Below are 464818 nucleotides of genomic sequence, written 5' to 3'. Positions count from 1 at the left end.
GAGGAGGAGGCTCATGAGACGTGCTGATGTGGATGTAGTGAGAACTGAATGCTAAAGCCAGCGGAGGGTTTTGGAGCGGGTCGCATGCGTCTTTTGCGACGAGACTGAGCTCATTGCTGCCTTTCCTGTGGTTGACGATGCCACGCTTCACAAAATGACAAACGTGCCGGCGCAGCTGAGGAGTGAGAGATGTCAGACCACGAGTCTTACATGTTGGCCTAAGTAGATTGGTGGTAAGTCAGTTGCTCCTAATAGGGCATTAATCGGCGCTGAAGAGGCAGTTCAGTGGGCTAGTGCAAAGCGAGGAGGCCGCAGCCTGGCAGGGCCGCGCTCAGATGGGATTAACAGCCCCCGTCTCCCCCCTCCTCCCTCCGCCTCACCCGTGTCGGCAGCGTGGCGCTGCACAGGCCTGCGGCGGCGCTTCCCGAGAAAGTGGTGGAGGATTTGAGGTGGAGCGGCAGATGGGGGGAGGAGGAAAAAGGCTGAGGCAGGGAGGGAGCAGATTTGTCAGCACTGAGCTTGTTGGGATCCTAAGGGTGTCCTGCCTGGTAACCCATGGCAACAGCTGCTGCTGAGTCACCGCCTGGGCTGGGGCGCTCGGATGCTTGTTATCCTCATGGAGACCGCTTCTCCTGGCAAACGGGCCTGTTGGCGTGTTTTGAGTTCTCCCAGGATGATGTGTGTCGTCTGTATTTAGACATACTTGACCATCTGTCCATCAGGCCTCCTGTTTGGTGCATTCTACTAACATTTAAATGGTTGTAGGAGCTACATTATTAAGCTTGGTGCCGCTGAAAATGGAAAATATGATCTTTTACTTACAAGATTATTTCGAAATTCAGTTTCACAATTCATTAAGTTATTGAATAATTTGCTATAAAGGACTTTTATTAACATATGAGGTTGCCTGAGCCCCTAATTCATACCAAAGTAAATGATCCCAAAATAAAATTGCTTCATTGCTGCAGATCAACAAAAGATAACAGGGACTTCAGAGCAGGTAAGGACACGATCTGCCTGCGTTGTTTTCTATGTTGGTTTATATCCAGAACCCCGAGGGTTGAAGCTTCTTAACGTGGTACAGCGTGTCTCCATGTGTGAGACACAGCTTGTGAAGCCTCCTGTGTCTTCAAGGTGTTCTATGGGCGGGGCAGTGAAGAATAGGGGGTTGGGGGTGGGGCGCTTGTGGTGGGTGTAGTAGCTATGATCAGTCTGTGGCCACACACACAAATAAACACAAATGGTAGCGTGAACCAAATCATGCATTCAATGTTACTGTGTGACTGTATGTGTTAATAGGAATAAATGATTTCAAGAGCAGAAATCAGTAGATGGCAAATAATACGCATATCTGCACATGTATTTATTATATATTCATATATTATGTGCAGGTGCTGTTATTGCTTTCACAGCTCTGACGGATTGAGTCAGTGTTCGTTCTGTCGCTCGCTGCCGGAGACAAACTCTGTCTGCTGTGGATTTCCATGGCAACAACTCAGCCAGGACCTACAGACGATGTGGTGACCACACACACACACACACACACACACACACACACACACACACACACACACACAGGGTGGGGGACTGGGCAGGAAAAGCGTGTTTGTGCCATTGTTTCCCGTTGGAGCCTCATCTCGCTGTGTTGCCTGTGATCTTATGTCGGAGCGCCGGCTGCCTCAGCGCCGGCCGCACACTGCACATGTGCAGCGTTTGCTCCTGGTCATCGAACACAAATGCTCAATATCAGTGTTATTTTAGGAGCATATGGCGTGGTCAAGCATGTGGAGTATGTGCGTCTGGGTCGACTCACAGGACGTGACATCAGTGTGTAATTGAATACAGCTGTCAAAGCGCCTGGGGACTTCCATGTCGCCATATGGCCAAAGCTGACACTGCCCCCAGCCCTAAACGCAACTAAACAAGGTCTGCAGCTTCATCGGTCAAAGCAAAAACACATGGGGCGGACGCTGGTCAGGTTGTGTTATTGAAGCTTGAAAGCAGAAGACAGTCTGAGTGTGTGTGTTTCCAGATCCTGCGTGTCTGTGTGAACACAGATAAAAATGTTATTTACACAATGACACCAGACGTTTCACCAGTCATCCTTGTGCAATGTGTTGGCAGATAAGTTCAGAGTTAGCAGGAACTAGCTTTCTATAGCACTCTGCAGGGTGCCTTCCCATCAGCCCTGCTGCACAACCTGCCGGCATCAGCTCTCACGTGGCAGAAATAATTACATCAGATCCAGTGGCTTGTTAAACATCCGTTTAGCAGTTGTGCGACTGCTAATTACACCATCAGACGCGTGCATAGAAGCGCGGCGGCTCGTTAGGAGCCGGTGGCACAGAGAGCGGCTGTGGTCCCACGGTCCAGGCAGTAGGTTGGCAGCAGCAGGCCGAGGGGCCTGTCTATAGCTTGGGGTAGTTTATCCCAGACATGCTCTATTAGTCGGCCCCAGGTGGGGCCCCGATCGATGGTCTAAATGGCCTTGACGTCCCCCATTGCTTTTTAAAGGCATTAGCCAAAGCGCGGCACCGAGTCGATGCAGCTGCACAGACAGCGGAGCTCACGTCAGGATGAGCTGGGTCGACTCATCGTGACTGGATGAGGAGCCACTGTGGACAAAGGAGGGCGTCAGTCCCACGGCTGTGTGTGTGTGTGTGTGTGTGTGTGTGTGTGTGCGTGCGTACATGCGTGCGTGTGTGTGTGCGTGCGTGCGTGTGTGTGTGTGTGCATGTGTGTGTGTGTGTGTGTGCGTACATGCGTGCGTGCGTGTGCGTGCGTGCGTGTGTGTGTGTGTGTGTGCGTGCGTACATGCGTGCATGTGTGTGTGTGTGTGTGTGTGTGCGTGCGTACATGTGTGCGTGTGTGTGTGCGTGCGTGCGTGTGTGTGTGGGTGTGTGTGTGTGTGCGTGCGTACGTGCGTGTGCGTATGTGCGTGCGTGCGTGTGCCCACACTGTCTGCGTGGCTCCCTCTGATTCATGCAGTCACCTTGGCTCCCGTCCGCTCCCCCAGGGCTCGTAGCATATATCCAGTTGTGACATTTCCCCCCATCCTGGAGTGTGGCTGCTGAAGGAGACGCCTCCTCGCTGGCCGCAGGCTCAGATCTGGACCTCTCTCTGCAAAGGACACCTGACACTTCTGGTTTCCCTTTTACGCACCCCTCCGTGGATGAATGAAGCTTTGTGTGGCAAATCCCCTTTGTATCCAATCTATTCCTACAGTAGGTGAAACAGGACGCCCTGTTTAAAGCATTTTATGATGCTGAAAGCGTCTCAGCTGAGGAGCGTGCGGCGCCCTGAGATTCTCCTCCTCACACAGTGCTCATCATGAGCGTTAATTACCCCGCGGTCCCCGGGAGGGAGCTGCCTAATTACTGCCCCCTGTTAATAACCAGCTCAGTCATTGTCACGTCCCTGTTTGGCTTTTGTGAATCAGCATCTCCAACATGCAGCGGTGCAGAGTCACAGATTTCCGGGCGTCGACTGGAAGTCTCTTACTGCTCAAATGCTAATAAGACTCCTTCCTCAGAGGCCTTTCGCTGCGCAGGCGCTTCCTCGGTCCCTGCAGAGATACGGCTCCACTTCTGCCGTTTCAGGGGAGCTTTAATTAGACGTCTCGCTCCTTTGTGTTGAAAGGACTTATCTGAGCTGCTTGCTCAGATCAAGATGGCCGCCCGGCGCTTCTTTATGAAGCCCTGCTGATGTGACGGTGACAACCTCATCATTGTAGTCCCACCTCTGCACATGCAGGTGAGACGCCCAAGGACACAGATTCAACCCACAGCGTCTGCGTTTGCTTCTGACTCATGATGCGGTTCAGCTCTTCACTCGTACCCTGGGCCTTTGTTTCACTTCTCCTGCTGCACTTAACGAAGTTTCTGGCCCTTCGCCTCATATCTGCCACTTACACATTAACCCAGAGGTGACTGGTGCCTGAGTGAGCATGAGAACAATGAGTCTGTGTGCTTTTATTATCAGGGTGGAGTCACGCTGGTATCTTAAGAGCACCTCTGGCTGTCAGGTCCGACCCTAAGTGCATGGGAGGACAGAACGGCAGCCATCTTTAGGCTCATTATCTTATTTCTGAGGCCTCGGGTTAAGGGCATGCTCACCACGCTGCTCCACACAGATGATATTTCCTCCTCGCTGTGTTACATCACCGAGACAATGTGACACGAGACACGCGGTGACGCCCAGAGGCTTCATTGTGCAACATCGTCGAGGCCTGAAATGCCCCGAAGACGCGATCTCCACAGGCTTTGAATGCATCTCGGGAGCTCGCAGCCGCTGACGTGCACGCAGGCTCGTATCTCGTGGCTGCTTGTTTTCAGCCTCCCGTCGGCGTGGCGACGACGCCTGCTGGCACCGCGGTGAGTCACGTCAAGTCAAGGTCGGCATCAAGCTGTGTCAACAACACACTTAAGGAGCGTGGGAGGACGACAAGGAAGCTGGACTCGTGCCACGGCCCACGGAGCCGTTAGTCCGATGCTGTCATTGGTGTAAAAGGGATGATCCATGGCCTTAATATTGTCCAATAAATGAGCCATGACCTGTGCTCCTGTTCGACTTTTACCTTTGCATGAGGTGACAGTGAAGTTTTCAGACAGACTGACCTGTTGTGTCCTCACAGCGAGAAAGCAACTCACAACAGCCAGCGTCGGATGAACCGCTGTTTCATATGTAAACAGCTGAACATGGAAACAGACCAGTCTTGTCCAACTGGCAACCCGTCCCTCAGAGGAAGCGTGATCACTTCACCCATTGTTAAATAGTCAACAACTGGGCTGTGTTTTTGCCAATGCACACACCTGAGCTGCAGCAGTGGCCTGAGGAGCTGAGGAGCCCATTATGCTGCATTCATGCCCACACACGCAAACACACACCCTCTGTCCCGCCAAGACACTTTAAAAGCTTTGCTCTTGTTAATGGCATGAATCGCAACTCATGCTGATTTTTATTAAGGTGTTTTTACAAGATGCTGGGATCGTGTGCATAGACACTGAATGGTGTCGCCGATCACACGGCTCATTTACCCTCGGCTACAACTGCTGTTACTCACGTGTTGGATTTGCTGCTGAACAGTATCATTAATGTAAACACAGCGACCAGCGCACGTCTCCTCATTATCCCAACGCACACACGTCCTCCACACGTTTGAAGAGAGCGGGGAGGAAACAGGCTGAATGTTTGAGCCTGGTCTCGTTTGTTTGATTTACATCCCACAGATCTGCGTAAAACAGCAGCAGCTGAGATTTCTCGGCAGCTTGATCTCGATGCCCTTTTTAGCGTCACCCGCACGACCCGAGCTGTGAGCGACACAGAGCCTTTATTTACCAGTCTGCTCCGGCAGCCCAGGAATTCAGCAGCACATGTTGTTTTGTCTAAGGGACGTGAATGGAGAACGCACAGTTTGACATTTGGGTGGTTGTTTTTGCAGGGAACAGGGATGCTGGTGAGAAACAAGGCGCTTCTTAGGAAGATGCAGCTTTGTTTAAGCAAAATCTGACGCGTTTTAACAAATGCAGTGAGTGGACTTCGTGTGTGTGGGTTTAATGCAGGTGCAGTGGAATCTTATCTGCCGTCGTCGCTCCCATCTTTTATCAACAGCGACGCCACAGAGGCTCCAAAGGCAGCGCTTGTCTCTGACGTTCACCTTTCATGCAACAACCTAAAGGCAGCTTTGTGCGGGAGACGGGCCACGTGGAGCCACGCAGCTGCAGACGCAGGACAGGATGTGCAGATAACTGAGGTGTGGCTTCAGTCCTGAGTCTGTTTAGCTTTGCAGAAGGCCATCTGATATCAGTTACGGGGCCTTCGCTAATTCTTCACTAAGTCTGGACGGTGACTCGATATTCGTCCGCTCTGACGCTGCCAGAGGTCACGGCGAACGCCAAAGCCACAGCGCTCCCAGTGAATCCATCTTCCCTCACTTTGGCCGCCTGGGCATGGTCTTGTCTTTCCCACACGTGGAGGAATGAGCCCCGGTTGCAGCTCGGCCTTCTGGATGTCCCAGCAGGCCCCTCCATGCTGCGTCCTCTGCACAAACAAGCTTCTATGTGAGCTTGAAAACCAAAAACATCACTTCCTCTAACAGCAGATCAATAATTACTGCGTCTGCTGCTTTTAGCTTCAACGTGTCAGAATCGGTTTGTCTGACTTTCTGCCTCTGTCTCCAAACGTCACGCGACTGAGCAGCGTGTGTAGAAGAAGGAAACGGTAAAGCAGCATTAAAGGCTGAGAACACACTGAGCTGGTGTTACTTTCACTACAGTCGCTGTGAGCTCACGCCGTGATGTGGCCCCTGTTTATGCTTGTCTCCGTCCTCATCACATGGGGCCGCAGCCGGAGGGGTCTGCATGCTGTCCCCATGGCAACAGAGATGATTCAACGGTCGCACGCGGCAAGCGGCAGTGTTTGTCCAACAACTTTGCAGACTGTGACTCACTGATACGGAGAAATCTGGGTCAACGCCCAATCAATAAAGATAATGAGACCTGATTAACTTACAGTGTGCATAGTAATCTGACAGAGAGTGACCATTGTTGAGGCTGTTTATCCGCAGATTACCACTGTGCACTTACAGTACAGATTGCTGTTGTGATGCGGGACAAGCGCATGTTTACAGTTATGTAAGAGATTCGGGCACAGAAACCAGTGCTCTCGGCTTAAAAAAAAGCCTCACGCTGGAGTAATTCTACATTTGCTGCAGCAGGAGGAAGAGAAGGAGTTGATTAAGCTTCCTGTTTTTTCAGTTTGACTTTTTGGCTTCGTCACGCGCCTCACTGCCAAGTTTCCTCTCGCTGGGTATCAAAGGTGAAACCGCGTTGTTCTGAGGTCTGGGTTAATGAATTACGGAGGCTTGCGGGTTGAGCATTTGTTTATGCGGAAAGATATTTCCCATAAAAAGCACGGCATCGGGACAAAATGTGAAGAGGTTACACGACACTAGAAAAAAACATCTGTGGAGAAACGAGAGAGGGATAATCATGCAAGCCAACGTGCTAAAGCTAATGCTGCTATGAATCAATGATGGCCACTTCCTGTAACGCGCTCTCTACAGATTTGAGCCGTTGCTGGGAGAACAGAGGCCCAGATGCCTGAGTGGCCGGCGTCTTCCAAACAGTCGGTCCCTGTGTCTGTCTGTCCGTTGACCCCCCCTTTCGTCAGACGTGTGCCTACATTCCCTCACCCCCTCCACCAACCACTCCGGTCCCAGTCTGACTGCTCTCCTTCCCAGTGGAGCGCCAGCTTGCCCTCTTTGTCTGCGGCTCCAGCACACGGTCCTCTCTGTGGCAACTGGCACCGTGGGCCCGCTTCCAAACACCACCCGCGTCCTTATTGTTCCCCTCGGCCCCCGTTCGGGCCCCTTAAGAAACATCCCTGTGCCCTGGAGTAGGCGCGCCGCCAAGGCGGGCGCAGCGACAACAATGGCGTCACCGCTCGTGTGTGATGAATGTGCAGTAACCGCTCCACCAGAGGGTCCCGGGGGGCCCGTCGGGGCTCAGCGGGGCTGTGGTGTAGACTGACTCGCACTTACTGCACTAGAACGTGGCCTTTGTCTCATCTAGGTCGTAAACATGTTCTCAAGACGGTTCTACAACCACATGTGCAGGCTTTCGCTCAAACAAGGCCTCGTTTTGTAAAGCTTAAGGCTTTAGCGCACAATAGAGCTAATAAATAAATGAAGCATTGAATAAACACACTTCATGTATTCTAAGTGCGTCATGGCCGACTGCAGGCAGCGCATACGTGCAATAAAAAGTGGTCAACCGCATCTCAGCAGATGTGAAGAATCTAAATACAGGCCTAATCGTCTCATTTGCCCTCTGCAGAATGTAAATGTTTAGAGTGAATGAGGTAAACTTAGGTTTCATCCCAGTTCTTGCACAACGGATTAGCGCTGCGGTGTGGTTCAGTCCCTCCCTGGACGTGGGCAGGAATGACGGACGTGGGAAGGAGGGGAATCTCAGCCATGTGCGTCTAGTGGTGGACTCGAGCGCCCACGTCATATAACAGTGAGAGAGAGAGAGAGAGAGAGAGAGAGAGAGAGAGAGAGAGAGTGAGAGAGAGAGAGCAAGCAGGTCGAGTAGGAAACACTGGAAGATATTTAATCAGAGATGCTGGAGTATAAGTGTGTGTAGCCGACCCCCCCCCCCTTGTTATCATTTCATTAAAAAGCTGAATTTCGCCCTCAGCTCTGGGGAGAAATCTGAGACGACAGCAGAGTAAAAACACGAGTGGTGGGAGGAAGATGGAGAAGGAGGCTGTGACGGTTCCTCCTCAGAGGTCAGAGCAGGGTTATTCCCAGAAAGAGGCCCACCCTCCAGCTCCTTTTTCCATAACAAGCCTTCCCAAACACCAGAGGACCCAAGGTCCCCGGAGCCTTTGAGCAGCGATAAGTGACGTGTCGTGTCTGAGCTCTTATCGTCTGTGTGGCATCTGAAACAAAACCCTCCACTGATAATTCATCCGCTCACAACAGCTGCATTTGAACCGTCTCTCAGACACAATGATCAGCTGTGTGGACGTCTTGGGCTGTTTTCTTCCATCGCCTCAGTGGTACTTGAAACAACATGAGCCCCCCTCCCCCCTCCCCCTCACACACAGTCACATTCTGGTGTAGCTGCTGGATCTGGATGTGCTGGGAGTGTGTGTTTGGTGGATGATATGAGCTCATGATTGGATCCATCCAGTGGAGGTTGATGCTACATTGCAGGCTCCTTGTGCAGCGTGGTGGAGGTGCATGTTTGTGATGTGTGTCCTGATCCACCGGTGCGTCCAGTGTGAACCGACATGCACCGGCATGAAGCTGGAAGTAATTAGCCTCCACGCGCTTCCTTTCTAGTCATGTGCTTTGCTCAAGGATCAACAGAGTGTGTTGACAGTGTGTGTGTGTGTGTGTGTGTGTGTGTTTGTGTGTGTGTGTGTGTGTGTGTGTGTGTGTGTGTGTGTGTGTGTGTGTGTGTGTGTGTGTGTGTGTGTGTGTGTGTGTGTGTGTGTGTGTGTGTGGGGTCCACAGGCTCAGGCGCTGATGTTAACGCATGTACGTTTCCATCCAGGTTCCGCCTCCGTCTGTGTGTGGAAACCTTCTGCAGGACTGTCACATTCACAGAGGCGTCGTCCTGCAGCCATTACGTGCTAATCAATTCTCACAGCCACGAGAAGTGCTGCTAAATGGGTGCTGTCGTTGGCAGGTCTGTGTCACGGCCGGGGGCCCGGCCCGGCTGGATGCGAGGCCCGGCTCCGTGCCTGTAAATAGGACAACTTCCAGCCACACGCCGGCTGTGCGTCTGAAGCTCTTTACACACTGTTTTTTTTGCTTTCAACAGAAGGCGGCGAGAGTTCAGCCGCCTGTTGTGGTTAAAAAGAGTTTAACTGTGAGCTCAGGAGAATATTAATCATTTGAATGCAGATTTACTTGGCTGTTAAATCAGACACTAAGCTCTCAGTGCGGAGCAGAACTTGTTTTCCATAATTAACTAAGTGTTTTTGTTTGGGTTGGTGGAGTATTGTCACGGGGAAGCGGACGCGTGCTAACTGCTAATTGAACCCAGTAAAGAACAGGCATGTGTCTGCGCTGGCACCGGCCGCCCACCACACTGTCAAAGAAAACACACAAATATTCACACGCACGCTAATCCACTCTGACAAGATGCTGCTCAGACAAAGAGGAGAGCTGCCAGATCCTTCAGACAGACGCGCAGGTCCTGTCGGCCCATGCGGCGAGTCCCGCGGCTGGAGCTTGCATAAGCGATGACAGACAGGGAGACAGACAGGCTCACAGATGGGTTTGGAGGTGCCTCCAGGCCGAAGCATCCCACTCCTCTGCTTCCCGCTGTCGCCACCGCGGAAATGGAAGTATTTCACCTGCGCGTTGAGCATTTTTCTGACAGACACCCCTGAAAATATGCTGACTCGGCAAGCAGATGCCCCAGCAAGGACGCGGAGAGGGATGAATGGCTGCAGCTCTGCTGGAATGAGTCGATTAAACAGTGAAGGAGCAGGAAGCCCTTTTTTTAAGGCTCCTCGTCCCCAAAATCCTAAACGTGAGCATGTTCGCGGTTGCTGCAGATGAAGGATCAGGTGCTGTTTGATTGTGAGTCAGCGAGTTCCCTCTGGATCCAGGATTATTGCACCTCACCACCACATATCAGCAGCCACGGCCACTTTAATAAACACACAAAAGAGGGAGAGAGTGAACTTCAGCGCGTGAACAGACTGCCCGACTTAAATAAGACTCCTCCATTTATCAACACCGCGTTGCCATGGAAATACGCGGCGAGGCCAAAAGTGAACAGATGGCTCGAGAAATCGGTGGCAATGGCTCAAACGAGCTGATGGGCCGATTTGCTTCGGAGCCGGGGGAGAAGGTTTGGACTGGATCTGGGTTTGTGTTCTAGCAGCACACGTGTGGGCGTGCGCCCGTACGGGACGAGCTGGGGCACAAACGCGAGCAGGCCTCCGCCTCCACACGCTTATTTCAGGGTTTATTGTGTTCTCTCCTCGGGTTCTGACAAGTCAGAAATTCCTAATGAAAAAAAAGCGTGTGTGTTAAATTCTAGGAAAATATTTATGAAGTGTTGAAGCTTGTCCACTTCAGTCGCAATGAAGGCTTTTTTGTCTGCAGTCATAAATTCTGTGAATCCACTAATAATAATAACTAAGATGATATGACAGCGCTGGGGCCTGTTCAAACACAACAGGTGTGTGTGTGAAACATTGTCCCAGTGAAGCAAACAGCAGACAGCGTAGTGTGTGATGAGTGAGGTGTTGACTGTGACTGAGCAGTGTTCCTGTTTGACTGTTTGAAAATGCAGGTTAACCATCAAAACTATAATGCAATGTTATGTAACCTGCTCTCAGCTCATCATTACCATTTTATAGTTTACTATTTCATCTAAAAAACTGTGGGACTTTTATTTCTAAAAACTGCTGTCAAAATAAGCATGTCTTGTTTTTGCTTCTGCCGCTATATTCATATATTGTTATATATACTGTTAATATCAGAAGAGTGATGGGAAGCACAGAAAGCGTTCAATCAGTCAGTCAGACAGACCGTCTGGCCCTAATGCAGCATTCCAATATTACCCATAATCCACCAGGATGCATCTGTGCAGCCCAGTCCAGTTGTCGTGCGTAGAACAACCAATCAGACCTCGTCTTATGTAATCCCTTCATCCATGTAGGGCACAGAGGAGGCAGACAAGTGGTGGAGGAGAGGTAACACACACACACACACACACACACACACACACACACACACACACACACACACACACACACACACACACACACACACACACACACACACACAGGCCTGGTTTCTCCCGTTCTTTGTCCTTTCTATGCTCTCACCCTCACCAGCTGTTTACTGTGGGCCTTTCTTCTCCTCCCCTGTTCACATGGGGATTACTGTAACTGCTCCTGCTGCACATATAAATCGTGGGATGTTCGGGGTGTTGTGATTGATTGCGTTGTGGTAATGCTGTGTGTACGTTACGGCGCTGTGTGTACCGCTGTAAACTTGTGTAATCGCTTCAGAGGCCACAGGGAATGTGATGCTTCCCCTTATTTACATGCCTTTAGTAGAGGTTGGGTTCTGCATTTAACTCTGACTGGCTGCATTCAGCTTACATTGAGTTACATGCACTTTTACATCCATTTACGCTCTTTATTGTTTGTAATACGTGCTAAGTATGAGTCTGATCCTTGGGATTGTGACAGGATGCTAAAGTAAAGTTTACACATGTGCAGCTGTTTATCTGTGGTGTGGACCTGTCAGACGGGTTCAGGGTTCCGTCTGTGTTGCTCATGGGCGCATGCTCTGACTGAAAGCTTTGTCCCGTGGTCGTCTTGTGAAACCTCGTCTCACACCCTTCATTCATTTCAAACCCACATTTTGACATTAATGCAGGGAGTTTTCTGACACACTTGAGTCCTAACGTTTCTCTCAGCAGCCAAAGGATTCTTGCAGGTTCTTCAAAGTGTTGGACCAGATGTGATGTGGCTCAAGTGTGTGTCTGCTGATTGCTTTTAGAAACATTCAGCCTCTCAGCTGGTTCTGGACACTGGACCCGAGGCGAGTGAGCACCATGTTGCTGAAGTGACTCACCCCCGTCATCCATCACCCGCCTTCGTCCCACCTCCCTGCTGCCCGTTGGTCTTTTTTTCCAGCGTCTCACTGTCCAGTATGAACAAACGCGTGGCGGGAAAAGCCACATGCGCGCGTTGTGTGATCGCAGGCCGCCGTTGGCTGCGAACAACAGCCGCGCAATAAGACGGCCCCCTGCTGTGACAGCCGTCGTGCTGTTTCACTGATCTGTGGGCATTCTTGCTCATTAGCGGCCTTTGTTGTCGGCCCTGTGTGTGTGTGTGTGTGTGTGTGTGTGTGTGTGTGTGTGTGTGTGTGTGTGCGCGCGCCCACAGCTGGCTGATGGATCGACTGTGGCAGGTGAAGCAAGAGGGAAAAAGCTAAATATGCATGAGGCGGCGGCAGAAAAGGCGTGTGACGGCGTCTTTGTGAGCGGCCTGTTTGTGCACAGCAGGTGCAGTGGGCGCCGACTTATCAGTGTCCTTCACTCTGTTTGAACTATCGCTGGCTGAAACTCCACCTGAGGCTCGGCTCGCTCCTTCGAGTTTCAAACACACCTCATATTTAGCATCCGTAATAGGACACAAATGAGCGTGTACAGGAATTTGTACCTGGCCCTTATCTCTGTAAACTGAAACCCTGATAAGCGAAGATCCCATGCATTTGAACACAGCATGTTCATTCTGAGCTTACTGAGGAATGCACATTTCCACGTTTGGGTTTTCAGCCATGAGGTCAGCTCTGAAGAATGTGGGCCGTCCCTTCCTCTGGTTCACTGAAACCAGGCTGATAACCTGCTCATTACAAGGACAATGTGTTACCACATCAGGGGGGACTTTTTCTCTCTCTCTCTCTCCAGCCCTGAGCTGAAGAACCACTGTTTTTGCCACAGAGAGCAGCCATTGTTTCAGGAATGTGGGCGGGATGGCGTGTTTGTTAAGGCGTAGATCCAGCTCCAGCCAAAAATGTGTGACCCAGCAGCAAATTCTGAAGTTAGCAGGAGGAAAATACCCAGAACACACGCTTGAATTCTTTCGTCCACGTCACGCTTTACCAATAACAGAGCTGAGGATGATGAGGAGGCCCAGATGAAGAACTGAGAGTGACCTTCCTCCTGCTCAAACCTTCTCCACTTCTGCATTTGTCCACACAGAGGAGGAAGTGGGAGCGCTGCACTTCCTGCCGGCTGAGGTGGGTGGGAGGGGGCAGCCAGCGCTACCTTTTAACGCTACCCAGAATCCCTTGCATGAATGTAAGCTCAGCATAAAGACAGGAAGCGTGACCCAGGCTTGATAACAGCGGGGGTGGCTATTTCTGAAGCGGCGAGCATCGAGCAGACAAGGAGGTGTCTGTTCTGTTTCCTGTTGGTTGTTTTGTCAGATGTGAGCGGCTGAATGTGTCTTTATGTGTCAAAATGAACTGTTTGTGCTTTGAGGTCGACAGCGGCAGACAAAGAAAGCACCACACTGACCAGTTCAGATGCTTCTGAGGCCTAAAGACATTATTTCACTTCTACTATGAAATTAGGCTTAAAGCAAAGGTCAGAGGCCTCCGAGCGGCCGAGCTCTCGCCGCCGCTCAGCGCTTCCAGCAGACGAGCGCAGCGTGAGAGGCGGCTGCTGACTTGGTTCCGTCTTGGTTTGATAAAAACCTGATGTGGAATGTTGGCCCTCGCTGACTCCTTCCTTCCTCCGCTCTTCGCTGGGATCCCAAATAAGGCCAGTTTGCCACATCTGTTGTAATTGGAGGCCTGCGCTGCGACCGGCGCTCTGCATCGCTCTCGGCCTGTGAGAAGGTGAGAAAGGGGGGAAAACGCGCGCCGTGCCTGTGTTTGCTCTACTGACTCCATCCTCTTCCTATGAAACGCATGACATCATCTGCTTTGATTCCCTCCTCCCCTTCGTTCTGTCTCTTTCTCTTATATCGCCCGGCCCGTTGTTGCATTCTCCTGCTTTTTTCCCTTGGCGTGCTCGCTGTTATGTAACGCCGCCGAGGCGCCCGGGGTCAGACTGTGAGCCTTTGCACGGCGTGGAGGAAGCATTTCCCGTTTTCCCACCTCTGGCCACAGCTGCTGTGCTTCACCCACTGTCAGTATGTGAGCACGCACCATTAACCCAACGGTCTCTGCAAGAATCCTACAAAGCCTTAAATGGTTTAAATCCAAAGCATCACGATGATGTATATTAACAGGAAATAGAGCAACAAGACCTTGCTTGTTGTTTGGCAAAGTAAAACACCACATTTCTTGCACCCCCCCCCCCTTTTGGAACCTGTTATCAGCAACTTCCACATCATTTAAGTAAACTTGACTGAATGACTGTTCGCCATCTTCCTGTTTAGTGTTACTTCCCCTCAGTGGCGAACAAACACGCTGTGCTGGAGACCATTTTAATTCAAAGTCCCCCCCGTTGGAACGGAACAAGTGCTGAATGTTGGCGGAAGACTGGGGAAGTGAGACGCAGTGTTGTGGTTTCACCCTGAACGAACGGGACAACAAAGGGCCGCAGTTCAAAGTCGGAGGGGATGAGACGAGCGCGACCTGTTTCATCATCCCAACCTCAGCTTTCCACCTCTGAATGGAGCCTCGGCCGCCTGAGAGATGCAAGTGTGCATCACAGAGCTCGGAGCAAACAGAAACTCGGGCTTCCAGTGTTATTTTGGTCCAGGTTGAGGATCTGGAGGTGGATCACACCCTTTCTGACACCTAAACAGCTTTCTGTCACCTCGCTGTGCATTTGTGTGTGTGCGCCTGCTTTTGTTGCTCCAAATCACAAGGCAGTGTTTTGCTCTGATGCCTTTGCCACGTGAAAGGAATCTGTGGGACGTGTGAACATGCGCATGGGCACATACATCCAGTCTGTGTTTGTGTAGGTCCACATGGCTCGGCCCAGTTACTGACTGGATCCACACCTTCTCACTATTTATGTATTTTTGTTTGCTTTTCAGACAGTACGTCAGCACTGGTTGGAACACTGATCATTATATACTAAACCCAGATATGCTGTGATCCTCTACACATACATTTGATTTCTGAGAAATTGTATTTCTGAAGCTCATATGGATCATTATGATCCATGGATCCATCATCCATCACCTGTTTCATGCGAGCAGCTGACACATCTGGACTAACTGATCTGCAGTGTGGTCCAGTCGATGTATTTATTTATTTATAAGCTTAGTAATAAGTTCTTATTTATTAATCATGCGGTTAAAAGCTTTAGAGACACTGACAAGACCAAAATAGAGACAGAATAGAGAGACGGTTACACATAAAAGCTCAAACAAACACAAACTGAATCCCTGACAATCATTCCAGGGTGACATTTTAATGGGGAACAGGTCTGGACTGCAGACCAGTCTAGTATCACCTCAGCAAAAATGAACGTTACCCACCTGGTGCCATTTATGAACCAAATGTGTGTTAGTCTGACGCAAGTTGTTCACACCATCACAAAAACAAGACCACACAGGTTGGAAATATGTCTCTTTGTGTATTAGAACTCAGGGAAGTACCTTTGTGCAGTAATTTGAAGGTCTCAGTGCAGGAGGAGGACGTCATACCTCCTCACAGCGAGAACTGAGCTGAACCCAAATCCTCCAGTGAGGCTTTTAATCTGAACACAAACATCTCACTATTTGTTCTGATTTTTGTTGACATTTTGAGATTTATCACTAATGTGCTTGAGTATTTGCGTTTAATATTCACTTCATATCAACAGTTGTTTAAAAATGGCTTATTTATAGTTGAAAAATATTCATCATTAGGTTCCTGTTATTTGATCTGTTAACCCTCTGTTAACAGCTGAACACTTTGCACTTCGGGCCTCACCCCTCGACTGTGATCACATTACAGATCTTATTTTGGTTAATGCTGCAGAACTGTTAGCAACAATGACAGGATGTGATTTTTTTCATCACCCGGGGGCCAGCTGGTAGAGGATTTCCCACAAAGCCAACCATGTGTCCCATTAATGTGTGTGTGTGGGAGAGACAGGAGTTCTGGCAAAACAGCTGTGATGAAACAATACGGAAAAATGTGTGTTTTAAGCCGTGCACAGACAGCTGTTATGTCACCTGTGAGCAGGATGTTAATATCAACACACCCCTCAGGATGTTGTCTTTAGAATAACAGGTAAAGGAATCAGGAATTTCCTTCCAATTCTTTGGAGCTGTTGCTGTGTGTTGCATCACCTCGTCCAAGGTGTTATAAAATTAAATCTATTATAATGCAGGAGGACCCAGAGCCTGCTCGGTTCCTCGTGTTGCTTCTGGCTGCGATAACAGTATTATCAGAAAAGGAGCAGCCAGAGCAGACAAAACAGCAGTTTTGTAGCGGCGTGTCTGGGGACTCTCATTTCCTGCCTCAAATGGTGCAAGACTTTAATAAAGTACAGGCTAAACTTGTAGAAGCCGTTCAGTTTCAAACCGAGTAAAAACAGAAGAGACCAAACTTCCTCTAAGGTCATCAGGGATCATACTCAAAAGCTTTGCTATCGTCACAAAGGGAATTGTTGAATGTTATTGTGGCTTAAATTAGAGAAGAATTAAAGAGTTGGTGTTTAGGTCTCTGTGTGCAGCAGGTCACACCTACAGAGTGTGAGCCAACAAAACCATGTTCACAACAAACCATCAGCTGCAACTGTAACGTTGCTTGTGTTGATCTTACAAGGAAATGCCAGAACAAAAATAAAGTATGTATGCTCTCGTCTCAATCATTTGTTTACAGTCCCTAGGTCAATTAACCCTTCACAGGGTGAATTTCACCCTACGCATTCAGCTCATGGAGCCAGGGGCTGTTTCAGGTCTGGGGGCGTGTGTGTACTGACCATGGTGTCATAAATGGTTTCTCATGAAAAGAATGATCACTTCAACAAGAATGTCTGCCTCCTCCTCCAGGATTTCTCAAGCTAAGGGCGGAGTATGTGTGTGTGCGTGTGCGTGTGTGTGTGTGTGTGTGTGCGTGTGCGTGTGCGTGTGTGTGTGTGTGTGTGTGTGCGTGTGTGTGCGTGTCCAGCCCGGAGCGGTGGGCGCTCACAATAGGCGGAGACGAAGCAGGACGTGATACAGCAGGATTCCACTTCCTCACAGTGCTCACGCCGCTGAGCTCAGCAGCGCACACAGCGCCACCTGTCGGCGAGCGGGAGCCACGGCGCCTGTGTGCTGGTAAAATTCCATCCCACAGATGAGGAGGGTGCAGATGCAGACAGGCCCCGGTGAATTTATTCTATAAGATCTGAACACCCTCGGAAGTGTTTCCGGAATTCCCGTCGTGTGAGCTGGAGGGAACTAGAAACGGGGCCCTGCAAACTGTAGACTGGTGTGTAGGAACGTTTGTCTGCGTCACCTAAAGGCCGCTCGGGCCCCACCCAACTCAGCACCCAGTTTGAGGAGCGGATCCTCCTGCCACTAAAAGGTCACAGGTTGAATGAATGGCAAAACACAAACAGCAACACACGTGCACAACAAGTGTCACGACTCGTGTTGCTTTTTCCCGGACACGCCGTCAGAAAACCCCTCAAGCCAGCGCTGTTTGGAGAGAAAGGTTAAACATTAACGCTGCTAAAAGCCTCCTGGAAGCTTTAACTCCCATTTGAGGGTTTAAAAGCTGCTGTTGAATTCTGAGGAGCCAGGAGTCATTACGCAAAGAGGCACTGTATCAACTTTCCCTCAGGACTTTCATCACCATTGGATCCAGCTGCGTGAAGCTAAACTTTAATAGAAGGTTGGCTGGATGATGTCATAGCCACAATTACATAATAGAAGCCTTCTCATCTCTTCAGATGTCCTGCAGGTATTTGTGCCTGAGTAACACTATATGCCGTTTTACAGAAGCACTCGTTGGATTACAGTGCTGCTTTTAAATCTACTCCACTGGATTAAAAAGTGATTTTTTATATAAACTTTTTCTACTTTGTATAATTTATATATGCAGAAGCTGCCTGCTTCCATTAAGTCAGTGAAGCTTCTCCAAAGAGCTCTCAGTCTGCTTCTTAATGTTCACAGCTGCTGAGCCTATAAAAAAAACATCACATGTGAAAATGTCACTTCCATATGTCAATGCCAAATGCTTACTATCCTACGCCGTCCAATTTAATTTCAGATTAAGATTAATAATTTTCAAAATAATTCTAGCTCACACTGGTTAATAGATAGATTTTACTCATCGCTAGCACAGGTCTTTGATCAGTGACTACATTAAAATCACTCAAATGATATCAAATAGTTGCTGCATGTAAACATTTGGGTTACAAACAGTACACTGAACTACTCTGAGGCTAAAATGACATTTTTCTGCAAGCTTCGTCCACCCTTGTCTGTCCACTCGTCTTCTTGCATAGCATGTAATTATTGCCTGCCTTGCTGCCAAGACGAGTCCTGCCTCATCTTGCCAGAGATACCTTCCATTCTTCTGCTGGTCTGCATCCCTCTGAACATCCCCCCGGCTGCTTGTGTGCAGACTGCGCGTCTCAGCATGCAGACCGTCGAGACCCCCCTCTGTGCGTAGGGTTCACAAATATCTAGAAATGGCAGAGGACGGGCCTGATGTTTCACAGATTTACTTTAATCCCCGCACCCTAAATTGCCTCATCGACTCTAATTACGTACTTGACACAGATATTAATCCGGATTGGTGTCCTTGTCAACACAACGGGAAGAGTTTAAAGAGATAAACCTGTTACATGGAAGAGCAGTATCCAAATGCGCACACAAAAGATTCCTTAAGAAATACATTTTAGAACAATCACAGATTACTATTGTTATTCAACAGCAGTTTAAATGCATCATAAGCATTTATAGAATTCAGGATGTTAATGTTGATGCTATGGCGCATACCTACATTTTTTTATTTAAACCACCATTCCTTAAAAACAACAACAGAACCAAAAATAACCAGTTTTACAAGTTAAACAGCGGCTGTGTGCATTGATGAGGATGCAGCGCCGCCTAGAGGTGGATCCAGGCAACGTCCTGTGTTCGAAGACACATTCAACATGGCTGCTCCCCTGTAGACGCTCTCAGGGACGTCGGAAGAAGCTGCGATTCTGCAGGTAAACTGACACAAATCACGCAAAGTTAGTCTGTATTTGTAACTGTGTATTCTTTTAAGTGGGGCGTTACTGAAAAATATGTTCTTTTGCATTAGATTGCACATATATGTATATGTATATATATAGAAGTGTGAGTATATCTAATCACTATATTTACAACGTATCCTACACTTGATCTCTGTAGCAACCATGGATACAGGGGAAATGGCCCAGTGTGCCCTGCAGATAGAGAAGCTCCGTGCAGACAGGAGCTATGGGAACATCCTGACCCTCCTCTGTGACCTGGACAACACACCCGTCACAGCGGAGCAGCTGGAAACAACGGGCATCGCCACAGTCCTCTACGGGCTCCGGAGGAGCTGCTGCCACGGCGGCGTGAAGACGGCGGTCAGGAGCCTGATGTCCAAGTGGAAGAGGCAGTGCAGCAACGCCACGCAGGAGGGGAAGCGCTCAGTCCAGAGCAGAGACGCTGAGCTTCCTGTCAGGGACGGAGGAGCGTCCATGCAGGAGCGTTCCCGCTCCGGTTCAATGGCTGTGGATGCGGACGCCTCAGCAGCAACACAAGCCTCTGCTGCACAGAGCACCTGTCCAGAGCTCTCCCCCGTAAGAACCAAATGCGTTCAGCTCCTCCTCGGTGCCCTCGGCCCCGAAAGCCCGGATCGGCACAAGGCCGCAGAGCTGGCGGCGCACATCGAGCGCCACATCCACGAGCGCCACCAGTCCAGCCAGACCAAATACAAGGCCAGCGTGAGGAGCAAGGTGGCCAATCTGAGGAACCCCAAAAACAGCCACCTGCATCAGGGCCTCCGGAGCGGCTCGCTGACGCCCGGGGCGTTCGCCCGCATGTCGGCCGAGGACATGGCCTGCGCCGAGCTGCGGCGTCTGAGGGAGGCGTACTCGTCCCAGGGGGTGAGCGAGAGGCAGCTTCCTCGCGGCGCGGAGGGGCTGCAGACGCAGAAGGTCCGCTGCAGGCGCTGCGGGGGCTCGGACTGCAGGGCGACGCAGGTCTCCAGGGGGGCGCTGTTCCTGCCTGCGTGGGTGCGGCGGGGCGGCCCGGACCACGACGCCATGACCTTTGTGACCTGTGGAGGGTGTGGGCAGCAGTGGTACCACAGTGGCTGGGTGTGCCTCTGATTCAGCATCATCAATGTGCACGTCTACTGCTGTTAAGCACTTTCAACATTTAGAGCCGGTGGAGGCAGATGGCCGCCCACGTCCAGCCTGGTTCCGCTGGAGGTTCCTTCCTCGCTAGAAAGGGAGTTTTTCCTCTACACCGATGCTGTTAAATTGTAATTATTACAATTAAAAGCTTGCTGTATGTGGGAATTGTCGGGTTTAGTTATGTAAAGTCTTACCCTGTAAAGTGCCTTGAGATAACTTTGTTGTCATTTGGCGCTATATAAATAAAATTGAATTGAATTGAACGTTTAGAAGTGAAAAAACAGCTTTTGAAGAAGTGTCTCTCGTTGCTGCTGAATTATTTAATTTAGTAATCGATTCAGCTGCAGCAGACGTGTTTAAACCTCCACGTTTCCCCCACTAATGGATCTTCTTTATAACGGCGTATGCAGCTGCATTTCTGTGATTTCTGGCATGAATGCTGACAAAATTGCTCTTACACGGTCCCATTCATATCTAGTATATGAGACACATGACCTTAGGGAGCGTCGAGCATGTGAGTCAGGAATCTGCAGCTTTGGGGTAAAATACCCCATCACGCATAAAGAGGAGTCGCTTACTGTATGAGTCACTTATAACAGTAAATCAATAATGTGGGCTCTGATACATAATGCAGAAAAAGTAAAAATGAGTCTATTAAATTCAAATATCTGCAGTATGCTTTTGAGAAATAAGTTTTATTTTAATGAATTAACCCTTCCAAATGTCATAGTTCAAGACTAAAGCCCTGACAGCGCCTTTACTGGCCTTTTGCTCCAGTCACAGCTTGTCTCCACTGTGTCCTGTGTTGTGTCTCATGTCAGAAGCTGTGTCTCTTTTCTGTTCCAAAGGACTTTTAGGCTTTCAAACAAACGTGCTGAATTAATTTATATTATTGCTCCCGTTTCATAGGTAGAAACAGACAAACACACCTCGGCAGAGAGGAGGCCCTGCACAGTATCTGCTCAGTTGGCATCATTCACATGTATGAAATATGTAAAACAACTATCAGCAGCCGACCGTTACAGACCTAAACAGGAGATTAAATATTGGGTGCAGCTGCTTCCCAGACACTTTCACCCAGTGTTGACCACAAGTTGTACATTGCAACAGTCACAGTTAAAGCTTTTGCTTTCACCACTTGTGAGTTTTATTGGCCTAAAGCAAGACCTTTTTTCCATTGATGAGAAAAACAATTGCACATATAATTGCACACAACAACAACACACCTACTACATATGCGCTTGTATTTACTATAAACGTACGAACAAATACACAATATTGTTGATTTTTATAGAGGGCAATTACATCATGGCAACAGACACGTTAACATTTGTGTAGCGTTGGTGGTATAGTGGTTAGCATAGCTGCCTTCCAAGCAGTTGACCCGGGTTCGATTCCCGGCCAACGCAGTTGTTTTATGACGATAAATAGTTTTTGTTTAGATTATTATTTACAGTGACTTGGGTGAAATATTTTCCGTAATAAAAATTATGTTTATTTAGAGGATCAGTCTTATACAGAATATTTATTACACTCTCCCACAATCTGGACGCAGCAGAAGCGCATGATGGGAGGAGGCGTGGCTCCGTCCTCCGGGGTCATATGAGCGTCTCCGGCGGTTCTGGTGGACAGACGGCTTCGGGGGGGACACTAGGACGACGTGCCCCCGCCTTACAGCAGCTCCCTGCCGCCATGAACGGAGGGACGTTCCCGCAGTGAGTGGCACACGGACGGTGAAGCGGCTGAGGTGGCCAAACAAATCACATGGCTTCAATCGCCCAGTAAAGTCGTGAGTATGCACCGCTACTGCGCCTATAATCGGACAAACCCTCTGTTTCTTTAGCTTGAATTGTTTTTGTTATCATTGTTTATGCAGACGTAACCCGTTAGCAAGGTTTAACATTTAGACAGGTTAATGAAAGTCTATGTTTGTGTTTTAGACCTGTAATTACTTCCCGAGAGCTACTGCATGCTAACAGGCTAACCCCTCTTAACCCCACGAGTAACCTGCAGAAACCCGTTTTTAATTTAGTGTCGTCTACATTCGTCCTTGTTTTTTCCTGCTTCTGGAAGTGATGTCGTCAAACTAAGTTGAAGAATAAAACGCAATCCCCGCCCCACGTTAGCTGCATGGCATTCAATATAATACGAATACGTTTAGCTACGGTGCGTCACCGGAACCAACTCCCACGGCATGATGGGAAACATTACTACTAAACTGTTCATAGAAAATGTTAATTTAATCCAAGAAGCAGCCTCCGATAAAAAGAGTAATCCTTTACTGAATGAAGCACATGACTAAGTGTGTGTGTGCGCGCGCCATTCATCTGAGCCTCCCTACGTCATTTTTTTTTTCTTATTTTTTTCTTTCTTCGGTGAAGGTTCCTGTGTCTCTGCAGGCAGTGACACTACAGGCTGTGTTCATAGGTCCCAGGACAAAGACATTATTTAGCGCATTAATTCTCGGGCTGATCATGCTCTTTGCGCCAGCTCATGTGACTGCAGCCTATAGGCCTCCATCCACAGCACAGTTCACCCCTCTGCTCCATTCTGTCTCCATTCTAATGAGCCTGATGAGCTGTAGGTTCATTCTATAGTGCTGCTGCGCACTTTTAACATTTCCTGTAGAGCTGATTGCAACATTTTTACTCAATCAGTTTGTTGCAATGGTCCTGAAAGCCTAAAATGATTCTGAAGGGCCTGATAACAAAAGTCTCAAGATGACATTGTTTGCTTGTTGCTGTTGCCTGCAAGGACACTGTTTATTATGTGCAAAAAAGGAAAGCTTCAAATTGTCACTGCTGAGAAGCTGCAACCAGCAAATATTTAGAATTCTTTTAGCTTGAAAAGTCATTGAAGCTACTTTTATTGTATGAGCGTGACATACATGCTAGTCTGTTTAGAGAGTACTGGTAGAAAGTGACTAATCTGCAGGAGTGTTTGGGTCTTTCCATGTGATGACTGCATTACTGGGATGCCTACACTCATTGTGTTCCTCCTAGTTTTTATTCTCCCAGAGAGACCTACTGGGGCGTAGGTGGAATGATTGCCATGAGCCCAAAGTTGTATGTAACTGTGTGGTACAGGATTAAATCAGCCCTCAAATCCTCATGAGTCACTTCATTTTAACAGTTGAGCCAGTGAGTGGGTGAACTCCTTCAGCCACTTTGTGATCTGCGGTGCGAAACGCTTTCATCTCTCTCCTCCTGATTGTCAGCAAAATGAACAGTGTCTCGACACAAAAATGAGAAATTTGAGTTCTCGTTCCTGTTAAAATGCTTTACCTGTGTACGATGTAATGATTCTGTAATCAGTGTTCAAATGATGTCCTGCATATTATGATTGCATATTTCACAGTGTATGAAGCTGATTAGTGTGAAGGGGAGGCTGCATGATGGGATTATCTCGTCAACTGACATTAATCAGTTGTACTCAGCATGTGATGAAAGACACAAACCCTGTTTTGCTTGTTTAGAGTGTGAAGTGAAAGTTGAATAGGATGCAGTTTCTTATCTGAGGAGCAGACCTTGAGAGAGGCCAAAGGTAAAAAAGGTTGGGCGGTGCTACATTAATATTTGTTTTTCTTTATTGTCGCTAGGTGAAGCTGCTTTCCTTGCTGCTGTTGCTGAAGCTCTGCCACAGTCCTTTGGTCACGGCTAGCAAAGACCTCCTCTGGCCTGACCCGGCTCACTGCAGCCACGATGTCCAAGTCCTCGCTCTTCAAAGTGATCCTCCTGGGGGATGGTGGCGTGGGGAAGTCTTCACTCATGAACCGCTACGTCACCAACAAGTTCGACTCGCACCTTTTTCACACGATAGGCGTGGAGTTCCTCAACAAGGAGCTGGAGGTGGACGGGCAACGCATCACCCTGCAGATATGGGACACGGCAGGTCAGGAGCGCTTCCGCAGCCTCCGTACACCTTTCTACCGTGGCTCCGACTGCTGCCTGCTCACCTTCAGTGTGGACGATGGCCAGAGCTTCCACAACTTGTCCAACTGGAAAAAGGAATTCACTTATTACGCTGACGTGAAGGACCCGGACAGCTTCCCCTTTGTGGTCCTGGGCAACAAACTGGATGTGCCTGAGCGGCAGGTTTCAGGGGAGGATGCCCGGCAGTGGTGCCGGGAGAACGGCGGGCATCCGTACTTTGAGACAAGCGCCAAGGATGCTACAAACGTAGCATCAGCCTTTGAGGAGGCGGTACGTCGCATTCTGGCTTTGGACAACAGAGCTGATCACCTCATCCACACCAACACAGTGAACCTACAGACCAAGAAGAGCCACCGCGACCCCACCTGCTGCTGAGTTCAGTGACTCACGTTGACTGTGGTTTGAGTTCTCAAAAAGAGGAACTGGCATCCGCTCAGCACGTGTATGACGACACCACCAGTGGTCCAAAGACATAATGCGTTTAAGCAGTTATTGCACTCTGCGATTGCCAGATGACTGAAATTGAATGCAGGTTTATCTGCTTAAATGCATTTTCTCCCACAGTTTGAGGTCCAGCAAATGGTGCCTATTTGAGATTATCTGGAAGTGTGAACAAAGTGTTGTGGTAAGTTTTACCCACAAAAACAAGTTGGGAGTTTTCACAGATGAATTACTGTAACACTGTGTGGTAATGATGACTGAAACACGAGCTAATTGAGGGATTACGGTTTTACCACCTATGGAAAACCCAGTTCACCATTGTTACTTTTTTTTTTCTTCTTGTTTAGGTACCTTTTTTTTTTCTTTGGTGCAGATTATATTTTTAGTTTAAACTTGTTTTTTTGTTGATATTTATAGGTCCCATCACAATGCAAAATTCAAATGAGTAAAACCGCACTGTTTTGAAATGATCTCCTAACACTTTTCCCCACTGGAAATAAAATTGTGACCGAGCATGAAAGTGGAGACAAATCAGCCCGTGTCTGTTCGTTTACAGAGCAGTACTCTGTCTGTCCACAAGGCTGCACACACGTCAAAGGTTTGGGAGATAAAACTCCCAGTTTCCCGGTTCCCGGTTTTACAATGAACGTGACCTAAATGTAAATAATTTAATACAGAAACACTAATCTTGAATTCCAATATTAAAATGAAGATTTAACCTTTGCACACGTACTTTCACTAGTTTGTATACAAATGTTGTGGATCAACTAAATGGAAGTTTCCTAAGAATTACATTTTGCTGCCACAGTCTGTTAAATTCAGGCGACAGTGATAACGTGTGACTGACTTTAAACACAAGATGAGGTCTTTACTTGAAGCAAATTATCCTCGTCATTGCCCATGAATCAGTGTTTTTCTGAAGCTCTAAAAGTACAAGCCACTCCTTGTTCAGGACGATAAAATTCTGTAGTTCTGGATGAGTATCCACTTTTACTCTGATGTCTTAAGGTTTTGCAAAGACTAACTAGTGCTAGGAATTGTAGTCACAGCATTTGATAAAATGTTCTACATAAAATGGATTAAATAGGGTTCACTTTGTTGTCAGTAAATGACTAATTGACTAAATCTGTTGCAAAAGTTAAATTACTCTAAGCTTTTGAGTTCGTTTTGTTAAATGAAACCTTAAAAAAAATACAAATAAAATGAATGTTAATCACAATTCCATTGCACTCCTGATTTTCTGAGTGCCGGCACTGAGCTCCAAAATTATTTGTTTTTTAGGTTTTTAGTGTGTTTGGCAATTAGGACTAAATAGCTTGGGGGTAAAAACAGAAGTTCTTAAAATAATAATTTTGCACAGGAACTAAATATATAATGTAAATGACTGTAGACACGCAAACTCACATAAGAGGCAGGACACGACTGTGTCACGATAATAAAAAATATCGGTTTTACTAGAGAAGGTTACAAAAATCATCACTATATAGGAGTCATAGAACTATTTCCAACTTAAAAAAGAAAAACCATAATGAAACACCTACAGGGACTACAATGCCATCAAAGTACAATGGAGTTTTCTTTAGAAAAAAAGTGGGGAGGGGAGGTGTGGAGAAGGAGGGGGCAAACACCGCCTACCATAGTTGTCAGTACAATTGACTACACATCACCTGAAAAACTGCGAAGACACAGTCATGTCTCCTTCATGCAAATAACAAGGAAACAACAACACCCTGACACGCATCGTCTTATAGGAAATTGAAGTTTGCCTTTACATCAATCTGGCGGCAAAGCACGTATATTTATCAAACATAACACACATGGCAATATAGTCCTTTTTTATACAGAATAGACAGCTGCACACATGGACAATACTGACATGCTTCATCTCATCAAAGGTCAAAAATGTGTCTTCTTATATGTTTTTTTGAGGGTAAACTTACCAGTGATGATAATATAGAAGATATTTTAAGATTACTAAACAATATCTGATTATAAAATGAATGTATGAAAATTCCTGACTTGTTTTATTCAGAGTGTAAACATCCAAAACAGTCTCTGTGGCTCATATGAGGCATGACGTTCAAAAAATGTAATCAAAAATAAAGAAAAAAAGTGACTTTTCCTCAACTCACGTGTTGATAGGTCACTCACTTGGACAGTCATTGAAAAATAAGCTCAGACAGTTCCATTAAATCATTATTACTGAATCACAAGAAGAATTCAGCTGCCTAAAACTGATAAAACATTAAAAATCTATTTCCTTTTTTTCATGTTTTAAATGTTTACATCACAAGCACCTCCACCCATCATGTCATATCACGGTATCCCTCTCACAACATAGCATTTAAGATGTTACGTTACAATTATTATATCAAATGCAGAACTAGTATTTGAGTGCTAAACACATAATTCAAAGGGTACATTTACAAATATTTGTGGAAAAAAATAATAGAAGAACATGGCAAACCACTGATTGTGTTCCTCCTGTTTTGGGAGAGACATGAATCCAGATGTTTCAGGGCAATTCAGCTATTTACAGGTGAACTTCAAAAAACGAGGAATTTTAGTTCAATTCACACAGGACAGCGTACCAATCCAGGGATGGTAGTGTTAAAATGGCGAGCACTTGGAAAAAGTGCAGGATAAAAGGATAAAAATCTGATTGGTTTGTTACCTGAGGTGTGTGTCTATTTGTGTAAGAAGAATTCTGCTGACGCTGGTGGTGAGTGTAGCAATAATTATGAAGGCTTTTAAAAGAACGGCTTGCATTTGGGAAACTGCTTCAATTATATATTTTTTTATTTTCCCAAGACTTACAGTAGACAAGAATGAGACTGATCTCATGTTGGAGCAGGAAATATCAGCGGCAGCTGTTCAGCCTAAACACTTAAACAGCCTGGCTCTCAGTTAAGCTCCTTAATTAATCACATTTTTGTTCAATTTAAAAGAAAAAGTGTTAAAACTACAAGCTGAGTGTATGTTTTTTCTTTTAAAAACCTTTGCTACACCTCTGATCAGAAGGTAACTTAATATATCGGTGAATGAATAAGCTGTGATCATGAAATGCACAATATTCCTCGAGACTTTTAGGGTTTTCTTTAAGCGAGGGGATTTTCGCTTCCCCTTATGTTTTTGTTTCTTCAATAGTGCAACAATTGTATTTAGTATTAGCAATAAAAAGTTAAAGATGGAGAGAAAAGTAAAGGAAAGAAAAATATGAGCGCAAAAACAAAGAAGATAGATCATAATAGTACCTGGCATACTTTTCAGAGCGTATTAAAAAAACAACAACATTCATACACATTCGCACAATATATTCATATTCATATATATATGCATATAAAACACCAAAAAAACAGAGGAAGTTGGTCGCTGCCTGGCTTCCCTGTGGCTGAAACAGACAGTGAACAATGTTTTTTAGGCTGTTAGGAGCTGTGTATTGAGAGGCTGTGCTGGCTCAGGGCGCGAGGCCATCACAGCCGGGCCACGTTCGTGAACCGCCGCCCAAAAGCACGGGGTAGGAGACACTTCTGAAATGATGTACCATACCTGAGCTCAACCCCGACGGGCGAGCTCACTCGTTTCGAAGCATCTGCCTCCGTCTGGGCCTGCAGCTTCTCCTGAACCTCTATTCTCTGCCCCTCTGGTGTGAGCGCGCACCCACAACTCTTAACAAACATCACGGAGGAGAAGAGGATGGAGAATCAGGAGGTGGGGGCTGAACATGGCCGAGCTTTTCTTTTAACAGAGGGAGGGGGTGGGTGCTGGGTGTGGTGGGGTGGGAGCTGAGGTGGAGAGGAGATGGGTGGTGGCGGAAGAGAATCTCCTGTCCTTATGAGTAGGAGGAGGAGTTCTGGCCCTCCTTAGAGCGCGCCTCAGCCTCCAGGTCCTGGTCGTCCTTGGTCTTGATGTCCTGGTACTCGTGTGTGGTGACGGCGCTCTTCAGATAAGCCCAGTTAGCTGCCAGAATCATCAGGTAGTGGATCTGGAGAAACACAGATGTTCCTTTGTTTGCAATAGGACACAAAGCAACGTGCACTAGAGGACCAGTGCTGTGACACATCCAATACTAAGCTAATGAACGCTGCACGATGCTGCTACATGTGCTTAATACAAAAATGACGAACAGCTGTGTCCTGTTTCTTAGTACAAGTGATGATCATTGGCTAAATAAATGTAAGTCATAAACAACTACCCGCCTACTAAAAATGCCCCTTTGTGCTATTAGTCTCCCACAATGCAATGCACAAAAGAAATGGTAGACCTGCGCACAGCTGGAAAACATTTAAACTAATTGTGAATAATAGTAAAAAAGCTCCATAAATACTTAAGAAAACAACCGATTTTAAAACTCTTCCGAGATCTTTTCAAAGCTGTTTTACCCCCATCCACAATTACAGGTAATGCTTTGCAGCTGCGAGTAAGTCTTTCCACTTTCTGCACAGTGTGGTGATTCACTGAAATCAACTGGTGATCGAGTTCAGTTGCACTTATATGTAGCAGATCTTTAAATGGAAAATCTAATTACAGCAGATTTGAACATTTACATGACACTAAACTATGTTGCTGAAGAATTGATGTGCAAATACGACTTGTCAAAGGTTATTGCATGACAGTAGGCACACAGAGCGAGCGTAATCCGGTTTAACTGTAGCTCTAGTAAGTAAACAGGAAGTAGTAGGTCAAAATACAGTAAACTAATAAACACATTATTATCATTAACAATAAACATAAAACTATGTATGCATTAAAATAGCATTTAAATGTTATGTTATAAGTGGAGTACAGAGCACCTAACACAACATCTGGAAAAGTGCTTACTTAAGCCATAGGATGACATACTCAAAAACGTGAGAGGCGGGGTTGCTGTGGCAACAGATAAGCATGCCATGGCAACAAGCACATTATCAGTGGGATCATGAAAGGCTTACCAATGCGATGACGGTGGCTCCAGCACCAGCTAATGCGACGATGTACAGATGGTAGGACAGGTAGAACTGTGGAATGAAAAGAGAAATTAGCGGAGGATAAAAAAAAAAGTCAAGAAAGCAGGTCAGGTCGGTGCCCTCTCACCTCGCTGGTGTTACAGATCTCTCCCAGAGTAGATCCACAAGCTATTCCCGGCGTGGCGTTCCAGGGAATAATACCTGCATAGAATCAGACAGATGAAACGTCACGGCCTTCTCATCTGAGACAAGAAGCTTTTTGCTCCCCCGAGACTGTATGATGGATAGCATTATGAATCAGGCTTAGATAAAGATTAAAGGAAACAGGGCCGCTGCTGTCCAAGCCTCTGATCCTGTGCTACAGGAAAAATATGGGTCATTATTTTGAATCACTTCTTCACTGTGAAGGCACTTTTAGAGACTTGGTATAGACCTCCTCAGATCTTCAACATACTTGTTTCCTTCTCTTGTATTTTTTATTTTCTACACTTTTTATACTATCGTCTGATTAATACCTATCTGCCTGCAAAGCCATCAGCTGTATACTGTAGCTTGTGAATGACGCTGACAATAATGTGAGCACTGCCAGTTATTGGCGTTAATATTTCAAACCGTACAACTGCCAGTGAAGCATATGTGATCCTCATCCGACTTTGTCAGGGGGCCAGCTGTCCTTCAAATGTGGGTCACATACTGTACATTAGGCCATCGAACAGATATGCAATCACAGGAGGATACTGTGCTGTAATGCTACTCGAATTTGGATTTTGGATTCAAAGCTGAAATCTGGTTCTCAATTATCTAAATGTGTTTTCGACTGTGTCGAGTTTACAAGCCGGCATTTAAAGATGGCGCTAACGTAAACATGAGGCATGGATTTTGTAGGCTGTTCTTTTCTGGCTTCCTTCTATAACCTGCTATCCTGCAGGTAAGCTACATCTGGAAAACAGTGTGAGAAGCACTGGGACCTCCTTTTATGTGCAAACTTAAAAGCTTTTATTGCAGAGGCTAGTTGGCATGTGTGAGCTTTCTTGCCTTGAGCAAGGGAATTTGTCTTAACCTTTGAAGACATGTAACACAGCAGGTGATCTGATCCCGTGTGCTTCGGCTGCAAATCGAAATACACCACGTCTATGCAACATGTTACGCTGGGAAGGAGCTTGTTATTTCATTGGACAGTGTTTTTGCTTATGTTTTCAAAATAGATTTCATTCGAAGAATAGATTTCGAGTCTAAACAGTTTTTATTTAGGTGATTTTAAAGATTCCTGACACAGTTTCTTCAGGAGTGCAGAGCTGTTATTCCTGTTAAACACACTGAGATCTTTGCATACTGTAGCAGGTTTCTAAGGCATCTATATCCCATTTCCCACTGACTGTATAATCAGCTGCTGTTGGGTTTAAATGCTTAGTGAAAGCGCTTTGGTCCGACAGTCCATTGTGTGACTGGCCTGGGCAGCTTTACTGCTTGTGTTGACTGGCCTGCTATTTCATTTTTCTTTTTTTTTGGTTGGTTTACTACCAGACAAAAGAAGCAAAACACAATTGACCTCTAAATATTAAAATAGAACTTAGTATAAAATTGTTCATAATGTATTTGGAGGGATTAATATGTGTGACTTTGACTTCTTTTACTCTGAAAAGATCATAAATGTAAAGTAAGGAGCACTTTTATTTACTTGTAGATTAATTCTTTGGTACTTAATAGAATGAACCTCTTATAAACCTCTATCAAGCTCAAAGATAAAGAAACATGTCAACTGTGTGTAAGCTGACACTCGAAATGAGGCTAAAAAACTGCATTGATTCATGTGCGTCTCTTTGAAAAAGAAATAAAATTAAAAAAAACATTCCAAGGCACACCTGTCCCAGAAGATTTTGAGGCTCTTCTTGCACGTCTCATCTCACTCATCTAATTTAAGTGTAATGAAAGCATGTCACCTTTAATTATATGAGGTGTGCAGAAACAGAGCCGGAGCAAAAATATAAAGAACAGAGTGGCCTTGATGAGTTGAGATCATAGTGGAATACATGGTTGGCAAATGGTTTGGCTATAGAAACCTGCCTCATTGTTTTAAAACTAAGATGGCTCTTGCACTATTGTAACAGTCATACAGAAAATGAGTGTTCTGTATGTGAACCTGCTTACCGTACTGCCTGACGTCCACACAGACTGACCCAGGTGAGGTAAGGTTGGAATCAGGAGACTTCAGGGCAGCGCAGGTATTCCACATGTTGAAGAAGATGAAAACGGGAATCGCCGTGAAGCCGAAGATGGCGAGGAAGATTAGAGCTAGGATGTAGGTCAGGAACATGAACTGTGGAGAGTAGAAACGTGAAAATAAAAGGAAAGATGAAAAATTTGGTCTGTATAATTCTACTAACCTAAAGGCTGAATTGCATTAAAAAATAGGTTAATAATATTCCTTAAAGCCCACCACACACACTCAAAGTCCACTTTTAAGCTGATGTTGCTGGACATCTGCAATTAGAGTAATCAGGCTAGAAAGGACAAACTGTGCTAGAGTTACCCCCAAGGCTCGAGTGGGTTTCTTAGTGCGTGTTGGTGCACATGCTTATCTTCTGCGTTTGTGTGTATTACGTGATTATGGCTCCACAACACTCCCATAGTGACTCTTTGTTGTCAGGGCATAAAGATTTTGTTTTTATTTTTACAAACGCTGTTAAAAAAAATATAGAATTCACATGAAAGGAACAAAATCTCAAGTATAGGCTTTATTTTAAAATGGAACTGGGTCAGTGGGTGTGATGATTTGCAACAGCTGCCAGTGTGTGTGTGTGTGTGTGTGTGTGTGTGTGTGTGTGTTTGTGCGCGTGTGCTGTAGATGTGCAGACGTACGAAGGCGGTGATGCAGCGCCCGCAGACGGTGGTCTTGAAGTCGCTCTGCAGCTCCTTCTTGATGGCGCTGGTGGTGTAAAATCCCTCAGCCAACAGGATGATGGCGTAGACAAAGAAGAAGGAGGCGATACCGTAGATGATGTACTGAAAGATCTGGATACTGGAGATGAAGAACAGAAACAAGGTAATTCTAACATTGCCAGCCTTAAACGACAGCTATTTAAAGTAATTTAAGAAGATTTGTCGCTTTTATTTCACATTATCCACATTAGGAACTTCTTCTATTGCAGCTTGTCACGCAAACCATTTCACATACTGGTTAATGTGAGTCATGTGTGCAATATTTTTACCCAAGTTAAATCAAGACTGATGCAGCTATGGAAGCATAAAAAATATATTTTAAGGGTTTAATTAAAATCTAAATTTATACCAGGGCTTGATAAAATAGTACCAACAGCTATACGCTGGTCAAACCAAGAGTAGGTTAGTGCAGTAGCTGATTACCTTTAGCCTAGTGAGACCAGATGTTCCACATGACCAGAAGCTAATGCCGCTAATGCAGCGGTTTATTGTGGCTAATATTTGCTAACTTTAAGTTGCTAATGTAGTGAAAGTCTAGAGACTGTGCTTAATTGTGGCTAAACATAGACCTAATACAACTACTAGCATATTTTAGCAAATTTATAGCAATAGCAAATTTTATATTGGTATTTCTTCAAACCAATACCTTTTGTTAGCTAAGACGTATATAGTGGCTAATGTTAGCTAGCATTAGCCTTTGGCGCCTAATGGGACCCGAGGTTCGGTGTGGCTAACTTTGTCTAGCTTCAATGACTCCTGTTTCGAGCACACTGGGGACTTACACCAAGGTTAGGGTGGCGTGGTCGCTGGTCACCGTGGAGAAGTGGTTCTCCAGCATGGTCAGGGTGCTGGTCAGCGCCACGTGGCCGCAGCCGCAGAACAGGGCCACACCCGAGAAGCACAGTATGGTGGCCACGAGCGACGCGTAGGGCACCCCGCCCAGACACTTGATGCAGCACTCGAAGCATCCTGCAGGGGGAGACAGAGAGAGACACGACGTAAGGACAGAAGTTTGAAAAATGAGCTGTACCGAGCTGTCACATGGTGACGCTTAATGCAGCCTTTGTTCATGGCTACATGGTGATTACTTGTGCACAAAGCTGAGTGTTGCTACAGCTAAATCTGCAGAAGAACAACGCTTGTTCCTGTCAGGCTTGGGAAGCAGCTGATCGCAGCGTCTTTCACACTTAGCCTGAGCTAACTGAGTGCGGAGCGTTGAATTTTACATGTGAGCTGAGCTACAGTACAGTAAGTGCTCACATCCGCCCCTGCTCCAATCAATGCTCGCTCTCTTTGGTCTTTAACAATTGAAACACCCAGTTATTTCATACTTACAACTAGATTTTATTCAAAGAAACACCTTTTATAATAAATAACTCACTGCACTGTGAAACATTAAAAATGTTTGTGATGTTAAGGTTTATTATCTCTCTTAATAGATTTGTTTTCCATTAGCATCCTGTTTAGTAAATGCGTGGTTGGCGCATCTTGCATCCATTGCAGCCAAGAGGATAAAGAGGCATGAAAAGGAGGGAATATAACACATTGTATTAAGCACGAGAGTTACATCTTATATAATGCCTGTTAAAAATAGCTCCTCCAGCAAAGCAGGAAGTTACTCCGGGAAAAAAAGACAAAATGAACTGTCTTGTGTGTGCCACTTTACTGTTTCCATGACAACCTGCTCCAATTGGCAACCGTGAAGCATTATTATTTCGCGTAGAGAAGTTTGTTGAATCTAAACATGTTTGTAAAGCCTTTAAAAGATGGCATTATAAGTCTTTATGCGCAGCTTTCCAGATACAAGCTCCTGTGACAGCCTCTGCCTCCAAAGTGATAGCGGGCATTAGAGAATAACACACACTTAGTGCCAGTTTTCAGATATGTGATGATGTGTGACAGCTGATCTGACAGAACATTAGAGCCACTCTCACATCCACACAATCAACATGAAACCTAATCGATAAGCTGATGATGGGAGGTGCTATGCCTACAAAGAAAATTAAACACACAAGAACTATGACACTGTATCTTGAAAGATACATATCCTGCTTCTGTACTTCTGTTTTGCACCACTTCTATTTTAATTGAAGCTTGGTGCTGTTACAAGTGTGTGGGTGGCTGGTTTCAGTCCCCTTAAGGCTCAGGGGAATCAATCATTTATAGCTTCACAGCTGAGAGAAAAGTAAAGCTGAACGTGGTGATTCCTATAGTTTGCATCCAGCTGATTAATTTTATGCTACATGTATGTACTGTTTAAAGTACTTGCCCTGATTATATGAGGCCATTAAACTGGTGACTACAGATGTCATGTGTCCTATATTTGGCTATTGTTAGTCTATTAGCCTGAGCCGCTGTAGCCATTACTTAGCAATGTGTCTGCACAACAAGTTAAACGTTAAGTTCTTTAAAGCACAAAATGTTGAGCTTTAAATGGTGAAAGCGTCAACATCAGTGTTCGACGTAGAAAATGAAAAACTCAAGACTTGACTCCAAAGATGCAACTTCTCCTTTCTAAAGAGCAGCGCTACTGATGAAGGGTCTGCGTTGCATAACGCAGGCAAGGCTTGTTGCATAATACATCCAAATCCTATTAATGTTAATGAAGGAAGTGGACTGATGGAGAAGTGGAGCCGATAAGGCAGGATGGCACTAAAATCCTGAGCCGAGAAACGGGCCAGGCCTCAGGGGGCTGCAACAGATTCACAGTTTGATACAATGATGGCCCGGAGGCTGTGGAAAAGCTGCTCTGTGCTCACACTGCATGCTGCTATCAAAGGTCAATCTCAACAGGTAGTTTGATTCTGTTGGTCTTATTCATGCAGAGGAAAGAATAATACTGCTGATCAAATGCTTATTGTGGATGGAGTTTAGTCTTTTTAAATGCAGGACTGGGATCTAAGTTTCATATTACTTCTGCTTCTTGGCTCCTTGCAGCTTCACGGATTAGTTCACGGGTTCCCTTTAAACACTGCGCCGGGCCCTCGTCCCCCCTGGTTGAAGCTATCACCGGGCCCCCATCCGGTCCGCCTGTGGCTATAACTGTTTGTCAGCCTCTGTTTTAAAGTGCGCTAATGGGAAACAGACAGGTCGGAGTGGTCTGCTCCAGCCGGCCCTAATGGAAATCAATGGGCTATTCATTAGAGTAGAATTTAGGTGACACACCGAGGCCGGCCCATCGCTCTCATTTTATACCTCGCTGCATCCCGCTACCTCTGCCTCTGCCCCGCTTGTCGTCTTCTCTGCGCCCTCTTTGAAATATGACTGCCCGCTCACGCTTTACTTACACTGAGCCAGCTGGAGCTAATCGCTGAGACAATATGTTACGCTCCCATTACCATGCTTCATCATTTATCATGCCCACAATCTCAGACCAGGGCGATGCATCAGTTTGTGGGAACGCTTTACGACCTGCCCGTGAAAGTAGTTGAACAATAGTAAAAAACGAATAGAGAATTTGGGGAATGTTTGCATCTTGTCAAGCAACTGAGCAGCCAATGGTTTGGTTGGCAAGAGCTGCGATTAAGAATTTAAATTCCTGCTCGCCTGTGGGACGAAATGAGAGAATGTTCCTCTTCTCACGCTGCAGGCGATGGTAAAGCAAAAAAATTAATATTAACAATGTAAAAAAAGGCTGACACAAGTGAAGATGGTACGAGAGCCAAAAGGAAAGACAGAGGTGAATGGAAGGAAACATCGAGCGAGATCGATAGAAAGCGAGGCAAAGCGAGAGATGAAGGTGGAGCGAGCGAGGAGAACGAGCGAACGTGAAAGCGAAAAGCAGCTCCTGGCCCCGGGGCCGGCGAATAGCAGTTGCCATAGAAACACGTTACCAACGACCCAGTTCAGCAGTAGCTTAGTGCTTCGCCGCCGCTTTGCTCGTCTCACTGTGATGTAGGATGATGTAACTTCAATCACAACCTAAAGACTTGGTGCTACGCGACGGCAGCAGCCATACGTACAACGCAAATAAAACTAAAACAGGATATATTAAGAGGAAGATGAAGCCTGAAGGAGAAAAATGAGAAAATGGAAGGAGGGAAACGCAGAGGAGCTCAATGCATATTCCTCAGCTCATGTCTGTAGGAAGTAGGTCAAACTCATCGTCTTCTATAAGAGAGATGTAAATGCAGGAAAGGTGAGGTTTTGCAGAGCTTCTTTATTTAAACATATGAGCATCCAGTGAATGTGTTAATATGCAGCCAGTCCACACTCATTCATTCATTATTCCGATTTTTCCTTAACATCAGCAGAAGATAATCCGCGCAGGCAAACACAAGCCCCTTTTTTCTTTGTATTCATTTAAACCTTCTTACAGGACAAGAGCGCGCGTTGCGCCCTTTGATCGGATAAATAAGACGTGCCACAGAGCAGACGTGGTGGAGACAGAACTTGTCGCTGATTGGCGACGTCCTTTGTGACTGCGCTCCACTTCGTGTCAATCACCTGCCGCCCACGCCGACAAATGAGCCGTGTTCGCCATGAAAGGAGCCCTCCAATGCATGGCGCCTCGCAAACGCCCTCGGTTTGAGTTTATAGCTTCTCTTTTACATGAACTAGTTTAAATGAAGGTAGGCAAACATGAGCTCCAGCAGATTTTTGCATCCCTGGATAATATTGCCTCGGTTTATGTGCTGTATTTATCTGGCAACGTTCAACTCCCCTCAGTCATGCCTATAATTGAGATTTAAACAAGAACTCAGGGCAGAGGAGAGATTACATGGCCTGTCCTGATGGCTAATGATTTGCCATAAACTGTACAGCCCAGTGGCACTGCATGATTATCACCAACTGTCAGTATGCGTATCTGCCAGCAATAACAGCTTTAATAAGGCTTTTTTTGTGTGTTTCAGTTAGTCTGGACAATTTAAAAGTGGTGCATTCATAATAGGGCAAGGCATTATGGGTAAATTCCCATAAGAGATAAGGAGAAGCTCAGAATAAAAGTAAGGAGATAAAAGGTGTGGGAAAGAGAAAGGGAGATGAAGAAGAACGATGCCAGCCACACAGCTCGGGAAGTTTCTGCTGAGGTGAAGGATAAAAGGCTTTAGGAAATCCTTTTAGATTAAAACTGAATCATTACAAAACTAAGAACCCGTGTGGCTTATTATGCTCAGACTGATTGTAACCCCAATATTCACGCTGTGAAACAGACACAATCATAAAAACACTGGATCAGATTACAGATGTTTCTTTGTCAACTTACTGACAGTACTACTAATAAGAATAAAACCAAGATCCAGGATGCAACTGAATGAAATGTTCACGCTCAAAAAGTGCTCTCTGCAAAAAGAAGTATTTGGATGACAAACATGTTCAGTAATCAAGAGGACGGCAGGTGATGGGATGATGCAACCATCAGCGCTCCCTAACGGAGCTGACCCTAATCTTCTGTTTGGGAGAAACACTTGGCGGGTTTTGCAGCATTATGAAGGCCAAAGGGTTAGCATCTGGCCTGGTAACTGAGCGCCGCGGCTTAAAGGCCCCGCGCCCTGCGTGCTGCTGCTGCCTGATCAATAGTTTCACCCCGCTGATCTGACGACGGGCGCCTCCCGCCATCCCTCTGCGTCCCTGTGGCCAGTCGGGCCGAAGCCTCTCGCAGCTGGGCGACGGACCCAACTCCCAAGACACGCGGCGGACACACTCATCCATGTGAACGTAGAAGAATGCATATATGCACAGATGGGGCACGCATGCGAGAGGATGCTCTGGCACAAACACGCAGAGGCAGAGATGTACAAGCTGCTCAGCTGCTGCAAATGACAATCAGCAGTTTTGCATCTGAGCTCAGCTTCGATCACCTGCAGGCCCTAACAAAAATGCTCTTTTTTCTGACTTCTACTAGGTTTTCACACAGCTTCTTTGAGAGCTGACTAGCTGTAGGGTGCACTAGATGAGTGGAGGCAGGCGATCAGCTGACCGCTCGCTCTTGTCTCTGATCTCCTCCCATTCAGAGGCAGCATCACCTGCCCTGAGCTGCCGCCGGCCGACTCGCGGGAGTGCAGCGCGCGCTATTAGTTGGAGTCTTGTTCCACCAAAATGTAAAATGGCGCCTCTAGCCAGAAGTGCCTTAACATTGAACTGAATTACTCAGCGGTTACGCAACCAACTTGGCTAATGTCACTTTCCCTGAGACCTCAAAGGAGTTGGTCGCCCTCCCTGGGCCCTGCAGCTCTGCTCCACCTCCTCCCCACGCGATTATGAAGACTCAATTTCCAGAAGCCACAGGGACTCGATAAACGGGTGCGTGAGAGTGTAACGACCGACCACATAGTCAGCTTCCTTCATAAGTATTATTTTTTTTAGTATTATTAGTCAAAACAAAGATGATGTCACTTCTTATCTTTACCACAGTCATTCATCAGTGTCATCCGTGGCTAACGATGACGAGGGCGTTTTATGGGCTGTGTGGGAAAGCAGCAGATTGGGCATCGGTGGGTGATGGAGGACGGCCAGAGGAGGTTGGCATTCCTCAGGAACAGGACATGCTGCGCCAACCTGCCGCTCGCTGCTATTCATACACCCACCCAAGACTGCGGTTCAGACGCGGGCGACGCTTCATCTCAGGTTGTTTGCAGAACTTTACTCATCTTTTGTGGAGTCATCGACTTTGTCTCCACAAACTCTAACCGCAAATAATACATAATTTTGCACAATATCACACAGGTGGTCGAATCAGGGTAAATTTAAAACACAGTCACCAAAGACAAAAATTAGGAACTGACATATGCCAAGATTCTTGGGCAACTTCAAATATTATAGATAATGCTCTAATTTTGCACATTTTCAAAATGGGGAATAAAACAAAAAGACTGCTTCCTTACTGTGATTTCCGCTGAGCAGTCAGTTTTTTAAGGTGAAGATTTATTTTAAGGTATTTTCCCCAGTGCCTCTGCATTTATGCAGGCAATAAGTAGGAGAAGTAGAATAAGCTTTGTCTTGTGAATATGCAGGCAGAACATTCTCATCTTAAATATAAATGTGCAGGGACTGAGGGAGCTGACTACGAACAAAGCAGCAAGCGCACGGTCTCGCCCACATGTGTGCAAATAAAAATAGCATTTTCCTCAGTGCAAGTAAAGAACCAACAGACATTCCCCTTAACCACTCTTGGTCATTGACACGTAAACAAATAGAGGCACACAGGCCGACACTTACACACACACTGACACACACACACACACACACGTATCCAGATGGAGGCTGACAGCATGCTACGGGCAAATGGCTTAAAAAGAGGAACACATGAGCCTCTCCCTGTGTGACGGCTTTCACATGCTCCCACAACCTCACACACCTCCAGGGAGGGAAGAGCATAAGCAAAGGGTGTGTGTGTGTGTGTGTGTGTGTGTGTGTGTGTGTGTGTGTGTGTGTGTGTGTGTGTGTGAGAGAGAGAGAGAGAGAGAGAGAGAGTGATAGGCAGGAAAATCAGGACAGGAGAGAAGAAAGAGAAAAGAATGAGTGACGGTTAATTTTCCACGAGTCCATCCATCCGACAGTGCAGATTTGTAATTGCACAGCAGGCATGAAAAGGCAGAATCATAAGTGTCATTAAGTTAAAAAAAGCATGCATCATTTCATTTTAGCAAGGAAAAATCTCTCCTATTGTTTTTGGTTTAAGACTTTGTCTTAAGAAAACATTTTTTAGGCAGTTGATTTGTTTGGTGCTGTGGAACCTGGCGTCGACTTCAGGGCTCCACCTGAGCCACCGGAGTCACACCTGAGTCTAACCAGGGAAAATTAACCGATTCAATAGAAGCAAGTTGATGCTTGCATGTTTGTGAGAGACTAACAAAGCTGCAGCACACACAGATACTTAGACTCGCTGGAAAATGTCCTATTCAGTTACTGAGCAATGTCCAAACACTGGACTGAAGTGTGTGAATGTGTGTTTGGTTCTGCAAGCAGTCAGATGACGGTCGTCGTGGATACCGTGCAGCTCTGCCACTGTCGAAGCCATAGGGGTTCAATATTTGCAGGCTAAGTCACGAGATGAACACATTTCATGTTACACTGGTGTAGCTTTGCTTAAACACGTGCACGGGGCTCAATTCAAAATGAAGCAGGAGTCACAGAGTGTTGGTTTGCTGTGCTTTTAGGATTCTGGCACGTTTAGAGCAGGAGTCTGGGCTCAAACTGTCCTGGAGGTCTGACTGTTTACTGCAGCAGCAATAATCCCAACGCTTGACGCTTGGTCTGCACTGAGGTTAAGAATGCAGGGACAGGAGCTTGTCCAATATTTATCTGTAACACAAACCAAATGTCAGCGCCGACGGGGCCGCGCGTCGGCCTCCTCTCGCGACGCCCCGCTCCACTTGATGATCATCACACACAAGTTGGCCTTTAGATTCGCAGCCTGAGCCCGTACGTGCTGCAGCTTTCCCTCCTTTGACCTCCGTCTATCTGCAAAGTACTTCACCTGCACAGTCTGTTCCTGGGCGTTATCTCACACTTTCAGTTGACATGAATTAGTGAAAAGACTAGGAAATCCTAAACATGTACGCGATAAAATGTAATCTAGACCTGGATCTCTAACAGTTTCATATTTTATCATAATGAGGTGTGTGGTATAAATCTTTCCCATGATGCTGATGCTGCAGTCCTTCCTTTCATTGTTATTCATGCATCATACATCTTTCTGGGGGGCAAACGGCATGTGCTGCTCCAGCTCTGCCCTTCTGCGTGGCGAATCCAGTAAAACATGCACCCCTCCAGACGGTGATGTAATCCCTTACAGTTCGGATCCGGACATCATAATCGAGCACTGTGAGCCTGTGCTGCGTTATGTAAGAGTGGGCGCCGACACACAAACGAGGAAGAAAGGTGTGCGCGCAGCGCAACGGAGGCCGGGCAGACGCCGGAACGCTCTCAGGGCCACTTTGAACCATTTAAAGCTGCTTTTAAGAACCGCATTAACGATAAAAATAAAAATGTCACACAGGAGGCGTTCTATAATCAAACTGTCTCATGCTAATGAAATCAGGCTTAATTGTACCTCAGAGAGTGCGGCTGATGTGTCATCGTCTGAATACTGAGCTCAGTGTAGCTCTGCAAGATTAGAGATTATAGGAAGCACTCAAGCAAAGACATCAATCCGTGCCCAACACCACCTCCACCACCTCCACCAGCGGCACCCGCTCCTCCAGATTATGAGCCAGACCTCCGTTGTGCTGCATTTATTTCTTCGTTTGTAATTAGGCTCAGCTCAGTGTTGTGCAGAGACATGACGGAGGTGCAATCAAGAGCCGCGTTTACCATAATTAAGGAAGCTCAAAGATAATCTAAACCATGAGGTAAATCAGCCGACTGCTGCTTTCAGCCTTAAAGGATGAGACCAAGCAAGCAACGTGTCAAAAGCACCTAGGAACCTTGGCATTTCATTGATTCTATCTCGTTATATCCCACTTCTAAACCCGCCGACATCTGCTTTGCGAGTCAGAAAGTGCGTTTCCGAAGCGGCAGCGTTGGCACGCGCCAACACAAGCTCCTTAGACGGCAGCGCTCTCCTCCTTGTCCACTGTAAATCTGCAGCTTCTTAATGGAGGCCGTAAGCTGATGGTCCCATTCCAGATGTGGACGGCTCACGCACAAATAATTACACGGACACACGGGCCGCGGCCCAAGCCACTCTGCTTTGGCTCTGCTCTGTTTGTTGTGTTACACAACATCACACCTGGAAGGTGGCCCAGGCTGCAGCAGCTGGACCGCGTGGAACCAGGGCGACAGAGGGTTAATCGCACAACTTTCCTCAAGGTCTCCAAACACAGACTCTGTCAAATGAAGTTGTATAATAGAGGCTCCCGTTGGACTGCGCGTAGCTGCGCGCCTCGGGAGACGATGATGTAATGGCTTTCTGAAGCGCCACTGTTGAGGGACACCCCACTCGCCGTACGTCACAAACTGAGTGTGGCTGTGACGGGTCAAAGAGGTGCTGCAAGGACTCGGAGCCACGCTGACGTCACCGCATCAGCATCAACCGACTGTGTGCAAATGATCCTGACGATGATGATTCATCTGAGAAGTCGCTTACAAATACGCCCACATTTGCACAAGTGATCATTTTGAATATTGTGTCTAAACCTCTTATGGCGTTTTAGATTAATAATTCATTCAGTTATGATGACGCCAGGAATCACTTTAATTACAGATTTTAGAGCATGTGGACGTGAAGTGAGTGCAGCGGTGAAACAGAGGGAACAGCAGGTGTTGCTGCATATGAGTGTTTTCACCGCAAAGCCCCGCAGGTGCAGGGACGCGTATCAAGGCTGAACATCAGGCCAGCTGCAGCGCTGCCCCGACTAATGCAGTCAGTGAATATCAAAGTCATTATTATTATTGCACCGTGGTCATCATTTCTTTATTGCTACATCCACAACACACACACACCTGTGGCGGAGACGGGGCTCATCTCCATAACGGACGCATCAAACCGGAGCTGTGAATAAATCGGTCATTCATATTAATGCGGATCAATAAACAAGATGTCGGCGATTAACCGCCTGCTCTCAAAAGCCACTTCACCGCCGACGCCGCTTCCTCCACGGCGAGAGATGCGATTTTACTACCGAGGCGAAAACAAATCCGTCACATCCACTCTGCACGCGCGCCGAGACCTCCGACGCACGGACACGCCTACACAACACACAACACACGGTGTGCGCGCGGCAACAGCAACAGTTTGCCTCGTTCGGACACAATCGAAGGCATTCGGCGTTTCTAGAACACAATATTAGTCACAGGCTTCATGTGGTTTATTTGTTTTGCAAATACACCTGTCATTTGGCTTCACTGGCCGTTTTGGACATTCAGAGCGACGCTGTGGGATTTAAACGACGCTTTGTGTCGCTGGATCCAATATAGCGTGTGTTACAAAGCCACAGTTGAATGGACGCCCCGCAACAGCCGACATGAGTGAGTGACGGGTTGTGACTGATGGTCACGGACGAGCCTCTGCGTCAAGTGGCGCCGGACTGTTCCTTTTGCAGCCTCCCGATCGCTGCGGTCACGCAACGCGCGGGCTTCACGCACCGACGCCATCGACTAATCCCGCTGCCGACGGATCAAACGGCGGGATATGCGGCGACGGCGACGGCGGCAGCGGCGGCTCCACACCTGGCGGAAAACAACGCAGGCGCGCGCGGAGCGCGGCGCGCGGCCGTTCATCAGCCGCTCATTAGGCAGAAATAAGCCCACGGTGGTGCGGCAGCAAATTAGCATTAATACACGCTCCATAAAACCAGACCGCGCACCTTCTACAACATCCTCCCGCCCACTCTCTCGTTCTGTCGCCATCAGTGTCCAAATCCATCAGAACGCGCGGAATGAGCGAGAAAAAAAACGCCAAATTGCGCGGAGGATTGTGGGAATAATCTCGGCCATCTGCGCCCTCGAGACCGTTATTGTTGCCCGAATCGGCCCCAAATAGGTGAGGAGGCCAATGGAAGCGCACCGCTATTGTGTCGCGCGCGAGCAAGAAGCCATTGCAACTGGGTTAAACCGTCGAGGCTGGCGCAGACGCCGATGGAAAGAGGAGAAGACGCAAGTGCCGTTGCGTTTACCTTTGCTCTCCTGCCCCTCGTCCTGAGTCTCCTCCGCGTTGGACTCCATGGCCGGCTTTGTCCCATCCATTATTTTAGAGGAATATAGTCTCCTTGTGGCAATTGTACCTTACAGTGTGTGGATGGTGGATCCTCTTCTGGTGACTTGATGCTCTCTCTCTCTGTCGCTCTCTCTCTCTCTGCCTCCCTCGCACACACCCTCCCTCTCCCCGTTTCTCTCCCTCGCTCTCTCTCGCTCGCTCTCTCTCTCTCTCTCTCCCTGTAAGAGCTTAGCGCTGTCTCTATGTATATTAACAATCCAGTTTCTAGATGCATAGGCGCTGTCAGATTTGATTTATTTCGCACATGCGGATTAGCTGCCCACGAATGTCAGATAAGGCTTCTGGCTCCCAAAACCATGGCGCAAATGAGGCTGATGGTGTTATGTGCTTATAAATGATGAGACGGTTGCCTTTTGCTTATTTGCTTTAAACCCTGAGCGTTTGTTTCACCAGTGTTTCCTCCCGATTGTTTCAAATTTGCAGGTATTCATTATATTAAGACAAAATGTGCAGAAGATGTAAATATGCAAACTCATGGGTAGCCATGCGTGCATGGATACACACACACACACACACACACACACACACACACACACACACACACACACACACACACACACACACACACACACAACCACACACTCTCACCGCCCCCTCTCCATCTGGTGATTTGAGAGTGAAACAGAGTCAGAGAGAAGAAGAGAGGGATGAAGAGAGAAAGAAGGAGATCTAGTGTGTGAGATAAGAAAGAAGTGAGAATGTGTGAGAGGCCGAGAAAAGGCTGACTGTGGCTTTTGAGTTTTGTTCCACATCAAACGAGTCTGAACCAATTTTGATCTAGGAATAAAAAACGTATCCACCATATTTTAGGAAGACAATCAGCACCGTAACTCCCCAAAGTACAGAAATGTGTTTGTGTATGATGGGTTCCGAATCATGACAAGATCCAACACTGATGCTGCCAAGACGTGAATCCCACTGGAACAAAGAGAACACGCACGCATACACACACACACACGCACGCACGCACGCACGCACGCACACACACACGCACGCACGCACGCACGCACGCACGCACACACACACACACACACACACACACACACACACTGCTGCTCACTGCCCATCTCCATCTATTGATACCTGATTTTGTGCTCCTTGGTTGTGGAAAAACAACTGTACCTGACTTGATTCGAGTTTCGATTGGCTCACTTTTAAACCAATCAGATCCCCTCCACTGATGACCAGCCATGTGCTTTGTTTATTTACAGTGGGGTCTTTTGTCTGCCTCCGAGAGTGATGATTGGCTTAGAGCGAGATCCCGAAACCCAATGAGAAGTCAAATGAGGTGAGAGATGATTAGAAGTGGGTGTGGTGTGTTTACCAGAGGCATGGTGGTGGTGGTGGTGGAGGGGGGGGGTCTTGGCTACCTCCCATCATTTACCCTATTTTCTAATAATAAACACATCCTCAAACAATGGGACACCATCTGTCCCGAATCCTCTTAAATAAGGCTTTAATTCAAGCCCACGTGGCCTTGTTTCAGACAAATATGAGCCCGTGGAACAGTCGAGGAAATCCCCACCCTCCTCACCCCTCCCACGCTGCAGACAAAGGTGGTGGCAGCACCCCTCCATGCGTCCAGCAAAACACCAGACAACAGAACAGCTACCACGGCATTAAATGGACCCATTTACCCCAAGGGCTGAAATTAACACCCTCTCCATCAGCGCCATATGCTGGTGAATAACAGGGTCACCATCACACTGACTCCTGACATTTGAAAGCCTCTCTGATGCCGAGCTGTGAGGAAACCTGAGCCACTGCACGAGTGAGTGTGTCTGTGAGGTTCAAACCTGTGACCCCAATGGTGTTTTGTTTATGATGCAGTATTATTTGAAAATGTCAACGTGTAAAACACACCCAGATATTTATTTATATGCAAAAGTTATGGACCTGTTCATATCTAACAGGTTAGTGTAAGATCTAGAATGAACCCTCAGACTACAGACTTCCTGAGAGTCAAGTATGGAAACATGTGACGATACACACCATCTGCTCCCCACCTGATGGAAAGCAGCCATGCATGGAGGCCATGATTCATACCTCAGCTTTGCACACAATTATCTGTTATGTACAATATTCACACGGCCATCAAAGGCACAGTGTTGAATGTAAAGCAGGTTGGGAAGACAAAAATCACCTGTTCACCACCGCTGGCTTCGTATTTTCTCCCATATGGAAATCATCCTGAGGTCATATGATTCACGCTGCAGCAGCAGATGTGTAAATACTGGACCATGTAGAACCAGGGACAGAAACAGACTGAGGAAATGTTTCTGAAACCACAACCACATGTGGTAAATATGTGTCGTTACTCCTTTGGATTCGTCCGTTTGCCTTGAACTCAACACAAAAACACACACAAACACGTTTACGTGAACTGTAAACTGTCGGTTCCCATAATCCCCTCTGGGTCACACAGATTAAGGTCTTGTCCAGCAGATGAGATACAGTGCTCGCTGGCAGTCTTCACCATCACAACATCTCACACACACACAAATGCAGAAAGTCTTATAGATCCTACCAAGAAAAATGCAACACAACAAGTCAGAATCTCAAGAAGCAACTCGCTACACAACAACAACCTAATGTACATTAAAAGAAAGAACAGCTTAACATGAAAGGACTGCATCAACATACTATTCAGAAATAAATACTGGACCCGTTGGAGTCTCTAATGTCCACCTGCTGGAAACATCAGGGCCAGTAGGAGTCTTCATTGGACACAGTGGACATGTTATGGCAATTTGTCTGAAGGTTGTTAAGAGATTTCAGTCTGGAGAGAGTGACACGGCTCCACACGGCATATTGCATCAATTCAATTTAATGTATGGACGCAGAGATTTGTAGGAAGAGAAATTATTTGGCTTTGTGTGGCTTATGGTGTGTGTGTGTGTGTGTGTGTGTGTCAGGTTTGTGGATTCATAGATAATCCCCTTCAGACATAATGACTACGCCTGTGCAGAGTGTATTATACAGACATGAGCAGTAATAAAGCCGGGTTTATCGTAGACAGAGGACAGAGGCAGTTCACCGACCATAAATCCATGTACGCGGGCCGTGGAGCCGAGCTTGTGTGCCACTGCTTAAAGCGCTGTCACATTTTAAAGCCTTATGTTGCGAGTTGACACATGCACCAGCTGACTTGGCTGAATCACGCGTCGTCTTGAGCGATATTCAGCCAGCTGAGCTTCAGAGGAGCCGCGGAAACTTTTTAACGTCCTCCATTAAAGGCAGAGCCGCTCCGACGGCCGTCTGCTCTTATAATAGCGAGACGGAGACGAGGACGGGGAGCCCGAGCGGGGTAACGAGGCCGTCGTCTGCAGATGAAGCAGTGGAGGAGGAACAAAAGGACGACAGCAGCGTCCGGACGCTTCTGCGAAGATCATCGTAATTGGCTTTAAATTCAACTCGGGCTTCAAAGATTTTATCTTCAAGCTGAGACTCTTGATGGTCACATCCTCCACACGAGAGTAGTCTGATCTCAGAGTGATACTGCTGTTGCCATGGAGACGCATAACACGACCCGGAGGCTGCATTGATTCAGATCTTGTTGCGATGCTCAGTTCCTAGAAAACTTCTCATGTGGTCTTGTACCAGTGCGAATCTGCTGACGGCAAATGAAAAGAGAGGCTGACGAAAACTAAATCCTGTTACTGAAACATCCGTAAAACAATTTGCGGTCCTACAGCCGCTCTGCTAAGGGCTACGGCCGCTGACGCGCTGCCAGCGTGTTTAAAGCGTGTCGTGATGCTGCACTGGTGTAAACAACGTCCTGCGTGGACTGGACCGGGAGCTGCGGGTCGTGTGGGGGTCAACGCGACCGTCGGCGCCTTCGTCTCCAGCCTCCTCTGCCTCCGCGGCCTCGCTCGCAGCCACGCGTTGACCTCTGAGCCGTGCTCCGACACGCTGATCGCAGCCATTATGCTGCTCCTTGGTGAAGCGCTGGCACTAAGCGAGCTCTGGTCCCGGAGGTCGCCCTCGCTGTGACTTACTGCACCGCCTCTGCTGACCCGCGCCTCAGGAGACCACAGCGCTGCCCAGAGGTGCCTGTGTGCGTCTGATACAGGCCTGCGTGTCACTGGGAATGAGATGAAGAACAACGGGAGCGAGGACGACGTCGGACCTGCTGTTTTCATTTTATAGCCCAGTAAAAGCAGGCTGATGCTTCAGCCTAGGTTCATGTTAAGGGGCTTGTGCGCAGACAGCAGCGTGTTCCACCTGAACTCACCGGGAAGCGTCTTTGCAGACACTGCGTTCTCGCCTACGGTGCCCGGTGCGTCTGCGCATGTGTGTGTGCTCATCGGAGTACGTGCATGTGTGTCCAGATCGGGGCCCTTAATCTGTGGTGGTGATGACCCAGTTTCGCCCCCCGCCCTCAGCTGTTGGTCGCCAAGGAGACGCTTCCCTCTCATCCCTCAACGGAACCGTCTGATGCTCACAGAGGTTAATCCATCTCAAACACACTCAGACCCAGTGTATCTGAAGACACCGGCACAAGGACAAAGTGTTCTTTGAAATGAAGTCTTATCAGGACTTTTAGAGGAACACGCAGAGCAGATTGTCCTTCCTTTAATCCTGTTCTCTGTATCGCAGGCTAAAACAGAAAGCAGGTGCAATGCATGGTCGACTTCAATGCAAATAGATGCAAAATATTCAGCCAATGGTTCAAACGTGGTCATTTGCACAATGTGAAATGATTTGTGGAGCATTTAGCAGACTAAGGCAGCAAAGGGTGTGTTCTGGCCTTCAGCTCACACTCTCGCTCTCTCTCGCTCGCTCTCTCTCTCTCTCTCTCTCTCTCTCTCTCTCTCTCTCTCTCTCTCTCCCACTCACGCCTGACTGAACACCCACTCTTTACTGGAGCAGAAATCAAATCAAAGTGAGAGAATCTCTCGATATATCTTGCTTTATTCACGATATGTGACACCCGTCAGAACGGCTTAACCTACACACACCTTCACAAGAACACGCACACGCCCACAGAACCCCCCGCCCCCACCCCCACCCACCCCAGCGGCAATTTAGCCAACGAGCTGATAATCCCGCTGGCCCAGATTTGGTCCACAGTCTGCTCCTCATGATGTTACGTTGTCATCGTCATCACAGCAATTACACACCCCACCTCAACCACGAACACACAACCCCCCCACCCCCCCATCGCCAAAGCTTCCTGAGTCATGTGACTCTGGAGCTACTGCACCTGTGACCTACTGTACCGAACTGCCGCACACGCCAGCAGCAATGTGGGATAAGAGCCGCTTCCATTTACAGCACACAAGCACAGTGTGAGTCACTGTGTGGAGGATATGGAAAACAGGGTGGGCTCATCATCATCATCATCACCATCACTGCAGAGGTGGGAGTGTGGTGAGGGAGAATCGCTATCCTTGGCTGTCTGATGCTCAGGCCTATATATTTATGCTGCGTCTATATATTGTCTGTGTGGGCTCGTGTGTTCACATGCACGGCTGTTCGCATGTGCCGAGATTTGAAACGATGCCCCTGCCTCTGAGCTTTGTGCGTTGCCGCGTCGCCATGGCAACAGGTCCTCTTGACGATAACCGGTTTCAACACATCAGAGTAGCCGTTGGGCTGAGTTTAAAATGACAGGGAAGAGACAAGTGGAGCCAGAGTATGAAAGCAAATGTGAGGCTTGGGAGGTGGGTGAAGAAAACACATGTTTGAAATGCTACTGGAGAAAAATGTTCAATTTAAACATCATGAAAGAGATCATGTGGTCCACAACCACAAACTAAGAATGTTAACAGATATAAGTCTATCTGTATTTCACAGCTGCGAACAGTCCCCTCATCAGCATCAACACCTCCGCAGACAGACTCTTCACACAGCCTGACTTTACCTTTTGAGCATGATAGAAAAGAATTATTAAAAACAAAGAAAAGTTATTAAATGTGTTGATGAGCCATAGTTGAATCATGTGCATCTGCTTTAACTATCCATGAACTCTAAAACATGACTGAAGTCCTGTGAGAAATGTCAAACTCACAGTTTAAAGATTATTATATTATATCATTTTCAAATTTGAAAACAATGTGTAGAAGTGGAAATTTGCAATTGTTTTCCATGTCTAAGTGAGTTTAGGGGGAGGGGGGGTGGTAGTTCGGTCATGTGAGGATTTACACCAGATACATTTTTAACCTAACGTGGATGTGGTGAGTTCTTCCCAGAGGTCAGGCTAGTCCTCATATTTTTGTGTCTAATTATTCTCCTGTGAACTTTTGTGTTTGTGTGTGATCAATCGTAAGTGTTGCTGACAGCGCTGACCTTCAGCCTGGAGGAGATGGACAGTACAAAATGGTGGGAGCTGTCATTGCTTTCCAACACGAGCCGCGTTAGACCTCACAGCTTTCATAATTCAGGTCAGAACGAGCCGCATGAAACGACGCATCCAAATAAACTGGTCAACCTGTGTGCAGCTGTGTGCAGCTGTGTGCAGCTGTGTGCGCTGCAGCCACTGTGTGTGTAGACACAGTCTCAGCTGTGCATTCAGCTCGCCAGCTCTAGTGATTGACTAACTTGTCCATCCACAGCCACTTATTTTAAGTAGACGCTTTGCTGAGCAACATTCTGGCATCTGGCCACATTTTCTTCCCATTCGCCTGCATTAGAATTCAGTCAGCGTCTCCACTTCCTCATATCTGCCTTCACTTACAGTACCTACTCCACATCAGCCCAGCTCTGCGTGGCAGCTAATTCCAAATTTACCAAATGTCGGCCTTAATTAGACTCTCATGGCGGAACCATCAACAGTTGAGCCACTGCTTACATAATGTAACACATTTAGATAGTTTGGAAAGGGCTGCTCCTGAATCAGCTGTGTGACTGAACAAGCAGCTCTCATGTCTTCATAATTAACGCCGAAAAATCAACACTTGTTAATGAAGACAAACTGTGGATTAAATTGTGGAGAGAAGTTACAAGGTTGTTAAAGACCGAAGTGGAATAATTTGAATATGTCTTATCTGGTTTTGTGACCAATTCAGCATGTTAAAGAAAAACACTGTACAGTGTTAAAAGCATTGATGGAAAAGTTCAGTGACTAAAACCAGAAGAAACAGTATTCACACAATGTTCTTCCCCAGACTGTCATTCTGCAGCAGTTTAAGTGTTGGTGTCGAGTTGCTCTAATCAGGTCAGTGAATCGTTCCACTTTCTCTTTTTCCAGATGACTGATCATTTTTTCCTTCAGAATAAAACAATCTGCAGCCTTTGAAGTGTGTCTGCTTGATGGCTGCTACGTTCTGCGGATCAGCGCGTTGCAAATCCACAGGAGAGGATGCGAGGGGGGTACGAGTTTCCGCGCGGAGAAGAACTGCAGCAGCAAAACAAAAAGAAAAGAGGGAGAGCACAAAGAGCAAATTCAGGAACGAGGACAGGAGAGGAGGAGGAGGAGGGGGGGGCAGGGAGGTAATGGAAGGAATAATGATAAAGACAATGAGCGGCGAGATGATGAGAGGAGCAGATGAACATGAAACTGGGATGATGATGCTGATGCTGATAAGACCCAAGCATTCTGGGAAAACAAGAGGCACGAAGGAACTGCTGAACGACAGGAAGCTCACGATGGCTTCCAGCAGAAAAATGGCTCCAGCTCCCCGTCGCAGTAAATCATGTCACTTGCTTACATCCTGTCTGTTCTCAACTTCTCACTGGCTCGGAGGCGATAAACAGGGCTGCCGCCTTATTGGAAACAGATGTTGTGAATGGGGAGAGAGAGAGAGACAAAGGAGCACAGAGGTGCAGAGAAGTTGGTAGCGTTCGGGACGCGGCGTTAATGGGATCGGACTGGTTTCAGGCCAGCCTCCAGTAAAGCACACACAGCGCTGAACTGTGGCCAACGCATTCTGGTCTGCACGGCTCCCCGGACAAATTGGAAACCAAATGAGGCGATCGCGTCCACAGCCACGGTCCGCGTGCCGCCGCCTGTGCCGTGGAAGGAATGCCTGTTACAGCTCAGCTGCAGAGGCTGTGATGAGATTCGCATCTGAAGCCTCACTGCTGGTCTGCGCTAATGCATTATCACTCTAACTGCTGGGAGATCACAGAGGCCTCGGTTTGAGCACGACATTCGGCCGAACAAACCAAGCATCACAACCCAACGCGGGGTTATTTTTAAATCGCCCAGCATCTTATCAGCGCCAGGGTCGATTTGCATTTATTCTTATTTAGTCAAATGATGAATGCCAGTTTAAAGTGACAACACATACAGAACACACAGATGACGGTATGCTGTAAAGCACCGCATCTCACGCACGTTTAAACTAATAACCCCATTCACTGTGACTGTATCATCATGTATGTCTATTGTTCATGTTCAAGCTGAGAAGCTCCGTCGCCAACAAAGAAACATGCCAAACGCTGCGCTCTGTGCAGCTCTCAGCCGTCGCACACAGCAGCGACTCTGCTGAAGCCTGAATAATCCACAGTGGGGAAATGGATCATTCCCACTTAATCCAATCAACATCAACTCTCACATGAGGAGCTGGCAGCGAGTCCTCGTTGGAACACAGGTAATCTCATAGTTACCGAGCAACAAGAAGATCGTCTTTGTTCAGCACTTTTAATGCTGGACAAAGTTACACTCAGTGGCACATTTTGAAATAACATGTGATTCCTTTATGATACACATCCAAAGTTTAGTGACATAAGAACCATGAACAAAGTAATAAAACACAGCGGTACCAGTAGTGAACGTACAGCAGCATATTCTCCTGAAACGCGTGGATTTGGGCTCCTACTGGAGCGACAATGTGAAGGTTAATGACGTCATATTAGACGAAGTAAGTTACACTGTGGAGGTTTTGCGCTCAACCCGATGAGCGCACGTGCAAATTAGCCCGACGATAAGCGTCCGGCATCACACGCAGCGCACGCGACCTAAAAGATCCCCGCAGAAAAGGCAGCATGCGCAAAAGAAAGAAGCAAAACTAATCTGATCGGTTCTGCGAGAGAACGGCACGAACGCGGACAGACACGGAGACGAGGGTTCACCTACCCATGTTGGAGCTGCTGTGGAAGACGGCCCTGAGACGAACGGAGAGAAGAGCCCCAGATGTGGTCCACAGGTTGTTTGAAGGGGGGCAGCAGGAAAACAACTGGACGTCCCGTTCAGGAACGGGCGGGTGCGGGTGACGTCACGGCCGCAGGCTCCGTTAATCCAAACACCCGCACGTGTCTTTATCGGATGTCCATGTCGTACGAAAATATCACTTAGACCGAATGTTTCATTCATTATTTCTTCATAAACAAAAATATGTTAGCAATTTTTTACCATATACTGAGTTTGTTTCCACAGTAGTGTGCAGTACACATTTTTAATAGATTATAAAATAACAGCACATCTATACATTAGGCCCTTGTATGCAGTGATGCCTATTTTATGTTCTATTTTATAGTCTCAGCTATAGTGTATTGCTGTTATCTTTTATATTTAAAATATGACCATGTTGTAATCATCATCGTCATGATAATTTAATTCATTACAAGTGGTTTCAATCTTGGAAAATAACATTGTCCAAAGAAGGCCCAGTTTATGTGTTGGCGGCTCCTGCAGCAATTGAACTCCCCCATAAACTGCTCAGATGGCTCCACCAATTTATATAAAAGAAGACGCACAGTATTTCCCTCTAAATGGCTGTAGGCTTAAGTAAAAAAGCAAGTAAATTCAGTAGAGTAACTCAAAACTTTACATGCCTGCAGTGTAGACGATAAATTACCAACCTGAAGCTTTCCATATGTTACAAAAACTGCTCTGTTACCTCTTTCCTGTATCATTAATCATCTCATGACCCCTCTTAAACATCTAGTGAACCTTTGGAAGCCCCAAGGCCACAAGTCTGGACAAACTACTTAAATATATCCGAAAACAGCTCTAGAGGAAACTACTGATCAAAAACGTTACCTACAGCTGGCAGATGACACTAATGAAGACGAAAAAACACGTGACTCTTAGTCTGTTAAGCACAGATACTAAATAAAGATGTGGCACTAACGTCTGCTTATCAGTACACCTATAAGAAAACATGATTAAGGATTCTGTGCTGCAAAATGCAGTACATGTATGTAGGACATGAAGAAGTACACTTCAGACGACTATGATCCTGACATATTTTTGAGAGGTTGCAAAAAGAGATCAAATAGCACTCGTGCAATAAAGGACCAGATTCATGTTACACAGGCATTCACTAACTCACTCTCTTAGAGTGGGTTCATTCTGGTCACCAGTCCATCACAGGGTCACACAGAGAGACCTCCACTCACACCTACTGTACAGACAATTTGAGCTCCCCAGTCCCTGCATGTTTTTGGACTGTGGGAGTCAGCAAAGATATTAAAATTCAGGTATAAAACAATTTATTGAAAGACAATTTATATTAAAAAGTGCCACAGGCAAGAGTTGGAGCGAGCAAAAGTTAAAGAAAAAAAAAAAAAACCTTTACACCTAATAAAATTAGACACTATAGTGACAAATCACTTGTGAAAATTGGGTTAGGATGGACGAACATGTCTACATGCGAATAGCGTATGGAAATAGTTTTTTGTCAAACTATGTTAATGAAAAATCCTCCTGCAGCATGAAACACCAAGGAAACACTAGAACAATATCTTTCCATCACCTGCAGGATGATTTAAAGGACGTGCTGTTTAGTGTTTATACTCTGAGGGTTTGACATAATAATCAGATGACTGGCAAACAGTGAACAAAAACCTTTAGCATCACATGTATTATCACAACCATAAGTTGTGATTTGGAGCAGCAGCTGACAGGTCAGTGACATCCGCGTCTGGTGAAGCAGAAGCTCTGCTAATTTAGGTGACTTTTTTTGTGCTTAAAATAACTTGTAACCCTGAGCTAACCCAAACCATTAGTTCTGCATCAGCGGCTTCGTCAGCCACAGTCCATTACACGACAAAGCTGCCGTCTCACCCAGAGATCGGGGCAGGGATCTCCACCAAATCCAACAACTGACAGCCCTGCCCACGGCCGTTAGAGCTTCAGTGGGATGACAGGCCAGTATTTGGGCTGCCTGAGGTCACAGTTTCTATCAAACGTGAGCTGCATCGCCGCCTCCATGCCCAGGATCTTGGCTGCATCCTTGCCATAAAGCTTCTTCATCTCAGCCCCGCGTCTCTCACCAGGCCGCTCGGAGGGAGGCGCCGCAGTGCTCCTCCAGGAGACGCCATGCAGGTCCTGGTCGGCTGGCACGTAGCTGTCCTGCTGCTCAGCCTCCATCTGCTGCTGCTTCTCTGCAAAGACCACAAAACACACTTTATTATTTATAGACTGACAGCAGTCTCTTCACCTTCTCATATTTTATTACTCAAAGCTGCACTTTTACACACCGTTTTAAACAATTTGGTGAAAAATGTGTCGAGTGTTGTCTCTCTTTGATTCCTGCACGTTTTGTGGCGTTATAGACTGCCTTTCTGTTTTTATTACTAGGAGTCTAAACCATTGTTGTTGCATACGGCTCATATATCATCCCACCTATCACCTAATGAAACTAATGAAAGATTAGTCCAAAGGAAAGTCACTTGTGAAATACAAGACTGCTGCAGGTCCAGCGTTTAAAGCTTGAATGAAAGCATGAATTTGTTTTGGCATTCAGAAGTAAAGATTGAATAGTTATAGGGCCTTTATGCCATCACATCCATGTCCCAAAGTCAACAACCGTGAGACAACAATGTCACCTTAACTTTTTAATCCATTAACATATTGGCGCTTGTCCATCGGGGCAATCCTGCCTCTTGCTCACTTACTCAGCTCCTCTCTGTGCCTCTCAGTCTGGGCAAAGTACTGCCGAAGCTCTTCGCTGATCTCCATGTTGCTGACGTCGCACTCGATGTCGCTGTCGGAGCTGCTCTCCTGGTCGCCGTCCTCCCCGTCCCCACTGTCGCTCTCTCTGCAGTGCCAGTCCGCATAGCGCTGGGCTCGGCTGGGACGCGGCTCCTGGCGGCCGCCGGGGCCGCGGGCGGCCTCCAGGGCCTTCTGATAGGCACGCCTGTGCCGCTGGTGCCAGGCCGTGGCCTGCTGGTAGTGCTGCCAGTAGCGGCTGTACACCGGGCTGGAGAACCAGGACATCACGGTGCGGAGGTCCTCCTGCTGATGAGAACGGCACATTTTTATGTTTCCATTTAAATGAGTCAAATTTGCAACATCACATTTGTGTGTTTTAATTAAGTGGAAACGGGATGAGCTCATCAGCTCTTCGTGCAGAACACTCCACATGACACAGAACCTGCACCGTGTCACCGTTAGACTACTGTGGGCCTCGATATAAACGTACATTAACGGTGTTTAACACCACTTACCATGGCGGAGACCTGCAGCTCAGTGGGTCTGTCTGCCGATGTCTGACGTTATGGCCTCTACACACCGGCGACCTGTCAGCAAGAAGCAGATAGAATGACGGGAGCAAACACGAGATGAGAAACACGTGAATCGGTTAACACAACGTCCCTGCACGACACCGCTGTCAAGCTAACTTTGGGAGTTAGCTTAGCTGAAATCTAAAATCCCACAGGCACTGCTGGACGTTAAACTGCACAGCAAACGTGAACACGGTGCAACTACATTCAATGCTAAGTGTGTTGAGGCAAACATTCCAGCTGTAAACGTTTACCTGTGGTGTAAACAGTCCGAGCGGCACACGATGCTCGCTTCGCACACACAAATTGCAGTACACATTACCCAGAAGTCTTTGAGTCAGATCAAATCAGTTGCTGACCACGTGGCGCCACCACGTGGACACAGGGCGATTTGACATGTACATTTATGGACAAAGTTTACCTTTTAGCATTTATTCCATAAACGTCCCATTTTGGTCTTTCTCTAGAATAATATTCCTTTAATTCCTTTAATTTAACAGCATGTTTTTTGAAGGGCGGTCACTAGGCAATATTTATACTTGTATTACTACTTTTTTAATACCCAAATGTCATATGAATATACAACATGGCTTTGTGTTTGAGGTAAAGTTAACGTATTCAGTAAACATCAGCTGACCACACCATCAGAAAGGTCAGTGGTTCACAGACAACCATGAAAGCTGCTGCAAACGTGCACAGGCTCATCTGTTTCCCTTCCAGTGTTTCAAAGGCATGTTCACCCTCCTAAACAAGTACTTAGACACACAGCGTACCGTGCTGGTCAATCAAGTCAATGTTATGCTGCAAAAAATGTGTGTTTTACAGAAGAAGGCGTAGAACAGAGTAGCTGGGAGTGTTTGTTGTTTGTATATCTGGGTCATGGTTTGGCTCAAGGCTTCAAAGAGGAAATGGAAAAAACGCAGATGTTCCCTTTTAAAACACATTGCTGCCATGTTTGACACTAAAATACAGCAAGTCGTCCTCGTCGTCATATGCAGCTGAAACTAAAGATAAAGATCAACAAGGATGAGCTCAAACAAGAAATTGCTGCAAATCGCTGAATATAATAGTACGTGTTAATTACTTCCTTTAGACTGTTTGTTGAAGATGCACTGAGAGCAGGAAGTACATAGAGGTATGGGGGGAATTTCACCCCCCCCCAATAAATGATTGCTGCGCTCAATCGTGACTGAAAGACCAGTAATCAATGTGTCTGAACACAATCTGACCAGCATTAATGTAGCTCCTCCGTTGGTACAGCACTTGTACAGTATCGTACCTGTACTGTGTCGTGGATACAATAATGCACTTGGCTCATTTAAGGCCTAACACATTGTCTGACACTATGACCACAAGTCGTAGACCAAAGACAAACAAAGGGGTTTTTCAAGCTGCGGGTTTGGGTCTAGAGTTGCTTCAAAAACCAGAGGTGCTTTTTGCAGTTGCCTCGTTTTTGTGCATACAAAATCGATGACGCGACCTGATCTTTAGCAAAGTCAAAAATGTCAACAAATAGAATCTTCCCAGGATCTGAGCTAAGAATAGCTCTATTTCATTTATCGAACATGCTCATTCAATAAATAGAGCAATATTGGAAAGGGTCAGTGAAAGAGGTTTCATACTGATGCTGGCACCAGCAACCTCAACCAAGGGCTTCCTGTGTGGTGTGAACTGCTGCCAGGGTCATTTCACAGCACGCTGTCGACTTGAGGTTTGACCCCTGCTGGGGGGTCAGCGAATGGACGGATCCGTGTCTGTACAGTAGATGTGGCGTGTTCAAGATCACTGCGCTGCTGCTTCATCCCGTTTGGGCCAAGCTCAGCTGGTGCACAGCCGCCCTGAACTGATTCTGGAGGGTTTTTCATAAACCTGTGAACTCAACACAAGGAGTGAAAGTGTGGAGGCAACAGAGATGCCAAAATTAGACGAGGGTAGTTTACATTGTGTGGTTTTTTCTCTTCCTGTTCATGAGTGCAACAGAGTTGAAAACCTGATGTAAAACAGATTTGATTTACAATATTCGATCGCCAAATTTAAACTATAGAGAGAAAGACATGCGTCTTTCTGTACCTCAGCTTCACATATTATGGTCTTTTGTGTGTGATTGACCAACATTTGGCCTAGTTTCACTCTTCGGCTGCAACACGCCAGCCGTTTGAAGCACTATGGCCACTTTGACTTGGTAACCTGCTCGGTGCCAACCTGCCTCTGTGGTGTCAGCCTGTCAGGCTCTCGTGCGACGGCTCGGTTTCCAGATCTAAGCTTCCACCTGACGGAGATAAAGACGCTTTCTCCTCTGCTCAACAAACCAATGCGCCGTCAAAGACAACTGTGAACTGTGGCAACAGTCATGTGCTGTTCTCAGACAACAGACTGTGACAAAGCCTCTGATTGGTTGAAACTAGTGGTTTGTGCACGTTTGATGGCTTTGCAACAACCTTTATCATACTTTAAATGTAAGTGTAACAGTTTGTGTTAGCATCTTTGCTCTCGACAGTTAGACATTACGTTTAAAATCGATTCCTATCTATAAAAAAAGGTGTTGAATATCGTCAGTCTGTGAAAGTGCCCTCAGTGAAAAGTCAAAGCACTGATGAGCTGCACTTCCTTTTCAAGACATGTACAGTAAGAATCAGGGCTAGTTGGCCAAAGGGCCAGACTGGTGCAGAGCGTCTTCACTCCAGTAGCGTTTACTGGTTTCCAACAGCTTAGACTGTGCCGTTATGAGTCTGTGGAAGTGGGGCTTCGTCCTGGCTCTGATCCTGTACGTTGGCTCTGATGTTAAAGGTACTGCACTGAAGCTTTTCTTACTTCATAGAGATATATATTTTTTAATTGAATTAGTTTAGTTTTATTTCTTTTAGTTTGTCCTAATGCGTCCTTTGCACATATATCTTCTATTTATACGTGAGAAGTTCAAACCAACATGCGATTGTGATTGAATTTTCCTTTATTTGCAGCGACTGCTGTGAGAAGCACCGGGAGAGAACCTGTCGTGGCTCCAGTGTGTGACGGCGCCACACTGGGTAACATCACTGCTATTATGTGCACGGTCACGACGATGAGGAGCCGGGGACCAGCGTGTGGTCTCGCGTATCCACGCGGACAAGGCTCAGCAGACGAATGTGACTCCAGGTTCAGCCTCAGAGCTCAGAACGGCACCGTGTTCCTCCACCTGACCAACGTAACGCCAGACGACAGCGGCCGCTACTCCTGTAACTGTTCACACGCCCACGGCGTCAATCAGCTCCACATTGACCTCATGGTGCAAGGTAAACATCATTTGAATGTTCCAGTTATTGTGATAATACTTTTAATGTGTAATATTGTTGCGAGACCCATTCTAGATGCAGACAAAGTGCTTGTGTTGAATTCTTTTCAGGAGAAGGACAGTCCAGCTCTGCTCTGACGATGCTCAGTAGAACCACAGTGATCACTAACGCTGCTGCACTTGTGCTTGTATCTGGATTTGTGCTTGGACTCGCTCTGAGGAAGAAACACTGCAGGTTCTTAGTGGAGAATGTTTCTAGCAGTAATGGACGTGGACCTGTTTTCATGTAGCATTTCTATTGCTTCTAAATGTATAAAACACAGTTTGCAGTTGTTCTACATGTTATTTCCTATTAATCCTATTACCAATGCTATTTTCAGGCAGCGTGCAGAGGCCGGCCGCCGTGGAGTTCCTGCACATGGGGTTTTCTGCTCTTCGCTGCTTACAACAAATGTAAGAGCTGCTTTTGACAGTAAATGCTGGGCTCATTTTCACAAGTGGTATAAAGTGTTGAAAGCGTAGGGAGAGAAGATGGTGAAACCAAAAATGTCACCAGCTGCAGTTCAGGCTTAGTTTCCTGATGCCTACGAACATTTAGCATAATATAATAAATGATTGGACGCCTTGAAGGAAATTTAAAGTCATTTGAGAGTTTAAAGGTGCAAAGAGAGACAGGACGTCACGTCCCAAAAGCTTCACAGCTCAACCTGATACAAACATGCCGCCGTACGTTAGCATTTCACACAGAAACTAAACTGTTTCCTTTTTACAGGGCGAAGCTGAACCAGGGGACTTGTATGTGAATCTTCAGCAGCTCTCAGCTGATGTCCTCCAGAAGTGTGGCAGGAAAACGAATCCAGGCAGAAACACTAAGGGAAGTAGGACTGGAAGAGACCCTGATCTAATCTACATGAACATCTGAATGAAACTCGTCGTCCGTAGAACCATATTTCCTGTGAGGGAATGTATGTACAGTAACCTTGTGATAAAAAGATACTGATGATGAACATGATTTTCATGTTCTATGTTGTATAAACATAATGAATGTAAAATGGTTAAAATGATTTATTGCATTTTCCTGTTCAGTTTACGCTTTGCTGTCAGTTTGTACTCAAAGAACGATGCATTTGGGATTTTCTGCCTTTTAATAGTAGCTTTTAAATGTTTGCATTTAGTTAATAAAAGTTTAAACATCAAGCTCCAAACAGAACGTCACTATTTTCTTATTCCAAATAGTCTTAAAGGCCTTTCTGCGCTACACACTCGCCGAGGCTGTATTTCTATATCAAAAGGCAGCGTGAACGTTCTTGTGGCTGCTGTGCTGCTCCTTCTCTCAGCCCAAGTGTGAATAAAGCAGCCGGTGCTGCAGATGTTGGCTACGACGCAGCACGTACACTTCCCATCACTGACAGGCAGCGCTGTGAAGCTTTTCCTTAAATAGCGGCTGTACCCGTCGGCAGCGTGGGCACTCGTGCGTGTGGGGGCTTCTCTTGCACACTCGTTCTGCTAACCTGAAAGCTCTCGCTCACTTCCTTTCTAGAAGACCTCACAGTAACCCACCTCTGAGCTGAGGAGGTTTGAGGTTTACTGTAGCTGAGAACGATGCAGCTGCGTCTTTATTCCTGCTACAGTAAAATGCACTGTACGTCTGCAGAGCCTTATCGCTTGGATGATCTGACCACGATGGGTCCATGGCCAGTGTGTCTGGTTCTGCTGCTACCACTGACCATGTGCTCCGACAGAGAAGGTAATGAACCGTTTTAATGTGTAAAACATGAAAGTTATTTTTTTATCTGTGGTTTTAGGGTTGTAACTTTTTTTGTGCGTTGAAACTTGACGTTGATTCTGCATTTAACCAAGTCAAGCTAATGCTGAAATTATGTTTGATGATAACTTTTGATTGTATGATTTCAGCTACTATTGTTCAAAGAGCAGTGGGAGAACACTTTGTGACTCCACTGTGCTCCAACGCTACAAAGCAAAACGACAAGATAGAAGTTGTCGTTCTGGTAACGTGCAGCATCAGGAGACTGAGCAGCAGAGAAGACTGTCGTCTGCTGTATCGTCATGAAAAAGGCTTTGAACATGGATGTGGCTCCAGGTTCAGACTCAAAGCAGAGAATCACACTATACTTCTCCATCTGACCAGTTTAACAGCAGAGGACAGTGGGAACTACTCCTGTGAATGTTCACGTCTTAGTGGAACAATTAGGCTTCAATTCAATGTCACTGTGGAAGGTAATTAATAAAAAAAATTTATTTACCTTTGGTATTTCATATTTCTATGTATTTTTATGATTATTTCTCGATGTATGGTGACATTGTCAAACTTCAGTCAGTGTGTCTATATTATAAAATCAAATATTATGAAGGAAACAACAGCATATTTACGACTATAAAGAAACTTTAATTATACAAAATGTACTATTTTCTGTCTGTTTAAGAGTGTTTGCATATTGTTTTCACTGTCATGTTTTTCTTCATCTTATTTAAGAGAACGAAGACCTCAGCACAGATGACAACTTTGAAGTGCAGCAAACACTGGTTATTATTCTGGTAATAACCAGTGTTTGCTGTGTAGCTGTATTCATCATTATAACTGGATTGTTCCTGAGATGTTGCTTTAGGTAAGAGACTGTTGAAGTTCTAAATAGATAATCAATAAAGAAATACATCAACTTTGAATAATGCAAATACATAATAATGCTGATGTATAAATTAAAGAAATTTTATTTTATCCAACAGGAGATCGTCACAAAGACTAACTGTTCTTCCAAACACGGTACTTTACATTAAACTGAGTAATTGATTATCAGTCTCCTGTTTAGTTCACTCATTTATTTTAAATTTACTTTTCTGTTTTTTTAGGAGCTAGAGGAACCTGAGCCATATGACACCTTTATACAAAGAGAGAATGAACTTTATTCAGATGTTGTAATGACACAAATGTACATTTAGGAACACAATTTAAACTTTATAGTTCCTTCCATGTAAAGCCGTTTTCCTAGAACAAAATAATGGATAAGGTTTTATTGAAAGTGTGTCTCATTCTAAAATGAGTCTGAAAGAATAAAGAAACATTAATGTAGAGCCTGCAGAATTGATGCATTAATTGATGTAACAAATATGAATAAACTAAGTTGACATACTTTTTGACATACAAAGTAGCACTAATACTTTTAAACTGAATATTTTTACAAGATCACAGTTCACCTTTATTATACATGAACACATTGAACTACTCTGTGCATCTACACAGTGTGCATCACACATCTGAGTGGAGATACATGTGATATAGATGTCAGCAGGGTGCCGGCTTTTATAATAGGAGACATTTTGACTCAGGAAGCAGCTTTAATTAATCACGCGTGATCTTGACCTGATGTGCGGTGCCTTTGCTTCCTGCGTAAACATCCTGTCACCGGCCACACTGAGCCCCCTTCACGTCTCTGCTGCCTCGTGATGTTACACCTCTTGACTCTTGCCTCCCCCGCACTTCAGTGGCCTGCAACCAAACAGTTCTGAAGAAAGGCCACACAGTGAAAGGTGGAACTGCTGTCACTGAGAGTCTTTATTACTCTGAGATGATCTTATATCGAGTAGAAGAGACTGGTGCTAACAATGACGCCTATGTTGTTGTATTATTTGTGCACTTTATGTGACATAATTATCAGCGTTGTGATTAAAAGGGAACGCAGTAACTTACTGTTATTATGTTGTGACATAACAACGGTTGCATTTTGTGTTTGTGACTGGGGTCTAGACTCAGGACGTGTGAAGGCCGACGCTCATAAACATATAAGGTCTTGTGGGTCCTTTGAGGTTTAGTAAAGGGTGTGTTTGACCTCCACCCTACACTATACGTGGGCATTGTGTTCACTGACAGCAACTCTCATTCTTGTTCGACTCCTCTCCGATATGGAACAAAGGAAATTGAGACTCGTTCTGCTTTTCCCTCTGCGTTTGTGTTTTAATGCTAAAGGTACAGTAGAGGAAATGTTTGTTGTCTCTGCATCATGATTTATTCATTGTATTGACTTGTATCTTGGGACCAGTCAGTTTGCACTAATGAAACATTGAAACTCATATTTTTTACCGCTATAGGTGGATGGAAGCTGTGGTTGCTTCTGTTTTTGCCACATGCATTTTGCTTTGACAGAGAAGGTAGAAAAACAGCTAAATATTCTGTTCTTGTGGAAATTGTCCAGATACTTTATACAGAAAAGTTAATTAGTAACTGCATTTCATATTAATTTTTGATTGTATGATTTCAGCCACTATTGTTCAAAGAGCAGCGGGAGAACACTTTGTGACTCCACTGTGCTCCAACGCTACAAAGCAAAACGAGACAACAGACGTTATCATTCTGGTAACGTGCAGCATCAGGAGACTGAGCAGCAGAGAAGACTGTCGTCTGCTGTATCGCTATGAAAAAGGCTTTGAACATGGATGTGGCTCCAGGTTCAGACTCAAAACAGAGAATCACTCTTTATTTCTCCATCTGACCAGTTTAACAGCAGAGGACAGTGGGAACTACTCCTGTGAATGTTCACGTGTTAGTGGAACAACTAAGCTTCGATTGAATGTCACTGTGGAAGGTAATTTTTTTTTATCTTTGGTATTTCATACTTTTATGTATTTTCCTGATTATTTCTTGGTGTATGATGCCATTGTTACACTTCAGTCAGTGTGTCTATATCATAAAATCAAATATTACAAAGGAAATTGTAGCATATCTACGACTATAAAGAAACATTAATTATACAAAATGTACCATTTTCTCTTATTATTTGCACATTGTTTATCACTGCCATGTTTTTCTTATTCTTATTTAAGATAATGAAGACCTCAGTACAGATGACAACTTTGAAGTGCAGCAAACACTGGTTATTACTCTGGTAATAACCAGTGTTTGCTGTGCAGCTGTATTCATCATTATAACTGGATTGTTCCTGAGATGTTGCCTTAGGTAAGAGACTGTTGAAGTTCTAAACAGATAATCAATAAATAAACCCTCAAATAATGCAAATACATAATAATGCTGATGCATAAAATAAACAAATATTTCACTTTGTGAGTTTTCACACCTTACTGGAAGAACTAGTCTTCTATTCAGTATCATTGTAGAAGGTAATTATTTTAGAAGGTGAATAAATTATGTCAATTTTCAATTTGTAATTTTTCTTTTTCAATGATGCAATATGTTATAACTTTTTACAACAAATAATGTTTATATTAGTAGCAGATTCAATATAATAATCTAATTTTAATGTAGAAACATTAACAATCCTCAAAGTTGGGGCACCAGGTTCCTTTTAATGTGGGAACCCTACTTAATGTAATTAAACAATAAATATTACTTTAATAAATTAAAAATATTATTATCAATAATAATAATCTTTTCCTTGACAAAACCAAATCGGTGTAATGTCATTAGTTTCTTGGCGCTGTGTCAGTGACCTTGGATTTGAATATATGCAGATGAAATGCATTCGTTAACACCAACCATCAATGTATGATGGATGTTATTCTGATGTCACTTTTATTTATAGAGACTGTTGGACCTCAGCTACATCTGGAACATCTGTATATAAAACCTGCAACGCTTTGGTGAGAGATGTTGTTTAGTACCTAAAATGTTAATATCTAAGTATCATTCACATAATACAATGTAGGTTTTTGTAAAACTGTTAGCGAAAAAAAAAAACCCATCCAGATTTGACGACATACAGTAGAAGTTTGAAAAACATGTTTGACACATTTGAATGTTACCTTTGAATTTTGTGGGCACAAGTTACAAGTTACAGTTACAAGATGAAACAAGATTAAATATATGACAAGTGTATAAGTGTTGCTGAATTTGAATCTAGGGAGATATAAAAAAAACACAAATATGAAACATTTAATGAAGCTTTTCTGCGTTGTAGGATCCAGATGACCGAAGTACGAACAGTACAGTGATATTTAGTCACACATCTTCACTAATAAGGAAGTAAACGGAAAACACATTGACCAATGTGAAATCTATAAAAATATCATGATGTACAGTAATGTGGATAACCTTGAGGAACAGTAGTAGTTAAAATAATTTTATGTTAACAGTTTGTGTTTATACTGTTGTAGATGTAAGAGTTCCCTACATATTAATACTGTATTTGTTTTTAAGTACAAAATAAGCAAGTACAGTGAGTTTAGTGGAGCAGTACTTCATTAGCAGAAGACAGGTTTGAGTGGATAGACTTTGTGGTGATGTGTTATATTTTTAATAAAAATGAAACTGTGTGTACACTCTGTTATTACATTGTGCTGGACCATTTGAATGCAAATACACATTTAACGTCAAATCGTGCAGACATTGGAATACGTTTTTGTCAAGAGGTGCTAATTTGCCACTGAGGTTCTCGATTGTGTTTAGATTCACATACTTTTACGTTTAGAGTCACGTCAAATGAAATCAGACCAGTGAGAATTAGTGGTGAAGGAGAGTGAGCCTCCTCCTCTTGGTTAGGTTAAAATAAAACAGTGTGAATGAAAAGGCATTAAAGGAGAAAATAATACTAAAACTAAAATATCCGGTGATTGTTTAATAACCCGCAATAATCAGATGACTACAAAGATAAACCTGGTAATTTAATGTAACACATCAACATCAGGGTGACATAAAACCTGCCGACACTAAGTGACGCCAAACAGCAGTTTAACAATGGAATCTCGGAAAAGCAGGAAGGAGACAAAATTCTGAGTAAATGTCACTAGCAGCAGCAATAAATTGAATTTTTTAATAAACTTTGTTCACGCTGTATATAAACATATATAATCCATCTTTCCAATTTAATTCTTTAACTTTCATAACATTGTGTTTATGTGAACTCTTAGTAAAGTTCATCTTCAGATGCTTCATTGTTCAATACAAATAATAATGAGACTGCTGTAGATTGGTTTATTAAATAAATGACATCCAGCTGTTACAGCTGTGTAAAATTAAACAGGGACCATCCTGGACGGCTGCATTATGTTTATTTCACCCACCAGGGAACTTGTTTTTATTGCTGTTGAACACATTCATCTGACAGTGACTACAGGCTTATCAGAGCAATACTTCACTATACAAAACAAATATATTGCATAATAAATCATTGTTTTATATTTATGAATGTATCATGTGAGCTGTGTGTTCGTTTGTGAAGGTAACTCATAATCTACCTTTCTCAAGACGGAAGCATTGAGCTGTGAGGCCGACCACGCTCTAAATATGTGACAACCACAAGATTGAACAACTCAGTTTCACGTGTTATTCTTCAGGGTTTGACCTTCATAACCACTCAAACAGTTAGATGTTACTTTTAGTGAGGAACTATTAGCACACGCTGGCCTGTAAAACCATTTCCCCTCAGATGAGTAGAGTTCAGTTGAAGTCAGAGATCGCTTCATAATATTTTGTCTGGTCTGAAGCCAGATCAGAGGATCGTGTGTGTCGTCGTCCCCTCAGGTCACTGTACACTGCAGCATCAGCTGATCCTGGACCAGCATGGATGGATGGACTCTGAGCTTTGTTCTGCTTCTGCCATTAACTGTGTGTTATGGCAGTGAAGGTAACGTACAGGAAGTCATTTTAAGCATTTACGTTGTTTGTGTAAGTTACTGACAGCTTGTTACTGGTTCATTGACTTGTTGCAGTGACGCTTGTGAAAACTCTCGGCAGTGAACCAGATGTGACTCCTCTCTGCACCGATGACTCAATGACCATTATCACACTTATAATGTGTAGGATCAGCAGAGAGAGGAGCAGAGGAGAACAGTGTCAGCTGCTGTATGAATATAAACAGGGCTTTGAACATGGATGTGGCTCCAGGTTCAAACTCATAACAGAGAATAAGACTGTGTTCCTCCACCTGAGCAGTTTAACAGCAGAGGACAGTGGGAACTACACCTGTCAGTGTTCACATCTTGATGGGACATACATTGTCCATCTCAACATCACAGTAGAAGGTAAATGTACTTTGTGTACTTTTGTTCTGCTACATACAGTGTTTACTGTACTAGGTTACTACATCATAGTATGTTTTCTTCCATGTTTAGAGGAGGAAAACTCCAACCATTTGACACAACCAATGAACCTTCAGATCCTTCTTTATGTTTTGCTTGGTGTAATATTTGTCACTATTACATCTGGTGTGCTCCTGAGATTCCTTTACTACAGTATAGTAAGGTAAGAAACCTCTGCAATTCTCAGCAATACAATTTCAATGAATTATAATTTTTACTCACTCATTGTAATATTTTTTGTACTATAATTTGAACCTGCCAATTAGTTTTTCATGTGCTGCAGATTCTGCTTCTGCATGTATGATGTTGTTGTTGCACTAATGCTGTTGTCTTTTTGTATTTAAAGACAGTGTTCAAAGTCAGCAACACCTGGAGCATCTGCACATGACTCTTTTAGCTGTGAGGTGACTAATGCCTATTTGTCCTTTACAACAACGTCTGAAAACTGACAAACATAAGCCCACATATGGGAATAGACCTTTTGAAGGCAGAAATATAAAAAATAGATTCGACTTCAGTTTCATCCAACATAATGTAGTTGGGCAATAAAGAATTGCATGTGTGTGTGTGGGTGTGTGTGTCTGTGTGTGCATGTGTGTGTGTGTGTGTGTGTGTTCTAGCACCATGTTGACCCAGAAAACCTGTACACAAGCCTCCAGGAGCCGACAGCTGATCTGTACCAGAGCGTCTCCTCTGTTAAACAACACGTCCCCTGGACGAACTCAGCTTTTAATAATCAGGAAGTGGACCGAGCTGAGACTGGTCCAGATGATGACCTCTATGAAAACATTGGTGAAGCTGATTAAACTGTGTGAAACATGGATGGTCCTGAATCACTGAGACAAATGTCTTCTGGTGGGTGATAACTGAACTCTGAGCATCCTGTCAGATGTTCAATGTGAAGCCCTTCAGCTTAATACTGTTCAATAAAGACAATTTATTTCATTGTTGGCATAAAGATACTTGTGTGAGTGTTTCATTTGCACCCAGTCGTGTTTTTACTTCACATGTGTTTCAGGTGATTGAAGTGTGAGCGTCTGCGTATGAAACCGTGCAGGCAGTTGAGTTTGCAACAAACTGCTAGAACTACTCTAATTTCTATGTATAGCTTTGGCTCATCTCTAAATATGTGATGATAGAAGCGAAGACTTCATCAGCATCTTACGTGTGATTCTGACAAACCACATGAACTACAAGACACATGTAGAGTCACATTTGATGCAGGTTGGACTCATAATAATCATAATAATCCCACGAGCGATGAAAGGTTGCACTTATCACTGTTTTGTGCATTTAAACATTATCAAACTACGCAGAGTTGTTGTCACTGATGGTTTCAGCCATAATGTTTCTAATTTATCTCTCAGTTTTACCTTTGGGGCGTTATTACACTGCATGAAAGTGGAAGCAGCCCCATAAGCACTTCCTTCATAAAACAGGTCACATCTGCTTCACCGTCTGTGACAGCTGAGAGTTTGAGGTGTCACAATCTGAAGCCAGATCAGAGGATCGTGTGTGTCGTCGTCCCCTCAGGTCACTGTACACTGCAGCATCAGCTGATCCTGGACCAGCATGGATGGATGGACTCTGAGCTTTGTTCTGCTTCTGCCATTAACTGTGTGTTATGGCAGTGAAGGTAACGTACAGGAAGTCATTTTAAGCATTTACGTTGTTTGTGTAAGTTACTGACAGCTTGTTACTGGTTCATTGACTTGTTGCAGTGACGCTTGTGAAAACTCTCGGCAGTGAACCAGATGTGACTCCTCTCTGCACCAATGACTCAATGACTGTCATCACACTTATAATGTGTAGGATCAGCAGAGAGAGGAGCAGAGGAGAACAGTGTCAGCTGCTGTATGAATATAAACAGGGCTTTAAACATCGATGTGGCTCCAGGTTCAAACTCATAATAGAGAATCAGACTGTGTTCCTCCACCTGAGCAGTTTAACAGCAGAGGACAGTGGGAACTACACCTGTGAGTGTTCACATCTTGATGGGACATACATTGTCCATCTCAACATCACTGTAGAAGGTAAACGTACTTTGTGTACTTTTGTTCTGCTACTGTACACACAGTACAGTGTTTACTGTACTAGGTTACTACATCAAAGAGTAAATAGAGCAGCACTACCAATAGTTTGTGTGTGTTTTAAAGACACAGCGGAGGAAAACCCCAACCAGAGGATCCTTCTTTGTGTTTTGCTTGGTGTAATATTTGTCACTATTACACTTGGCGTGATTCTGAGATTCCCCTACCACAGTATAGTAAGGTAAAAAAAATTCTCAGTGATACAATTTCAATAAATTATAATTTGTGATAATTAGGACTAAAGATATTTTTAAAACTCATATTTTTGCAGCTTATTAAGATTTGAAATAAAGGGTTTTTACTTTTTTCTGTGGCTGAGTTTCATATGATGCAGGACACGCCTTTCATTTCCTGCTTTGAAACCTAAGCATGAGGTACATTTGTCTCAACAGCAGACGACTAGAAGCACAGAGGAGTCCACCTCACACGGTACCGTACACGTTACACCTTCATCAGTGGTGCAGTAAAGGTCACGTTAATCATGTGTCTCTCTTCAGGCGACATCGACAGAAGACATCGAGCCGTACAGCACGTTCACACGGAGAGATTGTGGCCTGTATTCAACCGTCAAACTGCAAAACATGCATCAATGCTGATAATTAGAACATGTGTAGTACAAGATGACAATTATTTCTGTCTCTGTTTGCAGCCTTTTCGTGTTTTGGTGAAGTTAGATGTTGTCCACTAGGTGGCAGTATATAGCTGCCTCTGCGTCACATGATGTTTGACACAGTTCATTAACCTGCAGTGTTTCTATGAAGCAATAAACAAGCAGTTTACTGTCAGTAAAATTTAATGATCTGTTTTTAAATCAGATTCAGAAATAGAAATAGAAACCTCTTCTTTTTATGGGTTTCACATGAATACATTTGTTTTCTGATATTTCAATTTGTAACTCCTTTACAGTAATTCTAAGTCACACTACACTACATTGTGTTATTCTGACGTACTAAGCTTCCAATGTCTCAGTTCAACACTGATATCAAACAGTTTCAGAACAGTTGCCATTTGTTTCTTTAAAACCTTATCTGTATATATGTATATATGTATAGGTTTACAGTATATATACTGTACACAGGTTTACAGTAGGTGCCTGTTATGTTAAGGCATACTTTTCCTCAACCCCTATAGGAGCACATCCTACTCAGTTTAATGATGCTTACTGTCCTTTGGCTGCATTTTATCTGTATTACATAACAGGTTTTAACTCATGCAAACAGAGAGTTTACATAAATACACTAAGGTGAATTTTCTTTCATTTAAATTTAAAAGCTCTGCTGAAGTACACCCATTGATGTCATATTGGTCTGTGTGGCTTTCCCCTGCTTTGTTGTTCCTTTTAAAGAGGAAGAACTACAGTAAACACCAGGTCTAAATCCCCCCCGTCTGAGCAGCAGCGTGCGCTTCTGTTCACTGAATTCAGCACCAGCATATAATCAGGGCTCATGACAACTGATTATTTCAGCAAGAGGAAGGGATGTTTAGGGGAAATGAGTCAGCACACATGAAGCCCATAATTCATAAAAGCAAGTATTTTTTCAGACACACAGTTTCATTTCCACTTAAAGGATTCAAATCAGGAAACAGGGACAGGGTCACAGCGACACGGCTCAAATGACCTCCAGCAGGATTCTGGTGGTAGAAACAGACTCTGTGAGCGTTTAGCGTCTAGCAGCTCAGTTAACGTTAGCCACAGCAGAGAAGTGGCAGATCACGGGAGACGTTGTGCTGGTCATGATGTTGGTGGTGGGTCATACTGGTCTGCAACACATGCTCAGACCAGCAGAACCTGACTGGTGTGATGTAAGAGTGTGTGGCAGCTCTCTGTTCAGTTGTTGGTGCCTCTGACTGGGTTTCATGTTCCGCTGAGCTGCATTCAGGTGATCTCCAACAGGACATTATGAATTAATGCATCTGAGCCCAGGTGCCTCAGACTGAGGCACCTGGGCTGACCTGTGATCAGCGGTCATGTGCGATGCACTTAGAGACAGTAACAGAGTCACATCATTACAAACCATTAGTCGTGCATGATGTTGGACTTGATACTGTTTTAGCGAGTCTTAATAAGGACCACATTATTTTTGTCTTTCACCACCGTATTCAGCAAAACAGGAAATTTCACACAGTGTCATTCCTTTTTTCAGGCGACTGCACGCGGCAGCTGCCGCACACAGAGAAGTGTCCAATGTGACTAAAGCAGCGTTCCTGCTCTAATTTAATCTAGGCTAAATGTGGATTTCTTTCTGCAACATGGTGGCAGCTGCTTCAGTGTCACGCCTAGGTTTCAAATTCTCAGCTTCCCGGTAGAACAGGTACTTCCCACATAGGACATTATTCTGCAGAGATTCACAAATATAGAGGGAATAATCAGGAAGCAGGAGCCACCTGCACAGTATCTGAATATCTCTGTAAAATACAGATGTTACACAATCTGTTTCATAAAGCCTGACTCTTGTAATGCTGTAGTTTTATCTCTGTGGTTCATACATTTATCTTGTGTTCATTGCAAAAGCAGCAGTAAGAATGAAAATGGAAATGATACTGATAAGCAATGGGAGAAATAAAAAGGTGCTTTCATGCTGTATTTAACCATTTTTATTATTGATAAGGCCAAGCAGCCATTTTAAAATGCTCAATAAATGGTTTGTCAGTCTTCGAGTCCACTCATCAGTAAAATACATGTATGTTTAGTAGTCACACATCCATGGAGCAATTAGGTTCTTTCCTAGAACATGACACACTAAAGAGGAATGAACATGAACTTCCCTTCTATTATATCAAGTAAACAAGATAACGCAGCTTCTTTAACTTGTATGTTTAGTAAAGCCTGTCATTTACTGGAGACAGTAAACAACATGCGGGATCCAGCAGGCCCTGATCCTTCTCATCTTATCAGGATCTTTCCTGCTCTGATCATGAGTATCTCATGACAAGATGAAGAAAAGCAAATGATGAACGATGAATGTGACCTCATGTACTTCAATAACTTCCTGCTGATTAAATAACAAAGTGTTTCCCAGTCAGAGCTTCAAGACCTCCATTGTTCTGTCATACGGTAATACCATGTTGCAATGTTGCTTATTATCACAAACATTGTGGTGATTAATCATGCAGTCATACAATTACAGTATAGAAACTATGATTGCACTTCTTTTCCACTGAAGTGAAACAAGGTTGGCCAAGAATTGGATCAGAATGAGCCTGATCCCAAATCAACAACACAACCTTTATTATATTACTGTATAAAAACCATAACATTTTATTATAATACAATAAAAACATTTTAACATAGTAACAAAGTCATTCATGGACACTGACTCAGTCTTCATATTGCTCTGAGGGCTTTTCCTGTTAGTATTAGTCAACTGGTTTCACAGCAGCGCTGTGCTCCAGTCACAGAAGTCTTTCCCCAGTTCACTGCAGCCACACGTGCATTCATTCTTACGGTTACGCTGCATATGTGTGCTCAGAACTCACACGCAGCACAACGCCTCAAACCACTGGGGATCTGTCACAGGCGGCGCAGCGCTGGAGCTACTTCTGCTTCTGGGAGTTTTTTTGACCACTTTAAATTACTGGACCTGATGTAACGACACGCAGACGTCTGTAAGCGGTGGGCAGTTTACCGGACGTTACGCTTGTGGGAGCATCAGATAGTACGAGGTGCGAGAGTTGCAATGACACATTTCTTTTATGAGCAATTATCTCGGACAGCCCCTAAAATAAAGGATTTTATACTATATACTATACTATGACTTTCTACTTTGCATATGAATGCTTAAAAAACTTGAACTTTTTTTATTTTTAAACATTAATCATCAGAATCAGATACTTGTTTATTGCCATTTCACCATATTAAGAATTAGTTTTGTTGATTTGGTCCTCACACACGTCCAGAATTATATATTAAATCTGTTAACTTTTATTTTGAAAAACAAATGAATCCAGCCTTAATTAAAGACACATTTCTATCTTAATTGCTGATACTGAGCTAAATGTTTTGACTTTAAATGCTGTGTAATTGTGTTGTGTGTCACATCCCAGAATTCCCCCCCTCCCTCCTCTCTGTCAGTTTCACTTGTGATATACTTAAAGCTGGTCAGAGGCAAACTGAAAGCACTCTGGTCCAACTGCAGTGGAGAAAATGCTGCTGCTCATATTCATCACTTGTTTGCTTTCTATGGGAACACTGACAGGTAAGTCACATTTACTGTATATTTGTTATATTCAATTATGGGCAGATTGCAGACATTAATTTTGTAGCTAAGGTTCAATTATATTTTCATTTCATTTTTAAGCCACACTAAAGGTTAAATTTATTTTTATATATATTGTGTGAGCTTGGCAACAAACCCACATGAATCTGACACCAATCTGTGTTTGTAGCTTCAGCTGCACAAATAAAAAATCATGGAGACGTAACAGCTGTCTATGGTGGTGAAGCACATTACAGATGTACCATGGATCAGACAGCAGGTACAGTAGAGGCCATTTAAAGGCTTTACAGTCACCTGTGTATCATTAAAGGGGCTCTGTATTTAACTGACCCTTCACGGTTGCCAGGTGCCATGCAGGTGACCTGGCAGAGGCTTTTCAGGGGCGGGTCCATAGAAAACCTGGCAACCTACAGCGAACGGTTCAATGAGCAGATAAACGAGCCGTATCGAGACAAAGTGATCTTCACAGAAGCGTCCCTCACCTCGACCTCCATCACCGTGAGGAACGTCACGTGGGAGGACGAAAGCTGTTACGTGTGTTCCTTCAACGTGTTCCCTGACGGCTCCACAAGTAAACAGACCTGTCTCAACGTTCAAGGTAAAAGGAAGGAACAGAGAAGCCACGAGTCTGTGAGGTGCAGAAAAACAGTGCATTTAACATTAAACGCCTGTTCTCCGTGAAGGAATATCAAGAACCTACACTTCACATGTTACCAATAAAAGAGGAGGGAGCGAAGGCAGCGAGGTGGTGTTCATCTGCTCCGCCACCGGGAAACCAGCTCCAACCATTCAGTGGGACTTGAAAGCTGGAGCCACCAGGCTGCACGAAGCACCGACCACCACAGTGATGAACAGCGACCACACATTCACCAGCAGCAGCAACGTCACGCTGCAGGTCCCGTCTGACTGGGACGGACACGTGGACTGTTTGCTGAACAGTGGGATGTTGGGAGAGAGGCGCGAGAGGATCCCTTTAACAGAGATGACAGATGGGGTCAATAAAGGTATGACGCTCCCTTTGATCCACAGAGCAGCTTAGAGAGTTTCCAGCAAACCTCCCAGAGGCTATTACCTGTTTAAACTATGCTTTGTCAAACTAGTTCTTTAGGAACTCGGTGCCAAAACAAATGTCAGGTTCCAGAACATTGTGTAATCGGCATAAAATACCTTAGACTTCGCAGAAATGAGCATCCTTGCTAATGGTGCTCTGCCTGGAAGTGACTGAACTGCTATTTGTAACTTTAGCTCTGTGAAACCAGATCAGTGGCATTTCGTGTCCAGGTTTTTTTCTTTTCTTCTGAACCAGGAACTAGGAAATAAGTCACAGCATGACGCTGTCTGGGAAAAGCAGTGACTGTATATGTAAATGCCACAACAGTACACATACTGTATTAGTGGTCCCGTTCCCAAATCAGCTGAGCAGTGAGTCAGTCCACTTCTTTCAGTTTCATTTCTGCATAGCTTTCATGTTGAGGAAAACACTGACTGTTTCAGTGATGATAAGCAGCTCTCTAGGGAAAGTCATGTGACATGTTTTGACTGCGTTAACATTTAAAAGTAAAATCACTACCTTGAAAACTTCCCCCCTTCCCCCTTTCAGGAAGTGAGACCGATGCTTTCTGCTACTTAAATGACCTGTGGTGTGTTTCTGTCTCTGCAGGAGCTCGGCTGTCGTCATCGGTGGCTGCACCTGTCGTCATTGTTTTAGTCTTTGTTTTCAGTATCGTCGCTGCTGTTATATTGAGGCACAGGAGGTGAGTTGATTCACACCAGGACACTTCCTCTCAGAGTGAATGTCCGCCGTCTCTAACAAACTCTGCTTGTTTGCAGGTTAAAGAAGAGCAGGAAACATGCAGATGTTGAACAGGAGGAAGGTTCTGACTTTCAACAAGTCGCTGTGGATTCTAATGAATAGAAGCATTATATAAACCTGGGGCTTTTCCAACTATTTCTTAGAGAGGAATCAATAAGCTAGAAGTAAGAAGAGCAGCCTTTCACAGGAAGACAGACAGTGGCGCTTTGTCTTTGTCAACTGTACATTTCATCCAAACTGCAATCGCTCTGCACTTTCACTTTGTTTCTGGAGCTTCAAACAAACCACTTGCACAGGCTGCACAATGTAAAACCTCAGCTGTTCAGCAGGAGGAGGACTGCCTGGGTGGCCCAGGAGTAACTGTGATGTTGAAATAGGTAGACACTCATAATGAGTGAGTCATAATGACTAATGCAGTGCAATAGAAAAGGTTCACTGACGTGACCTGTATAATAAACTTAGATGGAATAGGTGACATGAAATAGGAGAACTGAAAGTACAAATTCCCCTGTGGAGGGAACAGCTGTCACTGGAGCAGTGGCGCCATCTAGTGTCCAGTGTGGGAAAGTGGGACCTTTATTTGGGGAAGACTATCTAAGCCCCAAAAAATCACCAGAGTCCAGCTAGTTCCCACGTCATAGAAATTTCAATTGATTGTAGTTTCAAGCAAATTAGAGCTGTTGACCTGATCAGCTAAAAAGTTTTATTGTACTTTAATTTACTCCCACTTGCTCAAAGGTTGCATGAAGCCTATTCCAGATGTGACTGAGGTGAGAGGCAGGGTACAGCCTGGACAGAAGTCTTTATTATACTTGTGTATTTATCCCTAAAGTTGAATTTATTTTTTTAAGCTATATTAGAGGTTAATCTTGCACTGTTTGCACTTTTAATGTTTAATGTTGTGTTTGTGTTCTTATCTTGTTGTAGATGTTGTTTGTTAATTATAATGTGATGTTAAGTTATTACACTGGATAATGTCTATTCTGTCTGTATGTTGAGGTTCCCAACATTACAAAACTCATTAGACAGGAATCAAACTTACAATACCACATATTAATCTTGCCAAAAATATGTGGTGTATGTAAAAAGAAAACTAATGCATACCAGGGTTTACAAATAAAATGAAAAACATGTGACCACTAGGTATCTGATCTGATTAATTCTTCAACATGAGTCTTTCCCATTACCTGCTATAACTGTTTATACAATATGTGGATAATCTGTGCATTTTACCATCTACAAGTAAACATTTACGGTTTGTGAGTATATACATGAGTATATATTAGCAAATATATCCATCACTTACAATGTTATTTCCATGCATTCTGTTCAGCTTAACATGCTAAACGTGGCCACAACAACTTTGTTTGTATGCCATTATGCATACATTACAGTATGTAATTAACATTTTCTTTTGTTAACTTTTGTTATTTTACCTGTACTTTATCGTTTATTCTGCCAGTAACACAAAAATCCATCCATCCATTTTATAAACCGCTTATTCCCTAGTGCGGGGTCACGGGGTGCTGGAGCCTATCCCAGCTGGCTACGGGCGAGAGGCAGGGTACACCCTGGACGGGTCGCCAGTCCATCGCAGGGCAACACATAGACAGACAACCATTCACACACACACTCACAATGGAGAGAAGCCAATCAACCTAAAGCACGTCTTTGGACCGTGGGAGGAAGCCGGAGAACCCGGAGAGAACCCACGCAAACACGGGGAGAACGTGCAAACTCCACACAGAAAGGCACCAGGGCCGCCTCCGGGAATCGAACCTGGTATTCAGTATTTTCTGTTTATGCATAGTGTCACGGATCGGCAGATAAAGGACCCACATGCACAGCACCGAGGCAGGATAATGATCAAACACAGGTTTATTGCTATAAGCGGAGTCAGACGGTCCAGGTCATACACAAAAGGCTCAGCAAAAGGTACAAAGGGGAGCAGGCGATCTCGAGTCCAGTACGTAGGCGAGGTTCGATACACGGAAGATCTTGGCTAAGGTACAGACAGGGATTAAGCGAACTCACGGTCGGTTGGTTAGTCCAGGTGCAGACAGGAAACGACGGTGAAAGCAAACAGGAAAAATACGCGACGAACACGGACACGAAACACTGGAACGAGGAAACTCAGGAAACTCGAGATACTCAGGAAACACACGAAACTCATGAAACTCGGAAACTAACGAAACTCAACAATCTGGCAAGGGACTATGGGAACAGGAGCTGACTAAATACACAGGTGAGTGATTAACTGATTACAGACAGGTGTGGGTAACGAGCTAGGGAGTGAACAACAGAACTGATAACAGGAAGTCAACAAAATAAAACAGGACATGGCGTGACGACAGGAAACAACTAGAAACAAAACCCAAATCATGACACATAGACATATGACGTGAAATGTACTAATGGGAAAACGTTGTTATATTTGAATGCTAATTATGTTTTTTTATTAGTTCGACTTTTATGTGTAGTAGGTGACATTATGTAATTACCAGAGCTAATTTTAATGCATCAGTACATGTACAGTAGGAGGTACATGTACAGTACAGTATAACATTAAACAGGTTATAACTGTAAATCTAAATAAATGTTTCCACTAGATGTCACAGTTTATCCATTTCTATTATTGTTTAGACTTGACTCTTTCACATTAACTGTTCAGTATTTATGTTTAGTCTGTGTGTAGCTCATAAAAACATTGTAAAATCAAAATTATTAATTGTTATTATTAATTATAACCCCAAAACAACTTATTTTTCTATCATCAAAACAATAAAAAAGTGTTACTTTTTTTTTTTTTTTTTTTTTTTGTTTCTCCGGCGCCGGTCGAGCTGGCTGCTGGTCACAACAGCTCCTGTCCTCTTACTTCTATTTATTACTTTCTTCACTTATTTAAGTTTACCTTTCTAGTGTGTTTTTAGTAACATTAGTGTACACAACCTGTACACAGCTTTTTTATAGTTTTTCTAAGTTTGGCGCAGTACAAACGCTGTTTTTAAAGCTACGATGTGCGTCGGGGTCAGAGCGCGCATTGTTTACACCGCGGAGCAGCTGATCGCGCTGCGCAGCGCCGTAGTTCTGCCCAGAGACAGACACGAGATCACCGCTGAGGTGCTGGTGAAGTCCCGACGTGGGCGCCGCCCCGGAAAACTACGACGGGAGAAAACGAGACGCTTCAGGCCCGCTGTCCCCTCCGTTATCATGGGGAACGTGAGATCTCTCGCCAACAAGATCGACGAGCTCGCGGCGCTCACACGGTACCAGCCGGAGTACAGAACGAGCAGCGTCCTGCTGTTCACGGAGACCTGGCTGACGTCACTCATCCCGGACTCGACTGTCGCACTGGACAATTTTCATCTGCTACGTGCGGACAGAACGGAGAACAGCGGTAAGAGGAAGGGAGGGGGTCTGGCTGTGTTTGTGAACATCAGGTGGTGTATGCCACGACATTGCACTGTCAAAATGAAGCTGTGTAACAGAGACATTGAGCTGTTGGCGGTGGGCATGAGGCCATTCTACCTGCCACGGGAGTTCACACACGTTATAATAATTGCTGTGTACGTCCCACCCTCCGCTAACGCTGACACAGCTTCTGAGACCCTGCTCTCAGTCACCAGCAGGCTGCAAACACAGCACCCACAGGCCCTCTTCCTGATCTCTGGGGACTTTAACCATGCACCTCCTTCAGCTGCTCTGCCTACATACACCCAGTATGTGACCTGCCCCACCAGAGACAATAAAACCCTGGACTTATTCTATGCAAACACCAAAGAGGCCTACGCTGCATCCTCCCTCCCACCGCTGGGCAGAGCTGACCACAACATCCTGCATCTCCTGCCTGTGTATAAACCTGTTGTACACAGGCAGCCGGTGGTGCCCCGCACAGTGAAGAGGTGGACAGCTGAGAGCGAGGAGGCTCTCAGGGACTGTTTTAACACCACTGTGTGGACGGAGCTCTGCGACCCACATGGGGAGGACATTAACGCAATAACAGACTGTGTAACGGACTACATAAACTTCTGCTGTGAAAACACTGTTCCCACCAGGCGGGTTCGGTGTTTCACCAACAGCAAGCCATGGGTCACCCCTGATATTAAAGCTCTGCTAAAGGAGAAGAAGAGAGCATTTAAATCAGGGGACAGGGAGGAGCTGAGGAGGGTGCAGAAGGAGCTGAGGAGGAAAATCCGTGAGGGGAAGTCCAGCTACAGGAGGAAGACGGAGGAGCAGCTGCAGCAGAACAATGTGAGTGAGGTGTGGAGGAGCCTGAAAACCATGTCAGGCTTCAAAGCTCCACACCCACAGGCTGAGGGGGACCTGAGCTGGGTCAACGAGCTGAACTCACACTTTAATAGGTTTGACCAAGCACCCACTCACACCTCCCAGCAGCTGCCTCCGAACCTCTTGTCACCTCATACCACTGGATTACCAGCCCCCACAGCCCTTCACACCTTTACACAAAGCCCTCTACCCTCAGCCCTGACGACTGGTGACTCATCCCAACCACACCCCCTCACTTCACACCACACTGAGTCACTTCCTCAACCCCTCACTTCACACCACACTAAGACACTCCCTCCACCCCTATCCTTCTCCAGCACCCAGGTGAGAAGTGAGCTCAGGAAGATCAAGGCCAGGAAAGCAGCTGGACCAGACGGCATCAGCTCCAGACTCCTTAAGTCCTGTGCAGGCGAACTGTGTGGAGTTATGGAGCATGTCTTCAACTTGAGCCTCAAGCTGAGGGTGGTACCACAGCTCTGGAAGACCTCCTGCGTGGTACCAGTGCCCAAGACACCGCACGCCAAAGACCCCAGCAGCTTCAGACCAGTGGCTCTGACATCACACCTGATGAAGACACTGGAGAGACTGGTCCTGGGTAACCTCCGCTCTGCAGTGGGAACCTACCTGGACCCGCTGCAGTTCGCCTACCGACACGGCATAGGAGTAGACGACGCTGTCATCTTCCTCCTACATCGAGCCCTTTCCCACCTAGAGAAGCCTGGCAGCACTGTGAGGATCATGTTCTTTGACTTCTCCAGTGCCTTCAACACCATCCAGCCGATGCTTCTGAAACACAAACTGGAGGAGGCTGGTGTGGACCTTCATCTGACGGAGTGGATTATGGACTATCTCACAAACAGGCCTCAGTTTGTGAGAGCCAGGGACTGTGTGTCTGACACTCTGACCTGCAGTGTGGGGGCCCCACAGGGGACTGTACTGGCCCCCTTTCTCTTCACCCTCTACACGGCAGACTTCAGACACAACACGGACAGCTGTGTTCTGCAGAAGTTCTCTGATGACTCTGCGATCGTCGGACTGATCACCGATGATGACGACGCAGAGTACAGAGGACTCACTCAGAACTTTGTGGACTGGTGCCAGCGGAACCACCTCCTGATCAATGTAGGGAAAACGAAGGAGATGGTGGTGGATTTCCGCAGACAGCAGCCTGCTGTCATCCCACCGATGCACATCCAGGGAACGGACATTGAGAGAGTGGACTCTTACAAGTACCTGGGTGTGCATCTGAACAATAAACTGGACTGGACTCATAACACGGATGCACTGTACAGGAAGGGTCAGAGCAGACTCTACCTGCTGAGGAGACTGCGGTCTTTTGGAGTGAAGGGGCCACTCCTGAAGACCTTCTCTGACTCTGTGGTGGCATCAGCCATCCTGTACGGTGTGGTCTGCTGGGGCAGCAGCATCACAGCGAGGGACAGGAAGAGACTGGACAGGATCATCAAGTCCAGCTCTGTCCTGGGCTGCACTCTGGACACGGTGCAGGAGGTGGGTGAGAGAAGGGTCCTGGCTAAACTGACATCCATCATGGACCAGGTCTCTCACCCACTGGAGGACTCACTGTCTGCTCTGGAGAGCAGCTTCAGTAGCAGACTGATCCACCCTCGCTGTGTGAAGGAGAGATATCGTAGATCCTTCCTACCTGCTGCTGTCAGACTGTACAATCAGAACTGTTGACCACATCCCACCACAGTCACTCACCCACTGCATCAGTGGTTTATATAGCAACCTGCTCTGCACAATATTTGTGTAAATCTGTGAACAATCATGTATATTGTTACCGGTACAAATCTTATACCCATTACTGTGCAATAACCCTGCAATGACCTCATACTCACTCTAACTGTACTGTACTGCTTTGTACTGTGCCAACACAAACTGTTCTGTACCTGTATTCTTGCTCATCTGTACTGCTGTTGTGAGAGGTAATTTCCCCACTGCGGGACTATTAAAGGTTTTCTTATTCTTATTCTTACTTCTTTGTCAAAAAAAATCTTGAAAGTAGTTCATTAAATCCTTTCAATAGATTTGTGCCAGTGTATCCGGATATGGACAAGATAAGAATATGGTTAGTAGCAATTAAAAAGACCCATTGCCGATTGTTGTGTTTCCCTTTAAATGTACTTGTACTGTAAAGTGAAAGTGAAAATATTTTCTCAGTGATTGTGGATTGTTCCACTGCAAAGATGAAAATACACTCCATTAACAAATCATTTTAGTGTTAGTGATTGAAACTAATGAATAAATTTGATGGATGACATTTTACTGAATTGTTCAGTTATAATCACCTTTACAGACTGAGTGTTTATTGTATCAAACCGCTGTAGTTATAGATGATTTATACATATCAACCCCTGCTGAGATTTTGGTCTGACTCTTTTTATCATTCACTGACCTTTGCTTCTGTACTAAACACCTGAGTTGTTGTGACACTTTTTATTTTTAATCTGTCTATTCGAAGCATTGATAACCATGCAGTTCTTTATCTACCGTCTACTTTTTGTTTCTGTAGTGTTTCCAAAAGGTAAGATAAACTTTGCACTTTTTTGTTGTTTTCTAACTAATCAAATCTTATTTGTCGCAAAAGTGCTTTTCTACTACACCTACTTATTAGGTTATTAGGGTTACTGTTTATAACTGTTTTCTCAGTTTATCATCATTTTCCTCTCGTGGCCTCCTCCAGCGAAGTTGATCACAAGACATTAAACTTCTTAGTAAAATTGTGTAGTCACAGGAACATCACACTGCTTGTTGATGGTCTTACAATATTTACCTTAAACCTGTTTGACTATCATTTTCTTTTGTCATGTCTATAAAAGTCCATGACCTGACATGGCTCTGGACAAACTGCTGGGTTGCATACACTGACTGACACTGTACAATAGGCTCAAGTTAAGTTAACACCACATGCAATATATCATATATATATCATCTGTGCATTATGTTTATTAGGGACATTCATGCAAATACTTAAGAGCCTCATTTGCTTATTTTTTCCATTTTAAAGTGTCTTCACACTGTTTGGCTCTAGTTCTTTAATGTGAAGTAGACGGTCTGGTCTACGCTCTTTCCTGTATAACGAGCTTGCGCTGCTTATATGTAGAACTAGAGCAAACGTATGAATGAGAAGCTGCTCCGCTTCCGCACAACGTTGAAGTGACCGTGACTGTCACAAACACGACACTCCTAAATGTGTGATCTGACAACACAGTAACAACAGACACACGATAACAGCTGCTGGCACCAACGTAGTAAATGAAAACACTTTATAAAACAACTGGATTTATCGTAACATCAAGTCGAAGTGGTCCCAAGATAATTTGGCTGATGCTCGAGATACATTTAATGCAGTGTAGAGACATAAGTTCTACCTGTAGTGCAATGGTTCCATACATGGACTTATGGCCTGCTTTTGTTGAAGTGGTGGTGGTATTGAATCTCATTAAAATGTATTTATTTCACAAAGTGTTTGTGAATGTTTTTATAATTGGTGCTTATTAAACTCAGTCACATTCAGTGACATTTGATCCTTTATTGAGAGCAGAACATAGCAATTCAGGAGCGGACTGTCAGGATCCTGGACTGGCTGTGCCAGCCATTTTGTTGTTTTTTTCACCCTGGACCACGCCTTCTCCCTCACTATGCCACGCCTCAGCTCTGGACCGTGCTCACTCCCTCTCCTTCCCTCTGTAGACACAGTAATCAGTTCAACTTGCCACACCTGCACTTCCCCTCTGGATCACTTCAAAGACTCCTGCAGCACAGCAGTCTGTGCTGGGTCATTGTCATACTACCACCTGGTCCCTGTATCACCTTTACACCATGCCGTTCATGTCAGGCTGATCCATATGTAGTTATGTGTTAGTTTTGCCATGTTTTAGTTTAGCCGTGTTCTTGCCAGGTATTAGTTTCTCGTTCTCACCATGGTGGTGTTTTTTTTTTTTTTTTTTTTTTTTGCTAGCTCGCTAAGTTGCCTTGTGGTATTTGTTTAGCCTCCTGGAGTATTTTTGTTTTTCTACAGGAATGTCTTATGTTTTGTGTTGAACTTAAACTGTTTAAAATGTATTCCTGGTCCTCACGGCTCTCTGACTCGGCCCAGACTGACTTCCATAGCCTTGATCCGCCATTTTGCGTGGCCTTGATCCCACCTTGGAACCTCAGACCACATCACTGCTGTTAATACCTGAATACAGACATGCATGACTACCGTCCTGTTGCTCTCACTCCCAATGAAGTGTTTCAAACGGCTAGTCATGCAGCACATCAGGTCTTTTCTGACCCCCTTCCTCCTCCTAAATCTCCTCCTAAATCCTAAAGACGACGGAGATTGTTGTTGATTTCAGGAGAGCACACACTCAGCATGCTCCTCTCCATTAACAACGCAAGAGTGAGAAGCACCAAGTTTCTGGGTGTGCACATCACATTAAACCTCTTCTGGAGGTTTAAGCATTGTATCACTTGTAAAGAGATCACAGCAGTGTCTCTATTTCTTCGTAAACTGAAGAGAGACAGACCCCAGGCCCCCGTCATGCACACCTTCTACAGGGGCACCATCAAGAGCATTCTGAACAGCTGCATCACGATGTTGTATGGCGCCTGCAACGCGTCCTGCCAAAAGACTCTCCACCGCATTGTGAGACCAGCTGGGGGGATTGTCGGGATCATCAGTATCAGGTAGATCATCTGTAGCTTGGTGGTGACCTGACCCATCTACTACAGAGCTTCATCAGTCTGCTGCCATCAGGGAGGAGACTCCACAGTCTTCCAAACTTTGCCCTGCTCTGCTGAACCCTGAACCGCACGCACGCACATTTAAGGGAAAGGCACACACATATAAAATTAGCTAATGACTTGATGAATGTGATCAGAGGAGAAAGGAGGGAAGGACTGCGAGAGCCCAGCCCAGGTTTCCTGACACCTTTGTAATTTCCTGAGACAATTTAAGTTTTCCGTGCTGAGTGACAGCATGAAACTGCACATTTTAACACTCTAACCAACCTGTGATGTTAATGATAGAACACACTGTAGTTTAAGGTTCCATAATTTTTATCCTGACCAGTTTTATTACTTTCTTTTATACCACAATTCAATAGAGGTTTCATTATTGATTGTGGGTTTTTCTTTCCTTAACAGAAAGTAACAACTATTCTGACCCTCTTTTAATTATTGCAAACAAATCTTAATTTCCTTCGTCTCCCTTCCTCCACAGGTGTGAGGTCTCAGGTCCAGACTCATCAGACTGTGATGGCAGCTCTAGGAGAAGAGGCTCATCTCAACTGTTTGCTCACTGAACCTAAAGAAGTTCTTCAAGTCATGTGGCACAAAATTTTACCTGATTTTGAAGACAAGAATGTGGGAACTTACAATAAATTTGGCCAAAGAGTGGATCCTGATTTTAGAGATAAAGTGAAGTTTAAAGTTACTGAACTACAGAACAGCTCCATAGTTATCAGCAGTGTGACAGAGCATGATGAAGGTTGTTACCTGTGTCTGTTTATCACCTACCCTGAAGGAGCTTTTAAAGGAAGAACCTGCCTCCAAGTCTGTGGTAAGAACCTGAGAAAACATGATTTTGCTTTCATTTTGTAATAAGAGTGTGTGGGACCTTCATCCTCTGTGATGTGTGTGTGTGTGTGTGTGTGTGTGTGTGTGTGTGTGTGTGTGTGTGTGTGTGTGTGTGTGTGTGTGTGTGTGTGTGTGTGTGTGTGTGTGTGTGACCTTCCTCCTCTGTGATGTGTGTGTCCTCAGAGCTTCATGAGCCCATTCTTCATGTCAGAGGATCCAACTCTTCTGAAGAGTCCCTTGTTTCCTGCTCAGTCACAGCTCGACCTGCTCCCACAGTAACACTGACTGTCACACAGCAGCACCTCTACTTCTCCCACTACAGCACCGTCACTGTCACCAACGCCAACAACACACTCACTGTCACCAAGACAGCTGTGCTGTCTGGTCTCCATGGCGACGGCACCCAGGTTGGATGTGCAGTGAGAGTCCCCTCTGGTCCTCAGAAAGAGGTGTTTATGAATATTACTGAGGTTAAACCAAAGTCTGCTGATGGTGAGAAACACGTCCAAACACTGATTCATGCACTTTTAGATTCTTTATCAGTCTGATGCTTCAGTTTCTCTTTTTCAGGGTTTGATAAAGAATCTGAAAACAGCAACAAGAGTAAGTTACTAAAATGTTTTTGTTGTATTTACTGTTTACACCTTTTTATTAATATTTTTCTTTTGCCTTATTTTTATAGGAGGGAGATGGATTTTGTTAGTGGTCGTTGCATTGGGTTGGTCCATCATTGTTGTTTCACTTGTCACTACTACACAATCTACTACTGAAGACACTAATAACAAAGACACCACGTACATGTAAGTTCTTCTCTACTGTTTTTCTTCTGCTCAAATAAAAACAGATTTTTATATCAATGTCACATTTTACACTTTCCCATCACATGCTGTGATGTTAATAGCACACGTGTAAATGAAGCTGCAAACTTAATGTCAGTGTTTATCTGCCCAAAAGTCTTGGAATATTTAAATAACTGGAGTAAAACTATGTTCTGATTATCGTTTTAGAAATCGAACACCTTCAAAGGAAGACACTAATTCATCCAAGGTACAAGAAGAACTACAGTATTTACACCTTCAGTAACGCAGAAAACCGAGGTCAGAAAACAAACCCCTCCTAAAGGAAAAGGAGAAAGTGTAAGTCTGTCAGATCCAGAGCTGAAACAATTAAAAGGTGATGAACCAGAAGACTTGAATCAAGAAACTCTGGCAACTGAGCAAGAACTGAAGACAGTCGTTATTGTTCATGCTAAATCAGCCTGAATTTCACTATGTCACAGCTTTAGCTGCAGGATTTTCTGTTTTCCTTTTGCTACTGTATGAACCTTAGTGGAGTCCTTCACTTATTCAAGTGCTGCTGTACTTTGTTTGTTACTGATGTTGCTGTGACTTCACTTGTCGCAGCTCAGAAATATTAATGGCAGCTTTTTGTCATTCTGATTTTGTATTATCTTTTATATCTGTGTTTGTGTGTTCAGTGTAAATTCTTCAGAATTTTGTATTATATATTTTTATTTAGCAACAATGATGTTTCATTTCTGTTTACTAGAGGAACAGTTGTTTGGATGCAGATCTGATGTTACAGTAAGTGTGTAGATATAAAAAAAACAGTAAAAAAAAATTAAATTGTTGTTATTTTTATGTTTTTTAATACTTGACCCTCTGACCATTACAATAAAACATTTAGAATCAGTTTAAAGTCTGAGGAATTCATACATTAAAAAGCTTTACACATGTGTACAAACAAACACAATGTTTCTCATAATTTTCTGTTCATTAACACATTGTTGTAACAAGTGATACAACTCAAAAATAACATTAACTAAATTAAATTATAATCTGATTTCAACTAAGAAACCGCAAAACATGTAAATTCAGTGGCGATGGACAAATTAACCAATGTGGCTTGTTACATTGTTGTTCACATCAACACCCACCTACTGTTCAGAGATAATTTGACCTCTCTAGTAGCGATCTCTGAATTGAATCAGTCCGTTCATGCAGAAACATGAAGAACATGTGTTTCTATATCTACTGTTCACTTTTTATGTTTGGAGTTTTTCTACAAGGTAAGAGTCACATCAGCTGTGGTCTATAATGATTAAGCATGTTTGGTTTGGTTTAAAGTAACTTATGCTGTAGTTTTTGTTTTGTTTTATTCCACGGTTTGTAACTTATCAGAACTTTTTGTTGCAACAATGAGGTTTGTAGCAATTTTGCTACAAACCTCAAAAAATGCATCTTACAACAGCTCAGTTTTACTGTAGGAACATACAGTAGAAAAAAAATACACATGCAGTATAAACAGAGGTGCAGATACTGAGGTGGATGGTGATTATTGCACATTATGAATAGAGTACTGTACAGATATGAGGGAAGATATTGCAAAAAACATTGCTCATTGTAGAGTCTGATTGAGGAAGAAAGAGCTGCATTATCTCTCCTTCACACAGTGAGGGTGGGTCCTGGTCCATGATAGATGTCAGTTTATCCAGGACCCTTCTCTCACCACCTCCTGCACCGTGTCCAGAGTGCAGCCCAGGACAGAGCTGGACTTCTTGATGACCCTGTCCAGTCTCTTTCTGTCCCTCACTGTGATGCTGCTGCTCCAGCAGACCACACGTACAGGTCGGCTGATGCCACCAGAGTCATAGAAGGTCTTCAGGAGAGGCCCCCTCACTCCAAAAGACTCAGTCTCCTCAGCAGCTAGAGTCGTAGTGTCAGCCTTTACCACAATCTGTTTCCATTTGCAGCGCGGTATCACCTTGTTTTTACCGCGTTGGCGCATGTGTTACATCTTTTTGGCCTATAGATGGCGATCAGCCCCCACACTGGCTTTTATGACACTGTCCTATACTCAAGTTATGTAGGCCCATGTACAATTATGTTCCAACATCTTTGTGGTGTAATGGTTTGTGTATTGTTTAACACCCTTGGTACGGCAGTTTTTTGTCCCGGGTTCGAATCTCGGTGGAAGCAGAAGTTGTAATTACTGAACATTTTTATATTTTGGCATACAAGGTAATAAAAAATGACTAATAGGGCTGGCTGCCTGTATTATTTAGCAGACGATTTTAGTATTTAGTATAGTAGTATTTCCAAGTTATGGCAGTTGAAAACCAAAATAAGCAGCTGTACTGTATGCTTAGACAGACCGAGTGCGCGCTCTCACGTGCAGTGTTCGATTTTATTGTGATATTATTCCTGCGCGAGGAATCAGATGTCGCAAATAAATCTGAGCGACTCTGGATTTTGCAGACTTTAAAAACTCCGGTCAATAAATATGTTTTACGAAGCGTCCACATTCTGTGGCGTTCTTGTGTACTCTGGGAGAGCGTTCCATAGACTAGGTGCAGCTGAGCGAATTGTCAGATCTCCTCTTGAGTTTTGTCTTCGGCTAAATAAGTGTAAAACAGTTCTTTTAACTCATGCAGAATCAATATATGCAGAACAAACAACTGCACCAATGAGTCAGAGATCTACTGAGTCCTGGCGTTCTGGCATACCATAGAGAGAGTTTATTACAATTTATTTTTATTATATGATATTCTCTACAAGTTAGCAGTGGTAGTCTGCCAGACCTGTGTAAAATCCCATAAGAAGAGCGTGTAAAAAAAGTCAAGTGAAAGGTTTTGGCGTCTCACAGCTACGTAGGTGCAGTGATCACGCTGCCCGATCTCCCATGGAGCTTTTTCTTTGTCTAAAGAAAGTATTTTACACCTTTTGACCGAGTGGAGACAATATGTTAATGTCTCTGTGCCAATACGTAGTAGAGGATGGGATGTGAAGTTTGCTTTTGCAACTGAATCAACATCAGACGCCGTGTTTACAGTGCGGAGCGAGTTCCAAATCCACTGTGTTGCCTGTTTAAGGAAAGTTTGTTTTTCTGCAGATATTGTGGTAAATGTCATTACGGTAAAGTATAATAATGCAGCTTCCGTTTAAAGGGCACATTAACTATGTCTTACTGGTTTAACTGTTTAACTTGACCACCTTAAAAGTGGTCAAAGTGGTTTATGAAGTTATTTTCATTTTAATTCAGTAAAAAACGTTAACATTTAGAGCTGCTGTGATGTTGAAATAGGTAGACACTCATAATGAGTGAGTCATAATGACTAATGCAGTGCAATAGAAAAGGTTCACTGAGGTGACCTGTAATATAAACTGAAAAATGCAATAGGTGACATAAAATAGGAGAACTGGAGTATTGTTAAGTGGCACAGCACCAGGTCTCTGCAGGTTGGTGATGGGAAAGGGGTAAAGGTTCAGATCCTGGAGTGCTTGAAGTCAATTATAAATTCCAAGCAGTTGAGCAGGTCTTTGCCTATTAGCAGAGGGATCGTGTCAGTAGGGCAAACATACACTGAATGGACCAATTTCATGAGTCCAACAGACGCTTGGATCAGCGCCATTGCTGTGAGTGTACTTTCCATTGGAGAGTAAGGTTGGATGTTCAGGGAGCAGGGGTGCAGTTTTAGGTCCTTGCCTGTCTGCTGCATCATTGCTTTCAGCTTTCTAAACAGTGCAGTGGACATCAAAGTGATATCTGCAGCTGTGTCAAGGAGAGCTGGAGTCTGGTGTCTCTGGATCAGGACCCAGTGGGTCATTACTACTATCACCTCTGTAGGGTTTTACGGCTCCTCTCTAGAGATGAGTGCCATCTAGTGGCCTGATGGAGTATTTACTCCTGAAACTGTTTATTACAACAGAACATAAAGCAAATGCAGGTGGACAAAATGAAGTGAGAGAAACTTTAGCAGCTGTGTGTTAGTGTTAACAAGTCTTCACTGACCTTGGTAGACAAGTAGTGAACCTACAGATAAATTAATAGTCTCTTATAGAGACATAGCCAACATTCTCCGAGAGAGAGAAGCAGAGCCATCAGTCTGGTCTCTCTCTGATCTAAATGGGCCAATGGTTCTAAAAGCTAAAGCCCATTTGTTGTTCTGTAGCTCTTGTAACTAACCTCTAGAGGAGCATGAAGAAGAATTACAGTCAACACTGTCCCAGATATCTAACTACTGCACCACACACTTCATTTCCCACATGATCCTGGTGGACTGGACACAGAGCAGCTGGTCTCAGATCAGTTCACACTGAGAGTGGTCTCCAAGGGTTCTGGGTTCTGGTTCTGTTCCAAGGGTTTTACATCCGGATCATGGCTTCCAGCTAAAGAGAAAATGGGAGCGCAAAGAGCAGATCAGTGAGTGTCTACAAAGACTCCCGTCATAATCTGTCACGTCCAGGACAAAGAGCAGTGACACTAACTGAGTTTAGTCCAATACTGCTAGCGGCACAGACTGACTCCAACCTCTACTGACCTCAGAGTCTGCAGTCCATAGTCTGGACTCTGCACCAGGTCACGAAGACGCTTCACTGATGAATCCTGCAGCTTGTTTTCTCTCAGGTTCAGTTGTTTCAGATGTGACGGGTTGGACTTCAGAGCTGAGACCAGAAAATCACAGCTGATCTCTGACAAACTGCAGCAACTCAATCTGAATAAAGAATGAAAGGTGTGGATCAAAGCATTAGGACAAATAGGACAAGTTTTTGGGATGATGGATGTATAGATGCAGGGGGAAACACTGTGCAAATTATGACTGGACTTGGACCAGATCTGTCTTTTCTTTAGTCCGTTATAACTATATATAACTTTAGGATTTTTGAAACAATTTGGGTTCAACATATATAAAGCATATTGTTTTAAAATGTTATTTTTGTCTTGATTTCAGTAGAACCAAAAAGATCAAACTATAAATGAACGAACACATCAAATCTTTAATTGTGAAGAGAACAACCTGCTGGTTTCCTGAAGCAGAACCACAGTCAGAACCTAGAACAGTAACAGTCAGTGAACTAACCTCAGAGTCTCTAGTTGAGTGTGGCGTCTGTCCAGAAAACTACACAGACGCTTCACTCCTGAATCCTGCAGCTTGTTGTCACTAAGGTCCAGTTGTGTCAGATGTGACGGGTTGAATTTCAGAGCCGAGGCAAGAGAATCACAGCTAATCTTTGACAAACTGCAGTCAATCAATCTGAATAAAGAATGAAAGGTGTGAATCAAAGCATTAGAACAAATGGGACAAGTTGTTGGGATGAGGGATGTATAGATGCAAGGGGAACCACTATGAAAACCACAACTGGACTTTTGGACTTGGACCAGTTATGGTTGTTTCATTAGTCTGTTATAAAAAAACTTTAGTGCAGTGGGTAGCACTGTCAAAACAAGAAGGGCCTGGGTTTGATTCCCGGGGAGGAGCAGGTGCCTTTCTGTGTGGAGTTTGCGTATTCTCCCAGTGTTCATGTGGGTTCTCTCCGGCTTCGTTCCATGGTCCAAAAAACATCCTATGTTGCCTGTCTGTGTATATTGCCCTGCGATGAACTGGCAACCAGTCCAAGGTGTAACCTGCCTGTCATCCATACTATAGATAACTGGGAAAGGCTCCAGCATCCCCCGCAACCCTGCATGGGACTAAGCCATTAGAAGGTGGATAGATTGAGATTGAGAGAAACCGGCTGGTTCCATGAAGCAGAACCACAGTCAGAACCTAGAACAGTAACAGTCACTGAACTGACCTCAGAGTCTCCAGTCGACAGTGACGACTCTCCAGAAAACCACACAGAAGCTTCACTCCTGAATCCTGCAGGTTGTTGTTACTCAGGTTCAGGTGTTTCAGATGTGACGGGTTAGACTTCAGAGCTGAGACCAGAGAATCACAGCTGATCTCTGACAAACTGCAGTAATTCAATCTGAATAAAGAATCAAAGATGTGGATCAAAGCATTAATAATGAGTCAGATTTGTCCCGATCACTGATGTTTAGTCTAAAATGAGCAGAGTGACTTTGTGCTTGTGTTGTTGTGTCGTCATGATCTCAGCTTCTACACATCATCCACATGTCAGCACAACATTCATACAGTACACCTGTTGATGTCAGCACTGATTCACAAGCGGGTGTTGACCTCAGTCACATCTGGAATCAGTAGAGAAGCTGATGGACTCAAACTTGATTGAAGCCAAATGTTTGTTGCAATGATTCTCTCTGATTCTTGTGATACATTGATGAATTGAAACCAACACTGGTCTGGATTTTCTGCAGCTGCTTCAAAAACATCAGTGAGAAATGCAAGTGTTTTAACTTGTGAAGGTTTCATATCAGTCAACAAACACTTTGATGACAACTAACTGAAATGAATTGAAACTGTAGAAGAAGAAGAATGTGATGAATGAGTTTCCAACCAGGATGGACCTGCCTGGTTCCACTGGGAACAAACACACACTCACTGACTGGCTCCTGTTTGGTGCCACCTTGTGTTTCTGTGCAGTGGTTCTGATGAACTGGACTTTGTGTTGATGTGAACTGACTGTGTGGTGTTCACAGCTGGAAGGACCTGGGTTCAGCAGGAGCCTTTCTGTGTGGGCTTCTCATGTTCTCCCTGTGTCTGTGTGGGTTCTGTTCTGGTTCTGCAGCTTCCTGCCACAGTCCAAAGACCTGAAGTTCTGCTGCTTAGCTGCTGACTCTGAGCTTCCATAGGTCTGATTGTCTGTCTCTGTGTGTTGGACCTGTGATGGACTGATGACCGGTCCAGACTGGACCCTGCCTCCTGCTGAGTGACATCTGGGATCAGTTCCAGAACCATGCAGACCCAAACAGGACAGGTTGTTGGGAAGATGGATGCATAGATGCTGAGGAACAACTGTGAAAACCACAACTGGACTTTTGGACTTGGACCAGTTCTGGTTGTTTCATTTGTCTGTTATTAAATAACTTTAGGATTTTGGGGTCTACAGTAAGAAACAATTTGAGTTCAGCATATAAGAATAATAAGAATCTTGTTTTATACGGTTGTTTGTGTTTTAATGTTTAATGCTCATTGAGTGGAACCAAAGTAATCAAACTATAAGTGAACAAACAAATCAAACTATTAACTGTCAGGAGAGAAACTGCTAGTTCCCTGAAGCAGAACCACAGACCTACAGTAGAACCTAGAACAGTAACAGTCAGTGAACCGACCTCAGAGTCTCCAGTCGACAGTGACGATTCTGCAGAAAACCACACAGATGCTGCACTCCTGAATCCTGCAGCTTGTTGAAGCTCAGGTCCAGTTCTTTCAGTTTAGACGGGTTGGACTTTAGAGCTAAGACCAGAGAATCACAGCTGATCTCTGACAAACTGCAGCCACTCAATCTGAATAAAGAATCAAAGATGAAACAGTGGAAACAAAGAGTCAGTTGAAACCATTCAGTGTCTCATTGTGTTTGGAGCTGAAGACATTTTAGAAAGTGAAGGTGTTGAACCTAGAAGGTCCAAACATCAGAACCAACAGGATGCAGGTCTCGTGACAAGTTTATAGAAACATAAACAAAATGTTCTATTGATGAAACGGCATCATCACAAAACCATTTTATAGTAAGAAAACATTTAATGGAGTCAAACTGGTGAAAAGTGTCAAACAAGTACATCCAGAAATTCTGATTACGGCATCTTGGGTTTAAATATTTGGGTCAGAACCAACATGTAGGAGCCTTAGAAAAGTGAAAAGCTTTTCTGACTCATTAAACCTGGTTTTGTTTTTATTCTCACTGATGAAATAAAAGAATAAAATCACTGAATTAAACTAAAACTAAACAGTGAACTGACGAAACCACCAAAGAAGAAAACAGACTTTACCATGAAGACCCTCAGTGTGGATCAGTAGAACATCAGCCTCATGTCTCAGCACAATGTTCACATAACATTAACTTACACAGAACTAAAACATGGAGTCTGACCTCAGAGTCTCCAGTCGACAGTGACAACTCTCCAGAAAACCACACAGATGCTTCACTCCTGAATCCTGCAGGTTGTTCCAGCTTAGGTCCAGTTGTGTCAGATGTGACGGGTTGGACTTCAGAGCTGAGACCAGAGAATCACAGCTGATCTCTGACAAACTGCAGAATCTCAATCTGAACAACGTATCAAAGATGAAAAAGTATAAAACACAGAGTTATTTGAAACCAATCAGTGTCTCATGGTGTCATCATGATTTTCTCTCAGAGAGAGTTCTTCAGGAACATCTTTGTGTTTTTATTGTGATTCACTGGTTTGTTCCATGTCGTCTTGATGGAGACAGAACCAACAACATGATCCTGACTGAAATGTTCCTGTCTAAACTGATAAACACCAGTGAACTTCAGGCTTCGTCACCACAGAGAACAGAGACACTGACTCCACACATGCTTTAGGACCAAAGTGTCTCCATAGGATCCAAGCTGTCAGTGACCTTTGACCTTCTTCACTCCTCTGGAACAGCTGTGCTTCCTGCTGCAGGTGATGGTGGTTCTGTGATGCTGCTAGGATTCATTTCCTCTTCTCTGCTCCTCCTCCAATCAAACATCATCCACTGTCTGTGGTGTTTGATGATCATTAATGAATTCACTCAACTATTTAGTTCTGTGTCCTGTTCTGAAGCTGCTGCTGATTCTCTCCTGCTTCTATTTGCTCCGAGCAGATTCTCTGTACCTGCTTTATACAAGTGTCATCATTTAGTCTCAGTCAGTTCTAAGAGTCACAGGCAAACATCAAACATTTAAATCACATTTAAGACACTATTAAACCATCATCAACACTTACTGACTTCCTTTACCTTTCTTTTTAGTAATTGAACAGTTGAATGTGATCAGTCCTGAAGGTGATTTGACCTTATGACAAAGCTGATACAGTTCACATCACATTAAACTCACACAGAACTTAAACATGGAGTCTGACCTCAGAGTCTCCAGTTGACAGTGACGACTCTCCAGAAAACCACACAGCTGTTTCAGTCCTGAATCCTGCACGTTGTAGTTCTGACTCAGGTCCAGTTGTGTCAGATGTGACGGGTTGGACTTCAGAGCTGAGACCAGAGAATCACAGCTGATCTCTGACAAACTGCAGCCTCTCAATCTGAATAAAGAATCAAAGATGTGGATCAAAGCATTAATAATGAGTCAGATTTTTCCTGATCACTGATGTTTAGTCTAAAATGAGCAGAGTGACTATGCTTGTGTTGTTGTGTTGCCGTCGCTTCAGCTCCCGCCTCTGCATTGACGCTAGAAGGGACGGAACCGCCATCATGAGAGTCATGGACTCTTGTTAATCGGTTTTGTCTTGTGTTTGTTTCGGACCCTCCTCTAACTCTTCCCTCTGCCTTCCCAGCTAGTATTCTGTGCTTTGTTTTTGTTTATTATCCCTGCCTCTACTGTAGCCCTGCCTGTTTACCTTGTTGCCTGTCTGCCTGTGGTTGAGACTTCGCTTTTGCCTGCTCCCCTTGTGCCGTAGAAACATGTCTGCAGCCTCAAATTCATGCTCCTGTTTCCTGCTTGTGTCTCTACAAAGTGACATCATTGTCTGACATGAACCATCCCACACAGGTTGAAGTGTCGCCTGAGATGAATCAGACGCCTCTAAAGATCCTTCAAACATGTGGAGACATGATTTATTAAGTCTCTGCTACTGTGTCACATTTAAAGAAAAGACATGAGGAGAACGTGATGCTGTGAGAGAACGCGAGATTCTGCGAGAACTGCGCAAGAAAATTTAACAATGCGGTGCGATACTGGCAGTAAACAACAGCTTGATAAACTATCCGCCAATAAATATATATAAATAACTACTTCATCCTACGGACATAATCAACCATCTTACCATTCTGGATAACACCGAAGAAAGTTTCCAGTACATCGACGAGATCTTTGAGCGTCTGGTAATGGATAAAAAAGACACTGCTCCAAACAAAAGATCCAGTCCGTCTGACTCAGCTAAGTCACCTGAAGCTAGTTCGGCTGATAAAAACATCACGGACATCCTGGAGCCCATAGAGAAACAAAATAACAAGTTTTGACATGTGTCTGGCGAGATTTCCAGGCCTCCACAAATCCCTGGAATTTAGCCAGCAACAGGTGGTTTCTCTCGCCACAGAGAACGAGGCCCTGAAGGGAACGGTGCAGTCCCTGAGGATGTGGCTCAGCTAGCGGCCGAAAAAAAAAAAAATAAAAGAAGGCACCATCGATCTGCAGGCCCGCAGCATGAGGGACAACCTGGTGTTCTTGGGGATTCCAGAAGGAACTGGTTAAGAGCCGGGGCAGACAGCTGAAGGGAACCGACTACAGCGTCAATGATCAGTTCCTCAAGGAGATCCTCGACCGCCGCCTCCGACTGTTCCCCATCCGTAAAAAGTTCATGACAGAAGGCTACAGGGCTGTCATCAGCATCGACAAACTGTACGCCAACGGAAAGCTCTACCGGGATCGGGAAGCAACTCCGTGGCTGTACTAGCAGGTGGTATGTAACAAAAATGGTTTAATGTAAATGGTTTGTTAAAAGAAAAAAATAGATGCAAAGGTAACTAAGTGTAATAACTTTACATCCAATATTCAAACTCATTCTCTCTCGCATATGTCTCAGTTAAATGTTTATTGTGATTTTAATGTTTTTCCTTTTTCCTTTCCTTTTACTCTTTTTCCATCACCTACTTTCACTCCACGCTGTGTACATCCTTCTCTTCCCTATTCTTCTCTCACGCAGCAAGCCAGCTATGTGTCATGATCAGTGTCTTTGTCTCTAGTTGTTCCCTGTTTTCACGTCATGTCCTCCTTGTCTTATTTTGGTTCCAGGTTCCAGTTCCGGTTTTATTTTGGTAGCACTCCCAGTTTCTGTTTCCGTTCTTGCGTTACTTCCTGTTATCAGTTCTGTTCTCCCTAGTTCATTACCCACACCTGTCGGTAATCAGTTAATCAAATCACTGTATTTAACCACCACCTGTGTCCTTAGTTCGATGCCAGATTGTCGTATTCTAGTTCCCTGAGTGTTCGTGTTTCCCGTGTCCTGTTCCTGCCCGTATCATGTATCCTGCCCGACCTTGGATTACCTACTTACCGTGAGTTTTTGCCTGTTCCCTGTCTGTACTTTCGCCGAGCCTTTTCTGTGTATGACCTGGACCGTCTGACCGTGCCTTTGAGAATAAACCCTTTTGTGGATTATAATATCGCCTCCGTGCTGTGCATGTGGGTTCGCCGTCTGCCTGCTTCGAGTTCCTGACAGAACAATCTGGCCAAACTTGGACCCAGCCAGCACTTAGCCTCCGGTCAGGTCAGTGACTGTTTTTCCTTGTTTTTTTTTACGGCGAATATAACTCTCCCGCGGAAGTATGGAGTTTACCTGCGCCGAGCTACCCAGCGACCTACATAAGTATTTCGAGATCCTTGCGGAGGATTACCGACGGGCTAGTAACTCGGAGGATCAGCGCAGCGCCGTAGAGGTGGCAATAGTGACGCTGGAGGACGATGACACCGCGTTAGATCACCCCAGCGTTCATCGCCTCTACGAGCGACTATGCGCGAAGTTTGATGAATTAAGCGACACGCTCTGTACCACGCCAGCGCCAGTCGCACCGCCTATGGTTTCGGTTTCCTCCTCCCCGCCCCGTCGGATCGTCGTGCCTACACCAACCTGCCCAGCTCCATGGTTATTTCCCTGGGAGGATTTCCTGCTCTCACGCGGCCCTCAGTCTCCAGTTCCGCCGCGCGCTGCTCAGCCTCCAAGTCAGCCGCGCGCTGCTCAGTCTCCAGTTCAGCCGCGCGCTGCTCAGTCTCCAGTTCAGCCGCGCGCTGCTCAGTCTCCAGTTCAGCCGCGCGCTGCTCAGCCTCCAAGTCAGCCGCGCGCTGCTCAGCCTCCAAGTCAGCCGCGCGCTGCTCAGCCTCCAAGTCAGCCGCGCGCTGCTCAGTTCCCAAGTCAGCCGCGCGCTGCTCAGTTTCCAAGTCAGCCGCGCGCTGCTCAGTTTCCAAGTCAGCCGCGCGCTGCTCAGTTTCCAAGTCAGCCGCGCGCTGCTCAGTTTCCAAGTCAGCCGCGCGCTGCTCAGTTTCCAAGTCAGCCGCGCGCTGCCCAGATCCCAGTTCAGCCGCGCGCTGCCCAGGCCCCAGTTCAGCCGCGCGTTGCCCAGGCCCCAGTTAAACCGTGTGTTACTCATGCCCCGGTGCAGCCCTGTCGTCTCCAGGCCCCAGCCCAGTCAAACCTAGTCCAGACCCCAGATCAGCCGTGTGTTGCCCAGACCCCAGATCAGCCGTGTGTTGCCCAGACCCCAGATCAGCCGTGTGTTGCCCAGACCCCAGATCAGCCGTGTGTTGCCCAGACCCTGGATCAGCCGTGTGTTTGCCAGACCCCTTGCCCAGACCCCTGATCAGCCGTGTGTTGCCCAGACCCCTGATCAGCCGTGTGTTGCCCAGACCCCAGATCAGTCGTGTGTTGCCCTGACCCCAGTTCCGTCCTTGTCCCCGTCAGAGGGCGCTGTCCGTCTGACGACTGTTAACCCCACCCAATCAGGCCCGACGTCTCCCCCGTCGAGCTCGGCAGCTGTAAGCTGTCATGCCAGCTCCGGAGGGGACGCCGCTCCAGTCCCTGTCGGCCATGTTGCGGCCGTTCCAGTCCCTGTCGGCCATGTTGCGGCCGTTCTAGTTCCTGTCGGCTCCTCAGAGGAGGACGCCGTTCCTGTTCCCGTCGGCCATATTGAGGCCGTTCTAGTTCCAGTTCCTGTCGGCTCCTCAGAGGAGGACGCCGTTCTAGTCCCTGTCGGCCATATTGAGGCCGTTCTAGTTCCAGTTCCTGTCGGCTCCTCAGAGGAGGACGCCGTTCTAGTTCCTGTCGGCCAAGCAGAGGCCGTTCCAGTTCCTGTCGGCCATGTTGCGGTCGTTCCAGTTCCTGTCGGCCATGTTGAGGTCGTTCCAGTTCCTGTCGGCCATGTTGAGGTCGTTCCAGTTCCTGTCGGCCATGTTGAGGTCGTTCCAGTTCTTGTCGACCAAGTTGAGGTCGTTCCAGTTCCTGTTCCTGTCGGCCATGTTGAGGTCGTTCCAGTTCCTGTCCCTGTCGACCAAGTTGAGGTCGTTCCAGTTCCTGTTCCTGTCGGCCATGTTGAGGTCGTTCCAGTTCCTGTCCCTGTCGACCAGGTTGAGGTCGTTCCAGTTCCTGTCCCTGTCGGCCAAGTTGAGGTCGTTCCAGTTCCTGTCCCTGTCGGCCAAGTTGAGGTCGTTCCAGTTCCTGTCCCTGTCGACCAAGTTGAGGTCGTTCCAGTTCCTGTCCCTGTCGACCAAGTTGAGGTCGTTCCAGCTCCTGTCCCTGTCGACCAAGTTGAGGGCGTTCCCGTAGGCCAAGTAGAGGGCGTTCCCGTAGGCCAAGTAGAGGGCGTTCCCGTAGGCCAAGTAGAGGTCACCCCTGTCTCTGACCCCGTTCCTGTCGGCCCTGTAGCGGTCGTTCCATTCCCCGTTCCCGTCGGCCCTGTAGCGGTCGTTCCAGTCCCCGTCACCCTTGGAGCCGCAGCGCCCGCCGGCCTCCAGGAGGAGGCAGCACCTGCAGTTCCTGCGCACCTCCAGGAGGAGGTCGCGCCAGTCGCAGTTCCTGCGCACCTCCAGGAGGAGGTCGCGCTAGCCGCAGTTCCTGCGCACCTCCAGGAGGAGGTCGCGCTAGTCGCAGTTCCTGCGCACCTCCAGGAGGAGGTCGCGCCAGTCGCAGTTCCTGCGCACCTCCAGGAGGAGGTTGCGCCAGCCGCAGTTCCTGCGCACCTCCAGGAGGAGGTTGCGCCAGCCGCAGTTCCTGCGCACCTCCAGGAGGAGGTTGCGCCAGCCGCAGTTCCTGCGCACCTCCAGGAGGAGGTTGCGCCAGCCGCAGTTCCTGCGCACCTCCAGGAGGAGGTTGCGCCAGCCGCAGTTCCTGCGCACCCCCAGGAGGAGGTTGCGCCAGCCGCAGTTCCTGCGCACCTCCAGGAGGAGGTTGCGCCAGCCGCAGTTCCTGCGCACCTCCAGGAGGAGGTTGCGCCAGCCGCAGTTCCTGCGCACCTCCAGGAGGAGGTTGCGCCAGCCGCAGTTCCTGCGCAACCTCCAGGAGGAGGTTGCGCCAGCCGCAGTTCCTGCGCACCTCCAGGAGGAGGTTGCGCCAGCCGCAGTTCCTGCGCACCTCCAGGAGGAGGTTGCGCCAGCCGCAGTTCCTGCGCACCTCCAGGAGGAGGGTTGCGCCAGCCGCAGTTCCTGCGCACCTCCAGGAGGGGGTCGCGCCAGCCGCAGTCCCGGCGGACCCCCAGGAGGGGGTCGCGCCCGCCGCAGTCCCGGCGGACCCCCAGGAGGGGGTCGCGCCCGCCGCAGTCCCGGCGGACCCCCAGGAGGGGGTCGCGCCCCCCGCAGTCCCGGCGGACCCCCAGTAGGGGGGTCGCGCCCCGCCGCAGTCCCGGCGGACCCCCAGGAGGGGGTCGCGCCCGCCGCAGTCCCGGCGGACCCCCAGGAGGGGTCGCGCCCGTCGCAGTTCCTGCCGACCTCCAGGAGGGGGTCGCGCCCGCCGTAGTTCCTGCCGACCTCCAGGAGGGGGTCGCTCCCGCCGTAGTTCCTGCCGACCTCCAGGAGGGGGTCGCTCCCGTCGTAGTTCCTGCCGACCTCCAGGAGGGGGTCGCTCCCGCCGTAGTTCCTGCCGACCTCCAGGAGGGGGTCGCTCCCGTCGTAGCTCCTGCCGACCTCCAGGAGGGGGTCGCTCCCGTCGTAGCTCCTGCCGACCTCCAGGAGGGGGTCGCTCCCGTCGTAGCTCCTGCCGACCTCCAGGAGGGGGGCGCTCCCGTCGTTAGCTCCCTGCCGACCTCCAGGAGGGGGCCGCTCCCGTCCCGGCTCCGGCCGCACCAGCATCGGTTCCTGGCGGTCCGGCTCCGGCCGCACCAGCATCGGTTCCTGGCGGTCCGGCTCCGGCCGCATCTGCATCGGTTCCTGGCGGTCCGGCTCCGGCCGCATCTGCATCGGTTCCTGGCGGCCCGGCTCCGGCCGCATCTGCATCGGTCCCTGGCGGTCCGGCTCCGGCCGCATCTGCTTCGGTTCCTGCCTCTCGTCGCGGTGGTCCAAGGAGGACGCCGCTGGTTCCTGCCTCGTCTCTGCCTTTGCTGCCGGACTGGTGGCCTCGCCCTCGGCGCATCCTGCTGCTGGGATGGCGCTGCCTCCTGCGGCGCCGTCCGCCTCGACTCCTCAACCGCCTGGATCAGCGTCCGCCTGGAGGACGCTGCCATGCGGGGTGGTCCCCGGGGACATCGTCCCAGCTCAAGGGCACTAAGAGTGCCATCCTGGCTCAGCGGCTGCTGGGCAGGGTCTCGCCACGCCATCACCCTCCGTGAGGGAATCCCTGAACTTCATGTTTTCTTGGTCATGGACTTTTGTAGTGTTTGTGGACTCTTGCTTTGGCCCTCCTCCGGTCCTCCCTCCACCCACCCTGCTCATGTACCTTGAGGGGTGGGGATTCGGTCCCTCCGCCTGGGACCACCCTCCGCCCGCCCTGGTTTGGGGGGGGAGGCTTCCGTAGGCGCCGTGGAAGGCGCCATAGGGGGGGGGGTACTGTCATGATCAGTGTCTTTGTCTCTAGTTGTTCCCTGTTTTCACGTCATGTCCTCCTTGTCTTATTTTGGTTCCAGGTTCCAGTTCCGGTTTTATTTTGGTAGCACTCCCAGTTTCTGTTTCCGTTCTTGCGTTACTTCCTGTTATCAGTTCTGTTCTCCCTAGTTCATTACCCACACCTGTCGGTAATCAGTTAATCAAATCACTGTATTTAACCACCACCTGTGTCCTTAGTTCGATGCCAGATTGTCGTATTCTAGTTCCCTGAGTGTTCGTGTTTCCCGTGTCCTGTTCCTGCCCGTATCATGTATCCTGCCCGACCTTGGATTACCTACTTACCGTGAGTTTTTGCCTGTTCCCTGTCTGTACTTTCGCCGAGCCTTTTCTGTGTATGACCTGGACCGTCTGACCGTGCCTTTGAGAATAAACCCTTTTGTGGATTATAATATCGCCTCCGTGCTGTGCATGTGGGTTCGCCGTCTGCCTGCTTCGAGTTCCTGACACTATGTAGCCCTCCAGCAGCCACACACAAACATCTACTGCACAGGCAAAACATGTGCACATACATACAGTAGCCAGCACACAACTCAGAATACACAGGCACAAGACTAGAGATCCACAGCAGTCAGGTAAGTTATGACACCACTGAAGATTGTCACTTGGAATGTACGTGGAATCAATAAGAAGGAGAAACGATTTAAAATATTTAATCATTTGAAAACCCTACAAGCAGACATTGTTTTACTACAGGAAACTCATATTCCCAAAACTATAAATTGTCACAGTCTAGGTCATTTAGTCACTGCAATTACTAATTTCCGGTTTTATTTTGTCACCACTTCCTGTCGCAGTCATTGTTAGATTCAGCCAGCCTTACTTCCGGTTCTAATCAACTCACCTGTTACCCTGTTACCCAGTCATCATCACTCCGCATTTAAGCACCAGCTCTAGCCCTGCCCAGTTGCCAGATTGTCTCTTTGTGTGTCATTGCCAGCAATCCAGCGTTACCTCATGTCTTGTTTTGTTACCGATCCTGTTTTTCCTGACCTTGCCATCCGCCTCACCTGTGATACCGCCTTGCCGTAAGTCCGACCTAAGCCTGCCTTCTGACCACCGACTGTCTAATCCCTGTCTGTACTGTAACCGCCGCCTTTGTGTATTGACCCTTGCCTGCCTGACTACGAGTAATAATAAATCCTTATTATTCACCGAGCCTTGTCTCCGCCGTGCGTGTGGGTCCGCTACCTAGAGCGCCGTGACATAAATTACACTCTGGCATCAACAGAGTTCCCACATGCTTACTTAGCCGGTTACAATTCTAAACAGAGAGGGGTCGCCATCCTGCTAAATAAAAAGATTAACTTTATTCATAATGATACCATTGTAGCTAATAGCTAATAGGTAATGTTTATGGTCCTAATGTTTACGACCCCTCTTTCTTTCACAGCTTCTTCACATCACTGTCTGCTCACTATGGTTCCAAACTTATAGTAGGAGGGGACTTTAGTTTAGTATTTTACCTAGAGTTGGACAGGCTAAGCAAGTTCAGATCAGTACAGACCTTAAAACAGTACATGGATGACTTCGGTCTCTGTGACACATGGCGTTCTCTTCATCCTACATCCAGGGAATATACCTTCTTCTCCTTGGGCAAGACCCTTCAAGCTACAGCCTCATCATAATGATGAGAGACAATGAAGCACATGAGATACCGGCTCAGACGTTGCCCGGTCTAACAAGGTCTGCGTCAGGTGTTGGGGAACCAGAGCACCTTGGCGAAAGTGGGCTACTGGAACAAGAAATAAATGGCTAAGATGCGAGAACAAGGCTCTGTTGGAATGCTACTACTCAAGTAACCCTGGTCAGAGGAATGTGCGGCGAATGGGAACGGAGAAACCTACATTTAAGACTGACGGCGAAGCAACTAGTAGCTCAGTGTTCCAACTGCTATCACACAACACAAATGCTACAAAGAGATACACAATAGACAATACAACAACATAGACAATGAAGCCAGACGAATAAACCGGCTGTTCGCAACACAACCTGCGAAAGTGTACTCTCAATGGCAGGGTAATAACAACAGAGCAGACCCACCAAGGCATGGGAAAGGGAGGCGTCACACAACAGTGATGCACAGTGGCTGGTGGATCTGAGGGAAGACCACAGCAACCTCCCTGAACAGAATCTATTAGAGTGGCAGACATCAAACAAAGAACAAAGAGTCTCAGGTATAAAAACTGGACAGCACCCGGCCTGAGATAATCCACGCCTACTGGCTAAAGAAGCTCACTGCAACCCATGAGCGCCTGGCAGCACAAATGAACCAGCTGCTAAGGGAAGGACCCACCCTGAAAGGCTAACCGAAGGGCGAACAATCCTGATAATGAAGGATCCCTCAAAGGGTACAGTCCCATCCAACTACCGGCCAATAACCTGTCTCTCCACAACATGGAAGCTTATGTCAGGCATCATTGCAGCTAAGATAAGTGGGCACATGGGTAAATACATGAGTGAAGCACAGAAGGGCATTGGTAAGGATACCAGAGGACCCAAACACCAACTCCTGGTAGACAGAACAGTCGCCCAAGACTGCAGAGTGCGACACACCAACCTGTGCACAGCCTGGATCGACTACAAGAAAGCCTATGACTCAATGCCACACACATGGATCACTGAATGCTTGGAGCTGTACAACATCAACAGAACTCTAAGGGCCTTCATTGCAAACTCGATGAGGTTGGGGAGAACCACCCTTGAAGCCAATGTGAAGCCACTTGCCCAAGTATCCATCAAATGTGGCATATACCAAGGAGATGCACTGTCCCCACTGCTGTTCTGCATAGGTCTGAACCCCCTCAGCCAAATAATAAACAAGACTGGCTATGGATACCGACTCCAGAACGGGGCCACCATAAGTCACCTCCTCTACATGGATGACATCAAGCTGTACCTCAAGAATGAGCGAGACATCGACTCACTGATCTACACCACCAGGATCTACAGCTCAGGCATTGGGATGTCATTCGGACTCGAGAAATGTGGGAGGATGGTGACAAAGAGAGGCAAGGTTATCCACACAGAAGGGGTCTCACTCCCAGAAGGAACAATGAGAATAAGAATAAGAATAAGAAAACCTTTAATAGTCCCGCAGTGGGGAAATTACTTCTCACAACAGCAGTACAGATGAGAATACAGGTATACAGAACTGTTTGTGTTGGCACAGTACAAAGCAGTACAGTACAGTTAGAGTGGGTATGAGGTCATTGCAGGGTTATTGCACAGTAATGGGTATAAGATTTGTGCCGGTAATAATATACATGATTGTTCACAGATTTACACAAATATTGTGCAGAGCAGGTTGCTATATAAACCACTGATGCAGTGGGTCAGTGACTGTAGTGGGACGTGGTCAACAGTTCTGATTGTACAGTCTGACAGCAGCAGGTAGGAAAGATCTACGATATCTCTCCTTCACACAGCGAGGGTGGATCAGTCTGCTACTGAAGCTGCTCCAGAGCAGACAATGAGTCCTCCAGTGGGTGAGAGACCTGGTCCATGATGGATGTCAGTTTAGCCAGGACCCTTCTCTCACCCACCTCCTGCACCGTGTCCAGAGTGCAGCCCAGGACAGAGCTGGACTTCTTGATGATCCTGTCTAGTCTCTTCCTGTCCCTCACTGTGATGCTGCTGCTCCAGCAGACCAGACCGTACAGGATGCTGATGCCACCACAGAGTCATAGAAGGTCTTCAGGAGTGGCCCTCTCACTCCAAAAGACCGCAGTCTCCTCAGCAGGTAGAGTCTGCTCTGACCCTTCCTGTACAGTGCATCCGTGTTATGAGTCCAGTCCAGTTTATTGTTCAGATGCACTCCCAGGTACTTGTAAGAGTCCACTCTCTCAATGTTCCTTTCCCTGGATGTGCATTGGTGGTATGACAGCAGGCTGCTGTCTGCGGAAATCCACCACCATCTCCTTTGGTGGTGGATTTGCATTGCTGGCACCAGTCCACAAAGTTCTGAGTGAGTCCTCTGTACTCTGCATCGTCATCATCAGTGATCAGTCCCACGATCGCAGAGTCATCAGAGAACTTGTGCAGAACACTGCTGTCCGTGTTGTGTCTGAAGTCTGACGTGTAGAGGGTGAAGAGGAAGGGGGCCAATACAGTCCCCTGTGGGGCCCCCACACTGCAGGTCAGAGTGTCAGACACACAGTCCCTGGCTCTCACAAACTGAGGCCTGTTTGTTAGATAGTCCATATTCCACTCCGCCAGATGACGGTCAACACCAGCACCAGCCTCCAATAGCAGACATTGAGGACAATTACAAGTACCTTGGAATACCACAGGCAAACGGCAACCTTGAACAGGCAACAAGGAATGTGGCAACAGCCAAATACCTCCAACAAGTAAGGCAAGTCCTAAGAAGCCAGCTCGATGGCAAGAACAAATCCCGGGCAAAAAACAGCTACGCCCTGCCAGTGATCAGATACCCTGCAGGAATAATACGGTGGCCAAAGGAAGAGATACAGACCACAGATGTTAAGACACGAAAGCTCCTCACCATGCATGAAGGGTTCCACCCCAAATCCAGCACCCTGAGACTGTACGCTAGCCGCAAGAAAGGAGGCTGAGGACTAGTGAGCGTGAGAGCCACTATCCGGGATGAAACATGCAAGATCCATAAGTACATCAAGGATAAGGCCCGACAGATGACGTGCTGAGTGAATGTCTCAGGCAGTGGAGAACAGAGGATGAGATGCTGGAAGAGGGACCATCATGGGAGGACAAGCCCTTTCACGGGATGTACCACCGGAACATAACTGAAGTGGCTGATCTCAACAAATCCTACCAATGGCTTGAAAGGGCTGGGCTGAAGGACAGCACAGAGGCACTTATTCTGGCTGCACAGGAGCAGGCCCTGAGCACCAGAGCCATAGAGGCCCAGATCTACCACACCAGACAAGACCCAAGGTGTAGACTGAGCAAAGAGGCCCCTGAGACAGTCCAGCACATAACTGCAGGGTGTAAGATGCTGGCAGGCAAAGCATACATGGAACGCCATAACCAAGTGGCTGGCATAGTATACAGGAACATCTGCGCAGAGTATGGACTGGAAACCCCAAGGTCAAAATGGAAAACACCTCCCAAGGTGGTAGAGAACGAGCGAGCCAAGATCCTGTGGGACTTCCAGATACAGACAGACAGAATGGTAATGGCGAACCAACCAGACATTGTGGTGGTGGATAAAGAGCAGAGGAAAGCCGTAGTGGTGGATGTGGCAATACCAAGCGATGGCAACATCAGGAAAAAGGAACATGAAAAACTAGAGAAGTACCAAGGGCTCAGAGAAGAACTGGAGAAGGCTTGGAAGGTGAAGGCCACAGTGGTACAGTGGGCTGTGACCCCCAAACTGGAGGAGTGGCTACAACAGATCCTTGGAAAAACATCCGAAATCTCAGTCCAGAAAAGTGCAGTCCTAGGAACAGCAAGGATACTGTGCAGAACCCTCAAGCTCCCTGGCCTCTGGTAGAGGACCCGAGCTTGGAAAGTGGATGAGACCACCCGCGTGGGGTGAGAAGGGAGTTTTTTTTTTTTTATATATATACATATATATATATATCAATCAATATAAAATTGATCGCAAAACTCAGTTTCAGATAGATCAGTTGCGCTGGGAGAACTTTGACCATACTAACAAATGTGGTAAAATTTTAGCCAGCCAATTAAAAAAATAATAAAGCAAAACAAATCCATTCAAATCCATACTTTCAATAACTAATAAGAAAGGGAACATTACTCATGATCCCCATGAAATAAATGATACTTCTATAAACTTTTACCAAGAGTTATATACGTCCCAAATAGATCCAACAATCTCAGCCATAGAGGTGTTTCTGAATAAACTAGAACTGCCAAAGTTAAAGGAAGAACAAACCACAACTATAGACTCATTTTCTTTGGCAAAACTACATGAAGCTCTGCAAGAGATACCAAATAAAAAAACTCCAGGACCAGATGGATTCCCAACTGAATTTTAATTTCTGGTCCATGCTGGCACCCAGCTTTTACAAAATGGTAGTTGAAGTTAAACAACAGCATTCTGTCACAAACGGCAATGGAGGAAGGACCCAAATGCACAGCGTCAGCTTGATTAAGATCAAAAGTTTAATAATCGAGGTCAGGCAGGCAGAGGTCGTACACGTAGCAAGCAGAAACTGGATCTGACAGGAAGTAGGCAAAAAAGGGGAGGTCAAAATACAGGCGATGGTCAGAACTTACGGCACTGAATTGTCGAAGGCTGGACTAAAGGCAAGGTTGGTAACAAACTAGGTCAGACACGGAACACAAGATGCTGGAAGTGCTGGAATGCTGCTCAAAACAATGCAGACAATCTGGCGAGGTGCTATGGTGAGAGGTGGTGCTTAAATACTAGAGGACTAATTACTGATGAGATGCAGGTGATGATAACAAAGACCGGAAGTAGAGTTAACTGGGTAAGGAGCTAAACAGGAAGTGGTGACAAAATAGAACCGGAAATGAATAAGACAGTGACTAATAAACATGAGCTGTGACACATTCATTACCCACAAATATGAATTCAGCCTTCATAAGCCTGCTCCAAAAAACAAGAAAAGACCCTAGGCTTCCATCAAGTTACAGACAAATTTCACTAATAAATGTAGATCTAAAAATAGTGTGTAAAGCACTTGCTAGAAGTTTAGAAAAAGTTACTACATATATAATTTACTCTGATCAAACAGGCTTCATTAAAGATAGACAGTCAACAAAACAATATGAACAGACTAATCAACTTAATTGATTAAGTCACCACCCATAAACTAGATTCAGCCACCGTCTCCTTAGATGCCGAAAAAGCTTTCGATAGAGGAAACTGGAAGTTTCTTTTAGCCACTCTGCACAAATTCGGCATTGGGAAATCATTTAAGAAAGAAAGAAAGAAAGAAAGAAAGAAAGAAAGAAAGAAAGAAAGAAAGAAAGAAAGAAAGAAAGAAAGAAAGAAAGAAAGAAAGAAAGAAAGAAAGAAAGAAAGAAAGAAAGAAAGAAGACATCACACACACTACTATTCATTAGTTTTACAGAGCTGTAAATATAAATCATAACAAGCTGTCAGTCACTCCTGCAGGTTTCTGACACGAGTCATTCTAGATTCATGTGGAGACGTTAGAAGTGATGGCCTGAAAAACTGCTGCTGAGACGAACCAGAAAAAACACTGACCTCAGAGTCTCCAGTCGACAATGAGGACTCTCAAGTCCAACACACAGAACCTTCACTGATGAGTCCTGCAGGTCATTCTCACTCAGGTCGAGGTCAAGTGTCAGATGTGACGGGTTGCACTTCAGAGCTGAGGCCACAACTTCACAGTGAGCCTTTGTGAGTCCACACCAAGAAACTCTGTAATGACAGAAAATATAAAGTCTATAAATGTAAAGTGTCTGTGACACAAACTGTCTTCATGAATGTTGATGCTGAAGCAGCTGTAGCTCAGTTGGTCTCATCCATCACAAAGTGTGAAGCTCTGTTAGTTCTACCAGATCCCAGAGATTAGAACCAAAGTGTGTCTGGACAGAACCAGAAGAACCAAAGACAGATCATAGAAACATGTTGCAGACGCTTCATCCACTGAAAGAAACGACCATCAGCTGTGATCACATGTCAACTGTCAAAAGCTTTTAGCAGAAACTCTTTACAGCTAAAGTTTCTCCGTTGGATTTGACTTAAAGCTCCAGCTATGTTAAGAAAAAAATAAGATACTGATGTTCACTAACTTTACAGCTGCTTTGATCTGATCCTCAACAAAAGACGTTTTCTAGGAACCAGTAGTTGATGTTTTCACTCTGTGAACTTTTAGATTCTGTGTGAAGTGTTTCTCTTTAACACTGAGGCTTCACATTCATGTTGCTGTAGAATATTATTGATCACATTAACGTTGGACTTACTGAGCCTTTCTGCAGTTCCTCACAGCTGGGATCAGTCTCCATCGTCCCTCCTTTGATGTGTTGTACCTGTTCAGGTCCAACTCATCCAGAACCTCCTCTGACATCTGCAGCATGTAGGCCAGAGCTGAGCACTGGATCAAGGAGAGTTCCTTCTCTGATCTGTTCTCTGACTTCAGGAACTCTTGGATCTGCTGATGGACTGAGTGGTCGTTCATCTCCATCAGACAGTGGAAGATGTTGATGCTTCTGTCTGGATAGATTCTATTACTGTTCAGCTCCTTCAGGTTGTTGATGATTCTCTGGATGGTTTCTGGACTGTTCTCTGTGTGACCCAGCAAACCTCCTAAGATTCTCTGGTTGGACTTCAGACAGAGGCCATGAAGGAAGCGAACAAACAGGTCCAGGTGGCCACTTGGACTGAGGAGGGATATAAACATGGTTTTACTCATGACAACATCCAGAGATGATTTGTTATAATAATAAAAAGAAGAAGAATGACGATGTTCACATGTCCAGACTTTCCCCAAAAACTCCTCCAGTTCCTCCATCTTCCCGTTGGTGTAACAGAGCATCATGTGAACAGCAGCCAGAAACTCCTGAACACTCAGATGAACAAAGCTGAACATCTTGTCCTTGGTTTTCCTCCCTCGCTCCTGTTTAAAGATCTCTGTGAACACTCCTGAACACACTGAGGCTCCTCTGACATCGATGCCGCTCTCTTTCAGATCTTCCTCATAGAAGATCAAGTTTCCCTTTAGCAGCTGCTTAAAAGCCAGTTTAGCCAATGACTTGATGTAGTTGCTGCTCTGTTCTGGTCCGTACTTGTCTTTAGTCCGATCCATCTGAAACCCCAGGAACTCTGCGTACATCTCCGTCAGGGTCTTGGGCAGCTCTCCTCCCTCTCTGGTTTCCAGCAGATCCTCCAGAACCGTAGCAGTGATCCAGCAGAAGACTGGGATGTGGCACATGATGTGGAGGCTTCGTGCCGTCTTGATGTGGGACATGATTGTGTTGCTCTGCTCCTCATCTGTGAATCTCTTCCTGAAGAACTCCTCCTTCTGTGGGTCAGTGAACCCTCTGACCTCCGTCACCACGTCAACAAAGTCTCCATGAATCTGATTGGCTGCTGCAGGTCGTGTGGTGATCCAGATGCGAGCAGAGCGTAGTAGTTTTCCTCTGATGAGGTTTGTCAGCAGCTCATCCACTGAGGTGGACTCTGTGACGTCACGTTGACCCGTCTCCTTCTCACTGGTGCTACAGTCCAGTTGGAGGCGACTCTCGTCCAGTCCATCAAACACAAACAGAAGTTTGAAGCTGCTCTTGTCATAGTTGCTGTTTCCTGATGACTGTAGATGTGTAAAGATGTAATTCAGAGCCTCCAGGCTGATGGACTCAGTTTCTGGGATACATTCATGAATGAACTCTGACAAACTAAACTTCTGTCCCTTCAGTGGATTCAGCCGACGGAAGGTGAAGGGGAAAATCAGATGCACGTCTTGATTGGACCTTTGTTGGGTCCAGTCCAACACAAACTTGTTCACAAGGACTGTTTTTCCAATCCCAGCGATTCCATTGGTCAACACTGTTCTGATGCGTCTGTATTTACAAGGGGGAAGTTTGAACAGGTCACTGGGCTTCACTGGCTCCTCTGCTGATCTTTGCTTCTGCTGTGTCGTCTCAACCTGTTGGACCTCATGCTGTGTGTTGATGTGTGAATCCGGCCCAGCTGTGATATACAGCTCTGTGTAGATGTCATCCAGACGTTGGTCGACTTCTGACCAGCCTGGTTTCACACAGAGAAACTGGTCTTGGAGGTTTGATTGAAGCACCTGCTGGTAATATGTGATGAACCGTGGCTCTGGTACCGGAACCATCAGATCTGGGTGCAACAAAACACAAAGAAGACAAAGTGTGAGGTTGATTCAAGTCTTTGTGTTATCGAAAATTATGAAAAAGCCTGAAACACTAGAACTAGTGAAGAGAAGAACTTTGCTGTATCTAATTATTAAATTCTGGTCCACATTTAACAAACTTAACCTCCAACACATCAGTAAATGTGTGATTGTGTCTGTGATGTTAAATGTTGAGATAAATCCTCTTACTCTGCAGACAGTCAGCCAGGTCCTCCTGCTTCATCCTCCTCAGGAAGTTCACTGTGATCTTCAGAAACGCGTCTCTGCTGCTCCTCCTCTGCTCTTCATCCCCACCATCCAACTCCTCCTCATCCTCCCTCTGACTCTCTAAGCATTGTGGGTAATCTGGACTCAAAACCTTCCGGATCTTCTTCAGCTCCTTCTTCACAAATGTGGCAATGTTTTCCTCCAACAGCTGGAACAGAAACTATATAAATGACCTGATCCAACTAAAACCATGGAGCCAAACATCAGATCCATGTTGGACACACTGACATCCACTGGTCTAAAAAGTGCAGCATGGAGATGATTGAACACAACAGATGAACAGTAGTAGTTGTACATGTACAGACCATAAATATGGAGTCCAGCTGTGTTTGGTGCTGCTGGACAGACTGAGCACCGGGAACCTCTGAGCTCTGCTGGTCCACTCTGTGGAGGAACCATGAAGAATGAGTCCACACAGAGACACACACAAGGTAAAGGTCCATGAAGTGATGTTGGATGTGAGCAGTGAGTCAGAGACTCCCTGTAGTGGTGAAGGTTTACTGTCAGTCAGTGGCTTCAGTCTCAGCTCTGAACAACATATATCTCTGCCTCCCTCACTGAACAAGGCTGAAGTGTTGGAACAAGGAGTCTGCTGGGATCAGACTGGTTGTACTGGGCAGCTCCCAGTGGGAATATGTTGAACTAGAAACATTTAACTACTTCCTACATTCATTTATTGTTGGACGTCGGCTCTGGTGTCCACACTGAGGACAAACAGTCGTCTCCACTGCAACAACATCACAACTAAAGTCTCCAGTAGTAACTTCAATCTACTGCTGCAAGTGAAGAAGCTTTAAGACATTTGACCAAAACCTTCATGTAGAGACGTCAATAAACAGATTTGATCAGAGATGATCAGCTGCTTCCTTTGACGTCAGCACTTCATTAGAAGAGGAGCAGCCCCTGAGACCCTCTACAGGATCAGAGCTTTAGCTACTGCTGGATGGAGATTTGATCAATGATCAGAGTGAAGAAAGCTTCTCCTTCACATCAACACAAATCAACCAGATCAAGAAATGGAAACAACACAAATGTTTATCATCAGAAAAAGTTTACATCAGATTGTTCACAATGATTCAAACTAACAGCTACTCACTGTGACTCTGATACAGGTTGGTCTTTGAAACTAATACAATCATTCTTTGACCAGTTGCTCTTGAAGGACACACAGCTGGGTCCAGGTCCAGGTTCAGGTTCAGCAGATCCTCGTCTCTGATGGGACCTGATAGAAAAACACCTACGGTGACGCTCACACATTGAGTCCTAAATGAGCAGTAACAGTAAATCAGTGATGTGTCTGTGACTTGGAGACAGAATCATCACCTCTGAGCTTTGTTCTGGTTCTCATGGTCCCCACACAGACTGGTTTTAGAGGGAGGGGCTCCCTCCTCTCTGTCCTCACACTGATTCATGCTGCTGGATTCACACTTTCTATCTTCATGTTGAGAAAAAACACCAACTATTCATCTGCACATCAACTCAAATCCTCCTCCATCATCATAAACTGCTCCTCCACTGATTTTCTTTCTTTTTTGGGGTTTATATTAGTGTCAGCTGGATGCAGTCAGACAGTGGGAGGCAGAGCAAGCCTTCAGTCATCATGTTTTGATACTTCCAGGTTATGGTTTTCCAGCGGTCTCTGCCTTTTGTTGCTGTTATCTATTTAACGTCTCATTTTCACAAGTAAAACAGCTGCTATTACAAGTCTGGCACCTTAGCATATATTTAGTATATACATTTTCAGTTTATTGATGTCAGAGTTGTTAACACAGAATTACTCCAAAATTATACAGTAAAGTATTGTCTGAGTCTACAGCTTTAGGCTCAGCTTATCAATACTTGTAGTGAAGAAGTCTGAGCCTTAAAGCTCCAGTGGTGGAGCTGTGGCAGAAAGACTTTAGAATAAAACCTGAGGAAAGAAGAACCAGATGGTTTGTTTGAAAATGTCAGGAGACTAGAATATTGTCTATACTTAAGGCCCATCCAGCTAATATGGGATAAACTGGACAGATGAGAGTGAAAGTATCCTACAAGATTCTAGGGTATTGCTGCAATGAGTTGAAGACCTTTCTTATTTTCATTGTAAAATAAAGGCTGAGTGTGCTTCTACTGAGCCTCTGTTGAACCAGCTTCCAGTCACTGCTGCTATTATTACCTGTCTCTGCTTTGTTTCCACATAATCAACATTAACAAACATTTGCCTGATGGGTCAAATGCAGAGGTAAATTTAATCAATAAATTGCTAGAATCCTTAATGTGTTATAATTATTTAACCTCCACATCTGGACCCTTTTCTTTATTCACACATTGACACATCAATGGCAGAGCTGCTACTCTGTTAAACTTGGGGTTCAAGGTCCTGCCCAAGGGCACTTCAACAAATGGCCAGGATTAAAAATCATTGATTGCTGGGGGAAGGGGGGGGGGGGTGTCAAGACATTCACTGACATTGACCTAATCCTAATTTCTGGTTTGAGTTCAGCTGCTTCTTTAACTACAAGAGCAACGTTCAAACATCAGACTGAATCAGGTTAAACTTCAAACGTTTTGTTTACATACGTAGATACTGTAGTGATGGAGAAGCGGACGTGCTGCATTCTGCTTCCAACAGTTGAACAAGCGTCAGTCACCAGTTAAGTTGGCAACTGGAAAACTCAGAACACCAACAGGAAAGCAGAAAACTACCACATTTCTGGAACTCAGTCAGTCTGAGACTTTGCTCCTGTACCTGGATCAGCTGATCACTGAGGAACCAACCCCTCTGTTTACAGGAAATTAGAGGCCTCATGTACAAAATAACATTGCTAACACAATGTAACCAATGTAGAGAAGCTGTTAACTGAGACAGAAGAGCAGCTGATGAGGAAGCAGCGTCACTGAATAATATGTCTCTTTTTTGTGAAAGTCTGCTCTCGTTTTCTCCTTTATACTGTTCCAGGTGCAGCCACACCTAATTCATTTCTATGAACTTTCTATGAACTGTGTCTGTGTTAGTCTCAGTTTTTTTAATTGTTGCAGTTGTGAACTAAAGTATCATAAAACATACTACGATACCTCTGTTGTATGCTACAGCTTTAGCAGATATTAAACCACTGGTTTATTAAGAAGTTCAGTTAGAAAACAAATGGAAGTTGGTGAATCTCTTTACATGATTTAAGTAATTTATTTTTTATAATTTTTCTTGTTGGTCTTAGTTACTAATGTTGCTTGTGTTTTTTACTTTATAACATAAATAATGACATAAACAATACATATAGAGTAAACATATGTAGAACATTCATTCAACACACCAGAATGACGAGCGACCAGTTGGTCACCACTTAACGTGGTCACTGAGAAACTCAAAACACCGACAGGAATGCAGAAAAGCACCACATTTCTGAACCTTATTTCAGTCTGAGCGGTCAGAACCGGCTGTGAGCTCAGAACCAGAATCAGGACAATTAACAACCAGGAGCCAGACCCTGAACACCATCAACTCCTCACATCCGGTTCTTGTCAGTGTTAGTTTGACAGTAGTGGATCATTCATCATTACTCTACTTCCTCTACATTAACAAACAGGCTCAGTCACAGTAATGTTGTTAAACACTCACCTCAACTTTTCTTCTTGGTGTTTAATTATATTTTTAATTATATTGCAGAAGGATCTGCTCTGTTCTCTCTAAATGGAGTCTAAACTTACTGAACACATTTGGTCTTTGCTCCTGTACCTGGATCATGTGATCAGTGAGGCTCTGAGGCCTGTAAAGTGAGTTTACAGGAAATCAATCTTAATGTCTGACGCATTACGGAACATTCCATAAAACCTGTTGAAGCTGTTTGTCTGTGTCTCCAGCTGCTTGTTTTAATATGTAGCTAGTAGTAGTAAGTGTCATGCTGTACGTTCCCTCCAGCTGATGTGTTTCAGCCTAATGAGCTGTGATTCATACATTCTGAGCAGTAACAAAGTCCTCTGTCTCTGACTTTTACAACTAAAGGTGTGCCAGTAATACTTCCTCCTCACTGCAAACCGCTTCAGCCCTAGAACTGGAGTCAGGTCCTTTTACATGTGGCTCCCTCTGCTGGCAGCAGGCAGCAGTGACACTACATGAGCACAGACTGGGCCCCAACTTCCCCACAGACATGAATCCATCCATCATATTCATAGCACAAACTGTATGGAAGCAGCTGTTAGCAGCACGTTGGACGTCTTTTCTCCATCTAGGAGTCTGTGCTGGTTCTCCGGTTCTTGCTCCCAAAGTTGCTGCTACATGTCAACACATGAGTGAAAAAAAAAACGGCTCCAGCTCTCAGTGATCTGTTCCTGCCAGTTAGAGCTGGATCAGCAGCCCAACCATAAATAAACAAGAATTGAATCATTCTATCTGTGCTATACTATAGATCAGGCATAAGCAGCTACACCCCTCCTGGAACACTGAGGAGAAATGAGACAAAGGAGACGAGGAAAGGAAGAGACCACCCAGAACCAGCTCATATTCTGGCTTCTGACACGTTGGTCTGGAAATCAAATCAATATATGATGATGGCTTTTTATCCTTGATGCTAAATGAAGGATGTTAAAATGAAGGATGTTAAAAAAAACACACAGGACAAACTAGACTAAGAGGAGAACCCAAACACAATGACCCATACACGTACTAAGTAATAAACAATAATATGATGTAATGAAGCAACAAAACATACACTAAAGGAACAAGTAATAGCTAACTAAAAATCACTGCACTAGCAGGATAAACGGCTCACACGAATATCTATTAATCTAAACAAAGAACACAGGGACACCACAGATTCAGCACGAGCAAACAAACCTGGATAAGGACAAGACAGAACCATGAGGCACAAGTGAAGACAGGTCCAACATTCATTCATTCATTTAAGTTCCTAGTTTTAGTTGAGTGCTGTTGGTTCATTGACGAACCAACAGCACTCAACTAAAACTAGGAACTTAAATACTAAATACACAGCTGGACATACATGTAATAACACTAATCACAAGACAAGAAACAACACAGGAAACCACAGGACATCAGGACAAGACAAGGTAAGGCTCCTCCAGCCCTTGTTCCGTTTTGGACCCTCCCGTCTACCACCCACCATGAAGAGGGTGTAGACTTGACTTGACTAGACTTGGTTTTGCGCCTGTTTGTTATGGACAAACATTTGTTTGATGTTACCTAATACCTCTGTGTTCCTGTGCCTTGTTTTAGTTTTGCCCCCCCCCCAGTCCTCCCTAAGCCTCACTACTTACCTTGTTTAGTTGCCAGATTGTTTGCTTACTGTATGTACCCAGTTTGTCAGCCTTCCAGCACTCATCCTGTACGTCTTCGGCTTTAATTCTCATGACTAGTTTTTACTGTGTTTTTGCTTAGTCCTTGTCGGTGCTTTTGCTGAAGATTGCTACCCTGTTTCTGACCACTACCTGGACAATCACCCAGCTGTCTGCAGTTTTCATGCTTTTGGCAATAAAGACTCATTTTACCTAAGCCCTGTCTGAGAGCTGTGTGTTTGGGTCCAACAATGACTGGTTTTACCCGGCTCTTGATTCTTTATTCAGATTGAGAGACTCCAGTTCATCTGTTCTCAGCTCTAAGGTCCAACCCATCCAAACTGAAAGAACTGGACCTGAGATACAACGACCTGTTGGATTCAGGAGAGATGCAGCTATGTGATTTTCTGAAGAGTCATCATTGTCGACTGGAGACACTGGGGTCATTTCACTGCCTGTTTCTGTTCTAGGTTCTGTCTGTGGTTCTGTTCAGGGAACCAGCAGGTTTCTTTCCTGACAGTTAATAGTTTAGTTCACTTTGGTTCCACTGAATGAAAATTAAACATTAAAACACAAATAACAATATCCATCCATCCATCCATTTTCCAAGCCGCTTATTCCTTAATGTGGGGTCACAGGGGTGCTGGAGCCTAACCCAGCTGGCTATGGGCGAGAGGCAGGGTAAGTGCAAACTCCACACAGAAAGGCACCAGGGGCACCTCCGGGATTGGAACTCCAGAACCTTCTTGCTGTGAGGCGACGGTGCTACCCACTGCACCACCGTGCCGCCCTATAACCATATCAAACAATATATATTTGTTGAACCCAAATTGTTTCTTAGGACCAAAAATCCCAAAGTTCTTTCAAAACAGACTTATGAAACAACCAGAACTGGTCATGATTACACAGTGGTTCCCTCTGCATCTATGCATCCATCGTGAAACAGCCCAAACATTTCCTGCAAAGCTGGGTGCTCCACAGAGGAGAAACCATGGGCCTTCGGCTTCTTCAACATGCTGCGGGCCAGGGAAGGAGCCAAAACAGGAACTGGAAATAAAGTCAAGACATGAACTGGAGTTGGACGTGAAGCAGGAACTGAAACATGAACTGGATTCCAGTTTTTATATTTTTATATTCAGGGTTACTTGTATGATCCAGAGTACAGCCTAGACGAGTTACAGTACTCAGAGTGGATGAAGCTGTCAGAGTTGAAAGGTGAGGCAGCCAACAGCGGGGGGATCTGATTACCGATCATCTTACAGGAGCTGTGTGCAGTAAACAGCTGGTGGTCTGCACCACACGCCGATGTAAACAACTGAATATCCCTGTGCTGAATCTTACTACAGCTGATCTTGATTGGATAAAATTGAATTCTACTGCTGATGATGACTACATGTGGAAACTAATTTCAAGATACGAAGAAGAAACTAGAAAAAGGGCCGGGACAGAACGGTTAGTGAGTGCTGAGTAAGTAATATAGTGGACCATTTATTGTATTAGCTTGTGCTGTGACGTTTGAGCACAGTTAGGAGCTGCTGCTCCTAGCAACCCTGATACTAATAAAATAATTTTATCCTTTTGCGGGTAATATTGGCCAGTCGTGTATTGTCACAGAGACAACCATCTTGTTTTTCAAGGAAAACATTCCCGGACTGAGAAGTTGCAACCCAGCAGGCTGGCTTTGCTCCCTTTCAGCCTGACCGTTGCCTGGGCAGGTACAGAGGAAACCAGGAAGCACTAGTTGTAGTCTATAGCCTATAATCCACAAATAATTCACCAGTCTATGTTTGAGGAGGAATGAATGATAATTTCTCTGCATAGAAAAAATGGAGGAATCTAAGTGTCCCTTTATTCTTACATACTACACAAGATCATTTTGGTCAACCCTCATTGAAAGTTGGTAAAGTTTTCTTTTAAATGTTGAGATACAGTAAAACCTCTTACTCTGCAGACAGTCAACCAGCTCCTCCTGCTTCATCCTCCTCAGGAAGTTCACTGTGATCTTCAGAAACGCGTCTTTGCTGCTCTTCCTCTGCTCTTCATCATCACCATCCAACTCCTCCTCATCCTCCCTCTGACTCTCTAAGCATTGTGGGTAATCTGGACTCAGAACCTTCTGCATCTTCTTCAGCTCCTTCTTCACAAATGTTACAATGTTTTCCTCCAGCAGCTGGAACAGAAACTGTATGAATGACCTGATCCAATAAAACCATGGAGCCGAACATCAGATCCATGTTGGACACACTGACATCCACTGGTCTAAAAAGTGCAGCATGGAGATGATTGAATACAACAGATGAACAGTAGTAGTTGTACATGTACAGACCATAAATATGGAGTCCAGCTGTGTTTGGTGCTGCTAGACAGACTGAGCACTGGGAACCTCTGAGCTCTGCTGGTCCACTCTGTGGAGGAACCATGAAGAATGAGTCCACACAGAGACACACACAAGGTAAAGGTCCATTAAGTGAAGTGAAGAGACTCCCTGTAGTGGTGAATGTTTACTGTTAGTCAGTTGCTTCAATCTCTGAACATACTGTACATCTCTGTGGCCTTCAACACTTCAGCCTTGAACAAGGCTAAAGTGTTGGAGCAAGGAGGCTGCTGAGATCAGACTGGTTGTACTGGGCAGCTCCAAGTGGGAATGTGTTGAACTAGGAACATTTAACTATTCCTACATTCATTATTGTTGATTAAACAAAATAATCATGTGAATACAGTGGGGCAAAAAAATATTTAGTCAGCCACCAACTCGCTTTGGGCAAGTTTGCCCTTCAGGATCGGCAGGAATGAAGGACCCAAATGCACAGCTCTGAGACAAGACTAGACTAAAGACTCAAGTCTTTAATGGCATCAGGTCCAAAATCACAGGCAAGCACTTGGTCAGACAGGCAAATGATCAGAACCATGAATCCTACGTACAGGTAGACGTACCGACAGGGACTACAAGGCAAACATGATCAAAACAAGAACAGGAACACGGTCATACATGAACTAGGGGCTAAAACAAGAATGCTGAAAAGTGGTGTGAACACGCAACAATCTTGCAGAGAGCAAGGGTGAGTACTGGTGCATACTGTAAATAGCAAGGCTGATGACTGATCAGTGATGACTGACTGGTGAAATCACATGACTAGATGGTCAAGCGGGAACTAAACAGAGCAGAAGTAAACAAGAAATAGTGCAAAAATAAAACTGGCAAAAACAACTGCTGAAAGTCCAGGTTCATGACATTGCCTGTAATTTTCATCTGTATACCTCAACTATGAGAGACATAATGGGAAAAAAATGCAGAAAATCACATTGTCTGAATCTTAAATAACCTATTTGCAAATTATGGTGGAAAATAAGTATTTGGTCAATAAAAAGGTTTATATCAATATAACCAGCCACCAAGCCACCACATGCCACCAAATGACAGGTCAAAAGGTTTCTGTAAGTCTTCTAAATTTTTCAAAAATTGTTGCTGGTATTTTGGCCCATTCCTCCACGCAGATCTCCTATAGAGCAGTGATTTTTTGGGGCTGTCACTGGGCAACACAGACTTTCAACTCCTTCCAAAGATTCTCTATGGGGTTGAGATCAGGAGACTGGCTAGGCCACTCCAGGACCTTGAAATGCTTCTTTCAACACCTTCAAACAGGTGCCATTAATACAGGTAACAAATGGAGGACAGCGGAGTCTCTTGTGACAGACCGGTGAGATCCACAAATCTTGCTTGTTTGTACAGTAGGTGACCAAATACTTTTTTTCTTGTAGCTGAGGTACTGTACAACTATGATCAAAATTAAAAGCCTCTCTTATCGTTTTAAGTAGGAGAACTTGCACAATTGGTGGCTGACTAAATAATTTTTTGGGCCACTGTACATGGTGACAACATTTCTGTAAAAGTCCAGGAAGCTATGAAGAACCTGCAGCCATTGAATCTGTCTGTAGAGCAGGTCGGACTGGACTTTACCAAATTGTTCATCTGCTTTGCCTCGGAAACCACATCTGTAGTTATGTAGCTGATTGTCTGATGTCATTGGATGATCATGGTTAAATTGGTGGTTAACAACATATCGTTCTTGTGGCCTCCCTGTTCTCCTTTTCTTGGGGTAAGGCTTGCAGGAGAATTTTTGGCCACAAGGGTCTCCAAAGGGAGTATCTGGTACTTCATAAAAAACACTAATGCAATCAAATAAATTCTGGTGTTAATATCATGTTAATCAATATCTTAATGTCTGCATCATCAATAGAGACACAACATTTTAGCTTCATCCTCCATCAGTTCACAGTACAAACTGTCTCTTACTTCGTGTCTGAGGCTCCAAGTTCATGACTGAAGGTTATAGGCTCCTCTTTGGACCAGTCACTCTTCATAGACAGACAGCTGCGTCCTGGAGGTTCTGCTCTTTGTCTGTGGTTCTGACCTCTGCAAAACAACATGATTTCTTTCATATCACATCAGTTCTCTGATAGTAATAACAAAGTAATTTTAGTCGCTCTAAACACAGACAACTGCTGCAGATCATCAGGATATTTTACACTTTGGATCAATTCTCAAATCAGATTTCAACTGTTCTGTGGTTGACAGCTGTCAGAGACACTAAAACCCCAAAAATTCATTTCTCTGTGTGTCATCAGTTGTTTCATTGTTCATACAGAACATGAAAATCCTGAATGATCACAGTCAGGTTCATACAGAAATTCATACAGCTTATAAGATCAGAGAATAAACTAACAATGATTGATCAGTGAGTTTGGATCAGTTCTTACTAGGGCTGGGCACATTGCGACACTTTGATAACGCTGACAATGTGTCAGGGGCTGTCAGGAAACGAACGTGATGCAGGACCCATATGCACAGCCGGAGACAGAACTAGCCTGGAGGTTTGTTTAATGACGAATCACTCCACTAACGGAAGGCAAAAATCAGCATCAGACAGGCAACGGTCAGCAACAGGAGATCCAGAACACAGGCAAAAGTACCAACAGGGAACAGGCAAAGACGTGTAACTACGACAAACGAAACAGGATCTTACTTGAACAGGAACTGGAATTGGACATAGCATGTGGGAAAGAATAAACAAAAGCAAGGCAAGTTAACAAATACCATAGCAAAGTGGTTAGTTGCAAACTGCAGGCCGATTAGTGTTGTGGAAGATGTGGGTCTGAGGAACGTTAATAGAATCGCATCAAATGACAGCACTTGTGAGCCTCCCTCAAGACGCACCATCACAGGAAGAATACACGAGTTGTAAGAAAAGCAGAGAAGTTACAACATGCATTAACTGTTGTTCTCACCGGAGAGTAGTAGTTTTAAAATAAAAATGCACAATATACTATTTTGGAATTTACTAAATGCTTCTCATATTAATGTGTTAATTGCAGTTAATCACAGAAAACCCATGCAGTTGACGCGATTAAGGATTTTAATCGCGTCAAGGCGTCAGCCCAGCACTAGTTCTTACTTTGTGTCTGAGGCTCCAGGTTCAGGACTGCATGATGGAGGCTCACATCTGGACGAATCACTCTTCATAGTCACACATCTGGATCCTGGAGACTCTGCTCCGTCCACTTCCTCCACACAAACACTCATCTTCTGAAAAAGCCACAGATTCAGAGCTAAACACCTGCAGTGACTTTTATTACAGTGAATCTTAGTCCAGAGTCTTGCGCACTGAATTTGTTTAATAGGGGTCTGATGTTGGACAGATGATGAGTTTCATGTTGTGGTTTTAAAGTCACTGACTCATGTTAAACACTTTGCTTTTCTACAGTTTTCAAACAGACAAACAGTATCAGACAATGAAGCTCTTTAAATGCAGCCACTGTGCTCACTTTGGCTGCTTTGGCCTGTCAGAGTCTGTCTGATGTCACAGGAGTCACTGAGGCTGAAACAGGAGCTAATCCACAGCTGGTTCACAGGCTTTCAGTCAGCAATGGCACACAATGACAGAGATCCTGAAAGGAAAGAAACCAAAGCTCGTTTAAAGGTGATGTTGCGTTTTCAGACGTGTTTAGGTTTGAGGAGGAGACAAGGTTAGACAGCAGAAAATAAAAGATGTGCTGTTTCAGGGTCTTTAACCTTAAACTAGGTCTTTGTATCTTTTCTAACCAGGATTGTAGTACAGTCAACCACACCAGGATGTAACAGGGTACTTAAAACAGGGGTGCCCAACCTGTTTTCAAAAAAGATTTACTTTTAAATTTGTCAGTGTGCCGAGATCCACCAGACGAACCATAAAGGCAATCACTACTCATAACATACTTTATTTATACTTTATTTATTACGCATTAAATAAAACTGAAAATTAGTCTCTAATAGTCCATGTTAATTCAAATATAATTTAAATTCAGGTTACGATAAAGCTATTTCTCTACTTTAGTGGGACCTCTGGCACTGGGAGGAGGCAGCTAGTTTCTCATAGTCAGGGCAGTAGGAGCTGGTTGCAAGCCTTAATGGTGGCATGGGGTACAGGAACATGTAGGGGTGGGTCTATTGTAGGAGGAGGCATTGTCACAACAGCCACAGTAGTGGTGTCACTACCTGCTGTCAGAGAGTGCCAGAGTTGTTGCGTGTCTTGTAGTTTCTCTGGACTAGTATTTAGGAGGAAGCTGGTGTTCATGAGCTTGTCGAGGTGCTTTACATACTGCGAAATATGTAATTTGGTTGTGGGTGTAACAAGCTGTTCGGGTCAATACAGGACTTGTGAACTAGAGCTACATACTCCTAGTCCCCAAAACTGAGCATGTGCTTTTGTCCGTGATGTTTGGTCAGCAAGTCGTCTATGATCTTCCTCATAGGAGCTGGCCAGCGCCTGTGGTCCAAAACAAAAACCTTTACTCCAGTCTTCACACGCCAGTGCGAGCAGCAATTGGTGAGGATTAATACTACGTGTGGCAAATGTTACAATGTAGTGTGAGCAGGGAAAGTAACATGGGACACAGAAAACACATGCAAACAAGTCTAAGTAATCTGACCGTTTCACTCCCACCATGGAGCAGTTCATTTTCCACAGCTGGCAGTTGTCTGCATCATATTTATTTAACCTTCTTTACATGAAGCTTTGGGTCGTCTTAGGGTTGAAGGTGGTGCAGAAGCAACGACTGTAAGACTAGTAAGTAAATGGTGAGGGGTAGATTGTTTGTAAAACTTAGTTTAAGCAAAACTATATATATATTTTTTAACTACAATAAATGTTGACTTAATGTTCAGTGAAGCCTGTCTGGAAGGAGAAATAGGAACACGAGAAGTAATATGAATAAAAACACTTATGCTTTGTCAAATGTGACTGACTGTGTGTCTCTTCACACAGCCCATTAAAAGATATAAATATAAATATATAAAATAATATAACACAGACATAGATGAAGACTAATGATACAAATAACAAACCAAAAATAATTTTAGTTCATTTAAAAATGCTTGTCAAATAACCTGTCAGTTCAAGGCTTTGACATATAAAACACACTTAACTACAATAACAAAGACACAGCCTGTGTTCAATGCATTTCAAATGACCACATATGTTTAAAAATTAATTCTTCTACTTAAATAAGTAACTGGGCCCTTACTGGGCATTATTTGCAGATGATGGGGTGACGTGGAAGAGAGGGAAAGAGAGTACATTAACAGAAAGTCACACACAATGAGGTAGAAAAATGGGCAATGAAGTGGGGATTTAGATCTTCTGTAGGGACTAAAGTCATGAAATTTCAACCTCAAGATGTATGGAAAGACCATGGAGCAGGTAAATAGTTTCAAGTATCTTGAAACATGGATAGATATAAATTTAACATGTGAGGAGCATGTGAAGGGAAATGTAAGGAAAAGTAAAAAGGTGGTAAATATGAGATATCTGTCTGTAGTTGGGTGGCAGATAGGAATGTTATGAGAATAATGTATAATGGATTGATTCTATCAGTGATGGATTAAGGATGCATCATACTGTATATGGGTCATAAAGTTTGCATAAAGAAAACCTTCACCGATTTTCAATAAGGGTTGACCAAAACTATCTCAGGTAATATTTAAGAATGAAGGGACACTTGGATTACTCCAAAATTTCTATGCAGAGAAGTTATCATTTACTCCTCCAGTAAGACACCTTGGCAGATGGTTTGCTGTGGGCTCAAAAACTACAACTAGTGCTTCCTGGTTTCCTCTGTATCTGCCCCAGCAATGGTCAAACTGAGAGGGGGCGGAGCCAGTTTGCCGGAGCGAAACTGATCTGTCCGCCATTGCATACACCTACAGCACTAATAGTCAATGGCCAGCTGACCTGCTCTGGATGATTTAGAAGACAGCGAGTTCTATAGTATTAGAGCAGTTTGATATTCAGGGTTACCTGTAATCCAGAATGCAGCCCAGACAAGTTACAGTACGCAGAGTGGACGAAGCTGTCACAGCCGAAAGGCGCCCACAATGAGTTGACAGCGAGGCAGTCGACAGCAGGGAGACCCGACGACAGGGCAGTTTACAGGAGCAGTGTGTAGTAGACAGCTGGTGGTCTGCACCACATGCCGATGTGAACAACTGAATATCCCTGTGCTGAATTTCACTGCTGCTGACTTCGATGAAGTTGCCGATTCTACTGCTGATGACACACCATCAGTTTTGGGCTACATGTGGACAGAGGAGCTGGACAGTAGCTTCAGGATACCAAGAAGAAACTGGAAAAACAGCTGGGACAGAACAGTCCTGTAGCGTCCACAATCACAGAGTTACAGAGTTAACCTAACACATGTGTAAACCCTAACTCTCTTCATTCTGAGACACTCTACCTCCTGATAAGAAGACCAGTGACTCTTTCTTCTACAACAGGACTGTGAGTCAAACATAAACATCACCTATATGGTGCCAGGAGTGCTACATCAAAAGACAATGGATACACCCATGAATGAACATAACAAGATTCCCCCTCTTCATGACTTCAAAACTGGACCTGCCACATTTATCACCTGTGAAATTCCTTTCCAGGATCCCCAGGCCAGCACCAAGAGATAACTGCCGTAAAGCTGGTATAGTCTTATTAACTAGTCATAATAAACTAGTTGAAAACACAAATATTGCTATTTTTAGCTGAAAAACTGGATTGGTGCCTTTATTTTGAAAAAGATCTGGAGGAGATGTGTGTCCTTAATACCCAAACTTTAATAAAAGTCTCACTTACTACTCACAATTCCCTATTTAAAAGCAAAAATAATGCAATTAAAATTAAAGACTTGTATTGGTGCTTTTAGTTTGGAAGGATTTAAAAGGGTGCGTGTGATTAATTGCTAAACTGTAGTCATTACCAAGTCTCAGTTAATCATTCAAAAGCAGAAATAGTGCTAATAAAGCTGAAGATACTAATTGGTGCTTTTACTTTGAAAGGATTTGTATCAGGTGTGTGCTTAATTGCTAAACTGTGAGACAGTCCCATTATCTAGTCTCATTTAACGTTTTAAAGGCAGAAATGGGGCTATTAAAGCTAAAGATTTGGATTTGTGGTTTTCTTTTGAAATGATTTAGAGAAGGTGTGTGTGCCTAATACCAAAACGTTAAGGTAGTGTCATTAACTAAACACAATTACCTATTAAAAGCAAAACTAGTGCTATTAAGGCTAAATATATAGATTGGTGTTTTTATTTTGAAAGGACTTGAACAACTTGTACTGTATATGCTTAAAGAAAAACTTCACAGATTTTCAATGAGGGTTGACCAAAACAATCTCAGATAGTGTTTAAGAATAAAGGGACACTCAGATTCCTCTGTATTTTCTATGCAGAGAAATTATCATTTATTCCACTGCAAAGAGCCTCTGAAACAGGCCAGAGGCCTTTTTGCCTTGGGCTCACATACTACAACTAGTGCTAGAGAAATTATTTTTCCTTTAAAAAACAAATAGCTGAAGGTTGCAATAGTTTAAAAGTAGACCTGATGCAAAAGTGAATATGCTAATAGAAAATGATTCAACAGTCATAGGTTAACAGACCTGAGAGGACAAAGCTGAAAAGTTTCTTCAGATGGGGAAACCTTTTTGTTAATATGTTATAATTTTAATATGCAATAAAGGGTTGAAAGTTATAAAAGTTGCATTGCCATTACCATGCAGCAGTCATTCCAGGGGTCACACCAGTTTCAATTAAGGTGCCAACATTTACTCACTATTGACCATTACTCATAAAGCATTGCACTAAAAGAAGTCTGTCATTGCACTGTCAAAATCAGCTACGCTGTTGTCATGAAGGTGATTCTCCAAGGGCAGGAAATTCCACAGATCAGCTCACCTTATCACCTCATCACCTTACAGTCTCACTGTCTGCTCTCCGACCTTATCTATCTGTCCTGATGTACCGAAGAAACAATTCCAGCAAGGTTTCCACTTGTACTGTGTGCCACACTATGTGTGTGTGTTTTTGGTTTTGTATTGTTTTTTACTGCAACTTGCTTCCACTGTCGGATTTTGCGTCCGTCATGCTGGCTGCTGATGAAATTTCCCCGCTGTGTCTATTCTATTCTATTCTATTCTATTCTATTCTATTCTATTCTATTCTATTCTATTCTATTCTATTCTATTCTATTCACCAATTATTGTAAGGGTCATTCCTATTTACACCAGTTTCTGTTATGGTGCATTACCCACAAAGCATTGTGCTATAAATTTGCATATATATAGTTTGCTCATCAGTAATATACACAGAGCTATTGTGGACACTGAGCAGTAGGAGTTTGACTTCTCAGTCAAACTGTTACTGAGTTACTCATCCACAGAACCTCCACAGATCAGCTCAATGAGCTGTAGTGAAGTTGATTTCCACCCCTGCTTAACAGCCTTGTTACAGCAAAACCATAACGGTTATCACAAACATTTTATGAATCTTAAGGCTTCATAGGCAACTGGTGAGATTTATGTTAGAAAAGTAAAAATGGTGTCCACAGTCACAATTTAAAATGTCAGATCTTCTGCACTTCTCCTCAAAAGTCTCTCAAATGCATTGTAGTGATGTGTCGTTTGTGAACGACTTGCTCAATATGAACTAAAGTATAGCTCTGACACACTATGGAAAGGATCAGAATTCCTCAGAAAACAACCTATGCTTAAACTGCTATAACCCAGGAAGTTTTAAAGATGTTAAAAAAGCTGAACAGTAGTTGAACAATAGTTGAATATTGTTTTTTTTAGTTTAAATGGTGACTGTAGCTCAAAGCATGTTGAAGTAGTTAAATCTAAAATTAGACAAAGCTAAAAAGGATTTGAAAATGATTTTCCATTCCTTTTAATAGGAGACTTTTGCTGAAAGAATAACTTAGTAACTTGAAAAATATAAAAGACATGAATTAGAAAAATAATAGCACAATTCTCCTTAAAAATCTAAATATTTTGATAGTTGAATTGTTTCTGTAGCTGAAAGTATGCGAGACTAAAGGTACATGCTCACACATTTCAGCCCCTGCAGCCCCTAAAAAGGACAGAACAAAGCTACATGAGACCTGATTGACAGCGAGCTCTTTAGCAGCTTGATGGAGAACAGCTGAGACAAACAGAGATGAGCTCAGTGTCAGGGAACACGCGTCTGTTGCAGCATTTTTTCTGTTCTGGTTCTTATTATTGTGGCAGCAGCTCTTTATTTCAACCTGTCCCGCCTGTTGCTTTACTTCACTTCTCAGAGCCAAAACACATGGAACACAGATCTCCAGGCATGTCCTCCATACTACAGTACATGGTTTCAGGGTCAAATTGACCCTCTGACCTCAGTTGACTTCTTCGGTCAGTTTCTGCATGACACAGTGTATTTGTTGATTTGATCACATTTATTATTTTTCTCTCTAATGATAAATGCAGGTCTGGCTCCAACCTAATCACTGGCTGGTTGATCCAATAATGGCTTACTGTTGATCTTAGACAGCCTGATGACTCCACATTTACCATACTGTACCTTGGTCTTGATGCCACTTGAGCCTTGTCACAGTGATGAGGATTATCCCCATAGCAAATGGTGCTGAAGCTGTTGCCAGTAGCCGCTCTGCTGACATTTACAGTACAGCCACTCTCCATCAGTGGAACTGAAATCTGGTTTCAAAATCAGTGCCCATAATAGTGATCTGCCCTTAAAAATGTCTGTGCACAGCCCTGCGAGCAACCTTCAAACTATGCCACAGTAAACGTGTAAAACTGAAAAGACTTCAAATTTGTTAACATCCTGTAAAGACGACAACACATTAACTAAACATTGGCCATTTCCTGGCAGATTATAACACCTCTGCCATCAGAGCATGTTAGCCATGCAAGCCATGAGACGAATTTAAGTGGCAAAATAAACACTGGCTAAAAAACAGATAGCCAGTGCTGACCACAAATGTTCAGTGTTTAAACAAAAACACGATCAAGGTTACTGTTTCATTTATCATAAGAACATGCGTGCAAAATGTTTAATTCATAGCAAAGGTCTGACACCCTGGCTTTACAGCACACTTCTTGAACAAATAGTATCTGCAGTTAAAGACTTAAGGCTGTAACAATCTGGTTAGACTTCCCAGGCCCAGATAAATAGAAAGGGTTGCCTCGGGAAGCATGTGAATTGTCTATAAGACAATTGTCTATAAGATCGATCGCGGCCCGTGTTAACAACGACCGCCACCTATGCTGTTAATGTTATGACTTGGCTTCCACGCCACCAGGGGGCAGCCTGGCTTTCCTTTTGGTTTTGTATTCTTGGTTTGTCTCGTGATTTCCTGTAATTAGTTTGATTTGGTTCACCTGTCTTGTCTTGTATTTAAGCTCTCAGTTTGTGCAGTCTTTGTTGGTTCATTGCCTACTGTTACCTGGTTGTTACCTTGCCCATCGTGTTCCTGTGTCCATGGTTAAGGTTTGTCTTGTTCTAGTTGTGTCTTATGTTTTGTTGGAAGCTTGTTTAGCCTGCATGTGCAACACCCTTAGTTTATGTTTCCCTTTGTGTTCATTTAATCATTCATTAAAACGTTTCATACATGTTATACTAATTTTTTTTTTCTATAATTTCAAATATCCATCCATCCATCCATTTTCCAAGTTGCTTATTCCCTAATGCGGGGTCACAGGGGTGCTGGAGCCTAACCCAGCTGGCTATGGGCGAGAGGCAGGGTACACCCTGGACGGGTCGCCAGTCCATCGCAGGGCAACACAGAGACATACAACCATTCACACACACACTCACACCTACGGGCAATGGAAAGAGTCCAATAAACCTAATGCACGTCTGTGGACTGTGGGAGGAAGCCGGAGAACCCGGAGAGAACCTATGGTGTAGACTGCTTCACTCTTGTGGGGGTGGCGAACTGGAGGTGATCCCCTCTCTTGGCTTTAGCGCATGTCCTGGTCCGCCCCTATTCACTGTTGGTCCTTGGGCTCCAATTTCTTGGCTGAACACTCCTCCAGTTTGGGGGTCACAGCCCCCAGTGCTCCAATCACCACAGGCACCACTGTGGCCTTCAGCTTCCAAGCCTTCTCCAGTTCTTCTCTGAGCCCTTGGTATTTCTCTAGTTTCTCATGTTCCTTTTTCCTGATGTTGCCATCGCTTGGTATTGCCACATCCACCACTACGGCTTTCCACTGCTCTTTGTCCACCACCACAATGTCTGGTTGGTTCGCCATTACCATTCTGTCAGTCTGGATTTGGAAGTCCCACAGGATCTTGGCTCACTCGTTCTCTACCACCTTGGGAGGTGTTTCCCACTTTGACCTTGGGATCTCCAGTCCATACTCTGCGCAGATGTTCCTGTATACTATGCCAGCCACTTGGTTATGGCGTTCCATGTATGCTTTCCCTGCCAGCATCTTACACCCTGCAGTTATGTGCTGGATCGTCTCAGGGGCCTCTTTGCACAGTCTACACCTTGGGTCTTGTCTGGTGTGGTAGATCTGGGCCTCTTTGGCTCTGGTGCTCAGGGCCTGCTCCTGTGCGGCCAGGATGAGTGCCTCTGTGCTGTCTTTCAGCCCGGCCCTTTCAAGTCATTGGTAGGATTTGTTGAGATCAGCCACTTCAGTTATGTTCCGGTGGTACATCCCGTGTAAGGGCTTGTCCTCCCATGATGGTCCCTCTTTCAGCATCTCATCCTCTGTTCCCCACTGCCTGAGGCATTCGCTCAGCACGTCATCTGTCGGGGCCTTATCCTTGATGTACTTATGCATCTTGGATGTTTCATTCTGGATAGTGGCTCTCACGCTTTCGTGTCCTAACATCTGTGGTCTGTATCTCTTTCTTTGGCCACCTTATTATTCCTGCAGGGTATCTGATCATTGGCAGGGCGTAGCTGTTTATTGCCCGGGATTTGTTCTTGCCATTGAGCTGGCTTCTTAGGACTTGCCTTACTCATTATAGGTATTTGGCTGTTGCCGCATTCCTTGTTGCCTGTTCAAGGTTGCCGTTTGCCTGTGGTATTCCAAGGTACTTGTAATTGTCCTCAATGTCTGCTATTGTTCCTTCTGGGAGTGAGACCCCTTCTGTGTGGATAACCTTGCCTCTCTTTGTCACCATCCTCCCACATTTCTCGAGCCCAAATGACATCCTGATGTCCGAGCTGTAGATCCTGGTGGTGTGGAAAACTGGCTTGAGGGAGAAGTTGTTGGAGACTGGCGTTCTCAGCAGGCAGCCAGTAGGTATTTTGGGGACAGGTTTAATACCTGCTGTGGGAACATTAACGTTTGAGCAGCAAAAAGACCTAATGCAGTTACAGCTAAAACAACAGCTTGAACTGTAACGCCTACGATATGAAAAAGAATTAGAAATCAAAACTATAAAACATAAAACTCAGCGTGCCACATTAGATGTGCAGCAGTATCGCTTAGAGTTAATGAAAGAGGGTAAGTTACCCGGTGGTGCTGAGGGAATTGAGGGCCAGGTAGTTAAAGCAGCGAGGGATGTACATTCTGACCTCGTCAGTAATCTTCGCTTACTTCCCAAATTCAACGAATCAGACCCTGATACCTTCTTCACCTCATTTGAGCGTATCGCAGATGCTAGTGGGTGGCCGGATATTGACAGAACTGTCTTGCTTCAATGTGTTCTAACAGGTAAAGCACAGGAAGCCTATTCCTCTCTTAGCGTGGACGACTGTCAGATCTACGGAAAAGTTAAACTGGCTGTGCTGAAAGCCTATGAGTTGGTGCCTGAGGCATATCGGCAGCGTTTCCGTTCTAAGAGGAAACTGGAAAACCAGACTCACACGGATTTCGCCCGAGATTTGATAACTCAGTTTAATCGATGGTGTACCGCTTCTAAGGTTAGTACCTACGAAGATCTCTGTAACCTTGTGGTTTTAGAACAGTTTAAAAACTCAGTACCAGATCATGTTGCAATGTTCATTAACGAACGTAAGGTTCAAACACCAAGCGAGGCAGCAGAGTTGGCAGATGAATTTGTTTTGACACATAAGAGGACGTATGATGTAAAGAACGACACTCGTTGTACATACGACTTTGGTCACAGAGCTTTTAAACAGAAAGCAGTGGCCGATCCGGTTTCTCCAAGAACCGGTGATGGTGGTCGAGGTGTTGGGGCCGGTTCAAATACCTGCCGGTACTGTCGGATGAAAGGTCATTGGAAAAATGAATGTCCGGTACTTCAAGCTAAGAAGACTGGCTTAGCGAAGCCTGTTGTGATGGCTGCTCCAGCGGTGGCATTGCACAACCACGGGGGGGCGAGCTTGGCAACCACCTGTTCCTGATTTTGTAGAACCTCTGCCTGACTTTTCCGCTTTTATTTCGGATGGGTTGGTGTCTTTGGAGGGTAGTAAGACTCAACGACCTATCAAAATCATGAGAGACACTGGGGCTGTGGACTCGTTTATACTCGAGTAAGTGCTGCCGTTTTCAACGAAAACCAGTACCGGTCAGTGCATCATTGTTTTAGGCATGGGACTGGTACCCTTATCCGTTCCAGTGCACAAAGTAAGTCTTACCTGTGGTCTGGTGCAGGGTAATGTGTTAGTGGGTGTCCGTCCACAGTTGCCAGTGGAAGCGGTACACTTGATTCTGGGGAATGACTGGAAGTAAAGTGTGGCCGGATGAGAGGTTCCTGCTGGAGAGGAACTGGACTTTTGCTGATGACATCACTGGAAGACCATCTGTACCTGATGGGGTTTTATCAGTCTGTGCAGTCACACGAGCTGCTAGTCGTGCAGTGCAAGTCATAGATGAACAACCGTGTCTAGAGTTACCAAGCAATTTGTTGTTAAATCGGTTAACAGATTCTCCGGCTGATTTAGCTCAACAACAAAAAGCTGATCCTTCCTTGACGGAGTTGTTTGATAAGGTTTCACCACTAACAGACGTGCGAAATTCTGCCCAGTGTTTCTTTCTGTTAGATGGGGTGCTGGTCAGGAAGTGGATACCGCATACTGAACAGTTGCTAGGAGAACCTGTCTTCCAGGTAGTCGTCCCAACTTCGCTCCGCAATAAAGTCCTTGCGGCATCGCATGGTGAAGTGGCAGGTCACTTTGGGGTGAGGAAAACGTATGATCGAATATTGCAGCCTTTCTTTTGGCCTAGGTTTAAGAAAGATGTTGCAAGTTTTATTAAAACATGTCATACTTGCCAGCTCACAGGAAAACCAAACCAAGGGGTTAATCCTGCACCCTTAAACCCAATTCCTGTGGTTGGACAGCCTTTTGAGTATCTGCTCATCGACTGTGTGGGACCTGTGCCCCGTTCTAAATCTGGGAACACTTATTTGTTGACTGTGATGTGTCAGGCTATGAGGTATCCAGCCGCTTATCCGATTCGCACCATTACAGCCAAAGCTGTGGTCAGGGCTCTAACTCAGTTCATTTCCATATCCGGGATTCCTAAAGTGATCCAGTCCAATCAAGGATCTAACTTCACTTCCCGCCTCTTCTCTCAAATGTTGAAACAACTGCAGGTCAGGCATAATCGTGATATGCTTACGCAGTGGTAAAACGGTTGTCAGACTTAAATTATTTGGTGGAAACTCCTGAGCGCAGGAAGAAAGTCCAGCTTTGTTATTCTAACCTGTTGAAACCTTACTATCCTCGTGACTCAGACAGGGCAGAGCTGGAACGTCTGCAGAGGGTAAAACCCATACTGGTAGCGGGCCCTACCCTCACTCATCCCAGTCAAGCTGACATGGATGGTGAGGAGGGGGAGTTAGTGGCTGAGGACTGCTGGTTACAAGGTCGGTTGAAAAATTCAGAAACGTTGAAAACGCTCGATGCCTTTGTCACCCATTTGGATAGCGCAAAGCGTGAAGAACTGGTTAAGTTAATAAAGAGTTATTCATCTCTCTTTTCAGACACTCCAACTCGAACGCATTTAATAGAGCATGACATAGAAGTTGGTGTTGCAGAGCCCATCCAGCAGCGTTTTTATCGGGTGTCTGCTGAGAAGAGGTCACAGCTGGAGAATGCTCAGAAAGTTCAGTATATGCTTGACAATGGCATCGCAGAACCATGTTCATCGAACTGGGCTTCGCCATGTATTCTGGTTAAAAAAGCAGATTCCAGTTTGAGGCTGTGTACTGACTATCGTAAAGTGAATAATCTCACACGACCTGACTCATATCCACTTCCGAGAATGGAAGATTGTATTAATCAGGTAGGGTCAGCTAAATTTGTGAGTAAGTTTGACCTCCTTAAAGGGTATTGGCAGGTTCCGCTCTCAAAAAGAGCGAGGGAAATTTCAGCTTTTATTACTCCTTTTGGTTTGTTCTCCTAAACGGTTATGCCATTCGGCTTACGTAATGCACCTGCAACTTTCCAGTGATTAATGAATCGTGTGGTGGCTGGCCTCAAGGGTTGCGCTGTGTACTTGGATGATGTGGTGATCTTCTCAAACACCTGGGAAGCGCACGTCCAGGATATTCAAGCGCTGTTCGACCGGTTGGTGTGGGCACGACTGACCATCAATCTTGCTAAATGCGACTTTGCTAAAGCTACGGTGACCTATCTGGGAAAGGTTGTAGGGCAGGGCAAAGTTTGTCCAGTGCAAGCTAAAGTCTGGTACATACAGCAGTTCCCTCAACCCACGAATAAGAAAGAACTGATGCGGTTCCTGGGGATGGTGGGTTATTACCGCAGTTTTTGTAAGAACTTTTCATCCATTGTGGCACCTTTGACTGATATGCTTAAAAGTAAATCACCCTTCATTTGGTCCTCACAATGTGAGGAGGCATTTGAGGGGGTGAAGGCATTGTTGTGTTCTCAACCTGTGTTAACAGCCCCTCGTTTTGACCAACCTTTTAAGCTCCAGGTGGATGCCAGTCAGATTGGTGCTGGAGCCGTGTTATTACAGGAGAACAACCGAGGAGTGGAATGTCCCGTAAGTTTTTTTCCCCGAAAATTTAATAGGCATCAACTGAATACTCAGTAATTGAGAAGGTGGCCTTAGCACTGGTTTGGTCTCTGCAACATTTCGATGTCTATGTCAGTGCTGGGGTAAAGTTGACTGTTTATACGGATCATAACCCTTTGACTTTTCTGAAGTCTTTGCAGAATCCCAATCAAAGGCTCATGAGGTGGGCGTTGTTTTCACAGCCCTATGACCTGGACATTCGTCATATTAAGGGCTCAGATAATGTCATTGCTGATGCATTATCTCGTGCCCCTGTAGGAAATTAAACCCATGTAACTGCATGTTAACTTCTCCGTTTTTTCCTTGGCCAGCTTGCCTTCCATCTTAAATTGCTTCCCTGGTACCGAGGTTGCTGATGGGATGACTGAATGGTGTTTTGGAAGTGTCATCTGCGAGAGAAGTATGTGCATGGATTGGGGGATTACTTTTGTCCAGTAAGGGGGGTTGCTGAGTGTACATGCTTGGGATGTAGGGCTATGTTATGGTTTGTGAGGTTCAGGGTAGAACCTCCCTTTTATGGGAGAGGGTGTTACGCCCTCTTCTGTTTTGGTTTGTGGTTTTGTTCCTTTAGCTGCCTGTAGACAGGAAGGTGTCATCAGAGCAGAGGGATGGCACCTGGTTAGGTTGCTGAGGTGATAAATACCTCTGCCTCATTGATTGCACTCTGTCCTGCACTTCCCAGTACCTGCGTGGTTTGGTTTGTTTATTTCTTTGATTGCATACAACATGCACACATCCCATTTTTCACTCATCCAAGCACATCATTCACTACTGATATTGAACCTACTGACAAGTTATATTTATGTCATGTTTGTTGGTTACATTCATTGCTTTACAATAAATTTGAGTTAATGAAACCTGACTTGTGTCCCCTCACAAATGTGGAGCCAGTTTGTGACAGAGGTTGCTGTGGTCTTGACATGAGCTTCCATGTTGTGGAGAGACAGGTTATTGGCCGGTAGTTGGATGGGACTGTACCCTTTGAGGGATCCTTCATTATCAGGATCGTTCGCCCTTTGGTTAGCCATTCAGGGTGAGTCCCATCCCTTAGCAGCTGGTTCATTTGTGCTGCCAGGCGCTCATGGATTGCAGTGAGCTTCTTTAGCTAGTAGGCGTGGATCATGTCAGGGCCAGGTGCTGTCCAGTTTTTCATACCTGAGACTCTTTGTTGGATGTCTGCCACTGTGATAGTCACTGGATTCTGTTCAGGGAGGTTGCTGTGGTCTTCCCTCAGATCCACCAGCCACTGTGCATCGCTGTTGTGTGACGCCTCCCTTTCCCATATACCTTTCCAGTACTGTTCAGTTTCCAGCCTTGGTGGGTCTGCTCTGCTGTTATTACCCTGCCATTGAGAGTACACTTTCGCAGGTTGTGTTGCGAACAGCCGGTTTATTCGTTTGGCTTTGTTGTCTCTGGTGTATCTCTTTAGGCGGCTGGCCAAGGCTTGTAGCCTTTGCTTGGCAGTTTCGAGTGCTTCACGTATAGTCATCTGGCTGGCTGTATATATATATATATATATATATATATATATATATATATATATATATATATATATATATATATAAAACTTTTTAATGTTAGGGCAAATAATCCCCGTTAGGGCAAATAGCCATCCAGACCCTTCAAGCTACATGAGAACCACATGAGAACCACATGAGATACCTGCTCAGACGTCGCCCGGTCTAACAAGGTCTGCGTCAGGTGTTGGGAAACCAGAGCACCTTGGCGAGAAGTGGGCTACTGGAACAAGAAAGAAATGGCTGAGATGCGAGAACAAGGTTCTGTTGGAATGCTACTACTCAAGTAACCCTAGTCAGAGGGGTTACATGCAAAGAATGTGCGGTGAATGGGAACAGAGAAACCCACATTCAAGGCTGACGGCGAAGCAACTAGTAGCTCAGTGTTCCAACATCCACAAACGGCAACTGCTATCACGACTTGAGATTAAAGAGATACAACACAAATGCTACGGCAAGGGTGAGCCAGGACGCCAGGTCAACGGGAAATTGGGTACGAAGCCCCAATGAGCACAGATACGCTTAGCAAGGCAGCGACTAAACTGAAAGATAAGATCATGGCGAGATTGAACAGGTTGAACAGGCAACCCCGAACCCCACTACAATGGCTAAGTGAAGTACCATCAGAAAGTCTCATGGAACATGTGAATGCAGCATTGAGAGCGATCCCTACCACAACAATCACAGAAACCAATGAGCTGATATACGCTTCAGCATCAGTGATCCTAGAGGTGCTTGGCTATAAGCGCAAGAGCCATGAGAAACAATACCCACCATGGAAACGAAGGTTGGAGGAAAAATCAAGGCAGCTCGGAGGGAAGTGAGCCAAATGACAGAGGCCCAGAGAGGTGCAATGAAAAGACCGATGCCCAAGAGGTACAGCCAGATGCCCATACCTGAAGCACTCGAAACTGCCAAGCAAAGGCTACAAGCCTTGGCCAGCCACCTAAAGAGATACACCAGAGATAACGAAGCCAGGCGAATAAACCGGCTGTTCGCAACACAACCTGCAAAAGTGTACTCTCAATGGCAGGGTAATAACAGCAGAGCAGACCCACCAAGGCTGGAAACTGAACAGTACTGGAAGGGTATATGGGAGAGGGAGGCATCACACAACAGCGATGCACAGTGGCTGGTGGATCTGAGGGAAGACCACAGCAACCTCCCTGAACAGAATCCAGTGACTATCACAGTGGCAGACATCCAACAAAGAGTCTCAGGTATGAAAAACTGGACAGCACCTGGCCCTGACATGATCCACGCCTACTAGCTAAAGAAGCTCACTGCAATCCATGAGCGCCTGGCAGCACAAATGAACCAGCTGCTAAGGGAAGGACCCACCCTGAAAGGCTAACCGAAGGGCGAACAATCCTGATAATGAAGGATCCCTCAAAGGGTACAGTCCCATCCAACTACCGGCCAATAACCTGTCTCTCCACAACATGGAAGCTCATGTCAGGCATCATCGCAGCTAAGATAAGTGGGCACATGTGTCAATACATGAGCGAAGCACAGAAGGGCATTGGTTAGGATACCAGAGGAGCCAAACACCAACTACTGGTAGACAGAACAGTCGCCCAAGACTGCAGAGTGCGACACACCAACCTGTGCACAGCCTGGATCGACTACAAGAAAGCCTATGACTCAATGCCACACACATGAATCACTGAATGCTTGGAGTTGTACAACATCAACAGAACTCTAAGGGCCTTCATTGCAAACTCGGTGAGGTTGTGGAGAACCACCCTTGAAGCCAATGGGAAGCCACTTGCCCAAGTATCCATCAAGTGTGGCATATACCAAGGAGATGCACTGTCCCCACTGCTGTTCTGCATAGGTCTGAACCCCCTCAGCCAAATAATAAACAAGACTGGCTATGGATATCGACTCCAGAACGGGGCCACCATAAATCACCTCCTCTACATGGATGACATCAAGCTGTACGCCAAGAGTGAGCGAGACATCGACTCGCTGATCCACACCACCAGGATCTACAGCTCGGACATCGGGATGTCATTCGGGCTCGAGAAATGTGGGAGGATGGTGACAAAGAGAGGCAAGGTAATCCACACAGAAGGAGTCTCACTCCCAGAAGGAACAATAGCAGACATTGAGGACAATTACAAGTACCTTGGAAAACCACAGGCGAATGGCAACCTCGAACAGGCAACAAGGAATGCGGCAACAGCCAAATACCTCCAACGAGTAAGGCAAGTCCTAAGAAGCCAGCTCAATGGCAAGAACAAATCCCGGGCAATAAACAGCTATGCCCTGCCAGTGATCAGATACCCTGCGGGAATAATAAGGTGGCTGTAATGGAAAAATTTTGCCTTGTGCTATTTCTTATCCAACACACTTGTCATGTGCTGGTTAGGTGCAATACTGAACATTCTTACACAAACAACTAATCTCTTGTGCCCTGACGTACATCAAGTCTAAACATCTGATGTTCCATTTGACTGACTAATAATTTATGATATATGTTTGTCTTTTACACCCGGACTCTGGCTCCATCCTATCTGACTCCCCACCAGACCCAAGGCTGTTAAAGCCAATGCATCTTGTCTTGGAAGCTCGGTGTTCCTTCCTTTGGATAACAAGACATGATGATGCAGAAGTGAGAAAGCAAACATTCTCACTCACAGTGAGATAAGGTGGCGCAAACAATTCCATTGTTGCAGAGAGACATTCCACCAGAGCCAGAGAAAGGGGTTAAAATGCAGAGACAACTTGAAGATTGTGGGCTCTTTGCATCACACCTTCGTGGTGTGTGCACTGATCTCCCAGCTGGTGTTTGGTTTGTTGATGTGCACGATCAACATCTGTGTCTTGTCATTATATTTATACACCAGTACTTACCCAGTCTATTCCCCACATTGTCTGTTCTGTACCGTGTTTTGTTAGCCAGCATTTCAGCATTTTCATAAGTCCGACTGGTTTGTTCTCTTGCTAGTTTCACCTTTGCAAGGATCGTGGGCTCTTTGCATCACACCTTCGTGGTGTGTGCACTGATCTCCCCAGCTGGTTTTTGGTTTGTTGATGTGCACGATCAACATCCATGCTTTTTATTTGCTTTCCCCGTTATTTTTATTTTCTTTATTATTTCAATAAATCGCACAAAAGGATAACTCTCTCCTCTGCTTCTTCATGGAAAATTTCCACCACAGAAATTGGCGTCTACGAACAGGATCCCGTGGCAGGTCGTCTGGACGGTGTGACCAGGGACGATAGTCCAGAGGACTAGGGTCGCTCAGCCTCCAAACCTCTACAGACATTCAGAGCTGGGAGGACTGCTCACCCGTCTGGATCGCCTCTGACGAGATCCACGAACTCAGATTCAAACTCAAATCTTAATTTGGCTCGGCTCGGTGAGAGAGATTCCTTTGATTCGGGAAAAACAAAAAGATTTGAACTTTTTTAATTTAGCTGAAACATTTCAATTGGTTGAAAAAAAAAGGAGAAAAGAAATCTTCTATTTGGTTGAAACAATTAATTTGATTAGGAAAATTAATTAGATCGAGAAAAAGAAGAAAAAAAATCCCAATAATACATGTTCTTAATTAGGTCAAAGTCTGCTCTGGGTGGTAAAACGTCAGTTGCTAAGGGTTGGCTCGTGGAACCGAGCTTTTGTCTGTACTGAGGATACAGACATGGTTTTTTGATCTGTGCGTGGTCCACATGTGGGGGACTGAGTATAAAAGACGGCTTCTGAAAGATGGAGCGCGTTTGCAGAGTGAAACATTGGATGCTACAGTCCACAAATCGAGCCTGTCTAAATTAGAGTTTGTTCAGACAAAGGTTATTTTCTGGGTCATTGTAATTACAGCTGATGGCAAATCCATCTCACCCAACAGAGTTGAAGTAATTTGAAACCTGCCTAAACCGTGCATGTATAAACAGCTGATGTCTTTTCTAGGTCTTTGTTCTTATTGTAGGACTTTTGTTCCTAACTTTACTGTCTTTGAGGCCCCACTCAGGGTTCTGATGCAGGTGTCTTTATCGTCCACTTCTTGTCTCACGTGGACGTCTGAGGCTGAACAGCATTCACTGACAGGGCCTGCCTCACTCACAGCTTGCTCTTCAGTCGGCTCCTATTTTGGGTCTTCCTGATCTGACCCTACGCAACCTTTTACTCAAACAGTGGATGAGAAATCAGGTTGTACGACTTCTGTTCTTTTGTCCTCATACTGTGTCTTTGAGTCTTTTGGAATAGATCACATCTTTCTAAAGCTCGATGGCTTAGACACAACACCACCTTGTTCAACATGCTGAACATTACTGTCAAGAGGCCGTCTTGAAGTCTGGCTCTTTGCTAAGACACTACTCTGCTCAGGCTGCAGAGTTGATCGCGTTGACTGAAGCTAGTAAACTAGAAGGAGAGTCTGTTACCATCTACACAGACTCCACAGACGCTCTGTGGAAGCATAGGAAGCTTTTGAAGTCTGATTGCAAACCTATCTTACATCATGATTAGGTTGCTGCTTTGCTGGACGCTGTCCTGCTGCCTACAGCTAATGCTATTTGTAACTGTCCGACTCACAACATCATAGACAACTTTGTTTGTGCCGACATGCATCTGCAGACGCTGCTGCGAAGGTCGCTGCCCAACAACCCCTCCCTCTCCTGATCCTTGTTTTCTCTCAAACTCTCTCTGTCCTTTCCTTCCTCATCTCCCTGTGGTTTAAACATTTTCTACCTCACAGGAACGCAGACTCTGGCAGACGAATGGTTCCACCTGTAGCCATGGAGTCTGGTTTGGGCCTGATGGCAGCAGTGCCGCCCAAACACTTTTTTCCCCATAATTCAGATTTCCCAACAGGTGAAAGCAGGCGACAGGACCATTACACCTTCCAACCAGGGCACTGGGCGATCGTTAAGGAGTTCAGGAGGAAGCACTGGGACTCCAAACGGTGGCGAGGCCCCTTCCAGGTCCTTCTAACGACCCACAGAGATCGCAGAGAGAGCGACTTGGATCCACTCCATCCAGGAAGGTCCCGGATCCAACAGACGACCCTCCATCTACATCCCACGAAGAAATCCACCACTAACGAAAAGAACTGAGAAGGACGACCCTCGCTGTGCTCACACACGCACTGAGGCGAGGCTGCGTTGACCGTTCAGCTAAAGGTGTGAGCCAAGCGCCGCCTGAAGCTGCGCCGATGAATCACACTATCAGACCATACATCTACACACACGTTCCTGAGAAAACACACACACGAGGAGCCTTGAGTTGCCGACGCTGGACCGCGTGTAGACTCTTCACATCACGGGAGTGACAGTGACTCAGACGACATTGGGAGGAAACCTGGCGGTGACAACGAATCCCAAGTGTCTCTGTGATCAGCTGATCACAACCTGAAGAACCCCAACGAACTGTCAATACTTCAACACACAGGTTGGAAACAATCTAACGCTACTGTTGAACAGGACGAAGCAGAATGTTACAAGACATCAATTGTAACCTTGTTTTGTTAAACTTCATTTTATGTTACATGGATTATTGCCTTGATCATATGATGTTTCTATGTAACTTTTCACACTACCTTTGAAGAAGAAAATTTCACAACGACACTGAGTTTAAATATCCTGAAGTTGATTTGGTGTTTGATTTGCTCACAATCACTTTATTCACTGCTACAAAATTTTTTTTTATCCTTCATCTACAGATGAAAGACAACACAAGCGGAAATATCCAATATAATATATATGGTTAAATCCCTGATTCTCGTATTCATTCTAGACCCTAATCTACATTTAAAGATCCAAAGGTTCTCCCACTAGTTAGAGGTCTCATCATGCGTGCGACCTCAGCAACACTCTCGTATCAAATGGCAATGTTCAGAAAACCCCAACTCTAATTCACTTAATGACTTTGACGATGGTCTTAGGCTATCCGATCACAAAATATAATCTGATACAAATATGATTATTGACTTATTTTCTTCACATGCTCATACAGAGGTTATTCTTGTATAACTACCCACCAAAACAGCTCACAACCTTTTGTCCCTAAGTTACTTGCATTTTATGTGAAGGTGTATTTTTGAATTTTGACTTAATACACTTACTGTTTCATTTGTAAGGGCTGTTACTACAAAATGCAATGTTTGAAAATTTTTATTATTTTAGTGTTTGATTAATGTGTACAGTAATCAAAAGGGGGGAATGTAATGGAAAAATTTTGCCTTGTGCTATTTCTTATCCAACACACTCATCATGTGCTGGTTAGGTGCAATACTGAACATTCTTACACAAACAACTAATCTCTTGTGCCCTGACGTACATCAAGTCTAAACATCTGATGTTCCATTTGACTGACTAATAATTTATGATATATGTTTGTCTTTTACACCCGGACTCTGGCTCCATCCGATCTGACTCCCCACCAGACCCAAGGCTGTTAAAGCGAATGCATCTTGTCTTGGAAGCTCGGTGTTCCTTCCTTTAATAACAAGACATGACGATTCAGAAGTGAGAAAGCAAACATTCTCACTCACAGCGAGATAAGGTGGCGCAAACAATTCCATTGCTGCAGAGAGACATTCCACCAGAGCCAGAGAAAGGGGTTAAAAGGCAGAGACAACTTGAGAATCGTGGGCTCTTTGCATCACACCTTCGTGGTGTGTGCACTGATCTCCCCAGCTGGTTTTTGGTTTGTTGATGTACACGATCAACATCCATGCTTTTTATTTGCTTTCCCCGTTATTTTTATTTTCTTTATTATTTCAATAAATCGCACAAAAGGACAACTCTCTCATCTGCTTCTTTATGGAAAATTTCCACCACAGTGGCCAAAGGAAGAGATACAGACCACAGATGTTAAGACACGAAAGCTCCTCACCATGCATGGGTCCACCCCAAATCCAGCACCCTGAGACTGTACGCTAGCCGCAAGGAAGGAGGCCGAGGACTAGTGAGCGTGAGAGCCACTATCTGGGATGAAACATCCAAGATCCATAAGTATATCAAGGATAAGGCCCCGACAGATGACGTGCTGAGTGAATGTCTCAGGCAGTGGAGAACAGACGATGAGATGCTGGAAGAGGGACCATCATGGGAGGACAAGCCCTTACACGGGATGTACCACCGAAACATAGCTGAAGTGGCTGATCTCAACAAATCCTATCAATGGCTTGAAATGGCCGGGCTGAAGGACAGCACAGAGGCACTCATCCTGGCTGCACAGAAGCAGGCCCTGAGCACCAGAGCCATAGAGGCCCAGATCTACTGTACCACACCAGACAAGACCCAAGGTGTAGACTGTGCAAAGAGGCCCCTGAGACGGTCCAGCAAATAACTGCAGGGTGTAAGATGCTGGCAGGGAAAGCATACATGGAACGCCATAACCAAGTGGCTGGCATAGTATACAGGAACATCTGTGCGGAGTATGGACTGGAAACCCCAACATCAAAGTGGGAAACACCTCCCAAGGTGGTAGAGAACAAGCGAGCCAAGATCCTGTCGGACTTCCAGATACAGGCAGACAGAATGGTAATGGCAAACCAACCAGACATTGTGGTGGTTGTGGTGGAAATTTTCCATAAAGAAGTAGATGAGAGAGAGTTGTCCTTTTGTGCGATTTATTGAAATAATAAAGAAAATAAAAATAATGGGGAAAGCAAATAAAAAGCATGGATGTTGATCGTGCACATCAACAAACCAAAAACCAGCTGGGGAGATCAGTGCACACACCACGAAGGTGTGATGAAAAGAGCCCACGATCCTCAAGTTGCTTCTGCCTTTTAGCTTCTCTCTCCGACTAGGGTGGAATGTCTTTCTAACCCAATCAAATTACATGCACCATCTCCTCCCTGTCGCAGTGTGTGTGAAGATGTTTACATTCTCACACCTGCATTGCTGACGTCCAACTATCTGTGAGAAAGGAGCACCAAGTCTCAACAGACAGAGACACAACTCCCTGACCTTGGGTTTGGGAGCTAGAGCTGAGAGTCTCTCAGGCAGAGACAACCATTGAACAATGTAGGTCAAATGTCAAATGCATACAGTAAGACAAAACATAAGATATTAATTGCAGAACATAAGTCATAAATCATAGAATAACTGCATAGAAATAAGGAAGAGACATAGAAATAAGGAAGAGACAATTTTTCCCATAACACTCCCCCCTTTTGATTACACATTAATCAAACTCTAAAAGAATAAAAATTGTCAACATCACATTCTGTAATAATAAAAGACCCTTGCAAATGATGACAATAAGGGTATTAACTCATCAAGATTCAAAATACACCTTCACATAAAATGCAAGTAACTTAGGGACAAAAGGTTGGGAGCTGTTTTTGGTGGGTAGTTATACAAGAATAACCTCTGTATCGGCATGTGAAGAAAATAAGCCCATACCATCGTCAAAGTCATTAAGTGAGTTAGAGTTGGGGTTTTTGAACATAGTGCATTGTGTCATTTGATACGAGAGTGTTGCTGAGGTCACACGCATGATGAGACCTCTAACCAGTGGGATAAAGCAAAAACCAAACAAGAGAATCACAGGCATCTCAATGATAAAGGAAACAGCTGCGGACATGAGAACAGATTTCCATTTTCCAGACATTTCGTCTAGCCAATTCCAAGGGAAAAAACCTGTACCAGAGTTAGCTGAGACTCTGAAGGCCGTGGAGCGCCTTCGCCACAATACCATTAGAATCAGTGTTATTCAGGATGTAAGTACAACATGCGTCTCCAAACATAACACAAACGCCTCTTTTCTCTGCTAACAACGTGTCTACGGCCATTCAATTGTAATGTAATAAAGACAATTAATGTATGATAGCCATAGGTTTCCGATGGGGTTCTGTATCATATAATCTTAAGATAGATTTCATGCTTTCGAATCTTTAATTGTACATTTGCATCTAGAGCGAATAGGAGATTCAGGGATTTAACCAGAATGATGATGCGTTTTGTCTCATAACCTCTGTCATCTGTAGATGAAGGATAAAAACTAATTGTAGCAGTGAATAAAGTGACTGTGAGCAAATCAAACACCAAGTCAACTTCAGGATATTTAAACTCAGTGTTGTGAATTATGTTAAATTTTCTCATTCAAAAGTAGTGTCTAAAGTTACATAGAAACATCATATGATAAAGGCAATAATCAGAATAACATAAAATGTCTAACACAACAAGGTCACAGTTGATGTCTCGTAACAATCTGCTTCGTCCTGTTGAACAGTAGCGTTAGATTGTTTCCAACCTGTGTGTTGAAGTATTGACAGTTCGTTGGAGTTCTTCAGGTTGTGATCAGCTGATCACAGAGACACTTGGGGTTCGTTATCACCGCCAGGTTTCCTCCCAATGTCGTCTGAGTCACTGTCAGTCCTGTGATGTGAAGAGTCTACACGTCGTCCAGCGTCGGCAACTCAAGGCTGCTCGTGTGCGTGTTTTCTCAGGAGCGTGTGTGTAGATGTATGGTCTGATAGTGTGATTCACCGGCGCAGCTTCAGGCGGCGCTTGGCTCACACCTTTAGCTGAACGGTCAACGCAGCCTCGCCTCAGTGCGTGTGTGAGCACAGCGAGGGTCGTCCTTCTCAGTTCTTTATGTCAGTGGTGGTTTTCTTCGTGGGATGTAGATGTAGATGGAGGGTCGTCTGTCGAATCCGGGACCTTCCTGCAGTGGCTGGAGTGGATCCAAGTCACTCTTTCTGCGATCTTTACAGCCGTGTGGGTCGTCAGAAGGTCCTGGAAGGGCCTCGCCACCGTTTGGAGTCCCAGTGCTTCCTCCTGAACTCCTTAACGGTCGCCCAGTCCTCTGGTTGGATGGTGTAATGGTCCTGTCGCCTGCTTTCACCTGTTGGGAAATCTGAATTATGGGGAAAAGGTGTTTGGGCAGCACAGCTTGTCATCAGGCCCAAACCAGACTCCATGGCTACAGGTGGAACCATTCGTCTGCCAGAGTCTGCGTTCCTGTGAGGTAAAAAATGTTTAAAGCACAGGGAGATGAGCAGGGGAGGATAGAGAGGAAACGAGGATCAGGAGAGGGAGGGGTTGTTGGGCAGCGACCTTCGCAGCAGCGTCTGCAGCTGCATGTGGGCAGAAACAAAGTATTCACTGATGTTGTTAACAGCATTAGCTGTAGGCAGCAGGACAGCGTCCAGCAAAGCAGCAACCTAATCATGATGTGAGATAGGTTTGCAATCAGACTTCAAAGCTTCCCATGCTTCCACAGAGCATCTGTGGAGTCTGTAGATGGTAAAAGACTCTCCTTCTGCTAGTTTACTAGCTTCAGTCATTGTGATCAACTCTGCAGCCTGAGCAGAGTAGTGTCTTAGCAAAGAGCCAGACTTCAAGACGACCTCTTGATAATAATGTTCAGCATGATGAGTAAGGTGGTGTTGCATCTAAGCCATCGGGCTGTAGAAAGATGTGATGTTTTCCAAAAGAATCAAAGACACAGTATGAGGACAAAAGAACAGAAGTCGTACAACCTGATTTCTCATTCACTGTTTGAGTGAAAGGTCGCATAGGGTCAGATCAGGAAGACCCAAAGTAGGAGCCGACTGAAGAGCAAGCTTGAGGTCAGTGAACTTCAGACGTCCACGTGAGACAAGAAGTGGACGATGAAGACGTCTGCATCAGAACCCTGAGCGGGGCCTCAAAGACAGTAAAGTTAGGAACGAAAGTCCTACAATAAGAACAAAACCTAGAAAAAATATCAGCTGTTTTTACGTGCACGATTTAGGCAGGTCTCAAATTGCTTCAACTCTGTTGGGTGAGATGGATTTGCCATCAGCTGTAATTACAATGACCCAGAAAATAACCTTTGTCTGAACTAACTGTAATTTAGACAGGCTCTCTTTGTGGCCTGTAGCATCCAATGTTTCAGTAGCTTAGTGGTGTCTGCAGTAACACCATCTATGGCTCCTTTAAGAGGGTGTTGTTGTTTACATGGTCTGTGGTCAGATTTAGGTGTGATGACCACTGGTTCACATCCTCTGATCAAACCTACATCATGTCTGTGTGTGAGCCACAGGGAAGCAGGGCTTCCTGTAAGGCTGAGTGTTGGGTCAGAGCGTCCTCTGAAAAATAAAAATAAAACAAAAGCGTGTAATGTGTGTCATTAGAATGTGGAGGTACCCAGTTCACTGTTTGCTGCACATGACAGGCAGAATAAAAAAAAGTTTTCTAAAGTATGCAAAGTAGGTGAATACGTCACATGGGGTCGGAAGTCGTTCACCAGTCTCCACCCCGTTGACATCTGTTCACGAAAGGACCCACGTCCTGCATCTGTCTCCATCATGTTTTCACAGAGGGACGTGTGGAACTGTAGAATAAAAATAAAAATCTTTTTTGTTCGTTAGTAAAAGAAATCGCAAGCGCAGACCTGTGTTCATCCCAAAAGAGGGAATTTGAGGTCAGTTTGTCAGTGTGTGTGTGTGAAATCATAAACAAGCTGTGATGCAGCCTGTGTGAGGGCCTCAGTTACAGCCCCCCCTCAGCAGCCAATGATAAGAGCACAGCTGAGCTGAAGTTAACACCAACAAAAGAGGGATTATTTAGAATGTCTGTAGATGTAACCTGCACTCCGTCTGGAGTGGAAATCAATCAAATACCTAATTTACACATGAGATCTCTTCCTAAAAATTTAACTGGGCATAAGTTTGAAAGCAACAATGAATGTTAAGGTGTCTTGCTGTCAGATGCTGCACAAGACAGTGAAAGAATAAGTTTTTCTTTAATAGTCTGGTACGTACAGTAATTATTATTACTTCTCTCTAATAGTCGTCTTCCCTTTAATAGTCATTAATAGTCTGTTTCAGTCAGTTTCAGTCTTCCCATAGTCTGGTTTTGTTTTTGTTTTGTTTTCTACAGTCTGTTTTGTTTTCTACAGTCTTCTAGTCTGGTCAGACAAACCTATATTGTGCACAAATCTTTTTAGAAACATGGAGGATTTTATTACTGAATTTGTTGCAAGTTAAAATAGTTTAAACCCATCAGACTGCAAAGTCATGCAGCAGTTGTCATTTAGCTGTTTGTCATCATTTAAAAATCACTCTGTGGGATTTTTTTTTTTTTTTCTGGATCTAATTAATTTTCCTAATCAAATTTAGTGTTTCAACCTAATAGAATATTTCTTTTCTTTCTTTTTTTTTCAACCAATTGAAATGTTTCAGCTAAATTAAAAATAAAAGTTCCAATCCTTTTGTTTTTTCCCGAATCAAAGGAATCTCTCTCACCGAGCCGAGCCAAATTAGGATTTGAGTTTAAATCTGAGTTCGTGGATCTCGTCAGAGGCGATCCAGACGGGTGAGCAGTCCTCCCAGCTCTGAATGTCTGTAGAGGTTTGGAGGCTGAGCGACCCTAGTCCTCAGGACTATCGTCCCTGGTCACATCGTCCAGACGACCTGCCGCGGGATCCTGCCGACAACGCCAATTTCTGTGGTGGAAATTTTCCATAAAGAAGTAGATGAGAGAGAGTTGTCCTTTTGTGCGATTTATTGAAATAATAAAGAAAATAAAAATAATGGGGAAAGCAAATAAAAAGCATGGATGTTGATCGTGCACATCAATAAACCAAAAACCAGCTGGGGAGATCAGTGCACACACCACGAAGGTGTGATGCAAAGAGCCCACGATCCTCAAGTTGCTTCTGCCTTTTAGCTTCTCTGTCCGACTAGGGTGGAATGTCTTTCTAACCCAATCAAATTACATGCACCATCTCCTCCCTGTCGCAGTGTGTGTGAAGATGTTTACATTCTCACACCTGCATTGCTGACGTCCAACTATCTGTGAGAAAGGAGCACCAAGTCTCAACAGACAGAGACACAACTCCCTGACCTTGGGTTTGGGAGCTAGAGCTGAGAGTCTCTCAGGCAGAGACAACCATTGAACAATGTAGGTCAAATGTCAAATGCATACAGTAAGACAAAACATAAGATATTAATTGCAGAACATAAGTCATAAATCATAGAATAACTGCATAGAAATAAGGAAGAGACATAGAAATAAGGAAGAGACAATTTTTGTCATAACAGTGGTGGACAAAGAGCAGAGGAAAGCCGTAGTGGTGGATGTGGCAATACCAAGCGATGGCAACATCAGGAAAAAGGAACATGAGAAACTAGAGAAATATCAAGGGCTCAGAGAAGAACTGGAGAAGGCTTGGAAGGTGAAGGCCACAGTGGTTCCTGTGGTGATCGGAGCACTGGGGGCAGTGACCCCCAAATTGGAGGAGTGGCTACAACAGATCCCTGGAAAAACATCCGAAATCTCAGTCCAGAAAAGTGCAGTCCTAGGAACAGCAAGGATACTGCGCAGAACCCTCAAGGTCCCTGGCCTCTGGTAGAGGACCCGAGCTTTTAACCATGGCCCATCCTTGGGCACTGGGGCTGCCAAGTTTTTTTAAAAAACAAATGAAGGTGAAAGTAGTGCCGACCTCTATTCAAAAGCTAAACTTATGCACAAATACAAACCTGACATCATAAAGTTTGGCTTTGTGAACGGAGGCAGCGAGACGGAGACAGTGTGTTGAATGTGAGCTAACGCTATCCAATGAAGCAATGAAACCTTTAAAATTAAGGCGGCATTTAGAAACTAAACAGCCAAAACTAGTTTGAAAATCAGTTGACTTTTTCAAGAGAAAAGGAAATGAGCATAGAGAAAAGAACTATTGTGCCGCTGACTGGTGAGGCTTAAAGTGCTTTTGAAGGCCAGCTTCCTCGTAGCCAAACGTTGAAAGCATTCAACGGAGATTGGCCTTGACTGGGAGAACTGTGTTGGAGTGTGCAGTGATGGTGCAGCATGAAAGACTGGCAGACATTGCGGCGTCATCAGGATAATTGATCGTGCACCAGAAGCTAAATGGACCGACTGTTTTCTCCAGCTTTGCAGCAAAAACATTGTCACCAGAGTTACATGATGTGATGGAAGTCAGTGTCAAAACCATCAACTTCATTAAAAATAATTCTCCAGATGTTTTGCTAAACTTTGTCAGGAAATGAAAGCAGATCATGTCCAGCTGTTTTTCACAGTGAGGTGAGATGGCTCTTAAGAGGACTGGCCCTCATTCTTTTTTGTTTGACCTGAGCAAAGAGGGTTTTTTCTTTTCCCACTGAAAAAAATCTCTCTCTCTTGCACATTACTGTACCATCACCAAGTTTATAGCTACACTTGCCTACTTCATTTTTTCACTGCTGAACCAGCTGAACACCTCACTTCAAGGGAAAAATAGCAACATATTTTTTGTTGCAGACAAAGTTCAAGCTTTCGAAAGGAAACTGTCTTTGTGTAATAAACCCGCCCAGGAAGAGAGACTGGTTAGCGGCTTCGGACATTATCACGCCATTCAATGGTCTTCATCAGTGGTTATCAGCCCATACGTATGAGCCGGTAGGTGCCCACCTACCTGCTGGCAGCAGTGAATAGGTGCAGTAGGTCGTCGTCATTGATCCGTAAGGTTGATCACGGCTCGCATGATTTAACCAGCAGAGTCAGTAGGGGCGCTGTTGAGCGGTTGTTGTTCAGACGGGAGGATCGAAGTTTTTGATTTTGATTTATTAGCGAGCATAACTTAGCAAGTAGCTAGCTGTGTTGTGTAACCTGAACCCCCAACCCGTTGTCCAGCCCTAACTCTAACCACAATGACTTCAGCTGCTGAACATGGCAACTTAGCTAGCTGCTAGCTGTTCGCAAGGAGGCAGAGCAGGCACCTACTGTCCCGTACGAATGCGGTGATAAGTTCTGATCAGCCCATTTATTATGGATGATAACATCCGAAGCGGGTGGACTGATCGTGTTTTCACTTTTATCTAACATTTTAGAAAAACTCCCCTCAAGTGAAGATAAATGATTCAGTCTGTCAGCACCTCTCACTACTGGCAGAGAAATGTAATAATTACTCTTCTGAGGAACTCAGAGAAGGACAAGTAGGTTGTGGACTCTCTTAGTTAAGCTGCAATAGACATAGACTGCTGGGGGACTTAATTTATACACTGAGCTCCTCTGTTTCCTTCTATCTCATATCCTCCTATCATTGTTCCATGTTTAACTAATTTTCTCTTTCTCTCCAGTAGTTGTGTTTTTCTCTCTCTCTCTCTCTCCCACTCTGTCCTCACCTACTGTAAAGGCATCATCAGACTTTGTGTCTGTGATGGGCAGCTGCGGATCCAACCATCCAGCCTGTATCCTGTCCCTGGTCCAATCATCCTCCCTGTGCTCTGTTGTTGCTTGTTGTTGCTGTGCTTTTCTCTCTCTCTATCCTCTCACCCCAACCGGTCGAGGCAGATGGCCCGTCCACATCCAGCCTGGTTCTGCTGGAGGTTTTTTCCACGTTAGAGAGGGAGTTTTTCCTCTCCACTGTTGCTGTGAAATTGTAATTAAAGGCTTGCTGTATGTGGGATCTGTGGGGTTTAGTTGTGTAAGGTCTTAAATCTTGCATTGTAAAGTGCTTTAGATAACCTTGTTAACTAAATTGGACCCTTTGTCAGTGGATGCCACTGAAAAATATGTTGCGTTGCCCACAAACCTGGAATCACAGCTTCTGGAGCTTTCCACTGACAGCACTTTAAAGGGCAGTAGGGAAAACTGGACCTGAAGGCTCCTTCTGGATTTTTGTCTCAAAAGAGTATCCATGTCTAGCACAAAGAGCTGTGAAACTCCTCCTTCCATTCACAACTACATACTTGAGTAAGTCAGGATTCTCCATTTTGGCCACAAGTACAGTAAGACCAAAGCTCACAATGGACATCACCGGAGGCTACCAAGAGAGTGAGCCTTTCCCCCAATACACCCAGACTGGATCAGATCATATCCCATATCTACTGTAAGAGGCAGGTCCAAGTGTCTCAATATGAGATAGACATATAATGGGAATTGTGGCATATTGTGACTATTGTTATCGCTCATTAATCACAGATTGGGTTTGAGTAAAATCTAGTTCTGTCAGATCCAATAGTGTTAATGGAGTGTTCAGTGTTAATCAGACAACAAATGGTACAACAAATGTTTTTTTATAATTTTAATTGTATTTATTTTATTACTTTAGAATTTTATTTATCAGAATTTCTTTAGTTTTTTAAACGTATAGATATATTTTTTAGATCAATAGTAATAAGAGCAATTTTTTTTTTCTCCGGCGCCGGTCGAGCTGGCTGCTGGTCACAACAGCTCCTGTCCTCTTACTTCTATTTACTTATTTACTTATTTACTTTACTTATTTACTTTCTTCACTTCTTTAAGTTTATCTTTCTAGTGTTTTGTTAGTAGCATTAGTGTACACAACCTGTACACAGCTTTTATATAGTTTTTCTAAGTTTGGCGCAGTACAAACGCTGTTTTTAAAGCTACGATGTGCGTCGGGGTCAGAGCGCGCATTGTTTACACCGCGGAGCAGCTGATCGCGCTGCGTAGCGCCGTAGTTCTGCCCAGAGACAGACACGAGATCACCGCTGAGGTGCTGGTGAAGTCCCGACGTGGGCGCCGCCCCGGAAAACTACGACGGGAGAAAACGAGACGCTTCAGGCCCGCTGTCCCCTCCGTTATCATGGGGAACGTGAGATCTCTCGCCAACAAGATCGACGAGCTCGCGGCGCTCACACGGTACCAGCCGGAGTACAGAACGAGCAGCGTCCTGCTGTTCACGGAGACCTGGCTGACGTCACTCATCCCGGACTCGACTGTCGCACTGGACAATTTTCATCTGCTACGTGCGGACAGAACGGAGAACAGCGGTAAGAGGAAGGGAGGGGGTCTGGCTGTGTTTGTGAACATCAGGTGGTGTATGCCACGACATTGCACTGTCAAAATGAAGCTGTGTAACAGAGACATCGAGCTGTTAGCGGTGGGCATGAGGCCATTCTACCTGCCACGGGAGTTCACACACGTTATAATAATTGCTGTGTACGTCCCACCCTCCGCTAACGCTGACACAGCTTCTGAGACCCTGCTCCCAGTCACCAGCAGGCTGCAAACACAGCACCCACAGGCCCTCTTCCTGATCTCTGGGGACTTTAACCATGCACCTCCTTCAGCTGCTCTGCCTACATACGTGACCTACGTGACCTACGTATGTGACCTGCCCCACCAGAGACAACAAAACCCTGGACTTACTCTATGCCAACACCAAAGAGGCCTACACTGCATCCTCCCTCCCACCGCTGGGCAGAGCTGACCACAACATCCTGCATCTCCTGCCTGTGTATAAACCTGTTGTACACAGGCAGCCGGTGGTGCCCCGCACAGTGAAGAGGTGGACAGCTGAGAGCGAGGAGGCTCTCAGGGACTGTTTTAACACCACTGTGTGGACGGAGCTCTGCGACCCACATGGGGAGGACATTAACGCATAACAGACTGTGTAACGGTCTACATAAACTTCTGCTGTGAAAACACTGCTCCCACCAGGCGGGTTCGGTGTTTCACCAACGACAAGCCGTGGGTCACCCCTGATATTAAAGCTCTGCTAAAGAAGAAGAAGAGAGCATTTAAATCAGGGGACAGGGAGGAGCTGAGGAGGGTGCAGAAGGAGCTGAGGAGGAAAATCCGTGAGGGAATCCAGCTACAGGAGGAAGACGGAGGAGCAGCTGCAGCAGAACAATGTCAGTGAGGTGTGGAGGAGCCTGAAAACCATCTCAGGCTTCAAAGCTCCACACCCAGTGTGACACTCTGACCTGCAGTGTGGGGGCCCCACAGGGGACTGTACTGGCCCCCTTCCTCTTCACCCTCTACACGTCAGACTTCAAACTGTTACGAACTCGCCCCGTCGGTACAGAACCGGCGGGGTTTGACGGAACCCTGGGGCAGGAGAAGGTATGTGGTGGAGAGAGACGGTGACAGCACCCGCTCCAAGCGGGGAGAACTACGGCTCTCACGGAGCCGGGAGGAGAACGCGCTCACACTGAGCGGAGGCTTCAGGCACCACGGCCGACGTGCTTCCAGCACACAGCTCTGTGTAATCCCTCACACAGACACCTGGCCGCAACCGGCAGACCAGGTCGCAGGGAACACAGGAGAGGGGGAGACCCCAAATGCACGACCCAACAAGAAGCTATGGTTAACATTAAAGTTTATTAAATACACTCACAACATAAACTCACTGCGATGCAGGATTCAGTTCACCACAAAAGGGTAGAACTAAAAATCGCTGCAATGCAGGTAAACGTTATTAACAACTAAAACTCACTATCCAAAACTAAACGCTCCGTACACTACGGGCAAAATCCTAAACATGAAACATAAGACACTCACAAACCTTACATGGTGAGACAGGACATACATCAAAACCAAAACTCCTTTGCATCGAAAACTCTCCTCTCTTTAACGCAACAATGGGGTAGCATCCAGCTACGCCCGCGTGTACACACTAGCAAGTGTGTAAAACAAAAGACATCCCTTAAATACAACCAAAACAGGTGGGTCAACTAATTACACAGGAAATGAAAACTCAAACACAGACACACACCAAAAGTCCCAGGAGCGCCTCTAGCGGCGCAGAGGCTGAATGTCACACAGACAGCTGTGCTGCACAAGTTCTCTGATGACTCTGCGATCGTCGGACTGATCACCGATGATGGCGATGCAGAGTACAGAGGACTCACTCAGAACTTTGTGGACTGGTGCCAGCGGAACCACCTCCTGATCAATGCAGGGAAAACGAAGGAGATGGTGGTGGATTTCTGCAGACAGCAGCCTGCTGTCATCCCACCGATGCACATCCAGGGAAGGGACATTGAGAGAGTGGACTCTTACAAGTACCTGGGAGTGCATCTGAACAATAAACTGGACTGGACTCATAACACGGATGCACTGTACAGGAAGGGTCAGAGCAGACTCTACCTGCTGAGGAGACTGCGGTCTTTTGGAGTGAGGGGGCCACTCCTGAAGACCTTCTATGATTCTGTGGTGGCATCAGCCATCCTGTACGGTCTGGTCTGCTGGAGCAGCAGCATCACAGTGAGGGACAGGAAAAGACTGGACAGGATCATCAAGAAGTCCAGCTCTGTCCTGGGCTGCACTCTGGACACGGTGCAGGAGGTGGGTGAGAGAAGGGTCCTGGCTAAACTGACATCCATCATGGACCAGGTCTCTCACCCACTGGAGGACTCACTGTCTGCTCTGGAGAGCAGCTTCAGACTAGCAGACTGATCCACCCTCGCTGTGTGAAGGAGAGATATCGTAGATCTTTCCTACCTGCTGCTGTCAGACTGTACAATCAGAACTGTTGACCACATCCCACCACAGTCACTCACCCACCGCATCAGTGGTTTATATACTGTAGCAACCTGCTCTGCACAATATTTGCGTAAATCTGTGAACAATGATGTATACTTTTACCGGTACAAATCTCATACCCATTACTGTGCAATAACCCTGCAATGACCTCATACTCACTCCAACTGTACTGTACTGCTTTGTACTGTGCCAACACAAACTGTTCTGTAGCTGTATTCTCCCTTATTTGTACTGCTGTTGTGAGAAGTGATATCCCCACTGCAGGACTATTAAAGGTTTGGTGGACTGGACACAGAGCAGCTGGTCTCAGATCAGTTCACACTGAGAGTCGTCTCCACTGGTTCTGGTTCCTCTGTCAGTCAGTTGTGGATGAAGCTCTGCTCCCGGTAACGTGGACCAGTCAGAACCTCTACACCCACACTGCTGCTGCTTCTACATCTGGATCATCAGTCCACCTGCAGAGAGAATGAGAGCAGATCAGTGAGTGTCTACAGAGACTCCCTTCATCATCTGTCAAATCCAGGACAAAGAGCAGCAGGACTTCAGTCGTGTTCAGAGCACAAGTGGAGCAGCTGTTAAGCTTCCTTTTAACTCATCTTAACATCTTGCACTGAAGCATCAAGTCTGCTGACTCTGCACATTTCCCTCCAGTCCAAAGTGAAACTAACTGCTGAGTCATGGCTTTAGAGACGACTTCCTGTTGGTCCATCACAGACAGAGTCGCTGTTTGGTGACCAACATCTTCTCTGCTTTGAAACATCAGCTGACACAGAAACATGAGAAGCTTTGGAGCAAACTAATGACAGAAGGACACAGACACAGATGTGATGACTGGACTTTAGCAGAGGTTCTGCTCTGGACCAGCACCACATGGTTACTACATGGAACCATGGTTCTATCAGCCAGACTGATCTCAGAGCTGTGACACACATGAACCTGATCAGTAGTTAGTGTTGATGCTACGACACTTTGATGAGTGACTGGAGCTTTACAGGAAACACTGGATCTCTGCTGTGACACTAACTGAGTTTAGTCCAATACTGCTGAAAGCAGCACAGACTGACTCCAACCTCTACTGACCTCAGAGTCTGCAGTCCATAGTCTGGACTCTGCACCAGGTCACAGAGAGCCTTCACTGATGAATCCTGCAGGTTGTTGTAACTCAGGTCCAGTTGTGTCAGATGTGACGGGTTGGACTTCAGAGCTGAGACCAGAGAATCACAGCTGATCTCTGACAAACTGCAGCAACTGAATCTAAATAAAGAATCAAAGATGTGGATCAAAGCATTGTTAATTAGTCAGATTTGTCCTGATCACTGATAGGACTGGCGACACAGTAAGGAGGGTGTGGGTTCGATTCCAATTCATCTCACTTAACAAACACTTTGATGACAACTCACTGAAATGAAGTGAAACTGCAGAAGAAGAAGAATGTGATGAATGAGTTTCCAACCAGGATGGACCTGCCTGGTTCCACTGGGAACAAACACACACTCACTGACTGGCTCCTGTTTGGTGCCACTTTGTGTTTCTGTTGCAGTGGTTGGGTTCTGATGAACTGGACTTTGTGTTGATGTGAACTGACTGTGTGGTGTTCACAGATGGAAGGACCTGGGTTCAGCAGGAGCCTTTCTGTGTGGGCTTCTCATGTTCTCCCTGTGTGTGTCTGGGTTCTGTTCTGGTTCTGCAACTTCCTGCCACAGTCCAAAGACCTGAAGTTCTGCTGCTTAGCTGCTGACTCTGAGCTTCCATAGGTCTGATTGTCTGTCTCTGTGTGTTGGACCTGTGATGGACTGGTGACCGGTCTAGACTGGACCCTGCCTCCTGCTGAGTGTCAGCTGGGATCAGCTCCAGAATCACGCAGACCCAAACAGGAAACGTTGGGATGATGGACATACTGCATAGATGCAGAGGTAAGCACTGTGCAAATCACGACTGGCGTTTTGGAATTGGACAAGTTCTGACTATTTCATTAGTCTGTTATGAAGTAACTTTAGGGTTACTGTACCTAAACATAAAGGTGAACGAACAAATTAAACTATTAACTGTCAGGACAGAAAGCTGCTGGATCCCTGAAGCAGAACCACAGTCAGAACCTAGAACAATAACAGTCAGTGAACTGACCTCAGAGTCTCCAGTCGACAGTGACGACTCTCCAGAAAACCACACAGACGCTTCACTCCTGAATCCAGCAGGTTGTTAAGACTCAGGTCCAGTTGTTTCAGATGTGACGGGTTGGACTTCAGAGCTGAGACCAGAGAATCACAGCCAATCTCTGACAAACTGCAGCTCCACAATCTGAATAAAGAATCAAATAGGTAGATCAAAGCATTAAGATTCAAAGATGAAAGAGAAAACCAACAGGATGCAGGTTAAAACAGTAACAAAGACTCATTAACATTAATGACAACATGCTGCTGCTTCAGCTCAGACGTCGTGACTTCAGCTCTTTAACTCTGCAGCTCCACCACTGGTTCCATCTGGACTCACTCATTAGTCCGTGTCATGTTCTTGTAGTTACATCCTGTTTTATTGTGTAGCAGTTCCGGTTTCCAGTCGCATCTCATTAGCTCCAGTCTTACTTCCGGTTCTCATTACTCACACCTGCCTAGAATCAGTAATCACTCACCTGCATACTTAACCACCACCAGTTCCCATAGCCCATTGCCAGATCGTTGTATGCCAGTCAACACTTTCCAGCGTTTCATCGTCCTGCCCGTTTGTTTCTTGATCCTGCTTCGTGTTCCTGACTCCCGATTCCTGTCTGCTCCTGAATGGTACTGTCGCCTGGAAAAAACTTGTCATACCGACCTGACCGCCTGACCTCGAGATAGCCTGCTCCTTACCGGTACTGTAACCTTGCCAATCCTGTCGAACCCTTGCCTGTCCTTGGACCTGATTCAGCCTGCTCCCTCTGTACTGAAACCTGAGAATCATAGTGTATGACCTGGACCGACTGTGATAAAGAGAACTGTATTAAACCCTTCAAATTCTACCAACTGTCTGACGTCTCGTGCTGTTCATGTGGGTCCAATCTCTGCCAAAACCTGACAGAACGATCTGGCCAGACATGGACCCAGCCAGCGTTGAGACCCTCCGTGCTGCGCTGCTCGCTCAGGGACAGCGACTCAGCGAGCAGGAGGAGAAGACCAATGACGTGCTGCAGAATACGCCACTGAGTTCCGGACCCTGGCGGCAGAGGCCGGCTGGGACGCCACAGCCCTTGGGGAAGTTTTCATCCGCGGATTATCCCGCCGAGTTAAAGACTGTCTGGCAAGGTGTGATTTACCCAGTGGCCTGGATGAGCTGATTGCGTTGGCCATACGCATTGATCGCCGGCTGGTGAACAGCGAACGCGAGCATCATAGTGAGGAGAGGGCGAGGGGACCACCTCATTACCAGGTCCAGAGCCCAAGGAGACCGCCGAGGGAGACGGTTGACCAGCCGGTTCAGAGGAGCACGGGAGCACCTCCAAGCACAGAGGAGCCGATGCAGATCGGGCGCGCACGGCACCGAGGAGGAAAGACGCAGACGCCGCACCCAACAGTTATGCATGTACTGTGGACAGGCAGGACACTTTGCGGCAAGGTGTCCGCTAAAAGACCAGGCTCATCGCTAGCACGGAGGATAGCGATGAGCCGAACCATTCTCGTCAGTTCCTCTGCACGGTCTCTCCCAACCGTGACACTATTCTGTAATTCTCGCTCGATCCAGCAGGGGGTGCTAATAGACTCTGGTGCAGACGCCAGCCTGATGGACGCGGGGCTGGTTGATCGCATGGGCATCCACAAGGCACCGTTAGCGTCACCGGTGGAGACGGCGGCGCTGGATGGACGCAGATTGTGGAGAGACACGCATCACACTGCCCCTGTCTCCATGACATTTGCTGATGGACACTCAGAAAGAATCACGTTTTTAGTTGTAGAGTCTTGTTATCACCACATTGTTTTAGGCCAGACCTGGTTAAGGAGACACAACCCCACACTGGATTGGAGGAGTGGAGAGGTGCGCGAATGGGACCCGGAATGCCGGCACACCTGCTTCCAGCCCATCACTGAGCCAGAGGACCCTCAGAGCAGGTTGTGTACGGAAAGAGGAGAGGAGGCAGATCTAACTGGCGTTCCTGAGTGCTACCATGACCTCCACATGGTCTTTAGTAAGGTCAGAGCCACATCTCCCCCACCACACAGAAAGCATGACTGTGCGATTAACTTGAGACCAGGTACGACGCCACCCAAGGGCAGGCTTTTCCACCTTTCACCAAAGGAACGGACGGCCATGAAAGAATACTTGGATTCAGCACTCGCATTTGGAATCATACGGCCTTCCTCGTCACCCGCCGGAGCGGGGTTCTTCTTTGTAAGTAAAAAAAGATGGATCACTAAGACCATGCATAGACTATCGGGGGCTGAATGATATAACCATTAGGGACTCTTATCCACTACCCCTATTGTCATCAAGTTAGACCTCCGCAATGCATACCACTTGGTGCGTATTCGTGAAGGCGATGAGTGGAAGACGGCCTTCAATACGCCCAACGGACACTACGAATACCTGGTTATGCAATTCGGGCTCACAAACGTGGGCGCTGTGGACGACGCCCTAGGAGGGGGGTTCTGTCATGTTCGTGTAGTTACATCCAGTTTTACTGTGTAGCAGTTCCGGTTTCCAGTCGCATCTCATTAGCTCCAGTCTTACTTCCGGTTCTCATTACTCACACCTGCCTACAATCAGTAATCACTCACCTGCATACTTAACCACCACCAGTTCTCATAGCCCGTTGCCACATCGTTGTATGCCAGTCAACACTTTCCAGCGTTTTATCGTCCTGCCCGTTTGTTTCTTGATCCTGCTTCGTGTTCCTGACTCCCGATTCCTGTCTGCTCCTGAATGGTACTGTCGCCTGGAAAAAACTTGTGATACCGACCTGACCGCCTGACCTCGAGATAGCCTGCTCCTTACCGGTACTGTAACCTTGCCAATCCTGTTGTCGAACCCTTGCCTGTCCTTGGACCTGATTCAGCCTGCTCCCTCTGTACTGAAACCTGAGAATCATAGTGTATGACCTGGACCGACTGTGATAAAGAGAACTGTATTAAACCCTTCAAATTCTACCAACTGTCTGACGTCTCATGCTGTGCATGTGGGTCCGATCTCTGCCAATACCTGACAGTCCGACTCAGAAACAAACAAAAAATGTTATATTGAAGGAATGACATAGTCACAGAAAAATGTTATACTGAAGAAACATTCAATGGAGTCAAACTGGTGGAAAGAGTCAAACAAGCAACTTCAGATTACGGCATCTTGGGTTCAAATATTTGGGTCAGAACCAAAATGATGGAGTCTTGGAAAAGTGTTCGAGCATCAGTTACTGATCATAGATTTTCTTACTCATTAAACCTTGTTTTGTTTTTATTCTTAGTGATGAAATAAAATAATAAAACAACAAACTACAACTGAAGAGTGAATAGATGATACCAGGGAAAAAAACAGACTTTACCATCAAGATCCTCAGTGTGGATCAGTAAAACATCAGCCTCATGTCTCAGCACAACGTTCACATTAACTTACACAGAACTAAAACATGGAGTCTGACCTCAGAGTCTCCAGTCGACAGCGACGACTCTCCAGAAAACCACACAGATGCTTCACTCCTGAATCCTGCAGCTCATTGTTTCCACTCAGGTCCAGTTGTGTCAGATGTGACGGGTTGGACTTCAGAGCTGAGACCAGAGAATCACAGCTGATCTCTGACAAACAGCAGCTCCTCAATCTGAATAAAAAATCACAATCACTCCTCCAATCAAACATCATCCACTGTCTGTGGTGTTTGATGATCATTAATGAGCTTCACTCAACTATTTAGTTCTGTGTGTCCTGTTCTGAAGCTGCTGATCTCTCCAAGCAGATTCTCTGTAGCTGCTTTATACAAGTGTCTTCATTTAATCTCAGTCAGTTCTAACGGTCAGTCGAACATTATCAAACATTTAAATCACATTTTCTGTTTTAAACTGCCATCAACACTTGCTGATTTTTTACTTCCTTCATTACAGTCATTGAATAGTTAAACGTGATCAGTACAGAAGGTGATTTGAACTCATGATAAACCTTCTACAGTTCAGATCATATTAATCTCAGACAGAATTAAACAGAGTTGACACAGAGCCAGATGCCTCATCAGGCTCTGTGTCACTCTCTAGCATTCTGAACCGAGTAAGTCTTGTCTGTGAACTGAACTGTCTGTGTTTTGGCCTCTGCTACTTATTGCCCTATCCCTGTCTGTACCGCAACTTCTACAGTACGTCTGCTGAACCTATACCGACCGTCGCCTGTCTGTCTATGGAGATTATACTAAAAATGGCGCCTGTTTTTGCTCTTCAGTCAAAACAAACAAACAAACAGGTGGTGGTGGTAATAAACCACAAACTTGGCTTGCAAACTGTCAATATAGCACGAAGATGAACCTACTCGTGCTAACGCTGTAGAGTCGTGCTTGTTTTTTGCAATGGCAGAACGTCGCTCAGTTTCTGAGCTCTTGCGGGAAATACCCACAGTAGTGGGTATTTCTCTGCCCGTATTGTCAGATAAACTGAACAAGTTTTCCCGAATCAAATCGATTTGAAAAACCATGAAATCTGGTGTAAAACTTTCTGAATTGTCCGCAAGATGCCTTAAGTTGTTTTCCATCTGCCGAAGATCAATTACTAATGCTAGCTAAACCATGATGCATTGCTGTAGCATTCACCCAGGGTCTAGATGAGAGGAATTGACCAGGAAACGTTTCACAAATTGACCAATGACTGTGCAGTGACACAATTAAGACACGTCCGGCTCATTTGCCTAAACTTTGCGAAAAGGAAAAACAGCTTGAGAAAAGGAAAAGCTTAATGCATAAATCTTTCTTTTTTCCTTTAAATAGAAAAATAAATAAACATTAATAAGTGTTTTACTGAAAATTTGTATATTTATGATTTAAAAATTAGTACATTTATTTCCATTTTACTTTATATTTGATTATGGCGGTTTTGGTTCTAAACATCAGATAATCTGCCGATTATCATTAAACCTTACAAAACCACTGTTCTAGTCTGCGCAGTGAGCTGAGTCCTGCATCCCCTGCATTTTCACATGGAGTCTGACCTCATAGTCTCCAGTCGACAGTGATGACTTGCCAGAAAACCACACAGATGCTTCACTGATGAATCCTGCAGGTTGTTGTCACTCAGGTCCAGTTGTGTCAGATGTGACGGGTTGGACTTCAGAGCTGAGACCAGAGAATCACAGCTGATCTCTGACAAACTGCAGTCACTCAATCTGAATGGAGAATCAAAGATGTGGATCAAAGCATTAATAATGAGTCAGATTTGTCCTGATCACTGATGTTTAGTCTAAAATGATCAGAGTGACTTTGTGCTTGTGTTGTTGTGTCGTCATGATCTCAGCTTCTACACATCATCCACATGTCAGCACAACATTCATACACCTGTTGATGTCAGCACTGATTCACAAGCTGCTGCTGGAACCAGTAGAAAACCAGACGTGTTGGATCAAAGACTTTATCTGGTTCTATCAATGTTCAGACTATAAGTGAGTGCAGAAAAACTGCTGCTGAGACATGAACCAGGAAAAAACACTAACCTCAGAGTCTCCAGTCGACAGTGAGGACTCTCCAGTCCAGCACACAGAACCTTCACTGATGAGTCCTGCAGGTTGTTGAAGCTCAGGTCCAGATGTGTCAGATGTGATATGTTGGACTTCAGAGCTGAGGCCACAACTTCACAGTGAGTCTTCTTGAGCCCACACCAAGAAAGTCTGTGATGACAGAAAATATAAATTCTATAAATGTGAAGTGTCTGTGTCACAAACTGACTTCAATGAATGTTGATGCTGAAGCAGCTGTAGCTCAGTTGGTCTCATCCATCACAAAGTGTGAAGCTCTGTTGGTTCCACCAGATCCCAGAGATTAGACTCAAAGTGTGTTTGGACAGAACCAGAAGAACCAAAGACAGATCATAGAAACATGTTGCAGACGCTTCATCCACTGAAAGAAACGACCATCAGCTGTGATCACATGTCAACTGTCAAAAGCTTTTAGCAGAAACTTTTCAGAGCTGAAGTTTCTCTGTTGGATTTGACTTAAAGCTCCATCGAGCAAAGAAGAACAGAAGAAACTGATGTTCACTAACTTTACAGCTGTTTTGATCTGATCCTCAACAAAGACATTTTCTAGGCACCAGTTGATGTTTTCACTTGTGAACTTTTATATTCTGTGTGAAGTGTTTCTCTTTAACACTGAGGCTTCAGCTTCATGTTGCTGTAGAACATTAATGATCACATTAACGTTGGACTTACTTAAACTTTCTGCAGTTCCTCACAGCTGGAATCAGTCTCTGTCGTCCCTCCTCTGATGTGTTGTACTGGTTCAGGTCCAACTCATCCAGAACCTCCTCTGACATCTGCAGCATGTAGGCCAGAGCTGAGCACTGGATCAAGGAGAGTTTCTCTGATCTGTTCTCTGACTTCAGGAACTCTTGGATCTGCTGATGGACTGAGTGGTCGTTCATCTCCATCAGACAGTGGAAGATGTTGATGCTTCTGTCTGGAGAGATTCTATCACTTTTCATCTCCTTCAGGTTGTTGATGATTCTCTGGATGGTTTCTGGACTGTTCTCTGTGTGACCCAACAAACCTCCTAAGATTCTCTGGTTGGACTCCAGACAGAGGCCATGAAGGAAGCGAACAAACAGGTCCAGGTGGCCACTTAGACTGAGGAGGGATTCCTCCATGGTTTTACTTACGACAACATCCAGAGCAGCATTGGAGTCTCTCAGAAACTCCTCCAGTTCCTCCATCTTCCCATTGGTGTAACAGAGCATCATGTGAACAGCAGCCAGAAACTCCTGAACGCTCAGATGAACAAAGCTGAACATCTTGTCCTTGGTTTTCCTCCCTCGCTCCTGTTTAAAGATCTCTGTGAACACTCCTGAACACACTGAGGCTCCTCTGACATCGATGCCGCTCTCTTTCAGATCTTCCTCATAGAAGATCAAGTTTCCCTTTAGCAGCTGCTTAAAAGCCAGTTTAGCCAATGACTTGATGTAGTTGCTGCTGTGTTCTGGTCCGTACTTGTCTTTAGTCCGATCCATCTGAAAGCCCAGGAACTCTGCGTACATCTCAGTCAGGGTCTTGGGCAGCTCTCCTCCCTCTCTGGTTTCCAGCAGATCCTCCAGAACCGTAGCAGTGATCCAGCAGAAGACTGGGATGTGGCACATGATGTGGAGGCTTCGTGCCGTCTTGATGTGGGACATGATTGTGTTGCTCTGCTCCTCATCTGTGAATCTCTTCCTGAAGAACTCCTCCTTCTGTGGGTCAGTGAACCCTCTGACCTCCGTCACCACGTCAACAAAGTCTCCATGAATCTGATTGGCTGCTGCAGGTCGTGTGGTGATCCAGATGCGAGCAGAGCGTAGTAGTTTTCCTCTGATGAGGTTTGTCAGCAGCTCATCCACTGAGGTGGACTCTGTGACGTCACGTTGACCCGTCTCCTTCTCACTGGTGCTACAGTCCAGTTGGAGGCGACTCTCGTCCAGTCCATCAAACACAAACAGAAGTTTGAAGCTGCTCTTGTCATAGTTGCTGTTTCCTGATGACTGTAGATGTGTAAAGATGTAATTCAGAGCCTCCAGGCTGATGGACTCAGTTTCTGGGATACATTCATGAATGAGCTCTGACAAACTAAACTTCTGTCCCTTCAGTGGATTCAGCCGACGGAAGGTGAAGGGGAAAATCAGATGCACGTCTTGATTGGACCTTTGTTGGGTCCAGTCCAACACAAACTTGTTCACAAGGACTGTTTTTCCAATCCCAGCGATTCCATTGGTCAACACTGTTCTGATGCGTCTGTATTCACCAGGGGGATGTTTGAACAGGTCACTGGGCTTCACTGGCTCCTCTGCTGATCTTTGCTTCTGCTGTGTCGTCTCAACCTGTTGGACCTCATGCTGTGTGTTGATGTGTGAATCCGGCCCAGCTGTGATGTACAGCTCTGTGTAGATGTCATCCAGATGTTGGTCTTCTTCTGACCAGCCTTGTTTCACACAGAGAAACTGGTCTTGGAGGTTTGATTGAAGCACCTGCTGGTAATATGTGATGGGCTGCGGCTCTGGTACTGGAATCAGATCTGGGTCCAACAAGACACAGAGAAGACAACAAAGTTTGAGGTGTTTAAGTAATTGATTCAAGACTTTGTATTAATAGACATAATGAACCAGCCTGAAACGCTAGAACTAGTGAAGAGAAGATTGTTGCTGTATCCGATTATTAAATTTTGCTCAACATTTAACTAACTTAACCACCTGTCATAACCTGGACTTTCAGTTGCCATTTCCTGTTTTATTTTCATGCACGTCCGGTTTTGCTATGTCATGTTTAGTTCCTGCCTTACCTCCGGTCTCATTAGTCATTGTAATGGAAAAAATTTGCCTCTGTGCTTTTCTCCAACACGGTCATCATGTGCTCTGCGACTGTATAGGTTCAACACTGAACCTTCTTACAGAAAAAACGAATCTCCTGTGCCCTGTCGTACATCAGGTCTAAACATCTGATGTTCCATTTGACTGACTAATAATTTATGATATATGTTTGTCTTTTACACCCGGACTCTGGCTCCATCCTATCTGACTCCCCACTAGACCCAAGGCTGTTAAAGCGAATGCTTCTTGTCTTGAAGCTTGGTGTTCCTTCCTTTAATAACAAGACATGACGATGCAGAAGTGAGAAAGCAAACATTGTCACTCACAGCGAGATAAGGTGGCGCAAACAATTCTATTGGTGCAGAGAAACATTCCACCAGAACCAGAGAAAGGGGTTAAAAGGCAGAAGCAACTTGAAGATTGTGGGCTCTTTGCATCACACCTTCGTGGTGTGTGCACTGATCTCCCAGCTGGTTTTTGGTTTGTTGATGTGCACGATCAACATCTGTGTCTTGTCATTATATTTATACACCAGTACTTACCCAGTCTATTCCCCACATTGTCTGTTCTGTACCGTGTTTTGTTAGCCAGCATTTCAGCATTTTCATAAGTCCGACTGGTTTGTTCTCTTGCTAGTTTCACCTTTGCCTAGTCCTTGTCAGTGCCTGTAATACGGATCTACTGTTTTCTACCACTGCCTGTCAGACCTTTAAGTACTACCTGTCATATTTTGATTTGTCTACATTAAACAAACATTTACTCAAGTCCTGTCTCAAACTGTGCATTGGGGTCCTTCATCTCCGTGCTCCCGCTCAGTCTGTGAAACCTCCAACACATCAGTACTGTAAATGTATGATTGTGTCTCTTATGTTAAATGTTGAGATAAATCGTCTTACTTTGCAGACAGTCAGCCAGCTCCTCCTGCTTCCTCCTCCTCCCTGTGGTCTTCAGATTTGCATCTCTGCTACTCTGCCTCTGCTCTGTACTTTTACAAACCATAAATATGGAGTCCAGCTGTGTTTGGTGCTGCTGGACAGACTGAGCACTGGGAACCTCTGAGCTCTGCTGGTCCACTCTGTGGAGGAACCATGAAGAATGAGTCCACACAGAGACACACACAAGGTAAAGGTCCATGAAGTGATGTTGGATGTGAGCAGTGAGTCAGAGACTCCCTGTAGTGGTGAAGGTTTACTGTCAGTCAGTTGCTTCAGTCTCAGCTCTGAACAACATTTATCTCTGCCTCCCTCACTGAACAAGGCTGAAGTGTTGGAACAAGGAGTCTGCTGGGATCAGACTGGTTGTACTGGGCAGCTCCCAGTGGGAATATGTTGAACTAGGTACATTTAACTTTTTCATTTATTCATTCATTGTTGGATGTTGGCTCTGGTGTTGACACTGAGGACAAACAGTCATATCCACTGCAACAACATCACAACAAGTCTCCAGTAGTAACTTCAATTTACTGCTGCAAGTGAAGAAACTTCAAGACATTTGACCAAAACCTTCATGTAGAGACGTCAATAAGCAGATTTGATCAGAGATGATCAGCTGCTTCCTTTGACGTCAGCACTTCATTAGAAGCGGAGCAGCCCCTGAGACCCTCTACAGGATCAGAGCTTTAGCTACTGCTGGATGGAGATTTGATCAATGATCAGAGTGAAGAAAGCTTCTCCTTCACATCAACACTTCAAACACGAATCAACCAGTTCAACAAATGAAAACAATGCAAACGTTTATCATCAGAGAAAATTGACATGACATTGTTCGCAATGATTCAAATTGACAACAACTCACTCAGGTTGGTCTTTGAAATTAATAATAGCAACTATTGACAGGTTGCTCCTGAAGGACACACAGCTGGGTCCAGGTTCAGGTCCAGGTTCAGGTCCAGATTCAGGTCCAGGTTCAGGAGATCCTCGCCTCTGTTGGGACCTGAGAGAAAAACACCTACAGTGACTCTCACACGTTCAGTCCTAAATGAGCAGTAACAGTAAATCAGTGATGTGTGTGTGACTTGGAGACAGAATCATCACCTCTGAGCTTTGTTCTGGTTCTCATGGTCCCCACACAGACTGGTTTTAAAGGGAGGGGCTCCCTCCTCTCTGTCCTCACACTGATTCATGCTGCTGGATTCACACTTCTACCTTCATGTGGAGAAGAAACACACATCATTCATCTGCACATCAGCTCAAATCCTCCTCCATCATCATCAGCTGCTCCTCTACTGATTGTCTCTTCTTCTGTGGTTCATATCAGTGTCAGCTGGATGCAGTCAGACAGTGGGAGGCAGAGGAAGCTGCACCAGCTGCTCTACTTCTGTCAGGGACCACAACCAGTCTGATAACATTGACATAAACTAACAGTAAATCACAAAGCCGTCACTCAAACAATGACTCTGACTAAACTACTACTAAAATTACAGTAAATATTTAGTATATAAATATAATATATATAAATATTTGTATACTTTATGTTTTATTCAATGTCAAAGTTCAGTTCATTGATGTCAAAGTTGTTACTGTACTTGTACGTGAATTACTTTGAAGTACTGAGTGAAACTGTGAAGGAACAGTTTCTTGATGACTGTGGTGTCCACAGCTTCAGGCTCAGCTTAACAGTGGCTGTAGTGAACAAGTCTGAGCCTTGAAGCTTTGACAGGTGGAGCTGCAGCAAAAACACATCACAATGAACCCTCAGGAAAGAAGAAGCAGAGAGTTTGTTTGAAAACGTAGAGACTAGAAAAATGTCCAGAATTAAAGCCCATCCAGCTGGATGAAATAAACAGTACAGCAGAGTAAAAGTAAAACATCCTACAATATTCAGTGTAACTTTAGCAACCAGTTGAAGAACGTTCTGATTTCCATTGAAAGAATGACAGAAGTGTGATCAGTTTTTGCCAAATGAGGAAAGTCAATAGTTTAATATCATCTGACTGGAACTACTCTGCACATGAGCTACTGTAATCCAGGCATGTAGACATGGAATAACAAGAACTCTCCACGGTGTTTCTGCTGAGTAGTGATGTGTCATGAGCATTGGCTCTGAAATCAGTTCATGTAAGCTGAGGCATCTATCTTTTTTTAAAGCCTTTACTGAGGTCATTAAAACTGTTTGCTTGAGATTGGTTCAAAACCACTTCCAGAGCCCTCCATGTCGATGTGGTCGCATTCGATGTCACTCTTTTTTTTTGCTTTTTTGGATGTGCCTGGTGAAATTCCTGAATGAGGTTGCACTCCAGGCTGTTCTTTGAGGAGACCCATGAGCGCTCCTCTGGACCGTACCCCTCCCAGTCCACCAAGTACTCACATCCTCGCCCCGATTCCTGCAGTCGAGGAGTGTCTTGACCATGTATGCAGGCCCCATCAAGAAATGACACAGTAGATGCGTGAAACTCACATTTCTCCACCTACACGAACAGGCGAAACTCGAGGAGGCACTTCAGAACCCTAGCTTAGTAAATACTTTTGGTTCAGACAGTAACTCGAAGTCTGAAGAGAGCAATGGAAGAGAGTAGGAGTCTTGTTGAGACCCCGGTAATCAATGCAGGGACGGAGCAACCTGTCCTTTTTTCCTGACAAAGAAGAAACCTGCCCCCGCCAGCGACAATGACGGACGGATAAGGCCAGCCACCAGAGCGTCGTCCAAGTAGCTCTTCATGGCCTTGCGTTCCTTAGGAGAGAGTTGAAACAACCTGCCCTTGGGTGGAGTGGTGCCGGGCCTCAGATTGATCACGCAGTCGTGCGGTCGATGAGGTGGAAGGGAGGTCGCTTGCTGTTTGCTGAATACAGGCCATAGGTCCTGATAGCACTTGGTACCTGATCCTCAGAGGGACCCTCGGACACCGTCGTCACAGCCAGATGATCTAGGGATGGATGCTTTCGGTGACAGGTCTGAGCGCACTCCTGGCACCACTCCTCGATCTCCCCAGTTCTGGCAAGAATTATGCAAACTCAACCAGGACCAGAAGCTCAAAGCTGGCTGGGTCCATTTTTGGCCAGATCGTACTGTCACAAACGTGCTGGTGTCTTAGATGGCGGACCTACATGCACAGCTCAGGAGACAGTCAGGTAGGTAAAAAGGCGTTTTAATACAAAACGTGGTCAAGCTACAGGCGGCGCTCAGAACCGGGTAAACAGAGTAGCAGAGGTTTCCAGGGATTGTTAATAGGCAGGCGGTAAGGTCAGACAGAACAGGCAAGGCTACAGTACAGGTAAGGACAATCCAAACTCCAAAACGGTCACAGGTCATCAACAAGACGGCAACAGGTAATCAAGACTGGATAATGCTGTAACGGGTAATACTACTCAGGATCTGTTGGTGAGCTAAGGAAAGAGCTGGTGGTTAAATGTTAGACTAATGACCTAATTGTGAACAGATGGATGAATTACGTGACTGAAAGCAAAGCAGGCAAAAGGCATGATGGAACCGAAATCAGAAATACAACCAAAATAAACTGACTACAGACTACAGTGCAGTCAGTAATAAATGAGCACTGGCTTCGTCAAGACACTCAGTAACATTGAGGAGCAGAGTTCTGGTTTGATTTCAGCTGCTTCCATAAGGAGAAACATTCAAAAGGCGTCAGACTGGTTTCTATTCTTTCAACTCCAATCACTTTTCATATCAATTTGTGATGGAAAAGTCAACATGCTGCTTCCTGCTTCCAACAGCTGAACGACGAGCAACAAAGCAGTCACCAGTTAACGTGGTCACTGGAAAACTCAGAACACCGACAGGACTGTAGAAAACTAACACATTTCTGGAACTCAGTCAGTTTGAGGTTCGCTTTCGTACCTGGTTGAGCTGATCACCAAGGCTACGCCTCCTCTATGTTTAGAAATCAAAGGCCTCATGTACAAATTAACTTTGCTAACACAATGTAACCAATGTAGAGAAGCTATTAACTGAGACAGAAGAACAGCTGATGAGAAGGCAGTGTCACTGATTAAGGTGTCTCTTATTATGAAAGTACCTCCTTCATACCTGTTTCAGGCACAGCCTCATTCCAGGAACCAGCTCACCTGTCTCAGTTTAACTGCTTGTTAAACTCTGGGAACTTACTATGAACTGTGTCTGTGTCAGTCTTAGTTCTTCAATTGTTGCAGTTCTAGACTAATTATCAGATAAAACGCAAAGCTACTTGCAGCATTAGCAGATATTAAACCATTGGTTTATTAAGAAGCTCAGTTAGAAAACAAACTGTAGTTGGTGATTATCTTCACATGGTTATCATTTTCATTGTTAGTTGGTTTCAGTGAATTGTTTGTGTTTCTTACTTTATTACATGAATAAAGACAGTTTGTTTAATCTCTGATGCAGCACATAAACAGGAAATATTACATAAAACCTGTTGAACTGGTTTTTAGCTTTAGCAGCAGTTTGTCTGCAACTACAGCTGCTTCATTCTGTATCAAGCTTCAAGCAGAGATAACATATGTAGAAAAAACATCCGACACCAGAGCGATGAGCATCCACACGGTCACTAGTTAACGTGGACGTCGGGACTCGAAACACCAAGAGGCAAGGAGAAACTAAACATAGGCAGAAAACCACCACATTTCTGGACCTCAGTCAGTCTGAGCAGTCAGTACTACCAAGTGTTAGCTCAGAACCAGGACAAATAGCAACTAGCGCCAGACCCTGAACACCATCAAATCCTCACATGCAGTTCTTGTTAGTATTCGTTTTACAGACGTGGATCATGTCTCTTCTTCTTGTACATTAACAAACAGACTAAGTAACAGTGATGCTGTGAAAAACTCACCTCCTCAACTTTTTCATCTCAGTGTGTAATTAACTTTTCCTTCTTCTGCTCTGTTTTCTCTAAATGGAGTCTGAACTCTCTGAACACCTTCGGTGTTTGCTCCTGTACCTGGATCACATGATCACTGAGGCTCCGCCCCCTCTCTATTTACAGGAAACCAGGTGAGTCTACAGGAAATAATTCTTAATGTCTGACGCAGCACGTAAACAGTGTGTTTACGTGCTGCGTCCTGTGTTTTTTAGCTGCAGCAGCAGTTTGTCTGTGACTGCAGCTGCTTGTTTCAGTGTGTAGCTAGTAGTAGTAAGTATCATGCTGTACGTTACCTCCAGCTGATCTGTTTCAGCCTAATGAGCTGTGAATCATAGGTTCTGGGCAGTAACAAAGTCCTCTGTCTCTGGTTGTTACAACTAAAGGTCTGTCAGTAATCGTCTTCTCCTTCATCCTCTATTTATTCTCTTCTTTAATGTTATTTCTTTTCTTTAAGGCTCTGAGTCATTTTCTTATACCCGTGTCATAAACAGCAAGGAGAGGGACCAGAGCCACAGAGCTGTGTACAGGTAAGCAGAGCTACACCATCATCATGCATACACACATCTCCATCAATCAACTGACTGTCGTCTGCTCATTTCCTCTGTAATTGTTACCCTGCAGCGAAGCGTTGTAGCTGCTGTTATACGGACGCCTCGAGCTGAGGAATGTGTTTAAAACACAGAACCAACATGAATGCAGTCAAACCAGCATCTTCGTGTTCTGACATTATGTCATATGGTGGTACATTAATCTTGCAAAGATAAAAGTAAAAAGAAAGAAAAAAAGTTTTATTACAGCCTATTATTTTCCTCTTGGTTTTTTTTATTGTAGTGTCTGTAGTGGACTCGTAACAATCAATAATTATCACAGTTTTTATCATAGTTTCTATTAACACATTTGTTTCAAAAGGTTTGTGGAGCACCGTCTGTTCAGAAGACTGATCGTAGGCTTCCAGTACTTTTACTGTGTGCACATGACACATGATGATTGTGTCATATGTGTATTGACCTGGGCTGAGATTTGAGACGAAAGCAGCAAACCAGGCCTCAGCTGTCAGAAAGGCCCAGATCACTGCTGATGGTCCAGGCTAACAAGGAAGCTTCATTCTCTACCACAGCCCAACACACACACACACACTGACATGGTTCTATAGCTCAGCTGGTGTGTTACTGCTACAGCCAGTGACGACACAGAGGCGAATGTGAAAGAGCCGAGCCATCACAGCAGATGTCATGACTCTTCCTCATGGACTATACAGAGTTCATTAGTATTACGATGCAGTACTGTAGCACTGGCAGGAGTCACTTCCATCAAGTGTACATGCTCACACGTGACATTTCAGACCCTGTACCCCAAAAAGAAAAGAACAGAGCTATAATAGACATGATGAGAAACCAGCCATAATCTGTTTGTTGATGTCAGTTTGTAGTGGAAATTCCCAATAAAGATGCTACTGAGAGAGTTGTCTTTTGTGTATTTTTTTGTAATAACAATGACACCAATACCCAAAGACCAGCAGGGGAGATCAGAACCTACACCACGTAGGAATAACGCCCCCAACGACCTCAAATACCTAAGTTGCTCCTACCTTCTGTTCTTCTCCAAGCTGGGATTTCTAACACCTCCTTACTGTCACCATAACAGAAGATGTTTTCCTTTCTATGACACTGTGGTGGCCTCAGTAGTCCTGTATGGAGTTGTGTGCTGGGGGAGCAGTACAGGCAGAGACAGGAAGAGACCCAACAAGCTGGTTCAGAAAGGTTCTGGTTCTGTCCTGGGCTGCACACTGGAGTCCATGGAGAAGGTGGTGGACAGAAGGATGCTGGTAAACTAACATCCATCATGGAGAACCCTCCACCCCCTGCACCACTGTAGAGGCTCTGAGCCTCCACACGGTGTATTTCATTTGTTGTTGCTGTTGTTTCTGTCGTTTTTATACTCAGTGGTCTTCCCTGGTCTTCTTCCATACTGCTGTACTTATCTTATCTTATCTTATCTTATCTTATCTTATCTTATCTTATCTTATCTTATCTTATCTTATCTTATCTTATCTTATCTTATCTTATCTTATCTTATCTTATCTTAATATTTTTTTTGTGTCCTGTCCAACAGCAGCAGTGAATGTTGTAGTGGGAGGCTTTAAACATTCATGTACTGTAGATCTTGACAGTAACTGTCTCAGCACTGCTTTTAACTCCTTAATAGACACTATTGGTTTTACTCTGCAGGTAAATGAACCCACTCATCATTTTAAACATACCCTCAATCTTGTCCTGACATATGGGGTTAAAATTGATAATTTAATAATTCTTCCCCAAAACCCTTTGTTATCTGACCATTTCTTATTAACTTTTATTTATTATAATTGACATTACAGCAGCTGGAAAGAAATTTTACTATAGCAGATGTTTATTTGACAACGCTGTTGCCAGATTCAAGCAGATGATTCCATCATATCTTGACTCACTATCTGTAGCTGCACAGAGAACAGTCACCTTAATCCTTATGAACAGGTTGATTGGTACAGTAGAACTCAGAGATCTGCAGCCTAAAGCACAGGTCCCAACAACTAGACAGACAGTGGCGTTCGAAAAAAATGAATGTAAACTGCATTGCATGGAAGGACAGTCTTACAATATATAAAAAAGCACTTCGTGCTGCTAGGATAACATATTATTCCTCCTTAATTGAGGAAAATAAAAACAACCCCAGGTTTCTTTTCAGCACTGTAGCCAGGCTGACTAAGAGTCATAGCTGTGTTGAGCCTACTATCCCCTTAAATCTCAGCAGCAATGACTTTATGAACTACCTTATCACCATTAGAGAAGACATTCAGCAGCGACTTCCTCCAATCGTTTATTTGTTGAACAGATTTCAGTTTGTTCATGTTAATGAGAAGTTCTCCACATGCACAAGGATTAGCTATGGAGTACCACATGTAGAACGGAGGCCAGAGCTTTTAGGTCCAAGCTCCTCTCCTCTGGAACCAGCTCCCTGTTCAGGTTCAAGAAGCTGACACACTCTCCACCTTTAAGATTAGGCTTAAAACCTTCCTTTTTGATAAAGCTTATAGTTAGAGATGGTTCAGGTCACTGGCAATGATTGTTAGTCACTGGAACCATCTCTTAGTTAAGCTGAAAATCCAAATAACATACAGGCACCCTGACTACAGCCGCCGGGTCCGTGCAATTCCCACTCACATCAGGAGATGGCGCCAGATTCAAAGCTTTGTCCGACTTGAAACAATCCATAGCGCACCTTCCGCCCCACTCCTCGATCTTTCCGCTCCACCAGTTTATCCGGGGTTCAAGGCCTCTGTAAAGCCTCAGTGTTGAGAAATGTATTCTAACCCTCAAATGTCCAAACATTCCCTCATCATGTGACTTTGACCTCATTCTGTTGCTGTCTATCTAGGTTTTATGTGTTTTTTTATGTGACTAGAACTTTCTGGCTTGGACCCACTGGGTCTTGTTTTGTTTTTACCGTAGTATGAACAGTGAGTCTGTTGACACTGAAACTGTTCATTATTACATCCAACTCAAATCACACGGTTTTGTTTCATTTTTCTTTCTCTGCCTTATGTCATTTTTAAGGTTTGACCAGCTTTCTTGTGTTGTGTTTAAGGCCACAAAGCTAAAAAAGAGAGTTGACCAGTAGATATTAACACATGTTGAGACCAAATGGATGAGAGGAGCTGAAGGAGCCTCAACCAGGTCCAGCTCTCAGTAATCACTCATATCCTCCTACAAACTGAAAATGAACCGTGAGACGCAGCATCAGAGTCCAGGTTCCAGGAAGCAGCACCTCAGCTTCATCAGCTGCAAAAATTCAAACTTGAAGCACATGGAGGCTTCAGTGTCGTCTGACTGCTGCCCCTCAGCAGCATTGATGAGCTGATGAGATATGATGAACAGAGGAAGGAAGTGGAGAGACGTGAAGCGACTGAAGGTGCTGATCTCACATCATCCGATCATCATGGACCGAGCTGCTCTTCAGTGTCTGCTCTGTGAGTACAGCCTGAACTTATTTGAAGTTATCTGAAGTTATTACAGTAGATGCATTTATAATTAATAATGAGGAAAAACTTTGTTCATTTAAGCTTGTTTAGTTTAGTTTAGAAAATGACAAATAAAGTGTGAGTCGATTTATACTATAAAGACAATAAATATGTGAAGCACCAAAACATAAACACTGTGTCAGGACCAAGGATATGACGGACCCACATGCACGGCTCAAACAGGCGCAGATTGTGGTAAAAAGGGATTTATTAGGCGAAGACAGGGTCCGTTTCAGGCAAGGTCGTACACAGGAAAGCGCAGCATCAGTACACAGAGGATCAGGCAGTCTCAGGTCCAAAGACAGGCAAGGTTCAATAACCTGTAAGCACGGCAGAGGCACAGATAGGGATCAGGCATTCTCAGGTCAGGTACTTTACCGGGTTTTCTCAGCAAAGGTACAGACATGGAGCAGGCAGGAATCAGCAGTCACGAGACTCAAAAAACACTCAGGATGAAGGTAAGCTACTGTAAGACGGCAATGCTGGAAAGTGGTGAGTACACGCGACAATGATTACTCATTACTGTCAGGTGTGCATGATGAGAACCAGTGATGACGGGAGAACAGCTGTGGCGTGAGTGGAAGGACAGGACAGGAAGTCCTTCAGAATAAAACAGGAAATGTGACCGAACTGTGACACACTGATGCTGACGATAACATTAAGATGAACAGATCCTTTAACCACTGATCCCACTTTAACAGGGCTCCACAGCAAACAGTGGTTATTCCTGATTTCTTTGTAGATGTGATCTAATGTTATTTCTCTTTAGTTGTGACCTCACTGCTGTGCTGCTCAACCCACCAAGGTGAGTGGACCTGTGATTCGATCACTTAGTTCTTCACACATCGTGCAGCTGAATCACACAAATTCCATTAGGCCAGTTTAATCTATAAGTCGTGGCCAAACAGAGTGACAAAGTAAAGGTGTACAGTAGTCCTTACTGTACATACAGGGTATGTAGTGGCTATAACATCAGGTAATGAACATGAAGAAAATACAGAAAACACAAAGTCACCCCAGACGAAAATCACAGAGCCTCCCATGCGTGGAGGGGTGGAATATCACAATATATGAAATTTATTTAAAAGAAAAAAACAGTGCGTTGATGCTACAGTATAAGAGCTCCACAATCATCCACAATCTTGATGAATATGTTTGACTATAGTGTGTGAATGAATGTTAACATGACTTTAGGTTAATGATAAATAAACGTTGAATCCACAGCTCGTCTGACTCTGAGTCCCAGCAGGTCTCAGTTCTTTAAAGGAGAGTCTGTGTCTTTGAGCTGTGAGGACAACGACAGATCTGGAGGATGGAGACTGAGGAGGAACACAAGCACAGAAGCTAAAGCTGAGTGTCAAAAGTAGGGAAAAGCTGCTGGTTCCTCCTGCACCATCAGCTACATGGTCCCTCAGGACAGTGGAGTTTACTGGTGTGAGTCCAGCTTTGGATCCAGCAGCAGCAGCATCAGTGTCACTGGTAAGATCAGACTGTGGAGTTAGTGCTGATGAGTCTGTGTGGACATGATGGAATCCTGTAGTTTGTCTCTGTGTTGAGGTGGATCAGTGATCCTGCAGAGTCCTGTCCTCCCTGTGATGGAGGGACAGAACATAACCATCTACTGTAAAACAGAGTCCTCCATCCTCTCAGCTGATTTCTATAAAGACGGCTTCCTCATCAGGACTGAGCCTACAGGTCACATGACCATCCACCATGTCACCAGGTCTGATGAAGGAGCCTATAAATGCAGCATCAAGGGTTCTGGAGAGTCTCCATCCAGCTGGATCCAGGTCTCAGGTCAGCAGCTCAGACACAGATCCATTCAGCCTTTTAAATGTGAGCGATTTTAATGCTTGTGTTTTATTTATTGTAGACAAACCCACAGACACTGCTACTGCCTCCTCTCCTCCTCTCTCTGAGTTTCTGCCTGTTACCATTGTCAGTGTTCTGGTTCTGCTGCTCGTTCTGGTTCTGCTGGTGAAGCGATGTGTTCAGGCACCAACAGGTTCAATGCTGTTTAATGCTCAGTCTGTTTGCTGTAACTGAATTGTGTCGGTCTGTAAATGAGTCTGTGTTCATTTTTGGTCACTGCAGTCACTGATGTTGGACAGGACATCACACATGATGTCACCTACAGCGATGTCAGAACCTTCCAACAGAGGCGTCCTGACAGACAGTGCAGAGGTATCGTGTTCTGTGTGTAACAGATTCTGTTCAGAACCAGTGAAGTCGTCGTGAGCTGAGGGTTAAAGGTCAGGATTCAGACTCAGGTTCTGTGTAGCCACTGATGAAGCAGATCTGCTGCTCGTCTGATCTGCTGGAGGTCGTAGCTGTGATCTAATGTCTAATGTGCAGCAGTGATTCACTTCCAGATAAGATGAAACCACAGCAGCTTCCTCTCGTTGCACCAGACTGTGCTGCTCCATCAGCGAATGTTTCAGTTTGATGTAGAAACACAGAAACAAGCTAACATGACACCTTCAGGTTCTGCTGGGTCTGAACCTTTGGAGACCACTTTGACCTGTTGACCTCTGTGTGTTTGCTCAGATCAAGATGTTGTCTACTCCTCACTGAGATCAAGCTTCAGGCTTCAGTCTGACTGACGACGACCTGCTGCCTGAACCTGATCCCTCATGTTCAGAACCTTCGGGTTTCAGTTCAGTCATGGTTTAGTCTTTTTTTGTGAGTGCAAACTGATGCTATGTGTTTATTACCTCCTGCTCTTGATGCTGCAGCAGTCGTCCTTCTGCAGGATCAGTTATCTCTCTGTGCAACCAATCACAGGTCAGTCTGTCTGGTTGAACCAGGACTTTGGTTCAGTTACTGTAAATAAAAACAATAAATCACCTATAAAATTCTGCCTCAGTTAATGTGTCACAGAAGCAGCTGCAGCAGCTGTAACGGATCAGTACCACCTGAATGAGCAGCTGTTCTGTCACATGCTGGACAAAGTGTGTCATTACCTCTGTCTCTGGAGCTTCAGCAGGTTTGGACTCTGAGCTGTGTCCAGAATCGTGCCCAACCGACCTGTCCTGGTTCTGTTGTTTAAATGTCATTGTCTTTCTGGCCTGTGTGATTAATGTTCAGTGACACAAACGTTTGAACCTTATTATATAATTCTGACATTTTTAACCTGTAAAAGTTTGCCGCCAAAGAGTCTGTGATTTATTTTGTGGCAGAACTGGTCAGGTTTAAACAGAGGAAAGGATTTGACACTTATTTTAAGGAGATCAGAATCAAAGGAGATGTGGTGATCAAGCGAACAAGGATGAAGGAGGAAACCTGAGGAGAAATGTTGCAGCGTCTGACATTATAGGTAGAATCAGCTCGGTCCAGTGAGGAACAGGTCCAGTTCTCAACTCTGACCCAAAGACACCAGCACCTGGAACTGGACAGACGGTACCGGAGGCCTGAGTGTGACAGTGATGACTGACGACTTCATTAACCACGCAGACCTGCAGCAAACTGCTCCAGTGGAACGTTCTTAAGGTTCTGTGTTTAGATGAGACGAATCAGGAGGCTGAGATGAAGGAGGAGCCTGGTTCAGTTTCAATAAATCACATGAATCCTCCCTCAAACACCAAGAACGAACTGAGGAGAAGCTCATTCTTGGTGAAGAGAAGCCTGAAGGCTGACGAAGGTCCGTGTGCAGAGATGAGGTCCGCTTCATGGATGTTGGTTCCGTGGCTGCTGCTCTGCTCTGAAGGTGAGTGACCGTGTTCTGTTCACCTGGCGCCAGCGAGTTTGGGTTCCAGCTGTTAGAGCTGGTGACGTTACGTTACTGCTCTGGGTTCGAACACTTGAGCTCTGAGCTAATTTCACTGGAAATGACTTTGTTTAATCTGCCTGCGATTGTTTTCACTTCCCCATTGGTACAAACTAGAAGATCCGGTTTTCACTCCCCAGTCTTGGAGATAAACACAGATGTGAAAACAATTTTTTTTTCCATTATCAGTCTTTGTATTTTGCATTTTGTGTGTTGAAGCAGTATCAGGCTCAAACCATTAACACGCAGAACAACAACCCTCGTTTCTGAGCATCCAGTTAGTCTGCTTTATTATTCCTCAGGCTCACAGCAGAAAACAAAGCAGGAGGAAGCCAAGACTGGAGACGACGTCCTTCTGTGGTGCCAGGGCTCCAGAGACGGAGCAGTTGAAGTTCTGGAATGGGTCAAACCCGACCTGAAATCCGACGACTACGTCTTCTTCCTCAGAGATAACCAGATATATGACGACTACCAGCATCCGTCGTTCCGTAGTCGTGTGAGGCTGAGGGACCCTGAGATGACGGACGGAGACTTCTCTGTGGTTCTGAAGGATGTGACGCTCCACGATGCTGGTTCCTACGAGTGTCGTGTTAGGAAGAGCAGCTCAGAACGCAGGAAAAGAGCCACACCTGAGCTGATCACCAGCATCAAGCTGAAGGTCCAGGACTCCGGTGAGTCTCCTTCTGCCTCCAGCTGATGTTGGACTGAGCTGCAGACTTAACGTCTCCTCTGTGTTCGCAGCTTTAGTCCAGACCCATATCACAACCGACGCCGGGAACCGGGTCACACTACCCTGTCGAGCCGGCAGCAGCTCCTCTATCACGGCGCTGGAGTGGGTTCGGCCGGACAAGGTGGATTTCGTCTTCTGGTACCGGGACGGACGGTCCCACCCAGAGAAGCAGCACCCGTATTACAAGAACTGGGTGGAGCTGCAGGATGAACATATGGAGGACGGAGACGTGTCACTGACCGTGATCGAAGCCATGAACATCGACAGTGGGATGTATGAGTGTTGGGTCAACCAGGACGGAACCAAGCGCCAGATGGGTTCTGTCCAGCTGCACGTTCGACCTTCAGGTGAGTCAGAACCACATGAGTCAGTGTATGTGGGTTAGAAAGAGGTCATTGAATCAGTGTGTTTGGCTCAGAACCGGGTGAGTCAGTGTTTTGGGTCAGAACTGCAGCTGCTTCCTGGTTGTGGATGTGACAGTGAAACATCACAGAGAAGATGTTGGTGTTTTCTGAACTTGTTGATGAGACTTTGTAGAAAACAGCTGCTGTGAGTGATGTCATCAAAGAGCAGGAGATGATGGCGGTGTTCTGGTTCTGATCCGCAGGTCCTCGTAAGGGTGTAGGAGGTTAGGATGGATGTGCTGGACCGGGTTTAATGAAGAATCAGAAACGTCTGCATCCTCAATGTAGAATCAACCAGTGTACGACCTGTGACCTTGACAACGACCTCTGACTGCTCGTTTACATGAAGAAGCAGAAACGTTGCTGTTATTAGCAGATTAATTTTTATGAATGATACATATTTATCTTAGTTGCAAACAAAAAATGTAATCTATTGTTCATATTTCACAAGATATAATGTTTATTTTACAGTTTGTTTCTTTCTTTGTTAATAAAGTTTCAAGTGTTAATACTGTGTCTCTGTTTGAACAAAGCTGGTTTATTGTGTGTTTGCTCAGACAGTGAGTCTGAGCTCAGCCGTTCATGTTGATGAGGTTTAGTCTGAGCTGGAGTCAAACCATCAGATTCCAACTGACAACATAGAACCTGATTAATAACAAACAAACGATGCTGCTATAAAAAGCTTTTTAATATGGCTCAGTCTAAATGTAATAAAGCAGGTCACCAACGTTCTTTGTGACTTGTTACTGTACTTGTTTGTCCTGAGTCATTAAACTGTTGGGTCGATTGCTTGTTAGATTCTAAACAACAGCTGCTTCCCCAGAACCCGTCTCACCTGTTCAACGTGTTGTCATCACACATTACACAACAAACTATGTGACCACAGTCACATGTTAAAGTAGTGGTCAATCTTCCTGACGACTAAAAGGAAAAGTGATGACACGAATGGAGACTCAAGTGTTCACTAGAAGCAGGGAAACAGGCTGCAAAAGCCTACAAATAAGACTGGGGGAACCCAAATGCACGACCCAGAGACAAAAGTCATACATTCAAATAGTTTTAATTAATAATATAAACACAAGGCAGAGTACAAAGTGTTTCCCTTTGTTTTGCTCCTCACCTCCACCACCATGTCCATGTCTACATACAGTTCAGGTGAGGTCTGCTCTGAGGCAGACTCACTCTCTCTTCCCCCTCAATGACTGCCTCTCTTATACTCTCATATACTGGTACTACCCTACTACACATCTGTTCCCCCTCCTTGGTTCTGACCTCCACAACCAGGTCCATGGACTCAATGTCACATGATTTTCCTCCTGCCCAGTCTCAGGTCCACATACTGTACCTCTAATTCTGCTCACTGGATGAACAAAGATGTGCTGCAGCACAACTCTTCACACGCTTCAGACCCGTCTCCACTTCCTGCCTGTACAACCTATTAACGCTCCCACATTTGTCTGTTCTGAAGATCTGTGCAGTGCTTCCTCCTCAGCCCACATTCAATTCAATTCAATTCAATTTTATTTATATAGCGCCAAATCACAACAAAGTTATTTCAAGGCACTTTACAAAGTAAGGTTTAAAACCTCACACAACTAAACCCAACAAATCCCACATACAGCAAGCATTTAATTTGACAGCAACAGTGGAGAGGAAAAACTCCCTCTCTAACGAGGAAGAAACCTCCAGCAGAACCAGACTGGATGTGGGCGGCCATCTGCCTCGACCGGTTGGGGTGAGATGATAGAGAAATAGAAAAGCACAGCAACAACAACAAGCAACAACAAGCAACAACAGAGCACAGGCAGGATGGTAGGACCAGGGACTGGATGCAGGCAGGATGGTTGGATCCGCAGCTGCCCATCACAGACACCAAACTTTGAGTCCAATGATACCTGTCTATGTCTATTGCAGCTTAACTAAGAGATGGTTCCTGTGACTAACAATAATTGCCAGTGACCTGAACCATCTCTAACTATAAGCTTTATCAAAAAGGAAGGTTTTAAGCCTAATCTTAAAGGTGGAGAGTGTGTCAGCTTCTCGAACCTGAACAGGGAGCTGGTTCCAGAGGAGAGGAGCTAGGTAGCTAAAAGCTCTGCCCCCTGTTCTACATTTAAACAGTCTAGGAACCACAAGTAGCCCTGCGCTCTGAGAACGAAGTGTTCCGCTGGGAGCATAAGGAACTATGAGGTCACTAAGATAAGAAGGAGCTTTATCATTGAGTACTTTGTATGTGAGTAGGAGAATTTTAAATTCTATCCTACATTTTACAGGCAGCCAGTGCAGAGAAGCTAATGTAGGAGAAATGTGATCTCTCTTTCTAAGTCCTGTCAGAACTCTGGCTGCAGCATTTTGAATAAGCTGTAGGCTTTTTAAGGAGCTGTTAGGACATCCTATGAGTAAGGAGTTACAGTAGTCCAGCCTAGAGGTAACAAATGCATGGATCAGTTTCTCTGCATCGCTCTGAGAGAGGATGCTTAGACAGGAGCTTAAGATAAGACTCAATGTCGCCCGCTCTGGCCCCAGGCAAACACCTAACTATGACCGCTGGATTCTCTAACTTAACGTTTCGGACTATGGAGTCACCAATGATCAGAGTGGGTTTCTCAGCGGGTGTGTCGCTGAGTGGGGAAAATCTGTTTGAAACGTGAAGCGGTTGGTGGTGAACCGTGGGCGCCTGCCTAAAGCTACGTTTCTTACGAGCCGTAACCCAGTCGTTTCCCAGCTGCCTGGGACCTGCCGGGGGACTGGTAGCAGCTGAGCTAGGAGGCTCCGCACCGGCTAAAGGGACCTGGCTAGCTGGCCTGTTTTCTAAAGTGCGAAGCCGAGACTCTAAGTCTAACAACCTCGCCTCCAACCCTGCAACTAACATACACTTATTACAGATACCATTACCATCACTAAAGAAGGCAGAGGATAAGCTAAACATAAGACACACCGAGCACCGAACAGAGCGAGAGGGAGAGGAAAAGGGGGAAGCCATAGCAGGAAAGTAAGCTAGGAGCTACGCTAGCAGAGAAAACACTTAGATAACAGTGTAAATTAGCAGGACGTTTAATGAAAGGAAAAGATGCTTGAGTGTTAAAAGCTTGTTTTGCAACTTTTAGCAGTCGCTATCAGATATAAAACGATAATATTTAGAAAGGAGCGGAGAGTAACGCTGTACACACACAGCGGCAGCAAACCTCAGTAACCGGAAGTGACGCGATACGCTTACCGTCAGTCAGCCCATATTACCTCACATAGTGTCCTTGCTCGTTAAACTTGAAACAAGTAAAGCCAGGACAGTCTCTGACTATGTGGCCTGGCTGCGAACACATTCTGCCACTTTTTGCTGGTTGTTATGTATCACTATGAAGTCCTCAGGTCCCATGACCGTCATGAATTTGGTCGAATGCGGGAGCGACTGCACACTTTCATTAATTTATCTTAGGGAATTTTGTGTCATCAGCCACATCTGTACCAGACAACATCCTCCTTTTGATGGAGGACACAGCTCACAGCACAACTCCCCTTACGCCCAGTTTCTCTATCTCCTTATCACAGATATAAACTACCATTTTTCAGAAAGGAAACCACCAGCTCATCAATATCTAGCAATTTGGACCTCACCACCATGAGCCCATCTTAAGTCCATCTAAAAGTCTGTTATCCAGCTTCAAGTTCTTAAATCAAATCAAATCAAACCAATTTTAATCGAATCGAATCGAATCGAATCGAATCGAATCGAATCGAATCGAATCGAATCGAATCAAATCGAATCGAATCGAATCGAATCAAATCAAATCAAATCAAATCAAATCAAATCAAATCAAATCAAATCAAATCAAATCAAATCAAAGCCTTGCACCTCCAGCAGCAGCACATATCTGTCAGGAGCTACCAACACAAGCTAAGCGTGATGAGCACAAGCATGCTTATTTATTTTGCTCCGATTGTTTACTTAACAGATTTGCTTGGTTTCAGCAGCTGGTTGCACCCCTTACCCCCCCCCCCCCCCCCCCACCCCCCCCCCCCCCCCTCCCGCATACACACACTAAAGCAGAAACTTGACCTGTCCACCAACACAGCAACATCACACATATTTGGGATTAGCTAAATAAACCATTAAATAAACCATAAATCAAGAAGAGTTTATATATTTTATATATACGCCCCTTGTTAAAGCAAAGCTGTCCATCACAACATGGCATTCAGGGTAAGATATGCTGCTTGTTAAACTGCTGGACAGAAAAAAAAAAGAACCTCTGTGGGATTTTAGGGCTCCTCTTAAGAGCGCCATATAGTGACCTTTGCAGCTTTTTGAGCCCAGGATTGTTAGAAAACAACAAAGCTCCAGCTGGTAGTAAGTCCTTAGTCACTGACCTCTAGAGGAGCCTGAAGAAGAACTACAGTCAACACTGTCCCCGATGTCTAACTACTGCACCACACACTTCATTTCCCACATGATCCTGGTGGACTGGACACAGAGCTGCTGGTCTCAGATCAGTTCACACTGAGAGTTGTCTCCACTGGTTCTGGTTCCTCTGTCAGTCAGTTGTGGATGAAGCTCTGCTCCCAGTAACATGGACCAGTCAGAACCTCCACACACACACTGATGCTGCTTCTACATCTGGATCATCTCCAGCTGCAGAGAATGAGAGCAGAGAGCAAATCAGTGAGTGACTCCCTTCATCATCTGTCACATCCAGGACAAAGAGCAGCAGGACTTCAGTCGTGTTCACAGCAAAAGTGGAGCAGCTTCCTTTTAGCTCATCTTAATGTATTGGACTGAAGCATCAAGTCTGCTGACTCTGCACATTTCCCTCCAGTCCACAGTGAAACAAACTGCTGAGTCATGGCTTTAGAGACGACTTCCTGTTGGTCCATCACAGACAGAGTCGCTGTGTGGTGACCAACATCTTCTCTGCTTTGAAACATCAGCTGACACAGAAACATGAGAAGCTTTGGAGCAAACTAATGACAGAAGGACACAGACACAGATGTGATGACTGGACTTCAGCAGAGGTTCTGCTCTGGACCAGCACCACATGGTTACTACATGGAACCATGGTTCTATCAGCCAGACTCATCTCAGAGCTGTGACACACATGAACCTGATCAGTAGTTAGTGTTGATGCTACGACACTTTGATAAGTGACTGGAGCTTTACAGGAAACACTGGATCTCTGCTGTGACACTAACTGAGTTTAGTCCAATACTGCTGAAAGCAGCACAGACTGACTCCAACCTCTACTGACCTCAGAGTCTGCAGTCCATAGTCTGGACTCTGCACCAGGTCAAGAAGAGCCTTCACTGATGAATTCTGCAGGTTGTTTCTTCTCAGGTCCAGTTGTGTCAGATGTGACGGGTTGGACTTCAGAGCTGAGACCAGAGAATCACAGCTTATCTTTGACAAACTGCAGTCAATCAATCTGAAAAAAGAATCAAAAAGGTGGATCAAAGTATTAAGAATCAGAGATGAAAGAGTAGGAAACAATAAATCAATTAAAGCAATTTATTGTCTCATCTTGTGTTTGGAGCTGAAGACGCTTCAAAAAGTAAAATTTTAGAACCTAAAAGTTCCAAATATCAAAACCAACAGAATGCAGGTTAAACAGTAACAAAAACTCATTAACATTAATGACAACACGCTGCTGCTTCAGCTCAGACGTTGTGACTTTATCTTCGTCCTTAACTCTGCAGCTCCACCACTGGCTCCATCTGAACTCACTCGTGTTGTACTAACACACTTATCTGAGCTTCTACTAAAGATCCTCATGAGTCCGACTCAGGTTCTGGACAAGTGACACATTTATAGAAACAAACAGAAAATGTTCTATTGATGGAACAAAATCAACACAGAAACATTTCATACTGAGGAAACATTTAATGGAGTCAAACTGGTGGAAAGAGTCAAACAAGCAACTTCCGATTACGGCATCTTGGGTTTGAATATTTGGGTCAGAACCAACAATATGGAGTCTTGGAAAAGTGTTCGAGCATCAGCTACTGATCATAGATTTTCTGACTCATTAAACCTAGTTTTGTGTTTATTCTTAGTGATGAAATAAAATAATAAAACAACAAACTAAAACTAAAGAGGGAATAGATGATACCACCAAAGAAAAAGACCTCAGTGTGGATCAGTAGAGCATCAGCCCCATGTGTCAGCACAACGTTCACATCACATAAACTTACACAGAACTAAAACATGGAGTCTGACCTCAGAGTTTCCAGTCGACAGTGACGACTCTCCAGAAAACCACACAGATGCTTCACTCCTGAATCCTGCAGCTTTTTTCCACTCAGGTCCAGTTGTGTCAGATGTGACGGGTTGGACTTCAGAGCTGAGACCAGAGAATCACAGCTGATCTCTGACAAACTGCAGCGACTCAATCTGAATAAAGAATCAAAGATGTGGATCAAAGCATTAATAATGAGTCAGATTTGTCCTGATCACTGAGGTTAGTCTAAAATGAGCAGAGTGACTTTGAGTTTGTGTTGTTGTGTTGTCTTGATCTCAGCATCTACACATCATCCACATGTCAGCACAACATTCATACACCTGTTGATGTCAGCACTCATTCACAAGCTGCTGCTGACCTCAGTCACATCTGGAATCAGTAGAGAAGCTGATGGACTGAAACTTGATTGAAGACAAATGTTAGAATCAGAATCATAAAAGCTTTTTTGCCAGGTCCAGTAGAAAACAAGGAGTCAGTTGTAACCATTCAGTGTCTCATTGTGTCGTCCTGATTTTCTCTCAGATTGTTCAACAACATCTTTGTGTCTTTATTGTGATTTATTTGTTCCATGTCGTCTTGATGGAGACAGAACCAACAACATGATCCTGACTGAAATGTTCCTGTCTAAACTGATAAACACCAGTGAACTTCAGGCTTCGTCACCACAGAGAACAGAGACACTGACTCCACACATGCTTTAGGACCAAAGTGTCTCCATAGGATCCAAGCTGTCAGTGACCTTCTGTGTGTCTTGTTCTGAAGCTGGTGCTGATTCTCTCCTGCTTTAAACAAGTGTCTGTCACAGCTCAGGTCATTTAGCCACTGCCATAACTCATTTCCGGTTTTATTTTGTCACCACTTCCTGTTCCAGCATCTACATCAGCAGTTCTAGTTTTACTTCCGGTTTTAGTTAACTCACCTGTGTCCTGTTAGTATTACTCACCTGTTTTTAATCACTGTCTCTTGCCATAGTCCCCTGCCAGGTTGTCTGTGTGTACTAGCCAGCATTCCAGCATTTGCATTTCGTAGCTTGTTCCGTGACTGACCCTGCTTTGCCTGACCTTGCATCCTGCCTCACCCTTTGATCCTGCCTTGCTGTAAGTCTGACCTGAGCCTGCCTCCTGACCACTGACTGTCTCAGACAGTCTGTCTGATCCCTGCCTGTACTGTAACCGCTGCCTTTGTGTATCGACCCTTGCCTGCCTGACTACGGGTACAATTGAACCTTTTCGTCACCGAGCCTTGTCTCCGCCGTGCATGTGGGTCCGTTACCTAGAGCGCCGTGACAGTGTCTTCATTTAGTCTCAGTCAGTTCTAAAAGTCACAGTCAAACATCATGAAATATTTAATTTACATTTTCCCGTCCATCGTCAACATTTACTGACTTTTTTACTTTGTTCCTTTCAGTCATCGAACAGTTGAATGTGTCAACAATATCAGTCCTGAAGGTGATTTGACCTCATGATAAACCTGCTACAGTTCACATCACATTAACTCACACAAAACTAAAACATGAAGTCTGACCTCAAAGTCTCCAGTCGACAGTGACGACTCTCCAGAAAACCACACAGATGCTTCACTCCTGAATCCTGCAGCTTGTTGTAGCTCAGGTCCAGTTGTTTCAGATGTGACGGGTTGGACTTCAGAGCTGAGACCAGAGAATCACAGCTGATCTCTGACAAACTGCAGTTCTTTAATCTGAATAAAGAATCAAAGATGTGGATCAAAGCATTAATAATGAGTCAGATTTGTCCTGATCACTGATGTTCAGTATAAAATGAGCAGAGTGACTTTGTGCTTGTGTTGTTGTGTCGTCATGATCTCAGCTTCTACACATCATCCACATGTCAGCACAACATTCATACACCTGTTGATGTCAGCACCGATTCACAAGCTGCTGTTGACCTCAGTCACATCTGGAATCAGTAGAGAAGCTGATGGAATGAAACTTGATTGAAGCCAAATGTTCATTGCAATTATTCTCTCTGATTCTTGTGATAAAGTGATGAATTGAAATTAATGAACACTGGACTGGATTCTCTGCAGCTGCTTCAGAAACATCAGTGAGAAATGCAAGTGTGAAACTTGTGAAGGGTTCATCTCAGTCAACAAACACTTTGATGACAACTCACTGAAATGAAGTGAAATTACAGAAGAAGAATGTGATGAATGAGTTTCCAACCAGGATGGACCTGCCTGGTACCACTGGGAACAAACACACACTCACTGACTGGCTCCTGTTTGGTGCCACCGTGTGTTTCTGTGCAGTGGTTGGGTTCTGATGAACTGGACTTTGTGTTGATGTGAACTGACTGTGTGGTGTTCACAGCTGGAAGGACCTGGGTTCAGCAGGAGCCTTTCTGTGTGGGCTTCTCATGTTCTCCCTGTGTCTGTGTGGGTTCTGTTCTGGTTCTGCAGCTTCCTCTCACTGTCCAAAGACCTGAAGTTCTGCTGCTTAGCTGCTGACTCTGAGCTTCCATAGGTCTGATTGTCTGTCTCTGTGTGTTGGACCTGTGATGGACTGGTGACCGGTTCAGACTGGACCCTGCCTCTTGCTGAGTGACAGCTGGGATCAGCTCCAGAACCATACAGACCCAAACCGGACCAGTTGTTGGGATGATGGATGCATAGATGCAGAGGAACAACTGTGAAAACCACAACTGGACTTTTGGACTTGGACCAGTTCTGGTTGTTTCATTAGTCTGTTATGGAAGAACTTTGGGATTTTTATCCCTAAGAAACTATTTGGGTTCAACATTTAAAGAATATTGTTTTATATTGTTGTTTGTGTTTTAATGTTTAGTGTTCTTTCAGTGGAACCAAAGTGATCAAACTATACAGTAAGTGAACAAAAACCAAACCATTAACTCTCAGGATCGAAACCTGCTGGTTCCCTGAAGCAGAACCACAGTCAGAACCTAGAACCTAGAACAGTAACAGTCAGTAAACTGACCTCAAGGTCTCCAGTCGACAGTGACGACTCTCCAGAAAACCACACAGATGCTTCACTCCTGAATCCTGCAGGTCGTTGTTACTCAGGTCCAGTTGTTTCAGATGTGACGGGTTGGACTTCAGAGCTGAGACCAGAGAATCACAGCTGATCTCTGACAAACAGCAGAGACTCAATCTGAAAAAAGAATCAAAGATGAAACAGTAGAAAACAAAGAGTCAGTTGAAACCATTCAGTGTCTCATTGTGTGTTTGGAGTTGAAGACGCTTCAGAAAGTAGAAGTTTAGAACCTAGAAGGTCCAAACATCAGAAACCAACAGGATGCAGGTTAAAACAGTAACAAAGACTCTTTAACATTAATGACAACACGCTGCTGCTTCAGCTCAGAAGTTGTGACTTCACCTCTTCAACCCTGCAGCTCCACCACTGGCTCCATCTGGACTCACTCATGTACTCATATATTTATCTGAGCTTCTACTAAAGATCCCTATGAAACTGGCTAAGTTTGGGAGGAAACATTTAATGGAGTCAAACTGATGGAAACAAACTACAACTAAACAGTGAATGGACAAAAACACAGAAGAAAACAGACTTTACCATAAAGACCCTCATTGTGGATCAGTAAAACATCAGCCTCATGTCTCAGCACAACGTTCACATCACATAAACTCCCACAGAACTAAAACATGGATTCTGACCTCAGAGTCTCCAGTTGACAGTGACGACTCTCCAGAAAAACACACAGACGCTTCACTCCTAAATCCTGCACATTGTAGTTCTGACTCAGGTCCAGTTGTGTCAGATGTGACGGGTTGGACTTCAGAGCTGAGGCCACAGAATCACAACTGATCTCTGACAAACTGCAGTCAATCAATCTGAATAAAGAAACAAAGATGACACAGTAGAAAACAAAGATTTAGTTGAAACCATTCAGTGTCTCATGTTTTTCAACATCTTTTTTCTCTTTATTGTGATTCATCGGTTTGTTCCATGTCATCTTGATGGAGACAGAACCAACAACATGATCCTGACTGAAATGTTCCTGTCTAAACTGAGAAACACCAGTGAACTTCAGGCTTCGTCACCACAGAGAACAGAGACACTGACTCCACACATGCTTTAGGACCAAAGTGTCTCCATAGGATCCAAGCTGTCAGTGACCTTTGACCTTCACTCCTCTGGAACAGCTGTGCTTCCTGCTGCAGGTGATGGTGGTTCTGTGATGCTGCTAGGATTCATTTCCTCTTCTCTGCTCGTCCTCCAATCAAACATCATCCACTGTCTGTGGTGTTTGATGATCATTAATGAGCTTCACTCAACTATTTAGTTCTGTGTGTCCTGTTCTGAAGCTGCTGCTGATTCTCTCCTGCTTCTATTTGCACCGTAAGATTCTCTGTAGCTGCTTTATACAAGTGTCTTCATTTAGTCTCAGTCACTGGTAAGAGTCACAGTCAAACATCAACAAACATTTAAATCACATTTTCTCTTTTAAACCATCGTCAACACTTACTGATTTTATACTTCGTTCCTTTCAGTCATTGAACAGTTGAATGTGATCAGTCCTGAAGGTGATTTGACCTCATGATAAACCTGCTATAGTTCATATCACATTAAACTCACACAGAACTAAAACATGGAGTCTGACCTCAGAGTCTCCAGTCGACAGTGACGACTCTCCAGAAAACCACACAGATGCTTCACTCCTGAATCCTGCAGGTTGTTGTTACTCAGGTCCAGTTGTGTCAGATGTGACGGGTTGGACTTCAGAGCTGAGACCAGAGAATCACAGCTGATCTCTGACAAACTGCAGCTCCTCAATCTGAATAAAGAATCAAAGATGTGGATCAAAGCATTAATAATGAGTCAGATTTGTCCTGATCACTGAGGTTTAGTCTAAAATGAGCAGAGTGACTTTGAGTTTGTGTTGTTGTGTTGTCATGATCTCAGCATCTACACATCATCCACATGTCAGCACAACATTCATACACCTGTTGATGTTAGCACTGATCACAAGCTGCTGCTGGAACCAGTAGAAAACCAGACGTGTTGGATCAAAGACTTCATCTGGTTCCTTTCATTCATCGTCTTCTCTCTAAATCTGAACTATTCAGTGTCGTCTGATGGAAAATGTTCAGACTAATGTTTGGATCAAACTCCAAACTGACCATTATTGATGAAGTGAATCATCTTTAGAACTGATCCCAGTCAGATGGATGTTCTCCCCTCTGGTTCTACATGGAACCTAGAACCTTCTGTAGCAACATGTCTGCAGCCTCATATTCATGCTCCTGTTTCCTGCTTGTGTCTCTACAAAGTGACATCATTGTCTGACAGGAAGCATCACACACAGGTTGAAGTGTCGGCTGTTGATGGAGACGAATCAGACGCCACTAAAGATCCTTCAAACATGTGGAGACATGATTTACTCTGAGTCTCTGTTGCTGAGTCACATTTAAAGTCTGACAAACATCTGTTCATTCTTCATAGAGCTTCATAGACTTTATAGAGTCACAACAAACTGTCAATCTTTCCTGCAGGTTTCTGACGCGAGTCTCTTTTCATTCTAAATTCAAGTAGAGACGTTTAAAGTGATGAGCTGAAAAACTGCTGCTGAGACATGAACCAGGAAAAACACTGACCTCAGAGTCTCCAGTCGACAGTGAGGACTCTCCAGTCCAGCACACAGAACCTTCACTGATGAGTCCTGCAGGTTGTTTCCACTCAGGTCCAGATGTGTCAGATGTGACGGGTTGGACTTCAGAGCTGAGGCCACAACTTCACAGTGAGTCTCTGTGAGTCCACAGTCAGAAAGTCTGTGATGACAGAAAATATAAAGACTATAAATGTGAAGTGTCTGTGACACAAACTGACTGAAAGTTGATGCTGAAGCAGCTGTAGCTCAGTTGGTTTCATCCATCACAAAGTGTAAGGCTCTGTTGGTTCCACCAGATCCCAGAGATTAGAACTAAAGTGTGTCTAGACAGAACCAGAACCAAAGACAGATCATAGAAACATGTTGCAGACGCTTCATCCACTGAAAGAAACGACCATCAGCTGTGATCACATGTCAATTGTCAAAAGCTTTTAGCAGAAACTCTTCGGAGCTGAAGTTTCTCTGTTGGATTTGACTTAAAGCTCCATCGAGCAAAGAAAGACAGAAGAAACTGATGTTCACTAACTTTACAGCTGCTTTGATCTGATCCTCAACGAAGATGTTTTCTAGGAACCAGTATTGAATGTTTTCCCTCTGAACTTTTACATTCTGTGTGCAGTGTTTCTCTTCAACACTGAGGCTTCAGCTTCATGTTGCTGTAGATTATTAATGATCACATTAACGTTGGACTTACTTAAACTTTCTGCAGTTCCTCACAGCTGGAATCAGTCTCCGTTGTCCCTCCTTTGATGTGTTGTACTTCTTCAGGTCCAACTCTTCCAGAACCTCCTCTGACATCTGCAGCATGTAGGCCAGAGCTGAGCACTGGATCAAGGAGAGTTCCTTCTCTGATCTGTTCTCTGACTTCAGGAACTCTTGGATCTGCTGATGGACTGAGTGGTCGTTCATCTCCATCAGACAGTGGAAGATGTTGATGCTTCTGTCTGGACAGATTCTATCACTGTTCATCTCCTTCACGTTCTTGATGATTCTCTGGATGGTTTCCGGACTGTTCTCTGTGTGACCGAGCAAACCTCTTAAGATTCTCTGGTTGGACTTCAGACAGAGGCCATGAAGGAAGCGAACAAACAGGTCCAGGTGGCCACTTGGACTGAGGAGGGATTTAAACATGGTTCTACTCAGGACAACATCCAGAGATGAATCATCATCATCACAGTCTTTCCTCAGAAACTCCTCCAGTTCCTCCATCTTCCCGTTGGTGTAACAGAGCATCATGTGAACAGCAGCCAGAAACTCCTGAACGCTCAGATGAACAAAGCTGAACATCTTGTCCTTGGTTTTCCTCCCTCGCTCCTGTTTAAAGATCTCTGTGAACACTCCTGAACACACTGAGGCTCCTCTGACATCGATGCCGCTCTCTTTCAGATCTTCCTCATAGAAGATCAAGTTTCCCTTTAGCAGCTGCTTAAAAGCCAGTTTAGCCAATGACTTGATGTAGTTGCTGCTCTGTTCTGGTCCGTACTTGTCTTTAGTCCGATCCATCTGAAACCCCAGGAACTCTGCGTACATCTCCGTCAGGGTCTTGGGCAGCTCTCCTCCCTCTCTGGTTTCCAGCAGATCCTCCAGAACCGTAGCAGTGATCCAGCAGAAGACTGGGATGTGGCACATGATGTGGAGGCTTCGTGCCGTCTTGATGTGGGACATGATTGTGTTGCTCTGCTCCTCATCTGTGAATCTCTTCCTGAAGAATTCCTCCTTCTGTGGGTCAGTGAACCCTCTGACCTCCGTCACCACCTCAACAAAGTCTCCATGAATCTGATTGGCTGCTGCAGGTCGTGTGGTGATCCAGATGCGAGCAGAGCGTAGTAGTTTTCCTCTGATGAGGTTTGCCAGCAGCTCATCCACTGAGGTGGACTCTGTGACGTCACGTTGACCCGTCTCCTTCTCACTGGTGCTACAGTCCAGTCGGAGGCGACTCTCGTCCAGTCCATCAAACACAAACAGAAGTTTGAAGCTGCTCTTGTCAAAGTTGCTGTTTCCTGATGACTGTAGATGTGTAAAGATGTAATTCAGAGCCTCCAGGCTGATGGACTCAGTTTCTGGGATACATTCATGAATGAGCTCTGACAAACTAAACTTCTGTCCCTTCAGTGGATTCAGACGACGGAAGGTGAAGGGGAAAATCAGATGCACGTCTTGATTGGACCTTTGTTGGGTCCAGTCCAACACAAACTTGGTCATAAGGACTGTTTTTCCAATCCCAGCGATTCCATTGGTCAACACTGTTCTGATGCGTCTGTATTTACCAGGGGGATGTTTGAACAGGTCACTGGGCTTCACTGGCTCCTCTGCTGATCTTTGCTTCTGCTGTGTCGTCTCAAGCTGTTGGACCTCATGCTGTGTGTTGATGTGTGAATCCGGCCCAGCTGTGATGTACAGCTCTGTGTAGATGTCATCCAGACGTTGGTCAACTTCTGACCAGCCTGGTTTCACACACAGAAACTGGTCTTGGAGGTTTGATTGAAGCATCTGCTGGTAATATGTGATGGGCCGTGGCTCTGGTACCGGAACCATCAGATCTAGGTCCAACAAAACACAAAGAAGACAAAGTGTGAGGTGTCAGAAAATGTCTGGTTCATTAATTCAAGTCTTTGTGTTACCGAAAATTATGAAAGAGACTGAAACACTAAAACTAGTGAAGAGAAGAACTTTGCTGTATGTGATTAATAATTCTATTCCACATGTAAACACACAGTAAATGTGTGACTGTCTGTGATGTTAAATGTTGAGATAAATCCTCTTACTCTGCAGACAGTCAACCAGCTCCTCCTGCTTCATCCTCCTCAGGAAGTTCACTGTGATCTTCAGAAACGCGTCTCTGCTGCTCTTCTTCTGCTCTTCATCCTCAGCATCCAACTCCTCCTCATCGTTCCTCTGACTCTCTAAGCATTCTGGGTAATCTGGACTCAGAACCTTCTTGATCTTCTTCAGCTCCTTCTTCACAAACGTGACAATGTTTTCCTCCAGCAGCTGAAACAGAAACTATATGAATGACCTGATCCAATAAAACCATGGAGCCAAACATCAGATCCATGTTGGACACATTGACATCCACTGGTCTAAAAGTGCAGCATGGAGATGATTGAACACAACAGATGAACAGTAGTAGTTGTACATGTACAGACCATAAATATGGAGTCCAGCTGTGTTTGGTGCTGCTGTACAGACTGAGCACTGGGAACCTCTGAGCTCTGCTGGTCCACTCTGTGGAGGAACCATGAAGAATGAGTCCACACAGAGACACACACAAGGTAAAGGTCCATGAAGTGATGTTGGATGTGAGCAGTGAGTCAGAGACTCCCTGTAGTGGTGAAGGTTTACTGTCAGTCAGTGGCTTCAGTCTCACCAAAACACCAAACCAAACAGAATGATTCAAAGTGACAACAACTCACTGTGACTCTGATACAGGTTGGTGTTTGAAATTAATAACAAGATCATTTGACTGGTCGCTCTTGAAGGACACACAGCTGGGTTCAGGTCCAGATCCAGGTTCAGGTCCAGGTCCAGGTTCAGGTTCAGCAGATCCTCGTCTTTGATGGGACCTGAGAGAAAAACACCTACAGTGACTCTCACACATTGAGTCCTAAATGAGCAGTAACAGTAAATCAGTGATGTGTCTGTGACTTGGAGACAGAATCATCACCTCTGAGCTTTGTTCTGGTTCTCATGGTCCCCACACAGACTGGTTTTAGAGGGAGGGGCTACCTCCTCTCTGTCCTCACACTGATTCATGCTGCTGGATTCACACTTTCTACCTTCATGTGGAGAAAAAACACAAATCATTTTCAGGTTGTCAGATAATTATTGAGCCACAATTTTTTCAAGAATCTTAGAAATAAAGGGTAAATTTGAATTTCCCTACAGTTGGCTAGTTCTCCAGGGTCCAGAGTAGTTTTTTTCAATAAAGTTTTGACGACAGCCACCTTAAAAGCCTGTGATACATAACCTATATGTAAAGACTGGTTGATCTGGTTGGGATTGGGTCAAAAAGACAAGTGGACGACTGGAAGAGTTAATTATTGAAGTTAACTCCATATGAGTTATGGGGGAAAAGTAAATAAGACAGAGGACTTGGTAAATTTATTAAAGTTGTTGGATTAAAGTTGTATGAGCTGATTAATATGTAACAAAGAGATAAACTTTGTACAGCAATTAGGTTTTATCTGATCTGAAATCAGGTTGTCAGCCCAGACTCTGAAACCCTGGTCAGAGTCCAACAACCGTGTCACATACACACATCTATAGATTCATAATGAGAAGATAGATAAACAGGAAAAAGAAGAAACTCAATGAGACTGAAAAAAGAATGGAATATTCTTACTGATTTCAAAATTTGAATGTTTGAGATTTTAATTTAGATCTACTGATGATGTTTATTTTCTACACATAAAAGTCAGTTAATGTCTGACAGGATTTTATTGCTGTCAGTGTCATGAAGACAAGAAAATATAACTAATATGTTGTGGTGAAAATTTCCCATAAACAAGCAGATGAGAGAGTTGTCGTTTGTGTGATCTATAATAAAAAAAAAATAAAATAAAAATAATCGTGAAAGCAAATCAAAAACATGGATGTTGATTGTGCACATCAACAAACCAAAAACCTGCTGGGGAGATCAGTGCACACACCACGAAGGTGTGATGCAAAGAGCCCACGATCCTCAAGTTGCTTCTTCCTTTTAACCTCTCTGTTCGACTACGGTGGAATGTCTGTGTAGCCCAATCAGACTGATGCACCATCTCCTCCCTGTCGCTGTGTGTGGAGATTTTACATTCTCACACCTGCATTGCTAACGTCTAGAGGAAGGAGCACTAAGTCCCAACAGACAGAGAGACACAACTCCCCGGCCTTGGGTTTGGGAGCTAGAGTCCAGAGTCTATCAGGCAGAGACAACCAGTGAACAATTTAGGTGAAATGTCAAATACATGAAACAAAGGTAAGACAAAACATAAGATATTAATTGCAGAACACAAGTCATAAATCATATAATAACTGCATAGAATAAGGAAAAAACTATTTTTTCTATTATGTGTTTAATGAATAAATATAATACACATATAAATATAAATATAATATAAATAAATAAATATAATACACATGTCAAAAACATGTCGTTGATATAACACAAACAACTTCTACAAACCATCTAAACCAGGAGACACAAACTAAAGATCCTACAGATGAAGGGAAAGAATCAAACAAGGCAAACTTACAGTTGTTTTCCAGAGCAGAAGAAGACGACTCTGACACCTGACACAGGTGAACTGTTACCTGGACCGGAAGCAGGAAACAGGGGCAGATTTTCACAATAAAAAGACATCATGTTGCATGACTGAGTGAAAGCTGGGATTTCATTGTTGAAGATAAATGTTAGTGATTGTAGTGTCTGGTGGTGAAGTTATGGGTTAAACAGTGTTTTACTGTCAGTGGAGAACTGAGCATGAAGGAAACAGAACCACTGTTTGTAGAAACCTTTAGGAAGCAGGACAAGCTGTGAAAACCCAGTTCACAGTGTGAATAACACTGAATGTTGCATCAATGTGATAGATGTGTGTGGAGTCAGAGACCGGCTGAGGTGGAACTGGGTTCAAACTGGGTTTGTTGTTTAAAGGCAGCTGGTTGAGTCGAGTGAGGCAGGACTGGACTCTGGATCAGGGCGTCATCAGTGAGAAGCAGACTGATGTTAGAGCAGCTCAGTAACAATGAACAGACTGAGACAGGAAGTGAAGTCACTGACATCACCTGATAACTGAGCCAGGAGGTGGAGGAGCAGAGCAAAGGCTCGTTCACAGGTTCTGAGCAGATTGGATCCACACTGATCGGAACCAGCTCACATTGGCTGGTCCTGATTTCTTACATACAGACCCAACAAGACCCAAGATTGTAGCTTTAGGTGTTAGTTGCTGTATTTGCTGCAAACTGATGTTGAACTCCTCTTTTTTGCCTTTGAAATGTTTTGTTTATTGTTTTTATTACAGACTTATGTCACATGTTTCAGTGACTATATAAACATCAGACAGGTACATGATGAGCCATTTCATGTAAAATGTATTCCTATGGTGATTCATATAAACTCACTATCACCACCACTCAGAGCAGAACAATCAACAGAGACTTACTGTAATATACAGTAAGACCTGTTTGTTCTGTCTCCAACCTCACAGCATGTGAGCACCATTCTCTTTCTGTAGACAGCAGCTTAATGGTTTTATCTCCGTCTCCTTGCTCTCTGTTTTCTAGATGCAGGCAGGAGGCTTCAGGCTATTGAAAGGGAACGTTCAATCTGAAACTGCCTTGAAGAACAGAATATTACTTTGACACCAGAACAATGGATGCAACGGTGTATTTATGAAGTTAATCATATGTCCACGTGTCACAGAGCTTCATTATGTGCAGATTCCTCTCTGTCAGACTTCTGCTGTTCAAGCACAGGATTCAGGAGGCTCAGGATTCTCATAGGACATAAAGGACGGATGTGGGCTGAGCAGATGGTCCAGATTCAGGCCAGAGTCAAGCTGTAGACATACGAACTCAAAGGGAAGCACACAACAATTAATGCTGCTTTGATTCCTAAGGTGGTTTCTGCCACAGGCCAAGTGGTGTGTTGGCATGACTCCACACTTTATTCACTTTATATGGGTTGGTTTAGGAAGTGTCTGGGGGAGAGGAGGGACACATCTGGAAGGGTTAGTTTCAAGAGTGTGGGAATTTAAAAGTCACACACAGAGAGAAGAGGCTGATGAAGATGGAGGAAGAGGGGGATGACGAAGGTGGTGCTACTGATGTGATTTGGACACTAGATGGGACACGGCTTCTAGATTCTGGTGCAGACCTGTCATTCTTAGAGTTTTCAGTAGAAGCTGCTCTCAGACTTTCTCATGTCTTACTTCATCCAACCTGTCACTTCACTGTGACACATGGAGTCCTCTGCTTGTTAATGGACATGTGAACGTTCATTAACATGGATGCCTATTTGGCTGTCACCTGCCATTTTATCACTAAGGAGGTACATTGCGTATCTGCAGCTTTGTGTTTTGCTACGGTTCATGTTTCTCACTCTGTTTCCCCACACCCACACTGCAGCTCACTTGGCTGAGGCCATGCATCTACTCATGCAAGAGTGGGGAGTTAAAGGGAAGGTGAGAAACCAATAAAAGACAAGATTATCCTGCGATATGGTCAATACTAACTGTTATACCAGACTTGTGAACATGTTGTAATTTTTCCGACAGGTGACAGGCCTGGTTAGAGACTGTGCTGCCAACATGATTGCATGTGCCAGTACTCATCTTGGGCACATAATGTGTTTTGCACATGTGCTGAATATAGTGGTGAAGAGGTCTCTTGCCCAAACCTCTGAACTGGAGGACATCCAGAGTAGGGGACGCAGGATAGTCTGGCGTTTTAAGTCCAGCACCACAGCCAAGGAGAAGCTGGAGGAGATGCAGCGACAACTGGCCAGGCCAGAGCACAAATTAACACAGGTGATTACTGTGTGGATATTATTTTCTTTTGTTATTGTGTGGGAAATTTTGTGTTTGTCATCACATGCTGTGCCTCTGGCTGATGGTTGTTCCTGGGGGGTCATCAAGCTTTTGGTTATCAAATGGTGGAGGGTTCACTGTGGTGACCATGGGAACATTGTTAAAGGAAGTAAAGGGGGGTTTACTGCACTCATGTATATAAAAGAATAGTCAACAGCTCATGTGGGGGTTTGTAACAGGGTATAAATACAGGTCTTGTGTCTTCAGTCCTTCAGTGGATACTTTGTACATAGTAAGATTTGCCTTACATCTTAAATCTACTGTAATTGTGATCTACTCTGTGTCGACATGAGAGTAAACTTTGAGATGGTTTATCACCCTGATGATCTCCAGTTGATTTCTTGATGAGAAGATTTCCACAACAATAGCTACTGTAATTGTGATATTTTTTTTCTCTCCATCAACCTTGCTTGTCATCTTATCTTAGGTGGAAACAAGATGGAACAGTACATTCACCATGTTGAAAAGGCTGTTTAAGGAGAGAGAGCCACTGGGTGCAGCTCTGGCCACCCTCAATACAGACCTCACCCCGTTCACCTCAGAGGATTACCAGGCGATGCACCACTGCCTGAAGGTTCTTTCACCATTGTTGAAGTGTCTGGGGGAGAGGAGGGACACATCTGGAGGGGTTAGTTTCAAGAGTGTGGGAATTTAAAAGTCACACACAGAGAGAAGAGGCTGAGGAAGATGGAGAAAGAGGGGGATGAGGAAGGTGGTGCTACTGATGTGATCTGGACACTAGATGAGACAGGGCTTCTAGATTCTGGTGCAGACCTGTCACAATGTGACAGGTGTTAAAATGTTAAAACATTATATCTTAAGCAGATGTGGCCATATCACACACCCACTGGGTGAGAAACTGGCCACAAATTTGAGAAATAACCTTTGTGAAAATTTGCAATGCTGGAGAAGGTCACTGCCCTTTCAAAGGCAACCCTACTGGATCCTAAATATAAAGAGCTGGGGTTTTGCAGCCCAAGCTGCCATAGATAGACTGACCAAGGAGTGTGCTGCAACAATGCAGGTGGAACCAGCACAGGCACATCCACAGTCATTCGCCTTCTGAACCAGTGGAGGATGGCGGTCTGTGGGCCCTGCTGGACAGGGATGTGGGGGCTCAGCAGCAGGCGACCAGCACAACTGCCAGTGCTACAGTGGAGGTTCAGAGGTAAAGTAAAGATAACGATCTCCGTCACCATTTATGCTCACGCTCTGCTGCTGAATGACAACGGCCTAATAATTACTTTCTAGGTACTTAAAGGAACCTCACATTCCACAAACAGATGACCCACTAAAGTACTGGGTTATAAAAGGGTTACACCCGCACCTTTATTAGCTGCCAATGAACTTCTTGTGCACACCAGCTTCCTCTGTGCCCCGTTAGAGGATTTTCTCGCTTTATACTTATTATTCACAATGTAACACTTGTAAGCACTTCTCACTCTATCACAAAATGATCACAAATTTTTTTTTTACGCTTTTTATTTTGTACATATTGAAGTACAGCAAGTACAAGGAGGCTGGTTGAAGTAGATGACATACTTGCAGTGCACCACCAGATGTCACTGTTCTATGTGGTTTCAAAGCCCCGCAAGTATGGTTCATTTTTCCGGCACAATCAGATGAACCCTGTGGAAGCTCCATCCTTACCAAAAAGTGTGAAGTAGTCAGAACCACAGATCTAAGTCCAATACATTTATATTGTAAATGTGACAAAACAATTTACCATGCGATAACATTTGCAGTATCATCAAAGATCCATCTGTAGCTGTCCATCACAATATGGCACTCAGCGTAAGATATGCTGCTTGTTAAACTGCTGGACAGAACAACAACAAAAAAAGCCTGAGCCTCTATTTCTTTGTGTTTTTTATGTTTGGAGTCTTTCCAAAAAGTGAGAGACACGTCAATTTAACATGCCTAGTTTGGTTTAAAGTTATTTATTCCGCCGTTGTTATTGTTTTTATTATATCCTGTAGTTTGTCAAATCTAAAACATGTGCCAAACTTCCTGCTGGATCTTTAAACAAAGACAAACCCGGAATGGCAGATGAAATAACTTGAATTTATTGCTTATCTCCAGTAGTAAATGTTCCTACTTGCGCTTTTAAAGGAAACAGGCCACCACAACAACTTTTGATGTTGTTTCCTGACTTTTAAGGACGTCTAGTATGTGCCTTTATTATTTACATATTTAGTAAATTGTTATTTCAACATCAATTCAAACAATTCATCAACATTTTGGTAATCTTAATCTTATGTTATTTATAAACTTGTTACCTTGTCTAGTGCCTTGTTACCGATCCTTGCCAGTTCCTGTCTCTCCTTCGCCGCTGTCTCTTGTTCCTCAGCTGAGCTTTGCCTGTTTTTGACCTCTGTTTTTGCCTGATCCTGTATGCTGACGTTGTCCACCGTTGTGCCTCGACCTCTGCTCGTATTCCGGATTCCAATTTGCTCATTAAAAGATCTATTACTTACCTTACTTACTTTGTGTCTGGCGCTGTGCATGTGGGTTCGATACGTCAAGGGCCGTGACATTGTTGAACCACTTGAAACATGTCAATGCAAACAAGATTATTAGTGTTATGCTCTTTGACATGTCTAAATCTGTTTAAAGGTATTTAGTAAATAGAATGTTTAGTGTTTATGTTTAGTGAAGTGTTTTAAATTCTTTCAGGCAGGTCATGACTATGGTTTCTTCTCTGACACACTCCTGCTATACACTACTGTATATTAATCTGTAACATTTCAACAAGTCCTAATTTCCTTTGTCTCGCTTCCTCCACAGGTGTGAGGTCTCAGGTTCAGACTCATCAGACTGTGATGGGAGCTCTAGGAGAAGAGGCTCATTTCAGCTGTTTGCTCACTGAATCTAAAGACGTTCTTCAAGTCACATGGCAGAAGATTTTACCTGATGTTGACAAGAATGTGGCAACTTACAATAAGTTTGGCCAAAGAGTGGATCCTGATTTTAAAAATAAAGTCAAATTTAAAGTCACTGAACTACAGAACAGCTCCATGGTTATCAGCAGTGTGACAGAGCAGGATGAAGGTTGTTACCTGTGTCTGTTTATCACCTACCCTGAAGGAGCGTTTAAAGGAAGAACCTGCCTCCAAGTCTGTGGTGAGAACCTGAGAAAACATGATTTTACTTTCATTCTGTGATGTGTGTGTGTGTGTGTGTGTGTGTGTGTGTGTGTGTGTGTGTGTGTGTGTGTGTGTGTGTGTGTGTGTGTGTGACCTTCCTCCTCTGTGATGTGTGTGTCCTCAGAGCTTCATGAGCCCATTCTTCATGTCAGAGGATCCAACTCTTCTGAAGAGTCCCTTGTTTCCTGCTCAGTCACAGCTCGACCTGCTCCCACAGTAACACTGACTGTCACACAGCAGCACCTCTACTTCTCCCACTACAGCACCGTCACTGTCACCAACGCCAACAACACACTCACTGTCACCAAGACAGCTGTGCTGTCTGGTCTCCATGGCGACGGCACACAGGTTGGATGTGCAGTGAGAGTCCCCTCTGGTCCTCAGAAAGAGGTGTTTATGAATATTACTGAGGTTAAACCAAAGTCTGCTGATGGTGAGAAACATGTCCAAACACTGATTCATGCACTTTTAGATTCTTTATCAGTCTGATGCTTCAGTTTCTATATTCAGGGTTTGATGAAGAAGATGAAAACAGCAACAAGAGTAAGTTACTAAAATGTTTTTGTTGTATTTACTGTTTACACCTTCTTTTTATTTATATTTTTCTTTTGCCCTATTTTTATAGGAAGGAGATGGATTTTGATAGTGGTTGTTGGTTTGATTGGTTTGAGTTTCTTCATTGTCCTGTGTTTACGATTCAAGAGGTTCTTCTTCTATTCTTCTTTTCATCATGTTTTTTCACCTGTCACTAAGAAAAACCTTCAATCTACTACTGAAGACACTAAAAACGAAGACACCATGTACGTATATGTTGTTCTCTACTGTTTTTCTTCTGCTCAAATAAAAACAGATTTTTACATCATTGTTGCATTTTACACTTTCCATCACATGCTGTGATGTTAATAGCACACATGTACATGAAGCTGCAAACTCAATGTCAGTGTTTATCTGCCAAAAAATCTTGAAATATTTAAATAACTGGAGTAAAACTATGTTCTGATTATCTTTTTAGAAACCGAGCACCTTCAAAAGAAGACACTAATTTGTCTAAGGTACAAGAAGAACTCTGTACACCTTCAATAACGCAGAAAGCTGAGGTCAGTAAGCGAACCCCTCCCCTAAAGAAAAGGAAGAAAGTGTAAGTTTGTTGGATCTACAACTAAAATATTAAATGGTGGTAATGAAGAAGGACCTGGAACAGGAAAATCTAGCAGCTGGGAGAGAAGACAGACGTTACTGTTAATGGTAAATCAGGCAGAGTTACACTATGTCACAGCTTTGGACGCAGGATTTCCTGCTTTCCTTTTCCTACTGTACGAACCTCATCATCATGTGTCTAAGGTGCTGCTGTACCATGATTGTTACTGATGTTGCTGTTTACTGTACTACTAACTGTTTACTATTATTTCAGGTTCAAACTTTAGATTTTTGTAATGAACATTTTATTACAATCAACTTTGTGTTTGAAAAAGAAAACTGTGTGAATGAGTTTCAGTTGGTTTCATTCCTGTTCATGACAGAAACACCTGTTTAGCTGTTTGAATGTAGAGCTGATGATAACTGTCTACATTTCAAATAACACTATCTACTGTAACTGCAATTTAAAGTGTTGCTATTTTTATGCTTTTTAAAACCTTGAATGGAACTGAAAATTACAATAAAATATTTACAACCAATTTAAAGTCTAAATATTCAGTTTAAAGTAAATCAAAACTTTCCGTATTTGCATAAAAACTAACACAAAGACATTGTTGTATCAAGTGATACAACTTTAAATCAATTTTGTTGATAATTTAATTGGATTCAACTAAGAACACACAAGCAGTAAATTCACTGGTGAAGGACATTTGCACATGTATGAAGGGCCACAGCTGCTCATACAGTCAAAATGTACGACACTCAACTCGCGCGCCCTGTGAACCATCAACTTTTCCAACTACTACTACTACCTGCTTTGTTTCAACCTCGTCTCCTGCACAGACAGTACATCTACCTTCCTTCTCTCCATCATGTCTGCTAGCTCTCTGCGTTTCACTGTCATTGTGCTGACATTAAGAGCCCCCATTCTCAGATCTGTGCTCCTGCCTTTCCTTTCTCTCTCTGACCACAAACCCTTTTGCCTCCTCTCTTTCATTGACCAACAGTTGTTCAATTTCTCCTGGCACCCTGTTGGTTAATAGCATCAGTGGTGGCCGTTGTTAACCTGGACCGTGACTGATCCAATATGACATTTGAGAGTTATATGATACTGCTTTTTTCAAACTTTGACTTTGTGTTTTTACAGAATTGTAATAAAAAAACTGAACGTCATAAAGCTGTTGTGATTGGTTCCTGTGTCAGCCACTCTGAAGCTCATCACAGGATCCAACAGTGGATGCTGTTAGAGGATCCAGTCCTATGCCAAAAAGAAACAAGACGGAGCAGGACTTTATGCATGGTCAGGAAAGAGTCAGCTGTCACCATGGCAACAACCAGGTGTCTGCATCCATAGCACTTCCTGGCATCTGTGGCCCCTCTACAGTCTGGAACCAGCAGCCCCATGCCCAGCAGCAGCACACATCCGTCCTGGAGGAAAGCAGGTGCTACCAACACAAGCTAACGTGATGAACACAAGGTGTCCAAGCTTGTCTTGAAGGCAGCGCATATGTGGGTCAAGCTTCTGTCCAAAGGCCCTGAAGCCTCTGAAAGGCTGCATCTACTGTAACACCAACATGTTCACCAGTGTCTCATCCAACTCAGCTTGAAAAGATCAAACAGCAGCTTCGTTTAGATTCTGTGTTTCAGTAAAAAACAATGATGTAAAGCTGCTTGTTTCTGGCTGGAGGCAGATGATGCAGCATTGATGACGTGTTGCTGCTCCACAAATCGGACACTCAACCTTTTAGGGTCCATGAGGTCAAAGTGCTCCCAGACATGTGAGTGTAGTCTTTGTGGCACTGGCTCTTCCTCGATATCCTCCTAACTGCCTCCAGATGCAGCAGTTCATTTTCGCTGATTCCAGTCGACTAACAGGTGCTGACCCTCCTCAGCCGGTTACCAGCAGCCCCTCTGCTTGTGCTGTTTGCAGTGATAAACATGCTAATGTGACCTCCCTCATTTTTAGCACAAATCCTGCAATTCAGGGTAAAACCAAAAGGTGGAGCTTTGTTAAAAAACTGATGCAGGTGACTGACCTGTATAATCAGGGTCAAGTACTAAGTATAGAAGCAGTTCTGAGAGCAGAACTTAGAACTGATTGTGTCATATCACGCGCTGTTTGGTAGACGAACAGACAGACAGACAACAGGCACTTTACAGCCTTTCTCAAAAGCTGAGAAATTGCAACTTCGTAAAATTTAAATTCATGGCAGTGTTGAGAATTTTATGTACTTTATTTATCACAGACAGGCAACAAACAGTAGCTGATGCTGCCACAGCTGTCAAACTTCTGGAGGTTTATCAGTTACTGGATATATTGGGTTGAATTGGACTTTACAAATGTACTTAATGAAATCCCTAATTTCTCTGTATATATTTTAGCATATACTGTACACTTCAATGTAGTGTGTGCCAGCCTGCATGCTTCAGGAACTGTTTTCAATTAAAAAGAGCATTTGACTCTTTTAAGCAAGCTAGATAAGCATAACAATAGAAGCCTCCTTTCAGACAGAACGGCCAATATACAAATCTGATCAGACTGTTTTTTACCAGCACCTTCTCCCAAAGAGAAGAGTCCTGCACTGTTACTGTTACATTGCATAGGTTAACTGTCAGTAGTATTTCTAGTTTGATACCATGCATTCCCAGTTGTATGGTATGAAGCTTGTGTAGAATCACTCCAGCTTGATGTTTGTTGACTCACTGTGTCTCATACAGTAAATGTTAAAACACTTCCAGAATAGAAGCTTTAGCAGCATGTGTAACATCACATTATGTGAGCTGTCAATCATTATCTGCATTGACTCGGCTCTTGGCCTTTCTGTCTGTGTGTTGTCAGAGTGTTATCAGGACTCACTTCCTCCTCACTGCAAACAGCTGCAGCTCTAAAGCTGGAGTCAGGTCCTTGTGCATGTGGCGCCCTCTGCTGGCAGCTGAAAGCAGTGACACTACATGACCAGAGGCTGGGCCTCAACTTCCCCACAGACATAAATCCATCCATCACACTCATAGCACAAACTGGATGGAAGCAGCTGTTAGCAGCACGTTGGACATCTGTTCTCTATCTATGAGTCTGTGCTGGTTCTCCGGTTCTTCCTCCCACAGTCGGTACCTGCTACATGTCAGAGCGTGGGTGGACCCTTCCTCCAGACTCCAGCTCTGTGGCTCCAGCTCTCAGTGGTCTGTTCTTGCCAGTTGGAGCTGGATCAGCAGCCCAACAGTGTAATCACTCGATCGGTGCTTTCTAAGCTGTTCAGGTGTCAGTGGGATCATGGATGTATCTGTAGTGACGCACTAACTAACATCCTCAGCTCATCTGGCTGCGGATGATGGAAGAACTTGGCTTTGAAGTCAGTCTTGTTCTGTTTCACTGGTAAGTGGAGAAACCAGAACTTTGAATTCAGGGCTGGACTTAACTACAAATCTAGTAAATGGAGCTTTTCGTCCTGCTTCACCCTCCTGCAACCTTCAAATCTCAGCACATGGATCATCAGATACCTGCAGCCATATTTCTGTCAGAACTAGAAGCAGCAGAGCTTGTTTGGTGCTTGGAAACAGAACCAGTGGTTGGAAGAGTCCACCCAGAACCAGCTCACGTTCTGGCTTCTGACACGTTGGTCTGGAAATCAGTTCATTATATGAAACAACAGATTTTTATCCTTGATGATAAATGGAGGATGTTAAAAATGTTACACTCACACGGGACAAACTAGACTAAAAACACAATGACCCATACACGTACTAAGTAACAATAATAAGATGTAATGAAGCAACAAAACATACACTAAAGGAACAAGTAATAGCTAACTAAAGATCACTGCACTAGCAGGATAAAGGGCTCACACGAATAATTACAAATCTAAACACAGAACACAGGGACACCACAGATTCAGCACGAGCAAACAAACCTGGATAAGGACAAAACAGAACCATGAGGCACAAGTGAAGACAGGTCCATGTAACATTCATTGACGAATCAACAACACTCAACTCAAACTAGAAACTCAATACACAGGTGGACTTGGCTCGGCCAGTGAGAGAGATTTCTTTGTGGTGATTGATCTGAAACTTTCATTTATTGAAGCTGAAATATTTCAGTTGGTTGAAGAAAAAAAAGAAATCTTCTATTTGGTTGAAACACTAAATTTGATTAGTAAAAATTAAAATTAATCACATCAAAAAATAATAATAATCCCAATAATACATGTTAATGTATCTTAATAAGGTCAAAGTCTGGTGGCTGAGACGGTGGTTGCTAAGGGTTGGCTCGTGGAACGAGCTTTTTGTCTGTACTGAGGATACAGACCAGTGTGCAGATCTGAGCGCAGTCCAAAGGGAGTGGACAAGAAATAAAAGACGGCTTCTGTAAGACGGAGCGTGTTTGCAGGGGGAAGTGGTTTTGAGATACGAGGGACCCGGGTCTTAGAGGGGCCTGACGGTGAGGGACCACTTCTGAGAACTCTGTCGCTGATCTGAGCGGTTCCCTTTCTACGGAGACGTCCGTGGAAGAGAAATTTCGTAAAAAGGTTCCGGCCGGAACACAAAAAAGTAGAAAAAGAAAAACCGCCGGGACTCTGAAAGATGGGTTTGGGGCGATCTAAGTCTCCACCACCAGACTGCAGCATTACAAAAGTACAAAGTAAATATAGTAAATATTATTAGTGCGTTTCATGTTTCCATGAGTGGGAAACTGGTTATGGGTTCAAAAGGAGAATCACTTAGTGTAAAAGACATATGCACCTTTAAAAGAAAAGTTAGATACAAAAGATGAGATTTGAAAAAGCAAAACTATCAAAACTAAACCCCTAAAAGAAACAAGAGATGAAAGTAACAGAAAGAAAGGAGATAACAACTCTGGGGAAGGATTGTTTACACTCTGCCACACACACACACACACACACACACACACACACACACACACACACACACACACACACACACACACACACACACACACACACACACACACACACACACACACACAATGTCAAGAGCAAATGCTCCCATTGTTTCTGCTGTCTATTCTAATGCAGAACCGAGCGCGATGAGGGTAAATCCGGATCTGGACTCCTTTCCCACCATCAGCAGAAGAACCGAAGGAGAAGAAGCGCCGACCAACAACCAGAACAGGGTGGAAGCTCTGACACCACAGCAGCTGGAGGACACACACCACAGCATGGACGCCTCACAGACTCCCACAACGTCTGCAGCCATCACGTTCTGGGCTCATCAGATGAACCAACTACTACAAGCGTGTGTGTCTGACACAGACACCTGCTTATGACAATCAGCAAAGGAAAACAAGGACAGAGCAACAGCAGAGAAGACGTGCTCTGACACAGACACTGGTTGAAACAACAGAGAGGCTTCAGACGTGATCGGCCCAATAGAGCTGCATCTGAGGATCCAGGAAAGGTCTGTCATCGAGGAACAACTGTCCCATCAAAAGGCTTCACCCACTGGCGCTCACATCAGACTGATGGTTGGGGAAGGAGGAAGGTGACGGTTCCTTTTACGTGACGTAGAAGACGGTACCGCAAACATACACACACACACATTTATACACGCAATGAAGAAACACGCTTACAGCTGATACACGCTCAAATTCATGTTCATGCTTATCTGCTCACAATGAAGAATCGCTTTTTGCTAAAAAAAAAGTGATTTTAAAATGATGACAAACAGCTAAATGACAACTGCTGCATGACTTTACAGTCTGATGGATTTAAACTATTTTAATTTGCAACAAATTTAGTAATAAAATCCTCCATGTTTCTAAAAAGATTTGTGCACACTATAGGTTTGTCTGAACAGACTATAGAAAACAAAACAGACTGTAGAAAAAAAACAAAAACAAAACCAGACTGTAGGAAGACTGAAACTGACTGAAACACACTATAAATGACTATTAAAGGGAAGACGACTATTAGAGAGAAGTAATAACAATTACTGTACGTACCAGACTATTAAAGAAAAACTTACTGTCCACTGTCTTGTGCAACATCTGACAGCAAGACACCTTAACTTTCATTTCTGCTTTCAAACTTATGCCCAGTTAATTTTTTAGGAAGAGATCTGATGTGTAGTTTAGGTATTTGATTGATTTCCACTCCAGACAGAGTACAGGTCACATCTACAGACATTCTAAATAATCCCTCTTTTGTTGGTGTTAACTTCAGCTCAGCTGTGCTCTTATCATTGGCTGCTGAGGGGGGGCTGTAACTGAGGCCCTCACACAGGCTGCATCACAGCTTGTTTCCATGTGATACGACCTCCAGAGACGCATCTGACCTGTCCTGTACAGCACATGTGTCTTCTGGTCCTGATGAGAGGTTTAAAGAGTTATGATTTCACACACACACACAAACTGACCTCAACTTCCCTCTTTTGGGATGAACACAGGTCTGCGCTTGCGATTTCTTTTACTAACGAACAAAAAGATTTTGATTTTTATTCTACAGTTCCACACGTCCCTCTGTGAAAACATGATGGAGACAGATGCAGGACGTGGGTCCTTTCGTGAACAGATGTCAACGGAGTGGAGACTGGTGAACGACTTCTGACCCCATGTGACGTATTCAACTACTTTGCATACTTTTAGAAAACTTTTTTTATTCTGCCCGTCATGTGCAGCAAACAGTGAACTTGATACCTCTGCATTCTAATGACACACACTACATGCTTTTGTTTTTATTTTTATTTTTCAGAGGACGCTCTGACCCAACACTCAGCCTTACAGGAAGCCCTGCTTCCCTGTGGCTCACACACAGACATGATGTAGGTTTGATCAGAGGATGTGAACCAGTGGTCATCACACCTAAATCTGACCACAGACCATGTAAACAACAGCACCCTCTGAAAGGAAGCCATAGATGGCGTTACTGCAGACACCACTAAGCTACTGAAACATTGGATGCTACAGGCCACAAAGAGCCTGTCTAAATTACAGTTTGTTCAGACAAAGGTTATTTTCTGGGTCATTGTAATTACAGCTGATGGCAAATCCATCTCACCCAACAGAGTTGAAGCAATTTGAAACCTGCCTAAACCGTGCACGTAAAAACAGCTCTTGTCTTTTCTAGGTCTTTGTTCTTATTGTAGGAACTTCATTCGTAACTTTACTGTCTCTGAGGCCCCACTCAGGGTTCTGATGCAGACGTCTTCATCGTCCACTTCTTGTCTCACGTGGACGTCTGAGGCTGAACAACGTTCACTGACCTCATGCTTGCTCTTCAGGCTCCTCCTTTGGGTCTTCCTGATCTGACCCTATGCGACCTTTCACTCAAACAGTGGATGAGAAATCAGGTTGTACGACTTCTGTTCTTTTGTCCTGTAGCCTATTTTCCTGCTTCAACCAGCTGCTGTTGGACGTCCACGTTGTCCATGAGCAGTGGCTGCAACAGAGGAAGCCGTGCTGGCATCATGTGACGTTGTTGCGACTCTGACATCACCTTGTTGGTTCCTCATACTGTCTTTGATACTTTAGGAACAGAAAACATCTGACTTTCTACAGCCCGATGGCTTAGATACAACACCACCTTGCTCAACATGCTGAACGTTACTATCAAGATGCCTTCTTGAAGTCTAGCTCTTTGTAAAGACACTACTCTGCTCAGGTTGCAGAGTTGATCGCGTTGACTGAATCTGGTAAACTAGCAGAAGGAGAGTGTGTTTGTAACTGTCCGACTCACACTATCAGTGAAGACTTTGTTTCTGCTGACATGCAGCTGCAGACGCTGCTGCGAAGGTCGCTACCCGGCAACCCCTCCCTCTCCTGATCCTTTTTCCCTCTTCAACTCTCTCTACCCTCTCCTTTCTCTCTCTCCCTGTGCTTTGAACATTTCTACCTCACAGGAACGCAGACTCTGGCAGACGAATGGTTCCACCTGTAGCCATGGAGTCTGGTTTGGGTCTGATGGCAACCGTGCCGCCGTGTTTTTGAATCTTGAGGAGTTAATACACTCACTGTTTCATTTGTAAGGTCCGTTATTATTACAAAATGCACTGTTTGACAATTTTTATTCTTTTAGTGTTTGATTAAGGTGTAATCAAAAAGGGGGGAATGTAATGGAAACATTTTGCCTTTGTGCTTTTTCTTATCCAACACAGTCGTCATGTGCTGGTTAGGTGCAATACTGAACATTCTTACACAAACAACTAATCTCTTGTGCCCTGACGTACATCGAGTCTAAACATCTGATGTTCCATTTGACTGACTAATAATTCATGATATATGTTTGTCTTCTACACCCAGACTCTGGCTCCATCCTATCTGACTCCCCACCAGACCCAAGGCTGTTAAAGCCAATGCATCTTGTCTTGGAAGCTCGGTGTTCCTTCCTTTGGATAACAAGACATGATGATGCAGAAGTGAGAATGTAAAGATTCTCACTCACAGCAAGATAAGGTGGCACAAACAATTCCATTGCTGCAGAGAGACATTCCACCAGAGCCACAGAAAGGGGTTAAAAGGCAGAAGCAACTTGAGGACTCTTTGTATCACACCTTCGTGGTGTGTGCACTGATCTCCCCAGCTGGTTTTTCGTTTGTTGATGTGCACGATCAATATCCATGCTTTAGATTTACTTTCCCCATTATTTTTATTTTCCTTTATTTTTATAATAAATCACACAAAAGACAACTCTCTCATCTGCCTCTTTATGAAAAATTTCGAATCAAGAGTTATATTAGAATCAAGCAGGTTGTTATTCTAGTTGGTTTTATACGGGTGAAAACACTGAACAATAAAAAGGTTCCTCTTAGTTTCTGGTCTTTAATTTGGACTATAACCATGCGAACAACAGGAATATCTTATAAAACACAGGAAATATTTGTAGGTTGTAGTTAAAATTCATGACACAGCTAAACAAATTCACAGGTGAACACAGCACAGGTTTAGGTGGGTCAGTACTACTAGAACCTGTGTAGGGTTTTAGGGCTCCTTTCTAGAGATGAGCGCCGTCTAGTGGCCTGATGGAGTATTTACTCCTGACACAATAAGTGGCAGAGAAACTTTAGCAGCTGTTAAATGTTAACAGGTCCTCACCGACTGTGGTGAACACGGAAGTAGTGAACCTGCAGATTGATCCATGGTCTCTGATAGAGACATAACCAACGTTCTCTGACCAGGGTTTCCATTAGAAAAGCAGAGCCGTCAGTCTGGTCTCTCTCTGATCTGATTGGTCCAATGGTTCTAGACGCTAAAGCCCATTTGTTGTCCTGTAGCTCTTTGAGCCCAGGATGGTTAGAAAACAAAGCTCCAGCTGGTAGTAAGTTCTCAGTCACTGACCTCTAGAGGAGCCTGAAGAAGAACTACAGTCAACACTGTCCCCGATGTCTAACTACTGCACCACACGCTTCATTTCCCACATGATCCTGGTGGACTGGACACAGAGCAGCTGGTCTCAGATCAGTTCACATGAAGAGTCGTCTCCACTGGTTCTGGTTCCTCTGTCAGTCAGTTGTGGATGAAGCTCTGCTCCCAGTAACATGGACCAGTCAGAACCTCCACCCACACACTGCTGCTGCTTCTACATTCGGATCAGTATCACCTGCAGAGAGAATGAGAGCAGAGAGCAGATCAGTGAGTGTCTACAGAGACTCCCTTCATCATCTGTCACATCCAGGACAACTGACTGCACATTTTCCTCCAGTCCACCAAGAAAACAAACTGCTGAGTCATGGATTTAGAGGCGACTTCCTGTTGGTCCATCACAGACAGAGTCGCTGTGTGGTGACCAACATCTTCTCTGCTTTGAAACGTCAGCTGATACAGAAACATGAGAAGCTTTGGAGCAACTAATGACAGAAGGACACAGACACAGATGTGATGACTGGACTTCAGCAGAGGTTCTGCTCTGGACCAGCACCACATGGTTACTACATGGAACCATGGTTCTATCAGCCAGACTGATCTCAGCGCTGTGACACACATGATCCTGATCAGTAGTTAGTGTTGATGCTACGACACTTTGATGAGTGACTGGAGCTTTACAGGAAACACTGGATCTCTGCTGTGACACTAACTGAGTTTACTCTGCTCCAGGTCAAGAAGATGCTTCACTGATGAATCCTGCAGGTTGTTGTAGCTCAGGTCCAGTTGTGTCAGATGTGATGGGTTGGACTTCAAAGATGAGACCAGAGAATCACAGCTGATCTCTGACAAACTGCAGTCTCTTAATCTGAATCATATCATGCAAAATCCACTGTTTAGACATTTTAGAGCGTTCCTATGACTCTATGGGTCACATTTACACACACTGAGCACGGTAGAAGTGCATTTCCTTCTTTTTTCACATTTTGAGACTTTATCCAATGGAGACAGACCTCGTCCTACTCTGAAACTGTTACACCCGTGTCAGGTGCAGGAAGTCCTCCCTGCAAATCCTGAACAACCACCCCCAATGTTTATTAAATTCTGGTAAATCACTCCTCTTTGATTTGTTTGTGACTTGTATAGTTTAGGTGGTCGAGAAGCAGACACAGTCTCTATGCGATAACTAAGACTAAGAGTGGGTGGCGGCTGTAGAGAACATGCAGAGAGGCGTGTAAGACTGCGACTCTGCATCCTGGGCTCCACTCTGACAGACAGAGATGGTTCGAATAAAAGGATTTTAATACAGGAATCGTAGTCACAGACAGTCCAGGTCATTCACGTGTAAGCACAAGGATTGAGGCACAGAGGGAGCAGGCGTAATCGGGTCCGGTAACAAGCGTGGATCAATAACCGAGGGCTCAGATTAACGGATTGGAATCGGCAGGCTTAATCAGGTCCAGTTAACAAGCAGGGTTCAGCAACAGAATCAACAGAGTACGGTACGGTCAGGATCAGGCGAGAATCAACAGTCGGAAACACAGAACAGGGTCGACAACGAGATGAGCTAAACAAATGATTGATGGAAAGTGACGACATGCATACAGTACAACGATCTGGTGGATAACTGTGGTAACAGGTGGTGGTTAAATGTCCTGGTAAGTAATGGCAAATGCAACACAGGTGCGTGTACTGAAAACCGGAAGTAAGGCTTGAGCTAACGGGATGAGGCTAGAAACCGGAAATGCTACACAATAAAACAGGAGAGCGGCTTCTGACATTATCACGCCATTCAATGGTCATTATCAGTGGTTATCAGCCCATACCTATGAGCCGGTAGGTGCCCATCTACCTGCTGGCAGCGGTGAATAGGTGCAGTAGGTCGTCATCATTGATCCGTAAGGTTGATCACGGCTCGGATGATTTAACCAGCAGAGGTATTAAATTGGTGCTCTGATTCTGAAAGGATATGGAAGATGCACGTGCATGCACGTGCAGCAATGACTGCTAATTAATAAGACTGTTTTAGAGTTTAGCAATTGGCCACACACCTTTTCCAAGGTAACTTTCACAATAAAAGTTTCAAATTCAAGGTTCAAGGTTTTGACTAGTTTAATAGGGCTACTTAATGAGACTACTTTATAGGTTAGTAATATTATGTGCATGTTTTGTCCATAACCTTTCAAAATAAGACCACCAATTCAAATTCTCAGGTAAAAATAGCAGTATTTCTGCTTTCAAATGTTTTATTATGACTAGTGAAGACTCTTACTGTTTAACGGGTTCCCTTCAAAGCTACAACTGTTTCAGCTGTTTTCAGCAATTCTCCAGCAATACATTCAGCATGGCAGCATTCACTGTGCATTTTTCCTATGGAAATGTTTTATCCAGTTGTTCCTACGATACTCTAACATCAGTCTGCTTCTCACTGATGACGCTCTGATCCAGAGTCCAGTCCTGCCTCACTTGACTCAACCAGCTGCCTTTAAACAACAAACCTACAGTAGTTTGAGTTTCACCTTAGCCGATCTCTGACTCCACACACATCTATCACACTGATGCAATATTCAGTGTTATTCACACTGTGAACTAGGTTTTCACAGTGTGTCCTGCTTCCTGTTTTTCCTTCATGCGCCGTTCACCACTGACGGTAAAACACTGTTTAAACCATAATTTCTGCTGAATCAGACAGTTTCTCTCTTCACCACCAGACGCTGCAATCATTAACATTTATCTCCAGTAATGAAATCCCAGCTTGCTGTCAGTCATGCAACATGATGTCTCCTATTGTGAAAATCTGCTCCTGTTTCCTGCTTCAGTTGTAGATAACAGTTCACCTGTGTTAGGTATGAAGAGAGTCATCGTCTTCTACTCTGGAGAACAATTGTAAGTTTGCTTTTTTTTAATTCGTTCTCTTCGTCTGTAGGATCTTTAGTTTGTTTTTCCTGGTGTAGAAGGTTTGTAGCAGTTGTGTCTTACTGATATTTAGTTGTTAACATGTACATTATATGTATTCATTGAACACATCAGTTATATTTTTTTAAACTCATATTTCAAACATTCATGTTTAACTTTTAACATCAGGAAAAATAATTTATTTAATTTTTCTGTCTTATTGAGTTTCTTGTTTTTTTCTGTTTATCAATCTTCTCTCTTAAAGAATCTATAGATGTGTGTATGTAACACGGTTTTTGGACTCTGACCAGAGTTTCACATTCTCTGCTGACGAACTGATTCCAGATCAGATAAAACCTCATTGCTGTACAAGGGTCATCTCTTTGTTACATATTAGTCATTTCATGCACACTAATGTGTTGTGTTAGATGAAACAGCTTGGTTCAAAAAATGATAAAGCTTCAGTTTTTGACCAACTGCTTAGTGAAGTTGTAGCAGTGAAGTTAATGTATCAATAAGAAGAACCAGAATATGCAGGATTCTGTGTAATGACAACTTTCATCTTCACCACATTTGTCCAGTATTTTGTTTGGTGTTTAGAGGTAAAGTTTAGAAAGATTTTGAACATCTAAAGATCTCTGTGAAGATGAAGCTTAGCTCAATCTGAGAACTGTCATCTACTCGGTGCTTCCAGAAACACGAACACAGTAGGTGGATTAAAGACTGTTGTCATGTTCTCCCTTTAATGACAATACATGTAAGTAGCTGTTGTCTAAAGTAAAGCTAGGAGGTTCCATGACGCTGACGTGAAGTTCTGGACCTCCTGCCTGACAGTAGCTGAACATAAATTGAGGTGGCTGCAGCTGCGGTAGGGGGGGGGTTAACGAGTCGGACTTTAATGAGGGATCTTCTGAGATGTGGGGGGTCCTCTGTGGTGGGTGAGTGGAGGCTCCTCCATACAGAGGTGTTTGTAGAGAGCTGCTGCTGAAGTTTTTCAGAATATTGTGTTTTTGCATTTCTCACCTTCTAAACATGAACGTGGCTTTTTATAGCAGTCTTCATCACCTTTCCTGAAAGCAGCCTCCTTTTCTACTTCAGCTGTCTAAGTTTACATGAGAACCAGGGCTTGTGTTGTCATTACTCACCCTGGTTCGTATTGGTATAATGCTGTCCTCACAGAACTGGATGTTTGACGTTACAGTGTCTGTGTTTTCATCCAGATCATCTGTAGCAGCTCTCAACACATCCCTATCCATTACATCTAAACATGAGTAAAGCTGGATCATGGTCTGATCAACCCAGAGCAGCGCGAGGCACCGATATGCTCTGGTTATTGTGTCGTATCAATGATCCAGTGTGTTCTCCTCTCTGGTCAGGCATTTAACTTGCTGTCTGTACTTGGGAGGTTATCTTCTCAGATTGCCTTTATTATAAGGATCATAAACAGGGAGTCTGGATGTGATTGTTCCATACATAGTTCCTGATCCTCACGCTGGTCTGTGGTTGGTGGCATGTAAGCAGTGGCCAGGATAAATAAAGAGGAGTCGCGCAGAGAATAAAACAGTTTACAGTTAATGAATAGGGTTTTCAACTCCAGAGAGCAGTGCTGGGAAATCACAGTCATGTCACTGCACCAGCTCTTGTTTCGTAAAAACAAACACCACCACTTTTAGTTCTGCCAATGGGGTTTCTTGTTTCAGTTAGCTCTGAGGCATGGGAATTTCTTATGTGGTGTCGTTATGACACATATTCCACGTGATTTGAGTTCCCCTTGCCCTTGAGAGGGTGAAGAGGTCTAAAGCGAACCTCTGAAACTCACGGTGGGCCTGTGTTTTAAACCTTCACCACAGCTTTCAGCATGTGCCCAAATAAGACATAAACAAAGCATTGACGTCCACTCAAAAAGAATGGCATTTGGCCTCTTGTGTTATCTAACTACTCAAAACGCACTTGACATCACTCAAGGTAAGCTTGACAACTTTCTTTAACCCCAGTTACTGACCAGTCACACAAAAAAGATATGATAAAATATAATATAACATATACTGCAGAATATACTACATGCTCCTTCAGACCTCTACTTAGTTCCTAATAGACTACTACCACAGTAAATATGAAATCTTTTTTAGTATAGTTTACTGTATAGTTTTGGAGTAATTCACTACTAAATTATCGTACTGTAACTTTTTATGTCACTATGTAACAAACACAAAAAACGTAACAGTTTTTTAACAGTTTTACTTAATACTTTGTGGTCTACCGCCATCATCAATAGGATGATATTTACTGTATAGTTTTATTCAAGGTCAAACGTTCAGTCAGTTGACTTACTGTACTATACTCTGGTAGAAAACTATATTTGTTTTGACTATATTTGTATGTTGTATGTATATAGTAAATACTGTATTCACTCTGGTACCTCCAGCCGTTTGGCACAGTGGTGAGAGGATTGCACTGCTCACTTGCCATGGTCAAGGGTCAATGTCACAGGTTCATCTCTAGCCGAGTCACAAACACATTGTGTCAGATGGAATAAGTTACTTCTTTATGACTTTGTATCCACCAGAAATGGGACTGCTACTATATGCCTTTTAATAAATTAGGATCTCTTCATTCAAATGACGGGCTAACATGAAGGGGATGGAAAAAATGCTAAATGTGACCTGATGTAGTAGAAGATGCACATTGTTAGGGTGAAGGCGAAGTTAAAAAAAGACGAGTTTTCAGTGATTTATTGTGATCGAAAAGCCAAATCAACCATGCAAATCATTCGCTGTGGCGACCCCTGACGGGGAAACGAGATACTTTTTACTAAATATTTGCTGTGTTTCTAGACTTGTGATAATAGAAGTTTGATTTTTAAAATGAGCCGAGCAATGTTGGATAGTGGCAGCAGACGGTGGAGACCATCGAAAAACCATAACTTGAAAGAACCAAAAGCATGACAATGAGAATTTTAGTTTAATCCAAAGACAATAAACTTAATTCTATTCTCTGCACCATTCACTGGACTCAGCAACAAAGTGAGAGTCATTGTGTGAGTCAAGGGACATCTCTGTGATTTACTGGTAGATCATGTCAATGTGATCAGACTGGTTGTGGTTCCTGATTGAAGTAGATCAGCTGATGCAGCTTCCTCTGCCTCCCACTGTCTGACTGCATCCAGCTGACACTGATATGAACCACAGAAGAAGAGACAATCAGTGGAGGAGCAGCTGATAATGATGGAGGATTTTAATTGATGTGCAGATAAATGATTTGTGTTTCTTCTCCACATGAAGGTAAAAACTGTGAATCCAGCAGCATGAACCAGTGTGAGGACAGAGAGGAGGGAGCCCCTCCCTCTAAAACCAGTCTGTGTGGGGATCATGAGAACCAGAACAAAGCTCAGAGGTGATGATTCTGTCTCCAAGTTACACACACATCACTGATTTACTGTTACTGCTCATTTAGGACTCAATGTGTGAGAGTCACTGTAGTTGTTTTTCTATCAGGTCCCAACAGAGACGAGGATCTGCTGAACCTGGACCTGAACCTGGACCTGGACCCAGCTGTGTGTCCTTCAAGAGCGACCGGTCAATGAATCCTATTATTGATTTCAAAGACACACCTGTATCAGAGTCACAGTGAGTTGTTGTCAGTTTGAATCATTGGGAACAATCTGATGTAAACTTTTTCTAACGATAAACATTTGTGTTTGTGTTTCCATTTGTTGATCCGGTTGATTTGTGTTTGAAGTGTTGATGTGAAGAAGAAACTTTCTTCACTCTGATCATTGACCAAATCTCCATCCAGCCAGTAGCTAAAGCTCTGATCCTGTAGAGGGTCTCAGGGGCTGCTCCTCTTCTAATGAAGTGCCGACATCAAAGGAAGAAGCTGATCATCTCTGATCAAATCTGTTTATTGACATCTCTACATGAAGGTTTTAGTCAAATGTCATAAAGCTTCTTCCAACAATGAATGAATGTACTGTAGGAAGTAGTTACAGTAAATGTTCCTAGTTCAACGTATTCCCACTGGGAGCTACCCAGTACAACCAGTCTGATCCCAGCAGACTCCTTGTTCCAACACTTCAGCCTTGTTCAGTGAGGGAGGCAGAGATAAATGTTGTTCAGAGCTGAGACTGAAGCAAATGACTGACAGTAAACCTTCACCACTACAGGGAGTCTCTGACTCACTGCTCACATCCAACATCACTTCATGGACCTTTACCTTGTGTGTGTCTCTGTGTGGACTCATTCTTCATGGTTCCTCCACAGAGTGGACCAGCAGAGCTCAGAGGTTCCCAGTGCTCAGTCTGTCCAGCAGCACCAAACACAGCTGGACTCCATATTTATGGTCTGTACATGTACAACTACTACTGTTCATGTGATGTGTTCAATCATCTCATGCTGCACTTTTTAGACCAGTGGATGTCAGTGTGTACAACATGGATCTGATGTTTGGCTCCATGGTTTTAGTTGGATCAGGTCGTTCATATAGTTTATTTTCCAGCTGCTGGAGGAAAACATTGTCACATTTGTGAAGAAGGAGCTAAAGAAGATCCAGAAGGTTCTGAGTCCAGATTACCCAGAATGCTTAGAGAGTCAGAGGGAGAATAAGGAGGAGTTGGATGGTGAGGATGAAGAGCAGAGGAAAAGCAGCAGAGACGCGTTTCTGAAGATCACAGTGAACTACTTGAAGAGGATGAAGCAGGAGGAGCTGGCTGACTGTCTGCAGAGTAAGAGGACTTATCTCAACATTACTGATGTTTTGGATGTTTGGTTATGTTCATTAACACAAAGACTTGAATCAATAAAAAAATACATTTGTTTAAACCTCACACATTGTCTTCTTTGTGTCTTGTTGCGCCCAGATCTGATGGTTCCAGTACCAGAGCCAAAGCCCATCACATATTACCAGCAGATGCTTCAATCAAACCTCCAAGACCAGTTTCGATGTGTGAAACCAGGCTGGTCAGAAGTCGACCAATGTCTGGATGACATCTACACAGAGCTGTACATCGCAGCTGGGCCGGATTCACACATCAACAGGTTGAGACGACACTGCAGAAGCAAAGATCAGCAGAGGAGCCAGTGAAGCCCAGTGACCTGTTTAAACATCCCCCTGGTAAATACAGACGCATCAGAACAGTGTTGACCAATGGAATCGCTGGGATTGGAAAAACAGTCCTTGTTCACAGGTTTGTGTTGGACTGGGCCCAACAAAGGTCCAATCAAGACGTACATCTGATTTTCCCCTTCACCTTCCGTCGGCTGAATCCACTGAAGGGACAGAAGTTTAGTTTATCTGAGCTCATTCATGAATGTATCCCAGAAACTGAGTCCATCAGCCTGGAGGCTCTGAATTACATCTTTACACATCTACAGTCATCAGGAAACAGCAACTATGACAAGAGCAAGTTCAAACTTCTCTTTGTGTTTGATGGACTGGACGAGAGTCGCCTCCAACTGGACTGTAGCACCAGTAAGAAGAAGACGGGTCAACGTGACGTCACAGAGTCCACCTCAGTGGAAGAGCTGCTGACAAACCTCATCAGAGGAAAACTACTGCGCTCTGCTCGCATCTGGATCACCACACGACCTGCAGCAGCCAATCAGATTCGTAGAGACTTTGTTGAGGTGGTGACGGAGGTCAGAGGGTTCACTGACCCACAGAAGGAGGAGTTCTTCAGGAAGAGATTCACAGATGAGGAGCAGAGCAACACAATCATGTCCCACATCAAGACGGCACGAAGCCTCCACATCATGTGCCACATCCCAGTCTTCTGCTGGATCACTGCTACGGTTCTGGAGGATCTGATGAAAACCAGAGAGGAGGGAGAGCTGCCCAAGACCCTGACGGAGATGTACGCAGAGTTCCTGGGGTTTCAGATGGATCGGACTAAAGACAAGTACGGACCAGAACAGAGCAGCAACTACATCAAGTCATTGGCTAAACTGGCTTTTAAGCAGCTGGTAAAGGGAAACTTGATCTTCTATGAGGAAGATCTGAAAGAGAGCGGCATCGATGTCAGTGGAGCCTCAGTGTGTTCAGGAGTGTTCACAGAGATCTTTAAACAGGAGCGGGGGAGAAAAACCAAGGACAAGATGTTCAGCTTTGTTCATCTGAGCGTTCAGGAGTTTCTGGCTGCTGTTCACATGATGATCTGTTACACCAACAGGAAGATGGAGACATTGAAGAACTTCCTGAAAGACCACAGTTCTGCTCTGGATGTTGTCCTAAGTAGAACCATTTTTAAATCCCTCCTCAGTCCAAGTGGCCACCTGGACCTGTTTGTTCGCTTCCTTCATGGCCTCTGTCTGGAGTCCAACCAGAGAATCTTAGGAGGTTTGCTGGGTCACACAAAGATCAGTCCACAAACCATCCAGAGAATCATTAACAACCTGAAGAAGATGAACAGTGAAAGAATCTGTCCAGACAGAAGCATCAACATCTTCCACTGTCTGATGGAGATGAACGACCACTCAGTCCATCAGCAGATCCAAGAGTTCCTGAAGTCAGAGAACAGATCAGAGAAGGAACTCTCCTTGATCCAGTGCTCAGCTCTGGCCTACATGCTGCAGATGTCAGAGGAGGTTCTGGATGAGATAGACCTGAAAAGGTACAACACATCAGTGGAGGGACGACGGCGACTAATCCCAGCTGTGAGGAACTGCAGAAAGTTTAAGTAAGTCCAACGTTAATGTGATCAATATTATTGTATAGCAACATGAAGCTGAAGCAGCTGTGAAGTTAGTGAACATCACGATCTTCTGTCGTTCTTTCCTTGATGGAGCTTTAAGTGAAATCCAACAGAAAAACTTTAGCTCTGAAGAGTTTGTGCTAAAAGCTTTTTATACCTGTGATCACAGCTGATGGTCGCTTCTTTCAGTGGATGAAGCGTCGGTAACATGTTTCTATAATTTGACTTTGTGATGGATGTGACCAACTGAGCTACAGCTGCTTTAGCATCCACATTCATGAAGTCAGTTTGTGTCACAGTCATCTCACATTTATAGACTTTATATTTTCTGTCATTACAGACTTTCAGACTGTGGACTCACAGAGACTCACTGTGAAGTTGTCGCCTCAGCTCTGAAGTCCAACCCGTCACATCTGACACATCTGGACCTGAGCTTCAACTTTCTGCAGGACTCATCAGTGAAGGTTCTGTGTGCTGGACTGGAGAGTCCTCATTGTCGACTGGAGACTCTGAGGTCAGTGTTTTTCCTGGTTCATGTCTCAGCAGCTGTTTTCAGCTCGTCACTTCAAACATCTCCACTTGAATCTAGAATGAAAAGAGACTCATATGTGTCATAAACCTGCTGGAATGCTTGACAGTTTGTTATGACTTTATGAGGTTTATAAAGTTCATGAACAGAGGTTTGTGACATATTTTTCTTTAAATGTGACACAGCAGCAGACGCTCAGAGTAAATCATGTCTCCACATGTTTGAAGCATCTTTAGTCGCGACTGATTCGTCTCCATCAACAGACGACACTTCAACCTGTGTGTGATGCTTCCTGTCAGATAACGATTTGACTTTGTAGAGACGCAAGCAGGAAACAGGAGCATGAATATGAGGCTGCAGACATGTTGCTACAGAAGGTCCTAGGTTCCATGTAGAACCAAAGGAGAGAACATCCAACTGACTGAGATCAGTTCTAAAGATGATTCACTTCATCAATAATGGCCAGTTTGGAGTTTGATCCAAACATTAATCTAAGCATTTTCCATAAAACGAAACAGAATAGTTTAGATTTAGAGAGAAGACGATGAATGAAAGGAACCAGATGAAGTCTTTGATCCAACATGTCTAGTTTTCTACTGGTTCCAACACAACACAACAACACAAACACAAAGTCACTCTGCTCATTTTAGACTAAACATCAGTGATCAGGACAAATCTGACTCATTATTAATGCTTTGATCCATATCTTTGATTCTTTATTCAGATTGAGTGACTGCAGTTTGTCAGAGATCAGCTGTGATTCTCTGGTCTCGGCTCTGAAGTCCAACCCGTCACATCTGACACAACTGGAACTGAGCTACAACAAACTGAAGGATTCAGGAGTGAAGCATCTTTGTGGTTTTCTGGAGAGTCGTCACTGTGGACTGGAGACTCTGAGGTCAGACTCTTATGTGTTAGAAAATGTAGGGGACACAGGACCCAAATGTACAGTGCAGACTAGAACAGTGGTTTTGTAAAGTTTAATTATAATCAGCGGTCAGCCAGACGGAGGTTTTGCAGAGGTAGTGGCAGGCGGCTTAATATGGCAGACCCACATGCACGGTACTTGAGACAGGTAGGTACGTTTACAGGCTTTAATCAGGTCCAGAAAAAAAGATCAAGCGATGGTACAGACAAGGTTCAGGCAGAATTGGAGGTCGGACAGGCTTTGAGTGGTAACTCAAGGTACAGACAGAGTTGAGTTGGAATCAGAATGTAGACAGAACTTACAGGTAACCAGGCAGTCAAAACAGGCGATGGTACAGACAGGGATCAGGCAGGATCTGAGTTCAGACAAGGTTGGTTCAGGATTCAACAACAGGATCAGTCAAAGGGTAATGCTGGAAAGTGGTGATAACATGCGACAATCTGTCAGAGGAATGAGGTGAGTACTTGAGACTAAATACAACATAGAGTGACAATTGATTGCCGCTGTGTGAGTCATGTGACTGTATGTGAAGCTCAGGCTAGACCTGGAGCAGCAGTAACCGGAAAAGCCTCAAAATAAAACAGGAAAAAGAACCAGAAAAGTCAATGAATGAGTCTGGAGTGTGAGAGAACCCCCCTCCCCAGTGCGAATACCCAGGCGCCGAGACTGCACAGAGCCCGACCAGTGTGGGCAGAGGTAGGACCGGAGGAAGGCCGCAACAAACAACTAGGGGTGGAACGGAAGTCCCCATTAAAATCCAGATGGCCCCAGGAGGTCCGGGTGAGTGCGGTGGAAGTCCTTCAGAGCCTATCGTCCAGGATGTCCTTGGACGAAGCCCATGAGCGCTCCTCCGGACCGAAGACCTCCCAATCGACCAGGTACTGTCGCCCCCGCCATCTGCGCCTGTAGTCAAGAAGCTCCTTGACCATGTACACCGGGCCCCCATCAACGATGCGTGGAGAAGGAAGAGGAGTAGGCGGAACCAAGGAGCTGGTGCGAAATGGCTTGAGGCGGCTGATATGGAAGTTTGGATGGACGTACAGGGATCTAGGCAGGAAGAGCCTGACAGATACGGGATTAATTACTCTTGTGATAGCAAATGGCCTGATGAATTTCTGTACCAACTTACAGGACTGAACCCTTAGGTTGAGGTCTTGATGATGGCTAGACTTGATCCCCCACCTCGCAGGTGGGGCCAGGAGAGAGCCGTCTGTCTGCCACCTTACTTTGCCTGGGTCTGGAGAATGACCCGACGGGCCCAAATCCAAGTGCGGTGACAGCGCTGGATCAGGGCGTGAGCTAAGGGTACACAAATCCCTTTTTTTCAGGAAAGGAAATAGAGGAGGCTGTGATCCATAAACACGCTGAAACAGGGTGAGATCAGTAAATGCCCAGGGCAAGGTGTTGTGTGCAAATTCCACCCACAGAAGCTTCTGGGACCAGGAGGAGGGATCCCTGGATGCGAAGAAGTGCAACCCAGTCTCCAGCTGCTGGTTAGTCCGCTCCGTCTGACTGTTTGTTTCCAGGTGGTAACCTGAAGGAAGGCTCACCTCTGCTCCCAGCAGGGCACAGAACTCCCTCCAGAAACGGGAAATGAACTGGAGACCTCTATTGGACACTATGTCCCTTGGGAGGCCGTGCAGGTGGAAGAGGTGTTTCATCATCGCCTGCGCGGTTTGCTTGGCTGTGGGCAACTTAGACAAGGGTATGAAGTGGGCTAGACTGGAGAATTAGTCAATGACAGTCATAACTACTGTTTTACCTTGGGACGGGGGTAGACCGATAACGAAGTCCAGGGCGAAATGGGACCAAGGACGATGCGAGAGAGGAAGTGGACGTAGGAACCCCGCGGGCTTCTGATGGGATGGCTTATGGGAGGCACAGATGGGACATGCCGCGACGTATTCCTGGACGTCCCTCTTGGCATTGGGCCACCAGAATCTCCCTCCCACCACAAACACCTTGCGGTCAGCGCCAGGGTGCCCACTGAAGGGAGACGCATGAGCCTACTGAATCGCCTCTCTGCGAAGTGGAGCTTGCCGTCGACTGGATCCCGCTGAGATATTAATGCCCCTACGCCGGAGCTTGAGGCATCCACTTACACCACAAACTGACGAGAGGGGTCCGGCAGGTCGAGGACGGGCGCTGAAGTGAAGCTCTGTTTGAGTAGCCGGAAGGCAGCGTCGGCTTCGTCCGACCACTGAAACCTGTGCTTGGAGGAGGTGAGAGAATGCAGGGTAGTGTCCAGGTCCAAAAAACAGGTTCAGTGGTCAGGTAACAGACGATCAGATCAAGCGACAGTACAAGGTACAAGGTTCAGGCAGAATCGGTTCTGAGTTTAGACAAGATTGGTTTAGGATTCAACAACAGGATCAGTCAAAGGGTAATGCTGGAAAGTGGTGATACAGTGGCAGCCGTTAAAAGTGTCTACCCCCACCGTGCTTTGCCTTCGAATCTGCCGCGTCAGCGCCTTGGTTGCACTGGGTAAAAGAGTGTGTTACGTTCCTTTGGCCTGTGGGTGGCGATTGGCTCCCACTTTTGGTGCTAAAACATCGTAGTTGACTGTGTCATATAGCCTGTTGTTGTTACGTACTCGCCCCGTTGGTTCCGAACCACCACATCCCCTCTACTCGGAGGGGATGCGGTGAGAAACAATAACCGCACCCGCTCCAAGCGGGGAAGGCTACGGCTCTCACGGAGCCGGGAGGAGAACGCGCTCACACTGAGCGGAGGCTTCAGGCACCACGGCCGACATGCTTACAGCACACAGCTCTCTGTGTAATCCCTCACACAGACACCTGGCCGCAACCGGCAGACCAGGTCGCAGGAAACACAGGAGAGGGGGGAGACCCCAAATGCACGACCCAAACACAGAAGGTAAAATTAGCATAAAAGGTTTATTTAAATACAACAAAAACTCACTGCACAGCAGGATCTAGTTCAAACACAACGGAAGGAACTAAAATTCGCTGCAATGCAGGTAAAGGTTATTAATAACCTAAACTCACTATCAAAACTAAACGCTCCGTACATTACGGGCAAAAACCTACACATGGAACACAAAACATAACACAGGACAACTAAAACAAAACACAGCACTGTCTAACAGGCTAAACAAAACATGCTCCATAACATGGGCAAAATCCTAAACATGAAACATAAGACACTCACAAACCTTAAGTGGCAAGACAGGACATCAAAAGAAACAAAGGAACTCAACTCCATAAACTCTCCTTTCTTTAACGTAACTTGGTGTAGCTCACTGGCTACAACCTCGTGTACACACCAACAAACGTGTGAAACTAAAGACATCCCTTAAATACAACCAAAACAGGTGGGTCAACTAATTACAGCCTCTCATCATTATCATTTGACCCACAAGATAACATCGTCGTAATATTTAGTGCATGGATCCTCAAGACTACGAACCGCTGGTCGCCTGTCGCGGAAAATTATAGTATTTAGTATAGTTTGACTGTAGTCGCTGCAGTTCGCCTACCGACACGGCATAGGAGTAGACGACGCTGTCATCTTCCTCCTACATCGAGCTCTTTCCCATCTAGAGAAGCCCGGCAGCACTGTGAGGGTCATGTTCTTTGACTTCTCCAGTGCCTTCAACACCATCCAGCCGGTGCTTCTGAAACACAAACTGGAGGAGGCTGGTGTGGACTTTCATCTGACGGAGTGGATTATGGACTATCTCACAAACAGGCCTCAGTTTGTGAGAGCCAGGGACTGTGTGTCTGACACTCTGACCTGCAGTGTGGGGGCCCCACAGGGGACTGTACTGGCCCCCTTTCTCTTCACCCTCTACACGGCAGACTTCAGACACAACACGGACAGCTGTGTTCTGCAGAAGTTCTCTGATGACTCTGCAATTGTTGGACTGATCACCGATGATGACGATGCAGAGTACAGAGGACTCACTCAGAACTTTGTGGACTGGTGCCAGCGGAACCACCTCCTGATCAATGCAGGGAAAACGAAGGAGATGGTGGTGGATTTCCGCAGACAGCAGCCTGCTGTCATACCACCGATGCACATCCAGGGAAGGGACATTGAGAGAGTAGACTCTTACAAGTACCTGGGAGTGCATCTGAACAATAAACTGGACTGGACTCATAACACGTATGCACTGTACAGGAAGGGTCAGAGCAGACTCTACCTGCTGAGGAGACTGCGGTCTTTTGGAGTGAGAGGGCCACTCCTGAAGACCTTCTATGACTCTGTGGTGGCATCAGCCATCCTGTACGGTGTGGTCTGCTGGGGCAGCAGCCTCACAGTGAGGGACAGGAAAAGACTGGACAGGATCATCAACAAGTCCAGCTCTGTCCTGGGCTGCACTCTGGACACGGTGCAGGAGGTGGGTGAGAGAAGGGTCCTGGCTAAACTGACATCCATCATGGACCAGGTCTCTCACCCACTGGAGGACTCACTGTCTGCTCTGGAGCAGCTTCAGTAGCAGACTGATCCACCCTCGCTGTGTGAAGGAGAGATATCGTAGATCTTTCCTACCTGCTGCTGTCAGACTGTACAACCAGAACTGTTGACCACGTCCCACCACAGTCACTCACCCACTGCATCAGTGATTTATATAGCAACCTGCTCTGCACAATATTTGTGTAAATCTGTGAACAATCATGTATATTGTTACCGGCACAAATCTTATACCCATTACTGTGCAATAACCCTGCAATGACCTCATACTCACTCTAACTGTACTGTACTGCTTTGTACTGCACTGTACTGCTTTGTACTGTGCCAACACAAACTGTTCTGTACCTGTATTCTCGCTCATCTGTACTGCTGTTGTGAGAGGTAATTTCCCCACTGTGGGACTATTAAAGGTTTTCTTATTCTTATTCTTATAGTTATGTACGTAAGTAACTTATGGCAGTTTAAAACCGAAAATAAGAATCTGAGCGTGCAGCGTTAGATTTGTGGCAGACAAGCTACTGTAACCCTGATTTCTCGCTGTTAGTACGGGCTACAATTTTCTTTACGTGGTATGCTTCTTTAATGCACCACACGGCAAGACAGTACGGCACATGTATACTTTTTTCTTTACGCCGCTCTTACCCAACGCTGTCCCCCGTCAACAAGGGCAGGTAGGAACTAATGTTACAGTAATTACAAATAAAATTACAGTAGCTGAAATGCCATGTTTCCCAAACATAAAATAAAAAAATAAAGGCGAAAATGCCGAAACGTACACGGGCTGATTAAGAGTGATCTCAGCCACTCAGTTACAATGACACGCGCAGTCAAAACAAGTCAAACTGCAGTTCTGCAGACACAGAGTAAACACGTAGGAACAAACATGTTGCTGTAATGCATCGCCATAGATCTGCTGATTTCTGGCGTCCTGTCAAAGTTACGATCGACAACTGCTGTAACAAATTCCTATGATTATTGCGGTTATTTATGTAAAATCTACGACTATTAGAAAACGATCATTAACAAGTTGTGGAAGTTTAAAACCTAAATAAGCGGCTGTAGTCGCAGATGGACTGCGCTCTACGTCTTTACTTGGCCATGCGCATTCAAATTATATTAATTAAACCGCGACCCATAATCATGTAATTATGTGAAGCCAATATATTGTATCAGATGTTAGAGCGGTGGGTGTGTACATATTCTTAAGAGACGCCTGCTATTTAAAGACACGAAAAAGCTGAGGAGAATGAAAACAAGAACGTGTTGCTGCTGTGGCGCTGTCTGTTCTAAACCACACAGAACAATTATAACTTTGCAGTGAAGAAAACAACTAAGCCATCAACAAGTTGTTGCCCTTCATACTCCACACGTTTGAGCACACAACAGATACTTAATAGTAAAAACTTAATAGTAAAATAGGTCTGGTGTAATATATGTGTGTTACAGATAGAAATGAACAGTCGGACCTCAGTTACGCTGTAGTGCTTTGGAGGCTTCTAATCAACGCTGCGCCACCTGGTGGTTAAAACGAGACTAGCGTCCTGATTTTTTCAGCCCGCTGCAGGAATAAAAGTCTTTAGTCAGCGATGCACCCGCCGCACCATGGCGACGCGGCGGTACTGCAGTGAAAACGCTAGTCACTTTGAACTGCTGCCACTGTAATACAACAATCTGGCAGAGGAATGAGGTGAGTACTGGAGACTAAATACAAGATAGATTGACAATTGATTGCAGCTGCGTGTGACCGTATGCGAAACTCAGGCTACACCTGGAGCAGCAGTAATCGGAAGAACGCCTGAATTGACACAACAGAATATTCATAACACGACTATAGCTTGTTTGGGAGCATAGCTTGATAAACCAATATAATCTAATTTTTACACATTTTTCTCGTACTCGTGCTGCTGCTGTGTAAAAAATAATTTCTCCATAACGAAATGTTCATCTGAAGCTTATATTTTGCCGTATTTGTCAGTAATTATGTGCCAATGTGGGAACAGTGACATGGTCTAAATACTTTTATTAATGTGACATGGTGTTTGATAAAATAAAAGTTTGATAAACCTTACCACAAGACGCCTGAACCAGTCATCAAACCTACTGTTTTATATGGTTGAGGATCCAGAACTGGAGCCAGTATGTTTGAATGCGTAATCATTTACATTACATTTCATATTCAGTATATCAGACAAATTATGGACAATTGCACATGCATGGAATAAATCAGTATCTCAGAGTTTCATAGGTAAGATTCATAGTTATGATGAAGGCATAGTTTCTGGAGCGGAACAAGTACAGTCATGGGTAGTTGGCTGAGGAGATGTGAGGATCTTTGTTGTGATCACCACGTTTTGGCAGACATTTTAATCGATGGAGGATGCAGCTATTTTCCTTAACACCACTCTAGAAGGTATAGAGAATAGAATAGTAAATTAATGAAAAGTCCAGTATTTCCTATGTAGGTGTCCTATGTATGTAGGTGTTTGGAGCAAACACATTTTGAACTTAGCTTTTATAGTGCTCGTTTGTTAAATCCTGACATAGTGTTAATGACCTCCTTTCTGTCAGGCTGCTCAAACATGGCGTACCACAACCAGGGTGGGCAGAGGGAGGACCGGTGGAGGGCCACAACAAAACACAAACTAACGCCCCAAAAGACCCAGGCAAGAACCAGAGGAGCGTCCAAAACATAGTCCACAGCATGAGTCCAAATAAGGAAGACACATAGTCCACTCATCCTCTCAGGGGGGAAGACAGGCAGGATGAGGCGAAACCCAGCAGTTGCTGGGCCGGGAGAGCGCCAACAGCGTCTAGAACAGCGAACAGCAGGATCTGGGAGGTAGGCACCGAAACAAGCCGCCCAGAGTCCCACAAAGTGTGACGACGTCCTCCAGACGGGAAGCCGTCCTGGATGCAGAAAAGTCAAGGCGGCCTGCGAGGCAGCAGAGCGCGCCCAGTGGCCCCCAGGGCCCGGGGCGTACTTCAGGCAGACGCCCGTTGCGGGAGCCGACGGGGTTAGGAGGTCGATAACACAGGAGGCGGCGCCATCCCTGCAGCAGGTGAATCAGACGGACGAGGCGGCTGATCCGGGACCAGAAACGAGAGCCGACGAGGTGCTGAAACCAGAGCCAGAGACGAGGGACGAGCCAGGGACAAAGACAGGCGAAGAGCAGAGACCAGAACCAGAGACGGGAGATGAGCCAGGGACAAAGACAGGTGCGGAGCCGGGACCAGAACCAGAGATGAGAGACGAACCAGGGACAAATACAGGTTAAGAGTCGGGACCGGAACCAAAGACAAGGACAGACGAGGCGCCGGGACCAGAACCAGAGATGAACCCAGAAGTAGATCGGGACCAGAGTCGAAACTTGACTTGGAGCCTGGGACCAGAGTCGAACCCAGACGTGGAGCCGGAGTCGACATAGTCGTCGCTGGATCATCCGGAGCCAGGACGGACGTGGTTGGAGTCGAACCACCAGGAACCAAGGCAGGCGTGGTCGGAGCCAGACCACCAGGAACTGAGGCATGCGTGGTCGATGCCAGACCACCAGGAACTGAGGCATGCGTGGTCGGTGACGGTCCGCCGGGAACCCCAGGAACTGCACCTGCACACAGTGAACCAGGGAATCTTGAAACGATCTCCTTGTGGCTGACAGGCACGGGGAAGAAAGCAGCTTCATCATGGCCGACGGGGACTGAGGCAGGGACAGGAACTCAGACAGGAACGGCCTCTTCATGGCTAACGGAAACTGAGACAGGAACGGCCTCTTTATGGCTAACGGGAACTGAGACAGGATTCTGTCTCCGCTTCTCCAGGGCCGACGGGGGACAGAATGGCCGTTTCTTCAGAGCCAATGGGGGAAAGAATGTCCGCTTCCTCAGGGCCAACTGTGGACAGAATGGTTGCTTCTTCAGGGCTAACAGGGGGCAGAATGGCCGCTTATTCAGGGCCAACACGGGACAGAATCGAGACCTGGCTTGACTGGGCGGCGACAGAGCTCAATGGGTCAGAAGCCGAACTTGACTGAGCCGAAGCTGGGTTTGTGCAAAGCAGGGGCCAGATGCGTTGCGTGCGCGGTTAGGGACTGGGCTTCAGGCTGAACAGGGGTTTCATCAGAACGGGGTGGAGCTTGAGCGAAGCATGACTGAGCTGGGGCTGGAGCGTGGACTGGACCGAGACATGGCTGAGCTGGGGCTGGAGCCTGGACTGGACAGAGACATGGCTGAGCTGGAGCTTGAGCTTGAATGGTACGTGGCTGAGCAGCAGCTTGGGTTAGACGTGGCCGAGCTGGAGCTTGAGCTTGGGCGAGACGTGGCCGAGCTGGAGCTTGAGCTTGAGTTTGGGCTTGAGATGGCCGCACTGAACCTCGGTGTGTCTTGGAGACCGGAACAGCCGAGGTCAGACGTGGCTTGTTGACTGGAGCAGCAGCAACAGGCTGGGAGTCCATGACTGGAACTGACTGTGGTGTGGCTGCTGCAGATGGCTGCGGCGACTGGAGCAGGCTAAGGTCCTGCAACAGGCTGAGGTGCTACGGCATGCCCCTGTCGGCATGAAAAGCAAGGCTGCACTGGTGCAAAAAGTCCTTCCATAGGATTGGAGCCTGTCGAGACAGGACTGGAGCTTGAGCTGGACAGGATGGTGCAGCATCGGGGAGAAAAGGTGGCTGAGAAACTTGTAAAGAAGTCCGAACACGGGGGGGAACGGAGCCCATGAAAACCCCCCGGTGAGCAGAGGGGTTGCGACATATTCCCCAGCAGGTGGAGCAGTCTAATGACTGCTGAGACACCGTAGCTGAGGCTTGGGTAGGGGAGTACAGCAGGATCGGTGCAGCTCTGGCTGTGTAATTAGGTGCTGGCGTTGGACAAGAGACCATGGCGATGGCAGGCACGACGTGCAGAACACGCTCTAATTCCTCGTGTCTCAAGCACAGCTGACCGTAGAGAGTCTGTACCCCGGGGTGGTCTAGCCAGCCAATCATCCTCATCCCCAGACATAGGACCGGTACCTCGACAGCACTTTCGGGCTGGTGGCTTTCTGGGAGTCCTTTGCCAGCGCCGAAAAGAAGGTGCGGAAGTCCCCAGAGAGGTCGTCGAACTCCATTACGTTGCTGATTTTCCTTCTCAGACAAATAGCTTTGCGATGAACAACCCTCCGGGGCTGGCTGGGTCCAAGTCTGGCCAGATTGTACTGTCATGGTGGCATTGCGGGCTAACGTGGCGAACCCACATGCACAGCTCGGGAGGCGTACTGGTAAGTTGAAGGAGTTTAATACAAACGTCGTCAGGATACAGACAATTTTTAAAACACATAGCAGAATGGCAGGGGTACAGAGGAGGCAGGCAAAAGCATGGTGAAGAACACAGGCAGCAGGTCGGTATCAGGTCGAGGAGACAAAACTAAGGTTCAGACTAGGAATTATCAGAAAGGGACTAAACAATGGCTAAGTAAAGCAAGAGTGCTGTAATGTGGTAGTAAGACTCACGATCTGGCAGAGAACTAAGGTGAGTACTGGTGATTAAATACAGAGCTTGAGATTAACAGAACATCAGCTGAACTGATCACGTGACTGGAAGTAAAGCGAGACAGAAACATGGTGAAACAGAAACCGGAAATAACTACAAAATAAAACAGGAAATAACATGCAAACGAAAACCCCGGATTGTGACACAAATTGCCCATAAACACACTAAAATATCAAAATAGGTTTACCAAGAGAAAATCTATAGACAATAATATAGATCAGATTATACTACTTCTACAACTACTCAAATGTGAAATCCAAAATCTCTGTCAAATAAAAATGCCTATTGTCCAACAAATCATCATACTGCTGTTAAATGTACATACCTTTGCTCCTGAGGTGAGCAACAACTCCTCCATAAGGTAGCCGTGTGCCCACAGCCTGCAGTGGCCTGTCAGTTTGAGAAGCAACCTCCTTGCATTTTGGTAGTTGGGATGCGCCAGCCTGTATAAAAAAACAATGTCATATTACAGTTGGACACAAATTGTGTGGCAGCACCTTGCAACACTGTTTCTCTCTGTCGCTGTAGCTGTTAGTATCAACTGTTAACAGCTACAGCGACACAGCTACTTTAGCCATTAGCATTCCTTACACAGGAGGGAAGCTAGATTACATTATAAACAAAGAAACCTCTGAAGTGCATACAGGACATCAGTCATGCATCAAGCTTGTATGTTTGAGGAAGCAGCAAGTGGATCACATCTTTGACACTGTCCTTCTTCAACCTCAAGCCCAGTAATAAATACACCATTTTCAAAGCAGTCGAAAGTGAAATGGTGTCCACACACGAACAAGCATTTAGGCAGCAATACCGGCACCGGTCCATTTAGAATAAAATTAATCCATAAAGTTCTCCTTTCTAGCTCCATTGGTAAAAGGAAAAGGCTGCGATGCTGGTTGGAACAACCAACAAAGAAGCACTTTTTGAACCCTAATGGTGCCATGTCAGTTTGTGTCACAGTGAGTGACTGAAACGCAATGTTACAGGTAAATTCAGTGTTCTTCCTGTGTTGGTATCTTTGGAGCCCTCTGTGTGAATTTCAGTATACTCGTGATGGTCGCTCTTTAACATATCTAACACATCTGGTGTAGTCCTACTTCCACAGCTGAGATGTTCTATATATTCGACATGAGCTCTTTCCCTTCTCACTCTCCCAGCTTAGGATCAGAACCTTGCATGCTGGATTTTTAGTCTGTCCTTTTAAATTAGTCTAATAGCTCAATACTAGCTCTTCACGTCGAAAACTCGCTGGCATTTTCTCCATCTCCACATGCAGAGCAGCAATAGGTGCGGTCTTAATCATTTGTGTCCTTCTTGGGGGAGGGTTCATCACACCTACTCGCTTTTGTGTCTTTTGTTTATGTAACAAGCCAATTCTTTGCAAGTGTGACTTGAAACCAAACTGGAGTTGCGATGAACAGCTGGCTGTAGCTTTGCAGAGACTTATTATGTGGTACAGGTGAAAGGGGAAATAACGAAATAAACGGAATATTGAACGGAAACGCTTTCAAGCATTTTCTGTTCATATATTTTTTGCACATTTGTTAAAACAAGTTGGGTGTACTGTCGTCTTTTCTGTAATTTTTGGTGACATTACAGTGCGAAAAAAACGTTGTAAATCCAAACACATAGCGGTGGAACATTGTAACAGTGGATGCCACTCATAGACTCATGGGAACTGTTCAGCCTTGCAAACAGGAGCAGGGTAAGCAAGCCCATGCGACCCACCACCTAGAATGCGTCAGTGATGGCCCTCTTTACGTAACAAAACCGGCTCTTGGCAGGGTGCCAGCTGAAGCATGCCGGTCACCTGAACACCCAGCCGGGGTTAGTAGTATATGTAAAGGTGTACGTCCTTTAGGTGTTCTAGTGTTAATAAATTGCATATCGTATTGTCAGGGTTTTTTGTAGTCTTTATTCAAATGGCAATGCATTTTGCAATTGACAATTCAATATGCTATTTGGTCCATGATCATCCTTTCCATTACAGTATTTTACATAGATATCAGGTGTTATGCACTAAATAGTGTCTTTATTGAGTCTTGCAGGTGATCTCGATTGACTCCTCCCTGAGCGCTTACCTGCTTAGTGTCATCTGGAGGCCAGTGTTTAAAAGCCCTGCTAAGCTCCTTCCTCGCCCTCTCTCCAACTGAGCACATCATTGCAGCAGCCATGTTTGCTCTTGTCTCATTGTTAGTTTGTTAATAAATCACCTATGTGAAAACCATATATTTTGGTGTATGTTGCTTCCTACGAGCTGGGGTCATAACATATTGGGGGCTCGTCCACAGGTTCAGACCTTTTATTTGAGGTGTGTGGTTCAACTTGGGCTGGCTGTTAGTGGCTGTATACCCTCCTCATGTGGTGAGTGTGGTTCCTGAGTGTGCTTTGACTTCCCTGGTTAGATTAGGGAGTGAACCAGCTGGATTAAGCAATTAGTCCCTCCGTCGGTTTACTCATTTGTTATTTTATCTTTTATTTTTGGAGGTAATCCCGGGGGGAGATTTATTTCTCTGGTAAGTATTTCAGACTGTGGGTTGCTGAAGTTATGCTTTTAAAGCCGCCTCGAGCCTGGTACTCCTGAAGATTTTTAGGTTTTAGTCTAAGAGCTACCAGGGCTGTCTTTTGCAGGGGTGCACTCAGGAGCCTGCTGTAATTCTTGTTTAGAAGGAGGTTTTCTTAAGTTAAGTGAGTTGGTGCTCAAAGTGTTGTTTGATGATACTGATGTTTGTGATCCTAAATTTCTGATTGTGCAGCCTTAGTTGTCAGGGTGATGTGTGTACCCCTGACTTTGTGCTGAATTGGATTTCTGAGTTTGGTGGTGAACTGACTGTCATTTGTGGGTTTGGACAGTGGGTTTGGGCGGTGATGATGTCTGATCCTGTTGGCTTAATTTGATAGAGAGTTTGTGTGGCTGTTTTTGTTTGTGGGACCTTTGCTACTGTGTGCATTGTGTAGTTTAGTATGGCTTTGGCTGAAGCATTTATTCAAGCACCCTTGGAGGAATGGCTTGAGTAGCTGACTAAGGAACAACTCTTACAGCTTGCTAGACATTATGGTATTGAAATTACTAGCAGTGAGAAACGGTTGAAGAAAAGTGTTAAAGAAGCTCTCAGAACCATATTAACAGAGCATAGCGTTCTGACTGCTGCTTTAGCACTGCTGCAGCCATCTCTATGCCTGTAGCGGATATTTCTCAGTCTTCAGATGTTGCCTTGGACATTAAATTAGGGGAACTGGCCTGACAAGAGCTACAACTGCAACTGAGGTAGAAGCAAATGTGTTTGGAGCAGGAACGCTTCCTTAAGGAGATGAAGTATAAGCAGGCAGCTTTGTCAGTTTCACATTTCAGTGAAATGTGAGCCACCAGAGTTTGATGTTATCAGGCACATTAGGTTGGTGCCCCCTTCTGTAGAGAAGGATGTTGAAAAATACTTCCCTCATTTTGAATGGGTCGCCACTATTTCAGCTTGGCCTTAGAGTGCTTGGACTTTGCTTTTGCAGAGTGTCCTGGTGGGAAAGGCATTGCTTCCTGAAGCTTATCATCAGCGCTTTCGTAGTCTTATTCAATTCAATTTCAATTTTTTTATTTATATAGCGCCAAATCACAACAAAGTTATTTCAAGGCACTTTACAAAGTAAGGTTTAAAACCTCACACAACTAAACCCAACAAATCCCACATACAGCAAGCATTTAATTTGACAGCAACAGTGGAGAGGAAAAACTCCCTCTCTAACGAGGAAGAAACCTCCAGCAGAACCAGACTGGATGTGGGCGGCCATCTGCCTCGACCGGTTGGGGTGAGAGGATAGAGAGATAGAAAAGCACAGCAACAGCAACAAGCAACAACAAGCAACAACAGAGCACAGGCAGGATGGTAGGACCAGGGACTGGATGCAGGCAGGATGGTTTGGATCCAGTTGCTGCCCATCACAGACCACCACAACTTTGAGTCCAATGATACCTGTGGGTGAGGACAGAGAGGAGAAAGAGTGGGGGGTGGGGGGGGGAGAGAGGAGAGAAGCACAACTACTGGACAGAAAGAGACAAGGTTAGTTTAAACATGGGACAATGATGGGAGGTTATGGGACAGAGGAGGTAGAAGGAAACAGAGGAGCTCAGTGTATAAATTAAGTCCCCCAGCAGTCTATGTCTATTGCAGCTTAACTAAGAGATGGTTCCTGTGACTAACAATAATTGCCAGTGACCTGAACCATCTCTAACTATAAGCTTTATCAAAAAGGAAGGTTTTAAGCCTAATCTTAAAGGTGGAGAGTGTGTCAGCTTCTCGAACCTGAAGAGGGAGCTGGTTCCAGAGGAGAGGAGCTTGGTAGCTAAAAGCTCTGCCCCCTGTTCTACATTTAAACACTCTAGGAACCGCAAGTAGCCCAGCGCCAGCAAGTGTTCTGCTGGGAGCATAAGGAACTATAAGGTCTTTAAGATAAGAAGGAGCTTTATCATTGAGTACTTTGTATGTGAGTAGGAGAATTTTAAATTCTATCCTACATTTTACAGGCAGCCAGTGCAGAGAAGCTAATGTAGGAGAAATGTGATCTCTCTTTCTAAGTCCTGTCAGAACTCTGGCTGCAGCATTTTGAATGAGCTGTAGGTTTTTTAAGGAGCTGTTAGGACATCCTATGAGTAAGGAGTTACAGTAGTCCAGCCTAGAGGTAACAAATGCATGGATCAGTTTCTCTGCATCGCTCTGAGAGAGGATGCTTCTGATTTTAACTATATTTCTAAGGTGGAAGTAGGCGGTTCTGGAGATTTGTTTAATGTATGATGTAAAAGAGAGATCCTGGTCAAACATGACACCAAGGTTCCTCACAGTAGAATCTGAAGCTAGTGTTATGCCATCCAGGGTGGCTATCGGACTCAATAGTGTCTCTCTCAGATTTTTAGGCCCAACAATAAGAATCTCGGTTTTATCTGAGTTTAGTTGAAGGAAGTTTTGGGACATCCAGGATTTGATGTCTTTTAAACAACCCTGAATTTGACTAGTTGATCTGTTTCATTTGGTTCCAAGGACATGTATAGCTGAGTATCATCTGCGTAAAAATGAAAATTAATAGAATGCTTTCTAATAATCTCACCTAGAGGAGACATGTATAAGCTAAACAGAATTGGACCCAGCACAGAACCCTGTGGAACTCCATAGCTAATCCTTGTGCGTGTGGAGAATTTATCATTAACATGAACAAACTGGAATCTGTTCAACAAATAGGATTTAAACCATCCCAATGCTGTTCCATTAATCCCGATTCTATGTTCTAGTGTCTGTAATAGAATGTGATGATCAATTGTATCAAATGCAGCACTAAGATCTAACAGGACAAGGACAGAAACTAGACCATTGTCCGAAGCTAATAGAAGATCATTAGTGACTCTAACCAGAGCTGTTTCTGTGCTATGATGTTTTCTAAATCCTGACTGAAAATCTTCATACAGGTTATTCCCACTAAGGTGGTCAGATAATTGTTTAGCCACGATTTTTTGCAGAATCTTGGAAATAAAGGGTAAATTTGAAATGGGCCTATAGTTGGCTAGTTGTCCAGGGTCAAGGGTTGGTTTTTTCAATAGAGGTTTGACCACAGCCACCTTAAAAGCCTGTGGTACATAGCCTAGTTGTAAAGATTGGTTGATTTGATTTAATATGGATGAGCTGATTAAAGGTAGAACTTCTTTGAGTAATCTGGTTTGCGCTCATATGCCTATAAAAAGGGTAGCCTTGGGAATGACTTGGCTGGGGGCAGGGTGTTGGTTGCCCCTGAGGTGGTCCCAGTTCCTATGATACCTGAGGGGCGAGATGGTCTTGAACAACAGTTCCCCGACACTTTTCTTGTGTGTGTCACACCTCGTGCCATGTCCAAAGGCCGGAGAATGAATTCGGCGTGAGAAGATTCTCCCTCGGATACCTTTTTGGCTAGTTGTGATGTACTGGCAGTTAGTAAGGAGTTTCCTTCTCATGAAGCTCTTAAACATGAGCAGAGCCAGGATGGAACGCTGTCCTCTCTTTTTAGTGAAGCCATGTCAGAGGATGCATTCCCGTGTTTTTTCTCAGGTGCTCCAGCAGCGATCTGTTCAGTATTGCACATCATCTGCCTCCCATCCTAAGTCACAGGGGGCTTTGGAGTGGTTCCATCAGACACTTAAGACCATGAGGGGAGAACGAGAAGAATTGGGATGATGGAGTTCCCTTGGTTCTATTTGCAAGTAGGGAGGTCACGCAGGAGTCACTGGGCTTTAGCCCAGCAGAGCTTGGGGACTGCTAAAGCTACTTAAAGAGAAGTGGTTACCGGAACCTCCATCTGCTGCTAACCTCTTGGACTTTGTCTGATTTTCGGTACAAGCTTAGTAGGGTGTGTGAATTAGCTATGCAACATCTAAGCGAGTCCCAAGGGCGGATGAAGCATTGGTATGACAAGAAGGCAAAACATTGTGTGTTTCTCCCGGGTGACAAGGTTTTGGTTCTCTTGCCTTTGTCTGGTTCAACCTTAAGTGCTAGCTATAGTGGTCCTTATTTGATTGTGCGGCGGGAAATGAGTGTAACTATGTGATTGAGACTCCTGATCAAAGGCATAAAACGCGTTTATGTCATATTAAATAGTTAAAGCCCTATTTTGATAAGGAAAAGGAGACTGGATTTCCAAACCAACCCAATGTTAAGTTGGTTGCTGTGGTGACCAGAGCTTTTGAGGTTTAGGATGTGGGGGTCATTGCAACGATGTGTGTAGGGAGGTTATCAAACTCAGTGATTCCGGGTAACTTGGATGACCATTTGAGTTATCTGGATTCTCCAAAGCGCCCCGACATAGCTGAGGTTATTCATAACCATTAGAGGTTGTTTTTGGATGTGCCTGGGCGTAATAGTGTTCTTCAACATGATATTGATGTTGGTGATATCTGTCAGACTTGGGCAGCAGTCGGACCCATATGCACAGCATAGAGACGAGGTGATGGTTAAACGCAGGTTTTTTTGGTAAGGCAGGGTCAGACGGTCCAGGTCATACACAAAGGCTCAGTAATGAAGTACAAAGGGAGCAGGCAATCTCTAGTCCAGTAATCAGGCAAGGTTCGGTACACAGGAGGTCTCGGTGATGGTACAGGCAAGGGTTAAGCAAACTCACGGTCAGTTGGTCAGACACGGTACTTTCACAGGCGGCAGTACAGACGAGGTTCAGGCAGGATACAATGGTCAAGGCAATCAGGGTCAAAACACAAGAGGCTATACATGAATCGCTGGAAAGAAGTTCGGGACTTAACATTCTGGCGGCTTGAGTCTGTGCAAGGTGGATGCTATATACTGGTAGGTGATTACTTAATTACTGACAGGTGTGGATACTGAGAACCGGTAAGTGAACAGCTGACTGAAACAGGACATGGCGTGACAACAAGACATGGCGTGAAACATGACAATATCACTTCTATTAAACAGCATCCCTACAGAGTGAGTCCAGATAAACATCAGCTTATGAGTAGGGAGCTTCATTATATGTTGATGCATGGTATTGCTGAGCCTAGAGGTAGCCCCTCGAGCTCTCTTGGTTTGCTGGTGGGAAAGTCGGATATAACAGTCCGGTTTTTTACAGATTTTCAGAGGGTCAGCACTGTGTCTAAACAGAATTACTATCCTCTTTCTCGTATGGTTGATTGCATTGACAGGGTGGGGTCTGCCGAGTTTGTTACAAAATTAGACCTACTAAAGGGCTACTGGCAGGTTCCAATAACTAGGAGAGCGTGTAAGATCTCTGCTTTTGTTACACCTGATAACTTTTGTCAGTATACAGACATGGCTTTTGGAATGTGGAATGCTGCAAAGTGATATTATTTCGTATTATTATTATTTCAATGTGATATTATTTTTCTCATGTTTTAATTTTTTCAAGTTATTAAGATTTTTTCAACTTTATCCCATTGAAATGAATGGAAACAACTATTCAAATTCTCTTCAGCTTTGTGTACTTTCAGCTTCAACTACTTCTGCATACTTTGAGCTACAGACACCATTTGAACTACAAAATAATCTTCAACTATTCAACTATTATTCCTCCAGAGATCGTATAAATATCTTTAATAGTTTCTGATTTATTGTAGTTTAAATATGGTCCACACTAAAGCATGTGAAAGTCACACAAGGTCACAGAAAGTCAGTGTCTCTGTTCTCTGTGGTGACGAAGCCTGAAGTTCACTGGTGTTTATCAGTTTAGACAGGAACATTTCAGTCAGGATCATGATGTTGGTTCTGTCTCTATCAAGATGACATGGAATAAACCAGTGAATCACAATAAAGACACAGATGTTGAAGAACCTGAGAGAAAATCATGACGACACCTTGAGACACAGAATTAATTCAACTGACTCTTGGTTTTCTACTGTTTCATCTTTGATTTTTTATTCAGACTGAGTTGCTGCAGTTTGTCAGAGATCAGCTGTGATTCTCTGGTCTCAGCTCTGAAGTCCAACCCATCACATCTGAAACAACTGGACCTGAGTAACAACCAACTGCATGATTCAGGAGTGAAGCATCTGTGTGGTTTTCTGGAGAGTCGTCGCTGTCGACTGGAGACTCTGAGGTCAGACTCCATGTTTTAGTTCTGTGTAAGTTTAATGTGATGTGAACAATGTTGTGATGACACATGAGGCTGATGTTCTACTGATCCATACTGAGGGTCTTCATGTTTGTTTTTTTCTTTGGAGGTTTCATCCGTTAACTGTCATTTCATTGTTTTATTTCATCACTAAGAATCAAGACAAAACCAAGTTTAATGAGTCAGAAAATATCATATCTATGATCAGTAGCTGATGCTCCAACCCTTTTCTAAGGCTCCATCAGGTTGGTTCTGACCCAAATATTCAAACCCATAATCAGCTATAATCAGAAGTTCTGGATCTGCTTGTTTGACTCCTTCCATCAGTTTGACTACATTAAACATTGTGACAATGTCGTTCCGTCAACAGAACATTTTCTATATCTTTTTATAAACGTATCACATGCTCAGAACCTGAGTCGGACTCATGAGGATCTTTTTTTTTTTTTTTTTTTTCATGAGGATCTTTAGTAGAAGCTCAGATAAATGTGTCAGTACAACATGAGTGAGTCCAGATGGAGCCAGTGGTGGAGCTGCAGAGTTGAAGAGATGAAGTCACAACGTCTGAGCTGAAGCAGCAGCGTGTTGTCATTAATGTCAATGAGTCTCTGTTACTGTTTTAACCTGCATTCTGCTGGTTCTGATGTTTGGACCTTCTAGGTTCAAACCCTTTACTTTCTGAAGTGTCTTCAGCTCCAAACACAATAAGACACTGAATGGTTTCAACGGACTCTTTGTTTCCACTGTTTCATCTTTGATTCTTTATTCAGACTGATGAGCTGCAGTTTGTCAGAGATCAGCTGTGATTCTCTGGTCTCAGCTCTGAAGTCCAACCCGTCACATCTGACACAACTGGACCTGAGTGGAAACAAGCTGCAGGATTCAGGAGTGAAGCATCTGTGTGGTTTTCTGCAAAGTCGTCACTGTCGACTGGAGACTCTGGGGTCAGTTAACTGACTGTTACTGTTCTAGGTTCTAGGTTCTAGGTTCTAGGTTCTAGGTTCTGAATGTGGTTCTGCTTCTCTCTCCTGACAGTTAATAGTTTAATGTGTTGATTTACCTATATTTTTATCAGTTTATTTTCAATGAATGAACATTAAGAATTAGAACACAAACAACAATGTCAACCAATATTTTTTTTTATGTTGAACCCAAAATGTTTCTTAATCTCCAAAATCCTAAAGTTATTTCATAACAGACTAATGAAAGAACCAAAATTGGTCTAATTCCAAAAGTACAGTCGTGGTTTCCTCTGCATCTATACATCCATCATCCCAACAACTTGTCCTGTTTGGGTCTGCATGGTTCTGGAGCTGGTCCCAGCTGTCCTTCAAGAGGCAGGGTCCACCCGGTACCAGTCACCAGTCAATCATAGGTTAAACACACAGAGACAGACAATCAGACCTATGGAAGCTCAGAGTCAGCAGCTAAGCAGCAGAACTTCACGTCTTTGGACTGTGGCAGGAAGCTGCAGAACCAGAACAGAACCCACACAGACACAGGGAGAACATGAGAAGCCCACACAGAAAGGCTCCTGCTGAACCCAGGTCCTTCCAGCTGTGAACACCACACAGTCAGTTCACATCAACACAAAGTCCAGTTTATCAGAACCACTGCACAAAAACACAAGGTGGCACCAAACAGGAGCCGGTCAGTGACTGTGTGTTTGTTCCCAGTGGAACCAGGCAGGTCCATCCTGGTTGGAAACTCATTCATCACATTCTTCTTCTTCTACAGTTTCACTTCATTTCAGTGAGTTGTCATCAAAGTGTTTGTTAATTGAGGTGAATCTGAGTCGAATCCACACCCTCCTTGCTGTGAGGTAGCACCACCTGTACTATTACTACTGTGGCACCCAAAGCACAAAGTCACTCTGGTCATTTTAAAATAAACATTAGTGATCAGGACAAATCTGACTCATTAATGCTTTTATCCATGTCTGAATTAATTCAACTGACTCGGAACCCGGAGAGAACCCACATGAACACGGGGAGAACATGTAAACTCCACACAGAAAGACCTTCTTGCTGTGAGGCGACGGTGCTACCACACCACTGTGCCGCCCAGGAATAAACCAAGGAATCACGATAAAGAGACAAAGATATTGTTGAAGAATCTGAAAAAAATCAGAAAATCATGACACCATGAGACACTGAATGGTTTTAACTGACTCTTTGTTTTCTACTGTTTCATCTTTGATTTTTTATTCAGATTGAGTTGCTGCAGTTTGTCAGAAATCAGCTGTGATTCTCTGGTCTCAGCTCTGAAGTCCAACCCGTCACATCTGACACAACTGGACCTGAGTGTTAACAAGCTGCAGGATTCGTCAGTGAAGTCTCTCCATGTCCTGGAGCAGAGTCCAGACTATGGACTGCAGACTCTGAGGTCAGTAGAGGTTGGAGTCAGTCTGTGCTGCTTTCAGCAGTATTGGACTAAACTCAGTTAGTGTCACAGCAGAGATCCAGTGTTTCCTGTAAAGCTCCAGTCACTCATCAAAGTGTCGTAGCATCAACACTAACTACTGATCAGGTTCATGTGTGTCACAGCTCTGAGATGAGTCTGGCTGATAGAACCATGGTTCCATGTAGTAACCATGTGGTGCTGGTCCAGAGCAGAACCTCTGCTGAAGTCCAGTCATCACATCTGTGTCTGTGTCCTTCTGTCATTAGTTTGCTCCAAAGCTTCTCATGTTTCTGTGTCAGCTGATGTTTCAAAGCAGAGAAGATGTTGGTCACCACACAGTGACTCTGTCTGTGATGGACCAACAGGAAGTCGTCTCTAAAGCCATGACTCAGCAGTTTGTTTCACTGTGGACTGGAGTGAAATGTGCAGAGTCAGCAGACTTGATGCTTCAGTCCAAGACGTTAAGATGAGCTAAACGGAAGCTGCTCTGCTACACAGCTGCTCCACTTCTGCTCTGAACATGACTGAAGTCTAGCTGCTCTTTGTCCTGGATGTGACAGATGATGAGGGGAGTCTCTGTAGACACTCACTGATCTGGTCTCTGCTCTCTCATTCTCTCTGCAGGTGGTGATGATCCAGATGTATAAGCAGCAGCAGTGTGTGTGGAGGTTCTGACTGGTCCATGTTACTGGGAGAAGAGCTTCATACACAACTTACAACCAAAACCAAAACCTGTGGAGACGACTCTCAGTTTGAACTGATCTGAGACCAGCTGCTCTGTGTCCAGTCCACCAGGATCTTGTGGGAAAATAAGTGTGTGGTGCAGTTGTTAGACATTGGGGACAGTGTTGACTGTAGTTCTACTTCAGGCTCCTCTAGAGGTCAGTGACTGAGGACTTACTACCAGCTGGAGCTTTGTTGTTTTCTAAACATCCTGGGCTCAAAGAGCTACAGGACAACAAATGGAATTTAGCTTTTAGAACCATTGGCCCAATTAGATCAGAGAGAGACCAAACTGACGGCTCTGCTTCTGTAATGCAGGTGTTCCTAACCTTTTTAACCTCAGGGCCTATCTTAAGTACACTTTACACTCACAGAGTTTAACAAGCTATAACCTTGTGAAATAAATGATTCGCCATGATCATCTCAAACGCATTTATTTTGTATGTAAACCTGCACATGCAACACTGAACACGCTAGGAGAGTATTAAACACCACCTTCGATCAACTTAGGTTTTGACAGCTCTAGGTCAATTGACCCTGCAATGTCAAACTGTATCTGTTCTTTGACCCCGAAAGTCAAAGTGTACCTGTACTCTAACCTCGAATGTCAGAGGTGCGCCGATCTTTCATCCTCCATGTTAAAGGGCGCTGTGATCATTAGAACGCAGAATGTGTGGAGTGTCCGCTACCAATCGGCTCCTCGAGCATGCGGCTTTATAAAGATGCGGCTACGAGGGATTAACCGCCGGCACGTTCTGTATATCCTCCTTTAGTCTGTGCTCTCCGTATTACCCGAGCGACGCCTTTCCCGTCATAGAGATTCAGATGCTTTATTCCATTCGGTCATTTGTTATTTGAGTTGATTTGTTGTTTGAAACAACGGGTCTGAGGATGGCACCGCTATAAATGTGCGAGCAATCAGGCCTCATCCGGGGAGACTCCATCCAGCCATTTGTTATATGAGTGGATTTGTTATTTGAAACAAAAGGGGAGAGGATGTTCCCAGGCTATATGTTGGGGTCGTTTAGGGTGTAAGCACTCAGGTATTATTTAGAGTGAGTACATCAATACGCCTTAAAAACGTCTATCTCTACCTAAAAAGAGTAAAGTGTTCTAGAAAGCTGTTATATAACATAACTGTCACAACACAATCAGTTTATGATTATACAAAATACCGCCTTACCCATTACACTGCAGGAGTGTTCGGAGGACCCCTCCTTGGAAAAATAGTGTAGAGGATGTTAGGACATCAGCGGGGGCTAGGTTGATTTGTTATTCGAAACAGAAGGTGTGAGGATGTTCCCGGGGGTATATGCCATTCAGTAGGCATGCACTCTGGATTTCTACTATTATTTAGAGTGTATATAATCTATTATAAAGCATAATATGATGAAGATGATGATTATATGAAATACCGCTTTAACCCATTACATCGCAGGATTATCCTGAGGAATCCTCCTTGAAAAAAAACATTTTAAAAGTAGAGAGGTGTTAAGGCATCAGTGGGGACAGGGCCTCCGCAGGGGGTCGGGGTGCCACATCTGTAAAACCATTTGAACAGTTTTTGAGAGGCTTCTATGGTTCATGAGTTGAAGCTGATTGGCTGACTGACGGTAAGCGTATCGCGTCACATCCGGTTACTGAGGTTTGCTGCCGCTGTGTGTGTACAGTGTTACTCTCCGCTCTTTTCTAAATATTATCGTTTTATATCTGGTAGCGACTGCTAAAAGTTGCAAAACAAGCTTGTAACACTCAAGCATCCTTTCCTTTCAAACTTCCTGCTAATTTACACTGTTATCTAAGTGTTTTCTCCGCTAGCGTAGCTCCTAGCTTACTTTCCTGCTATGGCTTCCCCCTTTTCCTCTCCCTCTCGCTCTGTTCGGTGCTCGGTGTGTCTTATGTTTAGCTTATCCTCTGCCTCCTTTAGTGATGGTAATGGTATCTGTAATAGGTGTACGCTAGTTGCAGGGTTGGAGGCGAGGTTGTTAGACTTAGAGTCTCGGCTTCGCACTTTAGAAAACAGGCCAGCTAGCCAGGTCCCTTTAGCCGGTGCGGAGCCTCCTAGCTTAGCTGCTACCAGTCCCCCGGCAGGTCCCAGGCAGCTGGGTAACGACTGGGTCACGGCTCGTAAGAAATGTAGCTTTAGGCAGGCGCCCACGGTTCACCACCAACCGCTTCATGTTTCAAAAAGATTTTCCCCACTCAGCGACACACCCGCTGAGAAACCCACTCTGATCATTGGTGACTCCATAGTCCGAAACATGAAGTTAGAGAATCCAGCGGTCATAGTTAAGTGTTTGCCTGGGGCCAGAGCGGGCGACATTGAGTCTTATCTTAAGCTCCTGTCTAAGGATAAGCGTAAGTACGCTAAGATCGTAATACACGCAGGAGCTAATGACGCCCGGTTACACCAATCGGAAGTCACTAAAACTAACATTGAGTCTGTGTTTTCGTTCGCCAAAACAATGTCGGACTCCGTAGTTTTCTCTGGACCCCTCCCCAATGTGACCAGGGATGACATGTATAGCCGGCTGTCATCGCTCCACCGCTGGTTGTCTAGGTGGTGTCCTGCAAACGATGTGGGCTTTGTGGCTAATAAGAGCACTTTTTGGGGAGAACCTGGGCTGATTAGAAGAGACGGCGTCCATCCCACGTTGAACGGAGCCTCTCTGCTTTCTAGTAACATGGCCATGTTGCTTAGTCCCCCCACTGCTTGACAACTCAGAGTGAAGCCCAGGACGCAGAGTCACAGTCTTACACGCCTCTCTGCACGTTCTCTACAGCCACCACCCACTCTTAGTCTTAGTTATCGCATACTGTGTCTGCTTCTCGACCACCTAAACTATACAAGTCACAAACAAATCAAAGACGAGTGACTTACCAGAATTTAATAAACATCAAAACAGTTCCTCTTACAGAACAAAGTAACAGTAAGCTAATAAAGTGTGGTTTATTAAATATCAGATCTCATCTAAATCCTTGTTAATAAATGACTTGATAAGTGACCATCACATAGATCTGTTCTGTCTCACTGAAACCTGGCTGCAGCAGGATGAATATGTTACTTTAAATGAGTCGACTCCAATGAGTCACATCAACTATCATGTTCCAAGAAGTACAGGTAGAGGTGGAGGAGTAGCAGCAATTTATAAATCAGATTTAATAATTACTCCTAAACCTAAACAAAGTTATTTCTGTGGTGGAAATTTTGCAATAAAGGCAGATGAGAGAGAGTTGTCCTTTTGTGCGATTTATTGAAATAATAAAGAAAATAAAAATAATGAGGAAAGCAAATAAAAAGCCAGCTGGGGAGATCAGAACATACACCACGGAGGTATAATGCAAAGATCACCCCGTTCTGAGGTTGTCTCTGCCTTTTAACCTCTCTCCCGGGACCTGGTGGAATCTTCCTATCACACTGTGGGTGAAGATGTTTACATTACACAGGGAATACACAAGGTCTACAGCCTTGGGTCTGGTGAGGCATCAGATAGAAAGGAGCCAGAGACCAGGGGTAAAAGGCAAACACAAGCCATAAACAATCGGTCAGTCAAACACAACATTAGATGTCAGCACTTAATGTGCGACAGAACCTTGAGAGGAAGATAGATTGTTTGTCTAATAATGTTCAGTTCTGGGTCTAATCAACAAGTACAGAATACATGGTTATTGTACAGAGTCAGAAATGAACACAAGAGCATTAAAGTACAATTTTTCCATTACAATAACTCATTTGAGAGCCTCACTCTGAGCCTTTCTCACCCAGACTCCAAAACTCAGAAGCCAGTTGTGTTTTGTATTGTTTACCGTCCTCCTGCTTCATATTCGGAGTTCTTAACTGAATTCTCTGAATTCTTATCTGACTTAGTTCTTAGCACAGATAAAGTCATTGTAGTGGGAGACTTTAACATTCATGTAGATGTTGAGAGCAACTGTCTCAGCATTGCTTTTAACTCCTTAATAGACACTATTGGTTTTACACAGCAGGTAAATTAACCCACTCATCGTTTTAACCATACCCTCGATCTTGTCCTGACATATGGGGTTGAAATTGATAATTAATTAGTTCTTCCCAAAAACCCTCTGTTATCTGACCTTTTCTTATTAACTTTTGAATTTAGAATAACTGACCTTATAGTAACTGGAAAGAAATCTTACTATAGCAAATGTTTATCTGACAACACTGTTGTCAGATTCAAGCAGATGATTCCATCATCTTTTACCTCATTGTCTTGTAGATACACAAAGGAGAACAGTCACCTTAATCCTTATAACCAAGTTGACTGTCTTGTAGATGATGCTGCAGCTTCTCTACGTACAATGTTAGACACAGTGGCTCCTGTGAAGAAGAAGGCAGTGAATCAGAGGAGGTTAGCTCCATGGTTTAACTCAGAGATCCGCAGCCTAAAGCAAAGGACTAGACAACTAGAAAGACAGTGGCGTTCCAACAAAATAAATGTAAACTGCATTGCATGAAAGGACAGTCTAATAAAATATAAAAAAGCACTTTGTGCTGCTAGAAAAACATATTATTCCTCCCTAAGTGAGGAAAACAAAAACAACCCCCCAGGTTTCTTTTCACCACTGTAGCCAGGCTGACAAAGAGTCATAGCTGGGTTGAGTCTACTATCCCCTTAAATCTCAGCAGCAATGATTTTATGAATTACTTTACTAATAAAATTATCATCATTAGAAAGAACATTCAGCAGTGACTTCTTCCAAACGACAGAAAGCACTGTCTAGATCCATCAACTTTAAATTTACCAAATTCTCTGTCTTACCTAGACAGCTTCTTCCCCATAACTCATATGGAGTTAACCTCAATAATCAACTCTTCCAAGTCGTCCACTTGTCTTTTAGATCCAATCCCAACCAGATTACTCAAAGAAGTTCTATCTTTAATCAGCTCGTCCAATCTTTACAACTAGGCTATGTAACACAGGCTTTTAAGGTAGCTGTGGTCAAACCTCTATTGAAAAAAACAACCCTGGACCCATTTCAACTATAGGCCCATTTCAAATTTACCCTTTATTTCCATTTCTGTCCTTGTCCTGTTAGATCTTAGTGCTGCATTTGATGCAATTGATCATAACATTCTATTACAGACACTAGAACATAGAATCGGGATTAAAGGAACAGCATTGGGATGGTTTATATCCTATTTGTTGAACAGATTCCAGTTTGTTCATGTTAATGATTATTTCTCCACACGCACAAGGATTAGCTATGGAGTACCACAGGGTTCTGTGCTTGGTCCAATTCTGTTTAGCCTATACATGTCTCCTCTAGGTGAGATTATTAGAAAGCATTCTATTAATTTTCATTTTTACGCATATGATACTCAGCTATATATGTCCTTGGAACCAAATGAAACAGATAAACTAGTCAAAATTCAGGGTTGTTTAAAAGACATCAAATCCTGGATATCCCAAAACTTCCTTCAACTAAAAAAACTGAAAAAAAAAACTGAAAACTGAAATTCTTATTGTTGGGCCTAAAAATCTGAGAGAGACACTATTGAGTCAGATAGCCACCCTGGATGGCATAACATTAGCTTCAGATTCTACTGTCAGGAACCTTGGTGTCATCTTTGACCAGGATCTTTCTTTTACATCATACATTAAACAAATCTCCAGAACCGCCTACTTCCATCTTAGAAATATAGCTAAAATCAGAAGCATCCTCTCTCAGAGTGATGCAGAGAAACTGATCCATGCATTTGTTACCTCTAGGCTGGACTACTGTAACTGCTTACTTATAGGATGTCCTAACAGGTCTTTAAAAAGCCTACAGCTTATTCAAATGATCACATTTCTCCTACATTAGCTTCTCTGCACTGGCTGCCTGTAAAATGTAGAATAGAATTTAAAATTCTCCTACTCACCTACAAAGTACTCAATGATAAAGCTCCTTCTTATCTTAAAGACCTCATAGTTCCTTATGCTCCCAGCAGAACACTTCGTTCTCAGAGTGCTGGGCTACTTGTGGTTCCTAGAGTGTTTAAATGTAGAACGGGAGGCAGAGCTTTTAGCTACCAAGCTCCTCTCCTCTGGAACCAGCTCCCTCTTCAGGTTCGAGAAGCTGACACACTCTCCACCTTTAAGATTAGGTTTAAAACCTTCCTTTTTGATAAAGCTTATAGTTAGAGATGGTTCAGGTCACTGGCAATGATTGTTAGTCACAGGAACCATCCCTTAGTTAAGCTGCAATAGACATAGACTGCTGGGGGACTTAATTTATACACTGAGCTCTTCTGTTTCCTTCTACCTCCTCTGTCCAATAACCTCCCATCATTATCCCATGTTTAACTAACCTTGTCTCTTTCTCTCCAGTGGTTGTGCTTCCCCCTCCCACTCTCTCTCCCTCTCTGTCCTCGCCTACAGGTATCATGGGACTCTGGGTTTGGTGTCTGTGGTGGGCGGCTGCGGATCCAGCCATCCTGCCTGTGCTCTGTTGTTGCTTGTTGCTGTTGCTGTGCTTTTCTATCTCTCTATCCTCTCACCCCAACCGGTCGAGGCAGATGGCCGCCCACATCCAGTCTGGTTCTGCTGGAGGTTTCTTCCTCGTTAGAGAGGGAGTTTTTCCTCTCCACTGTTGCTGTCAAATTAAATGCTTGCTGTATGTGGGATTTGTTGGGTTTAGTTGTGTGAAGTTTTAAACCTTACTTTGTAAAGTGCCTTGAGATAACTTTGTTGTGATTTGGCACTATTCATCCATCCATCCATCCATCCATTTTCTAAACCGCTTATTCTTCATCGTCTACTTCTTGTCTCACATGGACGTCTGAGGTTCACTGACCTCATGCTTGCTCTCAGTCGGCTCCTACTTTGGGTCTTCCTGATCTGACCCTACACGACCTTTCACTCAAACAGTGGATGAGAAATCAGGTTGTACGACTTCTGTTCTTTTGTTCTGTAGCCTATTTTCCTGCCAAACTTCATCCAGCTGCTGCTGAACTTCCAAGGTGTCTATGAGCAGTGGCTGCAGCAGAAAGCCGTGCTGGCATCACATGACATCATTGGCTACTCTGACGTCACCTTGTTGGTTCCTCATACTGTGTCTTTGATCCTTTACGTCCGATCTTTCTACAGCCCGACGGCTTAGATGCAACACCATCTTGCTCAACATGCTGAACGTTGCTATCAAGAGGCTGTCTTGAAGTCTGGCGCTTTGCTAAGACACTACTGAGGCTGCAGAATTGACTGCGTTGACTGAAGCTAGTAAACTAGCAGAAGGAGAGTCTGTTACCATCTACAGTACATGGATCCACAGATGCTTTTCACACGTTGGTGCTCTGTGGAAGCATAGGAAACTTTTGAAGTCTGATTGTAAACATACTGTATCTAACATCAGGAAAAGGTTCCTGCTTTCCTGGACGTTGTCCTGCTGCCTACAGCTAATGCTGTTTGTAACTGTCTAACTCACACTGTCAGTGATGACTTTGTTTCTGCCGACATGCAGTTGCAGACGCTGCTGCGGAGGTCACTGCCCGATCTGATCCTTGTTTCCTCTCCTGATCTTTGTTTCCTCTCCTCATCCTTGTTCCCTCTCCTCATTTCGTCTCTCTACCCTCTCCTTCCTCTCTCCCTGTGCTTCTAACATTGTCTACCTCACAGGAACACAGACTCTGGGAGATTAATGGTTCCACCTGTAGCCATGGAGTCTGGTTTGGGCCTGATGACAAGCCGTGCCACCAAAACACTTTTTCCCCAAAATTCAGATTTCCCAACAGGTGAAAACAGGCGACAGGACCACTACACACCATCCAACCAGGGGACTGAGCGATCGTTAAGGAGTTCAGGAGGAATCCACTCCATCTACTGCAGGAAGGTCCCGAACCCAACAGACGACGAGAAAACCACCACTAACGAAAAGAAGTGAGAAGGACAACCCTCGCTGTGCTCACAAATGCACTGAGGCGGGGCTGCGTTGACCATTCAGCTAAAGGTGTGAGCCAAGCACCGACTGAAGCTGCGCTGGTGAATCACACTATCAGACCATACATCTACACACACGTTCCTGAGAAAACACACACACGAGCAGCCTTGAGTTGCCGACGCTGGACGACGTGTAGACTCTTCACATCACAGGAGTGACAGTGACTCAGATGACATTGGGAGGAAATTTGGCGGTGATAACAAATCCCAAGTGTCTCTGTGATCAGCTGATCACAACCTGAAGAACTCCAACGAACAATCAATGTGTCAACACACAGGTTGGAAACAATCTAACGCTATTGTTCAACAGGATGAAGCTGATTGTTATGAGACATCCATTGTAAGTATGCTGTTAGAATTCATTTTGTGTTACTTTAATATGTGCCTTGATCATATGATGTTTTCATGTAATTTTACACACTTTTAAAAAAGAAAAACAACACTGAGTTTAAATATCCTAAAGTTAATTTGGTGTTAAATTTGCTCATAATCACTTTATTCACTGATACAATTAGTTTTTATCTGTCATCTACAAATGACAGAGGTTATAAGACATCACAAGCAGCAAATACGCATCATAATTCTGGTTAATCCCTGACTCTCCTATTCACCTAGACCCAAATGTACCAAAAGCATGTAAACTATCTTAAGATTATTTGAAAGAGAACCCCAACTAAAACCTTTGGCTAACATACATTAATTGTCTTTATTACAGTACAATCGAATGGCCATAGACATGTTGTTAGCAGAGAAAGGAGGCGTTTGTGTTATGTTTGGAGAGGCCTGTGTCAGGCGGGCGGATGAATCAGACCCACATGCATGGCGCAGGAAACCAAGAGGTAGGTTTGATCTGATTTTAATGGACTTACAGGTTTCCAGGAAAACAGAGTTTACACCAGAAAACAAGCGAGGTGGCAAACAGGAGCAGGCAAGATCAGTAGGCAAAAAACAGTCAAGGTCAGAACCAGGATAGCTACGGCGACGGTAACAAAGGGCTAGGCTGAGACAAGGTCCACAATCAGGCAAGGTCTGGCAACAAGGTCTCGCTGATTGCTGAAAAGAGGACATGCATCACTACAATCTGACGGAGATCTGAGGTGAGTACTGGTGGTTAAATACCTAAACTGGTTGTCTAGTGCATACAGGTGATGTGAAACCAATCGGAAGTAAAACTAGCACATGACATGGGTTAACAACCAAAAAAACGGAAGTAGTGCAAAACAAAACAGGAAATGACAATGATGAGAATGCACACCCTTGGTATAGGTTCTTCCCCTTGGAATTGGCTAGACAAAATGTCTGGAAAATGGAAATCTGTCCTCATGTCCGCAGCGGTTTCCTTTATCATTGTGATGGCTGTGATTCTTAGCTTGGTTGTTGCGTTATCCCACTGTGTCACGAACAGCAAATAGAGGACCCAAATGCACAGCGCCAGGACACGATGCGTACGGTGTAAAAGGGTGGGTTTATTCCAGGAACGAAATCCAGTTCAAGCAGGGTCATACACGGGCGATCAGGTGTGGTTACAACAGAATCAGGTCGAGGCAGCGTCAGGGACAGACAAGGTCATACACGAAGGGTCAGTACAATACCAAACGTCGGCGTTGAATCGTGGTCAGGCAGGCAAACAAGGTCGGCAACATGCAGGTCAGGTAATCACGGCAGACAAGACAGACGGGTACTAGGCAGGATCAGAGTCAACGGTCGGAAACAGGATACACGCTATACGATAGGACTGGATAATGAAACACAAACTGACGGTAACTCACATGCGACGATCTGGCGGAGAACTAAGGCGACAGGTGGTGGTTAAATGCAAGAAGTTGATTACTGATACAAAACAGGTGTGTGTAATGAGGACCGGGAGTGAAGCGGGAACTGCTGTGGTGTGACAAGAAACGGAAGTGCTTACAAAATAAAACCGGAAACTGGAATCAAAACAGAAAAGTCCTTTCAAAATAAAACCAAGAACGAAAACCTGACACACTGGTTAGAGGTCTCATCATGCGTGCGACCTCAGCAACACTCTTTTATCAAATGACACAATGCACTATGTTCAGAATCCGATCACAACATATGAACAAATATGATTATTGGTTTATTTTTTTCACATGCTCATACAGAGGTTATTCTTATATAACTACCCACCAAAACAGCTCCCAACCTGCATTTTATGTGAAGGTGTATTTTTGAATCTTAATGAGTTAAATCACTCATTGTTTCATTTGCAAGGGTCTTTTTATTATTACAGAATGCAATGTTTGACAATTTTTATTCTTAGTTTTTGATTAATGTGTATTCAAAAGGGGGGAGTGTTATGGAAAAAAATGTTTCTTCCTTATTCTATGCTGTTATATGATTTATGACTTATGTTCTGCAATTACAGTAATATCTTATGGTTTGTCTTACTTCTGTTTTATGTATTTGACATTTCACCTACATTGTTCAATGGTTGTTTCTGCCTCATAGACTCTGGACTCTAGCTCCCAAACCCAAGGCCGGGGAGTTGTATCTCTCTGTTGAGACTTAGTGCTCCTTCGTCTAGACGTCAGCAGGTGTGAGAATGTAAACATCTTCACACACACGGCGACAGGGATGAGATGGTGCATGCAGTCTGATTGGTTCTACACAGATGTTCCACCGTAAGACAGAGGGGTTAAAAGGCAGAAAAAACTTGAGGATTGTGGGCTCTTTGCATCACACCTTTGTGGTGTGTTCACTGATCTCCCCAGCTGGTTTCTGGTTTGTTGATGTGCATGATCAACATCCATGTTTTTGATTTGCTTTTCCCATTATTTTTATTTTCCTTTATTTTTATAATAAATCTGACAAAAGACAACTCTCTCGTCTGCCTCTTTATGGTAAATTTCCACCACAGGAACTATGAGGTAGAGGTAACAAATGCATGAATTAGTTTCTCTACATTGCTCTGAGAAAGGATGCTTCTAATTTTAGCTATATTTCTAAGGTGAAAGTAGTCAGTTCTGTATGTGTTTAATGTATGACGTAAAAGAGAGATCCTGGTCAAAGATGACACCAAGGTTCCTCACAGTAGAATCTGAAGCTAATGTTATGTCATTCAAGGTGGCTATCTGATTCAATCGTGTCTCTGTGTGATTTTAGGCCCAACAATAAGAATTTCGCTTCTATCTGAATTTAGTTAAAGGAAGTTTTGGAACATCCAGGATTTGATGTTATTTAAACAACTTTGACTAGTTGATCTGTTTCATTTGGCTCCAAGGACAGATATAGCTGAGTATCATCTGCATAACAATGTAAATTTATAGGATGCTTCTTAATAATTTCACCTAGAGGAGACATGTGTACTGTAGACTGAACAGTATCGGACCAAGCACAGAACCCTGTGGTACTCCAATCCTTGTGCATATGGAGGATTTGTCGTTGACATGAACAAACTGGAATCTGTTCAACAAATAGAATTCAAACCATCCCAGTGCTGCTCCTTTAATTCTGATGCTATGTTCTAGTCTTTGTAATAGAATGTTATAATCAATTGTATCAAATGCAGCACTAAGATCTAACAGGACAAGGACAGAAACTAGACCATTGTCTGAAGCAAAGAGAAGATCATTAGTTACTCTAACCAGAGCTGTTTCTGACTGAAAATCTTGATACAGGTTATTCCCACTCAGGTGGTCAGAGAATTGTTTAGCTACAATTTTTTTCAAGTATCTTAGAAATAAAGGGTAAATTTTCATTTGCCTACAGTTGGCTAGTTCTCCAGGGTCCATACTAGTTTTTTTCAATAAAGGTTTGACCACAGCCACCTTAAAAGCCTGTGATACATAACCTATATGTAAAGCTTGGATTTGATTTAATATGGACGATATCATTAAAAGTAGAACTTTTGAGTAATCTGGTTGGAATTGGGTCTAAAAGACAAGTGGATGACTTGGAAGGGTGTCAGGCTTGGGCAGGTGTCGGACCCACATGCACGGCGCAGAAACACAGATATGATTGAGTGCAGGTTTATTCGGTGATTCAGAGTCAGGCGGTCCAGGTCATACACAGTTCGTTCCAGTAGACAATACACAAAGGAGCAGGCAATCTCAGAATCAAGGTCCAGGCAGGGTTCGGTACACGAGCAGACTTGGCGACAGTACAGACAAGGATCAGGCAAAAACTCACGGTCAGATTATCAGGCACAGGTCTTTCACAGGTTGCGGGATCAACAGGGTTCAGGCAAGAATCAATGGTCGAGGCGGTCACGGTCAAAACACGAATGGCTACTATAGAATGCTGGAAAGAGTACATGAACTAACAATCTGGCGGCTAGTGTCTGTGAGAGGTGGAGGTTAAGTACAGGTGCTGATTACTAATTAGCAACAGGTGTGGGTGATGAGAACCGGAGCGTGACAGGAAGTTAACAAAATAAAACAGGGTGTGACATGTAACATGAATCATGACAGTACCCCCCCTCCTATGGCGTCTTCCACGGCGCCAACGAGCCCCTCCCCCCCCGCCCAGGGCGGGTGGAGGGAGGAAACAGGAGGAGGGCTCGAATCTCCCCCCCTCGCCCGGGTGACGAAGCAGGGTGGGTGGAGGGAGGACCTCAGGAGGAGGGTCCAGCGCCGGAATCCTCCTCGTCTGCAGAGCCGTGGCTGTGTTGCCCCATCCCGTCCGGGGACGGGGCCTCAGGATGTGCTGCGTGAAAGTCCCTAATGAGGGACTTGTCCAGTATGTCCCGGGCCGGCACCCAAGAGCGTTCGTCCGGCCCGTAGCCCTCCCAGTCGACCAGATACTGGAAGCCCCGCCCCCGACGTCTGCAGTCGCGGAGGTCCCGAACCGTGTAGACAGGCCCTCCGTCCACGATCCGAGGAGGAGGAGGCGGTTGATGAGGAGGAACCATGGGGCACGATCTGTAGGGCTTGAGGCGGCTGATGTGGAAAGTGGGATGGATCTTCATTGTCCTGGGCAACGAGAGCCTCACAGAGACAGGATTAATGATTCGTGATATAGTATAAGGACCAATGAATTTCGGAGTCAACTTACGGGTCTGGGCCTGCAACCTGAGGTCCCTGGTGGATAACCAGACCTGATCGCCCACCTTGTAGTCTGGGCCCGGTGTCCGCTTACGGTCGGCCGCCCGCTTGTACTGGTCCCGTGCCCGCAACATGGTGCGCCGTGCCTGCAACCATGTGCGACGGCAACGCTGGACCAGGGCGTGCGCCGACGGGACGTGGACCTCGTGCTCCGAAGCCGGAAATAATGGCGGCTGGAACCCATAGGCGCACTGAAACGGGGTCAGTCCGGTGGAGGCGCAGGGCAGCGTGTTGTGGGCGAACTCCACCCACACGAGTTTGCTGGCCCATGACCCCGGGTTTCTGGAGGCGAGGAGCCGCAATCCTACCTCCAACTGCTGATTGGCCCGTTCGGCCTGTCCATTGGACTCGGGGTGGTACCCTGACGATAAGCTAACTTCAGCCCCTAGGAGAGAACAGAACTCTCGCCAAAATCGCGAGACGAACTGGGGCCCTCGGTCCGACACAATGTCTGAAGGGAAGCCGTGGAGTTTAAAAACATGCTCGAGCATGGCTTGGGCCGTAGCCTTGGCTGACGGCAACTTGGGTAGGGAAATAAAGTGGGCTAACCTGGAGAAGCGGTCTACCACCGTCATGACGACTGTCTTCCCCTGGGAGGGTGGTAGGCCGGTGACGAAATCCAGGGCTAGGTGTGACCAGGGGCGGTGCGGTACCGGCAGAGGACGCAGCAGACCGGCCGGTCGCTGATGCGACGCCTTGCCCATGGCACACGTGGGGCATGCGGCGACGTATTCCTGGACGTTCTTCTTCACCGTCGGCCACCAGAACCTCTCCCCCAGCCTAAACAGAGTGCCAGCCACCCCGGGGTGTCCACTTACTAGTGAGGCGTGAGCCCACTGGATGACCTCTCCCCTGAGGTCGGGTGGCACGAACAGCCGGTTGGGCGGGACGCCGCGTGGGACTGGACGGTCGCGGTTGGCCTCCCGTACCCGACGCTCCACCGACCAGGTGACTGCCCCCACCAGGCATCCCGGCGGTAGGATGGACTCTGGTTCTGCTGGTTCCTGCTGCGCGTCATGCAGACGAGACAGAACGTCAGGTTTCACATTCTTGGATCCAGGACGATACGACAAGTGAAAATTGAAACGACTGAAGAACAGTGCCCATCGGGCCTGGCGTGAATTCAGCCGCTTCGCCGTTCTCAGGTACTCAAGGTTCTTATGATCTGTATATACTAGGAAGGGCTGGTCTGCCCCCTCCAGCCAGTGTCTCCACTCCTCTAGGGAGACCTTTACCGCGAGCAGTTCTCGGTCCCCGATGTCGTAATTCCGCTCCGCGGGAGATAGCTTGCGGGACATGAAGGCACATGGGTGGATCCTACCGTCCGTGGGATCCCTCTGGGACAGCACGGACCCGACTCCGGAGTTGGACGCGTCGACCTCCACCACGAACTGCCGCTGTGGGTCGGGCATCCGCAGCACGGGTGCCGTGACGAAACTGCGTTTCAGACGTTGAAACGCCTCCTCTGCCTCGCCTGTCCACTGAAAAGCAGTCTTACATGAGGTTAGCGCGTGCAGTGGAGCGGCAATACTGCTGAACCTCCTGATGAACTTTCTATAAAAGTTGGCAAATCCTAGGAAGCGTTGCACCTCCTTCCTGCTCTGTGGGGCCGGCCACTCCTGAACTGCCTGGGTCTTGGCTGGGTCCATCTCGATCTTGTCCCTGCTGACGATAAATCCTAAAAACGAGACCTGGTCTGCATGGAATTCACATTTTTCTGCCTTAACATATAATCGGTGTTCAAGTAATTTCCTGAGGACCTGGCGGACATGAGCAATGTGCTCCTCCTCGGAGCGGGAAAAGACCAGGATATCATCAAGGTATACAAAGACAAAGTCATTTATCATGGGGCCGAGTACCTCGTTCACAAACGCCTGGAAGACCGCTGGCGCGTTGGTCAGACCAAAGGGCATGACGAGGTACTCATAGTGTCCATTCGGGGTATTGAAGGCCGTCTTCCATTCGTCCCCCTCTCGGATCCGAACCAGGTGGTAGGCGTTACGGAGGTCCAACTTGGTAAAGTGAGTAGCTCCTGCTAGCAACTCGAACGCGGAGGATAATAAGGGAAGAGGGTAGGAGTCTCTTACAGTGATGTCATTGAGACCCCGGTAATCAATGCAGGGACGCAGGGAACCGTCCTTCTTCCCCACAAAGAAGAACCCTGCGCCTGCAGGAGAGGATGAGGGACGAATGATACCTGAGGCCAGCGCGGAGTCCAGATATTCCTTCATAGCCCGGGTTTCCTTGGGAGAAAGCTGATACAACCTCCCCTTGGGAGGCGTGGTCCCTGGGCGCAGGTTGATCGCGCAGTCATGTTTTCGGTGGGGCGGAAGGGAGGTCGCACGGACCTTGCTAAACACAGCGCGAAGGTCGTGGTAGCAATCGGGGACTCCCGTCAGATCGGCCTGCTCGATCTCCTCACCGATTGTCGCCGTCGCCCCTGCAGGTGCCTGTCGGGAGACTGCGGGCTGAAAGCAAGTGTTCATACAGTCTGAATCCCATCGGCTCACCTCCCCCTTGCGCCAATCCAGTGTGGGGTTGTGTAGCCTCAACCACGTGTGGCCCAGTACCACCGGGTGGTAGCATGACTCCACGACTAAAAACGTGATCTTCTCGGTGTGAGTGTCAGAAAAGGTCATTATTACCGGTTCAGTTCGATGAGTAACCCTCCAGAGCCGTCGTCCGTCCAGCGCGGCCGTCTCCACGGGAGAAGCCAAGGGAATGGCCGCGATGCCCAGTCGCTCCACAAGTCCGGCGTCCATCAGACTGGCATCAGCTCCGGAGTCAATGAGGACCGCCTGCTGGACGGCTCGGGTACTGGAGACTAGTGTTACCGTAGGTAATGAACGAGCGGAGGCGCTACCTAAAATTGTTCGGCTCACCGCTACCCTCCGTGCTAGCGATGAGCCATGTCTTTTAGTGGACAGCGCAGGGCAAGATGCCCGGCCTGACCGCAATACAAACACAGTCCATGGGAGCGTCGACGTCGCTTCTCCTCTTCTGACAGCCGTGCGCGGCCGATCTGCATCGGTTCCTCTGGCTGCGGTCCCACTTCCGGGTTCCGAGGAACGGACTGACCGCCAGGCTCACGTTGCCCCCTCCTGGGACTCGTGGTGCGAAGTCGACGGTTCTCCCGCAGGCTCTCCTCTCGGTGGTGCTCCCGTTCGTTGCTCCCCAGCCTGCGGTCAATTTGTATCGCCAGGGCGATCAGGGCGTCCAAACTGCTGGGCAAATCCCTCGCTGCCAAGCAGTCCTTGACCCGCCGAGAGAGTCCGCGGATAAATACATCACCCAGTGCGGTGGCGTCCCAGCCGGCTTCTGCGGCAAGCGTGCGGAACTCGATTGCGTACTTCGCCGTCGGTCTACCGCCCTGCCGAATGTTCACCAGCCGCTGAGCCGCTTCGCGTCCCGGGGTGACTTCCTGGAAGATCTGTTTCAATGCGGTGGCGAACGCGGCGAAGGTGCACACGCAGGAAGAGCCGTTTTGCCACTCCGCTGTCGCCCATGCTTCCGCGTCCCCCGTCAGATGCGAAATAGCGTATGCCACCCGAGCGCGCTCCGATGGAAACGCGGGTGAATGCAGTTCAAAATGAATCTCACACTGTGTGAGAAATGCTCGACAGTCTCCTGACTCACCAGAGAACCGTAGCGGGGCGCCTAGCCTGGCGTCTGGAGCGACGGCCATGGGAACCGCTGCTGCCAGGGGCGCTGCCGCGGCAGTGGCGCTCGGGGTTGGTCTCGTCTCTCCCGTCGAGCTCTGGGTCAGGCGATTCATTGCCTCAGTTAATCCTGCCACCGCCGTCTCCTGTCGCAAAACACACTCGGCCAATCTCTGGAGAGCGGCGTTGGTTTTCTCCTCCTGCTCTGCTGCTCGCTGCTCCTGAGCCATGAGCTGAGCTCGGAGGTTCTCTGCACCGGCGGAGTCCATTTCTGGCCAGATTGTTCTGTCAGGCTTGGGCAGGTGTCGGACCCACATGCACGGCGCAGAAACACAGATATGATTGAGTGCAGGTTTATTCGGTGATTCAGAGTCAGGCGGTCCAGGTCATACACAGTTCGTTCCAGTAGACAATACACAAAGGAGCAGGCAATCTCAGAATCAAGGTCCAGGCAGGGTTCGGTACACGAGCAGACTTGGCGACAGTACAGACAAGGATCAGGCAAAAACTCACGGTCAGATTATCAGGCACAGGTCTTTCACAGGTTGCGGGATCAACAGGGTTCAGGCAAGAATCAATGGTCGAGGCGGTCACGGTCAAAACACGAATGGCTACTATAGAATGCTGGAAAGAGTACATGAACTAACAATCTGGCGGCTAGTGTCTGTGAGAGGTGGAGGTTAAGTACAGGTGCTGATTACTAATTAGCAACAGGTGTGGGTGATGAGAACCGGAGCGTGACAGGAAGTTAACAAAATAAAACAGGGTGTGACATGTAACATGAATCATGACAAAGGGTACTGTACACTATTGAAGTTAACTCCATATGAGTTATGGGGGAAAAGCTACTTAGAGAGGACTTGGACTTGGTAAATTTATTAAAGTTGTTGGATTAAAGTTGTATGAGCTGATTTATATGTAACAAAGAGATGAACTTTGTACAGCAATTAGGTTTTATCTGATCTGAAATCAGGGTGTCAGCTGAGACTCTGAAACTCTGGTCAGAGTCCAACAACCGTGTCTTAACACACATCTATAAATTCATGATGAGAAGATGGATAAACAGGAAAAACAAGAAACTCAATGAGACTGAAAAATAAATAAAATATTGTTCCTTATTTCAAATGTTAAACATGAATGTTTAAGATTTTAATTCAGATCTACTGATGACACAAATGTTTAATTTTCTCCACATAAAAAGTCAGGTAATGTGTGACAGGATTTTACTGCTGTCAGTGCCATGAAGAAAAGACAAGAAAATATAACTGATGTGTTGTGGTGGAAATTTCCCATAAACAAGCAGATGAGAGAGTTGTCTTCGTGTCGTGTGATTTATAATTAAAAAAAAAAGGAAAATGGAAATAATGGGGAAAGCAAATCAAAAACATGGATGTTGATCGTGCACATCAATAAACCAGAAACCAGCTGGGAGATCAGTGCACACACCTGTGGTGAAAATTTCCCATAAAGAAGCAGATGAGAGAGTTGTCCTTTTGTGCTATTTATTGAAATAATAAAGAAAATAAAAATAATGGGGAAAGCAAATAAAAAGCATGGATGTTGATCGTGCGCATCAACAAACCAAAAATCAGCTGGGAGATCAGTGCACACACCACGAAGGTGTGATGCAAAGAGCCCACGATCCTCAAGTTGCTTCTGCATTTTAACCCCTTTCTCTGGCTCTGGTGGAATGTCTCTCTGCAGCAATGGAATTGTTTGCGCCACCTTATCTCGCTGTGAGTGAGAATGTTTGCTTTCTCACTTCTGCATCGTCATGTCTTGTTATCCAAAGGAAGGAACACCGAGCTTCCAAGACAAGATGCATTCGCTTTAACAGCCTTGGGTCTGGTGGGGAGTCAGATAGGTTGGAGCCAGAGTCCAGGTGTAAAAAACAAACATATATCATAAACTATTAGTGAGTCAAACATCAGATGTTTAGACTTGATGTGCGTCAGGGCACAGGAGATTAGTTGTTTGTGTGAGAATGTTCAGTATTGCACCTAACCAGCACATGACGACTGTGTTGGATAAGAAAAAGCACAAAGGCAAAATTTTTCCATTACATTCCCCCTTTCTGATTACACATTAATCAAACACTAAAATAATAAAAATTGTCAAACCTTGCATTTTGAAATAATAACAGCCCTTACAAATGAAACAGTGAGTGTATTAAGTCAAAATTCCAAAATACACCTTCACATAAAATGCAAGTAACTTAGGGATAAAAGGTTGGGAGCTGCTTTGGTGGGTAGTTATACAAGAATACGCTCTGTATGAGCATGTGAAGAAAATAAGCCAATAATCATATTTGTATCAGATTATATTTTGTGATCAGATAGCCTAAGACCATCGTCAAAGTCATTACGTGGATTAGAGTTGGGGTTTTTGAACATAGTTCATTGTGTCATTTGATACGAGAGTATTGCTGTGGTCGCACGCATGATGAGACCTCTAACCAGTGGGATAACTTTCGGATCTTAAATACATTTGGGTCTAGAATGAATAAGAGAATCAGGGATTTAACCAGAATGATGATGCATTTGCTGCTTGTGTTGTCTATCATCTGTAGATGAAGGATAAAAAGTAATTGTAGCAGTGAATAAAGTGATTGTGAGCAATTCAAACACCAAGTCAACTTCAGGATATTCAAACTCAGTGTTGTTGTGAAATTTTCTTCTTCAAAAGTAGTGTGTAAAGTTACAGGGAAATCTCATATGATTAAGGCAATAATCCAAGTAACAAAGTGAAGTCTAACACAGCATGGGTACAATTGATGTCTCATAACAATCAGCTTTGTCTTGTTGAACAATAGCGTTAGATTGTTTCCAACCTGTGTGTTGAAGTATTGACAGTTCGTTGGAGTCCTTCAGGTTGTGATCAGCTGATCACAGAGACACTTGGGATTCGTTATCACCACCAGGTTTCCTCCCAATGTCGTCTGAGTCACTGTCACTCCTGTGATGTGAAGAGTCTACACGTCGTCCAGCGTCGGCAACTCAAGGCTGCTCGTGTGTGTGTTTTCTCAGGAACGTGTGTGTAGATGTATGGTCTGATAGTGTGATTCACCGGCGCAGCTTCAGGCGGCGCTTGGCTCACACCTTTAGCTGAACGGTCAACGCAGCCTCGCCTCAGTGCGTGTGTGAGCACAGCGAGGGTCGTCCTTCTCAGTTCTTTTCATCAGTGATGAATTCTCCGTGTGGTGTAGATGTAGAGTCGTCTGTCGGATCCGGGACCTTCCTGCAGTGGCTGGAGTGGATCCAAGTCGCTCTTTCTGTGATCTTTACAGCCGTGTGGGTTGTCAGAAGGTCCTGGAGGGGGCCTCGCCACCGTTTGGAGGTCCAGTCCTTCCTCCTAAACTCCTTAACGATCACCCAGTCCCCTGGTTGGATGGTGTAATGGTCCTGTCGACCATTTTCACCTATTGGGAAATGTGAATTTTGGGAAAAAAGGTGTTTGGGCGGCACGGCTGCCATCAGGCCCAAACCAGACTCCATGGCTACAGGTGGAACCATGCGTCAGCCAGAGTCTGCGTTCCTGTGAGGTAGAAAAAGTTTAAAGCACAGGGAGAGAGGAAGGAAAGGGTAGAGAGAGTTGGAGAGGAAACGAGGATCAGGAGAGGGAGGGGTTGTCGGGCAGTGACCTTCGCAGCAGCGTCTGCAGCTGCATGTCGGCACAAACAAAGTTGTCACTGATGGTGTGAGCGGGACAGTTACAAACAGCATTAGCTGTAGGTACTGTAGCAGAACAGCGTCCAGCAAAGCAGAACCTAATCATGATGTGAGATAGGTTTGCAATCAGACTTCAAAAGCTTCCTATGCTTCCACAGAGCGTCTGTGGAGTCTGTGTAGATGGTAACAGACTCTCCTTCTGCTAGTTTAGTAGCTTCAGTCAACGCGGCCAACTATGTAGACTTCAAGACGGCCTCTTGACAGTAATGTTCAGCATGTTGAGTAAGGTGGTGTTATTTCTAAGCCATCGGGCTGTGGAGAGATGTGATGTTTTCTGTTCCTAAAGAATCAAAGACAGTATGAGGACAAAAAAGAACAGAAGTCGTACAACCTGATTTCTCATTCACTGTTTGAGTGAAAGGTCGCGTAGGGTCAGATCAGGGAGACCCAAAGTAGGAGCCGACTGAAGAGCAAGCATGAGGTCAGTGAACGTTGTTCAGCCTCAGACGTCCACGTGAGACAAGAAGTGGACGATGAAGACGTCTGCATCAGAACCCTGAGTGGGGCCTCAAAGACAGTAAAGTTACGAACGAAGTTCCTACAATAAGAACAAAGACCTTGAAAAAATAAGCTGTTTTTACGTGCACGGTTTAGGCAGGTTTCAAATTGCTTCAAATCTGTTGGGTGAGATGGATTTGCCATCAGCTGTAATTACAATGACCCAGAAAATAACCTTTGTCTGAACAAACTGTAATTTAGACAGGCTCTCTTTGTGGCCTGTAGCATCCAATGTTTCAGTAGCTTAGTGGTGTCTGCAGTAACGCCATCTATGGCTTCCTTTCAGAGGGTGCTGTTGTTTACATGGTCTGTGGTCAGATTTAGGTGTGATGACCACTGGTTCACATCCTCTGATCAAACCTACATCATGTCTGTGTGAGCCACAGGGAAGCAGGGCTTCCTGTGAGGCTGAGTGTTGGGTCAGAGCGTCCTCTGAAAAATAAAAATAAAAACAAAAGCATGTAATGTGGGTAAATACGTCACATGGGGTCAGAAGTCGTTCACCAGTCTCCACCCCGTTGACATCTGTTCACGAAAGGACCCACGTCCTGTCATCTGTCTCCATCATGTTTTCACAGAGGGACGTGTGGAACTGTAGAATAAAAGTCAAAAATCTTTTTGTTCGTTAGTAAAAGAAATCGCAAGCGCAGACCTGTGTTCATCCCAAAAGTGGGAAGTTGAGGTCAGTTTGAGTGTGTGTGTGTGAAATCATAACTCTTCAAACCTTTCATCAGGACCAGAAGACACATGTGCTGTACAGGACAGGTCAGATGCGTCTCTGGAGGTCGTATCACATGGAAACAAGCTGTGATGCAGCCTGTGTGAGGGCCTCAGTTACAGCCCCCCCTCAGCAGCCAATGATAAGAGCACAGCTGAGCTGAAGTTAACACCAACAAAAGAGGGATTATTTAGAATGTCTGTAGATGTGACTTGTACTCTGTCTGGAGTGGAAATCAATTAAATACCTAAACTACACATGATATCTCTTCCTAAAAAATTAACTGGGCATAAGTTTGAAAGCCAAAATGAATGTTAAGGTGTCTTGCTGTCAGATGTTGCACAAGACAGTGAAAGAATAAGTTTTTCTTTAATAGTCTGGTACGTACAGTAATTATTATTACTCCTTCCTAATAGTCATTAATAGTCTGTTTCAGTCGGTTTCAGTCTTCTTATAGTCTGTGTGACATTCTGCCTCCGCACTGCTAGAGGCGCTCCTGGGACTTTTGGTGTGGGTCTGTGTTTGAGTTTTCATTTCCTGTGTAATTAGTTGACCCACCTGTTTTGGTTTGTATACAGTATAAGGGATGTCTTTTGTTTCACAGACTTGCTGGTGTGTACGCGGTTGTAGCTGGATGCTACACCATTGTTACGTTTAAAGAGAGGAGAGTAAGGAGTGGAGTTCCTGTGTTTTGATTTGATGTCCTGTAACGTTTGTGAGTGAGTGAATCTTTTTAGAAACATGGAGGATTTTATTACTGAATTTGTTGTAAATTGAAATTGTTTAAACCCATCAGACTGTAGGGTCATGCAGCAGTTGTCATTTAGCTGTTTGTCATCACAAACAAAATCACTCTGTGGGATTTTTTTTGAGCAAAAAGCGATTCTTCATTGCGAGCAGATAAGCATGAACATGAATTTGAGCGTGTATCAGCTGTAAGCGTGTTTCTTCATTGCGTGTATAAATGTGTGTGTGTGTGTATGTTTGCGGTACCGTCTTCTACGTCACGTAAAAGGAACCGTCACCTTCCTCCTTCCCCAACCATCAGTCTGATGTGAGCGCCAGTGGGTGAAGCCTTTCAATGGGACAGTTGTTCCTCGATGACAGACCTTTCCTGGATCCTCAGGTGCAGCTCTATTGGGCCGATCACGTCTGAAGCCTCTCCTGTTGTTTCAACCAGTGTCTGTGTCAGAGCACGTCTTCTCTGCTGTTGCTCTGTCCTTGTTTTCCTTTGCTGATTGTCATAAGCAGGTGTCTGTGTCAGACACACACGCTTGTAGTAGTTGGTTCATCTGATGAGCCCAGAACGTGATGGCTGCAGACGTTGTGGGAGTCTGTGAGGCGTCCATGCTGTGGTCTGTGTCCTCCAGCTGCTGTGGTGTCAGAGCTTCCACCCTGTTCTGGTTGTTGGTTGGCGCTTCTTCTCCTTCGGTTCTTCTGCTGATGGTGGGAAAGGAGTCCAGATCCGGATTTACCCTCATCGCGCTCAGTTCTGCATTAGAATAGAGAGCAGAAACAATGGGAGCATTTGCTCTTGACATTGTGTGTGTGTGTGTGTGTGTGTGTGTGTGTGTGTGTGTGTGTGTGTGTGTGTGTGTGTGTGTGTGTGTGTGTGTGTGTGTGTGTGTGGCAGAGTGTAAACAATCCTTCCCCAGAGTTGTTATCTCCTTTCTTTCTGTTACTTTCATCTCTTGTTTCTTTTAGGGGTTTAGTTTTGATAGTTTTGCTTTTTCAAATCTCATCTTTTGTATCTAACTTTTCTTTTAAGGTGCGTATGTTGTTTTACACTAAGTGATTCTCCTTTTGAACCCATAACCAGTTTCCCACTCATGGAAACATGAAACGCACTAATAACCATATTTACTTTTTACTTTTAATTACCTTTACTTTTGTAATGCTGCAGTCTGGTGGTGGAGACTTAGATCGCCCCGAACCCATCTTTCAGAGTCCCGGCGGTTTTCTGCCTTAGACTTTTTTGTGTTCCGGCCGGAACCTTTTTTCGAAATTTCTCTTCCACGGACGTCTCCGTAGAAAGGGAACCGCTCAGATCAGCGACAGGGTTCTCAGAAGTGGTCCCTCACCGTCAGGCCCCTCGTATCTCAAAACCACTTCCCCCTGCAAACGCGCTCCGTATTTCAGAATCCGTCTTTTATTTCCTTGTCCACTCCCTTTGGACTGCGCTCAGATCTGCACACTGGTCTGTATCCTCAGTACAGACGAAAGCTCGGTTCCACGAGCCAACCCTTAGCAACCACCGTCTCAGCCACCAGGGCAGACTTTGACCTAATTAATTTCACCCGAATATTAAATTTTAAAATTATAATTTTTTTTCCCCAATATTATATTTTGCATGTTTTCAGCCAAATAGCCGTTTTAGAAATATTATCATCTCTAGTCCTAATTATGTTTTCTTTTATGTTTTAGTCTAGTTGGGGATGCTTCAGAATTAATTGTTATTTGCCTTAGCCAAGTAAACCAAATGATCAGAGCCAAGTAATCCGGAGTACCTGAAACCAATTTCAAACCCGTTTTTTTTTTTTTTTTTTTCTTCAACAAGTCGCAACAAAACGGAATCTCTCTCACCGGGTAGAGAGCAGAGGTTGGATTTGTGTTCGTTGGACCTCGTCAGAGGCGATCCAGACGGGTGAGCAGTCCTCCCACTCAGAACAGCTGTAGAGGTTTGGAGGCTGAGCGACCCTAGTCCTCAGGACTATCGTCCCTGGTCACACCGTCCAGACGACCTGCAGCGGGATCCTGTTCGTAGACGCCAATTTCTGTGGTGGAAATTTTCCATAAAGAAGCAGATGAGAGAGTTGTCCTTTTGTGCGATTTATTGAAATAATAAAGAAAATAAAAATAATGGGGAAAGCAAATAAAAAGCATGGATGTTGCACATCAACAAACCAAAAACCAGCTGGGAGATCAGTGCACACACCACGAAGGTGTGATGCAAAGAGCCCACAACCCTTAAGTTGTCTCTGCCTTTTAACCCCTTTCTCTGGCTGGAATGTCTCTCTGCAGCAATGGATTTGTTTGTGCCACTTTATCTCGCTGTGAGTGAGAATGTTTGCTTTCTCACTCCTGCATCATTGTGTCTGGTTATCCAAAGGAAGGAACACCGAGCTTCCAAGACAAGATGCATTGGCTTTAACAGCCTTGGGTCTGGTGGGGAGTCAGATAGGAAGGAGCCAGAGTCCGGGTGTAAAAGACAAACATATATCATAAATTATTAGTCAGTCAAATGGAACATCAGATGTTTAGACTTGATGTACGACAGCACAGGAGATTAGTTGTTTGTGTGAGAATGTTCAGTATTGCACCTAACCAGCACATGTGTTGGATAAGAAACAGCACAAAGGCAAAATTTTTCCATTACAACACCACAGAGGTGTGATGCAAAGAGCCCACAATCCTTAAGTTGTTTCTGCCTTTTAACCTCTTTGTCCGACTACGGAGAAACGTCTGTGTAACCCAATCAGACTGCATGCACCATCTCATCCCTGTCACCGTGTGTGGAGATGTTGACATTCTCACACTTGGTGTGAGAGACACAGAGACACAACTCCCCGGCCTTGGGTTTGGGAGCTAGAGTCCAGAGTCTATGAGGCAGAAACAACCATTGAACAATGTAGTTGAAATGTCAAATACATAAGACAGAAGTAAGCCAAGACACAAGATATTAATTGCAGAACACAAGTCATAAATCATATAATAACCACATAGAATAAGGAAGAAAGATTTTTTTTCCATTACGTGTTCATTGAATAAATATAATACACGTCACAACTAAACCTTAATATGACACAAACAATTACTACAAACCTTCTACACCAGGAAACACAAACTAAAGATCCTGTAGACGAAGGGAAAGAATCGATGAAAGCGAACTTACTTACTTGTTTCCCAGAGTAGAAGACAACAACTCTGACACTGAACTGTTACCAAAAAGAAGCAGGACAAGCTGTGAAAACCCAGTTCACAGTGTGAATAACACTGAATGTTGCATCAGTGTGATAGATGTGTGTGGAGTCAGAGACCGGCTGAGGTGGAACTGGGTTCAAACTGGGTTTGTTGTTTAAAGGCAGCTGGTTGAGTCGAGTGAGGCAGGACTGGACTCTGGATCAGGGCGTCATCAGTGAGAAGCAGACTGATGTTAGAGCAGCTCAGTAACAATGAACAGACTGAGACAGGAAGTAAACTCACTGACATCACCTGAGAACTGAGCCAGGAGGTGGAGGAGCAGAGCAAAGGCTCGTTCACAGGTTCTGAGCAGATTGGATCCTCAGTGATCGGAACCAGTTGACGTTGGTTCGTCCTGCTTTCTTACATATGGATTCAACAAGAACCACAACTTTAGCTTTAGGTGTTAGTTGCTGCATTTGCTGCAAACTGATGTTGAACTCCTCTTTTTTGCCTTTGAAATGTTTTGTTTATCGTTTTTATTACAGACTTATGTCACATGTTTCAGTGACTATATAAACATCAGATGATGAGCCATTTCATGTAAAATATTTTATTCCTACGGTGATTCATATAAACTCACTATCGCCACCAAACAGAGCAAAACATTCAACAGAGACTTAATATAAAACCCATTTGTTCTGCCTCCAACCTCACAGCATGAGCACCTTTCTCTTGCTGCAGACAGCAGCTTGATAGTTTCAAGAGTGTGGGAATTTAAAAGTCACACACAGAGAGAAGAGGCTGAGGAAGGTAGAGGAAGAGGGGGATGACGAAGGTGGTGCTACTGATGTGATCTGGACACTAGATGGGACACGGCTTCTAGATTCTGGTGCAGACATGTCATTCTTAGAGTTTTCAGTAGAAGCTGCTCTCAGACTGTCTCATGTCTTACTTCATCCAACCTGTCACTTCACTGTGACACATGGAGTCCTCTGCTTGTTAATGGACGTCCATTAACATGGATGCCTATTTTGCTGTAACCTGCCATTTTATCACTGAAGAGGTACATTGCGTATCTGCAGCTTTGTGTATTGCTACGGTTCATGTTTCCCACTCTGACTTTGCACATTGTAGGTGGAGCTGTCCTATGTGGACTTGGGGGTTCAAAAGTTTCCCCACACCCACACTGAAGCTCACTTGGCTGAGACCGGCCTGGTTACAGACTGTGCTGCCAACATGATTGCATGTGCCAGTAGTCTTCATGTTTGGCACATAATGTGTTTTGCACATGTGCTGAATTTAGTGGTGAAGAGGTCTCTTGCCCAAACCTCTGAACTGGAGGACATCCAGAGTAGGGGACGCAGGATTGTCTGGTCTTTTAAGTCCAGCACCACAGCCAAGGAGAAGCTGGAGGAGATGCAGCGACAGCTGGCCAGGCCAGAGCACAAGTTAATACAGGAGGTGATTACTGTGTGGATATTATTTTCTTTTGTTATTGTGTGGGAATTTCCGTGTTGTCATGAGATTCTGTGCCTCTGGCTGAGGGTTGTTCCTGGGGGGTCATCAGGCATTTGGTTATCAAATGGTGGAGGGTTCACTGTAGTGACCATGGGAACATTGTTAAAGGAAGTAAAGGGGGGTTTACTGCACTCATGTATATCAAAAACCTGTCAACAGCTCATGTGGGGGTTTTGTAACAGGGTATAAATACAGGTCTTGTGTCCTCAGTCCTTCAGTGGATACTTTGTACATAGTAAGATTTGCCTTACTGTACGTCTTAGATCTACTGTAATTGTGATCCACTCCGTGTCGACATGAGAGTAAACTTTGAGATGGTTTATCACACTGATGATCTCCAGTTCATTTCTTGATGAGAAGATTTCCAAAACAATAGCTACTGTAATTGTAATATTTTTTTTCTCTCCATCAACCTTGCTTGTCATCTTATCTTAGGTGGACACAAAATGGAACAGTACATTCACCATGTTGGAAAGGCTGTTGAAGGAGAGAGAGCCACTGGGTGCAGTTCTGGCCACCCTCAATACAGACCTCACCCCGTTCACCTCAGAGGATTACCAGGCGATGCACCACTGCCTGAAGGTTCTTTCACCGTTTCACCAGGCCACAGTTGAGATCTCTGAAACAAACGTATGTCGGCCTCCAAGGTAATTCCACTTGTGAAAATGTTAAAACATTATATCTCAAGCAGACGTGGCCATACTGTATCACACACCCACTGGGTGAGAAACTGGCCACAAATTAGAGAAATAACTTTTGTGAAAAATTTGCAATGCTGGAGAAGGTCACTGCCCTTTTAAAGGCAACCCTACTGGATCCTAGATATAAAGCTGGGGTTCTGCAGCCCAAACTGCCATAGATAGGCTGACCATGAGTGTGCTGCAACAATGCAGGTGGAATCAGCACAGGCACATCCACAGTCACAACCTAGAGCAGGCCCTTCTGAACCAGTGGAGGATGGCGGTCTGTGGGCCCTGCTGGACAGGGATGTGGGGGCTCAGCAGCAGGCGACCAGCACAACTGCCAGTGCTACAGTGGAGGTTCAGAGGTAAAGTAAAGATTATGATCTCCATCACCACTTATGCTCACGCTCTGCTGCTGAATGACAATGGCCTAATAATTACTTTCTAGGTCCTTAAAGGAACCTCACATTCCACAAACAGAGGACCCACTGAAGTACTGGGTCATAAAAGGGTTATACCCGCACTTTATGAGCTGCCAATGAACTTCTTGTTCACACCAGCTTCCTCTGTGCCCCGTGAGAGGATTTTCTCTCTTTATACTTATTATTCACAATGTAACACTTGTAAGCACTTCTCACTCTATCACAAAATGAGCACAAATTGTTTTTACGCTTTTTATTTTGTACATATTGAAGTACAGCAAGTACAAGGAAGCTGGTTGAAGTAAATGTTATATTTTGCAGTGCACCACTTGATTTGCTTTTCCCCATTTATTTAAATGTCAGAATAACCGTTATATGTTTATTGCATCATGGTGTGGTGAAACTTTGAGCTAAATGAAAAGAGGAAAGTATAGTTTAGTCCAAATTTAGGATTATTTGAAACAGGATAGTTGAATAAGTGAGTGTAAAACTTTGTTCTAGTGGTATTCCATCTTCCTCTGAACTACTTCTCTCTCTTTTATACTTAAGACACGTCAATTTTCTTTATCTTTTGTTCTTAATTTTTGTAACATCTTTTGATTGTAAAGCCTCGAACGAAACGATGCCAATTTAAACTAATAAATTCTAAAATACACAGTAAAAGTACACAGATGTCTATAGGCGAAAGCTATGTTCTATATGTGCAAGATTGACTTCCGTAGTTTTGCATAAAGCAGACGTTGAAGCCCAACCGTCAATCAACGAAAGTGAAACTAAACGTGGCCTCACTGACCGTGGGAGTGGGTTGTACCACTGCGAAGGGGAAAATATACTCTGTTGAAAATAATTTTTAAAGTGGTCAAACAATCAAAACAGTCACTTTCTATCACTTATATAAACAGATGTTTAATTGTATTCAAACACTGTAGCTCTTTGGGTTGTTGTGAATATTAACACCCTGCTACAGATCGCATAGACACAGACACACCTACAGAACCAGTAGTAATAGTAACTCCGACTGGCGCTAATTTTGAATTTGAATCAGTTCGTTCATTGAGAAACAATGTCAAACCATGAGCCTCTATTTCTTTGTGTTTTTTATGTTTGGAGTCTTTCCAAAAGGTAAGAGACACGTCAATTTAACATGCCTAGTTTGGTTTAAAGTTATTTATTCCGCTGTTGTTATAGTTTTTATTATACTGTGTAGTTTGTCAAATCTAAAACATGTGCCAAACTTCCTGCTGGATCTTTAAACAAAGACAACCCCGGAATGGCAGAAGAAATAACTTGAATTTATTGCTTAAAAAGGCCTCTCCAGTAGTAAATGTTCCTACTTGCGCTTTTAAAGGAAACAGGCCACCAACGACTTTTGATGTTGTTTCCTGACTTTTAAAGACGTCTAGTATGTGCCTTTATTATTTACTTATTTAGTAAATTATTATTTCAACATCAATTCAAACAATTCATCAACATTGTGGTTAATCTTAATCTTATGTAATTTATAAACTTGTTACCTTGTCTAGTGCCTTGTTACTGATCCTTGCCAGTTCCTGTCTCTCCTTAGCCACTGTCTCTTGTTCCTCAGCTGAGCTTTGCCGTGTTCCGACCCTTACCTGTTTTTGACCTCTGTTTTTGCCTGATCCTGTATGCTGACGTTGTCCACCGTTGTGCCTCGACCTCTGCTCGTGTTCTGGATTCCAATTTCGCTCATTAAGAGATCTATTACTTGCCTTACTTACTTTGTGTCTGGCGCTGTGCATGTGGGTTCGATAAGTCAAGGGCCGTGACATTGTTGAACCACTTGAAACATGTCAATGCAAACAAGATTATTAGTGTTATGCTCTTTGACATGTCTAAATCTGTTCAAAGGTATTTAGTGAAAATAATGTTTTTTGAGGCTAATGTGTTTTAAATGTTTTAAATTCTTTCAGGCAGGTCATGACTATGGTTTCTTCTCTGACACACTCCTGCTACACACTACTGTATATTAATCTGTAACATTTCAACAAGTCCTAATTTCCTCCATCTTACTTGCTCCACAGGTGTGAGGTCTCAGGTTCAGACTCATCAGACTGTGATGGGAGCTGTAGGAGAAGAGGCTCATTTCAGCTGTTTGCTCACTGAATCTAAAGACGTTCTTCAAGTCACGTGGCAGAAGATTTTACCTACTTTTGACAAGAATGTGGCAACTTACAATAAGTTTGGCCAAAGAGTGGATCCTGATTTTAAAAATAAAGTGAAATTTAAAGTCACTGAACTACAGAATAGCTCCATAGTTATCAGCAGTGTGACAGAGCATGATGAAGGTTGTTACCTGTGTCTGTTTATCACCTACCCTGAAGGAGCGTTTAAAGGAAGAACCTGCCTCCAAGTTTGTGGTAAGAACCTGAGAAGAAAAAATTCATAATTTTATTGTCATTCTGTGATGTGTGTGTGTGTGTGTGTGTGTGTGTGTGTGTGTGTGTGTGTGTGTGTGTGTGTGTGTGTGTGTGTGTGTGTGTGTGTGTGTGTGTGTGTGCGTGCGCGTGCGTGCGTGCGTGCGTGCGTGTGACCTTCCTCCTCTGTGATGTGTGTGTCCTCAGAGCTTCATGAGCCCATTCTTCATGTCAGAGGATCCAACTCTTCTGAAGAGTCCCTTGTTTCCTGCTCAGTCACAGCTCGACCTGCTCCCACAGTAACACTGACTGTCACACAGCAGCACCTCTACTTCTCCCACTACAGCACCGTCACTGTCACCAACGCCAACAACACACTCACTGTCACCAAGACAGCTGTGCTGTCTGGTCTCCATGGCAACGGCACACAGGTTGGATGTGCAGTGAGAGTCCCCTCTGGTCCTCAGAAAGAGGTGTTTATGAATATTACTGAGGTTAAACCAAAGTCTACTGATGGTGAGAAACAGGTCCAAACACTGATTCATCCACGTTTAGAGTCTTTATCAGTCTGATGCTTCAGTTTCTATTTTCAGGGTTTGATGAAGAAGATGAAAACAGCAACAAGAGTAAGTTACTGAAATGTTTTTGTTGTATTTACTGTTTACACCTTCTTTTTATTTATATTTTTCTTTTGCCCTATTTTTATAGGAAGGAGATGGATTTTGATAGTGGTCGTTGGTTTGATTGTTTTGGGTTTGTCCATCATTGTACTGCCTTTACTATTCAAGAGGTTCTTCTTCTATTCTTCTTTTCATCATGTTTTTTCACCTGTCACTAAGAAAAACCTTCAATCTACTACTGAAGACACTAATAACAAAGACACCATGTACGTATATGTTGTTCTCTACTGTTTTTCTTCTGCTCAAATAAAAACAGATTTTTATATCATTGTCACATTTTACACTTTCCCATCGCATGCTGTGATGTCAAAAGCACAAGTGTGCATGAAGCTGCAAACTTAATGTCAGTGTTTATCTGCCAAAAATGCCAAAATATATTTAATTAACTGGAGTAAAACTATGTTCTGATCATCTTTTTAGAAACCGAACACCTTCAGAAGAAGACACTAATTCGTCCAAGGTACAAGAAGGACTCTTTACACCTTCAGTAACGCAGAAAACCGAGGTCAGAAAACGAACCCCTCCTAAAGGAAAAGAAGAAAGTGTAAGTCTGTCAGATCCAGAGCTGAAAGAATTAAACGGTGATGAACCAGAAGACTTGAATCAAGAAACTCTGGCAACTGAGCGAGAACTGAAGACAGTCGTTATTGTTCATGTTAAATCAGCCTGAATTACACTATGTCACAGCTTTAGCTGCAGGATTTCCTGTTTTCCTTTTGCTACTGTATGAACCTTAGTGGAGTCCTTCACTTATTCAAGTGCTGTTTGTTACTGATGTTGCTGTGCCTTCACATATCACAGCTCAAATATTAATAGCAGCTTTTTGTTATTCTGATTTGTATTATTTTTTATATCTGTGTGTGTATGTTCAGGGTAAATTCTTTTACAATCAACTTTGTAATGCGAAGCGATGAGAACTGTGGGAATGAGCTTCAGTTGTTTGATTCCTGTTTATTAGAGGAGCAGTTGATAAGCTGTTTAGATGCAGAGCTGATGTTACTGTAAGGGTGTAGATTAAAAAAAATAACAGTTAAAATGCAAATTAATTTGTTATTTTTATGTTTTTTTTAAACTTTATCCTTTGACCATTACAATAAAATATTTGCAATTAGTTTAAAGCGTAAGTATTTTGGACAGCAGTGATGCTGACAGCCTGTTTGTCTGGCCTGGTACAGGTGCTCAATAGAAGGAAGCTCAGTCCCGATGATCTTTTCTGCTGACTGGACCACCAGCTGCAGTCTGTGTCTGTAACAACTGATATAACTCAGGAATTACATTAATTAAATTATAGTCTGAATTCAAGTAAGACACCATAAAAACCACAAAAGCAGTAAATTCAGTAGTGATGGACAAATGCACATGTATGAAGGTCCACAGCTGCTCGGTCACATTATATGACAGTCAACCTCCGAGCCCAGTCAACCATCAAATGTTCCTTAGTCAAATTTCTGCAGCATTTGAAGGCAGCAGGACTCGTGATGAATCTACAGCTAGTTGTGCCACCACACCACACTGATCTAATAGAACTGGTAATTGCCAGTTGCCAATTGCATCATGAAACGTCATGAAGCGTTTTGACACATTGCAAACTGTATTGATACTGTGTCAATACTGTCACTGAATACTGACACATGCTGGACCTTAAAAATCCCTACAGGCAACGTAGTTGACAGACTCAGTTGACACGAATTTGACATTCCTACTATAATATATACAATAAAATAATTTAAGTCATTGTGTTTTATATAGTATTACTTCATATCTTTGTTTAAACTTAAAATTGCCATTTTTAGATACAGTCAATAAAGTGGACATGTACTGTATCATAACGTGAAAATCTAAGTGAACATATTGTGAATGAGGATGCCTTTTATTTTTACATTTTTTTAAAAAAATAGTTTTTTCCAATGTTTTAAAATTGAGCCTGTTACGCTTTTTTGATAAAACATCTCCAGCTGTAGAAAAGACCCATTCACATGACACAGATGAGGCTGGAGTGCAGAGAAACTGGAAGGAAAGCCAGAGGAGGTTTGGGTAGTTTGTCTTTTGGTTGACCCAGTATCTCATAGGATCCTGGGACCTGGTGTTATCGCCCTCTGTCAGGTATCTCTGCACCTCATGGATGGAATCAACTGTGGCACTTTTGGTCTATCTGCCCACTTCAATGACGAGATCTTGCCAATGGTCATCTAAAAAACAACAAATTGGCATTTTAGTACATGATTTCCAAACAACAAGAAACAAATAATGCTGAAGTGGGTGCAGACAGCTGGTGGATGGGGATCATTTGTGCGTCCAATTACAGACACACAGTCTGACTGCAGTCTACTGACGGCCTCATTGCAGTTAGAGGAACTGCGGAACCAGAGTGCTTTGAATATGGGGTCTAGAAGTGTCGCTGGAGTCAACACATTGTGAGGTGGGTTTGTAAACTAAGAGTTACTCTAAAATTAATCTTAATTTAGATAGATTAAGTGGAAACTTGAACAGGATGAAACAAGACAAATTAAAAAAGATATTTTTTTTATTTTTTATTTTCCGATATGAGCTCAAAATGGTCGCACACGGTGGAAGCCTTTCTTTTGGCTTGAGGCTGCTCCTGATTGCTGATTCCGACGCATGCGCAAGCGATGCAGCCCGACGCATGCGCTTCCTCATAAACACAATTTGGCGCCTTAGACAGTGACTTACACAGGAACTGTATCGGTCACGTGAGATTTCCAAGGCGGTACGAGCACCGACACGAGCTTTCGCTCTATGAGCTCGACGCATGCGCCGACACATCGGCGTTGCCGGACCCATCGATAGTAAGTGAAATTAATGAAATTATCAGTTTTATAATATTTTACTATTTTTTTATATCATGTAGATACATCAAGGCTTATTTTATTGAAACAATGTGGCTTGTCACATTCATGTTTACATCAACACCCTCCTTTTTTTTCAGAGATCACATGACCTCTCTAGTGGCGCTGATTTTTGAATTTGAATCAGTCTGGTTATGCGGAAACATGGAAACCATGTGTTTTTATATCTACGGTTCAGTTATTATGTTTGGAGTTTTTCTACAAGGTAAGAGACACATTAGCTGTGGTAATGACGAAGCATGTTTAGATTGGTTTAAATTGACTTATGCTGTAGTTTTCGTTTTGTTTTATTCTGCAGTTTGTAACTTTTCAGAACTTATACATGTAGCAAAATTGCTACAAACGTAATAAAATCTATTTACTTAAAATGTCCTAATATTAATCTGAGGTTTTTAAAGTATGGTTCATCAGAAGCATTTTAAGAATCTCCTGAACAGACAGTGAGTCCTAGTACTGGGCGATACTACAAGCCATCGATCAATCTACCAAGTAAATACTGGACCAGTATCGCCGATATTGATACTTATACTGTTGACAATGAATACATTATCAAATATGAATACAATTTTATGACTTTCAGGTGTCTTGTGTCTTTTGAAACTGTATTATTGATTTAATAAAACACAGACAAAGTTCAACAGTAAATATAAATATATAATATATATTTGTGGTTGCCACTGTATTTAACAGACTTTTTGTAGATTGTACAAGTTGCTGTTGTTTTATTTTCGTCTTGAAAATAGAACCACACGCTTTCTTGTGTCCATTCTTAGTCTTTGTCTCTGTCTTCTTCATGCTTGTTTGTTTACTGAGTCGCTGAGTGACGTGAGATGTCAAAGCAAGAGAAAAGGGAGGGGGGAGGGAAGGGGGTCTGGTGTGTGTGTGCTTCGCTCTGGCATACAGGCGCATGCACGGCGATTACACACAGACACAGGTAGTTATGTCTGAAAAAAACGACAGCAGTGCAGAGGAATAAAAATTCAACCAAAATATCGATATTTTTGTCAGGGTAGCAATCAATACCAATACTAGCGTTGGTATCAATATTATCGATATAAGGATTAATCTGCCCACCCTAATGTCCAGTTTATTGTTCAGATGCACACCCAGGTACTTGTAAGAGTCCACTCTCTCAATGTCCCTTCCCTGGATGTGCATCGGTGGGATGACAGCAGGCTGCTGTCTGCGGAAATCCACCACCATCTCCTTTGTTTTCCCTGCATTGATCAGGAGGTGGTTCCGCTGGTACCAGTCCACAAAATCCTGAGTGAGTCGTCTGTACTCTGCATTGGTGTCATCGGTGACCAGTCTGTCGATTGCAGAGTCATCGGAGAACCTCTGCAGAACACAGCTGTCTGTGTTGTGCCTGAAGTCTGACATGTAGAGGGTGAAAAGGGGCCCCCGCACTGCAGGTCAGAGTGTCAGACACACAGTCCCTGGCTCTCACAAACTGAGGCCTGTTTGTGAGATAGTCCATGATCTACTCCGTCAGAAGCACCGGCTGGATGGTGTTGAAGGCAATGAAAAAACTAAAAACATGATTCTCACAGAGATGCCGAGCTTTTCCAGGTGGGAAAGAGCTCGATGTAGGAGGAAGATGATGGTAGCCTCTGCTCTAATGTCAGGTCTGTAGGCATTTTGCAGTGGGTCTAGGATGGTTCCCACTAGGAATAACTGACCTGGTCAGAAATGATGGAACCTTTAACTTTGTGTTTTGTTGCACAACCTTTGGACTCAGTTGCTGAAATCAGGTGATCCAGTTATTAAGTTTCTCCAAAGCAAACCGCTCCAGCTGACTCAGGTTGGAAGGTTCCGTCTCCAAACTGTGTGATTCAGCTCCTTCACAGAAGTTCACGAGGATGTAGATCAGGATTCAAAGACACGTCTTCAGAGGAGTCAAGTGTTGGTTCTCAGTTCTTTATGTATGTTTTGTTGGATGAGTCATGACCGTGCTTTGACACAGAGCAGCATATTTTACTCCAGAATGTCTTGACACAGTAGTGGTGCTACAGTCTTTTTGTTTGTCCATCATTTCCCTTCTAATTCCTGGAATTAATTTCTGTCTCTGTGATCACTTAAATCATGCAAAAGCACCTTTTAAAATACTGACTGACCTGTTACGTTAATGACAACAAACAAACACACTGTAGTTTACATGTAACATCTTACTACAGTATGGGCACATTTTACATCTTTCTAGAGGTTCCATTATTTTTATCAAGATAATTTTATTAATTTGTTTATTTATTATTTGCTTAATATTTGCTTTTAGAATAATGTGAGGGATGATTGTAGGTTGTGCAGTACTAACTTTTCTGTCACCGCTACCAGTTAAACTCTGTATTAACCTTTCCTCCGTCTGATTTCCTCCACAGGTGTGAGGTCTCAGGTTCAGACTCATCAGACTGTAATGGGAGCTGTAGGAGAAGAGGCTCATTTAAGATGTTTGCTCACTGAACCCAAAGACGTTCTTCAAGTCACGTGGCAGAAAATACTGCATCATGTTGACAAGAATGTGGCAACTTACAATAAGTTTGGCCAAAGAGTGGATCCTGATTTTAAAGATACAGTGAAGTTCAAAGTTACTGAACTACAGAACAGCTCCATAGTTATCAGCAGTGTGACAGAGCATGATGAAGGTTGTTACCTGTGTCTGTTTAACACCTACCCTGAAGGAGCGTTTAAAGGAAGAACCTGCCTCCAAGTTTGTGGTAAGAACCTGACATGAAAAAAATCATAATTTTATTGTCATCGTGTGTGTGTGTGTGTGTGTGTGTGTGTGTGTGTGTGTGTGTGTGTGTGTGTGTGTGTGTGTGTGTGTGTGTGTGTGTGTGTGTGTGTGTGTGTGTGTGAGACCTTCCCCCTCTGTGATGTGTGTGTGAGACCTTCCCCCTCTGTGATGTGTGTGTCCTCAGAGCTTCATGAGCCCATTCTTCACGTCAGAGGATCCAACTCTTCTGAAGAGTCCCTTGTTTCCTGCTCAGTCACAGCTCGACCTGCTCCCACAGTAACACTGACTGTCACACAGCAGCACCTCTACTTCTCCCACTACAGCACCGTCACTGTCACCAACGCCAACAACACACTCACTGTCACCAAGACAGCTGTGCTGTCTGGTCTCCATGGCGACGGCACACAGGTTGGATGTGCAGTGAGAGTCCCCTCTGGTCCTCAGAAAGAGGTGTTTATGAATATTACTGAGGTTAAACCAAAGTCTACTGATGGTGAGAAACACGTCCAAACACTGATTCATGCACTTTTAGATTCTTTATCAGTCTGATGCTTCAGTTTTTCTTCTTCAGGGTTTGATAGAGAAGCGCAACACTTCAGTAAGTCAATCTTCAGATGGTCTCATTCACTGTGTGTTTGTTTTTGAACAGACTGTATCATCATTTTTGTCTTTTTCCCTTTTGAAGGTTGGAAGTTAATTGTGTTGGGAGTCATCATGTTTGTGTGTGTTTGTGTGGCTGCAGTCATCTTCAAACATGCAGGTACTTCTATGATTGTCTTATCTACAGTACCTGCACTTTATATAATCTTTAATTTGTTAAAATCATTAACTCTTTATCAGTATTTTTATCTATAACTTGTCTAGAGTTGTTTAGTTCATTCATTTTAATATTGTTGTATTGTATTTTTGTGGCCAAAGCACATTTAATCTTAAGTGTCACAACAACTCCTTCAGTCAATCAGGAGATCAACAGAACACGATCATTACTGGAGAAGCACCCAAATGTGTCAAATTCAAAGAGATTTGATTCTGATCACTGTTAACATAAGACTTTCTGTTTTATGGTTTTTATTTTTCATTTTTTACGAATGTCAATGAATGTGTTTCCATATCTAAGTGTGTATTTTTTCATTGAACCCCCTTCTGTCCTGGATCATTTGGGGTTTATAACATTTATTTCACTCTTTATTTGGGTCAGTTCTTTTTTTCTAGTGCATCACATTTTTTTCTCACAATTAAAATAAATAATTTTCCTTTTTTTCTTAGGAAACAAGCGACTTCAGTCTTTGATCAGATCACCTCAGAAGAACAGGAACCCACTAGATGTCTACAAAAGCAGGGCACTCACATCAGAATATGTTTAACTCCGAAACATGTATGTTATCAACTGTGATCTGTCTGTCTGTAAACCAGGATTTTAGTGATGTCCATTAGTTTCAAAATTCAGAAAGAGATTTTTATCCACCCGAGGAGATGTCCGAGCTACGGAGCAGCATATTTAATTGGCTTTGTGTGTCTGGAGCCACTTCATTGAGGATGCGGAGGATCTATATATATTTTGGACTTTGATAACGGGACAAATCATAATTGGCCTTGGTGGTGACCTGCTTTATCGGAAGATCGAAAAATCTGCGTCCGGCTCATTGGCACTTCCACCGGCCGTGGAGTTACAAATGCCCCTGGTCCATGGATACTCGGCTGACGGAATTACACCAGAGGATGGACCGGACTGATGGACTGATCAGTAAGATCTCAGCCCGTTCTAAGAAATACAGGAGACAGACAGACTGAACACTTGGTGAATATGGTAACAGCCTTGTTTGACAGCCTTGAGGAGATGTCACGGGTAACACATGGTCCCAAAAGAGGCGATGAAGCCCTGAGTTCTGACCGATTAGACTATTGATGTGGACAAATTAGTCAGGGATCGCTAAAATACTATTAGAATTGGCTGTGTATAATTCTGTCCCTTCTCCTTCACCCCTCCTTTCCCGGGTCCAATCTAGTTCACCAGCTGTGCCTCTATCTTCTTTCCCTTATTGTCTCTCCCTTCAAGGACAATTGTTGGAATGGCATGTAAACATCTTGGTCGGCCGTGGTCATACATCTACGAACAACACTTCACTATATGGATGCAGATATCATTTGGTAATCCCACCAGGTGTGGCCTTGAGCAAGTCACATCACACTAGCCTCATGTGTGGATGCTCACTGCTACAACATATGAGTATGGTATGCACCACAGTGGTGCAATTTATTTGTATTATATTATGTAAATAATATTTTCCTACATGTCGTGTTTGCATTTGTAAAAATAACTGTTTTTTTGTGGTGTTTTGTCTACATTTCAGTAATTATATCACATGTTTTATTTTTTTATATAATTTCTGTGTAGTAGTTATGCTAATGTTATGATAATATCAGAACTATCTATATACTTAAACTAATAACTGACTTCATAAATAATATATAAAAGACAATTTTTTACATATTGAATTGCAGTTTCAGCAACAATTCATTCACTCAATGTCACTATGTAACTGTATTGTTAAGACATTACTCTTTCTTTTATACTGTAGTTATTGTTGTAGTGTGTGTAGCTCAGATTTCACCAAGATTTATCTACAGATCTTTATCCAAAAACTGTTATGTTCTTAAATCCTGTTCAAGTTCAAATTGTTCAAATTATCACCTTAAAAGTGGGTCCATTATTAAGTCCTTTTAACCAAATGTGTCCGAGTGAACATCTGAACATACACAAATAACATAACTAATGGCATCAATCACTTGGTGCTCAATTTTTCCCTTTTTCCCTTTAGCACAGTCTGATATTCGTGGTTAGTTGTATGAGCCAGAGTACAGTGCCCGACGAGTTCCACTGTATGGAGGAGGCTGCCCCATCAGCCTGCAGCAGAGACCCAAAGGCCGGCATCCTGCTAATGACAGCTGAGAGCAAGCTGCATCGCGTCTCTGCATCAATAGAAGCACAACTGAATATCCCAGGTCTGCAATGAATCTACAGCTGCCAGATTAGATTGCGGATTCTAACAGACAAACGTTTAGCCATTACTTTACTTTTTTAACAAAAGGTTATTTTACAGTTAGAAGTCCACAGATTCATTTATTTTCTTCATCTGCTGGTTGAAAAACAAGATGCTTGTCCCTTCACAGAGTCTCTGCTGATATTACCTGCAAAAGGATGAAATAATTATTGAATTATTGCTAATGGAATTGCTGCCAGCCAAGCTAATGCACAAATGTTGGCAAAGTAAGCTAACGCTACTCCTAACAGTCCAAAACACAACAATCAGCAGCTCTTAACTTCACTCAAACTTCACAGCGCGAGATAAAACAATAAACGGTGGAAAATATTACTTAGTGCTCATTCGACCGTTCTGTCCCAGCTGTTTTTGCTGGCACGATGCAGCTGGCTCTTGGCTGACGTTTGCAGGCGGCCTCGACCTCCTCCATACGACATAACTCGAAACTAAATATCGTTACTGTGTGAATGTGAAACTATGCTGTCAAAAATATTTTAGAGTCAGTGATTGAAACAAAACAAATGATCAGTTTTATAACATTTTACTGGACCCTTTTAGATCATTTAAGCAGATAGATGTTTGTTTTATTGAAACACTGTAGCTCTTTACATTGTTGTTCAAAATAACACGGCTGCTCAAACCGTAATTCAGAGAATATGTTGTCATCTCTCCCTTCTTGTGACTGACCACCACTTTACTCCACTGCAGCTTCTTTTCATTTCAGGGATGCTGCAGTTATCAGGTCTATATGAAGTTCTCCCAACATCCACAACTGATGTGAGTGTTGCCTTTTTTCAGCTGTTTCAAGATCTGTTTCCACTGACAGCTATTGTTATTACTATATTTACTAAACGGAAGGTATGCGAACTGTGGCATCAGATTTTTCTGCTATGGGACAGTGGGACAATAATTACTGGTATAAAATAGAAAAATCTGCTTGTTTCCAACACAATCTTAATTAGTATATTTTAAACCCTCTAGTGTTGGTCTGTGTTTCTTAAACAGTGTTATATGTTTGTATATATAAGTTAATATTTACCACATCTCTAACAGGATGCAGCTGATTTATAAGTTTTTAACCATGTACAGTAGTTTTTCGTCTCTAAAACTAGTTGCTTAGGTTTCATGACTTATAGTTAATAACTGTTCTCTCACACAAGTGTCCAGTGCAACAACCGCATCTCATTTTGTCACGGTCCTCAGACGTTCCTGCCCCTGACTCTGGACACACCTCCTCCTGGTCCTCCCCCCTTCCACTTGTAACCAGCACGTTTTGACTCATTCCACTCCCCTCTGCTCTGCTCAAATACTCCTCCTCATCCACTTCTGCTAGGTCATCAATATAACCAGGCTCTGCTACAACATTGTGCTGCTGACTGTCCCTGCTCCTCAACCCCAGGTCATGTATTTCCTGTTTCTGTCAGCTCTGTGGAGCCTGTAACCGAGCTTATCTACAGCTTTCGCTTTTCTTCGTTTTTTTGCATTGCTACATGGCTTTAGTTCCCTCAGTGTTGTGTATTTTCCCTCCTAGTTCTTTGTTGCAGTTATCGTTAGGAGTGTTTTCTGTTAACCCGTGTCTTACTTGTATTATTAAAGAGTGTTTTTCCCTCCTTGTCGTTCTCTTTGGGTCCAAACAAGCATTTGAAGACCCGTTTTGTGGTAGGCCATAACACATTTACTGATACTGTATAACCATAATACACTGTACATGAAAAGTGGCTTTACTTTGTTCAAAGTGTACTCAGAGAGTAAGTATTTTCCAGGTGTTTCTGGACTAATTCCATATCTTGAAATGTTTAATTGATATATTCCAGATTAGTATATAACAGTATATGTTGTATGTTTCCCTTTAAATCCACTCATTCAGCTACTGTATAATGAAAGTGTCACGATCTGGGTTTTGTTTCTTGTTGTTTCCTTGTCTTATTTTGGTTCCAGGTTCCATTTCCGGTTTTATTTTGGTAGCACTCCCGGTTTCTGTTTCTGTTCCTGCTTTACTTCCTGTTATCAGTTCTGTTCTCCCTAGCTCATTACCCACACCTGTCTGTAATCAGTTAATCACTCACCTGTGTATTTAGTCAGCTCCTGTGTCCTTAGTTCCCTGCCAGATTGTCGTGTTTCTTCAGAGTTCCGAGTTTCGTTCGTGTTTCTTGTGAGTCCCCGATTTTCATGAGTGTCTCGAGTTTCCTGAGTTCCCTGAGTGTTCCGAGTTTCCCGTGTTTCGTGTTCCTCGTGTTTTGTTCCTGTTTTGCCTTGTGTATCCTGCCTGACCCTGGACTAACTACTGACCGTGAGTTTGTCTCATTCCTGCCTGTACTTTTGCTGAGCCTACTTGTGTAACGAACCCTGCCTGGACATTGGATTAGAGATTGCCTGCTCCCTTGTGTGCTACTTCATTGAACGTTTTTTTGTGCATGACCTGGACCGCCTGACTCTGCCTATTGCAATAAACCCGTGTTTAATCACTATCCCGCCTCGGTGCTGTGCATGTGGGTCCGCCGCCTGCTTCGAGTCTGACAGAAAGTGAAAGTAAGTCTAGACATCGACATGCCGACAGCATGTCACACCATGTGCTTCTATATTTACCTATACTTTTCATCTTAGGAGTTCCTCCAAAAGGTAAGCGACACATGAGTTGTAGTTTACAATATTTTAACATGTTTACTTTGGTTTAACTTATTCTGCAGTGAAGGTAAGAAAGATAGGGTCTTGTCCATCATAGTAGGGCTTCTCAGAGCCAAAGTAAGAGGTTAGATGTAGAAATTAAATTCTTTAGTTGTCAATAAACTCTGTATGCTTTTAATGTTGGTAGTGTTTCCAAAAGACAAAAGTGAAATGGAGTTTAATATAAAAATAACAATAATATTAATGTCTATGGTGTCTGATACATACATACATACATACAAATGCATGCAGACTCTCACTAATCTTATTAGAGTGTGTTATACCTTTCTATTTCTCTCTCCAGATGTTCATCTAACCTCTCTAATACAGACTCATCAGACTGTGATGGGAGCTGTAGGAGAAGAGGTTAATTTCAGCTGTTTGCTCACTGAATCTAAGGATGTTCTTCAAGTCACGTGGCAGAAGATTTTACCTGATGTTGACAAGAATGTGGCAACTTACAATACATTTGGCCAAAGAGTGGATCCTGATTTTAGAGATAAAGTGAAGTTTAAAGTTACTGGACTACAGAACAGCTCCATAGTTATCAGCAGTGTGACAGAGCAGGATGAAGGTTGTTACCTGTGTCTGTTTAACACCTACCCTGAAGGAGCGTTTAAAGGAAGAACCTGCCTCCAAGTCTGTGGTAAGAACCTGAGAAAACATGATTTTACTTTCATTGTGTGTGTGTGTGTGTGTGTGTGTGTCCTTCCTCCTCTGTGATGTGTGTGTGTGTGTGTGTCCTTCCTCCTCTGTGATGTGCGCGCGCGTGCGTGACCTTCCTCCTCTGTGATGTGCGCGCGCGTGCGTGACCTTCCTCCTCTGTGATGTGCGCGCGCGTGCGTGACCTTCCTCCTCTGTGATGTGTGTGTCCTCAGAGCTTCATGAGCCCATTCTTCATGTCAGAGGATCCAACTCTTCTGAAGAGTCCCTTGTTTCCTGCTCAGTCACAGCTCGACCTGCTCCCACAGTAACACTGACTGTCACACAGCAGCACCTCTACTTCTCCCACTACAGCACCGTCACTGTCACCAACGCCAACAACACACTCACTGTCACCAAGACAGCTGTGCTGTCTGGTCTCCATGGCGACGGCACACAGGTTGGATGTGCAGTGAGAGTCCCCTCTGGTCCTCAGAAAGAGGTGTTTATGAATATTACTGAGGTCAAACCAAAGTCTGCAGATGGTGAGAAACACGACCAAACACTGATTCATGCACTTTTAGATTCTTTATCAGTCTGATGCTTCAGTTTCTATTTTCAGGGTTTGATGAAGCTGAATGCTTTAGTAAGTCAGTATTCAGATGATCTCAAGACAGTACTTACACTGTGTTTGTCCTTTTATAAATTAAAATGATCATGTTTGTGTTCTTTCCGTTAAAGCTTTGTCAGTTGTTTTGTCAGTGATGGCCTGTAGTTGTGTTGCTGCAGTCGGGATTCTCATGTTTTTACTAAAACACAAGAGTAGGTACTTGTAGAATCTTCTCACTTACATACATACAGTAATAACTATTATTCTGTGGTTTGCGTCTGTTGAACATACAGGCAATAAGTCTGTTGTCTGTTTGTTTATTTTTTTTAGTAATCATTTAGTGAAATTTAATGTTTTTGTTTTTTTCCTCAGAAGAATCTTTCACCTGTGATGAAAAAGGAGGCTTCCATTTAGAAAATTCCTTTTGATACAATGTTTGATACAACAAATATATTAAAAAAAACACTTAAAATATAATGTCTTTGTTTTCTTACTTGACAACAAAATGGTATAAAAGATTAGGAATCTGCATATCACTATTAGAAAGCTGTTCTGTCACAGTAGTCTGTTGGTTTCCATTCACAAAGCGTCATACAACACTTTCTCTATAGTCAGTAGCTGCTGTCATGTGTTTGACTTTGCTTCCTGCCCTGTTTATACAATAACATAGGAACAGATACACTTCAGCCCCAAACACAAGATCACTGTTGTTGCTATAGTGACGTTACAGTATGTTAATGTTATACAGCACCTTTTGGAATAATAGTAAGTAATTAGTAATAGTTACTATTTTGTTGATTTATTGATTTGGGAATGTGCTCTATACTTCATTTAAAACTCATAATACTAAGTAATATTTCATATTTTAAAGCAACGCATGCTTTATTTGCTCATATGAGTCGCTGACTGTGAGTCTGCTCAGCACCACAGAGATCATCTTACCAGGAAGTCATCTGCATGTGTTTACAGCATCAACACTGACAGTTTGACTTTGAACATATGAAGTGAAGATGGCAACGTGTGCAGTGATTTGTTTTCTAATTGTGCTGGGAGTCTGTCACAAAGGTAAGACAGAAATAAGATAGTGTGTGTGTGTGTGTGTGTGTGTGTGTGTGTGTGTGTGTGTGTGTTAGGTTACCTAAGGTTACAAATAGTTTCTATTCACTGTCTGCAGGTCTAACCTCTCTAATACAGACTCATCAGACTGTGATGGCAGCTGTAGGAGAAGAGGCTTATTTCAGCTGTTTGCTCACTGAATCTAAAGACGTTCTTCAAGTCACGTGGCAGAAAATTTTACCTGATGTTGACAAGAACCTCACAACTTACAACAACATTAATAAAACATTAGATCCTGACTTTATAGACAAAGTGGAGTTTGAACATATTGGACTACAGAACAGCTCCATAGTTATCAGGAACCTGACGGACGAGGATGAAGGCTGCTATCGCTGTGTGTTTGACACTTACGATGAAGGAGATCTGTCTGAAACAAGCTGCCTTCAAGTCTATGGTAAAAACCAGTAACATGACGGCTGTGGTTCATGTCAACAGTGTGTGTGTGTGTGTGTGTGTGTGTGTGTGTGTGTGTGTGTGTGTGTGTGTGTGTGTGACCTTCCTCCTCTGTGATGTGTGTGTCCTCAGAGCTTCATGAGCCCATTCTTCATGTCAGAGGATCCAACTCTTCTGAAGAGTCCCTTGTTTCCTGCTCAGTCACAGCTCGACCTGCTCCCACAGTAACACTGACTGTCACACAGCAGCACCTCTACTTCTCCCACTACAGCACCGTCACTGTCACCAACGCCAACAACACACTCACTGTCACCACCACTGTGGCGCTGTTTGGTTGCTATGGCGACGGCACACAGGTTGGATGTGCAGTGAGAGTCCCCTCTGGTCCTCAGAAAGAGGTGTTTATGAATATTACTGAGGTTGAACCAAAGTCTACTGATGGTGAGAAACACGACCAAACACTGATTCATACACGTTTAGATTCTTTATCAGTCTGATGCTTCAGTTTCTCTTTTTCAGTGTTTGTGAGAAAATCCAGATCCACAGATCCACAAAACAAATATCTGAGTACGTCCATGTTCACATAGATCACACGTTGCTTCATATTGTAGAGGTGATGACACTGGTGTCTGTGTTTTGCTTATAGTGTCCTGTGGTTGTCTCGCTGCCGTCATCATTGTCCTGCTCATATTAAGAAATAAGAAGAGGTATTTCTAGAAATCACTTCCTGCGTCGCTGTTTATCAGCTGATGAGAAATGGTGAATGATTGTTTTCTTCTAACTGCTCTTAAATCACCAGTTTGTCACAGAAGATAAAGAGGTTGACTAAACCTAACAGTGAAGATCCTCCTGCTGAGTAAGACATATATTTATATACAATATTAAACATTGTTACATTATTAAAAAAGGATATTTATTTTTTTACATACTAATATACATTCTGTAAACCTGCATTCATTTTATTATAGTTGTTATTGGTAACAAGAGTATTTATGATGTAATGATACTGTTTATTGTATCTTTAGGACTCAACTGTCTTTAATCAAGCAGAACAGTGAAAAAAAGAAACAGACTGAATTTGAGGAAATCCAACAAGGCACCAGTTCAAAGACTTTAATGACAGAGAAGGAGCCTGAAGACGTTGCTGCTAATGAACACACAGTCTGACCACAACTACACAGCATGTACACAGTGTGTACACAGCAGTACGTCTACTGTGACACTGGCAACAGCTTCAGTGTTCACTTTGACTCGTTTTGTTCTGCTGTTTTCTGCATGCTTAATAATCAGACGTCATCAATTCCCAACTGTTACAGAATGTCTATTTATTTAGACATTTAGACATGTGTTTATTTACTGAGGAGTATAGGAGTATACAATCGTATGAAACTAAAATATTATAACTATAACTTTGATTTTGTAAACTAGCAAATATAAATGTTTATGTCTCTACAAGTGTATAATTCCGATCAAAGCCAAATTTCTCCAATTAAAATAGCTTATGATCGAGATCAAATATACTTTTATTCACATTAGGTATGTGAACTGTTATTACACAGCTTTTCAACATATAGATCCCTGTTTTTTATTGTTGGACATAAAATTCACAGCCAACATTTTCAACATTTCCATATGTTATAAAACCATTTTTGACTTTGAACATACAAAACAAACATGAAAATTTACCAACGAAATGAATCTCGGCATTAAAATTGAAAGTGAAAGTAACTTGGTTCGACTCTGTCTAAGGTGTAGTGTACGTAGCGGACTGTTCCACTGCAACAGGGGTGAAGAGTTAATATGATCTGTTAATACCAATGATTACAGGAAAACAAAGGCTTTAAAAATAGCAGCCATCTGTGTGAAGATCACACTGAATCCATTCATGTCCCATACAGGCTAAAGGTGTATTTATATTTTCTAGTGATAACTTTTCATATATTTTACCAACCTGTGGGGATCTCGGTCCACCTGTACCTGGACAAAGTCCAGAGAAGTTTGAATTTAGGCGCAAATGAAGGAACAATGGAAAACGGTGTAGTCCTCTGTCTGCTGTTAATGCTGGGAGTGTTTACGAAAGGTAGGAGTGACTAAATAAGTCTATAATAAAAACATAACAATGAAAAAGTGAAGCTTATTTTTTGTCTATAAGGCTTGTGATTGATCTGTTATAACTTCCTCTTCCTCTCTGCAGATGTTCATCCAACATCTCCCATTCAGACTCATCAGACGGTGACGGCAGCTGAGGGAGAAGAGGCTCATTTCAGCTGTTTGCTCACAGAATCTAAAGACGTTCTACAGGTCACGTGGCAGAAGCTTCTCCCCGAGGGGGAGCAGAACGTCGCCACCTGCAACAAGTACTTTGGCCAGAGGGTGAACCCTGACTTCAGGGACAAGGTGGCCATCGGGGGCGGGGGGCTGCAGAGCAGCTCTCTGGTGATCAGGAGCGTGACGGGCGCGGACGCAGGCTGCTACCGCTGCCTGTTCAACGCCTACCCCGAGGGGGCGCTGTCTGCCAGGACCTGCCTGCAGCTGCGCGTCAGGGCTCTCCAGCTGCAGGTTCCACTCAGTGAGCGCCACAGACACGGTGCACAACGTTACCCGTCAGAGCCGTATGCGCTGCTTCAGACAGAGAGGCAGAAACATAACGACCCCATGACACTCAATGATGTGTTTGGTCCGTGTGTTGACAGAGCTGCATGAGCCCGGACCACGTGTGCAACAGTCCAACTCCACTGATGAGACTGTTGTGTTCGATCGTGGTGAGAAACACAACCACACGCTGATGCAGAGCTTTTATGCAATGTTCCTTTTTTAGCCCCAGAGTGTGGTTCTCTGTCAGGATCTAGTCACTGTTGCCAGTTTATATACTGTAGGAGTGTCTTTTTTCTGTTACTCCCACAGGTGTCGTCTGGGCCGTTACATTGTGTGTCCTGCTGATGGCGTGTGTCTTTGCTGCAGTCATCTTCCTCGTGTTCAGGCTGAAAAACATCAGGTTTTACATTTAGTTTATACCTGACTTAACTATTTTATGATTAAACTGCATTTATTAATAACTGAACTTTTTTCCATTACACAGGAACTCTGAGAAGAGCAAGACACCAGTAAAGACAGACCAGACCCACAGCGAGTGAGACATTTTCATACAGTTTCTCCTTTGTCGTCTCTGTTCTGCTGCTTGAAGCTGTTGAGCTCTCTGTTACATTGTTCATTCATCACATAAACAAACGTGAACAAACCAAGCTTCTTGGTAAACGTTACAAATTGTCAAACTGACAAATGACTGACGTTTGTTTTTTGCCTGAAGGGTCCTGACGCCTTTTATGAAAAACGATCACATCACGCAACGATCGTCTGTGAAGAAAACTCCAGGAGGAGGCAGCAAATCATCCAAACCAGTGAAGTGTTCACGAAAACTGTTTGACCCAAGTTGATATCGCAACAGAGTAAATTTCATCTGTCAACACGAAGGTGTTCAATGTACGTCCAAACAATGCTGCAGCTCCAGTAAATATACTGTTCACCACAATGTAAATAAAGTACCTCATACCCACATAAACCTTGTTTTGTAATATCTGTATTGTGTTGATTGTAGATATTTATCTTTTAATTCTTTTTATTAATAAATATTTTCAATACTCCTTTGATCTTTTTTTCCATATTCAGCTGGAAACACTGGGTTGTTTAACCTTGTTGATTCGTTGAAGGAAATGCTGACATTTCATTTTGAGACCTGGAAGAAAACATTTTAAGAAAAAGCAGAAACAAAACTTTCTTTCCACTTAGTTCTTTTTTTCACTGTCATGTGATTGCTTCATAGTTTAAGTGCTGTATCTACAGTATATTCACTAGTTACTGCATCACTTGGTCCATGTCTCTTACTGTTAATCATCGGTTCTAGTGATTTTGATTTACCACCAGAGAGGATTGAGACCTGCAGGAACCATGGAGAACGGTGCAATGTCATGTCTGATTCTTGTGTTTGGACTTTGTCTCACAGGTAAGAAAGTGATATCTTGTTTTACTTGTTTTTAACTTTATACCCTACAGCTACAGTAACTAATACTAGAGCCACCAATGTTTGTTACTTAATAACGTTGTTTTAACATTTGCATCAGGTACAGCCGACCAGTAGCATAGTTACTGTAGTTGGTAAATACCAAAACTACCTTTATAAAGTTTTGTTTTCACTTTGAAACTACTGCATTCGATGAGTTTTGTGAGAGTTTAATAAAAATTCTGTTTGAATCGACACAAACTAACTGCCTTTAACATTCGCTTCCTCCACAGGTGTGAGGTCTCAGGTTCAGACTCATCAGACTGTGATGGGAGCTGTGGGAGAAGAGGCTCATTCAGCTGTTTGCTCACTGAACCTAAACACGTTCTTCAAGTCACGTGGCAGAAGATTTTACCTGATGTTGACAAGAATGTAGCAACTTTCAATAAGTTTGGCCAAATTATATTGCGGTGTCTTAAACCACGGCACGACCGCTTATAAAAAAAATTTAAAAAAACATCGTTTTGGAGCTTTTCAGGCCATAAGAAGACTAGGTTAAGCCACGGCATGACCATTATAAGCTGTAATATTAGTAACCAATGCAGAAACACTGAAACATTGTTTTGGACCTTTTCAGGCCATAAGAACAAAAGTTTAAAGCACAGCATTTGTAACTGTGCTTTTATGGTGTATTGAGCTGTCTTACAGTAGCTTGGCATCAGAACATGATCATTATAAGCCGTGATGTAAAAAACCAATGTAGAAACACTAAAACATCGTTTTGAACCTTTTCAGGCCATAAGAACACTAGTTTAACCCTAGCATGACTGTGTGCGGTGTTCCACTAAGGGCTTTGCGAATCCTTCAGCACAAGGAACAACAGTGCCAGGGACTATCAGATGTCTGGGGATGTGTGACAGGGGGACAGTGCTGTCTTTTAAGAAACTGATAAAGTCTGCACTATTTAATCTACACCTGACCACACGCCATTATTTATACTGAGTGAAGTGGGGTCGATTGAGTGTTGGGCAACAATTATAAACAAACATGAAAATCTACCAACGAAATGAATCTCGGCATTAAAATTGAAAGTGAAAGTACTGTAACTTGGTTCGACTCTGTCTAAGGTGTAGTGTACGTAGCGGACTGTTCCACTGCAACAGGGGTGAAGAGTTAATATGATCTGTTAATACCAATGATTACAGGAAAACAAAGGCTTTAAAAATAGCAGCCATCTGTGTGAAGATCACACTGAATCCATTCATGTCCATACGGGCTAAAGGTGTATTTATAATTTCTACTGATAACTTTTCATATATTTTACCAACCTGTGGAGATCTCGGTCCACCTGTACCTGGACAAAGTCCAGAGAAGTTTGAATTTTTGGCGCAAATGAAGGAACAATGGAAAACGGTGTAGTCCTATGTGTGCTGTTAATGCTGGGAGTGTTTACAAAAGGTAGGAGTGACTAAATAAGTCTATAATAAAAACATAATAATGAAAAACTGAAGCTTATTTTTTGTCTATAAGGCTTGTGATTGATCTGTTATAACTTCCTCTTCCTCTCTGCAGATGTTCATCCAACATCTCCCATTCAGACTCATCAGACGGTGACGGCAGCTGTGGGAGAAGAGGCTCATTTCAGCTGTTTGCTCACAGAATCTAAAGATGTTCTTCAAGTCACGTGGCAGAAAGTTTTACCTTATGTTGACAAGAATGTGGCAACTTACAATAAGTTTGGCCAAAGAGTGGATCCTGATTTTAGAAATAAAGTGAAGTTTAAAGTTACTGAACTACAGAACAGCTCCATAGTTATCAGCAGTGTGACAGAGCAGGATGAAGGTTGTTACCTGTGTCTGTTTAACACCTACCCTGAAGGAGCGTTTAAAGGAAGAACCTGCCTCAAAGTCTGTGGTAAGAACCTGAGAAAACATGATTTTACTTTCATTCTGTGGTGTGTGTGTGTGTGTGTGTGTGTGTGTGTGTGTGTGTGTGTGTGTGTGTGTGTGTGTGTGTGTGTGTGTGTGTGTGTGTGTGTGTGTGTGTGTGTGTGACCTTACTCCTCTGTGATGTATGTGTCCTCAGAGCTTCATGAGCCCATTCTTCATGTCAGAGGATCCAACTCTTCTGAAGAGTCCCTTGTTTCCTGCTCAGTCACAGCTCGACCTGCTCCCACAGTAACACTGACTGTCACACAGCAGCACCTCTACTTCTCCCACTACAGCACCGTCACTGTCACCAACGCCAACAACACACTCACTGTCACCAAGACAGCTGTGCTGTCTGGTCTCCATGGCGACGGCACACAGGTTGGATGTGCAGTGAGAGTCCCCTCTGGTCCTCAGAAAGTGGTGTTTATGAATATTACTGAGGTTGAACCAAAGTCTGCAGATGGTGAGAAACACGTCCAAACACTGATTCATGCACGTTTAGATTCTCTATCAGTCTCATAATTCAGCTTCTCTTTTCAGGGATTGATGAGGACTCAAGATCCGAAAGCAGCAGCAACAGCAAGTTAATGATCTCATATTTTCTTCTCACAACCACTTCAGTTCTTTGTTTGCGTTATGAAAGTCTCTAACCACTTTTTCCTGCTCTTGAAATAGCTTTAAGTAATATAGTTATTTTTAAAGCCATTGTTGTTTGTGGTTGTGTTGCAGCAGTCGTCCCTGTTAAATTCATAAAACCCCTAGAAACAGCTCAGTCTGTGTCTGTTTGAACTGTGAAAATAAAGGATGATGACACATTCATACGGGAACAATCCAATTGCTCAATGTCTCTCATTTCAGCACCACTGAGTAGAAACAGTACAAAGTACAGCAAAAGTAGGAAAAGGAAAAGACAAATAAAAGACTAAAACGGGTAGAAAAGATGAAAAAGTGAAAAAAGGATACACCAAAATTAAAGTTGTAAAAATTCATGTTTGTTTTGTTCTTTAATCTGGCGAGTTGCGCAAAAGTTGCGCCTCCAGTGGTTTGTGGAGAACAGCGTCTTTTCAGCAGCAGTAGAGCATCCTGACCACAGGAGGTCTCTGTAGGCTCAGTCTGACGTCAGAGACTCCAGCGAAGTTAACACCAACTCCTCACCGCTCGCTCTCCGCTTAACTCACGGTCCATGGATCAGTCCGCTCCACTTTCACTGGATCTGTAGCGCAGCGAGCATCTCCAGGACCGAGAGAAAGCTTCCATCATCAGTCCGCGGGTACGTTCACCTACGAAACCATCCTAACACAATTCATCCAACCTTGAATTCACTTTATGACTCAGCTTTGGGTTGATCTGTGCGCATTTAATCCGGTAATGTGCACAAACCTGTACTAACACTAATACTAATAATGAACCATACCTGTATATTATTATGCGTATGTGTTAAATAACTTTTAACGCTTCTAAGTGTTTCAATAAGTGGTTAGTGCAAAGTTAATTATTTATTATTAATTATTTATTAATTAGTTATTTATTATTAGTTATTTGACTTTATGTAACAAACTTTGCTAACTTTGCCTCCACATATTTTTAAGGATCTTTATTTAGTGTCTCTTATTCTTTGTTTTTCGCCATGAATAAGTTGAGGAGAATAGACTTATATGCAGTCCATGCCTCTGTTCCGTCTTCTGGGACTGAACCAGCTGTGGCCAACATGTTCGATGCACATCTGGATATAGGTTTAGCTTTAGGATGTAGGCTGCCAGCCTGGTCTCACTCCATCACTGCACATTAAACATTGTTCAGATTGGGTTCAACCTGCTTTTAAAGCCTTCTACCCCCAGAGACTAAAAACTATCAAAGCAGTCCACATTCATTAAAGAGACTTTATTGTTGTTTGTGTTGGAGTGTAAAATTAAAAGCCAGCTTTTGATTGATTGACAGACGTTGTTGTGGCCTTTACACCAGTCTGCTCTCAAGCATGAGCTGCATTTTTGTGGTGGATGAGAGGTTCAACCGTTGCCCAACAGGAGCAGGCTGAGTGTTTGAAGCCAGATGTCTGGAGCTGTAAAAGAGCAACAACAGCCATAAAGTCCTCAACCTGGTCTGTTCTTGTGGTTTAGCTCGGTTTCTTTTTCTCAAGATCCACCTTCTCGATCAAAGGCCAGTTTCTTCTGTTTCCTGCTGCTTTCAGGATGCAGAGCCCTGAACTGATCCTAGCACAGGTAGTGAGTAGGTTTACGCTGACAGCCTTTGTCACACCCTCATGCTTAACTTTCATCACCTCGTCCCTTCCTGCATCATCATCAGGCCTTCATTTAATTTCCTTGAGGTTAGACCTCAGGTATCGGTTGTGAAACCTCAGGGTTTGGCGCCGTCTAGACAGCAAAGTGGCCGCTTGCTGTTTTTTCAGGTGATTATGTGATTACAGGAGCAGCATAAAATCACCAGGAGCCCCCAGGTGATGTTTCCTTAATCAGCATCTGTTTGTGATGATGCTTACAGGATGCATTACCATGGCAACAAGTTTTAGAGTGACGCCATTAATGCAGCAGATGTAACGTTAAAGCAATGCTATCATCGCTACTGTGACCTCTGACCTCATGTGTCCCTCCACAGCAGACAGGGCTCCACTAAGATGCAGCTACGACTGTGCTGAGCAGCAGCAGCTCCACTGCTCCGAACACACGTCCACCAGGCAGAGGTACAGAACCAGCGCCTTCACTGCAGCCTCTTGGTTCATGCTTGATTGGTTGCACCTGTGCAAACTGTTAGAGCTGTGTGTGTGTGTGTGTGTGTGTGTGTGTGTGTGTGTGTGTGTGTGTGTGTGTGTGTGCGTGCAGCTACTGGGTCAGGGAGTCGGTTCTGCTCCGGGGCCATGTGTGGGTCCAGCCTCCTGTGTCTGCTGCTCTGGATGCTCGTCTCCAGGTCGCACGGTGCGTTTCACTCGATGGACTGTACCTCCATCATGTTATCATCAGTCCGTCTGAGCTCTCGTCTCTGACTCAAGCGGCCTCTTGCGTCTGTCTGTCGCCCGTCAGCTGATGTTGTCGCCGTCCCGGGCCTCACCGCCGAGGCGGGTCAGCCCCTCACCCTCGGCTGCAACGTCACGCTGGCGGCAGGCGCCACTCTGCATCAGGTGCGCTGGCTCCACAAGCGCAAGGCGCTGTTGTCGTACGTGCAAAGCGCTCCCGTGCGCGTCAGCCATCAGGAGGCCGACGTGGAGCTCAGCGCCCACCACAGCACAGGCAGCTACATCACCATCAGGAAGCTGCGGCCCGAGCACGAGGGCTGCTACAGCTGCGTCTTCGACGTTTACCCCACAGGTCAGCAAAGGAACCGGACCTGCGTCACGGTCACCGGTGAGTCGGAGCTGCCGGGAGGTTTGGTAGAAGATTCTCCACATTACCAACATGAGGGCTGCCTTCGTCTCAGGCAAAGTGCACGTGGAGGGCAACAAGACGGCCGTGGGCGGGAGGTCCGCGACCCTGTCCTGCTGGTACAGCCTGCCCGAGAACGTGGAGCAGGTGCTGTGGAGGAAGACGGCGGAGCAGGGCGACACCACGCTGCTGGCCTCCTACACCAAGAGAGGCCACCACAAGGTGCACGAGCCCTTCGCACAGCGCCTCGGCCTCAGCAGAACTCTGGGCGACAGCCGGCTGAGCATTGGGCCGGTGAGGACGGAGGACGAGGCCTGCTACACCTGCGAGTTTCACACCTACCCGGGAGGCAAGAGGAGCAGCACCGCCTGCCTCTCTGTGTACGGTGAGTGTGTGTGTGTGTGTGTGTGTGTGTGTGTGTGTGTGTGTGTGTGTGTGTGTGTGTGTGTGTGTGTGTGTGTGTGTGTGTGTGTGTGTGTGTGGACCGGCTCATTAAACGTCTGCTCCGACCACCAGTGGAGACGGTTCTTGGGTTCTGCTCCAAACACTTAACCCCGTCCTCTCTCCCTCTGTGTGCGAGGTGTAAATCACAAGGTGACGCCAGAGCGTAACTCCAGAAGCCAAAAATGCTGTGTCTCTGCTCCCTTGTGTGTTTTGTGAGTGATAATGTCAACAGAAGGAGGGGTGTCACTGAGGCAGACGGGGGTGATTCATGTGGGCGAAGGCCGAGCGGATGAGTGGCTCTCTGTTTCCCCAGACACTGGGCCTCAGTGCTGCTGTGTGAACGTCCCTCTCGCTCTGCTGAACAAGCTCCGCTTTTGTCTGAGCCGATGGAGCCAAAGACCCAGACACACAAACGTCCAGAGTCGGTAAAAGCTGCTGGGCCTCTGTCGTCTGTCTGGGTTCTGCTTCCAGTGTGTCATTGTGTCCTTGTGACGGGTGATGTGCTCTGATGCTGTGTCTCCATTATGACGACAGAGGAGCTCTGTGTTAATAATAATCACCAGAAGCTGCTGATAAGAATGAAAAACATCAAATAATGAATCTAACCTCAATCCGTGTCTCTGCAGTTCTACCCAAACCCGAGGTGACCTCTGTGACCTCGCCGTCCGGGGTCACAGAGGCCAACTGCACGGCCCAGTCTCGCCCCGCGGCCGAGATCACGTGGAACGTCGGCGGTGACAACCGGACTCTGGGGCCGCCCGTCTCATCAGAGTACCCGCAGGGCGACGGCACCACGGTGGTGACCAGCACGCTGCTCTACCAGTCGGGGCTGCTCAGCGACCTCTATGTCAAGTGCATCGTGCACCACCGGGGTTTGGAGAAGCCTCTGGCGGTGTCGCTCTACGCAAACAGTGAGGAGCTGATGAACAGTGTTGTGTTAGGATGGGAATGAATAGAAACAAGCTTTGAACAGGAGACAGCAGCACCAGCACCTATAATTTAATGTTTGAGACATGGTTGTTATTACTGCTTCCATTAAACATGCCTCAGCTCATGAGCTAACTCTCCAGAAACCCCCTGAAAAGCAGGACTTGGCAACCGTTCCTGACTCTGTATAGACATCGGCCCCAAAGATCCATCTAAACGATCGCATCAGTCCAGTAAAGAGACATTTTATTTGTTTCTTTAAACAGTTTCAATACTTTCAAACAGTGATAAGCTAATAAGCTAATGTTGCAATTCAACTGTCAGGGTTTTTATGGACTCTGTCATATTGTATAATCCATAAAACCACCATGTCAGTCTGTGTATGTTGCCAGTTCTGCTTTCCATACTCCAACGAAAGCTGCTGTGTCCACGAGCGTAGTCTATTTTAGTCGTGAGTCATTATGGCTGCTTTGATGGGGTCCCGACTCCTGTAATGTCTGTGTACGGGAAAACGATATTTATATGACAGGAATGTTATTTCTGTAGCTCCTTTATCCCATGTTTAGTCCAGATGATTTCCATCGGCAGCTCATGAACCCTGCTCTGAGGACGTGTGTGTGTGTGTGTGTGTGTGTGTGTGTGTGTGTGTGTGTGTGTGTGTGTGTGCGTGCGTGAGTGCGTGCGTGCGTGTGTGTGTGTGTGTGTGTGTGTGTGTGTGTGTGCGCGTTTGTGCGTGTGTGCGTGTGTGTGTGTGTGTGTGTGTGTGTGTGTGTGTGTGCGCGTGTGTGCGTGTGTGCGTGTGTGCGTGTGTGTGTGTGTGTGTGTGTGTGTGTGTGTGTGTGTGCGTGTGTGTGTGTGTGTGTGTGTGTGCTCCACAGTGGGTCCGGCCATGGTGATCCTGCTCTCGGTGTGTGGGGTGGCGGCGGTTCTCCTCCTCTGTCTGTGTGTGTGTCTCTGCAAGTGCTTCGTCTGCGTCAACGGTGAGTCCGACCGATTCTCTGCCGGAGCAACGTAGAAAATGATAGCCTGGTGTGGAAAATGCTGCTTTTGTTGTTGTGATAGCGTCTGAATGTGGTTTGTGGCCTTTAAGGTCGCCGGTGCAAAGACAAAACTGGCAACTACATCTGTGCAAACAAGCCGAGCGCTCTAACATTCTTCCGCCCAGCGCTGCCGTGACGGCCGCTGCTCAGAGCCCTGTTTGTGTTGCAGTTTGGACGGCCTCTGTTGACTGTAGTGATTATGATGAAGCGTTCATATTTCTGCTGGTTACATAAGGGCAGGACATCCTGGCTGCTAATGGGCACTGACGCCGCTCGGTCCCACCTTTCGACCGCCCACTTCCTCTCCAGCATCGGTCCTGCGTCCACAGAGCAGAGGCAGGAAACCTGAGTGTATCAGCGGAGGGACGGGAGCATTGGCCGACGCGAACAAAGGGGAGAAAAACAAAAGTGTGGCCTGTGTGAGGTTCAGGCCCGTCCCACGGCTGCCTCGCATGGAAGCAGCGTTTCTAAGCAGAGCAGAGCAGGAGCTGGAAGCAGGACTGATGCGTTTCCTCCCGCTCCTCCTCGTCTTTGTCTGCTCAGATGAGAGCGTCAGGGGCAACGCGTTGCGTTCAGGTTTTCCTGATGTGAAGTCAGAAAGCGCTCACACATGCTCTTCATTCCTTCTCTCGCTGTGGCCTCGTCTCATTCACTCCAAAACCAACGTTCGCCCACAGAGGTCACACACAACAAAGGCCTCAGTCACTGCTGATTTAGTGTTTGTGCTTTATTCTACTCGCTAACTGTAATACTCTGTGTGCGTGTGATTGATAGCGTTGTGTTGCACCAGGGGCGTCTTTTGCATCTGGCTCCATACAGAAATAGAAACCTTCCGCGTGCTTGAAGAGTCTGTGCGTTTTCCAACTCCGTGGCTCCTGAGCAGAATAACAAGTGGCGGCGCTGATTGTGTGGAGTGAGCAGCCAGAAGAAAAGCGCCTCTTTCTCAGCCTAATCCTCGGCACCGCGGGGGGGGGGGGGCAACACCCCCTCTCACACTGGACTAACGGACACACAACAGCACGCTTTTACTGTGACGACACTCACATTGTTGTGTAGCTGTAGCTGAGGATGCAAATGGACCACGGCTCCTTATTTGGAGCTGACCTCCGTTTAACTCTTTAATCACCACATACTTCCTTGACAGACGCCTCTTGCACTAGTTTGCCAACAACCAGCACTGTGTGGACGGAGGCTTTATTTTGGCTGCTCTGAACCCACTGAGTGGCTGCGCCGCGGCCGCACGCTGGCATGTGTGGGCGTGGCCGGGCCTGGGGAAGCGGCGGAGGCTCTTCCAGTAAAGCCGCTCTATTTGCGTCCGTGTTCCCGTGAACCGTGGCCCGGTTCAGACGAGCACGAGCGAACGGGGCCGGAAGCTGAGCGCAGATAAGAGGCGTTTGCTCATGAAAGCACATGTTTTCAGTGGCACCGTCCATCGCTGCTCTGCAGGAAGCGCAGGGGAGTGAGCTCATCCGGTCCGGCACAAATACACTAGGACTTTGAGTCATGAAACGAAACGTACGACAACACGGACGGTTCCTCAGAGATTAGAGTGGAAGGTTTAACCCCATGAAGCCACAGCTTCACTGAGCACTGACACAATATGCTGATAAAGGAGACACCTGCTGGTTGCAAACAAACTTTGTTCATTGCTTTGGGTTTTAGGCTGCATGACTTCATTCAGCATCGACACTGTAGCCTTTTTTACAGTGACGCCTGCATCGCTCACATTGTTGCCACATGCACAGTGAGGAGCGGCAGACACCAATTTATGCTGGAATTCCTGCAGTGCTTCATTACTTCAGGCGAGTGGTGTGTTCAGACCTGTGTGGACCATTTGGTGTGTGTGTGTGTGTGTGTGTGTGTGTGTGTGTGTGTGTGTGTGTGTGTGTGTGTGTGTGTGTGTGTGTGTGTGTGTGTGTGTGTGTGCGTGTGTGTGTGTCTTTATCAATACAACCTTGTAATTAAGCCACAACATAAACAGGATGGGATAAACTCTGCTCAACACTTTCTGCTGCTAATGTCACAGTAGGACTCCTTGGAAAGTGTCTAGATGGTTTGAAGACTCAATCAGCTGCTCTTCCTTTCACTGCTGTAATTACAGGGAGGTTGTGTGTTTCACAGCCCAACAGGACGTGTGGACAGATGACGAAGGACAGAAACGTGGCATTAGATGTGGTGGCCCTGGTCTAACTCTGTGTGTCTGTTTGTGCCCAGACTGATTGGGCGCCGGCGTCTCTGCTGCTCTGATCCAGGTCCAGCGGCGCTCTGAGCCGGACCTACTGTAGCTGCTCAGCACCGCGCACACGGAGGACGGGAGCAGAGCCCATCCAACGCCGCTGGTTCTGTCTTTTACGAGCTGGGCCGATCCTGCTAGTCCAGAAACAAGCCGCAAAGCTACAGGCACAGTATTTACCGCTAGTTACTCTTGTCATAGAAGAAGGAGAAGAAAGGCACAGTTACTCAGTCATCAACACAGCAGTGTTAAAGAGTGGAATAAGTTATTTTTTTATTTTACGTTTTCTACATTTCTTAAAAAAGGCCTTCAGACAAACTTTAAATCACTACTAAATGTTTTTTTATTGTGTATAATTATGTCATGTAGCATAATTTAGGAGGAACGTTAAGTTGATTAGACTTTCCTACAACTTTATTTCTCAGAGCCTCAACACTGTGTGGGTGTGAGCTAATTAACAGTCAAATACCCACAAGGGTCATCAGATATTAACTGACATTTAGTACATGGAGGATGTGATGATGAGTGTTTGGCGACTTTTTCCCACCTGGAAACTCTCTATTTTTAGCTAAACACACATCAACGTTGATTAGAAGCCTGAGCGCCGCATTGAAACTACACGTTCAACTTAAGGTTGGACAGAGGTTAAACTCCAACCGTTTGCTGAAGCATCCCTTGACTCACGCTGATGGAACAAACGCTTGGTTATTTATGGCAGCTGTGGCGCAGAATGTGCACAGAGTGAAATCTGTACAGGAGGTTTTGGTCATGTGCGAGTTTGTAAAGTTTAGCGCCTCACAAGTGCGTCAATGAAACCCGTCAAATGTTAATTCAGATTTCTTCATTATAAAGTCATCTACGAGTGAGAGCAGGCAAAGGGTTTCCACCACAGGTAGGCGGGCAGCAGGTGTGTGTGTGTGTGTGTGTGTGTGTGTGTGTGTGTGTGTGTGTGTGTGTGTGTGTGTGTGTGTGTGTGTGTGCGTGTGAAACTGTAGATTTGGTCTTGTTTTGACTTTGTCAGTCTTACAGTGACAGACTACAGGGAAGTTAATATGTAGAAAAACCTATGAAGTATTAAAGGGACTTTGTTGAAGCTCACACATTAGCATGTACTGAAGTCATTTATTTGTATATATAGAGGGTTGTAATGTTTAAATCCTACATAGAAACTCACCAAATACACTAAACCTGCTGTAAAACTCATATTTTCACATTTTCACAGTATTTTGTTTGTTGTTACTGGCACAGAGTGGATCTGACCCACAACGAAGGAATAAATGCTGAACCTTTATCCCTTTTGTTTCTCTTTGTAATATTGTAATATGCATTTTGATGTTTAATAAACACGACTCTGTGACTCCGTATCTGAACTCATGTTGGGTTGAGACGCTTGGAGACTGAGGGCGGTACAGTTACAGTAACAGACTCATTTCCTCCACAGCCCACTCCAGTTATGTTACTGTTTGGCTCTAGGTTAAGGTTATAGTGTGTGCGTGGTCCAAAGACTGTAATCCATGACCAGTCATCGTCACGTAGTTTCAAAATAAACTTAACACAGTTTTGTCGGTAGCAGGTATTTCACCGAAACAGTGAGTCAAGGTTCATTCTGTTTACAATAGTAATAACAAGTTCTTTGGAACTTCTAGTCTTTTTCAATATTGATAATTTCATTATTAATGTAAATGTACAATTTCTAAAGCAAAGAAATAGCGTCAGCATGTTTTGATCTCTATGTTGACAAATGACAATTAACTTAGTCAACCTACAGTACATTTACATGTACATTTGTATTTTTAATGCATCCTGTTTTGAAAGGTGTGATGTTCAAACTCCTTACACTGTTTCCGCTTCCAGTTTCCACCTTCTTCACAAAGGCAGGAAAGACAAATCAGTAGCTCCTGTGTTCCTTGGGAGGAGTCAGTGACAGGTTTATTAACATTTACAACGTCAGTGAGCTCTCTAAAGCAAATAAACTGACTGTTAAGATTTTATCTGGAGGAAACCTCCACAATAAAACCGCCAGTGTGTATTTGCTTTGGTACTTATGTGGTTTGAACAATCACACATTATGAAACTTAAAAAAAATAGCCATTTCATGCTCTCACTTTCCTTTTTTAAGCATTTAAAGCTGTTTTAACGAGATAACGTTTCCTCTGGCTTGTTGCCTGGGAAATTTGGCTTTTATGACACTAGGGGGCGACATTGCTCAACCTGCTTTAAAGTGAAATCCACACCTAAAGAAACGTATTTTTTTTGTCTGATTCAGCTTTAATTCCTCATTTTGACCACAGTTTGCGCATTTTCACTGTAGCACCACACTGTGAGTATACTGTTGCACCCACAGGAGCCTGTGACTAGTGAATAACATCCACAACAAATACACCAACTTGCTGAAGGGACACTTCCTCCTTTGCAGCTCTACTGGAGCGTGCAGGGTGTGAGTGCCGGAGCCAGATTGTGCAGGCAACGCAGCGATGCACGTCACAGGTATCACATCCCACAGCTCACACGGCTTCACGTGCTTCATGCCACCAAACCTCCACTTACCGCTGCACCCACTTGTGTTTCTGCGTCTGTTTTGCATTTTATAATTTCCTTTCCACCACCTTCATATAAATGTATCACAGCTATTGCTTCCCATAATTTATTCAATAATTTAAGCGGCTCCGCATTATAATAACGTGACCTTTGGAACCAAGGTGGTGAGAAGTTCTTGTTCAGCTTCAGGCGTTTCAGTCTGAACCGAAAGGCGTCATTTCCTGGATTCAGAGTGGAAGAGAGCTGGTCTCATGATGAGCTTAAATCAAACAATAAGAAGGTTTTCCCCTGTAGAAAACACGCGCTTCAACACCTGTAAGCTAAAGGTGACTCATAGTGAATGTGCAAGACGTCCTTCCTGGAATCTCACCAACATTCAGCTCTAACGGGCCTTTCATCCTATTCACCATACTTGAGTCCAGTGATGGAGGTTTGTAAGATTATGCATCTGTCTGCTCTGTTTTGCATTTCCATTATATTTATAAAACTAGCATATATATCATCAGTTTAAACTCATCTCCAGCAACAGAACAATGCTTCCCACCATCCTCAGGCCCCACTGCCCTGCTGGGTTTCACCTCGGCCTCCGGCCCCAGTGGCTGCTGGGACGGCTCCACCCCCCCTCGACCCTGATGAGGACAAGGTTCTGAATAAACGCTGAGCGAACTGGTGTCCTCCATCATCTAGTTGAGTGAACACACCTGATCCAGGCGTGGCTGCAGCAGCTAGTGTGTAACCGAGCAAAGCAGTGGAGAGATAAACAGTCTGTTCAGCAGTAACAATCTGATCCATTATCACACATTCATATTTAATAATACGTGTTAATAGAATAGATCTTCAATCCTGTTTGTTACCGACACTGAATAAAACCTATACGTCCTGCGTTTGGGTCATAAAGTTCATGATTTCCATTTCTACTGTAACCAACTTCCATTTCTGTGTTTACACCATGGTTACGTGACTTGCGGTCTGATGGTGCTTCCTGTTCATTACTTAACGGCTGGTCTGTTCCCAAAACGTCACGCCAGAGAGCGAGAGCCGCTTCACCCCAACCAACAGAGCAGTGAAAACACAAACACGATACATCAGAGGATCACGTGTCCAAGAGGCGTTTGCACCGGATGTGTGCACCACGATTGATACCTGTACAGGAAGCAAAACCATTTACCTATAGATGTGTGACGCTGCACACACGCTCACAGATTCACACTTGGCCTCAGCGGTGGTTTCATATGTACAAAATTTCACTTCTGTCTTATTAAGGCACCAGTTACAGGAATTCAAATACACAAAATGTCAAGTTTTCTTCACAAGACAAACACAAACAAAAGTCAGTGTGATGTATAAATATGAACATGAATCAAAGCCTTAAAATAACAGCATTTACCTCAGCAGGGTACTAACACATTCTCATAAATAGGAATGTTGAATGATTCATATTGAGCAGTTTGGGGGTTTGGGTTTGTTGCTTTCCTGGATCCTCGTCCACAGTGGAAAGCTGAGACGGAGAGACCACACGTTCAGTTTCTGTTCTCACAACAGCGACGGGAGCGCGTACACGTGTGCTGGGAACGAAAAGTCCCACCTTTCCAGACCCGCTTTGGCGTCACACACACGGCGATGAGGACGATGACAAACACCATGAGGCCGGTCACGCGGTGCACGTGGGGAAGGATCACTGCAGGACGAGGAGGACGGGCTCAGCATCACGTGACGTTTGGTTTGATGTGTCAGAGCATCAGTGTGTTACCTGGTTTCAGCGTCTCCCAGCTGCAGGCAGTGGCGTCAGTGTTATCTGGAAAATATTTCAGCCTATTGGTGAAACAATGGCACAAAATGGCTTCTAACGGCAGACAGACTGGGAGACTGGACCTGTCAGGATCAGTGGCAGCCGTTGGGTTTCTCCCCCTCTGTTCCAGCATGACAGGCCCGTGTTCTGGACCGGCCCACTGCCCCTCCTTCCCTCAGACTCACAATCAGCCAATCAGGACAGCTCGTCACACCTGCGCCTTCTCTTCAGCCTCCCTCTTATGCTCATCCATCCCATCATTCACTGAGGAGAGGGCTGTTGGACTTTGAAGGACATGCTTTCAGGAAGCGCCTTCATGTGAGACCTGTTGATGTGTTGTTCATTGGACACTATGTCTCTTCTAGGTTGTGAACTTTACTGTTAGTCATGCGTTACCCCTTAAAGTAAGTGGTGCATTGTGTTCTGTCAGCCTCACTCTTTCCCTGCCACAGCTCCACAGCTCCACAGCTCTGGTGTTTCAGTTTCCATAGAAAGGTGTTTTGATTTCTAGATTTACATTGAGTGTTTCTTCTGCTCTGAGTTATTATCTTGCATTGCTCATGTCATTAAAGTATCTTGCTCTTATCCTGTGGATCTCTCTCTGATTCTGACTCAGTCCAAATTCCCTTCCCTAGAGACTGTCCACTATCTTGCATGGTGGAACATGATGGGACCCTGATGCACAGAATGCGGTGCTACTGGCAGAAGGACTGTACTGGCAATAAGTTGTTAAATGCATCATTATATAATACGTTACCTATAAAAACAGTCCTGATGTGCAGACGTGATCCGTCCAAACCTGCTTTTACCTCGACACTTACAGTGAGTCTCAGCTGGATGTATTTTAAATACTAAATATCTTTATAAATACTTTTAATGCTGCACCATTTTATAAAACATAAACAGATGATGCATTTTTATTTATTTATTTTTATTTATGTATTTTTTATTTAATTACATGATAGTAAAAGCTTTAAGGGCTTTTCATGCTGCACCTGTGTCCTCCAAACTGGAAATTCAGGTCAGATAGGGGTCTATATATGTCTGTGGTTAATGCACCGCTGCTGCTTCTGGGTCTGCGTAAAGTAAAGTCGTCTCCTCCAGTATCAAAATATTAAGGTCTGTAAACGGTTCTGATTAAGATCACTAATAAAGGACATAAGATAAAGTGATAGAGCTCAGATAAGGCTGATGTCACAGTGTGTAGACATGAAAATGATGTGAGTAATTATATTATATATAATATTATTATTTACTGACCCAGAATTATATATTCTCTCAATCTAACAGTTGTTAAACCTTTTAACCTCATATGTAACTTTTTAATATAAATTAAATTTAAATTATTCATTCAGCTCATTTGTCTTAGTTTATCCTGTGTGAGTTTTTTGCTTGTCCCTGAACTATGCGAATGCACTACACTGTACTGTCTTCTTTTGTTTGCTATCATTTACACACTCAGACTGACAAATGTACAAAAAATCAACAACAACTTACTGTCAGCATCTGAAGTGAGGATGAGCACGGCCCAGACGGACACATGGAGGATGGTCAGACAGGAGCTCATGGTGGGATCACATGAAGAACCAGTGACCCAGTGGAACCTTTTAAGTGTTCTTTATCACTGTAAATGTGGTGGTTTTCCTCCGTTTGTGTGTGTGTGTGTGTGTGTGTGTGTGTGTGTGTGTGTGTGTGTGTGTGTGTGTGTGTGTGTGTGTGTGTGTGTGTGTGTGTGTGTGTGTGTGTGTGAAGACACTTCCTACATGAATCATCTTTACAGTCTCGTGAAATTTTGGGGATTTTTTTTAAAGTAAATGTTTCTGCCTTAATAGTTAAACAGGAAATATGACTCAGATAAAACCATAAACCTCACTAAACAAAAGTAAACAGAATTACTAAATAAGATGATTCAAAAGATGCTCTGCTGTTTTTGGTGTTTGGTGTTTAATACTGTTTGGTGAAAAATGTTAGATTATATCAGATTACATTCAGGAAATGAATGACGTGAAATGTTATGATGAGTGCAATATTAACCAAAGGCTTAATAACACAAGAACTACCAGAACACAATGACTATAAAACACAGACTGTGTCACCATTTATTTAAGTGTATTGCTAAATATTCATTCTTGGTTTCATTATAACGTATTTGTAAATGTTTTATTGATGTTCACTGAGGAAACCTGCTACATTCCATTACAGTGTCTCAGCCAAGGCTCGTCAGTGTGAAGAGGAGGAGCCACTGATTCTCTGGATGTGGCTCAGTTTTGCTCCTGGAGTTTTACACACAATTGTGGTCTAAAAAACATCACATAATAGGAGTTCAAAGATTTTCATGATCACTGCTATACATTTTGTAATTGTCAGGTGAGAGTGTTTCTTTTTCAGCAGATGGTCAGTGATAGTAGCGAGTCTCACCTTTACACACCGGCTTGGGTGTAACATACACAGCTAATGCTGCAATGACCAACACCATGATTCCAACAACACAGAACAAGTTGAGTTGAGTTGAGTCGTTTGTGAAATCAGCTATGAACAGTGGAGAAATGTAATTACTGTCTAAAACATTCAGGATTTACGTGGCTCCTGTTTAATGAGAGGCCATGCGATGACCAAGATCACTGTCTATATGTTCTTACCAGGTTCCACGGTTGTCCATGTAGCTGTAGTCAGCACTGCTTTAAAAACATGGCAAAATACTGTTTGTGACGGTTCAGAAATCAATAAATTAATAAATTAGTGGCAATAACAAATTTTTATTTTCTAAACAGTTCCTTATATAAACAGTCCTCATGTACTAAATGACACTCACGTCTTGAAACAGCTTTAAGAAACAATGTTGTAACAGCTGTGAGAAACAACAATGTGTGGCTCAGCGTTAATGTATGTTTGTGTATTAGATTCTAAATAATACAGACTATACAGACAGGTATTTATTGACATATAAATGAGAGCAGAACAGCTGTGTGCACTCTACAGAATAGATTGTTCTTATAAGTGTCATTGTTCCATGCAGCAGTGGGCAGCTCTTCCTTTTCTATATAAAATAAAGATGGTTTGATCTGTGTGACACCTGTAATGTTTTACATCAGAAATGTTTTACTTTCAAAACTAAACTAAAAAACTAACTTCTGCATTTTTTAGGAGTGTGATACAGTGGTACAGTATAGTAGTAGTACAAAATATGTTTTTATTATTGACACACACATTTACTGGATGACTATGTTCCATTTAAATATTTATTTGATTAGTAAAAAAACTCACCATAAACAGAGACGTTGATGCCGTGACTCACACTGCTTTCACTGTAACAGTGATACTGTCCTGAATCACTACTGACAATGTGTTTGAAGACCAAAGATGAAATCCCTTCATTTTTGCTTGTTATTCTCCAGGTTGTTTTAATGTGGTTGTCACTGCTGACAAGAATAGAGGCAGCAGTTTCCCCTCGTTTATACCAGAAGACTGTTGGTGGTGAATTGTTGCAGAAACTTATTGGGCAGTTAATTGTGAGCTCTTGTCCAACGACGACCTCATAAGCTGTGTTGCGTTGTACATTAAGTTCTGTTTCACATTTTGAATCTTCACCTGCAGAAATAAAACAATTTTTAACATGGACATAAACCCACAATACTAAGTGAATTTAGCTCACGTTCATCATGTTATTCTACTCTAGTGCGGCTTCTACTTCTAGCTTTTAAACTGCAGTAGAAGACAAATGTACAGTGTATCCCAAGGTCTAAATTTAGTTTGTTAAACTGTGTTGGAACTTCACATGCACAGAGGAAATAGAAAAACGTATAATGAAATGACTAGAAAATAGCTTGTAACTTTTTAATATTGACACAAGAAGATAGAAATACATTTTAATCAAACAGCAGTGACTGATGTTAAAATAGTCTTATTTTCTTTCACAAATTTGCTGCTTTTCATTTGTTCCATTATATTAATTCAACTGATTATTGACATAGAAGTAGTTTTGCCTGTTTTCTCTTAATACATTGGTAAATGATCATTTATTTGACTTCTATTCATAAACACAGGACTGCGACGGACAGTAGCCAAACTCTACTCAGACACAAACGTAGACAAAACAGACAGAAACTTACCATCAGCATCTGCAGTGAGGATGAGCACGGCCCAGATGGACACATGAAGGACGGTCAGGCAGCAGCTGGAGCTCATGGTGGGAACGAATAAGAACCAGTGATCTTTGTCTGGGAAACAACTAATACTGTAACTGTGTCTGTTTCACAGACATGCGGTCAACGCTACTTCCTGTTGTTCATCATGGTGGTCTATGGTGCGTTTCTGCACCTCTAATGCTGGTTATGCTGTTATGGCAATTACACTCAACATACATGTTACTGACATAGTACCTGCGTAGGTGAAACACCTGTAGATAAAGACACGGGACGGCTTTTACCAAACATTCATCCAAACACAGGATTTGGGCCTTTTATGCGACACCAAGCAAACATATTTAACAATGTGAAAGAAAAAGCAGAGTTCACACTTACACATGCTGTGAAAGGAGGTGGATTCATTGACCACATCTGAAGGTGAACAAAAGACTTAGCACTTAGACGTGTTAATAATATTTGGTCAATAAAGTCCCTAATTACTAAAACTTCAACTAAAGACCTCCTAGTTCCTTATGCTCCCAGCAGAACGCTTTGTTCTCAGAACACTGGGCTACTTGTGGTTCCTAGAGTCTTTAAATGTACAGTAGAACGAGGGGCAGAGCTTTTAGCTACCAAGCTCCTCTCCTGTATAACCTGCTCCCTGTTCAGGTTCGAGAAGCTGACACACTCTCCACCTTTAAGATCAGCCTTACTGTAAAACCTTCCCTTTTGATCAAGCTTATAGTTAGAAATGGTTCGGGTCACTGGCAATGATTGTTAGTCACTGGAACCATCTCTTAGTTAAGCTGCAATAGACATAGACTGCTGGGGGACTTAATTTATACACTGAGCTCCTCTGTTTCCTTCTACCTCCTCTGTCCAATAACCTCCCATCATTGTTCTATGTTTAACTAACCTTGTCTCTTTCTCTCCAGTAGTTGTGCCCCCCCCCCCCTCTTTTTCTCCCACTCTGTCCTCACCTAAAGGTATCATTGGACTCAGAGCTGTGTCTGTGATAGGCAGCTAAATTGAATTAAAACTTAAGTGTCACAACTGCAATAGCAGAATCTACCCACCTTATTCTGACACAGTTACATTAAAGTATAATGTGTTAGATTTAGATCAGGTCTTGAATGAATATTATTCTATCCTTCATACTGTATCACACGCTACATAGAGTTATTACAGCTTTGTCAGCTCATACACAGCCCTGTTTTGGTCCTGTGATAGAAATCAGGTCCATGTTATTATACTGTGTACATGTACAGTGTAATTCTATTTTTAAACAAACAAAATGTGTCATTTTGACCATGGATCTGCTGTTGAGGCCTGTGTGTTAACTGGTTTCAAAATGTGGAGTTTCAGTTGACGACTGCATCAAAAAAGCACTGTTCTCACATACACATGCTGTGAAGGGAAGTGTGCTGTGAAAAAGACAAGGGTCAGGGACTTAGCACGTGAACCTATTAATAATATTTGGTCAGCGTGGTCAAAGATAACTATTATTACTATTATACTATTAAAACTATAATGTATTATCACAACTACAATAGCACAATGTATGTTGAATTGCCCAACTCATTCTGACACAATTAAATTAAAACGTGATAATTTATATTGAGGTCCCGTCTTTAATGAACAAGATATTAGAATCAGTTATTACAACTCATTCAGCTCATACACGGTCCCATTCTCTGGATCTGGGTCGGTTTTGGTTCTGGAACTTCTTTCACAGCGGACTCCTAGAATAAAAATCAGGTCCATTATAATATGCTGTGTACATGTACTGTGTAAATCCTTCTTCTTTTAAGTGGACAGAGTCTCACCTTTACACACTGACTTGAGTGTAACATACACAGCTACTGCTACTATGACCAACACCGTGATTCCAGCAAAAAAGTACACAAAGAGCCAGAGAGAGTCCTGAGTTAAGTTCTCTGTAGGATTAAGGAGACATTTAGTTTGGCATCAGCTATAAACAGTGTAGAAATGTAAATTGTTTGCATATGTCTGCAGGTGTATTACGTATGCTCTTACTATGTTCCTGAGTCGTCCGTGTGACTGTGGTTGACTTTAAAGTATCTGAAACATACAAAATGTTTCATTACAGCTTGAAAGGGGCAACTTCAGTCTGATTGACTTAGCTACAGTATGTAATTAGAGTAAGAAATGATTTCCTGGGACAGTGGATCTCAGTCTCGTTGTAAACACTCACTCGTAGACAAAGACACCAATGCTGTGACTCACGCTTCCTTCACTATGACACTGGTACCAGCCCGAGTCGCTGATGCGTATTTTGTCAAAGACCAAAGATGAAATTCCTTCTAAATGGTTTAAAGTGTTCCACTCTGTCCTGATATGACTTTTTTTCTTGAAATCAACAAGGAAAGTGGTTTTCCAAAGTTGAAACCAGGAAACTGGCGGTGGTGTGTTGTTGCAAAACGTAATTATGCAGTTGATCCTAAGGTCAGCTCCATTTAGAACTTCATACATTGTGTGGCGTCGTACTTTAATTTCAGTTTCACATGTCGAATCTTCATCTGTTGAAGGAAAATTACAAATTAAACTGTAGAAATTGCTTCAAATGATAGAAATTCAGTCAATTCATATTTTCATGATAATAATTTAGTTTGTTAGTTTATTTGAAGCATTTGCACTATTTACAACCTCTAATATTAGAAAACAGTGCTAATCTACATATATGCAGACATTACCCAGTGACAGAGGAACAAAGACAGTAGCGAATCACTGGTCTGAAGGAGCATTAGCGTCGTAAACAGAACAAACAACAACTTACCATCAGGACCTGAAGCATCTGAAGTGAGGATGAGCACGGCCCAGATGGACACATGAAGGATGGTCAGACAGCAGCTGGAGCTCATGGTGGGAACGAATAAGAACCAGTGATCTACCTCTGAACAACAGCTAATACTATAGCTGTGCTCTCTTTGACATCAATCACATGCTCAGCTGCATTTCCTGTGATTCATTACAGTGGTCTCCACTGTGTGTTTGTGTGTGTGTACCTCTATGTTGTGGAGGCAAATATTAAAAAACTGTACATTCCAGCAGCAGAAGCTGCTTCTTTCACTTGTTTCTTTCCACCCTGAGCTTGTTGGTTTCTACAGAAACTGAAAGTAAACAGGACACACTATAAAATGTAGTTTACTAAAGCAGCCTGAATTATTAGTATTTAGCAGACGTTATTTACAGATGTAAACAGTGGACTAAAGACTGTTGGATTTCATCAGTGTAGTAAATGAAAATAGTTTGAGCTCTGAGAGGAAAGTCTCAACTATACACAACCTTACTGCACATTTGGGCATGAAGTGTCTTCAGTTATTGTGCGTCCAAAATAAGCTCAGCAGTTACTAACTGATGTACAATAGTGTACATTAATCAACATCAAAGCAAGTTGTGGGATACAGAACAAACTGTAACTGAATGGCTATTTTTGTCTGTTGCAGATTTACCATAAAGGCCCCTGCTGACACTGAGGGTGGTCTACGTTTCCTAAGTTCACACATTGCCAGGAAACCAAACTGCTGCAGAAGGCAACTGTGCAGTCAGTTCGATCAAACTGTGTGTATAATTCAAGTCATTTGACAGTCTAGGAAGTCACCTGTGGTTTCTCTTAGAGCGTCTTAGGTTTGCTGCCTGTAAAAGGTTCCGCACAGACAAAGCTACAGTAGTTTAGATTTAAATGAACAACAATAACACTGGATGAGCTAAGAATGTGAATACTAAATTCAACAAACCATCTCTCACAGTCCTCGAAACAAGGTGTCTGTTTGATTGACAGCTGCTGACCAACATGACAAACGTGACAAGCCTGGGTTGTAGTTTACATGAGTTCGCTCGCTGTCAGAGTGTTGACCACCAGTGTCTAAATGGATTTGAGGTTTGCATGAAATGTGCTGCAGCTGAGCTGCTCATTGATGTAGTTATGTAGCTACAAACCGATGTTGGTAGGGCTCTGTTTTATGGCGAGTGTTCAGTGTTTTTTTTTAAGAAACTGAGCTGAAACTTCAGCACAGAAACGAATGTGGTTTGTCTTCAAAGTCTGCGGCCTCTGGCTTGTGTAGCCGTCGTCAGCTCAGTGTGACCATCGGCCAATAATAGAACAAATATGGTAAGTTAGGGTTAATGTGACATGGCTCTGTTTAATGCCGATTTAAGGATTTGCTTTCGTGCAGCTTAATAAAAATATAAATGATAAACAAAGTTCATGTCATGTCAGGTAAATGCCCGTTTAAAAAATTATTCATTATTGTCTTTTCTATAAAAAGGAATGAATCACATTAAAGAACTGTCATTTTTACAGTCACCATCAATGGATAAAGCGACAGAGACTGATCCTGCTCTCTGATTGATCAAATGTATAGCTCTTTTCATTTTTCACAGAAAAAGTCAATAATGATGTAGTCAGTTCTGTTTTACAGTATATTTTCCTTTATAGGAATAAAATAGCTTCAATCAGATGCACTAGTGATAAATCATACAATCTTGATTTCAATCAAACAGTTATTTGTACACATTATATTATTTGATTGCACATTTTCATTCATTTTCATTCATCATGATTCACCTCCTATATTGTCTTTACCTCAGCACACAAGAAAACACCCCTTACTGTTAATGTGATGCAAATTCAAGTCTTGGCTATAACGTACAGAAGGAGTGGTATACAAAACATTCAAAACAAGCTCTCAAGCAAATCTATAATAACTGTAGATACAATCAGAACAAATGTGTTAAAGGAAGGTTTCCTGAGCGCCTGTAAACTTTGTAACCAAATTTAAACTATTTCTCCACCTGCATTAATCTAAGTCAAATACAGTGCCCGAATGTAAGATGTACATGGACACCTGTACACATGGAGCATCATCAAATGTGTCACTCTCAACATTACATGTATGTAACTCTAGCAATCACAAACCACTATAATATGATATTCTGCAGGGATATCATATTATCAGGTAAGATAGAGATTTACACTTTTAATGTTATTAATTTCACACAAAATACAGCTATGTGCAAATATTCACTATTTGTGTAATTAGTTTGTGTTAATGATTTCATTTAAGGTACCAGTAATACTGTGAAACACAGTTTGTTAACAGTGGGTGATAAATATGCACATTCTTTAACAATTACAATATTGCAACTTAGTTTAAACCAGTTTCACGGTGATGTGTGGATGGCCCTGATGCTAAATAAGCTTTTAGACTTAGAATATTCACAATGACATGCTTGTGAATGCAATTATTTTAACCATTATCCAGTTATAAGACACATAAGAAGCCCTGCATACACTTGAACAGACTAATTAACGTGTCAGTGAAATAGATCCTAATAATAAACTCAGATCCTTAGGAGAAGTCAAACTCAGTAACAAGGGGGATCCAGTACAGTTCAAATTAAAAAATCTATGTGCGTTGGTGGTAAAATGGTCTCACCTCCCAGTTTCACTTCCTGTCTTTAGTTCTTTTGCTTTCAGTCACCCTCAGACAGGTACATGTTGCTTTTATCAGAATCCAGACTGAGTGATGTAGTTGTAGGTTTGTTTCATTAGCTGAGGTCACTCGAGTGTAACCCCTGCAAGTGTGTAGGAAGTTAAAGTCAGGATAGTTGGTGAAGGTGATCATTTATTTGAGGTCTTTTGAGAAAACTCTTGTCAGGTAGACTGGATCAAGACCATAGAAGTAAACAAGCATAAAACAAACGACTTTTCTTGATCTGCACTCCCTGCTGTGAGAAGGTTGCTTTTAGGTTCACTTTTAACTAGACCTCCAGACTGTTCCACTGTGAACTGATCACCTTTACTACTAGTGTGAGTTGAATTTCCATTATCCAGGTCCAGAGTCTGTGGTACTCCACGTACTGTTACGGCCCCAGGTTTTGGTGATTTAGTCCAAGGTCCACTCCGCTAGGACACACGAATGGCTGCGTACTCTGAACACGCCTCCTCCACGTGAAGCCTCGGGGGACGGGCAGCGGTCCCCGGTGGCAGCTGATGGTTGAGAGCAGCATAGACCACAGAGGCTTGCTCTTCCCCCTCCACAGTCACCTGTCTCTGCCCGTCCTCCCTGTTGTGGCTGTAAACATGCCGATTGTCTCGTGGTGTTGTCAGACCGCTGGGCTGATCCTCCTGTGACTTTCTTCGAGTTGACCTCCGAGGCAGCGGGGCCAGGGGGCTTCCCCTGGGTGAGGCCTGTGAGGAGGGTCGCTCCAACATCGGGATTTCCATGTACTATAACAGTAAAAACGTATGTAAGTAAACAGAGGAGATTAATATGTGATAAGGTTAAAGTCTGAAATGGTGACTTACCTGATTATCAGTGTGTGTCTTTTGCTTTGATTTCCCTAAAACATTTGGCTAAATTCATTAGTATGCACAGCACCAGTATATGTAGCCTGTAAATTTAAATGATCGTATTAGATCTTCTCACCTTTACAGCCTCGCATTGATATCACAGATATAATGATGACTATAATGACAAATACTGCAATCCCAGCAGAAAAGTAAACGTACATCCAAACATCTGTGAGTGGAGGAACAGATGATGGGACAGCTGTGAGAAACAACAATGTGTGGCTCAGCGTTAATGTATGTTTGTGTATTAGATTCTAAATAATACAGACTATAGGTATTTATCCACAATAAAATGAGAGCAGAACAGCTGTGTGCACTCTAGAGAATACAGTAGATTGTTCTTACACATGCCGTCGTTCCATGCAGCAGTGGGCAGCTCTCCGTTCTCTATATAAAATAAAGATGGTTTAGGTCTGTGTGACACCTGTAATGTTTTACATCAGAAATGTTTTACTTTTAAAACTGAACTAAAAAACTAACTTCTGCATTTTTTAGCAGTGATACAGTGGTACAGTATAGTAGTAGTAGTACAAAATACGTTTTTACTATTGACACACACATTTGCTGGATGACTATGTTCCATTTAAATGTTTATTAGATTAGTAAACAACTCACCATAAACAGAGACGTTGATGCCATGACTCACACTGCCTTCACTGTGACACCGATACTGTCCTGAATCACTACTGACAATGTGTTTGAAGACCAAAGATGAAATCCCTTCATTTTTGCTTGTTATTCTCCAGGTTGTTTTAATGTGGTTGTCACTGCTGACATTAATAGGGGCAGAGACAGCAGTTTCCCCTTGTTTATGCCAGAACACTGTTGGTGGTGAATTGTTGCAGAAAGTTAATGGGCAGTTAATTGTGAGCTCTTGTCCAACGCTGGCCTCATAAACTGTGTGACGCCATACTTTAAGTTCTGTTTCACATTTTGAATCTTCACCTGTAGTGAAGAAAAATAACAAACAAGTCCAATGAATGAATAATGAATAACAAGACCCATCTTGATTCCATCCATGCATCTAGAGAAACAACACTATATTATCTAAGTAATTTTTAAAAGGTGCTCATTGGAAGATTACAAGACAAACACATTTCAAATGTCATATTGGCAAATCACAAGACACATACATGTAACTCATAAAACAGATTCCTCACACTGAAAAAACTCTTGGTGACATTATATAGTGTGACAAATTTACATTATTGCATTATTTACATTATGGGTTACCCTAGCCTTGTACTAGTCCTCTGTATCACCACTTACCATAACGCTGTACTGTCTATTACACTGTGTACATTAAGTATTCCAGGGAACATGAAATTTGAGTTAAGGTAAAATTATATATAAAAGGCATACTTATGCTGTTGGCAATACCAACAGCATAATTGCAATGACAAAATAATACATATTAAAGCATGTGTTTGATGCAGTAAACCGCTTCAGAAACATAAGAAAGGACCTTCAATATTTTAATGATTTGATTGTCAGAGAGTTTGTGAGTTTATGTGTTTTGAAACACATACAATAATTACTTGGGCAATGTGTATTTAACGTGTGTGTAGTGTACCGTCATCATAAAAAAAATACATTTCAATAATTTAGCAATATTTTTTTAGTGACTGCGTGACACAATGAGTTCTCACTAAATAAAACCAAACCATACAAGCTTTAAATACATACAATTGTGGTTAAGGGTCATAAATAAAGTTGGTGACATACAGTGTTTGTTGCTTTTTAGTGTACTGTATAGGCAAACTATCACCTTTCACTTCTTATAGTTTTTATCGATTAGTTAAACACATTTCATAAAATTATGCCTCGTATTTTAACAGTTACATAACATATCACCAAGTTCTACAAACATTCTCTTTCCAGGCCAAATGAATCTTTGTTTCACCTTTGGAGCAAAACCCCTTCACTTTGGTTCCAAAACCAAACTTTGCCCTCAGACAATACACACAAGACCTCATACATAACACACTGGTGCTCAAAATTTAAAGCAATTTTTCCAAAACCAGCAAATCTGTTAGTCTCCCTCTCTATAAACCTTGTAACATGAACCCGACACAATCTATACAGTACATTTTCATATGTTCTTGTACTACACAACACAATATAAAAAAGGTCTGGGTTTTGGTTTGGGTCAGGCCAGGGACTCTCACATTACAGGCTATATTAGCCCTAAACATACAGTGGGGGTAAAACCCTCTTTCATGCCTCATGCACCCTTCACATGCATCTACAGTATGTCTATGTAGCTTCTTCAATGTTTTGAAAGAGTTGAGCACAGACACAATATGAGGTTCCTGGTCATACACTTTCATCCTCCATGCCGAGTACGCAGCAGAGCAATGTTAGAAAACCTCAGGACATTTGTAAAACAGTCCTGCATAGTCACAATGAACCAGGACAAGGTCAACTACTGTACAAAAACAGTGGCTCCAAATTCATCTCAGGCTGCTTGTCTCCCTGTCCTTCCTTGTTCTTCCTCCTCTTTCTCCTATTACTTTTTTTTTCAGTGGATCCACTGTTCCATAAATCCAAGAACTGATTTGGGCCTTTTTATCTATCTGTTGAATATGATTGTTGTGTGTTAAATTTTGACGCAATTTTGTTGTTTGAGCACATGATATACAGTAAGGGCTGAGAAATGCAGAGATTTGTGTGTAGAGTTCCCCAGATTTGACCCATGAGTCAAATCTGGGGAACTACAAACACTATTCTCAAACAGAGAATAGTGTTTGTAGTTTCCCAGATTCCACCGTCAAGAAAATTGGTGTGCTGCTTTGAAAATTGACTTATAATGGTGAAAGTAAATGCCTGATTATAGAGTTTTATAAATAGAGAAAAACTGTAATACTTTTCCGAAATTATTCAAACTTTGTTATGCTTGAATAAATCAACCTCTAACTGTTTCTCCCACAATCAGGAAAACACCCTGCTGTGCAGCTGGAACAAAGTCAAAGTAACACCTCAAACAGACATTGTGCTAATTGCCAGTAGTTCATAAATAAATTCACAGTTTGTTTAATAACAAGTGATTAACTTAATGTAATAGACTTGAGGCAGGGTAGTGACAAACACAGTATTTTAAATTAGTTGAATTAAACTGGGCTGAGCCATGTTTGGAACATAACCACAATCCATGTCTGTGCTTTTAAAACCCACCGTCCAACATTTCCAACAATCTAAATCTAAATATTTAGTAGATTTAAAATAATTTTAAAGCTTGTGAACTTCACATATGTCTGGCCTTTAACCCAAACCCCGTAAAAAGAAGTGATCTGTTCCCAGCCCAAAATACTTTTTAGGCTGCTTATCGGATTAAACGAGGTAAGCTAAGACTAATGAGACAGCACAATGATGAAAACAATCGCTTACCGTCAGCGTTTAAAGGGAGAGGCAGCGCTGCCAAGATGGACACATGAAGGACGAGCCAGCAGTGATGAGGCTTCATGATGGAAGTGCTCAGAATAGCTCCAGTCATCTCTCAGATGCTGCCAGTCCAAGTAGGAAATGTCCCTCCAGGTGCAACATTATTTGTTTAACCAAAACAGAGAAGTTCTAGATCGTAACAGCTTCCTCTTTTCACTCTCGCGCTCTCCCTTACCTCTGCCTCTTCGCTCTTTAAATGAGAGGTGTTGAACGTAGTGGGGTTGACTGTAAATCGGAGGGTGGTCTTGCTTCTGCAAACCTCGCAGGTTTAATGCAGTTAGACGTGTCAAAACAGGGGGTTCCCACAGTTTCTGGTGCTGACCCTGCTACGACACACCTTCAGCAGAGATCGCATGCTTTACTACCAACCTCCCTCTCTCACACGCACACGCCTTGTGTTGTTTCAGTCTGTGCACCTTCACGCCGGCTTCATCAAGTCTTGGCGCCGGCTGTGGTTCAACCTTCTTCAATCTGACTTCCTCCCTCCTGCTTTCATGTTTACTGTCTCTGTCTCCTGCAAACTTGTGAAGGCCCTGTGCATGGTGGTGTGGTTTCAGGGGAGCATAAGTAGAGCACTGAGGAGGGGATTGGGATGTTGTGGCCTGTTGAGCCTTAGTGCCCATTGTGTTGACGTGTGCGTGTGGTTGCTATCAGGCATATCCATCAGCCTGTGGATTGCTTATCTGACCGTAAGCCAACCCCACTTAGGTTTTAAAGGACTATTCACCCAATGAAGTACAAAAAAGTCTTTATTTGTTTTCTATGGTATCTCCCCAACAATATTCTGCTGAGATATTTATAAAAAATAGAAGCATTGATGATATTTGTAAAAAATGAATATAATGAGAATGCCGCACTAGGACAATTAAAATTAAATTAATAATAACAACTTCAGAAGAGACGATGAAATATGTATATTTACCATTAGAAACATGTTATTTGTGAATGCTTTATATGTATATATATTGTAAGAAAAGTCGTTCTTGGTAAAAAACACAAATCTGAAAAGAATCAATAATGAAAAGTGCCCCACTGGGGAATTTACCCAGCTAAAATTGCATAAGCATTAGTAAAATCTAAGCCTACTTCACTACATTGAAGTAACCTTGTAACTAAAAATGAAACTTTAAACAAAGTGTCAGACGTGGGGGAGGGGACTGATGTTCCATAATACAGATACTGGTATTGTGACATTGTTCAGTACATTGCACAGAAAACTGTAAAACAAATAGCAATGACAGAATCACTTTAAATGATTTTACTAAGTACGTTTTATAATTAGCATTATTATAGACAAATATATACAGCATACATAGGTTTAAAATTAAATAATATTACCTATAGATACCTGACGTTGACGCTGATGGCATTTGAGCAACTGTGCATAACAACATCTGACAAACTTGGTGGAACAACAGCGGAGACACGTGGACATCCGGGTAACTGCAAACGGTTGCGTCGTGACGACTTACGTTGTCACACGTAATGACGTAACATTCACGTATACGACGACCTGAAAATGGCGGAGTATCTGGCATCCATTTTCGGCACAGAGAAAGACAAGTGAGTTTTAGTTAATATTTCTTGCATGCGTCGTCTTAGAGCTCAGTTTTACGTGAGCTGTCTTTTTAGCGGCTTTTCTTCGGCTTCAGCGGGGTTCGGTGGTTAGCTGCTGATCATCTGAATGTTTGAATGAAGCTTCCCATAGCAAGAGGAAGCTAACCCTCGGCTAACGCATTGAATGAAACTCATGCTGACACCTTAGCTAACTTGCTGCTATTCTGTGCTCATGATGTGCGCCAAAATATTTCCTGTTCGATATATTGTGAAGCTGACACATACACACCCCAACGTTCTAACCATCCAGTGCAGTTCGTTAACCAGCCTGGTAACAGGTAGATGCCTAGCTTAAGTAGCTAATGTGGTCAGTCTAAAAGCTTGTTACACTTGGTTAGCAAACGTTAGCCGCCTTATTCAGGTGGACTGTGATGTTCAGGTTCAGTAGTGGAGAACATCAAGATACACCAGCTTACTGTTTACAGCTTACGATGCGATTGTTTTAATCTTGTTGCAATAATGTCTAAGTTGACAAGAGTTGCGAAGGAAAGCGGGTTTCAGTCAGTCAGATCAAGTAAACTGAAGGGTTATGAAAAAGTAATTATCGCGCAAGATCTTTGTCACTGCAGTTCCTTGGATTCACTCTGCCGATGCCTACATGCAATTAAACTTCCTCCAGAAAAATAAAATTAAGGATGACGTTATCGTTTTCGAGATTAAAACTAAAATGAATCTGAAGTTATCAGTCGACTTAATTCTAGAATTATAAAGACTAAAACTCAGTTTAGAAACTCGTGCCTGGCTTTCAACACTCTCATCAAAGCCGAAATAAGTCAGGACTTAAATAACTTAGTTTAAGACTTAGTTTTCTAAAAGACCCTCAGATCAGAAGCAAACAAAGTGAAGCTGCTTTTGAATATTATGATGCACATAAATAGAAACACTTTTCTTATGATCTTTTTCCCCAACTGTAGTACACTAAAAAAACTCTCTGGCTTTTGCTGGGCCGTTGACTGTTTCCCTGTCTTTATCAAAAAGGGGAATAAAACAGTTCCCTTTGCACTTAAAGCAAATTTTAACTCCAAGGTTTTTTGGCACAGTACTGGAATATGTTTTATTTTCAGGCTTTTTTTTAATTTTAAGTTTACTAACATGTTTTACTTTATTTTGATTTGTTTTGTTTTATGTTTGCATGTCTTTCTTTGCTGTGATTTGTACTTTACACTCAAAGTTGCGTATAGTTGACACAGCTAGATTTAGGGAATGGAATGATGGATTTTGAAGAATGGACTGATTGATGCATCTCTGGTTTTGTCTTTTCCCATTATGTTAACAAAATATGTCATTCGCCTTCACGTAGAAATGTAACTGAATCAGCGGTTTGTTCTGATAAAAATCCCTTGTTTTTTAGGGTTAATTGCTCCTTCTATTTTAAAATTGGAGCTTGCAGACATGGAGACCGCTGCTCGAGATTGCACAACAAACCAACCTTCAGCCAGGTGAGAGTCCTCTCAGACTCTGCTAAGTATTATAATTTAATGTTTCAGTCTGATGTCTGATTAATGTTTCATACAAATCTGTATGAATTCTCTGGTCTGTTGACAAACATTAGTTAGTAATATGCCACATTGTCATATAGTATAATGAAATCTTTATTTGTGTTAGGCTTTTAAGCAAAGTGTTAAAAAGCATATGGATTGTGGATAAAAAAACATGTGTGCTAACCATGTTATTTCCTGCAGACCTGCCTTAACAAACAAATAAGCTAAACTACAAGCTGATCCAGTCATTAAACAACCTTGTTGCAAACATTTTGTTGCTTCCTTTGCAGACCATCTTGATTCAGAACATCTACCGTAATCCCCAGAACAGTGCACAGACGGCCGACGCTTCTCGCTGTAAGTTCGACATTTTTCAGCAACCCTCTTTTTGTTCCGTAAAATGGTGGTCAGGTAAAACCCCTTGCGTAAGGTGATGCTTCAGTACTGCTAAAACACACTCTAAACAAACGGTACTCACAGAGAAAGGGTGGTGTAGTACTTAGAATTGTATTGTACGTGTGAACAGTAAACATGTTCACTATATTGTAATAGAGCTAAAGTGGATCCTCTCATACAGGTAGGTAGACAGGAGGATGATAGAAAATAGGTACACTCAGCATCATCTGGTGAGAGTCCATTATTACACATTCCTACTTGTATGAAAAGGTTTAAGGTTAGGACAAGTTATCTTCCTTCCTTAATGTTGTCTTTAAGTGTGGCTGCATGTCCCACAGTTCACGACAATGAGAATTTTTGGCATGTTACTTGAGGTAATTACTTCCATTCAGCACTTCTAATGCATCTGTGCATCTAGTTAATGCTTTGCCGTACATACAGATATGCAATTGTTGCAGTTCTTTTGCATTTTCAAAGCTAAGACATGAATAAAAAATTATTTGGGATTTTCCCAGTGGAGTTCACACAAAATGCAGTCTCTAAAGCAAAAAAAGTGGGTGGAATCCGAAAACTGCGTTAGCTGAAACATGGCATCAGAAATTTACTGGCACAAAAATACCTAATCACATTTTTCCTCCCCAGCTTTTTATTTTGGTTGTATTTATATCACAGAAGTTTACGTTTTGTATTTCAGACCATTTCCCTCTTGAACATTTACCTTCATAACCTTCAAATCTGTGCCCAGTCTGCTGATGGTTTACACTGTAAGTTTTCCCTTCATCTGCAGGTCCCTCCAGCACTGACTATATGCCTAATACTGCATCACACCTCCCCACATAAATTTGGCTTGGCGTAAGGTGTTGTCTTGTAAAGACACTGAGCGCATCAAATCTTGTCCTGGAGTTAGAACTACTGGCCGCATGCTGTTTTGCAGTTTTCCCTGGCTTAACTGCCTGAGTCAGTGTGGTGCAGTAATTTGTTGAGAGCCATTGGTTTCAGGTTTTCATTTTCTAGGATGTGAAACAGTTGTGATAAACCTGTAAATCATATTCTACATTCTGTGTTTTGGCAGCTTGCTTTTAACGAAGCAGGCTTCTACTACTATTTCAGCCCACTTATTATGAAAGAGCCAAGGCTCCTGAATTGTTGGGTTGTAAAATTAAGCTGTAGTTTTTTATATCATGGTTGCTTTGCACATCATGTATTCACACAAACTAGATCAGGTCTAGTTTTTAATGTACTTCAGTGCAACTGGTTGAATTGGCAGGAAAGGGACTGTTTTGTAGCATCACACCACAGTAAGTCGTATCATGCCATGTTTCTAGTTAGTTTTCTGTTAGGTCAATTTGAAAGCTTTATCCTGTACCTGTCTAACGTTGTCTTGACTGTTGCATGTTTTCATTTTGTAGGTGCAGTCAGCGATGTGGAAATGCAGGAACATTATGATGAGTTCTTTGAGGTGAGTGATCTTCAGTGTTTGTGTAGAATAATGACAACAGTCACAGACTGTTATTTGCCTTTCGTTAAGTGGTCACGCTGCTGGAAGGTCAAAATTAACATTTGTTCACTAGTTAGACAGCTGTTTAAAAATAATAAAACTGGTTTGGATTTTTTATACAATTGAAATTATTCTGGACAGTCTGTCGACAAATGTTTAAAACCCTAATTGTTCATGATTACACTAATGCTTACATTGACCTGCATCTAAAACGTATCTGACCTGATGTAGGTTATTGGAATTATTTTCTACATGTATTCTAGTTCTTGGACGTTCACTGTTGCTTTCTTTTCTAATTTCAAACAAAGGAGGTGTTCACAGAGATGGAGGAGAAGTATGGAGAGGTGGAGGAGATGAACGTGTGCGATAACTTGGGCGATCACCTTGTCGGCAATGTCTATGTTAAGGTTGGTCAACGCTTTATTTCATGTTTACATTTTTAGTTTAGTACATATCTATAGATGCATATTTACAGCAATCACCAAGTTAAACCTTTTTTACATTATAGTATGAGTTATTTTTGGTAATTCAATATTTATGGAGATATTTATAATCTATACCACGTATGTCCGTTGTTTGTAGTTTCGTCGCGAGGAGGATGCAGAGAAAGCAGTCATGGACCTGAACAACCGTTGGTTTAATGCTCAACCCATCCATGCAGAGCTCTCTCCAGTTACTGACTTTAGGGAAGCCTGTTGCCGCCAGTATGAAATGGGGTGCGTGACATCACTTTTTTTCTTTTTAAATTCAGATGAATTTCTTGGTCATTTATAGTCTAGTCATGTATTTGAGGTGTACACAATACGTCTTATGGGTAAAAGGAAACATTACATGTTGGCTTCTCATAATTACTTTCTTAATTATTTTCCTTTTTTGTTGTTTACAAATACTCAATACTAATAAAATCGTATTTGTCAGCTAAAGCTCTGGAGTTAAATCAAACTGAGACAGAAAAAAACAATAGGGAGCTTTATACAGTGCGTACATGTGGAATAAATGTAGCCCAGTTGCTTGTTATGCCTATAGGACTCAGCATATAGAGCAGGCTATGCCAGAAGCTGAATAAAGTTTAACTGTTTAGAGCATGTCCCATAGCTCTGCAACCACACAAGCTGCATCGGTGCTTTGTGAGCTATCGTTTTTCATTTGAATGCAAAGATAAACTTTGTCCTTGCGACGTAGGAGGGAAAATTCTGATCCTCAGCTTTATGAGTCATTTAGTGATTTTCCATTGGCTCAGGAGTTGTTTACTGTGCCAGTGATTGGACAAACCTTGTGTGGAGGGAGATAAAGATCAGATGTTGTGCTTGGCAGCCTGGCACGCTCCTCGGCATATGTAACCAGGAGCCACCTTTTCCGCGTGACACCTCCCTGTACACGCCCAGTGAGTTTTAACCCTTTATATGTACTGTTCTATTTCAGAGAGTGCACTCGTGGTGGTTTTTGTAACTTCATGCATCTGAAACCAATATCAAGGGAACTCCGAAGAGAGTTGTATGGCCGCCGCAGGAAAAGGTATAGAATTTTTAATGAAGGAAGGTTCGTAGTGATTGGTGTTTGTAATCAATCTTCAATTCTCGCCCACCAGACATCGCTCTCGCTCACGTTCCAGGGAACGGCGCTCTCGCTCGAGGGATCGACGACGTGACCGTGAGAGGCGAAGGTCGAGGGACCGAGAGCGCTCTGGACGGTTCTGATTCTGATGGTGACCGAGCCCATTGTCCTACCCCCTCCCTCCTCTCCCCAGCAGTGATAACAATTATTTCCTTTTTGTTAAATTGTTAAATGTGTTTTTTTCTTTTATTCCCTTTTTTTAAAGACAAGCTTATGTCGCTTTCTCAATAAAATACATTTGTACCACTGCACCAGCACCACTTGCTTAAATGAACATGAGTATTTTTTTGTGCTTCTTTGACATGCGAGGTGACGGACAATGATTTACAGCTGGGAGTTTTAACCTGTATCAGTTCTTGGTAATACAAGTACCTCATAAGTGTACATAAAAGTGCTTGGTTACACACATGACTTAAGTACTAAAATTAACTTAATCTTTTTGGGTCTAGAGCTGTAAAACTTTCCTGAAACTTGGCTTTCACACAGGAATGTGGTTCATATAATAGTTTGCAAATTAAATAAAATTTCTAGAACAGGCTGGTTTGCAGTCTGTTGTTTGAGGGTCATTTGTTTTATGGTTCTGCCTACTTTTTAAAATATTTGTTTGAAGAGGTGCAAGTAACCACAATATAGGAGCTATTAAAGAGGATCAAGTGATTGTTTTTATTTAATTATTGCGTTGATAATAAACCGTTCGGAGCTGCCAAGCTCTCACATGGCCCGCGGTCCGCGTGGAGCGTGTTTGGGCAATAAAAAGGCGAACAGATGGCGGAGACCACAACTTATCAAATCCATATTGAGAAACGTCACCTGTGATTGGCGCAGCGCGCGAGGCAGACGCCCTCGCCGCAGCCAATAGGAGCGCGCCCTAAAACTTCGCACCCATCCTCCGAGATTGTGTCGTCACAAAAATCTCCGTGTCCGTCGGAAGTTGCTCAGTGCGCGGAGTTCGGCAGTGAGCGTGATCATCTGGTCCTTCTCGAAACGTTGCAGGCGATAAACTTCACCAGGTGAGTGACAGTAGAAGTGACGGAGAGTTGCCTGAAAAGCGCGTGAAGGGGGAGTGTTGACACGCGCGGGGGTTTAAACCAGGTGCCCGTCGCGCGCACGCCGACATGATGCAATGTTGTATCTGCGTAGTTCAGATCTTTTATTAGAGCAATTGTCAGCAGACGTGGTACATTTTTATGTGCGCGTCGTATATCAACACTTGTTCGCAGAAAACCCATATGTATCGGTGCCAGTTGACTGCTGTCTAGTCATTCCTATTAGTCGTATTGATGACTAAATGAAATGCGTTTATCGTGCTGACTGAAGATGACAGTGCGTTAATAATCGTTTATTTATTGATTGACGGCGAAAGACAAGAAATAGCCTGGAGTCATTATTTCCCCCATTACTGATTATTGTCTAAACCATTTTCAGGTACGTCGGCTCATCAAACGTCCTGATACGTGCAATTAGACCAAAAAACAATTTAAACTACTAAAAATCAAGAATAACTGCTAATTTGCATAATATGCGTATTTCAGTATTTCAAATAAATGTGTCTGGACCCACGTTTCAGCACCTCCCCTATAGTTTTGCTCGCTGACCATGTGGTGGACGTGTCTGCAGCCTGTTTCTGTGACTGGCGTTCCTGGAGTTCACGTTTGACCCAGCATTTGTTGTGGCTGAGTGAACTTTTCTAGTCTGTTGTTAAGACATGCTCATACTGGCAAACACTTAAACCGGTTTTAAGACGTTGACATAACAATGGCCACTGTGCAAACGGATAGAGGATTATTAAGGAGAAAAGCTACAGTAGGAGCATTACCCAGACCTCTAAATTGAGTTGGATGTTGCCAGGCTGAGATCAGGTGATTTTTGCACTCAACCATGTCAACCCGGTCGGTATTAGAGGGATTTAATTCTTCCCAAGTGTTGCATGTTAACCAAAATCAAAGTTCCTCAGCAATAAATCCTCCTGAGGTTTTTTTTTTGGCCACACACTCTGGACTCAGACTCCATGTGTTCCCACAGAGGATCATGTTGCCCTGTTGAACCCAGACTAGCACACGCTGTAGCACCTGCTCTTTCCCACAGTTACTACAGCTACTGAAGCCAATGCGGCCTTAATTAGCAGCATAACTGTGTGCAGGTCTGATGGTGAGACCTTGATGTCGACACAGGATATTAAAACTTATACTAATCCCTGATAACTCAATAAAGGTAATGGTATAAATTGATCGCTGCTCTTTTTGATGTAATGTTCCTAATCATCAACGTGTAACTAACCTGAGAGCGGAAGATCACACAGACGTTTGCTGTTTAAGGCACAGATGTTTGCTTTAGCAGCTGTCGGTGGCTCAGCGTGTGGACATGTCCTGACCTCACAGTGGCGTCAAACAGGGCTCCGGCCTTTGGAAGCTGGCCCCTGTGTGTGCACTGGACATTAGTGAAGGTTCACGTGCTGCCTTTGGAGCTGGATGAACATGTTCAGGCAAACAGAGATGCTGGTGGAATAAAGCAGTCTGGTTTTTGTCTAGTTGCAATACAATTTTGTGACTAAAAATACCATACTGCATGTAAGAAATGTAGTAATTCTGGCATTAATAAATTTTCACATTTTATTTCACATTTAGCTGCATTTTTCTTACATTGTGCTGAGTCACGATGCCACATGAAACAGCAGGTGTGAGTGTCTTTCTTTGTGATTCTGTAGTAACACCCCCCATCAACCATCAGGCTGTGCCTTACCATTTCCTGTTGGGAGCGAATGATGCAATAGTAACCAGCGTTTGATCAGCTAAGCCTCCACACGTTTCCTTGCTAATCCCGCTTCTGTTCTCTCCCCTTTGCCGTTGTGATGGCACAATGTGTGGGACCAAAGCGTTCGCTCATTGTAACTGTGTAAAAATGTTAAATTGAAAAATCGAAAACAAAAGGTGCAGGCGGAACAATAGCCTCTCACCAAAAGGTCCGATCTAAGCATGATGCAGCATAATGGACTGAAAGAAATGAGACAGCATTAATGGGAGGAATGGGTTGGGTTTTACCTGCTTTTATGTGCTAATATAGTAAGAAATAAATATGATAAATGATTGTATTCTGTTGAGATTAGTTTTTCTGTTTTATTTACAGTTTTTTTGTGATTTTATTTTCTATCCCGTAATCATTTTTACTTTTTACTTTATAGATATAGGATATGTTTCAGTTTATTATTAAATTATGATTTTTTTTTTTTTTTTGTAATAACATGCAAAAGAGAATCAACTCCAAAGGATTTAAGAACAAATCTAATTATATGCCCAAATGTAGAACTAAAGAGTAAGTGTGAACCTTTAAAAACATTGTCAGGACAACCCTGTGTTTTTTGCAGCTTCAGCGATGCCATCAGTTCCCTCCTCCAAAGAGGCCGCGACGGGCCCCGTGTGCCCTCACTTGGCCAAGATGCATAACCATGCCAACGGGCAAGCCAAAGTGCTGGACAGTTCGGTCCCGTTGATTTCAGTCGACAAGGCCACAGTGGGGGACCGAGAGGAGGCGAACAGAACCATTCAGATCAACACTAAGAACACCTCTCCGGAGAGGAAGTGGATCCGGCCCGATCTTCCGAGCCGCTGCACATGGAGCCTGGAGGCCTCGAGCGCAGACTCCCCCCACATGCAGGTTCCAAGGTTCGCCAGTGTATGACTTAACTAATGCTAGCTTAAACCAGCAGGTGTTATTATGTCACACTAGGATTGGAGGTTTGCTGTGTTTGCACTTTTTTAATCTGCTCCTTGCTTGAACATGTTTTCATGCTTTCCTCTCAGACAATCGCGCCAGGCCATTCTTCCAAACATTTTGCACATGATTGGAGACACTCCCCTGGTTCACATCAACAAGATCCCCAAAGAATTTGGACTCAAATGTGAAATATGTGAGTCACCCAGCAGCACACAAGCCAAAACAAGTCAATAGATAAAACCGCAGGTGTGGCCCTGGTGTGTGTTTTATTCACTGACAGCATGTAATCCTGTTTTGAGTCACCACTTAGTAAATCTTACCATGAACATCCTTCTGTTGTGTGTTTGCAGTGGCCAAGTGTGAGTTCTTCAACGCTGGCGGCAGCGTCAAAGACAGGATCAGCCTGCGGATGGTGGAAGACGCTGAGAGAGCTGGAGTCCTCAAGCCCGGAGACACCATCATAGAGCCCACCTCTGGAAACACGGGTAGCTACCTGCATGTGTTTGAGTGCATGCGTTGCTATGAGGGCAGAGGTATTTAAAAGATAACGCGCTGTGCACGTGTTGCGTTGCAGGTATTGGACTGGCTCTGGCTGCAGCGGTTAAAGGCTACCGCTGCATTATAGTCATGCCGGAGAAAATGAGCATGGAGAAGGTGAGTTCATGTGACGTTCAATGCAGCAGAAGTTCTATGGTTTCCTCTTGTGATTCTACTCACTTCTTGTATTCATTTCCATCAGGTGGACGTCTTGAAGGCTCTCGGAGCAGAGATCGTCCGCACGCCCACAAGCGCTCGTTTCGATTCGCCAGAGTCTCACGTGGGCGTGGCCTGGCGCCTCAAGAACGAGATCCCAAACTCGCACATCCTGGACCAGTATCGTAACCCCAGCAATCCTTTGGCCCACTATGACACCACAGCTGAAGAGATCCTGGAGCAGTGTGGTGGTACAAAACACGGAAATAAACTAAATGCTACAATAAGCAAAATCGTTAGCCTTTTATATTTATTTCAAGAGCGTACATGTAATTCTTTGACTAGGAACTCATTCTCTTCTCACAGGGAAGCTGGACATGCTGGTTGCTGGAGCTGGAACCGGTGGAACCATCACAGGTATCGCCCGCAAACTGAAGGAAAAATGCCCCAATATCAAAGTAAGTCAATGGTAATAGGACATTTTTAATAGTTTGCCCAATCACAATCAAAGAACAGTGGAAAACGTTACAGGCTCGTGTGCTGACTGTTCATGAATAGTGTCTGTCATGTGCAGATTGTTGGGGTTGACCCAGAGGGCTCCATCCTGGCTGAGCCTGAGGAGCTTAACAAGACCGATAAGACCCAGTACGAGGTAGAGGGCATCGGGTACGACTTCATCCCCACTGTGCTCGACAGATCCGTGAGTTCAAACCTTTTTATCTTCTTTCCTTCTCTACCTTATGTGTTCCCAACCAATGTGCTTTTTATTTTATACCCTCAGGTGATTGACAGCTGGTACAAATCTAATGATGAGGAGTCCTTCAACATGTCTCGTATGCTGATCAGAGATGAAGGCCTGCTGTGCGGTAAGTCGTCTGCTTGAACCCAAACTCCGTCTATGTTGAAATCTGAATGAAACGCGAGTCACGTTTTGTTTCCTTTTCTTCAACAGGAGGAAGCTCTGGGACGGCCATGGCAGCAGCGGTGCATGCTGCCAAAGAGTTGAAGGAGGGCCAGCGCTGCGTGGTCATCCTGCCCGACTCCATCCGCAACTACATGTGAGAAGAGACGCACATTCTTGGCCACCTGGGCTAAAATTGCACACAGCTCTGGTACTGAAAACCTTTTTTCCCCACTTTCCAAGGTCCAAGTTCCTCAGTGACAAGTGGATGGTTGAGAAGGGCTTTCTGAGAGAGGAGGACCTCATGGTGACAAAGCCATGGTATGTGTAGCAAAGTAGATCATCTTATACATATGGCCTCCATTTGTATTTGTTATTTGTGTAAAGCTCTGATCTCCCTGTCTGTGTCCCAGGTGGTGGAACTGGAAGCTGCAGAGTTTGAATCTGTCGGCTCCCCTCACGGTGCTACCAACGGTCAGCTGTCAGAAAACCATAAAGATCCTCAAGGAGAAGGGCTTTGACCAGGCACCTGTTGTGGATGAGGCTGGGTGAGTATCACGCAATGAACTGATGAGATATCTGCGTTTCGCTTCACGTGATAGAAAAAACTGTAATAAGCTTCTGTGTGTCTCCCTTTTTTGTGTAGATTGATCCTGGGCATGGTGACACTGGGGAACATGTTGGCCTCCATCCTGGCAGGGAAGATCAAAGTGTCAGACCCTGTGAGCAAAGTGCTCTACAAGCAGTTCAAACAGGTCAGACACTAAATTAGTCCCCTGCTGTTGAGCACAAACAGAGACGATCTTATGAGATTTAATAAGGTTTTAAATTAAATTTGGTTTATAGCTTCACCTAATAACACAAACTAGTTTGGGGTGAGTCATTGAGTGAAAGAACTGTGGTCAGATTAAGCTGATCTGATAGTTAATGTAATGATTCATGTTTCTTGGGCAAATGTTTCTTTTTAATTTTAGTATTGTTTTAAATTATTTACTTCTCCTTTTCATCCCCAGATCCGTTTGAATGATAACTTGGGGAAGTTATCCCGCATCCTGGAGACCGACCACTTTGCCCTGGTGGTGCATGAACAGATTCAGTGTAAGTACAACAATGCATTTACAAACACCCCTGGACTTTCACTTCCTGCGTTCACACGTTCCCTGCTTGAAGTAGAATTCTTATTATTGATCTCAAAGCTCTTAACATTTTCACAAAGAAATTAAATTAGATAAATACTTTCTGTAGAATATAGAGGTTTTGAAGAAATGTGTGTCTAGCATCATAGGCCAATGTCGATTTTGCAACTGAATGCTGACATCAGCTTCAACTGCTACTGAGTATATGTCTGTCAAATAATATGCCTGCACAAACATACATGAAACTACCGGTTATACAGTAACTCTTATAGGAACACTTCACACTTCGCCATGTAGATAACCACAGTATGACAATTTTGTGTTTTATGTTAGAATGTATCTCAAAACCGTTTAAAATCTTTTTTTTATCGCATTATAAAAATTTATCCAGCACATTATGGAGAAGACAAAAAAGTCTGGTGAACAAGTGCACTGGTTTGTTAGGGTCAGCGCCCCCCCGTGGCAGAATAAAATGTAAATATTGATTCTTTTGGACGTCATTCAAAGCAAATAAGAACTTCTTTCATGTGCTAGATCAGTGTCTTTTTCAGGGACACACCATTGACCAATTTTGAACCTGTGCACACCGACAGTGTTAAGATAACGGTGGTGTTGCTCAGTTGCCTTGCAACTGAAAGTCCACCGACAAAGAGGACATCCCAAAGAAAAGAAACATTTGTAAAACAGCAAGTATGTGGTTGCATCTCCCAAGCTGATTTGTATTGGTTGTTGTTGTTGTTTGGAGAAGCAGCTGTTTTCAGCAGAAAATCAGATAAGCCCATTGCATTTTTCCTGATTGGCACTTGAAGCAAAATATGCATTTAGTTACAATCTTTTTCTAGCATCTACAGTGTAAGATATTTCCCTTTTTAGGCGTTGGATACCATTAAAGTATTAAGAAATTAATATCCATCTAATTTACTATAGGTAGATTTTTAGTGTTTGCTGGACTTCCACTAAAATATGCCCTCCAGTGGCATAATAATAATAATAATAATAATAATAATAATAATAATAATAATAATAATAATAATAATAATAATAATAATATTAATAATAATAATAATAAATGGTTTATTACTTGATTCCAGGCAACTGAGATCCTTGCATTACCAGCATTATATTTGCATTATCTGTGTTCCTATACAATCTCTCTCCTGTTACACCAGATTTGTCAGACGGCTCTTCCAGTCTGAGGCAGATGGTGTTCGGCGTGGTGACGGCCGTTGACCTGCTCAACTTCGTCACAGGGCGGGATAGGAAAGAGCGGTCCATGTCGGAGTCCAATGCTGAAATGTGACTGGCAGACTGAAAAACGCTATACGCACAAAGTACGAGTCTTGCATAGCAAACATAATGACGAGTTTAGTAGATCGTCTCTCAAAGATGGCACATAATTATGTTTTTTTTTTTTTTTTTATGTTTGAACAAGAGTCTTAAGGCGATTACTTGACTACTTTGAATCATACTTGATTTTTTGGAATGGTTGATATAAGATTGTAGAAAGCAATCACAATTTTGTAGAATTGTTTTTTATATATATATTGTTAGTCCAGTGTAGAAAATAATTGTTTCACTGTGGTCTTGGCTGAATTTTATAGAATCGTACAAAAGCCACACCCAGTTTACCATTTCATCTTTTATTCCTTTCTGTATATAAGCTTATTACGTTGTCTTATATCAGTGTTGCTGCTTTTGAATGGTGTGGGGTATAATAGCCTAAACATTCATGTGCTATATTCCCTTCCCTGTTTCAGCATAGTGCCTGTGATGTACCTGGAAAAAATGTCTTGAGTATTAAACTGCCACTGTGTGTGGATGAGATGTTTTATATTGATGATTATGATTCAATTACTGTATAATTAAATAAAAAGTATAGAAACTGTTATTGGGTTGTTTTGTTTTTCTTTTCATTTGGTTGATTTGGTGGGTACTGGTCAAAACATAGTAGTGTTAGACTTGTATATGACACAAGTAATATTTTAAATAGTAGTTAGTGGTAATATTATTGTATTAATTGTATATGTTTTTGTAGAACTGTCTTGCAGCACAATAACTGTCTAAAAGCTTCGTTGAAGATTCTTCCCAGTTGGTCTAAGACGTGAACCCCAATATTAAGTAATTAGCGCGCTTGTGTTTGAGTCCGCCATGTGGTTAGGGGTGCGTGTAATGGTCTACACCAAACACCGTGTTATCGCCGTGACGGCGGGCACAAACACGAGCCGTTGCGTTCAACGCACACACACAGACCCCGCCCACACTAGGCGCTACTTAGGCGTATTCCTGTTCTCTAAAGAAGCGAACCCCGCAGCGTTAGAAGTATCCAATCAGCGCTGTCAATGCGAGTCGTTGACTGTGGCGATGTATGTGTTGTGTGGTAGCTGCTACGAGCAAGGCTAGACAGGCAGTATGGCGGAGGAGGGCAGTGTGTACGAGTTAGAGGGGCTGGAGGAGCAATTACACACTTTATCACAGCGTTACTCCGGCGAGGACCTGCGGGCCGACAGTAAATCGTTCTGCGCTGACTTTTGCAAGGTAAGGAGCCGCATCTGAAGTTGGTCCCAGGCGTGTTGTCGAAGATAGGGACATATATGTTAGCCGACTCCCCTCCCCCAGAACTGGTCGCTACGGGGCTAGCGTTAGCACTTAGGCTCGTTAGCATCTAGCTGCAGAGTTCCAGTCGCTATAAAAACGTATATGTTGCAGTAACGCGTTCTGAGCACCGCGTATAACAACTAAGGTTCGAATGCAGGTGCTGCTACTGACGCGTCCGAGCTCGTAAATCAGTAATATGTTCACAGTTCTCGTTGATAGCACAGCTAGCAAGCTAACTGGACTGAACGTTGGAGCCCAACTGCCCAGTTAGCCTGCAAGTTAGCCTACGCTGAATGTTTACCAAATTTTAACGCTGACAGGTCAAGTGTTTGCAGTGCAAGATAACGTTTGAGTATTGTTCGTCTCATTAGGAAGTTCTTTGATGTCATCTTCGCTCAAATACATGCGAACAGGCAAACATGCGATTAATAGCATTTAACATCGCGTATTGGACATGAAACACAACTTTGTAATGAGGCTTCAGCTGTATATTAACCCGCAGCAACAATTGGTCACGTATTTATAGACGTGTTATAGCACATTAGATTACAAATCTAAAGGGTTTTACAAGACCTTCGCATATTAAGGTTTGATAATGTTGTAATGTTACAGGAACAGAACAAGTCAGTCTGATGGAAAACTCTAATGCAAGTTTAAATGGCAGTCGCTCTTCGTGTTTTTTTTTTAGTTGTCACGAGGGATTCATGAATACGGTCCTAATTCAACATTGAACATAGGCGATTGTCTAGTCTACTGTTGACAATATATGGTAATACAAATTTGCTATCGTGCAGTTGATATGTCAATGAAACAAAATACAACAGGCTTAGTTTAGAATAAGAGCAAAGTTGATGCAAACACTATCGTCAATTCAAGAATTTAGAGCGAGTGAGTTGATTAGTGCTTTTTAGGAAAATAATCTGCAAGATGCCGTTTGATTTAGAAGGGGTCCGTTGATTGTACAGAGGGGACGGAGACCAGAGAATAACAATGTTGACAGTGAACATTCACCGGATTCCAATTGACTGATGCTGATGCTTTTGATCGCCACCATTAGGGGGCAGCACATTTTATTATTGTGTAGCACTGCATAAATATTAAATAAAGATTAAACCTTCCAGGTACTTTACAAATGCAGTCAGAAATTGACCTTCTTACCGTTCTCTCTGCAGCTTGTGGAGGAGTACGCCTCTCGCTGGCAGGTGCCACTGCCTCAGCTCAGGATCCTTGAGATATCTTTAGTTTATTTCACTCGAGCCTCCACCTTCTTCAAATCAAACTGTGATCATGTGCTCCGCACACTCAGTAGTCTGGCATTGTAAGTACACAGACCCCCGAATGACATTGGTTTAAGTTTTTGCATTCTTAAACAATTGGTACTATAAGTCATAATAAGTAATATTATTTACTGTAGTTCTTTATTTACTGGAGCACTGATATACATACATACAAACACACACATAAATAGAAGATAGCACTGGGTTGTGGTGGACATAGAAATTATTACATAAACTTCCAGTAAGCGATCAGTTCCTGAACCTGGTGACAACATCTCTAAAGATACATTTGCATTTGAATATGCTGTAGCAAAACAGTGAGCTACTGTCAGAGCAGTGGCCCCAGGCTTTCCTTATTCTCCTCCAGACACATGCTATGACACTCTTTTAATGTGAATGAGGCCAAAAACACTTTCACTTTCTCAACCTTTTACTGTGACTACGTTTTGCTACATTTGACTATGTCATTTTTCAAGTTCCAAAGTGTGATCCACTTAGCCAAGTAAGATTTTTATAACACACATTGAGGTATTGTTTGTAGAACTGCTCTGACAGAAACACTGTCAAAATGTCTTGCTTGGATTACTGCCCCTGAACAACAAACCAGTTGTCCATGTTTGGCAAATTGCAATCATGTCCAATAACATGCAAACTAGATGTATTTTTTTTCTTGGTTTCTACTTTACTCAGTTTGGTTTTACTCTCTATGATTTACATTAATTTAGTTTTGAATGATTTAACAAAATTCCTTTGTGTCCTACTTGGAGCCATGCCCTGCCTTTTTTTTAATAAAACAGAATTCAACATACAGAGTCACAGGATGTCACAGGACAGACATTAATAAATTAAATCTAAATGAACAAATATCATCGCTTTTGAAATACAAATTAAATTAAACTATTCTGGTGTAGTCCAGTATATTGGACTACACCTCCTGACTATTGGTGGACATGTTTATAGAAATTCCAGTTGATTGTGTTTGCTAGCTCACACAAGCAAATTGGTCAGCCAGAAAACCCCATGGCATGCTGCCCACTTCATAGACCCCTCTATCCTGTACCCACCAGAGCTCTGAGGTTCTTCTGTTTTTTTTTTTCTTTTTCTTTTTTTCTGCGTTGTCTTTGGCCATTTATACAACAACACAAATAATTATGTATTAAATGTATGAAATAGCTGCACATTGCACATTAGTGTACTTTTTGTGTGTTAATCTAAACAATGTATGATCTTCTTACAGGAGTGTTTTTGAGTTGCTGCTGTTTTTTGATCAGGAAGACTTCCATCAGGAGACACTGAAACACTTCATTGCTACATTCCAGGTGGGAAAAAGAGCATATAATTGTTTACTGACTTTGCTATCCAATCTTTCATAAACAATTACAATGTATGGACCTGGCTTTTATAAAAGAGCAGAACGTAAACAGGATTATATGTGTGTTTTTCTCTCCCTTTTCATATCCCAGGAATGTAATTTAGCCGTAGAGAGGCATCAGAATGTTCACTTACTTCAGGTGGCACGTTTGCTTCAGGGTGGCGGGCCCTGGGTCAGCTTGGTCTTACAGGAGATCCTCAGTGAGTCCATTTTACCTCAGAATGAAGGTAAGCTAAGGCATTGTAGTCTTGCACAGGTCCACTCCTTTAACCTAGTTAAATAAAAAAAATGCTTATGAAAAACCAAAGAAATATGGAAAACTGCTTGATTTAAAAAACATTCAAATTAGTAAATACCTACAGTGTAAAAAAGGACACCTGTTTTATTTACTTATTACTGTTACCTGTATTTCTTGCTAATAAGCATGAGTGTCATCACAATAATTTAAAACCATATATGTCTCTCTTCTGGATGCACTTTCTATTAGTGGATGGTTTCATCAGCTCTGAGCTGCCTGTGTTCCTTGAGCTGCGGGTGCGCTACCTTTTATCCTCTGCACGGGTCAGTGAGGCTATGGCCCTGGCTAAGTGTTGTGCTCAACATCCTACAACAGGACAACACATATTCTTCCTCCAGTTCTACCTCATGTGGCTTCACAAGACTTCACATCACGATCGCCTACATAAAGAGGTGGGTAGTGTGACGTTATGTGGAAGATAGACAAGCTTGTCTTTCAGATGGAGTGAATGTTTTTCGTCACTCAGTTGTTCATGTTGTTTAATTATTACACAGCCATACTACAGTTGTATCTGTGAGAAATATCTTGGGCCTAAAATGACATTTTTAATGTCATTGTTTTCAGGTAGCTGATATTAATGGTAAAAGTGCAGTTAACATTATCTGTAGTTTGGAATATGAAGAAGAGGATGATTTGTTACTAGCTCTCTGCAGAGCCTTCCTCTCTTGCCAGCTACGCAGGGGAGACATGTATTATTTGTGGTAAGTAAAACTAATTTTCTTCCTAATGTAGTATTAGTTTTTAATGTTTAGAACATTTTAACTCCATTTAATTTCTTTGCAGTGATCTTGTCTTCATATGGAGTAAACTACATAGTAAATTGAAGACATCTAAGCAATCACTACTCGAGGAGAGTCATCAGCTCATGCTGTCTGCCACAAATGTTAATTCAATCTTTCCATTCATCAGGGCCATACTGCAGGTGGTAAGTATAGTTGACTTAAACTGTAGCATATTCTAAAATCTAAATGTGAAGCTTTCTATGTGTTTTGAAGACTTTTCTTTGTTTTTTACTAGCTGGGTGAAGATGGAATTCAGTTCTGTGTAGAGCTCTGTGCTAGCACACTGGAGTCTTGCCCTTCTTGTGATGTTGGTACCAAGTCCCTCGTCTACAAAACTATTGCTGGCCTGCTGCCCAATGACCTGGAGGTTTGTCGGGCTTGTGCTCTTCTTGTTTTTTTCCTGGAACGCACGTTTGAGGCCTACAAAGTAGTTTATCTTCTCTACATGCATCCTGATCAAGAGTATCATGCAGAGAACAGCCCCATTGGAAATCATGTTCGCTTTGAAACATTGCAGGTAAAGCAAATCTTTATCAAATCATGACAGATAATTTAAATTGTAGGAATCTGAATCTCAGTTCAGATGATCATTACATAATTGTTCGATGGCATTGTTGCTGCCATTTTTCATGTTTGTAATACCAAAACATTTCTTGTGGTCTCTCTTTAGGTCTTAAAGAAGGATCTGTATTTTGACCCAGAGTTTTGGAATCTCATTGCTTTGCGGACAAATTGCTTGAAGCTGATGAATGAAAAGGTTGTAAGTGCTGCACTTGAAGAAATCATGGAGGACAAGTGGATTTCTAGCTATTGCACCAAAGTGCCTGCGTCCCGATCAAGCACATTATCATGTCACAAAGGAAATAAAGCAGCACTTCCACAAGCGGCAAACAAGCGGCACCATAAAGAGGGTGCTGACACTGCATCTAAAAAACTTAAAGTGAGCCCAGGCAGGAAAGAAAAGAGTAAGAAAGTCACACAAACTCTAAGGGACACTTCATCCAAACCAATGAGGCGATCATTTTGGCAGCTAGAGAGACTCCAGGACAATGTCACTGTTGCATATGGAGAACACAGGCGCATTACACGACTTTCAGAGAAAAATCCACCAAAACGGCGGATTAGAAAACCCAGGTGGCTTATGGAGGACTCGGGTGCTCTTGACAAGAATAATGTTCTTCCGAAGATCAAAAAGCATGGTTTTAAACATGAAAAACACCTTCGTTCTTCTATTTTAAAGAGGGCTGATCAGGTTAGGGCCAGTGTAAAGTACAAACCTTCAGTAAACTCTTGCTTAAAGGCAAATGAAAACAAGCAACGGAGAGGATATCCTTTAGAATGTCCAGATACTCCACCACCTCAAGTAATTCTTGAACTCTCGCTACCAGACAATGAACTAATGGGTACATTTCCAGAGGACACCTGTAACAGGCAGCGAGGTTTACCTCAGGTGCTTCTTTACAAACCGACTGTGAAGCTTCCTTCCTCATCACAACCTGTAAAGACTGGACATGGCAAAGAGGTGGTTCTTCGAGCGCGAGATGAAGCTATGTTTGTACTGCAGATGCACTGTTATGCTCGGCAGCAAAAAGGGAAAGGTAAAGGGCTGAATATTCAGGGGTCAGTGTCAACAATCACGCGCTCTTCTGTGCAGGGAAGCCCTCCTAAAGAATCACCAAGAGAGCTCTGTGAAAAATCTGAGATGAAAGACAGCATTGCCTCTCAGACACAAGTACCAGCTGGGGATTTAGAAACATCCTCTCAAACTACAAGAGCAGTTTCACGAAAGACATCAACCAGAGAATGCTCTGAAAAGTTTGTTGCTAAAATGAAATGTACCACTGCATCAAAGACCACAGCAGCAAATGATGTTGCAGAAACCCCATTATTAGACAAAGTATTGCAAGCTCAACCCAGGGCTCTAGTAGGAGAGCTTTGTGAAGAGCCTACTGTTGAGATGAAAGTCACTATTGCTTCACAAACTCCAACCCAGGCTAAAGGGACACAGTCTTCAGATTTAGAAAAGGTCTCTGAAGGTCCAGGTGTTGGCCCCATCTTAGAAGACACAGTTTCATCAGAGGTTTCACGGTCCACAGCTGAAGATGACAATCAAGTGGAAGTTTCCATTATGGCCAACATGCCAAACATAGCAACTTCTGGCCCTGTGTCCTCGCAGTTCATAGATGTTTCTCAGAAAGAGGGGGATCAGGACTTCAGCCTTGAAAGAAATGTAGTCACTTCAACTAAAGCATCAGAGACTCGGGCTGCTTCTGCTGTTATAAACCAGGATAGTATAAAAGACCTATCCTGTTTGACATTAGTAACAGAGGTCGTTGCTGAACTTTCACCAGAGGACCTTGAGATTGACAAACAGCAAGTGCCAGAGAACAGTTCCTCCATGGAATCAACAGCTGGAAATAAACCAAATGTAGCTCAACAAATATCCAGCAAGTCAAGCTGCTCCATTCCACACGATGACACCTCCACAGTTGCTGATGAAGGAAAAAAAGGGAAAAGTACAATGCAAGATATTGTTTCCAAAACATCTGAAAATAGTGACCCTGTGGAAATGTTACCAGAATCTGAAGAGTCCAAGTTGGAGTACTGTTGTACCTTCTGCAACAAGGTCTTTAAGGGAAGTCGTGTTATAGCGCATGCTATGTTTCACTGTCGTAAAGATGAGTGCATGTTCTGTGGTGCAGATTTCAAAAATGACCTTCTGGCTATGATACACCTCTCTAATCATATAGAGAAGCTAAAGAGGGTCAAAGAGACAGTTGGCAAACAAGGCCATGAAAATTCTCTTTCTTCGGTCTCTGAGACCAAAGATTTCTCCACACCTAAAACCTCTGCCAAAACTAAGACCACACATGTGTCTTCTAGTCGTAGCAGTGGGAGACTGAAGAAAACCGACCGTGCCAAATCTGAGAGCCTTCCAGATTCAAAGCCATCTGAATTTAGAAGGTTAAGGTCTAATGCCAGTAAGGTGGATGGTCAGCTTTTACAACAAAGGAAACAAAATGTATTAGAGCACCTGTATGGTGAAACTCATGTTCATAATGTAAATGGGCATATTGGCAAAAAGCAAGAACTACATAAAGTAAAAAAGAACTTGGAAGCCAAACAGCCACATACACGACAAAAGACTCCTCATAGAAAACACATTGACAGTTTTAAGTTGCTGGAAAACCATGATATTGAGATGGATTCCACTACGTCTCCAGCTCCAATAGAGAAACATTTTGGCTGTTCCAGGAAAAGTATAACGAGAGAGAAAGAATCTCGTCAGCTCCCGAAGAAAGCATCAAAACAAGATGGAAAAGAGCCACAAGAAAAGGTTTGCTGTTCTGTGGATGGATGTGCCTGGTTTACAGACCTGTCAAAGAGTCGTGTTGCACTTCTCTACCATGCTCTTGAAGATCATTATGGTGAGGCCAAACCTTTGGAACTGGCGTTCCAAGTAGGAAACGGCAAATGTAGCATTTGCATGAGGGTTTTATGGAGTTTTGAACATTTTCTGCACCATGTTGAAAGGCACAGACTCTCTCCGAGGCATCCTTGTCCTCATCAGGGCTGCACTGCCAGGTTCAAAACTGGAATGGAAATGAGACGTCATGCTAGGAAGCACAGTCCACTGCAGGCAGTGTGTTGTCTCCCTGGTTGTTCTGAGCTGTTTATTTGTCTCTGGGCACTAAACCTTCATGAAAGAGAGCATTATGCTTCCAAAGATACTAAATCGGACAAGAACTCAAATATGCAAACAAGTGACAAGCAAAGTAACACACAGTCTGGGAAAAAGCAACAGGATAAGTCAAATGATGCTACTGCTACCACTGCTGTAAATGAAACTGAGAGTGTAAAGGCTGCTCCTTGGTTGCAAGCTACACATAATATGTCATCAGGAAAGCCTGATAGGGCTGCTTCTCTTTCCCCTGCCGGGGCGTCTCGGCTGAAACAGAGGTTAAAGGACAAAAGTGAGACCAAGGATTTAAACATCTTAAAAAATCTCTCTAACAAAGATGCCTCAGCACAACCTACTGTTTCTTATTTGAGAGCAAGGCAAACCTTAAGAAAAGAAGCAAATACTAGCCTGAAAACTGCCAAATCTCACAGAATCTTCTCATCATCATTTTTAAAACAAAGCCAGTTGAAGCATAAATTCAGAAGAAAGTTGGTTAAGATAAACGCCAAAAGTTGTAAGAGAAGAGGTCATCCACCAAAATCGAATACGGCTGTGCATGATGAAAACGATACCAGTCCAGAGACTATCCACAAAGATCAGATGAGCCCTCCACTTACAAGCAACCCTAAACCTGCAGAGATCTCCACAAACCTGAGCGACGAGTCAGTAGAAAAAAAGATTGGGCAGGTTGCAGAAGATGAAGCACCAATGGATGAATCAAATCTGAAGAAGCCTGTGGACAAGCAGATTGAGGATGGTGTAAAACACAAAGACAATACCACTACAGCAGTTGTGACAGCTACCATTTTAAATCAAATGAAGAAACTACATGAAGTGAAAAAACTGTCCATTAGTCAAACAGTTTCTGCAGGTTCAAATAAGTCAAAGAAACGCAAGGCTATCAATATCAAAACCAACACAAAGAAGGTCAAGAAAAATTGTTCTTCCAAAGAACCAGTGTCTGTCTTGCAAAACTCTGCAAAGTACAAATCTACTGTTGAGGCACAAGCACCAGAAGCAGTAGAAAAAATATCTGAGGTGGGGGTAGAAGAACAGGTGGAAAACACAGATTCAGCACAGGACAAATCTGAAAATCCTGCTCCTGTTGCTATTCCTGACAGTGTAGATGAGAATATGGCACCACCCACCTCCTCCAGCGAGAATACCCACAGCTTGACAATTGAGGTAAACTCCACTGGATCTCACACCACTGGAAAAGAGGGAAAGAAAGCAAAAAATAGACAAACTGCATGTTCAGAAGGGGCGGAAAAAAAGTGCAAAAAGGGTAACAGAAGAATGGTCAATGAAAAATGGCCACGTAAGGTCATGGGTAAGACATCTGCTGCAAAAAAGATGAAGACAAAACCTGAAGTCCAAGAGCAGGTTGAGGCCAAAACAATATTAGTCAACACCGTTTATGGAAATGTAGAGACCTCTGATCTAACGATTAAAAAAAGTGTAAATGGAAAGACTAAATCTACTTCCACTGCTGACCAGAGACAGAGGAACAAGTCGAAGAAGGGTACCGTTAAGACAGTGTCTGACTCAAAGAAAGCAAATCAGACGCGCAAGAAAATGAATCGAGAAAGTGTGAAGAAAGCAGGCCCAGACCAGCTGCTCTCTGAAGGGAAAGGAGTGGTGGAGGCCCCAGAGAAGGGAACACTGCAGCCTACATTTGGCAGCCCTGGTAGCTCTTCAGCAATGAACGGACTAACTGCAAATGAGGATGTCAAAAAACCTTCAGGGCCTTTAGACATTCTTGCCAAGTACAGTAAGAGGCCATACATGCGTCTCCCACCTACTGCATACCTTGATGAGAAGTACATTACCATGCCAAAAAGAAGGAAGGAGATATCGTTTTTCCCATGGTCCCAGATAGATTCCACCCCAGAGCAGACGAGTGCTACCACAACTCTGCAGAGACAGCGATGTGCCAATTGTTTTGCTACCTTCAACAGTGCTGAGGAGCTGCAGAGTCATCTCCAACTTCAGAACTGCTCAACCCTCTTTGGGTTTGACTCTGATGATGAGGGTGAGTCTAAAACCACCATTACGAACTAACTTGTATAGTGTCCATGTGTTAAACTTGTATTGTCTTTATTCAAAATTATGAGAAAGAGATGGCCATGTGTATTCCCATCATCAGGCCAATACATTTGTTGATTATTGTGATTTGTTGGTATTAGCTTTGTCTTGTTGTTTGTCTGTTACAGGCAATGGTTAAATCACTGAAGGGATGCATAACAGACTGAGCCTGCATTAGCTGTGAATGGATCTTACCTCACATGGCTGTTCATTCTGGAGGACTCGCTCACTATTTGGGGCTAAGACCTGTGTACTCGGGAGTTAATAGGTGGAGATCAAAAAATAAAAGGACACAATTTCTGCAGCATGGATGGTTTTCAGAAATCTTTAAATAGCCAAATGATGAAAAAAGACTACTGAAGTGAATCCCAGTCAGACTGTTAGCAGAACAGCTAGTACTGAAGTGCCTGCTCTGGAGCCTCTGTGCTGTTTCTAGCTGCTTCACCCGGTATAGACAGTAAGCATTGTGGCCTAAAGACTGGACTCTAGAAAGCTGTGAAATAAAAAGAGACGATGCTAAACAGCAAGGCTGAACCTGCTTTCACTTGGATACATGTTTTCACACCAGTAAGCCATAAAATAACATTATTTGCTTTTTGCACCCTTCTAATAAGATTTCCTTTCTTCTGTTTGCTTAAACCCTCGACATGTCGCAGATTGTATATTAAAAGGGGTTTAAACACCCTATGCTTACACATTCTGAGTGCAAACCTGAAAGTTGTAAGATTGCTTTTCCAGATTCTTCCCTGTGGAGTTTTTAAATGTATATTTCTTGTTAAAATACTAAAAGTATTTCTCATACAAAGTTCTCTACGGGGTTGAATAGTTCTGTGCTGCTTGACCTTATGGTGAGTAACCAGTAGGTGTCAGTGTGCACCAATCGTAAGCAGACATGTTTATACATTCACAACTGCTCACATGCATTTATTGCTGTGCACATGTTAGTAATGGCTTCACTTCCAGTCACTTTCATCTGGCTATTTTGTTAAGCAATAATACCTACTGCCCCAGCATCCTACTAATATTTAGCTGGATTCTGCCACTTATCATGTCTTTATTTGTTACTTGCACAAAAGCATGTTTTATTGTTTATATTGTCACTTTACCTTCATTGAGCTGTCATCACCATTGAACCACCATTTTCTCTTCTGGGATTAATATCCGAATTCCTTCCAAAAGAAATGGATGTTTTGGGTTTTACTGGGGGGGCACTGCTTCACAGTCTTCAATGGGCAAGAAATGGTTCTATTTATTTGTTTTACTTTCTATCTTTTGTAAATATTTGAAGAGTTTCAGCAGCTTATTATAAAAAGGGGTGTTTGAGTTGGGTTTATATTTTGTTCTGGAAGAAAAATAAAACTTCTAATGGCATTCCTTTTTGGGGGATTATTACGGCATCTATCACAGCGAGTTTTAATCGAAATAAAAGAACAATTATCCAAAATATTGATAATAGAACACATTAAAGCTGCAAAGCTCTTCATTCTTAGCCAGTGATAAATTTTATACAAATACATTTGAAGATATTTGTTGTAAATGTTGACTGTTTTTTTCTTTTCAAAATGTGTTAGTAGTTTCACTATGGTACTACGATGGTTTGAAACATGTACAGGAAGAGCTGCCTATACAGACTGATACCCCAAATCTGTAGTATCAACCAAGTCCATCACTGTGAATGTGAGTATTACACTACATTGGAGTCAGTTCTCCTCTGTTTGTTTTAAACATACATTTTATTCAGCTGCATTTTACAGACGTGGAATTCCACCAACTGCACCCCCAGGTTGAGACTCTTGTGTCTGAACTTCATGAACATTTTAGTCTAAATATTTTGCAAGATGATCTACACATTTAGCCTGGCTTCTGTGCTACCGTAACATGCATTACAGTTTGTTTAGTCAGTGGAATGATGTTGTAGAGTGCAATAATGTAAGGCCACTAATTACTGTAATTGGCACTAATATCAGTCCAGTGATGAAAGAGATGCAGAGTAGCACTGAGACAGGCGGTCATAGAAGCCAGACAGAAAAGTGATCCCATTGTTTTGCATCTGAATCAATATTTTTTATTGTGGTAGACGCAGACTGAGGCAGAGAGAGAAGGTGGATGAGTAGGGAGAGGAAGAAACAGAAGACCACATAGAGAGTCCAGTTCCCACCCACAGGTGTGTTTGTGTGTCTGTGCACACTGAGAGGTGGATGTTTCTCTTTTGAGGGAGTTGACATGCAGCTGGCCATTTAATGAAACAGTCACATTTAAACCAGACTTTATGCGTCATATTTCTATTTAGGCTACATTTGACCTTTGAAAGTGTACATACATGCCACCATACCAGGGAAATAAACTTTACACTAAACATAACTGAGGAAAGGGAACATATTCTGACAAGATAAATAAATAACAAGCTCATTTAAAGTTTCATTTATAGGCACTGTCATATATAATCATAGCCAGCAGAACATTACATGATATTTTTTTGATTTTTTTATAGATTAGAAAATTAGTAATTCATGTGATTTTCACCAAAACCTTGGTGACAATCCTGAAATAACAAATCTGTTCTTCACTCAATATAAATTACAAGTAATTAATTTGAATATTATATAATGAAAGTGTTGATACGCCTAATAGCAATAACATGAATGTTAAAGAATGCTTTGCTATTCTACATTACCACAAACATGACGTCTGAGAAAGATTTTAATTAGTTCTTCAAATCTAGTTTAAATAGTAAACATAGAACAAGCCACCACAGTTCTTCTCCACATATGAATAAATACTACATGTGGATGAACATTATCATTTTTAAACCTAATGTGTCTTATTGACCTCTTCAGATTAATGGTTTGCAGTGTAGTCTTGTGGACAGTTGATAATTAAAAGACAGCTGTATGTATCATTATGAACATAGGATCCTTACTTAAATACAGTATTTTACAAATATGATTGTATCACTGTTTTAAATATGAGAATAAAATATTTACAAATAATATTATTTAGAATGTGAAAAAAGTTAAATTAGTAGAAGATGTAAAACAGAAACAAACCATCCATTAATTGTGATTATTGTCATTGGAGAACAGATGGAATAGAGTCAGTAAAAATCTGGTGATACAGTTCTGGACAGGACAAGACGTTGGCAACATTTCCACCTGTACTTAAAGAGGAGATTCAAAGCCGTGTCACATCACATTACAGAAGTTGTGTAAAATAAATGCATGGACCTGTAAAATTTTTGATGACTGAAGACAGCCAAAGTGGCCCGCGGCTTATTTAATCTTCTAAAAGCATTGAGTCTGGTGTATTATTATCCTATTCCACTTTCCATTTCACAGAGTTTCGAGTGGTGCCTTTGAAGCTGGTTGATGGTTCACTTTCCTGCTCAAACACGTTGCAGCAGGGATGAGGGCTTGTCAGAATCTGATTGGTACGTCCCACATATGCTGTAATGCAGTTAGAAGGTCTTCAGGGATGAGCGGTTGTTTCCAGTTGTGTTATTAATGTTACACGTCCCAACGATGCAGAAAGACATATATAAATATGGCTGTTTGATGGAGATGACAGCATTAATAATAGTCACATGGCTGTCTAGTCTGTTATGATCCAATAGATGAAAAGTTGTACCTTCCTTTCAAGAGGAACCTCCAGCATCTTGACCCCTTGTGGTTTCAAAGTAAAGTAAAGTAGCAATAAATAGTAGCATCTGCAGTCTTCCTCTTTTGCCTTAATTCCACTCAGGCCTCATGTAGTTGGGGATGCACTGACAAACCTGGTCGCTGTAGTAAAACTCACTCGGGCACAAACGTTTGGGCTTTCTGCAAGGCAACCTGTAACAACTAGAGACAGAAAGAACAGAGGCAAAGATGAGAACAAAAGACAAATAGCAGGACCATAGATGAAGATTGAAGGATTGTGTCAAAGTAGAGAAAAGAACCAATGAAAGTGCAAAAGGAGGCACAAATGGGAATGAAAAGTTATATAGGAAGAAAGATTTTTGAGGGGGAAGAAGAAAGAGGAGGAAAGGGTGAGGTTGAGAAGAGCAACAGAGGACAGATAAAACGGAAACACTGGAGATTATTCTTTGGCATGCCAACTATTCATTATTCCAATCTCCACATCCCTTTTGGATAAACCCTGATCCAAGTTGTGTTTGTGTGTGCATCAAACAATTCTCTGTCTGAGAGCATTTCTCCAGAGAGGGGTGGGGGGTGATGAGGCCAGATTCTGGGAACTCTGCTCTTCAAAATCACAGTAGGTGCATGGCCTTCTGTGCACCACCCCCTGTGTCCAGATGCAGAGAGCTGGATTGGACTTCACCGGCATAATGCATTATGTCCACCCAGCTCTCAAACTACTAGGCTAGATAGACGTGGAAACATTAGGTAACTGAATAAAAACCGTATCAATATAGAATCAGTAGCTTCTCATGGTTAAAAAGGGTTTGAATCAGAACTGCTAATCTTGGTCAGAATGAATCCTAGAATCTACTTGTCAACATGACAATGACCTGATACAAACAGATGAGACAATGCTGGAGTGACTTCAGGACAAGACTCTGTCTGTCCCTGAGTGACCCGGCTAAAGCCCATGAAACATTTTTGGAAGGAGATCACAAACATTACTGATCCAGTCTGATTCTTGGGGAGGATGTGAGAGAAAGAAAAGACAGGTGTGTCAAGTCTGTAGAAACTAAAAACACGAAGGTCTGGTTGCGGCCATAAGAGTTGACACAAACCACTGAACTAGTTGGTTTAATACTTGTTTAGTGTAAATCACTGGACAATAAATCTACAGTATAATGACTAAGTATATAATTTCCACACTGAAAGAAAATCAAACTAATACCACGTCTCAGTTGGAGTAATGCACTTTTAAGTAATTTACTAAACCCTATGATCAGCCATCACTTGTGTTAGAATTCTTTTTTGATCTTCCAAACTTGCTTATATGTCTCTGCTCCTGTCACCCAGTATGTGGCTGAGTCTGCTCAGCCCATCTGTCTGTCTGAGGAAGGCTAATCTCTCGCACACCGGCTGGGGGAACTGTGACACTTGACTGCATCATGCGCACACAGCTGAGCCCGCGGTCGGCACCCTGTGTCTAGACGAGGTCACTTCGAAACATGTGAACAGAAAAAATGTTTTTATTTGTCAAACCTGGAATGTGAGACATCCGTTAAGAGTTAGCTTACGCTAGGCTTGGTTAGACCAGTTCTCCCAGTATCAGCTACTGGTTTGGGTCGATGTGAACTTATGCATTATAAATGAAAACGCTCTATATCTACTAGAAAAGCCTTGCACTGAAATTGTAATTCCCCTCTTGTGGCCTTGGATTCCATGTTACATCATTTCCATTAGTCACTAGCATATTTTATGATCTGTCAAACATCTTTATGAGGAATGTGAGTGCATTGTAGGCAGCATCCCATCCTAGAGTTTTTGGAAACCAAACCTACAGTTTCTTGGATTTTCACATACTGGTGTTTGCCAGTTTGTACAGCTATGTTGAGTGGGTTCAATGGGGGCAGGTAGATGTCGCTACTGATGCTGGCAGAGAAAATGGCACCTTTGATTGATAATGTGATCATATTCATTAGAGAATACTTGTTGCTTACCCTTGCTTAGGTTATGGGTTTGCAGTGACTCCCAGAGACTTGCGATAAAATTCTTTGTTTGCTTGCTCGTCCTCGAAGGGAGGTCAGTGCGACGAGCCGAGAGATTCTGTTTTACTCAAGGACTCCTGAGTGATACAGATACTGGGATGCGAGTGTGGCCTTCCTATGCGCCTACCTGCAGGTGTTGGGGTTGAACTTCTTGCCTTGCAGCAGACACGACTGTGAACTTTCTCTGCATTCACACAGGCACGTTTCCGGGTTGAGGGGCTGATTTCGGGGACAGTTTGCGGCGCACACACAGCCACACAGGTCTTCATCCCACCGCTGACCTGCGGGACACCGCTTGCCCTCGCCTTGACCTTCACACTGGCATTCACCTGAAGGAGGATAAGATTACACCAGACCTTATCAGACATTGCTCTGGCACATCTGGCAGCCTTGGTGGGTTAGATATTTAGTGGTCGTGTTCCTACTTGTTAGATATTTGCATAAACTTCCCACACTCCTGTTTGTGTCTTTGCTTATTCCTTAAATTGCTTTCAGATGGACAGCTTGCTTTTTTTTTAATTAGGTCAGATTATAGGAAAGTTAGAAAAAAGTAAGTTTGACAAAACCTTTCCAGTCATAATCATTGACTGCCTCATCTAATCCCACTTTCAATAGCAATATACATTAGATAAATGCTTTTAAAAACTGGCATCTTCCTTACAGGTCTTGTGGTCCAGTTTCCAGCCTGGATCACAGCTGTCTTCTGTGAGTCCATTTCGACAAACACACTCACAGGTGGACTCCTGCAGAACCCTGTTGGGTCCACAGAGGACCAGCAGACCCGAGTCCAGTGCTTCTGGAACCCACATATAAAAGTAACGCAGAGAAAAAAGGTATTTAGTCAGGTTATCGGCAAGTTTCCAGAAACAATACAGAATAAGTTCTTATTTCTCATTCAGAAACTGGCTAAAAACAAGTCTCCTAAGAATGGATTGTCAGGTTATTGTTAGATAAAAATGAGGTGGATGGAGATGGCAGAAGCTGTAATTCACTACATGAATGTACAAGTAAAATGCCACAATGACACTTTCAGTTCTCGTCTTACAGATGAATAAACATTCCCTGAAGGGGATTCATTTCATTCACCACCCATCTTTATCATCATTTGGCTTTAGTTGTGGAATTTGGAAGATAGTTATTTACCGAAATCTTGCTCCGATTCTAAAGAGGTGTTTAAGTTGACATGTAACTCTGGTTCAGATTTCTGTTTTTCAGTTACAAGGAATAAACGGCATTAGGAGGAAACGCACATTCTAGTCTTTCCCGGATGGATGGATGAAGTATTTGGCTGTTGGAATTTGTTCCGAGGTTATTTTTACTCTCCACACCGCAGGGGGTCCCACCAAACTCTGCAGTAGGTCATTTCCACTTCCAGCAGTGAAATCACCTGGTGGTGCTTGTTTTTATAAACCTGCAGCTTTTTACCCATGAGATAAAATCTGCTCTTTGTTATGGAACACTGCTAAGGAACACTCAGCTTGGCACGCCGTACCTCCCTGGTTCCAGCCTTTATTGAGTTTATATGATTAATTGGCCCATTTGCTGAACTGTTGCTCGGATCAACATATAAACTGTTGACCTTAGAGATTTGCTTTTTTTTAATTTGAGTTTACTGGTTTGATTATAACTTTGTCCTTGTGAGTTCCTTTCGATTAGACAAAAGAAGAGTAAGATTTGGTACTGTACAACAGAGATAGATTTTGTCTTGAATCATTGACTTCTCAGATGTATATCACAGCCCTTTGAAATGGATCTATTGTAGTTATAGGCTGGTAAAGAGTGTGTATGCATACCTGTCTCTTTCTCAGAGTAGTTTATGGCATCTGTAGAGACACACAGACAGCTCACTGGATCCCACAATGACCCAGAAGCACAGGGAACGTCAGGCGGAGAACACCTACACACATACACACACACACACACACACACACACACACACACACACACACACACACACACACACACACACACATTAATGATGCATGGCTACATGAAACAATGGCTCACAGCTTTGGAAATGCACGCAGTACAAATCACTTTTGACTCACTCACAGGTGATCTGCTGCGGCCCGTCTTATGATGGAGTGGAGTGGCCTTTTGGAGAGGCATTCGCATGAAGTGTGGTTGATGAAGGTCACCATGACGCGATCCATCCTGGGTGGGGACAGTTCCATCAGCTAACAAGATGAGAAGAAGATTAGTGTGTGTGTTCACGTCTTATTTCTTTCTTGCTTCCTGGTGATTTTATTATGGTCCAGTATTACTGCTTATGCTGACGTGTAAAAGTTGATGTAACTATAACTTGTGCCTGATCCAGAATTACTTTATGTCCGTTTGCAGCCAGGAGGAGTCCCATTGCTGCCGGGTGGGTTGTTACAAACAGTAACTGGGTTCTGTTCTCTTTCCTGAGGCCTTTTTAAGGTGTAAGGGTAGAAAATACCGATGCAGCGGTGTAATGGAGAAGAATAATTAAAGGGGTTTAAAAAAAACAAAAAACAAGAAGGAAAATCCAGCTGCGTCACTTACTGTCTTGTTCACGAGTGTGTGGCTTGTATTGGCGCAGTAAAAGGCCTCGTTGGTGCAGCATCCACCGCACCGATGCAGCGCCACACAGCGAGGGACGTAGAACTGGCTGGTGGATTCTGGGTATTCTTTAGCCACTTCAACACACACCTCTCTGGGCTGGCACGACGTCCGCTGGATCTCCTCTAGTATGACTGAAAACACGAGGGCACATGGGGCTTTTGTAGCTGTTCTCCACATCCAGTGACTTATTTTAACACCACTGCTCTCAACAGTTTTTAATTCCCTCTTAAGAACGCATGTCAGTATTTACCATCTAAAGTCCCATCGACTTTGTAAAGTGCCTCCTCTCTTGGCTGACCCCACACGTTGCCAGCGTCAGCATCAGCGTAGGATAAGGGATTCGCTGAAGAGGTGGAGTAAGAAGGGAAGGAGGCTTGCAGTGACTTCTTCCTCACGCAGTGCTGAAGCAAACTGTATTCAGGATATAGAAGCTGTAGTAGCTGATCCACGTTTGTTACTGCATCCAAACTGGTTTGGTCATCTGACAACACTGGGGCCTGGAAGACAGTTAGGAAAAGGAACTTCATGCACTTTTTATATGTTGATTGTATGTTTTTATAAAAAAAAAAAAAAACTATTAGATAATCCATCATTTACAACATCAGCCTTGTTGGTTCTAGCTGGATAAACAGTGAATACCACAGCTGCCAATGTGTCGTAACATGTTGCTGTTGGCTACTGTTAGTATCTATGTCCTCTTCTCACCTGCATACTTGTGTTGTACACAAGGACCCAGGACGGTATTTATTGTTTTTATACCTTGAGTCTCTTCGTTTGTGCTTTTTGTAGCTCCTTTAATTAACAGGACTTTATGAAACACTCACCTAGCACAAAGCGATGAATACCTGCTGTGCTGCTGTGCCCTGCAGTGTGACCCACTTTATCTATGGGCTACAGTTTTTGACTGCATCATCTTACATGCTGGTTAGTTCATTGTTCAGTGTTGACATGCAGCCCGAATGTGCTTGCGTTGCTTAACTGAACAGACTGTTGACCAGTACAGAAAATGCCAACTTCTCTATGATTACTGTAAATTTCAGGCTTTACAAGAACAAGTTTATACACCGAGCCTCAGTTTACTGTACATATGGCTCCAAAGCCCATTGGTATAATGACTCATTCGCATAATGATTTTACCGTTGTCCGGATGCATGACTCTTTGCTACAGAGATCCAGTGGAGCGATGAGAGGCTAATTGAGTAATAGAAATGGCTCTGTCATTTGTGGGGACTGAGCTCTGAGCTCAGGGATTGAGGGTGCTTGCTACGTTTCCCAGGCTCAGAAAGAACAGACTGGCACAGCTGGTATTATCTAAACAGAAACCAGATCTCTACGTCGTTATCAGCCTCCATTTATCTCTTTCCTTCTCACTTGCACTCTACATCCTCCCTCGCTATGCTTGTTTCCACCCCCATCTGTCTCAACATATTCCTGACATTTCTGACCTCTCCGTTCTGTTTGTGTTTTCTGTTGTTATTTATTTCTTTTCTTATGTTCACCTGTGAAATTAAATATGAAATTCTTTACTTTTCAAAACAAGCTCACTTAAATAGAATCTCGTATTTTACAAGAATACAACTACGATCGCTGATCGGTGGAGCTGAACATCAGCGAGTCACAAGCTTGAAAGACACACTGATCAAATCTGATTAGTCATGCGTGTGTTTTGCCAGGTCATAATCTAGTCTTATCTTATGACGGCTGATGATGAAGTTAAGAGTCAGGTGATTGCCACAATGATTCCAACTCATTCGGATGAAGACAGAAACAGCTCAACCAATTTTTACAGGCAATTCATTAAGTAACCACTAAGATTTCATACTACATAGAATTTGGTTTGGACCATTGTGGTTAGACACTGAAGACACTATTTATTCCTCTGGTCGATCTCTTGGTAAAATTTAATTTAAATTTAAAGTTAGATTTTGTTATACTCAGTAAATGTTATACCTGTAGCCAGTTATTGGATGTTTGCTTGAACTTGTATGTATGGACAGTTGTGATCAAAGGTCAAGTCTTACACAATCATTATAATTTAATGGAGTAAAGTCTTATGCTGTTAATACCATTAGAACATAGATCATTAATAAGCTGCTCAAACGTTTTTATAGCCAACTTCTGTACTGTTATTTTTCATATTGGAAGTCAGTTATTATAAGGGCATTTATCTTTTATTGAAGCATTAATGATGTTGCTTTTTTTAAGCAACTCAATCGCCTGTATTAGGCTGCTGAATATTATTTCTATTAAATAATCACAGTTGTGACTATAAACTGAAAGATTGTTTCTTCTGTCTATTTCATTTGTAAGACTTTGATCTCAGCTCTGGCCTCGCGTTGTCACGCGACTTGATGTCATTGCTGTAGGAGTATGAAGTCATGTTGGACAGTTAGTGCAATGGGGTGTATTCAACATTAGATACTGCTGACACATGGCTGAAAACACCCATGCATTTGCCACTTTTGCCATCTGTTTTCCTGTATGAACTGAAATGTTGATTCCAGAGGTCTGAATTATGTAAGACCTTCCATTGCGCAGGAAATTGTGGCTGCTTCCAAAGAAGTACGTTGTCTCACCCCCAAAGGTTTCCTGGATTGCTTAACAAGTTACTGTACAAGCAATTAAAACAAATGAAGACAAACTGCATCATGGCAACGACTTGACAGCATTCAAAGGTAATTTCATAAAATTGTAGTTTGGTGAATTCATCTGGATTATTACAGCATATTTGAATATCTAAGAAGCAAATAGGAAAAAAGGAGTTTTGCTTGGTAATTACAAAACTTACAGTACTGTAGTACTGGAGTTTATGTTTTTGCTAAAGTTAACTTTCCTATTGTCTTGGACTATTTTGTATTTGGTGTACTCATACATACTAGTAGTAATGCTATATAACAAAATAACGATCATTTGCACAAATTTAAATTCAAATCTGTTTACCAGTTTATTTTCTAATCTTTGAATGGTCTGTAATGGTGTTCCACAAGGATCAGTATTAGGTCCCATCAGTTCACATTTATAGACTGCGCTGCTTGAGTTGCACGGCCTAGTACATGGACATAATCTACCATACAGTATAAACTACATTTGTGCTGTACTTTTGGTTTGTTAAAATGTGTCACTGTCAGTGTGTGGGCCTGTATAACTCATGTTGTGTGTAAATGAATCTGTTTATACAATCACACTGTGGGGATTCACCTCGGGGACAAGAAAACAAATCCCCATAAGGTAAATCAATAAATCTTGATTCAAGGGTTAGATCCGGGATAAGATAGGGATAGGCAGGTTGTGGTTATGCAGTTCTTCAGGGAATGAACACTTGTAAATAAATGTGATGATTGCTAGGTGTTATTGTTTGTTTCACACAAATGCATTTGTTCTCAGTGATTTCCTTTAGAAATACAGTTGAACTGTTATCTCTCATTTGATGTTTTGACGATGAGGACTCTGTCTATGTCACTGTACTGTACACTTCAGGTGACTATTACGCACATGGCACATGATCTGCAGCCATTTTACCTTTCCATTCATTTACAAAGGTCTTGCCGTTCTTTTATTACCTGCATGTGTTCCAACAAATAGAAGTGTGTAAAACCAATGACAGGAAGAATGGTGCCGTGATTTTTCAGGCTAAGCCTACGTCTTTATAGAGGTTAAAAAGATAGAATTCTCACCTCGGTGCCCATGTCTCCAGTTTGGTAATAGTCTGTGTAGTCTTGTCCTGAGCACAAATTGCTGATTTTAAGCATCCATAGGAGCAAAGCTTGTATCCACATAGTGAGGAGGTGGAGAGGAAAGGAGAGGAGATATCAGGGCAGAGGAAGAAGTTACTATATGTATAACTGGATGTAAAGTGACAGAAAGGAAGGAGGGGAGGGAGGTGGAGGAGTCTGAGGTGGAGAGGAGGAAAAGGAGGAGCAGGAGGGTATCACAGGATCAGCAGGTATCTCAGCAGGTCTCTCTTTCCCCCTGTCTTCATTCTATCCTGGGACGAAGTTGCTCTTCCGGCACAGGTTGTTTGAGTTTGGAAAATCAGCTGAATAAATCATGATGAGGAAATGTCCTCTTCACAGTTTCAAACACACCTTTTTCATTTCTTGACTCTTGTCTTGCTGCACGTCCATTCTTGCAGTTAATTTGATGTCAGGGATCTCAGTCACTTCTTTAAGGCTTGAATTAAATTATTTTCTTTTCCTGCTCTCCTTTTTAAGATTCTCTCATTCTCGGTGGCTCCTCAATCTCTGTCTGGTATTTCACGATGGTCAGATTTCCTCTCCAGACTTGGTTGTCCTCAGTGTCTTCTTGTCACCCTTCACATATGCAGCTCCTTGCTTCCTTTATCTCTATTTCCCCCTCTCTTCACACAGCTGTGCTCTTCCCTCCCTCCTCTGCTTCTCTCTGTGTGGCTCTCAGATTATCGTCGTCTCTTTATCTTTGTCTTCTTTTTCTTCCTCAGGAACCTTCAGGGCGAAATTCAGTCTGTCTCTCTTCTCTCTCTTTCTCTCTCTCTCTCACTTTTTTTTTACTGCTTTCTAAATCTGTCAGTTTCTCTGTCAGGCTGTCTGATCTTTCAAAAAACACCAAAGAGGGGGAAAAAAGAAGCTTCCAAATCCTGTTCTCAGATGGAGGAAGGAAAAGCAGGCGGCTTTTGAAAAAGCAGTTCAGATTTTGGTATTAGATTCTTGTCCAGACAGAGTGAATGTGCATCCTGCTCGTAGACGTCCTGCTGGAGTGAATGAGGAAAATACAAGAATGGAAGGATTGTATCTTGTGGGCGGAGTGAAAGATCTAAGAGGCATGATTCATGTGTTAAAGCAAATTATAATGACACATATCCCACATAGAAAATATTTGGCCTTACTGCACCTATTATAATTATTTTACCATCACACCCTTCTTATGTTGTTTCAGTTCCCTGGAGACTTTTATTGCTGGGATACAGTATGGAGGATTTAAAAAAAAGTAATTCCCTCAGAAGTTAAACTTACATTTGTTATCTTCATTATTCAATAGACTGGCATTAGACTTATAAAAAATGTCAGACAGTGACGAATGTGTGAGTTGTCTTACTGGAGCTCAAAGTGCTTTTTTATGAGCAGCTAATGCCTTTGATTCCTCTCTGTCTCGACTCTTTCAGCTCATCAGCTACCATGGGTCTTTTCATTATTAATCGTTATTATTTTATTGTCAAGATGAGCATGTTTGTGTCTCTGTGTGGCAAAACACACAGCACAGCCTAAAAGCAGAAATTACTGCAGCCCAAAACATTTTCTGGCTTCACTCCTTTGCACCTCATCAAACTCCATCTTTGAATTTTCTTTCCACTTCTCTTTTTTCTGTCTTCGTCTGGTTTGGTTGTTCAAGGTCCTTAAGACAAACCTTTACATACCTCCTTAACTATACTGCCCCAAGGCCGTGGGCACGTGTGTCTGTCTACCTCAGCGGAGGTGGAGGGGAAAGTAGACGGGAGGTGAGCAGTCAAAGGAGCTCACATCTTTGTCTAAACTACAATATGTGTACTTTTCTCTCCCAGGGGAAAGCAGATACCGGCAAAAGTGCAATAAATTACGGGGACAGATGGAAAGACGGGAAGGGAAGAAGACGTGGAGAGACCGGAGGCCGAGGAGGAGGAGGAGCAGGGAGAAAGAGGTGTGTCTGGGAAACGGTCGAATGAGAAAACATCCGATTTTTGGGCCAGTCACTGCCAGCCTCCTCAAGAATTAAAGACACGCACACACATGCACGCACCCAGTGGCAAGTGCCTGCTTGCAGTATGCTTTATGCCTTAAATTCTGTGCAACCAGATTGCACATTCCAGTCATTGCTTTCTCCATTTCATCATGTGAGTTCGGAGCATAGAAATAGAGACGATAGAGCAGTTTAATAGTAATGCCATGCTTAGGGAAGTCAGAACATGTCAGAAAACAGGTTTACCAGGAAACTGAATGCCTCTCAAGATGTGGTATAAAAGAAAAATCCAACATGTGCAGAGATTAGTCTGATTCAAACAATAAGAGGAATCAAATGTAAAGCTGATATTCTGTTACTATAATGTGACACCTTTATAGTGTCCCTAGAGGAGAAACCATACTGTTGTGATATCTATAATACACTTAGTTACTGAAATAGAACAACAGGCCTTGGCCTCATCACAGCCTTTGTTCCAACAACAATATTATCCTTAGATTTCATAACTCCATGGTCAATGATAAATAAAAAATGTATGTACATTCACCCTAAGTGGTTCAAAATTTTAAACTAAACCCTAAAACCAAATTATGTCTGGACTAATGTGTCCAAAAGAGAAATTGTACATAAATAAATAAACTTAGCTGCTTTAGCATTATTTTTATTTCAACCTTAAAAACACATTGAATCGTATCAGACTAATATGAATCACAAATAAACTAAACTGTGGCCTGAAACTTGAACTTGATCCCAACGCCACTAAATGTCAGTAAGGCTGCTAAGAAGCTGCTGATTCCTTCCCTCGTGTCAGAACAGGGAACACATCTAAACAGAGTGGCAGCTTTAGTGAAGGTGCCGCACCTGACCGACGCAGTGCTTCTGCTCTCCTGTCCTTTTATTGAGTGCTTGTCTGTCTCTGTCCTGACATCCTGTGCTCAGCTGCAGATAGAGTGCCCTTTGCGCCACACAGCTGCACACAGCAGAGCCTTTGTACGACGCAGGGCCGGACAGCTTCTTCTTTCTTCTGTCTGCTACTGTTCAGAGTCGTGAGTGCATCCTCTGCTACTGAGCTGCTGGTGAATGGACTGGGGGCTCTTCCTCTGTGTGCTACACTGGCAACTTTTAGCCTTGATTTCAATCATGGCCTGAAGGCACAGGAACAGGTTGCAAAGCCCTGAAGTAAGGGAGATTTCATAGCGGACGAGGGCGTCCTTGAATTTAAAAAACTACGGGTTCGAGGTGAAAAACTAAATAACAACAAACACTACTACTTATTTTGTTTACTCTTGATTTTCTCAAAGGAATAACTTTATTTTTGCCAGCATATATGTGAAAATCATTTTACATTTGGCTACAGCTAGCTTTACTTGGCATAAATACTGAAAACTGGTGAATTAGCCAGAATTACTAGAGAAAAATTCTACTTTCTGCTAACTTTAAAGCACAAAAACCATCTAAAGTTGGTTAAAGTAAAGATACCCCTCAGCAAACCTCAGTCAGGCTGCAGCATTTCCATTCCGTGAAGAACAATTACAACTGTGGTTACTGTGACGACCAAAAGACAATTTGCAACAATGGTTAATCCCTAAATGATAAATGAGGCATTCACAGCTACTTCATACATGTTCAGCCAGAGGCTCTGACCACAGACGAACGGCTTTGGATTTGGCTTCTGCTTTACATTAACACAGATTTGGCTTTTTACCCCAGAGAAATAAAATCAAATAAACTAAGAACAAAAGTAGAGTTATTTGGGATTTTCAATGTATAATAGTCCTCAAACCTCCTTTTTTAAACATTCCTCTTGGTTAATTTCTAGTCAAATGTGTTTGCATATGTCAGTAACTATGTTGTATCTGTTTGATGTCTGAAATGAAATCCTTGTGCAGTTAAACAGTCTGCAAGCACATATGGTAATTAAATGCTTTGTGGATTTAGAGTAATGATGGACTAAGTCCTAAGTTAACAAGACCTTAAATTATGTACATGCTCACACGATTCTCGAATGAAATGGTCTCAGTTTAACAGTTGTTGCTTTAATTAAAAAGTAAAATGCACCAACCGGCAGCTTTCTTTATCTGCTCCCCTTCTCCCGTCCCCTCAGAGTCCAGCGCCATAGCTCTCTTCCTACGCTCAGCCTCCACCTAGAAAGGAAACAATGAACAAAGAGAGATGTCAAATATTTCTCCTTCAGGGAAGCTAAATAATCCCAAAAGCCCCCGGTTGTTGCAATGATTTTCATAACCTTTAGGCACTGTTGGATGTAGTAACTTCCGTTAATTGCCTGGCTATTAGTCAATGTCTGTAAAAGCTCTCAGGGTAGAAAACAGTACAAAACTGAAGTGTAAAGAATATTCTCTGAATTACATGGATGGAGGAAGTGGCAGTAAATGTGTAGCTTAGCTGCATCTACATGAGGTGGACCCTGGCTTGTTTTCTCGATGCAGGCGTACCCCACTCACCTCAGGCCTGATTGATGGAGTGTACGATGATGGAATTAGGAGACTTTCTTTGCTAAAAGGCAGCAGGTTTAAGGTACTAATCCTTGCTGTGTTGCAATGAAATGCATGCAATACAGAAATACCTCAACCTGAATAATTTATCAAGCGAGGGTTTGCCCGCCTCTGAACACACTGTGGTTTGTGCAAGCTGAGATTCTGGATCTTCTCTGCACCATAGCCAGCCCAAAGAGAGAGGGACCCAGGTCTGCAGTGTGCAGGAGGTGGCGTAGTGAATGATGATATTATCTGGCGCCACCTCTTGGCAGGAAGCTGGTACAACACATGCTTCAACTTGATCTGGCCTTTAAAAGGCTCATGGTTAATTTGAAAACTTGTAACAGTGTCAGTGCCAGTAAATTCAGCTTTGTCGTGTTCTTTTTTTTCACAGGTATTGACTTCGTTAATTAGGATTTAGCCTGAGGCACAGCTTGAACTGCTACTGGTGAGGGACGGTGACAGTAACAGACACCAATTCTTCACTCTCTTCAGTTTCCCTCAGGTACATTAACGTTGCCTTCTATCGAGGAAAAGCTTTTTAACAAATACAAAAATGACAGATGCACGTTTATTAAACTAATTTGGTTTAAAATGTGTTTAAGTAACAAATTAACCTCTCTTAACTAATGCAAACACAGAAAGTCTGTCTAGGTCTGTGTTACTAAGCTTCTAGATGCATTGTACGTTGTCAAACAACAATTCTGAGTCTAAACTGTTTAATAACTACCCTTTTACTAATTAGCGTTGTTGTCAAAAGCATCAATGTTAGTGATGTGCTGCCCTCTACCGTGTTAAGGGTGATACTACAGCTGCATTTTCCATCTTAACTTAAACGGCCCTAAAATAAATCATTTACACTTTACAGTTGTAATAAATAATAATTAAATTACTGTCATGTTAATAGGCTTAATATTTATAGTACCACAATGTTTACCACTGCATAATTGTGTAGCTGCATCCAACCATTACCGGGTGCAGCAGATGATGAAAGCGAGGCACTTGTGAGTAAATTAAAATAATATCAACTCCCTAAAGAGTAGTTAATGTTAACATCACCTGCTGAGCCTGAAATGTGAAAAATAAATATGAAAAAAATGTAAAGAATGTGATTCTAACGAGTTTCAAGAATCGGATAAATATTATTGTACACACTTGTCATAACAACTGATAACAAAGTGAATAAGCATAAATATTAGATTTATGTTGTGGTAAAACTGTAAAAATACATCTTATATTTTTTACGTCTTTCTATTTGAATGAGGCAGGTTGTTGCATGTTGCTTTTAGGAAACAGTACAGTTTATGGTTTATTTGACAGACAAATGGTCATTAGAATAAGAACACATCTCACTGAGTATATTATTTTGTCAGATGGAAAAAGAAATGCACCAAAGCTACTATTTGATAATCAGAATAGACTTCACAGTGGATTTATCAGAGAGCAGCAATAACACATTTATTAGAACGTGTACAATATGACGGAATCAAACATATTATGGTGTTTGTATATTTTGATTGTACTGTATTCATACAAGTACGGAAAAGAATGGGGTTAAGGCTAAAAGAAAAATGGTTTGATGACACAAAAGTCAGTTTTTAGTGGTAACCAGGCTTAATGTGTTGTCCTCAGTAGAGAGATGTGAGTCGGCTCCACATGTGAGACATATGTAAGAAATTAAAATTTATTAATACTTTACATGTGTCTTTTACATGACCATGACATCCTGTGAGTGAGCCTGCAGAATTTTAAGTGTAAAAATGAGTTTGATAGCTTTTCTAAACCACGGATAAAACAGAGCATATATGAGAGGGTTTACAAAAGAATTTATCATCATGAGCCAAGCTAATACTCCAAAATAGGACAAGCCAGTGGACGTGTCCTCGCCTGCAAGCGTGGGATAGTAATAAGGGCAGAAACACATTAGGAACACAACTATCAGAATCCCCAGCGTCCTGGCTGCCTTCCTCTGTGACTTCTTAGCTGTTGGAGCTGCTTCCGTGTTAGTAGCAGCCGTCTGTGACTGAATTACACGCGCCTGAGACAGAGCAGCCAGAAACACCCTCATGTACAGCACAGCCATGACAGTGCAGGGTCCCACAAAGGTGACGATGAGGTCAACAGTGCCTGAGATGTAGTTGATGACCACTACACATTGCCCGTAGCAGGATCGCACTCTGTCAGGGTGCCCCATGTGCTCCATCAGAATTAAGCCGTTGTACATTACTGAAGATGTCCAGCAGAGACAGATACAGATTTTAACGTTAGTCATGGTGATCTTGGAGTACTGTTGCAGTGGATCACAGACGGTCAGATAACGAACGACCGATATGAGCACCATGTGGCCCACAGAGGAAGACGTTAGACAGTAGTAAATGTACGGGCTCAGAGCACACATGAGCCTCCCCAGCAGCCAGCATGTCTCTATGTAGCGCAGGCCTTCAACAGGCATCACCAGCAGCCCCAGCAGCAGGTCAGACACCGCCAGAGACTGCAGCAGGGTGTTGGTCGGAGTCTGGAGCTGCCGGAAGTGGGAGATGGAGAAGACGACGAGTGAGTTGAGCATCACAGTCAACAGGGAGACGGAGAAGAGCAGCGTGTAGAGCAGAGTGGTCTCAGACTGTGGTCGTAGCAGGCGTCTGCAGGAGGAGTTGAGGTTGGGGAAGCAGAGCGAGGAGCTGGTGTTGTCCATGAGGGAGTGGAGAAGCACAGATGAGGTGGAGGCAGGAGGACAAACGCTTAAGCTCCTCACCACAGTTAATTTATTGTCCTCTCACACACGCCCCCTTTTTTCAACTAGATGATGATGTAACCTCTCATTTATCGCTGTAATATACTTCTCTCCTTTATCCTTCTCTGAATGATCTGCAGATTTACTTTAACAGTAGGTTCTATTTATTAAATTTTAACCTGGTCATAATGCTTGATCTTAAATAAATACAGTTGTAATACAAAATGTATTGGTTGTATGGGATTTTTCCTGCCTTTGTAGCTTGAACCAGTCCAGTCCATATCTTATCTGAGTCTTGACTGACGTTCCCTCAGATTTATAACAAAGTGTTTGTTAAACATAATATGTGAACACTGATGAGTCAATTGTTTAAAATATAGTGTACACTTAATGTGCATGCAGGAGTTTTTCAATTGTGCTCTCTAAAACCTTTAATTAAGGAGTTTGCTATTGGCAGTAAAAAAACTCCCTCATTTTGGTTTATATTTTCCATATTTCACATTAATTTTTCCAGTTTCCAGGTTTCCAGTAAATTGTGTCTACTACTGTATATAATCTACTATTATAAGAACAGTGGGGCTTCAAGTGTCACATTTATCTAACAACTGCACAGTAATTTGAAGCGAGTGAATTCCACCTTGTGTATTTGAATATATTGTACCTGCTCTACTATGGGTTTACAGTATGAACTGATAGAGATTACTTAACTAACTAATGGTAATGGGTTGATAAATACTACATAGATGATGTTGAGAATAACATGTTTGCATTGCACCATAACATTAATTGGACCTAGGAAACAGTGTTTTGTTATTCCTCCACCTTATTCTTATTTCAGATCTTGCTAAAATGTTTTTTCAACATTTTCTTAATAATGTGTTTACACAGGCCTGGTCCAAACAGACGTCTGTGTGCAGCTGTTAGGTGGGTGAGTCAATGCCAAACAACCCAGAGCAAATACATGATAATGTAATGTTTATGTGACATTTTATGTTTCTAAGGTACAGAACATACAGTTAGTTGAACGTGAAACAAACTTGATAAAATATATATTATAAAAATGATCTACACATAGCTGACGTTCAAGCAATTATTTGTAATAGCTCTCCTGTCATTGCATGAAAGTTATGTTCAGCATGTGCTGTAAATAATTATAAACAATCAAAAATAAGAGGTTTAACACAGGTGGAAACTTGATGAGTCTGTTTCTGTTTTATGTGAGAGCTCAGTCACATTGTACTTTAAGCACCATTTACATCATACTGACATCCTGAGAGTGGGCCTGCATTATTCTGAAGGTAAAAATGAGCTTGATAGCTTTTCTAAACCAGGGATAGAACAGAGCATAAATCAGTGGATTTAAACAAGAGTTAATTAACATGATCCAAGTTATGATGGAGGTATATGACCAGCTGGTGGAGTTGTCTTCACCTATAAGTGTGGGGTAGTAGGACGGGCAGAAACACATTAGAAACACAACTACCAGAATCCCCAGAGTCCTGGCTGCCTTCCTCTGGGATCTCTTGGCTGTTGGAGCGGCTCTGACACTGGAAGCAGCGGTCTGTGACTGAATTAGACGCACCTGAGACAGAGCCACCACAAAGACTTTGACATACAGCACAATCATAACAGTACAGGGCACAACAAAGGTGATAAAAAGGTCAGCTGTTCCTGGAATGTGGTTAATGACAACGATACACTCCCCATGGCAGGAGCTGAATCTGTAAGGCTGCTGTAAATGTTCCATTAGGACTAGTCCATTGTAGACGTTTGCAGAGGTCCAGCAAATACAGATACATATATTAACATTAGTCATGGTGATCTTCAGGGTGTTCTGAAGTGGGTCACAGATAGTCAGATAACGAATGACGGATATGAGCACCATGTGGCCCAAAGAGGTTGAGATCAGACTGTATAAAATGTACGGGCTCAGAGCACACATGAGCCTCCCCAGCAGCCAGCATGTCTCTATGTAGCGCAGGCCTTCAACAGGCATCACCAGCAGCCCCAGCAGCAGGTCAGACACCGCCAGAGACTGCAGCAGGGTGTTGGTCGGAGTCTGGAGCTGCCGGAAGTGGGAGATGGAGAAGACGACGAGTGAGTTGAGCATCACAGTCAACAGGGAGACGGAGAAGAGCAGCGTGTAGAGCAGAGTGGTCTCAGACTGTGGTCGTAGCAGGCGTCTGCAGGAGGAGTTGAGGTTGGGGAAGCAGAGCGAGGATCCACTGGTGCCGTTCATCAGGAAGATAAAAAGTACACATGAGCTGGAGACGCAAAGGCGAGTGATTAGGCTCCTTAGCAGACAACAGATTTATCATCGGCTCACACCACCCTCCCTCCCGCTTTTCTAAGAAGAAATGATGCAATTTCTCTTCCTCATCATCCTCATTTACTTCATCAACTGCTCTTTATTCAGAACCTTTAATTATCTTTTAGATATACAGTATCTCTTCTTAAATAAACATTTCTGGATCAATAATACAGTAAGCCGATGAACAGCAACTTTACATTGTCAGGTCATCACAAAATATTTACCTACTTTAGATTCCTGTTAAGCAAAAATGCACTTGACCTATAGGGAGTCTCCACTTGCTGAGCATGGAGCTTCAGACAGTGTGTACCTATTCTTGATCAATAAATGGGTCCAGGATCCTTTACACAGACCACTGCATACCTTCTACATCAGCTCTGACACTTGGACTGGACTTCGCCTCTCTGGCTGGATGCATAAGCTGTTTGATTGGTGACATTCACAGCACGGCTCTGCAATCATAATTGACACAGAACAAGACAAGATTCTCCTCTTAAAAGATTCTTCCACCACAAGTGCACCTAATGTAGGAAAGCGTCCAGTTCCTCAGCAGCTTTCCACATCTTCACATGCCAACTGCTTGTTTTGCCCGTGTCCTGCTTTGATGCTGCTTTTCTCTACTCAGGGCTTACAGTTTGTTGCCGCTAGCTGCATTTTAACATTTAGCCTCTTCTCAGTCTTCTTTACTTGATCCACAACAGAGCCTGGTTACTCATCCTTATAGATGTGCGCTCAAAAGGCAACACCACAAAACCATCATTGACCATGGACCCAGGTTCAAAAGGTTCTACCAGCTGGTGAGCATCTCTGTGAAACATCTAGTTTTTTACCTCAAGACCAATGAACGGGAGTTCGTGACAGGTCTTACAGTACGTCTGCCATCAGAAGCGTCTACGTGAGCCATCACTCTGACCCCCTCCAAGTTGTTTATGGTGATTTAGCACAGAAGGTGAAGGCCTACCTGGATTGGAATTTATTAGGTGGCTTCAGTCTTTCTCCTTCCACATCACAAAGGCCAGTCAATAGATTTGCTCTAGATATTGCTATTATGTCTAATATTTTTTGTCTAAGTCCACTTGTGCTTAGTTCCAGACTTCTTCCCCTTATTCACCATATTATTTATGCTTCTACTGTAGGTCAGGGGTAACATTTTGTACATATTTAAACGGAAAGCCTACATTTTCTATTTTCAATTAAATGATTTAAAGCAAAATAGTTGTATTGAGTTATTTGTGCTGATTTTGTTTAGTCACACATTTAATGCACAAGGGCTTAAAAGACGAGCTTGACATAAATGTTTATTTTTAGTTTTGTATTAATAGATTTAGTAATTTTATTTCATGTTTTATTCTAAAAAGGGCTTCTATTTTAATTATGAGTGAAATAATGGGTCTGTTTCAATTATGATGATATGTGATGGAAGCGTCACACCAGTGATGTATACTACATTATTTCACCTGTAGTCATTCATGTCAGATATTTTTTTTTACAGATTTCTGTCAATTTATTGTGCTGTGAAATCACACTTTTTTGTAATTCACATTTTGAATTTTAAACCAAACTTTTTGGCATTTTCACATAATTAATCTAGATGTAAAACATTTATTTTGCAGCGATACCACACTGTTAAAAAATAATAATATTTTTGACCGGGAAGAAAAGTGGAAACATTTAAATTCTGAATATTGTAATAGCAATCTGAACAATCCTAATTACACACAAAACAGAAATGTTGAAGACATATTTAAACAATAGAATCTTTTGAAATATTCATATGCCTCTATAAATCTTGTAGTTTTATCTTCAAGACAATGTGGTTAAAATAAAACTGAATAAATGGATACCCACACAGTTATTTATATTTGCCTTTACCTTTGCAATTTTTAAAAGTAATGTTTTATCTCCAGACACAAATTACATTCAACAGTGTTTTGCTGTCACAAATATGGGAAATGCGTGTTTACATGACTCCATGGCAAAAGAAAAAACTGTGAGGACATGATGCTATGGAACAGATCAAAAGTGAAACACCTAAAAAGGACCAGTCCCTCATACATCCAGGTGTTTACATGACCGTGACGTCCCTGGAGTGAGCCTGTAATATTCTGAGCATGAAGATGACTTTGACGGCTTTTCTAAACCAGGGGTAAAACAGAGCGTATATGAGGGGGTTCAGGCAGGAGTTTAACAGCATTATCCAGGATAATATGGAATAGCAGTACATGCTTATAGGACTCTCCACACCTGCAAGAGTGGGATAGAAAAATGGGCAGAAACACATGAGAAACACAACTACCAGAATCCCCAGAGTCCTGGCTGCCTTCCTCTGTGATGTTCTAGCGGTTGAAGCGGCTTCGACATTAGTAGAAACACTCTGTGACTGAATGACACGAACCTGCGTAACTGCTACAACAAACACTTTCATGTACAGCACCACCATGACAGTACAGGGTGCAACAAAGCTCACAAAGAGGTCAATGGTTCCCGGGATGTAGCTGACGACCACCACACACTCCCCATGGCAGGAGCTGAATTTGTCAGGGTTCCCCATGTGCTCCATTAGAATTAAGCCATTGTATAGAAGTGAAGAGGCCCAGCAGACAAAGATACAGATATTGACATTAGTCATGGTGATCTTGGAGCAGTGTTGCAGTGGGTCACAGATAGTCAGGTAACGGACAATGGATATGAGCACCATGTGGCCCAAGGAGGTTGAGATGAGACAGTAAAAAAGATACGGACTCATAGCACACATCAGCCTCCCCAGCAGCCAGCATGTTTCTATGTGATGCAGGCCTTCAACAGGCATCACCAGCAGCCCCACTAGCAGGTCACACACCGCCAGAGACAGCAACAGGTTGTTGGTTGGAGTCTGGAGCTGCCGAAAGTGGGAGATGGAGAAGATGACAATCAAATTGAGAGTAACAGTGATCAGAGAGACGAAGGCAACCAGGGTGTAGAGCAGATTGGTCTCAGACTGTGGTCGCAGCAGGCGTCTGCAGGAAGAGTTGAGGTTAGGGAAGCAGAGCGAGGAGCCGGCAGTGGCTTCCATCAGGGAGTTGGAGACAAAAAGGCCAATGAATAAACCCCCCGACAGACAGGCTATTTATGTTTTTCTGAAGACACCCTCCCATATTCCCAACACCCCAAAGAGATGATGTAACCCTGTTCTTTACCAGTGTCATGAACTTCATTAGACGCGCCTTCTGTTTTTTTTCCTCTGTTATCTTGATTTTCATGCGTTTATAATTTTCACATTACAAGACTCATAGTCTGTTAAAACCTTAAACTACTGTCTGTGTTGTTTCTGTGGCTCTTTATTCCCTCCTGCAGGAAGGTGCCACTGCAGCCTCTTTTGATTTGAGGTCGAAAACCACATTATTCTTCCTGTATCCAAGGTTCGACTATCGGACAAATTCTCCTCTCCAGTGCCCTGGCAAAGACTTTCCCAAGGAGGCAGGAAGTGTGATCCCCTATAGGTGGAACACACTCTCTGTCACGATTGCGCTGGTGTCTAAGATGGCGGACCCACATGCAGAGCTCAGGAGATGGCTGGCCTGCTACCACGAGCTTGTAAACTAACTCGGTGACTCCTGGGTGAAGGGCAAGTCCACCTCTGATTCCCCTGCCTCCCCCCTCAGCAGAAGGCGTGTCGGACGAATTGAGGAGGTCCTCAAAGTAATCCCTCCACTGTCCGATAACATTTTCAGTCAAGGTCAACAGCTGCCCACGAAGAACTGCTTTCCCTCCTAAGGCATTGAACAGTTTGCCAGAATCTCTTTGAAGATGAACAAACGCCTCCTTCATGGCATCCCTGAACTCCTGAGTTTTTGGCTCCACAACAGCACGAGCTGCAGCATGCTTGGCCCGACGGTAATAATCAGCTGCCTCAGAAGTCCCACAGGTCATCCAGATATGATAGCACTCCTTCAGCTTCATGGCATCCCTTACCTCTGGAATCTACTACTGGGTTTGGGGATTACTACGACTGGCACTGGAAACCTTGCATCCACAGCTCCGAACATCTGCATTGACAATGGAGGTGGAGAACATGGTCCACTCAGACTCTATGTCTCCAGCCTCCCTCAGAATGTGGTTGAAACTCTCCCAGGGGTGTGAGTTAAAGATCCCTCTGACAGAGGGTTTAGCCAGGTTTAGCCAGATGTTCTCAAAAGACCCTTACGATATGTGTCGGCCTGTCAAGTCGTTCCAGCCTCCTTCCCTTCCAGCGAATCCTACTCCAGGTGGTGATCAGTTGACAGGTGGTGATCAGTTGACAGCTCAGCCCCTCTCTTCACCCGAGTGTCCAAAATTTATGGCCAAATTTAAAATGACATGACTACAAAGTCCAGTATCATCCACTTCCAGCCTAGGGTGTCTTGGTGTCATTTGCACTGATGGACTGATGAACAGCCTTATGTTCGGACATGGTGTGAGTTATGACTACCCCGAAGGGTAAAGTAAGGAAAAGACCATGGTGGAACAGAATACTGGAAATACTCCAAAATAAAACAGGAAATGCAGATTGTGACACTCTCCTGTACCCCTTTTTATATAGAGGGACAACCACCCTGGTTATCTAGTTCAGAGAAACTGTCCCCATTGTCCATTTGATGTTGGAGAGGTATTTCACCCAAGACAGCTCCACAACATCCAGAGACTTGAGGTACTCGGGGTGGATGTCATCCACCCTTGCTGCCCTGCTACCACGAGCTTGCTCCTGGGTGATGGGCAGGTCCACCTCTGATTCCCTTGCCTCACCCCTCAGCAGAAGGCGTGTTGAACGAATTGAAGAGATCCTCAAAGTACTCCCTCCACTGTCCGATAACATTCTCAGTCAAGGTCAACAGCTGCCCACGAAGAACTGCTTCCCCTCCTAAGGCGTCAAACAGTTTGCCTTTTGGCCTGATGAACAGCCTTATGTTTGGACATGGTGTGAATTTTGAACAGTCTGTACCTAGCACAGAAACCCAAAAACATACTGTAACACCACTTGGGTTCAGATCAGGGAGGCCATTTCTCTCAATCACGCCTCTCCAGGCATTACTGTCATTGCCTGCATGGGCATTTAAGTCCCCCTGCAGAACAAGGGGATCCCCATTGAAGCGCTTTCCAACACCCCCTCCAGAGACCCTAAGAAGGCCAGATACTCCACACTGCCATTCAGCCTGTAAGCACAGATGACAGTGAATGACCTATCCTCGACCCGAAGGCTCAGGGAGGCGACCCTCTCCTCTGAGCTGCGGAGCTATGAGCAAGCCTCTTTCTGCTTTGTTAAACTATTCTTTTCATTTCTGATGGCCAGATTTATGCTTTGTTAACTGCGAGGACGTTGCCGCTCTAACCGTTGACAATCTGACCGTCTCACTCAGTAGCAAATGCATAGGATCCAGATGGACAGACACAACTATGCAGTAAATGGGAGGAGAGGTGTAATTGAACCAGAAAGGCAGAAATAAGCCATAATTAAGTCTTATTGGCTATTCTTTTGTAGATAAAGTTTTGATATTTCATATATTACTGATAATAATGTTATTACTAATTAAAGCTGGTCTCTGTGGGCCCCTCAAAGTTCATGGGCACAAAATCATGGTCTCACCCAGGGCGCCAAATTGCACCGGCACCCTACAGCTCCTGTGGGTCCATGTCAGAATGGTCGCATTTCACTCCTTTGGGCAGTGCCTGGCCGTGTCCGATCGGAATAGGCCTGACCACCAAGCGCTCGCATGCGAGTCCCAACCACGAGTCCGTCTCCCGGGTGGAGTCCCAGCTGCGTCATACCTTGATATCCTCCTTCGATATTTGATATTTTACTCATTACAGGGGGGACTGTGAACTTCTTTTAGTCTGGCCTGTCAACTGTTTGCCATGGTAGACCCTACAAAGGACATTTAGCTCCCGGGCACAAACTTCTCTACCATGATAAGGAGGCGGTTCAAGGTGGAGCCATTGTCTTCTTTTTAATGATATTCTCTCAAAATTGCAGGATCAATAATACACTAAGCCGGTGAACATCAACCTTATATTACCAGGTCATCACAAAATATTTACCTACTTTATATTAAAGGAGTCATATCATGCTTTTCATTCTAAAAAATATTAGACTTTAATGTCTCAGTAAGGTCTCTGTAAATTTTCATTCCATAAAACCCTTTAGATGGTCCACACTGCCCCTGTCAATGTGTGGTTTTCACTCTCCATCAGCAAACGCTGTGTTTTCTGGGCGTGTCGCAAGCGAAGCTGCTCACCACACCTCTGTGCGGAAGCGCATACCTTTTTTGTTGTTGTTTTTTTTTTTAAATTGGCTCCATGGATACGAGCCACCGCACGGTTAGGATACAATAGGTGGCAGTAGTGCGACATTGAGAATGCAATCCACCACAGAAGAAGACGACCCACTACAGGACTACACGACATTAGTCAGCTGGTTCGTAGCGAACCATACGTCTACGATCCCGAATCTGACCCTGAAGCTGAAGAGGAGGCTGTTGAAGTCGCCACATTTCGGCTGATGCAAGATGTGTCTCATTGGTAATGTCGCATTTACTTCAATTTAATTGATTTATGCAAAGTGACTAGCGGTTGCTAATGCGTATGCTAAATGGCGTGTGCAGCTTCAATATTCACAACACGACTTACCTGGAAAACTCTTGTTAATAGAAAACACTACTTTAGCTTACATTATACAAATAAATAAGTTTGAGAGCATAGCTGAAATAATATAAATACATTTTACATTTACACATTTCACTGTTTTTGTCTTACTTGTGCTGCTGCTCTGACATAACTTTATTTAAAAAATGTGCATTAATATTTAGAGCAATCACTGCATGACCTACCTGGGAACAAAAAGCATTGGTTCAAATTATATATTGACCTAACGTATTTTTACTGCTTTTAATTATGTTTTTGTCATTCTTGATAAATCTGACAGTAATATGTCTCTGTATCTAAAGTTGTTACAGGTATCTAGTCTACAGAGGCTAGTGAGCTGGTGCTGAGGATTCCTGGGGTGAAGAATCTGAGTTGCCATCTCTTCATGCTTGGGTTGTAGATGAAGGCAGTTTCCTGATGGATAAAACACTAAATGATTGATGTAGACCACCTGTAGAATAACTCCTTTACCATTTGAGTAAAAATGTGTTTTTTGTGAGTGCAACACTCATTAAGAATTTTTTTAACTTTATTTATATATAATTTATATGCTTTTTATTTATGGCCGCTTCAACTTTATAGCTTACCATATTAGAAAGAGAAAAACATGTAATTTCAATACTATGATTTCCTAAATAAGTGTTTTCCCTTCAGAAACAGAGTTCAGTGAAATACATAATAGTTAAAGCCAACTTTATTGTAAACCAAAAAAATACACCACTACTCCAAAGCTAGAACAAACTGTTACCTTCACACTCCAATGTGCAATGTATAGGTTACTGAGTTAATTAAGAAGTCTGGGGGTTTGAGGACGAAGGAGAAGCTTTTGCAGGGCCTTGCAGACGAAATGCATGAAAGTAGGGTAAACAGGGAGATGTGGTGATCCTTGTTCTCATCACTATTTGGAAGACTGAGCGGAAGCAGTCCTCTACCAGATGGAAGCTGTGGCTGTCCTCACCATCACCTCATCAAAACAAAAGGTAGTGCAATCAGAATTGTAGATTAGTGAAATGTTCATTATTATGTAGGTCAAAACCTTCTCTAATGTAAGAACACACGATACCAGACAAAAAAATTAAACCAAACAAGAGGACAGGCCTGTCTGTGCTAAAACAACAGATAAACAGTTGTTACAATTCAAATATAAAATCTAAACAGTATATACCAATTAAAATCTTCTATTACCTATCTTACTGTTGGTACATACAAACTTACATACCTTCACTCCTGAGCTGGGCAGCAGATGTCTGTGTACCAACAGTCTGCAGTGATTTCTCTGTTTGACAGCCTCCTTGCATGTGGGCAACTGGGATTTGCCCTCCTACAGTATAGAAAAGACTGTTACATTTACTGTAAATTGTATTGGTCCTACAAATATAATGGCTATGGTACAAGCTATAGGTAACTGACCAGATAAGCAGCAGGTATTGTAGAGAGGTGACTAATTAGCAACTAAGCTTGAAACACAACACAGTAATCATTCCAACTAATCATGTTAGAATTTGATAGAACAATGACATAACCCCAAATCACAAGTTGATTTAGGCTGTGACACAGGACGGGGTAATAAACATAACCGCGTTCATCTGCAGGTTCTTTTTGTAGCGATCGACCAGCTGTAGCTCTAAAGTGCAAAGGCCTAAAGGCATGCTAACGGCTAACGCAACACACAAACAGGAGCGGCAGCACGTCAACAGGACAAAAGCTCGATCCACCGCTTCCTGCCTGTCGCCGATCGAAGGCCCATCACACACACACAGGTGCCAACTCAGAGTAGCACATTTAAAAAGGGACAAAGGCTCGGTTGACTCACTGTAGCCGTTAGCGACGCTAGCGATTAACTTGTCTCACATGTGGGTTACTGCATTTTAAACAGACCCAACTAACATATTTAGATATCACAAGTATCAAGCACAAACTTACTACAGCGAGCTAGATCCACCGCTTCCTGTCTGTCGCCGCTGGAAGGGCGATAACGATCAGCTGTTCCCCGCAGGTGTATGAGATTACAGAAAAAGGACAGACGCTAGACCCACCGCTCCCTGCCTGTAGCCGCTCGATGCCGATAGTCATTAGCTTTTCTCCACACAGGTGTGTGGCTGCAGGAGCCCACATGAGCACATTTGAAGGGGACAAAGGCTCGGTCGAATGGCTGTAGCCGTTAGCATAGCTAGCTAGTAACTTGACTCACACATAGGTTACTACATTTTAAACGGACAAACTAACATTTTAAAACATTATAAATATCAAGCATGTACTTACTTCAGTGAGTGGATGACGGACTTTAGGAATAGGTCCTTTTTTTCCAACAGGAGCCGTGAAACAAATCCAGCATTGTACGCACCCTCGTTTGAAATGCACATACGTATAAATGCTGAGGCAGTGTTTCTGGCACCGGTCCGTTAAAAATAAAAGTGACCCACAAATCCTCACTTGTTGGTCCCTTGGTAAAGTGAAGAGACTTTGGTGTTGGTTAGAACACCTAAGAACCGAACTATTTCTATGGGAGGACTTGGGCGCTGCCGTGCTGGTCTGTTCACGGTGAGTGAGAGGGGGGAAATGGCGGAAGTCCAGTTTTGGTTCGGGATCATTGTGGGGGTGGTGGTTCAGGATTTGCAGGGAGAACGTTCAACCAGTATGACGAAACCTGGGGAACGGCCTCAGAGTAGGTCGTGGCTGTTTTCATTGGATGAGAAAATTTACGTTTTCAAAATGTGAAAAAAGCAGGAAATGCATTTCTACCGTGCTCAGTGTGTGTATATGTGACCCATAGAGTCATAGGGACGCTCCAAAATGTCTAAAAAGTGGATTTTGCATGATATGGGCCCTTTAATGTTAAGCAAATGTGCACTTGACCTATAGGAAGTTTCCACTTACTGAGCTTGGGGCCTTACACAGTGTGTAACTGTTCTTGATCAATAAATAGGTCAAGGACACTTGTAATAGACCCCCCTCAAAGTTGTTTATGGTGATTTAGCACAGAAGGTAGAAGCCTACCTGGATTAGAATTTATTAGGTGGCTTCAAGCAATGTTTCACTCATTTCTCCTTCCTCATCACAAAGGTAGCCCAGTCAATAGATATGCTCTTGATATTGCTCACACCACTTTGCGGTGTAATATATTTTGACTAAGTTCATTTCTGCTTAGTTCCAGGCTCCATCCCCTTATTGACCCCATCATTTATGCCTTTAAAGTAATAGAAACCTACATAATGTAGTTCAGTGGTGACATCTTTCTGACATCTTCAGTGGTGACATCATCTAAGTATATTTAAATTGAAAGCCAATACTTTCTTTTTACAATTAAATGATTTAAACCAGAATAGTTGTATTACATTATTTGTGCTGATTTTGTTTAGCTACACTTTTAATGTACAAGGGCTTAGAAAACGTGCCTGACATAGATGTTTATTTTTAGAGTTTATTTTTAGTTTTGTAGTAAAAAAAAAAAAATACTTTTTTACGGTGGGGTATCCGTTAAAAAGTAATTATTTTTACACTGGGAAGAAAAGTGAAAAAATTTAAAGTCTCAATACGATAATGCCATTCTAAACAAACCTTATAAACATGTGACAGAAATGTTGAAGGCATATTTAAACAATAGAATCTTTTGAAATATTCATATGCCTCTTTGATTCTTATTGCAGTTTTTTCTTCAGGACAATCTGGTTAAAATTAAACTGAATAAACGGATACCTACATTTATACTCAATTATATATATTTGCCTTTACCTTTGCAATTTTTAAAAATAATGTTTTATCTCCAGACACAAATTACATTTAACAGTGTTTTGCTGCCACAAATGTGGGAAATGTGTGTTTACATGACTCCATGACAAAAGAAAAAACTGTGAGGACATGATGCTATGGAACAGATCAAAAGTGAAACACCTAAAAAGGACCAGTCCCTCATACATCCAGGTGTTTACATGACCGTGACGTCCCTGGAGTGAGCCTGTAATATTCTGAGCATGAAGATCACTTTGACGGCTTTTCTAAACCAGGGGTAAAACAGAGCGTATATGAGGGGGTTCAGGCAGGAGTTTAACAGCGTTATCCAGGATAATATGGAATAGCAGTACATGCTTATAGAACTCTCCACACCTGCAAGAGTGGGATAGAAAAATGGGCAGAAACACATGAGAAACACGACTACTAGAATCCCCAGAGTCCTGGCTGCCTTCCTCTGTGATGTTCTAGCAGTTGAAGCTGCTTCAACATTAGTAGAAACACTCTGTGACTGAATGACACGAACCTGCGTAACCGCTACCACAAACACTTTCATATAAAGCACCACCATGACAGTACAGGGTGCAACAAAGCTCACAAATAAGTCAACAGTTCTTGAAATATAGTTGACAACCACCACACACTCCCCATGACAGGAGCTGAATCTGTCAGGGTTCCCCACATGGTCCATTGTAAATATGCCGTTATAGATAATTGAAGAGACCCAACAGACAAAGATACAGATGTTGACATTAGTCATGGTGATCTTGGAGTAGTGTTGCAGTGGGTCACAGATAGTCAGGTAACGGACAATGGATATGAGCACCATGTGGCCCAATGAGGTTGAGATGAGACAGTAAAAAAGATACGGACTCAGAGCACACATGAGCCTCCCCAGCAGCCAGCATGTCTCTATGTAGCGCAGGCCTTCAACAGGCATCACCAGCAGCCCCACTAGCAGGTCACACACAGCCAGAGACAGCAGCAGGTTGTTGGTCGGAGTGCGGAGCTGTCGGAAGTGAGAGATGGAGAAGATGACGATCAAATTGAGAGCCACAGTCAGCAGGGAGACGAAGGCAACCAGGGTGTAGAGCAGAGCGGTCTCAGACTGTGGTCGTAGCAGGCGTCTGCAGGAGGAGTTGAGCTTAGGAAAGCAGAGCGAGGAGCCGGCAGTGGCTTCCATCAGGGAGTTGGAGACAAAAAGGCCAATGAATAAACCTCCCAGCACACAGGTTATTTATGTTTCTCTGATGACACACTTCCATGTTTTCACAAACTCTAACAGATGATGTAACCCTGTCCCTTACCAGTCTCATGAACTTCATTAGACACACATTCAGTTTTTTTTCTTCCATTACCTTGATTTTCATGTGTTTATGTTTTCCACGTTACAGGACTCAGTATGTTAAAACCAGTGTCTGTTTCTGTGGCTATTTAATCCCTAATGCAGGAATGTGTCACTGCTGCCTTGTTTGTTTTTTTATTATATTTCATTTATATTTCTGTAGGGGGTCGGTGCAAAGTAGATTGGGCAGCAGTTAAAGGTGGGAGCCTCAGGGACCCACTCTCTGGGAAACCTATCTAGCTATTGGGACATGGAATGTTACATCACTGGGGGATCAGGAGCCTGAGCTTGTGTAGGAGGTTTAACGGTACTGGCTAGAAATAGTCAGGCTCACCTCAATACCTAGGGTCTGGAGCCCAACTCCTTGAGAGGGTCTGGACTCTCTTCTATCGTGGAATTGCCGCGGTGAGAGGTGGCAGTCTGGTGTGGGTTGCTCATAGCTCCTCAGCCATGTGTTGGAGTTTTCCCTGGTAGACGAGAGGGTCACTTGCCTGCGCCTTCTTGGGGTCTCTGGATGGAGTGTTGGAAAGCGCACCAACTGGGGACCCTATCGGATATCAACAAACATGTGGGCAACGACAGTAACCTGGGGAAGCGTGATTGGGAGGAACGGCCTCCCTGATCTGAACCCAAGTGGTGTTATGTTTTTGGACTTCTGTGCTAGGCACAGTTTGGTCATAGCAAACATCATGTTCACATATAAGGGTGTCTATCAGTGCACAAGGCACCAGGACACCCTAGGCTGGAGGATGATGATAGACTTTGTAGTTGTGTCATCTGACCTTGGTCCATATGTTTTGGACACTTGGGTGAAGAGAGGGGCTGAGCAGTCAACTGATCATCTCCGGGTGGTGAGTAGGATCCGCTGGAAGGGAAAGAGGCTGGAACAACTTGGCAGGCCCAAACGTATTGTGAAGGTCTGTTGGGAACTTCTGGCTGAACCCTCTGTCCGAGGAATACTTAACTCACATCTCTGGGAGAGCTTCAAACAGATTCTGAGGAAGGCTGGAGACATAGATTCTGAGTGGACTATGTTCTCCACCTCCAGTGTCAACACACCATCGGAGCTGTGGATGCAAGGGGTTCAGTCCCTGTTGTGGTGGTCATCCCTGAACCTGGTGGTGGACGCCGGAGGTAAGGGGTGCCATCAAGCTGAAGAAGGAGTCCCATCAGGTCTGGTTGACCTGTGGGACTCCTGAGACAGCTGATGGGTATCGACAGGCCAAGCATGCTGTAGCCCGTGTTGTTGTGGAGGTAAAAACTCAGGCCTGGGAGGACTTGGGGAGGCCATAGAGGAGGATTGTTGTTCGGCCTCAAAAAGATTCTGGCAAACTATTCAAAACCTCAAGAGGGGAAGCAGTCCTTCACCAACTCTGTTTTAATTGGAGGTGGGCAGCTGTTGACCTCGACTGAGGCTGTTATCAGACCTTGAAGGAGTACTTTAAGGATCTCCTCAATACCTCTGACACGCCTTCTGCTGAGGAAGCAGAGGCAGGGGACTCAGAGGTGGATGTGCCCATAATTCAGGCCGTGGTCCCCAAGTTAGTTCGCAAGCTCCTTGGTGGTAGGGCAGCCGGGGTGGATGAGCCAAAATGAGTTTCCTCTGTAGGGTGGCTGGGGGCTCTCTTAGATATGGTGAAGAGCTCTGTCACCAGGGAGGAGCTCAGAGTAGAGTCACTGCTCCTCCACATCGAGGGACCCAGGATACGCTGGATGGACTATGTCTCTCAGCTGGCCTGGGAATGCTTTGGGGTCCCTCCGAAGAAGCTGGAGAAAGTATTCAGGGATACAGCTTTCTGCTTAGACTGCTGCCCCTGTGACCCAGCCCCAGAAAAGAGGTCGAAGATGGATGGATAGCATTTCTAATTTGTCAGCATTCAGCACCAAACGTATCATTTTACTATTTAATGTGTTGCTTATATATTATAGGCCAACTTTGATATTTTTTAAAATATCAAAAAGTGCTTATTTGTTCAACAAAATTTTAATTTAATTTTATGATAATATTTACACATCCTTTAATGGTTGCAGGCTAAAGGACAGGCACACAGCAGATGCAGTGCTATCAGGCTATAGTGTTACTTTACTACGCTGTTTCTCAACACGTATAAATGTATAATGTGTACTATAAAAGGCAACAGCTGATTTTTGAAATTTCTGAGAAGTATTTATCAAGTCTGTGCATAATCTGAATAATTTATAATCACAGTTTTCCATGTTTCCTATTCCGCAGAATTGTGTATAATATCATGTATTATCTAACAATAGAATTTTTTTCTAATCTGTTTCATGTTCAGGCCGAAGGAACAAAGACATCAGGCCTAAAACTGAATAAGTCTTTGATTCAAAATAAATACAGTACGTATATAGGAATAGGTCATAAAATTAAAAAAAGGGAATAATGTGGAGTTTTAGTTTGTGATTATTTGTTTTTTAATCCAAATACATAAGCTGTTTACAGTCTGGATAATTATAATCATAATAGGAGGAAACAAAACAACTATACGGTATGCGGTTACCAAAGCAGAACAGATTAACAGTATATTCCTGTTTTTAGTCATATTTGTGTTTATGACAGTGTGTTATAAAAACAACTGATGATACAAATGCCTGCCAGATTGAAATTATCTGATACTTGTACTGTAACTTTAAAAGTCTGCAGTTAATGTGCTCAGCAGTGGCATGTTCATTCCTGGTAAAACCTGTTAACCACGTTCTTACATTAATGAGAAAATTAGAAATTCTGCGTCTTGAGGCCATGATACATATGTACAGTTTGATGTTGTTTGTGAAAAGCTGAAATAAGTAAAAACATTAAAGTGTTTGTCATTTGTTTGAGCATATTTCAAATTTTGATTGTGGTGCTTCATACCAGTGTGACACCATTTCTTCAAAACACTGAAGATTCCTTCATCATATGATGACGACCTTCCTGTAGTTATCCTGCAACATTCTCAGTGTAAAGATGAGCTTAATAGCTTTTCTGAACCAGGGGTAAAACAGGGCATAAATGAGGGGATTTAAGCAAGAGTTAATCAACTCAATCCAAGTGAGTATAGAATAGTAGGACAAGTTACTGGAGGTGTATTCACCTGCAAATGTGGGGTAATAATATGGACAGAAACACATTAGAAACACAACTATCAGAATCCCCAGAGTCCTGGCTGCCTTCCTCTGTGAACTCTTAGCTGTTGGAGCTGCTCTGACGTTGGTGGCAGCAGTCTGTGACTGAATTACGCGTGCTTGATAAATGGCAACTACAAACACCCTCATGTACAGCACAGCCATGACAGTACAGGGTGCCACAAAAGTGACAAAGAGGTCAATGGTTCCCGGGATGTAGCTGACGACCACCACACACTCCCCATGACAGGAGCTGAATCTGTCAGGGTTCCCCATGTGCTCCATTAGAATTAAGCCGTTGTATAGAAGTGAAGAGGCCCAGCAGACAAAGATAAAGATGTTGATATTAGTGACGGTGATCCTTGAGTAGTTATGCAGGGGATCACAGATAGTCAGGTAGCGAACGATGGATATGAGCACCATGTGGCCCAAGGAGGTCGACACCAGGCAGTAAAACAGATAAGAACTCAGAGCACACATGAGCCTCCCCAGCAGCCAGCATGTCTCTATGTAGCGCAGGCCTTCAACAGGCATCACCAGCAGCCCCACTAGCAGGTCACACACAGCCAGAGACAGCAGCAGGTTGTTGGTCGGAGTGTGAAGCTGCCGGAAGTAGGAGATGGAGAAGACGACGAGTGAATTGAGAGCCACGGTCAGCAGAGAGAAGAAGACGAGCAGCGTGTAGAGCAGAGTGGTCTCAGACTGTGGTCGTAGCAGGCGTCTGCAGGAGGAGTTGAGGTTGGGGAAGCAGAGCGAGGAGCTGGTGTTGTCCATCCCAGAGGAAAAGAAGTAGAGACGAAGGACGCAAGGTGAGACCTGATGAAACTGCTCATAGGAGGGTCTATTTATCCGTGTGCTACTCTCTTCAGTTTTTGTAAATCCCTAAAAGGTGATGTAATGCCCATTGTTCATATTCATCCCAAGATGTAACTCCATCTCCTTTTTTTGCTCTAACTTTGTCAGAAACAGGAAGTCCATAAAAATAAAACAGGAACTAGAACATGACAACATGGATGAAAACTCAGACCTTTCAAAATAAAACTGGAAACAAAACCAAAACCTGACAATAAGGTGGCGGTTCAAGGAGGAGCCATTGACTTTTATTTGATGACATCATCTAAGTATATTTAAATTGAAAGCCGATATTTTCTTTTTTCAATTAAATGATTTAAACCAGAATAGTTGTATTACAATATTTGTGCTGATTTTGTTTAGTCACACTTTTAATGTACAAGGGCTTAGAAGACGTGCTTGACATAGATGTTTATTTTTAGAGTTTATTTTTAGTTTTGTAGCAAAAAAATAAAAAGTAAAAATTACTTTTTTACGGTGTGGTATCCGTTAAAAAGTAATTATTTTTTCACTGGGAAGAAAAGTGAAAATATTTAAAGTCTGAATACTGTAATAACATTTTAAACAAACCTTATAAACACATGACAGAAATGTTGAAGACATATTTAAACAATAGAATCTTTTGAAATATTCATATGCCTCTTTGATTCTTATTGCAGTTTTTTCTTCAGGACAATCTGGTTAAAATTAAACTGAATAAACGGATACCTACAGTACATTAATGCTCAAACATTCATATTTGCCTTTACCTTTGCAATTTTTAAGAATAATGTTTTATCTCCAGACACAAGTTACATTCAACAGTGTTTTGCTGTCACAAACATGGGAAATGCGTGTTTACATGACTCCATGACAAAAGAAAAAGCTGTGAGGACATGATGCTATGGAACAGATCAAAAGTGAAACACCTAAAAAGGACCAGTCCCTCATACATCCAGGTGTTTACATGACCGTGACGTCCCTGGAGTGAGCCTGTAGTATTCTGAGCATGAAGATGACTTTGACGGCTTTTCTAAACCAGGGGTAAAACAGAGCGTATATGAGGGGGTTCAGGCAGGAGTTTAACAGCATTATCCAGGATAATATGGAATAGCAGTACATGCTTATAGAACTCTCCACACCTGCAAGAGTGGGATAGAAAAATGGGCAGAAACACATGAGAAACACGACTACCAGAATCCCCAGAGTCCTGGCTGCCTTTGTCTGTGACGTTCTAGCAGTTGAAGCGGCTTCAACATTAGTAGAAACACTCTGTGACTGAATGACACGAACCTGCGTAACCGCTACCACAAACACTTTCATATAAAGCACCACCATGACAGTACAGGGTGCAACAAAGGTCACAAATAAGTCAACAGTTCTTGAAATATAGCTGACGACCACCACACACTCCCCATGACAGGAGCTGAATCTGTCAGGGTTCCCCACATGGTCCATTGTAAATAAGCCGTTATATATAATTGAAGAGACCCAACAGACAAAAATACAGATGTTGACATTAGTCATGGTGATCTTGGAGTAGTGTTGCAGTGGGTCACAGATAGTCAGGTACCGGACGATGGATATGAGCACCATGTGGCCCAAGGAGGTTGAGATGAGACAGTAAAAAAGATACGGACTCAGAGCACACATGAGCCTCCCCAGCAGCCAGCATGTCTCTATGTAGCGCAGGCCTTCAACAGGCATCACCAGCAGCCCCACTAGCAGGTCACACACAGCCAGAGACAGCAGCAGGTTGTTGGTCGGAGTGCGGAGCTGTCGGAAGTGGGAGATGGAGAAGATGACGATCAAATTGAGAGCCACAGTCAGCAGGGAGACGAAGGCAACCAGGGTGTAGAGCAGAGCGGTCTCAGTCTGTGGTCGTAGCAGGCGTCTGCAGGAGGAGTTGAGGTTAGGAAAGCAGAGCGAGGAGCCGGCAGTGGCTTCCATCAGGGAGTTGGAGACAAAAAGGCCAATGAATAAACCTCCCAGCACACAAGTTATTTATGTTTCTCTGATGACACACTTCCAGGTTTCCACGAACTCTAACAGATGATGTAACCCTGTCCCTTACCAGTGTCATGAACTTCATTAGACACACATTCTGTTTTTCTTCTTCCGTTACCTTGATTTTCATGTGTTTATAATTTCCATGTTACAGGACTCAGTCTGTTAAAACCAGCGTCTGTTTCTGTGGCTATTTAATCCCCAATGCAGGAATGTGTCACTGCAGGCTTCTTTGATATTTTTATTATATTTTATAGTGAGTAAATTTGGGTGAAGGTTGAATTGTTTTTTGTCTTTTATTGTCCTAATCTGATTATATGCATTGATGCATTGATGGAAAAAATACCAAATGCATTGCCCAGTATGGCGCAGCCAGGGCCCCACCCCCGAGCCAGGCCTGGAATTGGGCCTCGCATGTGATCGGCTGGTGGCCAGGCCTATTCCCATGGGACCCGGCTGGTTACAGCTCTAAGGAGTGACATTGTACTGATGTGGACCCGCAGGAGGAGCTGTAGGGGGTCGGTGCAAAGTAGATTGGGTAAATGTTGTAAATGAAGGAGGACTATTGTACGGCCTCAAAGAGATTCTGGCAAACCATTCGACACCTCAGGAGGGAAAGCAGTCCTTCACCAACTCTGTTTTAATTGGAGGTGGGCAGCTGTTGACCTCGACTGAGGCTGTTATCGGACCTTGGAAGAAGTACTTTAAGGATCTCCTCAATACCTCTGACACGCCTTCTGCTGAGGAAGCAGAGGCAGGGGACTCAGAGGTGGACACGCGCATAACTCAGGCTGTGGTAGTTTGCAAGCTCCTTGGTGGCAGGGCAGCCGGGGTGGATGAGAGCCGTCCTGAGTACCTCAAGTCTCTGGATGTTGTGGGGTTGTCTTGGATGATAGACCTCTGCAACATCCCATGGTCGATGAGGACAGTTTCTCTGGAATGGACAACCAGGGTGGTTGCCCCTCTTAATAAAAAGGGGGACAGGAGAGTGTGTTCCAACTAGAGGGGAATCATACTTGTCAGCCTCCACAGGAAAGTCTATGCCAGGGTATTAAAGAGAAGAATTTGTCCAATAGTTACATCCTCGGATACAGGAGGAACAATGTGGTTGTCCACCTGGTTGTGGAACACTGGACCAGCTCTATTGTACACTCTCACTAAGGTGCTTGAGGGTTTGTGGGAGTTTGCCCAATCAGTCTACATGTGTTTTGTGGACTTGGAGACGGCATTTGACAGCATCCCTCGTAGCATTCTGTGGGAGGTGCTCCGGGTGTATGGAGTCCCACTCTCTTTGCTAAGAGCAAATGGCTGTCCTGTTGGCTTTGTCGGACTACGACCTCTAGCATGTTCTGGGGAACCTTGCAGCTAAGTGTGAGGTGACAGTTCCTCAAATCTGAGGCCATGGTTCTCGACCGGAAAAAGGTGGTTTGCTCTCTCCAGGTTGGAGGAGAGCTCCTGCCCCAAGTGGAGGAGTTCAAGAATCTTGTTTGCGAGAGAGGAAAGGAAGGAGCTTGAGACTAACAGACGAATCGGTGCAGGACTGCAGTAATTGGGTCGGTGTATTGATCCATCATGGTGAAGATAGAGCTAAGCCAAAAAGCGAAGCTATCAATTTAGCTGTCAATCTACTTTCTTACCCTCACCTATGGCCATGAGATTTGGGTCATGATCGAAAATACAAGATGGCGGATACAAGTAGCCAAAATGAGTTTCCTCTGTAGGGTGGCTGGGCGCTCTCTTAAATATGGTGAAGAGCTCTGTCACCAGGGAGGAGCTCAGAGTAGAGTCACTGCTCCTCCACATCGAGGGACCCAGGATACGCTGGATGGACTATGTTTCTCAGCTGGCCTGGGAACGCTTTGGGGTCCCTCCGAAGAAGCTGGGGAAAGTATTCAGGGATAGAGCTTTCTGCTTAGACTGCTGCCCCTGTGACCCAGCCCCAGAAAAGAGGTCGAAGATGGATGGATAGCATTTCTAATTTGTCAGCATTCAGCACCAAACGTATCATTTTACTATTTAATGCATTGCTTATATATTATAGGCCAACTTTGATATTTTTTAAAATGTGAAAAATTGTTTATTTGTTTAACAGCATTTTGATTTAATTTTATGATAATGTTTACACATCCTTTAATGGCTGCAGGCTAAAGACATGCACACAGCAGATGCAGTGCTATCAGGCTATAATGTAACTTTACTACGCTGTTTCTCAACAAGTATAAATGTATAATGTGTACTATAAAAGGCAACAGCTGATTTTTGAAATTTATTTAAGCATTTATCAAGTCTGTGCATAATCTGAATAATTCTAAATCACAGTTTTACATGTTCCCTAATCGGCAGAATTGTGTATAATCATGTATTATCTAACGATAGAACTTTTTTCTAATCTGTTTCATTTTCAGGCCTGAGGAACAAAGACATCAGGCCTAGAACTGAATAAGTCTTTGATCCAGAATAAATACAGTACGTATATAATGAATAGGTCATAAAATTAAAAAAGGGAATTGTCACGTTCCATGTCATATCCTGCTTTTACTTTGAAAGTACTTCCCGTCCTCGTCTCAGCTGTCTCACTCCCCGGTTCCCATTATCCACACCTGTCCGTAATTAGCTAATCAAAACCAGTACTTAGTCTCCACCTCGCACACACTCTAGCTGCCAGATTGTCAAGTCATAGCACTTCTATCCAGCATTCTAGTATCGCCTCTTGTTTTTTGATCCTGCTTATTCCTGACCACTGAATCCTGCCTGACCCTTGCCTGTACCTTGCTCGGATATCGAACCTTGCTTGACTATTTAACCTGTGAGTTTGTCTAGCCCTTACCTGTACCGTCGCTGTGATCTCCTGTGTACCGAACCTTTGCCTGTCTGCTGGACCTTATATTGTTTGCCCCTTGCCTGTGCTTAAAGACCGTGCCTCTCTGTGTATGACCTGGACCGACTGATTACGATTGTGCTAATAAAACCTGATTCCTTCCTCAACACGTCTGTGTACTGTGCATGTGGGTCCGACGCCTGCCCAAGCCTGACAGGAATAATGTGGAGTTTTAGTTTGTGATTATTTGGTTTTTAATCCAAATACATAAGGCGTTTACAGTCTGGATAATTATAATCATTATATGAGGAAACAAAACAACTATACGGTATGCCGTTACCAAAGCAGAACAGATTAACAGTATATTCCTGTTTTTAGTCATATTTGTGTTTATGACAGTGTGTTATAAAAACAACTAATAATACAAATGCCTATAAATTATAATAATTTGTTGCCAGATTGAAATTATCTGATACTTGTACTGGAACTTTAAAAGTCTGCAGTTAATATGCTCAGCAGTGGCATGTTCATTCCAGGTAAAACCTGTAAACCACGTTCTTACATTAATGAGAAAATTAGAAATTCTGCGTCTTGAGGCCATGATACATATGTACAGTTTGATGTTGTTTGTGAAAAGCTGAAATAAGCAAAAAGTGTTTGTCGTTTGTTTGAGCATATTTTCAAATTGTGATTGTGGTGCTTCATACCAGTGTGACACCATTTCTTCAAAACACTGAAGATTCCTTCATCATATGATGACGACCTCCCTGTAGTTATCCTGCAACATTCTCAGTGTAAAGATGAGCTTAATAGCTTTTCTGAACCAGGGGTAAAACAGGGCATAAATGAGGGGATTTAAGCAAGAGTTAATCAACTCAATCCAAGTGAGTATAGAATAGTAGGACAAGTTACTGGAGGTGTATTCACCTGCAAATGTGGGGTAATAATATGGACAGAAACACATTAGAAACACAACTATCAGAATCCCCAGAGTCCTGGCTGCCTTCCTCTGTGAACTCTTAGCTGTTGGAGCTGCTCTGACGTTGGTGGCAGCAGTCTGTGACTGAATTACGCGTGCTTGATAAATGGCAACTACAAACACCCTCATGTACAGCACAGCCATGACAGTACAGGGTGCCACAAAAGTGACAAAGAGGTCAATGGTTCCCGGGATGTAGCTGACGACCACCACACACTCCCCATGACAGGAGCTGAATCTGTCAGGGTTCCCCATGTGCTCCATTAGAATTAAGCCGTTGTATAGAAGTGAAGAGGCCCAGCAGACAAAGATAAAGATGTTGATATTAGTGACGGTGATCCTTGAGTAGTTATGCAGGGGATCACAGATAGTCAGGTAGCGAACGATGGATATGAGCACCATGTGGCCCAAGGAGGTCGACACCAGGCAGTAAAACAGATAAGAACTCAGAGCACACATGAGCCTCCCCAGCAGCCAGCATGTCTCTATGTAGCGCAGGCCTTCAACAGGCATCACCAGCAGCCCCACTAGCAAGTCACACACAGCCAGAGACAGCAGCAGGTTGTTGGTCGGAGTGTGAAGCTGCCGGAAGTAGGAGATGGAGAAGACGACGAGTGAATTGAGAGCCACGGTCAGCAGAGAGAAGAAGACGAGCAGCGTGTAGAGCAGAGTGGTCTCAGACTGTGGTCGTAGCAGGCGTCTGCAGGAGGAGTTGAGGTTGGGGAAGCAGAGCGAGGAGCTGGTGTTGTCCATCCCAGAGGAAAAGAAGTAGAGACGAAGGACGCAAGGTGAGACCTGATGAAACTGCTCATAGGAGGGTCTATTTATCCGTGTGCTACTCTCTTCAGTTTTTGTAAATCCCTAAAAGGTGATGTAATGCCCATTGTTTATACTCATCGGAAGATGTAACTCCATCTCCTTGTTCTCTGCTCTAAGTATGTTTCAGATTTCTCTGAAATATCTTTCTTTCGTTCTTGTCATTGTCATTTTCACCTACATTTTATGAAATGTATGTTAAACCAGTTTAGTTTGTTTACAGAATATACAATTATTTAATTCTTTAATCTCAGAAGTGGCTAGACCAGAAAAATAACTCAAATTACACTGGTTTGTACCTGTATGTTTTTGGTTTTGTTTTTAGTTGTATATGTAATGAATGCTAACATACAAAGATAAGATAAGTCATACATTATCAGGGTACTTATGAGCCGGTAGGTGCCCATCTACCTGCTGGCAGCGGTGAATAGGTGCAGTAGGTCGTCGTCATTGATCCGTAAGGTTGATCACAGCTCGGATGATTTAACCAGCAGAGTCAGTAGGGGCGCTGTTGAGTGGTTGATGTTCCGACGGGAGGATCAAAGTTTGGGATTTTGATTTATTAGCGAGCACAACTTAGCAAGTAGCTAGCGGTGTTGTGTTAGCTAACTGTAACCTGAACCCCCCACCCGTTATCCAGCCCTAACCCTAACCACAATAACCTCTAAAGCTGCTAAACGTAGCAACTTAGCTAGCTGTTAGCTGTTCGCGAGGAGGCAGAGCAGGCACCTACTGGCCCGTACGAATGCGCTGATAAGTTCTGATCAGCCCATTCGTTATGGCTGATAACATCCGAAGCGGGTGACAAGTCCGTGTTCAGAGCTCTTACTGTTCGTGTCCATTAAGAGGTTTCCAGCCCGTGGCCATGTTGTAAACCTCCCTGGACATGGGGTGCATTTTTTCAGATTTGAATGTGCTTTGAGTTTTTCCAATACAGACAAAATCAAATAAACATGTGGGAACCAAAACATTTTCACCTGCAGCAGTTTTCTGAGAAAGTGAATCAAAGTGGATGGTCTCGAGTGAAGAGTTTATGTTTGTCTGTATGAAAGTCTGCCTGACACAAAGACACAAAGTATTTATATTAATGAGTCAATATGGCCTCGATGCCAGTTTATCATCTAGTACTGGCCCTTTTCCTTATTGTTTTTATCTTTTATTATCTTTATGTCGTTCAGGCAGGTGTAGGAAGAATAACTTAGGATCCATTTTTGTACTTTTATACTTGTGATTATATATATTTTAATGCAGTGCTTTTGAATTTACACTTCACTTTTTTTTACAATAAAAACATATTAGTTGTCTAATATGTGATGGAAGTAGTTTATTTGGAGGGTTATTCTGATAACTGCTTGTGTTGCAAATGAAGAATAACATGGGCTTGTTAAGATTCAGCCAAAAGCAACACTACACACTATCAACATGTGCAAAACAAACACAAAACAGTGACTAAATAATATAAGATGAAGCACCACAGCAATAGTTATTAATAAGAGAGAGCCATGACTCTCATCCATGATTTGCTGTTTTTCATATTTTAACATTTTCTTTGTTTCAACCTTGATGCTGAGACTTTTTCTAATCATTTTCTTTTTGTAAACGCAGACCTGATTCACACAGGCACCTGGAATACAGACATCTCCCAACTGGTTGAGTTCATGGAGGTAACGTGACACTTATATGCATACATGCACCCACAGGATGAACATGAACATGAAATTGATTGTGTGGTAGCACTTGTTGACGAAGCAGATAGTTTATTGCACATTATTGTTAGAAAACTCAGTTTTTACAATTTGAGAATGTTTTCCAGTTAAGACTTAATCACATCTTAAGCATCAGTGGAAATGTTCAGTAGTTCATAGAGAGTTTCAGTGGACTGACATTAATAAGTCATATTAAGAAACGACTTCTATTGTGTAAAGACACAGACATTTGTGTAAATCTGGTTAGAAGTGGGACGCTGCTTTGAAGAGTTACCATTTATTGATACATTGCATTTTGGTTATAGTATCATGACCTCCTGGGAGTGAGCATGCAGTATTTTCAGTGTACAGATGAGCTTAATAGCTTTTCTAAACCAGGGATAGAACAGAGCATAAATCAGAGGGTTCAAACAAGAATTCAACAACTCAATCCAAGTTAGTATGGAGTAATAAGACAACCTCGTGGAGGTGTCTTCACCTAAAAATGTAGGGTAGTAATAAGGGCAGTAACACATTAGAAACACAACTATCAGAATCCCCAGAGTCCTGGCTGCCTTCGTCTGCGATCTCTTGGCTGTTGGAGCCGCTCTGACACTGGAAGCAGCGGTCTGTGACTGAATTACACGCACCTGAGACAGAGCTACCAGAAACACCCTCATGTACAGCACAGCCATGACAGTACAGGGTGCCACAAAGGTCACAAAGAGGTCAACGGTCGATGAGATGTAGTTAATGACCACCACACACTCGCCGTGGCAGGAGCTGATGCTGTCAGGGTGCCACATGTGCTCCATTAGAAGTAAGCCGTTATAGAATAACGACGAGGTCCAGCAGAGACAGATACAGATTTTAACGTTAGTCATGGTGATCTTGGAGTAGTACTGCAGCGGGTCACAGATAGTCAGATAACGAACAATGGATATGAGCACCATGTGGCCCAAAGAAGCAGAGATCAGGCAGTAAAATACATAGGGGCTCAGAGCACACATGAGCCTCCCCAGCAGCCAGCATGTCTCTATGTAGCGCAGGCCTTCAACAGGCATCACCAGCAGCCCCAGCAGCAGGTCAGACACCGCCAGAGACTGCAGCAGGGTGTTGGTCGGAGTCTGGAGCTGCCGGAAGTGGGAGATGGAGAAGACGACAAGTGAGTTGAGAGTCACGGTCAGCAGAGAAACGAAGAAGAGCAGCGTGTAGAGCAGAGTGGTCTCAGACTGTGGTCGTAGCAGGCGTCTGCAGGAGGAGTTGAGGTTGGGGAAGCAGAGATAGGAGTCGTCAGTGGCGTCCATCGGGGAGAGACCAGGTGGAGGCAGGAGGACAAGTGATGTGACTCCTGAGTAGGCAGGTATTTAGTCTTTCTGCTGCACCGCCCTCCCATTTTCCAAAGACCCTGATGGATGATGTAACCTCTGTCCCTAGTCTTTATTCCATCGTCAGCTTTTCTTTTTCTCTGTCTTGTACTTTTCACATATGTTTTTATGTTTATGTTTATATGTAATTTCCACATTCTAGTTAAATATAAATCTTTAGCATGAAGCATAAACTATGTTCAATTAGCCTTATAAGTATTAATAAAGCAGGGCATCCCAGACTCACACCTCATAAATACTTTGTTATTTATATAATAACAATTAGTTATTATATATCTAATATATATAATTATAACTTACCTTTGACAAGTCAGTGACTAATTTTTTCCAGTGAATGGTGGACGAGACCACCCATTAGAATAATGGTTGTATTGATTAGCAGCATTTCTTCCCAATCTGTTGGGCTAAAAAGTTCAATATTTTTTTATGCGTCATTTGTGTTCTCTCAATAAAATGAAAACAACTTTAAGCTGGACACAATAGATTAAACAAACACTCTCAACCACAGCCCTAATGGACGCTGTCTTTAGGGTCCATGTTTGCTGTGTGCTTCTTTACTATCAAATAAAGGCAGAGGAGCATAGAAATCTCCTGCTTTATTTATTAATAATACAATATAACTATGATTTAACAGATTCATGTATTGTATTTATACCTATATTGGATATTTAACGTTCTGATTTCTCGGGCGTGCTTTTAACCGTATCTTTCTGATGGTTTTACAGGGCTGGTCCACGTGGACTGACACAGCAGCTGCTGAGTGGGTGAGTCTGTGGGGCCTCGTGGCTTTCATTGTACTACAGTGCTTTGGGGCCGGGTTTGCTTCACATTCAGTGAAAATATAAAACAAAGCATTGTTTTTACGTGAGCACTTGTATATTAGGAAACAGGAAACATTTCAGCTGATAAAAGACCAACGTTTAAGTTAAAGTGTAAATTAGAAGAAAACCTGTTAAAATACAGTTTCAGGCAACGCTGTGTTATACTGTAGTCTGAAAACTAATCTACTGCATGTATGAATTCTGTTCAACATGTTTTCTAATAATTATGTACATACATATTTATTCACTACGCCTGTTTGTATGTCTATAGGTGCCATATGGGTAACTTTGAGCAAAATTACAGTATTATACCTGAAGACATTCTGTATTTATGTTTAATGTGAGGTTTAATTTTGGTAGAAGACACTTTGTTTCTTTACACTAGAATCTGCACCAAATTAAACATGACACAGATGAAGACTGCAATGTTTCATTATCTTCATAGCATTAGTGCGTAAAGTGCATTAAAAGCCGCATTCAACTTGTTAATAGTGGTCAGAACAGAAAGAAAGACAGAGAAAACCACTCAGTCGTCTTTTTAGTTACATCAGTATGCGTCACTGTCATCTACCATGTTATTTGTGATCCAGCATATATTATTTCAAAGATATTCATTTTGTCTCCTAAGATGCATTTGAACTTTGTGCTTTTGACATTTTAGTCAAGACAAATGGAGTTAAATGTTGATCATAAAGACATTTGTGAAGATTCTAATATTGTTTTCCTGCCAGACAACTGACATCTGCAGTGAGAAGTCACAAGTGGTGCTGTGCTCAGTAACGAGGTAAGCCTTCATTTAATGACCCCGATTACAACCTGTGACAAACCTCAACTCAACTCTTTGTCTGAGGCTTTGGTCTGTTGCTATTCATTCATTCAGCTCTTTCTGCATCATCATCACCTCTCTGGAGTAAGCGTGCAGTATTCTCAGTGTGAAGATGAGCTTGATGGCTTTTCTAAACCATGGGTAGAACAGAGCATAAATCAGAGGGTTCAAACAAGAATTCAACAGCATGATCCACGTCACCAAAGAATAATAGGACAAACTAGTGGAGGTGTTCTGACCTGCAAGCACAGGGTAGTAATAAGGGCAGTAACACATTAGAAACACAACTATGAGAATCCCCAGAGTCCTGGCTGCCTTCCTCTGCGATCTCTTGGCTGTTGGAGCCGCTCTGACACTGGAAGCAGCGGTCTGAGACTGAATTACACGCACCTGAGACAGAGCTACCAGAAACACCCTCATGTACAGCACAGCCATGACAGTACAGGGTGCCACAAAGGTCACAAAGAGGTCAATGGTTCCCGGGACGTAGCTGACAACCACCACACACTCCCCATGACAGGAGTTGAATCTGTCAGGGGTCCCCATGTGCTCCATTAGAATTAAGCCGTTGTAAAGAAGTGAAGAGGTCCAGCAGACAAAGATACAAATCTTAACATTAGTCAGAGTAATCTTAGAAGAGTGCACCAGCGGGTCACAGATAGTTAAATAACGCACAATGGATATGAGCACCATGTGGCCCAGGGAGGTCGAGATGAGACAGTAAAAAAGATACGGACTCAGAGCACACATGAGCCTCCCCAGCAGCCAGCATGTCTCTATGTAGCGCAGGCCTTCAACAGGCATCACCAGCAGCCCCAGCAGCAGGTCAGACACCGCCAGAGACTGCAGCAGGGTGTTGGTCGGAGTCTGGAGCTGCCGGAAGTGGGAGATGGAGAAGACGACGAGTGAATTGAGCATCACAGTCAACAGGGAGACGGAGAAGAGCAGCGTGTAGAGCAGAGTGGTCTCAGACTGTGGTCGTAGCAGGCGTCTGCAGGAGGAGTTGAGGTTGGGGAAGCAGAGATAGGAGTCGTCAGTGGCGTCCATCGGGGAGAGACCAGGTGGAGGCAGGAGGACAAGTATTTATCTTTTTCACCCTCCCATTTTCCACGAAACCTCTGTACCTCATCATCATCACAACCTGTCACTTTATAAGTCCCTCCTCTTGTCCCTCTATTATCATTCACGTTTATTTTAGATATAATTCTTGTATTGATCACATTGTATACAACTGCACTTCACATAAGTCTGTCGTATTTTTATTTACAGTATACCGGGATTAGTTATGTATTCATCTGTTTTGCATTGTGTGTTTATATATTCTGTCTTATTGTAACTTGTTTTCAGTGCTATGCTGACGACACATGGTTCTATCTCATACTGTGACTTACCAAATGCCTTACGTGTACATGCTTGTGTTTGTGAGGGTTAGGGTTGAGTTTTCAACCTGGATGATTCAATACACACACCCACAGCCTGACCAACAAAACCGAGGTCGTTCTCGTTCCAAAGGTTGGAGTCTCAGTAACATTATACACCCACTTACACCTTAAATACTGAAACACTATGTTCACCACCTTAAAAACAAATAATTGTGTTTATACACTGTGAAACAATCAACTCTAGACAGTGCTATATAACTACAAAGTGCTATTAATAATATTATTAAAATCACACAGTGTTAATGTTCACATTCAATTTGAATGCAGCTAGAAAGAATTAAAGAGTTTTAATATTCCTGAGTCCATTTAGACAAATGACCGATAAACCTAGACACTGTGGGTATCAAGCACACAATTCCCACTAACATTTTGCATTGTTTTTAATAATTTAAGCATCAATACTGGAGTCTTTAAACTCAGTGAGCTCTGCTTTTCAGGCCTTGTTACAGTGTTTTTTAGTTTAAACTAGTGCATTAAACCACGCTGTTTGACTTGTTTACCTGTTGTCGTCCCACTGTTGCCTCATTGCGTCAGTAACACCTCAGATTGGCCTGGTGGCTCAGTGCATTAGAGGTGTTAGAACATATAGTCAACAAAACAAACTGCCTAATGAGACACATAAACGCTTTTACTTTTGGGTGAGAACCTATAATTTGTTCTCAGAGGTATCGCTGAGTCTCTGTGCATATTTTCCATTATAGAGGTTACATCACATAGTATTACATTATAATCCAAAGTACAGTGAAATAAAACTCATAATTTGATTAAATCCTCTTGATTGTCTAATGTTCTATGACTGCTGCCATTGTTAGCTGGGAACCCTATTAAAACAACCGACTATTGCAGTAACCCTCACCTTTACCTTCATTTACATTGAGAACAAGAGGACGAGGAACAAACCTTTTGTAAATGCTGCTGGAAACATGGAAATTAATGGGCATATACTGTCATCTAGCATGTTATTTATCATCCAGCATATATTATTCAACGATATTCCTTTTTTTTTAATATATTTAAACTTTTAATGATTCCTCTGTGCTTTTGACAGTTTAGTTAAGACAAACTAAGTGAAATAACTGTATAATATCATAAAGGTGAATCTGTGCAAAATTTGTAAAGATTCTAAGATTATGTTCCTGCCATACAATTCATCATCTGCAGTGCAGACGGTGCAGGTACAACACAGCTCTGTCTGAGGCTATGGTCTGCTCAGAGGTGAGGCCAAGACACTGGAAAATAACCATTCATTCATTCATTCGTTCATTCGTTCATTCATTCATTCATTCATTCATTCATTCATTCATTCATTCATTCATTCATTCATTCATTCATTCAGCCATTCAGCCATTCCCACATCATCATCACCTCTCTGGAGTAAGAATGCAGTATTCTGAGTGTGAAGTTAAACTGATAGCTTTTCTAAACCAGGGGCAGAACAGAGCATAAAGGTGAGGGTTCAGCATATTATGTCATAAAATATTTTCACTAGAATAGTGTTCATTCATGCTGCCTAGTGATACCCAGCCCAAACTATAATGAAGTCACGCATCAGGCAGGCAGCAGTTTTAGGCTGCTCCTCCTATATGTAAATAAAAATGCTAAGATAAAAGGTGAATATTGCATAACTGAAAACCATTTAACCCTTTGCACTATATTAACCGTGTGGTTATTTTCTCCCTATCTATGGGTCTTAAGGAGACTGCAGGTGAAGTAGGACCAGTGCAAGTTGGAAACACCTCCTGATGAGGCTTGAACCCATGTGACAGGACTGCTGATCTGTTGTCTAAAGCACAGCTACAGTACCAGAGGTCTGTTGTGTCCTCCATCATTTGGTTTTGAGGCTTAGATGTTTTTTAGGAAATTCATATTATCTGTAGATACTGGCCTTCCAGCATCTACAGATCTTCTTTATGTTATTGTCATGGCTTGCAATATAGTCATGACATGTTTAGAATCTGATCTCATATAGACAAATTCAGCTGACGCAGAGAAAACACATCTATGGGCGCCGCCTATAGGAACCCAGTGAGTATTACAACCACTACACAGCAGTTCATTTTGCTGTGAACTGTCCAAATGCTCAGACTCAAAAAATCCACTTTAAGGCCAGTGTCGGTATCAATATCAGCAACAGAAACACGTTTTTATGTAGTGTGTTGACATATATTTGTGCACTCTTGCTGCAGGTATTCTGGTTACAATAAATGCGCTTCTGTGCGTGTTTGTGATAGATATTGCATTGTCATTCTCATCGCATTCTCAGCAGTCAAAATGAACGCAGGAGGAAGCGCTTGTGATGTACAGATGTTCAGTTCACTGTCCTTCCGCTGGGTGGCGGTAGTGCGTCGTGTCGTCCTATAAAAGCCTTAAACCAGGAAGAAGAAAGCGTGACTGTGACGTAAGCTGTAAACATTGATGGCACGTGAACGTTAGCGACAGTAGCTCTCTATACATTTGTGTAGTTACACCGCAAATAGTGGGTTTTGGTGTTTCGTGTGTAGTTTCTCCTACTTAACTAAAGTCGACCCAGGTATGAATCGACATTAGGTTAACATTAGGCAGTTAATGACCGATAGTCTCCAGCTGGACAGGAGACATGTGCACAAACTACCCCACACCCGTTTACTTCGCGGGGCGAGGAGACTTCAGAGACGTGTACGAGCCGGCGGAGGATTCGTTCCTTCTGATTGACGCTTTGGAGAAAGATGCGGAGGAACTGCAGCGTTTACGGTGGGGCTCTATGCGAACACGTTTCCTGTTTGTAGCGGTTCGTGACGTCAGAGTTTTACGGTTTGCTCTGTCTTCGTCGCGTGTAGCCCGTGCGTGTGTCTAGAGGTCGGCAGCGGCTCTGGTGTGGTCTCGGCGTTTCTGGCGTCAGTGGTTGGACCTTCAGCGCTGTATCTGTGAGTGACAGCTCCGTGTCCAGCTTCACATCTTCTGGGTGAGTGACGTAAAGCTACGGATCCTTAATTTCCTTTTCTGTTTGTGTTCCAGTTGCACAGACGTGAATCCTGCAGCAGCCCAGTGCACAGCACAGACGGCCTCCAGCAACAAGGTCCTACTGCAGCCAGTCATCACAGACCTGGTACCAGATCGCTCTTCACATTGTGATTTAAATGAGTTTTGTACAAGATTTCAGTAGATCTCCAACATGTTTGTTTAAATTGTACAAGCAACATGAAATTAACAGTCCTGCTGTCCTTTAATCTATTGGTGTAGTATGTTAACACACATACAGTGTAGTCTGAGGCGGTGTTTAGCATTTGTGTAGTCACTACACAAAAACACTGAAGGAGGCCATAAATATTAGAAAATAGTGAATCTTTAACTGCAATCAGCACCCCCCCCCCCCCCCCCAGGTGCAGGGTCTTCTCCCCCAGCTGAGTGGAAAAGTGGATGTGCTCCTGTTTAACCCGCCCTATGTGGTGACGCCTTCAGAAGAGGTAGCTCAACGAGGCTCAGCTTGATTTTACAGACGCGGATCAGCTGTGTTTATTTCTGTTTCTCATTATTTCTTGCCCCCCAGGTCGGCAGTACAGGCATCGAGGCTGCGTGGGCTGGTGGGAAGGAAGGTCGAGAGGTGACTGACAGATTCCTGCCCACTGTATCACGGTTACTGTCCAGTAAAGGACTGTTTTACCTTGTTACCATTGCTGAGAATAAACCTGGTGGGTTTCTTTGGCCTTGGAACACTTTTGTTCAAAAAGTCTTAACTTGGATAACAAGTTTTCTCCCCACCAGAGGACATCATCCATTTACTGAGCAAATATGATTTGAGGGGAGAATCCTGCTTGTCTACAAGAGCTGGCAATGAAAGACTGTCCGTCCTGCGCTTCCACCGGTGTCACACGAGTGAACGCAAATATCCTTTAGAGACATGTTGAAATGAGAGCAAATGTGTCAGGAATTGTATTTGTAAAGAAATGGAATAAAAAAATTAAAAAGCAAAAAACTAAAATACATCTTATTTTATTCAAGTGTTATTGCTAAAGCTGTTTCTTACAGACAACTACAACTAAACTGATACAATTAACTACAAATCTGCAAATCACCAAGCAGCTTTATTAATGAAACAGACAGACAGGATCATCATGCTTTCAGTTTTAGGCACAACTGGAATGTAACTAGTTTAGAGTAATGCTATTCTAACACAGGGAATGCTACCAATTTGGAATATCAAATACATGAAGTAACCATAGCATTGGCCTCGTGTATCCTGTGAACAGCAGCACCTTTTCAGCAGGAAAAAACATTACACTCTTTAACTCTGGGATTTCCATGTGATGCTTCCGTCGTCTCCAAGCCTGACTGTGCCGCTGGCTACGAGCTCCAGAGCAGCAGGGAAGGCGCGATGCTCCGCCTCTCTGATTCTGTCCGACAGACTCTCCTCAGTGTCGCTGCCCAGGACAGGCACCGCCTCCTGTACCACAATGGCTCCTGCATCAACCTCCTCCTACACAATGAACAAAACAATGGCCCTTTAGTGTTAATATAAATGGTTGCATTGCAGTACAAATTGTACTGCAATGACAACATACTACACAAAATTAGAATAGCAATATCTTAACGCAAACACGTCTTAAAGCCAGTCTTGCTTTAAATACTTCTGGATGTGTGGACTAGGCTGTTCTACTTACTGCTACAAAGTGGACCGTGCAGCCAGAAACCCGCACCCCAGCCTGCAGGGCCTGCTTCTGGGCATTCACGCCTTTAAATGAGGGCAGCAGCGACGGATGGATGTTCAGTAGTTTTCCTGCAAAGACAATCACAAGTTGACCATTAGAGTCCCTCCTGTGGCAGTGTGAGGTGTAGCCAATTCATTTCCTCACCGGTCCATTTCTTGACAAAGGTTCCTGTGAGGATCCTCATGAATCCAGCCAGACAAACCAGCTCCACCCCAAACTCCTCCAGCACACGATCAATGGTGCTGTCAAACTCTGCTCGGCTCCCGTAAAGTTTGTGGTCCACCACCTATTTAGAGTCAGGCAGAAGTGAATTTAAACGAGCTTTAAGTCCAGAGGTTCACTAAAGCATTTCAACACGCTGATTATGTCTTATCAGAAATGCATGTACAGATCAAGCTGTGCTTTGAAATAAAGAAATTCAAGAAATTGTTATTCATGGCTCATTGTAACTTTACTAGTTAGACCATTAAACCTGTAAAGATTTTCAGTTTGTTTTTCCTCCCAGTACAGAGCTGCCAATGTTGCATCATTACACAACATACCACTGACAGTGTCTGCTTGTTTATGACATTTAGCAGCACTGGGGTGACTCTCAGCTCCTGTGACATTTTGTACACTCAGTTTTCCACAATACAAAATACTAGACTAATGGCCAAACTCATGAAGGTCCACAATGATGGTCTGGGGGGAGGAAAAACATATGTCTTAACCAAATTCTTTTCCAACAGAAATAAATGTTACAATTTTAAGTCATGATTTACCACTTGTGTAATGAACAGTTGAGTCTGTATGATTACCCGTGTCTGGATGCCAGCCAGGGACGCTCTCTTTAGGCCCTGGACTCCAGGTCTGTTGGAGATGACGACCACGATCTCTGCTGAGCTGGACGGACGTTTGGTCTGATCTATTAGCGCCTGCAGGTTGGTGCCTGCAACAATGTATTCAATATACTTATAAACAATACATTATCCGATCAAACCTGTATACACCTAGTTTTATCCAAAGGTCACAGTTCAGGGAATGACATCCAAAGCTCACTAAGACGTTCAAGCAGTGTAAGGATGCAGACAGACGAGATCATAACTGCCCCGCTGGGTCGTCAGCCTAGTGAGACACTGTACTTGCAGTTCTAAATTCAGCACTAATAACACACCTGTGCCAGAGATGAGAACAGCAACTTTGGTCCTCTTGTGCGGTGTGACGCCATTGCCATGGCAACAACCATTTCCTTCCATCTCTGACTCTGCAGTCGATACTGGTCCTTTATTGAGCAGGCTGTGTTTCAGGTTACGGACGACTACAGGTTCTGCCCCTGCACGCGAACAAAAGAAAATTCATTTAAATTCAGGTTTTTTTTTTGCACCTTGCCACCAGTATAAAAAACAAAACACTTTATTAAAGCTATAAGTTGTAGTGTCTCACCTGGCTGCTTGTGTGCCACTGACCCCACAATCCAGGCCTCCTCACTGGCTTGAAGCTGGCGCAGGACCCTTTGAGCATCTAGAGGGGCAACCACCAACACTGCACCCAGACCGCAGTTGAAGGTCCGGGCCATCTCCTCCTCGCTCAGCCCGCCCTCCTTGTAGAGCCAGGAAAACACAGGAGGGATGCTCCAGCGAGAGGCATCTGAGCCATGCAGAAACAGTGTATTCATGAGAGCCGTGACCTCTACATTTTAAAAGGCTGAACATGATCCTGGGGGCTACTACAACACAAACAGGAAGACAGCGTTGTGCTGAATACACAGAAACAATCTGAAGGTCAGGCTGCTAGAAAAGTCATTAGTCATGTATCTCTCTTAGTACTTGTTTCTCTCCAAAAATCAGACTCATGTGAAGGTAAACCTCCCTCCACTTCATGGAGGTCAACATTTTAAATGCACTGATGCCTATTAAGTGTCTGAGTGCTTTCATCTCACCTAAATCCACTGCCAGCTGCTGAGGCACCACCCGGGGGATGTTCTCCAGCAGCCCACCCCCTGTGATGTGAGCGTAGGCTTTAACGGCGCCGCTGCGCAGGACCGGCAGGAGCAGACGACTGTAGATCTTTGTTGGGGTCAATAAAACCTCCCCTGAAGAGAAATACCACAGAGGGTATTTTATTGCCAGCAATTACTTATTAATTTGCTAGTAAATTTTGATAACTGTTTGGTCTAAAATGCAGCAGCAGGGAAGCGAATCAATTTTTTCTTAATATGCCAAGCCTCAAAGCAAGGCCAGTATTTCTAACAATTAACAATGCACAGCATATATGAGCTAATACATTATATAGGAGGGAAATAATATGAATCTGATCTTCTCCAGCATTGGGGGGTCCATGCTCAGTACCGCAGCTAAAATGCTGAGCATTATTTATCATGACATTTACCCAGAACCAAGGGGGGTCTACGGTTACATAAACCTCTACATAAATTATTACATTTGCAAAGCTAGATGATCCCTCTGACCTGAGCACCAGGCCTCCGAGCTTAATCCTAATAACGGTGTAATTTATATTCTCACCATGACAATACCAAGAAACTGGTATAACATACATAACATCTTCATTTATCGTATAAGCAGCCTTACATTTGCCAATTAGCACTAAAAGTACAGCTGAGGCCTGTGTGGAAGCTGACCCGTACCTGTCAAAGCCATGATAGACTCTGTATGGAATAAAAAACATCTGTATATAATGTAACCGTAATAAAAGCTGCTACTCTGACATATCCTCCAATGTAAGCGACCCACCAAACGTCTGCTCCGGCTGGACAAAGGGAGCAGCACAGCTGTGTCGGACACCGGCCTTCTCCATGACTTTGCGGACCAGACTGAAACCGTTGCTGTGGACTCCAGAGGAGGCCACTCCGATCAGCAGGTCCCCCTCAGTGATGTCCCCCAGCCGGGGCAGCAGGTTTCCCCGCTCCGCTGCCCCAACGCAGAACCCAGCGAGGTCATACTCGCCTGGAGCATAGACCCCCGGCATCTCCGCCGTCTCACCACCTGGACATCAGCCAAACACTTAAACCATGAACGTGACGTATAACATCTGCAGCACTGTTGACATGGCCTCGCTCACCTAGCAGAGCGCAACCAGCCACCTCGCAGGCCTTAGCGATGCCCCCAACCACCGAGGCAGCCACGTCCACGTCCAGGCTGCCGCAGGAGAAGTAGTCGAGGAAGAACAGTGGCTCGGCACCGTGGGCCAGTACATCATTGACGCACATGGCCACCAGGTCCTGGCCCAGTCCAGTGTGCTGCCCGCACGCCTGCGCAATCTGATCACGCCACACACAGTCACATCATGAATGCTGCCCGAGACCACAGTTCTGTACCAACATTCAGACTCATTATCAGATATGCTGGTTAATTAATGATCTCTGGACTAAGCATTTTTAAATTGAATCAGCTTAAGACGGTCCATTAAATAATTCTGAATCTTTCACACTTTAATAAAATGAGTTTCTGTGATTTTTAGGAAGCCGAGCTTCAGGATTAGCACGTCTCCCCCGCTGCTCTATTATTCCTCAGCCAAATTTAGATCTACAGCATTTTATGGTTATTTCTTACTCTATATAGAAAATTTAAGACCGAGTCGAGCTTTTAACCCTTTAGTCACGGTCTAGTTTGTTCTCTGACTTAGCTTCAACATCAGCTGCCACGTGTTCGACGACACATGACAGATAAGGTTGTATGAATAAAAGAAGCCGTATGCTCATAAAGATGAGTTTACTCAGTGGTAGAATCGAGAACCCAGTTCCCACCTTGAGCTTGGTCCCAACTCCGTCTGTCCCAGATACGAGTATGGGGTCAACAAAGCCTGCAGCCTTCAGGTCAAACAGCCCAGCAAAGCCTCCGAGTTCTGCAGTGCACCCTGAAAGACAAACCATAAAAAGACTTGGTTACTACTTCATCCATATTTGTATCAGGGACCCTATTTATCTTAGAGTACAATTACTAAAGATACTAAAATTATTGAAAGGAAGCAAAGGGATGTTTTGCATATCTATCAAGTTACCAGCACGAGAGGTTGCCTTGGCCAGAGGCTTGATCATCTCCACCAGCTTATTACCAGCAGCTACGTCCACACCGCTGTCCTTATAGGTCAGACCGCTGTCAAACAGACATGAGACTGTGTGTAAGAGCCCGACTGGACACAGCAGCAAATGCCTTTGACTTAAACGTTACAAAGTCATCAGAACATCTGGTTGAAAACCAGAGATAAAGTTAAAGATGAAATTCACCTACATTATTTAATTTAAAAAGAAAAAGCTTTGACACAGGAACAGTGGTGACATTTTATTTATTTTGGTTAACAAAAGCAAGATCAAATGCAGAAATGCAATGAGTCCATACAGACAAAAAGGGGCTGGTTCAGTCTGCAGCACACTCACACACACACCTGTGTCTGCTGAGGTGGGCGATGGCCCGGTGGCCGATATCGCGCCGGTACACGGCGCCGGCGAAGCCGACGGCTGCCACGCCGCCATTGGCTGCCTGCAGAGCGGCCTCCAGGGACGACCTGACGGCGGTGACGGTGAGGACCCGGCCGCCGCTGGAGACGACGCCTCCTTCCTTTAGAGCTGTGCCAGCGTGGAAAACCTGCACGCCCATGTCCTCAACCTGGGCCAAACCTGTCACCAGGAATAAGGCTGGGTTCAGTACAGTGTTGCACAGATGACACGATTTTACTGCCCGTGTGGCATCGTGGTACCTGTGATGTTCACTCCTTTCTCGTAGGAACCAGGGTAACCAGCGCTGGCCATGACCACAGTGACTGCAGAGCTGTCCTGGTGCCACACGGGGGGGTCGGAGGCCAGTCTGCCCTTCATGGTGTTCAATATCACATCGTACAGGTCGCTCTTCAGGAGCGGAAGTAGCACCTGACGAGGAGCAACAGTTAATGCTAAATTAACATCCAATCACCTGATAATCATTCAGTAAAACACACCTGACACTCAGGATCTCCGAAGCGACAGTTGAACTCGAGCACCTTGGGCCCCTGTTTTGTCAGCATCAGGCCTGCGTACAGCACGCCTGAGAGAGCAACGCGGGAAACCATAAACTCACCAGCGCACATACTGAAAAGATGCAGGACATGACACAGCCACAAAGAAAAGGGTGCTTGCCCAGATAAGGAGCTCCCTCCTCCCTCATCCCGTCCACAGTTTTCTGAAGCACCATCTCTCTGATCTGCTGCAGCAGCTCCTGACTCACCTGCACGGAGTCAAGGGAAGGCTGGGTAACGAGCACATCAAAAGCAGCAGCAAACGCGATCTGTAGCAACTGTGCAGTCAGGCCGAGAGGAGGAAGGAATACTAAGGGTTCAGTGTTAACCCGGCACCTGGGGGGTGGGGCAGTAGGCCCCCATGCCGCCAGTGTTGGGTCCCAGATCACCGTCCTGCAGTCGCTTGTGATCTTGTGCTGGAGGCATCGGCGCCACGGAGGAGCCGTCGCTGAAGCACAGACACTGTAGGAGCAAAGGCCCAGGTCATTAGCCGCTCGTTAAGATCAGGCTCGTGAGCTTGATTTGTACTTACAGAAACCTCCTCTCCTTCGAGAAGCTCCTCCACCACCACAGTCTCCCCCGCAGCCCCGAACGCTTTGTCCTGTGAAAAGACACCTCCTGAAAACTCTGCAGACGCGGGAACCGCAGGACGGACGGACAGGAGCCTCGTACCTTCATGATGTCCATCACAGCCTGACAAGCCTCGTCCTGGTCCCTCGCCACGATCACTCCCTTCCCCGCTGCCAGACCACTGGCCTTCACCACCAGTGCAGGAAAGTCGGCCCTGCAGGCCCCACACACACAAATTAATTAACTTTTCCGCACAAACGCAACTGGATGAAAAGCAGGTAATGATTTTGTGGGTCATTTAACATTTGCAGAGCACACTGTGGTTTGGGATCCACGTGGCAGCTGTTCCTCTGCCCATCATGGTCTCTATGACCACATAAATGGCTTTCACACAGTCCAACAGATTTTTATGCTTGTCTGCAGAAAAATCCATTTGGGTTTGATCAGTGTGTGTAGAGGAGGCTCTCGTGTGGAAAAACAACATCTCAGATCATTAACTCCTGAAACCATGTGAAAAGTCAAATTCCATTTGTTATCAGGATAAGAAATTTATGTGTTTAATCGCTCATAAAATTTAGAAAGTTGCTGGAAATTAAAACTGATAAGTACAATATTATAGTATTACCATAAACAGTATGCACTTAGTATTTGCTCTCACTAGACTTGGGGCTTGTGAACTTGTGCGTCTGTCTGCGGTACTGACGTGCGGATGTAGGCGCAGGCCTCCTGGGGGTCCGTGAAGGCACCGTATCGAGCCGTAGGGATGCCGTGGCGCTCCATGAACTCCTTGGAAAACCTTTTGCTCGCCTCCAACTGAGCCGCTTTGGCAGAGGGTCCGAAACACGGCACTCCGGCGTCCGTCAGGTCGTCCACAATGCCTGAAGGAGGAGTTAAAATACAAAGGGACGGTTGAATAGAACATTCAATAATGGCAGAAACGGTGCCAGCGTTCACTCACCCGCTGCCAGCGGCACCTCGGGCCCAACAACAACCAGGCCCACATGGTGATCCTTACAGAACTGGGCCAAGATGGTGTGATTGCTGACCGACACCTCTGCACAGAAACAAACAAAACATGTGAATGAAAACAACAGTTATGGTTAATGGAAGACATTAACGCCTGAAAATCATCATGAGAAAAACAAACTATAAACTATACACCAAGGAAGGAAAAATAAAACCATCAGACACACAGCAACTGTCCATGTAAACTACACCTGGGCTGGTCCCCGTTTTAACAGCTAAACGCCAAGCTAAGCGAGTTCTGTGTGCAGCTCATGCGTCGGCTGTTATTCCTCCCCAGGTTGGAGTTCTACCAGACCGAACTAATGAGCCTTAGTGTTTGCATTTACCAGAATTGCTGATCTTCCCACAGCCGGCGGTGCCAGCGTTGCCCGGAGCCACCAGGACCTGTTGTACGTGCGGGGACTGGGCCAGCTTCCAGGCCAGCGCGTGCTCCCGCCCGCCGCTCCCGACCACCAGCACTCGCTCCGACATGGTACCTGAGCGAGAGAACAAATCCCAACATGCGGTACTGGACCGCAACCTTTCAGCAAGTGTGAATTAACCATTTAATTGAATGCAGGAGTGACCTATAAGTAAAGCCGTTTGCCGAGCTGCGAAGGAGCGCTGACCTTTCCCTCTGCCTGGGGTCTTACATTATCTTGTTATAGCACACTAACAAGGACGCAATCAACTAGAACAAACACACAGGACAATTAATCAACAATTAAATGGCACGGTCACCGAGCAAGGCCCAATATCCAGCAACTGAGAGCTCATTTACATACAAACACAAGCTGTTATCAGGTGGATACACAGTGAAGCACGTGCAGTGGCATCACCGTTGTTCTGAGCAGACTGGATCACGGGTTCTGGAAACATTGATTTTGTAGCTCAACGCTGATCACAGAACCACAGCACCTTTTGCAACCTTTTAATAAACTGAGATCAAAACGTCCCAAGCGGCAGCGACCTGCACTGTCATGAGTGTAAGGAGGTTCAACATCACAGGTTAAACGTCTGCTCTGGGATAAGGTCGAGTACAAAGGGGCGAGTGTTGCACAGTGAGTGAAATCAAAGGCTTTGATTGAAAACGCTGCTCATGTGAGTCACATGTCACAGAGCAAATTATAAGCACGAGGTTTTTTTTAACGCTAAAATGAATGAAAGGCAGAATTTGTAAACATTCGCAGACTAAACCTTAGACTTAGTTTAAGGGTCAAAAAAATAGTTGAGTTTACAAAACTTATCAGAATAAGCTCACAACAACCATTTGCACGTGCATAAAACGACATGGTCCAGTTCATTAACGCCGACTTGCATTAATCGTGGTCTGCGGTGCCATTAGCACGTCTTTATCTGGCAGCCAGCTGATTCTAAACAACAATTATACCAACGAAAACGTGAACTAAGCGTCCACGCAGTTTGGACTCACCTGTGCGCGTTAGTGGAAGTGTGATGCAGGAAGTAGCCGGAGCCCGGTTCGGCCAGAAGTCCGGAGCGTCTCTGCCCTCAGCCTGTTGACTGACCGTGGATGCAAGCTGTTATCACGCCACCCACTCGTTACACATACCACGTGGATTCAATACACATGTAACAAAGCGACGCACGTCCACGCGCTAGTCTGAAATAATGTAAATGACGTCATAAACGGTAAGTATCGGGTTTGGTTCTACTGTGGGTTCGCTTCTCACCTTTACAGCAGCTCAAGATAACTTTACAAAACTTTTAGGGTTTTCTACTTCCTCTGGGCGTAACTGTCCAATGCATCATGGGAATTGTAGTCAGCAGGTATGCTTTGCCTCAGCAAGAGACGTCAACCAAATCGACGTCTCTTTTGCTTTCTTTAGATGACACATAAAGAAGTCTTTATTTTCACACTCATCTGGAGATAAAGTATATTTTATAAAAGTTTTATTCATTGATAAAATATATTCAAAATATGCTCGGGCATCCATTAGTAATACAGTCTATAGTCCATGTCTGCCTTATTATCTTTTAACAAGTGGCAAACGTGTTTTATTTAAACATCTTGTAGCTGTGCTTGTGCTTCAATAATTAAAAGTAATTGAAGTAATAAAATATCACTGCCAACATAAATTATGCAGAAGGAACTAATAATAATGTTAATAATAATCATCATCATTTTCGTATAGTAATTATAGAATGATTAATCAACAGAAACACATACTGTTGATAAAAGCTCTTTTAAAATAACTAATTAAAGTATTCAACCTTAGGGTAACATTCAAGGATACATGTTGACAAGATGACTAATAAAAATGAGGTTTGTCTTTAAACCTGTGTTCTGATATTTTTAAACACAACAACCAAACTTAAACCAACTTAAGAGTTAAACTTAGCTGACCTTCCCAACAGAGTGATGGTGATTCTTTATTGTTTATTCCGATACCGAGGACACCTCCGTATTGTTAGGGCTCAGTAACCCCATCAGGTTTAATGTGGCCTTTGGAGCAATCAGAGATTACGCTGCAGATAAAAGCATCTGCGCATAATGGCTCTGAAATATAAAGTGGAGCGCTGTCATTTACTGCTTTTGAAAGAAATCAATAATTCTCGAAAGTCAATCCTGAAGTTAACTGGAGTATGGCGTAAAGTGGCCAAATAGAAATTGATGGTACCTGCTTTGTTTTATTCAGTTAAAAGTCTGGATACACTGGGCGGCCGATGAGTTACAGTGCTTCAATAGTGAATTAATGCAGTAGAAAGGGCACAGTCCGTAACCTAGGCAGGTAATCCTGAATCATTTGCATAAACAGCCCATTATAAAGTGCTTATTTACCATAAACCCTTGATGAGGTAGAAACATAACATGATGCCTGTGAATGAATTATGGGGATGTGCTGCAAAGGATGAGGTGTAAGAGCTTCTGTAGGGATTTGGTGATGATGGGGAAAAATCTGCTAAAAGACAATTCAAGAAGTACATTTATGTAAAGTAAATTAAATTGAAGGTCATAATGTCCTTTTATTGCTGCTATTTATTAAATGGTTGGGTGAAGGTCACTGACGGATGTGAAATGTACTGATGCTAAACACTTAGTCTTTAGGTCTCATTACATTTTTTTATTTGAATTAAAATAAATAAGTCGAGTCCTTGTGTGCTTGTCCAGTCACGCCAGAGGGAGTTGAGGAGCATTGAGGAGCTCTTGACCTAAGTCTGTGTGTCGCAGGGTGAAGAGTGTGATGCCTGAGCTGTATGCTGCAGGGATTGTGATGTGCGTTAACGTGGCTCGATCTTGCTCCTGCTCCTCTTCGAGGGCCATTTGTCTCACCTGACCTGAAGAGAGGAAGAACATGTAAACAACATGATGCACCCCACACGACCAAAGCAGGAACAAAAGCACGAGTGATGGCCTCACCCTCAACATCTAAGGCTTTCCACCGTGGGTCAGTGTGGCTCTCAGACAGACTGGACAGACAGCAGTCAGATGTCAATCTCTGCAAGACGTCTTGTCGCTGAATCAGCAGCACAGATTCACTGCAGAGTCTCTGATGCACCTCCTCTTCACTTACTAGAGATGTTTTAAAAGACTACATTAACAGATGTCATCATTCTCCTGCACAACAAAGTTACTTCCTTCACCTCACCCACCTAAATCTAACGGGTTGGTCATAAAAACAGCATTGGACGTTACACCAAATATGAGCTGATGGTGCCAGGCATCGGGCACCTCCTCGCCCTCTGGTACGGCAACTTGCATGTTCATGGTTGCCACGGGAACAGCACCTTTTCGGATCCACTTAGAAAGCCAGGGGACGAGCTTCGCCCGGCGGCGAGGGTGGAAGTGGAAGAAGCGGCCCGTCACCTGACCTTGACTGGCATCTTCTGCTCCTTGGATGAGTTGGGTGTGAGTCGCCCCTAAAAGGACATAAAGACAAAAAGGACATTGCTCACCACCTGTGTGAACATTAAAGAAACGCTGGACCTGATGGTCGTATCACATTTGATATGTTTGACATCAATTAAAGTAAAATGTGTTTGTTTTCCACCCTGAAGCCTGTATGTGACGACAGCTTGAGCTAAGCGCCAGAAATGTCAAAGGCAAAACTGTGTAGCGGAGCTGAAAAAGTCAATTACAGTCCCTCCTCTGAGGGACATAAACCTCTTTGTCTAATTCAAGGGGGTACTTTTGAATTTGCCTGGTTGGCAGTGCAGCCAGCTGTCGCGCTGGCAGGAAACTGTGCTTATGGGTTCAAGACATTGCAGAGCCTCATTCGGCAAGAAAGTTATTGTCTTTGCTAGCATCTGTGACACCTGAAATATTACTGCTGCTGGAGCTGCGTTACGATATGCACCTATACAAAAGCGGCTTTTATGTATTAATATTTCATTAGCTGAAATGTCACAGAACAGAGGCGGCAGCTATGAGCTACCTGAAAGTGTTTATAGTTTAAGATCTTGGAGTTTAGTGAATTTTTATGCACCATGTGTAGACACAACACTTTCACTCAGTGCTATAATAAAAAGTTACACAAAGAAAGTTTCAAGCTAGAAAACATCAATGTTTTAAGATGGGAAGATTTTATGTAAACTTTGACTTTCATTACTTTTCCCTCTAAGACTCAGCATCAACCACAGAGCAAAGGTGTACAAAGTACAAACAAAACTAAAAATCAACACAGAGAAGTAAAGTTACCTGAGCGACAACACAAACTATACACAAGTCTGTAATCTGTGATCTGTGATAATGACATGTTTACTCTCCTTAAAGGGTTTCTACATATCAAACTGTTGCTTTAGGTTTATCAAAGCCAACATCCATGAATATCGGTTTGATTATTTTTTAACATTAGCTGAAATATTTTGACTCTTTATAAAAAGGTGGTTAAAAATTCAACGAGACCATGTAACACTTAGTTGGAACGTTTAGTGTGAACATTAGATGATAATAATTATCAAACAGAAGCATCTCAGTTCCTTTTGAGATGAGAGGGTCACACATACATAATTGTCATACAATAAGATGAAAATATGCAGGTAAGGGAGTAATTCTTAGCATATGCTGATGTAGATTACAATTCAACTTTCAGAGGGTTTTTATATTCAGGCAGAATCAGTGTGAGCAAAACAAAAATGTCTATAAAGACATACAGTAATATTTGTGTCTTTGACCATTTTAACAATACTTCAAAGTAGGAGCGACTATTATTATCGTTACAGATGATCTAAAGGATTTTATTCAAGAAGAAGACAAGAAATAAACAGTTTTAATGTTGTGCAATGTCAGCGTGTTAGTCTGGTGAAAGAAGGATCTAATGACAATGCAGCCTCCTCTCATCCACTTCAAATGTTTGGTTTTATCCACACCGTACCATACAGAATCCACTGTTTCAGGTGAAATCAGCGTCTCGGCTGTGTGATGTAGTTTACCTGCTTGGCTCCGGGACAGCAGGTAGTCGGGCAGCGGTGAATCGTTCCTCCTCAGTCGCGTTCGCACACATTGGTCGGCTCTCTCGGGGGTCACATCCACGCCCAGGGCCCTCAGCACATCCACCACGGCCGTGGCCCCGCAGGCTGAGGCCCCGATCTGCAGGGTCTGTCTCTCCAGGGCCTCCTGGATGGGCCACAGCATGGCCTCCTCAGCATCTGCCGCCTCGTCCTGCTCCTCCTCGCTGCATGCGTGGACCTCTTCACACCCTGCTGCCATTCAGCAGCCTCAGCTGGAGAGATTAGAAGTTAGTGTGCAAATAATATGCTATGCATGTGTGGATCAGTAAAGTGCTCACATTACGTATTGGCTGGAAAAATAGTTCAATACCGGTTCAAATGAAGCCAGTTAAATGACTCAAAGCACTTAAGTATCTAAAGTTTGACATCACAGTAGCTTAAGTCCTCCTGATTCTTACCAGTTTAACCCATACTAATAACCCAGCTCAGTGACAGCTAGACTGTCAGACGTCTCTGGTAATTTCGACTGAATAAGCACTAACATTTGTCGTATCAGTTGCAATTACCGCTGTTTTCTCACCATTTCTCGAGGAAGCCGACCAAACCGACCAAAATAAATTACGCGCATGCGCAAAATACACATGCTTTTATTTTCGGGATTCTTTTACAAGTAGCAGTGAGAAGGAAAGGAACCACTACCGCCCCCACTGGCCACGTGCAGCCATGACAGAGAACACACCGTTCAGGGACTAGTGGGTTGGAACATTATACTGTATGTACGTCCACTTCTTTTACACGATATTATCAGTGTTTGTAAATGGTGAATTCAATTCTAACTCAAATTATATGCAGACATACAACACATGTTGCTCCTATTTGAGTATGTTAGGGTTCTGTGCCCGAAATTAAACTTCCATCTCATTTATTTCCAAACTAAATACTCCTTCATATCATCATATTTAAATAATTGTGTACTCTATAATACGATCCCTGTCTGTGAAGGTTCTCATTAATCCCAAAGGTTCTGATCAACTATACCGCTTCGTCTCCTCTTCGTCTCCATCGTCCATCCCTGCTACCAGTCAGTCAGTCAGTCAGTCAGTCAGTCAGTCAGTCAGTCAGTCAGTCAGTTTTGAAGAAGCTTTTTGAATGGAACCTGAAAGAACAAAATGTTCATTTGCCTGTGAACAGCTTTACATCTTGTATATCCTTGTATTCTTTCCAACCAGAGGAAATAATCCAAGTTGCTAAAGATGATGATTGCTTTTTTAATCAACTAGTTATAATATAATGCTCTCAAATCTGTAAGGTAAGAAAATAAAATGACTTGTGTTTAGTGTATGGTGCTGAGGATGGACCTTTTTCCTCTTTCAGGTTTGTATTTGAGGTTTCGTACCACTGCAGTCCCGTGACTGGCCAATAGATGTCAGTGTTGGCACACCTGCATGCAGCGGGGAGCAGAGCAGCATCCAGTGTGGAGTAAAACAGACATGGTGTCATTAATGATGATGCTTGGTGAAACAGCCTGAGGCGAGTAGTGTGTTTCTGATGGCTGCTTCCTCTTTTGTGTTGTGCACAGTTATCACAGGAAGAGGGGACATCTTGGGTACACAGCAGAGATTCTGAACTCACTGCTTCTCGTAATGTGTAAAAGCTCTAGAAGGGCGGTCGAAACTGTGTTATCACAGTGGAGGATGTTCAATTTGTTTCAATTCCTTTTTCCAATTTCACACCCATTTCTGTTTCCATTGAAGAAATCAGAAGGTGAGAGCAGGAAGTTCTGTGTTGGTGGCAAAACTTGTGCGCTGTACAAGGCAAATGTTACATTCATGTGCAGGAATTTGCCAATTTATTCACATGTGGCACATATTAAAGTCACCATAGATACAAATCTTGCTTCTTCAGTTGAAGATCCTCCAAACACAGAACTGTCACAAAACAACGGCTTGCTCCAAATTGTTCTTTCAATAAAATATAACAACTGCTCTTCCTCAAAAAGAAAAACAGGCCTAATTGAGCCCAAACTTCATACAGCGCCATCCGGTGGTTGAAACCGTTATAACAGCACAACCCACTGATCTGCATACATGAACACAGGCTTCGAGAGTTGTGCTGTATGAAGAAAGTCTCAATTTATGCTCTGGACCACCTTGCTTGGATTTCCCCCACGCTAACGCCATCTGTAACTGCTGATTTCAGATCAGCTGTCAGCGTGCGTAATCACGGGCTTCGCTGCCGGTTGGTATTCGTCTCACCTCCGCCTCCCCCTGGTTTTCCACCGGCGCAGCGATGGCTGCTGGGAGCGCTACAAGCGGGGTGTGATTAAAAATGACTGGGCGCTCCGAACGTGATCCGACAGCTGATACGAAGCGTGTCAACGCGGAGATGAGGGGAAAGACTCCACGTCTGGGATGAAAGGCGGGAGCGCAGAGGCTGCCTCGCTTCCTCACAGGCAGCCTTCACCTTAATGTCACCTTTTGCCATTTTTAGACAGTGGAGACGCTGCGAAGTTGAAAGCCCCGCAGTGAGGCTTTCTTGTCACGCGCACATCACAGTTAGTCATCAATCTTGTCAACAAATATAGAGATCAATGTTTTTCAGGAGATTGTCCTACATGATTTAAAAAGTGTGGGCACAACGTGGCTCAACATGGGTTTGGCACCGCCGTGCAAGATGAGATAATGTGCAAAAGGGAAATCAAAGCCACAAATGGCAAAGTCAGGCAGGAATGAGAGGCTCAGGGAGGAGGAGACGTGCAGCTATCAACACCAGCCTCTGTTGCTAAGTGCAAAGAGTGTGAATTGCTGGCATCCACTTCATAATTAGTTTTATTTTGCTCTAAGAGGACATGTTCTATAGCTGCGCGTACGTAACATTTCCCATTAAAGCAAACAGCTGGAGGCCCGTTGAGATTGTTTTTCCTCCTATTACACAATGTCCACGTCTCCTACACATTGTGTTTTGCCGCCCTGTGTTCTGCACCTGCGTGTGATCGCCCCTTTGCCAGCCTCCAGCTAACGACGGCCTGTGCGAGCTACAGAATTCACAAAGCGGCGTCTGAAGATGAGAGAAGGCGCCAGTGTGTGGAACACCGGTCGCTCCTGCAGTGGACGGCCTGGTGTAATGTACCAGATGTGCAGGATAAGAGCGATCATCTGCACACAGGCCCGGGGTCGTCCCCCTGCGGGCAACGAGGCAGGCAAAGTCTATATAAACGCTACCTCCGTGACCCCTCGGCGCGCGGCAGCTCTTTAGGGATCTACTGGATTAACCGGCGTCTCACCGGCGACGCGCAGCCATGACAAACAGCAGCGACGCCTTCAAGACGCCCGCAACGGCGCGTTAGCGTTGAAATGAGGCTGAATGCGGCCGCGGGGGCTCGGGGACGCTCGGCCGTCCCCTCCCCTCCCCCTCCTCCCCCTTCGCCGCTTGTATCAATAATAAGGGCCCAGCCCGTTTGCACAGAAGCAGGGGACGAGTTTCTGCAGAGCGCTGGAGGACATCCATCCTGAGCACAATCCACCTGCACCCCGTTTCCTTTTATGCGCCACGTCCGGGGTCCCGCTCTACACGCCTTGTAAAATTGAAGCGTCCACACAAAGCGACGAGGTCTATGAAATTCATGCCTTATATTCTCCATTTCGAGCAGCCGGAACGCCCTCCTCGCCGTTCGCCCGCCTTTATATAGATCATTACGGCCGCGGCGCTCCCTCATTTCACGCTGGTGAAGTTCCAAAAAGTCAGAAGTCGTAAATAAGCGGGCGGAACCCTCTCAGCACTTCTGTCTTTTGTCAAACACAATGTGGATTTTGCACTTCAGGAAACATTTATGTGGCAGCTCAATGAGGCTTAGTTCAGAGTCTAAGTCACCGAATCCTGATCTAGCAGTAATTAAAACTATAGCAGGAAGCATCACTGGATCTGAGATACAATCACATCTTTGCGGAGCTCAGCTGTCAAACACCTATGATTATTTTATGGTTTACTCAAAATCCCATCAATAGCTTTTTGTCACTCGTGTAAATACTGCATAGCACAGATTGTTCTTTCCACGACGGTATGAAAGATCCCTCTCTCTAACTGTTCTTTTATTTAGGAACCCATTATGTCTGTTCAATCTGATGGAGCATCTGGAGGGAACACGCTGTGTGTCAGTGCAATTTAAAATCAAATTTAATCACTTAAGGTAATTAATACCTTCAGACATTTAGTGCGGCGTAATATCTACATTTATGTTGATTTACAGCGCGATTTAAAGCTGGAACCTTCAACCAGTCGGAAAGAATTTGACGATTAATTTGTTCTCAGATGAAAATAAGACTATATGTACCCAGTGTGAATATAAAAGCCGTCAATGACCCACTGATAACAGATTCAATCACACTCTCTCGAAGCTCCCTTTGTCCGAGGCTCAAAATGAACTTTGCATGGACAAGAATTGCAATAGCTCGACAAGCGCCCTGAAACAGCTGCACTGCTCATTCGTGAAGGCAAATCCAATCATATGCCACTTTAAATCACATCTTCATCGGACGCATGTGTGAGGCAGGCGTGACACGGTTTATTCCTATTATCTATAGGATCGTACTATATTCCTATTATATCACGTACAGTGCCCAAAAACAGAGCGAGTCATTATTTTTGAATGGCTGATTTGACGCCGTTGTTCAGGTGTTGTTGTAAAAAATGCTTTATTACCTTTTATCACAGTGAGCCAGGATCAGATTTGTCTCCCCCCTTTGCCTGACATCGCTGTGGAACGCTATACATCATCTCCTTACTGCAAAAACAAACTGTCCTTGGCAGATAATGTTCCATAAAGTTGCCCGAGCTGCCTGTTTTTCCTCTTTGCGAGACATTTGTCAGGTTTCTCCGACAGCGGGACAATTTATGCTCCTTGCCCATACATCAAAACATAAAGGTGATGAGTTCTTTTCTGAAGCTGTCAACTTAAAATAGCGGTACTGACAGTCCAAATCACACACACGACATTCAGAAAATGAACCAAAAAAACGTGAAAACGTCCCGTCTCTGAACTCAGCGCTGCTCCAACTCTTCAACGTGGCCTCGCTGCCGCCGAGCCCTCGCGCCGGTGTGGCAGACGTGACTGAAAGGTGCTCTTTAGGCTCAGACACCTGTATCAGGCAGCCTGGCATTAGCTCATGATGCCCGCTGTGGTAGCTGTCACTTTAGCTGAGTGTCTCCACAACACAACGCCATTTTCCCTGCTTCATTTCTCCAGACCCCCGCTGCTCGGTCCGCAGTTTAGCCATCACCCTCTGACATTTATCAGCTTTTCTCCAGTCCAGCTCCTCAAAAACGCTCCTATCCAGGAAGAAATGGTAAAAGTGCAGGGAGGCTTCAAACAGGTTTTAAGGAGGTTGATGTACTGTGCTAGTCTGTTTTATCTGCCTTGGCTGGAAGATTAGGGCAGTGAGGGCAGCGGTGGCGAGTTACATCCAAGGTGGGATTTAAATTCGGAAAAGCACCACTGGTATTTTTGAGAACCAGCACAACCACCACCTAGAGATAAACCAGCAAGGACAGAGCAACGAGGCCTCGATGGGCATGTATTTTACAGGGCTGAACCACAGCCAGCCTGTCTTCATTGTATCCACATGGGTCATTGTTTGGTCCTGGTCTCACAATGTGATTAAAGACAGTCATGGAAAGAGGGAGCCAGATTAGTTTGTCTTATTTTGGAAACGTGACCTTTACACAAGACCATAAATGACATGATATCAACACTCTATATGGTTTTAATATAGCATGATATATATATATATATAGACTGGCATTTACAGTAGCTGCTAGAGAGCATTTAATTCTAACCAGTAAATTTCCTCTATTCAGTCGTTCACAGTCATTTTCAGTGTTTTGTGTAAAGACAACGGTTTTTATAATCAATATGTGAATATAAAGAAACTAAAGGTGAAATTTAAAAGACCAAATCCATGTAAGTCACAGATATGTTAGACGGGTTTACTACACAGAGAGCCGGTGTGTTTTTAAAGCTCTTCCGCTCCCACTCGCCCTTTTGGTAAACATGAAGCGTCACCTTGGATCTACTTCTCATCATGTCCTCCCTTGTGACTTCGTTGAGGAGTTCTCATTGTTGCAAAGTGATTAGGCCTCAAAGGAACAGCCTCTCTGTATAGTCTGTTTATTTGTGTGCTGCGCGTGTGCGTTTGTGTGCGGGTGTGTTTAAAAGAGAGACAGCGCGGAAAGATGAGAGAGTGAGAGCATTTTTGAGGGGCCCATCTTCTGATCTAGAACCAATTTCTATGCAAATGCTTAGACTTGATTTAGGGAAACCCTGCCTTTGTTCGGCGCTGCAGCCGGCGTTAAGGTGTCCTGACGCCGAGCAGCCCGACGCGCGAGGCGCCCAAAATGCTCATATTTCCCCAACTGACAAACTCGCAGTGTGATGTATTTGCCTGCATCTGCACATGACTGCAGGGGAACACCGTGACAAACAGCTACGGGGGAGAATCACACCTCACGGGAGGTAAAGGCCGGCCACCTAATCGTGCTTCTTTGGGGAAATGTTCCTCTTGGCCAATGGGGCAGAAACCAGCCGATCATATTTCCCGCCCGCTGCATTGAAGCCCTCAAGCGTCATTCAGGTAACTGATATCGCCGTCTGCTCGCTGCAGTGTTTCAGCCGGGCGCCACCTCTCATCAAACGCTACAGGGGACACAGCGCAGAGCCGTGCGCGCCGCGGCTGTTAATGGTTGTCGGCCATGATGGTTAGCTATTATTGTCCATAAAACAGTATAGAGCAGAACTGCGACAGCTCTGCGTTTGCATCGAGCATCAAAGTGGGAGAGAGAGAGAGGAGCTCCAGCGTTTTCAAAAGAATGTATAAATAGACAGCGGAGAGATTTTCATGCACACGCACGCGCGTGGAGGGAACTTTGTGTGACTACGGAGGAGAGCGATGACCCCTATTTCACTTACAGGTTCCTAGATGAGCTCAGACACAGACGGATCGTAAGCAATCTCGCCCGCCGCGCTGGTAACGCGCTGTCCTGCCTTTGGTTTGCCTGATTCTGATTCGAGCAAAGGCTCCCTCCATCCTCTGGGCCGACGGTCATATCGCACCTTCAATAAAACGCTCCTTATCACTATGCAAACACGTAGCGAAGCACAAGTTTGTACTCGGGCCATGGCGGCGAGATGAGCCAACTCCTCCAGTTAATTATGTGCTCAGAGGATCTCGCTGACACGTGCTACTATAGATCAGTGGCACTCAAAGTCCCACTCAGGGGCCACTCGCAGCCTATGAAAGACTTCAGAGCGGCCCTTGAACATTTTCTACAGCGAAACATACTCTGTCCTGTGCTGCTGAACCACCTCTACGTTTATGAGGATGACAGGATCCATAATTAATGTATAATAACCTCAGCTATAGCTCAGTGTTTTTATTTCCATTCCTCCCTAATTCCTCCCGCTCTATTTTTAAGTAATAATGCGCCACATTCCTATTTTAACAAACCTCTATTTTGCTTAAGTCTAATGATGATCTCTGCGACACAATGAGAAGTTTCCTATAGTAAGTGCTTATTGCACTTTAATTGGAAAATCCTGTAAAGACAATGTGGGGATCCTTTAATAATAAAATTATTTTTGGAAGCAGTAGCGGTAGTTTTCTTGTAATAATATGAGTTCATCTCTCCAAAGCAATATGAGCTGCATAATAACATTGTTGATAAGGAAAACTGATCTGTGGACAGCTGCCATTCAGCAGCGCTGCCCAACATTTGGAGAAGCATCTTCAGCAGCAACGTCTCCATCAGCTTTTCACTGGTTCTGCCTAGTGGTTGGCTGCAATTAACATGTACAGTAGAGAGCTTTGGAAATCTGCAGCCTGCTGCAAAGAATTAACAGCAAAAATGATGATCAATTCGGTTTGATGGGAGAATCAATAGAGGGACCTTTTACCGGTTAGAATCGAGAGCATGACGTAAATCATTACTAAGCTCCTCGCTGACTCTGTTTATGTGGGCAAATAACATGTAGAGTACAGCAAAGGGGGAAGACAAGCAAGACAGATGAGGGCCATGAACTTAAGCAATAAGCTGAAAGACAAACGTAAGGAGCTTTTTTGATGCAATCCCTGTCTTAAATGACTAGAGTCCATATAAAAAAACAGCAAAGATGGATGGTGCATTGGATCTCTGTTTAGAGTACTTACATAGTCCACCTTTGAAAACCAGGAAGGTGCACTGCCACTGTGTTTCAGTCACAGCAGAGCGCTCTGGAGGTAAAATAAACAATTTCAGTGTCAAAGAGGAGCCGCATAAAAGTCTATTATAACAATAATAATAATAAGCTTTTAAAATAGAAAGTTCCAAAAATATTTGGAATCGTAAATCATCTCAAACTGTTTCAGCAGAGCCCCAGAAAAAGCACATGAACCCAGAATTATCCATAACAAAGACTCCTTAAAGTGCAAATCTGTGGAGCTGAGAGTAGCGCCAGTGAAGGATGATAATTATCCATCAATCAAATCACTGCAATTAATACCTTTCACATGTCCATAATTATAGCATCCATTGTTCATAAACATTAATTAGAGCAGATTTAAAGATAAACAAAGCAACACACTGTCATGGTACAAGTTAAATAGCCCTTTTCCTGACGTGCCATTTTGCTCACTGCATTAGACATCGCTGGCACTCAAACTGTCATCCACATAACAACAAACCTACAGCCGCAAAAAGCATTATCCCTGCAACCTGACTACATCCACACATGATGTTTGTGAGTCATAAAATCATAGAGCAATTCCATCTTGCAGATACAAATTCAAGCAGGATGGTGCAAATTCCCGCAGCTTCATGCAGTGTTGGTGGCAGGTAACATATACAGTAGGATTTAATGTCATGCATTAAGAAACATAAGACAAACATGAAACTCAACCTGACACCTGCAATGTAGATTTTACATAAAAACAATGATTCTTTGTATTTTTTGCGTCTGTCATTGTATTCATATACAAGTCACCTTCTAAGAGTCCTGGATACCTCACCACACAAGCCTGCTCATTTTCTCCATCAGAATCTCAACAACTCAAGAGTCCCCTTTATTCGTAGATCAAAATCACACCATACGGCTGATGGCTGTCTCTGAACCCCTCGGAGCTGTTAACCTCATTTCATTCTCCCGATTAATAGGCACCAGACGAGTGAAGCCTCCCAGGATGTTGCTGAGATCTTTGGCTTTGTAGGAAGATTGCTGTGTTTTCTCTGTGCCGCCGTCCCTCTTTCTACTCGCTGGGTGTCTCACTGCTGTGGTGCACGACAGGTAGGGGGTGAATGGATGGAAAACCACCTACAGTCACAGCTGTCTACTTGTTTCTCCACTCACTCTTATCTAATATTCTATGACTTTTGCTGAAGACTACAGTAGATACTGTGTAAAAGAGCCTGTAACCTGAGCTGCTACAAATGTTAATGTGACTTATCAACGTAGCTTAAATACGGAGAATTTAGTTTCATAAATGAGGCTGATGATGAGGCATCAAGTGGAATTCAAGTAAGATAATGTATCATGATATTATCACCTAAAGGTCGGAACTAGAGCTTTTTAAAAATTGGAAGATTATCGTTCTCAAACACAGAAGCAGAATTGGTACTAAAAATAGCAGTTAACCATTTAAGTTCCCGGGCAAACCACTCTAGACAGCACTCATTCAGATAAGGATGAAACGCTGTATTTCTATAAAGGCAGTACATAAAACAACCTTTTAAAGTAAAGAGAGCGATTTCTTCAATTACTTTCAACTGCTGCTGAAGATCGACAGTCCCTTCAAACCTGGGACGTGGTCCTGCTGGCGGAAATCACGTCTCTAATCTGAGCAGAGATCACGGGCAGATCAGTGTTAAAATCAGGCGTTACCTCTAAGTGACGCGCTCACAGACTGCAAAGGCAACACTCTTGGCCTTGGTTCTTGTCTATAAAAAAGCAATGAGGCGGCCGGGCGGCCTAGTGGCTACAGAGACCTTCCTTTATCTGAAAGGTCAGCGCCTCCATCCCGGCCCACAGTCAGCGTGTATCCATTAAAAGTCATTTATCCTCTGCAAACGTCCTTCAGCCAGACACTGAACCATCGCCCGCTCTCCGACTAACAGCTGTACGGCTTAAAGTAAAACACACAGCGTAAGATAAAGCAGCGATAGATCTGGATAACACTGCTGCACACGTAAACATGCCTGCCTCACGTCCACCAGACGAGTCTGATCCACTTGTTTGATCCAGGTATTCATCAAATGTCAGCCACTTTTTACAAAGTATAATCAGACAGTGTGAATTATATACGATAGCAAACTCCAATATTTTCCCCAAAGCTGCCGGTCGATGTTGTATCAACTGACCCACTTTTATGCGGCTGCTGCTCCACTGATTATTTCGCTTCAAAGCGAGAACGCTGCAGCAGGAAATAACTCGGGGACGGCAAACGGCGCTGTGACTGTTTGCACACAGACGGCGCAGAATGCCTCGGTGCGTCCTGAGAGACGAAGGCCCGAACGCTGCAGCTCGGACGGTGACTTCAATCAGGACGCGCGCGCGATCAGAGCCTGTGGCAACAACACCCTGCAGCCGGGGCCTCAACACTGCGTCCACTGCTACTTTAAGCTCGCGGCCAAGTTGTCAGAGTGAAATCAGAATTCATTTCTCTCAGCGCGACTCCCCCGAGACTCGCACAATGAAGGCTACGTACACAGACAAAGAGAAGGAGATGGAGACGGAAGAAATGGCACCGGAGCAAAGGGGATAAAAATTGTTTATGATCCTCTTTGTGCGAGGTCACATTTTTAATTAGCTCTCGGCTCTGGAGAATTAGACCCAAGGTCCCCAGTTGTGCGTAAATTGTTTCATTCGGACTCTTGGCAACGACCTGCTTTTTCTTTATTGTTTTTTTTTTTCTGTCTAACTGTTGCTTCTATAAACGGACGCTACATCGGAGACCTGAGTGACCTCTTCGCTGCGTGAAACCTAAATGCATGACAACACGGCAGCGCGGTGGGAGCCGGGCTGGACCGCAGCCATGCTTCAGATGAAACACCATAATTATTAATCCCGAGGCCTGTAATAGAATAGAATAATGTGCCCAGTTGCCCAGAGACTGCGCTGTCCTTTATATGTGGAGAGGCTTCCTGAGACAGACACGAATGAAGCATCTGCACTGAGCGCTGAAGGAAGGATTCGGGTGCTTTGTTAAAAAAAGGGCATTTCTCAGGGGAAAAAGTGTTTCCTGTTAATGAGTTGTTAAACTTGAACATTGAATGAATCGTGAGGTTTCAATGAGCATTTCCTTTAAGATGAGCATTAACCAGATTCTTAGTTTACATAATAACAAGGTTTGAAAAAGTCACAGATTCTACACACAAGACAGGTTTGTGTAGAGGAATCAGAATTCCAGTTATTTGACACTTTTATTTGTTAAATATTGTGAAAAAGAACTTAAAGCTTTAATTAAAGTGCTGCATTGCTGAGAAACTGTTCTCACAAGGTTTAGAGCCTCATTATATATAAAAAGTTTATAATTTCAGACAAACCGCCTTATTGGTGCAAAAAGGCCACGCGTATTATCATGTCATTTGGGACTCAGCGGTGGGAATTGGTAGATGGCTGCTTGATGGGACATGGTTTGTTTGTTATATGGAGTCTAATGGGACTGAATCTGCACTGCACACTGAAAAGTCCCTCCTTAGAGCAGCCATTAACGAGCAGCACAGATGTTGCTGTAATGACGGAGATTTTGGATCAAAGTGTTTAATGAAGACACTGTCGCACGGCTGTGTTTATTTTGGTGAATTTCCTGGGCTTTTAAATATCCCGTCCGTCTGATTTTTATCAGCGCCGAGCCCGACGCCGCGCCGGGTCTGATTAGCACATCACAGCGCGGCCTTTGGGTTCGAACAGTACACTTCGCCAAACAACAATAAATCTATTTAATCAGGACAGTTCGCTGCGTTCACACCGACACGCCCTCTGGAAAAACTCCACTCCGTTTTGCATGATTTTGAAAACGGGGGTTGTTTGTGCGATGGCAATAAGAGATTCGCATGTAAATCAGAGAAGATAGCGGCACCGGTCTCAAGGGAAGTGTTGCAATCAGGAAACACCTTCTGAAGACACGAGGTTCATCACTGTCACCACGAAACAGACATGAGGGAGCTCGTGAAGCAACAGTGTAAGCAGCTATTCTTTGATTTGGCTCCAAGTGTATTTGCTTGAAGCAAGATTTCTAGTTCAGTGTTAAGCGACTACACTGCATCTAATTAGACATTTAGCGTCAGCATTTTAAGGCAAAAGCAGACTCCCTGGTTGTTCCAAATGTATGTATTGAAGTGAACATGAGCACATGAAGTGTTAGTCTTGTAATAAAATGTCGACACATTGTTGAATGTAACTCTAGTCAAAAACTATGTGCAATTTAGCTCACAGGGGACAATAAAGTAAAGGATGAACAACCATTAACCCACTTTCTCTCCCAGTTCAGTTTAAAAGGTGTCAGACTGTCGAGACAATCGTTGCTGCCTTGAGTGTTTTATTTTGACTGACATTCATCGTAGTTTCCAGGTTTTCTATGAAAGGAAGGCGGTGACACCTCCTTGTCTCACCTTGATACAATGAAAAGTAGTTGTTATGAATGAACAAATAAAATGCAAAAACTAACATACAGTAATAATGTTCTATTTGTTTGGAACAAACTTACATGTTTATAAGGTCTACCTATTGTTTTCTTAGCATCTGCTAAGGCAAAATGAGGTGATGTTCACAAGATGATGAGGAAGAAGTTGAGTCATCAGGTTTGACTGCCACAGATTCACAGCGCTGCAGGTCTGTTATTGTTTGGCTCAGCAGCTACTTTCCTGTAGATTACATTGGGGTGAACTACCACGGTGACACTAAGTAAAACACATCTCAGATGAAATGCTAAACAGTGACTCACCCATGCGCAAACCATAAGGGGCTGTTGACACTGCAGTGCTCCTGTGAGCCAACATGGGGCAGCCCACGCTCTGCGAGGCCTCAGTCGCCAATGGAGAGCGGCGGGGGGGTGGGGTGGGGTGGGGGGGGGTACTCACAGTGTCATTGTTGACCCATGACTCACACCCTTGGACAATATAAAACATACAGCTAAAGAGATTGGCTGGGAGGCAAAGTTGTCCCATTGGGAGAGGGTGATAGCGAACTCTATTACAGTGAGTGCAGATTGAAATGGGAAAGGAGCAAGGAGGCAGCGAGTTTGAATGAGGATGAGAGGCTTAACGTGATAGGGAGCATTATGGAAGTGATACGGTGTCTATGAGTGTGTGAAGTGACGGAGGTGGGGGGGGCAGGGCAGGTTGAGGGTGGCAAGAACACACTCACACGTACACTCATTGTGTTGCTGAGGCTGCAAATAAGACAATTATTCAATTTACTTCAAACAGTGGAACACCTCATTCATTCTGCGGAGCGTGAGCAGGGCCCACGTTTCACTGTGAGTGCAGTGGATAATAAAGAACTCTTTAATTGCCACGCTTTAATCACTCTGCCATCATTTCCCCTCAGGTACTTTTAATTTCTAATTTAGGACTCTTATCGCACAATCCCTGTCAAGGAAATGGTTTTTTTTTCTTTCCAGTGAAGACAAATCCTCCCCAAACCAGAATGAACATACAATACATTCATTTCTCAAATGAAAACAATATAATTGAGTAAAGATTAAGACTCAATATCCCGAAATTACGAGAGTTTCCAGTTAGTCCATTAGGCAATAACAGATAAAATGTCTAAAGATTTGCTTTGGCTTGGTGATATCAATCATACAACAGCTAAATATCTCAACTTTGCTGTTTAAATGTAAATAATGTAAAAAAATGTCTATCCAGCCTCTGTGCTGCATCTTTTCTACAGAAACGTCTGACAACCTTCAAATTGTTTTCGACTCTCCGATACTGTTTACTTTCAGCAGGGCTTTGTGTGTGTGTGCCCACACATGCCAAATCCACTTTTGGGGCATTGTGGTACATGTCTATGACTCTCTGCTTCATGTTAACACACTCTGGGTGTGTTAGAGTGCACTCGTCCAAGAACGACTGTGTCATAGTTCAATTACTGCCTACGTCGACGGTAAAAAGGCCACTCACGTATTTGACGGTGGATCAACTTAACATGTGACAGACTCCTAAAACAGAGTTTTCCATCAGAAGGCTGGAAATACACACCTGGAGACGAGCTACAGAGGTGATGAAAACCTACAGACTCCCTACTGAGACATTGAAGTCCAATGTTCTTTAGCGTGAAAAGCAGTACGGGCAGTCTCCTTTAACGTTTGAATTCAGTGCAAGAAGCTGAAGCCAAAGACAAAAGAGTTCAAGTTAGTGGAAAACTAGAAAAAGCATTTACTGTAATGCAGTAGGTAACAGGTGAAACACATAAGGCTGCACCGACTGGACTTTAATTTTCTATCATTAAATACACAAAATGAGAATAGCTTCCATAAATATACTTCAAGGGCCTGATGTTGGTAGAGGTATTAGAGGGTTGCAAAAATCGAGGTCAGAACATTGTGCAATAATTAATTTCCCTCCGCACGCAGAAATTATCTTATTAATCTCTATTAACCGCGGACAAAAGTGGCCACGTTCCTGTAATTACTCACACCACACCTTCAGAATGACAGTGGGCATTTTACCATTATTCCAGCACCTGCACTATTGTGCAACTTCACAAAGACATTGCATATTTTTGTCCAACTGTTTGTGCTTTTGTGTGAACACTATACAGTAGCTTATTTCTGTGCATGCAGTCACTTGAATGAGCTGACTTAACCACCGTCACATGTGGCAATACTGATTTGGCAGATGCTTTGAGTCGTCCATAGAGGAGTCTAATAAATGTAAGCACAATAGGTTGTACACAACAGCCAAGCGGTGCTGTTACAGTAGCTGTTAAATTGTTATTGGCTTTCATTACGGGTCTTTAACACAGTCCTGGAGCTAATATAGCTACTGCCAGGATTAACTGCATTAATCCTCTCAAAAATGCTCTGAAATAGTAAATGAACAGACTTAAACGCTTCTAATAATGGATTTAAGCAATTTCCCCAAAAATATGAGAAACACACTGATGCAGTGACGAAATTATACATTAATAGTTTTAACCTTTTGACAACACACCTACCAATAGTCAGTAAAAACAACATCTATGCTTTATTTCTTGATCGTACCAACATCTGCAATGATTAAACGAGTGTAGGATTCCAGAGAAAAGACGACGCTGAACACCGCCCCTGCAGATCTTTTGTTTACTTCCTCCTCTCCCTTGACTCTGATCTGATTACCAATATAGAGCTAATGTAGAATCGACTTTGTCAGTCATTTGTCACTTGCTGGTGGCAGGTCAGGTTTCCTGTCTGTCTGAGGGACCTTCACGGGCCCAGATCCATACTTCAGCTCCATGTCTATACATCAACTCAAGGTACTTCATTGAAATCTGTATTATTGATTTGGAGTCTGACTGTACATCCGTCTCCCGGCTGTGCCGTATCCCTCCTTGTCTAAAACTTACTACATTAAGCCGACTATTCATCTTCATGTGCATGTGAGCAGATCTATACTTGTGTGGTCTACGTTTTGCCCATTTCTTACCCATAATATTCTAAAGGATGAAGACTGCTCATAATATGTTTTTATAAAATAAAAAAAATAAATAAAAAACTAAGCAAGTGTGATATTTGTCTTTCAAATGTTCACAAGCACTACTGTATGTTGTGACTTTAGGAATATAGAGTTAGGATGTTTTAGGATTTTACTTTTAACATGGACTTAAAATGAACTGAACAGATGATGCTTGACCAACATATGATGTTGAGTCCTGTCCCCCTGGAAAAAAAAACTATATAACAACCATATATTTACAAATGTCAGGTAAACTGTCGGGAATTGTCAGCATCCACTGTAAGTGAGATGCTTTCATGAGTGTAAAAACAAGTGTAAAGTAAAAGATCAAATCAAACACAATCTGTCAAACGTGTGAAACACCTCTCATTTGAATCCTCTGTTATTGTACATTGTTACAAAAGAATAGAAAAATGTGCTTCACTGTTATGTTTTGCAGTGAGTGATTCCACTGCTTTTACCAAGTTAAATGTCTGCTCTGCTATTGTAAATAACAATTTAGTCATTTGTTTGACTCTTAATTATCAGCAGCCAACACTGGTAATTTCTCTAATTCTGACTAATTAGCCCTCGGCGTCACACCACTGCGCAGGCTGACATTCCCTTCAGTTTGGTTGCACCTGTGAGACAGGGACAAACGCAGCTTTTTAGCCGAGGACGTTTTGGCACGGCACAGTTGGATACAGTTGGAAAGGCACAGGAAATGAATGCGTGTCACACTGTCATGGCTCAGTGGCAAACATGAATATAACAGACCTTTCCTTAATGTGATTCCTAACGGTTTTTCTATCATAACTAGTCAAAGTGTCGCCTGCAGAAGAGGCACAATCCTTTTTGCTGCGATGTCGATTCAGGTGACCTCATTTAACTGGCAGCTTTCCACCACAGAACAGGCTCCAAGCAGTCAGAATGAACGGCACCTGCGCGTATTCAGGAGCTTTAAATGAATGTTTATTGTCTGCTCTGTTAAAACACGGCTCCAGTAACAAATGGCTAATCACAGCTCCCGCTGCCTGTGGACGGCAGCTCATTTAGAACGTATGTACAGTATCTTTACGTTAAAGGTGGTGCTTTGTAATTTAGAGCAATGGAAAGTGGCCGATGCCATTATTCGTGTAATAATAGGGCACTTTAATCGCTATTGCTGAGAATTAGTTGACAGCTGCGTGTTAAGTTTGGAGCCGGTGCCAGGGGTTGGTTGGCCTATTAATGCGCTGGAAGGAGCCTGTGAGAATCCGAATGGCGTTCACTCAGGAGCTTTGGCCTCAAGTAGAGGCCAAACTACACAAAAGCTACTACAGTAACCTTTTACACATTTTACAAGTGAATTATAACAAAAATACAGAAACGTAAGATCTCCTGAAAACTTTCATGAATACCTCCTCATTAGAATTTCAGCATTAATCATTACTGTACATTGTATTCCACACATAATGATGCTATAAGTGATTATGAAGTGTAAGACCCCCGGGATCCATTGCTTTGTGCATGTGTATGTGCATTGTTCACTTGTGCACCGTTCCCTGAATCCAGTGGTAATTTGCCAAGAGATTCACATTAGTGTCTAAAACAATTTGGTCATCACTGGTTGTGTCGTTCAATCAACTTTTTCCTGCCTCTCATCTGAACGTTCCTGCATTTTAAGCCTGCCATAATTACTTCCCCTGTGGCTGCTGTGTACACTTCACCATCTTGTGGGGGAATTTCACTGGTGCCAAGGGCCCAGAGAGGAAGACGGAGGACGCCGGGAATGAAACAGAAGCCACTGATTCCTCACTGCCTCCAGTCGCCTTCACATCTCTGACTCCAACTCTTTCACATCGTCCTCAAATGGCACTGAGGAATTGACCTCATCAAGAGCTTCCTCTCTGAGTGGGTGAATGACATCATATTTGTTTTTGAATGCGCCCTGCTTTTTCCTCTTTATTTAACACAGTGGGAGTTAATGGAATTGTTGTGATGGTGATGTATGGGCGATTGTGTGAGGAGACAGATGGGGAAATGTAATTACAGATGTTTCAGGGCTACGGGAAGAAAAAAAGCTTGTCACAAAGGAGAGTTCGAGAAACAAAGACAGCGCCATTCGTCATGTGAGACAATAGTCAGAAATAAATTAAATTAAGGGATTTTTACATAAACCACTAAACTTATGTCTCACCCAAATCACAAATGGAAAGCACTTTTTTATTACCTTCAAAGCAGAAGGTAATATATTTTTCAAAAAAGACTTTGTTGTGCTTGGTTTACATACACACCTTTACCTAATGAAAAACACATTAAGGCAAATCCTGTCTCTAAAGGTTTGGTGTTAAGCATGAGCACAAACATTTTAATTGACAATGTGCAACTCTAGCGAGCGAAGGCAAGACATGAACAATGTGTTTAGTCTGCGTCACACAACCCTCTGCCACTGGGCTCTGGTAACCTCTTCTCCCATCTGCTACATCCACTCACAATCTAGTATTCATCAAAGTAGAATGGGAGAAGCTGCAAAACTTACTAATTAAGCAGAAATTAATCAAACTGTCTGATCTAAAAAAATGTAAGTTTCAATGCTATTCAAATGAAATGAAAAAAAAAATACTTTTCAAAACAACAAAATATATGATTGCAGGGCGACGACAGACTTGGTTGCGAGGATGGGGCGGTTCCAACGCGACCTGGGCTGGAGGAGGAACTGGAAGTGGGACTGGTGAAATAAAATATGTACTGTGCTTGATGACATTTGGACCCCGTGCAGCTCTGCAGTGCAGCACATAATGCATGAAGCTGCAGCTATAATAATGATCCAGTAAACCCACCATCCATGCTGTCAATCACAGGATGCATTCTGTTGTTGTTTTTCCTGGACAGCGAGCTTCGCATGTGAATAGACCTGGCCTTTGATGTCATAACGTGTGTTGATCAGTCGGACAACTAGTGCTTTATGAATTTGTTCAGCATTGATCTGTCAGAGTGAAACTGTTAGAGGCAGGTGTGTTACTTTTGGGCAGTTTCAGCATTTTGGCAAATCAGATCAGAGTTGAATGGAAAACAAACAGGACTTTCCAGTCTGAAGCCCAGAGAACCTGTTGCATAAACATGTCTCGTACCAGTTGTGGTTCGTTTCCTTGAAAAATGTGTAATCTTGTATCAGTGGGGCTCAAGAATAAAATATAAGACATAAATTAGGGATACTGTTTCTTGGCTACTTCGATCAATGAAATGGATGATGGTCTAAATCTTTACTTACTTTTGTATTTCTGACAGAACTAAGAACACAGAACAGGACTCTATGTGAGAATACGGTACCCTTGTAGCGAGTGTTTTTTTGTGACGTACTCTTTGAAAGACTTGATTGATCGAGACATTTTAAAAAACTGAGCACAATGTCAGTAAGAAAGAAAAAACACAGTTATACAATCATATATCTGAAACAAAATCTTTAAAATAATAAATAATAATAATAATAATAAATTATTATAATATAAAAATAAAATATAGGAAAGTAGACTACTATACTATAAGTAGAAAATAATCCACATGCTGCACGCATCTTGGACGACAGGATAGAACAGTAGCTGAAACAAAATAAATAAGTACAGTACTTCTTCAACACAGTACTCCTCTACAGTACAAGGAAGCTGCTGTATAAACATGAAGTTGGCTTCTGGCTCATGTAAACAACACAACTTGGTTCGACATCTGTAAATAAAAAGACATAGATTAAAACGTCAGATATGAAACAGCCTGGGTGACTTCTGATGACCTGGGTCTGAGCTGCACACAGCCTGAACAGAGACACAATGAAAAGGAAAAGAAAGCCAAGGTTGTAACACACTGAACCTGTGATCCTTCAGCCACATCTCCCCGGACCACGGAGCACCACAAAAACCCACTGTACATAGCAATGAAAGTGAAACATTTTCACCTCCTGCTCCTCCTCGCTCCCTCACTGAGGCTCCATCGGCTCCGCTGCCCTTCTCTTTTTACCCTTCACGAGACATGTTTCATGGTGCGAGTAGTGGCGGCCAAAGCTGTGGGGGGTGGGGGGGGGGGGTCACAGAAGGGTTGCCAGGTTATTCTGAGGGCGTGATGACAGCTCGAGGTGGTGTTCTACTCCATGCTAGCAATAGGCACGGCTCCAGCTGTTGTGCTCTGTCGTCAAGTCATTCTTCTAGCGCACAGATGGAACATAAAGGGTGCACGTGCACACAGCGATGGGGACAACTGGGGTGTGAATGCGAGCGGGACTGGTTTCTGCCCATCCGTCAACGTTGCCACCAGTGCTGCGTGTAGCACAATAACAGCTGGGATTGGATCCAGCACCACGCAGTCACCCGCCAAATGGTCTGTACTGAATGTGTATTAATCTAGGGCTGAAAATAGGCCCAAACAAATGCATTATTTATTGGTATCCAAGGAACTTCTGCTGAAGTGCCCAGGAAATCACTGAGCATTCATGGCACAGAGTAGCAGAGACCGGCTAGCAAAGTCATCGAAACACATTGTTGGTTGGGTGTTTTCATGGGATTTGTCAACAATGGAAGCTGTGACAAGATGCCGCGCTGTTTTTATTGGGATATTAATGTGACAACAGTGAAACAGGATTTCTGCAGCATTTGTTTTGTTCTAAATTGAGAAGTTATTGTAGACCTTTATACATTATTGATATTGTAGCAGGCAGGATCGTCAAATAAATACAAGGTATGAAATATAGAGGCGCTCTTTGTGAACGATGCTTTGACAAACTCATGAAGAATTTACAACAACGCCCTGAATTCTGTGAATAGTGAGCAAAGAAGCCGTGTGGCGGCTGCTGATGTGGCCTCAGACCCTGGTGTTAGCGAGCGCCTCCTGCTGAACTCAACCTCACCGTGACCTGTGCCGACCCCGATGATCTGCCAATAACAGCGCTAATGAGAACGCATAAAGCGCCGATCAGACCAGGTTTTCTGCATTGTGACGCTTCACAAACGGGATCTTGTCTTTGGCCACTGAGCTGCCTCTTGATTAATCCGTGTTTAACTTGCCCCCCAACTCTGTATATTTTCACAAAGAATGAGTAAAGGGGAATCAATGAGACCTTTCATGTAGATGGCTCATTGGTTAGTTAAAGTAATGGAGCATAGACAGGCTCCATGCCAATGGCTGCCGTGCGTGATGCCTTGAAAGATAGATGGAGAATGAAATCACTTGCTGTCATTTCAACTCTATCATTCTCAGGACTTGGCCGGGAAGACTAACAGTACGTGACCGCACCGCTTAAGCAGTTCAACACCGTCCCTGCACACTCTGCAAGAATAAAGTAGGACAGCAGCGGCAGAGCCAGGCGCCGATGAACTTTAAGGGGCAAAAAGTCCTGCTCCAAGCTCATTCGGTTGGTTTAGGGAAGCGATGCATGACAGCAGAGATAAAACGAGCCTGCTCGTTGAAGCATATTCTTATCTCGTATCTCCTAAAGACACCAGGTGATCTTGGGGAGAGTTAGCCGCGCTGCTTGACGAAACTGTGATTTGTAACTTTCACCTTACAGCAACAGAAAGGCGATGCGCGATTGTGAATTCTGCCCAGAGGCACCAAAGAAGAAGAGAGTGGCCTCGCAATCTCCGAGTCAAGACAATCCTCATTGGCATTCAGTGCATTAGCATGGGGCCTGGCCCAGTCATGCTGCATATATTTATGAATAGTTCTTTTGAGGTGTGAAGATGGAAACAGGCCATCGTAAGAACAGGGTGCAATTTACTGTGTGTGTGTGTGTGCACTGCCCTCTTACTTGAACTGCCCTGATGCCAGGTTCAACGACATGCCCAGCTCCTCTCTGCAGCTGGCGCAATGCAAATGAACACGACAAGTTGCTATTATGTCAGGCTAATTCCTACCACTCTCTTGTAATTGCTCGAGTTCACACAAGAATAACCACTCGTAGGCTTGTTTTTTCCCCTGTGTGCGCCCACGTGGCACTTGGGTGCTTGGCGATGCAGTTCAGCCCGTGTCTCCTGGCTCAGCAGAGGGCTAGAATGCAGCATTAGTTCTTAACCCTGTGGGAGGAGCCGTAGAGAGCAAGGCGGACGACTCCGAAATCCATCTCGGTCTCATCCCCCTTGAGAGCTGAAAGGTCACTCCGCTGTCAGGAAGTAAAATTCAATACCTCAACCTTTCAAGCATGTCTCTATCCTCTGTGTCTCCGTCAGAGCTACACAATCCTTCTCTGATGCATCTGTGACAGAGCAGCTCCTTATTGTACAGGCGATTCATGTTCAAAGCTGCAAAATCCCGCATCCTCGCTGACACCGGCAGTCACCGCTGACAGGGCCCACTGATGCCACAAAGTCCACAACATGTAATGAGCTGCTACAAATAATGATTTCATTTAGTGGCCAAGAAGACAACCTGTGCTCAAGCACAGTACATGAGATCTGACATGTTTACCTGCAGATCCATGATTTTCCTGCAAAGCTCCCACAGCTTGAGAGCGTTTGAGTCCAGAAAGTGCCAATAAATACAAAACCCGGTGTAATACTGTGGTGAACTGACTCTTCTAGACACGTTCCCAAAAAATCAAAAGTCACTGGTTTTAAGATCATGAAAAAAAACATTGTTTCAGTGAGTCTTATGAGTCTTATAAATGGAGACACAGACAAGATTTTCCTTTTGCAGTTTTTCCTGTTGAGACTTTAGTTCAAGGGGAACAAATAGGTTACACCCAAGTGTTAAATTTGCATTCGTTAGCGGTAAGAAGAAATCATTAGATCAACAAGCCTGGTAAAAACACTCTTGAGCAGGTAGGTGTCCCAGTGGAACTATAGACACCTCACAAAAGTAATGCTTGGGAAAATCAGAATGACAGAGAACACCCACAAAGATCTGGACTACAATTCTATAGATCTATAGATTCTATAAGGACAGGAAGTACTGTAGTTCTTGCTTCTTCACTTTGTCCTTCAGTATTTGCATTAAATGATTTTACTATTTCAGTGACCAATGTGATCGTATCATAAGCTCCTTGTTTATAACATTTAAAGATAAGCTTGACTGTGATTTCTGTTACAGGACCAACTTCACATATTTATACCAAACACAAACAGACCAAGCTGAGATCTCCCTGGTCAACCGTTTGAAGTTGCTGGACGTCCATCAAGACTGGCTGTGAGTTTTTAAGGTCTATGTTGTTGTCATCTAAGAGAGGGAAAATGACAGCGGCATACCAGAGTCAGTGCTTTGGCTGAGGCTCTCAGATCGTCAAGCATGACGGGTGCCTTTTATGGCACTTTGAAGTGAAAGGTTGGGAAGAAAATACAGTGACAAAGTGTTAAGTAAAAAATACAGGGACATATAAACAACATCAATGCACAAGCAGAACCACCATCAGCTGTGAAAAGAAATGTCACCGTGCAGACATGCCTCAAAACTCATTTCCAGTCGACACAGTCAGGGTCAGAACCACAGTTCCTTTTTTAAAGGCCCTTAATAAAAAGAGCAACAACTGCAGGTGAGCTGAGAAGGTATCTGCAGACACTTGTGGTAATGTCGTCTTATGAGGGGTGAGAGCACTATCTGTAATCAAAAGCATCGTTTCTCAATTTGAGGGCAAACTTTAACAATTTAAAGTTCAGGTTTTGTCAAGCCTGATCTCAAAACACGTCTCTCATATTCAAAATGTCTCTGCTAACGCTCAAAACCGATGCAGTGTTTCAATGAGTGTGAAAGGTTAAAGGGAGATCATCGATGTTTGGAGTTAATGGGGAAATCTGATTTCAAGGAAATATACTGTAACGTAGCTTTGTTTCTCTGTCGGACATGGATGACTCTAACGGCAGTCAGCTGACCTCGAATCAATCAAAGCTTTACTTGTTTTCTCTGTTTCACGTTGAAATTGAACAACTTGTTTTAAAGTCCCTTTGCTTCTCCTCCGTATGTAAAAAGTAAGCGATTATGTCATTGATCAGCAGCCCTGGCCTCCTGATAAACTTGATAGGATTATCTTGATCCGCAGAATCAAGCGTGAGGCGTTTTGAGAGAGAGCAACAGGAACCGAGAGCGAGGAGGATCTGAGCACGAGCACTGGAAATCTGAGCGCGTGAATACAGATTGAACGTGAGCAGAGACATTCTGAATGCGAGGGAAGGGCGATCAGCGATCTCACCCCATAGTTTGAAGACAGATCTGTGGAAGTCAAACCAGATCTATAAATGAGCCTATGGCTAAAGTCAACGAGAGACTCAGACTGAGGCTTTTCATAAAATTAACTGATAGGGCGGCCAAATAAATGAACATGTACTGTACCTTCCACCAGCACTAAGCTGACTTTGGCTGGTTTGTCTTTTAATTTGACATCAAATCTTCCCCCTCGCTCCTGAATCAAACAAGCTGAAGCAAATATGCAATTTTCAACTGTCCACATAGAAGAGAACTTTTAAGATGTCGGCTGCACTGGACACAGTTTTAGTCTCCTGGGTAACGTTGATGTTCTTTAACATTGGTACGCTGCAACAATGTCTTGCTAATTTCACCTCGCAACATTAAAAGAAGATTGTTTTTCTAAAAAAAACTGTCTCATTCATTGCAAGCTGGAGTAGAACAATCTCCACATTGTTTACTCTGTGTCCACAGTGTATAATAAGCCTTTACAATCTGCGCTGATTTCATCAAATGTTGCCAGGTTGTGCTGCTCTGCTTTCCTTAGCCTTCATAGCCATGACCATCTATTTAGTTCCACTTCTATTTTTGCCAGCGTGGTCTCAAATACTTAATTACAGTGCTGCCTCTCACCAGCCGCCCACGTCTCTTTGATCCATTACCACGGTGGAGCTGTGACACTGGCAGCCAAGCATGCTCAGTCCAAGCAAGCCCCACAGCCATCTAATCAAACCCCTTACCATCTTTTTATGGACACGACGCTGGGAACACTAGTGGGATAAGCCTATTGGAAATCAAGTCTCTTCCTACAGTTGTTGGGACAATGGAGGGAGCCCTGCAGATCAGCCAGAGAGGCTTAAGAACCACTCTGAGCTCTGTGTGTGTTTACATCAATATCTTTCTCCTCTGGGATGAAAATGAAAAGAAAGGGCACAGAGAAGAAACGGGGAAAGAGGAAAAAGGGCAGAAGCAATGTGGGGTAGACACAAGAGGAAATAAGGAACAGTGTGCTGGGAAAAGGGAGGAGGAGCAAAGGTAGGAAGCAGAGAGGATGATGGGAGGATTGATCAGGACAAGTGGGAGTCCGATGCTAAAGAGAGGGGACGAGAGATCGAGCAGCATTAGCGAGAGAGAATTAAAGAAAGGAAGTGAATTTGGAGATGAAAGGGACTGAAGAGGATGTGGGTGGCGCCGCGACAGAAGAAAAGCGAGCGGATTCCTCCGGGAAGCGAGCCAGCTCACTTAAACAATGGGAGTGCAGAGCAGTGCTGATTAGGGTGGTGAGGTGGGAGATGACAATATGCTTACTGCTGTTCTTTATCCGGACTCGGCGCCGCCAGTGCAGAAGGCGCTCCGCGCTCGGCGAGCGACGCTCTCTCTCCAACCGGCACCGCGGGCAATTAACCCAACCACCTGCCGCTCGCCAACTAATTGCATGGCGTCGGTGCCAATCGGGCTCCAGTGAAGGCGAAAAGCAGCCGAGTCAGAACTTCAGCGCTCAACAGTTTGCGTTTGTTGCCTCGGAGCGCACACGTGGGTCTGAGGCCGCAGCGACGCAGTCAAAGGGATCTCGCAGCAGCGTTTTGGGGAGATTCTATCCGAAGATGTTGAGACTGCAACGCTGATAAACAACGCACTCCGAACCCAGGTCGATTCAATGCTGGAGCTGATCAGTGTGTGTTTACTTCCCACACAAAGCGGGTGAAACGATAGAAAGGCTGTCTGCTTTAATGGAAACCCCACGAGACTGAATGAATGGAGTCGTCCTGTTATCCATAACCGAGAAAAATAAAAGAAAACTAAGGCTATAGCAGCAACACAGGGCTGTCTGTCTCTCAAATTGTTAATCAATATGCTGACATTTGAGCCCAGACCATTGAGAACACACATTTATAGCAGCAGTTAATCTCTGATTATGGTCTTAAAGAGCTATTTGAGCTCTCAAATCGACTTTGAGACATACTTTGGCAAATAACGGGATTAATGTTGCCAATAATTATTTACAGCACTACAATTACACATTTGGCACTGATTTGCCAACAATCAGTGCTACTTTGCAAACTAATTAATATCTTTATATCATATCCAACATGGAGTCTCCTTGAATAAGATTTCAGAACCAAACTACTGTGTGCATGTTTACAGTTACCATTAAAGTCCACACACATATTGGTCTGAGGGTTTCCTGCAAACTTTGGCATTTCACACCCATCTGTTTGTTTGACAAGTCGTAGCTCTGTCTGTGAGCAGGTCAACACGGCGAACCAGGCTCACAAACCAAGTGTTGACAATCTCCTAAGCTTTGGAGTGACGCTCCTTTGTGCTCTTTCTGATGGCCTTTCAACACTTTCCCCCTCTCCGCTGTTCATACTCCGCTCTGTATCTCCGCCGCACCTCCCTCACCTCGCAGTCTCTGCCACTCCAATTTCCTCGCCGTCGTGTCTTTGTTGACTCTTTTTCGGCCCCAGCCCAGAATCTCTTATTCCAAACAAGGGGAGCTTCTCGCCCTGAGGAGAGATTGCTTGGTGCGAGTGGCCCCGCTGGGTCAGAGGTTAAGCCTCCTAGTCTCTTCCTCTCTAAAACACAATACTATCCATTTTCTCTGTTGACCTGTCAAACAGTCTACTGTACCGGATGTGCCGCCTGACAGCGCTGTGGAGCCAGACAGCACCAGACATGCAATTATGTAGAGCTCTAATAAACATTCTACATCTGTTTTTCAGGTGGTCTAAGAGCAAAACATTGACAGTTTTTGCGGTGTCACTGACGTGACTCTACGATCAAAGCCATATTTAAAGACGTGGATGAAGCTTTCACTAAGGTTTTATGTCTTAGATCAGAAATATTCATGCAAACATGTTGAAACACTGCAAATGTTCAAAACATGCGAAGACAAAAAGTGATGTTTAGATTTTTACACCTACATCAACAGCTCAGATCCACGTTTGCATACACAATATACGTTACAAGTCAAAGGTTTGTACCCACCTTATCATTTTAATGGTTTTCATGGAAAGATATTCCACAAATGAACTGACAAAGGCACCTGTGGAGTGAAAAGCTCATGGAGAGAAGAAGAAGAGTGTGCGACGCAGTTTTTAAAGAAAGCACATTCTGTGTTAAATATGAATCATGGCCTGAGTTATTTCACACTTCTTCTTCACTACACAACTCCACGTGCGTTCATTCAAGCTGCATCCCAACAGCTCTGGCTTCAGTAACTCACTCGACATCTTCACGTCTACTAAATAACTACATAATTGAAGCATTTGTCTCCGGAAATTAGTACAAGTCAGATTTGTGGCTGATACGCTCAGGAAGCACTTGCGGTAATGGAACCAGTTATACATGTAACAATATGAACACTTGTTGAAAACCTATTACTGGATCCATCATGTGCTATTAGATAGCCCATCACCACGGCTGTTAATTTTTGGTAATGACTCATTATCTGAACTTCACACTGTTATGGAGCTATGACTTTCCTGCTTTTAATTGCACAGCTCTGTTACCGGAGTCTGAGTGGCTGTGAATGAGCACGGTGACCTCTGATTGCTGGGGAAACACGCTGACGCTGCGGGTGCCCGAGGCTCACACACGCGTACGCACACAGAACCTGACATTTAGCATATTATTCCATTGCTTGTCGGCAAACATTCCGCTTGGTTCGATGCATCACCAACAGGTTGTCTGTCAAACAGGCTGTGGCCGTTTCAGTGCAGCGTCCTGCTGTCCTGAACTGCCCGACTACGGCACTGAAGAAGACACGTCCAAATAGCTCTCCTCTCTTTCTCTCTCTCGCCAACTCTCTGTCTCTATTGTGTGTTTTGCTGAAGCATCCCTGACAGGCCTCATCCACACCTAAGGCCATACATGAGTGGACAGCAGGAGAAAAGAGGGAGTTTTTAATCCAATATTACCAGCATGGTGGCATTGCAGTGGAAAATTACTGTTTTTTTTTTTTTTTTGCATGAGTGAGATCAAAGTCACTGGCCTTATTCTGCCTTTGGTGCTCGGGATTAAAGTTACTCACTTTTCTTAGACTCCCGATCGCCTGGCAACATCAAAGCAAATAGTACAGGCATCTGATTCATCATAGAAAACATTTCTCAACACACCCACTTAACCTGGTGAGTGTTAAAAAATGGAAACAGAAAAACGAGGAAATGGCGAAATTAACTTTAAGATATAAATGAAAACTTTCAGCGAGTTGGCAGAGCTGCTGTTCAGTCAGCTTCACCAAAGGCTTAGCAAAGATCCAGTTGGCAGCGGACTGTCTCTGCAGACCGCAGATGGATTAGAAACCAAGAGTCCAGACCATGCTAGCGGACGTCAGAATGACAGATGTGTCGCTAAGGCCCAACACATGCTTTATGAAGGTCTTGGATTAGCCAGGCCTTGCCAGCATAGTGGGAGTTGTGTGTGTGATTCAGAGGATGCCATGTGAATCGTGATGCCATCTCACAGTCTGGCAGAGGCTGGAATGCTGGAAAGCTTAACAGCCAGTTCTGCACTCGCTATAAAAAAATATTTCCTCATTTTTACAGCATAAACAGAGTGTGTTCTCATCTGCATACTTTCACATATATATTTAGAGGCAATTTAATGTAATACTTACATCAACTTTACTGTTCTATAAAAAAAAAAAAAACGGAGGGGGAGAAAAAGTGCTGCACTCCCAAAAAGGAGACACTTAATTACAAAGTGTGTGAGAGCAGGAAGAAGTTCTGCTATGCTGTCACGTGAAGCGGCTCTACCGAGGGGAGCTCTAGTGAAAATTGATTACTTTTAATAGTCGTAAACTGTAAGAAACAGCAAAATAGCTGAGGCACAAAAGTGTGAAAAGCACCTCTGGGATAAACATCAGGATGAATGAAAAGCATCACAGGCACGTGAACGGGGCTGAGTCAAACACACTAACAGCCATGGAAGGAAAATGAGACATGACACGCGATGATCAAACAAATAATCCACTATAAGGACACAGCATTATGTCTGTATAATTTCAGCCAGACACAGGCGGCACATGTGGCAGGGCCAACTGTGACCCGTTGCATTTAGCATCAGTCATTAGTGGCGTCCGATCTCATTAACCGGCATCTGTATCTTCATTAAGGGAAAAAAAAGACAAGAATTGATGCAGGTAAGTGTCAAAGCTGGCCAATTAGGCATCCAGGCCGCGTTCCCTCTCACCTTTACTGGGACGTGAACGACCTGTATAAGGTAGCACGCGCTGTGTGGGCATTGCTAATAAGGCTCAGGTGCTACTGCACTCCATTATGTGACGGCTTGTATGGCAAAGTGACTAAAAAGCGAAACAGCAACGTGTTGGCCTTTGCTTCAACCCTTGACATCACAGTCTTTTAAATGACTAACCTAAACTCATCTTGACCTTATTTCCAATTGGAAACCGATGCTAATTCAGTTCGACTTCTATAAATCAGTAAATGTTGAAGATATAGATTCTTTCTTGTACATGGTTGATAATAGATGCTTTTGTTATGACTGTGGATCATAATAAGAACAGTAACAGAGGTGATATAGTGTATAATGTTATATATTATACATAGCTGCTGTGATGACAGGAGTTTTGGATTTGAACTATTTGCCTCCGCCTGATTGGAGGAAAATGGCCACGCGCTTCATAGGGCAGATGATGCACAGATGCCTACCTGTGTCACTCCCAACCCACCACGCGTTGTCAGATACAGAGTAGGAGGAGATACGTTGAGTATTAGATGTAGTTGAGTATTTGTAGACTGTACATATATGTTTCCTACACCCACAGGAGTAACAAGCCCTTTCAACTATTCACATTGTTACTTTAGTTAGTTAGAAGCTCAGGTAACACTTGTTACATATCTTTTTTCTTGTTTTATTTTGGCTCCATGAGGCTGATTGTCAGAGCTTGTGTTTGTTGTTTTGGGCACTGATCGGTTTTAAAAACAGACCAGTTTTATATTCTGTTCTTGCTGGTTTTGCTCCGGGTTGCCAGAATGAGGGATCATGTTTCGCATGCATGCTCAATAATCCAAAACTCCTTTCATTGTTGTTTTTTCACTAGTCTTCTATATTATTGCAGTTTTTCACTAATGTGAATCAAGATTTAAACACAAATCTTTGCACAGGTAGGTTGTACCATTACATTTTCTCTGAAATGCAACATGACAGGTTCTCTAATTTCTCTGTGTCCACTGCCCCTCACACTGACAGATGAATGGGAGAAACTGCTACAAGCTTTTCAATAATTTATTATGGTTTTACCAAAATGAAATAACTGTTATTAGTGTTAATTGTGCAAGTTGCAGAGATCTGGCACAAGTAGTGTGAGAAGCAAATTGGTTTTCATGACATTTAGATTGGGTCTCCTGACCACAAGTCGAACGGCACCACAGGTGTGCGAGTTAATGGTGTTAATTGGTGACAAATCTGAGCGCTTAAAGCACAGTTTGTACTGGAACAGATGCGATGACCACAGCTCCAGCTTCAAGGCTACACCAGCGTTACAAATATAATTGATTATTGCAATAACTATTGTATATTATTATGCAATAATATTAAATATCTGCAATATGGTACCAATACAAACTAAACCCAGCAACATGTTGTATGATCACTTTACTAATCTATCAGCTGTACTGGTCCCAGTGCAGGTGGAATTAGCAAATACTGACTAGCATTATTGTTTACATTGCATGTAGCAGTTGTCTTTTCTAGAGGCACATCATTTGTTGTATAAAGAGGATAAAATGCAGTGATTGTGTTTGAGTTATTATAATATAAGTGCATGTGGAGGGTTACTGGTCCATCCTGATTGCCTGGAGATATTAAACAATGCAAATCCCGCCATTTGCTCTGTGTTGTTTCGCCACTGTTATGTGCCAAGAAAAACACACTGCGAGCAAACACTGAAGGTTTGGTGAGTGGAGAAAATGTGAAAATAACTTGTTTACCAAAAACTCCACAGGGCTGTGAGGCTGCGCGAACATCCCACACCAACTTAATAGCTCACTCACCACATACAGTATACGGCGCACGTATGCAGCAATGTCCAGATTCGTCTATTGTGAACTCGTTTCAAAAGATGCTGGGTGAGATGCACAAAAGTATGGATCGACTCACGGGGGTGTGAAGCAGGGCTGGAAAAGTTAAGGCAATCTTCATACCCCACAGCTAAGGTTAAGGAAAAGTTCCTCCACAAAAGCCCCATGTCACAGAGCCTAACATTACCACACTCTCTACCGCGGAGCAGAAAGCAGCTGGTAAATAAAGGACACAGAGCATTAATAATATTGCACTAAAGTGAAAATTAATTACATCTACTGTACAGCATGCGTCGGGGCCAAGAAATGTGCAGTAGGACTGAAGTTTTATTGGGCTCCATGAATGTGAGTCTGTTTTACAGCTGCCTAACATATACAGAATGCTCTTGTCCTGACGCTGCCACAGTGAAATACTTCTTCCATAAAACCATCTGATCTGATGGGCCCATATACACTACTGTACATAGCATCAGGGAGAATTTCTTGTAGGTTTGCCAGCGCCGCCTTAATGCATGCAGCCATGACACCCGAATGGGTGAAAGCATCCATCACATGGAGAAATGAGCATCTATTTGTGTATTATATGAAGTTTCTGTGTGTCCTACTACACACACACACACACACACACACACACACACACACACACACACACACACACACACACACACACACACACACACACACACACACAGAGGCATGCTGTTGCTGTTGAGTGATAGTCATCATGCCTAGATGAGATGCTGACTGGCTCAAGTCATCACTCCTGGCTGGTTCTGCATCCCCCCCCCCTTTCCTCTCCTCCACTTCCGCCATCCCTGCTGTACTGCTCTATCGACATTCAGTCATCCTGACTGATGTTTCAGTCACCTGGGATTAAAAATGAGGCCGAGGTGACAGATCACCTCCATTGTGAGGGATATATATATTTTTAAATGGCCCTACATATTGTAAATGAAAAGCAAACCACAATAAAATGTACAGTAAATTGACAGCAAATGAATAGATATAATGCAAAGTCAGATTTAAGTAACAATTAAAGAGGTATAAATTTGACTTATATTACATTCTACACTATTCCTCTGCATAGTTTTGCAGTGACATACGCAGAGAGATTATGTAAATTTTTCGATCATGGTACTTTCTGGATGATCCTGTCCTTCAGCAGGAAAATGCAAACCATTTTCTCACCTTAAAATCAGCCTGGACTTTTATTTTATGTTACTTTCTCATCCTTTTAGCTCACTTTTACCGTGAACTGTCAAGCACAGCAAAAGTGCCAGGAAGATTACACATTCGGGGGAACTTGTTGGGAATCTTCTCTAGTTTTGGTGTTGGTCGACTTCTACAAACTCTCCAGCACAACAATTACAAACTTGACTAACTCTAGCAGCTCTAGTATAAGACTAACTGGTTATAAAAACATGTATTTATTTATGAAGAGTTTTGTCATAAAGAATGCAGTGATTTCAGGCACCAGCAACACGTGGCGCTGTTTACAGAGTGCGACAGTGTGAGTGTAATAGACCACTATGTCATTAACCAGTCCAATGAACTGGCTAATAATATAACTTACATGAGGGAGGCCACATCGCTGGTTGGCAGTAGGGTTTTTCATTGCTATCAGTTTCACAGGGCATGTTGTCAGATGCTGTCATTTCCCCCCAGTGTAAATAAGGATACAGGTAAGATTTGCAGCACCAATTAATTCTTCCCTCTCAAGAACACAAGACTTTTGACTCGATTTGAATAAATATATTTGTGGTGTCCACAAATACACCATGTTCATAGCCAGTGGCTTGATGTAAATGGACAGATATTTGCATGTACATTGAGAAATACAAAAAAAAAACTATTCAAACTCTGCTTATGTTATTTAAGCGTGTGTCATTTGCAAACACAGGAAACAGTGCCAAGATCCTGAAACAACGAACTTCCTTCTTTTGCTTCTTTTTCAACAGTTGGAGGAATTCACAGGCTTATCGCTGCAGCGTTTGATTCTGTATTAACACCACCAAGGCTAAGCCAAGAAATACTCTCACATCCCTAAAAAAACGTCATCCTACTTAGTATCAAAGTCTTCTCTCCCACTTCTTCTAATTGATTCCCTGTGGAGTTGTGCCGCACACTGGCTTGACATCAGAGATTACGAGGGAGGGTGAAGTACATCTCTCTCGTGCTGGTAGAACAATAAACAACAAACACAGGAAGGTAACGATGACTTCAAGCCATCACTTGCACAATGGAAATCAATGCATTGACTGCCTGCTTGGACTTTGATATTGGGTCATCTGATATAGCTGCCTAAGACACAAACATAAAAAAATAATTACATAGCGACGAAGGAGAACAGACAAGGTCGAGTGCTATCGCAACAAGCCAGTCCTCGCATCCAACAGGTTGTTGGATGAAATGCAATAATAATTACAGAAGAAATCCAATAGAATGAGCAGAGCCCGCCAGCCCGATCGCATGATGAGGAATTACTGGAGCGTGAGTAATGGGGAAAGATGAGGTAAAGAGTTTGCTAATAAATACCACATCTATTTCTTACAAGTTTGCCGAAGGATTACAGCACATTACTGTGGTTATGAAAATAAAAATAATTTAATTAAAAGACTAGAGCACCCTCTCTCAGATTTAAATGAGTGAATCTTAATAAACAGGACATTTTTCCCATGAGTTATTACTTTTGGCCAAAATTGTTTGAGCCTTTTCTTTATGGTTTTCGTGGATGGTTCCACAAAAGCCGAGTACTCTTAAAGTGGATCAAATCCGAGTGCAAAATACACCAGGGTGTCTGATTAAAATGTTATTTGCTGTAGTGCAATCTCACTTTTTAAACCAAAAGATTATACTGCAACTCAAAGCAAATTAATTATTGCTTTTCCAATCTCGAGGCCTGGCCTGTGTTATGTAGCTGCCAAAATTCACATCAGCTTAACATTTCATTTTCCTGCTTTACATGTAATTTAACATGCCATCTGGTACCGGGAGGAGGATGATCCAAGGAATCACTTGGCACTCACTCCTATTTGATGTATACTATTTGAAGGGTATTAAGATAATAAACATTTGCTGTAGAACTGACAACACTGATAACTAGTACTCAAAAATAAGCTACAGGGAGAACACTTTAGTGATGGTGCTGCTCTTTAGCTCTTTTGCATGAATAATTAAAAAAAACAAAAGTACTTACTTTTACATTCATGCAGTCTTTTTATATAAATATACATTATGTATTATGCGTTGTGCGTTTTCTATTTATTTCCATTTTCCATATAGAGAGTGAAAGCCTTTTGACATTTTTTTTGCAGAATAGCTCAAGCTCAGTAAGATTGGACGGAAACAATTAGATTTGTGTCTGGACTTTGACTGGGACATGCTAACGCATGAACGAGTGTGTGCATTCTGACCTACTGGCAGATATAAATGTTGCCTTAGCATGATTTTTGGCATGATACCAATGTAAGATGAAAAATTTTGAACAGCTGCAGTATTTTTGCAAGCCTACACAAAAATATGGAACCATTATTTTTTAACCAAATCAGCTAAAATGTAATCTGGAACATAATGAGAAATAAGCTATGCATATTTTATTTTGATATATGTATATATGATGTACTGTATAATAGCAAATATTCAATGTTCAAAGTAAAAAATGTCTTCAACAGCACTTACAATTTATGTATCATATCAATATACAGTGCTGTATAGTCTGTTTTTTATAGTACGGAACCAACTCTCCAGCATCGGCAGTGCTGCACACCGAGCGCCGTGGTGGCTCAATGGAATGATTATTGGAGTGGATCTGCTGCTGGGAAATGGACTCTAGAAGGTCAGTGGTACATGATGGTGCCCCTGGCCAGAGACGAAAGGGTGGGTGGGATATCCCCATGCGTCCTGTCTGGCACTGGTGAGATTACCAGCAATGTAATGGAATCGTCTGATTTCTGTATGAGAACACAGAAAGGCTAAGCCCCGGCCTGGGCCTTTCCTGCACCCTAGTTTAACACCCAAGCAACCAAAATACATTTATAAAACTCCATCTCTTGTTCGAATGAAACAAAAGCTTAGCTGCCACAAAAAAACACGGTTGCTTTGCACCACAATAGGGCGAACGTTTCCAAGCCACAAAAATCCCTGCTGAGCTGTAATGAGAAGTGAATAGATTGCGATAGGAAAGGCTTTGGCTGGATTTGTTTTCACAACACAATTGTGTATTTCATGTTGTTTAATTAGCTCATTTGCAAACTGATGATAGACATTCAGAGATAATGGAGTTTCTGTATTGAAATGCATGACACAACTGCACTTAATGAAATGTGCTTTCATGGTGCAAATGATGTCTCCCTTTTAAAAACGACACATAACCATTGCAGAAAACAATCAATCTAGTATGTCTGACATATTGAGAATGAATACGCTTTAGCATAGACTGGAGTGAAGTTGTCATGAAAACATTTAGGGGGGAACGCTGATTATTTTGATAATGGAACAGTCTATATGTTGAGAAGCAAAACCCACCATTTATTCCTTTGGTACGAAACTTCCATCCAAGTTGTGTCTCACAGTTGCTCTCCTGGGAATGTCTAAAGCTAAAAAGCTTGTATTGTCAATACATGTTTTGTTTCAGCAGGGGAATGTTTTTCAGAGGCAATTCTAACTGAAAGGATTTATTGATTGAATCATCCTGCTGAAGGGTGGCCCTCACAAGAAGAATCCACTGTTCATGAGAATCTGATAGTTCTTCCACTCATCTCTTTGCACTTTACAGAGGCTACTCCAGGTTAAACTGACTCCGACCAGCTGTCATCTGTCGGCCGGGTTGCCATAGTAACTGCATTTCATTTCTAAAACAAGAAGCAATGAAGTTACCAAAGTCAAATTCTCACAGCTTCCTGAGGCGTCACTGGAGGACAAAACATTCTAAATGAATGAGGCTGGGAAAAAAAGTTAAAAAATAGAACACTGCTTCACATGATTTCAACTCAGCAAGTCAGTTATCAAAACAGATAAACACCGTCATCTGTTCCCTATCCCTAGGCCTGGAATAGTAGCCATCTGTTCAGACAATTTCCCAGAGAACAACATTCGAATTTCTCCTTAATGAACGCTCACACACTGCAAGTATAGCCTGCCACAGTGGTGATATGTGCTGGGCATGTAAATGAAACCTGAGGAGGGAACCTGAAAATAAAGGTGGGATTAAGGTGACAGCTACATTAGGAAAATACATTTAATGCTCATTATTTGGAACTCTAAGACACATTAAGGATGCTGCAGCCAAAGGATCCAAGAGCAAAGGTTTGGTTGATGAAACACAAGCTCCCTGTTCATCTGTGAAGGCGGCCAGATCTTCGATGGGGTCTTTATTAGTGTGCTGTTGTTGCAGCTTCGTTCGGTGTATTAGATATTGGCTGCACTCCAGGCCTCAACGTGAGTTGATGTCATCACTGAGTTTGAAGGAAATTAAATAGCTTTGGTTGCTATGTTACATTCCATAGGAGGCATAAGTTGAATTCATTCTGAAAATCTGCTTTGGCACTGTAGATTATACAGATTATACCTTCATTAAATCACAGCAGTATTCCTGTCACCACTGTTATAGAGTATCAGTGTGAGATGCCACTAAAGAAAAATTGTACAGCTGAAAGCTGACAATGAGATTCAATCTATAGACTTTAATTATGATTATATAATAAGTATCTTAAAAGATAGGTGACAACGATTGGAACAAAACAACTATCATGGATAAAAGCAACCAAAGTTTCAATTCAATTATATGAATATAGTTTAATTGAATTAAGTACGCTGTGTTGCATAGAAAAAACTACTTTTACAGTAGAAAGTACAGTGTCGCCAGTGTGACCATCCCAAAGATTCTGAGTTAGGGTCTGGACTCTGTGGTGGCCAAGGATGTCTCCTGCTCCCTGAACCACTCTTTCACGATTTGATGAATCCTGGCATTGTCATCTTGGGATATGCCCGTGTCATCGGGGAGGAAAAAGTCCATTGATGGAATTAGCTGTTCATTCAGTATATTCAGGTAGTCAGCTGACCTCATTCTTTGAGCACATACTGTACTGTAGCTGAACCTTGACCTGACCAACTGCAGCAACGTCAGATAATCAGTCCAGGTGGCGACTTTTCTTTTGGCCAAGCAGTGTATATCTAAAGGTGCATACAATTGCAAACTGACAAGATGCTTATATGCTACATTGTGCTTACTATTAGCAGTAGAATCTAACATACTGTATGAAACAGCATATGAATAATTGTAGCACGATTTATTTGACGTGCAGAAAATGTAATATAGATCGCAAATGTACTAAAATCCTGTTTCTGAAAAATGTTGTCTATAAATAGTATTAGAAATGCATTAGAAACCAAGTAATTGTAAGTATAATTACACAGTAATACAATATGGGTGCAATGGAGGCACGGAACATTAAGAGTCCACTGCCAGGAGTGAAAAATATGAGACTGATTGATGTAGTGCAACAGAAAAAGACCTGCTGAAAGCACTACAGTCGAACAGGGCGACTTCCTGTGTTAAAAAAATGTGCATACATGTTATCAAGGCCTTGTAACAAGAATAAAGGGATCTCCCAGGGGTTGTTTAGTTGAATACAATGAATTCATCATCTAATTAAATGCACACACAAAGCGCAGTTGCACACTTAACCCAGTGAGGCTTTGCTTATTAACACACTGGTGAGAAAAGGTGAGAACAAAGAAAAGGCATTTGTTAGGATATCTGGGCAAAACGAGGTCACCGCAGGGTGCCACATTTGCTGGAACTGATTGTTGACCACCATCTTACAGGACTCAGGAGAAAAACACCCGATAGTACACTGATTAATGTTACTCTCAACTTCAGAGGGACCAGTGTGGATCTGGCAACGTTTGTTCTGTTGGTTCATTAATTGGGGTCTGCGCTTGCGTTAAGCAAGGAATCCGCTGCACTTTGACCCATCTTTGATTTTTCCTAAAACACATTCATTATTCCAAACATTGTGTGCTCCCCTGTGCTTATACTGAACCTCCTCATGTTCTGTCTGCATGTATTTTTTTCAAAAAGTCAGTCCCAAAGGGACCTATGAGGAGCTGCTACAGTACCAGTCAATACAGTCAAACGATACAAGGTCGGGCATCCTGAAGGGCGACTGAGCATGTTTTTTTTTTATTCACTAGCACAACATTATTATCTGTTTCATGTCATTAAGTACTTGCTAACCTGTGGTACCAATGCATTCGAGGCTATTTGCCACAGCAACCCTGTCAGAAGTTGCCAAAATCTGTTCAACGGCTAATAACTGTGACATGATTACATTACGCTCACCTAATTTATGACATTGTGAACATTTTTATTTGACTCAGGACACAAATAAATGATCTGATGGCGTGATGATCGCAAAAATCATTAGCGTTTATTGTAATGATGGCACATGATTCACATGGAGAAGTCCTTTAGTAAATCCAGGCTGTCCAAGGGCAGCCTACATACGCGGCGTCATAAATCCACTCTCTTATTGGGGTCATATAATACATTTCATTACCTCACGTTGCACAAAATGCCACAGTGCAGTACTGTAAACATGGAGTGGGATCTGAGAATGTACAGTATCTTCTGAAACATTAATGATACGGGCATGGTAAGTCATCTTACTATAGATACTTGAGAGAAACGTGAGTAAAGTCTAAGGGAAGCACATACTGTACAGCTGAAATCAAAGGAGAATACCCAGTTTGAGACCTATTTTTTAAGTAACCCAGTCATGTGATGGTGAGATAAACAGGGGTAGATAGCACTGAAGGCTGCGCTGCTTATCGATGCATATGTACAGCCGTGCTTGTTTATGTGTGGCAGCTCCCAGATAAGTTGCACTCGCTTATCTCCCAGCGCACTATCAAAGAATTCAAGCACAATTCAACAGTGACTTAAAGAAGCACGGGGCTCATCTGGGCCCTGAGGAAAACCACCACGGCTGCCTCCCTCCCATTGTTCTCATGGAGGGAAAATAGCTTGAAATGAGAAGGCGCCCGCTCTTTCATCCCACACACTGTCCAAATGGGGAGCAAACAGCCGTTGTCAGCTTGTGGATTACATATCTCATTTGATTACAAGGGGTTTCAGATTTAACAGGAATAAAGCTCAAAGGATGTGAACTCTTTGATTCGAGGCTGATGAAGCGACCATGTAATGTGTCTTGTTTTACTTCTTAGAGATGTCACCCCCATCACCGCTGACACTTATTTTCCTTACCGATTTGAAATGAGCTTTTGTGTTCAATTATTCCGCAGTGCTCAACGCCCGTGTTTGTAAAATCTCATTAATGCAAAACTGCATTTTCCGGCTGCACACGCCATTAAGATAAAATATTAAAACAAGCATATTATGCATATCATGGGTTTTTAACATCCCCAGGTGGCTGATATCAAATACTGTCGCTAACTAGCCCAAAACAATTTAAATGAACTACCTGTAGAGGCATTTAATTCAAAAATGCTCCTATGCATCCATGCAGAGGCACACGTAGCACTCAGGACATTACGCTTCACCACAGTCGACATTTTCATCACTATCATCAGCACAGTCTCCGAGGCACTCTGACATTTCCATATGAAATACATCTGATTTGTCGAGGTTCCCAAGCAACTTCCAGCTCAACGGCCTCCTCCTCCCCCTCAGGGTTGTTTGCTGCAAAAGCATTTGTGGGTTCAAACAGAAACGGTAGATTAGACCCAAAGGACACAAACACCATCGCGACAGGAACAAATTGGGAAATGAATTCAAGAAAAATCAATTATGCCAAACCCCCTTATTAACAATTAGTGCTGGCGAGGGGCCTTGTGCTGGTTCTTGCTTTTGTTGTGGCTGATTGTTTTGAGAGTGGGATCCCAGGCAGGCAGGGACGTTTGCCTGACTACTGTTTGTCACGACCCAAAGGGGAATTTTGATAAATATAATATCTGTAAGTTGTACAGGAGACAAACATAATACAACAATCCACTGTGAAAATATTGCATTAATGTGTTAAATTATAGTAATAATATAAAAGCATTTACGTCATACAGTAGCTGTAACTCTAACATTGTGTCAGTCTACAATAACCATGAAGATTTGTGCCTCTATAGATGACCGTTTTTTACAGCGCAACCTACCTTAACACATTTACCTCTAAGTGGGGGTTTAATTGTGCACCAATCGAGTTAAATTACTACTTAGCAAACGGCAGCCAAGGAGTGTTAAATTAGAAATTCAGTAACACATCAGGACTAAGTGGCCCACAAATTCTCCATTCAACACGTTTCCACTCAAAATACAATAATGCCTTATAATTCTATGTTTAAATAAATAATATTAATGTGCAACAAACTGCTGACTCTTACTGAAATCATAAATGTATGTTGTTTACAAATGCTGTTTAATGTAAATACGTTCATCTCACTTTCATCTTGCAGTATTCTGAGTTTGGAAATAAACCTTTCCTTGGTTCACATTTTTTGTATCCTCCTAATGAAGTCAATTTCTTCTCAATTGCTTTAGTAAATGAGAGTTAAACGCCCCGCTCACTTCCTGTTGTGGAGGACATGTCTGAACTGGGCGTGTTGCCCCAGGGCCCCCTGTGGGTCAAGTTAGACGACGCTTCACATCTAATCACAGCTGGTAGGAGACTGGTTGGACAATGATGAGCAGCTGGCTCTGTCACATTAGCTTTGACCACGTGTGACCCCAGGGTGGCTTGGCAGGCTGCTGGATTACCAGCAGGCCTGAGAGGCGGCTCTGAGTGGGGAACAAGGAGGGAAATGAACCAGAGAGCGCACTGCCACAGCAGCATGCTGGTGGAGTGGGCGAAAAGAACGGACCGCGAAGGGTGGAGTTGTGTCGCCTCAAGAAGATGTTATATGCTGCTTTGGTGACTGTAATCCTCCAAGAGAGCGGTGTCAATTTATATATATCTAAAATTATGTTTAAATGTGCTCTTAGCAATGTGCTAGGCAGACGTGTTGGTTTACAGGTTGGCATAGGCTCCAACATGCTCGTGACCCTTGACAGGATGTGGACATCAGAGCTTCTCTGATCTAAAGCACAATTCGAACAAACAAAGAATTTCTGTAAGCAGAGCATTAAAATTTGTCTTAGGGAGCCAATAAACAGGCAGATTAATAATTCCACAATGTTAATGCCCACATGTCATCTCAAGACAAACAGATGGTAAGCTAGACAATAAAAATACTCCCAAATAATTAAACTTGTAACTGATATTTTATTTTGATGGAGCTGCATAATGTCCAATTTGACTGTCTTCAATCTATCACTTTGCCCAGACACTGTAGTAGAGGCTAATTCTTCTAAGTTATGACAGGAAACTGCTTTAGAATGGAGCAATACAAAAAAAACAACACGCTGAGCAATGAGCGGAGCACACAAGTTAGCCTGTCAGTTAAACTGGTTTGGAATATTTATAGGATGTGGAACTGAAGCTTGAAAAATGTACTGTGATGAAAGCGGAGATCAAATTGAAGTAAAAGCCCCAGGCGTGACTCCCTGCTGAGAGCAACGAGGAACAGGCAGACTGAAAGAACGGGAAGTGGGCAGAGAAGAGGGAGTTATTCATAGAGGAACAAACAGAGACCAGGGGTAATATGAATGTGAGAGATAATGATTGGGGTTAGAAGATCAGTGGACAAGGTGGCGTTTCCCAATTATTTCCTAGGTCTCATTGGACCTTCTAGCTCAAAGAATAATTTTGCCAGAAACAATAAAAAGAACCTTTATATTTTTAATTATTAAAGCCACCATTGAATTGCCTGAACACAAGTACATGAACTTGGAAAGTATAAGATGGAGAGGGGTGTATCTGGAGCAATTACCTGAAGGTAATTGCACGGGCAATTTATTTTAACCTAAAAACAAAAATTGGATACAATTAATGTCAAAAATACAATGTTCTGTTCTGTTAAAGCATGACAATGGAGAACATCCTGAAAAAGGATGAAAACACTAGTAATTCACTAAATCTAGGCTCCATGTGACATAATGCAGGAGCTGAGCAAAGCCCACTGCTACTCCTTTGTACTTTTTCCATCAAGAGAGCACATTTCTCCAGTCTACAGCACTTCCAGCTCACGCTGCTACAGCGGCTTTCAATAAAAATGGACTAAATAAAATGTACAACCCCAAGGCTTCATTTAGGCACCAATCACAAATACCAGCTACTTTAACAATGTGAATATAACCTTACATTTCCACAGATCCGAACTTAAAGGCGAGTGAGGAGCCTAAACTACTAAGTCAGATTTAATACACCACAATATGAAAGCAGCCATGTCTGTCTCCAGTACCCTCCAGTTAGTCATCAGCTATACATTACACCAAAGTTTGTCAAATAGGGTGTAGTAGAAATAGCATTGGCGTCACCACCGCAAGAGTCTCAGAAATGATAAGGGGAAGGTAGGACAGATGTTCCACATGTTAATGCTGAGATACAGCAGCTCCGTGAAGCACACTCAGCTGTAACGCTGTCATTTTTCTCACCGTAAGTGGTACAAAGGTTTGTTTCCTTCTTTTCGGAGAACATCGTGTTATTCAAAGCAATTACAATAATAGATCTAATTGGAGTGCCATAATTAAAACGTCAAGGGTAAAACTACAGGAAACCTGCTACAAAAGGATATCTGCTTGATAACTGCATATTTAGTCCTAGCTGTTTGTGTTGCAGTCCCCCTTTACAAACACAGAATTATAGAAAACAATGCTCGCAATTATATTGTTTTCTCCTAATTCCAATGCAATTCACAACCTTTTAATGCTAATGTGGAATCACTTTGCAATTTCTTTTGCAAAATAAATCCCAATAAAGAAAGGACTCGCCTATAATTATTATACAATATGTAATTACTGGTGGATGAACTAAACGTTCAAAAGCAGAAACTACTTTCCTCTTTTCTTAATTATATAGTTGTTCGCTCAGCAACATATCATCAGTTTGTGGATGATATTTTAATACGTTGGCACATAAAGGATGGAGTTTACACACCAAATGACACAGTGATGACTTTTTCAGAGAGCGGATCATGGAGACTGGCTCTGTCTCCATGTTAGCTACACCTGCGTGATTCAAGCGTATTTAGGGATTTACTGCCATTTGTTTTCATGCTGTGCATCAGTGATAATACTCCAATAGCATCTGCCACCTTTGTAGTGGGTGGGCACGTCATTCTGGAGAGAGATCCATATAACATTAAGTAATGAGTGTGTACTGTATGTGTGTTTGCCATTGTAGGCTGCTTGCTCTCCAAAACCAGAGTAACTTAATTTAGCGGTCTATTGAGTAGTCTATTCTACTTGCCAACACATCCCAGGGTGACAGCATGACACCCTGTCTATGCTTTCATGTTGTTGTGTAGATAAGGCAGAAATGAGAGTAAAAAGGCGGGTTACACCAAGAGCCCTCTGGTGTGTTGTCTCTGTCCCCTCTTCATACACTGTAGTGCTTTCTCTCATGGAACCTGCTATTACAGCCCCTCTAATCAGATTTATCAAATACAGGGCTCACATCAGGGCTACCTTAATGCAGCAAAGGGGGTGAGCCCTCAGAAACCCTTGGACAGGCAGTTGGAATAACAGTGATCAGCCCTGACTGCGGTGCATGGGAGGGGACTGCATCCACATTTGGCACAGGGCTCAAGCATCATTTTACCTTCTGCACTCTGTAAAAGGTGACAGGCTCCATTGCACTGAGGCAGGGACTGTCTGTACAGTACTGTACATGAGGACGACAGTGATATGCAAAGAAAAGAAAAACCTAAATTAAAAAAGTCAATGCTCCTACTGAAAGACCCCAAATAAAAAGGTAAGTTGATAATACATGATAACTGCCACTTGGACAAGTCTCACACACTCTGTATTTACAGGTAGATTGTTATTTTGACAAGACAAAGTAGTTAAATCAAATCAGTAGCAAGTCTGGAGAAGATGTGCATGTTACTCTGCCGGTTTTCTAAAGTACCCTTGAAAACGAGAAGGGGGAAATTTGCAGTTTTGCTGCTACACTACAAAGGCACAGCATTTTGTGAAATGTGATTTAGACTTTGAAGCAACCAAGTCACAGTTACCAAGCAGCTACAGGACCTTCGGTTTTACACACGATTAACAGTGTGCGTTCATTTAACTGAGCAAAAAGAGTTCGTACTCTAATTATAAAAAACTTGAATATAATAAAGAATAGTTTATTCGATTATATTCATACTGTCAATATTAATAACAGCAGTGACATAGAAAACAATGTATTTACATACATATTTACAAATTACAGTTTGAAAATGAGATATGAGATAAACTGTAATATATCAAATCTTGTCATATCAGGGCATCTGTCCTGAAATTAGGTTTCTCACACAGCAGGATAAAGTGAAAAGCTGCCCAAGTCCTTCCTGATCCTCACATCAAAATATCACTGAACCTTCACAGGATGTTGTGGAGCGTGGGGTGTAGAGCAGATTTCCAGTACCAAAACTCTCAAAGAACCGGTTTTCCCTTTAAAGAAATTATTTAATGTCCCAGTGCACACGGAGGAGGAGGACTGAAGCTGTACAGTCAAAAGCTGACCATTTCCAGTTACAAGTATACTCATAACTAGTTAGTGGAGGTCTAACTATAGATGGTGATAACTCACACACTGTTACTGCAGCTTATTTTTCTGCCACTGACCTTCAATCACAATGAATCAATCACATGAAATGGTTAGGAAGTTGCTCGACATTTGGATGCACAATCCTCTGTTTAACCTCATTTGACTCAAAGAACAATGATGTTCTCAACAACTTATTTCCTGTGATTGATACAGCAGAGAGAGGAGACAATGCGTAAAATTCAGCCACGATTTGCAGAAGGTCATTGGTGAGGACACTGTTCTGTGGCTTCACTTAAACAAACATTAAAGTGAATTTATTTTAAAAAAGCCTTTGGTTAATTAATATTAAAAAGATTTATATTCTGTTGTTTTATGTTAAGTATATATTTTGTATATTATGTTTATTGACTATGGCTGTTTAATTAAGTTTACCAACACAGATGTCGCATTAAAGTCCGGTCAGGGACTTCGAGTAATGAAAATAGCAATGAAAACAAAAGTAGCCGACTCCTTCCAATGACCATTCTCAAGCTCTTACCCACCATCTGCTGCACTGAAGAGGTGTTACCTCTCTGTTGTAGGTAATTATGTGCTGTGCAGCAGCAGAAAGGCATTAGAGGAAATGTTGGCCTCTAGTTTATGCAATGTAATAAACATTTGATGTTAATAAACCAACAGAACCTTTCCTCAAATGTAACTAAAGTTGATCATAGTTATTCTCCTTTCATGCATCACTATGTTTTTGCCCTTAAACCATTCTAACAGTAGGAGATACAGTTGGACTAGATAAGCTACAGTATTTGATCCTTCATTTCAAACAACATGAAACTGTTTTAGGCTGAGGTTTTGAAAGCATGCTCTTTTTCACCTGTTATGGCTACTCATTGTTTGCCCCTTTATAAAGTGAGACTTTGAGCGTTGGCTTTTTTATTCAATTGTCTGTAACACTGTGGCTTTTATAAAGGTTTTTACTGAATCAGTAAGGTTGTAAGAGGAGAAAAAGAAACAAGAGCTACAGTATAAGTAATAACAAATTAGTGGTGGGAGATTTATCATTTTAGAGAGAGGAGATAGCACAAATCAAATTAAATCATCACATTAATACAACATAATTTATTGCCCATTAGGTAGTATAGTAAAATAGCTTACAATAGATTAACACAGCTAGAAACTTCAAAGTAAAGCTATTGTTTGTCAGCACAGACTTCAGAGCAGAATATGGCCAAACCACAGTAAACAAATCTGTCAAGATGACAAGCTCCAGATACAAGATGGAACGTAATGACACTAGCCTTTTAATGTCAGTGCACTTGTCTGATCTTTAGTTTCTTAACTATGACACCAAAAAACTGCTTGACTGCACACAGCAATGGCAAAACACTCAACCTGAGAAAGGAACCACTTCAGAATGTCCCAGTTAGCTCCTCGGCTGTGTCATGAACTTCCAACACGAATCCATAATGACGCATTCCTCAGGATGTTACTGTAGGACCACTCTACAGTGTATCTACTGAACCAGCAGGCCGAAGTTTTCCTACAACACGGCAACTTGTAAAAAATCATTCAAAGCATAACAAGCTGAAATCACAATGTGCTGCTGATTCAGACAACGCAGCAGTGACCCTATCATGGATCTGAATATAGATATTTCATCTTGGCTGGATGCTTCCCCTTTGATAGTCTGATGCATATTCATCAGCCGTGATATCCACCAGAAGGTTATTATCCATAAATGTCACTTTGTAATTAATTAATCCTGTCTGCTGGTTGCTCTCCCTGCTTCATTAATGAGCCAAGTCGAGCTGATTGTATTCATATTCATGTGTCCAAATATACAGCTCTATTTCAGACTCAGATGCCAGAATATTTCACTTCATTAGCAGGAGGAATCGCCGGAGGGCCATTTGACAGACAGGATCTGCTAGTGCGTTTCCCGTCAGTGGCGAGTGTAGGATCCCGTTTGTCTGTGTGGGCTGTTACAGTAATGAGGGAACACATTGCTCCAGAGTCAAAAGTGAGGGACTGACTTGGTCGATGAGGCAAAGTTTACTCGCATTCGAATGAGAATCACCTTCAGTGGGTAATGTGGTCCAAGGAGACAATTATGGGGGTAATTTTGTGCTGTTTAGCAAATTGATTTTTAAAGCTACCCCAGAGGCACATCTATTACTGTTGGTTTGAGTTTTAATAAAAATCCAATATGAATTTGCACAAAGCCTGGCACATCAGCTTAATAGAGAAGAATACCACACCTCACAAATGCCTTGCAAATAGTTCGACATTTACCCTCCCGTGCACTCAATTATTGGTGGAAATTTTTATCCTTAGGCTCTGCCCACTTATGCATGATGCTTCCTGCAAATGGTCATAATCTATATAGGCTTTAAGGGACACTCACACATGCTCTGGTGATATGTGGCCGAGGAATGTGCTAACAGAGATAGCTTCATAATTGCAAACTCACATGCCCCACCCCCCCCCAAAACATCCACTGGGCAGAACACTGAACCCCTACATCAGCGAAATGTATAAAAGATGAATGTCAATTTAACGGTTTGAGCAAAGGGCTTCTTTTGTGCTCTCCGGTCATCTGAATTAAATTTCCGAGCAGTTAGCGTAGATCTGTTACAATGAAACAAAACACCAAGTAGTTTGAAAAAGCCATTGAGATAACCGGTTTGCCAGTAATGTCTGAGTGTAATGAGACCGCTTGACTGGTGATATGTCCTCACACACACACACACACACACACACACACACACACACACACACACACACACACACACGCACACACACACACACACACACACACACACACACACACACACACACACACTAAGGCCATGTCCCCACTTTATATAGGAATTTTGAGCCTGAAGCTAAAGTTAAGTTTGGAGAAGAACTTTTGGCAAACATAACATTGATGATATATGAAAAGAAAAAATAAATGTTAACACAATTCTTTAGATTAGACAGTAATTCATGAGGCAGTAATGCATGATAAAACTACTGAGATGTTCATGTAATGACAAACACAAAGGGCAAATGTTAGCATATAAAGTATCAGTTTTGATTGGTTTGTACATATGACATATGTATGTGTAATATACTGCATAGAGTACATTATATGTAAGACCTTACAGTTATAGTAATACCTGCAGCCTGGTGTGTGGTGTACTGTATTATGTCAGAAGACAAAAGTGTCAGAAGTCAAACCTTGAGGCTTTTATCTGCAGCATGTTGTAGTTAATTGGCATTAATGCATCATCTCATCTCGGGGTTAAGTCTCTTTGAGTTCAGACTGTTGCAAAGCTTTTCCTGGAAGTCAATATATGCAGACTATTGTTAATCTTTTTATCAAGTCTGAGCACAAAACAGTCACCAAGGTTAAATGAAGATTAATTTTTTGAAACATGTTTTATATAGACATGATTCACACTGTAGGGTAAAATGTGCTAGCTCATTAATCCTAGAAGCAGTGGATTACCATGATTAGCTGATATT

The 464818-nt window shown here is 43.8% G+C and overlaps 35 protein-coding genes, 6 long non-coding RNA genes, 1 other non-coding gene and 1 pseudogene across 65 annotated transcripts; 25 read left to right on the top strand and 18 right to left on the bottom strand.

Annotated features, from left to right (window-relative positions):
• The first annotated feature begins 17099 nt into the window (after positions 1-17099).
• LOC114851342 (transcription elongation factor A N-terminal and central domain-containing protein) lies at positions 17100-20566 on the top strand. Its single transcript, XM_029143117.3, has 2 exons — positions 17100-19142; positions 19327-20566. Exon 2 carries the CDS (start codon positions 19332-19334, stop codon positions 20274-20276), a length of 945 nt encoding a protein of 314 aa, XP_028998950.1. The 5' UTR covers positions 17100-19142; positions 19327-19331; the 3' UTR covers positions 20277-20566.
• A 1074-nt stretch (positions 20567-21640) lies between these two features.
• trnag-ucc (transfer RNA glycine (anticodon UCC)) lies at positions 21641-21712 on the top strand. The gene has a single exon. It is a non-coding gene; the product is annotated as a tRNA-Gly (tRNA).
• A 184-nt stretch (positions 21713-21896) lies between these two features.
• Positions 21897-25210, top strand: LOC114870606 (ras-related protein Rab-9A-like). The gene is made up of 2 exons (XM_029175469.3): positions 21897-22092; positions 23902-25210. The coding sequence occupies exon 2, from the start codon at positions 24005-24007 to the stop codon at positions 24608-24610; it is 606 nt and encodes a 201-aa protein (XP_029031302.1). The 5' UTR covers positions 21897-22092; positions 23902-24004; the 3' UTR covers positions 24611-25210.
• Positions 25211-26103: 893 nt separating this feature from the next.
• On the bottom strand, positions 26104-53376 carry LOC114870588 (neuronal membrane glycoprotein M6-b-like). 3 transcript variants are annotated; one of them, XM_029175435.2, is made up of 7 exons: positions 53244-53376; positions 33345-33531; positions 32482-32641; positions 31771-31939; positions 29750-29823; positions 29608-29673; positions 26104-28661 (listed from the first exon to the last, which is right to left on the bottom strand). In XM_029175435.2, the coding sequence occupies exons 1-7, from the start codon at positions 53245-53247 to the stop codon at positions 28509-28511; spliced, it is 813 nt and encodes a 270-aa protein (XP_029031268.1). In that variant the 5' UTR covers positions 53248-53376; the 3' UTR covers positions 26104-28508. The 3 variants fall into 3 exon arrangements, with proteins under 3 accessions (XP_029031268.1, XP_029031259.1, XP_055359556.1); XM_029175426.2 differs by lacking the exon at positions 53244-53376 and adding an exon at positions 44121-44292; XM_055503581.1 differs by lacking the exon at positions 53244-53376 and adding an exon at positions 42949-42991.
• A 1208-nt stretch (positions 53377-54584) lies between these two features.
• gemin8 (gem (nuclear organelle) associated protein 8) lies at positions 54585-56975 on the bottom strand. Of its 2 annotated transcripts, none has more exons than XM_029175458.2 (4): positions 56872-56975; positions 56561-56632; positions 56009-56348; positions 54585-55495 (listed from the first exon to the last, which is right to left on the bottom strand). In XM_029175458.2, exons 2-4 carry the CDS (start codon positions 56561-56563, stop codon positions 55236-55238), a joined length of 603 nt encoding a protein of 200 aa, XP_029031291.1. In that variant the 5' UTR covers positions 56564-56632; positions 56872-56975; the 3' UTR covers positions 54585-55235. The 2 variants fall into 2 exon arrangements, with proteins under 2 accessions (XP_029031291.1, XP_029031281.1); XM_029175448.2 differs by having other exon boundaries at positions 56009-56351; positions 56872-56974.
• Positions 56976-59997: 3022 nt separating this feature from the next.
• Positions 59998-61022, top strand: LOC114865558 (uncharacterized). Its single transcript, XR_003787536.3, has 3 exons — positions 59998-60123; positions 60269-60341; positions 60661-61022. It is a non-coding gene; the product is annotated as an uncharacterized LOC114865558 (long non-coding RNA).
• A 253-nt stretch (positions 61023-61275) lies between these two features.
• LOC114846356 (uncharacterized) lies at positions 61276-63036 on the top strand. The gene is made up of 5 exons (XM_055506969.1): positions 61276-61635; positions 61803-62126; positions 62383-62515; positions 62634-62670; positions 62757-63036. Exons 1-5 carry the CDS (start codon positions 61491-61493, stop codon positions 62844-62846), a joined length of 729 nt encoding a protein of 242 aa, XP_055362944.1. The 5' UTR covers positions 61276-61490; the 3' UTR covers positions 62847-63036.
• A 3734-nt stretch (positions 63037-66770) lies between these two features.
• On the top strand, positions 66771-68886 carry LOC114848778 (uncharacterized). The gene is made up of 5 exons (XM_029139528.3): positions 66771-67480; positions 67566-67877; positions 67968-68097; positions 68281-68338; positions 68555-68886. The coding sequence occupies exons 1-5, from the start codon at positions 67417-67419 to the stop codon at positions 68738-68740; spliced, it is 750 nt and encodes a 249-aa protein (XP_028995361.1). The 5' UTR covers positions 66771-67416; the 3' UTR covers positions 68741-68886.
• Positions 68887-69052: 166 nt separating this feature from the next.
• LOC129603829 (uncharacterized) lies at positions 69053-71071 on the top strand. The gene is made up of 4 exons (XR_008694057.1): positions 69053-69570; positions 69656-69967; positions 70417-70453; positions 70522-71071. It is a non-coding gene; the product is annotated as an uncharacterized LOC129603829 (long non-coding RNA).
• Positions 71072-74068: 2997 nt separating this feature from the next.
• On the top strand, positions 74069-77190 carry LOC114845130 (OX-2 membrane glycoprotein-like). Its single transcript, XM_029132981.2, has 6 exons — positions 74069-74220; positions 74411-74500; positions 74588-74839; positions 74925-75245; positions 75902-75995; positions 76072-77190. Exons 1-6 carry the CDS (start codon positions 74169-74171, stop codon positions 76154-76156), a joined length of 894 nt encoding a protein of 297 aa, XP_028988814.1. The 5' UTR covers positions 74069-74168; the 3' UTR covers positions 76157-77190.
• Positions 77191-82730: 5540 nt separating this feature from the next.
• LOC114845095 (OX-2 membrane glycoprotein-like) lies at positions 82731-206154 on the top strand. 4 transcript variants are annotated; one of them, XM_029132927.2, is made up of 6 exons: positions 82731-82886; positions 85572-85910; positions 86111-86419; positions 86498-86530; positions 86610-86727; positions 86935-87619. In XM_029132927.2, the coding sequence occupies exons 1-6, from the start codon at positions 82835-82837 to the stop codon at positions 87008-87010; spliced, it is 927 nt and encodes a 308-aa protein (XP_028988760.1). In that variant the 5' UTR covers positions 82731-82834; the 3' UTR covers positions 87011-87619. The 4 variants fall into 4 exon arrangements, with proteins under 4 accessions (XP_028988760.1, XP_055363014.1, XP_055363013.1 ...); XM_055507039.1 differs by lacking the exons at positions 85572-85910; positions 86111-86419; positions 86498-86530; positions 86610-86727; positions 86935-87619 and adding exons at positions 204120-204455; positions 204603-204911; positions 204989-205021; positions 205104-205278; positions 205491-206154 and having other exon boundaries at positions 82741-82886; XM_055507038.1 differs by lacking the exons at positions 82731-82886; positions 85572-85910; positions 86111-86419; ... (1 more) ...; positions 86610-86727; positions 86935-87619 and adding exons at positions 87921-87995; positions 204120-204455; positions 204603-204911; ... (1 more) ...; positions 205104-205278; positions 205491-206154.
• LOC114845087 (NACHT, LRR and PYD domains-containing protein 3-like) lies at positions 90602-273380 on the bottom strand. 4 transcript variants are annotated; one of them, XM_055507034.1, is made up of 22 exons: positions 273140-273380; positions 197432-197543; positions 197181-197330; positions 196914-196992; positions 196533-196758; positions 194462-196307; positions 193754-193927; positions 192760-192933; positions 191813-191989; positions 191118-191291; positions 189689-189862; positions 188143-188316; positions 163855-164028; positions 162311-162487; positions 158836-159009; positions 95675-95851; positions 94699-94872; positions 93941-94114; positions 92503-92676; positions 91788-91961; positions 91248-91421; positions 90602-91095 (listed from the first exon to the last, which is right to left on the bottom strand). In XM_055507034.1, the coding sequence occupies exons 2-22, from the start codon at positions 197518-197520 to the stop codon at positions 91083-91085; spliced, it is 5022 nt and encodes a 1673-aa protein (XP_055363009.1). In that variant the 5' UTR covers positions 197521-197543; positions 273140-273380; the 3' UTR covers positions 90602-91082. The 4 variants fall into 4 exon arrangements, with proteins under 4 accessions (XP_055363009.1, XP_055363010.1, XP_055363011.1 ...); XM_055507035.1 differs by lacking the exons at positions 191813-191989; positions 273140-273380 and having other exon boundaries at positions 197432-199007; XM_055507036.1 differs by lacking the exons at positions 191118-191291; positions 273140-273380 and having other exon boundaries at positions 189689-189759; positions 191884-191989; positions 197432-199005.
• Positions 176740-180409, top strand: LOC114845104 (Fc receptor-like protein 5; annotated as a pseudogene).
• On the top strand, positions 180548-182453 carry LOC129602882 (coxsackievirus and adenovirus receptor homolog). Its single transcript, XM_055507046.1, has 4 exons — positions 180548-180743; positions 181106-181474; positions 181545-181880; positions 182141-182453. The coding sequence occupies exons 1-4, from the start codon at positions 180563-180565 to the stop codon at positions 182164-182166; spliced, it is 912 nt and encodes a 303-aa protein (XP_055363021.1). The 5' UTR covers positions 180548-180562; the 3' UTR covers positions 182167-182453.
• Positions 211613-212622, top strand: LOC129603824 (uncharacterized). Its single transcript, XR_008694053.1, has 2 exons — positions 211613-211947; positions 212077-212622. It is a non-coding gene; the product is annotated as an uncharacterized LOC129603824 (long non-coding RNA).
• LOC114866408 (NACHT, LRR and PYD domains-containing protein 12-like) lies at positions 222918-247369 on the top strand. The gene is made up of 6 exons (XM_029168122.2): positions 222918-224493; positions 224849-225022; positions 225762-225935; positions 244326-244499; positions 245285-245458; positions 246726-247369. Exons 1-6 carry the CDS (start codon positions 223535-223537, stop codon positions 246958-246960), a joined length of 1890 nt encoding a protein of 629 aa, XP_029023955.2. The 5' UTR covers positions 222918-223534; the 3' UTR covers positions 246961-247369.
• A 3296-nt stretch (positions 273381-276676) lies between the features above and the next one.
• Positions 276677-281017, top strand: LOC114845149 (OX-2 membrane glycoprotein-like). Its single transcript, XM_055502225.1, has 7 exons — positions 276677-276891; positions 277812-278147; positions 278352-278660; positions 278738-278770; positions 278853-279030; positions 279245-279368; positions 280928-281017. Exons 1-7 carry the CDS (start codon positions 276843-276845, stop codon positions 281015-281017), a joined length of 1119 nt encoding a protein of 372 aa, XP_055358200.1. The 5' UTR covers positions 276677-276842.
• Positions 281018-284038: 3021 nt separating this feature from the next.
• Positions 284039-285882, top strand: LOC129602993 (OX-2 membrane glycoprotein-like; the record flags this gene model as incomplete). Its single annotated transcript, XM_055502220.1, has 5 exons — positions 284039-284402; positions 284607-284915; positions 284994-285020; positions 285108-285182; positions 285689-285882. Coding segments are annotated over 5 exons (873 nt in total), but the record flags the coding sequence as incomplete, so codon positions are not given.
• A 2926-nt stretch (positions 285883-288808) lies between these two features.
• LOC114846312 (OX-2 membrane glycoprotein-like) lies at positions 288809-291845 on the top strand. 6 transcript variants are annotated; one of them, XM_029135212.3, is made up of 7 exons: positions 288809-289122; positions 290068-290082; positions 290432-290773; positions 291006-291314; positions 291392-291415; positions 291511-291591; positions 291752-291845. In XM_029135212.3, exons 1-7 carry the CDS (start codon positions 288954-288956, stop codon positions 291805-291807), a joined length of 996 nt encoding a protein of 331 aa, XP_028991045.2. In that variant the 5' UTR covers positions 288809-288953; the 3' UTR covers positions 291808-291845. The 6 variants fall into 6 exon arrangements, with proteins under 6 accessions (XP_028991045.2, XP_055363017.1, XP_055363018.1 ...); XM_055507042.1 differs by having other exon boundaries at positions 288810-289122; positions 291511-291595; positions 291752-291811; XM_055507043.1 differs by lacking the exon at positions 291392-291415 and having other exon boundaries at positions 288810-289122; positions 291520-291591; positions 291752-291844.
• Positions 291846-292300: 455 nt separating this feature from the next.
• LOC114846311 (uncharacterized) lies at positions 292301-294749 on the top strand. The gene is made up of 7 exons (XM_029135169.2): positions 292301-292444; positions 292554-292889; positions 293021-293329; positions 293408-293455; positions 293535-293595; positions 293688-293744; positions 293914-294749. The coding sequence occupies exons 1-7, from the start codon at positions 292390-292392 to the stop codon at positions 294053-294055; spliced, it is 1008 nt and encodes a 335-aa protein (XP_028991002.1). The 5' UTR covers positions 292301-292389; the 3' UTR covers positions 294056-294749.
• A 68-nt stretch (positions 294750-294817) lies between these two features.
• On the top strand, positions 294818-296529 carry LOC114846328 (uncharacterized). Its single transcript, XM_029135224.3, has 6 exons — positions 294818-294968; positions 295083-295475; positions 295582-295650; positions 295793-295883; positions 295968-296018; positions 296196-296529. The coding sequence occupies exons 1-6, from the start codon at positions 294914-294916 to the stop codon at positions 296320-296322; spliced, it is 786 nt and encodes a 261-aa protein (XP_028991057.1). The 5' UTR covers positions 294818-294913; the 3' UTR covers positions 296323-296529.
• Positions 296530-296679: 150 nt separating this feature from the next.
• LOC114866401 (OX-2 membrane glycoprotein-like) lies at positions 296680-299676 on the top strand. The gene is made up of 5 exons (XM_029168109.3): positions 296680-296888; positions 297179-298343; positions 298458-298799; positions 298971-299279; positions 299357-299676. The coding sequence occupies exons 2-5, from the start codon at positions 298289-298291 to the stop codon at positions 299464-299466; spliced, it is 816 nt and encodes a 271-aa protein (XP_029023942.2). The 5' UTR covers positions 296680-296888; positions 297179-298288; the 3' UTR covers positions 299467-299676.
• A 255-nt stretch (positions 299677-299931) lies between these two features.
• On the top strand, positions 299932-308196 carry LOC114846299 (nectin-2-like). Of its 2 annotated transcripts, none has more exons than XM_029135156.2 (8): positions 299932-300086; positions 301433-301514; positions 301654-301746; positions 301852-302172; positions 302246-302575; positions 303261-303545; positions 304440-304541; positions 306816-308196. In XM_029135156.2, exons 3-8 carry the CDS (start codon positions 301689-301691, stop codon positions 306818-306820), a joined length of 1101 nt encoding a protein of 366 aa, XP_028990989.1. In that variant the 5' UTR covers positions 299932-300086; positions 301433-301514; positions 301654-301688; the 3' UTR covers positions 306821-308196. The 2 variants fall into 2 exon arrangements, with proteins under 2 accessions (XP_028990989.1, XP_028990972.1); XM_029135139.3 differs by having other exon boundaries at positions 299936-300086; positions 301430-301514.
• Positions 308197-313246: 5050 nt separating this feature from the next.
• On the bottom strand, positions 313247-314316 carry LOC129603808 (uncharacterized). The gene is made up of 2 exons (XR_008694032.1): positions 313580-314316; positions 313247-313459 (listed from the first exon to the last, which is right to left on the bottom strand). It is a non-coding gene; the product is annotated as an uncharacterized LOC129603808 (long non-coding RNA).
• Positions 314317-319714: 5398 nt separating this feature from the next.
• LOC114844597 (B- and T-lymphocyte attenuator-like) lies at positions 319715-326379 on the bottom strand. 2 transcript variants are annotated; one of them, XM_029132094.3, is made up of 7 exons: positions 325278-326379; positions 325049-325189; positions 322277-322606; positions 322007-322048; positions 321738-321860; positions 321617-321651; positions 319715-321538 (listed from the first exon to the last, which is right to left on the bottom strand). In XM_029132094.3, the coding sequence occupies exons 2-7, from the start codon at positions 325152-325154 to the stop codon at positions 321215-321217; spliced, it is 960 nt and encodes a 319-aa protein (XP_028987927.1). In that variant the 5' UTR covers positions 325155-325189; positions 325278-326379; the 3' UTR covers positions 319715-321214. The 2 variants fall into 2 exon arrangements, with proteins under 2 accessions (XP_028987927.1, XP_028987941.1); XM_029132108.3 differs by having other exon boundaries at positions 321738-321830; positions 325049-326379.
• Positions 326380-326514: 135 nt separating this feature from the next.
• Positions 326515-331957, top strand: LOC114844617 (splicing factor U2AF 35 kDa subunit-like). 2 transcript variants are annotated; one of them, XM_029132121.3, is made up of 8 exons: positions 326515-326665; positions 328071-328158; positions 328491-328557; positions 330006-330055; positions 330403-330501; positions 330677-330810; positions 331517-331609; positions 331683-331957. In XM_029132121.3, exons 1-8 carry the CDS (start codon positions 326622-326624, stop codon positions 331789-331791), a joined length of 684 nt encoding a protein of 227 aa, XP_028987954.1. In that variant the 5' UTR covers positions 326515-326621; the 3' UTR covers positions 331792-331957. The 2 variants fall into 2 exon arrangements, with proteins under 2 accessions (XP_028987954.1, XP_028987964.1); XM_029132131.2 differs by lacking the exon at positions 326515-326665 and adding an exon at positions 329291-329360 and having other exon boundaries at positions 328084-328158.
• A 602-nt stretch (positions 331958-332559) lies between these two features.
• On the top strand, positions 332560-340037 carry LOC114844589 (cystathionine beta-synthase-like). The gene is made up of 15 exons (XM_029132072.3): positions 332560-332718; positions 335070-335367; positions 335506-335612; positions 335770-335904; positions 335994-336073; positions 336159-336363; positions 336479-336570; positions 336687-336812; positions 336894-336978; positions 337065-337170; positions 337257-337334; positions 337427-337561; positions 337660-337768; positions 338027-338111; positions 339319-340037. Exons 2-15 carry the CDS (start codon positions 335078-335080, stop codon positions 339447-339449), a joined length of 1764 nt encoding a protein of 587 aa, XP_028987905.1. The 5' UTR covers positions 332560-332718; positions 335070-335077; the 3' UTR covers positions 339450-340037.
• A 421-nt stretch (positions 340038-340458) lies between these two features.
• Positions 340459-351611, top strand: LOC114870661 (zinc finger protein 654-like). Its single transcript, XM_029175675.3, has 10 exons — positions 340459-340684; positions 341917-342062; positions 343259-343340; positions 343485-343620; positions 343881-344083; positions 344256-344392; positions 344475-344616; positions 344709-344990; positions 345144-350187; positions 350369-351611. Exons 1-10 carry the CDS (start codon positions 340559-340561, stop codon positions 350377-350379), a joined length of 6309 nt encoding a protein of 2102 aa, XP_029031508.1. The 5' UTR covers positions 340459-340558; the 3' UTR covers positions 350380-351611.
• A 1311-nt stretch (positions 351612-352922) lies between these two features.
• Positions 352923-363206, bottom strand: LOC114870700 (vascular endothelial growth factor C-like). Of its 4 annotated transcripts, none has more exons than XR_005896761.2 (9): positions 362163-363206; positions 358739-358985; positions 358429-358619; positions 357955-358079; positions 357696-357799; positions 356564-356698; positions 356030-356231; positions 353865-354076; positions 352923-353784 (listed from the first exon to the last, which is right to left on the bottom strand). XR_005896761.2 is itself a non-coding variant. In XM_055502359.1 (9 exons), the coding sequence occupies exons 2-9, from the start codon at positions 362235-362237 to the stop codon at positions 353965-353967; spliced, it is 1191 nt and encodes a 396-aa protein (XP_055358334.1). In that variant the 5' UTR covers positions 362238-362251; positions 362574-363206; the 3' UTR covers positions 352923-353964. The 4 variants fall into 4 exon arrangements, 3 of the variants coding, with proteins under 3 accessions (XP_055358334.1, XP_029031544.1, XP_029031527.1); XM_055502359.1 differs by having other exon boundaries at positions 352923-354076; positions 362163-362251; positions 362574-363206; XM_029175711.3 differs by having other exon boundaries at positions 352923-354076; positions 362163-362209; positions 362574-363206.
• On the top strand, positions 356158-358429 carry LOC129603007 (uncharacterized). The gene is made up of 5 exons (XR_008692543.1): positions 356158-356295; positions 356566-356735; positions 357103-357256; positions 357957-358106; positions 358243-358429. It is a non-coding gene; the product is annotated as an uncharacterized LOC129603007 (long non-coding RNA).
• A 5173-nt stretch (positions 363207-368379) lies between the features above and the next one.
• Positions 368380-369363, bottom strand: LOC114870719 (trace amine-associated receptor 13c-like). Its single transcript, XM_029175739.1, has one exon. It carries the CDS (start codon positions 369361-369363, stop codon positions 368380-368382), a length of 984 nt encoding a protein of 327 aa, XP_029031572.1.
• Positions 369364-370528: 1165 nt separating this feature from the next.
• Positions 370529-371641, bottom strand: LOC114870716 (trace amine-associated receptor 13c-like). Its single transcript, XM_029175725.1, has one exon. The coding sequence runs from the start codon at positions 371639-371641 to the stop codon at positions 370655-370657; it is 987 nt and encodes a 328-aa protein (XP_029031558.1). The 3' UTR covers positions 370529-370654.
• A 2060-nt stretch (positions 371642-373701) lies between these two features.
• LOC114849905 (trace amine-associated receptor 13c-like) lies at positions 373702-374812 on the bottom strand. Its single transcript, XM_029141724.2, has one exon. The coding sequence runs from the start codon at positions 374763-374765 to the stop codon at positions 373779-373781; it is 987 nt and encodes a 328-aa protein (XP_028997557.1). The 5' UTR covers positions 374766-374812; the 3' UTR covers positions 373702-373778.
• A 4231-nt stretch (positions 374813-379043) lies between these two features.
• Positions 379044-381212, bottom strand: LOC129603807 (uncharacterized). Its single transcript, XR_008694031.1, has 3 exons — positions 380630-381212; positions 379587-379688; positions 379044-379331 (listed from the first exon to the last, which is right to left on the bottom strand). It is a non-coding gene; the product is annotated as an uncharacterized LOC129603807 (long non-coding RNA).
• Positions 381213-381304: 92 nt separating this feature from the next.
• Positions 381305-383778, bottom strand: LOC114847354 (trace amine-associated receptor 13c-like). Its single transcript, XM_029136981.2, has one exon. The coding sequence runs from the start codon at positions 383277-383279 to the stop codon at positions 382293-382295; it is 987 nt and encodes a 328-aa protein (XP_028992814.1). The 5' UTR covers positions 383280-383778; the 3' UTR covers positions 381305-382292.
• Positions 383779-386354: 2576 nt separating this feature from the next.
• Positions 386355-387338, bottom strand: LOC114850323 (trace amine-associated receptor 13c-like). Its single transcript, XM_029142255.1, has one exon. The coding sequence runs from the start codon at positions 387336-387338 to the stop codon at positions 386355-386357; it is 984 nt and encodes a 327-aa protein (XP_028998088.1).
• Positions 387339-388358: 1020 nt separating this feature from the next.
• On the bottom strand, positions 388359-389429 carry LOC114850168 (trace amine-associated receptor 13c-like). The gene has a single exon (XM_029142169.2). The coding sequence runs from the start codon at positions 389343-389345 to the stop codon at positions 388359-388361; it is 987 nt and encodes a 328-aa protein (XP_028998002.1). The 5' UTR covers positions 389346-389429.
• A 3204-nt stretch (positions 389430-392633) lies between these two features.
• Positions 392634-394170, bottom strand: LOC114846232 (trace amine-associated receptor 13c-like). The gene has a single exon (XM_029135061.3). The coding sequence runs from the start codon at positions 393950-393952 to the stop codon at positions 392969-392971; it is 984 nt and encodes a 327-aa protein (XP_028990894.1). The 5' UTR covers positions 393953-394170; the 3' UTR covers positions 392634-392968.
• Positions 394171-395831: 1661 nt separating this feature from the next.
• Positions 395832-397007, bottom strand: LOC114846222 (trace amine-associated receptor 13c-like). Its single transcript, XM_029135058.2, has one exon. The coding sequence runs from the start codon at positions 397005-397007 to the stop codon at positions 396021-396023; it is 987 nt and encodes a 328-aa protein (XP_028990891.1). The 3' UTR covers positions 395832-396020.
• A 1614-nt stretch (positions 397008-398621) lies between these two features.
• Positions 398622-399823, bottom strand: LOC114846215 (trace amine-associated receptor 13c-like). The gene has a single exon (XM_029135047.2). The coding sequence runs from the start codon at positions 399780-399782 to the stop codon at positions 398778-398780; it is 1005 nt and encodes a 334-aa protein (XP_028990880.1). The 5' UTR covers positions 399783-399823; the 3' UTR covers positions 398622-398777.
• A 2733-nt stretch (positions 399824-402556) lies between these two features.
• Positions 402557-405294, top strand: n6amt1 (N-6 adenine-specific DNA methyltransferase 1). 2 transcript variants are annotated; one of them, XM_029139402.3, is made up of 7 exons: positions 402557-402907; positions 402994-403080; positions 403172-403262; positions 403537-403620; positions 403704-403845; positions 403919-404039; positions 404458-405294. In XM_029139402.3, the coding sequence occupies exons 1-7, from the start codon at positions 402774-402776 to the stop codon at positions 404459-404461; spliced, it is 663 nt and encodes a 220-aa protein (XP_028995235.1). In that variant the 5' UTR covers positions 402557-402773; the 3' UTR covers positions 404462-405294. The 2 variants fall into 2 exon arrangements, with proteins under 2 accessions (XP_028995235.1, XP_028995227.1); XM_029139394.3 differs by having other exon boundaries at positions 403919-405294.
• gart (phosphoribosylglycinamide formyltransferase) lies at positions 404220-413098 on the bottom strand. Its single transcript, XM_029139381.3, has 22 exons — positions 412856-413098; positions 411771-411920; positions 411377-411472; positions 411122-411296; positions 410521-410632; positions 410381-410449; positions 410185-410310; positions 409970-410057; positions 409792-409877; positions 409555-409723; positions 409243-409474; positions 408859-408953; positions 408605-408714; positions 407920-408118; positions 407592-407843; positions 406781-406933; positions 406285-406488; positions 406016-406174; positions 405660-405790; positions 405007-405148; positions 404815-404930; positions 404220-404630 (listed from the first exon to the last, which is right to left on the bottom strand). The coding sequence occupies exons 2-22, from the start codon at positions 411913-411915 to the stop codon at positions 404439-404441; spliced, it is 3051 nt and encodes a 1016-aa protein (XP_028995214.1). The 5' UTR covers positions 411916-411920; positions 412856-413098; the 3' UTR covers positions 404220-404438.
• Positions 413099-414388: 1290 nt separating this feature from the next.
• Positions 414389-417495, bottom strand: LOC114851186 (uncharacterized). Of its 3 annotated transcripts, none has more exons than XM_029142841.3 (5): positions 417413-417495; positions 416815-417104; positions 415036-415302; positions 414803-414955; positions 414389-414720 (listed from the first exon to the last, which is right to left on the bottom strand). In XM_029142841.3, the coding sequence occupies exons 2-5, from the start codon at positions 417089-417091 to the stop codon at positions 414554-414556; spliced, it is 864 nt and encodes a 287-aa protein (XP_028998674.1). In that variant the 5' UTR covers positions 417092-417104; positions 417413-417495; the 3' UTR covers positions 414389-414553. The 3 variants fall into 3 exon arrangements, with proteins under 3 accessions (XP_028998674.1, XP_028998677.1, XP_028998676.1); XM_029142844.3 differs by having other exon boundaries at positions 417399-417420; XM_029142843.3 differs by lacking the exon at positions 417413-417495 and adding an exon at positions 417291-417410.
• Positions 417496-464818: the final 47323 nt, after the last annotated feature.

This window comes from Betta splendens, chromosome 2, assembly GCF_900634795.4.
Source record: "Betta splendens chromosome 2, fBetSpl5.4, whole genome shotgun sequence".
In the NCBI taxonomy this organism is placed as follows: Eukaryota; Metazoa; Chordata; class Actinopteri; order Anabantiformes; family Osphronemidae; genus Betta; species Betta splendens.
The sequence above is the reverse complement of the archived record's forward strand: the minus strand, read 5'-3'. Positions and strand labels throughout refer to the sequence as shown.

Excerpts from the sequence above, each read along its gene's own strand:
- LOC114851342 (XM_029143117.3), top strand. The coding sequence starts at position 19,332 with ATGGATACAGGGGAAATGGCCCAGTGTGCCCTGCAGATAGAGAAGCTC.
- LOC114870606 (XM_029175469.3), top strand. The coding sequence starts at position 24,005 with ATGTCCAAGTCCTCGCTCTTCAAAGTGATCCTCCTGGGGGATGGTGGC.
- LOC114870588 (XM_029175426.2), bottom strand. The coding sequence starts at position 44,190 with ATGGATGGGACAAAGCCGGCCATGGAGTCCAACGCGGAGGAGACTCAG. Across the intron at positions 32,642-33,344 it reads CACGCCACCCTAACCTTGGT|TATCCAGATCTTTCAGTACA; the intron begins GTAAGTCCCCAG and ends CTTCATCTCCAG. Across the intron at positions 29,824-31,770 it reads TGTGGACGTCAGGCAGTACG|GTATTATTCCCTGGAACGCC; the intron begins GTAAGCAGGTTC and ends GATTCTATGCAG.
- gemin8 (XM_029175448.2), bottom strand. Across the intron at positions 55,496-56,008 it reads GAGGCACAGAGAGGAGCTGA|AGAAGCAGCAGCAGATGGAG; the intron begins GTAAGTGAGCAA and ends TGGTCTTTGCAG.
- LOC114846356 (XM_055506969.1), top strand. The coding sequence starts at position 61,491 with ATGCAGCTGCGTCTTTATTCCTGCTACAGTAAAATGCACTGTACGTCT. Across the intron at positions 62,127-62,382 it reads ATTCAATGTCACTGTGGAAG|AGAACGAAGACCTCAGCACA; the intron begins GTAATTAATAAA and ends ATCTTATTTAAG. Across the intron at positions 62,516-62,633 it reads TTCCTGAGATGTTGCTTTAG|GAGATCGTCACAAAGACTAA; the intron begins GTAAGAGACTGT and ends TTTATCCAACAG.
- LOC114848778 (XM_029139528.3), top strand. The coding sequence starts at position 67,417 with ATGGATGGATGGACTCTGAGCTTTGTTCTGCTTCTGCCATTAACTGTG. Across the intron at positions 67,878-67,967 it reads TCTCAACATCACAGTAGAAG|AGGAGGAAAACTCCAACCAT; the intron begins GTAAATGTACTT and ends TTCCATGTTTAG. Across the intron at positions 68,339-68,554 it reads ATGACTCTTTTAGCTGTGAG|CACCATGTTGACCCAGAAAA; the intron begins GTGACTAATGCC and ends TGTGTGTTCTAG.
- LOC114845130 (XM_029132981.2), top strand. The coding sequence starts at position 74,169 with ATGCTGCTGCTCATATTCATCACTTGTTTGCTTTCTATGGGAACACTG. Across the intron at positions 74,221-74,410 it reads TTCTATGGGAACACTGACAG|CTTCAGCTGCACAAATAAAA; the intron begins GTAAGTCACATT and ends CTGTGTTTGTAG. Across the intron at positions 74,501-74,587 it reads TACCATGGATCAGACAGCAG|GTGCCATGCAGGTGACCTGG; the intron begins GTACAGTAGAGG and ends CACGGTTGCCAG.
- LOC114845095 (XM_055507038.1), top strand. The coding sequence starts at position 87,935 with ATGAAGAACATGTGTTTCTATATCTACTGTTCACTTTTTATGTTTGGA. Across the intron at positions 87,996-204,119 it reads GTTTGGAGTTTTTCTACAAG|GTGTGAGGTCTCAGGTTCAG; the intron begins GTAAGAGTCACA and ends CTTCCTCCACAG. Across the intron at positions 205,022-205,103 it reads AGATGAAAACAGCAACAAGA|GAAGGAGATGGATTTTGATA; the intron begins GTAAGTTACTAA and ends CTATTTTTATAG.
- LOC129602882 (XM_055507046.1), top strand. The coding sequence starts at position 180,563 with ATGAAGGAGGAGCCTGGTTCAGTTTCAATAAATCACATGAATCCTCCC. Across the intron at positions 181,475-181,544 it reads GCTGAAGGTCCAGGACTCCG|CTTTAGTCCAGACCCATATC; the intron begins GTGAGTCTCCTT and ends CTGTGTTCGCAG. Across the intron at positions 181,881-182,140 it reads GCTGCACGTTCGACCTTCAG|GTCCTCGTAAGGGTGTAGGA; the intron begins GTGAGTCAGAAC and ends TCTGATCCGCAG.
- LOC114845087 (XM_055507034.1), bottom strand. The coding sequence starts at position 197,520 with ATGAATCAGTGTGAGGACAGAGAGGAGGTAGCCCCTCCCTCTAAAACC. Across the intron at positions 197,331-197,431 it reads AACCAGAACAAAGCTCAGAG|GTCCCATCAAAGACGAGGAT; the intron begins GTGATGATTCTG and ends TTTTTCTCTCAG. Across the intron at positions 193,928-194,461 it reads AGGAACTGCAGAAAGTTTAA|ACTTTCTGACTGTGGACTCA; the intron begins GTAAGTCCAACG and ends CTGTCATCACAG.
- LOC114866408 (XM_029168122.2), top strand. The coding sequence starts at position 223,535 with ATGTCCCACATCAAGACGGCACGAAGCCTCCACATCATGTGCCACATC. Across the intron at positions 224,494-224,848 it reads AGGAACTGCAGAAAGTTTAA|ACTTTCAGACTGTGGACTCA; the intron begins GTAAGTCCAACG and ends CTGTCATTACAG. Across the intron at positions 225,936-244,325 it reads TGTGGACTGGAGACTCTGAG|ACTGAGTTGCTGCAGTTTGT; the intron begins GTCAGACTCTTA and ends TTTTTTATTCAG.
- LOC114845149 (XM_055502225.1), top strand. The coding sequence starts at position 276,843 with ATGAGCCTCTATTTCTTTGTGTTTTTTATGTTTGGAGTCTTTCCAAAA. Across the intron at positions 279,031-279,244 it reads ACTAATAACAAAGACACCAT|AAACCGAACACCTTCAGAAG; the intron begins GTACGTATATGT and ends TCATCTTTTTAG. Across the intron at positions 279,369-280,927 it reads CTAAAGGAAAAGAAGAAAGT|GTATCTCTGCACCTCATGGA; the intron begins GTAAGTCTGTCA and ends GCCCTCTGTCAG.
- LOC114846312 (XM_029135212.3), top strand. The coding sequence starts at position 288,954 with ATGGCTTTAGTTCCCTCAGTGTTGTGTATTTTCCCTCCTAGTTCTTTG. Across the intron at positions 290,774-291,005 it reads AACCTGCCTCCAAGTCTGTG|AGCTTCATGAGCCCATTCTT; the intron begins GTAAGAACCTGA and ends GTGTGTCCTCAG. Across the intron at positions 291,592-291,751 it reads GTTTTTACTAAAACACAAGA|AAGAATCTTTCACCTGTGAT; the intron begins GTAGGTACTTGT and ends TTTTTTCCTCAG.
- LOC114846311 (XM_029135169.2), top strand. The coding sequence starts at position 292,390 with ATGGCAACGTGTGCAGTGATTTGTTTTCTAATTGTGCTGGGAGTCTGT. Across the intron at positions 293,596-293,687 it reads ATATTAAGAAATAAGAAGAG|TTTGTCACAGAAGATAAAGA; the intron begins GTATTTCTAGAA and ends TTAAATCACCAG. Across the intron at positions 293,745-293,913 it reads AGTGAAGATCCTCCTGCTGA|GACTCAACTGTCTTTAATCA; the intron begins GTAAGACATATA and ends TTGTATCTTTAG.
- LOC114846328 (XM_029135224.3), top strand. The coding sequence starts at position 294,914 with ATGGAAAACGGTGTAGTCCTCTGTCTGCTGTTAATGCTGGGAGTGTTT. Across the intron at positions 294,969-295,082 it reads GCTGGGAGTGTTTACGAAAG|ATGTTCATCCAACATCTCCC; the intron begins GTAGGAGTGACT and ends TCCTCTCTGCAG. Across the intron at positions 295,884-295,967 it reads TTCAGGCTGAAAAACATCAG|GAACTCTGAGAAGAGCAAGA; the intron begins GTTTTACATTTA and ends TCCATTACACAG.
- LOC114866401 (XM_029168109.3), top strand. The coding sequence starts at position 298,289 with ATGGAAAACGGTGTAGTCCTATGTGTGCTGTTAATGCTGGGAGTGTTT. Across the intron at positions 298,800-298,970 it reads AACCTGCCTCAAAGTCTGTG|AGCTTCATGAGCCCATTCTT; the intron begins GTAAGAACCTGA and ends ATGTGTCCTCAG. Across the intron at positions 299,280-299,356 it reads TGAACCAAAGTCTGCAGATG|GGATTGATGAGGACTCAAGA; the intron begins GTGAGAAACACG and ends TTCTCTTTTCAG.
- LOC114846299 (XM_029135156.2), top strand. The coding sequence starts at position 301,689 with ATGTGTGGGTCCAGCCTCCTGTGTCTGCTGCTCTGGATGCTCGTCTCC. Across the intron at positions 301,747-301,851 it reads GCTCGTCTCCAGGTCGCACG|CTGATGTTGTCGCCGTCCCG; the intron begins GTGCGTTTCACT and ends GTCGCCCGTCAG. Across the intron at positions 302,173-302,245 it reads GACCTGCGTCACGGTCACCG|GCAAAGTGCACGTGGAGGGC; the intron begins GTGAGTCGGAGC and ends CCTTCGTCTCAG.
- LOC114844597 (XM_029132094.3), bottom strand. The coding sequence starts at position 325,154 with ATGACTGGAGCTATTCTGAGCACTTCCATCATGAAGCCTCATCACTGC. Across the intron at positions 322,049-322,276 it reads CATCAACGTCTCTGTTTATG|AGAACGGAGAGCTGCCCACT; the intron begins GTGAGTTGTTTA and ends TATTTTATATAG. Across the intron at positions 321,861-322,006 it reads TGCATGGAACGACGGCATGT|CTGTCCCATCATCTGTTCCT; the intron begins GTAAGAACAATC and ends TGTTTCTCACAG.
- LOC114844617 (XM_029132121.3), top strand. The coding sequence starts at position 326,622 with ATGGCGGAGTATCTGGCATCCATTTTCGGCACAGAGAAAGACAA. Across the intron at positions 328,159-328,490 it reads ACAAACCAACCTTCAGCCAG|ACCATCTTGATTCAGAACAT; the intron begins GTGAGAGTCCTC and ends CTTCCTTTGCAG. Across the intron at positions 331,610-331,682 it reads TATGGCCGCCGCAGGAAAAG|ACATCGCTCTCGCTCACGTT; the intron begins GTATAGAATTTT and ends CTCGCCCACCAG.
- LOC114844589 (XM_029132072.3), top strand. The coding sequence starts at position 335,078 with ATGCCATCAGTTCCCTCCTCCAAAGAGGCCGCGACGGGCCCCGTGTGC. Across the intron at positions 335,368-335,505 it reads CCCCACATGCAGGTTCCAAG|ACAATCGCGCCAGGCCATTC; the intron begins GTTCGCCAGTGT and ends CTTTCCTCTCAG. Across the intron at positions 335,613-335,769 it reads TGGACTCAAATGTGAAATAT|TGGCCAAGTGTGAGTTCTTC; the intron begins GTGAGTCACCCA and ends GTGTGTTTGCAG.
- LOC114870661 (XM_029175675.3), top strand. The coding sequence starts at position 340,559 with ATGGCGGAGGAGGGCAGTGTGTACGAGTTAGAGGGGCTGGAGGAGCAA. Across the intron at positions 342,063-343,258 it reads ACACTCAGTAGTCTGGCATT|GAGTGTTTTTGAGTTGCTGC; the intron begins GTAAGTACACAG and ends ATCTTCTTACAG. Across the intron at positions 344,991-345,143 it reads TTCGCTTTGAAACATTGCAG|GTCTTAAAGAAGGATCTGTA; the intron begins GTAAAGCAAATC and ends GTCTCTCTTTAG.
- LOC114870700 (XM_029175694.3), bottom strand. The coding sequence starts at position 362,264 with ATGTGGATACAAGCTTTGCTCCTATGGATGCTTAAAATCAGCAATTTG. Across the intron at positions 358,620-358,738 it reads AGTCGATGGGACTTTAGATG|TCATACTAGAGGAGATCCAG; the intron begins GTAAATACTGAC and ends TCGTGTTTTCAG. Across the intron at positions 356,232-356,563 it reads GAAACTGGACCACAAGACCT|GTGAATGCCAGTGTGAAGGT; the intron begins GTAAGGAAGATG and ends ATCCTCCTTCAG.
- LOC114870719 (XM_029175739.1), bottom strand. The coding sequence starts at position 369,363 with ATGGACAACACCAGCTCCTCGCTCTGCTTCCCCAACCTCAACTCCTCC.
- LOC114870716 (XM_029175725.1), bottom strand. The coding sequence starts at position 371,641 with ATGAACGGCACCAGTGGATCCTCGCTCTGCTTCCCCAACCTCAACTCC.
- LOC114849905 (XM_029141724.2), bottom strand. The coding sequence starts at position 374,765 with ATGGAAGCCACTGCCGGCTCCTCGCTCTGCTTCCCTAACCTCAACTCT.
- LOC114847354 (XM_029136981.2), bottom strand. The coding sequence starts at position 383,279 with ATGGAAGCCACTGCCGGCTCCTCGCTCTGCTTTCCTAAGCTCAACTCC.
- LOC114850323 (XM_029142255.1), bottom strand. The coding sequence starts at position 387,338 with ATGGACAACACCAGCTCCTCGCTCTGCTTCCCCAACCTCAACTCCTCC.
- LOC114850168 (XM_029142169.2), bottom strand. The coding sequence starts at position 389,345 with ATGGAAGCCACTGCCGGCTCCTCGCTCTGCTTTCCTAACCTCAACTCC.
- LOC114846232 (XM_029135061.3), bottom strand. The coding sequence starts at position 393,952 with ATGGACAACACCAGCTCCTCGCTCTGCTTCCCCAACCTCAACTCCTCC.
- LOC114846222 (XM_029135058.2), bottom strand. The coding sequence starts at position 397,007 with ATGGACGCCACTGACGACTCCTATCTCTGCTTCCCCAACCTCAACTCC.
- LOC114846215 (XM_029135047.2), bottom strand. The coding sequence starts at position 399,782 with ATGGACGCCACTGACGACTCCTATCTCTGCTTCCCCAACCTCAACTCC.
- n6amt1 (XM_029139394.3), top strand. The coding sequence starts at position 402,774 with ATGTGCACAAACTACCCCACACCCGTTTACTTCGCGGGGCGAGGAGAC. Across the intron at positions 403,081-403,171 it reads GGACCTTCAGCGCTGTATCT|TTGCACAGACGTGAATCCTG; the intron begins GTGAGTGACAGC and ends TTTGTGTTCCAG. Across the intron at positions 403,263-403,536 it reads AGCCAGTCATCACAGACCTG|GTGCAGGGTCTTCTCCCCCA; the intron begins GTACCAGATCGC and ends CCCCCCCCCCAG.
- gart (XM_029139381.3), bottom strand. The coding sequence starts at position 411,915 with ATGTCGGAGCGAGTGCTGGTGGTCGGGAGCGGCGGGCGGGAGCACGCG. Across the intron at positions 406,934-407,591 it reads CCAGCCGGAGCAGACGTTTG|GGGAGGTTTTATTGACCCCA; the intron begins GTGGGTCGCTTA and ends ATTTCTCTTCAG. Across the intron at positions 406,175-406,284 it reads AGTGGCACACAAGCAGCCAG|GGGCAGAACCTGTAGTCGTC; the intron begins GTGAGACACTAC and ends GTTCGCGTGCAG.
- LOC114851186 (XM_029142841.3), bottom strand. The coding sequence starts at position 417,091 with ATGGCAGCAGGGTGTGAAGAGGTCCACGCATGCAGCGAGGAGGAGCAG. Across the intron at positions 414,956-415,035 it reads GACCAACCCGTTAGATTTAG|TAAGTGAAGAGGAGGTGCAT; the intron begins GTGGGTGAGGTG and ends AAACATCTCTAG. Across the intron at positions 414,721-414,802 it reads GAAAGCCTTAGATGTTGAGG|GTCAGGTGAGACAAATGGCC; the intron begins GTGAGGCCATCA and ends TCCTCTCTTCAG.